Source organism: Choloepus didactylus, chromosome 15 (assembly GCF_015220235.1).
Source record: "Choloepus didactylus isolate mChoDid1 chromosome 15, mChoDid1.pri, whole genome shotgun sequence".
In the NCBI taxonomy this organism is placed as follows: Eukaryota; Metazoa; Chordata; class Mammalia; order Pilosa; family Megalonychidae; genus Choloepus; species Choloepus didactylus.
Window position 1 is genome coordinate 29,581,112 of NC_051321.1, and position 492,777 is coordinate 30,073,888.

General features: G+C 47.2%; 4 protein-coding genes and 1 pseudogene across 6 annotated transcripts; 2 read left to right on the forward strand and 3 right to left on the reverse strand.

Annotated features, from left to right (window-relative positions):
• Positions 1 to 121,866: 121,866 nt before the first annotated feature.
• Positions 121,867 to 368,842, forward strand: SH3PXD2A (SH3 and PX domains 2A). Its single transcript, XM_037804143.1, is given in 16 exon segments — positions 121,867 to 122,391; positions 179,467 to 179,547; positions 217,272 to 217,347; positions 255,201 to 255,277; positions 264,939 to 265,030; positions 289,618 to 289,646; positions 309,812 to 309,856; positions 316,395 to 316,526; positions 346,114 to 346,227; positions 350,405 to 350,488; positions 355,583 to 355,700; positions 359,250 to 359,587; positions 360,826 to 360,875; positions 363,438 to 363,557; positions 365,515 to 367,316; positions 367,318 to 368,842. Coding segments are annotated over 16 exon segments (3,399 nt in total). The 5' UTR covers positions 121,867 to 122,319; the 3' UTR covers positions 367,487 to 368,842.
• A 7,847-nt stretch (positions 368,843 to 376,689) lies between these two features.
• On the reverse strand, positions 376,690 to 476,744 carry NEURL1 (neuralized E3 ubiquitin protein ligase 1). Of its 3 annotated transcripts, none has more exons than XM_037804832.1 (6): positions 476,203 to 476,744; positions 395,319 to 395,560; positions 394,557 to 394,878; positions 382,325 to 383,014; positions 379,600 to 379,746; positions 376,690 to 379,074 (listed from the first exon to the last, which is right to left on the reverse strand). In XM_037804832.1, the coding sequence occupies exons 1-6, from the start codon at positions 476,285 to 476,287 to the stop codon at positions 378,833 to 378,835; spliced, it is 1,728 nt and encodes a 575-aa protein (XP_037660760.1). In that variant the 5' UTR covers positions 476,288 to 476,744; the 3' UTR covers positions 376,690 to 378,832. The 3 variants fall into 3 exon arrangements, with proteins under 3 accessions (XP_037660760.1, XP_037660762.1, XP_037660761.1); XM_037804834.1 differs by lacking the exon at positions 476,203 to 476,744 and adding an exon at positions 461,714 to 461,818; XM_037804833.1 differs by lacking the exon at positions 476,203 to 476,744 and adding an exon at positions 419,311 to 419,481.
• On the reverse strand, positions 381,344 to 381,443 carry LOC119511029 (annotated as a pseudogene).
• Positions 425,994 to 426,873, reverse strand: LOC119510499 (40S ribosomal protein S4, X isoform-like). Its single transcript, XM_037804835.1, has 2 exons — positions 426,322 to 426,873; positions 425,994 to 426,163 (listed from the first exon to the last, which is right to left on the reverse strand). Exons 1-2 carry the CDS (start codon positions 426,851 to 426,853, stop codon positions 426,105 to 426,107), a joined length of 591 nt encoding a protein of 196 aa, XP_037660763.1. The 5' UTR covers positions 426,854 to 426,873; the 3' UTR covers positions 425,994 to 426,104.
• Positions 476,407 to 477,087, forward strand: LOC119509859 (translation initiation factor IF-2-like). The gene is made up of 2 exons (XM_037803881.1): positions 476,407 to 476,942; positions 477,039 to 477,087. Exons 1-2 carry the CDS (start codon positions 476,407 to 476,409, stop codon positions 477,085 to 477,087), a joined length of 585 nt encoding a protein of 194 aa, XP_037659809.1.
• The last annotated feature ends 15,690 nt before the right edge of the window (positions 477,088 to 492,777 follow it).

The window sequence follows — 492,777 nt, forward strand, 5'->3', positions numbered from 1 at the left end:
AATTCCATGGTAACCACAAAGAAAATAGATGGAAAATACATCCAGAGAGAAATGAAAAGGCACTCAATATGGTACAACACAAAAAATCAAACAAATATGAAAGTAGGCATTAACAGAAGTGAAGGACAAAAAAGATATAAGACTTACAAAGGATAAATAGCAAAATGGCAGAAGAAAGTCCTATATTCCATTTAATCCATTAAATGTGAATGGATTAAATTCTCCAGTCAAAAGGCAGAGATTGGCAGATTGGATAAAATGCATGACCCAACTATATGTTGTCTGCAAGAGACTCACTTTAAAGCAAAAGATACAAGTACATTGAGGGTGAAAGGATGGGAAAAAATATACCTTGCAAGTAGTAACCAAAAAAGAACTGGAGTGGCTATTAATATTGGATAAAATAGGTTGTAAGTCAAAAATAGTTATGAGGGACAAAGATGGTTATTATATACTGATAAAGGGGACAATTCAATAGGAAGATGTAAAAATTATAAGTATATATGCACATAACAGCAGAGCCCTAAAATATATGAAACAAATACAGAAAGACTTGAAAGGAGAAATTAATGGATCTATATTAATAGTGGGAGACTTCAGTATACCACTCTCAATGATAGATAGAACATCTAGTAAGACGATCAATAAGGAAGTACAAGATTTGAATGATACTCTAAAACAACTAGAGCTAACAGACATGTATACAATACTTCACCCAAGAAAAACAGAATACACATTCTTCTCAAGTGCTCATGGATCATTCTCCAGGATAGACCATATGTTGGGTCACAAAACAAGTCTCAATAAATTAAAAAATACTGAAATCATACAATGTATATTCTTCAACCACAACAGATTGAAGCTAGAAATCAATAGCAGAGGGAGAAATGGAAAATTCATGAATATGTGGGAATTAAACAACATACTCTTAAACAACCAATAGGTTACAGAGGAAATCAGAGACAAAATTAGAAAATACCTTGAGGTGAATGAAAATGAAAATACAACACACCTAAACTTATGGGATGTAGTGAAGGCAGTGCAGAGGGAAATTTATGCTCTAAATGCTTACATTAAAAAAGAAGAAAGTCTTCAAATCGGAGACCTAACTTCAAAACTGGAAGAACTAGAAAAAGAAGGGCAAACATAATCCAAAGTGAACAGAAGTAAGGAAATATAATACAGATAAATGAAATAGAAACAAACAAACAAACAAAAAAAAATAGAATCCACAAAGTCAATTGTTGGTTCTTTGAAAAGATCACTAAATTGACAGAATTTAGCCAGACTGATACAGTAAAAAAGAGAGGAGATACAAACTACAAATCAGAAATGAAAAGATGAGTGTTACTACTGACCCTGCTGAAATAAAAAGGACTATAAGAGGATCAATAAATTAGATAACCTAGATGAAATGGACAAACTCTTAGAAACACACAAACTACCTACATTGACTCAAGAAGGAATAGAAGATCTCAACAAACCAATTACTAGTAAAGAGATTGAATCAGTAATAAAAAGTCTCCCAGCAAAGAAAAGCCCAGGACCAGATGGCTTCACAAGGGAATTATACCAAACATTCCAACAAAATTTAACTGTAATTCTGTGCACTCTTCCAAAAAATTGACAAGGAGAGAACACTCCCTAATTCATTCTATGAGGCCAACATCAGCTTCATACCAAAGCTGGATAAAGATACCACAAGAAAAAGAAAACTACAGGCCAATAACTCTTAGGAATATAGATTCAAAAATCCTCAACAAAATACTAGCAAACTGAATCCAACAGTATATTAAAAAAACTATATACCATGATCAAGTGGGATTTATCCCTGGTATGCAAGGTTGTTTCAACATAAGAAAAATATTAATATACCACATTAACAGAATGAAGGAGGAAAAAACACACAAACCACATGATCATCTCAATTGATGCAGGAAAGACATTTGAAAAAATCCAGCACACCTTCATGATAAAAACACTTAGAACACAAGGAAAAGAAGGAAACTTCCTCAACATGATAAAGAGCATATATAAAAAGCTCACAGATGACATCTTACTTAATAGTGAAAGACTAAAAGCTTTCCCTCTAAGAGGAAAAAGACAAGGTTGCCTGTTGTTACCACTCTTCAGCATTGTACTGGAAGTTCTTCCCAGAGCAATTTGGCAAGAAAAAGAAACGGCATCCAACTTGGAAAGAAGAAGTAAAACTTTCCCCAGTTTGTAGATAATATTATCCTATATACAGAAAATCCTGCAAAATCCACAACAAAGCTCCTAGTGCTAATAAATGAATTGAGCAGAGTGGCACCCCAAAATCAGTAGTCTTTCTATACACAAGCAATGAATAATTGAAAGAAGAAATCAAGAAAAGAATTCCATTCACAATAGCAACTAAAAGAATAGAATACCTAGGAATAAATCTAACCAAGTATTCAAACAACTTGTTAACAAAAAAACTACAAAACATTTCTAGAAGAAATCAAAGAAGATCTAAATAAATGGAAGGATGTTCCAGGTTCATGGATTGGAAGACTAAAGGTCACATAGCTAGTAACAGCTGACACTGAGATTCAAGTCAGGTCTGTCTGACTCCAGGATACAAATTTTGACCTCTAAGCTATACCGCTCCATAAGGTGCTAGTGATCAAAATCAAAATCAAAACCAAACCAATAACAAAACAAAACCTGTTTTTAAAGGGATGAAATACTTCACAATGAGACTAGTTAAACAAATGTGGCATATTAACATGGCAGCATGCTGTATTGCTATTTAAGATGCTGTTATGCAGATTCTATGAAGACGTGTATTTGAAATTATGCTTGGCATAAAAACACAAAATCATTTATATATACCAATTATGGAAAATATGAGTATTTTCAGAGGGGAGGCAGCAGACAATAAAGTATAATCCTGAAGCTTCTGGAGTCAGACTGGCTGGATTCAAACTCCAGCTTTGCCACTACTTAGCTGTTTTACCTTGGCCAAGTTGCTTGACCTCTCTGAGGCTTAGTTTCCTTATCTGTAAAATGGGGCACGTTCAATTCTAAATAATTTGTAGCACCCAAATTTCCAAATTGTATATTGGACACCAATTCCAAGTGAACTTATGATACAGAATTCAACTCGTGATTGAATACTCGTGTTTGTTAGAATGCACTGGTGATAGAGGGATAAGAAAGAAGACATTGGGAGTTGCATCAGAACTCAGCTGGTTTCAGTTGGAAGCCCTCATTCTATACTCCATTTATTTCATACTACTTTTGAATAATGTGCCTTTTATTCAGTAGAGGATTTCCAAAAGTTGAGTGGCTTTCCTGTAGTAGAGTGACTAATCAGAAGTAGAATAAGAAATGTATCATGTTGTTCTTACCCTGAAACTGCCTCGCAAATGTGGAGGGGTGATTGTCTTGTACATTTCTCTTTTTCCTTCTGGCCAATTGCAACAAGAGATCTGAGCTTAACCTCACAGTTTAAGAAGCTGCAAGAAACCACTGAGCAGAGAACAAAGATAGAAATTGGGGACATTATCCGAATCAGAGGCTATGTCCGCACATACAGAGAAGAGCTATAAATCTTTGCTACTGCTTATTGTACGCACAAGATATTTCTGCCAAATTGATGGTTATTCTGGGTGTATCCCATAAACCCTCATTTAGCTAAAAGTCAAACTTCCAAAAAGTTCAAATAAGATTTAACTCTATTCAATGGGGCAAATTATAATGTATAACATGCTTTCTTTTGAAAAGCAGTATTTCTTAATTTTATTTTGAAGAAAGGTAATTATAAACTGGGAAACCAAACAAATGATTTACTATATATAGTTGCTGAATTTTATTTTGGGCAATGTAGTAGAGTTTCTAATGTACTTTGAGGTTTCAAGTGTCGATCTATTCAGGCAGAGAGTTCATGTTCTTCAAAATGATGGAGGTTTCTTGAGTATCACTGAGCCTACTAACTTTGAAATGTAACAGCTAATCAGAAAAATTAGTCCTGCATCATCAAAAGGATGCCCTGTGCACTGTTCTGACTAATTTTCTTTTGGAAATCTCAAGGACAGTGCACCCGTTGTTCACCAGAGCAACAGATGAGTGGAGGCACTGATGCACTGTCCCTCGTCCCAAGCTACTCCCTGGCCGAGTTCTTGATGCTTAGGGAATTTCATTTCCGTCTTCCAGAGGATGATCTAATAATGATCCCTTGGCTCCCACATGGAAAGAGATCCACTGAGTGCCCCCTATACTGTTGCTCTAGCCCCGTTTTGGACATGGGAAAGATGTGCTTTCAGTGTAACTTCTGTGTCATTTCTTTTCCCGTGATTTGTTAGATAAAGTGGACAATCCAATGTGGAACATTCACATCACAAGGAGGCTTACGCTGCCCATTGTCTATAGGAAAGTTTATGACCAGCCTTTCCACAGCCCAGCTCCAAGGTACATTAGGCCTCATCACTGCTGACAATGTGACCACAAGAGTAAAGCCAAGAGATAGGAGCCCACATGCTGAGGTCTGCCTAGGTTCAAATCCTGAATTGTCTGTTTACTTACAGTGGGACTCTGGGCAATTTCTTTTTTTTTTTTTTTTTTTTTTTAATCATCATTTTATTGAGATATATTCACATACCACGCAGTCATACAAAACAAATTGTACTTTCGATTGTTTACAGTACCATTACATAGTTGTACATTCATCACCTAAATCAATCCCTGACACCTTCATTAGCACACACACAAAAATAACAAGAATAATAATTAGAGTGAAAAAGAGCAATTGAAGTAAAAAAGAACACTGGGTACCTTTGTCTGTTTGTTTGCTTCCCCTACTTTCTACACATCCATCCATAAACTAGACAAAGTGGAGTTTGGTCCTTATGGCATTCCCAATCCCACTGTCACCCCTCATAAGCTACATTTTTATACAACTGTCTTCGAGATTCATGGGTTCTGGGTTGTAGTTTAATAGTTTCAGGTATCCACCACCAGCTACCCCCAATTCTTTAGAACCTAAAAAAGGTTGTCTAAAGTGTGCGTAAGAGTGCCCACCAGAGTGATCTCTCGGCTCATTTTGGAATCTCTCTGCCACTGAAGCTTATTTCATTTCCTTTCACATCCCCCTTTTGGTCAAGAAGATGTTCTCCATCCCACGATGCCGGGTCTACATTCCTCCCCGGGAGTCATATTCCACGTTGCCAGGGAGATTCACTTCCCTGGGTGTCTGATCCCACGTAGGGGGGAGGGCAGTGATTTTCACCTTTCAAGTTGGCTTAGCCAGAGAGAGAGGGCCACATCTGAGCAACAAAGAGGCATTCAGGAGGAGACTCTTAGGCACAAATACAGGGAGGCCTAGCCTCTCCTTTGCAGCAACTGTCTTCCCAAGGGTAAAACTTATGGTAGAGGGCTCAACCCATCAAACCACCAGTCCCCTATGTCTGTGGTCATGTTAGCAGCCATGAAGGTGGGGTAGGCAAATACCCCTGCATTCTCCACAGGCTCCTCAAGGGGGCACTACATCTTTTTTTTTTTTTCCTTGTTTGTCTTTTTTCTTTTCTTTTTTTTTTTTTTAACTTTCCCTTCTTTTTTAAATCAACTGTATGAAAAAAAAAGTTAAAAAGAAAACAAACATACAATAAAAGAACATTTCAAAGAGACCATAACAAGGGAGTAAGAAAAAGACAACTAACCTAAGATAACTGCTTAACTTCCAACATGTTCCTACTTTACCCCAAGAAAGTTACCTAATATAGCAACATTTCAGTGAACTTGTTCCTACTACATCCATCAGAAATTAACAGACCATAGTCATTTCTGGGCATCCCCAGAACGTTAAATAGCTTATCTGTTCTTCTTGGATTATTGTTCCCCCTTCCTTAATTGCTCTCTACTGCTAGTTCCCCTACATTCTACATTATAAACCATTTGTTTTACATTTTTCAAAGTTCACATTAGTGGTAGCATATAATATTTCTCTTTTTGTGCCTGGCTTATTTCGCTCAGCATTATGTCTTCAAGGTTCATCCATGTTGTCATATGTTTCACCAGATCGTTCCTTCTTACTGCCGCGTAGTATTCCATCGTGTGTATATACCACATTTTATTTATCCACTCATCTGTTGAAGGACATTTGGGTTGTTTCCATCTCTTGGCAATTGTGAATAATGCTGCTATGAACATTGGCGTGCAGATATCTGTTCGTGTCACTGCTTTCCGATCTTCCGGGTATATACCGAGAAGTGCAATCGCTGGATCGAATGGTAGCTCTATATCTAGTTTTCTAAGGAACTGCCAGACTGACTTCCAGAGTGGCTGAACCATTATACAGTCCCACCAACAATGAATAAGAGTTCCAATTTCTCCACATCCCCTCCAGCATTTGTAGTTTCCTGTTTGTTTAATGGCAGCCATTCTAACCGGTGTTAGATGGTATCTCATTGTGGTCTTAATTTGCATCTCTCTAATAGCTAGTGAAGCTGAACATTTTTTCATGTGTTTCTTGGCCATTTGTATTTCCTCTTCAGAGAACTGTCTTTTCATATCTTTTGCCCATTTTATAATTGGGCTGTCTGTACTATTGTCATTGAGTTGTAGGATTTCTTTGTATATGCAAGATATCAGTCTTTTGTCAGATACATGGTTTCCAAAAATTTTTTCCCATTGAGTTGGCTGCCTCTTTACCTTTTTGAGAAATTCCTTTGAGGTGCAGAAACTTCTAAGCTTGAGGAGTTCCCATTTATCTATTTTCTCTTTTGTTGCTTGTGCTTTGGGTGTAAAGTCTAGGAAGTGGCCTCCTAATACAAGGTCTTGAAGATGTTTTCCTACATTATCTTCTAGGAGTTTTATGGTACTTTCTTTTATATTGAGATCTTTGGTCCATTTTGAGTTAATTTTTGTGTAGGGGGTGAGGTAGGGGTCCTCTTTCATTCTTTTGGATATGGATATCCAACTCTCCCAGCCCCATTTGTTGAAAAGACCATTATGGCTCAGTTCGGTGACTTTGGGGGCCTTATCAAAGATCAGTCGGCCATAGATCTGAGGGTCTATCTCTGAATTCTCAATTCGATTCCATTGATCTATATGTCTATCTTTGTGCCAGTACCATGCTGTTTTGGCAACTGTGGCTTTATAATAAGCTTCAAAGTCAGGGAGTGTAAGTCCTCCCACTTCGTTTTTCTTTTTTAGAGTGTCTTTAGCAATTCGAGGCATCTTCCCTTTCCAAATAAATTTGATAACTAGCTTTTCCAAGTCTGCAAAGTAGGTTGTTGGAATTTTGATTGGGATTGCATTGAATCTGTAGATGAGTTTGGGTAGAATTGACATCTTAATGACATTTAGCCTTCCTATCCATGAACATGGAATATTTTTCCATCTTTTAAGGTCCCCTTCTATTTCTTTTAGTAGAGTTATGTAGTTTTCTTTGTATAGGTCTTTTACATCTTTGGTTAAGTTTATTCCTAGGTACTTGATTTTTTTAGTTGCTATTAAAAATGGTATCTTTTTCTTGAGTGTCTCTTCAGTTTGTTCATTTCTAGCATATAGAAACATTACTGACTTATGTGCATTAATCTTGTATCCCGCTACTTTGCTAAATTTGTTTATTAGCTCTAGTAGGTGTATCGTCGATTTCTCAGGGTTTTCTAGATATAAGATCATATCATCTGCAAACAATGACAGTTTTACTTCTTCTTTTCCAATTTGGATGCCTTTTATTTCTTTGTCTTGCCGGATTGCCCTGGCTAGCACTTCCAGCACAATGTTGAATAACAGTGGTGACAGCGGGCATCTTGTCTTGTTCCTGATCTTAGAGGGAAGGCTTTCAGTCTCTCACCATTGAGTACTATGCTGGCTGTGGGTTTTTCATATATGCTCTTTATCATGTTGAGGAAGTTTCCTTCAATTCCTACCTTTTGAAGTGTTTTTATCAAAAAGGGATGTTGGATTTTGTCAAATGCTTTTTCAGCATCTATTGAGATGATCAATTGATTTTTCCCTTTCGAGTTTTTAATGTGTTGTAATACATTGATTGTTTTTCTTATGTTGAACCATCCTTGCATGCCTGGAATGAACCCCACTTGGTCATGGTGTATGATTTTTTTAATGTGTCTTTGGATTCGATTTGCAAGTATTTTGTTGAGGATTTTTGCATCTATATTCATTAGGGAGATTGGCCGGTAGTTTTCCTTTTTTGTAGCATCTTTGCCTGGTTTTGGTATTAGATTGATGTTAGCTTCATAAAATGAGTTAGGTAGTGTTCCATTTTTTTCAATGTTTTGAAAGAGTTTGAGTAAGATTGGTGTCAGTTCTTTCTGGAAAGTTTGGTAGAATTCCCCTGTGAAGCCATCTGGCCCTGGGCATTTATTTGTGGGAAGATTTTTGATGACTGATTGGATCTCTTTGCTTGTGATGGGTTGGTTGAGGTCTTCTATTTCTTCTCTGGTCAGGCTAGGTTGTTCATATGTTTCCAGGAAATTGTCCATTTCTTCTACATTATCCAGTTTGTTGCCATACAGTTGTTCATAATATCCTCTTATAATTTTTTTAATTTCTTCAGGATCTGCAGTTATGTTACCTTTTTCATTCATTATTTTGTTTATATGGGTCTTCTCTCTTTTTGATTTTGTCAGTCTAGCTAGGGGCTTGTCAATCTTGTTGATCTTCTCAAAGAACCAACTTTTGGTGATATTTATCCTTTCTATTGTTTTTTTGTTCTCTATGTCATTTATTTCTGCTTTAATCCTTGTTATTTCTTTTCTTGTACTTGGTTTAGGATTGGTTTGCTGTTCATTTTCTAGCTTCTTCAGTTGATCCATTAGTTCTTTGATTTTGGCTCTTTCTTCCTTTTTAATATATGCGTTTAGTGCTGTAAATTTCCCCCTTAGCACTGCTTTTGCTGCATCCCATAGGTTTTGGTATGTTGTGTTCTCATTTTCATTCGTCTCTATATATTTAGCAATTTCTCTTGCTATTTCTTCTTTAACCCACTGATTGTTTAGGAGTGTGTTGTTTAACCTCCAGGTATTTGTGAATTTTCTAAGTCTCTGATGGTTATTGACTTCTAATTGTATTCCATTGTGGTCAGAGAATGTGCTTTGAATAATTTCAATCTTTTTAAATTTATTGAGGCTTGTTTTATGTCCCAGCATATGATCTATTCTGGAGAAAGTTCCGTGAGCACTAGAAAAGTATGTGTATCCTGGTGATTTGGGATGTAATGTCCTGTAGATGTCTGTTAAATCTAATTCATTTATCATATTGTTTAGGTTTTCAATTTCCTTATTGGTCTTCTGTCTGGTTGATCTATCTATAGGACAGAGTGATGTGTTGAAGTCTCCCACAATTATTGTGGAAACATCAATTGCTTCCTTTAGTTTTGCCAATGTTTCTCTCATGTATTTTGTGGCACCTTGATTGGGTGCATAGACATTTACGATTGTTATTTCTTCTTGCTGAATTGCCCCTTTTATTAGTATGTAGTGGCCTTCTTTGTCTCTCAAAACATCCCTGCATTTGAAGTCTATTTTATCTGAGATTAATATTGCTACACCTGCTTTCTTTGGCTGTAGCTTGCATGAAATATTTTTTTCCATCCTTTCACTTTCAGTTTCTTTGTGTCCCTGTGTCTAAGATGAGTCTCTTGTATGCAACATATTGATGGTTCATTTTTTTTGATCCATTCTGCGAATCTATATCTTTTAATTGGGGAGTTTAATCCATTTACATTCAACGTTAAAACCGTGAAGGCATTTCTTGAATTGGCCATCTTATCCTTTGGATTATGTTTGCCATATTTTTCCCTCTCTCTATTAATATCCTTTATTGTACCCATACCGAATCTCTGTAGTACTGAACCTTTCTCCAGGTCTCTCTGTCCTGTCTTTGTTTCTCTGTCTGTAGGGCTCCCTTTAGTATCTCCAGTAGGGCAGGTCTCTTGTTAGCAAATTCTCTCAGCATTTCTTTGTCTGTGAAAAATTTAAGCTCTCCCTCAAATTTGAAGGAGAGCTTTGCTGGATAAAGTATTCTTGGCTGGAAATTCCTCTCACTCAGAATTTTAAATATATCGTGCCACTGCCTTCTCGCCTCCATGGTGGCTGCTGAGTAGTCACTACTTAGTCTTATGCTGTTTCCTTTGTATGTGGTGAATTGCTTTTCTCTTGCTGCTTTCAGAACTTGCTCCTTCTCTTCTATGTTTGACAGTGTGATCAGTATATGTCTCGGAGTGGGTTTTTTTGGATTTATTCTATTTAGAGTTCGCTGAGCATTTATGATTTGTGTATTTATGTTGTTTAGAAGATTTGGGAAGTTTTCCCCAACAATTTCTTTGAATACTCTTCCTAGACCTTTACCCTTTTCTTCCCCTTCTGGGACACCAATGAGTCTTATATTCGGACGTTTCATATTATCTATCATATCCCTGAGGTCCATTTCGAGTTTTTCAATTTTTTTCCCCATTCTTTCTTTTATGCTTTCATTTTCCATTCTGTCATCTTCCAGGTCACTGATTCGTTGTTCAACTTCCTCTAGTCTTGTACTATGAGTGTCCAGAATCTTTTTAATTTGGTCAACAGTTTCTTTAATTTCCATAAGATCATCCATTTTTTTATTTAGTCTTGCAATGTCTTCTTTATGCTCTTCTAGGGTCTTCTTGATTTCCTTCATATCCCGTACTAGGGTCTCATTGTTCATCTTTAGTTCTTTGAGTAGCTGCTCTAGGTGGTGTGTCTCTTCTGGTCTTTTGATTTGGGTTCTTGGGCTTGGGTTATCCATATCGTCTGGTTTTTTCATATGCTTTATAATTTTCTGTTGTTTTTGGCCTCGTGGCATTTGCTGAACTTGATAGGGTTCTTTTAGGGTTTGTAGACCAGTTGAAGTCCTTATCTCTAATTTATCAGATCTACAGCTTCGTGGAGTACACTTTCTCTAACTAACCAGCAGGTGGCGTCCACGAGCCACCTGTTCTCCACAAGCCAGATCTCCCCTGCTTAGCCTTTTTGGTGAGTGGGGGAGTGAGTCTTGTGGGGCCCAATTGGTGTACCAAGCTTGCGTGTGTATTTGGTGTTGCCTGCCCTGTATGTGGGGCGTGTTTCTGGGCAGTCGGGGAGGGGGGGTGGCCCTAACAATCAAATCTCCCTGATGATCCTAGAGTTTTAAAGCTGCTGCAATAGTCTAATCCTTCAGTTCAGTCCTGCCACAGTTTGTCTCTGCCACTGACCCACAAGTCTTTGGTATTGGCGTATGGCTCCTGAGACTTGCAAGTGGGCCCCTCTTCCAGGCTGTGCACCCCGGGTCCTCTGTTGAGGGATGACTGTGCTATGTCACAGGTGAGTGCCGTCCCCCTAGGGCAGTTCTGGGCTGCTGGGCTGTGTTGGGAGGCTCCCAGTCTGCTCAAATGATGGCTGAATGGGGCTCTGTTAATTCACACTGCTCCCCCTTCCCAGCTCTGGGACATTCAGCTGAGGTTGCAGGGAAGGCTAATGTCCACGCCCAGTTTTGTGGTGTTTGCCTGTTATTTGAAGCACTTCCGTCACACTGGGTTGTCTGGGGCAGCTCTGGGCTATGGGGCTGGCGATGGGCAGGAGTGTTTCCTGTCCACCAGGATGGTGGCTGTGAGCGGACACCCCCCTTTTCTTGGGAAGTTGTGTTGTTTAGTGAATTTTCTCAGCCACTGGAATATTGCCTTTTTTCTCAGAGCTCTCTTAGTTCTGCTCTTGACTTGACGTGCCCAAATTTCAATTCTTTGAAGGTTTCTGTATTGAGCTTCTTAGAGTAATTGTTTTAGAAAAAGCAAAAAGGATTTAAAAAAAAAACAAAAAAAACAACAACAACAACAAAAAAAAAAAACGGCCCTCCTCAGAGATCTAATGGGTTATTGAAATGCTAATAGACAAAGCAACCAGGGCCATTAAGGAAAGGTGTATAGGGCAGAGAGATCAGCTTTGCTTCGGGATTTGCATATGCGCCTCAAGGCCTGATCTCCGCCCTTCCCCTTTCTGTGTTCACCAGAACTCGAAAAATCCTCTGCTTTTATTTTGGAGTTTTTCGTGTTGTTTTTTTTTCTATGTCTGTCTCCTCTCTGCTGGGCTGGCTGCTCTCAGAGTCTCTGGTGTCTGGTCTCAGTCTATCTATGGTTGGAGTTTGAATCAGTAGAATGAGTTTCCGATAAGAGCAGCCACTGCAATTCTCCCTTCTCCTTCCCGGAGCTGACAGCCCCTCCTCCCCCGGGACTGAGCCTGGCAGGGAGGGGCGCGGGTCCCCTGGCCGCAAAAACTTACAGATTTCGCTGATCTCAGCAGTTCCACGTTTTCATGAGTGTTGTATGAAGTATGCCCAAAGACAGATTGCTCTGTGGTGTCCAGTCCACGCAGTTCCTGGCTTTTTACCTACTTTCCTGGAGGAGTAACTAAAACATACAGCTCACCAGTCTGCCATCTTGCCCCGCCCTCCTCTGGGCAAGTTCTTTTACCCTCTGTATGCCTCAATTTCTCAATAATTACTTTTTGAGCAAAGGAATGTTTTTTCAAAAATTCATATTTTCCCAGAAAGTATATAGTTAAAAGTAAGTTTCCTTCCCATCTTCCCATGCCCTTCCCACCACTACTAGTTTCTAGAAAATCCTTCTGTACATAGTCTATGCATATTTAAACTATATGTGGGTGTATCTATCCCCTTCTTTTTTATACAAATGATAGAATGCAAAACACAATGTGTAGCTTTTCATTGCAGTATGTCTTATGGATCCATTTACAGCAGCTCCTAGAGATTCGCTATTATATAACAATCTTTTGTTACATGTACATAATTTATTTAACCAATCTCTCCATTGCTTGACTGTTTACATGCTTTCCAGTCTTACACCATTACCAACAAGGCTGTTCTGAATACCCTCTTTAGGTAATGTAAGCTGCTTTTCATGATTCCAGTGCAACAGACAGAGAGTCACCATTTGGACCCCCCAGGCATGATCATTGTTTCTTAGTTTCCTTGGTGCACCTAATTATCTCCCCCTGGCAACAGGCTCATGTGCCCAGTGACCCCAGAATTCGTACACAGAGTTTAGGGATATCATTTCAGGAAAGACTCAGTGGAGAGAATCACAACTGCATGCTTTATTCTCTGACACGATAAGCTTCTGAACAGTTGCAGCTTTCCAGCTGTCCATTGACAGCAAGATTGACCAACTTCACATGTAATCATTTAGAGGTGGCTCAATGCCAAATTGGCCTCCTAGGACTTCTGATGACTCTATCAGTACATTTGGAAGGAAACTAAAGTTTAGTGAAGACCACATTCTTCATGTGAAGCCAGCTCTTCCGTGATGTCATTAATGAAGTCAAGAGACTTGACTTTTTGAGGACTAAAAGGCTCTTCTATTCAAAATGATTGGAGGGGAACTTTTGGCGTGTTATCTTTTTCAAATGCTTAGAGCAGAAACTTGTGTCTTCCCACTCCTGTATTTTTAAAACGAAATGAATTTGGTACTATATTAGTTTTGCCTTTGGAAACCATTTTTCAATTAATTATCAATTGTTCCCTCACATTGTTCTAGTTGGATAACTCAATGTCATTAAATTCTGTTTAATAGGATCCCTGGAAAATAAAGATGATCTACAATGAGGGTGAAACCCTAGCTCCTTTTTTTTTTCCTGTTGTCCTACAGATGAAAGCTTAACAAAAAATAATTGTGATAGTGTTACATAGTTTAAAGATAGGGGCAGAGCTGGTTTGACTGCCCCTCCCCCTTTTTTCTCCATAGCTGCCATTCATAGCCAATCCAGAAACTTGCTAAGCAGAATTTGTAAAACCATTGTATTTTTGATAGCTGGATGATTGCTGAGTGTGTCTGGGAGTGGAGACTATATGTATTTCAGAGATCCACCCAGTTCCTGACCTGAGACAAGGAGAGGCTCAAGAAGGCTCAGCATGTTCAACCCTTCACTGTTTTGCCTGTGAGCAAATTCGGTTTCCCGAATTGGATGAGTCTGCCATTGCTCTTTAGAAAAAAATCCCTTTTAGTCCAGGAAAAACTACTGGTTGATAGATGACTGGAAGCTTTATCCTTGAGACTAAAACCAGGTCAGGGAAATATGTCCCAAGGTCAGCTGAGGCAAATGATTTTGGAAAGGAACCTTCACAGTCCGTTTATATTTTCAGAGCCTTTTCTGTTGAGCACCCCCACCCCATCCCCAACCACCACCGCCCTTGTTCACAGCTCAAATAGCTTTTAATCTCCCAGGCCTAGCACTCTCTCTTTCTGCTACTTGATCTTATTGAAATCTGGGAGGAGGAACCAGGCTTTTTGTATGGTCTGGGGATAACCAGGAGTCATGCTTAATGACAGTAATACTCATGTAACAGTCACTACTAGTTAGTTTCCAATTGATTTCTAGCTTGGTGAGAGATGTAATAAACTCAACTCTTAGGATCCTTATGCTGAATTGTGCTAAGGCAAATCTCCTTAGAATTATGAAGATTAAGTAGTTGTTATAAAGCTTTGTGAAAGATACTCTTTTGGGTTGATTGTGCTTCCTTTAAATAAGAGCACTCCAACTTGAAAGGTGAAATCACTGCCCTCCCCTCTACGTGGGATCAGATACCCAGGGGAGTGAATCTCCCTGGCAATGTGGAATATGACTCCCGGGGAGGAATGTAGACCTGGCATCGTGGGACGGAGAACATCTTCTTGACCAAAAGGGGGAAATGAAAGGAAATGAAATAAGCTTCAGTGGCAGAGAGATTCCAAAAGGAGCCGAGAGGTAACTCTGGTGGGCACTCTTACGCACAATTTAGACAACCCTTTTTAGGTTCTAAAGAATTGGGGTAGCTGGTGGTGGATACCTGAAACTATCAAACTACAACCCAGAACACATGAATCTCGAAGACAATTGTATAAAAATGTAGCTTATGAGGGGTGACAATGGGATTGGGAAAGCCATAAGGACCACACTCCCCTTTGTCTAGTTTATGGATGGATGAGTAGAAAAATAGGGGAAGGAAACAAACAAACAAACAGACAAAGGTACCCAGTGTTCTTTTTTACTTCAATTGCTCTTTTTCACTTTAATTATTATTCTTGTTATTTTTGTGTGTGTGCTAATGAAAGTGTCAGGGATTGATTTAGGTGATGAATGTACAACTATGTAATGGTACTGTGAACAATCGAATGTACGATTTGTTTTGTATGACTGCGTGGTATGTGAATATATCTCAATAAAATGAAGATAAAAAAAATAGCCCTTAGCTTTCTGTAAAAAAGAGAAAATAAAGAAGAAAATAAAGCATTGTAGATTATAGAGGTCTCTTATTTTGTTAAAGAAAACATATCACTTCATTAAGAGACAATTTTGTTTGTAGAACTAACCCTATGCAGAAATTATTATATGACCAGTATAAAAATAATGTTAATAAAATAATAGAAAATGTTTTACAATAGTTTTATAATGCATTAATGTACCATCTGCTTATGCCTGTTTCTGATAGTAGCTTTAAATCATAGTCAAGAAATTAATGCTGACTCTTTGTTCTACGGAGGTGTTTCTGTGAAAAGCTAAACTAATATGGCCTAGATCATTTTCCAAGAAGTCCTATGACATAAGGTAGAGCTTAAAACAGTGTTTTTCAAACTGAAGGTAGCAACTTACTAGTCGGTAGTAGTATTAATTTAGTGAATCCCATAAAATAGAATTGAAAATATCATAGAATTTAGATTTTTGTTGTACACATACGTACACATAGTAAGTACATACGTGTATACTGAGTCATGAAGTAAAGATATGTGACTTGTACTCATAAAGGTTTGAATATCACACACACAAAAAAATAAATAAGAGCACTCAAGTATGAAATTAAAGGCAGCTTTGCCTTAAGCCCCCTGAATGAAAAGATGTGTGATTGAGGATTGCTAGGTGAGGTGTTTATACTAAACACACCAAAACACATGATGCTGTCTATGGGAATGATCAAATATTTCTTGGTTTTATTCTCCCTTTGGAGAACAGGTGCAGTCATAATCTGGAATGTTGGTCAACTATTGGGTCCTAATGCTCTAATGACCAGGTCCTGCAGCTTGTTCTGTTAAGGAAAAACTTAGACTCATAATTTAATTAAGAGCCCAGGAGAATGCATTTGTGAAACATCACTGAGATCGATTAGATTAACAAAATGCCTGTTTTGGAGGCCTCCTCTACAAAGAGAGTGTTTCTTTAGGGATGTAATTGTCAACATTTGAGACCATTTGTTGATGGGTGTGGTTCTTTCCTCTCCCTATCACTTTGAGAAAATGTCATGAGCACATCACAGCCACACTTTTTCAGCATCTGGGTGATTCCCCAGACAACCTTCTAACTCCCTTTCATTAGAGCTAGGACTTTGTCTTCAAACACTTTTTTTTTTTTTAATATTCATTTTATTGAGATATATTCACATACCACACAGTCATATAAAACATATCATACATTCGATTGTTCACAGTACTGTTACATAGTTGTACATTCATCACCAAAATCAATCCCCAACACCCTCATTACCACACGCACAAAAATAACCAGAATAATAATTAAAGTGAAAAAGTGTGCTTCAGGTTTTAAAGCAGGGAAGGATAGTGAGGCATTTGCCTTGGGCCCCAAATTTAAGGGGCACCAAAAAACTCAGGAAATAGTGTTTGAATGCAAGGTTTTAAAAAATCAAAAGTAATGCAAAAAGTCCATGGTGAACAAAATATCAAAATTTCAAATATAGATAACATTGGTAATGGTGCCATGCCAAGCCATTTAAGAGCATGATGCAAAGGTAGAATATCAACAATACTAATTTTTTTTTTTAGAGATAACAGTAAAAATAATGTTTATTGTTTATTTTCTGATTACAACACAAATATATGCTCCTTGAATAAAATTTGGAAAACATATAAAAGTTTCAATGAGAAAAAGTAAAAATTACATATAACCCAACTTTTTAAAGTAACCAAATTTCTTATTATATTTCACTGAGTTTTTTTTATCTTCATTTTATTGAGATATATTCACATACCACGCAGTCATACAAAACAAATTGTACTTTCGATTGTTTACAGTACCATTACATAGTTGTACATTCTTCACCTAAATCAATCCTTGACACCTTCATTAGCACACACACAAAAATAACAAGAATAATAATTAAAGTGAAAAAGAACAATTGAAGTAAACAAGAACACTGGGTACCTTTGTTTGTTTGTTTCCTTCCCCTATTTTTCTACTCATCCATCCATAAACTAGACAAAGGGGAGTGTGGTCCTTATGGCTTTCCCAATCCCATTGTCACCCCTCATAAGCTACATTTTTATACAACTGTCTTCGAGATTCATGGGTTCTGGGTTGTAGTTTGATAGTTTCAGGTATCCACCACCAGCTACCCCAATTCTTTGGAACCTAAAAAGAGTTGTCTAAAGTGTGCGTAAGAGTGCCCACCAGAGTGACCTCTCGGCTCCTTTTGGAATCTCTCTGCCACTGAAGCTTATTTCATTTCCTTTCACATCCCCCTTTTGGTCAAGAAGATGTTCTCCGTCCCACGATGCCAGGTCTACATTCCTCCCCGGGACTCATATTCCACGTGTCTTCAAACACTTTTGTGGAAGCTTTGCCTCATTTCTTTGGGGCTCTGTCCTGTTTGATATCTTGACAAATTTCTGTCACATTGAAAATGGATCTCCATCTTGAAGGCCCATTGTTTTGTCACCGTTTTCTTTTGTTTTTGGAAAGAACTGAAAATCCCCATGGGATGACAAGAAGGATACAACCTTTAATGAAGTATTAATTTCTATTTATTTTACAGATGTGCATTGGTCTCCCACTGTACGTCAGGGAGGAGTAACTGAGATGACATACAAAGTCCCTGGCTCAAGAAGCACACCATCTAGTTAACAATGAAGAATGTCCCTAATAACCTAGCTTCCTTCATATGTTCAGTCACAACTATCTTGGGTATAAGAAATAGGGTGACCAATACCCTCTCTAGGCATCCAGGCCCCAGGAAAGGGAAGAAATATTGAAAGTGAGGAGATGGAAAACTGATTACAGCAAAGCTTCCTTCTAGGTGGTGTTCTTACTTCATTCTTGGACCTCCTTTGACCTTCAGCCTCCTGCATCCACCTTTGACAGGTTCTCTTCATAGTTCTTTATCCCATCCTCCATTTAAAATAAGGAGACTTTTTAATTATCTATTACCTGCAGGAATCTCCAAATTATTTCAATATGTGTAAAAGTCTTTGAAGTCCTTAGTAAGGGATAGTATATAGCCACAGTTTTAATAAAGAGAGGAGCTAATATGTATAAATGTTTGCATTTTATATATTTTTAAGCAAATCAAAGATTGTCCAACAATGATAATGGCATTTTGGTTTTCAACTCATATTGCAGCATTAAACAAAAAAATCACAGCTAAGTTGTAGAACAATTGTCCAGCATGATTCTGCCAGAGCAAACTTCCCAGTCCTCATTAAATACCATTCTTGCCAGGCTGGTTCATACCTAGATCATTTTTACTCAACAGATAAAAGGCCTGTCAGGCAAATTCATAAAACGGCTGCCCTCAGATGCTACAAAAGTGGGACTGTTAGCCTTATTTCTTTTCTTCTAGTTTTTCATTTTCCTCTTCCTACAGGTGGATTTTAAGAATGATACCACTTCCAGATCAATTCATACTGTATTTAAGAATGCTATACAGTGCTGCTAGAAAAGGGACTTGTTTTCCAATAAAGGTGGTTTTGGTAAGTTATAGAAAAGAACTGTATGGGAGGGAAAGAAGATGGCAGCATAGAGAGGAGTGGAAGTTAGTTAGTCCCCCTGGAACAACTAATAAACAGCCAGGAACAACTAGAAAATAATCTGGAATAACTGCAGGGGAACAAACGTGACCATCCACTCCATCATACACCAACCTGAATTGGGAGGAATACCCGAGATTGCAGCATAAAATCTGTGAGTAAAAATGGTGGACCCGAGCTGAGAGCCCCCTCCCCCCACTGCCTGAACTGCAAAGCCTCGCGGTGTTGGAGAGCAGCACTTTCCCAAACTGCAAAGCCTCACTGTGCTAGACAGCAGCAGTCTCCAAGCAAGGGAATATAGCTCAGCTGAGCTCCAACTGGGGTTTTAATTGGCACACGCTCAATACAAGCTATGAATCCCCAACAAGCAGACAGAGGCTTTTGACAACTGACCTTGGAGGGCTAGAGGGCCTCTCTGGAAGGGTTGGGGAGCCCAGAGGACCGGGTGCTGTCTCTGGCCTATGGGTGAAACTGAGTGGGGCTGCAGACTGACCCTGAAGGGGGTCTTTGTGTCCCTTTTACAGCTCAGTGGAGAAAGCCTCAGCCATTTTCAATTCCCAGTGCTCTGACCCAGACAAGGGTGCAGATAGCAGAGTCAGAATATATACAGATGCTAATGACCTCTCCCCAGGGGGTATATCTTCCCTAAGAGGAAAGAGGCAGTGCCAAGCTCTACTACCTGCCTTCCATTCAGAACCAGACGCCAGAGCCACGGGCCACACCTCCTTACGCCATCTGGAGTTACAGGCTGACAGGCGCCACCTGCTGGGCAGAAAAGCACAGTGACTTGAGTCCTCACAGGGTGCATCAATCTTCTAAGACACCCTCAGGGAGACCTAAAACTATTGCCTCCTTCCAAGACCTGAGCCCATTCTGGTCTGGGAAATCCTGATTGGGGTAACCAAGGAGGCCAGATGCCTAGACAACAGAAAACTACAACCTACACTAGGAGGGGTGAAGTTATGGCCCTGTCAAAGGAACAAACTTACACTTCAGCTGAGTTACAGGAATTTTAAACCAGTGCTGGATCAATTCAGAAAGTTTAGGGAAGATATGGAAAAAGAGATGAAGCATATAATGAAAACACTGTGCACACATAAGGTAGAAATTGAAAGTTTGAAAAAACAACCAGCAGAATTTATGGAAATGAAAGGCACAACACACGAGATGAGGGACACAATGGAGTCATACAATAGCAGATCTCAAGATGCATAGGAAAACACTCAGGAACTGGAGAAGAAGATACCTGAAAGCCTACACACAGAAGAACAGATAGAGAAATAATGGAAAAATATGAGCAATGTCTCTGGGAACTTAAGGACAAAATGAAAAGCAGGAATGTATGTGTCATTGTTGTCCCCAAAGGAGAAGAGAAGGGAAAAGGGGCAGAAGCAATAATAGAGGAAATAATGAAAATTTCCCATCTCTTATGAAAGACATAAAATTACGGATCCAAGAAGTGCAGCATACCCCAAACAGAATAGATCCGAATAGGCCTATGCCAAGACACTTAATAATCAGATTATCAAACGTTAAAGGTAAAAAGAGAATCCTGAAAGCAGCAAGAGAAAAGTGACCCATCGTATGCAAAGGAAGCTTGATAAGACTGTGCAGATTTCTCAGTAGAAACTATGGAGGCAAGAAGGAAGCGGGGTGATATGTTTAAGATACTGAAAGATAAAAACCATGAACCAAGAATCCTATATCCAGCAAAACTGTCCTTCAAATATGAGGGAGAGCTTAAAATATTCTCTGACAAACAGACAATGATTGACCTTGTGAACAAGATACCTGCTTTACAGGAGATACTAACGGGAGCACTACAGACAGAAAGGAAAAGACAGGAGTAAGAGGTTTGCAACACAGTTTTGGGAGATAGTAGCACAGCAATGTAAGTACACTGAACAAAGATGTTCAGTGGTTGAAAGAGGAAGGTTAGGAGCATGTGGGACACCAGAAGGAAAGAGGAAAGATAAAGACTGGGACTGTATAACTCAGTGAAACCTAGGGTGCTCAACGATTGTGATAAAAGGTACAAATATGTTTTTACATGAGGTAGAACAAATGAATGTCAACATTGCAAGGTGTTAAAAATGGGATGGGATTGGGGGAAAATACAATCAATGCAAACTAGAGACTACAGCTAACAGAAATATTGTATTATGCTTCCTTCAACATAGGTGAAGACTTCTGGAAGATGGCAGCTAGGAGAGACAGGGCAAAAGAACACCTCTTTGAAAAATCCTAGATAAAAGCCAGAAAGTGACCCAGAACACCAGTTCCAGTGATGCACCAGCTGGACAAGGTCTGCTAAATCTACAGAGACCGTGCACTTGGTGAAACCGGAAGTCTACGTTCTGAAACGAGTGAGTAAACCTGCTGAATATCCAGCAGCCATGCTGTGGTGTGGGGAAACCATGGGTTGGCATTTGGAGTTGGACTTTTAAAAAACCCAAAAGCAGCTGCGGATACGGCAGTGAGAACCACATAGTGAAGTGCGGCAGCAACAGGCTGTGCCAACGCCTCAATATCAGGCATGGACGATAGCCTTTCATGCACCCGCTGCTAACCGTCTCAGAGCAAGGAAGGCAGAGGGGACCCAAAAGGGAAAAATAATCATGCCCCTTGCAGCCATCTTCCTAGCAGGCTGGGAACGCTCCTGTCCGGTGCTGGTGCCACAGCCCAGAGCCTCACCAGTGTGACAGGAAGTGTTTCCAGCAACACACACCTGCCACAATATCGGGTGTGGACAATAGCCTTTCACGCATCCACAGCTAATTGTCCCAGAGCTAGGAAGGCAGAGCTGTGCAAAAAGGGGGAAATTAACACACCCCGAACAGCCATCCTTACAGCAGGCTGGGAACACCCCTATACGGCCAGTGGCCCAGAACTTCCCTTGGGGGATGGTGCTCACCTGTGACATAGCACAGCCTTCCCTTAGCAGAGGCCCTAGGAAGGCATGGCTTGGAAGAGGGACCCACTCGGAAATCCAAGGGACCATACACCAATACCAGGGACTTGTGGGTCAGTGCCAGAGACAATCTGTGGCAAGACTGAACTGAAGGTTTAGACTCTTGCAACAGCCTTAAATCTCCAGGAGCACCTGGGAGGTTTGATTATTAAAGCCTCCCTCCCTCCCTATCTGCTCAGACACGCGCCCCACATTCAGGGCAGAGAGCACCAACCATGCACCCAAACTTGGTGCACCAATTGGAACCCCACAAGAATCAGACCACCACACACCACAAAGACAAAGTTGAGAGAACTGGCTTGAGGGCAATAGGTTGCTCATGAACACCACCTGCTGATTAGTTAGAGAAAGTGTACGCCTCTAGGCAGTAGATCTGACAAATTAGAGATTAGTCTTTGAATTAACCTACATATCTTAAAAGAACCCTATCAAGTTAAGCAAATGTCAAGAGGCCAAAAACAACAGAAAATTTTAAAGTATATGAAAAAAACAGACAATATGGATAACCCAAACCCAAACCCCCAAATCAAAAGATCAGAGGAGATGCAGTCCTTGGAGCAATTAATCAAAGAACTAAAGACAAACAATGAGAGCATGGCACAGGATATAAAGGACATGAAGAAGAGCATGGCACAGGATATAAAAGACATAAAGAAGACCCTAGAAGAGGATAAAGAAGAAATTGCAAGAGTAAATAAAAAAATAGATGATCTTATGGAAATAAACTGTTGACCAAATTAAAAAGATTCTGCATACTCAAAGTACAAGATTAGAGGAAGCTGAACAATGAATCAGTGACCTGGAGGAGGACAAAATGGAAAATAAAAGAACAAAAGAAAGAATAGGGAAAAAAATCAAAAAAATAAAAATGGATCTCAGGGATATGATAGATAAAATAAAACATCCAAATATAAGACTCATTGGTGTCCCAGAAGGGGAAGAGAAGGGTAAAGGTCTAGAGAGAGTATTCAAAGAAATTGTTGGGGAAAACTTCCCAAGCCTTCTACACAATATAAATACACAAAGCATAAATGCCAGCGAAATTCAAATAGAATAAATCCAAATAAACCCACTCCAAGGCATGTTCTGATCAGACTATCAAATACTGAAGAGAAGGGGCAAGTTCTGAAAGCAGCAAGAGAAAAGCAATTCACTGCATACAAAGGAAACAACGTAAGACTAAGTAGTGACTACTCAGAGGCCACCATGGAGGTGAGAAGGCGATGGCACAACATATTTAAAATTCTGAGAGAGAAAAATTATCAACCAAGAATTCTTTATCCAGCAAAGCTCTCCTTCAAATTTGAGGGAGAGCTTAAATTTTTCACAAACAAATGCTGAGAGATTTTGCTAACAAAAGACCTGCCCTACTTCAGATACTAAAGGGAGCCCTACCAACAGAGAAACAAAGAAAGAAGAGAGAGATATGGAGAAAGGTTCAGTAATATATTGTTGGATTCGATTTGCTAATATTTTGTTGAGAATTTTAGCATCTATATTCATAAGAGATATTTGTTTTTAGTTTTCCTTTCTTGTAATGTCTTTATCTCGTTTTATCATCAGGGTAATGCTGGGACTTGTGTAACTTCTCCCCTTCAGTCTCATCAAATATATAATTGGGTTTAAACAATAGGTGCTACCTCATTAGGTTATTATGCAGGTTAAACCACTAAATACATTTAAAGCACCTGCGACAGAGCCTAGTACATAATAAGTACTAAGTGTATATTTTTTAAAGTATTGCTTTCTTGGAAGTAAATTCTACATGATTACAATTCAGTATTCAATTACCATGTTGTTAGATTTCACTTGTTAAATGTTTGTTTATGACTTTTTCTTTGGTGTTTGTAAAGTGGTTCGCTTAACATCTTTTTTATATATCCTGTTCTTGTCCACCTTTGGTATCAGGGTTTGGCTAACTTCCAAAAGCGAGGTGAATAGCCATCTTTTTCTATGCTCAGGAAGTGTTTACACAGCATAGAAAATCATCTGGGCCTGGGACCTATTTTTGTATTAGTTATATATTGCTCTGTAACAAATTACCCCCAAAACTTGATGACTTAAAACAGCAAACATTTATTACCTCATAATTTCTGTAGGTCAAGAAACTAAGCATGGATCTCTCACAGGCTGCAATCAAGGTGTTGGCTGGGATTCCAGTCATCTTAGGGCTGTCTAGGGGGAGTATACATTTCCAACCTCACACACATGGCTGTTGGCAACATGCAGTTTCCTGTGGGTTGTCTGACTCAAGACCTCAGTGCTTCATGGGCTGCTAGCCAAAGGCCCCCTCAGTTCCTTGACACATGGAACTCTCCCCAGGGCAGCGCACAACGTGGCAACTGGCTCCACTAAGGGAGAGTTATGTAGCAAAACAGGAGTGACTGTTTTGTAACCTAACCTTGAAAGTAATATCCCATCACTTTTGCTGCAGTCTATTGGCTAGAAGAAGCGAGTTACTAGTCCAGCCACCCTCAAAGGGAGGAGATTGCACAAGGGTGTGAATACCAGTAGGTGATATTATGGGCCATTTTAGAGGCTGCCTGCAACAAATTTTAAAGGTAGATCTTTGACTAACCTTCCAGTTTCTTTTATGGCTATTGGTCCATACTAGTCCTATAACTTTTCTTACACAATTTTGGTAATTTATGATTGCATACCAAATAATTATGTTTCTGTTTTGAAATTTATTTGTTAAAAAATCTAATCTGGAGCTGAAGCTTATTCCTTTCATTATTTATGTCTCCCCTCTCTTTTTCTTTATCAGAAAGAACATTTGTCTAATTTGTTGGTCATTGCGAAAAAGCAGTTTTTTATGTATTGCTCAACTCTATTTTTTGTATTTTCTTTCATTGACTTCTGACTTTATTAATTACTTCTTTTACTTTTTTTGATAAAAAATAGTTTTTAATACAATTTTTAAGTTCTAAATAAAGTCTCTACTTAGGATAAATACACATACTTTTAGCTTTAAAAGTTCATTTTAAAAGGGACATTTCAGACCTCTTATTCTACGTGGTGGCTAATGGTCAGTTTAAGAACATTAAAAACATGCATTTATAAAAAGTTGAGGAAATTCATTGAAATGTTTCTTAAACATTATAAACAAATACCTACCATATAATGTGGGAGATGGTTTCATGATCCAGTTACAAATGCTTAAATTCTGTATTTTATAATTTTTTATCTTAAAAGTTATTATTACAAACTTTTTATTTTACATTGTGGTTTAAACTCCTATGTCATCTTCACTCATATTAAGCATAAGTATTTTTTTAAATATTCATTTTATTGAGATATATTCACATACCACGCAGTCATACAAAACAAATCGTACATTCGATTGTTCACAGTACCGTTACATAGTTGTGCATTCATCACCAAAATCAATCCCTGACACCTTCATTACCACACACACAAAAATAACAAGAATAATAATTAAGGTGAAAAAGAGCAATTAAAGTAAAAAAAGAACACTGGGTGCCTTTGTTTGTATGTTTGTTTGTTTGTTTCCTTCCCCCATTTTTGTCTTATCCATCCATATACTAGACAAAGGGGAGTGTGGTCCTTATGGCTTTCCCAATCCCATTGTCATGCCTCATAAGCTACATTTTTATACAATCGTCTTCAAGATTCATGGGTTCTGGGTTGTAGTTTGATAGTTTCAGGTAACCACCACCAGCTACCCCAATTCTTTAGAACCTAAAAAGGGTTGTCTAAATTGTGCATAAGAGTGCCCACCAGAGTGACCTCTTGGCTCCCTTTGGAATCTCTCTGCCACTGAAGCTTATTTCATTTCCTTTCATTTCCCCCTTTTGGTCAAGAAGATGTTCTCCATCCCACGATGCCGGGTCTCCATTCCTCCCAGGAGTCATATTCCATGTTGCCAGGGAGATTCACTCCCCTGGGTGTCTGATCCCACGTAGAGGGGAGGGCAGTGATTTCGCCTGCCAAGTCGGCTTAGCTAGAGAGAGAGGGTCACATCTGAGCAACAAAGAGGCATTCAGGAGGAGGCTCTCAGGCACAATTATAGGGAGGCCTATCGTCTCCTTTGCAGCAACAGTCTTCCCAAGGGCAAGTCCTGTGGTAGAGGGCTCAAACCATCAAACCAACAGTCCCCTATGTCTGTAAGCACATTAGCAACCATCGAGGTGGGGCAGGCCAATACCCCTGCATTCTCCACCAGCTCCTCAAGGGGGCTCTGCATATTTTTTCCTTGCTTTTTTTTTAATTAACTTTTTTTTTAATCAACTGTAAAAAAATTTGTTTAAATAAAAATTTTAAAAAAACATAGAACAAAAGAACATTTCAAACAGACCATAATAAGGGAGTAAGAAAAATACATCTAACCTAAGATAATTACTTTACTTCCAACATGTTCCTACTCTACCCCAAGAAAGTAACCTAATATAGCAACATTTCTGTGAACTTGTTCCTACTATACCCATCAGAAATTAACAGACCATAGTCATTACTGGGCATTCTCAGAACATTAAATTTACCCACGATAGCTTATCTGTTCTTACTGTGTTATCTTTCCCCCTTCCTTAATTCCTCTCTATTGCTAGTTCCCCTACATTCTACATTACAAACCTTTTGTTTTACATTTTTCAAAGTTCACATTAGTGGTAGCATATAATATTTCTCTTTTAGTGCCTGGCTTATTTCGCTCAGCATTGTGTCTTCAAGGTTCATCCATGTTGTCGTAGATTTCACATCATTCCTTCTTACTGCCACGTAGTATTCCATCGTGTGTATATACCACATTTTATTTATCCACTCATCTGTTGAAGGACATTTGGGTTATTTCCATCTCTTGGCAATTGTGAATAATGCTGCTGTGAACATTGGCATGCAGATATATGTTCATGTCACTGCTTTCGGATCTTCTGGGTATATACCGAGAAGTGCAATCGCTGGATCGAAGGGTAACAGCTCTAGTTTGCCAATGCTGCTCAATGCAAAACACCAGAAATGGAATGGCTTTTATAAAAGGGGATTTATTTGGTTATACAGTTACAGTCTTAAGGCCATAAAGCGTCCAAGGTAACACATCAGCAATCGGGTACCTTCACTGGAGGATGGCCAATGGTGTCCCGAAAACCTCTGTTAGCTGGGAAGGCATGTGGCTGGCATCTGCTCCGAAGTTCTGGTTTCAAAATGGCTTTCTCCCAGGACGTTCCTCTCTAGGCTGCCATTCCTCAAAAATGCCACTCTTAGTTGCACTTGGGCTACTTGTCCTCTCTTAGCTTCTCCGGAGCAAGAGTCTGCTTTCAATGGCCGTCTTCAAACCGTCTCTCATCTGGAGCTCCTGTGCTTTCTTCAAAGTGTCCCTTTTGGCTATAGCTCCTCTTCAAAAGGTCACTCAGCTGCACTGAGTTCCTTCTGTTTGTCAGCCCATTTATATGGCTCCAATGATCAAGGCCCACCCTGAATGGGTGGGGCCATGCCTCCATGGAAATATCTCATCCTACAGTTGGGTGGGGTGCATCGCCATGCAAATCTAATCAGCACCAAAACGTCTGCCCCACAAGACTGCATCAAAGAATATGACTTTTCCTGGGGGACATAATACATTTAAACTAAGGAACTGCCAGACTGACTTCCAGAGTGGCTGAACCATTATACAGTCCCACCAGTAATAAATAAGAGTTCCATTTCTCCACATCTCCTCCAGCATTTGTAGTTTCCTGTTTGTTTAATGGCAGCCATTTTAATTGGTGTGAGATGGTATCTCATTGTGGTCTTAATTTGCATCTCTCTAATAGCTAGTGAAGCTGAACAGTTTTTCATATGTTTCTTGGCCATTTGTTTTTCCTCTTCAGAGAACTGTCTTTTCATATCTTTTGCCCATTTTATCATTGGGCTGTCTGTACTATCGTCATTGAGTTGTAGGATTTCTTTATATATGCAAGATATAAGTCTTTTGTCAGATACATGGTTTCCAAAATTTTTTTCCCATTGAATTACCTTTTTGAGAAATTCCTTTGAGGTACAGAAACTTCTAAGCTTGAGGAGTTTCCATTTATCTATTTTTTCTTTTGTTGCTTGTGCTTTGGGTGTAAAGACTAGGAAGTGGCCACCTAATACAATGTCTTGAAGATGTTTCCCTACATTATCTTCTAGGAGTTTTATGGTACTTTCTTTTATATTGAGGTCTTTGATCCATTTTGAGTTAACTTTTTGTGTAGGGTGTGAGGTAGGGGTCTTCTTTCATTCTTTTGGATATGGATATCCAACTCTCCCAGCCTCGTTTGTTGAAAAGACTATTATGACTCAGTTCAGTGACTTTGGGGGCCTTATCAAAGATCAGTCGGCCATAGATCTGGAGGTCTATATATGAATTCTCAATTCGATTCCATTGATCAGTATGTCTATCTTTGTGCCAGTACCATGCTGTTTTGACAACTGTGGCTTTATAATAAGCTTCAAAGTCAGGGAGTGTAAGTCCTCCCACTTCATTTTTCTTTTTTAGAGTGTCTTTAGCAATTCGAGGCATATTCCCTTTCCAAATAAATTTGTTTACTAGCTTTTCCAAGTCTGCAAAGTAGGTTGTTGGAATTTTGATTGGGATTGCATTGAATCTGTAGATGAGTTTGGGTAGAATTGACATCTTAATGACATTTAGCCTTCCTATCCATGAACATGGAATATTTTTCCTTCTTTTAAGGTCCCCTTTTATTTCTTTTAGAAGAGTTATGTAGTTTTCTTTATATAGATCTTTTACATCTTTGGTTAAATTTATTCCTAGGTACTTGATTTTTTTAGTTGCTATGGAAAATGGTATCTTTTTCTTGAGTGTCTCTTCAGTTTGTTCATTTCTAGCATATAGAAACATTACTGACTTATGTGCATTAATCTTGTATCCCGCTACTTTGCTAAATTTGTTTATTAGCTCTGGTAGCTGTATTGTTGATTTCTCAGGGTTTTCCAGATATAAGATCATATCATCTGCAAACAATGACAGTTTCACTTCTTCCTTTCCAATTTGGATGACTTTTATTTCTTTGTCTTGCCAGATTGCTCTGGTTAGCACTTCCAGCACAGTGTTGAATAACAGTGGTGATAGCGGGCATCCTTGTCTTGTTCCTGGTCTTAGAGGGAAGGCTTTCAGTCTCTCACCATTGAGTACTATGCTGGCTGTGGGTTTTTCACATATGCTCTTTATCATATTGAGGAAGTTTCCTTCAATTCCTACCTTTTGAAGTGTTTTTATCAAAAAGGAATGTTGGATTTTGTCGAATGCTTTTTCAGCATCTATTGAGATGATCATTTGATTTTTCCCTTTTGATTTGTTACTGTGTTGTAATACATTGATTTTCTTAGGTTGAACTATCCTTGCATGCGTGGAATGAACCCCACTTGGTCATGGTGTATGATTTTTTTAATGTGTCTTTGGATTCGATTTTCAAGTGTTTTGTTGAGAATTTTTGCGTCTATATTCATTAGGGAGACTGGCCAGTAGTTTTCCTTTTTTGTAGCATCTTTGCCTGGTTTTGGTATTTGATTGATGTTAGCTTCATAAAATGAGTTAGGTAGTGTTCCATTTTCTTCGATGTTTTGAAAGAGTTTAAGTAAGATTGGTGTCAGTTCTTTTTGGAAAGTTTGGCAGAATTCCCCTGTGAAGCCATCTGGCCCTGGGCATTTATTTGTGGGAAGCTTTTTGATGACTGATTGGATCTCTTTGCTTGTGATTGGTTGGTTGAGGTCTTCTATTTCTTCTCTGGTCAGTCTAGGTTGTTCATATGTTTCCAGGAAATTGTCCATTTCCTCTACATTATCCAGTTTGCTGGCATACAGTTGTTCATAGTATCCTCTTATAATTTTTTTAATTTCTTCAGGATCCACAGTAATGTCACCTTTCTCATTCATTATTTTGTTTATATGGGTCTTCTCTCTTTTTGATTTTGTCAGTCTAGCTAGGGGCTTGTCAATCTTGTTGATCTTTTCAAAGAACCAACTTTTGGTGTTATTTATCCTCTCTATTGTTTTTTTGTTTGCTATGTCATTTATTTCTGCTTTAATCCTTGTTATTTCTTTCCTTCTACTTGGTTTAGGATTGGTTTGCTGTTCATTTTCTAGCTTCTGCAGTTGATCCATTAGTTCTTTGCTTTTGGCTCTTTCTTCCTTTTTAATATATGCATTTAGTGCTATAAATTTCCCCCTCAGTACCACTTTTGCTGCATCCCATAGGTTTTAGTATGTTGTGTTCTCATTTTCATTCGTCTCTCTATATTTGGCAATTTCTCTTGCTATTTCTTCTTTAACCCACTGATTGTTTAGGAGCGTGTTGTTTAACCTCCAGGTATTTGTAAATTTTCTAAGTCTCTGATGGTTATTGACTTCTAATTGTATTCCATTGTGGTCAGAGAATGTGCTTTGAATAATTTCAATTTTTTTTCAATTTATTGAGGCTTGTTTTATGTCCCAGCATCTATTCTGGAGAAAGTTCCGTGAGCTCTAGAGAAGAATGTGTATCCTCTTGATTTGGGATGTAATGTTCTATATATGTCTGTTAAATCCAATTCATTTATCAGATTGCTTAGGTTTTCAGTTTCCTTAATGGTCTTCTGTCTGGTTGATCTATCTATAGGAGAGAGTGATGTATTGAAGTCTCCCACAATTATTGTGGAAACATCAATTGCTTCCTTTAGTTTTGCCAGTGTTTGTCTCATGTATTTTGTGGCACCTTGATTGGGTGCATAAACATTTATGATTGTTATTTCTTCTTGTTGAATTTTCCCTTCTATTAGTATGTAATGGCCTTCTTTGTCTCTCATAACATCCCTGCATTTGAAGTCTATTTTATCTGAGATTAATATTGCTACACCTGCTTTCTTTTGGCTGTAGCTTGCATGATATATTTTTTTCCATCCTTCTACTTTAAATTTCTTTGTATCCCTGTGTCTAAGATGGGTCTCTTGTATGCAACATATTGATGGTTCACTTTTTTTATACATTCTGTGAATCTATATCTTTTAATTGGGGAGTTTAATCCATTTACATTCAATGTTATAACTGTGAAGGCATTTCTTGAATCAGCCATCTTATCTTTTGGTTTATGTTTGTCATATATATTTTTCCCCTCTCTCTTAATGTCCTTTAATGTACCCATACCGAATCTCTTTAGCACTGAACCTTTCTCCATGTCTCTCTCTCTTTTCTTTGTTTCTCTGTCTGTAGGGCTCCCTTTAGTATCTCCAGTAGGGCAGGTCTCTTCTTAGCATATTCTCTCAGCATTTGTTTGTCTGTGAAAAATTTAACCTCTCCCTCAAATTTGAAGGAGAGCTTTGCTGGATAAAGTATTCTTGGCTGGAAATTTTTCTCACTCAGAATTTTAAATATGTCATGCCACTGCCTTCTCACCTCCATGGTGGCTGCTGAGTAGTCACTACTTAGTCTTATGCTGTTTCCTTTGTGGTGAATTGCTTTCCTCTTGCTGCTCTCAGAACTTGCTCCTTCTCTTCTGTATTTGACAGTGTGATCAGAATATGTCTCAGAGTGGGTTTATTTGGATTTATTCTATTTGGATTTCCCTGGGCATTTATGATTTGTGTACTTACGGTGTTTAGAATATTTGGGAAGTTTTCCCCAACAATTTCTTTGAATACTCTTCCTAGACCTTTACCCTTCTCTTCCCCTTCTGGAACACCAATGAGCCTTACATTTGGATGTTTTATATTATCTATCATATCCCTGACGTCCATTTTTATTTTTTTTAATTTTTTCCCCATTCTTTCTTTTTTTCTTTCATTTACCGTTGTGTTGTCTTCCAGGTCACTGATTTGTTGTTCAGCTTCCTCTAGTCTTGTACTATGAGTATCCAGATTCTTTTTAATTTGGTCAATGGTTTCTTTAATTTCCATAAGATCATCTATTTTTTTATTTACTCTTGCAATTTCTTCTTTATGCTCTTCTAGGGTCTTCTTGATGTCCTTTATATCCTGTGTCATGCTCTTCTTCATGTCCTTTATATCCTGTGCCATGGTCTCTTTGTTCATCTTTAGTTCTTTGGTTAATTGCTCCAGGTACTGTGTCTCCTCTGATCTTCTGATTTGGGTGCTTGGGCTTGGGTTATCCCTATCGTCTGGTTTTTTCATATGCTCTAAAATTTTCTGTTGTTTTTGGCCTCTTGGCATTTGCTTAACTTGATAGGGTTCTTTTAGGATTTGTAGACCAATTGAAATCCTTATCTCTAATTTGTCAGATCTACAGCTTTGTGGAGTACACTTTCTCTAACTAACCAGCAGGTGGTGTCCACAAGCCACCTATTCCCCTGAAGCCAGTTCTCCCCCGCTTTGTCTTTTTGGTGAGTGGGGGAGTGAGTCTTGTGGGGTCCAATTGGTGTACCAAGCTTGCGTGTGTAGTTGGTGTTGCCTGCTCTGTATATGGGGTGTGCTTGTGGGCAGTCAGGGAGGCGGGGAGGTTCTAACAATCAAATTTCCCTGGTGTTCCTGGAGATTTAAAGCTGCTGCAATAGTATAATCCTTCAGTTCAGTCCTGCCATAGTTTGTCTCTGCCTCTGACCCACAAGTCCTTGGTATCAGCATATGGCCCCTGAGACTTGCGAGTGAGTCCTCTTCCAGGCCATGCACCCCCAGGTCCTCTGTTGAGGGATGACTGTGCTATGTTACAGGTGAGTGCCATCCCCCCAGGGCAGTTCTGGGCTTCAGGGCTGTGTAGGGAGGCTCCCAGTCTGCTGAAAGGATGGCTGAATTGGGCATGTTAATTCACACTGCTCCGCCTTCCCAACTCTGGGACAACCAGCTGAGGGTGCAGGGAAGACTAATGTCCACGTCCAATTTTTTGGTGTGTGCGTGTGTTATTGGAAGCACTTCTGTCACAGTGGGTTGTCTGGGGCAGCTCTGGGCTCTGGGGCTGGCGATGAACAGGAGTGTTCCCTGTCCACCAGGATGATGGCTGTGAGAGGACGCCCCCCTTTTCTTGGGAAGTTGTGGTGTTTATTGAATTTTGTCAGCCATTGAACTTACTGCCTTTTGTCTCAGAGCTCTCTTAGTTCTGCTCTTGTCTTGACCTGCCCAAATTGCAGGTCTTTGAGGCTTTCTGTATTGGGCTTCTTAGAGTAATTGTTTTAGAGAAAGAGAAAAAGATAACAAAAAAAAAAGACCCCCCTTGCAGATCTAATGGGTTATTGAAATGTTAAGAGACAAAGCAATTAGGGCCATTAATGAAAAGTCCAGGAGGCAGAGAAAACGGTTTTTCTTCTGGATTTGCATATAAGCCTGACTGTCTGAGCTCTGCCCTTCCCCTTTCTATGTTCACCAGAACTCCAATAAGCCTCCACTTTTTTGGCGGGGAGGGGTTTCTTGCTGTTTTTGCTATCCCTATCTGCTCTCCACCGGGCTGGCTGCTCCCAGATTCTCCGGTGTCTGGTCTCAGTCTATCTATGATTGGAGTTTGGATCAGTAGAATGAGTTTCCGATAAGGGCCACAACTGCAGTTCTCCCTCCTCATTCCCAGTGCTGACAGCCCCTCCTCCCACGGGACTGAGCCTGGCAGGAAGGGACACAGGTCCCCTGGACGGAAAAACTTACAGATTTTGCTGATCTCAGCAGTTCCACATGTTCATGAGTGTTATATGAAGTATGCCCAAAGTCAAATTGCTCTGTGGTGTCCGGTCCATGCAGTACCTGGCTTTCTACCTACTTCCCTTGAGGAGTAACTAAAACGTACACCTCACCACTACACCGTCTTGCCCCACCCCCTTTTACTTTTATTTGAGCTTGTTTTGTGTGCTTTCACCTAGATTCTTGAAAGCTTGGTTTCTTTGTTTTCAATTTTGATTTCTAATAAATGCATTTAAGGCCATGCATTTTCCTCTGAGTACTAGTTTGGCCACACCCCACTGGTTTTGATATGTAGAGCTCTTATTGCTTTTTGTTTTGCAATGGTTTGTAATTTCCATTTTAATTGATTTCTCCTTAACCAGATTAAAAGTGCAGTGCCCCACCTTCCTTATTTCCATGGGCATAGATTTTAAACCTTCCTTTTTTTATTATTATTATTAAACTGTGATTTTATTGCCCTGTGGTTAAGTGGTCCTAGATGATTTTTTCTTTTAATTTTTATTCAAATAACACATATATGGCCTACAATTCCCCCCTTTTACATATACAATTCAGTACTATTAATTACATTTGCAATTTTGTGTTACCATTACCACCACCTATTACCAAAATTTTACAATAGACTCAAAGAGAAACTTTGTACAATTTAAGCATTAACTCTCCATTCCCTACCTCCAACCTAACCCCTGGTAACCTGTATTCTAGATTCTGATTCTATGAGTTTGCTTATTCTAATTATTTCGTATCAGTGAGATCATAAAGTATTTGTACTTTTGTGACTGGCTTATTTCATGCAAACTGACATCTTCAAGGTTCATCCATGTTCTTGCATGCATCAGAAATTTATTCTTTTTTAATGCTGAGCAGTGTTCCATTATATGTATATGCCACATTTTGTATACCCATTCATCAGTTGATGGACACTTGGGTTGCTTCCATTTTTTGGCAATGTGAATGATGCCATTATGAACATCAGTGCACAAATATCTGTTCGAGTCCCTGCCAGGTGACATAGTAATTCTGTACCTAGCTTTCTGAGGAACTGTCAAACTGTCTTCCACAGCAGCTGCATCATTTTACGTTTCCACCAGCAATGACTGACCGTTCCTGTTTTTCCACATCTTCCCCAACACTTATAATTTTCTTGTTTTTAACTAGTAGTCATTCTCATTGATGTGAAATGGTGTCTCATTGTGGCTCTGATTTGCATGTCCCTAGTAGCTAATGATAATGAGCATCTTTTCATGTGGTTTTGGGCCATTTGTGTATCCCCTTTGGAGAAATGTCTATTCAAGTCTTTTGCTCATTTTTTAATTGAGTTGTTTATCTTTTTATTGTTGAGTTGTAGGATTTCTTTATATATGCTGGATATTAAACCTTTATTGGATATGTAGTTTCCAAATATTTTCTCCCATTGAGTAGGTTCTTTTTTCACTTTCATGATAAACCCTTTGATGCATAAAGTTTTTAATTTTGATGAGGTCCCATTTAACTATTTTTTTCTTTTGGTGCTTGTGGTTTAAGTGTAAAGTCTATGAAACCATTGTCTAAAACAAGATCCTAAAGACGTTTACCTGTATTTTTTTTCTGGAGTTTGATAGTCCTGGTTTTCATATTTAGGTCTTTGATCCATTTTGAGTTGGTTTTTGTGTATGGTATGAGAGAGGTGTCCTCACTCATTTTATTTTTTTTTTTTGGGGGGGGTATATGGCTATCCAGTTATCCTAGTGCCATGCATTGAAGAGATTATTCTTTCCCAATTGAGTGGACTTTGCAGTCTTGTCAAAAATAAATGGCCAAAAATAAAAAAGTAAATGAACAATGGAGGGAAGGAAGGGAATGGGATGTTTGGGATGTTCTTTTTTATTTTAATTTTAATTTTATTTTTTGGATAATGAAAATGTTCAGACTTTGTGGTGATAAATGCACAACTATATGACAATACTGTTAACTGATTGTACACTTTGAATGATTGTATGTTATGTGATTATATCTCAATAAAATTTCATTAAAAATATATATGTATATAACATAGGCAATATACCAAAGCTAAATGCATATGGAGTGAGGACATAGAGGAAGGGTATGGGACTGTTGGCGTTGGTGATGTTGTCTGACTCTTTATTCTACTTTAGTTTAATGCTGTCTTTCCTTTTGTTGCTTCCTAGCTGTCACATTTCTTTCTTCCCTCTCTTTCTTCTTTTATTTTTCTCCTGTCTCTCTACCTTCTTTGACTCTTCCTCCTTATTTGTGGAAGAAATGGAGTTATCTTTATACATATATAAATATGTGACTATACAGGGAACCATCAATTGTTTACTTAGGACGGAATGTATGGTGTGTGAACAAAATCATCTTTAAAAAATGGGTTGATGAAGAAACCTTGAGGGCACTACATTGAGTGAAATAACACAGACACGTAAGGACAAATATTGCAGGGTCTCACTGATATGAACTAATTATAATATGTAAACTCATAGACATGAAATGTAAGTTATCAGGATATAGAATGAGGCTAAAGAATGGGAAGCAGTTGCTTATTATGAGCAGAATGTTCAACTAGGATGAACATAAACATTTGGAAATGGACAGAGGTGATGGTAGCACATTGTTAGAATAACTAACAGTGCTGATTGGCATGTGAAGGTGGTGGAAAGGGGAAGCTCAGTCACATATGTCACCAGAAGGAAAGTTAGAGGTTAAAAGATGGGAATGTATAAAACAGTGAATCTTGTGGTGGACAATGTCCATGATTAACTGTACAAATATTAGAAATCCCTTTCATGAACTAGAACAAATGTATGACACTATAACTAGAAGTTAATAATAGAGGGGCAAATAGGGAAAAAATGTATACCTATTACAAACTATATACTACAGTTAGGAGTATTTTAACATTCTTTCATCAACGGTAATAAATGTGCTATACCAATACTATGAATCAATAATGGAGGGGGATGGTTAGGGGTATGGGAGGATTTGAGTTTCCTTTTTTTGTATGTCTTTATTTCTTTTCTGGAGTAATGAAAATGTTCTAAAAATTGAAAAGAATAAACTAACTGTGGTGATGGATGTACAGCTGTGTTGCTACCATGGGCAAATGATTGTACACTTTGAATCTTTGGATAATTGTATGGTATGTGAATAATCTCAATAAAAAATGGAAAAAAACTGCATGGTATTTTGTTTTCCTTCATATCTTCAATTAAAAATATATTTGTTATTTGGAAACATCTATTGTTTTTTAAAGGTCAATCATTAAAGGGGGCTGTAAATTAAGAATTGAAAATCACTTCTCTTTCCTCAAGGCACCACTTTTACAATGTATCCTAGGTATTTGTCTATACATTTACAAATGCACATTAATAAATATACAGTCCTTGAGCTTTTTTGTTTTTCAAACATATGAGTAGCTCTAAATCAAGATTTTTCTATCTCAACACTATTGGCATTTTGGGCCAGATGATTCTTTGTTTTGGGGTGTCCTGTGTATTGTAGGGTATTTAGCAGCATCCCTGAACTTCACCTACTAGATATTAATAGCAGTCCCCCAGTTATGACAACCTAAAATGTCTCCTATAGTGCCAAATGTCCCCTGGGAGAGTTTCCAAATATTTTCTCCTGGGAGAGTTGAGAGCCATTACTTTAATTAATGCTTGGCAACTTTTGTGGTACCAAAATAGCACACCATGGTCCTCTTTCCATGTTGTTATTTCTCAATCTACCTTATTTTTTTTTTACATCTGCATCGTATTCCATGTTATGAATACTTGCCATAATTTTTAGCCTTTCCTTTCTTGATGGGTGTTTTGATTATTTTCACCTTTTTGCTTTTGCAAATAATATTGCTATGGCTGTATTTGCACAACCAACTTTGTGATTTACATAAATATTTCTGTAAGATTAACTCTTAAAAGAGGCATTGCTGGATAAAAAGGTAAGTACATGTAAGGTTTTGGCCAACTCAGCCTGCTTGGCCTCCCAAAAGTCTGCACCAGGTAACACTCCCACCAGGAATATGAGTTCTTGTTTGTGTCATGCTTATAGTGTTAAAAGTTCACCTCTCAGTCATTCCTAGAACTTTGGGGGAGACAGGCTGAAACGGGCTTCCTCGGGGCCACTGATACTGAAAGCATAGATACTTCAGTTTTGTATGATTCTCCTGGAGGCAGATCAAAATTCTGAGGTGTCCCAAAGTCATTCCGTTTCCTGAGGGAAAACTTACCTTCATAGGATTTTTTTCCTGAAGTTGATTTGTTTTAGTGATTCCCTAGTTTAGGGAGTTAAAAGAAATTAGAATGTGTTTTAAATACTATTTGAACAACTTTTTTTCTATGTGAGTGAATAATTTTCTATTTGAATAACTTTTGAAAGGAGTTTCCAAATCTCTATAAGGAGTGAGTGCAGTTTTCCCCTTCTGGTATGGATGAGGCCTGTTGGGAGCTGGTTGTCTCCCATGAGGCTGAAGAAGCTCATGCCGTGCAGCTCACCGTGCGCGCCCTGTGGGGACATACCTTGGTACCGGCTCTGGGGGTTCCCTCCCTCTGGCTGGTAGAAAGCAGCCCTCAGGCAATAGTCCAGGCCGAGGTGTGGCAGGGCTAGGGCACTTCCTTCATGAATCATGAGTCTTATCAGACTTCTTTTTTTCTTTTTCTCTTTATTTTCCTTTTTTTGGTTGTCATTAATAGATTTACTATTGAACATGAAGAAGAAACCCATTTGGTTTTTTCTTCCTCTTACCTGAGTTGGTTGAGAAAAGAACTAGGTTATGTTTGCCTTTGAGAACAGAAAGTTTCAAGGATAGGCTGGATTTACTGTCTTGGTAACTTTTTTTTTTTCTTTTTAACAATTTTTTTCTCTTTCATTTTTCTTTGGAATTGGGAGTAAAAATAAACTGATGAAACACAAGATGTATATCAGAGCCCAGAGGAAGGAGTCCAGGGGCAGAGAGTGGAGATTTTGGTCACTTGTGACTCCCTCAAAAATGTAACAATAAGAAAAATTTGAACGAATAAGAAAATTTGAATATATAACATATGAATGTATTATGAATGTTTAATAGGAAAGTTGCTCTTAAAAGTATGGAATTCCAGTTTTTCTGACTCCCTAGGGAGTGTGCCTCTGAGCCAAGTACAGAGCAGAGAGCTGCTTAGGGACAGAACTGATTTGACAATCCACCAAGAATCAAAAACCAGGTTGTTGGTGTAGGAAGTGATTACTATCATGAAATCCTTAGAAATGATCCTAAAGCATGAGTCTAGATGACACAACTGCCGTTTTTCTTAAGAATATTCTTCTCTAAGCTGTTTTTCCTTTTTAGGTAACCAGAGAAGACAAAGAACTGCAGAGAAAGATCCACTGTCTCATTCCAGAAGATTGCCAGAAACAAATGGTAAGTGGGGATGACGTGTATGTGATGCCCTGGTCACTGGAAGGGGAACGTCTCCTCTCAATGGAGCACTGATGGAGACTCAGGAGACCTGGGCCTACCCCAATAGTAACTTAGATAGGTGATTGTCCTCTTGGAATTTCATTTTCCTCCGCTCTAAAATGAGTGTTGGGCTAGCACAGCTGTTCTGACCTTGGCTGCACGTAAGATTCAGCCTTGGAGATTTTAAAAACATCGAAGTTTCCAGCTCCTACCCCAGGGGATTCAGATTCAGCAGGGAGGTGGGGGTTGGACAGGTGAGCTCCCCAGGTGGTTCTGATATACTAGGCTAGGATTTTTGATGTGCTTCTGGTTCTCACAGGATCTCTGGTTTGTGTTGTTTCTTGTTCTACTCCTGTGCCTTGTCTTTGAGCCCAAAGCGACATTTCCCTCTCTTCTAACATCAGGGCCCTTCAGTGTTGGGAATAATGGTTCTAGATTTAGAATTTGTGAACAGTGTAATTCAGTCATCATGGAAACATGATTTGCAAAAGAAGTAGTTTGGAAAATATTTGGTTTTAGTGGAGTTAGTCAGCCCCTAGTGGTTAGAAACTCAAACTATAGATCCCTGACAAGGAACATCACCATTTTCACACTAGTTAGAAAGAGACTAAAGCATTAATCTTATCTTTAAATCCTTGTGTAAACCATTCAGTCCTAAAGGTGACTACTTTTTGTAAACAATACTAATAATGAATGTTGATGTATATTAACAAATGACACTAGATAATGGAAATGTTTATTGGAAAGGCTTATTAATGACCACAGGTTCAGGTCTCCTGATCCTGGTTTGTTTCTTTCCTGAGAAGTCTGCCTTCAGTCCTTTCAGCCCACACATCCCTTGGTCCTGGGCCTTCTCCTGGCTGAGTCAATAGGTGGTGCTGGGCCAGGTCCCCAGTCTTGCATTTTCCCTATTTAGCCTTTAAAAGCTGATGTGGTCACAGCGCAGGTTTTCTGGCTGTCCTTTGTCTCATTCAGAACAATAAGAACACGTTTCCTTTAGTTGGGGGAAAAGACCATCTACCACAATTTCAGAGCTTTTTAGAGCAGTGAAATGTGGGAATACCCAGCCAACAAGGGATGAGAGGTTGTTCCTGAGATAACCTTCCAGCTCTCATCCTAGTGCCTAGGCCCCCTGGCCAAATTCTCATTGTGATCTCCATTAGGAGCAGAATCTATTGAAATAAGCCCAAGAGCCTGTGAAGCAAATGGAAGGAATTCACACTTCATTTCTTAGGAGAACCAAGCAGCCTGGGTGACCTAGGAATCATAAAAGTGGCAGGTTTTATATTGACTTCTAACTCCCAGGCTGGCTCCTGCTTTGGTGAAGGTGTGTGTCAGGTGGAGAGGCTCTGCACTCTGCCTGGAATGTGAGCCTGCCTCTGAAAGCCATAAGCCTGGAGCTAGTGAACCTTCAGGAGCTGAATTCTGGAGTATGAGAAACTGAGGTTGCCTATTAAAATATTCCATAGTGGCAGGATGTGACCACTCGTTTTCATGGGAAATATCTATGGCATTTAAAAATGATTTTGAATATAATATATGCACATGGTAAAATTCAATCTATGCAAAAGTCCCTCCCAACCCTGGATCCCAGGCTCTGTGTTCCCCTCTCCAAAGGCAATAGTCTTTACTTTTTCTTTCATATACTTCCAGAGATATTGTATACACTTACAAGCATATTTATAGGCATTCTCCATTTTAAAAGCCACAACAAAAACTTACCATACAATTTGGAGTGTTCCACACTGTATTTTTTTATTCTAACACTGGCTTCTAGAGGTCACTCACAATGGTACTTATGAAAGTGTCCCAGTCTTTTAAATAGCTGCACAGTTTTCCACCAGAAGTGTAGATAGATTTATTTGACCATTTCCTACTGGGCCTTTAGTTTGTTTCTAATCTTTCATGAAACAACACAGCATTGTGTTTTCCTTGTTTGGATGATAGGTGGAATGAGTATCTAAGCAAAGGCTAAACCTGCAAAAATAATAGGACTGCAAACATCAGGCTTGTTTTGAGTCTAAAGGATTCATACCAAATTTGTCTGAAGACAGGCAGTGTGGCACAGTTCTGAAGAGCTGGACTGGGTTTGAATCCCAGCTCTACAGTGTTTAGTAGGATAAGCCTCCATTTCTTCATAAGTTAAATGGGGATAATAATAATACCTGCCTCATGGGTTGTTATGAATTGATTTTTATTAAATGCTTTTATAAGAGTACTTAGCACATAGTTAAGGCTCTAAAATGGTTGAATAAAAATAAAACTATTTCCTAATGACACAGGTGATAGCTGTTACCCTGCATGGAGACCCAGAGGCTTACTCTATTTGGTTTAATCTTGTTCTGAAAGGAAGAAAAGCAAGGCTGTTGGAATTTTTATTGGGGTGCATTGAATTTTAACAATATTAGATCTTCCAGTCCATGAGCATGCTTTTTTATTTCTTTTTTCCTATTTATTTGGCTCTTTAGTTTCTTCCAGCTATGTTTTGTAGTTTCCCATGTATGCCTCGTTGGTTAAACTTATTCTAGATATTTTATTATTTTGGTTGCTATTGTACATGGAATGGTTTTCTTGATTTCTTTTTAGGATTATTCATTGTGGTGTATAGAAAACAACTGATTTTTTTGTGTTGATCCCATACCCCAGTCACTTTGCTGAATTCACGCGTTAGGTCTAGTAGCTTTCTCATAGATTCTTTGGGATTGTCTATCTATGGGATCATGGCATCTGCAAATAGAGATAGGTTTACTTATTTCTTTTCAATTTGAATGCTTTTTGTTTCTTTTTCTTATCTAGTTGCTCTGACCAGAACTTCTTGTACAATGATGAATAGTAGCCGTAAAAGGCATTCTTGTCTTCTTTCTGATTTTAGGGGAAAGCTTTCAGAGTCTTTCACTGTTGTATATGATTTTAGCTGTAGGGTTTTTATATACACCTTTTATTGTTTTGAGGAAATTCCCTTGTAATCCTAGTTTTCTAAAGTTTTTTTTTTTTTTTTTTTTTCAAGAAAGGGTGCTGGATTTTGTCACTTTCCTTTTCTGCATCAAGATAGCATGGGTTTTGTTTTGTTTCATTTTTTGTTTCATTAATGTGGTTTATTAAACTGATGGATTTTCTTATGTTGAGCTACCCTTGCCTTCCTGGGATAAATTCCACTTGGTCATGAGATATAGTGCTTTTAATATACTGTTGGACTCAGTTTACTAGTACTTTGTTGAGGATTTTTGCATCTATAATCATAAGGAATATTGGTCCGTAATTTTCTTTTCTTGCCACATCTTTGTCTGGCTTTAGTATTAGGATGATGCTGGCCTCACGGAATGAGTTACAAAGTGTTCCCTCCTTTTCAATTTTTTGTTAGAGTTTCAGCAGGATTGGTGTTTATTTTTCTTCGGGTGTTTGGTAACATTCACCAATAAAGCTATCTGGTCTTGGACTTTTCTTTTTTGGAAAGATTTTAAGTACTGATTCAATCACTTTACTTGTTATTGATTTGTTGAATTCTTCTTCATTCATTTTAGGTAATATGTGTGTTTCTAGGAATTTGTCATTTCATCTAGGTTATCTAATTTGTTGGTGTACAGTTGTCCAGCGTATCCTTATACATTCCTTTTTATTTTTGTAAGATAAGATCAGTAGTAATGTCCCCCCTTTCATTTCTAATTTAGGGTATTTGTGTCCTCTCTCCTTTTTTCATTCTCAGTCTAGCTAAAGGTTTGTCAATTTTATTGATCTTTTCAAAGTACCAACTTTTGGTTTCATTGATTCTCCCACTTGTTTTTGTATTCTCTATTTCATTTATCTCTGATCTAATCTTTATTATTTCTTTCCTTCTAACTTCTAGTTTAATTTGCTCTTCTTTTTCTAGTTCCTCAAAATGTTAATTTAGGTTATTAATTTGAGATCTTTCTTATTTTTTAATGTAGGCATTTATAGCTAAAAATTTCCCTCCAAGCACTATCTTTGCTATATTCCTTAAATTTTGACATGTTGTGTTTTTGTTTTCATTTGTTTCTAAGAATTTTCTGATTTCCGCCTGTGAATTCTTCTTTGACCCATTTGTTGTTTAATAGTGTGTTGTTTAATTTCCACATATTTGTGAATTTTCCATTTCTCCCTCTCTTATTGATTTCTAACTTTATTCCATTGTGGCTGAGAATATAATTTGTATGATTTCAGTATCTTTAAATTTATTGAGACTTGTTTGTGACCAAACATATGGTTTATCCTAGAGAAAGATCCATGTGTACTTGAGAAAAATGTGTATTCTCTTGTTGTTTGGTGAAGGGCTTTATATATGTCTGTTAGCTCAGTTGGTTTATAGTATTGTTCAAGCCCTCTATTTCCTTATTGATTGTCTGTCTAGATATTCTAATCATTTTTGAAAGTGGTATGTTGAAGTCTTCTGCTATTAATGTAGAACCATCTATCTCTCCCTCCATATATGCCAATGATGGCTTCATATATTTTGGAGTGCCCTTGGTTGATGCATATTTGTGTATAACTATTTTATCTTCTTGATGAATTGACCCTTCATCTGTTGGGAAGTACACTCAATATATAGTGTACTTCTTTGTTCCTTATAATAGTTTTTGACTTAAAGTCTATTTTGTCTAAAATTAAAGTAGCTACACCAGCTCTCTTTTGGTTACCATTTGCATGGAATGTGTTTTCAATCTTTTTACCTTCAACCTATTTGCACCTGAATTTAAGATGACTCTCTTGCAAACTATATGCTTATAGTTGTGTGATGCTTTTTAATTCATTCTGCCAGTCTCTGGCTTTGACTGAGGAGCTTAATCTATTTATATATAAAGTAACTACTGATAATGCAGGACTTACTTCTACCATTTTGCTATTTACCCCTATATAGAGAACCTATTTGCCCCATTCAAGAGTCAGGACTTGAATTCAGGTTAATCGGACTCCAGAGTCAACTGTCCAACAACCACTCTCTATTTATCTCCTCCTTGATCAGCGCTACACACATAGTAGGTTCAATATATCATTACTGACTGAATGTTGGTAAATAGCCTGTAAATGTGGAGACCAGTGATGGTGGCAAGTTTTCTAACAGTAACCCAATCATGAAGAATAATGAGTAGCCACTAGAGGTCAGAATTTAGTAAGTCTTCGTTAGCTCAGGAATACTGTGTGGACCTTAGAGATGGAAGGGGCCTCAGAGGTTTTCCCTCCAACCCCATATGTGAGAAATCTGAGGCTTGGGGATACCATGATTTGCCCAAGGCCACAAAGGTGCACTGAATCACAAACTATGCTTTGTGCAACACCAGGATACCTCTTTGAGCACCTTCTTGGTGCCTAAAGCATTTTACCATTTGAAAACAACATTCAGTGGGCTATGTTAAGCCACTTTTGCATGCCAGGTACTGAGTATTCAATGATAAGAAGCCAAACCTGGCTCTTCCATAGAGCTTTAACCTATTAAAATTTGGGAGAGTTTAGTTTTAATGTTTAAGTTTGACTTTGACTTAAAGTGAGAAATACATTTCATTTTACATTATGATCCAGTAAATGATATAATTATAATAATGAGTAATATGCACATATGTAATTGAAATAAAAGTTTCACACAGTAATATTTATCCTAACTATAATTTAATACACTCTGTGGTGATCTAGTCTATTTAATCTGTTTGGTAAGGAATAAAAATGCTAATCACAACCCACTAAACTGATCCTCAGGACCCACTAACAGCCACAACCCTGAGCATGAATACCACTGCTCAAAGTCATTGATTTCAACTAGGAAAGCAGTTACTAACCCCAAACTTTATACACTGTATACCAAATGGTCATAATTTGGGGTAGAGTGTAAGAGGTTCTTAGAACACAACCGCTACAGGCAAGACTTCTTGGAAACCTATGCAGAGAGGAATGAAAACCAGCCAAAGGTAGGAATCCCTTCTTCATCATGGTGGTCCCATCAGATCAGCATCTATAGAAAAGAATATGGAGGCCCCTAGAAACCTGTTCTACTGTGACTCTGAAGAAGGCTCCCACCTGGGAAGTTAGGAGTTCAGTTCTGAATAAGTACACTTACACATGTAAGTGTAGTAGAGAAAAAGACTAACAAGGATTAAAAATCCACAGGGTAATGGATACAGTCATTGATTGGGACTCCTTGGAACTCCAAAGTCTGAGTCCCTGAGCAGAGGTCTATGTCACTGCAGTGAAATAGTGTGCCTGACAACAGGTGGTATTGTTTGGTTTTATTTTTGCCGATGATCTACAGTGGTGTGTCTCAAACTTAAAGTGCATGAGAATCATATGGGGATGTTGTTAAAATGTGGTTCTGATTCAGCAGGTGTGGAGAAGGCCTGCAATTTTGCATTTTAAAGAAGTTACCAGGTCTGCTGATGCTGCTGGTCCACACCATTAATAGTAAGAAGCTAGTGATAGGTCCATTTAGAGGGAGAGGACAGAGGCAACAGTCTGACAGGCATACCCAAGCTTAGCCAACTTCCCATTTTCTGCAGATGTGGAAAAGAGCTGCCACTTTCTGCAAATCTTGGCCTGTGGTTGTTTGAGCCTCTGGTCTGGTCTTAGTAAAGCTGTGCTGTGGCAGGTACTGGAGTCTTGGAGGACCAGAGTGACATTGTAAGCTCAATGGATCAGTGCTAGATGGCATTCTGAGAACAGGCATGCAGAGAGGATGGGGAGGAGCAGGGCTGAGTCAGCCCTAGCCCACAGGCGCTGTCTGGGAGAAAAAGATGGGGCATTTTCTCCAAGGCTCTGATTTTAAACATTGTTCAAGGACTTATATGTCTGGAGGCAATTCCCTAATAATAAACTATAAAATATGTTCATTTGGGATATGAAATTTGGTATAAATGCTGTAGGATGTCTTCTTCCTGTTGTATCCCTGGGATAAAATGGCTTTTATCTTAGCCACGATATACATGAAAATCCTTCCATTTGTCCTCCTGGCTGGACTGGACATCAGTCATATTGCAGAAGGGAGAGGAAATGTTGTTAGTGGTTTCATCAGAGTGTTTGGGGTTTGAGGCTCTATCCTGGTAAAGTGACAAGATATGGTAAATGCCCATGCACTGCAGAATCTGAGGAACATAAAGCCAGGCAACATAATTCCAAATCTTAAAACTGGAGACTATCAGACATATTCTTGTGGGCCTTTCGCTGGTTAAGAGCGTCATTCTCACGTGGGCTCAAGCACCAGTGGTGGGACCTGGCCCTGAGTGCTGGTTTTCATGATGTTTTTAGACCCCAACCAGACGTTGGAATAAATAGAAATCCAAGGCATAGCTGACTGTCATTTTCCTTAATTTCCTTCTGAATTTAAAGGTATCTCAGTGTTTTCCCCTGCATTTAAAGACATGCATGACTAAATATATTATCCCTTAATGCCCCTGAAGATCGTGGATGTATTAGACAATTGTCTGGCAGGCAGTACATACTGTTTTCAAGATTGCCCTTGAGTGCTCAGGATGTTGCTGAAACCATCCAGACAAAGACTTGGTATGTGCCCAGACAGGCAGTCATGCTTTTGCTTGGAACAATAAGGTAAAGGGAAAAAATCTGAGCTATGTACTAGGCTTGTTCTAACAGCAAAATGAGAAATCCAGCCAGAAGAAAAATGCACAGGAAGATTGGCATTAATTACAGTCATTTCAAAAAAGACACATTTGCCATTTTCTGCTGCCCTGTAGCCATGGGTGGCATTTGATCTTGATGTAATAAGCTCTAGCTCTGCTGGAGCTCCTGCTGGCCTGGGAAAGTTGCTCTGTTCCATGGGGAAATGGAATAGTTTTCATGCTCAGCAGATGGATGGAGCCTGAAATGTCAGGCTGAGAGCTAGTCCCAGCAGATTGCTTCCTACCATGACTTTCCTGACTTGACCCACACCTCTGCCTGATTTCTCACAGGCAATTATCCAGAAGGCTGCACTGTGTCTTTCTTGTCAGAAGGGTCTCTGTAGAATAAGTTCTAACTGGAAAGGCCTCCAGCAGTTCGTCCTTGGGAACAGTGGTTGTTCATACTGAATATGTCTCTGATGATTGGAGCTGCCCTAGGAAGGAGTTTAGAATCACAGAGTTAAAAGGGTGTACCCTCACACACATCAACCCTACTTCTAGGAATGAGCCCAAGTAGAGGATTGCACAAGTGTGATGAATGCCCAGGGTGCCCACTGCTATGTTATTTAAAATTCTGAAATTGGGGAAAACAAATGCTTACCTATAGAGAAAAAGTTAATGATGGTGCCTGTCTATAGTGAAATAATAGGCTGTTATTAAAAATGATGGAGCAAACATATTATAATCATGGACAACTATTCCCAATGTATGTAATGGGAAGAAAATTAGGTTATAGAACAGTTTAGTATAATGCCACTGATATAAAATTACCTGTCTATGTATATAACTACATATGGAGAGAATGTGTTTCTACATGTTCGTTTATATAAATTCAGCACATTTTCATATACAAACCATGGACCACTCCCACCTCCTTGAAATACTTTCTGCACTAGGCTCTCAGGACACCACACCCTCTGGCTGCTCCTTCTCAGTCTCGTTTGCTCAATCCTCTGTCTATGTGGGTGCTCAGGGCTCAGTCCTAGGACCCCTTTTCTATCTAGGTTGCTCCCCTGGAGATCACAACCAGTCTCATGGCTCCTACTGTCTATATGCTGACAAACCCCCCAGTTTGAACCTCTCCCCGAACTCCAGACCCTATACCCAGCTTCCCACTGACATTCCCACAGAGGTGTCTGGTAGACATCACAAACTTGCTATGCCCCAAACCAACTCCCAAAGGCCCCAACCCAAACTTGCTCCTCCTGGAGTTTTTCACATTTCAGGATCAGGCAGCTCTATTTTTCTTGTTGCTTCAGCCAAACACATGGACTTCTTTCTCTCACACCCATCTGATCTGTCAGCAAATCATCTTGGCTCTACCTTCAAAATATTTCTAGAGTCTAATCTCACTCATCCACTGCTACCACCCTGGACTATTGCAGTCACCTAACTTTTTCCTGCTTCCACCCTTGCCCCTCCTCAGTATGTTCTCACACAGCAGCCAGGGTGACCTTGTTAACACCCAAGTCAGATTTTGTCATCCTCTGCTCCCACTCTGCTTTGTCTTTCACCCTCACTCCAGGTAGGTGCCTGAGGCATCACAGCAGGTCAGCAAGACTCTCCTGCTCCTCTCCCCCTCTCCCACCCTGCTCAAGTGCAGGGGCTTTGCTCTTCCTCACAGCACCAGGCATGTTCTCGCCTCAGGGCCTTTGTACTTGCTGTTTCCTCTGCCTGGGATGTTCTCCCAGAAAACTATATGATCTTCTCCCTCCCCTCCAGGTTTTCGAGTCATCTCTGTGAGGCCTGCTCTGATCACTCTGTTTATTGCAGCCAACTCCTTCTCCCTCCTTTCCAGAATTCCTTAACTCCATGCCCTGCTTTATTTCTCTATAGGATTTGTCACCATCTAACACACTCCATATGTCTCTTTTTTGACTTGTTTATGGTCTCTCTACTTGGCAATAGAAAGAATGCTCCATGAGGGCAGTAGTTTTCCTCTGATTTGTTTCCTGCTGTGTCCCAGCATCTAGAATAACACCTGATACATCTTTCAACCAATACCATTTCAGTGTGTCTGCCTGGCTGCCTTCCAGGGCCAGGTTCTACCTCCCTTTCCTGGGGGCTTTCTCCAATGCTTTGGAAGGCTGTTCTGCCCACCTGTAAGCCTGTCAGGAGGTGCAGGGAATTAACACCCCCTGGTGTTATTGCCAAGGAGCACTATTTCAATAGATTTCATGGAGAGAAAATCAGGTTACAGTAGTTTATATAGTAAAACACCAAACAATGAGTAGTGGAAGCTGGGGTATAAATACTCTAGCTCTCCTATCCTTCAAATGAGATAACTCTGCAGATATGTGTGCCACACGGTTTCCTTACGTTTCTCTATGAGATTAACTTCCATCCATCCAAGGTAGCAGCTAACTTGATAATACACACTTAATCAGCTGTCTTACCCTCCCTGTCTCACTCCCCACTCCTCATTCCCATTTACTCCACCTCTGAAATAAACTGCTTACTTTCCAATCTCTGTCTCAGCATCTGCTTCTGTAGAAACCTAAATTGAAACCATGCCCACATATATACATACAATGGAATATTGAGTGGCCGCAAGAAGGAATGAAATTGTGATGCATGCAACTCGGTGAATGAAACTTGAGGACACTACATTGAGTAAGTAAGCCAGAAATGAAAGGACAAATATTGTAAGGTCTCACTAATATAAACTAACTATAATGAGCAAATGCTGAGAATTGAATTCAAGAGCATAGTTTATGAGGGGCTAGAATGTGGGCAGAGATTGGGCAATCGTTGATGAAGGATTACAGGATATGCTACAAGGCTTGTTGTAAAGGTTTGTAGATTGTAAGCTCTTACAGCAGTTACATCTACTCCTGAGTTTTAACTGCTATTTAAAAGGTGTTTATTTGGTACAAAATTTTTATTCTCTGTAGCACACTATCTAATTTAACCTGTATGATCAGTTGATTTAAACAACACAATTGCATGGAACCTGGAATAGGGAAGGAGATCTTGTTATTCTGTACAGGTTAATGTAATACCCCAATACATCCCAGAGCATTTTGGGCAGAGAATAAAAATGTATTTGCAAAGTCCCTTTGAGGGACTGGGGGAAAATGTGAAATATTAAACTTCCCCACCTGAGGAATTACTGATACTCTCACAAGCATTAGGGACTCCTAATTTAATAAGTCAAGCCCTCTATCTGGGGGATTGCCCTTATGAAACTTATTCCTGCAAAGGAGAAGCTGAGCCTACTTATAATTATGCCTAAGAGTCACCCCCAGAGAACCTCTTTTGTTGCTCAGATGTGAGGAGAACCTAAGATGGTGGCTAGGTGAGACAGGGCAAAAAAATACCTCCATGAAAAATACTAGATGAATGCCAGAAAGTGACCCAGGACATCAGTTTCAGCTATGCACCAGCCGGACAAGGTCTGCTAAATCCACAAGGACTGTGCATTTGGTGAAACCGAGAGTCTGCATTCTGAAACGAGTGAGTGAGCCAGCTGAAAGTCTCATGGCCGCGCTGCAGTGTGGGGAAACCGTGGATTGGTGTTTGGAGACGGACTAGTTCTTTAAAAAAAAACAACAAAAAAAACCGGGAGTGGCTGTGGTTACGACAGTGAGAACCACACAGTGAAGCACGGCAGGAGCAGGCTGGGCCAAGTCTTGGTGTCTGGCATGGAAGATAGCCCACTGCTGATTGACCCGGGGCCAGGGGGGCAGAGGGGAGCCAAAAGAGAAAGAAACCACACCCTCTTGCAGCCATCTCCCCAGCAGGCTGGAGATGCTCCTGCCAGGCTGGAGCTATAGCCCAGAGCCGGGCCAGGGGTCCCAGTGTGACAGGGAATGATTCCCGAAGCACCCCGTACACACCACAGTATTGGCCATGGACAGTGGACTTTAGTGCATCCACAGCTAATTGTCCCGGAGCTGGGAAGGCGGAGCTGTGTGAAAAGGGGGAAGTTAACATGCCCCATTCAACCATCTTTAAAGCAGGCTGGGAACATCCCTCCCCGGCCCAGCAACCCAGGGCTTCCATGGAGGCCGGCACACACTTGTGATGTGGCACAACCTTCCCTCAGCAGAGGTCCTGGGAGAGCACGGCTGAGAAGGGGGACCCGCTCAGAAATCCTAGGGACCCTATGCCAAAACCAAGGACTTGTGGGTCAGCAGCAGAGACAATCTGTGACAAGACTGAAATGAAACAGCCTTAAATATCCAGGAACACCTGGGAGGTTTGACTATTAAAGCTGCCCTGCCTCCCTAACCACCCAGACACACGCCCCACATTCAGGGCGGACAGCACCAACAACACATCCAAACTTAGTGCACCAATTGAATCCCACAAGAATCAGATCCCCACACACCACAAAGACAAAGTTGGGGAGAACTGACTTGAGGCGAATAGGTGACTTGCAGACACCATCTGCTGGTTAGTTAGAGAAAGTGTACGCCACCAAGTTGTAGATCTGACAAATTAGAGATTGGTATTCTTTATATCCTGAAAGAACCCTATAAGTAAAGCAAATACCAAGAGGCCAAAAACAACAGAAAATCTTAAAGCATATGATAAAACCAGACAATATGGAGAACCAAATGCAAACACCCCAATCAAAAGATCTGAAGAGACACAGTACTTAGAGCAATTAATCAAAGAACTACAGACAAACAACCAAAGCATGGCACAAGATATAAAGGACATGAAGAAGAGCATGGCACAGATGTGGCTTCTCTCTCCCAGCCAACTCTGCAAATAAAAACTCAACTACTCTCCCCACTATGTGGGACATGACTCCCTGGGGTGTAAGTCTCCCTGGCAACATGGGACATGACTCCCAGGGATGAGCCTGGCCCTGGCATTGTGGAATTGAGAATGCCTTCTTGACCAAAAGGGGAAAAGAAATGAAACAAAATTAAGTTTCAGTGGCTAAGAGATTTCAAATAGAAATTGTGAAGTCATTCTGGAGGTTATTCTGATGCATTATATAGATATTCCTTTTTAGTTTCTAGTGTATTAGAATAGTGTGCCAGTTTGAATGTATTGTGTCCCCCAAATGCCATTATCTTTGTGGTCTTGTGTGGGGCAGACGTTTTTGGTGCTGGTTGGATTTGCTTGGAATGTGCCCCACCCAGCTGTGGGAAATGATTCTGATGAGATGTTCTTATGGAGGCGTGGCCCCGCCCATTCAGGGTGGGCCCTTATCGGTGGAGCTATATAAATGAGCTGACTCGGGGGGAAGAGAGGGAGTGCAGCTGGGAGTGATGTTTTGAAGAGGAGCAAGCTTGCTAGAGAGGAACGTCCTGGGAGAAAGCCGTTTTGAGGCCGGAGCTTTGGAGCAGACGCCAGCTGCCTTCCTAGCTAGCAGAGGTTTTCCGGACGCCATTGGCCATCCTCCGGTGAAGGTACCCGATTGCTGAGGTGTTACCTTGGACGCTTTGTGGCCTTAAGACTGTAACTGTGTAGTGAAATAAACCCCCGTTTTATAAAAGCCTATCCATCTCTGGTGTTTTGCATTCCCCAGCATTAGCAAACTAGGGCAAATAGCTAAAAGGTAATACCTGAATCTGTTGAACTGTGATCCACTAGACTTGATTCTTGATGATGATTGTATAATTGTATAACTTTTATCATGGGACAGATGAGTAATAAAATAAAGACAAAAGGGGAGAGAACCTAAGACGGTGGCTAGGTGAGACAGGGCAAAAAAACACCTCCATGAAAAATACTAGATAAAAACCAGAAAGAGACCCAGAATACCACTTACAGCGATGCACCAGCCGGACAAGGTCTGCTAAATTCACAGGGGCCATGCACTTGGTGAAACCGGGAGTCTGCATTCTGAAATGAGTGAGTAAGCCAGCTGAAAGTCCCACGGCCGCACTGTGGTGTGGGGCCCAGGAGCGGCTGCAGATAGGGTAGTGAAAACCGCGCAGTGAAGCACGGCAGGAGTGGGCTGTAACCAACGCCTCGGTGTCTGGCGTGGAGGATAGCCCTCCCCACACCTGCTGCTGATTGTCCCGGGGCCAGAGGGACAGAGGGGAGAGCCAAAAGGAGAAAGAAACCGCACCCCTTGCAGCCGGCTTCCCGGCATGCTGGCGACACTCTTGCCCGGGGCCATACCCACAGCCCAGAGCCGTGCCAGGAAACCCAGTCTGACGGGGAGTGTATCCCACAGCACCCCGCACACGCCACAATATCGGCCGTGGACAGTGGCCTTGGGTGCAACCACAGCTAGTTGTCCCGCAGCTGGGAAGGCGGAGCTGTGCGAAAAGTGAGGAGGTTGAAATGCCCCATTCAGCCATTTTTGCATCAGGCTGGGAGCACCCCTGCACAGCCTGGCAGCCCGAGGCTTCCCTTGAGGGAAGGCATGCACTTGTGACGTAGCACAGCCTTCTGTCAGCAGAGGTCCTGGAAGATCATAGCTATCAAGCAAAGCAAATGCCAAGAGGCCAAAAACAACAGAAAATCTTAAAGCATTTGCTAAAACCAGACAATATGGAGAACCCAATCCCAAACACCCAAATCAAACGATCGGAGGAGACACAGTACTTGGCACAGTTAATCAAAGGACTACAGTCAAAGAATGAGAGCATGGCACAGGATATAAAGGACATGAAGAAGAACATGGCACAGGATATCAAGGACATGAAGAAGACCCTAGAAGAGCATAAAGAAGAAATTGCAAGAATAAATAAAAAAAAATAGAAGATCTTATGGAAATAAACTGTTGGCCAAAATAAAAAGACTCTGGATACTCATAATACAAGATTAGAGGAAGCTGAACAACAACTCAGCATCCTAGAAGACCACAGAACAGAAAATGAAAGAACAAAAGAAAGAATGGAGAAAAAAATAGAAAAAATCAAAATGGATATCAGGGATATGATAGATAAAATAAAACGTCCAAATTTAAGACTCATTGGTGTCCCAGAAGGGGAAGAGAAGGGTAAAGGTCTAGAAAGAGTATTCAAAGAAATTGTTGGGGAAATCTTCCCAAGCCTTCTACACAATATAAGTACACAAAACATAAATGCCCAGCGAACTCTAAATAGAATAAATCCAAATAAACCCACTCCATGACATATTCTGATCAGACTGTCAAATACGGAAGAGAAGGAGCAAATTCTAAAAGCAGCAAGAGAAAAGCAATTCACCACATACAAAGGAAACAACATAAGACTAAGTAGTGACTACTCGGCGGCCACCATGGAGGTGAGATGGCATGACATTTTTAAAATTCTGAGAGAGAAAAATTTCCAACCAAGAATACTTTATCCAGCAAAACTCTCCTTCAAAATTGAGGGAGAGCTTAAATTCTTCACAGACAAACAAATGCTGAGAGATTTTGCCAATAAAAGACCTGCCCTACTTCAGATACTAAAGGGAGCCCTACCGACAGAGAAACAAAGGAAGGCGAGAGAGATATAGAGAATTTTAACAGACATATATAGAACCTTACATTCCAAATCACCAGGACACACATTTTTCTCTAGTGATCAAGGATGTTTCTCCAAAACAGACCATATACTGGGACATAAAACAAGCCTCAATAAATTAAAAAAAAAATTTGAATATATTCAAAGCACATTCTCTTACCACAATGGAATACAAATAGAAGTCAATAATTTTTAATTTGTAACTCCACTATTTACTTCCTACAGGATATAAAATACATAAACTCTAATGACAAATCAGTGGTTTTGGACTCAATGTAAAATATGTAATATTTGACAAGAACTATATAAAGGCAGGGGAATGGAGGAGTATAGGAAAATAGTTTACGGGTCCTATTGAAGTTAAATTGGTACCAAAGAAAACCAAGATTGTTATGGATTTAAGAGGTTAAATTTAAGCCCCACAGTAAACACAAAGAAATTATCAGAGAATATGACCATAGAGATGAAAAGTAGAGTTTGGGTTATGAGAAGTGAGGGAAGGGGCAATGAGGAGTTAAGAAATGAGTGTAGGGTTGCTGTTTGAGGTGAAGGGAAATTTCTAGTAATGGATGGTGGGAAGGTGATAGCATTACAACATTCTAAATGTGATTAATCCCACTAATGGAATGCTAGGGAGGGAGTGGAATGGTAAGGTTTAGGCTGTATATATGTTTCCACAATTGGAAAAAAAAAAGTCTAAATAGATGACAATTGAATGCCAAGGATGATCCTGGATGGGATTGGAGGATGGAGGACAGAAGGTTCAAAGGGACACAGTTGAGACATAAGGAAAAGGAAATATAGAATGTAAGCTTTGTATCATTGTTGAATCTCTTGTATTTCTTAGCTGCGCTTAATGGGATTGCATAAAAGAATGTTCTTATTCATGGGAAGTGTATATGTGAATTATATTGTTTGTTCAAGGGTGTGTGCAGCTAGCTCTCATATGTTCAGAAGACAGAGCAATAGATGATGGGTGATAGACAGGGAGGGAGGGAGGAAGGGAGGGAGGGAGGGAAAGAAAGAAATGGCGGTATGACAGCATGTTAAAGTTGATGGATTGGGGTATCGGAGGAGGGGGGTCAGGGTATGCTGTGTATGGGGTTTGTATTGTTTTTGCAACTTTACCTGTAACTTTGAATTTATATCAAAATAAAATTAAAAAACAAACAAACAAACAAAAAACAAGGGTATTTAAGTTTCAAAGGGAGCTGATTCAACGAACATTATTAAACCAGTAAAAATTGAGGAGCTGGCCTGTGGGTGAAGCTCATAAAAATAAATAAATAAATAAAGACAAAAAATATATGTGACTAATGGGGGAGATGTAAGGGGTCTGGGATGTTTGGGGTGTTCTTTTATATTTTTATATTTTATTTTTTTCTTTATTTTGGAGTGGCGAAAATGTTCTAAAATTGTGGTGTTGAATGCACAACTATACGATGATACTCTTGGTCACTGATTATATACTTTGGATGTATTATATGGTATGTGAATATAACTCAATAAAATTTCATTTAAAAAAAGAGGGGGAAAAACTATATTGGGAGACCACAGGTATGGAATCAATAAAAAAAAAAAGGAAATAATTTTCCAAAAAAAAAAAATACATGCCCACAAATATATTTGGAAAATGCTACGTGAATAAATTATACTCCTCAAACATAGAGAGATTACTAGAAATAGTCACCAGAATGATAACACCTGTAACCTCAGAAAGATAAGACGTGAGGTACTTTTTAAACTATGCACCTGTATAGTCAGTTCTTATTGTTCATAGTCATTATGTTCCGTAAAGTCACCGTGAACACTGCATTACTGAGCACTGAACCACTACACTTGCAGGAAATAGAGGGTTAGGTTCCCACAAGCCCTTGGTCACATTTCTGTCAACCAAACAATACGTAAGCTTGTTTTATGTCTGTTTCTGTTTAGAGGTACCTTACTTAATATAAATGTTCATATATGAACATTGAACTCACAGCCAACATCAGTTTAACTCATTCCTGAACAAAGCTTATCTAACATACATATTTCCTTTGTAAAACACATCACAGCCTTCTTGGCCTTAGGAACACTCGATAGCAGTTCAGCACTCCTTGGGACCATTTTAAAGAATGAAGACACAAATAAAAGTATACAATTTAAAAATATATGGTCCTAAATGTACTGCTAAAAGGACCCTTATTTACAGTGCAAGAGCTGAAACAAGAAGGCAGTGCGTCACCTTGTCGGACCTCAGCTGGGAATAGGCATGTCAGGCATCTCAAATTTTTTGCCACTCTGCACATGTCTATGAATGACTGCAAAAGTACAGCAAGTATTGATTTTGATGTTTCAAATAAATTTTATCAAGTAGGTGAATTCACAGATACAGAATCCACAAATAATAAGGATTGACTGTACTTTGCTAATTAGCAAATATCAATTCTACAAAAGTGATAAAGCTGTTTGTAGTGGATTGAATGGTGGCCCCACCAAAACATACATTCACCTGAACCTTTTTGCTTATCTCAAGGTAAGATCATCCTAGATGAGGTGGGCCCTAAATCCAATGATCAGTATCCTCAGAAGGGAAGAGAAAGGGAGAAGACACAGAGAAGGCAATGTGAAGATGGAGGAACAGTTTGGAGCGATACCTCTACAAATCACAGAGAGCCAAGATTGCTGGCAGCCACCAGAAGCTAGGAGGGAGGCATGGGAACAGACTCTTCCTAAGAGCCTCCAGAAGGAACCAACCCTGCTGACATCTCGGTTTTAGGCTTTTGACCTGCAAAACTATCAGAGAATAAATTTCTGTTGTTTTATGTCACCCAGGTTGTGATAATTTGTTACAGCAGCCCTAGGAAACTAATACAGTTTCTCACTCCCCACTCCACGTTCACATAAACTTAGGAATGAGTGAACCAAGAATGAGATGAGTCTCTTTCATCAACAGGAGATTTAAGAAGACTTAGAAGATGACAGAAGCACTTGGAAAACTGCAGGGACTAACAATCAGGTCACTGCTCGTGTACTAATGACTGACCAAAGAGTTCCCCTGAAAAGTAGAAAAACTGAGCAAACATTCTTTAGCTCTCCCACTGTGTTTCAGGAGGTGTGAACACTGCAGATTGTTTATGTAGGCAAGAAGACAAATACTGCTACTATTTGGGCGTGGATTTGTTTAAAGATCCATGATTATGCCCATCTGGTAAGCAACTAGTGCATCTCATCCCGATAACACACTTCTAATCACCTCTCCCCTCTGATGGTTGTTCAAGACACTGGCTGAGAGAAAGCCACATGGAAAGAAGTCTGCCCAGTGATGGGGAACTCAAGTTTTGGTGCCCAGGATTGAAATGAAGCAAACTTGTGATTTTCCATTGGAGAAAACATCTACATGTTAGTGTGATTTCTTTTCTACAAATGTCACCTACAACAATGGCCCCATAGAAGCATCTGTTTGCTTCCTTGTAAATTTATCCAAAGCACGTGGGCAAATTCAGAAGACTATGATGAGGCCTGCTGGAGATGCCTGTAGCAAGCATTGGGGAAAAAATAGTTATCCTGAAGGAAAAATGGTGCCTAGAGACAAAGAAACTTGCAAAACAGTTTTTATTTGCATGACATTCTACTGGCGGAGGTTCTAAATGTGAGCCCACATTCCCACATAAGTGAGTTTTTATGTAATCCATAAGTTTTTTTTTTAAATACAGCCTATTTTTTGTTGAACTTTAAAAATATGTCTATTATCCGTTAATCACTGCTGTATTTATTATGGAAACCCAAACAGGTAAGTCACAGCATGGGTTCTGTGTCCACAAGAATTCTAAATGAAACCTCAAATTCTTAGGCTTAAGTAACTCCATTTATGTCAATTTACAATGATAGGTCTTTGTTTGGGAACATAAAGAGAGGCATTTTGAAGACCACATAACATCCCCAGTTTTTTTAGTCTCATTAATTCAGATTGATTTGGTGAGAAGTCTGTGTGAGTTAGTGAAAAATCTGAGTTTGAAATAGTACCTTTATTTTTTTTTACTTTCAGTTCTATCCTGTGATCCTTATTAAATCTGAATTACTGGGAGGGAACAGGTTTGCTTCTTTTGGTGACCCTTCTTTAATAACTAAGAATTATTTTAGTTGGTATTATGTATCATTTCTTTTGTGATCCATTTTGAGTTAATTTTTGTGAAAGGGGTTAGGCATAATGCATAATGTCATGTATCCACCATTTCAGTACTGTACAGAATAGTTTCACTGTCCTAAAAATGCCCTACCTTCCACCTATTCATACCTCCCTCCATCCCCTGAACCCATGGCAACCACTGATCTTTTTAATGTCTTTATAATTTTGCCTTTTCCAGAATGTCTCATAGTTGGAATCACACAGTATGTAGCCTTTTTAGACTGACTTCTTTCACTTAGCAACATGTATTTAAGTTTCCTCCATGTTTGTGGTTTGAACACTTAATAATATTCCATTGTATCATTGTGCGATAATTAATCCATTCACCTACTGAAGGGCGTCTTGATTGCTTCTAGTTTGGGGCAATTATGAATAAAGCTTCTGTAAACACTTGTGTATTGACTTTTGGGTGGACAGTTGTTTTCAACTCTTTGGGTAGGTACCTAGGAGTGTGATTATTGACTCATATAGTAAGCCTCTGTTTCTAAGGAACTACCAAACTGTCTTCCAAAGTGGCTGTACCATTTTGCATTCCCACTAGCAATGAATGAGAATTTCTATTCCTCTATAGCCTCACCAGCATTTGGTGCTATCAGTGTTTTTAGATTTTAGCCATTTTAATAGGTGTATGAGTTGCAAATTGACAGTTGATGTTGAGTATTTTTATGCTTATTTGTCATCTGTTTATCTTCTTTGGTGAAGTGTCTATCCAGCTCTTTTGCCCAATTTTAAATTTTTTGCTTATGTTGAGTCTTGAGAGTTCTTTATATGTTATGGTTACAAGTCCTTTGTCAGATATGTGTTCTGTAGCTATTTTCTCCAAGTATGTATATTTTCATTCTCTTAACAGTGTCTTTCACAGAACAGGAGTTTTTAATTTTAATAAAGACCAATTTATCAATTTTTTTTTCTTTCATTGATTATGCTTTTGGAGTTGTATTTAAGAAGTCATTGCCAAAACCCCCTTGAGGGACTGGGGAAAAAATGTAGAAATATTAAACTTCCCCACCTGAGGAATTACTGATTTTCTCACAAGCATTGGGAACTACCAATTTAGAAGCAAAGCCCTTGATCTTGGGGCTTGCCCTTATAAAACTTGTTACTACAAATGAGAGGCTAAGCCTACTTATAATTGTGCCTGACTCGTCCCCAGAGAACCTCTTTTGTTGCTCAGATGTGGCCTCTATCTCTAAGCCAACTCTGTAGGTAAACTCACTGCCATCCCCCCATGTGAGACATGACTCCCAGCAGTGTAAATATCCCTGGCAACATGGAAACATGATTCCTGGGGATGAGCCTGGTCCCAGCATCTTGGGATTGAGAAAGCCTTCTTGACCAAAAGGGGGAAGAGAATTGAAACAAAATAAAGTGCCCGTGACTGTGAGATTTCAGATGGAGTCAAGAGGTCATTCTGGAGGTTATTCTTATGTGTTATAGAGATATCCCTTTGTAGTTTTTAGTGTATTAGAATAGCTAGAAGGAAATACCTGAAACTGTTGAACTGCAACCCAGTAGCCTTGGTTCTTAAAAATGATTGTGTAACTATATAGGTTGCACAGTGTGACCATGTGGTTGTGAAAACTTTGTGGCTCATACTCCCTTTATCCAGTGGGCAGACAGATGAGTAGAAAAATGGAGACAAAAATTAAAGGAATAATAGGCAGAGATGGAGAGGATGAAATGTTTTGAGTGTTCTTTTTCACTTTAATTTTTATTCTTTTTTTTTTTTTGGAATAATGAAAATGTTCAAAAATTGATTGTGGTGATGAATGCACAACTATATGATGGTACTGTAAACAATTGATTGTACACTTCAGATGATTCTATAGTATATGAATATATCTCAATAAAATTGAATTTAAAAAAAAGAAGTCATTGACAAGTGCAAGATCACCTAAATTTTCTCCTATGCTGTTTTCTAGTGTTATAGTTTTGCATTTTACATTTAGGTTTATGGGCCATTTTGAGTTAATTTTTGTGAAAGAGGTTAGGCCTGTTCCTAGATTCATTTTTTTGCATGTGAATGTCCAGTTGTTCCAGAACAACTTGTTGAGAAAACTACCCTTTCTCCATTTATTTGCTTTTGCTGCTTTGTCAATGATCAGTTGTCTGTGTTTCTGTGGATCTATTTCTGGACTCTCTATTCTGTTCCATTGATCTTGATCACTGTATCTTTATACTAAGTCTTGAAGTCAGATAGTGTCAGTCCTCCAACTTTGTTCTTCCTCAATATTGTGTTAGTTATTCTGGGCCTTTTGTCTTTCCATATCAACTTTAGAATCAATTTGTTGATATTCACAAAATAACTTTCTGGGATTTTGATTGGGATTGCATTGAATCTACACATCAACTTGGCAATAACTGACATCTTAACAATATTGAGTTTTCCTATCCATGAACATTGAATATCTCTCCATTTATTTAGATCTTCTTTGACATCCTTCATCTGAGTTTTATACTTTACATCTTATATATCTTGTACTTATTTTGTTAGATTTAGTACTATTTCATTTTTTTGGTGTTAATGTAATTGGAGTTGTGTTTTTAATTATTAATTCCAATTGTTCATTGCAGGTATATAGGAAAACAATTGACTTTTGTATATTAACCTTGTATCCTGCAACCTTGTTATAATTGTTTACTAGTTCCAGGAGGTTTTTGTTGATTCTTTGGAATTTTCTACATAGATAATCTTATCATCTGCAAATAAAGATAGTTTTATTTCTTCCTTCCCAATCTGTATACTTTTAATTCCTTTTCTTGTCTTATTGTATTAGCTAGGATTTCCAGTATGGTAGTTGAATAGGGGACACTCTTGTATTGTACTTCATCATAGGGCAAAGCATCTAGTTTCTGACCATTAAGTATGATGTTGGCTATAGGTTTTTTGTATATGCTCTTTATCAGGTTGAAGAAGTTCATCTCTATTCCTATTTTGCTGTGAGTTTTTTTAATGATGAATGTCTGTTGGCTTTTGTCAGATGCTTTTTCTGTATCTATTGATATGATCATGTGACTTTTCTTCTTTAGCTCATTGATATGATGGATTACATTGTTTGCTTTTCAAATGTTGAACCAGACTTCCATACTTGGAATAAATCCCATTTGATCATGGTGTACAATTTTTTACACAGTTTTGGATTCAATTTGTTAATATTTTGTTAAGGATTTTTGCGTATATATTCATGACAGATATTGGTCTGTAATTTTCCTTTCTTGTAATGTCTTTGCTGGTTTTGGTATTACAGTAATGCTGGCCTCATAAAATGAGTTAGGAAGTGTTTTTTCTGCTCCTATTTCTGGAAGAGATTGTAGAGAGTTAGTATCATTTCTTCTTTAAATGTTTGGTAGAATTCACCAATAAAATTATCTAAGCCTGGTGCTTTCTGTTTTAGGTTATTAATTGTTAGTTTAATTTTTTTAAATAGATACAGACCTATCCAGATTATCAATTTATCCCTGTGTGAGTTTGGGTAGATTGTGTCTTTCAAAGAATTTGTCCATTTCATCTAAGTTGCCAAATTTGTGTGCATAGAGTTATTCACAATGTTCCTTTATTATCCTTTTAAAGTCAGTAGTGACGATCCTCTTTCATTTCTGATATTAGTAATTTGTGTCTTTTTTTTTTTTTTTTTTTTTTGCCCCCATTTTTCTACTGTGTCTTCTTTTTTAATGGTTCTCTTGGCTAGCACGACAAAACCAGCTTTGGGGTTTGTTAATTTTCTCTGTAGTTTTCCTGTTTTCATGATTTCTGCTCTAATTTTTATTATTTCTTTTCTTCTGCTTACTTTGGATTTAATTTGCTCTTCTTTTTTGAGTTCCCTGGGGTAGATATTTATATTGTAGATTTTAGGTGTTTCTTCTTTTCTAATATGTGCATCCAGTCTGTAAATTTCCCTCTAAGCACTCTTGCTGCATCCCTCATATTTTGATACATTGTATTTTTACTTTCATTGGGTTCAAAATATTTTTGAAATTTCTCTTGAGACTTCTTCTTTGACATACATGTTATTTTAAAGTGTGTTGTTTAATATGCAAATATTTTGGGATTTCCTAGCTTCTTTCTGTAATTGATTTATAGTTTGATTCTACTGTGGTCTGAGAGCATACTTTGTATGATTTCTGTCCTCTTCAATTTGTTGAGGTGTGTGTTATGACCCAGGATGTATTCTTTTTTTGTGAATGTTCCATGTGAGCTTGAGAATAATGTATATTCTTCTATTGTTAGATGAATCGTTCTATAAATATCGATTAGACCCAGTTAATTGATAGTACTGTTCAGTTCAAATAAATATTTATTGATCTTCTGCATGCTTGATCTGTCAGTTAACTCTAATAGTGTATTTGCCTATTTCTCCTTGCAGTTTTATCAGTTTTTGCCTCATGTATTTTTTTCTTTCAAATTCAATTTTATTAAGATATATTCACATACCATACAATCATCCAAATTGTACAATCAATTGTTCACAGTACTATCATATAGTTGTGCATTCATCACCTCAATCTATTTTTTGAACATTTTCCTTGTACCAGAAAAAGTGAAAATAAGAATTAAAAAAAAAATAAAGAAAAACACCCAAATCATCCCCCCCCCATTTTTCATTTAGTTTTTTGTCCCCATTTTTTTACTCATCTATCCATATATTGGATAAAGGGAGTGTGATCCGTAAGGCTTTCGTAATCACACTGTCACCTCTTGTAAGCTACATCGCTATACAATTGTCCTCAAGAGTCAAGGCTACTGGGTTGCAGTTTGATAGTTTCAGGTATTTACTTCTAGCTATTCCAATGCATTAAAACCTAAAAAGGGTTATCTGTATAGTGCATGAGAATGCACACCAGAGTAACCTCTCGACTCCATTTGGAATCTCTCAGCCAGTGAAACTTTATTTCATTCCATTTCGCATCCCCCTTTTGGTCAAGAAGATGTTCTCAATCTCATGATGTCAGGTCCAGATTCATCCCCAGGAGTCATATCCCATGTTGCCAAGGAGATTTACACCCCTGGGAGTCAGATCCCGTGTAGCGGGCAGGGCAGTGAATTCACCCACCAAGTTGGCTTAGCTAGAGAGAGAGGACCACATCTGAGCAACAAAGAGGTACTCAAGGGGAGACTCTGAGCCACAAGTATAAACAGGTTTATCCTCTCCTTTGCAGTAACTAGTTTCATAAGGGCAAGTCTCGTATAGAGGGCTCGGCACATCAAACCACCAGTCCTCAATGTTTGTGAGAACATCAGCAAGAATCCAGGTGAGGAAGCCCAACCCCTCTGCATTTTCCCCCAGCTCCTCAGGGGGGCCCTGCATATATGTTTTTATTCTCTGTCCAAAGTGCTTTGGGATGTGTCGCTATTTCACACTAACCTACGCAAACCTACCAGGTCTCACTTCCTATTAAAAGTTCCATGTAATTATGGTATTTCAACAAACTGTGTGAGTTAAGTTGTTTAGAAAATGTAGATCTTGCACAAACTAAAAATCTCTTCCCTTGGTCTCACATGGAATTTGAAGTTTTAAAACACAATCAGTACTGTCCTTTACCCTTTGGCCCGATTTGCCCTAGTCCTAACCACGTCTGCTTCATTCATATCTCTAGTTGAAGTCTGGATTCTTTTTCAGCTTTTTTCAGCCTCATGTATTTTTTTCTTTTAACTTCAATTTTATTGAGATATATTCACATACCATACAATCATCCAAAGTGTACAATCAGTTGTTCACAGTACCATCATATAGTTGTGCATTCATCACACATGTTTTGAACATTTTCCTTGTACCAGAAAAAGTGAAAATAAGAATAAAAAATAAAAGTAGAGAAGAACACCCAAATCACCTGAAAGTCAGAGTTCTAGCTCTGACTTTCAGATGTCACACAGATACCCAAAGTTCCAGGGATCAATCAGATTATACACAAAGGGATCAGCATCTCGGAATCTGGAGATATCCATTACAATTCAGGAATAGATGTGACTGCTGTAAGAGCTTACAATCTAGGGACCGTTATAATAAGCATTCCCCTGATAAGTTGTGCTCTAAGGTAGAATTCTGAGTTTATACATTGTAGTTAGTCCATATTGGTGAGGCATTATAGTATTTGCCTTTGTTTCTGGTGTAGTTCACTCAAAATGCTGTCTACGGGTTCCATTCACCTCTTTGGGTGTCTCACAGCTTCACTCCTAGCTAGCTCAATATTTCATTATATGCACACACAATAGTTCACCATTCTGTTCCTCAGTCAATGTACCCTTAGGCCACCTCCACCCATTACAAATCATGCATACTCTCTGCGTGAACACCAGTGTGCAAGTGTCCATTCATGTCCCTGCTCTCCAAGTAAATGCCCCCTAATGACATTGCAGGACCTTATTGCACCCACATACTTAGCTTCATGTGGAACCACCCCACTGTCCTCCAGAAAGGCTATGCCATTCTGCCTCCTAACCAACAGTAAGTATACATCCCTCTCCCCATGCTCCCTCCAGCACCTCCATCCCTGTTCATATTTTTCCATACAATTTTATAGAGTTATATTCACATACCATAAAATTATCCACAGTGTACAAGCAGCTGTCCATGGCATCATCATACAGCTGTGCATTGCCTCATGTATCTTTATGCTTTGTTGTTAGTTGCAGACACATTAAGGACTGGTATGTCTTCTTGGCAATTTATCCCTTTATCATTATGTAATGTCCCTCTTTATCCATGATAGTTTTCCTTGCTTGGAAATCTGCTTTGTCCTAAATTAATATAGTTCTCCAGGTTTCTTTTGATTAGTGTTAGTTTTGTGTCTCGTTCTCCATCCTTTTAATAATCTGTATCTGTATATGTATGTTTAAAGTGGGTTTTTAATAGACAACATATGCTGGGGTCTTTTTTTCTTTTTATCCGTCCTGATGATCTCTGTCTTCTAATTGATGTTTTTTGAATATTCACATTTAAAGTGATTATTAATGTAGTTGGATTAATAATATATACCATATTTGTAATTGTTTTCTGTTCAGTGCTGTTGTTCTTTGTTTTTCTCCCCCAACCCTACTCTTTTTCTGTCTTCTCTGTCAATAGACCATTTAATATGATTCCATTTTCTTTCCTCTTTTAGCATAACCTTGTATTCCTTTAAAAATTCTTTTAGCAGTTGCCCTAGAATTTTCAATATATATTGAGAGCTAATCTAAGTGCACCTTCAAATAACACTATACCGCATTGTGGGTAGCTCAGGTGTTGTATAATACAGTATTCCCAGTTCCTCCCTCCTGTCCCTTGTATCATTGCTGTCATTCACTTCACTTATCCCTAAGCTAGTGTTGCTATTATTATTTTGAACAAATTGTTATCTTTTAGGTCTGGAAATGTTGCTCTGTTCCTTTTTTAGAAAATACAACCTGTCACAGACGTCTTTCAGCCTCATTATTATTTTTTTAATTTAATGTAAAAAAAGTACAGAGAAGGAAAAAATTGTCTGTTACTTTTCAGGTAACCTGTTTGTATTTTTTTTAAAGATTATATGCATATTGTTAGAAAAATAGCCATCGTTAACAGTATTTTGTGTATCCTTCCAGAAAAAAAGACTATGTCAGCCTTTTATATGTACTCTGCTTTTTTATCTAATGCTATATCTTGCAGATTTTTTTTCCAGTAAAATCTACTGTATTCTTTTAAATGGCTACATAGTTCCATTATATGGCTGTCCCATAATTTATTTAACCAAACCCTTATTGAGAGACATTTAATTTGTTCCCAGTTTGTTGCTATTAAAACCAAACATCCTTGTACATTTTTCTTTTCTTGGCATACATTTGCCAGTATATGCATATGGTAAATTCCTAGCAAGAAACTTCTGGGAGAAAGGGTATGAGCATTTTAAAATTTGAACAGACATTGACAAATTACCCACTGAAAAGATGAATCCATTTTATATTCTTACCAATGATTTATGAGTCTACTCTTTGTATTATCAATATCTTTAATCAGTGTCAGTCTGATAGGTAAAAATGATCTCTGGTTTTTGTTTCAATTTATATTTCTTTAACTGTAAGTATGTGGTGAGCATTTTTTCATTATGGGAAACCTTTCGACATGCAAAAGTACTGTCTACACTGGACAGTAGCCATTGCTTCCTGCAGGGGCAGAGGACGGCCTGGCTCACATGTTCAAGGAGTAGTATCCAGCTATAGAACCAGCCCAAAGGTCAGCCACCAAGGCCCTAGTTAATACACAGGTGGAAAAAACATCTTGAATAACACGAAGCCCAGTGTCTCTACCTTGCTACTTAAAGTCCTTAGTCACATTCCTGACCAAATATTACATATAATAATACAGCAGATCAGTGACCATTTGAAAACCATTTGCCGTTTTACTCTCGTAGACAGGACACCATTCATCTCTGATTCAGTGATACTTCCCCAGTCAGATTAATGAGAAAACCTAAGGACGTTTTTAAGAAAGTGCTAATTAAGTGGAGAAGATAGTTTTAGTAATAGAAATGGTCTTTATGATACTTCTACTTAATCAAAATATCCTAATTATCATAATAAGCTGATGTTTTAACTCACCTTATTGATTGTTTGGTGCAGTTGATTGAAGCATTAAGCAACATTCCTTTTGATAATCTGGGCTACATATTGCTTTCACGGGGAGGATGGTTTTTATTTTTCATTCTGAAGACAATTAGTTAATGGAAGAGTTAAAGCAGGGATAAGGACAGAATATCTTCCCTTTTTTTTTTAGCTGTACTTTACAGCAAAGGTGGTGTTATATAAGCAGTGATAAGTGACACAAGTAATTTGTGACAAGTGGTTAAAGTACTGAAATTTGTGAATGATTAGTTTATTGTGATTTAAATTAGGTGGCAGGATAATATATTGAGCTGTAAGCTTGGTTTTGTTTTTCCTGTATTTTATTTCTTCCTCCCAAGCAAGAAACCAGCTTTGCCTCAAGGAGGTTTGGCTTAGGAGCTGAAAACAGAAGTTATTTGCTCAGACAACCTGGCTTATGTTTTCTGGAGGCCTGAAGTTTGGGGAGAAGTTGGAGATTAGTGGGCTAGAGCATTGCAGACCAGAATCTGCCCGTGCCAGTGCTCGGAAAACGGCAGCATGTCAGGACTTCTATGGAGCAGCTTTGTGGTATTCCTCAGAAGGTTAGTTCCCCAGCCTAGGAGTCTCAGTTCCAGCCAAGATTCCTGTACCCAAGCTTGGAACAGAAGCTGCTGAAAGCCTCCTGCTCTGAAGGGGCATGCAGGCTGGAGCCCAGGGGATATCAGCAGAGGCCTTGATCTTAGGAGAAGAGCCAGCCTGTCCCCAATTTCCAGACATTTTTGCAAACCTCCTGGATTTTCACACACACCCAAAGAAGAGAAACTGGCCCCACTACCTACTACCAATATTAATTTTCTGCCAGTCCAAAAGGATGATGGCTCCAAGCCTGAGTTAACTTGAAATAAAGAAAAAGATAAATATGACAAGTCTTGCCCACCTGAATTTTGGGAGTAAGATTCATACCATGCTACAGTTCTACAAGTAGAATAAATCTATGGTGAATATGTCACACTCTTTCTTACTTGCATTCCAGGATGATCTCTTTGGTAGGAAAGAAAGAGATGACATTACAGTATGGTTCCAGGGAAATTGTTTATGACCACGGGAGTGTACTGCATGAGAAAACCATCTGTTCTGTGTCCCTTTAGCAACAGAATTAAATATCACTGCTTCAGAGGATGGGGGGAGATATATATGACAACAGTTTATTACATTTCCTCAGTGAGGTCTACATTATTGTGAACTAGAAATATAACCCTCTCTTGCAACCATCATGCATAGTGACCAATAAGAGATGACCTGTGAACACAGGCTCTTTAGTAGTGGAGGAGTCAGGGGAGTGAGTAAATAGAATCGAACTTGGGAGAGATCTCGAAGCCACCAGAGCAATGAGTCTTATCTCAACATGAAGAAACTTGAAAAGGCCTTAGTCCTTCCAGCAGTCAGCCCAACCCAGCCCAACCCAGCCCAGTGCCTCAGGAAGGACAGCCAAGCCTTGCCTGTGCTTGTGCCTTTTCTGTTCCCAAACTGGCATGCCTTGCCCTGGTGGATGGCAAGAAATTCAAACTCTGCTTCTGGGAATGACAATTGGCTAGGGGATGCTGATGTCAGCAGTCTGTTTAAGTTAGGCCATCAGCACAATTAGATACCTGGTTAGGGTGAGCCAGAGAACTGGTAATGATCTGCTGTTTCTGTTCTTTGTTTGTTAGACCCAGGTAACCATGAAAAAACGAGAGGTGGGCAGGTTCTGAACCTGTAGACAGATAGTTCTGGGTGTGTTTCTCCAGGGCCCAAGATTAATTACCCCCCTCTCTGTACCCACATCACAGTTTCCCTGGCAGTCTGTGACAGGCCCAGTGTTAAGCACAGAGTACGTGCTTAATAAATGTTTAAATGAACAGGCAGTGTATATATTGAGTGTTAATTGTGTGCAAGGCATTGTGCCAGGTATGGAGGGGGCTGCCAAGACAAGGTACAACCCTTGTCTTCAGGGAACATTCATTACAGCGTGTCATAAAGCACATGCCTATGTGGTTTCTAACCCAGGGGTGCAAATATATTTTGTTTGACCCTCATGTTTTGGTAAAAAAACGTTTTTTTACCAACTTGTTAAAAACTTGGTTACCATCTGTGTGTGTGTGTGTGTCTGTCTGTCTGTCTGTCTGTCTGAAAAGCAGAGAAGACACTGGTAACAGCTGTGACCTCTGGACATAAGGAAAGGGACCAGGAGTGGGTGGAAGACTTCTTGCAGTGTTTTATAATTCTTTGAAATGTGTAATATGTAGTAACTTTAAAAATAAAAAGAAAAAAGAATGGGGAGAATTCACATAAAGATCTAGATTTCTGGTTTTTCTTGACAGTTCAGATGCTCTGGCAGTACTGGGAATATGTGCAATTGGCAGCAAGCATTGCTGATGCCTCTTGCAGGGGTCATGCCAGGGCTAAAGTATTAAACCCAGATGAGTTGGCCAGGTAAGGAGATGGCGGGTTGTGGAAAAGCACAATGTGTTTGGGGAACACAGTGGGATCAGTTTCATTGAAATGCAGGGTGCAAGTTGGCAAGAGGCTATGAGACTGCAGTGCTGAGTATGGGTGACCATTTCACAAAGAACTTGGTATGCCCTGAGGAAGAGCCTGCATTTTATTCTGTAAACAGGGGCTTGTGGGGAGGAGGGGGAGGACATTGAATGATTTTAAGCTGAGAGTTGACATCAGATTTACATTTTGAAAAGAATGTGTTGGCAGCAGAGTGGAGGAAGTATTGTAGGAGGGCAAGACCAGGGTAGGTAGTCCAGAAAGACGGTGTCTGTAGTAATTCAGGCAGGATGGTGAGGGTCTAAACTGGGACAATGGCAGGGAGACAAATGTTAGTGACATTAACAAAATAGAACCGAGAGGTGGGTAACCAATTTGGAATTGATGGAGAGTGGAAAAGGCCAGGGTAACTTCAGGGTTTCTGCAAGGCAGACTGCAGAAAATGCCACAGGAGTTTCAGACCAATAGAAGGAATAGGGACTCAGGAGTGCTGTGGAGGTTCTGAACTGATATGGCAGAAATGCTGAAAGAGTGCATTTCTCCTGAAATCCAAGAAAAGTCTCACATATGAAATTCACTCTTAGGGTCATTAGCTCCTCTCCCCCATTCCAGACACCAGTGGTGTCTCAGTGATTTACCAGAGAAAATGTGCTCTCTGGAGAACACAGCACAGGAGAGCTAGAATTTCAGACACAGAAACTTAATGCTCATGGCTTAAAATTAAGACAAAGAAGTTCCAACTGAAAAGTAGTTGAAATGATATTCCTATAGGGAATGGACTTTTTTGGATGTGTTTTCATCCTTTATAGCTTAATTAGTCATTGCTAAAGCCCTTTTTGGGTTCCAAGGCAGCCAGCAGGTTGTTGTACCTTGGAGGATTACCTTGAACAAGCCCCAAATAGCAACGCTGGTATGTCAACAAACCAGGCTGCCCTGGCAACACTACTGTCCAATGGGAGGGGCTGGTCCCTTTCCCCTCCTTTGGTTCTGAGATTTGAGGCAAGGAATAAATGAACCAGCCTGGAGCTCCTATGATCCTAAGATCCTGTGATTCCCCCTAGGATTTACTTGGTAGTTTGAGATAGACAGAAACAGGCAGCTCCTTGAAGACAGGAAACAATTGTTGACTGCCTGTGTGCCTGTAAAAGCAGCCATGACCATGTTGAATAACATTTGCTACTTGAACCAGAATTGACAGTCTTTTCCTGTTGAGGCTTGGTGGCCAGCTACCAATTTGATAATGCTGTGGCCTCAGACTTAATCCATGACCTAAGAAATATTTAAAAAACATCCAGCCCAGTGTTAATAACTTAATAACAATTAGCTAGCAATTATTGATCTGCTATGTACCAAACACTAAGCAAACTTAAATTTTCACATAAATCCACATAGGTTGGTAATATTGTCATTCCTGTTTTCATGACAGAGTCTGACTGGTATCCACAAAACAGATCATACCATTCACTTGATTATTAAAATCCTCCTCTGCTAAAGTCACCCTCTGGTGAACATTCACATGTGATATAAATATCTTCATGTTTTTTGCCTACTTAGAAAGGTCTATCTGCATACATCTCCCCCAGACCTCTTTGTCACCAATTTTCCAATCACATTCCTTCTGTGTCTCTGACCACCCAGCCAAACCATTGGTCACAGCTCATGAGTCAGTATACATATGCACCTCCAGCCATTTCTCCTTCCGAGCAAAATGAACAACCAGGTACACTGCTTGAAGGAAATCCACTGAGAGGATTTCCCTTCACCACTGTCCTCTGGGGACATCCAAGAAAGAGGCTGTAGTGCTGCAGCTGTCCATTTTTGGGTGGTACTTTTTATATATTGTGCAGAACCATCTGTAAACCAGGCCTAAGTTTTCTCTTCCTCAGTCAGCTGATCATAGGGAACTCCCTAGAGGCCATACTTACGGGCTGGTAAAGAGAATGTAATGTGGCTGGTGTGGGAGCCATTGGCATTTGGGGCACTTCCTCATGTAACTTATTTGTGCCTTCAGGGCCTGCTCAAACCTGATCTCCTATATATCACTTCCATTTGATGATGGAATGCTACTGCACACACCCAGCTTTATGGCTTGGTGAATCAGACAACACCCAGTTCATGATGGGCTTATGGTTACTTGGTGACCCATAGTTAAGTTTTTGGTCTCTACCAAGGCCCAGAAATAGCCAGAAGCTCTTTCTCAAAAGGCGAGTAGTTATCTGCAGGGGATGGGAGGACTTTGCTCCAAAATACTAAAGTTCTGTGCTGTGATTCTCCTATACAGTCCTGCCAAGGGCTCTAGACAGCATTTTTATTTGCCACTGATGCAGCACAATTGAATCTGTGGGATCATATGGCCCAAGTGGCAGAGCAGCTCGTACAGCAGCCTGGACCTGTTGCAGAGCCTCTTCTTGTTCTGGTCCCCATTCAAAAATAGCAGCTTTTCAGGTCCTTGGTAAATAGGCCAGAGTAGCACATCCAAATGAGGAATATGTTGTCTCCAAACCACAAAGAAGCCAATTAGGTGTTGTGTCTCTTTTTTGGTCATAGGAGGAACCAGATATAACAGCTTATCTTTCACCTTAGAAAGGATATCTCAACATGCCCCACACCACTGGACACCTAGAAATCTCACTCAAGTAGAAGGCCCCTGAATTTTTGCTGGATTTATCTCCCATCCTTTCACAGGCAAATGCCTTACCAATAAATCTAAAGTAGTTGCTACATCTTGTTCATTAGGCCCAGTCAGTGTATCATCAATATAACGGACCAGTGTGGTATCTTGTGAGAGGAAGAGGCAATAAAGTTCCTGTGCACTAGATTATGACATGGGGCTGGAGAATTGTTATACCTCTGATGTAGGACTGTGAAGGTGTATTTCTGGCCTTTCCAGGTGAAAACAAACTGTTTCTGGTAGTCTTTACTAACAGGTATCAAGATAAAAACATCTGCCAAATCAATAACTGCATACCAGGTACCATGGAATGTGTTGATTTGCTCAAGTGATGATACCATATCTAGAACAGCAGCTGCAATTGGGGTCACCACCTTGTTAAGTTTATGGTAATCCACCGTCATTCTCCAAGATCCATCTGCACAGGCCAGATAGGAGAATTGAATGGAGATGTGGTGGAAAGCACCACCCCTGCATCCTTCAAGTCCTTGATGGGGGCACTAATCTCTGCAATCCATCGAGGAATGCAGTATAGGCAGTTCTAGTGGCTTCCATGTGGTCTTTCCTACCATAATAGCCCTCACTCCATAAATCAGGGAACAAATGTTGGGATTCTGCCAGTTGTCGAGTATGTCTATTCTAATTATGCATTCTGGAACTAGGGAAATAACCACAGAATGGGTCTAGGGACCCACTGGACCCACTGTGAGACAGACCTGAGCTACAACTCTATTGATAACCTGCCCTCCATAAGCCCCTGTTTTGACTGGTGGACCACAGTGACGTTTTCAGTCTCCTGGAATACGTGTCAGCTCTGAGCCAGTGTCTGATCAATCCCCAAAATGTCTGATCATTTCCCTTTCCCCATTGCTCAGTCATTCTGGTAAAGGGCCTTAGGTCTATTTGGGGAAGGCTGGAAGCAAGATTAACAGTATAAATTTTTGGTAGTGTTTTAGTTTCCTCATTGTTAAAGCAAATACCATGCAATGTATTCACTAAAGCAATGGGAATTTAGTGGCTTATAGTTTTGAGGCTAGGAGAAGTCATATCAAGGCATCATCATTTCTTCCCATAGACTGGCATTCTGAGTTACTAGCTGCTGGTGATCCTTGGTCCTTGGCTTTTCTGTTATATAGCAATGCACATGGCGGCCTCTCCTGACCTCTCCCTTCTATTCTGGTTTCCGTTGACCTTCAGCTTCTTGCTTCCTATGGCTTTCTCTGTCTGAAATTCATTCTGCTTATAAAATATTCTGATAATAGGATTAAGACCCATCCTTATTGAGTTGGGCCATGCCTTAACTTAAGTAACCATATCAAAAGGTCCTGTTTACAATGGGTTCACACCTCCAGGAATGGATTAAGTTTAAGAACATGTTTTTCTGGGATACATAACTCCAAACTACCATAGGAAGTGTAGCAGGGTCCTTCCCCAGGGAGACCCAGCCTTCCCTTCATTCAAGAGGTCTGGATCTATAAACTTTCTCAAGTCTGGGAATTGATTGAGGGGCTGTGACTCTTTTTTGTGATTCAAGTTAGACTTTTGGTCACCTGACCTGGAACTCTTCTGCTTATACAGATCAAGTATGAATTTAGTAGACTGCTTATCTATTTTTCTTCTAGGTACCCCGTGATCTACTAGCCAATGCCACGGGTCAGACTACTATGATTACTGTGAGTCAGACTATTTTGATAACTGCCTTGACTCTGTTATCCATTATGGTAGCTATGCCTACCTTGTCTTTGGCAATTAAGTGCTACCACTTGGCTTCTGCCAACCAGGGATCTGATCATTCCCATTGTGTTTAAGAATCCAAGTTCAGTAGCAGCATTTCCCACAGTAATATCTGATGTACAGAGAAGAGCAATCACAGACCTCTTCAGGGATGATGGAACTGCTCTCACCAAGTTATTCCTCACAATCCTCGTGCAAGATGTGTCCTCTGGACATTCCTGAGGTTGGTGAGCAGTTCTTGCATGATAAATCCACTTTAACATTCCAGTCTACCTAAGCCTTTGGACCTCCTCATCTCCATTATACCAGGGCAGTTCTGGCATTTTGACTTAAAGTAATGTAGGCCACCTTTTGATACATGCTTCAGCCAACCACTCAAACAAACTTTTAGAGACCTTTTAACTACTTGAGCTACAGCACTGAATTCCAGAATCTCTGCTTAGTGGGCCATATGAATAAATGCAGCCTGATCCAATTTTATGTTTCTTCCACCATTATCCCACACCCTTAATATCCATTCTGACACATATTCTCTTGATTTCTGTTTATATAAATTGGAAAATCCTGCAGTTCCTTTGTAGGGGTAGTGTACCTCCTCATGGGTCACGCTTAGTACTTCACTTTTTGGGGCCTGTTGGGACTTCAGTCTAGTTATAGGTTTGGAAGAAATGGGGAGTGATGAGGGTGGGTAATGAGAGGAATTAGCAGTGTCTTGGAAGCCGTGTATCTTAGGGCATTCCATTGCAGTTTCATCTGGTGAAAGAGGATTAATCTTCAGACAGAAGTGTGAGGGCTGTTTCCTTAGGAGAGGCAGTTTCTGGTTTATCAGGCATAGCAAGGTTAATCTCTTCAGGTGGAGCTGGAGGTCAGTTGACTGGTTCCTCATGGCAGACTGGAGATTGGGTGGCTGATTCCTCAGGGCAGACCATTACAGGTTTCTCTGATGAAGAATATTCAGCATAATCTAGGTCTTCAATGTCAAAACAATCATTATTAGCCCATATGTCCCCATTTCAATTTTCAGAATCCCACTCTTTTCCAGTCAACACCATCACTGCTATTAAAGCAGACTCCCTGCAAGGTTGGAATTCAAGTTGGGTTTCAAATTCAGCCACTTGCACAATGAGACTCTGGGTCTGTTTTTCAGAAATCTCAAGTCAGTGGCTATATGAAGTGAGACTTTCTTTCAGGGCATACACAGACATTTCATGTCCTTCATGTGGCACTTAGGTTGAGAATTTGAAGCCTTGAGCTCATTCCTTTCTTTAAAAACTGTATCCACACATTCTTCTCTAGAGATCACGGAACTTTCTCCAGAATAGACCATAGGCTGGGACAGAATACAAGCCTCAATAAATTTTAAAAAAATTGAAATTATTCAAAGCACATTTTCTGACCACAATGGAATACAAATAGAAGTCAATAACCATCAGAGACTTAGAAAATTCACAAACACCTGGAGGTTAAAAATGAGGGGGAGAAGATGGCTGCTAGGTGAGATAGAGCAAAAAAACACCTCTGTGAAAAATACTAGATAAAAGCCAGAAAGTGACCCAGAACACCACTGCCAGCAATGCACCAGCCAGACAAGGTCTGCTAAATCCACAGGAAACGTGCGTTTGGTGAAACCAGGAGCCTGCATTCTGAAACGAGTGAGTGAGTCAGCTGAAAGTCCGGCGGCTGTGCTGCAGTGTGGGGAAATGGTGGGCTGGCATTTGGAGACGGACTAGTTCTTTAAAAAAAAAAGCCTGGGAGTGGCTGCAGATACGACGGAGAGAGCCACACAGTGAAGCACGGCAGGAGCAGGCTGAGCTAACACCTCAGTGTCTGGCGTGGTGGATACCCCTTCCCACACCCGCTGCTGATTGTCTCGAGACCAGAGGAGGAGAGGGAAGCCAAAAGGAGAAAAAAAACTGCATTCCTTGCAGCCATCTCCCCAGCAGGCAGGGGACGCTCCTGCCTGGGGCCAGACCCACAGCCCAGAGCCGCACCAAGAAACCCAATGTAACTGGGAATCTTTCCCGCAACACTACACACAAGCCACAATATCAGCCATGGACAGTGGCCTTTAATACACCCACGGCTGATTGTCCCGGAGCTGAGAGGGTGGAGCTGTGCGAAAAGGGGGAAGTTAACAAGTCCCATTCAACCATCTTTGAAGCAGGCTGGGAGCACCCCTGCACGGCCCAGTGACCCAGGGCTTCCCTGGCAGGATGGCGCGCACTAGTGATGTGGTGCAGCCCTCCCTCAGCAGAGGTCCTGGAAGAGCACAGCTGGGAAGGAGGAACTGCTCAGAAATCCCAGGGACCCTACACGAATACCAAGGACTTGTGGGTCAGTGGTAGAGACAATAGGTGGAAAGACTGAAATGAAGGCTTAGGCTCCTGCAACAGCCTTAAATCTCCAGGAACACCTGGGAGGTTTGATTATTAAAGCTGCCCTGCCTGCCTAACCACCCAGACACACGTCTCACATTCAGGGCAGACAGCACCGGCAACACACCCAAACTTGGTGCACTAATTGGACCCCACAAGAATCAGACCCACACACACCACAAAGACAAAAGTGGGGGAGAACTGACTTGAGGGGAATAGGTGACTCACGGACGCCATCTGCTGGTTAGTTAGAGAAAGTGTACGCCACCAAGCTGCAGTTCTGTCAAATTAGGGATCGAGTAAAGCAAATGCCAAGAGGCTAAAAACAACAGAAAATCTTAAAGCATATGATAAAACCAGATGATATGGAGAACCCAAACCAAAACACCCATATCAAAAGATCAGAAGACACACAGTACTTGGCACAATTAATCAAAGAATTACAGACAGGCAACAAGAGCATGGCTCAGGATGTAAAGGACATGAAGAAGAGCATGGGACAGGATATAAAAGACATAAAGAAGACCCTAGAAGAGCATAAAGAAGAAATTGCAAGAGTAAATAAAAAAATAGAAGATCTTGTGGAAATTAAAGAAACTGTAGGCCAAATTAAAAAGACTCTGGATACTCGTAATACAAGGTTAGAGGACACTGAACAACAACTCAGCCTCCTTGAGGACCACAGAACAGAAAATGAAAGAACAAAAGAAAGAATGGGGAAAAAAATCGAAATGGATCTCAGGGATACAATAGATAAAATAAAACATCCAAATTTAAGACTCATTGGTGTCCCAGAAGGGAAAGAGAAGGGTAAAGGTCTAGAAAGAGTAGTCAAAGAAATTGTTGGGGAAAACTTCCCAAACCTGCTACACAATATAAATACACAAAGCATAAATGCCCAGCGAACTCCAAATAGAATAAATCCAAATAAACCCACTCCAAGACATATGCTGATCAGACTGTCAAATACTGAAGAGAAGGAGCAAGTTCTGAAAGCAGCAAGAGAAAAGCAATTCACCACATACAAAGGAATCAACATAAGACTAAGTAGTGACTACTCGGCGGCCACCATGAAGGCGAGAAGGCAATAGCATGACATTTAAAATCTGAGAGAGAAAAATTTCCAACCAAGAATACTTTATCCAGCAAAACTCTCCTTCAAATTTGAGGGAGAGCTTAAATTTTTCACAGACAAACAAATGCTGAGAGATTTTGCTAATAAAAGACCTGCCCTACTTCAGATACTAAAGGGAGCCCTACCAACAGAGAAACAAAGAAAGGAGAGAGAGATATAGAAAATTTTAACAGGCATATATAGAATATTACATCCCAGGTCACCGGGACACACATTCTTCTCTTGTGATCACGGATCTTTCTCCAGAATGGACCGTATGCTGGGGCATAAAAACAAGCCTCAATAAATTTAAAAAAAAAAATGTATTTGTTCAAAGCACATTCTCTGACCGCAGTGGAATACAAATAGAAGTCAATAACCATCAGAGTCTTGGAGAATTCACAAACACCTGGAGGATAAAAATGATGGGGAGATAAAAACATTCCCGGATAATCAAAAACTGAGGGACTTCATCACCAGTAATCAGTCCTATAAGAAATCCTAAACAGAGTTGAGCAGGCTGAAAGGAAGGGACACTAAACAATTGACTGAAACCACATGAAGAAATCAAGATTTCCAGTAAAGATCACAGGATAAATAGAAATACCAATACTACTGTATTTTTGATTTGTAACTCCACTATTTACTTCCTACAGGGTCTAAAATACATAAAGTGTAATGATAAATCAGTGGTTTTGGACTCAATGTAAAATATGTAATTTTTGACAAGAACTATATAAAGGTGGGGGAATGGGGGAGTATAGGGACATAGTTTATGTGTCCTATTGAAGTTAAGTTGGTATCAAAGAAAACAAGATTGTTATAGACTTAAGATGTTAAATTTAAGTCCCATGGTGAACACAAAGAAAGTATCAGAGAATATGATCATAGAGATGAAAAATAGAATATGGGTTATGAGAAGTGGGGGAAGGGGCAATGGGGAGTTAATAAGAAATGAGTGTAGGGTTTCTGTTTGGGGTGAAGGTAAATTTCTAGTAATGGAAATTTCTATTTCTTCCAGGAGTGAGGATTAATCCCACTAAATGGAATGCTTGGGAGAGATTGGAATGGGAAGATTTATCCTGTAGATATGTTACCACAAATGAAAAATCAGATAGTCTAAATAGATAATGACAATTAAATGCCATAGATGATCCTGGACGAGATCTAAGAATAGAGGAGAAAAGGCTCAAAAGGACACAATTGGGATATAAGGGAAAAAATGAAATATAGAATGTAAGCTTTATATCAATGTTAAATTTCTTGAACTTCTTAACTACACTTAATGTGATTGCGTAAATGAATATTCTTGTTCATAGGAAATGTATATGTGAATTATATTATTCAAGGATGTGTTCAGCTTGCTCTCATATGTTTGGAAGACAGAGCAATAAATAGATGATGGATAACAGGGAGGAAGGGAGGGAAAGAAAGAAATGGTAAAGTGACAAAATACTAAAGTTGGTAGATTGGGGTATCGGTGGAGGGGGGTTGGGTATGCTGGAGTTCTGTGTATGGGATTTGTATTATTTTAGCAACTGTTCCTGTAAGTTTGAATTTATTTCAAAAAAAAAAAAAAGAACATTTTGAGTTCTATTCTTGTGTTAAAATTCTGACAAATATGGTTTTGAATAAAGTTTCTTTATATCCTGGAAAAAAAAAAAAACTGTATCCAGTGATTTAGGAACAACCAGCTAATATCATTATACTTTTTAACTCCACAGAAGTCTGTTAAGGTGTCAGATACACTTGCAGCAGAGCCTTGCCTCTTAAAAACATTTGAGTAACAGTATCAAACAGTGATATTTTGCATATCTCTGTTGCCAGTTCATGCTATGGACTATTAGTGCTATCTTGATCATTGGAAATGGAGTCATTAGTGCCTTTGAATCTAATCAGATTAGAGAAACAATTCTAAAAACCCCAGATTCCACTCATAATTCTCATCCTTAATATACTGTTTCTGAAAAACCACTCCCAGTACCAAATCTGTATTAGTCAGAATTCCCTGGGAAATACAACTGAGAGGTTATATAATATATATTATGTAAATATTACTAGATTTATTATAGGAATTGACTCACATAACTGTGAGGATAGACATGTCTAAGTTCTGTAGGGCAGGCCACAAATTGGGAACTCTGATGAATGTTTTCATTTTAGAGATGAAAATTCTTCCTTCTGATTGCTGAAATCATGAGTCCTTCCTTTAAGGCCTCAACTGATTGTATGAGACTTCTCTCATTGCTGAAGGCAATCTCCTTAGTTAATTGTAGATGTAATCAGCCATAGTACAATCAATTTATTCATTATTTAAATCCATGAAATATCCTCACAATAATAATTAGGCCAGTGCTTGCTTGACCAAACAACTGAACACCATAACCTAGCCAAGTTGACACATCTTAACCATCACATGTAGCATAATATACTATAACATGATATGTGTCATGTTATGTCATGTCATATGTCATATCTATATCGTATCATATCGTATCATATCATATCAATTTAATCCATTCTCCTGTTAATGAACATTTGGTTGTTTCCATGTTTTCACTATTACTAGATATACTGCAGTGAACATGCTAATCCACATCTCCTTGAGCACAAATTTGTGAGTTTCTCTAGGGGTAAATATCTAGAAGCGGAATTTCTGATTTACACTAGTTATTGCCAGTTGCCCTCTAAGGAGACTGCAGTATTTTATACTTCTACTAGCAGTTTACATCCTTGCAAATGCTTGTTATATTCATTTAATATTTTTGCCAATCTTGATGGTATGAAATGTTATCTCATAGTTTTAAACATGCATTTCCCTAATTACTTGTAAGATTGAGCTTTTTTTCATGTAGTTTCTGGTCATATGGGGCTTCTGTTCTGTATTTGGCTATTCATATCCTTTGCCCAAGTTTTATTGATTTGAAATAATTCATATGATACTTTATATAGTCTGGATTCTAAAAGTTCATCAATTATATAGATTAATAAACATCAGCTCAGAGTCTGTAGCTTGTCTTTTCACATATTTATGGTGTTTTTTACTATAATATTTTTTAAAAATTTAATATACTGGTTTGTTAATCTTTCCTTTATGCTTTGTGTCTTTTATGCTTGATTTTTAAAATCCTTTCCTACCCGGAAGTCATGAGGATATCCTGATGAAGATTTTTTCCTACTGTGTCTTTTACTAATTTTATGAGTTTAGCTTTTATGTTTAGTAATATTATCCCCTTCAAGTGATTTTATATATCTAATTTTAACTTAGTGCCACACTGTCTTAATTACTGCAGCTTTATAACAAGATTTGAAATCAGTACTGTAAATCCTTCAACTTTGTTCTTTTTTAGATTGTTTTGTGTGTTCTGGGTCATGTGTATCTGAGAATCAGCTTGTCAATTTCTGCGGAAAAAAATGCCTTTTGGAATTTTTATTGGGATTTCTTTAAATCTACAAATCAATTTGGAAAGAATTGATATTGGAATAATAGTAAACCTGCCAATCCATTAAAATGATATTTCTCTCCATTTATTTAGCTTTTTAATATTTCTTTCAACAATGTTTTCTAGTTTTCAAAGTATAGGTCTTATAAATAATTTCTTAAAAATTTCCGTCAATAATTCATGTTTTTATAATATTGGAAATAATTGTTTCAGTTTACTAAAGCAAACTGGAAGGAAGGTGAGACTTGCTTTAAAGTGGCAGAGAATTTGGCAAAATTGAATCCCGGTGTTGGATGGAAGGCAGAATTTGAAAATGATGAGCTGGGATACTTAACTGGAGAGATTTCCAAACTTGATGTGGAAAATGCAGCCTGGCTTATCCTTGAAGCTTATAGTAAAATGTAATAGGAAGGAGATAAGCTGAGAACTGAACTCTTGGGTATAAAGAAACCAGAAATTGATGGTCTGGAAAATTCTGGGCTTCCAGAAAGTAAGACCCCAGAGGATAGTGCCCCATGTGAGGATTTAACTAAACATGGAAACTGACAGCCATTTCAATACAAGCCAGGATTGGAAATGGAGCTATCCAGGAAAGATTTGTGGAAAGTCTATTGTCTGATGGCTTTGACCCCTGTATGCTGCATGCCAAGCCAACAATTTTCTTGTGAGATCTGTATAAACGGAACCACTGCCAGTCTGGACTAAAAGGGACAGAAAAGGGACAGATTGAAGGAAAAATTTCTTCAAAGGCAGAACCATGAAAGCTGAGGTCTGGAGTCAAGAAACGTTGGGCCAGGAGAGTGGACCCACCCATACATGTGGAGAGGGTGAGTTCAAAGAGGATGGAGCACATTCCCTGGGGGTTGGGAAGAGCCTGGCCACTACCCCGCTGTTCTGAAAGGGTTGAGCTTGTACCCTAGAGATGGCAGAGAGTCTGGGTGCCACCCAGATGTTTGAGAAAGGTAGAACTGAGAACAAGGTGGTCTCCCCAATACTTGGATATGTTGGAGCAATCACCACAGCATTTGGAGAGAGCAGGGCCACTGTGAAGGTCCTTGGAAAGGGTGGGATTCCTGCTCTCTCAAGCCTTGAGGATAAAATGTCATTCTATAAATGACTCTCAGACTTAAAAACCTAATGGAGTTTGCCCTGTGGATTTTAGGAACTGTTTGGGTCCCATGACCACTGTTTTCTTTTGAATTTCTCCCTGTGGCAATGGGAATGTTTATCCTATGACTGTCCCTCCTTTGTATACTGGAAACAGATAACTTTTCTAAGCTTCACAGTCCTATATTCGAAGGACAATTTTGCCTTAGGACAAAACCACACATATAACTGATTTTGATAAGACTTTGTACTTAATATTGTTACTGAAATGATTTAAAGTTTTGTGATACTGTGATGGAATGAATGTATTTTGCATAAAGAAAGAACATGTCTTTTTGGGGTCCAGAGGGTGGAATGTGCTGGTTTCAATCTATTATGTACCCTACCAAAGACATGTTCTTTTTTTTTTAATGAAAAAAATTTTTATTTGAGAAGTTGTGGGTTTACACAACAATCATGCATAAAATACAGAATTCCCATCCACCACCCCATCATCAACAATTGCATTGGTGTAGAAAATTTGTTACAATTGATGGTAACACTTTTTTTGTAATTCTACTATTTTTTAACAGTAGTTACATTTGTTACAATTGATGAAAGATTATAAAAGTAGTACTATAACTATTGTCCATAGTTTATATAGGGGTATTTTCCCCCATATTCCTGACCTATTATTATTATTATTATTTTCATGCATGTCTTTATTTTATTACTCATCTACCCATACACTGGATAAAGGGAATGTCAGTCACAAGGTTTTTACAATCACATGGTCACATGATAAAAGCAATCACAGATCAAATCAAAGATCAAGGCCACTGGATTACAGTTCAGCAACTTCAGATATTTCTTTCTGGCTATTCTAACGCACTAGAAATTAAAAAGAAATATCAATATAATGAGTTAGTAGTCATAATCATTTGTTAAATCCCAATTTCTCAGTTACATCTCTTCCCTCTCATTTGATGATTCTCTCAATCTTCAGGGGTATCTGGGCAATGCCCCTTTTTAACATCTTCATGCTGGAAAGGGCTGTCAACTTTATGGGGTAGAGGAATGGAACTGGTTTATGTTCTTGGAGAGATGGGTACCTCTGGGTTTCAGGGCTTATCTGGCATAGGAACAATCTGCAGGCCTTAAGTTTCTGAAAAAATAAACTTACTAAGTAAAACTTTTACAAAGTCTTAGATAGAGCCCAGCATACTCTTTATTTATCAAAAAAATTAAAAAAAACATTTCAAACAAAACAAAAGAAAGGAATAAGAAAAGCAAATAACCTAAAATAACTACATTGCTTCCAGCATTTTCCTACCATACCCTAAGAAAATTAACAAACCATAGTCATTCCTGAGCATTCCCATATCATTAAGATTACCTTCAATACCTTATCTGTTCTTATTAGATTATTGATCCCCTTCACTAGTTGCTGTCTATCTCTAGGTCCCCTACATTCTGCAATATAAGACACTTATTTTGCATTTTTCAGAGTTCACATTAGTGGTAACATACAATGTCTCTCTTTTTGTGTCTGGCTTATTTCACTCAGCATTGTGTCTTCAAGGTTCATCTATATAGTCATATATTTCACAACCTCATTCCTTCTTACTGCCGTGTAGTATTCCATCATGTGTATATACCACATTTTGTTTATCCACTCATCTGTTGAAGGACATTTGGATTGTTTCCATCTCTTGGCAATTGTGAATAATGCTGCTATAAACACTGGTGTGCAAATATCTGTTCATGTTACTGCTTTCAGATCTTCCGGTTATATACCAAGAAGTGAAATTGCTGGATCGTAGGATAACTCAATATCTAGGTTTCTAAGGAAGCACCGGACTGTTCTCCAGAGTGGCTGTACCATTATACAGTCCCACCAGTGATGAATAAGAGTTCCAATTTCTCCACATCCTCTCCAGCATGTGTAATTTCCTGTGTGTTTAATGGCAGCCATTCTTATTGCAGTAGGAGATGATATCTCTTGTGGTTTTAATTTGCATCTCCCTAATAACACATTTCTTCATGTGTTTTTTAGCCATTTGTATTTCCTCTTCAGAGAAATGTCTTCTCATATCTTTTGCCCATTTTATGATTGGATTGTTTGTACTATTGTCGTTGAGTTGTAGGATTTATTTATGTATTCAAGACATCAGTCTTTTGTCAGATACATGGTTTCCAAATATTTTTTCCCATTGAGTTGGCTACCTCTTTACCTTTTTGGCAAACTCCTTTGAGGTACAGAAGCTTTTAATTTTGAAGCATTTCCATTTATCTATTTTTTCTTTCATTGCTTGTGCTTTGGGTGTAAAGTCTAAGAAGCAACCTCCTAATACTAGGTCTTGAAGCTGTTTCCCTACATTATATTCTAGGAATTTTATGGTACTGTCTCATATATTGAGGTCTTTGATCCACTTTGAATTAGTTTTTGTGTAGGATGTGAGGTAGGGGTCCTCTCTCATTCTTTTGGATATGGTTATCCAGTTCTCCCAGCCCCATTTGTTGAAGACACTGTTCTGTTCCAGTTCATTGGGTTTGGGGCCCTTATCAAAGATGACTCAACCATAGATCTGTGGGTCTATTTCCAAATTCTCAATTCAATTCCATTGATCAATATTTCTATCTTTGTGCCAGTACCATACTGTTTTGACTACTGTAAAGCCATGTTCTTGTATTCCAATTTGTGGGTGCAGACTTATTGTGGGTGGGGCCTTTTGATTAGGTTGTTTCAATTGAGATGTGACCCACCTAATTCAAGGTGTGTCTTAATCCTTTACAGGGGTCCTTTTTGAGGATAAAAAAGAGAAACACCCAGAGAGCTTGAAGAAAAAGGCCCCAGAGGTGCTAAGAGAGGACCCACAGAAGCTCAGAGAGGAGGCCACTGGAACTAGAAGCTGAAAGTTACAATACCTGGTAGTGAAAGACCTGCTGATGCCAGCCATGTGCCTTGCTATCTGACAGAGGAACCCCAGATGCCAGCAGCCTTTCTTCAGAGAAGGTATCTTTCTCTTGATGCCTTAATTGGGACATTTTTCATGGCCTTAGTAAAATTGAGAGCTAATAAACTCCCTTTGTAAAAGCCAACCTGCATTTCTGGTATATTGCATTCTGGCAGCTTTAGTAAACAGGAACAACAACCGCCTGAAGAGATTAATCTTTCAGTGCCTTCTAAACCTGTAACCACCTCCTCTGAAGAAACAGCCCTCACTCCTCTATCTGCAGAGATTAATCCTGCTTCACCAGATGAAACTGCAATGGAATGCCCTGAGGTTGGCTTGAAAGACACTTCTAGTTCTTTTCATGACCCACCCCCACTACCTCTCTTTTCTTCCAGACCTCTAACTAGACTCCCAATGCAGCCCCTTGGGATCTGGGTATAGAGCCTTGCCATCCTCTGCAGATAACTACCCTGCTGATGAGAAACAGCTTTTGGACTGCTCCTGGGCCTTAGTAGAGACAGAATGCTTATCCATGGGTCACCAAGTTACCATGAAACCTGAGTTGCCTATCATGAGCTGGGTGTTGTCTGATCCGCCAAGCCATAAAGTTAGTCATGCCCAGCAGCACTGCATGATAAAATGGAAAGAGTTCTAGGTCAAGTGAACAAAAGTCTAACTTGAATTATAAAAACAGAGATCATGGCCCATTAATTAATTCCCAGACCTGAGACAGTTTGCAGACCCAGAGCCCCTTGAATAAGGGGAAGGCCAGGTCCACTTAGGGTAGAACCCTGTTACACTGCCAAAAATTTACTTTGTTAATCTTCCTCCTAGCCTTCCCCAAAGGGACCTACAGCGTTTTACCAGGGTAACTGTGCAATAGGGAAAAAGGAAATGATCAGAAATTTGGGGGATTATTAGACACTGGCTCAGAAGTGAAATTTATTCCAGGATACCCAAAATGTCACTCTGGTCCACCAGTCAGAGTAAGGGCTTAAGGAGGTCAGGTGATTGATGGAGTTTTAGCTCAGGTCAGTCTCACAGTGGGTCCATTGGGTCCCCAGACTCATTCTGTGATTATTTCCTCAGTTCCAGAATGCATAATTGGAATAGACATACTTGGAAACTGACAGAATTCCCACATTGTTCCCTGAATTGTGGAGTGAGGGCTATTATTGTAGGAAGGCCAACTGGAAGCCATTAGAACTGCCCCTACCTAACAAAATAGTAAATCAGAAACAATGCTGGATTCCTGGAGGAATTTCAGAGATTGGTACCACCATCAAGGACTTGAGGGATACAGGAGTGGTGATTCCCACCACATCCCCATTGAACTCTCCTATTTGTGCAGAAAACAGATGGGTCTTGGAGGATGACAATGGATTTTCGTAAACTTAACCAGGTGGTGACTCCAATTGCAGTTGCTGTTCCAGATGTGGTATCATTGCTTCAGCAAATCAACACATCCCATGGTACTGGATATGCAGCTATTGATCTGGCAAATGCTTTTTTCTCAATTGCTGTTAGTAGGACCACCAGAAACAGTTTGCTTTCATCTGGTAAGGCCAGCAGTATACCTTCACTGTCTTATCTTAGGAGTATATCAACTCTCCAGCCCTATGTCATAATCTTGTCAGCAGGGACCTTGATCACTTCTCCCTCCCACAAGACATCACACTGGTCCATTATATTGATGATATCATGTTGGTTGGACCTAGTGAGCAAGACAGAGCAACTACTCTAGACTTATTGGTAAGGTATTTGCAGGTAGGAAGATGGGAGATAAATCCAACAAAAATACAGGGTCCTTCCACCTCAGTGAAATTTCTGTGTGTCCAGTTGTATGGGGCATGTTAAGATATCCCTTCTAAGATGAAGGATAAGCTGTTGCATCTGGCCCCTCCTATGATCAATGTGCCAGTTTGAATGCATTGTGTCCTCCAAATGCCATTATCTTTGATGTAGTCTTGTGGGGCAGACGTTTTGGTGCTGATTAGATTTGCTTGGAATGTGCCCCACCCAGCTGTGGGTGATGACACTGATGAGATATTCCCATGGAGGCATGGCCCCACCCATTCAGGGTGGGCCTTGATCAGTGGAGCTATATAAATGAGCTGACAGACAGAGGGAACTCAATGCAGCTGTGAGTGATATTTTGAAGAGGTGCTACAGCCAAGAGGGACACTTTGAAGAAAGCACAGGAGCTACAGATGAGAGACAGTTTGAAGACGGCCGTTGAAAGCAGACTCTTGCTCTGGAGAAGCTGAGAGAGGACAAATATCCCAAGTACGACTAAGAGTGACATTTTTGAGGAACTGCAGCCTAGAGAGGAATGTTCTAGGAGAAAGCAATTTTGAAACCAGAACTTTGGAGCAGAAGCCAGCCACGTGCCTTCCCAGCTAACAGAGATTTTCCGGACATCATTGGCCATCCTCCAGTGAAGGTACCCAATTGCTGATGTGTTACCTTGGACACTTTATGGCCTTAAGACTGTAACTGTGTAACCAAATAAACCCCCTTTTATAAAGGCAAATCCTTCTCTGGTGTTTTGCATCCTGGCAGCATTAGCAAACTAGAACAACCAAAAAAAGAGACATAGTACCTCGTTGGCCTCTCTGGATTTTGGAGACAACATATTCCTCATTTGGGTATATTAATCCAGCCCATTTACTGAGTTACCAGAAAAGCTGCTAGTTTTGAGTGGGGACTGGACAACAGGAGGATTTGCAACAGGTCCAGGCTGCTGTACAAGCTGCTCTGCCACTTGGCCCATATGATCCAGCAGATTCAGTGGTGCTGGTAGTATCAGTGGCAAGTAGATCTCCTCTATAGGAGAATTTTTCTTAGGACAGACCATGCCTGTAACTGATTTTGATGAGACTCTGTACTTAATATTGTTACTAAAATGATTTAAGGCTTTTGTGATATTGTGATGGAATGAATGTATTTTGTATGTGGAAATAACATGGCTTTTTGGGATACAGAGAATGGAGTATGCTGGTTTGAAGCTGTTATGTACCCCAGAATAGGCCACGTTCTTTTAATCCATTCTCGTGGCTGTAGACCTATTGTAGGTGGGACCTATTAATAAGGTTGTTTAAATTGGAATGTGACCCACCGAATTCAAGGTGGGTCTTAATCCTTTACTGGAGTCCTTTATAAGAAGAAAAAGGATAGAAAATTCCAGAGAGCTCAGAAAGAGAAACACCCAGAGAGAGCTGAGAGAAAAACCCAGAGAAGAAAGCAAGGGTACACAGAAACTGAAAGATCCACTGAAGCCAGAAGCTAAAAGCATCAAAATCCAGAAGAGGACCAGCAGATGCTAGTCATGTGCCTTCCCCTGTGACGGGTGCCAGCAACCTGTTTTCAGTGAAGTTATCTTCCTCTTGATGCCTTAATTTGGATATTTTCATGGCCTTAGAACTGTAAATTTGTAAACTAATAAATCCCCATCGTAAAAACCAAGCCATTTCTGGTATATTGCATTCTGGCAGCTTTAGCAAACTGATACAGATTTAACATTACCCTTCTGAGGTTTCTAATGAATACCCTCAGTGTTCAATGAGTTGTCCACACTCTGGTTCACTGTAACTCAAATGTATCTCAGCAGTGTGTAACTCTGAGAATTTTCCAGCTGTAGCACCCTAGTAACTTCTTGGCGTAGTCTCTTTATTCTATGTAACAGACTCAAGGGGAAATGTGAATATTTCTGGGGCTCTTTTTCTGTATAGCTCCTGTTTTGTTTTGTTTGCTAAAGCTGACAAAATGCAATATACCAGAAATGGGTTGGCTTTTACAATGGGGATTTATTAGCTTACAAATTTACAATTCTAAGGCCTTGAAAATGGCCCAATTAGGCATCAACAGGACAATACCTTCTCTGAAGACTGGTTACCCTGAGCTTGGGCTCCTCTGTCACATAGCAAGGCACATGGTTATGTCTGCTGGTCCTTCTCTCCCAGGTTTTGCTGCTTCAGCTTCTGGCTTCTCTGTCTGTGGCTTTTTCTCTAAATTTCTCTGGGTGTTTCTCTGAATTTCATCTCTTCTTCTGTATGTGTTTTATCCTCTTATAAAGGACTCCAGCATGAGGATCAAGACCCACCTTGAATGAGATGGGTCACATCTCAGTTGAAATTACCTAATCAGAAGATCTCACCCATCATAGGTCTACACCCACAAGAATGGATTAAAAGAATATGACCTTTTCTGGAGTACATAACAGCTTCAAACTACTATAGTTCTCTTCTCTCTGCTACACTGTCATGAAAATTCAAGCTGCCTCAGTTTCTGCAAACTTTGTTCTTTGTCTCCTCAATCTACTGAGATCACTGCACTCTGCTTTCGTTTCCCCTTCCCATTCAACTGTCTTGAAAGTGCTCCCAGGTAGAAAGCCAGGGAAATCTTAGACTCACCTCATTTGTTTCCTTTCTCACTGGAGTCAGTCCTGTGCTGCCTTTTTTCCAATGTATGAAAGAGGTTGTTGCATATATTTTTCCAGTTGTCTTATTGTTTAGAATGGGAGGGTATGTCTGGTACCAGTTACTCTGACACAGCCTAAGGCTGAAGTCCTTCATGTGAATTTTTTGATAATTTCTCAGGTTTTCCATAAAATAACCCTGTTAGAACTATATTAAATTTAAAGAGTAATTGGGGCAAATTGGCACATTTCTAATATAGAATATTTCCATCAGTGATACATCATGCTATGTATTTTTTAATTTAGTTCTTCTTTTATGTCCTTCTGTGAAGTTGTTTATTTTGTGGGGTTTTTTTGTTTGTTTGTTTTTTGTTTTTTGTTTTTACTTTTTTATTACGGAAATTCTCAAACATATACAAAGGGAGAGAGAGAACAATGAACTCCTTGTACCCATCACTCAGCTTCAGCAACAAAATATATTTCTTTGTAAACATCTCTCTTCCTCCCCCATAATTCTTCAAACTTACCAACCTTCCTCTTCCTTTAACATGCTATACCCATTCCTTCCTTAGGACGTTGGCTGTGTGTGTGTGTGTGTGTGTGTGTGTGTGTGTGTGTGTGTGTGTGTCAAATAACATTTGCCATTTTAACCATACAACTCAGTGGCATTAATTATATTCATGATATTGAACAGCCATCACCACTATTTCCAAAATTTTTCACCACCCTAAACAGAAATTCTGTACCAGTTCAGCAAAAACTTCATTCTCTCCTCCCCTCAACCTCTTGTAACCTCTAATCTACTTTCACTGTCTATGAATTTGCATCATCTAGATACCTCATATAAGTGGAATCATACAACATTTGTTCTTTTGTGCCTGGTTTAGTTCACTTAACTTAATGCTTTCAAGGTTCATTCACGTTGCAGTATGTGCCAAAACATCATTCTTTTTGATGGCTTAGTCATATTCCATTGCATGAATATACCACATTTTGTTTATCCATTCATCTGTTGATAGACACTTGGGTTGTTTCCATCTTTTGCCTATTGTGAGTAATGCTGTTGTGATAATTGGTGTACAGGTATCTGTTTGAGTCCCTGCTTGCAATTCTTTGGGGGCATATATATAGGAATGGAATTGCTGGGTCATGTGGTAATTCAGTGTTTAACATATTTAGGAACCACCAAATTGTTTTCCAGAGCAGCTACACCATTTTACATTCTCACCTGCAATGTATGAGGGTTCCAATTTCTCCACATTCTCTCCAACACTTGTTTTTGTTTTTAAAATTATCGTTATTATTATTTATTTTTTATTTTTGTTACTATTCTAGTAGGTGTGCAGTGGTACCTCATTGTGGATTTGATTTGCATTTACCTATTGACTAATGAAGTTGAGTATCTTTTCATGTGCCCATTGGCCATTTGTGTATCTTCTTTGGAGAAATATCTGTTCAAGTCCTTTGCCCATTTTTTAACTGGATTCTTTGTATTCTTGTTGTTGAGTTGTAGGAGTTCCTTATATATTCTGGATATCACACCCTTAATAGATAAATGATTTGCAAATGCTTTCTCCCATATGTGGGCTTTTTGCTCTCTTCATTCTTCTATGAATATTTATAGTTTTACTCCTAATATTGTGGCTCATCATTTCTTGCATTTACTTTATTGCTTTTATAATAAGTAGATGTCATACATTAGAACATATGAAAGAAATTAACACTACCTTTTTCTGTTTCATTTAACGGATTCTCACATAAGAGTTAATTTTTCTTCAGTATTTTTAAGTGGAAAAATGATTTCTAAACCAATGCTTTAGACTTCGCTGTTCTACTTGTTGCTCTGCAGAACTTCCAGTCCTGTTTTATCACTTTGAGGACATATCTTGGACTATGTACTTCTCTAAAAGGCAACAATGATTCAGCACTGTGCTTTAAATATGCATTTCTCTGATGACTAATGATGAGTACTTTTCTTGTGTTTCCTGGGCATTCATATATCTTCTTTTATGAAGTTCCTCTTCAAGCCCATTTTTATTCTTCATCTTTTTTATTTTTAGTTGTGGAATTATGGGAGTTTTCTACCTATTTTGGATAGAAGTCTTTGGCCAGATATATTTTGTGAATATTTTCTTACAGCCTATAGCTTGTGTATTCATTTTCTTAAAGGTATCTTTTGACTAACAGAAGCCATTAATTGTGATGAAGTCTAATTTCTCCATTTCATATGTAATAGTTATTGCTTATCTTTGCTTATCCCTTATTCATAAAGATATTATCCTATGTTATATTTTTGAAGCTTTATGGTTAACTTTCTTTTTTTTTTTTTAATCTTCATTTTATTGAGATATATTCACATACCACGCAGTCATATAAAACAAATCGTACTTTCGATTGTTTACAGTACCATTACATAGTGGTACATTCATCACCCAAATCAATCCCTGACACCTTCATTAGCACACACACAAAAATAACAAGAATAATAATTAGAGTGAAAAAGAGCAATTGAAGTAAAAAAGAACACTGGGTACCTTTGTCTGTTTGTTTCCTTCCCCTATTCTTCTACTCATCCATCCATAAACTAGACAAAGTGGAGTGTGGTCCTTATGGCTTTCCCAATCCCATTGTCACCCCTCATAAGCTACATTTTTATACAACTGTCTTCGAGATTCATGGGTTCTGGGTTGTAGTTTGATAGTTTCAGGTATCCACCACCAGCTACCCCAATTCTTTAGAACCTAAAAAGGGTTGTCTAAAGTGTGCATAAGAGTGCCCACCAGAGTGACCTCTCGGCTCCTTTTGGATTCTCTCTGCCACTGAAGCTTATTTCATTTCCTTTCACATCCCCCTTTTGGTCAAGAAGATGTTCTCCGTCCCACGATGCCAGGTCTACATTCCTCCCCGGGAGTCATATTCCACGTTGCCAGGGAGATTTACTCCCCTGGGTGTCTGATCCCACGTAGTGGGGAGGGCAGTGATTTCACCTTTCAAGTTGGCTTAGCTAGAGAGACAGGGCCACATCTGAGCAACAAAGAGGCATTCGGGAGGAGGCTCTTAGGCACAACCATAGGGAGGCCTAGCCTCTCCTTTGCAGCAACCGTCTTCCCAAGGGTAAAACCTGTGGTAGAGGGCTCAACCCATCAAACCACCAGTCCCCTATGTCTGTGGTCATGTTAGCAACCATGGAGGTGGGGTAGGCGAATACCCCTGCATTCTCCACAGGCTCCTCAAGGGGGCACTACATCTTTTTTTTTTCCCCTTGTTTTTCTTTTTTTTTTTTTTTTTTTAACTTTCCCTTCTTTTTTAAATCAACTGTATGAAAAAAAGTTAAAAAGAAAACAAACATACAATAAAAGAACATTTCAAAGAGACCATAACAAGGGAGTAAGAAAAAGACAACTAACCTAAGATAACTGCTTAACTTCCTACATGTTCCTACTTTACCCCAAGAAAGTTACCTAATATAGCAACATTTCTGTGAACTTGCTCCTACTATATCCATCAGAAATTAACAGAGCATAGTCATTCCTGGGCATCCCCAGAACGTTAAATAGCTTATCTGTTCTTCTTGGATTATTGTTCCCCCTTCCTTAATTGCTCTCTATTGCTAGTTCCCTACATTCTACATTATAAGCCATTTGTTTTACATTTTTCAAAGTTCACATTAGTGGTAGCATATAATATTTCTCTTTTTGTGTCTGGCTTATTTCGCTCAGCATTATGTCTTCAAGGTTCATCCATGTTGTCATATGTTTCACGAGATCGTTCCTTCTTACTGCCGCGTAGTATTCCATCGTGTGTATATACCACATTTTATTTATCCACTCATCTGTTGAAGGACATTTGGGTTGTTTCCATCTCTTGGCAATTGTGAATAATGCTGCTATGAACATTGGCGTGCAGATATCTGTTCTTGTCACTGCTTTCCGATCTTCCGGGTATATACCGAGAAGTGCAATCGCTGGATCGAATGGTAACTCTATATCTAGTTTTCTAAGGAACTGCCAGACTGACTTCCAGAGTGGCTGAACCATTCATTATACAGTCCCACCAACAATGAATAAGAGTTCCAATTTTATGGTTAACTTTCATGTTTAGGTCTATGATCATTCTTGAATTAGTTTTTGCATGTTGCATGTGGTAGCAATCAAAGTTGATTTTTTCCCATGTGATATCCAGTTGTTTCTGTCCGGTTTCTCCACTGAATTTCTTTGGTGCCCTGTTTTAAAAAAATCAGTTAACCATGTAAGTGTAGGACTATTTCTGGACTTTTCATCTGTTCTTTCATCTGTCTTTCCTTGTGCCCATACCATAGTTTTTTATTATTATAGCTTTATGGTAACTCTAGTAGTCAGGTAGTTATAAATCCTCCAGCTTTGTTCTTCTTTTTCATAATTGTTTTGGCTATTCTAGATGCATTGCATTTCCATATACATTTGAGAATCAATTTGTTAATTTCTACAAAACAGCATTCTGGAATTTTGGTTGGGATTGCATTTAAATTGCAGATTACTTTAAAGAGAATGAACATTTTGACAATATTGAGCCTTCCTACCCATGAGCATGGTACATTTTTCCATTTATTTAGATCTTTAATTTTTCCAGCAGTGCCTTGTAGTTTTCAATATAGAGGTCTTTTACATTTTTACTATTCCCCCCTTAAGTCTTTTGTGTTTTCTGAAGTTATTGTGAATGGAATTTTGCCTCAATTTAAACTCCCAGTTGTTTGTTACTAGCATATAGGAATACAGTTGATTTTTTTTTCTTTTTTACTTTAATTGTTCTTTTTTTTTTAAATCTTCATTTTATTGAGATATATTCACATACCACGCAGTCATACAAAACAAATCGTACATTCGATTGTTCACAGTAATTGATTTTTAATATTGTCTTTGTAACTCAAGATCCTGTTAAATTCACTTATTAATTTTAGTTTGTGGGTTTTTTTGCGATGACAGTTCCTGGTTTTTCTATGTAAATAGTCATGCTGTAGGTGAAGAGAGTCAATTGCCTCTTCCTTCCAATATCTACTGCTTTATCTATTTGTTTGTGTGTGCGTGTATGTGTGTGTGTGTGTATGTATGCATGTATGTGTGTATGTGTTGCCTTACTGCACTGGCCAGGATCTCCAGTATAATGTTGAATAAAAATTGTAAGAGCAGACATCCTTGCCTTATTCCTAATCCTAGTGGGAAAGCATTTAGTCTGTCATCATTAAGTAAGATTTTTTTTGTAGATACCTTCTCTATAAGGGTTAAAAAACTCCCTTGATTCCTAGTTTGCTGAGAATTTTTTTCAAGAATGGATGTTGAATTTTGTCAAGTGCTTTTCTCAGCATCTATCATAATGATCAGATATATTTATCTCTTTAGTCTGTTAATACATTGCATTATATTGATTCTTTTAAATATATTATGATTACTAGTTTGTTTTCAAGTAGGATCAATGAATATGAATTCATTTTAAAGCTTTTTACTGTGGTAACATGCATACAACTAAAAATTTTCCATTTTAACCACTTTCAAGTGTACAATTCAGAGGTTTTAATTACATTCACAATGTTGCAATATTGTCACCCCCATCCATTACCAAAACTTTTTCGTCACCCCAAAGGGAAAATCTATACCCAATAAGCAATAACTCTCCCCCTTCCCACTCCTTGGCCCCTGATAAACTGAAATCTGCTTTTGTCACCATGAGTTTGCTTATTCTCACTATTTCATATAAATTAAACCATACAATATTTGTCCTTTTCTGTCTTAGTTCACTCAAAATGTCTTCAAGATTCATCCATGTTGCAGCATATATCAGAATTTCATTCCTTTGGATAGCTGAATAATATTCCATTGTAAGTATACATATATACATATATATATATATATATATATATATATATATATATATCACATTTTGTTTATCCATTCATTTGTTGATAGACACATAGGTTGTTTCCACTTTTTGGCTGTTGTGAATAATGCTGTTATAAACATAGGTGTTGAAGATTGAATCATGTTTTCTACAAAAGACATATTCAAGTCCTAACTCCCAGTTCTGTGTGTGTGAACCTATTTGTAAATAGGACCATTGTTAGTTAAGGTGTGGCCAAACCGAATCAGAGTGGGCCTCAATCCATATGACTGGAGTCCTCATAAACAAAGGAAGTTTAGATACAGTTAGTGAGTCAGTAGAAGTCAGAAGTCAGAAGAAACCAGAGGAACAGAAAAATGGAGAGAGAGATCACCATGTGACGGAGCATTGCCAGAACACTGCAGACTCCAGGAGAAAGCAGGCCCTGCCAATACCTAGATGTTAGACTTCTAGACTCCAAAACTGTCAGAATAAATTCCTGTTGTTTAAACCAACCAATTGTGTGGTATTTGTTTTAGCAGCCCTGGAAAACTAAGATGAGTGGTGTACAAATATCTGTTTGAGTCCCTGTTTTCAGTTCTTTGGGGTATATACCTAAAACTGATATTAATGGGTCATATGGTAATTCTGTATTCAACTTTCTGAGGAACCACAGTGGCTACACCATTTTACAATCTCACCAATAATATATAAAGGTTCCAGTTTCTCTGCATCCTTACCAATGCTTGTTATTGTTATTTTCTTTTTTTTTTTTTTTAGTGCAGTGTTGCCTCAATTATGGGTTTTTTTGTTTGTTCGTTTTTTTTGTTTTTTGGGGGGTTTTTTGGCTTTTATAAAGGTGGTTTATTTGGTTACAAAATTACAGTCTGAAGGCCATAAAGTGTCCAAGGTAAGGCATCAACAATCGGGTACCTTCACTGAAGGATGGTCATTGGTGACTGGAAAACCTCTGTTAGCTCAGAAAGCACATGGCTGGTGTCTGCTTGCTCCCAGGTGGTGTTTCAAAATGGTGTTCTCCAAAGTGTTGCTCTTGGGGTGTTTTGTCCTTGCTTAGCTGCAGCTGCTCTTCAAAATGTCACTCGCAGTTGCTCTGAGGTCCTTGTCTGTGAACTCCTTTATATGACTCCAGTGATCCAATTAACACCCACCCTAAATGGGTGGGGTAACACCTCCATGGAAATTATCCAATCAAACATATCACTTGCAGTTGATTGAGTCACATCTCCATGGAAACACTCAAAGAATTCCAATCTAATCCTCTATTATGTCTGCCCACACAAGATTGCATCAAAGAGCATGGAGTTTTGGGGGACATAATACATCCAAACTGGCACAATAGCTAAGGTTCCTTGAATCTGAATTACAGTCAGCTGAGTCTGCTTCAATCTCAGTAAACTTTTCCAAACAAAAGTAATATATTTCATCATTTAAAAAATTATACTTCTTCTTTGATCGGTAATACACTTGCATAGTACAAAATGCAAAAAGTGCTAGCAATTACACCATGAAAGAGTGAATCTTCTTGTCTCCCTTGTCCATCTACATCCCCCCCAGGAGGCAACTGCAGTGCCTGTTTTGTGGGTGTCCTTCAAGAGATATTTAGGTTTTTATAAGCAAATGCATGAGTTTGTATATATAAGATTTTTTTTACAGTTTTATTTATTTAAAATACATACCTTCCCTGCTTCTAAGAAGGATATGAAAAAACATATAGTAAAAAAAAAAAAAGGGCACACTATGTGGCTGGCAGTTTTAAAACACAAAGTCAACCATGAGGGTTTATTCAGTTCTGGCTGAGAATTCGTTTTAGCTCTTGAGTTTCTGGCAACTAAATCCAAGAAAGCAAGCACAATAGGCAAGTCGGTTGTTGTCATCTCTCTCTTTTTTTTTTTAATTAAATTCAGTTTTATTGAAATATATTCACATACCATACAATCATCCATGGTGTACAATCTACTGTTCACAGTACCATCATATAATCATGCATTCATCACACCAATCTATTTTTGAACATTTTCCTTACATCAGAGAGAATCAGAATAAGAATAAAAAATAAAAGTAAAGAACACCCAAATCATCCCCCCATCCCACCCTATTTTTCATTCAGTTTTTGCCCCCATTTTTCTACTCATCAGTCCATACACTAGATAAAGGGAGTGCCATCCACAAGGTTTTCACAATCACACTGTCACTCCGTGTAAGCTACATTCTTATACAATCGTCTTCAAGAGTCCAGACTACTGGGTTGGAGTTTGATAGTTTCAGGTATTTACTTCTAGCTATTCCAATACATTAAAAACTAAGAGGTGTTATCTATGTACTCAATTGTGGTTTTGATTTGCATTTTCTTGATAACTAATGATGCTGAGCACCTTTTCAAGTACTTATTGTGTATCATCTTTGGAGAAATATCTATTCAAGTCCTTTGCTCATTTTACAATTTGGTTGTTTGTCTAGTTGTTGAGTTTTAGGAGTTCTTTATAGATAACTGGATAGCCAACCCTTAATAGGTATATGATAAGTGAATACTTTCTCCCATTCTGTATATTGTCTTTTAACTTCCCTAATAATGTCCTTTAACATCCAAAAGTTTTTAATTTTTATTATGCTCATTTTATCTATTTTATCTCTTGTTGCTCATGCTTTTGTTATCATATCTAAGAAATCACTGCCAAATTCAAGGTCATGAGGGTTTTCTGCTATGTTTTCTTCTTAGAGTTTTATAGTTTTAGCTATTATGTTTAGGTTCTTGAAACATTTTGAGTTAATTTTTGTATATGATGTGAGGTGGGGTTAACATCATTTTTTTGCATGTGGGCGTCCAGTTTTCCCAGCACCATATGTTCAAGAGACCATTCTTTTCCCCATTTAATGTACTTAGCACTTTTGTCAAAATCAGCTAGCCATAGATATAAGGGTTCATATCCAGACTCTCAATTCTATTCCATAGGCCTGTATGTCTATCCTTATGCAATACCACACTATTTTGATTACTGTGGCTTTCTAGTCATTTTTGATACAGGGAAGTATGAGACTTCCAACACCTTTTTTTAAAAGACTGACTTGGCTCTTTGGGCCTCTTGTGGTTCTGTATGAATTTGAAGAACAGTTTTTCCATTTCTAAAAATAAAGGGCTGCTGAATTTTTTTATAGTATTGCATTGTAGATAGCTTTTAGTAGTATTGACTTCTCAATATTGTCTTCCTATCCATGAACACAGTGTGTCTTACCATTTATTTAGGTCTTCTTTAATCTCTTTTAGCAGTGTTTTGTAGTTTTTAGTGCACAGTCTTTCAACTTCTTTGTTAAATTTATTCCTAGATTCTTTATTCTTTTAGAAGCTATTATAAATGAAACTGTTTTCTTGATTTCCATTTTGGACTGTTTATTACTGATGTATACAAATGTGCCTGATTTTTGCATTTTAATCTTGTAGCCTGCTACTTTGCTGTATTCATTTATCCACTCTACTAGTTTTCTTGTGGATTTTTTAGGATTTTCTACATATAGGATCATGTTATCTGTGAATAGAGATAGTTTTACTTATTTTTTTCAGTTTGAATGCCTTTACTTACTTTTTCTTGCCTGTTTCTGTAGCCAGAACTTCCAGTTTGATGTTGAATAGCAGTGGTGAAAAAAGGAATCATTGTATTTTTCCTGACCTTAGGGGGGAAAAGCTTTCAGTCTTTCACCATTAAGTATGATGTCAGTGCTAGGATTTCATATATGCCTTTCATCCTGTTATGGAAATTCCCTTCTAATCCTAGTTTTCTGATTGTCTTTTTCATGAAGGGTTGTTGGATTTTGTCAGATATCTCTTCTGCCTCAATTGTGATGATTATGTGTTTTTTTTCCCTTCATGTTATTAATGCGGTGTATTTCATCGATTGATTTTCTTATATCGAACCACCCTTGCATTCCTTGGATAAATCGCATGTAGTCATGTTATATAATCCTTTTAATATGTTATTGGATTCAGTGTTCTGGGGTATTTTTGCATCTATATCCATAGGGAAATTGGCCTGTGGTTTTCTTTTCTTGTGATTATCTTGCTTTGGTATCAGAGTAATGCTAGCCTCATGGAATGAGTTAGAAAGATTTCCCTCCTCTTCAGCTTTTGTTGAATAAATTGAGAAGTATTGGTGTAGTAATTCTTCTTTGAATGTTTGATAAAATTCACCAGTGAAGCCATCAAGACTTTGACCTTTCTTTGTTGGGAGATTTTTTATTACTGATTCAGTCTTTTTTTTTTTTTTTTTAGTCAATTTGGGTAAATTGCATGTTTCTAGGAATTTTTCCACTTCATTTAGATTATACAATTTACTGGTGCCCAATTGTTCATAGTATTCTCTTATAATCCTTTTAATTTCTATAAGATCAGTCATAATGTCCCCACATTCATTTCTGATTTTACTTATTTACATCTTTTCTCTTTTTTCTTTGTCAGCCTAGCTAAAGATTTGTCAATTTTATTGATATTTTCAAAGTACCACTCAAATGAGTGACCCACGACTGTCAGCTGGTGACGGGCAGAGAAGCAAGAAGACAGTGTCCTCCTCTGTGGAAGGTTCAGGGGACGGACTGAGACACATGAGGAGGAAATAAAGTCGAATGGGGTCGGGGGTGGTGGTGCTGGTGGTGGTGATGTCCAGATTGTGTGAGAACCCGAGCACTTGCACAGGACTTCTCTATCTGAGAAGACAATAGAAAACCACTGTCAAGGCCCAGCAGGAGCCATGGGAAGTGATCTGGCAGTGAAGACCAGTGATCAGAAAAGGCCCAGAAACAGCACCGCCCCGCAGAGCAAGGCCCATTCTTGGCAGGGGGTTGCAACTAGATGTGGGATAGGCCCTCAGTACAGTGCTCCACTCTTCAAAGGAAGGGACGGGCTATGGGAATCTGGGAGGGCACTGGCCATCTCTAAGTCCTCTCTGAAAATGAATCAAGACAGCCTGTGGGTTCATGATAAAACCATTCATTGTGGCACTATTTTATCATTGAATCTCAAAGTGTTCTGGATGCACCAGTTAAGCTTGAGAAGCCCCTGGTGAGAGGGGCTGGTGGCTAGCTGTTGGAGAGAAAGAAGGGGAGAGGGGTTCGCCTGCCCTGGGTCCCCTTGTGTATGAAAGCCATCTGCTCACCTAAAGCCTGCATCAGTGTTTTCCCATTCACCCTCCTCCTTCTGGAACCCTAGCCACATTGAGCATGATACTAAGCCAAAGAAATCTGCAGGAGAAAGGGTTCAATATTCTCCACTGTCCTAGTAACACTGCATATGCGTTTTGGCCTTTTTCCTCCCTAAGAAACTCCAGACATCTGACATACCTTAAATTTAGGGCCTTTAAGAATAATATGAGTATTCTCCACTTCCCCCTTTGCTCCTGAATTACCTCAGTTGTAGGGAGTGACTGAATGTTTACAGCTATAAATTTCCTTCTAAGCACTGCCTTTGCTGCATCCCATAAATGTTAGTATGTTGTTTTTTTTTTTATTCATCTTTAAGAATTTCCTGATTTCCCTTATGATTTCTTCTTTGACCCATTGGTTATTTGATTGTATTGTTTATTTTCCACATGTTTGTAAATTTCCAGTTTTCCTTCTGTTATTAATTTCTTTTTTTTTTTTTTTGGTGAAAATAACATGTCAGGATTTTATTTCCTATGTAAGACATCCTAAACAAAATGTAGCAAATATTGAACAATCAGATCAGTTACAACTGGCTACTTCATGTGTTCAGAATCACGAATTTCAGACCTGGTTTACATATAATAATAGTAATAAAATGGGTCTTTTGTTTGAGACATTTTTATGTTACCTCATTAGGCAAAGCATGACAAAATACAACAGGATGGATAAAAATTATTTATGTTAGTGACTAATTGTTCTTTTCCCTATTTCTCTAAAGCTAGGCCATGTTTTGTGGAACACACATACATAACAAAAACACGTGGTTAAGGCAAGGAACTGCTGTATATTTTACTTCCTCTCTTAGGACGTCTATTTAAAGTTGTTTGATCTAGCATTTTCAGTCTTATTAGACCAGCCTTTTTTTACCTGACTATTCATTTTTCGAGGTAATGCTATATTCAGTGAACACACTTTAGGAATGCATATACTTAGCAAATGTCACTTCTCTGGTATTGCACATGATCTTCTCTCTCTGACTTGAGTTTCATCCATCTTCTTCAGTTTATATAAAACCTACCCTTCTCTCTGGGCTCAGTTCTGAAGTCTTACTAAATTTTGCTAGTCCGTAGTAGTTAATTTACCCCAAAATACCTAGCCTTTAATGTCAGCTGCTTCATTCTGTCCTCCCCATTCACCTTCCAGGTTGTTTTTTTGTTTGTTTGTTTGTTTGTTTTTATCTTCATTTTATTGAGATATACTCACATACCACGCAGTCATACAAAACAAATCGTACATTCGATTGTTCACAGTACCATTACATAGTTGTACATTCATCACCTAAATCAATCCCTGAAACCTTCATTAGCACACACACAAAAATAACAAGAATAATAATTAAAGTGAAAAAGAGCAATTGAAGTAAAAAACAACACTGGGTACCTTTGTCTGTTTGTTTGTTTCCTTCCCCTGTTTTTCTACTCATCCATCCATAAACTAGACAAAGTGGAGTGTGGTCCTTATGGCTTTCCCAATCCCATTGTCACCCCTCATAAGCTACATTTTATTTTATTTTATTTTATTTTTTTTAATCATCATTTTATTGAGATATAGTCACATACCACGCAGTCATACAAAACAAATTGTACTTTCGATTGTTTACAGTACCATTACATAGTTGTACATTCATCACCTAAATCAATCCCTGACACCTTCATTAGCACACACACAAAAATAACAAGAATAATAATTAGAGTGAAAAAGTTAAGCTACATTTTATACAATTGTCTTCGAGATTCATGGGTTCTGGGTTGTAGTTTGATAGTTTCAGGTATCCACCACCAGCTACCCCAATTCTTTAGAACCTAAAAAGGGTTGTCTAAATTGTGCGTAAGAGTGCCCACCAGAATGACCTCTTGGCTCCTTTAGGAATCTCTCTGCCACTGAAGCTTATTTCGTTTCCTTTCACATCCCGATTTTGGTCAAGAAGATGTTCTCCGTCCCACGATGCCAGGTCTACATTCCTCCCCGGGAGTCATATTTCACATTGCCAGGGAGATTCACTCCCCTGGGTGTCTGATCCGATGTAGTGGGGAGGGCAGTGATTTCACCTTTCAAGTTGGCTTTCCTAGAGAGAGAGGGCCACATCTGAGCAACAAAGAGGCATTCGGGAGGAGGCTCTTAGGCACAATTATAGGGAGGCCTAGCCTCTCCTTTGCAGCAACCGTCTTCCCAAGGGTAAAACCTATGGTAGAGGGCTCAACCCATCAAACCACCAGTCCCCTATGTCTGTGGTCATGTTAGCAACCATGGAGGTGGGGTAGGCCAATACCCCTGCATTCTCCACAGGCTCCTCAAGGGGGGCACTACATATTTTTTTTCCTTTTTTTTCTTTTTTAAATTAACTGTATGAAAAAAAAAATTAAAAATTAAAAAAAAAAAACATACAATAAAAGAACATTTCAAAGAGACCATAACAAGGGAGTAAGAAAAAGACAACTAACCTAAGATAACTGCTTAACTTCCAACATGTTCCTACTTTACCCCAAGAAAGTTACCTAATATAGCAACATTTCTGTGAACTTGCTCCTACTATATCCATCAGAAATTAACAGACCATAGTCATTCCTGGGCATCCCCAGAACGTTAAATAGCTTATCTGTTCTTCTTGGATTATTGTTCCCCCTTCCTTAATTGCTCTCTATTGCTAGTTCCCCTACATTCTACATTATAAACCATTTGTTTTACATTTTTCAAAGTTCACATTAGTGGTAGCATATAATATTTCTCTTTTTGTGCCTGGCTTATTTCGCTCAGCATTATGTCTTCAAGGTTCATCCATGTTGTCATATGTTTCACGAGATCGTTCCTTCTTACTGCCGTGTAGTATTCCATCGTGTGTATATACCACATTTTATTTATCCACTCATCTGTTGAAGGACATTTGGGTTGTTTCCATCTCTTGGCAATTGTGAATAATGCTGCTATGAACATTGGTGTGCAGATATCTGTTTGTGTCACTGCTTTCCGATCTTCCGGGTATATACCGAGAAGTGCAATCGCTGGATCGAATGGTAACTCTATATCTAGTTTTCTAAGGAACTGCCAGACTGACTTCCAGAGTGGCTGAACCATTATACAGTCCCACCAACAATGAATAAGAGTTCCAATTTCTCCACATCCCCTCCAGCATCTGTAGTTTCCTGTTTGTTTAATGGCAGCCACTCTAATCAGTGTTAGATGCTATCTCATTGGGGTCTTAATTTGCATCTCTCTAATAGCTAGTGAAGCTGAACACTTTTTCATGTGTTTCTTGGCCATTTGTATTTCCTCTTCAGAGAACTGTCTTTTCATATCTTTTGCCCATTTTACAATTGGGCTGTCTGTACTATTGTCATTGAGTTGTAGGATTTCTTTATATATGCAAGATATCAGTCTTTGGTCAGATACATGGTTTCCAAAAATTTTTTCCCATTGAGTTGGCTGCCTCTTTACCTTTTTGAGAAATTCCTTTGAGGTGCAGAAACTTTTAAGCTTGAGGAGTTCCCATTTATCTATTTTCTCTTTTGTTGCTTGTGCTTTGGGTGTAAAGTCTAGGAAGTGGCCGCCTAATACAAGGTCTTGAAGATGTTTTCCTACATTATTTTCTAGGAGTTTTATGGTACTTTCTTTTATATTGAGATCTTTGGTCCATTTTGAGTTAATTTTTGTGTAGGGGGTGAGGTAGGGGTCCTCTTTCATTCTTTTGGATATGGATATCCAACTCTCCCAGCCCCATTTGTTGAAAAGACCATTATGACTCAGTTCAGTGACTTTGGGGGCCTTATCAAAGATCAGTCGGCCATAGATCTGAGGGTCTATCTCTGAATTCTCAATTCGATTCCATTGATCTATATGTCTGTCTTTGTGCCAGTACCATGCTGTTTTGACAACTGTGGCTTTATAATAAGCTTCAAAGTCAGGGAGTGTAAGTCCTCCCACTTCGTTTTTCTTTTTTAGAGTGTCTTTAGCAATTCGAGGCACCTTCCCTTTCCAAATAAATTTGATAACGAGCTTTTCCAAGTCTGCAAAGTAGGTTGTTGAAATTTTGATTGGGATTGCATTGAATCTGTAGATGAGTTTGGGTAGAATTGACATCTTAATGACATTTAGTCTTCCTATCCATGAACATGGAATATTTTTCCATCTTTTAATGTCCCCTTCTATTTCTTTTAGTAGAGGTATGTAGTTTTCTTTGTATAGGTCTTTTACATCTTCGGTTAAGTTTATTCCTAGGTACTTGATTTTTTTAGTTGCTATTGAAAATGGTATCTTTTTCTTGAGTGTCTCTTCAGTTTGTTCATTTCTAGCATATAGAAACATTACTGACTTATGTGCATTAATCTTGTATCCCACTACTTTGCTAAATTTGTTTATTAGCTCTGGTAGCTGTATTGTTGATTTCTCAGGGTTTTCCAGATGTAAGATCATATCATCTTCAAACAATGACAGTTTTACTTCTTCTTTTCCAATTTGGATGCCTTTTATTTCTTTGTCTTGCCGGATTGCCCTGGCTAGCACTTCCAGCACAATGTTGAATAGCAATGGTGACAGCGGGCGTCCTTGTCTTGTTCCTGATCTTAGAGGGAAGGCTTTCATTCTCTCACCATTGAGTACTATGCTGGCTGTGGGTTTTTTATATATGCTCTTTATCACATTGAGGAAGTTTCCTTCAATTCCTACCTTTTGAAGTGTTTTTATCAAAAAGGGATGTTGGATTTTGTCAAATGCTTTTACAGCATCTATTGAGATGATCATTTGATTTTTCCCTTTTGAATTTTTAATGTGTTGTAATATATTGATTGATTTTGTTACGTTGAACCATCCTTGCATGCCTGGAATGAACCCCACTTGGTCATGGTGCATGATTTTTTTAATGTATCTTTGAATTCGATTTGCAAGTATTTTGTTGAGGATTTTTGCATCTATATTCATTAGGGAGATTGGCCGGTAGTTTTCCTTTTTTGTAGCATCTTTGCCTGGTTTTGGTATTAGATTGATGTTAGCGTCATAAAATGGGTTAGGTAGTGTTCCCTTTTCTTCAATGTTTTGAAAGAGTTTGAGTAAGATTGGTGTCAGTTCTTTCTGGAAAGTTTGGTAGAATTCCCCTGTGAAGCCATCTGGCCCTGGGCATTTATTTGTGGGAAGATTTTTGATGACTGATTGGATCTCTTTGCTTGTGATGCGTTGATTGAGGTCTTTTATTTCTTCTCTGGTCAGTCTAGGTTGTTCATATGTTTCCAGGAAATTGTCCATTTCCTCTACATTATCCAGTTTGATGCCATACAGTTGTTCATAGTATCCTCTTATAATTTTTTTAATTTCTTCAGGATTTGCAGTTATGTCACCTTTTTCATTCATTATTTTGTTTATATGGGTCTTCTCTCTTTTTGATTTTGTCAGTCTAGCTAGGGGCTTGTCAATCTTGTTGATCTTCTCAAAGAACCAACTTTTGGTGATATTTATCCTCTCTATTGTTTTTTTGTTCTCTATGTCATTTATTTCTGCTTTAATCCTTGTTATTTCTTTTCTTCTACTTGGTTTAGGATTGGTTTGCTGTTCATTTTCTAGCTTCTTCAGTTGATCCATTAGTTCTTTGATTTTGGCTCTTTCTTCCTTTTTAATATATGCGTTTAGTGCTATAAATTTCCCCCTCAGCACTGCTTTTGCTGCATCCCATAGGTTTTGGTATGTTGTGTTCTCATTTTCATTCGTCTCTATATATTTAGCAATTTCTCTTGCTATTTCTTCTTTAACCCACTGATTGTTTAGGAGTGTGTTGTTTAACCTCCAGGTATTTGTGAATTTTCTAAGTCTCTGATGGTTATTGACTTCTAATTGTATTCCATTGTGGTCAGAGAATGTGCTTTGAATAATTTCAATCTTTTTAAATTTATTGAGGCTTGTTTTATGTCCCAGCGTCTATTCTGGAGAAAATTCCGTGAGCACTAGAGAAGAATGTGTATCCTCTTGATTTGGGATGTAATGTTCTATATATGTCTGTTAAATCCAATTCATTTATCAAATTGCTTAGGTTTTCAGTTTCCTTAATGGTCTTCTGTCTGGTTGATCTATCTATAGGAGAGAGTGATGTGTTGAAGTCTCCCACAATTATTGTGGAAACATCAATTGCTTCCTTTAGTTTTGCCAGTGTTTGTCTCATGTATTTTGTGGCACCTTGATTGGGTGCATAGACATTTATGATTGTTATTTCTTCTTGTTGAATTGCCCCTTTTATTAGTATGTAGTGGCCTTCTTTGTCTCTCAAAACATCCCTGCATTTAAAGTCTGTTTTATCTGAGATTAATATTGCTACACCTGCTTTCTTTTGGCTGTAGCTTGCATGAAATATTTTTTTCCATCCTTTCACTTTCAGTTTCTTTGTGTCCCTGTGTCTAAAATGAGCCTCTTGTATGCAACATATTGATGGTTCATTTTTTTTTATCCATTCTGCGAATCTATATCTTTTAATTGGGGAGTTTAATCCATTTACATTCAACGTTATAACCATGAAGGCATTTCTTGAATCAGCCATCTTATCCTTTGGTTTATGTTTGTCATATATATTTTTCCCCTCTCTCTATTAATATACTTTATTGTACCCATACCGAATCTCTTTAGTACTGAACCTTTCTCCAAGTCTCTCTCTCCTTCCTTTGTTTTTCTGTCTGTAGGGCTCCCTTTAGTATCTCCAGTAGGGCAGGTCTCTTGTTAGCAAATTTTCTCAGCATTTGTTTGTCTGTGAAAAATTTAAGCTCTCCCTCAAATTTGAAGGAGAGCTTTGCTGGATAAAGTATTCTTGATTGGAAATTTTTCTCACTCAGAATTTTAAATATATCGTGCCACTGCCTTCTTGCCTCCATGGTGGCTGCTGAGTAGTCACTACTTTGTCTTTTGCTGTTTCCTTTGTATGTGGTGAATTGCTTTCCTCTTGCTGCTTTCAGAACTTGCTCCTTCTCTTTCGTGTTTGACAGTGTGATCAGAATATGTCGCAGAGTGGGTTTATTTGGATTTATTCTGTTTGGAGTTCGCTAAGCATTTATGATTTGTGTATTTATGTTGTTTAGAAGATTTGGGAAGTTTTCCCCAAAAATTTCTTTTAATACTCTTTCTAGACCTTTACCCTTTTCTTCCCCTTCTGGAACACCAATGAGTCTTATATTCAGACGTTTTATATTATCTGTCATATCCCTGAGGTCCGTTTCAATTTTTTCAATTTTTTTCCCCATTCTTTATTTTATGCTTTCATTTTCCATTCTGTCATCTTCCAGGTCACTGATTTGTTGTTCAACTTCCTCTAGTCTTGTACTATGAGTGTCCAGAATCTTTTTAATTTGGTCAACAGTTTCTTTAATTTCCATAAGATCATCTAGTGTTTTATTTGGTCTTGCAATGTCTTCTTTATGCTCTTCTAAGGTCTTCTTGATATCCTTTGTATCCCATACTATGGTCTCATTGTTCATCTTTAGTTCTTTGAGTAGCTGCTGTAGGTGCTGTGTCTCTTCTGATCTTTTGATTTGGGTGCTTGGGCTTCGGTTATCCATATCGTCTGGTTTTTTCATATGCTTTATAATTTTCTGTTGTTTTTGGCCTCTTGGCATTTGCTGAACTTGATAGGGTTCTTTTAGGATTTGTAGACCAATTGAAGTCCTTATCTCTAATTTATCAGATCTATAGCTTTGTGGAGTACACTTTAACTAACCAGCAGTTGGCGTCCATGAGCCACCTGTTCTCCACAGGCCAGTTCTCCCCTGCTTTGCCTTTGTGGTGAGTGGGGGAGTGAGTCTTGTGGGGTCCAATTGGTGTACCAAGCTTGCGTGTGTAGTTGGTGTTGCCCGCCCTGTATATGGGGCGTGTTTCTGGTCAGTCAGGGAGGGGGGTGGTTCTAACAATCAAATCTCCCTGGTGATCCTGGAGTTTTAAAGCTGCTGCAATAGTCTAATCCTTCAGTTCAGTCCTGCCACAGTTTGTCTCTGCCACTGACCCACAAGTCCTTGGTATTGGCGTATGGCTCCTGAGACTTGCAAGTGGGTTCCTCTTCCAGGCCGTGCACCCCCTGGTCCTCTGTTGAGGGATGACTGTGCTATGTCAGAGGTGAGTGCCGTCCCCCCAGGGCGGTTCTGGGCTGCTGGCTATGTAGGGAGGCTCCCAGTCTGCTGAAATGATGGCTGAGTGGGGCTTTGTTAATTCACACTGCTCCACCTACCCAACTCTGGGACAATCAGCTGAGGTTGCAGGGAAGGCTAATGTCCACGCCCAGTTTTGTGGTGTGTGCCTGTTATTTGAAGCACTTCCGTCACACTGGGTTGTCTGTGGCAGCTCTGGGCTATGGGGCTGGCGATGGGCAGGAGTGTTTCCTGTCCACCAGGACGATGGCTGTGAGCGGACACCCCCCTTTTCTTGGGAAGCTGTGGTGGTTAGTGAATTTTCTCAGCTACTGGATTATTGCCTTTTGTCTCAGAGCTCTCTTAGTTCTGCTCTTGTCTTGACCTGCCCAAATTGCAAGTCTTTGAAGCTTTCTGTATTGGGCTTCTTAGAGTAATTGTTTTAGAAAGGAAAAAAGGATCAAAAAAAAAAAAAAAAAAAGGGCCTTCCTCACAGATCTAATGAGTTATTGAAATGCTAAGAGACAAAGCAATTAGGGCCATTAAGGAAAGGTGCACAGTGCAGAGAGATCAGCTTTTCTTCGGGATTTGCATATGAGCCTCAGGGCCTGAGCTCTGCCCTTCCCCTTTCTATGTTCACCAGAACTCCAAAAATCCTCCGCTTTTATTTTGGAGTTTTTCCTGCTGTTTTTTTCTATGCCTGTCTCCTCTCTGCTGGGCTGGCTGCTCTCAGATTCTCTGGTGTCTGGTCTCAGTCTATCTATGGTTGGAGTTTGGATCAGTAGAATGAGTTTCCGATAAGGGCTGCCACTGCAGTTCTCCCTTCTCCTTCCCGGAGCTGACTGCCCCTCCTCCCACGTGACTGAGCCTGGCAGGGAGGGGTGCGGGTCCCCTGGCCACAAAAACTTACCGATTTCGCTGATCTCAGCAGTTCCACGTTTTCATGAGTGTTGTATGAAGTATGCCCAAAGTCAGATTGCTCTGTGGTGTCCAGTCCACGCAGTTCCTGGCTTTCTACCTACTTTCTGTTATTAATTTCTGTCTTCATTCCATAGTAGTCAGAGAAGGTGCTTTTTATGATTTCAATGCTTTAAAATTTGTTGAGGATACAACTCCCAGGGATGAATCTGGACCTGGCACTGTGGGATCAAGAACATCTTGACCAAAAGGGGGATGTGAAATGAAATGAAATAAAGTTTCACTGGCTGAGGGGTTTCAAAAGGAGTTGAGAGGTCACCCTGGTGGACATTCTTACACACTATATAGATAACCCTTTTTAGGTTTTAATGCAGTGGAATAGTTAGATGTAAATGCCTGAAACTATCAAACTCCAACTAGTAGCCTTGACTCAAAGATGACTCTATAACAGTGTAGCTTACATGGGGTGACAGTGTGATTGTGAAAACCTTGTGGATTGCACTCCTTTTATCCAGTATATGGATGGATGAGTAGAAGAATGGGGACAAAAACTAAAGGAAAAATAGGGTGGGATGAGGGGAATGATTTGGGAATTCTTTTTTACTTTTATTTTTTATTCTTATTCTTTCTGGTATAAGGAAAATGTTCAAAAATAGATTGGGGTGAAATGAATGCACAACTATATGAAGATACTGTGAACAGTTGATCGTACAGCATGGATGATTGTATGGTATGTGAATGTATCTCAAGAAAACTGAATTTTAAAAAAATTATTGAGACTCTTTTTGTGACCTAACATAATGTCTATTCTGGAGAATGATCCATGTGCACTTGAGAAGAATGTATATTCTGCTGTTGTTGGGTGAAGTGTTCCATATATGTCTGTTAGGTCTAGTTGGTTTATAGCGTTGTTCAAGTCCTCTGTTTCCTTATAGATCTTCTGTCTAGATACTCTATCCATTATTCATAATGTTGTATTGAATCTTCAACTGTTATTGTAGAACTGTCTATTTCTCCCTTCAATTCTGTTAATGTTTGCTTCGGGTATTTTGGGGCTCTGTTATTGGGTGTATATATGTTCATAATTGTTTTATCTTCTAGGTGGATTGACCTTTTTATTAATGTATCGTGTCCTTCTTTGTCTCTTGTAACAGTTTTGACTTAGGATCTATTTTTTCTGGTTGTAAGTATAGCCAGCCTGACTCTGTCACAATTTGCATGGAATACTTTTTCCGTCCTTTCACTTTCATCCTTTTTGTGTCTTTTTGACTCTAAAGTGAGTCTCTTGTAAATAATATATAGTTGGATCAGCCTTTTTTAATCCATTCTGCCAATCTCTGCCTTTTGCTTGGAGGGTTTAGCTCATTTGCATTCAAAGTAATTAATGATAAGGCAGGACTTCTGTCATTTTGCCTTTTTTTTTTCTTTTTTTCTTTTTTTGGACATTATATCTTTTTTTTGTCATCATTTCTTCCATTGCTGTCTTCTTATTTCTTTCTTTATTTAATTAGAGAAGTTGTGAGTTTACAAAACAGTCATGCATAAAATACAGGATTCCTGTATTACTATTAATGACAGCACTTTTTAAAATAATTGTACTATTGTTTAAACAGTAGTTACCTTTGTTAAAATTAATGAAAGATTATTAAAATAGTTCTGTCATCCATTAATTGTTAGGTGTATTTTTTCTCATTTACTATTCTGTTATTACCACTTTGTATTAGTATCATGCATTTGTTGTACTATTAACTATAGTCCATTGTCTACAATAGAGTTCACTGTGCTGTAAGGTCCTATGTTTTATCTTTAAATTTTTATTCTAGTAATATATACATCCTAAAGTTTCCTCCTAACCACATTCACCTATATAGTTCAATACTGTTGATTACACTCACAATAATGTGCTTCCATTACCACCATCCATTTCCAAACCTTTATCATCAACCTAAACAGAAATTCTGTACAAGTTAAGCATCACCTCCCCATTCTGTAAACCCAATCTATCTCCAGGTAACTTATATTCTAAATTCTAACTCTGTTAGTTTGCATATATAGTCATATATATACTCATTAGTTCATAACAGTGAGATCATACAATATTTGTCCTTTTGTGTCTGGCTTTTTTCACTCAACATAATGTCCTCAAGTTTCATCCATTTGTCAGACTTCATTCCTTCTTACAGCTGAATAATAGTCCATCATATGTATATGATTTTTGTTTATCCATTCCTCAGTTGATGGACACTTGGGTTGTTTCCATCTTTTAGCAATTGTGAATAAAGCCACTATGAACATTGGTGTGCAAACGTCTGTCAAGTCCCTGTTTTCAGTTCTGGGTATATACCTAGTAGCAGGATTGCTGGGTCATAACGCAATTCTATATGTAGCTTCCTGAGGAACCACCAAATTGTCTTCCACAGTGGCTGCACCATTTTACATTCCAACCAGCAATGACTGAGTATTCCTATTTCTCTACATCCTCCCCAGAATTAGTAGTTTTCTGTTTTTTAAATAGTGGCGCATCTAGTAGGTGTGGAATGATATCTCATTGTGGTTTTGATTTGCAATTCCCTAATATCTAGTAATGTTGAGCATCTTTTCATGTGCTTTTTAGCCATTTGTATCTCCTTGTTGGTAAAATCTCTAGTCAAATCTTTTCCCCATTTTTAAAATGGGTTGTCTTTTTGTTGTTGAGTTGTAGGATTACTTTATATATTCTGGATATTAAACCCTTACTGGATATGTGGTGTCCAAATATTTTCTCCCATTGAGTAGGTTGCTTTTTCACTTTCTTGACAAAGTCCTTTGAAGCACAAAAGTTTTAATTTTGAGGACATTGCTGTCTTCTTTTGTGCATAGTTGATCTTTTGTAATGAGAAAGTATGATACCCTTCTGATTTCCTTTTCTATATATTATGTATCAGATACTTTCTTTGTAGTTACCATTGGTTTTACATTTAACATCTGTTCCAGTTTGCTGGAGCTAAAACAGACATAAAGCACAAAGTGGACACATGATGCGTATATCATGTCTGTCATCAAATTTGGGAAGTTTTTGGCCATCATTTCTTCAAATAGTCTTTCTATTTCTCTTTCTCTTTTCTTTCTGGGACTCTGTAATAATTATGTTGGTATGGTTCTTGGTGTCCCCCTGGTACCTTAGACTCTGCTTACTTTTTTCATTGTTTTTTCTGTCCACTCCTGGGACCGAATAATTACAATTATTCTATCTTCAAGTTTGCTGATTTATTTTGCCTGTTCAAATCTGCTGTTAAGCCCTTGTTCTAGTTTGCTAATGCTGCCAGGTTGCAAAACACCAGAAATGGATCGGCTTTTATAAAGGGGATTTATTTGGTTACACAGTTACAGTCTTAAGGCCTTAAAGTGTCCAAGGTGACACATCAGCAATCAGGTAGCTTCACTGGAGGATGGCCAATGGTGTCTGGAAAACCTCTGTTAGCTGGGAAGGCATGTGGCTGGCGTCTGCTCTAAAGTTCTGGTTTCAAAATGGCTTTCTTCCAGGATGTTCCTCTCTAGGCTGCAGTTCCTCAAAAATGTCACTCTTAGTTGCACTTAGAGTATTTGTCCTCTCTCAGCTTCTCCGGAGCAAGGGTCTGCTTTCAACGGCTGTCTTCAAACTGCAGTTCCTCTCTCAGCTTCTGGACGTTCTTCAGAGTGTCCCTCTTGGCTATAGCAGGTTGCTCCTTCTGTCTGATCTTATATAGTGCTCCAGTAATTTAATTCAGACCCACCCTGAATGGGGCTGGCCAACACCTCCATGGAAATTATCCAGAGTCATCACCCACAGTTGGGTGGGGCATATCTCTATGGAAACACTCGAAGAATTACAATCTAATTAACTCTGATAGGTCTGCCCACACAAGATTACATCAAAGATAATGGCATTTGGGGGACATAATACATTCAAACTGGTACATTCCACCCCCTGGAGCCCAAAATGACATTATCTTTCCATATACAAAATACATTCATCCCACAATGATATCACAGAAGCTTAAATCATTTCAGTAACAATAGGTAAGTACAAGATCCCATCAAAATCGGTTACAAGCATGGTCTGTCCCAAAGCAAAATTCCCCTCAGGCTCTGTACCTGTGAAACTTAGAACAAGTTACCTGCTTCCTATATGCAAAGGAGGGACAGTCATAGGATAAACATTACCATTGCTATAAGGAGAAAGAGTAAAGAAAACAGGGTTCACAGGTCCAAAACAGTTCCTAAAACCTGCAGGACAAACTCCATTAGATTTTAAAGTCTAAGCGTCGTTAACAGAATGACATTGCATCCTTGGGGCTTGAGAGAGCGGGAGTCTAACCCTTCCTAAGGACCTTTGTGGCAGCCCTTTCATCTTCAAATGCTTAGGTGAGTGCTCCAACCAAGAGGGACACTTTGAAGAAAGCACAAGAGCTGCAGATGAGAGACAGTTTGAAAACGGCCATTGAAAGCAGACTCTTTCTCTGGAGGAGCTGAGAGAGGACAAATATCCCAAGTGCAACTAAGAGTGACATATTTGTGGAACTGCAGCCTAGAGAGAAACATCCTGGAAGAAAGCCATTTTGAAACCAGAACTCTGGAGCAGACGCCAGCCACGTGCCTTCCCAGCTAACAGAGGTTTTCTGGACACCATTGGCCATCCTCCAGTGAAGGTACTCAATTGCTGATGTGTCACCTTGGACACTTTATGGCCTTAAGACTGTAGCTGTGTAACCAAATAAACCCCCTTTTATAAAAGCCAATCCATCTCTGGTGTTTTGCATTCCGGCAGCATTAGCAAACTAGAACAGCCCTTCTCATGTATTTTTATTTCAGTTATTGTGCTTTAAATATCCAGAATTTCATTTGGTTCATTTTTAAAATTTCTAACGTTCCTTTGCACTCTTTTCCTGATTTCTTTTAGTTCTTTGTCCATATTTTCTTTTAACTCATTGACCTTATTTAGGAGAGTGTACTTACATCTTTGACTAGTTGTTCCAATATTTGGGCATCCTCAGGAGTAGTTTCTGTCATCTTATTTTATCCTTTTGAATGGACCATCTCTTCCTGTTTCTTTGTATGCCTTGAAGTCAGGACATTTGAATATTTTGATATGTTGACTCTGGAAATTAGATTCTCTTTCTTCTCCAGCATTTTAGTGTAGATGGTCTGTGTGTTAAGGCTCTCCTTCACAGCTTAGCCCAGTTTATACTGAACTTATAGATCAGCTCTTGGTGAGCAGTTTGAGTCTTCTAAGGTCTTTCTGAGCATGTGGTTTGCCCTTGGACACTTGCACTAGCTTTCAAGAATAACCTAGTATGCATGAATATTCCTGGGTGTTCTAGTTACCCTTCCAATAAGGTTCAAATGTAAGAGTTTGATTTCAGTTGAAAAGGCATAGGCAAGATTAATTGCCAGCAAGCCACCACCAGAATGCACCAGTCTTCAGAGAAAGTACGATCCCACTGATACCTTGATTTTGGACTTCTAGCTTCCAAAACTGAGATAATAAATCCTTGTGGTTTAAGTCCAATGGTCTGTGATATTTTGTTATAGTTGATATTCTTTTAGTTGCTATTGTAAATGGACCTGGCAAACTAAGACACCATTCTGTTTACTAATGGTCCCCTTTGCTCCACTCCTAAGCCATCACCCTAGTCTAAGTTGCCATCACCTCTTGTATTAAGGCAATACCACTGCAAACTTCTAACTGGTCCTTTTCATTTACTGATCCCCTCCACAGGGTAACCACAGTGATCCTTTCAAAATGCAAATATTTTATCACAATAAACCTTTTATTTTTAAGGAAGCAGGAGATGTGTACTGTAGAAGATTTCAAAATTCAAGCAAAATTTAAAGAAATTAATTTTTAAAAATTAGAACTTTACATTCCCACCCCCAGAGAAAACCACCACTAGTACTCTATTATATGCCCCCTTACATTTATAACACTTGTCATAATTATACTTTAACATTCATTTGTATAGCTTTTTAAACAATGTACATCTTTCCCATAGGCTTTAAAGTTCCCTAAGAACAAGGACATTGCCTGGTTTGTCCTGTCACTGAAACCCCAGTTCCTAGAAGAGTGAATAACACATGTTGATAACTTAACATATATTTATTGGGTGAATAAATAAATAAATAAAGTCTTTGAAAAGGTACACATTAATCTAGTAGCTGCATTTTGGGGTATGTGGTCACAGCATCCCCTTTTCTCTGAGAATTAATTCCCCAACTGAAAGGGTTGGTTCATGATAGCCAGGTTTGTGATACATGCCTCCACCCCATGATAATAGATTACATCAAAGAAGACGCATGACCCAAGCTGGGCCAATCAGATTCCTTTTCTGATTGAAACTGGATTCCAGAGGCAGTCAGCAAGTCTTAGTTTGTGTCTGGAATTCAGCAACTGTTAAACACTTGGGCAGTGGGGTGGGGATGGGGGTGCTCCTGCTATGTGTATGAAGAAGCAGAGTAAACCAGTCTCTAGTCAGAGAAGAATAAAACAGACATGAAGCACTAAGCAGTTATAAAAGATGGAGAAAACAATTTGTTCCGGTTTGCTAATGCTGCTGTTATGCAAAATACCAGAAATGGATTGGCTTTTATAAAGGGGGTTTATTTGGTCACACAGTTACAGTCTTAAGGCCATAAAGTGTCCAAGGTAAGGCATCAACAATCAGGTACCTTCACAGAAGGAAAGCCAGTGGCATCCAGAAAACCTCTTTTAGCTGGGAAGGCATGTGACTGGCTGGTTGTGTTCCAGCTCCACTTTTAGCTCCCGTGCATTCTTCAAAGCCTATCTCTTGGGGCATTTATCCTCTCTTAGCTTCTCTGGAGCAAAAGTCTGCTTTTAAAGGCCATCTTCAAAATGTGTCTCTCAGCTGCAGCTCCTCCTTAAAATGTCATTGTCAGTTGCTCTGAGCTCCTTCTGTCTGTGAACTCTTTATGTGGCTCCAGTAACTTAATTCAGACCCACCCTGAATGGGTGGGGTAATACCTCCATGGAAATTATCCAATCAAAGTCATCACCCACAGTTGGGTGGGTCATATCTCCATGGAAACATCCAATCAAAAGAATCCAACCCAATCAAAACTAATACATCAGCCCCCACAAGATTACATCAAAGATAATGGCATTTGGGAGGACACTAATACATCCAAACTGGCACACGATTTCTCATGTTCTCAAAGATTTGCTACTTCCTGCTTCTACTTCTGTAAGAAGCCCAAATGTCTGTGGATTCCATGTGACACCATTGTATGCTGGAAATAAAGCTGTTTCTCCTTTTTTGAAAGCTAGCTTGGCTCAATTTCTAGTACTTGTAAACCAAAGAGTCTGAACTAAGACATGCACGATTCATATATTAGTAGGTATAGTTAATCAAGATGATAATAGAAAACTACCTAAGGGCAATACCTCCTTGATTACAGCCCTAAACCCAGCCAGATTCACCTATGTGGAAAAAACCCATCCTGCTAAGGTTTACCTTGCCTGCTCCAGACTACTGGGTAAGAAATGAATCAATTATGGGGATATTTTCAGCTTTAGGCAAAGAGAGCAGGGCGTGAGTTGAAGCCAGACTCTTACCTTTGAGAATCTAGAATTTTTCACCTGAAATAGACATATGGATTCAAAGAGAACAAAAAAGAACAGTAATTTCTATGACGTTTCTGAATAGAGAACTGAAAAAATAAAGGATTCAAACCATGAACAAACCTATATTGTTGGTTATTTGTGGCTGCAGGCAATTTATAGACACCGCCTTTGAATTCCCCCAAAGGATTTTTTTTTTTTTAATTGCTGTTTTTTTTTTTTTTTTGTCACCCTGTAGCCAACTTGGCATTTATTTGCTTCTGGAAAATCCAGGGAATTTTGAAAAAGAAAATATGTGGTTAAAATAGAAATATACAGATTGATCTTTTATGCCAAGATAATGCTGGTAACCCCCTACCTTGCAGGAATACACTTCAGGGTACATTCAGTAGTTGAGAATGAAGGTATGAAATCATCCACACTCCATTTCTGGAAGGTCTTAAACATTTACTCAATGCATGAATTTTAGGAGCAGATATTTGGTTGGGTTTGGTGATACAGCCTGAAACTGTGGAATCTGCAAATCTAGGTGCATCCTTGGCCTCTTTGGCTGATATTCTGGGGGCATAGTCATTTGCTAACTCTGGAATTTCAAGTGATTCTTTCAAAATTCTGCTGCACGAGGACCTACAATAGAGACAAGACTAAGCTGGGAGGCCATGACTCTCAAGGACACCATGTTAAGAAGCATGGTGAGATTCTGTTGATGAACTTACTGTGTTGGAAGTCAGAGAGAGGCACCTTCTACCACCTGATGGTTTGGCAATAGGAAGGGTCTGTTATTATGGCTAGAATTAGTGGACATGGTTGCTGAGGAGACTGGGCAGTTCTGGGGGCCACATCCTGGTGCCATTCCTCAGTCAGAAAGAGAGGAGAAGCCTGGCTAGCAATTTACTTCCCTCTGGAGAGTACAGATAGTTTTCCTTGCTGATTCAGGAAAGATCATCCTCAAGATGCTCCCAAAGCATAAGTAGGGTTGACTTTGAAACAGAAAAAGGAAAGTGGGGGTGAGGGGTGGGGAGGCATGATTGCCGTACTGGTGATAGTCTGTAAAATGGCAGGTCATTCATGCCAGGCCCTCCTGCCAGAGGTCAGCCAGGGTCCAGGAGGGGTGCAAGCCTGGCCAGCTGCTGAGGTAAAGGTGCTAAAACCACTTTGGCCAGGAGGGGGCCTCAAATTTCACTCAGTTTGCTCTTCTCTGGGTAATTGTCTAGCTAGACTTCATTTTACATATTTACGCACCACCTGGAAGCATGGAAGAGACTAGATAGGTCATCAGTACTCAGAAATAGTAAGTGACTTCCAGGTAACAAGGATGGTTTGTGGTTGGGCCAGGACTAGAACCCAGCTTGGGTGAATCCTACTCTGGGACTCTGTTCTCCAACTCTTTTACTCTTTCTTCTTAGGCATCACTTAGCAGCAGCAGCATCTATACATATCTGCTGAGATCTCAGTAAATTGGACAGACAGCCATTTATTGAGTGGCTGGTGTGTATAGAACCCTGTGCTGAGTGGGGTGTATGTGGCAGGTAGCAGGTGGTAGGGTAGCAGCAGTGGTGAGTGGCAGAGGTGCTGGGTGGTGGGGGTGGGGAAGGAAAGGATAATGCCGAAGTGTAAGTTCATGGTCCACAAGATCCTTACTGGTTTAGAAATCACTGCCTAAGCATAGGAAAGTTAAATAACAATAAAAAATGTACATAATAGTTCAGTACAGTAGAGGCTGAACTGTCCTAGGCGAGTCTATGACTAGTAACCAAATGAACAATTATCAACTGCTATACATTTTCTAAGAAAGGGAAAAATAAACCATGCCTTTGTTTAGCACTTAACTGTTTTCAGTGCTTTCCTATATGCTGTCTTATTTGGAGTGGTCAAGAAGGCCCTACATAGGAAAGGAGGTGGGCCCTGACTATGGGGAACTGATAGGATTTGCATGTGTTTAGGAGGACTGTGGAGAAACACAGGGCCCCTGCCCTTGAGAAGGATCCAACCTTTTTGACTTGTCCAGGCAGCTTGTGAGGCTCACATGAATGGAGAATTGGAATCCCAAGACTCTAGGTTTCAGAGGGAAAGCCACTTTCTGGGTCTGCAGGGGTTTGTACATGCCATAAAAGCGTGCTCTTTAAATATGTCTTCTTGCCTGTGAGTCTGCACCTAAACGTGGAGGAGAAGGATGGCTGGTGTGGGACTGACTCATAATGTGGCTTTGGATAACTTGCTTGGTTTCTCTTGTCCTCAGTGTACTCCTCTGTAATATTAGAATAAACAGCCTCTCCCATCCCTTCTAGTTGGAAAATTCTGTGTTTCTAAACATCCTACAATGATGTTTTGAAAAATCAGATTTTCAGGTACGTGTTCTCTTTCCCTCTTTTTTTGCCTAAATTTTTGTCTGTACTGTTGTGATTGTATTTTGTCATTTGAACTCCTATATTTGCTTGTAAGCTAGAAAGGATATTGGAATCATCCCCATTTCATAGATAGAGGTGGTAAATAGGGGGTTGCCTAATCCTCTCCTGCACTAGCTTCCAAAGTTCTTGAGAGCAGATGTTTTCCACTCAGACCAACCAATATATATACCTGCTATGAGCAAGGTATAGCAGGGGTGTATTAATGAATGAGACGCAATCCCTGCCTTCAGCCAGTCTCAGTCATTGTGGGGGGTGCCAGGCACATGTGAGGCATATGTTTGTTAAACAGAAGGGAATTCCTAAGGCACTGTTGGGAAAGAAATGTGCATGAAGTTGAAATGTACCCAGGGAAAGGAGAGAACCATTTTATGCTTAAAGCCGCTTGGACATATGGCCCCAGCAGAGATGAAAAATTTTCTCCCACAAGTATAAACTCTTGTCCAACTAATACTCCAGAGACCTTGGTACCATGTAGTGCTTCCAGAACACTTTGAGATCTAATGATAAGGAGTGCCACAATGAATTGTTTTTATTGTGAACCTACAGGCTGTCTTGATTCATTTTCAGAGAGGACTTAGAGATGGCCAGTACCCTCCTAGATTCCCACAGCCCAGCCCTTCCTTTGAAGAGGGGAGCACTGTACTGAGGGCCTATCCCAAGTGTACCTGCCACCCCCTGCTGAGACTGGGCTTTGCTCAGGGGGGTGATGCTTTATCTGAGCCTCTTCTGATCACTCTTCTTCACTGCAAGATCACCTCCCATGGCTCCTGCTGGGCCGTGACAGTGGTGTTCTGTTGTCTTCTCAGATAGAGAAGTCCTGTGCAAGTGCTCAGGTTCCCACACAATCTGGACTTCACCACCACCAGCACCACCACCCCCAACCCCATTCGATTTTATTTCCTCCTCATGTGTCTTAGTCCATCCCCTGAACTTTCCACAGGTTGACACTGTCTTCTTGGTCCTCTGCCCGTCACCAGCAGGGTCAGGTCATGGGTCACTCATCTGACCTCTTACACCATTTTTCCTCCTCCCCCTGATTTTTCATTAATTCATTCATTTACTTAACAAATTCTTTTAGAGTGCCTGCTATGTATAATGTGCTGTGCTTGGTATATGAGGAATACAAAGAAGTATAAGATAACTTACAGGCCATCACTGCCCACTAGCTGCTTTCAGAGGAAATGATGTGCATTGTTGGGCAAGAGGAGGTCAGCAGAGGCAGAGTACGGCTAAGGTGTTCCTAACTCTGTCCATCCTCCAGGGCCCTGCAGAGGGACAGCTTCCTCTGGGAAGCTCTCCTTGATTACACCAGGCTTCCATTTTCTAGAGTTCTAATGCATACACATTTTATTAGATACAGTTTTAATGCTTCCCAACTGGCCTGTCTGCTTATTGAGGAAAGGGACAGCATCGGTCAATTAGTTACAGTTTTCTGTTCCACATATATATTAGTTGAATTCTCTCACTCTCTTTTCTGTCTCTTAGTGCATTATAAATGAGCACAGCAGAAGTGCTTAATTAATCATTAAAATTCTGGAATCAGAGAATTTTAGAGTAGGAAGGAATTAAAAATAAATTTATTTTAAATATCAAAATCCATACATGCTAATTATGAAATACAAAGAAATTTTTTTAAAAAGTATCCACAGGAGTAACTATTGCTAAGAGTTTGGAGTGCACCTAGGAAGGAATAACCTTAAAGTGGCTCTAATGCCTGTGGCACTAAGTTAAGTGATTTGCTCAAGGTCAAATATTTAGATAGTGGCATTGTTTGGTGCCCTAGAGTTCTTCTCCAAGAAGGTTAGAGGAATAGTGGGGTTCTCTGAACAAAGCAGATGTGTGAATAAAATCTTAGATTGGTAAATGGATTTTGACAGCACAGAGAAGAAAGTATTACTACAATAAGGCAGTAAAGTTGACCTCCATTTCAAATGTTTCATATTGGTCCACATTCAGAAAGCTTTATTAAGATTGTGAAATTATTGGAGTAGTTGTGAAAACACTATCCCTTTAAATATTTAAAAGTAGAATGGGGAAAAAATGTTGAAATAGATGTGGGGTGGGGGGACATAAACTGAATTAAATAGTATAACTGTGCTCTAAGTCCGGGAGTTTGGACGAGTGGCTTTGACAGTCTATTTTCCACACTAGAGGGAGGGGTGGTGAGAAAGCCCTGTCCTGGGGCTGGTGATGAGCTGGCCCCTAACCCTGTAGATTTTCCTACCACTGTATGCTCCCTTTCCTGTTCACCCTGGAGGGTCCCAGGGGGATCTCACGCTTGAGATGCTGGTGTTCTGCAGAGGCTTGTAACCTCACTGGTAAATGATGTCACAGACTAGTTTTACACAGGCCCTGATCGAGGGGTGACCCAAGCAGTGGATCGATCACATTTCCGGGGGGAGTTCACCCTTTGTGACCCGCTGGGGGTGGAGTGGGGGAATGGAGTGGGGGGTGAGGGGGGGGGGCAAGTGGTTTATCAAAAAGAGCCTCTGGCTTGAAGGATTTAATGCTGCTCCTTCCTCATTCCCTTCTCTTCCTTGGGGACCTGGGCAGTAATAGCAGGGTCATAAACCACTTCTCTTTAAAGTGGTTTGGGGGGGATGGGGATGGGGGAGGAGTAAAGGTGGGGACAAAAAGGCACGAATCCGCTTTCTGACTGAAAGGCTGGAGACGCCGGGAGCCAGGATGGGGGCGCGCTGGATTCACTACCCCACCCCTGCCCCCCACCCCCGAAGCCACCCTGAGATTTCTTGTGCCTGACGAACTAAACCAGTGCCTTCCCCGGCTCCAGGCCGCAGGCTTCGATCTCGGTCGGGGTGAGGGCGCTCCTGCTGCAGCCCCCTCCCGGTCTCCCCGAGGCCCCTCCCCCGGGCCTGGAGTCCCTCCCCGCCCGCGTTCTCTCAATCCCCTCCCTTCCCTTCCCGGCCTTGGCCCTGTCTCGGCCTCTGCGCCCGCAATCCCCGCCAGCGCCGAAACCCCCGGAGCTGGAGCTGGAGCGAAGGGGCGCCGCGGGTCCCTCCCCAGCGCGCTGACAGCGGCTCCCCAGCCTCGGGCCCTTCCCCTCGCCGGCGGGACACACCCCCGCCCCTCCTCTAGCTCCGCCAGTTCCCGCCGGACCCACGGGGCGGCGAAGAGAGCGGGCGGACGAGCCAGGGAGCCCGGAGAGCGAGCGGCAGCGGCGCGGGAGGGGCAGGGGCGCGCGGCAGGCCCCCGGGAGCCGCCCGGGGCTCACCGAGCCCGCGTGCCCTCCGGGACCGTCCGCCGCCCCGGGGCCCTACCTGTGGGCGCCAGGAGCCCGGGCAGCGGCGCACCGGGCCGGGGTCACGGGTGGCCCCGGGGACCCGGGAAGCGGGAGAAGGAGCCGGAGCCCGGCCGGGATGAGAAGGTGACACCGCCGGGGGGCGCCACTCGCTTAGTGGGGGAAGATGCTTGCCTACTGCGTGCAAGACGCCACCGTGGTGGACGTGGAGAAGCGGAGGAACCCCTCCAAGCACTATGTGAGTACTGCCCCCACCCCACCCCTTCTGCGGGTTGGCTGGGGATCCCCGGCAAGGGCCCCCCGGGTGGCCGTTCGCTCTTCCCCATTGCTGTGTGTTGAGTTAAGGCAGCTCGCGACTGTGGAGTTTCTTCGCAGGGCTGTGGTCTCCAGGGAAGCTCTTCTGTCTTTCCTCTACTCCCCCCTGCCCGTTTTCTTTTTTTGGCATTGGAATTGGCAAGTGGCTGCCCTTGTCTGTTACAGCGGTGAAGTCATCTGTCTGCCTGAGCTTTGATGGATGAAGCCCCCCCACCGGAGGGTGAGGGAGAGTATCCGCAAATCCCCTTGAGACCCTTCATTGGGAAAGAGCATCTTCCCCGCCTTGCCTGGGGCTCGGGGCGCTCGTGATCACAACGACCTGGAAGCTTTTAGAGGCCTGTCCCGGGGAAGCCTCCTTCTCTGCCTCCCAGGTTTGTTCTGGTCTCTGCCTTCCCAGGCCTGGGTCTGGGGCAGGAGGAAGCCGCCTCGCCCCCTGCCCCACCTCCACCCTTAGCACTGAGCTTTGATTTCCTTCTTCAAGTCATTGTGTCGGTCGGTGTGAGGAGAGTTGTGGCTTTTCCTTTTATCCTTCCTCTGGACGTGACCCTTAACCGGGTTCGTTTCCCCTTAAGTGATGCCCTATCCCCAGACACGAGAAGGCAAATGTTTGCTGTGGTCTCAGGAAGGTTCGGCTGCCCCTCCCCCTTCCTTCCTAAAAGTTAATGAGAAGGGGGCTAAAGTTAACTGCGCGGAGCTCCGGGGTCTGAGTGACACGTCCCCCTTTCATCTCAACTGGTCTCGCCTTCCCATCCTTCACACTTAGGAAGTAGCTACGGTGTCCTTGCCGCCTGGAGGACGCCTGTCTGAGCATCTTTGCTCCTCTACTTGGGATAGAAGAAACAGGGAGGCTGTCCCGTATCAGTCAAAACACAGAGGACGTTGGGACAGCAAGGCTACATCTTATTTGCAAATTAGGCATTTAAAGAATAATTTAGAGTGCTCAAAGCTTTAATTTTAACAGTTTAAACAGGCTGCACATTAATCTCTGAAGTGCCTTTCATTTTCTGGTTGGAAGAAAACGGGTTTGTGCTAATCCCAACCTCAGGCTACTCTTGATGCCTTTATCGTCAGTAGTCCTGAACTTTGCATTTGCGTTTTTTTGTGGTTGTTTGTTTTTACAGCTGAGCAAATGGGGCTGGGCTCAGGTAGAGGAGGAGGTGAACCTGGAGGCTGGTTCCTGACCAAGCTGAGAGGGAGGGGCCTGTGGTGTGTGTTCCCTGGCATCCTCAGAAAGTTCTTCTTTTCTGTTACCTGTTTCAGCAAGCATCTTTTGTTGCCATTTCAAGAAAGCTTCTTTTGGAGGGCTTGGGTAACTACGTGTGACCCTGCTCCCGGGAGAGATGTCCATTCCTGCATTCTGAATCTTATTATCCAGTCAACCTCCTACCCAGGAAGGTAAATTTTAGGGCTTCTCTGTTCTAGTCCTCAGGTAAGAGTGCACTGCTTTCAACAGATGGCACTCTCTGCTCTGAGACCCAAGCAGGTGCTTTTTCTGCTCTGGATTTTAGGTGAAGCACCAGATTTTAACTCTGACCAATGATGTTCAGGATAACAGATACAGGATGTACTGGCAACAAGCTAGGAGTGTTGGTAAAGAGACAAGGAATTCACCATAGGCAGTAATGATAGGGGGTTAAGAACTGGGGCTCTGAAGTTAGACGGTTAGATGAAGTTCAAAGCCTGGCTCTTGGGCAAGTAATTTAACCTCTTTGGGCCTCAGTTTGGGTTTTGGATTTTCAGATGGATAGATCTTAAAATCTTTGTGCCCCATATGCATGTGGGTACCTCATATGCATATAGGGTACCCACATGCATATGGATTTTAAAATCTCAAAGATTTTGGATTTTAAGATCGATAATAACATGTTCTATGTCCTGTCCAGTTCCCTTAAAATGATCATTTCCTCCTCTTTTACAGACAAAGTGCTTCCTGGGACATCTTTGCTTCCCATGTAAGAATTGATGACATTATGTTTGGGACAGGAAGTGATGTCACTGCACAGATGGGGCAATACAGAGCTCTAAATGAAGGTCTGGAAAACAAAGGAGAAAGTGTTATGAGTTGTGGAATCATGGAGTTGGCAGGGTCCTGAGGACTCAGCTGGCTCAGCCCCCTCACTTTACAGATGAGGAATCTGAGAACCAGACTGGGTAAAAGGACTTGCAACACACTGGTCCCAGTACCTGGGTCTAACTGGCCTTTTCCCCAGGGTTTCAGCTTTGTTAATCAAATGTAGACTAATAGTGGTTGGGGTTGACTGGGAAGACAAACGTCTGGCAGTGGCGAGGTTCCTCCATGTTTAGGGCATTAAGGCATACAAAGAGGGGGTGCCAAATAACAGTAGATGTCCAGTGGGGCCAGCGGGGGCAAGAGGAACATGTTTGGGGAGGCTGTGGCCTCCACGACTGAGAATCCTCTCTTGGCCCTTTCCCCCTGAACACCATACTCCCAGAAGGCCAAGTGATCTGGGTAAGGCACTCTGGTGTGTTTAGCTGGCAAGACATGCTGCCCTCAAGTCACCGATGTTCTGGAAGCTTGAGAAGTATTCCTCCTTCCTGCCTTTTCTCCACTGATGGCAAATTCTGAGTCTGTGGTTTGGTAAATTGCAGAGCAGAGAGGTTTTACAGGGTGTGCACATTAGCTGGAGCTAGCTGATGAGAGGCCTGGGACCCAAGCAGGAGGAGCTCTTCTGACTCCAGAACACTGGGAACACACTGCAAGTTTCTCTCAGAACATCAGGCAAAGGGCGGGCTTGGCCCCAGGATGCGAGGGAGCTGTCTAATCACCAAGGGTCTTGAGATTTGGATATGTTTCTAAAAAGACAGGCAATGGCTCCATCATTTGGATGGTGCTTTCCTCCCTTGGCTTCCTTCCTCCCTGCCAAGCCCCAGCCTGGGATGGAGGTAGGGGAACAACTATTGCTTAGGTCATGCTCCCTAGCACAGAGCTGGACTCTTCTTCAGGCTTTAATGAGCTGCCCCTGCGGAGATCTTAGTTGAACCAGCTTTGGCCTCAGACCACTTGTCTTTAAAATGGTCTTGATGGTGCTGGACACAAACAATGATGACTGCTTTTGAAAGTTTTCTGTTGAGAACACGGTTCAGATCTACTTAATTCTTTGTACTCACATATATAGGTGTATGTAATGTCATATGGTGGTGGACTGAAGAAGCTTGTTTATCTGAAACAAACAAGACATTAATTCTGTTTGCATTTGGGAAGGCATTGTTTCTTCACAGTAATTTCCTTTCCTGATTGTTTATTTCAGGCAAATATCAGTCATGAATGTTCTGATATTCCACAGGACCCTTTAGAAAGTACAGATAATAGCCAGTGTTAGCTGTTGCCATCCATGTGACAGGGGCGATTCTGAATGCTTAACATGCATTATTTCATGTAATTTGTACAGTCCTGTGGGGTAGTTTTGTGATTGCTTTTTACAGATGGGTTAACCAAGGCTTGGACAGGTTAAACAGCTGGCTCAAGGTTTCCCAGTTAGTACAAGCAGAGCTGGGGTTTGAACTCAGATCAGTTTCCATCCAAAGGAAAATATGGACCTAAGATGGAGTCCTTTTCCTCAAGAAGTCTGGTTGGGGAAGCAAGTCACGACTGTATGACAGCAATTCAGTGTCGTATTAGAGGACTACCTCCTTGTGTGGGACATTCACCAAGGGCCAGGAAGTGAGTTTGTAATGGACAGTGGAGGGACATCACTGTGGGCCAGGAGGAGATGAGCAAATTCAGATGATATCTGGTCCCCAGTGACACTTGAGGTGCCAGATTAAGGTTGACTACACAGTAAGAATACATTCTATATGGGCTTACATCATCACATCCTGGAAACTGGAGCCACTTTTTTAGGAATTGGCCCTAGACTCATTCACTTCTGTGTCTTCATTTTTTTCCTGTAAGTTCTGAGACTGCAGATCCAGCTCCACGGGAGTTAGGATGCCCAGCTGCAGTATGAAAAGGATCTTCTCCCAATTATGGAATGAGTAGAGTTGGGCAGATCAGGGTTTGAATCCTGCCTGTGGCACTTCCTGGCTATGCGACCTTGGGCCCAGCACCCTGGGCTTCCATTTTCTCCACTACAACCACTCAGGGCTTTTGGGAGTTTACCTGCGATAATTTGGGGAAAATGTCTACCCAGTACGTGGCGCCCGTCATGGGCACTCCACATATACTAGTTTCAGTCCTGTGTTCTTGATCGTCAAAACACTGAAGTACATTTAGAACTTTGTGGGTGAAGCTGAGAGAAAAGAAAAGACTGAGACAAAAAGGGAAGGCCCAGCTGTTCATAGTCTGATGGGAAATCGGGCCACATGCCCCATGGAAAACACCCAACATACAAGAGAAACAAATAAACAAGGAGCAGCTGTTCAGACCTGGAGAGGTTCCTAGTGCCGAACATTGGGCTCTAGTGATGGCTTCCTGGAAGAGGTAAGTTGTGAAGGAGAAAGGAAGGGTCATGGGTTGGGAGAGAGTGGAGAGGGTGCTCCAGGGAAGGTCATGATCCACTAGGATTCTAGTCCCAAGTTCAGGGCCATACACATAGCACTGAAGACTCCAGCTGCTTTCTCTGTCTCTGGCTCTGTCTCTGTTTCACACACACTCACACACTCACACATAAACTCACACACACAAGAGAACAGTTTCTTCTTCTCTGGGAGGGAAGTGATCTGGGGGTGATTCACAGGTCTGACAAGCTCCTTGCTCATGGAACAACCAACCACATCCTTCAAGGCTGACAGGACGGGGAGCTCACCATTTATCATGGCCTTGTTTAGAGCTGAGTGAGAGTGTTTTGGGGGCAAATCAGGGTTGGCATCACTGTTTATGGTGTCAGGCAGAGGGGAAGGGAAGGGAAAGGAAAAATAAACCTATTTGATGTCTTAGAAGACTGGTTGCAGCTCCAAAAATACAAGCACCAACTGCTGCGTTTTTCCAAAGAGATATTCTGGGGCCAGCATGAGTTAATGGACAGTGGAGGCTGTGAACTAGAGGGGTTTTGTTCAGACCTCTGACTTTGGGTTTGAACAGCAGTCCCTTGGAAATTTCCTTTTAACTTACTCAGGCTGAGTCACCAATTAGAATATTTTTTTGGCCAGAAAAAATGACAGGCAACTCTGTACTCTTGCCTCTTAATTAAACAAAATAAAACAAATAATAGAGTTACACAGTAGCCACACTTACTCTTCTTAAATTCTGAGAATCCAGGAAAGGGATAATGAATCAGGACAGGGATCCAGGGAAGGAAGGACAGGGTTGTGTAGGAAAATGAGGACATTCTGGCTTTGGAAATACATTCTGAATGAGGGCCAGTGGTGTTCTCTGCCCTGGCAATTGCCAAAAATATCGGAAGTGCCCAAGTAGTGTGACTAGCTTTTCAAGAGGTGGAGTCCCACGGCTGCATGTTACTTCCTGCCTGGGCCTGGTTTCTGCTGCTTGTGGTGGGGTTAGATACCAGGAAGGCAGGTGAATGGAGAGGTCAGGGGCCTGGATGTGAGGGCAGGAGAGTGGGATAGCCAGCTACAGGAAGGCCCCTGTCATGCCCCGGGGTAGCTTCAGGCTCAATGCTAGCCAGAGTTCAGCAAGGATGTCAAGATGCACAGTGAGGACAGAGGGAAAGAGCTAACATAAGTTCCAACTATGCACCAGGCAATATAGAAGGTAATATATAGTGGGGATTTTATTTCAGCTTTGTAACGACTACATGAGGTAGGTAGATGTTTGATTTTACAGATGTAGATACTGAGGCTCAGAGAGTTTACATGACTCTCAGAATAATTCAGTGATAGGGCTGAGATACTCAGCCTGGTCTCTGGCACCCAAACCTGTGAGCTTGTGGCTTTCTTTCCACGTTAGCACTGGGGAGGTGACAGAGGAGCATGAAAATAACCAATGAGTTGGACAGCATCTCCTGAGAGCATGAGAGGTGTGTCTGGTAAGGCTGTGCTGCGTGGGCCCTGGTATCCCAGGGCTGGAATCATAATTCCATTACTTATTAGCTGGAGGACCCATCACAAGTGCCTCAGTTTCCTCATCTGTAAAAAAAAAAATGTGGATAATAATAGGTCCTAGCTCATAAGGTTGGGGTGAAGATTAAATGAGTTAATAAGTGTAAAGAGCTTAGAACAGTAGCTGGCACATATTAAGCACAACCTATTTGCTATAATAATTATTAAGTCCTAAAGATGTTCAGAGACAAGAGAACCCTCCAAGAATTGGAGTAGTTAAGAAGACTGGCTGGAAAAGGTAGGCTTCATGATGGGCCTAAAAGTCGGAGGGGGAAGAGGGAGTACAAAGAGGAGAAGGGTATTCCAAGCAAGGGAAATGCAAAAGAGCTCATGGTGGAATGTGCAAGGAAAATCTGAGCAAAACCAAGGTAAAGGTCGGGGAGAAGGAAGAAGAGAAGGGTCGGGGTCAGTTTCTGAGAGGTTCAAATGCAGCTGAGGGAATTCAAAGTTTCCTGTGTAGACACCTGGAGCCTTCCTTTCATCCCAGCAGGAGAAGGGGCAAGGGGAGCTGATTGTCACCATAGGGCCCTTCTGGTGGGCCCCAGAACTGGCTGTTGGGTGGTTCTCAGAGCCATGGCTGGAACAGGGCTAGGGAAGGATCAGAACCCGTTTTCTAGTTAAAAAAAAAAAAAAACTATGATTTTTTTTTTTTTTTGTGAATGGGAAGAGCCAACTATTTCCCTGCTATTACCTGAGGGGAGGAAGTGACGTTAAGACAGCTGAGCTAGCAAAGGGGAAACAGCTGTGCTTTTGCCCCTCCACTCCACAGCTTTTTCTGGTCCTTTGCTGTCACTTCCCTTTGGCTGGTGAGGAAGCCACCCTCCCCAAGCCTAGGTGGAGGCAAGTGGGGGCAGGGGTGGGGTAGGAGGTGGGATCCCTTCCTCTTCTGTGTGTCAGCACAGCATAAATTATGCAGGTCCCCAGGGCCTTTGGGGCTCAGCCATCTAATCTGTCCCCAGGATCCCTGGAGTGTGAACTTCAGACCTGGAGGAAATTGGTCACTCTTATCAGATCTGACCTCCACTCCAGGAAGTAGGGGGTGAGGGGTGCTGCACAAGGCTGATAATGAACTTGCAGGGTGGACTAGGTGGATTGAGTGGGTGTGGACCATTTGCACTTCTGCCCATCACTGCATGGTCCCCGGTGGAGCCCTTGCTGTTCTTTTGCTAGAAATATTCTCACATGGTAATAGTCAAAGGAAACCTTGCTCTCTGGTTGCAGCTACCATGTATTGAATTCGTATTTTGTGCCTTTCACTTAGAATCTCTGCTTCACAGCCCTGCAGGTAAGAATTTTTTAAACCGCATTTTACGCATATAGGGACTGAGGTTCTGAAAGTTTGAGTCTCACTGTGAATAAATCGCAAACCCAGTTGTGTTTGACTCCCCCCTTCCCCAGCCTGTGCCAGGTTTTATACTGTCGCTGGGTCTTTCATGCTCAAACCCCCATCCAGGGCTGCGCCAGGAGTTTTGGGGGCTTCCGCCGGCCCAACATCTTGTCCTCCTGTCCAGTGGTGCTCTTTGTTGGGAAACCTGCCTTACTGCTTTTACCTGCCTAAGGGTTCTGAGCATAGAGGAATTGTCCCTGTCATTTTAAATGGCTGCTTGGAAACTCTTTTATGGTAGGCCCGATTCTGACCCTGCTTGATTCCATTTCCTGATGGCCCAGACCCAAAGGGCTATTTTAAGGGACTTGCTTGTGTGGGAGAATGTCTCCCTCTTAACAACAGAGGGAGAGGCCTGGCATGGTGCTGGCAGTAGGGCTTGCCAGTGAAACTCTTTCCTGAATGCTGCCTCCTGGGCTGGAATTTATTAATTGAGCCCCCAGCACAGTGCCTGGCACCCGGAAGGGACACAATCACTTGTCAAGGAGGGCGGTGTTTCCCAGAGGTGGCTGCCCAGGGATTTCTGCCGGTCTAAGCTCTAGTGGGCTGGCATCGTGATCCTTTTCTCACAGAGTTAAGGTTTGTAATAGAGCAATATCTGAACTTCGGTTTCAATCCAGGATTAATCATTTACTTTCATCACCACTCAGTGGCGACTTGAGAAAAGCAGCCAGGAACTGTGGATCTGGCAGCTCCCAGGCAGGGGGTGAAGGGGAGTTGAGTCAGAAGATGTATGAGTGGAAAGGCAGGAGGGACCTGAACTCACATTTGTTGAGCCCCTTCTAGGTGCAGGCCTTGGGCTAGGGATTTTTATCCATTGTCTCATTTATTGTCCACAACAAAACCTGAAAGGTAGGTATTATCATCATTCCTGCTTTACAAATGGGGACACTGAGGCTCAGAGAGGTGCAGCCTCTTGCCCACTATCACTACGCAGTAAATAGCAGAGCCGCGGTTCCACTGTGCGCCCTTGTGGATTGAGCTCCACTGTGGAGACTTGATGGATTACCTGGCCCAGGAATATTGGGGGTGGGGTGGGGGGATTTGGGAGCTTGTCACATGAGTCTCCAGAAAACACTTCAAGATTCTGGATTAAGTGCTGTGTCACCTGCTCACTCGGATCTTCTTTCTGAGCCCATTGATTCACACACAATGTAGTTGGAGCTGGTGATTGGGATAAGCTAAACCTCTCTACTGAGAATGATCTCATGGCAAGGTCTGGCCTCTATTTTGGGATTCAGATTTTTATTCTCCTTGAACTCCTGTCCAGGGTCATTTTTGAAGGCCTGACCCTTCAGAAGCTCTGGCTCCTGGGGGCTCCGTGCTGTCCTTGGGGATGGTGGGGAACATAGCACTGTGGGGGGAGTTTCAGTCCCTGGCACCTTCAGCCTACTGCTTTGCTGGGGGGAAATCCAGACTCTGGCAACTAGAGTGAGCTCCACTGGGGGACTCAGTTGCCAGCAGTTGGAAGTTGAGGGCAAGAGGATGGGGCAGCAACGGCTCTGAGGCTGGATTTGAATCGCAGCTCTGCCTGTCATAGCTTGTTTGACTTGGTCAAATTTCTTCCACTTCTATGGGTCTCAGTTTCCTAAAATGTAAAATGGGAATAGGATTACTACCTAGCCCAAGGGCTTGCTACTCTGTTTAGTGTTTGAAAGATATTTAATAATTGGCAGCCATTGTTATCATCATCATCATCATCATCATCATGATTATCCTTCAGGATTTTGTTCAGTTTCTACCACCTCCGGGAAGCTTCTGTGACGTCTCATCTTATAGTGATACTTCCTTTCTCTGAATTTTTATAATGTTTATTGTTTTTACCTTTCATTGAACATGTAGCAAGAATGGCCTTGGATTGTTCAAGTTTTTGGCAAGCCTGTGTCTTGTGGGCCTGATTGATGGAAAAGCCCCGTGGGGGACAGACCTTGATCTGATACTTATTCATGTTCATTCGTTCATTCATAAATCAATATTTGAAGGTACCAAGCACTGAGAACACAGTTGTGAATAAAATGGATAAAGATCCCTGCTCTTTTGGATCTTACACTCTGGTGAGGGAAGAGAAACAATAAACAAACAAAATAGGTACCTATATAGTATGTTGGATGGGGGATAAGTGCTGTGGAGAAAATGGCAGGGCACGGGAGACAGGGAGACAGGGAATGTTGGGGGCAGGGTTTGCAGGGTGGCCAGGGACAGCCCACTGTATAGGTGACTTTTGAGATGGACCTGAGGAGGTGAGAGAGTGAGGCCTGTGCATATTTGGGGGGGTTGGGAGTGGTTGTGGGAGAGGGAATAGCAAGTGTTTGAGCCCCAAAGTAGGAGCATGCCTAACCTTTTCAGGAAGAGTAAGGAGGTCAACGTGACCCGAGTGGAGTGAGTGAGGAGGAGAATAGCAGGCAATGAGGTCAAACAGGGAGAGTCAAAATTGAGCCTTGCTTTCCCCACCACCCCCAGCTCCCCAGCACAGAGCAGGGAGCTCTGCTCAGCAGTGAAGCCTCCTCATGATTTGCTGAAGAGTGAAAATGACCCAACTACTGCCAGAGAAGTTGCTTTGGGGTCTGTGTTTTGGGTTTGACCCTAAGCCCCTAAAGAGGGACCCTTTGGGGAAACGCAGTATCATGGACCCCAAAGGCAGTGCACATGTTAGAGAGTTTCACTAACATTAATTTTTTTTATTTTTTTATTGTTAGATTTTTTTATCACATTGGTTACTTATTCCTATTCATTACTACTAACTGCCATGCCAACTAGTCCTATTCTAACAATAGTTTTGTACCTACTGTGTGCAAGGCAGTTGCTAAAATCATTTTGTCCAGCAAGGAGCCTCCCTGTGCTGACAGAGGGTCCAGATTGCAGTAAGTCCTCAATCAGTTTGATAAATCCATGGACAAAGGTTTCATTCCCTTAAGGACCCTTCCTCCCACCCCACTCACCCTCCCCCCCTTTTTTTAAGTACTGCAGGTTCTAATTTTAAATGGTGGAAGTTGGTTGGTTGGAACTTTTGAAGCACATGTTCCTGTTGACAGAACATTGCTAATGGTGTTAAGATTCTCAGGCCAGTCCATCAAAACCTTCCTCATCCATGGGGCAGATGGAATGATAGCACCAAGAATCAGGTGTCTCTAGGTCACCTATATTATAGCTAAAGACACTTTTGTGGGCTAGCCTGAGAACCTAAACTCTATGCATAACATCCAGGGAAACTGTCTTCCAATGTTCATCGTGAGAAGGAGACTCCAACGCTAACTAATAATAATAATAGCAACTAAAACTTACATGGCACTAATTATGTGCCAGCCACTATTCTAAGCATTTTATTCATTTAATCCTTACAACTCTATGAGCAAAAGCACTATTGTGGTCCTTACTTACTGATGAGAAAACAGAGGCACAGAGAGGTTAATTTACCAAAGATTCCAAGCTAGAAAGCAGCAGAGCTGGGCTTCAGAGTCAGGTAGTGGGACTCCAAAGACCTGAGGGAAACCTCTTGCTCCCTGGCCTTCCAGAGAAGTCTGCCAGCCAGCCTTGCCACAGCACAGGTTGGCTACTCTAGACTCTACATGCAGGACACTCTGCATTAGGAGTGGAGTTAACAAGTATGGGAGTCAGGGGACAAAAGCCACGGGTGGCAAGCATGAGCAGCCCCTCTTTCTTCCCTGAGACAGGAAAAACCATTTGTTCCTGGAACCTGACACTGCAGGGGGTGGGTTTGCTGTGTGCTGTTGTCTTCCTGGACCATTTACAAGTCAGGCACATGGGGATGGAGTGGGGATGGGCACAGTGTTTGTTGGTGGAGACCAGATTAGGGCGTCTGGCAAGATGTTTTTATCATCTCAGCCATTCACCTCTCAGTGAAGCTCAACAGGTGGCCGGGGCTGTTGCTTTAGCTGGGAGGGGGTCAGCCTCCCCACCCTGCCCATTCAGTTTATTGTTGGAACAAGATGGGTTCTAACCAGCCCTTCCCTTCTTCCCTGGCCCCAAAATAAACAGCAGCTGTTGTTGGCTTTATCAGCTCTGCTGGCTGCCAGTCTGTCAACGGCCCCTGGCTCTTGCTTGGCCCTAGCCCTTTCGTGTTTGATGGCATGGGGCGTGGGGGCCCCTTTGACCTTGCCCTGTGAAGCTTGCTGACCAGCTGGTGTGCCCTAGCATGCCCTCTTCCCTGGTAACTCTGGCCTGTTGCTCATGGCCAGCACTGTTCCCTCCTGCCCTGAAGTGAAGCAGATCCCATGTGGTGGTCACAGACTCAGGCTCCAGAGTCCAACATCGTTTCGGCTCCTGGTTCTGACACTTAGCTTATGTGCCTTGGGCGGGTGGCTTAACTCTGAGCTTCAATTTCCTTCTGTAAAAGCAGCTGATGGTAACTACATCACAGAATGTAGTGAGGAGTGAAAAAAGTGATGTAGAGGCAGCTAAAATGAACTAGTTGAAGCTGCCTGATTTGAGTCCCAGCTTTGCCACTCAGGGGCCACTTGACCTTGGGAGACGTGCTTAAGCTCTCTGCCCCTTGGTTTTGTCACCCATAAAATGTGGCTAATAAAAGCATCTTCTGGGGTTTTTGTGAGGATTCAGTGGGTTACTATGTGTAAAGCACTCAGCACACTGCCAGGCATGGAGTAAGCACTCAACGAATGAAACGGTGTACTCCCTTGTTGGATAAGGCAGAACCAGCCTGATTTCGAACATCCCCCCGAAGAATTGTTTCTATATGTGTATCTGAGAGCTGACACAGTTACTGTTCTCCTAACCTGACTTTTGGATCATTGTTACCGAGCTAATTTGCTTGGCTTTGTTTCCAGCCTGTGATCAGAAGTTCCACTTAAGGGGATGGGGGCGGTGGAGGAACTGGTTATAAAACAGGGTGGGGGCATGAAAAAAAGGAGAGCTGGGATTTCTATCCGACTTGGCAGTGGTTCTGCTGATGTTATACAGGAAATGAAGTCTGTGTGTGCAGCTGAGGACCACCTTCACTGGGGGGCAGATCACCCCAGGTCGCCCGGTTATCTCTGCCGCTGGGCGAGCCTGGGATGTTCTTCCATATGATCACGGCCTCCCTGGGCGCTAGCAGCTGCAGGCCCCCTTTGCTTTGGCTTCTCCCTGGCTTCATACTCTGGGAAACTCTTGTTATCTTTGGCTTTTCCTTGCTTTTTCCCTCCCTTTTTGGAACAATTGTACTGGGAACCCTCGTTAGAGCATCGAAACTGGAAAGTCACCTTTCTCGAAAAGAAAAAAGGCATTTGGCCCTCATTGCATTGGCCCACAGTGCCAGCTGCCACCACAGGCACACCAGCCCCTTCCTGCCCCCTCCACCCCCCAGTAAAGGGACCCTTTCTCAGGATCAAGCATTTGCAGTATCCCCCCTGGAACCTTGTCCTTTAAGAGGGGTGGTTGCGTGTGTGGTGTTGTCTCCTCAGCCTCTGTCAGTTCTCTTCCAAGAAGAGAGGTGATGGTGGTGCCACTCCCAGCATTTGGTGATGCTGCCTTCTGGTAGATGAATTGAAGAGAATGAGCCTGCACTGGAGAGAGGATTGCAGCAAAGCAGTTTAGAGCAGGGGCTCTGGAACCAGACTGCCTAGTTCAGATTTCAGCTCTACCATTTATCGCTGTGTGGCCTTGGGCAAGTCACATAACCTTTCTGTGCCTCAGTGTCTTCTGAAATGGGGATGATAACAATCATGGGATTGTTGGGAGATTTAATGAGGTAGTGAATATAAAAGCATTTGTAACAGTGCCTGGTGCAGAGTTAGCACCATGTAAGTGTTACTGTTCTTATCTGAGCTGACACAGCAGGTGGAGTCTGCTTCCCATCTTTCCCAGAGCCTCTGGGGCCTGCAGTATATATATTTAGAACCGTTGATGGGGCCATGTGGTGTTTGTGACAGAGGCATCTAGCATGGGGCTTGTGGCATGTTCTAGCAGAAGGGGGAGTGTGAAGAGTCAGACCAGCAGGCCATCTGACTGCCCCATTTCTGACTGTCCTGACTCCCCCATTTCTTAACTGAGTGTGTTTGAGCAAGTTGCTTAACCCTGTCAGCTCCGTTTCCTCAACTAACCATGCCTGCGCCTTCCTTGCAGGGTTGCTATGAGATTGGAGATGGTATAAAGCACCCATTAGTTACTATCCTCCATGGTAGCCAGTTAAAAAGCCTCAAGGCTTGGCAAAGGGGATTGGGAGGGTGACCTGAAGCCTGACTTTTCTGGCAGGGAGCTTTGAATTAAACTTGTCCCCTCATTTCTTTTCTCCTGCAAAGCCTCTGGGTGTTTCTTCCAGCAGGCTGCAAGCACAGATGGTGACAGTGTCTTTTGTCGATGCAAAATCATACATGTATGATTTGTATACCATGTATTTTATTAGTTATTTAATAAGGGATAATGCCCATCTAGGAAATAAATAGTTTTTATTAAAAAAAAAAAATACCTCCCAGGCTCCTTTGAGGGACCCTGCCAGGAAGCACTGCAGGCATCCTGCCTGTCTCACAGACGAGGAGAGGCTCAGAGGGGACACAGGACTTCTGTCAGGGTGGTGGACACAGTTGATGCCCTGCCCCAGAGCCCCTCGGTTCACTTGAGTTTACCAGCAGCATGGTAGCCATTTCCAGCATGCTGAAAGCTCCTTACCTCAAGCCTTCCAGTGTCTGCTCCTCTACATGAGGGCTTTCTTCTGCCTCTCCACGGACACTTGCTCTGCCCAAGCAGGTGCACCTGGGAAACACCTCGGGTGGGGTGGGGTGAAGTTGTCAGCCCAGGGGCTGCCCTCTGGAATTGATGCCCAGTCACCTCCTCTCCAGTGGGAGGATTCTGAGGCGACTTCAACCCAGAACCTCAGAAGCTCCCCAGCAGGACTGAGCCCCAGCTGCCCACAGCAGGAATCTGCCTTCATCCTTTCCTTGTTTCACTTTTTCTACTTCCTCATTCAGGTTTCCTGTATCACATCCGTAATGAACAACCTCCACCCAATACCTTGTCTCAGGGTCTGGTATGGGAGGATCCCAAACTAAGATAGCAAACCTCTCTTGCTAGCAAGTAGTAGAGCTAGGACTAAAAACCTGTGCCTTGTCACTCCCAGTTCCCCAGGCCATGCTTTCTGGAGGTTTCTGGGGTTCTCATTATAGAGAAGTCTGAAAAAAGTCTTGTTTGATGCAGTGTCTCTTTGCTGATAAGAGGGCAATTTCCAGAATGAGTCAGAGTGTACGAGGCTAAAGAATACTTGATAAGTGTCTATCAACACATGAGTGGATAAACACAATGTGGTATATACATATGATGGAATATTATGCAGCAGTAAGAAGGAATGAGGTCCTGAAGCATGCAACATCATGGATGAATCTTGAGGACATAATGCTGAGTGAAATAAGCCAGACACAAAAAGATAGATATTATATAATTTCACTAATATGAACCACCTAGAAAATGTAAACTCAGAGTCTTAAAATGTAGAATATAGGGGAATTGGAGATAGGCAGAAGCTAGAGAAGGGGGAGCGGTTACCTAATATGTATAGATTTGTTAATGAGGTTGATCTTAAATGAATGGATAGAAGTGATGGTGGTTCGTTATTGGGATTATAAGTAATAGTGCCTATTGAAGGTGAATATGATTGAAAGGCATTGTCTAAAGTCATGTATCTCATCCATTAACACTACAAATATGAATAAGTTCTTGTATGAACTACTTCAAATGTATGACACTTGTACAAAGAGTTAATAATAGAGTGGTATATGGGAAAAATTACCTGTTGCATGCTATGGTCTATATTTAACAGTATTACCTTACCAAGTACACACCAGTACTAGGGGTACATAATTGGGGGGAATAAGGGATATGGAATGTTTGGGTTTTCTTTTTTGTGTGGCTGTGTCTATCTGTTTTTTTCTCTGTGGAGCAATAAAAACTGTCTAAAATTGAGAGTGATGGTCATTGTACAGCTAAGTGAGGATACTGTGAGACATTGATTTTATACTTTGGATAGAATATATGGTATGTGAATATATTGCAATAAAAACTGCAGATTCAAAAAAATAATAAATAGAAAAACAGAAAGATACAAGTGCTGGGGAAGATGTGGAGAGAGAATATACTTTTTCGATGTTGGTAGGGAAGTAGAATGGTGCAGCCCCTCCGGATGTTAACGGAATGGATCCGTAAGAGGCTAAATATAGGGTCACCATAGGATTAGGCAATCCTGTTACTAGGAATATATTCAGAAGAACTGAAAGCAGGGACACGAATAGATATTTGCACACTGATGTTTATGGTGGCATTATTCATAACAGCCAATGGATAGAGGTGGCCAAAGGGTCCATCAACTGAAGAGTGGAAGGGCAAGCTGTGATGTATACATATGATGGAATATTGTGCAACTACAGAAAGGAATGAAGTCAGAAGGCCTGCAACAAAGTGAATGAAACTTGAAGACATTATGTTGAGCAAAATAAGCCAAAAACAAAAGAACAAATATTGTATGGTCTCATTTAGAAAATGTTTGTAAGAAAATTAGGGCCTACGTTGTAAGCTCATAGAGCAGTCACATTTATTCCTGAGTTTTAAGTATTAGTTCTAAATTCTGAGGTGCTGTGCTCTTTGTGTATAACTTGGTAGTTCCCTGGATCTGTGGGTACCTGTGTGACACCTAAGACTCAGAGTTAGAGTTCGGCAGCCCTGAAAGTCAGCATTACCCCATATAGCAACTATTAAAGAAGAGGAAAAAGAGATCAGACTTCGGTTAGAGATATGAACAAAGCTGATTTAGTTGGGACTAAGGTAATTCAGAATACAAGCAAAGAATGATATTGTCTGTGTTTTGAAACTTCAATTTCTGGGTGAGACCAAAAGAAGAGATGTTTATTTTGTCCCAAATTTAAATTTTCTGTACTACACTATCTAACTTAACCTGTCTGGCCAGTTTAATTAAACAACCTAAGTACATGGAGCCTAGAATAGGGAATGAGATCTGGTGATTCTGTAATATCTTAATATAATACCCTGATACATTCCAGGGTATTTTGGGCAGATAATTAAAAAGTATTCATAAAGTCCCTTGAGGGCCTGGAGAAAAAATATGGAACTATTAAACTTCCCACCTGGGAAATTCCTGATATTCTCTCAAGCACTGGGGACTCCCAATTTAATAAGCCAAGTCCTCAATCTTGAGGCTGGCCCTTATGAAACTTATTTCTGTAATGGTGATAAGCATACTTTTAAGTAGGCCTGAGTCACCTCCAGAGAACCTCTTTTGTTGCTCAGATGTGGCCTCTCTCTCTCTTGAAGCTGCAATCTGCAAATAAACTCAATATCCTGCCCCTATGTGGGACATGACTTTCAGGGACGTAAGTATCCCTTGGCAATGTGGGACATGACTTCCAGGGATGAGCCTGGCCCTGGCATTGTGGGATTGAGAATGCCTTCTTGACCAAAAAGGGGAAAAGAAATGTAACAAAATAATGTTTCAGTGGCTAAGAGATTTCAAGTAGAGTTGAGAGATTGTTCTGGAGGTTATTCTCATGCAAGCTTCAGCCAGATATTGCCAATTGCCATGGTAGGCCAAGCCACAACCAACAGTATTCCTGAAAACCCTAAAGAAACCCAGGGCTCTACCTAAGACTCTATAAAAGTTTTATTTATTAAGTTTATTTTTCAGAAACTCAAAACCTCCAGATTGTTCCTATGCCAGATAATCCCTGAAATTTAGAGGTACCAGTCTCTCCTAGAACATCAACCAGTTGCATTCCCCTACCCTGTAATGCTGACATCCCTTTTCAACATGAAGAAGTTAGAATGGTCATTGCCCAAATATCCCTGAACATTGAGAGAATGATCAAATGAGAGAGAGGAGTTATAACAGAGAAGTTAGGATTCAACAAATGATTTTGACTACTGAACCATAATATATAGATATTTCTTTTTAGTTTCTAGTATATTTGAACAGCCAGAAGGAAATAACTGAAATTGTAGAACTGTAACCTATACTATACTTTGAAATTTGCATATAACTACTTGTTAAACTGTACTTGGAAATTTCTCACTTTTCTGTATATATGTTATATTTAACAATAAAATGTTTTTTGTTTTTTTTGTTTTTTTAAAGAATACTTGATAAATACAGCAGCTTCTAGCCTTAATCTCAGTCAATGCCAAAGTGAATGAGAGAAGGTGGGCCTTTGAAACAAGGGCCTATGACCTGATATAGACTTGCCCAGAAAAGAAATAAACAAACAAGGGACTTACAGATAAATAGAAATTTAATATCTCTACTCATTAGCAGTCAGCTGGGAAGACAGTATTAGTGTCTGAGGAAACAGAGGTTGGGGGCTGCTGGCCTCCATATCCACATGAACAAGACACTCTGCTTGCTTGTCATAAAATTCCTATCTGTAAAATCTGGCTACTTGGAAGGGAGATAGACATTATAACATTAATGCTTTTTGTAACAATATTTGAAGTTGTAGAGAGATTGGATGTCCTTATGGATGTCCTTATGGATCTTTAAGTAAATGAAGGGAGAAAAGATGGAGGGGGGTGTGTGAGTGTATGTTGTATGTGTTGTGTTTTGGAGTTTGGTATGGAATGTGTGTGTGTGTGTTTGATATGTTGTGTGTGTGTCGTATGTGTGTGTGTGTATAGCAAAAGCTGTTGGGTCATTGTCCATCAGACATATTCCTGGAGCTGCCTTTTATCCTTGTGACCTCCTTACAGTCAGGCTTGGGGGCCCAAGAATGTTTAAATTTTAGTATAAAAGGGTCTCATAAATACTCATACCTACTTACAATTACTACCTTTTATCCTGTGCCTCTAATGTACCTAACAGGTTTACATAGACATTGTTTTGTTCTCACTAAAGAAAGATTGTCTTACTCCCATTTTATAAGTAAGAAACTGGGAGTCAGAAAAGCTAAGTCATTCACTCAAGGTTACACAGCTAGGAAGCGGCAGAGCTGGGATTTGACCATCCTTCTAGCTGCCATCCTCTACTGCTTCCTTGACCTGTGTAGGGGGGCTAGCCTCAGCAAGGCTGTGCACATGCAGAAAGGGCCTCCCTCTCAATCCCACTCACCTGCTCTAGGAACATCTGGCTTCGAAAACAGGAAGCAGGAGGGTTGTGCTGCCAGGCTGCATGAACAGAATGGTGTAGTGTGTGTTAGGAGAAACTGATTCTCAGGAAAGGTTGTCATGACTCAGAGAAGGGTGAAGATGGAGAAAAGCCTGAAAATGCATGGGAAGAATTGGGGAGAGGCAAGGAAGAGGCTAGAGAAATCCTTGAGTTCACCCCCTGGGCCTCAAGGAGAAAGACGATACTATGAAATGTTAGCAGGGTGAGGAACCCAAGGCCTGATTTCAGCTCCCGAGAGCAATCATTAGTCTCCCTCAAGTTTGTTTATGTGGTCGGCTTTCTCCTCTGTGCCAATATTCTGAAGTGTGGGGATGCGACGCAGCAGACCTGTCAGTGTTATCTGTTAAGATATTTAACCTTCAGAAAGGGAACGGATGGAGAATCAGACCTTCTGAGTGGATTCCAGGAGAATCAGACCCTCCGAGTGGATTCCAGGAAGGAATAAGAGAATGGACATTTCGGCTGTGTGAGTTCTTGGCGGAGGGAGACAGTGAGGCCACTGGGATTGCCTGGCTGCTCCCGCCCTTGGGAGCTCACATCCGAGCACTGGGAAATCCCATGGAAGCTACAGCCCTAGATGTGCCTCTCCATGGGGCATTTGGGGTTTACTCATACAGCCCTGATACCCTTTGCTTCCCATAGCTGCTGGAAGAGGGCCTGTAGTACCCAGCCAGCCTCAGCGACTCCACACAACTTCCTGGGAGCAGGCAGTGCCTGACAGTGTTTCCCAGAACTTTAAAGGGCCCCCTCTGCCCCACCCTGTGCCCCCAACATCAGCCAAAGTAAACACTGGGAAGCAGGCAGCCTGAGCAGCAAAGATTTTCAAAAGTCGTCTTCTAACAAAAGTTCTGAGCCACGATACTAACACCGAGTACAAGGTTAACCCATGTGCGCTGGTTTGACTCGAGTAACTTGGATTAGGATGTGGTGCAATGCAGTGGGTCAGAGCACCAAGAGCTGTTGTGACTTTGGGCAAATTACTTAATCTCCTTGAGCCTTAGTTTTCTTACCTGTAAAATGGGGATAATAAAAATGGCACAAACTTGTAGAAGTGATGGCTGGTGTAGAAGCAATATTATAATAGGAACAGAGGAGGCTTGGCATCCTCACTGAGCTCACTGAGTGATGGCAGCAGATGGCCCACATCCATGCCCTCAGCCCTCTCCTTTTTTGAAACAGCTTTATTGAGATATAATTCACACACCGTACAATTCACTCATTTAAAGTATACAATCCCATGGTTCTTAATATACTGACAGAGCTGTGCAACCATCACCACAATCAATCTTAGAATATTTGTATCACCCCCAAAAGAAATGCCATACCATTTACCCATCACCCCCAAATCCCTCCACCACCCCCAACCCCCCACCCCTCACCCCAGTCCCTGGCAACCACTAATCTGTTTCTGTCTGTGCATCTGCCTGTTCTGGACACTTCATGTAGGTGGAATCATACACCATGTGGTCTTTGCTGTCTGGCTGCTTTCACTAACATGATGTTTTCAAGGTTCATCATTGTCAGCCCTTTTGGTGGCTTGTAGGGTGAGTTTGCTTTGTTCCTGTGGTGGCTGAGGAGCTCTGATCACAGACCCTCACCTTGGCTTTGCCCAGGCTGACCTATGGTCCTGGGTGCAGGTTCCACTGGAGCATCTCCTCTCCCTACCCTGTGTACCAGGTGCACTTTCTCCCCTTCCCCACGACCTTGAAGCTGGCTGAGGCAGAGTCCTTCAGGAAAACATTGAATTTGCCTGCAGTTTATTCCCATTACTTCCTCTGGCCTGGTCAGTAACTTGGGGGAAGGGTAAAAACTGTGGCAAAGCCTTTACTGATTTGTTCCCTGGGGATTCTCTTTCCGGAGGAGAATGGGGAAAGAGGCAAAAAAATTTTATTTGTTTTTAAGTGTTGACTAACTCCCCAAACCCCTTACCAAGTTCTGGTGAAAGTTCCTAGGTTCCTGAACAGGCTCTCTCCCTCGAGACACAGGGTCATGGGACTTCTCTCTCGGGGACAGCTGATAGGGAAGTCGCTAAGTGCTTTGGAGTTCTCTGCTTGTAGAGTCAGACTTCATTTCTTTTTCCTTTAGCTAGGGCCGTGCAGTGCAAAACTGGTGAATTTGTTAGGAGGCGTTTAGCTGCAAGTAACGGAATTCTAGCTGAAACAGTCTTAAACCGTATGGAAATTCATCAGCTCGTGTACAAGGCAGTTCAGAGGTAGAGTGGGTTCCAGGGACAGCTGATTCCATGGCTCAATGGTGCTGTCAACACCCGTGTCTTTCCATCTTTCTTCTCTGCTTCCCACAATGTTGGCATCATCTTCCATCTGAGAGCAAGATGACTGCAGCATTTCCAGGCATCACATCCAGGAATAACATCCAGAGAAAGTAGTGAAACTATTGTTTCTTGGAGATCTCTTTTGGGAACAAGGAAAACTCCCTTAGATACCTCTCCAGCAAACTTTCCTCATGTCTCACTGGGCACAGTGGGTCATATGCCTGTCCTGGAGTGGCAGTGGGGGGGGGGGGGATTACCCTTGGGTTGACGACTCCCACAGTGGACAAGGGAGGGTAGAGTCAGCTTCCTACCAGGCACCTGGCTTCTATGAGAAATGGACGCTGGGTAGACAACCATAGTGTGCATTACAGTTGACAGTACCCTCTTATTATCCAAACCTGCTTTTGGAACCTTCATTCACACTACAGTATAGGTTCAATAAGAGCCTTCCCAAAAAGACCATCCTTTTCATAGGAATTAAGTCCTAATAATGGGATTTCAAATATGTTATTCCATGTTTTGGGGATAGTAAGGAATTTTTATTTAAAAAATCTACCCCCATATCAATTAATATTTAGATTATTTGCAGTTTTTTTGCCATTGTAAACAATTCTGGCCTAAATATCCACATCTATCTTTGGGAACCTGGGCTACTATTTTTGAAGGATAAATTATTGAAGTGGCATTGATTGGTCAAAGGGTTTGGGGTTTTCACATTTAATCCATTCTTCTATACCATCTGTATCTGTAAGTCCAGATAACAATGAAAACGTGATGTCTGTGGAATCAATTCAGGGATACTACATTGTTTTCTTTCCATCTTTTGTCAGGCAGTAGGCTATAATATTTTGTCTAAAATATTTTGCCATAAAAGACTTTCTGGTCAATATTTGGTATATTTCTATACCATTGAGTGTCCTGATTAGCAGTTTTGTTCAAAATATTATGTCCTTGAAGATCCATTCGACCAAAATGTCAGCATAAGATGCTCCAGGGTGATGTCCCCCACCCCCCACAGAATCTTTATAAACAACTAGCAAAAGCTGGCAGAGTCATTTTCCTCAAAACTCTGAAAAACAGTTAAAGGTTTGCAGTAACTGGGAAAGTGCCAAATCAAGAAAATGCAGCTTTAAAAATTGTAGGAGAAATTTGTGGTGCCCTTGCTGGCCCTTTGCTGACCCCTCCACAGCATGATATGGAGCCAGCCTGTGCTCACACTGTGGGTCCCTGGCTCTGCTCTGGAGGGAGTACAGTAACCCCTACGCACATACTAGGGTTCCTGTATGTCAGTGCCAGTCTCTCTGGTGGCTGCATGAAGGACTGAACCAGGAAACTTGTCTTTGGCTCTCTGACCCAGAACTTGCCTTGCAGGCAGAGGCAGCTTGCAGATAGCCTAAGTAGTGTGAAAAACAGTTAAGTCCAAATGGCCTGGCTTTAAGTCTTACAATAGAGCACTTGGGAGGGAGAGAAAGTCTATTTCATAGGGAGTAGAGAGGGCATTTGAATTCCTGTAAACAGGGGAATTCTAAAGGCCATGAGCTAGCACAAGCCCAGGACAAGACATAGGCTCTGAAAGGAGAGGGAGGACCCTGTGCTTCACTTTCACTGCAGGCTGCTCTTCTTGATTAGAAAGCTAAACTAAAGGAGAGCACCAGCCAATGCAGGGTCATTTACAAGACTGTGAAAGGTATTTTTTGCTTTGCTTTACTTATTTGTGTTAGCTCCTGGCACTCAAGGAAATCTCTGTCATATCGCTAGCTGGATAAAAACTTAAAGAATAGGGAACTTAGGAACTAAATTCCAGAGTCAACATTTTAAAATATTAAAATATACAGTGTGCAAAAATTATAAAACAAAGGAAATGAAAATGATGGCCCATCCAAAGGAACTAGATAAATACCCAGAAACCATCAGTTAAGAAGAACAGACTTTGGATATACTGGACAAAGACTTTAAAAAAAAAAAGATCCCAAATATACTCAAGGAGATAAAAGAAAACATGGAGACAGAACTAAAGGATGTCAGGAAAACAATTAATGAACAATATAAGAATTTCAATAAAGACGAAGTTTTAAAAAATAACCAAACAGAAATGAAATACTGGAGTTATTTCACAATAACTGAAATGAAAAATTCTCTAGAAGGTTTCAGCAGCACATTGGAGCTGGCAGAAGAAAGAATCAGTGAACTTGAAGACAAGTTCAGCCTGAAATGATTCAGGCTGAAGAGCAGAAAGAAAAAAGAATGAAAAAAAGTGAACAGAGCCTAAAAGACCTGTGCGACTCCATCAGGCATACCAATGTATACATTATGGGAGTCCCAGAAGAAGAAAGAAAGGGGCAGAAGGAATATTCAAAGAAATAATGGCAGAAGACTTCCAAATTTAAGAGAAGACATGTATGTCTTTTAAGAAGCCAACAAACCCCAAATAGCATATACTTGAACAGAACCACACACTAACACATAGTAGTCAAACTGTCAAATGCCAAAGACAAGGAGAGATTTCTGAAAGCTGTAAGAGAAAAGCAATATGTACAAGGGAGTCCCAATAAGATTAAGTACTGATTTCTCATCAGAAACCATGGAGGCAAGAAGACAGTGGGACAAAATATTTAAAGTGCTGAAAGAAAGCAATTGCCAACCAATAATTTGATATCCAGTGAGATGTCTTTCAAATATGAGGAAGATATTGACATTCCCAGATAAATAAAAGCTGAGGGAGGTCATCACTACTAGCCCTGCCCTACAAGAGATGCTAAAGGGAATTCTTCAGACTGACAGGAAGGACACTAGACAGTGGATAGAAGTGGCATAAAGAAAATCCAGTAAAGGTAGCCATATGTGTAATTATAAATGCCAGTGCTACTGTGTTCTAATTTTTTGGTATGCAGCTCCCCTTTTTACTTCTTACATGTCTAAAATGAAAATGATTAAAAAGTTATGATAAATCTATTGGATGCAGTGAAGGCAGTGCTGAGAGGGAAATTTATAGCCCTAAACACTTACTGTAACAGAGAAGAAAGAACAAAAATCAAAGATCCAACTTCACACCTGGAAGAACTATAAAAGGAACATCAAACTAAACCTAAAGCAAGAAGAAGGAAAGAAATAACAAAGATTAGAGCAGAAATAAATTAAATGAAAAATATAAAAACAGTAGAGAGCGTTAACAAAAACAAAAGTTTGTTCTTTGAAAAGATCAGTAAAATTGACAAAGCCTTAGCTAGACTGACAAAGACAAAAGAGAGAAGATGCAAATAAATAAAATCAGAAATGAGAGTGGGGACATTACTACTGACACCACAGAAATAAAAAGGATCATAAGAGATTACTATGAATAACTGTTTGCCAACAAATTAGACAACCTGGATGAAATGGACAAATTGCTAGAAATACACAAACAACCTACACTGACTCTAGAAGAAATAGATGGTCTCAGTATACCAATTACAAGTAAAGAGGTTGAATCAAAACTGCAAATCAAAACTACAGTGAGATACCATTTCATCCCATTAGAATGGCTACTATTAAAATAAACAGAAATTTAAAAATGTTGGAGAGGATGCTGAGAAATGGGAATTGCTAGTGGGAAGGTAAAATGGTGCAGTTGCTGTGGGAGGCAGTTTGGCAGTATAGAATTACCAAATGACTCAGCGGGGACTTGGACAGATACTTGCCTACTGATGTTTGTAGCATCATTATTTACAATTGCTGAAAGATGGAAGCAACCTAAATGTCTATCAACTGATAAATGGATAAACAAAATGTGGTATATACATACAATGGAATAGTATTCAGCATTAAAAGGGAATAAAGTCCTGTGCCTTTCAATCTCCTCATCTGTAAACAAGATCATTATGGCCCACATCTCAAAGGGTTGTTGAGGGCATTTAATAAGGTAACATGAATGCAGTTTCTCTGTAAATTCTAAACTGCTAACCGTAATTAAGCTGCTATTGTTGTTGATGTTATAAAGAGTAAACACAATAATAAAGGGTTTTAAAGTTAAAAAAAAAAAAGGCAATAAAGTCCTGATACATGCGACAACATGAATGAACCTTGAAGACATCATGTAGAGTGAATTAAGGCAGACATAAAAAGACAAATATTGTTTGGTCTCACTGATTTGAAATAATTAGAATAAACAAATTCATGGAGTTAGAATCTAGAATACAGGTTAATGGGATGGGGTGGGGTTAGGGAATGGGAAGTTAAAGCTTGAAATGGTACAGGGTTCCTATTTGAAATGATGGAAATGTTTTAGTAGTGGATGGTGGTGATGGTAGCACAACATTGTGAACATAACTAACAGCATTGAAATATATGTCTGAATGTGATTAAAAGGGGGAAATGTTAGATTGTGTATATGGTAACAGAATAAAAATTTAAAAAAAGAATCTTGGGAACTACACTACACAAAGAGTGAAGCCTAAGTTAAACCATAGTTAAAAGTACAGTTATAAAATGTGTTATCATTAGTTTTAACAAGTGTCTCACACTAGTGCAAGGTGTTAATAATAGGGAGATATATGGGAATCCTGTATTTTTACATGATTTTTCTGTAAATATACAAGTTCTCCAATAAAGAAAAATAAAATAAAATTAAAAAAAGGGCAAAAATCTTGAATAGACATTTATCCAAAGAGGATAAACAAATAACCAATTAAGATATGAAAAGATGCTCAACATAACTGGCCATTATGGAAATGCAAATCAAAACCACACCCCTAAAATGGCTACTATGAACAAAATGAAAAATAACAAGAGTTGGAGAGGATGTGAAGAAATAGGAGCACTTGTTTCTTGTTGGTGGGAATGTAAAATGATGCGGCTACAGTGGAAGACAGTTTGGCAGTTCCTCAGACAGTTAAGTATAGAATTACCATATGTATACCCATTTCTAGGTATACAACAAAAGAATTGAAGGCAGAGATTTGAACAGATTATTGGCACACCGATGTTCATAGCAGCATTATCACAATTGCTGAAAGATGGAGGCAACCTAAATGTCCATTAACAGAAGAATGGATAAACAAAATGTGGTATATACATACAATGGAATATTATTCAGCCGTAAAAAGGAATGAAGTTACGATTCATGCGATATGGATGAATCTTGAAGACATCACGTTGAGTGAAATAAGCCAAACATAAAAGGACAAATATTCTATGATTCACTGAAATGAAATAATTAGAATATGCAAATTTATAGATTTAGAAACTAGAAAATAGGTTACCAGAGTCAGGATGTAGATAAGAAATGGGGAGTTAATGCTTAATTGGTTTAGAGTTCCTGTTTGGGCAATGTAAAAACTTTGGTAATGGATGGTGATGGTAGCACAACATTGTGAATGTAATTAACTGCACTGAATTGTGTATTTGAATATGGTTAAAAAGAAATTTTGGTTATGTATATGTTACTTGAATAAAATTTTTAAAAACCATGGGAGTGTACAACACAAACAGTGAACTCTATTGTAAACTATGGGCTATAAATAATAGTGTAATTATAACAATATCATTTTCTCAATTTAACAAAGGTACCACACTAATGCAAAGTGTTAATAATAGGGAAAACCTTGTGTGTGAGGTGGGAAGGTAATATGGGAACTCTTTATTTTCTGCAAACCTACAACTTCTCCAATAAAAATATATTTTTAAAAAATCATATTCTTGGAGATAGAGGTTTATCATCCTCAGTGATTCCCTGTTTGAAATCACAGGATGAAAAGTCTAGTAATACCAAGTGTTCATGAAAACATTAGGAAATTTGAAGACTCACATATTGCTGATGGAAGTTTACATTAGTTCAACCACTTTGAAAAATGATTTGACAATATCTAATGAATTTGAAAATGTACATATCCCGTGAGCTAATGGTTCCACTTCTAGGTATGTATCCTAAACACTAGAAAAAAACCTCCCAAATGCACATGAGAAGACATGACAAGGATTTCTATTGTTACATGTTTGTTAGAGCCAAGAATTGGTATGGCGGGAAGGATGGGATGGGTTATGCTACAGGAACAAACAACCACAGCGATTTATTTCTTGCACATATTCCAAATTCACTGCTTATTGTATGCATTTAGGGACTGAGACTGAGAAAGGCTCCAAGTGCTCCAGTGGTTCCTGGGACAGGGGAAGACAGTACAGCAGTGTCTGGCAGTGGAAATTAAATGCTTCTCTCCTTGGAAAATTTTTAGGCCATGAAAAGAAATGAAATACTGATACATGCTACAACATGGATGAACCTTGAAAACATTATGCTAAGTGAAGGAAGCCAGGCATGAAAGGTCACATATTGTATGATTTCATTTATAGAAAGTGTCCAGATTAGGCAAATCCATGGAGTGTGAAAGTAGATTAGTGGTTGCCAGAGGCTGGGGTGCAGAGAGAGTGGGGAGTGACTGCCAGTTATGGAGTTTCTTTTCGGGGAGATGTAAATGTTCTGGAATTAGATAGTGATGCTGATAGTACCATTCTCTGAATGTCCTAAAAACCACTGAACTGTACACTTTAAATAGGTGAATTTCATGGTATGTGAATTATATCTCAAAAAAAAACACCTCTGTCCATAAGTGACACATTTCACTGGCTAAAGAAGTCATCTAACCACACTCAACTTCAAATCATTGAAGAAGCACAATCCTACCAAGTGCCTGGGAAGGCAAACTGGAATATTCAGTGAACAGTCCTAATGGCTTCCACTTGGAATAATACAAATACCCATGAGATAGGGATAGATAAATAAAATATGATATATTCATATGATGGAATTCTGTACAAAGTGTATAAGATTTAAAAGTGTATACATGGAAAGATCCCCAAAACAGTTTTGAGTGGAAAAGCAAGTAGTAGAATATTATCTATGGTAGATAGCAGTTATATAAATTTAAAATTATTCACAATACATTGGTGTATTGTATATGGTTACATATTCTTGTAGCAAAAGTACAAAAAGGCAGACTGGAGGGAAGCACAGAAATCCATGGCACTGGCTGCTTCTGGGTGAGGAGAGAAAAATGGGACTTGGGTGCAGAACAAAGGGGGTTTGAATTTTACCCCTAATGTTCCAGTTTCTTTGACTTAAAAATCATCAAATTTTAACATTTGTTTATTTGGGGTGTAGGGTAGAAGGGTTTTGTTTTATATTTTATTATATTCTTCACTTATTCATTCTGCAAAAATTTGTTTAATGCCCTACCACATGCCAGACATTGTTCTAGGTTTGAGAACACATCTGTGTCCAAGGATGAAATGTAGGAAACACTAACATAAAATACGACATTTCAAATAAGATAATTACTAATACAATTCCAAAATCAAGAAATAAATTAATAAAAATTAAAATTATAGAAAAGAAAGCACAGAATCACGTGCCTTGGTTCAAATGAGATTCTCATTGAAACAGAAGTCTGCCCTAACTCAGAGTTTCAAAAGGCAGGAAAGGCAGGGGCATCTTAACGTAAGTTTGATATTCAAGCACAGAATTTGGTTGAGTCAGTCTTGAAATAGAAAAGTGAAAATTAGGTGCAGATTAGTCTGGAGTCCACCACTTTGAGTCAGCTTTACCCTTGGAGTGGAGTCTATATGATCAGTGCCTTGGGGGAGTTTATTAAGAAGAGTGTAGCATCAGCAGGGTTGTGGTTGATGCCTTTTGAATGGAACCTCACTGTCGCAGTAGATTGGAAAATCTGTTCCTCCCTTTCCACTCTTTGTCACCATTCTAGTTCAGGCCTTCAGTGCTGGGCCCCAGGAGCCTCCCAGCTGGTCTCTGGCCTCTGCTCCCAACACCTCGTTCCACCCCCAAGTCGCTCCGGCATACCCACGCCAGAGGGATCTTCTTGTGGTCCTGCTTTGACCACTTACTTGCTCACACTCCCTCATGGCTCCCTATTGCTTAGCAAGTTAAATGAGCTTCTCTTGGGGATTTAAGGCCTTCAGTTGGGTGGAGGACTGGACAGAGAGGGAATGACATCAAGACTCCATTCTTGCCCTTGTAAGACAGTATAAGGGAGAGACCTCCAGATGGGTAGTTTAGTAGGATGAAGTGAGTGCTCTATGGAGATACAAAAGCAGGTGGGGTGGAGGTTCCAGCAGGTCAGTGTTCACTTTAACAAGGGGGATAAAGTAACAGTCCCCTGAGGACCTGGGTGTGTGAGGTGTGAGTGAGTGTGCATGAGTGCATGTATGTCTGTTTTAATTAACTGCTTACAACGTGCCCAGCACTGTTGAGTGTGTTTTGGGTATTATCTCTTTTAATCCTGACAGTAACCCTGTGAAGTAGCCGTTAACACCATCCCCATCTTACCAAAGAGGAAAGAAAGTTAGCCAGGGTGGCACAGCCAGTGAGTGGTGGAGCCGAGAATCAGAGCCAGGTGTACAGGGCTCTGGAGCTTGTTCTCTTAGTCCTGAAGTGACTAAAGGAGAAAGGAGGGGGAGACCAGACCTCTCTGGGGAAGCAGCATTAAGAACAGACGATAGAAGATGGGGAGCAGAGAGGAGCTCAGGTAGCAGGAACTTGGGGTGGGTGGAGAGACTGGGGTAAGAGTAAAGCTGGAATGGGGCATGGGCTGGAATGTCACACTTAGGGGTTTACAGTGCTCTGTAGTCACATTAAGAGATTTGTGGTTGTAACGATGAACCAAGAGGCTGAAGTTAGCAGTAGAGGGATGCGATTCCACTGCAGCTACAAATTGAAATTTGGCTTCATTTTATTTTTCTGTTCTGGTTTTTTCTACTTGTCATTATTTCTCTTATCTCCTTTGATAACCTTGTCCCACTTCCTAAACATAGGTGTTTCCCCATCTTCTGCCAATATCCTGTCTTTGGGACTCTATTTTATTCTCTCTGTACTCATTTTCTCTGGACACTCTTTTCCACTTAATCTTGCAGGACTGTCTCCTATTCCCAGCCAGCTGGATACTCCCACTTGATGTCCTTCTTCCCAAGGCAGACTCTCCCTCCCCTGACTTCCCGGTTTTTAAATTAATGGCATCATCATTGTTTCAGTTCCCAGAGATGAAATCCTGGAGTGACTTTTGACTTCTCTCCCAGCATTCATTTGGACTTGTTGGGCCCATTCCAGCCCTGGAGGCTGATTCAGTATTTAGTACGTCTGGCTAGGGGGTGAAACCCAAAGTTCATGTGTTTTTTAAAGAATCTCCAGGAAAGTTTGATGTTGAGCCATGTGCTGGAACTCCTGCCTGGGCCCTGCTTTCTGCTCAGTCTCACAGATTCATTAGCCTCCATTTCCATCTTGCACCCCTCTCTCCATCACTCCACTTCTAGGCCACACAGCAGCCTCGAGGGGCTTCTGTATGTCACTGCAGTCAGCCTAGACCAAAGCAGTTACCTTTGTGGTCACCTGGCAGCTCTCCATTTCCACTTCCTGGATTGTGCCCTTTACCTGTTAAAATCCTTTAAGGCTCAGCTCATATGCATCTTCTAAAGGGGCTTACAGATTCACCCGAGGCAGATGGACTTCCTTCACATCTGTCTTGTAATAAGTATTAGTCTGCATATTTCTTTCTTCTGCAATATTAGTTGAACAATCATTGTGAGCACTGTACCAGGCACTTAGGATGAGGAGAGGACAGATGGCGTCCTGTCCTTGAGCTCTAGGCTTCTAGAAACTAATCAACTCTACGTCTTTGAGTGAAAAACTCAGTATTTGCTGATCCTGCCCTGTGTCAGCAGCCTCTCCCACTTCTCTGTGGGCCTTTTCCACCTCACATGCTGGTTTATCCTACCTCAGGTGTAGCAACTGGAATTAATCATACTTTTCAGTTCATTGCACGTTGTCACCATTGCAAAGCCCTCCTGTTTTTTATTTTTATTTTTCCCCTTCATTCCTAATGCTCACTTCCATCCCTTTCCCCCTTAGGCATCCATTGTAATCTGTTTAATAAAAACCCAAGTATACTCTGAAAATAGGTTGTACTGTTTGTGCGTATGTATGTGGGGGCGGGGTGGTGGGGTGTGTTGTAATCTGCATAATGGCCTTGTATTTTAGGTTTTGTTCGGTTAATTTTCCATTTTATTCAGTATTATGTTTTTAAGATCTGTTTACACTGTTGAATACATGTCTCCTTTACTGCCTCCAACTGCAGCATAGGATTCCATGCTGGCATCCACCACATTTTTTCTATTCACTTCCCTTCTTGGTGGGCGAGTTGCCTCCAACACTGTCCATGGCAAACATCTTCGTTCACTGCAGGCCTCACAAACCTCTGCAGAGATTTCACTGGGATGTATACCCAGGAGTGGGATTGTAGGGGCACCAGGGAAAGCCAGACTTTAGTTTAAGTAAACACTGCCATAATGCTTTTCAGAATGGCTATACCCCTTTATATGCCTACCAGCAGTGAACAAGTGTTCCCATCCCCCCAAATCCTCACCAACACTTGGTTTTATCCAGAAGAACAGGTCATTTTCCTGAGGACCAATCCTTATGGTGGGAGACATCATGAATTTTAATCTTTTCAGATCTTTCCTGCCTGGCTTGTCTCCCTTGCCTGTAATGAAAATTCTTTTTATAATTCCCTACCTGGTTCTCACTAATAGGACCAGAAACAGAAACCTAAAACCTTCCTCCATTATCTTAAGAATTCAGTCAGCTTTTCAAAACTAAACCTCCTTTGTTTTTTCAACTTAATCTGAAATAAGCCCTTCTTATCATATTCTCCTCCCTTTGCTCAGTCTCCCAGCCTCAGTGGCCATCCTTGTGTGTTGCCCCAGGAATGGCACCTGAAAGGTATTGGTTCACCTGAGTCTGCTCGTGATGGGGGTGGGGCTGCCGACCTCCCCTGGCCTTAGTCCAATCACAAGAAGCCAGGCTTGGGATTTAGTTCCGTTTAAGTTGTGGCCGTAGCCTTGCTTGCCAATGGAAAGAAGTTAAGTTTGTTTGCTAGGGGTAATGATAGGAAAAAGAATCCTACTTAATACCATCCAACTTTTAGCCTGAACTGTCCAATTGAAATTAATCACAACTGCCCTATGACATCTATATTGCTGGATTGGACTGTTGTTGAGGTCTTATCTTTTATGTTCTTACTTTTACCTTAACTTGTTCCAGAAAGGCTTAAACATGGTTTTCAGTTGTATGCTATATACATGTTACGTGTTTACCTGAGTTCTACAGTTGTGAGCTCTAGGAGGGCAGCATTAGGGTCTTTTGTACCCGCCTTCAGTGTTCTCCTCAGGGTCTGTGCCCCCACCCCCACCCCTGCCCCACTCCACAGAACTTTGCACTTAGCAGGTGCTCAGTAAATACCGCTGGATGGTTGACACAGGATTACATGTTAATCCATCATCTTCAAAGGCTAGAACCAGACCCATTTGAAAAAACAAACAACAACCTTCCTTTAAAGAGTAGCATTACCTTCTTACTGTCACAAATGTTCGTTTTAGTCTCATTTATTGCTTTTTTGGGGGAGAAAGGGGGTTCTTAGAGGAGTGACTTAGAGGAGAGCCTATTTAACTTAAAAGAGGTACAATAAATTACGCTCTTGAAGAGAAAATCAGATGCCTGTGTGTGTCCCAGAAGTGGGGTGGGAGCACAGCCTTTCACATGGCACCTCGGCCCACTTCCCCTACCTCCCTCCTCCCACCTCCGCTTGCAGGGCTTGTCTTCCTAGCTAGCAGTGTGTGGTATCCTACAGATCTCTGTTAAACAAACAGTCCCTTGAAAACACAAGATAAAAAAAAAAAGTGCTGTCTCTCTATTGTATCAGGAGAACTAAGACTTATGGAAAATGTCAAATATTTCCCCTGTGTTAAGAAAATAAGAACCCAGCAGCATGGAACTTCCCACTCAGAAGGCAAAAGATGTGGTGGAGACTTCAAAAGGGGAAAGAACTATCAAGACAGCATGAACTGCAACGGGTGACTGCTCCGTTAATAAAACAGAAAAAAAATATGTGTATTCCATATGCGGCATAGAAGTCGTGATACCGCTTTTCGCCTGGCAAATAAACCATGTAGGTTTCACTGCTCACCCAAGCATTCCGTTCAGCTGTGACTTGGCTGGGGGTGAGGTGGTGTGGGGCGGGGGGGGGGGGGAGAAGAAGTATAGAACAGAAATGTTCTTTGTTCTCCCAAGGCCTGAAAGGCAGATTCTCAGGAAGAGCCTCATCCCTGGCCTGAAATGGAGATGGACTCTTGGAGATGGGGCTGATGGTTCTAGCAGAGGCCCTGCCCATGGGGTCTGGGGAGCCTCTCAGCCAGGGAGGGGTCCCTGGACTCTGGAAGTGGAATATCTGAGTGATGAGACTTGCTCTGGCTCCTCCAGCCCATCTCCCATCATCAGGCTGAGCTTGTTAAGCTGGGGAAGGGTGTAACGCCAGGCGGCCTGACTTTTATTGGAAAGAGACCGAGAAGCCATCTTGCTTTTATTAAAGTTAGGCTGCGTTATCTCAGGGCCGCCCCCAGGGAGGGCGATGCTTCAAAGCTGACCAAGTTCTGGGCTGCTGGCCTGCCTGCTTTAATGAGCTGGGGGAAGCTCATTTGAGGAGTGGCAATAAAATCACTCACCGGACTTGCAAAGTGAGAATGTTGTTCTTAAACCTGAGAATGTTGTCCATGAATCACTGGGAAGAACTCCCAGGTGTGGAGAATGGACTCTTGTTCCTTGGGCTGGTTTGGGACCTGCATTCTTACTAGCTTTCTCTGCTTACCCCCAGCCTTCCCTTCCTCCCGGGTGTGGTTACCAAGGCATCAGCCCAGCTGGCCCCTGTCTTACGCAAAATGAAGAAACAGAGAACTGTAACGTCTTATTACAAAGGCTTCCCTTACTCACTCTCAAAAGATGTGCCAGGGCCCCTACACCTGTGCCAGGATGATAATCACGGTCTGCAGCATGTATTGAGCCATAACTCGGTGCCAGGGACCGTGCAAGAGCTCTTTACCTACAGACCTTCGCTTTAGCCGCACAATAGCCCTCTGCAGGGCAGGGCTGTTACTGCCCACTCCTGTTATCCCCATTTTACAGATGAGCAACAGAGGTTCCAGAAGGCATAAGAACATTTGCCCGTGGTCATATAGAAAGTAAGTGGAAGTGCTGGAATTCAAACCTAAAAAAAAGTCCCAGAACTCTAAGGCCTGGGCTTTTCAACACTGAGGACTATGCAATGATGACCAGGGCACAGCCTTGTCTTCAGTACTCTCATAGTCTGATTGTGGAGAAAACATCTTGGCACATGGAAAGATAACTCACCAGGAGGCCCAGCAGAATTGGGTACCCAAAACACCATGAAAGTTCTAGGGAGAGGCTGAGAGGGACTCACAGTGCTTCGAGCAAACTCTGTTACATGCCTTCTATCCATAAGCTCTTTGAACTCTTCAGGCAACCCTGTGAGGTTAATTTTACAACCTGGGGACCGAGGCTCAGAGAATTATGTACCTTGCTCAGTACAAAGTGGCAGAGTGAACTGAAACCCCCATGTCTTTCTGATGCCAAAAGCCCACTTTCTCTGCATGATACCATGATAGAGACTCCATCTACTGGAGTTGTCAGGGAGGAAAGACCTTGAAAGATGGGTAAAAGATAGGAAGGAATGAACATTCCAGGCTGGAAAAAGGGGAAGGGCTGGGGGACCTGGCGAACAGCAGGAATTCCACCAGTCCCTCCCACGAGTGAGGGAGTGGCTCTGTCTTCATAATAATCCCAAATGCATCGCCTTGGTGTCACAGCTAATGAGAAGCAGTGGCTGCCGATGGCCATGTTTCTTTGGCTCTGGGGAATGAGGTCCCTCTCCTGCCTTCCTCACCCAGTTCCCTTGTTAATTCATTAGATGTGGTCATTGGGTGGTGGACCTGCAGGATCACATACTCGCCATAGGACAAACTCTTTTGGAAGGAACTGGATTTATCCCTTGATTGCATCCATGCTCTCTGCTTTTCTCTATCTCCTGCTCAATCTGAAAAACACTTGCACTTGCTCAGCCACACTGACCTGGTAAAAGGCATGTCCATGCCATGCCATGATCTCATCTGATCTTTCAGATCAGTGCCTACTGTATGTCAGGCCCCATGTCAGGTGCAGCAGATTCCTAGGTGAGCAAAACCATATGCATTCCAGGAGGGCAGGGAGCATACAGATTGGCTGGGGCAACTGGCATTAACCAAAGAAAGAGCCACAGAACAGGATGTGTAGCGATTGACTAAAATCAGGAACTGACAGGAAAGGAACGGGGTGTCCTGAAGCACGAATGGGAGGCAGCTCTGCAAATTTGGAAGGAGGGGAAGGATGTTCCAGGCAGAGGGAGCAATATTTGGCAAAGGCCCAATGGCGGAGGGAGGAAAGTGTTTCAGGGTCTTCACTGCAACCCTGTGAAGTCAGTTTCCTACTACTGTTGTGATACCCATTTTACAAGTAGTTAGGGTAAGGCCCAGGTATGTCTTTTTCTCCTGAACTTAGGGCAGGGCCTGTTTTGTTGGTAGAGCTTGAACAAAATTGGGCCTGTGTTGCTACCAGGTTCTTTAGCCTGTGTGGGACACCAGAAGGAATTGTGTTCACACAGGAAAAAATCCTAGCATTTGGAACCGATTCTGCTAAGATCCTGGCCTCTGCTCTCTTTCCAAGGTCTGCCATGTTCCCCTGTAGGTCTGAAGCTGTCTGATCACAGGCAGGGGATGGGGAGCACACTGGGGGGCCTGGAATACTGTTTTGGGCTCAGTCCAGAGAAAGAACATAAGTGGATGGAGCCTTCTTTAAGGAAACCTGTGAGGCAGCATCACACAGTGGATGAGAGGAATTTTAGAGTCTGACAGACTTTACATCTGTGTGACCTTAGGCAAGTCATGTAACCTCTCTGAAACTGAAGAGACTGGCTGGGAGCCCAGCACGTGGTGAGCAAACGTGGACAGCTTTATTAGCTAGATTTTGTGAAACTGGGTGTGCAAACTAGGTAAACTTGTGATTTGTTTAACTTGCAAAAGGATTTCTCTCTTTACAAAAAAATTTGCTGAGATGCTTCTTTTATATTGGGAGTCCCTCCTATGGATTGCAAAACAAAATGATTTGTTGTACACACTGTGATTTACCCAGGAGCACCCCTATTCTCAGCTTCATATAGACTTAAGTGTGTTAGAATTGACCTAAAGTTGCCACTGAACCCTGTTCTCTGTCCCTGACCAAGAATGCTTGTCAATGACATGGATGGGGTTTTGATGTCATCCTGCTCATGTTTGTGGGTCACACAGGAAGGAACAGGAGTTTCAAACATACCAGCTCCCCAAAACATCTTGAAGACTGAAATTTCATAAGATCAAATGTAATGTTTTTGACCCAAGAAATCAGCAGCACAAGTGCAAGTAGCAGAAGGTTTGGTTTAAGGAAGCATGAGTGGAGATGTCAAGGTTTGTGTTGCCTGGAAGCTCAGCAGAAGCCACCAGTATGAGTGACTCCCAAAATCCTGGGAATGCATTCAAAGAAATTTAGGGTCTAGAAAGAGGGAGGTGGAAATCTTCCCAGTCTGCCCTCTCAATCAGTCTACACCTGGAAGGTTGTGCTCAGCTCTGGTGCACAGTTTATGAGAACAGGCTCAGAGGCCTGGATGGTGCCAAGGTACAAAACTGGTCATAGGGCACAACAAGAGGAAGTGGGGACATGAGTCTGGAAAAGAGGAGACACGGTGGAGAGGACCATGTGAAAGTCCTCCTTCAGAAGAGGAGTTTGATCAGTTCTGCCCCTGGGTCAGAACTGATGGGTTATGAGTGGAGTTAGCAGGAATAGATTCAGATCAATAGAAGGAAGAACTTTCTGATGGTCAGAGCTGCCTGGAGAGGGAATGAACTCCCTTAATAGTACTTCCTCATCATTGGACGTGTGCAAACACAGGGCAGGGATCACAATTTCAGCTGCCCTGCTGGTCCTGAAAGCCTGATTCCCTTTTTCTCCAATAGGCCAACACTGACCCGTTCCAGTTGCGGTTGAAACTCATGGGACTTGGCTCTTGCTCCCTGGGTTGCTCTGTTGAGATCACCACTCATGCCAGCCCAGGAGATAGTGTTAGGGCCTGGGCATGGGGACTGGATAGGTAGTTGTCCCTCTTACTAGCAGCCTGATCTCAGGTTTGCTGGATGTTTGCTTGAGACCTTGGCCTCCACTAGAACCTGAGCCCTTCTGGGCCGAAGGTCACAAATCATTGTGTGTGACCAAGCTGGACAATTGCCCTAGCCTCTGTGCTAGAAGCTGGCGCTCCAGGTGCCTGGAGCAGGGCCCGAGTTCTGGCTTGTTGCTGCACTCTTCTACAAGAAAAACCACAGGAAAGTCCAGAAAACAGAGAATGTTAGAAGCTGGGAGAGATACTAGCAGTCATTTCCCAATTCTCCCCTTTCCTTTTCTTCCCATTCTAAAAACAAGGAAACAGAGGCCCAAATGGGTGAAGTGAATTGGCCAAAGCCACTGTGGAGAACCAAACTCCATCCCTCCCTCTCTCCTCCTGGGGCCCACCAGACCCCGCCTCTTTCCTCTGGAGGTTTCAGCAGGAGGAGGAGGATGTCCAGGTCCTGGAGGGTACATGGGTGAGGAGGTACCCAGGAGAGTGCCAAACTGGCCACGTTCCACAGGACCTCAGGCTCTTAAAATAACCTGGCAAACCTATGAAGAGCTTCCTCCTAGGGGCTGAGAAGTAGCCACCAGCTGGCAGGGGATAGCACGAGGGAGCACTCCCGGGCAGGACTGAGATGTCTCTTTTCATCTCTGAAGGTGTGAGTGAGGCCTTGGTGAGTGACTGACTTGTGGGGCTTGGCTGTCCCAGCTGAGGCCTGCCCTCTGCCTGCTTCCCCTCGTTCTCTGAGCTCAGCCACCTCTGCAGGCTCTTCTGCCTCCACTCCCTAGGGCTCAGCAAGCTCCCTCAACTTTCATCAGTCAGTGAGTTGCTGTGTGAGACCATGGCATGAGGTGGGAAAGAACAGTTTGGAATCCAGGCTTTACTGCCTCTTGGCTGTGTGACCTTGGGTGAGTCATGTGTACCCACTTTACAGGATTCATGTGGGTTACATGAGCTTGTGTATGTACGGCTGCCTTCGGCAGAGAACCCAGCACATGGAACTCAAGGTGACTTCCTTCCCTTCCCCAGATGCCAGGAAAGCTGCAATGACTTGTCTGGCCAGGACAGTGCTCCCAGTCCTGTGAGGGAAGTGGTTAAAGCCAGACCTGATGGAGGCAGGGTTAAGGTTTATTCCCTGTCCTGACTCAGGAATGGAACCTTCTTAGACAAAGGCTGTGCTGGCTTAAAGAGTATTTATGTAAAAGGGCGAATTCTTCTGTACCTCACTCTTCTCACTACTCACTGGGTGTACCATCCTGTCAGCATACCCAGACTACCTCGCTTTTGTAATTGTTGCAAAGTATTTAATTCTGAGGATGTCCCAGAACAACTTGATGAATACTGCCCAAATCATCCTTGTACACATAGCTTTGACACACTTTTGTGAGTTTATCCTAAGGGTAAATTTCTAGCAGGGGAATTGGTGGGTCACAGAAGGTGCATTTCTCATTTTGATATAAGTTGCAAATGGCCATCCTAAAGGACTCCACCTTCCTCCCAGTGTATGAGATGTATCTATTTCCCCACAACTTCATCAGCACTGCGTATTACCAAACCCTGTTTTTGCCAGTCAGGTAGATGAGAACTAATACTAGTTCTGATTTGATTTTTATGATTATACATGAGATTGAGTATCTTTTCATGTAGGGATTGGCCAATTATATTTCTTTTTGTATAAATTGCCTATTTACATTCTCGACCCATTTTGAATTTTTCTGTTGGGTTGTTCAACTCATTCCTTTCGAGTTGAGGATTATTCCCGGGAAGAAGAGATGATCTCCAAAGATGCTTGGTGGTATTTAGATCAGTCTCCTTTTGGGGTTGTGAGTTGAACATGAGCTTCTCTGCCCCCGCTGGGAAGGAGTGGAGGCTGCCCTGGGGTTTTTCCCCATTGCTGAGCTGTGCATCAGGGCAGGGCTTTGTGATTGGGCTTAGTGTTCCAACCGATTACTTCTGGGATTTGGGGAGTGGGGGGCCATGGATGGATGCCAGGGAAGAGTTTGTGTGGTGTACAGCTGCGTGAGAGCTCCAGAATTTCTGTGGGTGGCTTGGGGGGCTGGGGCTATAACTGCATAGGAAGCACCCTGTTTTTTATTAGAAAGTACATTCCAAAGAACAAAAATAGCAAGTTTACTAAAGCTGCTTTTGTGCACAGTATGCACAGCCCTGGGAAAAGGTCAGTTGTCTATTATCTAAAAGAAATAAGCATGAAAAAAAAAAAATAAAAAGGATGAAATAAATAAAATAATAACAGACGTTCCATTTGTATTTGGAGCTGGCTGCTGGAGGGTGTGATGGTGGGGAAATAAACCTCCTTGGCAGTGCAGCTGGTGTGAGGATTCCCAGGGAATCCAAGAAATAAAAAGAGAATTAACTGCCATACATTGCAGGCCAGGCATGGTACTAAGCCCTCTGCATGCATCATCCTACGTAATCCTCACTCAAACCGTCCAAGGCCTGTACTCTTATTACTCTCATTTTACAAGCGAGGGAAACGGAGGTCAGTGAAATTAGATAATTTGCCCAAGATCTTACACCAAATAAGAGGTAAGTACCCAAGTCTGTTTGATGCCACAAACTGGACTCCTCTGTCTTTTCTTTCTCCGCAGCCCCCGCCCCCTCTGTTAAAGTTGGAGGAGGATTCCACGGAGAGGGTGGCAGTCGGGGTGGCCAAGCGCTCTGCAGAGCAGCTGGCATCGCAGAAGACCGCGCGGGGAGGGGCAGGCCCTTATTTGGGGCTTTGGTGCACGGCCTGGGAGGGCTGAAATCTACAACTCACGCCTTACCCTGCGCGGGCCTGGGTGTGAGGAGGGTGTGGGGAGGGCCCGGCTCCCTGGGGGTGGGCTCTGGCCGAGAGGAACAGGCTGAGGTCAGAGGGAGGGGCTGCCCTCCCCGAGGGAATGCCTGGATGACGTGCCTTCGGGGGAGTGCAGGGGAGGGGAGGGCGGCGTGTGTGTTTCTCGGCTCACCTCCGCGCGGCCGCCAGATGAGGAATCGGGACTTGGCCCGCGAAGCCCCCTGGCAGGCTGCCCTGGCCGCCGAGCGTGGCGCGGCTCCAGCCGGCTTAGCAGGTTTCGCCTCCCCTCCCCCTGCCCACCGGGGCCTGGGAGCAAATGACGTGCTGGAGTTGGCAAAGGCAGAGAGGAGGGTCTCCCCTGGTCACGCAGCAGGAAGGGCCGGGGAGAAGCGGGGTGGGGGCCCAGAAGACGCCCTTCTCTCACCCTCAATTGCTCTGTATTTTGAGGCAAGTTTGGGGGAGGGTGGAGAGGTTGGCAAGATTTGCTCTCTGATCCAGAGCCTGAGAACGAATTGAGCATAAAGCAAAGTCTGACTTCTAGCACTTCATCCCTCTCCTTTTTTGAAAGTTGATTACACTCTCTCTGCGTTGACTTCTTCAAGGTCTCCGTCATCCTTTGGTAAAGAAAGCGTCCTGTGCACTGCCAGAACGGTCCCCTCTCCCATCTGAAGATCTTTTCCAGTCGCTCCCTTGCGTCCGCCTGTGGTCCGTCCCGGGTCCCAGAAGCCTTGGGGTGGGATTTCTCAATCCCCAAATGTATCCTCTTGGACTCCCCTTCTCCCCGTCCTTCTTCAGTGAGCCCAGACATTCCACTACCCGCATTTTCTCATCACCAAGCCTGGCCGCCCCTGCATGCGTGCCCCACTCTCAGGGGGCCCTGGGCTCCTTCTGGCCTCCTTCACCCTCATCTCTTCCTCTTTCTATCCTTAGATCTTCCCCACACGTGTTCTTCCCTCCCTGTCCAGTCTGCAACCATCCAGGTTCCGAGAACTGCCAGGTTTCCCACTTGAGAGAGTTCAGCTTTGCCCCTCTGCTTCTTTACCCTCCTCTCCTAACGCCTCTTTTTGCCCATATCGTGCCTTCCCTCAAGCCTCACCTCCTGCTACTCATTACCTTGGGCTTCAGGCTCCAGCCATGCCCTGGCTGTTTCATGTCCTGCCCACCCACCACCCCTCACTCCCTCCCTACCCCTCAGCCGCTGTCTTTGCTGTTTCTTCTGCTTCGGACAATCCTCACTTCCTTGTCAACTTTCCATCCTCATCTTTCCCTCTTTATCTCATGTCTAGCATCACCTTCAGGAAACCTTCTAGGCTGGGTGCCTCTCCTACAGGTTCCCCGAGGGTCATGCACTGTTTTTAACCTGTCATCTGCAGCAAATTATCCATTAGTGCTGATCTTTCCCTCTGAGACCAGGGCTGCTTTTATTAGACTTGTGTTGCCAGTGTCTAACCCAGAGCCCAGCACATAATAGGCATTCCATACCCATTTACTGGCTTGAAGAGGATTTTATCAGACAAGTAATATACCATATGCCCCTATAGTTAGATATAGGGAAAACAAGGGAAGTTGGAAAAAAATATCTGCCCCAGTTGAAGATGGGGCTGTGAATGGGTCTGGAGAATAAACATGCATGAAATTGGCAACTGAATCTCCAGTGCTGAAGTGGGCATTTTGGCTACAGGTGCCCTGAAAGGTTGAGCAAAAGGAGAGAAGATGGGGCAGAGAGAGACCCTCTGAGGCCTGGGGCTGGGGTAAAAGGGGATAAGGTGGGATCAGAGGGAAGAAAGCTGGGCCAAACTCCAGGGTTAGGGCCGTGAACAGGAGAAACATGTTTCTAGAGAAGTTGAGTGGATTTCACCTGGTTCTGCAGTCACTCCCTTATGGGATCGTCTGCTCTCAGGGCAGGGTTAGTGGGTTTTAAGTGCGGTTTCTCTATCATGGAAGCCAAGCAGGAGCTGATGACATCCCCAGTTTTGCTGCTTGATTGGGAAATGTTTACTGCATGCCAGGGTTTGCTGGGCCAGCAAACTCTCCAGGCAAAGAGAGCAGGGTGTTTCAGGCATCATTCTTTCCAGTACTCAGTGGAAGAGTTTCTTCCTGCTGAACCTGGGAGACCACCTGCATTTTAAGCCAGACTTTCACCTTAATCAGCCCACTGCACCTACTGTGCGCCAGTGTTGATGATCTAAAATATGGGGATCCCAGAGGCCAGGATACGTTTCCTCCACGACTAATGGACATGACATGATCCCTACCCACGTAAGCACACTCTGTGTACCAGGTGAGGGGGCAGAGGGAGACCCAGAGCTGAGGTGATCCAGGGAGGCTTCCAAGAGGTTGTGGGTCTTGACTGGACCTTGAAGGAATTAGGCTGAGAGGATGGAGGGATGGAAGTTTTTGTGGCGAGAACCTCTTAACCAAGAGTGACATCTTTTCCCTTCTGGTTATTTTTGTTTTGTTTTGTTTTGTTATTTTTTTTGTTTTTTTTTAAATTCAGTTTTATTGAGATATATTCACATATCATACAATCATCCATGGTGTACAATCAGCTGTTCACAGCACCATCATATAGTTGCGCATTCATCACCCCAATCTGTTTTTGAACATTTTCCTTACACCAGAAAGAATCAGAGTAAGTATAAAAAATAAAAATAAAAAAGAACACCCAAATCATCCCCCCATCCCACCCTATTTTTCACTTAGTTTTTGTCCCCATTTTTCTACTCATCATCCATACACTGGATAAAGAGAGTGCGATCCACAAGGTTTTCACAATCACATTGTCACACCTTGTAATCTACATTGTTATACGATCGTCTTCAAGAGTCAAAGCTACTGGGTTGGAGTTTGATAGTTTCATGTATTTACTTCTAGGAATTCCAATACATTAAAACCTAAAAAGTGTTATCTATATAGTGTGTAAGAATGTCCACCAGAGTAACCTCTTGACTCCATTTGAAATCTCTCAGCCACTGAAGCTTTATTTCATTTCATTTTGCATCCCCCTTTTGGTCAAGAAGATGTTCTCAGTCCCACCATGCTGGGTCCAGGTTCATCCCCAGGAATCATATCCTGCATTGCCAGGGAGATTTACTCCCCTGGGAGTCAGGTCCCATGTAGGGTCCGGGAGGGCAGTGAGATCCCCTGCCAAGGTGGCTTAGTTAGCGAGAAAGGGCTACATCTGAGCAACAAAGAGACACTCAGGGGGAGACTCTTAGGCACAATTATGGGGAGGTTTAGCCTCTCTTTTGCAGTAACAAGCTTCATAGGGGCAAGCCCCAAGACAGATGGCTCAGCATGTCAAGCCGTCAGTCCCCAGTGTTTGTAAGAACATCAGCAATAATCCAGGTGAGGAAGTCCAGCACTTCCATATCCTCCCCCAGCTCCTCAAGGGGGCCCTGAATATATATTTTTATTCTCCACCCAAATTACTTTGGGATGTGTTGCTATTTCACTCTAGCTTATACAGACCTACCATATCTCACTTCCTATTCAAAGTTCCATGTAATTGTGGTGTTTGAGCAAACTGACTGTAGAAGTCATATTGTTTAGAAAATATAGATCCTACACCAAATAAACATTTCTTCCCTTGGTCTCACATAGAAGTTGAAGTTTTAACACACAGTCAGTTTCAACCTTTACCCTTTGGCCCAATTTGCCCTAGTCTTAACCAGATCTGCTTCATTCATATATTTAATGCATATATTTAATTGAAGTCTGGGCTCTTTTCAGCTTTTTTTTTTTTTTAACAGTTGCTGTATGCATTAATACTGACATTCATATCTGCTAAGCTCTACCTCTGAGTTTCAAGTGTCACACAGATACCCAGTCAGGTTATACACCAAGGGATCAACATCTCAGAATTTGGAGATAGCCATTACAATTCAGGAATAGATTTTACTGCTGTAAGAGCTTACAATGTAGGGGCCATTACAATAATCATTTCCCTGTTAGACTGGGCTCTAAGATTCAATTCTGAGTTTACACATTGTAATTAGTCCATATTGCTGAGGCATTATATTGTTTGCCTTTGTTTCTGTCATACTTCACTCAAAATGCTGTCTACAGGATCTATTCACCTCCTTGCGTGTCTCACAACTTCACTCCTTCTCATAGTTGCTCAATATTCCATTGCATGCATACACCGTAGTACACCATTCTGCTCCTCAGTCAGTGTACCCTTAGGCCACCTCCACCCACTGCAAATCATGAATACTGCCTCCATAAACACTGTTCTAGTTTGCTAATGTGCTGGAATGCAAAACACCAGAAATGGATTGGCTTTTATAAAGGGGGTTTATTTGGTTACACAGTTACAGTCTTAAGGCCATGAAGTGTCCAAGGTAACACATCAGCTATTGGGTACCTTCACTGGAGGATGGCCAATGCTGTCCAGAAAACCTCTGTTAGCTGGGAAGGCACGTGGGTGGCGTCTGCTACAAAGTTGTGGTTTTAAAATGGCTTTTTCCCAGGACATTCCTCTCTAGGCTGCAGTTCCTCAAAAATGTCACTCTTAGTTGCACTTGGGATATTTGTCCTCTCTCAGCTTCTCCAGAGCAAGAGTCTGCTTTCAATGGCTGTCTTCAAACTGTCTCTCATCTGCAGCTTCTGTACTTTCTCCGAAGTGTCCCTCTTGGCTGTAGCTCCTTTTCAAAACATCACTCACAGCTGCACTGAGTTCCCGCTGCCTGTCAGTTCATTTATATAGCTCCACTGATCAAGGCCCACCCTGAATGGGTGGGGCCACACCTCCATGGAAATATCTAATCAGAGTTATCACCTACAGTTGGGGTGGGGCACATTCCATGGAAACACTCAAAGAATTCCAGTGTAATCAGCACTAAAATGTCTGCCCCACAAGAGTGCATCAAAGATAATGGCGTTTGGGGCACAAACACCAATGTGCGAATGTCCATTCATGTCTCTGCTCTCAGATCTTCCCATAATGAAGTTGCAGGATCTTATGGCCCCCACATACTTAGCTTCTTGTGGAACCACCACAGTGACCCCCAGAAAGGCTATACCATTTTGCCTCCTCATCAATAGTAAATAGGTACATCCCTCTCTCCATGTTTTCTCCAGCACTTTTACCCCTATTTATATTTTTTCTTACAATAGAGATATAGTCACATAACATACAATTACCCACAGTGTACAATCAGTTGTTCACGGTATCATCATATAGTTGTACATTTATCACCATAGTTAGCACTTGAACATAGTGATTATGAGAAAAAAAATTTTTTGGTGAATAATGAAAAAGATAAGAAAAATAAAGTGTCATACAATACAATATATTAGTAAGGACAGAAAACAACACCACTACCAAGAATCCCAGTCCTTCCACTTATTTTTAATAACAGCTTTATTGAGATGTAATTCACATACCGTGTAATTCACCTATATAAAGTGTACAATTGAGTAGTTTTAAGAATATTCACAGAGTTGTATAATCATCACTATAATCAATTTTAGAACGTTTTTATCCCCACCCCCAGGCAACCACTAAGCTACTTTCCATCTCTATAGATTTGTCTATTCTGGACATTTCATAGAAATGGAATCATATAATATGTGGGATTTTGTGTCTGGCTTCTTGCACTTAGCATAATGTTTTCAAGCTTTTTCCTCGTTATAGCATGTATCAATACATCACTCCTTTTTTAAAGCTGAATAACATTCCATTGTATTGATGTACCATATTTATTTCTCCATTTATCAGTTGGTGAACATTTCTGTTGTTTTCACTTGGGGCCATTACAAATACAGCTGCTATGAACATTTGGTTATGTTTTCATTTCTCTTGGATAGATTCCTACAATGGAATTGCTGGGTTATATGACAGCCCTATGTTTGTTCTTTTGAGGAACTACCAGACTGTTTCCCAAAGCAGCTGTACTACTTTTACATTATCACCAAGAATGTATGAAGGTTCCAGTTTGTCTACAATATGTCCAACATTTTTTATTTTCTGTCTTTTTAATTTTAGTCATAATAGTGGGTGTGAAATGGTATTTCATGTGGTTTTGATTTGCATTTCCCTTATGGCTAATGATGCTGAGCATCTTTTCATATGTTTATTGGCTGTTTATAAATCTTCTTTGGAGAAATGTCTATTGAGATCCTTTGCCCAATTTGTAATTGAGCTATTTGGTCTTTTTATTATTGAGATATAGGAGATCTTTATATATTCTAGGTACAAGTCCCTTATCAGATATATGATTTATAAAATTGTCTCCCGTTCTGTTGGTCTTTTTACTTTGTTGTTGGTGTCCTTTAAAGCAAAAAAATTTTAAATTTTGATAAAGTCCAATTTATCTGTTTTTTCTTTGATTGCTGTGCTTTTGGTGTTGTATCTTAGAAACCATTACTTAACCCAAGGTCATGAAGATTTATGCATATTTTTCTTCTAAGATTTTTATAGTTTTCTTTCTTTCATTTAGGTCTTTGATCCATTTTGAGTTAATTTTTGTGTATGGTGTGAGGTAGGACCCCCTTCCAATTTGGGACTGAGTCAAACTTAGACCCCACCTGCTTCCCCACTTGGCAAGCAGTACTTTGTTCTCTGCATCTAGATCTTAGTTCAAACATCTCCACCTCAGAGAGGCCTGCCCTGATCAGTTATCCAGAGTAGACACCTTCCCTGCAGTCACTTTCCAGCAGAGCACTCCTTGTTGGACCATTAGAAATGAGCTTATGTGTTGTCTGATGCTCCCCATTGACATGTAAGCTCCAGTGAGCACACGTCCACTGCCAGTGTTCCCTGCCCTAGCACAGTGCCTGGCACTCAGCTGATGCTCTGGCTGTATTTGTTGAAAGCAGAAAACTTCTTTTTTCTTAAAGGAGCTGTATTCCCAGCAGATTTTGCTAAAGCTTTATCAGTATTTCCAGCTTCATAGAGTTGGAAATTGGAAAGCTGAGTGGGAAGGGATCCTCCAGTAACATCCCAAACAGGCAATCATTCAGCCCAGGCCCCAACGATCCAACTACCTCACAAAGCAGCCCCTTCCATCCTGGGCAACTCTTATGGTTGGAAAGTTCTTCCTCATGTTGAGCAAAGACCTGTTTCTCTATAACGTGCACTCATTATCCACTGCATTCCTATAGGTGTAACTGAATAGGAGTTGAACCCCCACACACTGATAGTCCTTTAAATATTTGGAACCAGCAGTTGTGTGTCTCTTAAATGCTTTCTGTGGGCCAAACACCTCAAATTCTTTCAGCTCTTTCTTCTGGAGCCGAGAAGGGCCCCACTCTGAGCCCCTAGTCACTGATATAGCCCTTTGGGGGTGGGGGTGGGCACAGGCTGCCAAAGAAAGCTAAGGCACAGCCACAGCTCAGAACTAATGACCCTCAGTCTCCTTGTTTGCTCTTCCCCATCTGGGCTGGTGAATTCCAAAATCCGAGGCAGAACTTTGAGGAAAGCACAAAGTATACACTAACTAACTAGACCCCTTAAAGGCAGAGCTGAGTCTTAATAGTACAAATGATGCTGTAATATTGCTTTCCATTTAAAGGATTTTTTTTGGCTAGTCCAGTAGCCTGTCTGGTGTTGGCCCAGTTTAATGGTTCTCAACCCTGAAACAACCAGTAGAATCACCTGGGGAACTCTTAAAACTACCAATACCCTCCCCACCTTCCAGAGATTCTAATTAAAATTGTGTGGGGTGGGGTTTTGGCAACAGTGCTTTTAAAGCACTCCAGGTCATTGTACTGCGCGGCCAAAGTTGCAGACCTCTACTTCAAGAGCTCAGCATTGAACCTGAGATTCCCTATAGCCCCATGAGAATGAGCAAATGCTCAGAATGTTCAGGAGAAAGCATTAGCCAAAGGGCAGGCTGAGAGCACACACTTGTTTTCTAGGATGGAAATCTAGTTTAAAATTATGAAAGCCATACATGCTTAAAGAAATGAAATAAACGGAAATGTATAAAGTAGAAAGCAAAACTATTCCCTGGTTTCTCCTCTTGATCCATCTTCCCCAGAATAACCTATTAACAGTTTGGTATGTTTTTCTGGACTGTTTATGTGCATGTACATGCAAACGTGCAATCCTTCCCTCCACGTGTTCCCACACACACCAAATAAAAGTAGTCACACTGTGCCTACTGTTCTGTAGTCTCTGTTACTGTGGAAATTTTCCCATAACAATAACCCCAAATCCACTCTATCTTTAAGAGATATAGTATCCCATTTTATGTGTGAATAATAATTTATTTGACCAGTTTTTTATCAATGGACATTCAGATATTCCTCATTTTTGTTCTTACAACAATGCTGCAGTGACTATATATATGCCTATCTATTTATCTGTATGCAAACCTGTATGACTAAATTCTTAGAGGTGAAATTTCTGAATTAAAGGGAATGCAAGTTCGGTGATAGAGAGTGCCAAAATGCTCTCCAAAAAGATTGTTCCGGTCTACCCCAAGCAACAAAATTCCTAAAGACAGCTATTTATTTGCCTTTTGTCAGTGGCTGAGCTCTGCTGAGCCCAGCAGAGAGGAAGGTGTGAGTGTGTCCGATGGTGGGAAGGAAATGGTAGACTCATTTCCCCTGCAGCCTGTGGTGGGAGGGAGGGAGCTGCTGGCCTCTGGCTCACCTTGTCCACTGTATTTCCCAGGAAGAGGAAACCAAGCTGCATGTGTTAACCTTTGCCTTGCTCTCCAGGGTGTGACGATGGAGTGGGGCCTGTTCACCGGATGTGTGTGTTGAGGTCAGCAGGCCTGGGTCAGTCATTGATTTGAGAGGGTACGGGGCAGGGATCTTCCTTTCTAATCCTTTCCTAGATCCACTGGGTTGTGTCCAGGTCCCTTGGAAACCCAGGAGTATAATTGTTTTGATGGTACAGGAGAGGACACGTTTGTTTAACATTTCCAGAACTTCTGTTCCTGAATGCCAATGTGCGTCTAGAGTTTTCCTCTGGTTTACACTATAGGGTGAACCTTCTTCCCCCACCCTGGGCACACTGCCACCCTCTCTGGGCTCTTGGGCCTTACTCAAGACATCTCTGCCCACTGCTGGGCCTCTCCGCTGGAGCACATACTGATTCAAGATGGTCAGACTCATTTGCTCTGATAAGCTGGCTTGGGGCCAGAGGGTAGTGCTGGGTAGAAGGGAGAAAGGTACAAAGGTTTAGCCACACACCCCACAGGTATTCCAGAGGGCACCCCGGCGGGGACCAAGCCCAGAACTCTGGCAACCCAAAGTGAGATGGTCCATGCTGAGAAACAGTTGGTGCCCCCAAAACCTTCTAGAGGAGGAGACTAAAATTCTTAGAGGGGAAAGACAGGAAAGGGAAAGCATATATAGAGCAGCCATGACGCCCCAGGCCCTATGGTTCAGATCTGGTGGTCTCATTTAATCTTCACAATGAGGCCAGTATTAGTACCCTCGCTTTATGGATGGGAGATGGAGGCTCAAGGAGCAGTAACTTGCCAGGTGGCTGAGCTGGCTGCTTCTAAGCCATGTGAAATAGTGCACTGCCAGTGGGGGGTAGACTCAGCATTTCACTGCTAGATCATCCACACAGGAAGCAACCAGTTGACAGAGCAGGGGGTTGAAACACAGGGACTGGGTCCTGTCCCAGGCCAAAGGGTGTAGTCATTAAAGGGGCAGGTGGTCATGCTGTGGAGTCCATGGCCCTGTTTGCCACCCCTAGGACCTTAGGCCCCACCTGGTCTCTTCATTTGTGAACTGGAGACTGTGACAATCCTTTTCTCATGGAATTATTCCAAAGATTAAATGAGATGGTCTAAATAAAGTGCTTAGCAATTCCTGGAACAGAGTAAGTGCTCAGTAAATGGGCATGGCTGTTATTGTTATTGATTTATGATGGATTAATGAAACCAGTGGTGTATATCAGGAGAAGATTTGAAAAGCAGACTCGTTAGGTGGTTTTGCTCCTGGTTGTCCTGACTGTGAGGACCGAGTTTTACAGCTGACTCTTTTTTGTTTTAACATCCATGTTGGTTTTGTGAATCCTGGGAGCTCCTGGTTTACACACTCATTTCCTTTTCAGGAAATATGAAAAAAAGAAAAGAAAAAAGCTTCCAACCCTGAGGGGCCTGCCACAGCACGTCCACCCTTTCAGTGGGACGCTCCTGGGGACGGTTATTGTTTTCCTGGCCCTGGGCAGCAGGGTTATTTTTTGCTCTCCTACTTTCCCAGGCCCAGCTTGTTGTTGGTAGTGGTCCCATCACCGCCGTGAGAGAGTGTGTGTGTGTTTGTCCATGTCCCACTTCCTTTCCCCTCCTACTCCTGTTCGTAGTGTCATGATCCGAGGCTCTCGCAGCAAATGGAAAGAAGTCAGTTCATCCCCTCCCTCTTGCGTGGTGCCTAAATAACCAATGTCCGCTGGGCCTGTGCTGCGTCTCCTGTGTGCATCATCACATTCTTAGGGGAAGTCCCCATTAAACCTAAGGAAACCGTGACTCAGGGAGGCTAAGGAACTTGTCCAATCTCACACAGCCAGGAAGTGTTAGAGCTGAAATTCAAACCCAAGTGTTTCCCAAGCCGTCTCCCTCTTCCATGCCAGCACTGCCTTTGGTCCCTCTGAGCCTCACTTTTTGGCACCCCATTACTCCATCTTGTACTGTTGCCTACTTGATTTGATAGTGTGAATCTTGCTGCCCCAGCCATGCTGTAATGGCCTTAAGGGCAGGGACTTGGCCTCATCCTTAGCTTGGCACAAAACCAGGCAACAGGTTAGCACGCCAATGGTATTTGCTGGTTGCTTGGCCCCTTTTTTACTTTGGGAACATTGAGCGAGTGCCTCTAAGGGTAAAGCATTGTGCTGGGCATTAGGATGCCATAGCTCCACCTTCAGGGAGCTTCCAATCTAAGAAAGAGACACAGATGATGCTGGTAGCCCAAGGATTTACTCACTTAATCCTCACAACAGCCCCAACAGTGAGGTAACCGCTGTTATCTCCACTTGCAGAGTAACAAATGGAGGCACCCGAGACATGGAGGCTCCCCCTAGACCTTCTTGCCTAACCATTGCCTCCCAAATTAAATAAATAAGGCCAGTGATTCGTGCACAGATGGGTGCTAAGAGTTATGGGTACTTGTAAACACATGAATTGTGTTTCATACAATATAGGACTCTGCTGTTTGTCCCCTCCTATGAGTCCCTTTAAAAAAAAACCTTTCTACCAAGAGAAGGGCCTGTTTGGCCCAGGTCTGCAGCAGCACCTTCTGTGTTTTGGGGGTGACTGGAGGATGTGTGGTTCTGAGAGGGGAAGGTTCTCCTATTGCACACCCTGCCCCTCACAGAGCCTGTCTCGGGTTTGCTTCCATTTGTGTTCACTGTGACTGCTCCTTAGACATTAGGTCCATTGGGAGCCTGGAGTGGGCATAGTCTGAAGACGAGGAAGGTTCTGCCACCTGGTCAAACTGTCAGTGTATGTGTTGGTGGAGGTTGCCCTCCAAGTCCAGGCTTCTAAGTGGGCGTTCCCCAAATCAGCAGTCACCTCCCTTTCCACCCCAAGAGTGAACACTCATCCCAGAAGAGGAGTTGGAATTTTAATAGGGCCATACCCTGAGGGTACTCAGCTTTTTCTGGCTGAGCTCAGAACCTCTAGCCAAGTGGCCACAGGCATTGAGCTTGATCTTGCTAACAAGCAGGGTTTGGGGTTGGCAAAGACCCCTGCATTGAGCCAAATGTATTCTGCCCCTTGGCCACTGAGAGTTTGCTTCCAGGGAGGGGGGAAGGCAGGAGCAGGGCATTCTCCAAGTGTTGTCATCGGCTTCCTCTTTGATGCTTCAAGCCCCATGGATTTTTGTTCATAAATCAGCCAGTCGCTATTTCAGTGTGCCTAGCAGGCTGGCAGGCCCATGAGCCTGAGGAGAAGGGGAAGACAGTTTCTGCTCATAGGGAGACCTGGCGAGGAGACTAGTCTATGTCAAATAGAGACGGACACAGCATGTGTTGAGGGATGGGTTAGGTAAATATAAGAAGTGGCTGTGGAAAACAGACTGTAAGCACCACCAGAGATGGGTGCAGATTTGTTTGCTAGGCTAATGGGTGCCCCGATCAAATGTTGGAATTCTGGGGGGCTTTCTGTCTGGATACAGCCAAGCATTGTTAAGAGGGGTATTTAACACCCAGGGTCTCCACTGCTTACTAGTGGGTTTCAGTGGGGCCACGGCAGGGAGGAGACAGGGCATTGGCTGAGCATTTTGTGAGCCATTGCACATAGAGCAGCAGCTCTGGGGTTCTCTGTCCTGCTGGGTGATCTGAATCTTGAGGGTCATCCTGGCCTAATTTGGGTCTTAGGTTTCCTTCTGACCCCCTTGATAGGACTTAGTACATGGGGGGCACTTTGAATAGAAGGTTCGAGCTGACTGGTACCTTATATGGGCATGATAAACTTCTCCAGTAGGAAACCAGAGCAGTGACTATATCCCAAAATGTAAACTCCCTTATATCATCTGTTGGATTGTGTCCCTTCTGACTTCCAAGTCCATTTTCTTTAGCAATCAGTCCCAAATGTTGGGCATCCCTCCATCTCTAGACTCCTTAAAATTTCAAGAAGTTGAAGAGCTGGGTCCCGAGGACATGCTGTGACTTCAAGGGTCCTGGAAAGCAGTGAAAGTCCAACCAGAGGAGCAAAGTGATGCGTCCTGCTCAGAACACTACTGGCCCACAGGTCACCTGTGTGTGCATTAGAATAAGGCACCTCTTTCTTTCAGTGGCTGCAGCCCCGAGCCAGGGTGTGTACTTTGAGGAGTGGAGCATAGGTTAGATTTCAGCCCCTACTTGACCAGGCAACCCTTGGGTGGTAAACACCTTCCCTAAATGTATGCAGTGTCCCTAGTCCCTGCCAGAGGATCCCGGCCCCATGGTGGTGCAAGCAGGTGAAGATTGGTATTGGGCTTCCACTTGGCCTGGGGCCAGAGGTGGCTGGCAGGGGTCCAGGGAAAATAAGGCCTTCCTCAGTAAACTGAGCCACAGTGCCAGGGAGATACACAATTCCTTCCATAACCCCTAACTGCTAGCCTCTAATTGCACTTTTCATCAGCAAAGAGTGCAAAAGGCACTTACTGGCACTTTCTAATTAAACTCAGGGCAGGTCGTGGGCCTTCTAGGAATGGCTGGGCCATAAACGTGCAGTAGCTAACTGGTCACAGTCCGGATCATGGCCATCCCTCCACAGGAACTGGGCAGGGCTTCATTCTTGGTGCCCCAGAGTCGAGTGGCGAGTCTGACTTGCATCAAGGCCATTTTCTTGTTGAAAGGAGCAAGGTTAACAGAGGACAGAATTACCCACTGGGGAAAACAAGTTTGGAAGCCTCAGATATCACTGAGCCTAATGAGCTGAGCAGACATAAGGCGGTCCAAGACGTTCCTTGAGTGGTGGGCTGGCTGGCCCGGGGTGTTACGCGGGGGGTTAGGGAGAATTTCACTGTTGTATCCATGAGATCCTCCTTTGTCCCGGGTGAGCATGGCAGGGGCCATGAGTTGACCCAGGGGTAGTGGATGAAGTTGCTGGTCCATAGTGAGGCTTCACAGATGCCTCCCATCTGCCTGAAATGGCCGGAGACAGGGAAAGAGAATCCATGGCTTCTAAAAATCCAAGAAGAAGGGAAACTCCACCCGGGAAACATAACCCAAAGCAGTGTTTGGAAGCAGGATGTTTAATTGCTAAACCTTTCTTGAGACCCAGCTGCGGGGTAATGTTATCGCCTGCTCCGGTGGCTAAAGGAGAGTTTATCTCGGCCTGAGGCCGCCTTTGTAAACAGAGCTGGCTTTCTCAGATGACCTCTGCCCTGTCCCTCTTCCCCTTCACTTGCTCTTTCTCTTTGGTTTATCTCCCGAGTTTCCAGCAGCAGGCAGGGCCAGTTCAGGGAGGCTTGAGAAACTCTGATGTCAGGGAGGAGCGTGGCTAGGCTGGAATTTTGTGTGTGTATCCCTCTTTCATCTAGAGCGATAATCTAGGATGCAAGAAAGCAGATGAACCTCCTGCTCAGCTGAGGGAAGGGGCCTGGAGATTGTCCTCATATCTCTGGGCTTATCTGCAAGGAGGTGTCTGATGACTTCAAGCTAGGAGTTAGGCTATTTGTCCAGGCTAGGAGGCCTTTGCTAAATCTCGGAGGTTTGGGAGAAACTGGGAATGGGGGTTCATTTCCCCACCCCACTCCTATTCTTGAGTCATCCTAATGTTCTCACAGGGCATTAGAAGAGGGTGGGGTGGGGTGGGGAGCATGGTGGTAGCAGGGGCAGTCCTTTGCTGAACAAAGGATTGGGAGATACGGCTGTGTCCTGGCTGTGCATAGCAGCCAAAATGTAACTGGTGGCTCTGGCTGACCAGGGTCACACGGATAACCCTGTCACCACTTCCCTCTGCATTCAAGGTGCTCCTCAGGAGTTAGGCCGCCATCTGGCTACTGCTCTGGAAAGGTGTGTCTTTGGTGTGGGTTCAGGTAAAGGGATAGACAGAAGAGGCCTCCCTGTGACTTTTCAAACGATTTTGAAGGGTAAAAGGGGAAAGGACCTTTCTAAGGAGGGCAGGCTCAGGCCATGTGCTGGCTGATGTTCTTGGCTGGGAATTGCAGCATGACTTCCCATCCCAGCTCGGCCATTAACAGGCTGAGCGTGCCTGCTGACGACAGCCACCGCGGTGAGGCCCAGCAGTCCTGAAGATGGTGCCCACCGGGTAGAGGAGGGGCCCGAGGACCTGAGAGCCTTGGCCGAGGTCCCACAGCGTATGAGGAAAGGCCTGGGAAGGTAACCCAGGTGTGGCTGAATCCTTCTCACCTGGCTCTACCCTTGTCTTGGCAAATCACCATTCCAGGCCCTGGGTTCCTCAGCTAAAAGAGAGTGGACTAGGTCCCCCCAGCTGTGAGGGGCTGTGATTCATTCTCCCTGGGAGGCAAAGGAGAGCCCTTAATTCCTAGAGAGGATGGAGGGTCGTGTTAAGCCTTGGTTAAGCCTTCCTCTAGGCTGCTGTCTAATGGCCTGGGGGCCCGCGGCAGGCTATCTCCCCCGAGGGCAAGGCCACGTGGGGCCTCCCCACCAAGCAGCAGCCGGGAGAGAGGTCAGGGGGGCTAGGGAGGCCGCACCTGGTGCGTCCCCAGCATGTGCTCCCCCGCCCTAGGGCTTGGCAGGAAGGGATGATGCAGGTGGGGAGGGGAAGATGTTGCAGGGTTTAAGAGTTAAGAAGCTGGGAGTCAGCAGCTGGGTAGGGTGGGTAATAACCCCCACAGAAATCCCAGATCACCCCTGCCACAGTCGGCGAGTTCATTGTGTTCGAGGGTTTCCTCTGCATTGGTCTGGTTTTGCAGCATTCCTAGCTGTTGACTTCTGTCTGGGCCCCCAAGTTCAGTCTCTTCTTAGTCTCAGATGCTCAGAGTTGCATTTACTCCCCCATCTTCTGCTAAGTAAGGGGTGTTCAGACTTCTCAGACAACTCAAATCTTTGTTCAGATCTGATGGAGTAGTTTTATTTAAATATCCACATTCCTAACTTGACATATAAGGAGGTAGTTGAGTGCAGTTAAGAGTACGGGCATTGGACTCAGCTAGACATGGGTTCAAGTCCTCTATTCCAAATTTTACTAGCTTTGTGACCTTGAGCAAGTTACTTAGCTTCTCTGAGCCTTGGCTACTCCTGTACAAAATAGTGATGAGGGCTGAGGATTAAACTAACTAATGTGTACAAATGCTTTATGCTATGTTGGCAAATAGTGACCATTAACTAAATTGTTTCTACATTTTATTACATGAGATACATGTTAATATAGGATATAAAAACAAGTATATCTGTCTACTTAATTATAATACTAGTCAGCAGTTCATTTGGGGCTTGCAAGAATGGGGATAACCTTTTACATTATGTTTTTCCTGATTATAAATGACTCATCTCTGGGTGGCAGGACTTGGTCCTTGGTTGCATTTCTGAACACAGAGTTAGACAAGGAGCTCTGAGACCTAGAGATAGGAGGGGAGAAGGGATTGGATTCCTTGTTTATTAACCGAGGAGTAAAACACAGACCCTCACCACCCTGCATGCAAAACCCTGTCCAGGTCTCTTGGCAAAGTCAGCCAGTCACACATCAAGGTGTCCGGAGGCTGTTCCTCTTTGAATGTTCCTTCCTTCTCACTGTGGCCCAGACCACTGGCTTCCCTGCCCATTTTGTTCTCACTGTGGATCCCCCTCCAGTCCACTGAATGAGAACTCCTGTGCAGGAACAGGAATCTGAATTTTTACAAAGCTCTCCGACGATTCTGGCATGGGCCACTGCTGTGGACCTACAGCACCCTCTCTTCCTGAGGGAGCAAGAGAGGCAGAGGCCTCACTGCCAGTTCTCTCCCTTCACCACATTCCTGGAGACATCACAACAGGTGCCAGAGCAGGGATTCACCACAGTTGCCCTGAAACTGGGTGAGGGGACCTGTGCCTCAGATTGAGACCTCTCCCGGGAGGGTGTGTCTTTGTCATGGGTTCAGGTAAAAGGGACAGAAAGAGTAAGCCAGATTGTATGGGTAGGGGGCTTTCTCCCCTTCTCCAGTGAGAGGCCCCACCCATCTCTGGGGCCAGGCCAGCCTTCCAGAGGAGCCTGAGGCAGAGGCCCTAGAGATCCTGAGCAAGCAGTGGGCCCTAAAACTGTGAGGGGTCCAAAGAGAAAAGTTTACAAATGGTCCCCGTGCCAGCATCTCCTCTGCCTATCCATCCCTTGAGTAGTAAAATGTCTTCTGAGTGCCTACCCCCATGCCAGGCACACCTCTGAAATCTTCATGGTCCCCTGGAGTGTTTTTCAGAATGAATCCTGAGGCTCAACTGCAGCAAAATAACTTGGGGTGGTTGTTTAAAATATAGATGCCTGAGACCCCCCCAACCCCAAGTCTACTTAAGCAGAATTTCCAAGAGTGGGGTCTGGCACCTGCATTTTTGGAAGGCCCCCAGTGGAATCTTATTCACTCTAAAGTTTGAGGACCACCGGACTAATGGAAATTAGCTTTCTTAAACAAATTTTAATGGCCCAATAAAGAATGTTCGTTGTATAAAATTCATATAAGCAAAAAGAAGGAAATTAAAACCGCTTATAAGCTGACCCTCCTAAGATAATCATCCTTAGGATATCTTTATTGATTTCCCCCCTGGATAAATATGTGTGTATGTGTACATATATATGCATACATGTATTTATATGTCTATTTACATATATTATGTTTATTTACATGTGTATGTATACTCCCCCACCCCCCACCATGATACCTGGACTGCCCTGTGGTCAGAGATGAAAAACAGAATGATCCTGGCCATGGAGCACCCACAGTCATATGAAATGAGGCCAGGCATAGCTTGATGCCCAGCTGTGGTCACCTGCTCACCTGCTCTTACCTTTCCCCACAGGTATACATCATCAATGTGACCTGGTCTGACTCCACCTCCCAGACCATCTACCGGAGGTACAGCAAGTTCTTTGACCTGCAGGTAAGTTGGTCTGAGCTCAGATGGTGCCCTGAGCCTCTGCTGGGCTGGCCTCTCTTGTCTCCTCACTAATCCCAAGAACACCCTGTCAGAGCTCTCAGGGTCAGAGGTGGATTGGAGCGGAGGGGCAGATGAGCGAAGCTTGACGATGGAGCTGGGCTTGTCTCAGTCGTGGATATTGCAGCAGACACTTGGAGCTTTGTTGGCTTCCTCAGATGATCTTAACAGTCATGCTTTGTCACCCCCCTTTGCCAAGGGGGTAGGAAACCCTGGTGGAGGCGGCGGGAGGATGGCCGCGGGTGCTGTGTGCATGAGCAGACATGTATCTATAAACATCCATTGCAGGCAAAGAAAAGCAAACACACAGAGGTAACTGAAACAGAAAATAAGCAATTTCTTGAACCACAGACACAAACTGGCCATGCCACTGTGTCTGTCTCACCAAATAAGGCTCTTGCCTCACTGTTTGTACATATGCATGATGTGTATATGTCTCATAGATGTGTTTACACAGGGGGATGGTAGTGTGGATCCTGCAGCCACCAATGCAGACACCTCCCTTGATGCCAACTGCTCTAGTTGGGCTTTCTTTGGTTGTGACAGCTTTCCTCTCAGACTGGCTCAGGCAAGAAAGGGGACTTGGTTGGAAAGATAGACCAGTGAAGCTTATGCAGTCAACCAAATGGTGAAAAGGGCAGTGAGGCAGTGGGCCTCAGGAACACCCCAAACCAGGGCTGCTCGCCCTCTGTGTTGTCTCTGCTTCCCTCTGGGCACTGTCTTCAGTTTCTATTATCTCATACCCTTTCCTGCGCACCTTGAGGAACTTGACTGTCAACAGTCCCCAAATTCTGCATTTGTGGCTCCCAACGCAGAGAGGCTAACTCTCTTCCGCTTCCAAATTGAAACATCCCAAGAAAGACTCTGACTGACCTGGCTTGGGTCAGGTGCCCTCTTTGGCCCAAGCAGTACGGCCACAGGTAGAGGGTCAGGTAGCACAGATGTGGCCATTAGGTAGTGCACCCCACATATCAGAGGCAGGTAGCAGAGGAAGAAGACTCATTGTGGGATGGACAGCAACCCTTCCTATAACAGGAAGGAAAAGCCAAGGTGTTCTAGGGTCTTCTTCAGGGCTGGGAGCCTTGCTTAGGCCAATAAAAATGCAAAGAAGAAATGACTATGGTCTGTTAATTTCTGATGGATATAGTAGGAGCAAGTTCACAGAAATGTTGCTATATTAGGTAACTTTCTTGGGGTAAAGTAGGAACATGTTGGAAGTTAAGCAGTTATCTTAGGTTAGTTGTCTTTTTCTTACTCCCTTGTTATGGTCTCTTTAAAATGTTCTTTTATTGTTTGTTTGTTTTCTTTTTAACTTTTTTTTCATACAGTTGATTTAAAAAAGAAGGGAAAGTTAAAAAAAAAAAAAAAAAACAAGGAAAAAAAAAAGATGCAGTGCCCCCTTGAGGGGCCTGTGGAGAATGCAGGGGTATTCGCCTACCCCACCTCCATGGTTGCTAACATGACCACAGACATAGGGGACTGGTGGTTTGATGGGTTGAGCCCTCTACCACAGGTTTTACCCTTGGGAAGACGGTTGCTGCAAAGGAGAGGCTAGGCCTCCCTATGGTTGTGCCTAAGAGCCTCCTCCCGAATGCCTCTTTGTTGCTCAGATGTGGCCCTCTCTCTCTGGCTAAGCCAACTTGAAAGGTGAAATCACTGCCCTCCCCACTACGTGGGATCAGACACCCAGGGGAGTGAATCTCCCTGGCAACGTGGAATATGACTCCCGGGGAGGAATGTAGACCTGGCATCGTGGGACGGAGAACATCTTCTTGACCAAAAGGGGGATGTGAAAGGAAATGAAATAAGCTTCAGTGGCAGAGAGAATCCAAAAGGAGCCGAGAGGTCACTCTGGTGGGCACTCTTATGCACACTTTAGACAACCCTTTTTAGGTTCTAAAGAATTGGGGTAGCTGGTGGTGGATAACTGAAACTATCAAACTACAACCCAGAACCCATGAATCTCGAAGACAGTTGTATAAAAATGTAGCTTATGAGGGGTGACAATGGGATTGGGAAAGCCATAAGGACCACACTCCACTTTGTCTAGTTTATGGATGGATGAGTAGAAAAATAGGGGAAGGAAACAAACAGACAAAGGTACCCAGTGTTCTTTTTTACTTCAATTGCTCTTTTTCACTCTAATTATTATTCTTGTTATTCTTGTGTGTGTGCTAATGAAGGTGTCAGGGATTGATTTGGGTGATGAATGTACAACTATGTAATGGTACTGTGAACAATCGAAAGTACGATTTGTTTTGTATGACTGCGTGGTATATGAATATATCTCAATAAAATGAAGATTAAAAAAAAAAAGACATAATGCTGAGCAAAATAAGCCAGGCACAAAAAGAGAGATATTGTATGTTACCACTAATGTGAATTCTGTGAAAAATGTACAATGTTTTATACTGTAGAATGTAGGGGACCTAGAGATACCAATTAGTGGAGGGGGAATGATAATCTAATAAGAACAGATAAACTATGGAGGGTAATCTCAATGTTATGGGAATGCTCAGGAATGATTATGGTTTGTAAACTTTCTCGGATATAGTAAGATCATGTTGGAAGCAATAGAGTTATTTTAGGTTTTTTTTTTCTCTTATTCCTTTGTTTTCTTAGGGGTTGTTAATTTTCTTGGGGTATGGTAGGAACATGTTGGAAGCAATGTAGTTATTTTAGATTATTTGTTTTTCTTACTCCTCTGTTTGGACATGGTTTATTAATTTTCTTGGGGTATGGTAGGAACATATTGGAAGCAAAGTAGTTATTTTAGGTTATTTGTTTTCCTTAATCCATTGCTTTGTTTGAAATGTTGTGGGGTTTTTTTGGTTGTTGTTTGCCTGTTTGTTTTTAATTTTTTGATAAACAAAGTTAAAAAATTGAAAAAAAATCAGTAGAAAAATGGGAGTAAAAACTAAATGACAAATAGGGTGGGATGGGGGGATGGTTTGGGTATTCTCTTTTCACTTTTATTTTTTATTCTTATTCTGATTCTTTCTGATGTAAGGAAAATGTTCAGAAATAGATTGTGGTGATGAACGCATAACTATATGATCATACTGTGAACAGTTGATTGTATACCATGGATGACTGTATGGTTTGTGAATATATTTCAATAAAACTGAATTAAAAAAAAAAAAAAAATGGAAAGAAGAGATACCCGTGCTTGGCGTCTCACAACCAGGTTCTACCACTTCCTGTGCCAGGCCTTTGGTGATGAGTCATCTCAGGGACGCCAGGCCTGTATGTTTGCCCCCAGTACTGATGTTATACCATTGTCTGTGGTCTTCCTATGGGAAGAGCCCAGGGTGAGCCAGCTTCCTGTACTAAAAATCCTTTCTTAATCCAACAAGATGGGTTGAAAGCCATTTCTTACTCTACTGCCGCCTTCTTTTCCCCTCAATTCCTGCCCCAGTCTCCTTGGGTCCTTCCGGCATAAACTGGTGGGATTTGCTGATACCCCATCAATGGGTGCAGTGTGCTGGACAGGAAATGGTAACTCAGCTGGGGAGAGGGAACCCTGAAAGGACCCATTGATGAGCCAAAGGGGGTCCAAAAGCCAGCGGAAACTCCCAAATCAGAACAAGTTTTCCCCCCTTTCCACTCTGGTCCCCCACCCCCTCCATAGTTACAGAATCTCACAAGACAGGAATGCAGTGCCTCCACCTCTCTCTTGCCTGGAGGGCTCACTTCCTGTGTGTCAAGAGGCAACACACCAGCATGGAGCAGCCCTCGCCTTGCAGTGGCTGTGCGCCTGACCCGGCTTGTCTGTGTGGGCCGTCACACGCTGTAGATGCAGTCTGGGAAGGGGTTGTGGTGGTTCTGTGAAGGTTAACCTTTGAGCCAAGCATGGCATCTTTGCAACTCCATTTTATAGAACTCATGCCTGGATGCCTTTTAGTGATGTTCGTTTTTTATTCTACTTATCAGGGTCGCTGGTTTTAATATGGTGGCTCCTTATAGAGGACATACAAACGGAGTTGCTAACTGCTAACTGTCTCGGTCTCTCATGGCCCTCAGAAGTCAGCTTTCTGAGAGGATGTGGAGAGTGGCCTGGAGCTTGGGTGCTCCTTGCCTGGGGCTGGTTCCCAGCTCTGATACCGTGTCACCTAACTTCTCTAGGCTCAGTTTTCTCACCTGTAGAGTGCAGATTCAAATAATACCCACCACATAGGGTTGTTGTAAGGATTAAAGGAGCGAATCCATGTTTTTCCTGACAGGTAATTGTATGTTGAGTTACCCTGGTATCACCAGGTGATTAGGACATTGGGCTGGACCGATGAAGGGGTCTGGGGGCTTAGTACCTGCGATCACTGTGATGCTTTTCTGTTTTCTCACTTTGCTTCACTCTGTGCTGATGAACTGGTCTGGGTCCGTCCTGGGCCAGAATACTCAGAGCTGTAGAAGCCACCGACGCTGCCTCGCTAGCGCTTGCCTTGGGGCCCAATGGGAGTCTGCTGGGAAACAGGAGTGTGGCGCAAGAGTGGTGCCCTCAGAACCGTTTTGCAGCTCCCGCTTTTGGCTGAGTCCCACCTTGAAACCCTGGAAGTGCTGGGCCCGCTAAGCGAGCCAGTGGAAGCTGCCTAACTGGCTTTACCAGCTCCTGGCTCTGGACCATCTGGCAAACACAGACCCCTTGTGAATGTGCTAGAAGCCTCTCCCCAGAAAAAGAGCATTTGAATTCAATTTTACTTACACACCCTATGATCCCATAGCAAAGAACTGCTGGGCTAAACTAATTTCTGTCATTAATCATATGTTCTCATCTTGTACTCCTCAGGCACTGGTTGAGGGTTTATGCGTGATATTCAGACAATAGCAGTGGGCCTGGACACCCCTTTGATAGATCCCTGGGTCCCTGCTTCCCCATCAGTTGGTTTCCTTTTCCCCAGCCTGGGTGTCTCCATACTTTCCCTCTCTTATTTCTCCCTCTTCAAACGGTGTCTTGTGCTCTTGGTGGAGGTCTGGTTGCCCCAAGAAGGCCTTGGATTCCTGCTATTAGAATATAACTGGTTAATCTTGTGCAAAGTGGTACTGCATGGTCCTTAACCCTCCTCTGGTGGGGGTGGAGGGCCCTGGAGTATGTGCAGATTCAGTTTCACTTGGAATAGCACATGTCCCTCCAGGGTCCATTTCTCCCTCTGTGGGACAAACAGGGAGATGGACAAGCCATTCCCTGCCCTCCACTCTCTTCAGCCACTGAGAACGGAGAGGCTTGGGCAGCTAGGGAGCATTTGAAGGTTGCTGTGTTATAGATCTGCATAGAACCCCAGACTCTTGGCTTTTCCATTTCTTTCCACTGGAGATTCTGCATCAATATAGCCTTCGCCCTCCCCTCAACCTGTGTGCAAACTGAGATTCCAAGCAGAACAACATTGTGGGTTACCATCTTCAAAGCTTCTGCCAGGACCTAACTACTCTGTAGGCGGAGCCCTCAAGAAATCCTTGAGAATGAACCATGTCAGGGCTTACCTGGGCAACTGACTTTGAGGAGGTGGCAGACAGGAGGGAGGCCAGAGCAGGAGGTTTGTGCTTGTGTCCTCCAAGAGCCAGTGTCCCTTTGAGGTGACCCATAGCATTAATGACTCCTCCGCAGGGTACTTAGAACTCTGGTGGGAGCTGTTCATATGGGGTGGGGGAAGTCGTGGAATTGGGGGAGAGAAACCACAGATAACCTGGTAGCTGCCCTCTTCATGCTTGTCTGAAGCTGTACAAATCGGCTTCATTTGTCTCTGTATTCCCTTTCCAACTCCCACCAACCACCTCCTCACTTACCGCTGCTTGCAAAGCCCTGGATTAGGTGGCCAGATAAGATGCAAGATGCCCAGTTAAATTTGAATTTCAGATAGACAATGAATAATATTTTTAGTTTAAGTATGTACCGAACATTTTGCACGGTATATATTTATACAAAATTATTTGTTGTTTGTCTGAAATTCAAATTTAACTGGGCACCCTGGATATTGGTTTGCTAAATCTGGCAACACTACCCTGGCTGTGAGTGTGTGAGTGGTAAGGATGGAAATATGAAAATGAAAAATCCAACCTGGCCCAGGGTAAGAGTGGATTGGTCTGTGCCTCTCACAACATGTGCATTTTTGCAGAGCAGAAGTGGCACGGGGTGAGGAGTACTAAATCGAGAAGGTCAAGCCCCTTCCTTCCAGGAATCTGTAACTCATGGGGAAACCAGATTTTTAGGCAATTAACTCCATTATAAATGAAATAAATACTAGATTGAGGTATAAGAAACATGCTATGGGATGAAGAGGGAGGAAAGAACATTTTTCTTGGGCAGGGGAACAAAGAAGATGCCCATATGGTGACAGCAGCCTAGAGTGCTGTATTACCGCCACCCTAATTGGAGGAATTTGGCTGGTTTCTGAGAGTAATGGTTGTTGGTAGGTGTGTTAGTTGTTCATTCATTTGTTTCTTGCTTGCCTTCTTTCTCTCCGTCCATCCATCAATCCATTATCAATCCATCCAATATTAAGTGCCTGCCTTCTGTGTCTCAGATAGTATGTCAACCTCTGGGGATGCACTGGGGGCAAAAAGCAGATCTGGTTCCTGCTCTTATGGAGCTTAGAGCTTAATGTGGGAAGATAGGTTTTAGTTTGTTAAACAAACAAACAAACAATATTTTATACTATTCTAAATGCTGCAAAGAAAGGCACCATAAGACATTATTGGGAAAACTTATTCTCTGAGATCAGGGCAGACTTCCCTGATGGAGTGAGTTTTATCTGACAGATCAATGAGTTATTTTATCTTACTTTACTTTTGAGATCAGAAATTCTTTTGTCATTCCAAAGAAAGCAAAAAACCTCTCCCAAGACAAAAGCATGAATGCACTTATACAATTCTAATAAGCTTTCATCAACCTCCTGATCACCAGGATTAGACCCTCTGCTCTGCCCCGGACCTTCTTCTCTCCCCAGACCTTCTGCCTGGAACCTTCGGACCTGGTAGTTCTTCCTGCCCTGTGCATAAGGGGCTGCATACTGAACCCAGCTTCTCTTCATGTCCAGTGGGAGATGCCGGGAGTAGAGGCTTTAGACCTGTGCTGTCTAATAGGTTAATCACTACCCGCATGTGTCTATTTAAATTTAAATTAATTTAAATGAAAAATTCAATTCCTCAGTTGTACTAGCCGCATTGTAAGTGCTCATAGCTACAGCGGCAAGTAGCTACATATTCGGCAGAACAGATATAAAACAGTGCCATCATCACAGAAAGGTCTATTGGGCAGCACTGCTTTAGACAGTCTGGGGCTGGGACACATAAAAAAAGGCTTGATCTGGCTCTGTGCCCACCCAAAATGCTCTGCCCCCTCCCGGTCCCTCTTGCCCCCTTCCCAGTTGCCTTCCACGGTCATCCAGGATGCTAGCAGGAAGAGGGAGACTATGTTCCAGCATGATTTGCCTCATCGCTAGAGTATTTCAAGTCAACAGTGATTCCAGACACCTCCTCTGGAAACCCTGTCAGTCTGCAGAGAGGGCCCCTAAGGGCATTTCAGATATCAAGTTGGGAACAGGGAAGAAGTGAGGCCCTTGATCTCCAAGTAGAAATTGTTTTTTTCCAAAAATAACCCACCACTCAGCCTTATCTTCCCTGGTCAGGACAAGGCCTGATGGTGAAGCCTGTTGACCTGTAAAGGGGTCGGGTTGCTTGGGGGTGCAATTAAAGGGGAAGAGGAAGAGGGTGAAGGGCTGCAGAGAACCTTCAGTTACCTTCTTATTGGAGGCTGGACCACATTTCCAGTCTCCGCACATTTCCTCACCTGGCTCCTTCACTCTTGAGTGTCTTGGTCACAGCCTGGCCCCTGCCGAGGGACGACTGGATGGCTCTCTGAAGCCCTGGCTGCATGGGGTTGTTTCACAACCTGACCTACGAGGCGCCTCACTACAGGAACTGCCCTGCAAACAGAGGCTCCAAGGGGCCGCTGGCCTTTCAGTCTGAACCACAGCCAGTCAGTGTGCAGAGCCAATATTTGACCAGAGCTAGGAGAGGCCCTTCTGCTTCTTCCGCACCACGTGGAAGATAGAGCCAAGAGGGGTGTTCAGGTTCACTCATTTGCTCCAAAGGACTTAACCTCTTTTGAAGAGTTTTTATGTCTCTTCCTTATTCATCTCTTCAGACTCCCCAACCACTTACCTCTACCCCAGGGTCACTTTCCAGCTCGCAAACAGCCAGGCTAATGATGGGTGAACAAAACTATAATACCTGAATCATTAATATCTGACTTTAGAACAGATGTCTAATGGGAGGAGGGGAGTGTTATGGTATAATTTAAGGGGATTTATAGGCTCATTGCATGTTTATAATAGAAGAGTTCTTATTCCAAGTCCTTCACCTTGCAGGTGAAGAACTGTTAATTTTCCTATTCATTAAATTTATATGAACTTTAGTTCAGTTTGATGTCCTGAGCAGGCATCAGCTGAGGTCAAGCTGGAGTGATTGTGATGTGTGCTAGGGTCAGTCTGACAGTAGAAGATGGAGGAAGTGTCTTTCCTGCAGGCACTCTGTTTAATCGGGGAGAGAAGCTCTGTATTGTTTGAGATTGTTGACACTCAGCTAAAGGCAAGGGGGCCAAAGCTTGGGGAATTAGCTTACTGAGGTCTGAGAATGATTTTGTACCTAGGATTCCAGAGTTTTGGTGCCCTCCGCCCGGCATGGCAGTTCCAGCTCCAGCAGCACAGTGAGCTGTGGGTCGTGGTGATTGCTCTCGCCCCTGGACATAGGAGAACACTGGTCTTGACTGAGGTCAGTCACCAGTCCCAGGAAGGCACAGAGAGCCCCAGATTGTTTGCCATGGTGAAATGAGAATGACCGAAATGATAATCCATGGAGGATTGCTAAGTAGACTGTGGTGTTCTCATGCCACTTAGTACAACAGTTAAAGCAAATGATTGAACTATATATAATTCCATGGATGGATCGCCAAGAAATGTTAATGAATGAACAGTGCAAGTTTCAAAACAATATTTACAGTCCGATGGCAATTATGCAACCAAGCAACTGTAAGATATATTTGTTGCAAGTACATATACAGCATTTGTATGTAAATATATTTTTTTAATCCAGAAGGATGTGGCCCAAATTGGTAATAGAGTCATCTCTGGAGCAGGATTAGAGACATCAGATGGGGGCAGGGTCTTGGTCAAAGGGGAACCGAAACCTTATCTGTAATGTTTTACTTTTTTAAAGAAGGAGAAAGTATTCATGTATTCTTTCCAAAATTAAGAAGTAGTAAAGACACACCTATAAGGGGAAGTGGAGAAGGCAGGAGATTTAGTATAAAATATGCCTCTCATGATCACTGCACTATAATGGAGCAGAAAACACAGAGGTTAAAAAAATAATCAAGAAGATCTAATGAGAGAAAGAAAGTGAGAATAATTATTAAAATCACATTATCTCCAATTTCCGGGATCATCATTCTAGGTCATTCCTGTGGAATGTGACTGGGTAGAATTCATTACAACACACCCCAGGGACCTGTCCAAATTATCTTGTCAAACTGGAATCTTGTATTCAAATATTACTTAGAACACATGCACCATGAATTGGGACAAGAAGCATTTGGGTGGTGGTTGTCCTGCCATCCCGAAACCATAATAAGAGCTGTGTGATTGCGGAGCGCCGTGGTTAGGGGCTTGTACTCCAGGGCCAGGATGGTGGGGTTCCAAGACCCCCAGCTCTGGCCCGTTCTAACTGTATAACCTTTAGTGATTTATGGAACCACTCCGTGCCTCAGTTTTCTCATCTGTATGATAAGGATGATAAAAACACCTGCCTCCTAGGGTAATTGTAAAAATGAAAGGAGGCAGCCCACATAAAGCCGTTAGGATGATGACTGACACAGAGATTACAGACAGGGGAGCTGAAACCTCAGCAGTCAGGCTCTAAGAATCCTAACTCCAAGAGAAAGCTGCTGGAGATGCCCACTCCACCTGGAGGCAGAGGTTTCTTTCTTCCTCTGCCCAGTTAATATGAACTGCCTTTTCACCAGATAGTGCCATCTGCCTCCGGGCAAGAGAGGCAGATAAATAGCAAAGCTTTCCACCTCGAAAGTTTGATTACTAACCCACCTTCCTCCCAGTAACACAGTAAGGAAAATACTGTTGTTGTTGTTTTTTTTAAAAAAAAAAGGAATTATGGTTCAACAGCTTTTCCTTGCTTGCTTCTGGAAAGAGATATCTATCAGATTCCTGACAGAACACAGAGAGATTCCAGGGGAGCCCTGTGGGGATTCCAGGGCTCCTGGGAATTCCATGACTGGCTCCCCCTCCCCCTCGGAGCTGGCTCTGGCTCCAGCGCTACCTTTCATCTTGCCCCCCTGGTCTGAGGGTGAACTCCAGCTTCCTCCGGGTGTCTCTCATTCTTCAGGGAGCACTGGGGAGGGGAAGGTCTGGGAGAAATGGTACCAGGAGGTAGGCTCAGGATGGGAACTCAGTGTCTGGTTGACGGGCACTGGGAAAAGTTGGGTTTAGTTTTTTCCCTCCAAGCAGATGGAGTTTGTAAACGTGCAGTGATCCCTTCTGGTACAGTTTCCCCAACCCCGTGGGTTTAGGAAGAAACATGTGTGCCTGGAGCCTTGCAGGTCTGGAGTGATTCAGGACCTGGCTCTGAACAGATGGCGGGAGGCGACAGGAGGAGGGGCGGCGGCCGCGGGGACATTATATCTGGGGGAGGGCCTCAAGGGAAACAAGACCCAGAGGAGTGAGCACTGGCCTGAGAACCACCCACATCGGAGCCTGCAGTGAGGAGGACTTGGCACCAAGCAGAGCTCTGGATGCAAAGGGAGGAGAGAGCTTGCCCGATGCTCCAAAGCAGCCACAGGGTTGAGGGATACACACCACCCTGTAGGTTTGCCAGTTGTATTAGTTAGGGTTCTCTAGGGAAACAGAATCAGCAAGAGATATCTATAAATGTAAGGTTTTATAAAAGTGTCTCACACAACTGTGGGAATGCATGAGTCCAAATTCCGTAGGGCAGGCAGCAAACTGGCAACTCCAATGAAGGTTTTCAATGAACTCCTGAGGCAGCAAACTGGCAATTTCAATGAAAGTGTTCGATGAACTCCTGGGGAAATGCTTCACTGCCTAGCTGAAGGAGTGAAGATCTTCTGTCTTTCTCACTCAGAAGTCTTCAACTGATTGGACAAATCCAAGTGATTGAATTCTCTCATTGTGGAAGACATGCCCTTCGTGCAGCCAATTGACTGATGATTTAATAAACCAGCCTTCTGGTTTATTAACCAGCCACAAATGTCCTTGCAGTAACAGTTAGGCCAGTGCTTGCTTGACCAGACACCTGGACACCATCATCTGGCCAAATTGACACATGAACCTAACCATCACAGTCCACCCCTTGTCAACTTGGCAGTTAAACACATCACCTTAAACCATATTTTATCTCTAAGTAGAGAACAATAACAGACATAATTTCACCTAACAATACTCAGCTGTCCTGCATACAAACAGAAGCTTACTAAATCTCTCCAGAATAGGGTTCAAGTCCTTGAGTGACATTATCTCTTAAACTTGACTTCCTTTAACTTAAATATTGCAAAGTGAACAATACAGCTTATGTCATATGATAAGGGGATAGGATAGAGAAGACAACAAAGATATTTGCTTTACAGACAAACACAAACATACTTATAAAACAAGGAGGAAATATTCATGCCATCGTAGTCCTCATTTCTGTAACTGGTCATGTGGTCATAGTTCATATTTATCACTACATTCTTCCACTACCCATTCCATGTTCCCTTTACCCTCAGCAAGCACTTCAGCTGGCCATGGTGTTTTGCCTAGTGGGGTGCCCCAAACCTTCATTCCTGAAGTTACCTGGCCATTGGTAGTCCTGCCTGGATTGGGTGTTACAGTTTTCCATTGACTTTAATCACACAGCATGATGGTATTAAGAGAGCCCTAGGGAATCCCCTGTGTTCCAGGAAAACTCTTCTTTACTTCCATTGTATAGTTGCAGTGCTATTTCCCCTTGATAGTTAGGATCAATCACCCCAGCCAGTAGAGTAATGCCCTCCCTTGCCTGTTGATTCAGAGGCATAAGAAGCCCAAAGTGGCCAGGTGGCAGTCTTAACTTCCAGTTCAATGGAATTATTGTGTTTCCTGGTAGAAGCACTCCTCCTTTTGGAACTAAGACTTGTAGACTAGCAGAGCTTAAGCTTGCAGGGACAGGAAGCAAAAATTTTCCTAGAGGATCACTAGGAGTGATAGTGGTGCCACTCCTGTTTCCACCCCTTAATTCCTGGACCCATGAATCCTGGCTATGGGAGAAACAGCACCATAGAGTGGATGCTGATTCAGAGCATACACAGCCTCCTGAAGATTACTGCCCCAGCCCTGCAAGATACTGCCACCAAGTTGGCACTGTAATTGAGTCTTCAACAGGCCATTCCACCGTTTTATTAACCCAGCTGCCTCTGGATGATGGGGAACATGGTAAGCCCAGAGAATTCCATGAGCATGTGCCCATTCCCTCAGTTCATTTGCTGTGAAGTGGTTCCTTGGTCAGAAGCAATGCTGTGTAGAATACCATGATGATGGATAAGGTATTCCATAAGTCCACGGATGGTAGTTTTGGTGGAAGCATTGCATGTAGGGAAGGCAAACCCATGTCTGGAGTATGTGTCTATTCCAGTGAGAACACATCGCTGCCCCTTCCATGATGGAAATGGTCCAGTGTAATCAACCTGCCATCAGGTAGCAGGCTGATCACCTCAGGGAATGGTGCCATATCAGAGACTGAGTATGGGTCTCTGCTGCTGGCAGATTGGGCACTCAGCAGTGTCTGTGGCCAGGTCAGCCTTGGTGAGTGGAAGTCCATGTTTCTGAGCCCATGTATAACCTCCATCCCTACCACCATGACCACTTTGTTCATGAGCCCATTGGGCAATGACAGGAGTGGCTGGGGAAAGAGGCTGATTGGTATCCACCAAACAGGTCATCTTATCCACTTGATTATTAAAATCTTCTACTAAATCACCCTCCGGTGAGCGTTCACTTGGGACACAAACATCTTCATGTTTTTTGCCCACTCAGAAAGGTCTATCCACATACCTCTCCACAGACTTCTTTGTCACCAATTTTCCAATCATATTCCTTCCAAGTCCCTTACCATCCACCAAACCATTAGCAACAGCCCAGGAATCAGTATACAAATGCACCACTGGCTAGTTCTCCTTCTAAGCAAAGTGAACAACTAGGTGCACTGCTCTAAGTTCTGCCCACTGGGAGGATTTCCCCTCACCACTGTCCTTCAGGGACATCCCAGAAAGGGGCTGCAGTGCTGCAGCTGTCCACTTTTGGGTGGTGCCTGCATATCGTGCAGAACCATCTGTAAACCAGGCCCGAGTCTTCTCTTCCTCAGTCAACTGACTGTAAGGAACTCCCCAAGATGCCATAGCTGTGGGCTGGGAAAGAGAAGGTAAGGTGGAAGGAGTGGGGGCCATGGGCATTTGGGCCACTTCCTCATGTAACTTACTTGTACCTTCAGGACCTGCTCGAGCTCTATCTCATATATACCATTTCCATTTTATGATGGAGTGCTGCTGTGCACACCCAACTTTATGGCTTGGCAGGTTGGACAACACCCAGCTCTTGATAGATAACTCAGGTCTCGTGGTAACTTGGTGGCCCATGGTTAAGCGTTCTGTCTCTACTAAGGCCCAATAGCAAGCCAAAAGCTGTTTCTCAAATGGAGAGTAGTTATCTGCAGAGGATGGTAAGGCTTTATTCCAAAATCCTAAGGGCCTCCATTGTGATACTCCTATAGGAGCCTGCCAGAGGCTCCGAACAGCATCTCTATTTGCCTCTGACACTTCCAGTACCATTGAATCAGCTGGATCATATGGTCCAAGTGCCAAAGCAGCTTGCACAGCAGCCTGGACCTGTTGCAGAGCCTCATCTTTCTTTGGTCCCCACTCAAAACCAGATGCTTTTCTGGTCACTCAGTAAATAAGCCAGAGTAGCATACCCAAATGAGGAATATATTGCTTCCAAAATCCAAAGAGGCCAACTAAGCATTGTGCTTCTTTTTTGGTCGTAGGAGGGGCCAGATGCAACAGCTTATCCTTCACCTTAGAAGGGATATCGCGACATGCCCCACACCACTGGACACTTAAAAATTTTACTGAGGTCGAAGGCCCCTGTATTTTTGTTGGATTTATCTCCCATCCTCTGCCATGCAAATACCTTACTAACAAATCTAGAGTAGTTGCTACAGCTTTCTCACTAGGTCTAATCAACATGATATAATCAATATAATGGACCAGTGTGATGTCTTGTGGGAGGGAGAAACAATCAGGATCCCTGTGGACAATATTATGACATAGGGCTGGAGAGCTGATATACCCCTGAGGTAGCACAGTGAATGTATACTACTGGCCTTGCCAGCTGAATGCAAACTGTTTTTGGTGGTCCTTACTAACAGCTATTGAGAAAAAAAGCATTTGCTAGATCAATAGCTGCATACCAGATGCCACAGGATATGTTGTTTTGCTCAAGCAAGGATACCACATCTGGAACAGCAGCTGCAGTTGGGGTCACCACCTGGTTAAGCTTACAATAATCCACTGTCGTCCTCCAAGAGCCATCTGTTTTCTGCACAGAGCAAATAGGAGAGTTGAATGGGGATGTGGTGAGAATGACCACCCCTGCATCCTTCAAGTCCTAAGAGTGGCATTAATCTCTGCAATCCCTCCAGGAATCAGGTATTGCTTCTGGTTTACTATTTCGCTAGGCAGGGGCAGTTCTATCAGCTTCCACTTGGCCTTTCCCACTATAATAGCCCTCACTCCACAAGTCAGGGAACCAATGTGAGGATTCTGCCAGTTGCTGCGTATGTCTATTCCAATTATGCATTTCAGAACTGGGGAAATAACCACAAATGGGTTCAGGGACCCACTGGACCCACTGTGAGACGGATCTGAGCTAAAACTCCATTAATCACCTGACCTCCATAAGCCCCAACACTGACTGGTAGACCAGAGTGATATTTTGGGTCTCCTGGAATTAATGTCACTTCTGAACCAGTGTCTAATAATCCACGAAATATCTGATCATTTCCTTTTCCCCAATGCACAGTTACCCTGGTAAAAGGTCCCCCTGAGGAAGGCTGGGAGGAAGATTAACAGTATAAATTTTTGGCAGTGTAACAGAGTGCTTCCCCAAAGATACCCAGCCTTCCCCTCATTCAAGGGGCTCTGTATCTGTAAACTGTCTCTAGTCTGGGAATTGATTAAGGGGCCATAACTCTCTCTTTTTGTAATTCAAGGTAGACTTTTGTTCACTTGACCTAGAAATCTTCTGCTTATACAGATCAAACAAGAATTTAGTAGATTGCCCATCTATTTTACTTCTAGGTACTCCATGATCTACTAGCCAACGCCATAAGTCTCTGCAAGTCAGATTATTTTGACTGCTGCTTTGAGCCTGTTTTCCAGTATGGTAGCCATACCCACCTTGTCTTTGGCAATTAATTGCTGCCGCATGGCTTCTGCCAACTCAGGATCCGATTATCCCTATTGTGTTTAAGGATTCCGGTTCAGTGACAGCAGTTCCCACAGTAATATCTGACCTACAGAGAAGGATGACTACAGAGCTCTTCAGGGATGACAGAGCTAGTCTCACAAATTTATTTCTCACAGTCCTGGTAAAAGGTGTGTCCTCTGGACATTCCAGGGGTTTGTGAGCAGGTCTTCCATGATAAATCCACTCTAACATTCCAATCTCTCTAAGCCTTTGAATCCCCTTCTCTACATTACACCAGGGCAGTTCAGGCATTTCCACCTCAGGTAATGTCGGCCACCTTTTGATTCACGTTTCAGCCTTCCATCCAAACAGTTAACGCCCTTTCTAACTCCTGGAGCTACAATGTTGAATGCAGAATCTCTGCTTAGTGGGTGCATATCAATAGATTCAGCCTAATCCAACTTTATATTCCTTCTGCCATTATCCCACAACCTTAATATCCATTCCCATACATATTCCCCTGATTTCTGTCGTATAAATTGGAAAACTCATATAGTTCTTTTGGAGTATAGCATACTTCCTCATGGGTCACACTTTGTACCTCACCCTTCAGGGCCTGTTGGGACTTTAGTCTAGTTATAGGTCTTGAAGCAAAGAGTGGTGTTGGGAGTGGGTCATAAAAAGAATTAGAAGTATCCCTTAAGCCATTTACCTCAGGACATTCTGTTGCAGTTTCATCTCGTGAAACAGGATTAATCTCTCCAGGCAGAAGATTGAGGCCTGCTTCCTCAGGGGAGGTGATTACAGGTTTAGCAGGCACTGAAGAGTTAATCTCTTTAGGTAGAGGTTGGATGGCAGGCTCCTCAGGGCAGACTGGAGGTGTGGGGGCTGTTTCCTCAGGACAGACCACTACAGGTATATCTAACAAAGACTCAGCAGAATCCAGGGTTCCAATGTCCTCATTGCCACTATTATCAATCCATATGTCCCCATCCCAAGTTTCAGGATCCCATTCTTTTCCAGTCAATGCCTTTACTTTAACAGCAGACACCCTGCGAGGTTGAGATTTTAGTTTATGTTGTAAATTGGCTACTTGCACAATGAGACTCTGGGTCTGGTTTTCAGAAATCTCAAGTCTGTAGCCACAGAAAATAAGATTTTCTTTCAGGGCACACATAGAAACCTTTACATCTGTCATATGGCGTTTAAGTTTCAAATTTAAAGACTTTAGCTTATCCCTTTCTCTTATAACTTGATCCAGCATATCAAAAGCAACCAGCCAACATCATTATACCTCTTAACTCTGCAAAACTCTGTTAAGATGTCAAAAACACTGTCACCCAGAGCCTTGCTTCATATAAGAGTATGATTAGGAGAATCAAATGGTGATATTTTGCGTGTCTCCATTGCCAGTTTATGCCATGGACTGTCAGTGACATCTTGATTTTTGGAAATGGAGTCATTAGTGCCTCTGAATCTAATTAGAGTAGAAAACCAATTGTAAAAGCCCACTTTAAGATTCTGTTTCTCAAGTACCAAGTTGTATTAGTTAGGGTTCTCTAGGGAAACAGAATGAACAAAAGATATATATAAATATAAGATTTTATAAAAGTCTCATGCAACTGTGGGGATACACAAGTCCAAATTCTGTAGAGCAGGCAGCAGACTGGTAACTCCAATAAAGGTGTTCAATGAATTAATTCCTCAGGCAGCGAACTGGCAACTCCAATGAAGGTGTTCAATGAACTCCTCAGGAAATGCTTCGCTGGCTAGCTGAAGAAGTGAAAATCCTTTATCTTTCTAGCTTAAAAGTCTTTGATTGGATTAAATCCAGCTGATTGAATTCTCTCATTGTGTAAGACATGCCCTTCATTGATGTAATCAGTCACAGCTGCAGTCAATTGACTGATGATTTAATAAACCAGCCTTCTGGTTTATTAACCAGCCACAAATGTCCTTGCAGTAATGATTAGGCCAGTGCTTGCTTGACCAGACACTTGAACACCATCACCTGGCCAAGTTGACACATGAACCAAACCATCACACCAGGCAAACTAGTCTTTTCCTAGACAGATGAAGGACTCGGTCTGTAGCACTTTTTTGGGTACCTGTGCATCAGACACGTGGCCTGTAGGTGATCCAGGCACCTGCCTCTCTCGGGCCTAGGGAGTTTAATGACATCCTGTCCCTAACAGACATAAGGCCCTGTCAGAACGTTTGAAGAGGCCATCTCTTTCTTCCCACTGCTTGTCCCTCAGCCTCTCTGAGAGCCAAGGTGGGATTTTCACACACTGGAGGAAGCTCTTTTGTAGACTTTGGGGAAAATGGCAAGAGAAGCTAGAAAGTCCTCTGAGTATTAGAGCTTGACACTGCCTGTTGGCTTCTGGCTGAAGTCTTGTAAGATGCTCTGTGGGGCTTGGGGGTTGCCTGCTCCCCCAGTGACTGTCCTGCAGGGCTGATGAGAATGTTTCTTTAAGAAAGAGAAATCAGCTGTGTTCAAATATCACAATGTGGGAGGTTAATGCTTGCTATCCGGCAATTAACTGTCCATTGCGGAATCGGGTGGAATTGTGAAATATAACAACCAGAGGCCCTTAGAGATCATTTCCCAAGAATATAAGTATCTGGCACTCATGTTTTCAGTTTCCAATCTCATGCCCGCAATAGACATCATTAATTGATCATGGCATTCTCTCCAGTCCCATGCCCATGACAAGACATTGTTAATCAATCTAAAACACACAAAAAAATATCTTCAGGCAGTTACTACCAAACAATTGGTGATGGACCTTTGAGGTGAAACTGATTGGCCATCCTCTGATCTAGTCCATTTCCTTTATTTGGCTGATGAGGAAATGATGCCCCAGGAAGGCAGTGACTTGTCCAAAATTAAACAGCCAATGAGTGACAGCAAGACTAAAACTCAGGTGCTCTAGCTTCTAGTTTATTCTTCTCTAAAATTCTAACCTCCCACCCAGAATAGTTGGTTCTATCTTTGTCAGAGGAGGGCAGGAAGCTCCTGTTGCATCAACAAGATGCAAGAGAGAGGTTGTCTGTGCAAAGAGCACAGGATTCCTCTCTAGCTCCCAGCAAAGTGTGAGGGCAGCTCCTCCACTGTATCAGGCTGCTTCTTGGAGCTCGGCCCACACCTCCTGCCCACCACCCTCCCTCCCTCCCTGCCTCATTGTTGAATAACAAGCCCCAGCTCTGCCAGGCGGTGTCTGAGTCAGGTCCCACCCACCTGCATGACTGCTCAGAGCTGTATACCTTGTTTTCCTGGTGGAGAGTGTCATATCAGGACTTGTTTGGGTGTCGTGTCAGGAAGGCCCTGGAGTCCAGTTGCTGCTTCTGTAACTTCCCTCCTACTCTGATCCCAGACCCAAAGTCCCCACCTAGAAAACTCAGCTCTGCACCCACCAGGCCCCCATCTGCTCTTTGGATAACCAACAGGAAAGTTGGCTGAAAAGGATATTGAGGGATAGTGTCCCCCTCCAACCTGGAGGATGACGGGAAGGAAACTCTCTGGTGGCAACCAGGTGAGTGGTGTGTGTGTGTGTGTGTGTGTGTGTGTGTGTGAAAGCTCTGGGAAGCCTTCAACCATGACCAAGTCTCACCCTGCCTGCAGGAGGGAATTTCAAGTCAATCCTAGCACCTCTTAAAGAGGGCCAGCTACATGCCTGGGGCTGGGCTTGGTACTGGGGACCTGGAGGGGGAAAAGTCAGAGTTGCCCTGGGTGGAGGAGCCAGGCTGACAGCCTTGGCCTGAGCCTGAGCCATCAGCTGGTAGGGAAACAGGGCAGGGCAGAATGCACAGAACAGGTGTTGCTCCTGCCTAGACCACCCATCGGGCCTCCGTGCCAGGGGCATCCCACCCATCTTCATGAGACACCTCCCTGATCTGGGACCTGGAAGCTCATCATCCTCGTTCTCCCACCCCCCACTGATGATGGCAATAGTTGGTTTTGCTTTTGACTCTTACGGCACTAGGCGTGTGAGACAGTCAGGGTGAGCTGTGGGAGCCTGAGTTGTGGGCTGACAGAGTTTGTGCGTTCCTCCTGGAGGGGATCTGCCACCAGGAGGGTGGCCAAGAGATGCTGGCTGCAGTGAGCTCCCACGTCAGCTGGACTGCAGCCCCCAGAGGCTGAGATCCCTGCATCAGGGATGCTTGTCCAGATCAGGCCATTGCAGGAATTGTCAGAGAATTGGAGCTGTTTCCTTTGTATCCTCAATTTGGCCAGAGCCAAGGAAAAGAGATTTTATATTCCCTGGAGACCTCCTCAGTAGGTGACTTCAGGCTCTCCAAAAGAGCCCCATGGTATTCCTAGTGCCAAATTCCCGACTTTACAAGTGGGGCAGTGTCTCGCAGTGGAGAAAAGCTCAGGCTTTGTCATCAAACAGACATCATTGGGTTTGTGCCGTGGCCTCACCTCTTGCCAGCTGTTGCCAGGGCAATTACCTACCCTTGAAAAGTCCTAGCCATCTTCTCCACCAAATGGTTCCAATGGCAGATCCTGCCCCAAAGAGTGATGGTGAGATTTCAAGGCAATAGGCACGTGGACCCTTGACCACCGAGCCTGGAGCAGCCAGGAAGCCTTATTATTGTGGCGGCTATTTGTGTTATCTCCTCTGGCCCCTCTGGAGGAGACCAGGGGCTCCAGGTTCCTGCCCGTGAACTCGATGTCTGCCCAGCCTGGAAGGAGTGAACTTCAGCCCAGCCACAAAAGGGTCACGGACACCTCCAAGCTGCAGTAAATTAATGCTCTGGGGCTGACCAGAGACAGGCCCTCAAACCTGCTAGGGTTTGGCTCCCTCTGCTAATTAGGGAGCGTTTATCTGGTGCCTGGCAGGACAAAGCGGCTGGTTGAGCCATGCTGGAGGTCGAGCTTAGTGCTGGTGGGGGGTGGAAGGATGCTGGGAATGGGGCCCTGGGGGTTGTCCCTGGGACTAAATGGACCATATTCCATACACCTTTAAACACACACACACACACACACACACACACACACACACACACACACAACCAAACAGGAAGCAGTCTGTGTACAGGCTGGAGTTGGGATGCCGGCAGAGAGGGTGGTTCTGCTGCCTGACAAGCCGGCCATTCTTCCCGGGAGACGGCCTGTGTCCCCTGAGGGCATCTCTGGTGAAGGCGGCCTGTCTCTCCCCGAGGGACGGGGTTGTTTTGTTTCCAGAGTTCCAGGGCTCCACTCTTTGTCTCCTGACCTTTGAAAGAGGAATCCCCGGTGGGAGGGTGAAGGGAAACCTCTCTATCTGAGCCGCTTGGGATGTGGGGTCTGCGCCTGCCCCTCCATCCAGCGGTGCGGTGGGGAGGGGACCTAGACATGGACGGGCAAGATGCACGGAACAGGCAGGAGGGACCGCAGCCAAGAAATGGGGGGAAGCCCAGACTTGAGAGAAAGGGGAGAAGGTGGGTGCAGGCAGTCCCAGGACCTATCTAGGACACTCCACCCAGAGCACTGTGAAATTCCAGTCACAGAAGTGCCATGTTCCTGGTGGGTAGGAGCAGGGGCTTTAGCCTCACGTTGATCTGGGTTCCATCTCCTGAATCTGACCATCCAGAGGAGTTTGAACAGACTTTCTAAGTAACCCCAATGCGGAGCTGGCCTTGAGAACTGGGAGTCTGGAGATGAGGGAAGGCCCCCTGGGGCCTGGTGGGCAGTTCAGAGCACCATTGGCTGGTGGCACCTGCAGGTGGGCGTCAGTCCTGCTCTGCTGGGTCCCAGCCCTTGGGCCAGTTCAGGCCCTGGAGGCCAAGGCCTCCCTCATATCCACACTTTCTCTTTAGCTCAGGAAGGGCAAGAAGGAAGGAAAGATCCCAGGGACAAACTTTGACCTGTTCCACTTGAAGCAGGGAAGGCTGATGGATGAGACATAGGGTGGGAGCAGTGGGGGCCCTACCAGGGCTTCAGGATGATGCCACACACCTATCGTGTGCCAGGCACCATCCCAGGTCCTCTCTGCAAACTGGGCCTGCACTGCTCTCAGCCCACTGTGATGGAGGTGCCATCACTTCCCTGTTTCTTTTAGAGATGAGAGAACTGAAGTCACGTAACGTGCCAAGGTCCCACGGCTAATAGGTGGAGGAGGCAGGATACAGACTGGGCTGCCTGGCTTTGGAATCCTCATGCTAAATTACACTGTAGAGCCAGCCTGGGAGACCCTGGCACCTCAGAAGGGAGTTGGGTGTTCTCTCTCTCTCCCACTTGATTCCTCTCTCTGTATCTTCCTGGGGGTCTCTGAGTCTATCTGAGCCTGACTCTGGGCATGGTTCCTTGTCCCAGTGGGCTCCTGGCGCTTCTCATGTCAGCCTTTCCGGAGGCTTTTTCCCTGTCTCCGGTCCTGTCTTTCCCAGTCTGTGGGTGTCTGGATGGCTCCCCCAGGATGCTGCTGCATCCCTAACAGGAGTCTGTGAGAAGGGCCTGACCCTGGCCTGCGTAGGGTCACTGATGGGAATAAGCCTGGAGCTTGGCCAGTCAGCACTCTTGAAAGCAAACGTCCCTTCAGAGGTGGGCATGGGCCTCTTCACCTTTTGCAACACAGAGCTGGGATCCCCAGAGTGGCTCACTACAGACATTGCTTTTAGAATCAGGTGATAGTCTTGACTCCCTGGTGGGGAGGCTCCCCTGCCTCTGAAGGGCACCCACAATGGCCAGTCATTGACATTTTCCCCTCCCAGAGGAGATGTAGCTGCTTTCTCCCTTCCCCCGGCCATGGCTGTGCCCAGGGACCCCCCTGATGGCAGGGGCTGGCAGTGCCTTCAGGGTGCAGCCCATCACCCAGGCTACCCCAGAGAGTAGGGCTCAGGGCCCTGTGGTAGACCTGGGGTGTGGAGGGCAGGAGCTCCAGGCTGTCTCCTCACCCCCCTCCCTCAGGTCTCCTCAGTCCTGTTCCTCCCATGCTAGCTCTTCCTCTGGGGCCATGCCTGCCTACCCTCCCCCCCCCCCCCAGCTGTCTCTGCTGGAAATAGCTGAGCAGTGGGCATTTGCCCAGGAAAAGGAGCAGCCCTTACAGGGCCAGGCTGGCCCCAAAATACCCCACTGGCTGTCGGCAGTCTGGGTGACATCAGGCTTCAGGAGCAGAACTGGGGCAGGACTTTGCTCTCCCTTGGGCCTCTTATCTTGGCAGGAGGCAAGCTTGACTGGCCCAAGCTTCTGCCATCAACTCCAGGCTGGGGGGTGAACACCTGACCATACTGGTTGAGTGAGTGACTATGGGCAAGTCACTGTGTTCAGGATGGCGCTGACAGGGTGGAGATGGATGGGACACCAGCTGCCCTGCAAGCCGACTCCCCAGCCAGGAGGAGACACTGAGGACACTGACCCGGCAAGGCGTCTCCACTTGGGAGCCACTCACGTGTCTCCACTTCAGCATGTCCCACACCTGGCTCCTTGTCCGGACCTCTCTCCTGCTCCTCCTCCTCCTTTCAACCCTCTCAGTTACTGCACCATCTCATCTCTCCTCATCACATCCGTCACATCGGTCCTCTTACCCTAGGCCAGGCTCTCCTAATTCTTCACTTGCACCAATGCTGCAGCATTCTTTCCAGACTCCCCAGTTAATTTTTCATCATGAAAAATTTCGACCATACAGAAAATAATATAACTGGCGTCAGTGGAGCCACCTCCCAGATTTATCAAATGTTTCCACTTTGCCACATTTGCTTCAGAATTTAAACGGTGCAGGAGCCTCAAGGTTCTCAGGGGACTTTTTACCGAGAAGGTAGCACTGGAGATGGGTCCAAGGGAATGGCTAGGATTTAGGTGGCTGAGAAGGCAAGAGTGAAGGTGTGGAGGCGGGACTGCAGTGGGCATGCACAGAGGTCAGTGCTTCCCAGCTTCTCCAGCCTACAGGTCTGGAGCCGGGCAGGATGGAGCCTGAAAAGGGAGGCAGGCTCGCAGACAGGTGCCTCAGCTCTGCTTAAGCAACCAGCACTTGCTCCTCCTTCTGTCTTCATCCCAGGTGGGCAACTGCCCATGTTGATATACAGAGAGGAACCGTCGCCTGGGTCACTGGCAGGGCTGCCACCTGGAGCAATGACCTGCAGCAGGGTGCTAGGGTGGGCTGGAAGTTACCAAGCTCTGCGAGGGGTGTGAGTTTTTCCTATTGTGTTTCCTGATGGGAGTCCAGCCTTCATCCCAGGAAAGCCTCATTAAACGGGGCTGGCAGCAGAGCCTGGGAAGCGGGAGGTTGGCCCTGGGTGACTTCCCTCCCTGTGTGGGCTGCTTTGCACGGCTTCCTCTGGCAGCTCTGCAGTTTTGCTTTTTGCTTTAAGGATTTTTCCTTTTCCTTCTGGGCTCCACCTTCAACTCCTCTCCCCCAAATGTAAAGAAACTCCAGGAAGTCCTTGGCTTAAGGAGCCTCTGGAAAGCAGATGTTACAGAAGAGCCCTGTGGGTTGAGTGACCTCAGTGAAAGGCCATCAGAACAGATGATGCCCAGTGTCATCCCATGATGCCATCAGACCAGCTGGGGTACATGGGCTTCTTGAGGTGCCAAGGGATTCAAACCCAATGGGGGCCACCCCAGACCAGTCAGTTCTGTCCCATATCCAACTCAACAGCAAGTCAGCACAGCCTGTCAGATCTCCCTTAAAACATAACCCCAATCTGCTCTCTTTTTCTCCTTCTGTTCTATCCCCACCCTGGACCAGCCCCCCATTAATTCTCATCTGGGGAATTCAGACAGACCCCTTAAGGGTCTCTCCACTCCTGCTCACCTTGTTGCCTCCCCTAAAATCCAGTCTTCCCACTGCAACCAGCGTGATGTTTTAAAACATACATCAGATCTCCACACCCTGCTGATAACCTTTCTGAAAGACTTCCTTTCTTTTTAGGATGAACTCCAACATCCTTGTCTTACCCCCAGGCCCGGTGTGATTGGGCTCCTGCCTGCCTCTCCAGACTCACCTCCTGCCACCCTCTCTCCTCGCAGCAGCTCACTGGCTTGTTCCTCAGACACCAGGCACAGTGCTGCCTCAGGGCCTTTGCCTCTGCTGTTCCCTCTGCCTGGAACTCACTTCCCTGAGATCTTCAAACAGCCCAAGATCTGGGCTCTTTGGCCTCAGTTCTCATAGCACCTTGACAGCTTCCTCAGAGACCCTCAAGCCTGTCACCAAATCATATTGTCATGTTTCATTGTCTTCAAAACATGAACCACAATACATCATGATCTTATGTACCTATTTGTTCACTTGTTTATTCTTCTCATCCTCCCATGAGAACGTGAGCTGTAGGGGAGCAGGGCCTTGCCTGTCTCATTCACTTCTCTTTTCTCAGTGTCCAGAATATAGCAGGTGCTCAGTAAACAAGTGTTGGATGAATAAATAAAGGAATGGCAAGCTTGCCCAGAGTCTAAGGAAATAGTGTGAGAGAGAGCTGCGGCCTTCCGTCTCCACTCACTTTCCACTGTTTAGCAGCTAAGATTCCTCCTGGGTGCCCATCCTTACTTATTGGCCAGACTTGCCCTTGGGACATCCTTGTTAAAGATTAGATGGAATCCTTATGGCAAAGAACAGTGAGGGCTTCTCAAACTTTAATGAACATAGAACTACTTTGGGGTCTTGTTAAAGTACAGATTCCAATTTAGGAGGTCTGAAGTGGGGCTTGAGATTTTGCAGTTCCACCAAGCTCCCAGGTGATGCCAATACTGCTAATCTGAGGCTTGCACTAGGGCATTAGAAAGGTAAATTTGAAGTCCCTGGATAATATTCTCCATTCCTTTCTCTTTCTTCCTCTGTCCAAATATGACCTTTCTCCCAGTTGGTCATGGCCTTTTGTGATCAGGTGGGTCCTGGGCAAAAAGGAATTTAGCCTGTTCCAGCGATTCCCAGAAGCTGCCCAGAACAGCCTGGGCTACCTCTGAGAGGTGGTGGGTTCCCCATTATCAGAGGTGTTCCCGCAAGCTTGAATGGTCAAGTGTCAGGGGTGTTGATGCCTGTGTGGGGAGGAGGAGAAGGCCCTTCCCTACAAATTAACTTTGTATCTCAGTGTGTGCTTTCTACAAACTTGTGGAACCAGGATCTCAAGTTGTGGCTCATTCACATATGGTGACTTTTAAAGGTCATCTGGCAAATCCTGAATCCCCACCCTTCTCAGTCCTTCCAAGGGAAAGCTTGGCATTCTATATACTGTAGATGTGATTTGGTAGATAGACCTGTTTGGGGCTGGGGTGGGGCTGTGGCTTGGGGAATAGTTCAGTCACATAGGGAATGTAACTCCTGCCTTAATTAGACCTAAGGATAGGACCCTTGGGAGGGGTCCGCACCCTCTATTAAGTCTTCCCTCTTTCAATTTGGCTTAATAGACATTGATTGAGCTTCTTTGTATTAGCCAGGACAGGCTAACTGCTATGTTACAAACTCTCAGTGGCTCAGCTTAATAAAGGTTTATTTCTTTCTCATGTCACAGTCCAAAACAGGTCACTGGAAGGCTCTGCCCCAGACAGAATTCAGTCACATGACAGTACCTTCCAGCAGGGGAGGCTGGGAAATGTAGTCTATTTGTGTCCAGCTATGTGTCAGACCTTGTGATAAACAGTGGGAATATTAGACCCAGACATTGTTTTCCAGAAGCTCACAGGCATTTGAAGGGAGATAGATATATAAACAAATAAATATAATACATTGTGGTAGGTACAGCTCTGGAAGTGTGACCAAACTGTGGAAGCAATAAAGAGGAGGGAGTAAATGAGGAATAAATCTATGGCAAAAGCCTCAAGGTGGTAACACTGGGGAGTCACCTGGGGAGGGACAGTCCAGGAAAGAGGAACAGAATGTGCAAAGGCACAGAGCTGTGGAACAGCAGGAGTGCATGGGGGTGGCAGGACATGTGACTGAACAGGTCAGTCAGGGAAGAGGTCATGGATAGGCTCATGTCCCATGGGAGGCAGAAAGCCAACAACAGATGTGAAGCCGGAGGTGAAAACATCAGATGGTTGGAAACAGCAGCAATGCTCAAGACTGGTGGTACTTAGCATTCCTCTTACCGTGACTCCAAACCAGGTTTCATGTGCATTTGGTCTATTATGCTGTGAGGTTCCTAGCAGGGGAGGGAAGTCGGGGAAGGTGACCTACCCAAAGTCACGTGGTGCAGGCAGTGCTCCTGGCTGAACTCAGTCGGCAGCCGGGCCTCGTTGGTGGGTTTCCAGCTTCTTTGAGGAAACTTTTAGTGCCCCTTTCCTGACTTCTAGAATGGCCCAGCCAGGCCACTTTTGTTTCCTAGGAGGGCAGAAGAGACGTGCTGATTAACAGCTTCAGGGTCACTTGCAAGCACAGAAGTGAACTCTCAGGGAGCAAGGGTTCTAAACAGACCAGGGCAGAGTTACAGAGGAAGACCTTGCCTCTGCCCAATCCACCCCAGCTTTCTCCTTAACCTGTTTTTTTGTTTTTCCTTTTTGCACAAGACTTTGGGAGGTGTGATTGGAGGGGGCCCAGAAGTACCTTGACCAATCTGGACTGGAGAAAAGAAAATGGCAGAAGGAGACCCTCAGAGAAGGGGAAATAGGAAGGCAGATGTCAGGTGGTCATTTAGAAGCATCCTGCTTGGCTTCTCTTCCCAGGAGGCCTGTCAGGGAAGCACATTGGAGACCAGCTCTGGAATCTCTTTGCCTTCAGCAGCAGCTTGGATCTGTCTTGGCCTCATCCCTGCCAAGAACATGCTGTCTTTCTGTTCTAAACTTTGGTCTGGATGTGATCCCATGGTAGCCAGGGCACTTTGGGGGCCACAAGTCTGTGCCATTTGAAGGGATAATCAAGATGGGAGGAAACAAAAAACATTGGGATTAGGGGTGTGGCTCAGCCAGAAAGAAGGCTGAAGTCTGTTCTTCTTTCCCTCTTCATCCCTTCTTCACAGCCTTGCTTTTTTGGATGGCCCTCAGAGGCCCGTGTGGGAGAGGAAAGTGTCAGGCAGGTTTGGGGGGCAGCTGGTGTAGAAATCTTGAACGGGGTCTTTGGTGAGGCTACGGGATAGCTAGAGACTCCCAGAAGTATCTTTTCCTTTCACTCATGCTTAAGCACCCCTCAAAGAAAACAGGGTGACCACAGCTGGGGCCTGCCAGGAAACGCCTTTATGTGGGCAGCCTTATCTTGGGCTGGCCTCATTCTCCATGGGAGTGTCACTACCAACACCCTAGGCTGGCACCAGGATTTTATGAGCACCATCCCACACACAGATGTCTCTTCCACCACTGCTCCATCCTATATACTGGACAGGTATATCTTTCTAGAATTCCACTTTTACTGCATTGCTCCTGCTCGGAATCCTCCCAGGGCTCCTCATTGTCCAGAGGAAGAAGTCTGAATTCTTCCCCTCAGATGATCTCTCCAGCCCTGCCCCTCATACTGCCCAGCTCTCACCTGCCCTACTCCCTGCATCCAGCACCTTCCTGGGGATGCAAGGAGGGTCAGCAAGCAGCCAGTGCTGACACACTGGGGTGTTGGGTAGCAGACTGGGTATAGCAGCAATCCAGGAGTAGGAGCCCATGTCTTAGGCTCTGAGAATCCAGAGGAGGCTCTACCTGATCAGCCCAGAGCCAGCTGAATCTGAATCTCTGGCCCAGCCCCCTTGGTCACCAGGCTCATGGGGTCATGGTGGCCCTGGCATCATGCCTTCCATTTTGGCCAAGAGGAGCTGAAGTCACATGGGTGCTCTGTGTTGGGACAAAGCTCAAGAGCCTTAGGAAGTGAAGGGCTGCAAAGCCGCAGGTGAAGGACCCCAAAAGCCTGTCAGCCGTTGACTGAGGTGAGGGCTGGATCAGCCTGGGTGACAGGGGAAGGACTGGAGGAGAGATTGGAGACTGGAAGAGATCACCTTGGAAATGGTGATCCATTCATGGGGCACTTTCAGTGAGCCAGTCTTGCCTTTATTATATCGTTTAATCTTCACACCATGATGAGGGGCTGTTTTCACTTGTCCCTATTTTGCAGATGAGAAAATTAGGGCATTGGGGTCACTTAACTAGGAAAGGATACAGCTGGAATTCTGACTTAAGAGCTCATGCATTCTGCCACTAAGTAGAATAAGAATAATGCTAAGAGCGTGACTGCTTCTGCTGGTGCCTTTGTGCCTGGCATGTGTTAAATAGCATTACATTTACATTTTCCCTTTTCCACCTCACTTCAGCTCCTAGACAATGGGGAAAAATGGGCTCTCCCCTTTGCCCCCAATTGTAGAGATAAGAGCCAGGCTCAGAGGTTAAGTAGGAATAATTGCATCTGGCATTTGACAGCACTTTCTTCTGTATCTTCTCCCTGGATCTTCGCAACACCTGCGGGAGGCAGGCAGGGCAATGTTTCACAGATGAGGCTGCTGTCACCCCAAGACGCCAAGCCACTTGCCCCAGCTACCCAGCAAGTCTTTGGTGGGCTGGAACTGGAGCTGTCCTCTCCTGACTTCCATCTGGTGCTCTTTCTCCTGCGCCAAGGCCGTGGGTCAGCGTGGTGGTACGTGTGGAATGAGCCCACTGGGGTAGGTTCTGGTTGGCAGGGGTGGCCAGCCTGCTTGGACACCTTCCAGATATCAGATGGAAGCTTTCCCAGATTAAGGAGGTTCCCCTGGGATAGCAGTGTAAATGTTCGTCACACCTTTGCTTTCTCTGCTATCAGCTCAGGCCCCACCATGTTTAATCCACATCCCAGCCAGCTCCCACGTGCCCCATGAGATGCTGGAAAAACAAGAGGCCTCTTCTCTGAGCCCGCCCCATGCACACCAGCTGGGCCCTTCCTTTGGGGCCTCTGGACAGTCACAGCCAGGCTGGACAGCCAAGGCACCTCCTGGACCCACCTGCCCCTCACGATCTCCCTGCTACCTCCCTGATCTTGAGGTGTAGTTTCCTCATCACTTTCCCTGGCATTGGGTACACAGCCTGGCATCCTAACAATGCTGATAGTAACAAGGATAATAGCTAATGAGTACAGGGCCCCTAGGCCATGCCAGGCTCTGTGCCAATCAAATTTTCTCCTCTCACCAGCCCTATCAGGCAGATTCTGTCACTCTCCCCATTTTGCAGAAAAATATTAGGTAAATCATAGTAGTGGCTTGTTCACATTATTTCCAATAAGAAATTTGGTTGTGGGGTTGGAGACCTGTGGGTGATCAGTTTTGGGAGCCCCTGTATGGTCTACCTGCCTCAAAAGGGGAAATGCCAAGCTTTGGGAGCCTGGTGACCTAAGCTTCACACCTGCCTCAGTTACTACCTTGCTGTGTGTTGTTGGGCTAGTTACCTAACTTCTCTGTGCTCCTATCTCGTCATCTCTTCAACATGGGACTAATCATACCTAACTTGTGGGTGGCTTTGAGGATTTATGATCATGTTTAATCTTAATTGCTCAATATTGCCCCATTACTGTTACCCTGTTGTTTCTATATGTTATTCTAGTCTATTCTAGCATAGCTATTGTTATTCTGATCCTATTGGATTCTCATAAAGCCCTCAGAGGCAGACCGGGGGAGGATCCATTCACTGTTTTTTTTTTTTTTTTTTGAGAGGGCAGTTCCTGCCAGCCACTTGCCCCTGCAGGGTTGGCTGTGATGGTTGCAGAGGCCACGCCTCTTATGGAAGTGCCCCCCACCCAACCCCTGGGTCTCCTTAGTCCTGAGATCTCAGCTCTGGGAGGCGGAATGCTCCTGGCCCTGGGTTTGGAGAATCAGACTCTGAGTCCAGGAATCCCTGTTTAAGAGTGTGTGCTCCCAACTGCATTTCTGCACATGGCTGCAGAGCCACCTCTTCCTGGAGAGGTGACCCTGGAATAGGTGAGGCCAGATTGAGGCACATGGGCTCCCTGGACAGACTGATGATTTAATGTTCCCTTCAAACTGGTGCTCTTTATACATGTGTTCAGAATGTCTTCAGCATCAGTGTTGCCCACTGTGGAAAGGTGGCAGGGGAAGGTAGAGCAGGAACCTGGTGGCACCTCTGCCTCCCCTGTTGTTCTGAGTGGTTTGTCTGAAAACTCTCAGCAAAGCAAATGAACGACCCATTTCCAGACCCAGCCACCATAGAAGACCGTTTCCTGAGTACCTGTCTACTTGAGTAGGTTCCTGGGGCATCTTACCTGCCAGACCCTACCCAGAGGCTCCAACCACATGCAGTACCATCTCCAAGATGAGTTCTGGAAATGACATTTTCTCCTTCTTGTCATATTTAGGATAACTTTAGGCTATGTTTTAGGTTAACTCCCCTTGTAGGGTGGCACATCAACCATTTGCCCTCATCCTGCTCTGGTGCCAATTGTGTGGTCATCCCTAAGTCACTGGTATAAATGATCAAGGCCTCCACCCTGGATCCTACCACTTTCTCTGGAAAATGGCAGCACTTCATGGAATTCAGGCCCAAATCAGTTCACTGCAATCTCACTGTTTTCATTGAACAGTCCTGCCGTTCCCACTGCCAAACCTTTGTACTTGCATTCCTCCCACTGGAGTGCTTGCCTCCCTTTTTTCCAGCTGTCCTTTAATTCAAGGCCTAGCTCTGGTGTCTCCTCCTCCAAGAAGCCTGCTTTGCTTGCCCCAGTCACACTGTTCTTGTTCTCTCCTGAACTCCTCTCAGCTGGTTGACACTTCTCTAACAATGCTGGGTAAATCATTTGTGTATGAGTGGGGTCTCCCAGCTTCAGTCAGGTCATGGACCATGACTCAAATTCCTGAATCCTGCTCATGGAGGGCCTGGAACATCATAGGTAAAGGCTTGATTGAGAAGGGGTTTGGAGTAGTGAAGGCTTGCATGCTTTCCAGAAAATGGTCAAGGAAGACTTCCTTGACTTGTTAAGGACTTTGGAACCTAGAGCAGTCTCTGTCCCAGAGTAGGGGTGTGTTCCAGCTCCCTGTGGCTTGATGTCGGCATGGCCCAGGGCTCGGGCCCCAGCACCTAAATGTCTCCCAGTGCAGGCAGCCCCGTGCCAGGGTGGACGGGTCTCCTCTGCCTCCGGACTCTCTCCCTGGCTGCTGCCTCAGGGATACTCGGGGTGTCACCAGTTCCCTGAAGTGCTGTAGTGATTTTCACAGGAGAGCAGATCTGAGGGGACCCTGTGTGCCTGCTGTCTGCAATTCCTCAACCTCACTTTGCCCTGGGAACTTTCTGAGTGACCGCAACTCTGCCTCATCCTGCGCTGCCCCTTTCTGTTTAGAGAACACATGCACCGCAGCACCTTCCCTGGGTCCTCATCGCTGCCCTGGGAGCTGCATCGCTTCCCCCATGGAAGAGACAAGGGACGGTCACTCAGTCAGGTGGTGCTGTAGGAGAGCTCAGGCTCCAGACCCCAGTGCTTCACGTGGGGCTCTTTGCTTTTGCCCCTGGAGAGACACGGAGCCGGAGAGAACTTTAGTGAATACTCCTCAAGGAGAGGCCAGTGCTGGCAAAATGTTTGATTTGCCCCAGATCCCTTCTGCCCCAAGCCCCACCCCTACCTGAACCTCGGTCCCTGACCAGGTCATTGCTCTGCTGGCTGTCCACACTATACAGCCTTGGGGTCTTATTTTTCTCTTTTAAGGCGTAATGTCTTATACCTTCTAGGGGCTATTTTCTTTTGAATAAGAGTGTGAGAACTCTTCAAGTCCAAAGGCGTGCATCTCTTAAAGATTCTCTTGGATTTTGTGTATAAGTTCATATTGATTGTGAATACTGAGAGTTTTGTTTCTTATTTCCCAAAGTTTATGCCTCTCATTCATTTTTCTTTGCATCAATACCTTGTCAAAAATCACTAGTACCATAATAGATAGACATGGTAATAGTGGCTAGTGTCCTCATTTTGTTCCAGTGTTTCACCACTGGGCATTGTTTTGGGTATATAAACATTTTTGGGTTAAGAAAGTTTATTCCTATTTCTTGTTTGCTAATTTTTAAAAATTCATAAATGGGTGTTGAATTTTATCAAATATTTTATCTATGTATATGGGAAAAATAATATAGTTTATAGCCTTTATATAATAATGTGATAAAATTATATTACATTAGTACAGCTTCTGATAAGTTGAGATGTTTACTGTAAACCCTACAGCAAACATTGAGAAATAACCTAAAAATATATAGTGAAAACATCATTAAAGGAATTAAAATATTACACTAGAAAATAAGAGAGCTGGAGTGGCTAGGCTGATATCAGACAAAATAGAAATTAAATTTTAAAAATGTTATAAATAAGTGGAAAGACATCCCATATGCATGGAGCAGATGACTTAATATTAAGATGTTAATGCTTCCCAAATTGATCTACTGATTCAGTGCACTCCTATCAAAATCCCAGCTGGCTTCTGTATAGAAATTGACAAGCTGATCCCAAACTTCATATGGAAATTCAAGGGACCCTGAATAGCCAAAACAATCTCAAAAATGAAGAACAAAGTTGGAGGACTCATACTTCCTATTTCAAAATGTAATACAAAGCTACAGTAATCAAGACAGGGAGTATAGACACTAGGACAGGCATATAGGTCAAAGATGTAGTGTTAAGAGTCCAGGAATAAACCCATACATTTATGGTCAAGTGATCTTCAAGAAGGGTGCCAAGACCATTCAGTGGGGAAGGGTGGTTTCTCCTGAACAATGAAATGAACTTGAAAAAAGTAAATCACAAAAGACTGTGTGATGAGCTGAAATAGGGAATTCAACAGGAGTGGTACTGAAATTTAAAGAAAGGAGGTTTGACCTTAGACTGGAACGGTCAAAGAGGACTTCCCAGAGTAGGTGATGCTTGATAAGGTCATCAAAGAGTGGAAGGGAAATGGAGGAAGTACATTTCAGGCCATTAGGGATAAGAACCTCAAGAAAAGCTATGCTTGTCATTTGTTGTCTCTCTCCCTACAGTGCTTACGGATGTGTCCCCAGCATAGCTAGCACAGTAAGATGTGTTAAGTAGGCCCTCAGGAAATTGCATGAGCAACTGGCCCTCAGAGAGGCTGGGTAGCCTTGCCTCTTTTTACCATGAAATGCTTGATTGGAGAACCCACTAGCCTCTTGTAGAAATGTTTCTTTTGTTCCTGAACTGGAATGAAAGACGCATTACTTCTCTGGTCACCAGGATTAAAGTTCGAGGATCGGGACCCTAAAGCTGAAGTTGCTGGCAGCTCCACCCTCAGAAGGACAAGGAGTCGGCCTTTTGGGTTCCAGCTGTGCCCCAGCTGGGCTCGGGGCCCACCCTCCCCTCTCCCCACTATTTATTGTGGCTGAGCCCTGCTAAGGAGAGGTGCCGAGTCAGCTTTCTCTGGCTGGGGCCTGCTCTTGGAGCCGAGCTGTCCTGTATCTCTCACACTATCCACCCCTTAGATAAACAGCCTGGCATCCCACACACACTGCGAAGTTCTGATGTGGTTGCAAAGGGCTCCATTAGCCAAATGCCTTTCACTCCACGAAGGACCCTGGCAATGGGCCCTGCTTTGCTTCCAGCCTGAGTCAGGCCCTTGCTGGAGTGATGGGAGAATCCACTTCCTGCCTGAAAATGTGGCCGTGGCAGAACTCTCTGCTAGGTGGAGCCTTCCCGCCTCACTGCCCATGCACCCCGCACCCCGGCTTCCTCCTCAGGGAAGGCCTGGTGGGGTGTGTTCATGAGGCACCCCTCCAACCTTTCAAACGACTGCTTTATCTTCCCCAGCCCTCCAAATTGAGCACCAGCCAGGTGACGGAACCCGCTTTGCAGCCTGTCTGGTCCCCTGGGTGGGGTGAAATTTGGATGGTATATCAAGCATGGCCTCCACCCAGCACTCTGCTGAATTGAGGGCCTCTGTGAGCTCAAGAGCCTGAGCTAGGGGGATTGGCTTTCTTTGAAAGATATGACCTGTGGGCAGAGAAAATGTCACCGGCAGCTGGTTAGCTGTGCTTCTTTTTGCCTTGGCTGTTGGAACAGGGGATGATGGGAAGGGCAGGCACCAGGGCTCTGCTGTCTTAGCTGGGGTGGCACGCTTAGGTGACAGGTTTGGCTGTGCTCAGCACCTGGGGGCTGGGCCTGGAAGGAAGCAAGTCAGCTGGGAGCTAACAACTCAGGAGAGAACCCATTGACCCAGCAATCTCTGCAGATGGGCTTGTCTTGGCCTTACAGGTCCCAGACTAAGCCAGAGATTGGGGAGAAGGTGGGGAGGTGGGTAGAAAATCTGCTATAGAAGAAGGAAGTGAGAGAAAGGCTGGTTGGAGAAAACCCCACATCTACCCCCTTATTTGTGGGGCTAGCAGATGATCTCTGCCTTCCAGAAGGTACATGAACCCATGGAGGGAATTCAAACTACCCTGTGGCATGGATGGCATGGGGAGTGTGGCCAAGACAGAGCTGGCTTCAGATCCTGTCCTTACATCCTCACAATTACCCTCATTTCAAAGCAACCCAACAGTAGGGGATGGGTAAACAAAACCATAGCTAGCTCATCCAGACATTGAAATTCTGTATCATTGTTAAGAATGTGGAAGTATTTATTGATATGGACAAATGCTCGTGGTATATTGTAGGAGAATTGATGAGCCCTGTATTCATTTCCTAGGGCTGCCATAACAAATTACCACAAACTAGGTGGCTTAAAATAACAGCAATGTATTCTTTCATGGTTCTGGAGGGCAGAGGTCCACAACGGAGGGCAAGGCTGCCCTGTGTGAAGGCTCTAGAGGAGGCGTCTCCCCGGCTGCCTCCAGCCCCTGGTGGCCCCAGGCGTTCCTTAGCTTGGGGCAGCACCTCTCCGATCTCTGCCTCTGTCTTCACGGGGCCATCTTCTCTCTGTGTCTGTCCCTGCGTCCAAATGTCCCTCTTCTTATAAGGACGCTAGTCATATTGGATTTAGGGCCCAGTTTAGCCCAGTATGACCTTATTTTAACTTATTACATCTGTAAAAAAATCCTGTATCCAAACAAAGTCATGTTCACAGGTACAAGGGGTTAAGACTTGACCATACCTTTTTGGGGGACACAATTCAATCCACAACTAGCCCACTTTATTTACATGTAGGGAAAAATGTCTGGGAAAGATATATGTCAAAATATTAATGTGGTTTTGTAGGAGGGAGGGGGATTACAAGTGATTTTTATTCTCTTTTCGACCAACTATTGCATCTGTAATTTCTAGATATTTTTTCCTGTATGAATCTGAATGACTTATGTATTGCAGAAATAAAATTTACAAAAATAGAATATGGGTGAGGAAAAGGGGAACAGGAGAAATAGGAGTTCTATTCTTCGATAATGTTAATTTAAAATTTTCTTTGTTAAAAAGTCCTAAGTACAGGTTGATGTTGTTAAGGCCCAGTGATCATATTTATACCTAGCTGGCAATCACTAAATGCTTGAGAGATGGAATTAGAACATTAAGGTTTTGAAAAATCATGAGCCAGCTTTTGTTAAATGTCAGTTTGTGTTCAAGGAAGTGAAAGTTAATAATGGTGCAGTCTGTGTCTTGTTTTGAGTGGAACTACCAATGACCCACCCTTCATATGTGGGCTCTAAATAGCTGTATGTATTGGGTAATGACTATGCAAGAGAAAATCCAAAGATCATGTATTAGAAGTGGATAGGTAGATGGATGGATGATGGATGGATGGCTGGGTGGATGAATGGAGATACACACATACAAACACATACATGTACACATATGTAAAATCCAGCATGGGACCACTTTTTGCCACCTCTAATGCTTACACCTTTGTCAAAGTCACCATCAATAGCCCCTAACTGGTCTCCCTGATTCTGCCCTGTGGCCCATTAACCACCCTGTAGGGCAAGCCGTCCTTTCAAAACATGAATCCAGTCATCTCTCCCCTCTTCCCTCTCAGTCAGGATAAACCCTGAGTCCTCACCTTAGCCTCCAAGGTCCCCCATGATCTAGTCCATCCTTGCCTTGTGGAGCTCGTCTCTCCCTCTGCAAATTGCACACTCCACTCCAGCCTCATCAGCCTTTTCAGACTCTGCACTTCCTTGTTCCCGTTGCCTGGAACATTCTGCCCTTCAGTATCTGCATGCCTTGCTTCCTGGCCTCCTGCAGGTTTCTACTGAGTTGCTATCCTATTATTAGTAAGGCCTTCCTCACCACCCTATACAAAATAACAACCCCTGTCCTGCTTCAACACCTTATCCTACTTCATTTTTCCTTCATAGCACCTATGAAGGTATGGTAAATAGTTATTTATTTACTGCCTATCATCCTCCGCTAGAAAGTAAACTCCATGAAGGCAGAGTCTTTGTCTCTTTTCTTTACTGTCTTATCCTTAGTGCCCTTTGCTCTAAGTAGGTGTTCAATAGATATTTGCATGAATGAATGAATGAATGAATGGCCTTCAGATATTGTGTAACTGATCCTCCACCTTTTTACTGATGAGGCACCTGAGGCCCACCTGAGAAGGGTGACAGACCTTGTTTGTGGTGACACAGCTAAGGCAGCAGGGCTAGAGCCTGGCTCTGTCCACTCGGGCGCCAGCCCGCCCCTGTGCCTTGGAAGGGCGATCAACCACACGCACAGGGGCCTGGCCTCGTTCATCTTGTCTCCTGTGTGTTTTTCCAGTTTATACAAAATTTCAGTCCAGAATAGCTGAAAAACAACAACAATAGCAACAACCAAAACAAAACAAAAAAACAGTTGTTTCTCCAGAACCCTGAAAAATCTTCCAGTGGGTTTGCCCCTAGAAAAAAAGAAGCAATTTCATGGTGGGAAGGTAGGAAACAGAAGAGGGGGTCTTCTAGCAGTGGGACCAATGAGATGGATTTGGTTTTGCAATTAAAATTAACGTCTGGGTCTCTTTCAGCCGTGTGGTTCTGGAAGGTGGGTGGTCTGTCTGAAGAATCAGGTGGGCCTTCCTCATCCTGTCCCGGAAGGGTTTGGGATGGCGGGTGGCTGAAGGGCTCTCACCACAGCAGATGAGGAATGAAAGAAATTGGGCCCAAAGCAGCCTTTGGAAACCCCATCTGCAGCCTGGCCTGAAAGATTGCTTGGCCTGACCCCAGCCTTGCTCGTTGACATCTCCAGAGACCTCCTCTTATGACCCCATCTCCTCCTTGAGATTGTACAGCCACCCCCTTTGATGCACAGAGAGCTTTGGCTTCCTCCCTCTCGTGCCCCATGTGGTTTGTTAATCGTGTGTGAAATGAGGGATTTGAGGCGTCACTCATCCGTGATGACAGTGGGGCCTAGAGCAGTGGAGTGTGGTGGGGATTCAGTCTTCTGAATCCTGTCTCTCTGTTTGGCTTCTCAGATGCAGCTTTTGGATAAATTTCCCATCGAAGGTGGCCAGAAAGACCCCAAGCAGAGGATCATCCCCTTCCTCCCAGGTAAGCTTTGGATGACCATGCTGGGGTGGGGGGAACCTGGGGAGGGGCATACTTTAGGCCAAAAAAAAGGCTGACTACTAAGCTAGAAATTCTGGATGGGGTGGGCCTAGGAATCTGCATTTAACAAGTTCCACAGAAGATATGGAAGCCTCCAATTTTGAAGCCACTGTCCTTAAGTGACTTTTCTCACCATTCCAAGCCCATTTCTGCTGGTCCTTGGCTATGTAAAACTTCTGGGGAGTTTCTCAGGCTCTAGGACTTTGGTTTCCCTTTTACAAAAAGCACAGAGACCAGTTTGTCCTACGAAAGGATGAAGAATTGCTAGGGAGTAAGGTTGAGCTATTTCCACTGGCTCCCATTCTAATCATAGAGAACTTTAATTGCACACACTTCCTATGTTTAATCTCCTCCAGTCCTTAGGTCACCACTATATAGATGAGACAGTGAGATTCAGAGAGCTTACATTATGCAGCAAGTGAATTGGCAGAGGCAGAATTTGAACCAAGGTCTGTCTGACCATAAAAACCAGGCCACTAACAATTGTACCATCTGGGGACATTTTTAAGGCCACTGATTATGTTGTGTAATTTAGAGGAAAATTTCTCACATCTGTCATAACGTGCTACAATGATGTCTTCAATTCATGTAGGATTTATAGCTTACAGTGTTTTTTTTTTTTAATTTATCTTTGCACTGAGGCATATAATATAATTTCTTCTTGATGGAGGAAGATGTCAGGGTTCAGAGAGGTTAAGTAACTTACCCAAAGTCATACAGTTTAAAAGTGGCAGAGCTAAGGCTTGAACCCAGATCTCCTGCTCCAAATCTGGGACTCTTTGCCCTGAGCCATGTGGCAAAGCTACCTCCTGGCTCTCCCCATCCTCTGCCTTTCCCCAGGCCAGTGGGTGAGACTGGTTCCCTGGAGAGCTCCCTTCCACCGTGGGCTCTGACTTTGAAACCTACTTCACCCTGGGTGACTGCTGACCGCTGGACCTCCGTTGGCTAGCTTCCAGGACAAGGGCAATCAGCAGGACCTTTGCAAAACTCAGGGTCTGAGTGTCACTAATCCCTGGCACACTGTCAGCCCATGGTCAGTACATGTTTGTTGACTTGGAAACAAACCTAGGAGCACTGTCCTCATGGTTCCTCTCTGAAAAGTAGTCCGCACACATATCCCATCCTCAGAAGTAACGGTGGCGTGTACTGCTGGCTGTCTTCAGTCTTATGCTAAAGTCGGAGAGAATTAATTTAGCTACAAGGAAGAACTTCCAGAGTCCACAGTGTGAACTAAACCGGAACTAGCCTGGCAGAGGATTGCCTCTGCCTTCATGGCCTACGAGTTGGTGACTTGCTCGGCCTTGCCCTGGGTCTTGAAGGAATTTGGATTGTCCAACATCCAGGTTTGTAATGACCTGAGGTGTTGCTCCAGTACAGTGTGGCTGCTCTGCCCACCACGGGCCTGGGAGCCCAGCTGGAATGCCATGGACATGAGTAACCCAGAGCCAACGGCAGGCCCGCGTGGTGCCCTGTTGCCAGCGGTGACCTGGCCTCTCGGCATCAAGGCTGCCTGTTTGCTCAAGAAGGGCAGGCTTCTTATCCCACTCTTGGCTAGTGCTCCAGGAAAAGAGCACCTCGTTATCAGTCAGTCGGTGGGTGTTTATGGGCCAGGCCCAGGAGTGGGGACTGGGGTGGCCTGGCGAGCCAGGGCAAGGGGAGCTGGGTTTGTTTCCCTCACCTAAGGAACTCGGGTTAGTGAGACAGATGAGGCGTACTCATTAATCCAAACGATTGAAGACATGACCCTCTGTACCTCTGTGCAGAGTGTGATGGGAGAAAGAGCTCAGAGAGCAGCAGCCTCCCTGTGAGCCGAGGAAGTCAGCAAAGCCTCTGCAAAGAGGGGCCTGGAGCTGATTCTCCGAGGATGGGCAGGGTGCGGATGGCGGGGTGTGAAGGGCAAACCTGTGTGCTGCTCCAACTGTAGTCCAACGTCTGCGGAATCAGACTGCCTGGATTCCAATGGTGTTAACATCTCTGTGCCTCAATGTCCTCATCTCAGAGAGAGTAATAGTATCTATTTCAGGGGGTTGTTGTAAGGATGAAATGAATTAATACATTTTAGGTGCTGTGGTGGCTTGGAGATATGTACCCAGAAAAATATGTTCTTAATCTTAATCCATTCCACTGGGTGTGAAACCATTGTAAATAGGACCTTTTGATGAAGTTATTTCAAATAAGGTGCGGCCCAACTGAATCAGGATGGCTCTTAATCCTGTTATTACCAGACCAAGGTGGTGGATTCTTTTGCCTGATGCACTCAAATGACCAATTCCTGAGACAGCGGTGTTTCAGAGAGAGAGAGTTTATTGCTAGGTGAGAAGCAGGAGAACAGATGGCCTATCAGTCCAAAATGTCTCCCCAAACTGCAGTAATTCTGATAGTTTTATAGCATCAAAAGATGGGCAGGTTTTAGGATAATGAGCACAATGGCCCCAGATTATGTAATTAGAAGTGATCTAATTATTGAGCATGCGCAGATTGATTACATGCTTAGTCACAGAACGTATGTAAGAAAATGGCGGCCTTAATATGATGATGGGCGTGATTTTTAGTATTATAATGAGATGTAGGTGACTTCATTATGTGAGAGTGAGGGAGACATACCTTTGCTTTTTTGCTGACCTTTGTGGTTCTTTCTTTGAGACAAAGTCCTTATCCACATTTCTCACATTTCTGTGGTGGGGCTGGACACATAGTAGGGGCTCTAAGATGTTTTACTGATCACAAATAGTACCTATTCTCCCTTATAAACAGTATCTTTTATTGAGCTCCTACTATGTGACAAACCTTGTCTTTGGCACTCTACATCTACATACCTTCCCTCCAATTCTCGCCACCACACTGCAGGGTAGGTGGCATTATCCCCAGCTTAAAGAGAAGTCAGAGCACTTTGAACTTAGCCATTCAGTGACGGAGCTGGGCTTTCCTCCTAGGCCCTGTGTCTTCCCCTAGGCAGGGAGGAATTGCTACAGCCAGCCTTAGTTGGATTCTGGCTTTGCCCCTCCTTGCTCACCTCCAGACCTCCCAGGTTAGGGTCTGCCTGAGGACTGAGCACCACAGAAGTCCCTCCAGCTGTCACTGCTGTCTCGTGCTTCAGGAGTGCACTGTTTGGGGGCAGGGAGGTGGACTGAACCACATGGGGACTTGAGTGACCTCTCAGGGCTCTCTTATTCCATTGAGTGGCTGAGGTCACAGGGGCTGAGTAATTGATTTTTTTTCTTTTTTGCAATAAACCATTTAGTTTGTTATCATTATACTATGTTTATAAATAGGATAGGCTATCCCAAGCCTTCCAGAGCACTGTCTTCATTTAATTGTGAATCTAACAAGATTGGTTCTCTGGTTTCCTAAACCACAACATATTTCTTTTTAAGCTTTTTAGTTTGAAATAATTATAGGCTCAAGAGATGTTGTAAAAATACTAGGCACTCTACAAACCTTCCCCTATTTCCACCGCTATACTGCAGGGTATGTGGCATTATCCGCAATTCAAGGAGAGGCAAAATCACTTTCCTCCGTCATCTATCCATTACCCAGACTCCCCTATGGTAACACTTTCTGTAACTATAGTACATTATCAAAACCGGGACGTGGATAGTACACAATTCAATTAACTAGACTACAGACCTGAGTAATTGATTTTTATTTTAAGGAGGTGGAGAGTGCTGTTAAACAAGCATGCCAGCTGCTCTTGAGGAAGGAAGCACTGGCTTGATAATAGTCCTGGAACTGATCTCTTTGCAGACCTACTTCCAACAAAAAGCACGAGTAAACCCTGTTTTCTATTAAAGACATTTTCCTGAAAACGTTGTGTAAAAATTCATCTTTAGTTGTCCTAAGTTGTTTTCTATTTCAAAGAGGCATGTGATAAATCTTTTTGCAAAGCAGAGAACACTTTTTTTTTTAAAAAAAGTAATTCCTCTTTCCCTGGTTTATACATACTTCAGTTCTGGGGCTTTATTCTCCTGAGTTTGCTGGAAACAGAGAGGAACTGGGGACTTGGGGATTTAGACAGTGGTGCTGACTCCAGTGGGATCGTTGTTGTCAAGAACTGTGAAGAGTCTGAGATTTTACCCTCCTTGAGAGTCAATTAATGTGACCTGCCACAGGTTCATGCATGCCTGTAGAACATATGAGACACCTGGGTCAGAGACTAAAGACTTTATTATGTCCCAGCAAGCAACCTGCTGCTCCGCATATTTGCATTAGTGCCCCCAAGTCAAGGGGGTGATGCATATAGGCCTGCACAAACAATGGGTGGTGCTACAGGAGAGGAACCCAGATCTAAAGAACCCAAATCCTTTACAGTAACCAAATCTGCTCCTTTGCTCTGGAGAGAGACATTATATCTTCCAAGGCTATAAGCAAACCTATTTATTCCAGAGGGGGACAGTCCTCAATCTGCTAAGACTGTGTGCTATAGAAATACTTTTGAAAAGATCACAACTAAGGGCAGTGTTCTAGTTTGCTAATGCTGCTGGAATGCAAAACACTAGAAACGGATTGGCTTTCATAAAAGGGGGTTTATTTGGTTACACAGTTACAGTCTTAAGGCCATAAAATGTCCATCAACAAAGGGTACCTCCACTGGAGAAAGGCCATTGGCATCCGGAAGCCCTCTGTTAGCTGGGAAGGCACGTGGCTGGCGTCTGCTCACTCCTAGGTTGCGTTTCAAAATGGCGTTCTCCAAAATGTCTGCATCAGCTTCCAACGGCCGTCTTCAAAATGTCTGTCTCAGCTCCAGCTCACTCTGAGCTCCTTCTGTCCTAGCTTATATATTGCTCCAGTAAACTAAACAAGGCCCACACTGAATGGGCGGGGCCACGACTCCATAGAAATTATCCACTCATAGTCATCACCTACAGTTGGATGGGTCACATCTCCATGGACACTGAACCAATAGGTTCCAACCAATCCACACTAATACGTCTGCCTCCACAAGAATGTGTTAAAGAATATGGCTTTTTCTGGGGAACATAAACATACAAACCTGCACAGGCAGTTAGTGCCTTGCTCACAAGTCATGCAGAAATGTAAGAGACCCATGGAGAATTATGTCCCAACAAATGTATCTTATGCATTCTGGGATTTACTTTTTGGAGGGTGGGCAGAAACTTTGTTCTTTAGAGTATTGGGCCAATCACGGTGGGGTCAGCAGCCGTTCAGGGCCACCTACTGTTGACATGGAACTTTCTGCCTTGTTTTAAAAACTATTGTGGAAAATCCATCTTCTGTTACCCATCCTGGGATTGGAGTAGATTTCCTGTGTACTCTGAGTTTGCCAGCCCGAGGAGGCTCCCTGAGAGGAAATGATCATTATGGAGTTAAGTAGAGTGTGTAGCTGCTGATGTAAAAAGCAAATAACTGTGACCAGGGACTTTGGAAGCCAGGCAGCAGAGCAGAAAGAGCTGAACTCGCGCTGCAAAGACTGTGCGCGGTCTCCTCCCACTCGCAAGACATCTGTGTCTCCGTGCTGGGCTGGCACTGGGCCTCTGGGCTTCCAGAAAGCCCCCTCACCCGAACAGCTGAGTCAGCCCCACCCATGTGGCCAGGTACAGAGCTATACGTATAACAGCACTGATGAGTCATGGAGAAGCTAGGTATCTTAGGGTGAAAAGTGAGCCTAGAACTATAATCAAGGTAATTGCTGTTAGCCTGCCAGCAGCCTCTTGATTGCACAAGCTTAGAGGGGGTGTATTTTGAGACAGCAGGCATACTTGGGTCTTTTGTATCAGTCTTGCCAATTCTCATATTGGTCCTTTAATAAAGAGGCTGTTTGGAGCCCTGGTGCAGGAGGGTGTGGGTGAAATACAAGCACATCCTCTGGGGCCTTCCTCTCCCTGCCCCCATACCCCTCCCTCTACAGCAGATCCGGTGTTTGTTCCAGTACCAAAGGAAGCAGGGGGAAGGGATGGCTTTAGCTAGGGCTGGTCCACTGTGTGGGGAAGAGCCGGCCCTCCGCCTGGGCTGGGGGCGTTGCTGCTTGTCTCGGGCCAGGCGCCAGTCTGGGAAAGCCCTTCCCGAAGGGCCTTGGAAGCTCTGAGGAGGCCCAGGCTCAGAAACACAGGCAGGGGCTACAGCCCCCAAGGAAGAGGGGCTGAGAGGTTTCCGGGCCCCGCTGGTGACTCAGGATGGCAGGAAAGGATATGTCTTCTATGCAGTAGAGAAGGAAGGATAGGGTCTGCTGGAAATGTTGGGGTTTTAAAAGGCTGACAAGATTATAGGCCTCAGAAGCACCATGTGCTATCTTAAAAGTGGCTTTCCTCCAACTCCTATGGTAGTGCTGGGTCTTCTCTTGCTATAATTACTCCCCCACTCCCCCCAAAATTATCCTCCCATTCTGTAATCTGGGGTGGATGGTTTTTGTGGCCTGCTGTCTGCACTGGCTCTGAAAACACCACAGAAGAGCTGCCCTCATTCCTACCACAAATCTAGGCCCTGGGGACACAGCGGGGATCAAGGTAGACCAGGTCACTGTTCTCAGGAAGTTCACTTTCCAGTGGGAAAGTCAGAAAGCAAACAAATAGAGTAGTTTCTGATAGTGATAAAGCTAGAGAGGAAAATAAGGTAACATGAAGGCATTGTGCCTTGGGGGTTCCTAGATTGGGGGGTGGAGACAGGCCTCTTTGGCACAGGTGGCATCTGAGCTGTGCCATAGGTGATGAGGAGGAGCCAGGCATGGCAAGATGAGGGCCAGGAGTGCCAGGTGGAGGGGACAGCAGGAACAGTGGCAGTGTGGCACTGAGTGTATGTGTTTGAAGAACAGCAAGAAGCATGTGAGCAAATCGAGAGGGCTGAGCTTCCACAGACAGCTGTGCAGGCAGAAGGAAGTGGAACCAAAAAACTCTAAAGCTTGTCTCCTGTTGGAAAGATTCCCATGAAGGAGAGACAGCCAGGAACTATGCATGGGTATAAGCTGTGCAGTCCTGGCCTGGTCACATGGCCTCCAGTGTGAGTTTCCTCATCTGTCAAAAGGGGATCATCACGGTTTGAGACAACGTTCCAAGCAGTTAACACACGAATGGGATCGTGTGAACTGCAAAGTGAGCAAGGCTCTGAGGCTGCTGACGGAGCAAACCTGCCTCTCCTTTATGGTGGCTTTGCTGCAGAATACAAACTTGGAGTTTTCTTAGCAACACTGCCCTCCACCACTTGCCCTCTTTCTCTGTGCTGATTCAGCTCCTCCCACCACACTCCCAGCTGCACGTCTTGCTGTTCCTTCCTTGCTTGTGTGCTTGCAGAGCAGCAAGGAGCTTGTTTCTGAAGAGTTGATAATCTGGATGGCTGATCTGGGCTGAAAGGTGGGGAGGGGGCTGAGCCACCCTAGAGCCAACATCATGATAATATATCAGAATCACTAATTTCGCAGGCTCTCAGCTCCAGAGATGCCAGGTCTCGCTGGAAATAATGAGGCTTTGCAGGAGGCAGCCACTCAGGCCCTCTTGGCTTTGGAAGAAAAATGAGGCTCAAGCCCCCAAGCCCTTCCCATGTCATCCCTGTGTTTCAAGACTGGGAAAAGAGCCAGGTCACTTCATTATGACTTGCCATGTGTCTTTCTTGCCAGAAGACATTTCTAGAAGGGAATCAATCTCCTAAATGCTCACCTCAAACCCTCTTCTCTGCATGGGATATATAGTGGGGTATCAGAGAAACCCTTACTCCAACCTGAAGTGAGTGTCCTTTTGTGTTCTCAATCAACCCATACAATTTAACATGCAGAGAAATGTGCCCTGGATAGATATATTGACCAAATGGATTAGAATTGAGAGTTCAGAAATAGACACTCACATCCATGGTCAACTGATTTTTGACAAGGTGGCTACACTCAACTGGGACAGAATAGTCTCTTCTCCAAATGGTACCAGGGAACTGGATATCCATATCCAAAAGAATGAAGGAGGACCCATATCTCACACCTTTTACAAAAATTAAACTCAAATGGATTCAAAGACCAAAACATTAGGGCTAGGACCATAAGCGTCCTAGACGAAAATTTAGGGAAGCATCTTCAAGATCTTGTGGTAGGAGGTGGTTTCTTAGGCCTACCCCCAAAGCACAAGCAATGAAAGAAGAATTAGATAAATGGGATCTCCTCAAATTGAAATACTGATGTGCTTCAAGGACTTTGTCAAGAAAGTGAAAAGCATCCTACTCAATGGGAGAAAATATTTGAAACCACATATCCAATAGGGTTTTAATATCCAGAATAAAAGGAAATCCTACAACTCAATAACAAAAAGGACAAACAACCCAATTTAAAAATAGGTAAACAATTAATAAAATGGGCAAAAGATATGAAAAAGATGTATTCTGAAGCAGAAATACAAATGGCTAAAAAAACCATGAAGAAATGTTCATATTCTCTAGCCATTAGAGAAATGCAAATCAAGACCACAATGAGATATCATCTCACACCAATAAGAATGGCTGCCTTTAAACAAACAGGAAACTATAAATTGCTAAAAGGAGGAAGTGGAGAAACTGGAACTCTTATTCACTGCTGTAGGAATGTATAATGGTACAGCCACTATGGAAGAGAGTTTGGTGGTTCCTCAGAAAACTAGATATCATGTTACCCTACGATCCGGCATTTCACTTCTCAGTGTATACCCAGAAGGATCTGAAAGCAGTGACACGAACAGACGTTTGCACACTGATGTTCATAGCAGCATTGTTCACAATTGCCAAGAGATGGAAACAATGCAAGTGTCCTTCAACAGACAAGTGGATAAACAAAAAGGGTTACATACCTATGATGGAATACTATGCAGCAGTAAGAGGAACAAGGTCCTGAAAACATATGACAACATGGATGAACCTTGAAGACATAATCCTGAGTGAAATAAGCCAGATACAAAAGGAGAGATATTTTACATACCACTAATGTAGGACTCCCTAAACAATGTTAAAATCAGTGTCTTATAATGTAGAATGTAGGGGCCCTAGAGATAGACAAAGCTAGTGAGGGGGAATGATAACCTAATATGTGCAGACATGATAATGAGGGTGAACTTAAAGGTATGGGAATGGACAGGAAGTGATATGATGGTCCAATTAATGGGATTATAAGTATCACAGTGTTGCGTTGAAGGCAAACATGATTGAAAGTGGTTGTTAAAAGGCATGTAACCTGCAGCGTAGCACTATGAATATAAATAAGTGTTTGCATGCTATACTTCTATGGTATGACACTGGTACAGAATCAGCAACAGAGTGGTATATGGAAAAACTACCCATTATATATTATAGCCTATGTTTAATAGGAATATCCTACCAGCACTACACTAATACTAGGGATGAATAATTAGCAGTTGATAAGAGCTCTGGGATGTTTTGTGTTATGGTAATTGTCTAAAACTGAGAGTGATGATGATTGTGTAACTAAGTGAAGATAATGTGAGAAACTGATTGTTTATCTTGAATGGAACATATGGTATGTGAAATTAGGAACCCCCTACTTGGTAAGTCAAGTCCTCAATCTTGAGACTTGCTCTTGTGAAACTTAGGGCTGTAAATGGGAGGCTAAGCCTTCCTATAATTATGCCTAAGAGGCACCTCTAGAGAACTGCTTTTGTTGTTCTGATGTGGCCTTTCTCTCTCTAAACCCAAAACAGCCAATAAATTCATTAACCTCACCCCTACGTGGGACATGACTCCTAGGGAAGTAAGTCTCCCTGGCAATGTGGGACACGACTCCCAGGAATGAGCCTGGCCCTCACATTGAGTGACTGAAAATGCCATCTTGACCTAAAGGGGGAAAATAAAGGTAAGAAAATAAGGTTGCAGTGGCTAATAGATTTCAAATAGAGTCGATAGGCTATCCTGAAGGTTGCTCTTATGCAAGCTCCAGCTAGATATCCCAAATGGCCACAGTATACCATGCCTTAATCAACAGTAGTCCCAAAATACCTAGTTCCCTATCTGAGATTCTATAAAGTTTCACTCACTAAGTTTATCCCCTTAGAACTTAAATCCACCAGAGTGTTACTATTCCAGGCAAGGCCTAAAACCCGGAGGTAATAGCCTCTTTAAGACAGCAGTCAGATGCAACTCCCTTCACCATAATGTCAACACCCCTTTTCAATATGAACAAGTTAGGGTGGTCTCTGCCTAGACCCCCTAAAGATCAAGAAAGTGATTAAACGAGAGGAAGGGGTAGCAACAGAAAAGATAGGATTTAACAAAGGTTTACGAATACTGAATCTTTATTATAAATATATATTTTAGATGCTAGAGTATTAGAATAGCTAGAAGGAAATAACTGAAAAGGTAGAACTATACCCATAACATTCTTCGAAATTTGCTCTATAGCTACTCATTAAACTGTACTTTGAGAGTTATCACCTTTCTGTATATGTATTTCACAGGAAAGAAAGAAATGAAACTCTGGAACTATAACTCATAACATTCTTTGAAATTTGCTCTCTAACTACTTGTTAATTGTACTTTGAAAGTTATCACCTTTCTGTGTGTATGTTAAATTTCACAATTTAAAAAAAATGGGCAAAAGACCTGAATAGACACTTTTCCAAAGAGGAAATACAAATGGCTAAAAAGCACATGAAAAGATGCTCAACATTGCTAGCTATTAGGGAAATGCAAATCAACACCACAATGAGATATTTCACAACTACTAGATTGGCCATTATAAAAAAAAAGAAGAAGAAGAAGTAGTAGAAAACTACAAGTGATGGAGAGGATGTGGAGAAATAGGAACACTTACTCACTACTGTTGGAAATGTAGAATGGTGCAGCCACTTTTGGAAGGCAGGCAGTTCCTCAGGAAGTTAAGTATAGAACTGCTGTATGATCTGGCAATCCCGTTACTTAGTGTGCCGATTTGGATATGTTATATACCCCCAAAAAAGCCATATTCTTTAATGCAAGCTTGTGGTGGCAGATTGATTAATCTTTTTTATTAGGGTATGACCTCTTGATTAAACGTTTCCTTAGAGATTTGGCCCTGCCTATTCAGGGTGGATCTTGATTAGTTTCCTGAGAGCTTTAAAAAGAGCAGCTGAGAGGGACATTTTGGAGAGAAGCTAAGAGCTGACACTGACACTGACACACTTGGAGATGCTTGGGGACATTTGGAGATGCTAGCCTAGAGTTTGCTCCGGAGGAGATAAGAGAGGACCCTGACACTTCGATGCACAGGAGCTGAAGAATCTAAGAGAGGCAAGCCCAGAAATGTTTTGGAGAAAGCCATCTTCAAGCACAACCTGGAAACAAAGGACCAGCAGACGCCAGCCTCGTGCCTTCCCAGCTGACAGAGGTGTTCCGGACACCATCGGCCACCCTTCAGTGAGGTATCCTCTTGTTGATGCCATAGTTTGGACACCTTCATGGCCTCAGGACTTTAAATGTATAACCTAATAAACCCCCTTTATATAAAGAACCCCCTCTATAAAAGCCAATGCATTTCTGGTATTTTGCGTAATGGAACACCTAGGTATATACTCAGAACAACCAAAAGCAGGCATGCGAACAGACATTTGCTCACTGATGTTCTTAGCAGCATTATTCACTATTGCCCAAAGAAGGAAACACCCAAATATTGTCCATCAACTGAGAGTGGATAAACAAACTGTGGTGTATACATATGATGGACTACTATGCAGCAATAAGAAGGAACGAGGTCCTGAAGCATATGACAACATGGATGAACCCTGAAGACCTTATGTTGAATGAAATAAGCCAGATACAGAAGGATAAATATTGTATGGTCTCACTAATATGAAGTAATTATAATGAGCAAATTTGGGAGTTAAAATCTAGAGTATAGGCTACCAGGAGATAGAAAGAGGGTAGAGAATGGGCAGATGTTGCTCAAGGTGTACAGAACTTTTTTTATTTTTAATGCAATTTTATTGAGATATATCCACATACCAGATAATCATCCAAAGTGTGCAATCAGTGGTTCACAGTATCATCACATAGTTGTACATTCTTCACCTCAATCAATTCCTGAACATTTTCATTACTCAAAAAAAAAAGAATAAAAACAAAAAAGGAACACCTAAAATACCCCATACCCCCTACCTAACCCCCCATTATTTATTTTTTGTCTTTGTTTTCAATCACTCGATAAAGGAAGTGTCAGTCACAAGGTTTTCATAATTACACAGTCACACCTTAACATCTATATAGTTCCACAATCATCTTCAAGAATTAAGGCTACTGGATTCTAGTTTCAGGTATTTCCTTCTAGTTTTTCCAATACACTAAAAACTATAAAGGGATATCTTTATAATGCTTAAGAATAACCTCCAGAGTGACCTCTTGACTCTATTTGAAATCTCTTAGGCAGTGAAACTCCATTTTGTTTCATTTCTCTTCCTTCTTTTGGTCCAAGAAGGCTCTCTTAATCCCAGGAAGCCAGGGCCAGGCTCATCCCCAGGAGTCATGTCCCTCATTGCCAGGGAGACTTACAGCCCTGGAGTCATGTCCCATGTATTGGGGAGGGCAGTGAGTTTACCTGCAGAGTTGACTTAGAGAGGCCACGTCTGAGTCTGGGGGTGCCTTTTAAGCATAATTATAAGTAGGCTTAGCTACTCCTTTACAAGAATATATTTCATAAGGGCAAGCCCCAAGACTGAGGGCTAGGCCTATTAAATTGGTAGTCCCCAATGCTTGCAAGAATATCAGAAATTCCCCAGGTGTGGTAGTTTAATATTTCCACATTTTCCCCTAGTCCCTCAAGGGGGCTTTGAAAATACTTTTCTCTGACCAAATTACTCTGGGATGTATTGGGGCATCTCACTAACCTGTACAAACCAACCAGATCTCACTCCCTATTCACAGTTCCATGTAATTATGGTGTTCAAGTAAATTAACCATACAAGTTAAATTAGATAGTGTGCTACAGAAAATATAAATTTTGCCACAAATAAATACCTCTTCCTCTGGTTTCACCCAGAAGTTGAAGTTTTAAAACACCATCAATATTGTCCTTTACCCTTATTCTGATTTGCCTTAGTCCTAACTAAATCAGTTTTATTTATATCTTGAATTGAAGTCTGATCTTTTTTCAGCTTTTAAACGTTGATCTATGGGGTAATACAGACTTTCAGAAGTCTAGTTCTGAGTCTCAAGTGTCACACAGATAACCGAAGTTCCTCCAAATGATCAGGTTATACACAGAGAGCTCAGCATCTCATAATTTAGAAATAACCATAACAACTCAGGAATAGATGTGGCTGCTGTAAGAGCTTACAATCTAGGAACCATTACAATTAGCCTTCCGCTGATAACCTGTGCTCTCCAATTCAAATCTGTGAGTTTGCACATTGTTGTTAGTCTGTATTAGTGAGCCGTTATAATATGAGTTCTTTCATTTCTGGCTTATCTTACTCAGCATACTGTCCTCAAGTCTTATTCATCTAGTTGCATGCCTCATGACTTCCTCTTGCAGCTGCTTAATATTCCATTGTATGCACACACCACAGGTCACCCTTCCATTCATCAGTCGATGTATCCTTAGGTCACCTCCATCCACTGCAAATGGTGAATACTGCTGCCATAAACACTAGTGTGCAAATGTCCATTCGTGTTCCTGTTTTCAGTTCTTCTAGTATATACCTAATAACGGGGTTGCAGGATCATATGGCTATGCTATGCTTGGCCTCCTGTGGCACCACCACGCTACCCGCCAGATGGGCTGCACCATTCTACTTCCCTACCAACAGTAAACAGGTACATCCCTCTCTTTACATTTCTCCAGCACTTGTATCTTTCTGTTTATTTTTTAAACAGTTTTCTTCATACACTGTACAATCCATCCTAAGTAAATATTCAGTGGTTCCTGGTATAATCACATAGTTGTACATTTACCACCACAGTCTATATGAGGACATTTCTATTTCTCAGGAGAGTAGTTTGTTCCATGGCAAAAACAGCTATTAGGAGAGAGGGAAGTTACCTCTCCGTATAGACTTTTTAATATGGTTAATTGTAGATGTTTGGAAATGGATCGAGGTGATGGTAGCACAATACTGTGAGTGTAATTACCAGTGCTGAGTTTGAGTGTGGTTGAAAGGGGAAGTCTAGAGTTATGTACGTCACTTGAAGGAAAGCTAGAGGATAAAACATGGGACTGTATAATATAGTGAAACCTATCATAGATGATGACTGGGGTCAATTGTACAAATATAAGAAAAGTTCTTATATGAACTAGAACAAAAGTACATCACTATTTCAAGGTGTGATTAATAGAGTGGTGTTTCAGTTTGCTAAAGCTGCCAAATGCAATATATCAGAAATGGACTGGCTTTTACAATGGGAATTTATTAGCTTACATATTTACAGTTTTAAGGCCATGAAAATGTCCCAATGAAGGCATCAACAGGACAATACCTTCTCTGAAGAAAGGCCGATGACATCTGGGGATCCTCTGTCACATGGAAAGGCAAATGGCCGGCGTCTGCTGATCCTTCTCTCCCAGGTTCTGACTCTTTCAGTTTCTGTGGGTCCTTTCTTGCTTCTCCAGGGTGTTTCCCTCCAAGCTCTCTGGATGTTTCTCTCTCTCACTCTCTGGCTTTTTTCTGTCCTTTATCCTCTCATAAAGGACTCTAACAAAGGATTAAGACCCACCTTGAATTGGGTGGGTCACATCTCAATTGAAACAACCTAATCAAAAGGTCTCACCCACAATAAATCTGCACCCACAAGAATGGATTAAAAGAACAAGACCATGGCTTTTTCTGGGGTATATAACAGCTTCAAACCAGCACAGGGGGGTAGGTATATGGGGAAAAATTACTGCTAACTAAGGACTGTGGTTAACAATAACTTTTTATATTTTGCAAACTAAGGACTGTGACTAACAGTAACATTGTATATAACAAAGGCACTATGCAAAAGCTGAGCATCAATAATGGGGTATAAGGAGTATGGGATTTTTTTTTTTTTTTTTTTTTTTTGAGCAATGAGAATGTTCTCAAATTAATTGTGGTGATGAAAGCACAACTCTATGATTATTCTGAGAGCCATTGTTTGTACACTTTGAATGGATTGTATGGTGTGTTAATAAAACCATTTTTAAAAAATGCGCCCTGGCCTAGGAATTTAGCATTCTGGCTTCTAGTCTAACTCTTGCTAACTCTTTCACTGTGACATGAAATTGAAGAAGTTAAACCAGAATAACCAGGGATTGCGTTGCATGTTGGCTAAATGACCAGAAAGCAATTGGGAGTGACTTGGGTGTGTCTCTGAGATGCTCCTGACCCTCCCCACCCCTCACTCCTGCTCATACATAGTTTCCTTACCTGATGCCCAAATGCCCTTTTAAAAGGGTCACATCCTTTCACTCCATGCTTAGAGGGGACAGTTACACTCTGCCCCCTGTGAGTGGTGTAGATGATGGGCAAGACAATTACCTGCACCCAGGTTTTAATAGATGTGAGAGAGCAAGAGAGCAGGAAGAAGGCCCTGGGCCTTGTGGCTTTCAGTCTGGCTGTCACACGGGGTACAAGGCAGGGAGTGGGGGAAAGAGCAGTTGGTTGGGGGGAGGCTAGAGAGTTCAGGGCCAAGGCCAGGCCATGCAGGTTCACCTGGGCCAAATTAAGGGGTGAAGGTTTTACCCTATGTGTAGTGAAAAGTCCCTGAAAGGTATTAGGCTAAGGGGCAGCATGATGAGATTTGTGTTTTGAAAGGATCACCCAGGCTAACATGTATCAGATGGGGGACTGGAAGGTGTGGGGGTGGGAGAGCAAGCCCACTGGGAAGACTGGGCAGGCATGGGGAGAGAAGAAGGTGGCTTGGCCCAGGCTGGAGCAAGGGGGATGGAGAGAAGTGGTTAGATCTGAGACATATTTTAGAGGAGCAGTCCAGAAGCCTTGCTGATGAATTGGAGATGGGGTGAGGGAGAGGTCAGGGATGACGATGCCCGTGATTCTGCTTGGGGCAACCCTAGCCAAGACAGCAGAACCAGCATTTCCCAGCCTCCCCTCCCAAATCTTACCATGTGGACTTCATGCCTGGGGGTGGAAGGCAATGACTTCCTCCCTCCTCCCTGAGACAGCTGATGCTGTTGGCCCATATGAAAGATGCTTTGTAGTGGGCAGTTGCCTCCACCAGCCTGTCTCCAAGAGCCTCTGGGCACTAGACACTGATTTCTGTGTCCAGGTTTCTGTGGAGGTTAGGAAAGGGCAGCATGGATGGTGGAGATGGAGGAAGAACACTGAGGTCCATTGAGAGGGAGCTCAGGGACCCCCCCCCACACACACATACACACACACACCTTAGGTGGTGAGGGCGGCATGTAGCAAACCCCCGCAGTGTCCTTGGCATGCTCCCCCACTGCCCTCCAAAGTCACCCCAAAGACTGGACCCAGGCCCAAGGACAACACTCCAAGCCAGAGCTCTTCCACGGCAGGGTCTGAGTTGACTCTCAGAGACGCGCCCTCCCCGTGTGAACTATGCACCATTCATCCAGGGCTGCCCAGCATTGAGCAATAACGGTCGTTCCGGGTCCCAAAAACACCTCCTCCCCCTTCACCTCCACAGTTCCAGGGACGATGTCCAGTGAAGAGGCCCCAAGAGGCCAGGCCTCCTGGCCTCCAGACCACAGTCAGCCTGAAGGGACTGGCAAGGCTTGAAGATGCAGTCTGTTCATCTGAACGTACCTTCAGAAGGCAAGGGAAGCAGTGAATGGAGTGGGTGGGGATTGGCCGGCAGAACTAGCCCATCTCTACCCTTCTGGCGCAGGTAGGCTGGGAGAGGTCCCTCCAGGCTTCCGCTGCTGAGGTGTGGCTTGTGTGAGGGGTAAAGGGCTAGAATTTGTTTCCCCAGGCCAGAACACAAGGAACCAGATTTCACCTCATAGTGAAAAAGAATGTGGGGAGATCTCAGGGAGAACTTACAGGGTCAAGGACTTCAGGGTCAACTTCGAAGGTTGCATCATCAAAGAAAGCTGAGTAACCTCTCAGCTTTGCAAGCCCCAGAGTGTCATCATTCTGAGTTGCTGGCTTTAGAGTCCAACAGATCTGGGTTCAAACCTGGACTTTCTACTTGGTACTAGTTGTCAGACTTGAAACTCTGCTTTGTGCATGGTGGAGGCAGGTAAACATTGTATTTAAGCACCGGAAGGCTTCGAGTCAGACAAACCTGGAGTTCAAATCCGGACTCAACCTTTTGATAGCTGTATGCCCTGGGCCACTTTTACTCAGCATCTCTGCCCCTCCATCCTAATCCTTATCTCTAAAATACCTCCAAGTTAAGAGAATCAAGTGAGCTGCCATCTGCAGAGCACACAGGAAGCACTCACTATGCAATGGTAATTTGGCGGTTATTGATGTCAGGTGCAACACAGAATGGCCAAACCGTCACTCTGGGATGGTTTGAACGTAGGTCTCTGAATCCTTTCCAGGAGTGAGGTCTCCTTGTGCACTTCAAGGTCTGCTGCTTAAAATGGGGTTCACACATCAGCAGCATGGCCTCTGGGAGCTTAGTGGAAAGGCAGTCTTGCCCCCTCCCTAGACCTACTAAATGAATCATAGTCTGCATTTTAACAAGATTCTCAGGTGATTTGCCTGGCAAAGTTTCAGAAGTGCTGGCTCTTTGTCTTTAGGACTTTCTTGATGTTTGGTGATGCTCTCTCTGTCCATTCACATATGTAAACCACTGACTTGTGTCGGTGAATCAGTTTCTGATCCAAAGTTGAGGTGCATGGGGGAGACAAGGTCGCACGTCTCCCCACGTTGAGGGCAGCTGTTCCTTGGCCTCGTGTCCCTACACATACCTGAGCTGCCGCCTCTTTCCAGTGGGATAGGGGCGCAGGGATCCCCTGTTGCTAGCTAGCAGGAGGATGCTCGGTCCCCAGTCACACTCCCTCATTGGGATGCAAGTCAGAATGTTCTCTCTCTCCTCCCTTCCAAGAGAGGCTGAAGTTTTGGACAAAGGAGATTGCTGTGGTTTTTACTTCAGAAGTCTCTGGTTGGAGATGGCTCATTGAACCCTCTCTGGTTTTAAAGAAAGCAGGTCAGGAATATGTCTAAAACCTATTGTGTTCAATTATGTTACGCTGCTAGGAAAAAGAAAAGTCTTGAGTTTATTTTAAGGAGTCTTCGGCAAAAAGTTTAGGACAAAAAAATAAATAAACTGAGATTTTCAAGGAGCATCTTTTGCCCTTGTATATGATATAATTATTACAGACCTGAGCTTTAAAATAAAGCTGCAAAGGGAGGGGAGCTGAGAGGGATGCGGGAGGGGAATGTGACGGCCGGGCCACTCATTTGTGATTAGCATGTTTTTCACTCCCAGTCTATTTATTCTGATCCTAAAGAAGAATTTACAAGGTTAATGGTAGTCGGCAAAGGTGGTTTAAGTAATGCCTGTGCAACTGGCAAGGCAGTTCTCTTTTGACAGAAAGACATACTCCTGAAAGAGAGAGAACACAACAGCTGTTCTCGGTGATAACTTGTGTTGAATTGGCTGTAGAAGAAAAGTTGCAAGCAGCTTTCTGAGGGACTGTGGATGAGGCCATGAATTTTTAAAAGATTAAACAATTGTAAATGAGAGAAAATTGCTGCCTCGGGACTATAACTTCTATTTATTAAACACATACTCTTGCCAGATATTGTGCAAAGGGCTGCATGTGTTTATATTCTTATTTAATTATAACCACCACAGTTTACAGATCAAAACTCACAGGCTGAAAGGGTGCATGATTTGCCCAAGGCCACTCTGCTAGTAAGAGGCAGCGCTGGCATGCAAACCAGGTCCCTCCACTTCTAAGCCCAAACTCCTGACCACTGTTCTCTATGTCCTGGAAGCACTTGCAGCGGAGTGGGATTGACCAAAACTGTACTGTCTGGAGATTATCAGTTGAGATTCAGTATGTGATGGCTCTGTCAACTGCACCAGGATTTTTACATTTTTAAAGAAATTTGCTTCATGATTTGAATCATATTTTCTTTAAAATACACATCAATTAAAGGTTCATTGATGCTGTTCTTTAAGTGTCACATTCCTGTGGTAAACTTACCTTACACTTAACCTAGCCAACGTTAAACTGCCACCTAGTGGCAGATGCTGGAATTGTAGGCGTAGTGTCTGAAAGGAACCGACTGATTTCTGGAAGGCTGGCTTTGGAAACCTAAACCTATAAAGTAACCATGTAGGTGACAAACATCATAGATACAATTTCCTAAACCAAGAACCAACAGGGAACTAAAAACAAGGAAGGAGGCAGTCTTACTTTACCTTTGCTTTTCTATGTGACATTAAAACCAAGAAGTTTTTATTTGGGGCACCAAATAGAATCTTAGGAAATATCACATGGTTTCATCTGTTCATTCCTAAAACTTGGTGAAGCAGGAATTCTGGGCCAGCTTTGCTGCCCCCCGGTTTCTTTTGCGGTTCCTGACAGCACCTCCTCTAACATGTGCGATCTAATAGATTTCTACCTGTTCATTCCAATTCCCCCATAAGGAGGACAGGTCACATGTCTCCAAGCCTGTGTTCCTCTGTGAAGTTCAAGGATTGGACTTGATACTGTCTCAGTTTTCTCCCAGTCCCAACATTTTGTGATCCAAAAGCTATTAAGATCCAAGGAATAAATGCCTGTGGTGGAATATCATTCAAAAGAGAAAACATTTTAGGGGAAGAGGGGTCTTCTAGGCCCTTCTCAGATCCCACCACACTGGTAAAATGTGGCTGCCTCTGTATAAGGCCAGCTTTGTGCCCTTCCCCACCCCTGTTCCCACCGCCCGTTTCCCTTGGAAGGTGTAGAAAGCCCCCTTGTCTTAAATGTTTCCCCTTAAAGGGCTCCTGCTGAAAGACTGCACACACAGCCAAGACTTTGACCTTCACCTTTGCCCCAACTAACTTGGTAAAAGAGTTCTTATCCTCCCTCTCTAGGTTTTGGGGGGATGTCAGCTAGGGTTAGCAGGAATTCAATGAAAATATAAATAGAAACGTGGTTTATAAATAACACTGCTCCAAAATATCTGGAGGCACAAATACCAGCAGGGCGGCAGACAGTCACAAATCACGAAGGCTGGACAGTGAGTGCACATTACACTCCACTGCCTTAGTGTCCCTCGGGATGCTTCAGCCTTGCCAGTGGGGCCTGAGAAACCCTGAGCACAGAAATGCCCTCCTTGTTTGCTGCTCTCACTCCCATCTCCTGCTAAACCTTCTCTGTGGACAGACGCATGTGGTAGAGCAGAGTAACACTGCCTGGAATCAGACCTGGCTTTTAGCCCCAGCTCTGGGGAAATTCAGAAAATATCTCTGAGTTGCAGTTTCTTCATCTGTGGTCGAGGGGCTTTAGAAAACTGGAGTTCTTGAAGAGCAGGAACCATGGCTCATTTTGTCTTATTTAAGAGAATGGAGTCCAGGGCCAGTTGCCTGGGTTCAAGTCCTAGTCCTGCCCCTTCCTAGCTGGTTGACCTTGGGAAAGTTACATAACCTTTCTATACTTCAATTTCCTTGTTAAAGAGGGGGAGGGTAACAGAATCTAATTTGTTGAGTTGCTGTGAGAATTGAGTTAATATCTTTAAAGTGCTTGAAACCATGCCTGGCACATGATAAATGTACATAAATGCCTATTAACTGAAAAAAACACATCTGCGTGTTCAGTTCAATAATACATAGAGTGAATGAATGAATGGATACCAGATCTGCCTGTCTGGCAGTCTGTAAAGGGAATTCAACAAGATTCTGTGTGAGTTCTTTCTATGCCACAAAATGCTGTACAAATGAAAGTGGGCTTATTATTCTTACTTACGGGGGTGACAGTTTGGCAGGGGCCAAGGTAGATTTCCTCATTATCCCCGTTCGTCATCTCTGCCTTGTACATACTGTGTTTCTTTGGCCTTGGAGAAATGCCTGGAGCTGAGGCATCTTGGCGGTTTGGGAAAAGTGCCTTTTCCGATGCAATGTTCTGCTGTGGTGCCAGCCTAACACCCCTCTCCCCTTCTTAGCATTAGGCCCAGTTTTGGGGTAGTACCGAAAAGACGAAGTTCTTCTCAGGCAAAGTAAATTCTTAAGCAGACACCAGTGCAACTTTAAATAAATTAAAGAAACAAAGAAAAGAAAACCCACGCCTCCCAAAAAAGGACCCTGGAATGGATAAAGGAGGAAATAAGTAGAAAACACTGAACTAGGTGTCGGGTGCCTGGATCCTAGGCCCAGGGTTGCCTCCATTTAGCTGTGTGGTGAGGGCCAGCTCCTCAGCTCTCCAAGCCTCTCCAGAACTGTAAGGTGAGTTAGATTATTAGATTAGCTCAGCACTTCTCAGCCTCAGAGGTATATGAGAATCACTTGGGGGGCTTATTAAAAATGCAGGACTCTCTACCTGCCTCTGCCCCTTCCATTCTAATGCAGGGTATCTGGGTAGATCCCAGGAATCTGCATTTGTAGTCAACATCCCAAGAACCTCTGATACAGATAACCCAGAGACTCTCCCTCTCATAAACAATGCTGGGCATTGTATTAGTTACATGATGCTGTGTAACAAATGACCCCCCCAAAAATTAGCAGCTTAAAACAGCAATAAACAGTTTCTATGGGCCAGGAATTTAGCAACAGCTTAACTGGGTGATTTTGAATCAAGATCTCTCATGAGGTTGTAGTCAAGATGTCAGCTGAAGGCTTGAGTACAAGATGTCTCGCTCATGGGCTGACAAGTGGTGCTGGCTGTCAATAGGAGGCCTCAGTTTCTTGCCACATAGACCTCTCCGTAGGGCTCCTTGAGTGTCCATACAACTTGGCAGTTGGCTTTCCTCATGTAAGTGATCCAAGAGAGAGAGCAAGAAGGAAGCTGCAAGGTCTTTTTATGACTAGCTTTGAAAGTCAAACACCAACATTTCCGCCATATGCTATTGGTTCCACAGGTCAGCCCTATTCATAAGGGAGGGGACTCTACAAAAGCGTGAAGACCATGAGGCAAGAATCACTGGGGTCCATCTTGGAGGCTGGTGTCCACAGGCCCTCCTGAGTCCTCAGTTCTATGAAATGGTTTCAGTGAGCTGCAGTTATTGTGTTAGGATTGGGGTAGAAATTAGTGAAGGTAGGACAGAGAGCTGAGTTGAGAACCTGAGGAATGTCATCTGTAAGTACAGAGGTGGTAACATCCACCCCAGAACCAGGCTCAGCTAGACCAAGTGCCTTTCTGTGTCTGGCTGCTAAGATGCTCTGTGAAGCTGGGCAAGGGATGGCCCTCTGGGAGCTCAGCTCTGACCTCAGAAAATGAGGGGGCTGGACATGGTACCCTCTGGGGTCTCCTGGTTTTCACCCTATGATTCAGTTGGGCTGTGATCAGTGTAGACACTGGTGAGAGCAAATGTTTGAGCTTGTGCTATGTGGCCCTGGGGTTAAGATCTGAGGAAGAAAGGCTTCAGGCTGGGTCTGAAGGTGTTTGTGTCCCCTCAGGTCAAAATTGTGTTCCTTGGCATCAAAGGCACAGGAACTCAGGTGTGTATTTCTGAAATAGCCTTTGGGTGGTTCTGCTTTGCTTTGTGTAGCCTGTGTGATCAATCCTCTCTTAGGTCTTCCTAGTAACCTCCAGCACACTTTCACACATACATACACACGCACCCCACTCTGCAGCAACACTGAACTCGCTGCAGCTTCTCAGATGTGCCATGGTCTTTCTTTCATCTCCAGACCTTTGCTCGGGCTCTTCCCTCTGCCAGGAACATTCTTCCCACCCCCCCTTGCCCAGCTCACTCCTACCCTTCCCCAGGCCTATCTCTCCTCCTGTGTGTGCTCCCACAGCTTCCCGTGTGGCCCCCGTCATAACTGATCACACGCCCAGCTCACTTCTACCCTTCCCCAGGCCTGTCTCTCCTCCTGTGTGCTCCCACAGCTTCCCGTGTGGCCCCCGCCATAACTGATCACACGCCCAGCTCACTCCTACCCTTCCCCAGGCCTGTCTCTCCTCCTGTGTGCTCCCACAGCTTCCCGTGTGGCCCCCGCCATAACTGATCACACGCCCAGCTCACTCCTACCCTTCCCCAGGCCTGTCTCTCCTCCTGTGTGCTCCCACAGCTTCCCGTGTGGCCCCCGCCATAACTGATCACACGCCCAGCTCACTCCTACCCTTCCCCAGGCCTGTCTCTCCTCCTGTGTGCTCCCACAGCTTCCCGTGTGGCCCCCGCCATAACTGATCACACGCCCAGCTCACTCCTACCCTTCCCCAGGCCTGTCTCTCCTCCTGTGTGCTCCCACAGCTTCCCGTGTGGCCCCCGCCATAACTGATCACACGCCCAGCTCACTCCTACCCTTCCCCAGGCCTATCTCTCCTCCTGTGTGCTCCCACAGCTTCCCGTGTGGCCCCCGTCATAACTGATCACACACCCAGCTCACTCCTACCCTTCCCCAGGCCTATCTCTCCTCCTGTGTGCTCCCACAGCTTCCCGTGTGGCCCCCGCCATAACTGATCACACGCCAGCACAGTGCCCGTCCAGCTGCCTCTTCTTCATTAGACTGTCCTCTGTGAGGACTGGTGTTCTGGTTTACTAGAGCTGCTTAAATGCAATATACTGGGAATGGATTGGCTTTTACAGTGGGGGTTTATCAGTTCACAAACTTACAGTTCTAAGGCCATGAAAATGTCCCATTTAAGGCATCAATAGGATGATACCATCTCTGAAGAAAGGCCGATGGCATCTGGGGTTCCTGTGTCACATGGGAAGGCACATGGCCCGAGTCTGCCGGGCCTCTCCTGGGGTTAGCTTCTGGTTTCCTTTGCTGTCTCCAAAATGTCTCTGGGCATCTGTCTTAGCTTCTCTCTCTCAGCTCTTAAGCATCCTATCTTGTTTCTCCCAGGGCGTTTCTCTCTAAGCGTCTCAGAGTCCCCTCTTAGCTTTTCTGGGGCAAACTCTGGATTTCATCTCTTAGCTTCTCTCCTGGTTCTGGTTTCAACAGCTGTTTCCAAAATGTCTCTGGGCATTTTCTCTCTAGTGTCTCGGCTTTGTCGGCTCTGAGCTCTGTCTCTCTCTCTGAGCTCTCTTAAGACTCCAGTAAACTAATTAAGACCCACCTTAAATGGACAGGGTCACACCTCCATGGAAATAATTTAATCAAAAGGTCCCACCCACAACTGGGTGGGTCACATCTCCATGGAAGCAACCTAATCAAATGATCCCACCCTCAATAAGTCTGCCCACACAAGAATGGATTAAAAGAGCATAATCTTTTATGGGGTTCATAACAAGATTCAAACCAGCATAACAGGGACCATGTCTGTATTCACATCCCAGCCACTTGGGAGGTGCTGAGTAGTTATGAGTGAATGAATGATGCATGCTGACTATGATCATGGAGTTGGGGTGGGGTTGGCCAAGGGATACATCTCCATGGGTACAGGGAAAGAAAGGAAGATAGCAACATACTAAGAGCCTAGGCACTTACAGATTGCCTAGAGAAAGAGACATGACACATCACATCCCAGCTCCACCACTTACTAGGCGTGTGACCTGAGGCAGGTCCCTAACTTTTTTCACCTTCAGTTTACCCAACCTGTAAAATGGAAATAACAACAGAATTTGAATCATAGGTTGCTGTGAAAATTAAATATAAAGTACATAGCACAGTGCTTAGCATGTACCAAGCAGATAATCAATGTTACGCAGTATTAGTAATATCACCATCCTGGTAGGAGGTGGAACCTCAAAAAGTGCTGCTGGGAGGTTGAGGAACAGGCTGGGCTCAGTTCTGCCAACAGAACCGAAGCTCAAGAAAAAGCAGACTGTGGGGGACAGTGTCCACCCCAGGAGAGCCAGGCAAACTTCCCTCTGGCTGGCACTGCTGGCCTGTAGTTATGGGGCCGTTTTCCAGTCACTGGCTCGGGTCTCTGCGTCCTGCGGTTTTTCCTCTGCTTCGGAGCATGGACGAGCGCCTTTCAGCATCACCCCTCTGAACGAGGGCTGCCCTGTGTCTGCCCCACAGCTTCTCCATCATGCTGGCCTTTCTTCTGAGCCCCAGAGGCCCTGTACCCCTGACTGGCACCCCGGACTGAGGGCAGTGCTACAGGCAGAGGCTTCCAGGAAGCTCTGCCCAGCGTCCCACTGTCCCCTTGCTGGAGGGCAGGCGGCCCTGAGAGGGAGGAGCTGAAGCTGCAGGGCCTGAATGGGGCCCTTATTCCTGTGCTCCCACAGGGAGGGTGCTGAGCCGCTGCTCACCACACCCGCCACACCCACACCCACACCCTCACCCACACGGAGCCGGCGCCAGGTGGCTTGGCCCTCATGCCAGGCTCTGAGTTAACCACACTCTCAGGCCCACTCTGTCTGGGCCCCCGAGGGCAGAAGGCAGCTATGGGGAGACCCCCACCCCCATTACCCGGCCCCAGCCCTGCTCTGGGCCAGCAGACATCAGAGAGTGAGAGCAGCTAGCTGCTTTGCTAGTGCCCTCGGGTGTGTGTGTGTGAGAGACGTCTAGAATGAGACTGTGTGAATACGCACACTCACACTCATATACTCACTCAGCAGATATCGGCTGGGTGCAGCTATGGGCCTGTCCTTGTGCTGGCGTGGAAGATTCAACAGTAAAGAAGAAAAACACTTCACTGGCTTCAAGGAGCTTCTTTTCTGTGCAGTTGATAATCATACAAAGAGGCAGATGAGTGACACCATTACCAAGTGCGGTGATTCTAGGAAGGAAACAGGGCCGGGAAAGGGGTCCGGAGAGGCCCCCCGACTCACAGTGTCATTGGCTCTGGCCGACATGGCTGAGCCTGTAGTTACAGGACCATTTTCCAGCCCTGTGAGGTGACCTTTATGCCGAGATTTAAAGGACAGAAGGCGTCAGCTGTGCCAAGGGTAGAGGGATCAGTGTCCTGGGAAAGGGGACAGCATGCACACAGGCCCTGAAGTGTTTGCGGCATGGCTGGCCCAGCAGGTGAGGGGGCAGAGTGATGGGAGCTGGTGAGAGAGGCAGGAGCGGGCCAGATCTCGCAGGGCCTCGCAGGCCACAGACAGGAGTTTAGGCCTTATTCTCAGTACAACTGGGAAGTCACCGAAAGGTTTAAGCAAGGGTTACAGTTTAAGAATATTATCATGGCTCCTGGGTAGAAAAATGGATCGGAAGTGGGGCTGGGGAAAGGATTGGGAATCAAGACAGACTAAAGGTGGCTGTACAGTTCCTACGGCCACGCCCTTCTCTATAACAATAGGCATCTTTTACTGAACCCCTCCTGGGCGCCTGACACTGTGCTATGCTCATCCCGTGAGCTGTTTCTAATCTGTATCCCAGTCCTATCATCCCATTTGACATGTACGAAGGCTGATGCTCAGGAAGATTAATGTATGCAGGACACAGTAGTTTTAACAGCCAGTGTCTATGGACTCTCCAGCCAACATGCTGATCCCACTGCCTCAAGCTAGGTGGACCAGATTTTTTAATTTTTTGGCCTTCCCACTGGTTCAAGAATAGAAAAACACTGCTGGCTGGTGAAATCAGACCCAGTGTGCTGACTCTGAAGGCCAGTGGTCCACGGGCCTTCAGTCTTTGCCACCCATCTACCATTGGTTCTCGTCTTCAGTGGTTTTGCCACATGCCTTCCGGGGTATGTGCAGTGCCATCCAAGCTAGGCTCTGGATGCGACCACAGCCTCTGCCCTCAGAGTGGAACCCAAGTGGCATTTGTCCTCAGCTTGGCCACTTTATTGCTATTTTTATCACAAATTCCTCTCCTTTCCTTGGGGATAAGGGCTGCCAGGGGAGGCTGGCCCAGCCCACGTCCCTGCCAATCCACAGTGCCATTTTGGCCAACGTCATCCTCTGATTTGGTGTCTATTGGGAATCCCTAGATGCTTACAAGCGAGACATTAAGACCTGAGTCTGTCTTACCAAAGTAAGATCTTTTCACGAATGAAATATCTACAGTCTGTGTCAGGACTAAAGATCAACCCTGGACATTCTCCCAAGCAAGGGAGGACAAAATGGCAAACCCAGGGATTTTGTTTCTGTTTACACTTTTCTTCCCAAAGCTAATCCTATAGATAAGCATTTAGTCCTTACCTACAACAAATAATAAATTAAAAGTTTGTTCATGTTTCAAGAAAAGGCATCTCATTCTAGGGATCCAGAATTACTACACATTGAAGTTTGCTGCAACTTGAATCTCAAGTCATAAAGCATGTGTTTTTTAAATAAACCCTGATAAAATAATAGTAAATATAGCTGTAATCAGTGCCTCTTCTCTGCTGTAGATATTACACAGTCATTCTAGAGTTGTAATATACGTATCATTACAGAAATACTAACAAACCCCATCTACTCTTCTAAAAACTGTTCTGGCATGGCAAAAGGCTTCTGGGGTATAGGTGATGTTCTGTTGCTTGATCTGCCTGCTGGGTTACATGGGTGTGTTTGGTTTGTGAAGATTCATTGAGTTGTAATGTGCATGTGCACTTTTCTCCATGTGTGTTATATTATACCTCAATGAAAAGTTTAAAAAAAGAAAGAAACACAATCAAACTGTTGTTCCGGTCCCACGACTTGGTAAGGCTGTTCAAAAAGTCTTCAATCCCGTTTGGTTCAGCAAAAATGTATTAGTACCTATCACATCTGAGGGACTAGGTGCTTTATCCTTAGCAGACACCCGTAAATCCCATGTGACCCCACTGGACACAGAGGGAAAGAAAGATTTTGTTCCCTCAAGCCTGGCTCTGTGCACTGGGCATGGGAACCCAGCCAGAATTTGAGAGAACATCATTTTTCCCTGCTATCCTTGCGGATTCTTAGTGTAAGCATGCTGCAGCTGCAAAAAAATTAAGGTTTTAATCTATGGCGAAACCCCAGTGGATTTTTGCAAGTTTCTCTGAGTGTGGGAGGGGATGGGGAGTGCCTGACTGAGAGCCTCCTAAGTGAGTCATCCTAGAATGCCCCAAGGGGGGTGGAGGCGGTAAATAATCTAAATAATCGGCCACCTCTTCAGTGTGGCACGTTCTGGCTCTTTGAATTAGCTGATGGAGGAGCAGCCCTCAGAGGAGAAGTGGGAGCTGTACGGGAGGCTGAATCAGGAAAGGTTACTGTAGGCAGTTGTGGGGGGGGGGGGTGTTAGTTTTTGACCTTAGTTGGGGAACCATGTAGATAGACTGGGTGCTGCACCTGGGAAACACAATGATGCTTGGATTCCTTGTGGCCAGCTTGGAGACACACAGGGCAGGTCAAACACCCCCCATCCCCACCTCCTTGACCCGGTGTTGTCAGTTAATGAGTGATTGCTTTTGTTCAACATTTGTTATAAGCTGGGAACTGTGGTAAATGCTTTTATACAGTGGCTCATTGTCTCTTCACAATAGTCCTTTGAGGTAGGCATTATTATTTTGTGGTTTGAGGAAATGGAGATTCAAACAGGTTGTGACTTCCCCCTATGTCATGCAACAGTAAATGGCAGAGCCATATGTACTAACCAGGACTCTCCTGGTTTCAAGAAATAGACCCATGCCCACCTGGCTTAAGGAAAAAAGGGAAATTTATGGGGTCACATAATGAAAGCTCCAGGGGTAATGGCTTCAGGCATGGCTGTCTCCAGGTGACTGTATTACTTTCCTAGGGTTGCCATAACACAGTAGCACAAACCTGGTGGCTCAAAACAATAGCTGTGGAGGCTCATAGTCTGAAATCAAGGTGCTAACAGGGCCATGCATGCTCCAAACACCTGAGGAGCAGAATCCTTCTTTGCCTCTTCCCAGTTTCTGATGGTGGCTGGCAATCCTTACATGTCAAGTCTTGTAGCTGCATAATTCCAGTCCCCGCCTCCAATTCACATGGCCTTTTCCACCGTGTCTGTGTCTCTTCTCTTCTGGTGAAGACAGTGGCCATATTAGATTATGGCCCACCTTAACTCACTATGACCTCAACTTAACTTGACATCTGCAAAGACCCTAGTTCCAAATAAGGTCACACTCACAGGTACTGAGGGTTAAGACTGCAGCATATTCTTTGGAGGAGATGCAATTGAACCCACCACAGGGACCAAATCTTGTGTCTCCCCAGCTCTCAGCTTTGCTTTCCTCTTTGTCTATGTCATTCTCAGGCAGGCTTCCCCCAAATGGTGGGGGAGATGCACAGAGATGCCCCCTAGCAGCTTGGGGCCCCCATAGAAAAGGAGCACCTCTCTTCCCAGTGGTTCCATCAAAAGTCCTAGGCTGATTCTCACTGGGCCATCTTGGGTAACATCCGGATTAGTTATTCCTGGTGTGGGGGTTGAGATCAGCCTCTCTGAAATCACACAGTCAGAGAGGGGTTGGTCCCCAAAAGAAAATTAGGGCACTGTAATAAAAATAAAGGCTCTCAGGCAAAATCCAAATGCCTGCTATGCTAGACTTCAAGCCAGAGGCAGGTTGTGGTGTAGATCTAAAAGAAAGATTCCTGGGAGCCAGAACTCAGGGCATGGACTCTGGCCCCCTGGGCTGCTGACCTCCCCCATCTGGGCATGTCCTTCCAGAACTTGCACATGGCCCCTGCTCCCAGCCTCAGCTTCTAGGCCACACCCCTCTCCCCTACCCAGATGGCCCCGAAATCTGTTGGCCCAAGTGAAGGGCCAGAAGGCCAGTCCTTACAGGTGAGAAGCAGGATTCAGTGTCAGGACTGTCATCTGAGCTAGGCACCAGGCTGCAGATGGCAAGCTGGGATGTCATCTCATTGCATTCGGGGAACAGGTGGCCTGCCGTCTCCAGGCTGCAGCAGGTCAAAGGTGGCACATTAGCTCCTGCAGGGTAGCACTAGAGAGGCAGGCAGGGGCCTGCCCACCAGCAGGTCAGAGTCGAACGTAGGCAGGGCTAACCCAGTGAAGGCTGGGAGGCCACGCAGACAGGAAGGGCAGCTGAACTCACTCGAGGGCTGGCCCAGCATGCAGGAAGACAGGGAAGGCAGCAAAGGCTGATTTGACCCATTTCTCCATTCTTCTCCCCTCTACCCATCTCTTCCCCTTCCGTCAAAGCCTCTGAGCTCTCCCCTGTAATCAGACCCTGTTCGTTCTCTGGTGTGAATGGTTAATGAAACTCATTGTGCTATTTTCCAGGGAGAAGTTTATATATCTTAACCAAAATCTTAAGTCAAAGAAATTAAATTCTGATCCTGTAGTCTTGGAAGGTTGTTTGTTTGTTTTTAGAGTGGGGTGTTCTTAGGACTCATCCTAGCAAACCCCATGGTATGCTGCCTTTAAACCATGGTTTATTTGTTTTCCATGGGGAAGGACAAGCCATTAGGGGACTCATGCATTAAGTTCTCTCTGCCCTCCGATGCCTAAGGCTCTTTATTTAAGTGTTTCTGTCCTCATCCGTCTCTCAGCAAATATGACAGTTCAAGGCACCTGATGAGGGCAGGTGGACACAGGACTCGTCTGCCAGCCTGGCTCACCTTCACGTATGGGGACCGTGTCCCGTCCTGAGACCTCAGAGAGCAGCTGTACGAGGAGAAGACTGAAGAGGCTAATTCTTTCTCTTCCCTCTCCACAGGCATCTCCCCTGTCCTATCACCATGAGCGTGGGGTGGGCGTGGGGAGTTCTGGTAACCCTCTCATCTTCCCTCTCCTTGGTCTGGGACATTTGTCTTTTCTCCTGGATGCCACATCAGCCAGCAGAGCCCGAGAGGACCCCTCTGCCTGGCCCCTGGCCCATTCACTGGGGCCCTCAGAAGCGCCCAGCTGGCCTCTCCCCTCTGGGTGCTCCAGAGACCCCTGACCCACTCCCCTGTCCCTCCTGAGGGCACCAGGCAGCACCCACATTCATTACTCCAGCATGTGCCAGGCTGTGCATGGACACAAGGAGTACAGAAAATCCCCTCTGCCCTCAGGGCAGTCGCAATCCAGTTGGGACACAAGACTCCATCTGAGTCCTACAGACTCTCCCCATAACTCCCTGCAGTGGGGTGAAGAGTGGCCCCCCAAAAGTTATGTCCAACCCTGCAGAATCCATAAACAGGACCTTGTTTGAACAAAAGGGTCTCTGCAGATGGAATAAGGTAAAGATTTCAAGAGGAGGTCATCCTGGGTTTAGGGTGGGCCCTCAGTCCAGTGGCAGGTGTCCTTATAAGGAGAAGCAGACACCCAGAGGGTACAGCCCATGAAGGCAGAGAAAGAAGGGGTGCTGCTGCAAGCCAGGGCAGGCCTGGGGCCACCAGCGCTGGAGGAGGCTAGGAAGGCTTCTCCCCGTAGCCTTCGGAGACAGCGTGGCCTTGGTTTCAGACCTCTGGCCTCCAGAACTCTGAGAGAATATGTTCCTGTTGTTTTTAGCCACCTGTTTTGTGGTAACTTGTTACGGCAGCCCCCTCTCCTTTCGGTCTTCAGACCCAATTGGAAGGGCAGGGGTGTTCCTCTTGGAGAATAAGGCCTCTGTGGTATGTGGGCCTCAGGTCCCTTCATGGTCTCCCCTGTAGTCTCTTGACCCTGAGGGCAGGCCCTCTGGCATCCAGGCTCTCGGGGCTGCACTGAGGAGAGAGGGCCGGGAGCACTCCCAAGCCCAGGGGCCACTCCCAGGCCCAGGGCTGCCCTGAATGATTGAGGACTAGGCCAGTGACCCTGTGGCTGGTGGCCCTGAAGAGGGCTGCTCCCTACAACTCCCTGGGACAGCAGGGGAGAGAGGCGAGAATGGGGTGACTGCAGAGGGCTCCAGGAGGTTGGTGAACGAGAGAGAGGCAGATATTCAAGAAAGGCTTCGTGGAGGAGGCAGCATGGAAGCCGAGCCTGAAAGATGGGGAGGGGTTTGAACAGGGAGATGGGAGGACACTTAGAAGAGAAACAGACTCCCTTCTGTGACCTTCAAGGTTCCTACACAGTCCCTTTTCTGTCTTCCACCATCTCTGGGTCTCTCTTTCTTCAAGGCCTTGTCTTACCCGAGAGCTTTTCAGGGCTGGCTCCTTCTCCTCCTCAAAGGCTCCACCAAACTTTAGAGAGACTTCCCTGACCATGCTCTTGAGTTCTCCTACCCTCCAGTTGGCTCCTTCACATTACCCTGTTTTATTCTCTTAGTAGAGGGGGGACCAAACTGCTCACGAGGTATGAAAATTGTATACTGTCTCCCTCCCATGCACACCCTCCTCCCTGGTTAGAATGTAAACTTGAGAGCAGGGTCCCATCTGTGTTATTCACTGCTGGGTCCCCAGTCCCTGGAGCAGAGCACATAGCAGGCCCTCCATCAAGACTGTGGATGGATGGATGGATGGATGGATGGATGGAAGGATGGATGGATGGATGGATGGTTGGATGGAGGGATGGATGGATGGATGGATGGAGGGATGGATGGATGGTTGGATGGATGGATGGAGGGATGCATGGGTGGAGGTATGCATGGATGGAAGGATGGATGGATGGAGGGAGGGAGGGAGGGATGGTTGGATGGATGGATGGATGGGTGGATGGCATTTGAAGTGGCAGAAAAGTCAGAGAGGAGGGAGTTATAGAAGGAGTTACAAGCTTCCTCTCAACTTCTCTGGGGCTTTTTCTGTGAGCTCCTCTTAATTTCATGTCTTTTATCTTCTTATAAAGGACTCTAGTAAGAGGATGAAGATGTGAGGTGGGTCACATGTTAGTTGAAATAGCATAATCAAAAGGTCCCACCCACAGTAGGTCTAAACCTACAGGAATGGATTAAAGAACATGATCCTTTCGGGGGTACATACAACCTCCAAACTACCACAGCGTGTACAGCTGCTTGCACCTTGAAGAAAAGAGGCTGCTAACAACATGCCAGCCTGGGCGGATGGAAAGAGGTCCTGAGCCCAGCCTTCCCTTACTATGCTGTAGGTGATGCTCACCCATTTGTAAGGACAACTACCTAATTCACGGAGATGGCTGAAGAACTCTTGGTGGCTGGGCTGGGGGTCCCTGACCAGCGCTGCTGTTCCTGGTGTCCCTGCCCTTCCTGGCCCCGGTCCCTGGACTCCTGCTCAAGGAATCCCCTGTGGATGCCACTTTCCAGAAGGAGGCCTTGGAGGCTGTGGCCGGCCTGGGGGGTTAACCATCTTTTCTTTATTCCACTTCTATCAATGAGAATTAGCCCTTTCCTCATCTCTCACCTTTTTGAAATAATTCCTTCTCTGGAAGCAAAGGCTGACCATCAGGACCCAGCAAGTGCCATTGCGGTCAGGATGGTAGGTGGGAAGGAGGAGATTGGGGGGCTGGGGGCCGAGACCGACCTCCCCCAGGTGATGCCCACCCACTTCTGAGGGTGAACGCCCCCCTGCTGCTCCTGCCAGGGTGGTCTCCTGCTCAGCTAGGGGAGGTGGGCTAGAAGGGCCCTTTAAAGGAGTTCTTCCTCTAGGCCTGGGTCACCTTCCCTCCCCTCCTCAGCTGGCTCAGTTACCCTTTCCCTTGCATCCACCCACTCCCTTGTATCTGACAGGCACCTGCCCCCAGGGCCGCCTGCACACCCTGCCTCGTGGCCTTCCCCACCCTCCACCCTCCGTGGTCCGTGTTTTCTCGTCAGTCAGCCCCCGAGGCTGCTGTTCCCCAGACCTCAGCCCAGCTCCTGGCATGGAGTAGAAGTTAATAGTGCACCCATCACACACAGAATAAAATCCCAGGTCCTCACTATGGCCCTTGAGACCTTACATGATCCGAGCCCATCTGGCTCCATCACCTACACTCCCCCACCTCACTCTCCGAGCTCCAAAACCCCAGGTTGAAATCCTCACTCAGCTACTTCCTAGCTGTGTGACTTTAGACAGTTCTCCAACCTCTCTGAGCCTCCATCTCCTGGGCAAAATGGGGATAATAAAGGTAGCTGCTTTCAAGTTGTCATGAGGATTGAGTGAGAGAATCCTGTGAAAAGCTCTGAGTGCAGGCACTTCCCTTAGTCATCTCCCCCCAGTCCCACACTCCCCCTGTAAAGGAACCTTAGGGCCTCTGGAGGGAGCAGCCCTGTAATCCCAGAGGAGAATGGAGGCCAGGTGGAGGGGCCGCTTCAAGGTCAGGCAGTGACCCTGTGGCCCCGGCAGTGCTCAGCCCAGGGCTCCTGTGCCCAAGACTTGTGCTCTTCTGCTCACCCCACTTCCTCAGCCCGGCGCAGGGGGGAAGGAAGCGAGTTCTCCATTTCCCTGCCTTCACCCTGCTGGGCTTGCTAGTTTTCTTCTCCCCTTTCAGGAATGAGTTAAGTCTTGAGGTCTGTTTCATGCCCCGTGTATAATCCTCCTTATTATGCTTATCATATTTCTAGGGCAGCATCTGAGTGGCTTTGAAGACTCTGGCAGGAGCTGAGCCTCGCTGTAAAAGGGCTGAATTACATTTACAAGAGGCCTTTAATGCCCTGTGGTCTCGGCTTCCTTAATGGGGATTTTCCTTCTTTTTTTTTTCTCTCTCCCTTTTAATACAGTCACTGGTTTGGCTTTCAGAGTGTGGTTTGGATTCCTAACAGAGAAGTCAAGACCATAGAATCCCTTCCAGACCTTTCCTCTCCGCCCCCCAACCCCCAACCCCCCACCCTGGCGACTGCGCCAAAATCCCAAGGAAAGAAAGCTTTGCTCCTTGTCAGGATTCAGCGGGAAGAGGAAAGCCTTGCTGGGACTCCAAAAAATCAACTTATAAATTCTCTTCTGACTGCATCTGAGCAAGCCTTCTGGAAGAGCTGTGAAGCATCAGGCCAGTGACATGGTGGCCTCAATTGCCGAGGGTGGGCTCAAGGAGCAAGGTGTGGGTCTTGAGCTCAGGGACCAACATGGTTGAGGGGTCAGGAAAATCCCTGCCCCCCATCCCCCATCTCATACACCCCCATCCCTCCTTTCTCTGAACCCTCAGTACCTTATGGAGACCTTAACTGTTCCTTAGCTATTGTTTTCTGCTAGTTCTTTCTTTACAACTGGATCAGGAACTAGATACATCATGTTAGAGGATAGATAAGCAGATAGACAGGTGGATAGCTCAGGTATACAAGACTTGATCAGGGGTTTGGCCATCCTTGAGATGGGGGCTTGAGGGGGACCCAATTGCTCTCCCCATTTCCTTTCTTTCCTTTTTGTCCTCCAACAGGATGAGAAAGAGCAGGAATGCTATTTTTGGAAAATGAGGCCCCTGCTCATGCAGATTTTTGGGACCCAGTCCCTTCTGAGGACTCCCCTTTGGCTTCTTCTGTTTCTTAGATAGGTCCTTCAGGATCCTGCTAATACTGCTTGACCACTGGGATCCCTGAGTCTGGGTATCCTCCAGCTCCTGACAGATACCTGGCTCAGGTAGAAGGCTCTGAATTCCAGCCTCAGGGCCATCTGTCATTTTGTCAGTCCTGAGAGTAGGTCTCCTCATGCTGCATGTTTATTTTTACACATCTCCATGACTGCACACATATGCTCCTGCAGTGTGCAAGCAATAAAGCGACAGGCAACCAAAAAAGGGTAGGAGGCAAAGAGGCAAGAAATACCAAGTCTGTGACATCTGCACCCAGGGAAAAGCAGCTGTCTCCAATGTCTTGATAAATCATGTTTTATCTCCTTTCAAAAAGCACACATGGCAGAACCTATTTATCTTGATGACATTGTTCAGTCTGCAAAGTGTTGTCTCTCTGACATAGATCTGGCTTCAAGGAGAAAGGGAGGGAAGGGTGGCTCAAGGAAGGAAAATTCCGGGACAGGAAAGTGAACGAGCCAGCAAGTACTGATTTGATGTTTGTTGTATGCAAAGCCTTCTACTAAGTGGAACACGTGGGGCAGCGAGAAGGAAAGAGCTACAGACCGCAGTGTCAAGTTCACAATGTATTTGGAGAGATGAGAGATATAAATAAGAAACAGATCACACATGACGTGATGCAGTTAGATGTTCCACCGTCTGATTTACGCAGGGCTGGTGACCATTACTTGTGGTGCTGCTGGAGTAGAGAATGGTTGTTGTGGCTGCTTTCAGAGCCCCCCATATCTCCTTGCCATTCTTCTCTACCTGCTAAGGACAACTTACCCAAACAACTGGGACTCTCTACCTGAGGGTTTTGTTCTGGCCATTGGACAGAGTGCCAGAGAATTAATGCCTTCGAAGCAGCCCTCAATGACAAGCAGGGAGTTGGTGGATAGCTACCCCAGCCCCTTATCTTCAGTTGGGATACCTCTGAGGTATAGTCTATATTGTCTCCCGGAGTTCCCCAACACGATTGAGCTCCAGTTGCTCAAGGCGATTAACTGGCTTGATAATATGTCTCTCCTTTCCCTGCCTTACTTTCCCCTCCTCTAACAGTATTTCCTGGGATCATCTCTGAAATAAACAACTTGCACTCAAATCCTTGTCTTTGGGTCTGCTTCTGGGAGAGCAACCTAAACCAAGGCTTTTTTAGTACTTCACTTGGACCTTGACAGAAAAAGCTTGAGTGGATTAACATGCAGTCTACATATTTGTTCACATGCAATGGAAATTATATTAATTAGACTCTCTTTAAGGCAAGTGATGAAAATCCATCTCTGAGTTTAAATAAAGAATTTTATTGTTTTATGCAAATAAAAAGTTCCTGCCAGGAACAGCTGTATCCAGCAGCTCAAATGATGTCAAAGGAATCTAATTCTTGCCATCTTTTGGCTCTGCTTTTCAATCATTCAAGAAGTATTTATTAAGTACATTAATAAATGTGCCAAGCACAGTTCTTTTCTCTCAGTTGGTTTCTTTCTCAGGCAGTAGTAAAGATGGCCACTAGCAGCTCCAGGCTTTCATCCTACCAGCTTAGCAGCCGCAGAAGAAAGAAGGGCCAGCAGAAGTCTCGGGGCTGACCCTCATTGGCCCCTGTTGGCTCCCCTGCCAATCCCTGAGCCAGTCACAGTGACTCTGGTTGGCCAGACTGGGTCCCATGCCTGTCCTCGTTGCTAGGGAATGTGGTTAGCCCCACACAGACCACAAGGACTGAGAATAGAGAGGGGACGTTCTCCAGGGGGAAATCAGATGGGCTTGGACAATAGATGCCTGTCATAGCTGTGCAGTGAGCATTTAACCACACACCAGACTCCACGGGCCCCTGGTGGAAGTGGCCTCACAAACAGCTATAACACACACAGCATGCGGCGAGTGCCTTAGGAATGGACAAAGTGTCGTGGATGTTCTGGAAAGAGAGAGGTGACTCCCAGCTCAGCCATTCAAAGAAGGCCTTATACAAAGGGGGCATCAGCTTTAGACATTGATGGCTGCTGGGTGCAGAAATGTTGGCCTTGAACATCAGTCCTGGGAGTTCAGATTCTAAATTCAACAGACTATAAAAAGACTATGCATTGATCTGTTTGTGATTGAATTTGGCCAGCCTGGAAGAGCCTGCTAGGAAGTTTTGAGGGACTGGCATTTCCTGTGAGCCTTGCTCATACCTATAGAGACGTGTACCAGCCCAGCTGGGCAGCAGCGTGTGTGGCTGGAGGCTGTGTGAACAGAGAGCCTGGGGAACAGTCAGGCTGCGGCAGCCATGCTTCCCTTTGTGTTGGCTTGTGCCCGCCCTGGAAATAGCCACCCTCCTAAACTAAGAATAGGAATTCCTGCCCGACTGGCTGATTTCTTAAGAAGGGATGGGCCTGAAAACAAAACCGGGTATGTGGGTTGGACTGTACTTTGTGTTTACTTGCGAGGTCACTTGAGAGCCGCGCCCACGCTGGGGCATTGATCCTGCCATTAGATCCAGACAAGGTGACTTGGCCAAGTTGTTCATAGAAGCCCAAGATGGCCTCTGGGGCTCCTCGTCTGTCTGAGAGGCCCCGGGCCCTTAGCCTTGGGTGCCTCTTGCCCCCCAGGAGAGGTGACTGCTCCTCTCTAATCTCCTTGACAGTAGGCAGAGGAGGTGGCCCACTAAGGAGCTGGGAAGCCGAGGAAGAAGGGAATGAGAGGGCAGGGTCCCTGCTCCCTGTGGCAGCTTTGCCCGGTATCACCCGGCTCACAAGCAGTTATCTCTCTTCCAGGAAAGATCCTCTTCCGGAGAAGCCACATCCGGGATGTAGCTGTGAAGAGGCTGAAGCCCATCGATGAGTACTGCCGGGTAAGGATGCACTGGGGAGGGGAGGAAGGGGGGGGGTCTGGTCCGTCTGCCTGTCTACGAGTCTGTCCATCTGTGCAGCAAGGCTGTCTGTACAGAGCCGTCAGCGGTCATTTAACAGACACATCCTGTGGTCTGGTGTTTCCCTACCAGAGGGTGGGTGAGGGTGTCCCTCAGGGTGGGAGGGTCACCCTGTGAAGGGGCCACCCTCGGGGGCACGAGGGCCTCAGGCTCACAGCTTAGCGAAGGCTCCTTTCAGGCCAGGTCCGAATTTACAAAGCACTATTTTAAACCACTTCTTCTGGCTCGGGAGCTGAGGGGCCCCTGCTGAAGGGATTCTGTATGTGGCATTTCACTTAGGAAATCTGTTTCCTTAGATTCTCTTTGGGACATTTTTGGAATCTGTTTTGAGTTCAGTAGCATCCAGAATGCACATTTTTTATTCCCATAAATCTTTGTTGATGCACATCTTCCTCTGTATGTCTTTATAGGTGCAAATGCTCACACACACAGGCACACACATACACACACCTACAGTAAAACAGCGAGTGCCAAAGAGCAGGCGGGAGAGCTACAGGAAGGTCATGACCCAGGGCCCATTTGTTTTTCTACTTTGGTTAGAGCCTGGGACCCCTGCAGTGAGAATGAAAAGTGACCGCATTCAGTGTCCTTGGCACATGGCCTCTGACGGCCAGACTGCCTGAGCTCAAACCCCTGACTGTGTGAACATGGGCCTGTCGCTTCACTCCTCCAAGCCTCAGTTTCCATATCTGTACAATAGGAAGAAGAATAGTACCTTCATGGAGGATGGTTGGGAGGATGGAACAGGTCTGAAAAGATGAGCTTTTTGTTGTTACTATTATAAATTATTTTTATTATGAACATTTCAATGTTACTACTGAACACTGCTGGCTTTAATGGAGATGGAATTTCTTAATTCAGGGAAATCTACTATGGCATCTGAATCAAGAATCTTGAGGGAAGGCAAGTGTGGTATGTTTCATCGTGAGTGCTGGTATTGGAGTGAGAAGAGCTGGGGTCAAATCCCAGTGCCCCACTTACTATCTGTGTGACCTTAGGGAGTTGCTTTACCTCTCTGAGCCCCAGTCATGTGTGACATGGAATGAGAACAGCTATCTCACAGGGTTTTTGAAAGCAGGTGAGTGGGAAAATCTATATTTCAGTGTTTTGTAACTTCTGTAATTACATGGAGTTGTTATCCTTAAGGTTTCTTTCTGCTCTAACATTTTATAATTCTGAATCATTATGCTTGGCAATAAAAATGTTTAAGTAAGAACCAAGTTGCTAAATTTATTAACTGTGGTTCTCAACCATATGAGAAGACAAATGCTCCCATATCTCTCCACTGGACTAAAGGTTGATTTTAGTCCTTGTGTGTATTACAATTAAATCACATTTTCTGCCTTATCCTAAAAGGATCCCCCATCAATGATTCCCCTTAAGCTAGAAGGTCCTTCTTCTTCAGATCAATATTCATTTTTCTCTTTAAAGGGCATTTGCCATTTCCAGCTAAACTGATGGCTGCCTCCAGAGCTTTTATTTCTCTTTATTCCCTTCCTAAGAAGTTAGATAAATTGGCAAAGCTAATGGAGGAGGCGGGCACAGGGTGGGAGGAGGCCTTTTCCAGCTGGGATTTATGGCTGAAACCAGTCTGTGCCTTCCTGCCTGTGCTGGTGGGGCCTGAGGCCTCTCTTTTGTATCCTCCGGGGAAGGAAACCGATAGCATCTTCCTGGGATCAGGCTTTGAACAAGACTCCTGAATAAGGATCAGATTCAGGGGGAATCTAGGGCCCAAGTGGTACTGCTGGTGGCTGGGGGAGCCATTCAAGTGGAGTCTGCAAGAGGAAGGGCCCCTAACCTGATTAGCACAGACAGGAACTGCTCAGAGCCAGGCATCAGGGAGCAGTGTCACGAGTTCCCCAGACAGCCATCTCATAGGCAGCAGTTTGCTCTAAGAATGGCGGGGGAGACTGGGGGGCAGGCAGTGTAAAAGTGACCTTTAATTCTGCTGATCTGTGGTCTGATTGTCTGAGAAACCACCTGACCTTGGATGGTCATTAGGCTTGAGCCGGCACAGGTCCGTGGACACTGCCACCCAGCCTTGCGCTTCACAGCTCTGCCGCCACACATTTTACTCAGTGTTACCACTACCCGTAGCCAACTTCACAGCCAGTGCCACCCAGCAGTCCACCTCAGCATGCCCAGGGCCAGCCCTTTCCTCGTCTACACCTGTCCTTGAACACACCCTGCTCAGAGCCTCTTGAGTCTTTAATCATAGCACCCTGCGTATCCAACGTCTTCTTCCTTGGACCTGACAGCGTGGGCCCAGAGTCTGGGATTTGGTGGAGATTGAACACATCCGGAATTGTGAAACTGGCTTTGCGCTCAGAGTAGCCAGTCCTCTTAAAGGAGACAGGGGTGGAAAGTCTGACCGTGTGTGCGGGTGACATCCCCAGACTTCGGCTCCTTGCCCTCCCTGGCCAGCCAGTCCCTCCACCTGATGACTTCACAACCCAAATCTCAGTGTTTGTTTTAAACACAGATGGAGCATATTGGATAAGCCTCGTGAAAATTTACCAAGCATCAGCCTGGGTGATTGCTTATGTGGCACTTGAGGGCTGGGTATCTATCAAGAAGGGTCCCAAAGGCATATCTTTAACTCCATAAATTGATTTAATGGGCAACATGGTTATGTGGTTAATCTTTAAAGGTTCTGTAGCCTTGACAAGTTGAAGACTTTCATCTCACTAACGACCGTGAGCTGTTCTGTAAGGGCTCAGATAAACAATTTTACAAGTGGCTCCATTGACCCCGTTCCTATGTGTGAAGTACAGTTTGAGTGTTTGTCCAGGTGACACCATAAACATACTGGGGATGAGAGAGGGTCTGAGAGTAGTCCACTCTCCATTGGCCATGTTAGTGACGTTTATACAAGTCTCCATTTCCTGGCGGGTGTGACTAGACATTTTTTTGCTGCCCAAATAGCTGCCCTCACTTCTATTACTCCGCTGTCCGTGGCTAGACTTGCTTTCAGGGATCGCTGACTTTCTTGGTGGTGGCGATGCAGAATTAGTGCAGTCAGGCCTGGAGAAGATGGTTCGAGCCCAGCAAGGGAAACAGCACTGAAGGGCAAGGCTCTCCTAACCCTGGCCCTGCCACGTGTCCCAGCCTCACTCGTTAGCCCCACTTCCCAGATTAGAAAACTGAGGCAACAGCATGGCAGTGGTTCTTGGTCCTGGGTACTCTGCCTCCCATTGTGGATTTTTCCACCACACCTCATCACTCACTCTCACCTTAGTAAAGAGAAAAAGGTTCACGTTACAAGGGAAACAGACTCTTCAAGGAGCACCAAGGCTTCCTGGGTGCTGGGTTATGATGTGGGGAAGCTGAGCTTGTCTTTGTGGGTCCTGTCCTGAGGGTGGGCCTGGGCCATCAGTGTTTCCAATGGCAGAGACGGAGGCAGAGAGCCAAGGCTCATTATTCAAGTCCCAGCGGTCCAGTACTCTGGGGATAGTTGGTGGAATTTCTTGAGTCTCCTGACAGACTCAAGAGAAGGAGTTTCCAACCCAGGACAAAGCTGACCATGTCCCTTTTCCACTTAAAGGCCCTCAGATTAGCGCCATTGCCCATGAGGACATCTGAGCATCCCAGTGGGACCTCTGAGGCCCCCTGCGGATGGTGCCCAGCGCTCCTCAGGCCTCAGCTCCCGCCGCTCTCCCCTGTGGCCCTGCAGTCCGGTCCGCTGGGCTTCTGGGCTTGCAGCCATTCCCAAGTAGTCAGGCCCTCCTGGGCCTCCACCTCCTGGCCTGAGCTAGTCCCCCTCCTGGGGACTCAGTCAGCCCCTGGTCTTCCTTCTGAGAAGCCTCCAGACCCCCCCAGGAAAGCTGAGCACCCCTGTTCTGCTCCCCCGAGACCTTTGCACATCCTCCACTCTGGGCATTGCCCTCTGCAGGAAAGTAATTACCCACGTGTCCACCCTCCCTCACTGCCCAGGGAGCCCCTGCAGGGCCGCGTCTAATTGTGACATCGCTGACAAGCAGGAAGCCTCGCCCCAAGTGCATGTTCAGCCTGTTTCTGATGACAAGAAGGAAAGATCACAAGCAGATGAAGCTTCCTCCTCCAAGAGGGACCCATCCCCCAGGCCCCCACGGGCTAAGATCCTGCTGAAATGGCTCAAACTGCAACAGCGAATTAGATAGAGACTATTTACATTTCAGAAAGATCCACTGCTCAGATCCTTTTAAAAGAGAACCAAGTGTTTGAAATAACTCAGATTTACAGAAGTTCAGTGAGACCCCAGCTTTCTAGATGGAGACCTGGGCAGGGCAGAGGCAGCCCCCAGGGGTGGGAAGGGGGACATGGGTGGGAGGCCGAACGGGCAGGGCTCCAGCCCCCCTTGCACCCCACCTCACCCCACTCAGAGCAGCTGGGCTTTCACCTGTAAGATTTCCATTGATCAGAAACTAGAATGGTGCTGCTAAAAGGGGATGGGAAGTTGCCCACCATTTAAAGAGTGGGATGCCTGTGGTTGTTTAGCCAAATGCAGAACTTTGCTTTTTGTCCAGAGTCAGACATTGCCCAGAGTGGTGGGTTTCATGGAGGGTGATTGCTTTCAAAGTAGAGGGTCCAAGCATGGTCTGCCTCCCAGGCTGCTTGTATTTGCAAAGACCATGCTTGTGCTAACCGTGTCTGGATGGAGGTCTCAGAGACAGTGCAGCCACCCCCTCCCTTGTCCAAGTCTGTGCCATCTAGCATGACACTAGGTGCTAAGTGATGGCCCATGTAACGGGCACCCAAAAATGGACGTGTGGGGCAGGAGCTAGAGCCTGCAGGGCAGTTTAGGACAGTGGGTGTGGGGGGAGGGCACTGGCAACACCTGGATGGCGCCTCAATGCCTCTTTACCAGCCCCACCCCTCCCACCTCACCCCCATGCCCACCCTGACACCCCATGCCCCTGGCCCCTTCCCTTATCCCACCTCACCACATCTGCTCCCGCTTGGCTCACTGACCCCAGTCACAGAAAGGCTGGATTGGAAGGGGGCTGAGGTCAGCTCAGCCAACCTCCTGTGGGGACACGGGCCCCTCCTTGGATGCCAAAGACCATGAGGTCATGCCCACCCAGCCCACCTCCAGCACTGGGGCCTTCGGAAACCCAGAAGCTGGGCCCCACCTGAGTCGGAGCCCTATTAGAAAGGTTCAACCAGATTGACAGATCAGACAAATGAATTCACAGATGATGGTGGTGTTTACAGCCCTAGAGCCATAGACTGTTAGAGCTGGAAGAAAACCTCAGAATATCTCTAGCCTGGATTTGCCCAAAGTATATTCCAAGGGGTGTAATTAGAAGTTGTTTGGAAAGCCAGGTCCGTGGTCAAATGCCTGTGGTAATGCCGGAGGCAGGAGAGAGTGGTGGATAGACAGAGCAAAGACTGCACTCAGATGGCCTGGTTCAAATCTTTTCTACATAATAGCTGTGTGACATTGGGGGATTAATTAACCTCTCTGTGCTTTACATTCTTTTGTAAAATTGAAATCATAGCTGTACTTATCTTGTAGAGTCAATATGATTGAGTTAATCCATTTAAATGAGTTCACCCATCTAAAGCATTTATCCCAGGGCCCAGCATGCCATTATTATTAATATATGCTGGGCTAAACAAAGCTCTACAGGCTTCTTTCCTGCAGGACTTCTCAGAGCCTTTGCTGTGCTAATAAGTATGGTCATCTCCAAGGCCAGAATGGGGGGAATCTACGAGGCACCATTCCAAATGTGCCCACGGAACCTGTTTTATGTAAAGGGACAGATACTCTATGAGATATACTCTGGGATTCCAGAGCTGGCCTATTTTATCCTGGAAGAAACAGCAACCAGAGAGGTACAATGAGCAGCCCAAGATCACACAGCAAGTGCCTAACAGCAAGGTTGGAACTAGAATAGAGGTGTCCTGGCTCCTTCTAGTATGCATCACTGCTTTCACTTAAAGAATAATGACAATGACAACGACAATAAAATAACTGACATTTACTGCGTGTTTACTTAGTGCCAGGCTCCTTATGTTCATGATCTCATCTGTCCTGCTAACAATTAGGTCAGTGCCGTATCAAACCCTGTACCCACTGCATTGAGCTCAGAGAGGGCAGGTTACGCATCCAGCATCACACAGCCAGTGAATGGCAGAAGTAGGACTCAAACCTGTGTCTGCCTGGCCACAAGGCCCTGGCTTCACCACCACATGGCATGCGTCATGAATGGATGTCAAAGGGCAGGGTTGTAGACCTGAGCCAGGGGGTGGTGCCCCCAAAAAGATCCATGTATCTGGCCTCCCACCCTACTCTTCTCAGAGCCGCTGGATTTGGGGGTTCTCCGGCTCCAGCCTTCATTGCTGGCCTGGGCCCTGGGGACTGACTGCTCAGCACCAGGCTCTCCTGCCAGAGGGTTTTGGCCCAAACTGGGCTTTGGCGGCAGCTCTGATGGAAGCTGCTCTGTGCTGAGAGCCTCTTGTCAGCCCGAGATCAGGACGAGCCCTGGACGCAGCTCCCCCTCAGGGCTCCCTGTTAAACAAAGATGTCACGGTTGTTCCACCAAAAGGCCCCCTTGTCTGAGGCCCTCACAGCCCACGCGTCCTCTGCCCCTGGAATGCCCATCTCTGTCAGCATGAAGAGCCCCTCTGTTCACTGCTGGCTGCTGGGTGAGCGCTGTCTGGCCCAGGGTCTGTGCCTGGGGTGGGCAGCAGGGCACTAGCTCCCCAGGCCTGGCAGGAAACCTGCCCTCTGGCCCTCCTCCCTCCCTCTCCCTTTCAGGGAGGTTGCCCTGGCAGAGGCTCTCTCCCACAGCCCAGATCCCTGGGGACGGTTTCTTTCCTGCCTCCCTTTGCTCCTCCCCATCATTACCCCCTCCTAAAACCCTCCCACCTCCCACCCTCCCACCAGGAGTCCTTGCTCTGCACACGCCTGACCTTCTCTTCTTTCTCCCTCTCTGTCTGTCTGCCTCTCTTCTTCCTCAGTTTTTCTTTTCCTTTCCTCCTACCCTTCCTAGAGAGAAAACAGCATGTATCATGTGTGTGAAAACTTAAACACTGTGGGTGCAAGTTCCACCCAGTCCTACACTCTGGGCATGGGTTGGATTCTGCCACCCACCTTAGCTGTGGCTTCACCTCCAACAGCCTCCGTGTGCCCATCGGAGATGGAGGCAACAATATTCACCTCCAGGGTGAAGCGAGGTGACATTCCCTAGCACGTGCTCCGTGTGTCTTGCTCATCCCTGTGACAATAGGGCCCAGCCCCGAGTCGGGCACACACTGAAAGGCCTCACTGTTGGATGAATGGATGAGTGAAAGGGCCTAGGACAGTGCCTGATGTGGTAGTTGCTCATTAGTGATAATTTCCCTTCTTTTCTATTTCTTGGCTGTTCATGAGGGTGTGATAAGTTAGAGACTCCTGAAAAGCCACGGGCTCTAGAATGAAAGGCCAGGCGTTGTATAGTGTTGTCTTACCTGGTGTTTTGTGGTCTTGTCTTGTCTTGCCTGGTGTGGGTTTGGCATCATGAACGGCCTCCATGGTAGGATGCCTTGAGTTGTCTGATGAGCTCAGAGAAGGATTAAGCTACCACTTCCCTCTTTCTCAACACTAATTCTATTGATGGAACCTTAGACGATATTTGTATTTTTTTTTTTTTGCCCCTTTATCATGTCCCACTGCTATTGGATATTGGGCTTTCTGTACACCAAAACCCTTTTCCTCTCTCCCTCCCTCCCTTCCATCTAACAAATACTTACTGAGTGTCTGCTGTGTGCCAGCCTTGTTCTAGGAGCCGGGGATACAGCAGTCAACAAAACAGAATGAAGGCCCTAGACTTCCATAGACATAGAACTTTTGTTCTAGTGAGGTTTGCCCACCCTTGATGGATACCTGTGGGCAGGCCACATATCCTTGCTGAGGCTCCACTTCCTCATCTGTAACATGAGGATGAGAATCTTGCTCTCAAGAGGCCCATCATGAAGATTCCCAGGGACCACACACGTGGACAACCCACCATACTTGGCACATGGGAGCTGCTGGATCAGGGCCGCTGCATCTGAGGTCGGTCCCAGCGTCTGGGATTGGGGAGCACAGGCGTGTGACAGCCTCCTGTCTGACTGACTGGGAGGCTCCTTACCAGACTTCTACTTCCTGCATTTGCTGACTACTCCAGTTCCAGGTTTTCTTCTTTCTTCTCCTGGCTCCAGTCCTGGGTTCCTTTGGCCCTGTCCATCAGCCCTACTTTGGCAGTGACTTCTCCCATGTGTTTTGATTGAGAGATCATTCCTGGTCCCAGTGCTTTCTCACTGTATTGAATCAAGGGTCTCAGGAAGTGGGAACTGGCCTCACTATATCTCGGACCCCTTGGTGTTGGATTGGTCCATGTCAAGGGTTCCTTGTGCCCCTGGCTGCCAGGTGTGGAGGACGTGCTGGTGTGCAGCATGCACTCTGCCCAGGTCTCAAGGCTCTCCATCATCTGACCCTAACCCTTACTTGCTAGCAACAGACTCTTGGCCAGTCCTGAATGACAAGCTCACAGCTGGCCTTGACTCTTGCTTGACTGTTATCCCTTACAGGATGCCCATTCCTCTCCTCACTGCCTGTCCAAATCCTACAAACTCCTCTAGCCCAGCTTATGCTCACTTTTCTAAGAAGCCTTTCCATACCCTTCAGCCCATACTGTTCCTCCGGGCATCCTCAGCTTGGCCTAAATCTGGCCCCTGCCTACCTCCTATGCCCCCTCTCCCTTGCTCTGTGCACTTGGGCCTCTCTGACCTCATCAGATCCTGGATCCACCATGCTTGATCTCCCCTCCTGCTCCCCAACCAGTTAACTCCTACCCACCCTTCAGAACTCTAGCTTCAAAGAATCCTTGCTGAATCCTGCCCCCAATCTTCCTGTGTCCTATTAAATAAACTCTGTCATAGCACCCGATTCTTCTTGGTGGTAGTTATCAACTTGTCATTAAATAATTGCACAGCCAGTGTTTAGGGAATGTGAATATCTGGTGCAGCTAGAATGTAAATGGTGGGAGATGAAACTGGTAGGATAAAACCTCAGTTTATTGGGCTAAGGATCTTGGACTTATTCTGTGGGTAGGAAAGAACTGTGTCAGGGTTCATGCAGAATGACTAGTTTCTGATGGTCCTGAGGCCTAGGGCTCAAGGGTCATTGTATTTCGTTTGGTTGGCCAGTTGTCTAGTTGGCACACTGGCTGATTGGATTGTTAGCTGGTTGAATAGTTGGGCTGGCTAGTTGAATGGTAGGTTGATTAGTTGACCAGTTGATTAGTTATTTTTATTAGTTGCTTGATTGGTTTGTTGATAAATTGGCTAGTTACTTGGTTGGTTAGTTGCTCGGATGGATGGATGGATGGATGGATGGTTGGATGGATGGATGGGTGGATGGATGGATGGATGAATAAATGGATGGATAGTTATTTCGTTAACTTAGCTGATTAATTAATTCACTGAGTACTTGGCTGGTTGGTTGAGTAGTTGTTTGACTATGTCCTCCATGGTACAGTCCTTGAGCCTCTCCCATCCTTGTTGGCCTAAGTTGACCCTACTTTTGGTTTTCCTATTCCCAACCTCATCCAGTCTAATACCTTTCTTTATTCCACAGGCACTCGTCCGACTGCCTCCTCACATTTCACAGTGTGATGAAGTCTTTCAGTTCTTTGAGGCCAGACCAGAGGATGTCAACCCCCCAAAAGAGTAAGTTGTAGCTCGGGGCTCTGCTGTGGGTTTGGGAGATATGGAAAAACACTGAGGCCAGCCCAGAGAGGCTGAGGATGTGGGGACAGAGGTAGAGGGAGAGCTAACATGGGCAACCAGGCTAAGGAAAGGTATGCAAAGGAAGGCTGCTACAACAGAGTCTATAATCATTATCATCAGAAATAATAATGATTGTGTATGGACTGTTTGCAAATGGCTTTTACCCCTGGCAATTTGTGATAGACATTGGTTGAGACCCAGTGAGTTTAGGTGATTCTCCAAAAGTCAGCCAGCTGGTTGAATAAGTGATAGCTGCAGGATTTGAACCCAAGTTCAAATCCTGCAGCTCCTCGTGGCCCGCTGCCAGCTGATGTGTCCCTGTCTGATCACATGATCTAACTTTGGAGAGAACTGGGGAACCAAATGGGTCTTTTTTCTCTCTGGGATCAGGGGACTCTGAGCTCATGAATCTAGATTCCCCACCCAGCCATGCAGATTTGTCACACACATGACCAAACTCCATCCCCATAGCCACTGTGTCTTGCTCAGAGCGTTCCCCTCACCTACGTGCCACTGCGTATTTTCTCAATTCTCAGTGGAGAGAAATCTCTAGTGTCCACCCAGGAGCTGATGGGTGGAAGAAGGCAGCCAGGAGGGTGTTGGAGGGCTGGGGAGGACTCAAGGGGGTGCTAACTGATCACCTCCCTCTGTATCTCTGTTCCCCTGAAGTCTTTAAGTACCAGGGTGGGCAAGAGAGAGGAAATGGTGTGGATACCACAGAAGGAAGGTAAAGAATGAGACAGAGGGTTTGCCTGGGCACAGGTGGGGAGATACAGGAGAAAGCTCAAGACAAGGCCGTTGCACTGCCCGGCTCCTGAGGGCCACTCACAAGGTGGTCTCTGTGTATGGTGCCCATGAAGGTTACGGAGTGTGCAGCCTGCACACCGATATGTGGCAGCCCTGCCTAACAGAGCCCTCTCTTTTCACCCATGCTGTAAGACCATCGAGCCTGAAATGCCCTAGGCTCTTTGGGGAGGAAAAGGCATTATCTGGCTTAGAGACTCACCTGGCCTGGTGAAAGCCATCTCCATTGCTGGCTGCCATGGGCTTAAGAAACAAGCAAACACCATGAACCATCAGTGACTCATCAGTGACTTGGCTCACAATAAGAGCTGTCAAAAGCCACAGGGTATAGGATACAGAGTCTTGAGTTCCTGTCACGACTCTGCTTCTTACTAGCTGTGTAATTTCAAGGCAGGTCACTTACATAGTTTGCCCAGCCCTCCATTTTCTCATCTGTAAAGAGGAAATAGTGATTCATCTGCTCTTGCTACCTCCATGGTAATGTGTGAAACTCCAATGAAATGAGGTCCGGGAAACAGCTTTGTAAATGACAAAATGAGATGCAATTGCTTGTTCACATCAGAGGGAGAGGCATTTTTCTCACTGTACCTCCTTTGTGTCAGGCTTGTGAGAGAGGTTTGCACCAGGAGTTGTATATTCTTATCCTCGCATTACAGTAATGGAGACTCACAGCTGGAGCCTGGGATTTGAACCCAGAACTTTCTGGTCCCAAACAGAAGGCCCATACTCCTTCCACTGCTTCCACTTGCCTCCCTGGTATTTAGGAGAAATTGGGGGCAGGGATGTGGGTCATGATGCCTTTCAGTGCCCCTTTCTGTCCTCCTTTCTCTGTGCCCCTGCCCCTTCCCTCTCCATGCTCCCCGGGCAGCCAGCACCCCTGGGTCCACAACTGGCCCTGCCCTTGCCCAGCCCTGGTGACCTCTCTGAGCCACTTGTTCTCCTTCCTTTCAAGGGAGAGAGGAGGTGCTCCTCCGTGGGTGGGTTGTCGCAGGGATCAGATGTGGTCATGTGCCCCAGGTGGGAGAAAGGGGTCCTTGCTGGCCAAGCAGATGAATAAATTAGTCCTTGTTCATGTGTCAGCCCAGAAGACCCTGGAGGAACAGTGGTGTGTGGACTCAGCAAGGCAGCGTTCAGAGTTTGCAGGGCCGGGCTTTGGGATCAGGCCCTGCCACAGAAGGCTCTGTGACCTTTGACAATTTGCTCAACCTCTCTGCGTTTCTGTATTCCCATCCCTAAAATGAGATTCTGTTGAACTCATGGGCTGATTATGAGATTTACTGAGATAACATGTAGCACCTTGCCCGGCAAGATGCACGTAGTAAGTGTCCAAACCTTTGTGGAAGGCTGTGGAACGGAACAGAATGTGGCTCAGTGCATGTTCTACCCCAGCAGAACACAGCCTGGCTGCTACAGGGAGGGATTAGAAAGCATTTGGCCTGTAAGTCACCATGGCAGTAGGGGGTAGCTGCCTTTTTCAAGGTGATACCAGCCACCTGGACCAGTTCACAACTGATTTGGCAAAAGATGGGCCTGGAAACAGGACCCCTCTAGCCCCAAGACAGACCCAAGGCTCTGGAAATGGGGTCAGCAGTGGTCAGCAGTTCTGAAAGGCTTCTCCTCCCCGGCCCAGCCCATCTCCACTCCACCCCAGGACCTGCCAAGACAGACCTATGCCCCACTGCAGAATGCACTCCCCAGAAAAGAGCCCTCCCCCGGTGTGGCCACGGCTGACAGGCTCACCCTGCATATCAGCCGGGCACCAGCATCTCCCTCCCTCTCTGGGCTGCCTGCACCTTCCCAGGCCACCTCCATCCTGAAACAGAAACAGGGGATCAAGTAACAGCATATTTTGACTCTGGGGCGACTGTGGAGTGGCTTATCAAATTATCAAAGCCTGCGGATTTAATTGGAATCTTACAGATAACCCCTGGGCTCTTTCAAGTGTGCTGTGCAGGGGCCCTCGAGAATTCACAGGGCTGGGGCGGGGGGAATGTGTTCCTTTTGAGTCCTGCAGTGGGAAGACAAGATCTGAGACAGCCCAGCCCTGAGGGGGCAGGTGAGCCGCAGGCCAAGCCCCCGTGGAGAGCTGGCCCAGGTCTTGACTCTAGAGGCTGCTGGGAAAGGATGCTCTTTAGGACGCTTTTGAGGAGCTGGGCACAGAGCAGCCACAGTGGTGTCTCCTTCTCATGTGGCTGCTTACGGGCTCCGTCCTCACCTCCTCTAACTCCTAACTCTGGCCACTGTGAATTGCCGCTAACCGGGTGCAGGAGCAGTGCTGAGCGATTCTTGGGCACCTCACTCAGGCCCCAAATCCTGGTACCTGTTCTAGGTCCATCTTCTTGCTTCCATCCAGACTCTGACCAGGTCTCACCCGGGCTCCGCTGCTCCTGCCCCGGGCCAAGCCCCCATCTTCTCTCTCCTGCTTTGCTGCCAGGCCTTCCCAGCTGCTGGGCTCACCCTGCCTCCGTTCTGGCCCCCTGTGGAGTGTTGTCAACACAGCAATAGGAATGATTATTAACAATGTATGTCAGATCGTGTCTCCCCTCTGCTCAGAATCCTCCAGAGGCTGCCACGTCCACCCCACTCCTGACTGATCCCAGCCCACGCGGGCCTGCTTGCAGATTATCCACCCCACCAGCCGAGTTCCCACCATGGGGCCTTTGCACGGGCTGTTCCCTCTGCCTGGAACACTCGCCCCCTCCCCAGGAGGGCCTCTTTGCCTGTCCCCACACCTCCATCAAGTCTTCTCAGTGAAGCAGTCCCCGACCCTGCTGTTTATAATCATTGCACCCCCTTGCCCCAGCACTTGCTCTCCCCCTTCCCAGCTTCATTTTTCTTCCTAGACCTCGCATGTGGCCTGTTCATTCACTTTGTCTATCGTGGGTCCTCCCGCCAGGCTGTCAGCTCCAGGAGAGCAGGAACTTGCTTCCGTTCTGTTCACTGCTCCCTTCCCAGTGCCCAGAACAATGCCTGGCCCAGAGCTCAAGAAATAACAGCCGAGTCTCACTCGGTCGTTGTTATAGTCTTCCGTGGTGGGTATGACAGTGATGTGATTTTACAGGGGGTTAGGGCTCAGGGAGATGCAGCAGCTTGGCTGGGCCAAGGTCAAACCCGGCAGGCTGGCTCCAGACTTAAGCTTTCACCACTGCGCCATCCCATCCTCAGCCTGGGGCTCCTGAGGTTTTGCCACCTCCTCAGCAGCTGCCCCACCCCACCTGGGGCAGGTGGAGACAAGCCTCGGCCCCTTTGACATTTGTTTTCCTTTTGAGGATGGTGTGTCCTTGGAAAGCCAGCAGTTGACTTGGTGTGTGTGTGTGTGTGTGTGTGTGCGCGCGCGCGCATGTGAGCATTTTGATAGGAAGGGAGGGGAGCAGGAAGGAAAAGGAGCCTATGGGTCACCTTTGAACTCTACATGCTGTTATCTCATGTAAATCTCAGGATACCCCATGAAATTGGTTTTATCCCATTTAACAGATGGGGTAATGCAGGCCCCAGCAGTCATGTGGCTTACCTCAGGCCACACAGCCAAGAAGCAGGGTGGCAGGACTTGAACCTGGGTCTTTGTGCCTCGGAACCCTGGGTGCTGTCTCATCAGGCCCCTCCTCTCCACCCTTAGTGTGAGCTGAGCCGGAATCGCCCCCAGCCCCTGGCCCATTGCCCCAGGGTAATGAGGGCAGAAAAAGCTGACAGTGACACTTCTTAGCCTTTCCTGCATGGGTTCTGTGTGGATTCAGCCATCCATGTGGCTCGGGTTGGGCTCCCCCATGATGCGGAGGGGAAACTGAGGCCAGGGGAAACTGATGCTTCCCCCTTGTCACATGCTTATCATCCCACTGGCCAGGCCTGCTGTTAGCCACTGGCCTGGGTGCCTGCAGCCGGCAGGGACCCCTCTCAGGTGACTCAGTGTCAAATGGCACCAGTGGCACATAGTAGGCCACTGTTTTGGACAAGCAGAGTCTGGGCTCCTCCTGCTCCTTGCTGCCCCCTCTCTGCCCCAGGCCTAGTTGGTTTCCTCAGCTCATTTTGTCCAGAGGAAGCCAGCCAGGATCCCGGGGAAATTCCTGAGGTAGCATGAGAGGAGTGGAGCCCTGCTGAACAGGTTTTTGTTCTTCAGCCCTGGGGCCCACAGAGCCACCCTCTGTTGTGGCCTAGAACAATGCCCCAATGTTCTGGGGGAGTCGGGGTGAGAGGGGATAGGCCCCCGGCCAGATCAGGACCATCCCTGCCCCAGCCTGCCCACAGGGCCCCCTTCCATCCGGGCCTGAGGGCTGAGTGGGGAGTGCGGTGGGAAAGCCCCTGCCCCCTCCCCAGCACTGCTAGTGAGGCAGATCCACCCCCACGTCCCTGCCCTCCGCGGTGTCCATGCCCCCTGCGGGACTCTGGGGCAGGCCAAGAAGAAAGTGAGGCCGAACTACATGCTGTCCGGGGCAGAGCACTGGGTCTGGGGACTGGGGTGGGGGGTGGTTAAGGTGACTGAGGGCTGACCCTGGGGATGCTGAGAGAAGCTTCCAGGAAAGAGGCCAGGGAAGGGGATGAAGTGAGATCCAAAAAAACTCACTCTTCTGCAAGGTGTCTCTACCCTCTCCTCCCATTTATATTTTGGAAGTGGTTGTCTCCTCCAGGAATGGGTGGTAAACTGGCGGGATCCCAAGGTGGGCGCCTCGAGGCTGTTGCTGCCCTTCCCCCGGGGAAGGAGGACCAGGAGGACAGAAAGGACTTTGCCAGCCCTGCCTCGGGGACCCAGCAGGAAGACAGAGGCTGTGTCCTCGGGGTTAAGACGGTGTGTGGCAGTGCCACCCACAGCAGCACTGGGGAATTGGGGAGCCTCCTCCAGGAGCCCTGACATTCTCAATCCCAGTTGAATTCCAGGTCTGGCCTGCTCCAGAAGGCAGGTGGGCCGCTCTGCTTGCATCTGGCTGCCAACGTCCTGGGTTAGAATCCAGGCTCCTCTGCCCCAGCCTGCTCCAGCTGCACGTCCCAGTGCTGCCGAGGTAACCTTCCCTTCACGCCCACCTCCTAGGGCCCTGGCAAGAGTTAAATGATGTGTGTGGAGGACATAAAGGCGCTGAAGAGGAGGTGACCTCCTCTTCCCTTCCCTTCCCTTCTCTGGGAGGCAAGTTGAAGGTCATGCAGGGATTGGACAGACCAGTGAACTCCAGTCTATCACTAGGTTGCAATTTTGAACTGAATTAAACTAACTCCAGAAGCAGTGATCAGAGCACCCAGCTCTGCTTGTGAGCTTGAACGGATCACTTCTTCAAATCTTGCGCCCCCATCTGCACAAGGGCTACAGAGCCCACTCGGCAGGATAGCTGTGAGGGCCGAGGGAGCACATGCCTGTAAAATGCCTCCTGGAGTGCCTGGCCCATCACAGATGCCCCGGAAATGGGAACTTTCTGTTCTCCTTTTCTTCTGACGGATGCATGGACACCGCTCAGAAAAGATGGGGTGAATGGCGTCAGGTAGAGCTGAAGGTGGGGGCTGGGCTAAGGGTCTCTCTGAGTCCTGCCAAGCTGAGGCTTGGCACTGACTGTGGGGCAAGGGGCCCCTCCTGGGCCACAGGAACCTGGTTGCCTTCTCTGCTCCCACACCTCCAGGCACCCTGCTGGCTACTGGGGACACCAAGGCATCCCCGTCCCTGTCCCTCCCTCAGGGACTGGTGGTTTGTGAATTGGGGTGGAGAACCCCCGCCCCATGCTTGGCTGAGTCCTGGTCAGTGGGACAGCTCTCTACACCCCGACAGGCCCTACCACCACCATCAGGTCAGCAACACGAGCCACACTGTCCCTCCAGTCCCCTCTGCCACCGGTTGCAAATAGCCTCTGCACGCTGATGGGCAAGGGAGCCAGCTGGACCTAGAGGCCGGGGGGCCATGGGACTGGGTGAAGAACAGCACAGAATTTGATGTAAGTAAACTCTGCCCACCCCTGGCACAGGCCTCTTCAGCCTGGGTGGGCAGGTGGCAGGGAGCTGCCCGCAGGAAGCTGTGTCCAGCCCACTTGAAAGGGCTGTCTGCTCTGAGGACAGGACTTCTGAGGCCCCGCTGCCATGCTGGGTGGGCAGCTGGAGGGAAGCAGGCGGAAACCACTCGGCCCATCTGGCTTGTACAGCAGAGGGCAGTGAGGGCCACATCTAGGGAGAGAGGAGTCCTCTGCCCTCAGGGGCTGGCACAGGATTCTCGGCTCTCCCAAGAGGGTGTGCAGGATAGGCTGGGTCCCTGTCGTTTTCTCAGGCCTGTGCCATCTGTTTTTCCTGGAAACCTCAGCTCTGGGAGGATAGTCCTGGCCTGTAGGTGCCCAAGGGGCCCACTCCCTGGCTCCCAGTCCATGTGGTGCTTTTGGAGGCTCCACCTGGAGGGCTGAGCTCCCCACAGAGTCCTCTGAGGCCTGCATTGCTGTTAGGCCATGTTTGAGCTCAGTCTTGGTTTCCCCTTAGCTCTCATTGTAACCAGTCCCCTGGTTAGCTATGCCCTCCATGGGGAGCCCGGCAGAGCTGAACTTCAAACTTAGGTCTTCCAGCTCCCAGACCAGGGCTTTCTCCATGTGCATCCTGGCTGGAGGCCCTTAGTGGTGATCTTGGTGCCAGGCTCAGGGGTGTGGACACAGACGTGGCTCAGCCCCTGCCCATGGGGAGCCTGTGAGCGAAGGGGGTGAGGCAGAGAGGGGCTGGCTTCTTCCTGGGGGGGGGGGGGGCAGCAGAGCATGATGGGAGAGAGCCAGGCTCTGGCTGGAACCTGGCTCCTCACCCCCCAGCCTGCCCCACACCTACCATGGGGCCTGGGGATTATTTAAACTCCTAAAGCCTCAGTTCCCTCACCTGGACCTGTAAAATGGTGTTTATAACAGCTGCCGACTCAGTGCGGAATGCAGAAGTGGAACAAGCCATTGTACAGGTGCTGGCCGACCAGGCAACAGGAGCCCATTCAGGTGGTCCCTGGAGGTCCCAGAGGCAGCAGCAGCCAAGCTGAGACAGAGGCAGGAGCCAGCTACTTAGGGGGAGGGGGCAGAATGACGATCAGGGGTCCCTGAGACTGCGCAGTTTCAAGGACTTGGAAGACAGTCGGTCCCTCAAGAATGAGGGGGGTGTGCCTAGGGCTGAACCGAGAGGAGAGGGGCCTGGAGCTACCACTGTCCAGCCAGGTGACAGTCATTAACCTTTTATGCTTCAGCATCAGATGAAGGGGCAGAATTTGGGGGTCTCTGGGGTCCCTCCTGGCTTTGACATTCTGTGGTCCTATCAGGATCAGTAGGCTGCAGTAATAGTCCAAGCATGTGATAGAAATAGTCAGATGTGGAAGGGACAAGCATTCTGGAGATCACGTGGACCCTTCCCCTTCCCAGGCACTGTAAGGTGGTCTCGGGGGTGACTGGAGTTTAGGCACCGCCTATACCTGGGTCACTTGGAGGGCTGTAGCTCATGAGATCTGTGTGAATTTGTCTCCACCTTGTGGCCACCACAGGATATTACCGCTGTTAGCATCTTGGCAGGAGCTGGCAGATTCCGCTAATTGTGCCGAACGTTGTGCGGGACCCTTGAGCATAGTTGATCTTGTTGAACGATTAGTACAGCTCTGTGAGGTTAAGGTCTCCGTTTTAGGAAATGAGGACCCTTCGGCTCAGAGAGGTTGAGTGTCCAGTATGTGTCAAGAAGCTGGATTCCACCCTTCCAAGTCTAATACTCCGTCTCCTGCACCCCAGCTGGCCCTACAGGCTTATGGTGGAGAGGTGTATAGGCCATGGCCAGGGGATCTGTAGCTTGCAGATCACAAGATTGCCCCCCTCTTCTGACAAAAGGGCGGAACAATTGCATAAGGACTGCACGGTTGCTGTGATCACTACTTGAGGGGGGGGAGGTGTGGATGAAAGTACAGGTGAAGGCACTTGGCACCTTGGGGGCCACTTAAGGGGAATCCAGGCTGGGCCCCACCTCTGAGAAGGTACAAGGCTCAGAGAGGCTGCCTGCTCTGGGGTCAGACGCTGAGCAGGGGGAGGGGTGTAGCCTGCTGCTGCAGGTTCTGCTGACCTGACCCAGTGAGACTGGTTCTGGAAGTGTCCCACCGACTGCAGACTGGCCCTGACTGCCGCTGGAATCTGAGATCTGACTTTGGCCATGGACCCAGCCCTGACGCCAGCCCCAGACCAAGCCCTTAACCCCCCCACCGACTCTTAGATGGGACCCATTGTCACAGGAGGAATCTTGAATCCAGAGGGCATGTGGATGGCCACCTGCGGACACCCCCACACCCCCCACCCCTCAAACACACAAAGAACCCTAAACTCCCACCACCAGAGGCTGTCTTGGCTGAAGCCTAGCCCAGTGGTTAGGGCCAGAGGGCGACTAAAAAAAAAAAAGTCTTGAAGTATAATGTATATACTACAAAATTCACTCATTTCAAGAATTTAATTCAGTATAATTATTGGTACATTTACAGAGTTATACAACCATCACTTCAATCCAACTTTAGAACGTTTCCATCACTCCAAAAAGATCTCAGAGAGAGGTTCTTAATTCTTTCCAAACTCCCAGGTTTAGGAGCCTGGTTATCACTGCTTCCCTCTGCACCTCTACAAGAAGAAATGTGTGTTCCCCGGAACCGACTGATCTGTTTTTAGACCTTTCAGTGGTTCCAGCTGCTGCCTGGCCTTGCACAAATTGCTCAATAACCCAGGAGTGAGGCCTGCTTGGCCTCTCAGTGTAGCTCTGAGGTGGACCGACTGACAGAGGGGCCCAGGCAGAGGGTGAAAGTGCCAATTCCAGTGGACCCCTGCCCTGCCTATTGATTCCAACAAGCCAGCGGGGTGCCCACCTTGGACCCCAGCCCCAGCCCGTCTGGCCGGTGGGAAGGGTGCTGCTGCTGCAGGCTTACTTTCCCCCAAGCCTCCCAGAAGGTCAGTGGGCACAGGCAACAGCCCAAGAGGCTGAGCCACCAAGACGCCTGACTTCCTAGCCAGGGAAGTTCCAGGCATCCCGGCAGGCCGGCTGTTTAGCAGAAAGTGCCTGAGGAGCTGATTGGCAGCTCGCCTTTTCACAATTCCCACCCCCCTCAGGATGCTTTCGGGAAGGAAGTTGGCAGTGAGGTTAAGAGGGGTGGCCTTGGAGCCCCAGATCCACACTCAGCTCCTGGCTCTGCCCCTCGCCAGCTGTGTGTCAGGTGGGGGACCCTTTAACCCTCGCCTCAGCTTCCCATTCACCCCACCTGAGCCTGCCGCCCCTCCCACCTGCACGGGGCTTCTCTCTGCAGCCCTGACCACAGGGGTAATTAAACAGTTTGACCTCTGCCCTGGGCGTCGCTGTATCCTGGTGTTCACCTGACGGCTGGAACACAGTGGGTGGGTTGGGTGACTCTGAGCCTTACGATTCCCCACGAGGAAAACAGGGACAATAACAGCAACTTGTAGGGTCATTGTGAGTTCTGGAGAGAAAAATCGCTCATACTTACTGCGTCTCACCATGTGCCAAGGCATTCTTATATGCAATTTACACGTTTAATATTTAAAGTTACATCCATCCTGTGAAGTGGGTACAGTTATGTTCCTGGATTTATGGATAAAGCACGGAGGGCCCGCGTGGCTCATACGCGGCGAAGGTGGGGTAGGGCCCGGGCATCCCAGCGGGAGCCGCCGCCTGCCCCTCCACGAAGCTCCCAGCAGGCACCGCAGCACGCGGACATAACCAGCGTGACCCACTGCGACTACGGCTATTGCTGAAGGGCCGGGCCAGGGAGATGCCGGAGGCCGGACTCACCCACTCTCCCAGACGCTCACCCCTCAGCCTGCAGCTGCACAGGGTGGATTTTCTGGAGCTGTCAGGCAGCATCTCCTGGCAGGAGGAGAAGTTTGGCCAAGTCACAGCCATCAGAGTCCAACGGACCCCAGACCCCTCATCGTACTGACGGGGACTGCAGCCAGTGAGGGGAAGTGTATTTCCTGAGGTCACTCAGTGAACTGGGACTGGAACCAGGTTTTTTGGACTCAAAGTCCGGCACTCTTTCTGGCTCTCAGAAGTGTTCATAGCAGATTTCCTCCTGCGTAGGAGGCCTCTGGAGGACCGAGCTGGATGCTAGAGTGGGACAGGAAGGAGGGCTGGTGCTCTGGAGGGCCCAGAAAGGAGCTCAGCCATGGCCAGGTCTGACAGTTTGGCAGAGGCAGGCTCCTATTCGAGAAGGCAGTGCCTCCCAAGGTTAGTATCGGAGAGCGCCCAGCCCCTACCCCGAGCCCGCTGCCAGAGGCCTCCACATCCGAGAGGACACCTGTGAGCCTCACCTAGTCAGAGAGACCCGGGGAGAGCTGCGGTGCCATGGACAGCCGCCTTGGGGCCCGAGGACCCACGTTGGCCCACACCTGCAAGCCTAGATAGAGCCCCCACTGCGTGACACACACTGGGATTGTAACAGGCCAGAGGGAAACACTTCATGCCAGGAGCAGGGAAACAATTCAGGACAGGGAGGTATCACTGTTTAGAATCCTCCAGAACTCCAGAAGAAGATCTGGGAACACAAGGGTTCCAGCCCAAGCAGTTCGTTTGGAAGGCCATACCGGAAGGCACCATGAGGGAGTGAAGGCGGGGAGGGCAGCCACAGCTGTGGTGGCCAGCTAGCCCTCGGGGCAACTGGAGCACAATCCCACAGGGAACTCTGGGAGCCAAAAGAACTGGGCCGCAGAGCTGTGCCATCCAAGGGCAGGGCATGGGGTCTCTAATGGCCACACTCCTGCTCCCCCTTCACCTCCCTCCAGGCCATCTCCAACTAGCAGCCAGAGAGAGCTTTCCAAAAAAACTTGCCACTGTGCTTAGGATGCCCTCCAAAGGCCAGCTGCCCCCCAGCTTCCAGGTCCCCCCACTCCCTTCCCCTGCCCTGCAGGCTCTTCTTTAACCCTTACCTCCTCATGGCAACCTCCTCTTGCCTCTCCACCTCACAGCTCTTATCCCCACTTACTGATGTGCTTATTTACCTATTCCCCACCCTTCCCCCACAATGTAATATAACAGGTGCTCAGCAAATAATTGACGAAAAGAGTACCTTAATTTGTAGAACAGCTGGTTGGTGCTACAGGGAATCCAAGATGAGAGAGTTGGCAGCTGCAGGGCTGGTGGGAAATCCCACCCCCCCACCTCCTCTCACCCTCCGCCACCCCACCCCACCCTCAGCTCAGAGGGCTCTGGGGCTGAGTTTCTGTAACTAGAGTGGATACCACCCATCGCGGGTCAACCAGTGTGCGCCTAGAGTCCCCAGGTCAGCACTGACTGAAGCCACCAGGAGATGGCGTGTCGGCAGCCCAGCCCAGTCAGTCCCTTTGGTTCCTCTTCCTGGGAGGGAAGACTGAGCAGTGCACCAGAGACACTTGTTAAGTGTCACGAGTAGTGTGGAGACAGGGGGCCCAGTGGAGATACTCAGACTGGATGTGCAGGCAGCTTTGGAGAGGGAGGAATCTGTGGGGTGGGTGTGCTGGGCAGGCTGGACTTGGATGCCAAGGGAGGATTTAGGGACCAAGGGGGAGGCAGTGAGCCAGGCAGGAGGGTGGGCAACATGGAGGCCGGGTGGGGGGCGGGAGCAAAAGGAAAGGAGGAAAGGTGCCACTCACAGGTGTGGCAATTGTGAGCCCAAGCTGGTGACTTAACCTCTCAGCACCCCAGTTTCTGTGTCTGAAAAAAGGGGGTAACAATAGTACCTTCCCCTAGAGTGTCCTAGAGAATAACTGTGGTAATGTACATGAAGCAGGCAGTGCATGCCCAGCATGTAGCACTCAGGGGACACCCGTTGGGTGACAGGGTGGAGGATGCATCATTTCCTGGGCACACCTGCCTCTGTTCTGGGACTTCACCCTACCAGGGGAGGTGGCAAAAGAGGTGATACACCATTGGGGACCATCAGTGGGGGAGGAAAGGGGTGCACCTGATGCGGGAGGTCAGCAATAGCTGAGTGATGGCGTACAGGCTCCCCTGTGACGCTCAGTGGTTTCCATGGCAACTCTGGGTGACGTCACAGAGGAGGGAGCCCAGGAGGCTGAGACCTGGGCAGCTGCTGAGCACACCCTCCTAACTGCCAGGAAGCACACCAGTCGTCAGGATAGACTCTGCTTCAAGAATGCTCGAGCCCTTTCACACTTTACACAAACCACTTACACTTGCTGACCTGTGTGGAGTTATCAGGGAAGACTTCCTGGAAGAAGAGGTGCTTCCACTGGGCTTTGCTGGTAGGAGAGGAAGGCAAGACAGAGACCGAGGGTCTGCCTGTGGCCGCCCTGCCAGGCAGCAATCGAGGGCAGGTGGAGGACGGTTCCGGATCACGCCACAGCATCTGGCCGGCCCCTCGGAAGCATTCAGCAGACAGTGTAGTGTGCCGGACCCCGTGCTGGGCCTGGGGAGCACGGTTCCTGCCCTCGCGGAGCCTGCAGTCAAGTGGAAGAAACAGACAACAAACAAGGGAATAGCAGCAAAGACATAATGGCAATGGCAGGCGCTACAAAGGAAAAGATCAAGAACAGGTGCCGCGCTAGAACACGTTTTGGGTGGTGTCAGGAAGTGGTCTTAGGCCAGGAGCTGAAGGAGGGGTGGGAAGTCAGAGGGAGACGGGCTGCAGGACAGCGTGCCCCAGCGTCACTACACCCACAACCTACAAAAGCGTCGCTCCGAGAAATGGCCTTGCTGGTGGAGGCCTCTGAGGCTCTGGAGACTAAACCTGCTCCACGGTGGCCAAGCCATCAATGAGATGCAGACCCAGCTGCCAGCATCCTGAATGGTCACTTCATGGGAGAACCTCCCAGCAGTAGCCCAGAAAACTTAGCCACAGCCACACTGTAAGGGGGGCTCAGAATCAGAACCCACTGGGCATTGCATGAGCATCTGGTCACGGACGATGCATCTGTGTCACCAGCCAGGCTTCCTCTGCCTGTTGGCCGTCCTCACAGCTGAGTCAAAGTTGCGACAGCCCTAAGAAAGTGTCTGGAACTCGGTGTCGTGTTGGAGTTCTGGCCCTGAGCCTTTGCCTTCCTTTTACTTTTCTCCCCCAACCTCCCCCTAATGATTTCGCTGATGGTCCTGGATTTTGTGTGTGTCCTTCTTGGCCACAGGTGGCAACTGAGTAGTATCGTGGTAAGGACTGGAGCCCTAGACAGACAGCTTGGGCTCAGATCCTCTCTCTATCACCCACAAGCTGTGCTACTGTAGGCAAGTTACATGCTCTCTCTGAATCTTCCATTTCTCCTCTGTAAAATGGGGATAAGAGGATCTACCATGTAGGGGTGCTGTGAGGATAAAAGGCTCAGTCTGGTACTTGGCATAATTTAAACATTTGATAAATGTAGCAATGATAATAATAATAATGGCGATGACGTTGATAACAGCTGTCCTTGCCTTCCCCTGAGTGGGAAGGGCTGCAGTAGTGACTCCCACAGACCCGGCCCACTCCTGCCCTCCCCATTTCCCACCATGCTCTGAGGCCAAGGGCGCCAGGCCCACGCCCTCAGGGAGCATCCCTCCCAGTCAGCAGAAGCTCGGAAGCCATGGCACTGCACTCGCATCTGGAGTGGTGAGCAGCGACTTCACTGTCATTGGAGCCAGGCTGACAAGAGAGAGCTGGTTCCGTGTTGACGGGAACTCTGGAGGCAGGACAGTGTCACCCAGGACTAGGGGCCCGATGCTGGAGGCCTCTTTGCAGAAGTTCAGGGGGGGCCAGTCCAATGCCTTGCTTCTCCCAGTTGAGAAAACTGAAGTGCAGAGAGGGCTGCTGACACCCAGGTCACACTGCCAGTTGGGACAGAACACAGCCCGAAACCCAAGGCCGTGGGCCCAGGCTGACTGACCCCAATTTGGTATCTTTTGGACCCCTCGTTAGACCCCCTCCTCCACCTGGATGCTCTGGGAAGGCAGCTGCCCCACCCTTGGGAATGCCTCAGCCCATCCCCAGCCCGCCTGGGCCCAGGCTGACCTAGGGGCCATGCCAAGTTTCCTGGGCACACAGACACTTGGCTGAGGGGCCCCTTTGTCCCAGATTTCAAGTGCTCACTGTGTGGAGCGTGGCGGCCGCCAGCCCCTTTGTGAAGCAGACTCGTTAAGTCAGCTGCTTGGGCCAGCAGTGAGGGGGATCGTGGCTTGGCTGTCACTCCCGTTGCCTGGGATCAGTGAGGAACCCTGGGAGACCCATCCATCTGGTAGAGGCTGGAATTCCTGGGGAATGTGAAAGTGGTAAGAACTGAATCATTCCCAGGGGGTTCGAATCCAGCTCTGCCACCTATCAGCTGTGTGGTCTTAGGCAAGTGGCTTTACCTCTCTGAGCCTGGGTTTCTCCATCTGTAGAACAGACATCCCAAGCCTTGGCCCAGCCTATTGGTGCTGGCCAGGCCAGTCTCATCACCTCCTTCCCAGCCTCTCCTCTCCCTGGTCAGTGCCTTCGTTTGGCTGTGCTTGGCTGGAGCTTGAGTAAACCAAGTCCCACAGTGTTCTCTCAGTGTTTCACCTAAGAGCCTTGGTTCTGCCACAAAGAATCCAACATTTTCTAATCACCTACTACGTACCAGCCAGTGAGCTAGATGCTGGGGAGCCCGAACTGATCGACACCCAGTGTTGTATGGCCAAAAACTCAGATGTTTTGAGGGCCCCAGGTTACCATAAGTGACGGAGCTGGCAGAGGGAGTGCTGGACAGACTGACCCACTTCCTTGAGGGGACAGCCCTGTCTTGGTCCCAGCAGTTATTCTGAAGATTTTTTTTATTATGAGAAACCAGAAATCTAGATCTTCATGTGAAATTTCCCAAATTCTAAAATTTGACAACTGATTCAAACGAAAGCACACACACATACAAACGTGTACATGCTTACACATTTTGTTAGTCAAACAAAACCTGACGGCACCTAATTCCAACCTTTGAACTAGGTTGCACTATCCAAGTACAGAAGCCACTAGTGACTGTGGCTAGTTAAGTTAAAATTAAATTAATTCACATTAAATAAAATTGGAAATTCAGTTCTTGAGTCACACTAGCCACATTTCAAATGCTCAACAGCCTCAGTGGCTAGCAGCTACTATATTGAATGGCACAAATATAGAACATTGCCATCATCACAGAGAATTTCACTGGACAGCTCACATTAGGGCATCATAAGGTGGGTGTTGGAGGTAGAATTGGGGCTGTCAGTGCCATAGGGGTCTAAATTCAGAGCAGGCTTTCTGGAGGAGGTGCCCCCTTCCCAAGGCTGAAGGTTGTGAAAAGCTAGAGAGGAGGCAGGAGGGTGTGTTTGAAGCCTGCCTCCCCACTTCTAGCAAGTTAGGCAACCTGCCTAAGCCTCCTCTGTAAAATGGGGCTAAGGCACCTGCCTCCGGGGCACATAAAGCAGGCATCACGGGGTTCTCTCCCGGTAAGTGGCGACTGCTTGAGCTCCAGGAGCCCAGGCCCTCCCAGGACACTGGGGTGGACCAGGTGCCCAGGAGAAGCTTGTTGGCCACATGCCCTCCTCCGAGCACCCTTTCCCACAGAGGCCAAGACAGGAACACGCACAGATGGGCCTTGGACGGGCTCCTGAGTCTCCATGGGAAGAAGGAGCCCTTGGCCCAAGCTCCCAGCTTCCCAGCCTCAACCTGAAAATAGGCCAGGGCTGGAGAGACAGGGGCCTAAAGCCGAGGTCTGTCCAGCAGTGGGCCCCTGGTGTCTCTGTCTCTCTCTGTCTCTCCCTTTCTCTCTCTCTCAATCTCTCGCTCTCTTGCTCTCTCTCTCTGCACACACACACACACACACACACACACAGACCAGACACAGACACAGACCCTTTACAGGTAGGGCCGGCATAGCGTGGTGAGCAAAGCAGTCCTCACTCTGCAGAAACAAGTCCCTATCTCACAGCTCAAACAGGGAAAACCAGAACCAGATGGTACCTCCACTTTCCAGGGGAAACAATCTTTTGTTACAAACATCACCACTGGGTTTCTCCCACCCACAAGTTCCTTCTCAACTCTGAGCCGGGTTCCTTTGCTTGCGCTACACCCCAGCTGCATGTCCTGCTCCACGCCACCCTCAAGCATTCAGCCTTCCAGATGTCCCCACCCTCCGCTCCCAACACACACACAATCCCACATCCATTCCAGCCTCTGCACCTCTGCTCACCATTCCTTGCACCCTGAATCCCCTTCCTGCCTCTGCTCTAACTTTCCAAATATTCCTCATCTTTCAAGGGCTAGCTCTAGTGCCCCCTCTTCTAGGCAGCCTTCCTCTTCCACCCCAGACCACTCAGACCTCCCCTTCCTGGGACTTTCCATAGGATGTATCCTTTGACCAGAGCACGTAATCACAGAGTGACTTGTATGTTTTCTCTTCCTGTGTGTGTGTCTTGTCTCTCCAACTGTTGTGCTCTTTGACGGCAGGGACACTGTGTCTTCTGCACTCTCCTGCTTCATTCACAGGCGGGCTCTATAGCCACTCTCAGTTATGGCATGGATGGATGGATGGATGGAAGGAGGGATGGATGCAGGGATGGACAAGTGGACTTGGAGAGATACAAGGAAGGCCTCCAAACTGGAAGACTTTCCTTGCCCTTTTCTTGAGGAACTTCACAGTTGAACCCCATCACCACATTTTGTCATGGACCTGCCATGGCTCTCCATGTCTCTGGCATGCAGTCCCCGGAAGTCCAGGGAACCTCCCCTGGCCCAGAGTAGGAGCTTGGGTACCTGGGCTGATCCCTGCCTGGGGGGAACTCATAGCAGTTCATGACCAATTGGGCTGGGTTGACAGTCTTGTGCCTCAGCACTGAGTTTCTTTCGCCACCCACCCCTCTGCTCCCCAGTGGAGCACTGCTTGTCAGAGTCACTGTCTGGGTGGGAACCCTTGGCTCCTTGGAATGCACATCATGGCCGACTGGCTCTGAGTTGGTGCCCTGGGCAGTGGGGCCAGGGTCTTATGCCATCCATACTCCTAAGGGTGAGCCAGTAAGCACTTCCCATATCTTGGCTGCCGTCCACCCTCCAAATCTAGTCCCACTTGTGAACCCAAGCTTTGGGCCGGGGTCCTTTCCATGTGTCAGATGCTATCCTAAGAGCTTTGCACATGATCTCACATAATCCTCATAACCATAGGATGATACCTGTTTTTATCCCCCTTGTACAACTGAAGGTGCAAAGAAGTTAATTCGCTTGCCTACATTACACACTGGTGACTGGCTGAACCAGCTTCAACCCACCCACACTCTTAACCCCTGCTCTGAGGCCTGCACATGGTGGAGCCCATCCCCAGGCTGCAGAGTCACTCAGGGTCTTTGCCCAGAATGCTGGGTCAAGTCAGAGGAGCAGACAGACAGACAGACAGACAGTGCTTTGTCATTTTGCTGTGGATGCAGCTGTGGCAGAGCCCCTCTGGGGTGTTTGAGGTTCTGGGGTCTGTGATGGCCATAGCATCTGGCCTCTCTGGGTCACCAGCCTGGGTGGGGGCAGGGGGGCCAAGACCCCTTCTATCCTCAGGAATTCAGTTTTCTTGCCCAGGGCAGGAATTCCGGCCTCATTGCTCACAATGAGGCCCATTCTCAGAACCCTGGAAAACACACACGGCCCCCTCGGAGAAAGCTCAGATTCTTGTTGGACACAAGAACCCTCAGTGCAACCAGTTCTGATCAGGGCTCGAAGGGGGCAAAGAACATCATTCATGCCCCTCGCCCGTCACGTCTGGAGGTCGCTGTCATTCCGTGCAAAGGCCCTCAAAAGCTAGAACAAAAGCTTGGCTGGGAGTTAAGTGGAAAAATCCTCCAGCGTTCTCCAGACCTCAGCTGACCGAGGCCCCTTCCCTCAGACCCTCCTCCTTTGGCTTCTGGACCACCGGGGCCTTCACACGCTCGGCCTCCCTGTCTTGGCTCCTTAGGGAATGAAAATTCCCACGGCAGCCCTGTGAGGGCACTCGGAGTAGCTTCGTGTTAGGGATGAGGAACCGAGGCCCAGGGAATCAGTCTGTGTTTTAAAAACTTTCCTGCCTGCCACCCACAGTAAGAAATAAATTTCACATCATGATCCAATAAAGACAGACAGACAGACGAAACAATCCTTTACCTCACAATGGGTGACTCACTGATCATTTCTAGTCTATTCTATCTTTAAATGTTTATTGAGACACATATTGGTTTCAGATCTGATGAACAGGGCATGATCTGTCATTTGAAAAGCACTAGTTTTAAGTGGCTTGTTCCATCCACCAGCTGCTGAGTCTGTTGACACTCAGCCCTGGCCTTGTCGCAGCCTCTCCCCTGCCCCCTCTCCCCTAGCTGCCCATCTCCACTTGAACAAAAATCTTCCTGCAGCCCAGATCTGACCACATCATTCCCTGATTCTGAAACCTTCCGGATTTCACAGCCAGACATCAAAGCCTTCCCTGGCTTGGCTCTTCCCTGCCTGTCCATCCGCTCCCCCACCTTCCTCAGTTCACACCTCCTTGTTCAGAGCTGCTTTTCATAACAGCTTGTTCCTGCTTCTGTTTTTGAGATTTCCTCCTCTCTACTTTCTCCATGGGTCCAAACCCCCCTCATCCTCAAGGTTCAGCTCAAGGCTCCCTCCTCCAGGAAGCTGCCTGGGGTGCCCTGCAGCCCCCAGGATCTCATCCCCCAGCAGGAGCTGGGAAAGTGCTTACTGGTTGCTGTCAATGGTCAAAATCATCCTCCCACACCTCAAAGCTCCACGTCCCCTGCCCTGGCCTGGGTGCAACCAGTGTTGCCCCCCTTGTACGCTAGATACCACCCAGGCAACCAGCCAGCCTCTTGAGCAGTTTCCAGCTGCTGCAGGCCTGGCAGACGGCATCCCGGGCCGAACAGTCAATGTCAGCCAGCAGACAGGAGGGTGAGAACATCGAGCCTGTGTCCTCCTCTGCCAGGGCACTCACTGATGGGAATAAGAATAGAACAGAGCAGGTGGTGGGCAGCGGAGGGACCAGCTCTTCCAGCCCCCACCAGAATTCCACCTGGCGGGGACTCAGTGTCCTTCCACAGAAGCAGACCAGGCCACACTGGGCTTCATTTCCCATTCTCCTGAGCAACTCTGCCTGGCTTCACTCTGGCTCCAGGAACCCCATCAGGCAGGATGGCCACCTCGTTCCCCAGGGAGAGCCTAGTGCCTGCTGCTTGTGTGTCTCCTGCCTCTGTTCCATCTCTGGGGGGCCTCCACATGGCCCTTGGGCAGCACTCGGAGTCAGGACTGTCAGCTTAGCTTCAAGGGTCTGGGCAAGCCATGTAACCCCCTGGGACCTCAGTCTCCTCATCTATACAATGGATCAACACTTGCTCTGCCTGTTTCAGAGCACTGAAGGTCAAATACCAGGAATTTCCAAGGGAGGGCAGTTATGTGCAAAAACAGATGGCGAACACAAGTTAATTGTGAAATGCCTTTCCACCCCTCCCTCTAGCCTCTCCCTCTTTGCTTCTTCAACACCAGACCTTCATTAGAAAGCCCAGCAAAGGAGCTCAGCATCTATCACCAACAGAAATGAAAGAAAAGAAAAGCTGATCCTTGTGGGTTCTCATTAGCATGAAAAAGCAAAGCCCTTTACATCTGGAGGGCTCAGAGTTGGCCACTTCTTGGCAGGTTAAACACTTCCCATAAATGCCTCTGGAGGAGCATACCAATTCCCATGGGTCAGTGTCACCTTGAAGATAGGATTGCCAGTGGTGTTCAAATGTTCAGTGTGCAGGAGCAGACTTTCCTGGGTGCTAGTGCTAAACAGAGACCAGTCAGTGTTACGGAGCCTGGGAAAGCCCAAAACTCTGAAAATGGGGCTGGAATCACTCCTGCTCCATTGAGGTGAGGTTTTAAAAAGTTGCTTCCTTTTGTTTTAAGGTATTCTGCAGGTTCCAAGTTTAAACTGGTCTTTGCCATCTGGTTAGCAGCTGAGGCAGGGTCAGACAGGTTCAGGTACATTTTCTATATGCCAGGCACTATGCAAAATCCTTTATGTAAGAAAAATTAGGGCTCAGGAGGTGAAGGAATTAGCTCAAGATTGCCAGCCAGCCAGCCAGTAGCAGAAATTTGAACTGAAATTCTGTTTCCAGAATCTGCCCTCACCCGGAGGCAGACTGCATCATCCTGTGAGGAAAAGCCAAAAGATGAACTATCTGTGTCATGCAGCTGGGGGTGGGGACCAGGCAGAGAGGTCTGCAGGGGTCCCTGTTTAGATGGGGTGAGTGTGGGGGGTGCAGCCTGGGTGTCAGGGGAGTGAACTGGAGCATCTCCCCAGCCAGTCCAGACCCGTGGACCACTGGGGTGACCCACTGTGGCGATCATACAAAGTCCCATGTCCCAGAACTCCCTCATCCCCGGGCAAACCAGGACTGTTGGCCACCCTGTTTGTAGCCCTCGTCAGCCCTGGACCAGCTGCAGGGAAGGCTGGGTGGCCTGGTGGAGCCTTTGCAATTACATTAGCTTCTGGCGGCACTAGAGGGAGACACAGCCCTGGCCTCCCTCCTCTTCTTCCGGTGGCTCCCGGGAGAGAGTGATTCAGCAGCAAGTCGGAAGCAGGCTAGACTATGACCTTCCAGCACTGGAGTCACCAGCAGGGTGGGGGCTGTCAGCCCTGGCAAGGGCAAGAATCAGAGCAAGAAGGGGTGGGCAGGAAAGGGGACTGAACAGGGCTGGGGAAGGGGTCTTAAGTTGTTAGGGAACTAGACCTAAAAAGGGCTCTGCTGTCCTGCCAGGCCGGGACTGGTTGTCACTGGGGGGAGGGCATGCCTCTGCCCCCATGCCCTGGTATGTGAGGGATGGGGGAGTCCCAGGCACGGGTTACATAAGCTGCTTCTCAGCATATTCGGTGGCTAAATATAACAGATGCCTTTGCTAAGAGATGCCCAATGGGAAACCTCCAAGAGGTTTCCTATTAGGGCAGCGCCTGCTTGGGCTGGAGGCCAGACACTGTGTGAAGGATTCCTATGCTGGTCATTCCCACCACTGAGTCACAGCCTGGCCACCCCCACTGCCAGGGCCTCTGCCTCCACTCCAAAACCCCATGTGCTTGTCAGACCCCAAGGGCCCCACATTCCCCTCCGTCCCCTGCACCTACTGCTCTAGGGGGTGACTGTGTTTGCAGATTTGTCTTGAGCCCCTAGAGCAAGACCTGGGTTCTCAGCCTCACTCAATGTGTGACCTTGAATAAGTAGCCTGCTTTTCTAAGTTTCACTCTCCTCACTGGCAAAACCACCTGCCAGAGAGCACAGCCACTGCAGGGAGCCCAGAAGTCCTCAAGGGGAAGGACTCACGGTCTGGTTGAAGGATAGGCTGGGAAATTTATCTCTATGCTTGCTTGGCACAGCAAGGTGTTACTTAGCATAAATGTCTGTTGGGGTGCTGGGGGCCTGATGGAGCTTATGATGGAGGGCCTGGAGTCCTTCTTGGCAGTACCCCTGCACACCTGTCAGGGTTGCAGTGACAGAAGCAGAGGCTGAGCCTGGGCCCACCATTCTCAGCCAACTCTGGCCCAGCCTCAGAAACCTTAGGGGAGCTTGTTGGAGATGCAGACAGTGCAGGAGGTTGGGGTGGGGTGCTGTGTCTAAATTTTAGCCAGCTCTTCCAATGATTCCCATGAGTGGCCAGACTGAGAATCACTGACAGGGGGCCCAGCACAAAGGAGCACTTGACACATGTGAATTATGTCCTTTTCTGCTCCTGAGCCTCCATGTGCTCCCCTGTAACATGGGAATAATAACCTGCCTGCCTCCCTGCTGGGCTGTTTGCTCTGAAAGAGTCCCACCGCAGCCCAAAGCTGCATAAACACAGGGGGAGAGGTGGCACCCCTGCACCACTCCAGCGGCAAAACGTTGGGGCTGGGGAAGGCAGCTCCTCATGGCCATCATTCCCTGCCCTTCCCCAGGAGCCCAGCCCCAATCTGCAGAAAAGTCTGAGAAACTAATTCCCTCCCTGGGAGTGAAAAGTCTTCTGGGAAGGGCACCACCTCTCCATAATACTCTCCTCCCCACTGGGATTTCTCCCCAAATTGAGCTTCAAGAGGGGCACAGCCAGGCTCCTTGCTGCCCCCAGGAAGACATGCTTTCCCTAGACTGCCAGGTTGGAGGGTGGGGGTGGCAAATGGGGATAAGAAAGAAACAAACACGAGTTCTGGACTCTCCCCTCTGGAGTTTGACAACCCTTTCTCCTTGCACAGTGGCTGAACCTCTGTTTCCTCTACTGTAAAATCGGGATAATAGGACCTTCCTCTTAGTGTGGGATTGAGGAGTGAAGGAAACACAGGTACCAGGGGGATTCGCAAGCAGAATGAGGGGTGCGTATGTGTGTCAGATAGGCAGGTTCCTGGACCTCGCCTCCAGCATTCTGATTCAGTGGGTTCTGAGCCCAAACTTTGGGAAGTGGGAGAGCTTAGGAGAGGGTGAGCTCTCTCCTCTGGCTGTGCAAACAAATTACCTTAACAAATACCCCCCAAAGCCCAGGCCATCCCCTAGACCCCCAGAATCAGAATATCGTGGAGTCTCCGTGAGGTTTACCCCTGTGTCCCTGCCATCCCTCCCCCCATAAGACCCCCTCATTCCAGCAGGCAACCAAAGATGGACACTTGGCATTTTGTTCCACCCTGGGGGTAAGCGTTTTCTTGCCATCTCCAGGTTGATACTCATCCAGCGCTTCTGCTGTTCCCTGAGCACTTTTGGGATTTTAGGGGCACATGTGGTTCAGGTTAAAGGAGTCTGCTGAGCACTGGTGAATGCAGCAGTGAGGAGAGTTGAAGGCGGGAGCAAGGTCGGCAGGTGAGGGCGGGATATGAGAAGTTAAGTCTGCTCCTGGGTGGGGTCTTTACTGGCTGGAGGGCAAGACAGACTTTGGTGGTTCAAGGAAAGTAAATGGAGGCTGGGAGGGGTTAAGTGCCTAAGGTCATTTATTGAGAAGCTCTCCCTCCACCCCTTCCCACTCCCTGCGGTAGGGCAGGCTCTGGCACCCTTTCTGCCTGGCACTGAATTCCCAGATTCCCCAGCCTACAACCAGTATTTACCCACCACCCTGCTCTGGGGACCAGGGGATGTAGTGGGATGCACCAAGCTACAGTGTGCCTTCAGGGAGCCTTCAGTCTCGGAGTGGGGGAGGGAAGGGGGGTCAGACTACACAAATCTACAGTTACCAGGAGGACGAAACTGAGAGGTCTCTTTATATGAGAGAAGAGGATGTGGAGGAAGGCTTATTGAGGAGGTGCCATTCCGTTCGTGACTTAAAAGCGGAGTGGGCACAGACCATGAAAAGAATTGGGAGGGCAAGCGCTCCAGGGGGGTGGGGAGCGAACTCCCAGCGCCAGCCAGGGCCTGGCGCCCACCTGGGTTCTGGTGATCCCCACCCCCACCCCCGCTCCCGGAGCCTCAGTTCCTTTATTTACAAAGTGCGCGAGGACCTGCTTCGCCCTCCCCCTTCCACTAAGAATTGGAGAAGGTGCCTGGCATAGGGCTGGAGAGGGCAGCGGAGCCCCTCATCTGCAGGCGGAGCTGGAGCGGGGCGGGGCGGGGCCGGAGGGTGCAGGCGGCGGGGCGGGGCGGGGCGGGCGATCGCGCCGGGGAGGCAGGCCCGGGGACCCCGCGGCAGGCGCGCGGTGCGCAGTGCGTGCGGCTGCGGAGCGCGCGGCTCTGCCGGCGGTGCGGATCACATGAGCGGCGGCGCGGAGGACGCACCGCAGCCTGCCCGTGGGCGCCCCGGCAGCAGCCCCGCAGCAGCCCCGCAGCCCTGCAGCCCAGCGCTTCTGCCCGGCGCTAACCATGTCTATCTGTTGTTGCTTCTTTTTCAGGGACTATGGCAGTTCCAAGAGGAAATCAGGTAAGGGAGCCTCCGGGCGTTTTTCCCTCTAACCTCCCTCTCAGCCTCGTTCTTGCGCCCGCACCCCCACCCCCTTCCCACCGCGGTCTGCTCCGACCCTGCAGAGGACTTTTTGGATGCCCCCTTCAGTTGCCTCCCCTCCCCTCCCCATGCTCCTGAGTTCTCTGATACTCGCACCTGCTTTCTCCTTCCCTCACAGAGTCCCTCAGGCCCCGGCCCTCCCCGATGGGAGTGCAGGTGGGTATGCATGGGGGCGTGAGGGTGTCTCTCCAACGGCCTAAGACCGCGCATCGTTGGCAGCCGGATCCTTCATCCCCGGGCTGCGGTGGGCTCTGCCAAGCACTGCTGTGACTTCTCCTTGAGTCCTCCCCGCGGCGCGGCTGTCATGAAGGGGTTAAACGAGACGCAGGGTTTTCTCTGTGGGGAGGTGAAGTGCCAGTCCGAAAGGGGGGTGGGGGGGTGCTTGAATTACGGCGAGTTTGTGGCTCCTAGCACCGCAGACCCGTCCCTCCCCACCCACCTGCCCCCAACTCTGAGCGCGTCCTGCCTGCTGTGGGGTGAGGGGGTTCTGCGTGTTGGCCGGCTGAGGCGCCGGGGGCGGGGGAACGGCCCGCCCTGGCATTTGCCTGACAGGTGCTGGGACCCACCCTGAGTTTTTGGAGGGGGTGGAGACAGGGAGAAAGGGCGGGGCAAATCCTGAGACGCCGGGTGCTGGGCGCTGTCCGCTAGAGTCGGAGGATGCTCTCTGGGTGGGGGAGGCTGCGCTCAGCAAACGCCTGGGTGTGGGTGCTGCTTGCTAATTGGGAGAGGGGCGCTCCCTGGGAGTTAGGGATGTGTGCCCTTCTGGGAGGGGAGGGAGGCTGGAGCGCTCTGTTGGCAGGTTTTGCCTGTGATAATGGGGGTGGAGAGTGTATGGACAGCCTTCTGTGAGGTGGGATTCTTGGGGGGAAGGGAGTGTGCATAAACATGGCTCCTGTTACTGGCTCACGTGTGGGCAGATCTGTGTCCATGTGCCTTGGCCTGTGGCTCAGGCAAGGTGTGTGTGCCTGCAGCAGTGGACGGAATGTGAATTGAAGTCGTGTGATGGTGTGATGTGTGTGCTCCTGTGTATGGATTTGTATTGTTGTGTGTACAGGTTTTGTATGCTTATTAGGAGGAGAGTTGTGTCCTGGTTTGGGTATTTGTGGTATGTGGGGTTGTGTATGTACATGTGCCGTGTGTGTACATGTGGGAGTCGTGAGAGCTGTGGGCTGAGGGTACGCTTACCTGTTTAGGCGCATAGGTGTCGGGTGTATGCTGGTGTGTTGGGATGTGTCTGGTTGTGGGTTGGAGTCAGTGTTTATGTGTGTTTGTGTAGCTGTTTGAGGGTGTGTCCAGCTGTGTGCACACTCAGCTGTCAGCTGGGCGTGGGTGTCTCGGGTGTGCCCGCCCACTGGTGCAGAAGGGCACTTCCTCCTGTGAACAGGAGGCCCGGCCGCCCTTTGAACCTGAGGAGTTGAAGCATCAGTTCAGCTGTCACTTGCCCCCAGAGCCCCCAGGTGGGAGGATTTCTGCCCCCTGGACTTTTCTAGACCTCCTTCTACCACCGCCACCCATCCCAGCCCCTTCCCATTGATTCTCAACAAGCGCCAGAAATGCTTAGGAGTCCTGCCATCCTTTGGTCCAGACCTGAGAAGGAGGGGCAAACCTGGGGTTGCCTGCTGTCACGACCCCCTCGCCCCTGAGAAACAGCCTGGGCCCCAGAGGGCTAGTGTCCTGGTTGAGTCTGGACTCAATCCTGGCTCTGTGTGACCTTGGGCGAGTTACATAACTTCTCTGTGCCTATAGAAAAGTAATTTTGAAAAAGGAAAGAAAAATAATTAAGTTACTGTGGAACAGTCCCTAATGATTGCATAATTACTATAGAAATATCAGCTCATCATCATCATCATTTTCTAAAGCCCTAGGACCTAGTCCTGGCTCAGCTGCTGACTTGCTCCCTGTGTGGCCTGGGGGGATGAATCCCTTATCTCTGGGCCTCAGTTTCCCCTTGTAAAGCCAAGGGTTGGGCCAATTAGCCTTTCAGGTCCCTCGGCCCCACCCTATCTCTGCCGCTCAGGTTCTTTCTTATTTCCTAAGCAATGCAGGGTCCCGCCCAGGCTGCCTCACTTAGAGGAAAGCCTCTCATTACTCTGCCCTCCTCTCACAGCCCAGGAGAAGGATGGATGGAGAAATCTGATTTACATTGGCATGCTTGTGCTAATGGTCACTTAGTGTCGTGGTTAAATGAACCAGCGCTGCAATCAGACAGCCAGTTTGGAGCCTGGCTTCTCTCCTCTGTAACTTTGGGTAGGTTTCTTACCCACTCAGTGTCTGTTCTCTCGTCTGTAAATTGGGGATGATATTCATACCTATCATCTAGGGTTGTAATGAAGATGAGATGAATTAATATACATAAGAGTGATCAGAATACTGCCTACTAGAAAGCTCTCCGTAAGTGCTCACTTTTGTTGTTATTTACTGAGCATCTACTGTGTGCTCAAAGCAACAGGGAGTATCATGTTGACGCTTTCTATTCCACTGCACCTGGTGGATACTGAGGTTCTCACTTGACATACAAATGGGAAACTAGGCTCTGAGAGGGTAACTGCCCTCAGTCTGTGGCCAAGTGCAAATCTGAGTCCTTACCAAGGGTGCCACTCAGTCTTTCTAATAAGGGGAGTCAGAAAGCTTCCCAGGGTCACCCCAACCATCTGCACAGAGAAAACACGCTGTTCCCAGGCCATCAGTGGTCACTTTTTAGTCCTTAAAGCCCCAGCTCATCCTTGAAGGATTTCTTGTTGAGCGCAGAGCCACGACTTGAAGCCAGCAGAGTAGAAAGCCCACGCACATGCTTAGGCAGCTTACAGCCTAATGGAGAAGTCAGGAACCAGTGGCCTTGAAAACTGGGTGACAACATAGCCTCAAATTCCTCCCTCCTGCCCTCCACCAAACCTGCCCCTTCCCAGCACCTTTCCCATGTCGGCAGTTGACACCATCCGCCAACATGTAGAAATCGTCCTTGATTCTCCCCTTTCACTCATCTGCCAGCTTGACCTCTGGATCTGTTACTTCTCCGCATCTCCACCGTCCCACCCTGTTAAAAGCCCCCTTCATCCCCAGAAAGACCCCAGCTTCCTACATGGTCTCTCTCCTCCCCCCGCCCCGCCCCTCCACATGTCATTCTCCACCCCACAGTTGGAGTGATATCCCCAATATGGACATCAAATAATTTACTTTTCTGCTTAAATTCCCCCAGAGGCTTCCCATCCCAATTCGAATGAACATCTTATCCCACTTCCCAGAGCCCTGTGTGATTTGGCCTCTGCCTGCCTTCCCGACCTCAGCTCCTGCCCCTCTCGTGCCCCTACCCCTATTCCCACCCCGACACTCTGCTCAGCCACACCTGTCAGCTTCTGTTCCTTAACATGTCAAGCATGTTCCCTCTGCCTGGAATGTTCTTCCTGCTCTCTCACAAGGCTGACTCCTTAAGATTTCTGCTTAATCATCACCTTCGCAGAGAAGTCACCCAGATCCTCCAGTGTCTGCCAGCCCTTCAGATCACCCTGCGTCTTCCCTCCACATCCCTTCTCACACTCTTAGGTATCTTGCATATTTTCTTGTTGATCGTCAGTTGCTCACAGCTGGACTATCAGCTCCTTGAGAGTAAAGACCATGGCTGCAGGGCCAGCACCAGTATCACTGCCCACTCCGTGGATGGATGGATGGATGGATGGATGGATGGAAGGAAGAATGCATGTGTGCATGAGTGAATGAAAACTTCCTATAACTGCTCTGTGGGTCAGAAAGACAAGTCACCAGACTCAAATCAGAAGACAGTATCTGGAAAGAGGAGGAATTTTCCTGGCCCTGGGGAAGAGAGCAGGAGGCTTTGGGGACTCAGGTTCAGCTCCTTGGAGAAGGAGTCCGCAGAGCGGGACGGTTAAGCATTCAGCTGCTGGCTATGGTGGAAAGGAGGAGGGTTTGCTCAAGCGGAGGGTGCGGCCCTGGCAAAGGTATTGATTCAGAAATGTGCCAGGCATGCTGGGAAAGGAATATTTACTCCAGTTTGGCTACAGAACAGGGACGGGGACACATGGAGAGCAGCTTGAAAAGATCACTGGTGCCAGATTGTAGAGGGAGGTGGGGTGGATCCCTTGTTCAGACAGCCTGACCTGGGCCCACTGGGCCCTGTGCCTTTCATGGGGACCCCACGCTGCCCCAGGGCGTGGCGCTCCCTCTCTCTCGACTACAAGCCTTAGGTCCACCCCAGGGGAGCCCTGGCTGTTGGCTGAATCTCAGCTCTGGCCTGGGTGACCTGGGGCCTGAGTTCAGCTATGGGGCAATGACCAGGGCTCGTGAGGACCAGGAGCCTTGCTGAGAGATTGCCCATTGCATGGTAACCATTTCTCGGTGCTGCATGCACCCTGGCAGGTCTGCTACCCTCCTCTGAGAGGGTAAGGGTAGTAAGGGTGACAAGGGGAAAGCTGGGAGTGGAGGGGACTCTTGGCTTTCCATTACCGACTCTAATCTAGGGTGGGTCCCTTGGCCATTCTCCATTGCTTCCTCATCTGTCATATGGGATGTGTGGGGATCAAATGGGGTAACTTATATAAAATCTCTTCTGGAAAGTGTAAAGCAGCACCCAGTAGAAGGCATTCAACAAAACATACTGCACACCTACTATGTTCCAGGCACTGTTCTGTACGTAAGAGACATGGTCTCTGCCCTCCTAGAGCTTGCATTCTATCAGGAGAGCCACACCAAACAAGTAAATGAATGAATCTAGTGTAATTCCAGCTAAAGAGAAAGACTGCAAATAAAAATACTGCAGGGCAGGGGTGAGAGGAGGATAGGGGAATAAGGAGGAGCTGTCCAGATAGGGGGTGGTCAGGGAAAGAGGGCATCATAAAGGCCCAAGGACAGTGAGGGAGCAACATGGTTACCTGCTGAAAGTAGTCCAGACCAAGGGCCCAGCAAGTGCATAGACTCTGGAGGGGTGGGTGGGTGGGGGTAGGACGGGACATGCTGGCCTGGTCACAGCACAGCAGGGAGGCTCGTGGTTCCAGTAGAGAAAAGGAGGGGGCAAGGTGGTAACTGGGAGTGGAGGGGCAGCACGAACCACATAGGACTTTGACTTTGATTCTGAGTGAGATGAGGATCCACTGAAGACTTCTAAGTAGAGGAGGGACACAACCTGACTTCTATCTAAAAGATTTTTCTGGCTGGTGAATGGAGATGGATGACGGGGCTCGGCAGCAGTGGAGAGTGAGATGCCATTGTGCTTGGTGGATTTGGTGATTGAATGTGGCTGTGAGGGTAAGTTTGTGCAGGAACCAGAATGCCTCAGAGTCAGGCTGCCTGGGTTCCCATTCTCAATTCCACCGCTTGTCAGTCCATTGGCCTTGGGCAAAATCCCTTCCCCTCTGAGCTCAATTACCTCACCTGTTTGCATCAGTCAGGGTTCAACCAGAGAAACAAAACCAGTAGGAAGTATATATTAAGACATGTATTGCAAGGAATCATGTGATTGTGGGGGCTGTTTAGGCAAGTCCAAAATCTGTAGGGTGGGCAGTGAGCGCCTGAGCTGAAGCTGAAGTCTCCAGGCAGAATTTCTGCTTCAGGGAAACCTAAGTTCTGCTCTTAAGACCTTTCAAGGGATTTCATCAGGCCCACCCAGATTATCTAGGATAATCTCCCTTTCTTAAAGTCCATAGGTTAGGGACTTGAATCACATCTACAAACTATCTTCACAGCAACACCTAGAGTAGCATTTGATTGAATAACTGGGGACTATATAGCCTAGCCAAGTTGACACCTCAAATTGACCATCACACTTGTAAACTGGGGTGGACGTAGTTCTCCTCAGAGACCTGGCAGGACGGTTCAATGAGGCGACGCAGCTAGAGGACTTTGTGTGATAGGAATGGCCTGTTGTTGTGATCTGTGGCTTATACCCCAGGTGAGCACTGCTCCAGGTGCCCTGAGCAGGGAGATCTCATCAGACCTGCAAGGATCTCGTGGTGGCCTTGCCATTCTCTGGGAAGCTGCATCTCCCCGGGGCCCTGGGCTGGGGAGTTCTGAGCAGCGCCACCAGGGGGCGCAGGCGGCCGCGGATGCTGCAGGACGAGGAGGGCCCTGGGATTAGGGCCAGCCGGGCGCCTGGCGCTCCCTCCCCACCACGGAGTCCTGCAAGGCGCTCCAGCTTGTCTAAATGCAAATGACGTTGCTGAAGAATGTTGCAAGTTTGTCCTTTTAGGCAAGTGTTGATGTTTCTCACAAAATCCTGTTTACTTTATATTTTCTCTTGGAAAAGTGATGAGCTCAGTCCCGCTTCCATCTTAGAGATCATAAAATCTGCATTATCAGACTGAGTCAATGAGAGCGGCATTGCTGTGGTTTCACAGTGGAGAAGCACTGTTGCTTGGGGTTGAGAGTTAGGTTTTGGAGTCAGGCAAATGGGGATTGAATCTCGGCTCTGCCATAGCTGCATTATGGGCAGGTTACTTAACATCTGATCTTCGCATCCCCATGTGGAAAATGAAGGTGAGACTAGTGCCTGCCTCCATGAAATGTAGGATTGAATTAGCAGAGTGCCTGGTGCCTAGCAAGCTGCCAATAATAGTAGCTGACGTTGTTGTTTTGGTTATTGATAGATTGTGAGAGGAGGAGAGAAGTTGACCCCATCTTAGACTTGAGCATGAAAAGACGCAACTGTGGCATATTTCCATCCTGTGGCCTGTTGGCCTGGCCCCTGTGTTCAGCCACTGCTGAGCATTCCATAGCAGCTAGAATGCCGGCTCTGGGGCGGGAATACCAAGTTTCATGTTCTATCACTGCCAGCCGTGTGCTCTTGGCAAGTCTTTAGTTTCTCTGTGCCTCAGTTTCCTCATCTGTAAAGTGGGGATAATGGTCCCACCTCATCAGATTGTTTGAGAACTGCATGAGGATGAACACATGAGGAGTGCTTGGCTCCCATGAGGATTAAGCTTTTTTATTAATAATATGAGGCAGCAGGAAGGTGTTCCTGGCTCTCAAACAGTGAGTGCCACCTTTGCCTTTTGCCCTCCTTCGGAAGCATGTCTGCTCCCTTGGTGAGGGGAAGGCAGAGCTTGCACCATTTCATGGTCGCCATTAAGCTTTCACAGCAACCCAGGAGGGTGGTCTTCTTCCCATTTTATAGACCAGGAAAGTGGTGAAGTAATTGCTCCAGGTCACCCAGCCAGGCAGACACAGGGTTCAAATCAGGTCCTTCTGACTCAGACCCCTTTCCACTAAAGTCTCCCTCCTGAGCCAAGGCCGCAGGGGACCACAGTGACCAGGACTTGGGCTCTAGAGACTTCTAGAGGTTCTATAGAGTGGGTTGGAGCCTGCCCCAAGAGAGCCCCTTTGGAGTTTCCAGGTGAAGGGCTCCTTGGTCACAAAGGGATTCTCAGTTGGGCAAAGGATCCTTTTGTAAAATGTCATAATAACTCCTTAATTTCCCTTCTGATGAGTTGGATTGTAATAAAGCAGGCTTGCTTAAAGCAAGACCCACCTGTAAGTCCTAGCTACTAGAAAAAGTCCACTTACTCCTTATATCGATGAAGTGACTTAGGGGCTGCTGCCTGCCCAAGATGAGTGTGGGCAGAACGTAGTCTCGGCTCTTCACACTTCCACCAAGCCCTGGAGTGGGTGAGTGGTGAGGAGGGCCATTGTGAAGCAGAGAAAGCCATGCCTTTAATGCCCCTGGTGCCTTGTTTTCCCCCAAGATGATGCCCAGCGGGGCACAGAGCGGAGCCGGCACTCTGCCTCAGCCCAGACCTGGCCTTTCCACCAGCTGCAGAGGGAGATGGACAGAGACAAAGCAGACGGCAGCAGCCTTAGCTGCACTCCAGAGCGAAGGGTTCTGTGAGCTTTCGTTTCTCTTAGGCAATTGCTGGCTCCTGGCTCCCTGGAGCTTACAGCTCAATTGAGCAAGCAGGAAAGACTCAGAGATTCATTAACTAATCCCAGGCAGGTCAGGCTGTGATCCAGGAGCTGTGGGAGTCAAGGGGGTGAGGGGGCAAGAAGGGAGAGGCTGGCGATGCATCCTGGAGGGTAAAGGAGAGTGAGGCAAGCTGAGGGGTGTGGGGAAGGTGTCCTAAGGGACCACAGCAGCAAAGACACAGAGGCTGGCGTGAGTTTGCTAAGTTTGAGAGAAGGAGAGGTGTCCAGCCTGGCAGGGACCAAGAGAGGGCTAGGGAAGGGGAGGGCAGGAGATAAGTCTGGAAAGGAAGACTTGGAGAGTGTATCAACAAGATTTGTCAAAGCAACATTCAAAGCTCCCTTGTCTGCCGAAGCCACCCATCCTCAGCAAGAAAGGCCCAGGCTGCTTAGCAAACACGGCCAAGATATTCCTGGCATCCTCCAACGGCCCATTCCAAAAGTGAACAAATGTGTCTCGTGAAGGCATTGGTTTCTGGCACGTGTTACCAGGCCTGGTGTTTTTAAACAATTTTTATTTTCATGGCTTTGGGTCTTCAGCCTGATGTCACCCCTGGAGTTCAAAGCCATCTAATTGGAAAGAAAAGGAGGCTGGTTGATTTGGCAACTCTACCTATGGCCCATGTGTCAGTGATGCGATGGAGAAAGTGAATGTGCTGCTCACGTGTGTTTCTGTGCCACGACTCACCTGGCCAGAGGCAGCGCAGCCCTATTGCCCTGGACACGGAGCATGGAGAGGGGTGGTCCCCAAATCCTGGAATCCATCACACTTCCAGGGAGGAGGCAGCTGGCTGGTCGCCTTGATTCCCTGAGCCCACTAGGAAGTTGGCCTGGAGGGGCACCAGCATGTGCAGAGGCCTGGAGGTTAGCTTCAGAATCCTGCTCCTTGTGTTGCAGATTCTGAGGCTCTTCCCAACCTACTGAATCAGCATCTCTTGGGGTGGAGCCCCTGGAATTTGCGTTTTGACAAGTTCCCCAGGGATGCTCATAACCCAACATTGGTTGAATTTTTGGTGGCTCATCCATGTGAGCTGATGCCATGGAGGTGGCAGAAAGAGCCAGTGGCTCCCGGGAGAAGAGCCTGGATGTCCTGGTGGACCACATGGCCTGATGGGGCTGTTCCTTGAAGACACATTCAGTTTGTCTCCTGAGTTGGGGGCTGGGCCACGGGGATGGGAAGGGGAGCCTGTCAGAGGCCAGGACTCGAAGCATCTTATCCCTGAAACACTGACCCAGCATAGGTGCCTTCGGGAATGGCTGTCTAAAGGGCCTGCCCAGCTGCTGACCTCCCTTCTGGCCGCATCAGGAGGCAGTGTTGAGTCTCCTTCCACTTTTTATTTCCACAGAGTTGCGTTCTGGGGGAGAAAACACCACATTGTGGTCCAGCAAAGCAATGCTTCCCACCGTGGCCCTCAGTAACTTGTTCCTCGCTTCAGCTTTTTGGTTTTTAGACATGTGACAAACAAGGCAACATTTCCAGTAATCATGAAGCCAATGGAAAAACAGAGATTTGGGGAGAATGTGCATTACTTATTGTTTTAGCACCTTTTTCTGATCTAGAAGTTTTTGTTTAGAAATAGAAATGTGGCGTGTGTAACTTGGTTGGCTCATGACATTTTTATAATTGGTCAGTTTTGAAATGTGAAGGCAAAAAAATTTTTCCAAAGTTTCAGTAAAATTACAAGTTTGCAGGAAAAGAGTTTTTTTTCCCTGACTGTTTTGCCCCGTGGATCTTGTCATTGCCACGTGGAACCCAGGCAGCTGGTACGAAGATGTATTTTGTTAATGTTAGAACTGGAGTCTTGTACCAAGAAAACTGGGCCATGGCAGAAAGTTCCTTCACTCCCCTGTGCTCAGAAGGAAGAGCTAGCCACCTCTCCATCACCCTGGTGCTGCTGTCTGGCTAATGGGTGCAGTGGCTGTGGAGAAGGCCCCCTGCAGTCTCTGGGGACTGCCTTTTCCCATTACCCAGGGTCTCCCCAGCTCAGCCCTGGACCACCTTACACGCCCTGAGTGTTGGATCAGGGTCAGGGTTGGGTGCATAACTCTTCCTGGCAGGAGGGTGAGGTCTTCGTAAAGCAGTGATGACAGGCTAGTGACGAGGCCACACCAAGACTCCCTTTGTTCATTGGCAGGGACCCCCCAGAGAAACCCTGCATGCACACAGCCATTACCCTCCTTCGTTCCAGATCTGTCCTGGTGGGATAAGTTTGTCGGCTCTGTCGGCTCCCTGCCATACACCCCTCTGTCCCTTCCTCCAGCCTAGTGGCTCCAGGATCCCTCCATTAATTCCTCATTTGCATTTGATCACAGGATTCTGATTGAGAGTCCTTTCCTTCTTCCTTACTGGCCTGGGTCTCTCTCCCTGATGTAAGCCCACAGCTCTCTGCCCAGAGCAGGGAGGGTATCCTTGAAGGTGGTATGGATGGGAGGCAGGTTTCCGAATGCCTCCTGGTGATACTGGTTCCTGTACTAGACTTGCCTTCAAGCATTAAATGGTTCTTACCTGACCTATTGCTGACCGTGCAGGCTCTGATCGGCTGTGGCTGGCTTCTAGATTTATCCAGTAAACATCTGAGTCCCTACTGTGTGCTGGGCCCTGTGGTAGAATCCTGGGGACACCAAGATGACTTCAGTGAAGTCCTTGTCCTCAAAGGACTCACAGTTGAGTGGGAGAGATGGGAGAGTAAACAGGCAGTTATAATAAGCATCAGAAGTGCTACAGTGGAGCTGGGGCAGGGAGATGGGAGCCTCCACTCAAGGCACACAGCCCTGCCTGGGGATGCTGAGCAAGGCTGTCCACCTCTAGAGCTCTGGTGACAAGGGAGAGGAACCATATAGAGGACACGTGGGCAGGCCCAGGATTTGCTGCCCCAGTGCACCACGTCTTATAAAGTGGGCTTGGGCATCCCATCCACCTCTGTAGAGTACCTGCCATGCGGTGCTGTTTCAGAGATGCTATTGACAATTGCATCTAGCTCATTAGAAATGGCTGACATTCAAAAGTTTTAATTATAAAATAAATACAGGGGACTAGATTGGAGGAAACTTGCCCCAGCAGCCACTTGCAACCCTTTCCTATGGTTGGGAGGACTCTGGCCTCGAGCAGTTGGTCTCCTGCCCCCTTGGGGCCACATCTCTACCTAGATCTCTACTCCAGTCGGTTCCAGGGCCACAGCGCCCTTAGCCAAAAGCGCAGCACTAGGGATGTTCATTAAACGTTTGACTAAGAGACTGTGGCCTCTGCCAGCTGAGGAATCTCCATCCGGCAGGAACTCCCCATGGTTGATGATGGTATTGACAGGACAGAGAAGGAGCAGAGGAGGGACTCGGAAACCTGTCTGTCCAGCCCTTTCATATCACGGATGTAGACCAGCAGGGCCCAGGGGGGTGATCTGACCTGCCCACTCCTGCACGGGAGCTAGGGGCAGGAGCCTCTGAGCACTCTTTTTCCTATAGGGTGGAGACAGCATTAGCCAGAGACTCTCAACTGTGTTGCCAAAGGGTTAATCTCATCCTCCCCAGAGAACTCATACAAGCTCCTGACCCTCCCCTGTCCTCCAGGCCTTCTCAGCTGAGGCCTTCTGGGCATAGCACAGTCACATGAGAACCAGATGTGGGGATTTCCCAAGCACTGATATATATGTGTGTGTGTGTGTGTGTGTGTGTGCGTGCGCGCATGTGTGCACACGGCTCTGTTTACGTGGCATCTGGCAGCTCCTGGGATTGGTCCATACCCACGCGCAGCAGGGGAGGACTTGGGGGAGAAGAGAGGCTGAGGGGCTCCGGCAAACACCATGGGGGGCTGAGTTGAGCCCTGCTGAGCCCTGCTTCCACCAGACATTATAGATAAGCAAGTTGTTCCAGCTCAGACTCCCATTTCCTGTAACATCCATCTTGCCATAAGACCATATTGGTTATGGACAATTTTTTATTTTTTATTTTTTATTTTTAGATCTCTTTGAAACGCTTTGCAGCAGATGCTAGAAGCCAGCAGTCTTTCAGGGGTGTTCTGCCAGGCTTTGTGGTCTGCCTGTGAGCCTCCCTGCCCAGCACCAGCTAGATTCACAGTCTTTTTCTGCCTGAGAAGGCCTGCCTGTCCCTCAGGCGTAGACTAGAGAGGGCAGGGCCCTGAGTGCCAAGCAGACTCCAGGCAGGTGGGTGAGTCAGGGCTTGGTTTCCCCATGAAATTCTTGGAACTGAGAGCAATGAGTGTCCATCCTTCCATCAGCCACTGAGGATTGATTGGGTACCTACTGTGCTTGGGGTGCTGTGAGGGGCTGACAGGATTAAGAAACTTCAGGTTTAATGGGAGAGAGTCATAACAGTCCATATTAATCACCTACTGTGTACCAGACACTTACTGGGGCTACAGTGCTAAGCAGACACTCTGGAGTTGAAATACTCAACAACACAAACATCCTTCCCAGTGCAAGATGATGGAGGCAGGCAGTCCATCTCTTGATATATGTACACATAGATGTGTCCTTTTGGTTCTGTTTCTCTGGTGAACTCTGTCTAGTACCCACCCCCATCTCCACCCCTTTCCTGTCCAGTCCCTGGCAGTGTCCAGCCAGATGTCAGCTGAAGCTTTCTGAGCTGTGCCCCAACAGTGGGTTGCAAATACCCACCAAAGACAGATGCGAGGCCTTCAGGACACAGCTCTGCCATATCCCCCACCTCGGATCCCAAGCCTGTCTCTCAGGGAGTGAGGATGCCCTTGAATGGCGACCTGGCTGATGCCAGGCACGAGATTTGTGGGCCACCCTGACCTGACCCCCAGCCCTCCAACCTACATGACTTTGAAGCAGATGGGAACATTTGGAAAGGTGTCTGGTTGTAGATATGTGTGTCCCATCTCTGTTACTTTGAGACAGACAGTTATAGCGTCAGCCAGCTCTGCACGTGGTAGATACTCATTAAATAGCTGGTGGTTGATTCATTGATAATCTGATAGCAAGAGTCCAGTCTGGAGAAAACGAGACATTCCACTTCTTGTTGTCCTGGGATGGGAATGTCTGCCCTGAGCCCATTATTGTTGACTCCATCACTCACAGCTCTCATGGAGACTGCGCCACAGAGGCAGGGGAGTCGCAGGGGTGGGCGGGTGGGGGGCTGGAGACCCAGCGGCTGCTGACTTCATCCTGCTTCCCTGGCAGCCTGCTGCTGCCTCTTCTTCCGTGTGAACACAGATCCCGGTGTTGGCTGGGGCTTCTGGGGGAGCTGGTGGGTGGGGGAACTGGAGGGGGGCTATCATAGTTAGTGGGGGAGGACCACCAAGGCAGATCACCCCAGGGAGAGAGGGAGCTGAGAAGTTGGAACTCTGAACAGTGTTGAGTTTGTCTCTTCTCTTGCACACAAATGCCTGGAGTGGGGAGAGGTGAGAACCTGAGAACTGAGGGGGAAGCTGCAACCCAAGGGCTGCTGTGGGGTTGGGCAGCAGCTGCTGGGAGTGGAGGCTCAGAAGCCCCCTGGCCTCCCCGCCCAGCACCCCTCTATCCACCTACGGTGCCAGATGACCGCAGCACCTGTTTTCTGCCGGGATGCAGGGTGCCTTCTCAGCAGGGTGGAGGGCAGGTGGCAGTTCTGCCCTCCACCCCTGCCAAGGAAGCCCCCTCTGGGCAGCTGCATCATCCCTGGGGCATCCTTGGCCTCTCTACCCACACCCACTTGGGCTGGGCTGTTCTGCCCCAGCCCTGCCCTAAGAAGGGCACCCTTGAACTCAATCCCTAAGGGCCTATGGAGTGGCTCCAGCCCCAGCCCCCACCTCACCCCATTCCCCACCTGAGCAGGAAACTGACTGTTCCCTGACCTCAGAGCTCAGCAGCCCAGAGGGTCAGCACTGCATTCCTACCCCAGGCTTGGCTGCCCCCACATGTGCTCTGGATTCTGGGAAAGGCAATTCCTAGGGAAGGAGGCAGGCCCCTTCTTGCTGAGAGCCAAAGGAATAGGAATATGGCCACATTTGCAGAGAGAATCTCAACAGAGATAAACGAGGCCTTGGCCAATGGCCGGAGAGGATCCAGAGAAGAAAGTCCCCCATTAGGGTCCCTCTGTTCCCAATTCCTGGCCCCGTTCTGGGGTACATGCCTGGGAAACAGGGCCTGAGAGTCAGGCTGCCTGGGCTCACTTCCTTGTTGTGGGGCGTCTGGCAAGAACCTTAACTTCCCGGAGCCTCTCTTTCCTCATAGGTAAAATGCAGATTGTTGTAAGATTGAGATAATGCTCCTAAAATGCCTAGCACAGTGCCTGGCATGAGTGCAAAGTTAACGGGAACTGGCATAATTATTCTCACCCCAACTCTGCCACTCACTGGCTGTGTGATCTTAGGCACGTTTCTTCCCTCTCTGGTCCTGAGTCCCCTCGTGCTCCTTTTAGCCTGTGGGGGTTCTGCCAAGAAGCCAGAGAAGGGAGTGGGCAGTGACCTGTCTGGAGACAATGGCCTGATTTCCCATCTAGAATTTGCTTTCTGTCTTTGAGAATTAGATACCATTCCGCCCTACTAAATTTCTTCTTCAGTACTTTTATTTATTTAACTCGGAAGTCTGCAGAAGGCAGTCTGTTTCTCTGGAAAGATTCATTTCAGCTGTGGTGCACTTGTGTTATGGAGACTTACCAGGCCTTAGGCAGGACCAGCTACTTAATTTGCAGGGCCCAGTGCAAAACTGAAAATGCAGCTACTCTTGTTTATAAATTATTAAGGATTTCAGATCGGTGGCAGGAGAGCCGTAAACCAAATGCAGGGCTCTCCTAAGCATGGGGCTCTGTGCTGCTGCACAGGTCACCCCTCCACGAAGCCAGCCCGGCCATGGAGGCTGTGAGTGCAGGAGGCAGGGCCTGGGGTCGGAGCTCCCGCTGGAGCAGCATGCATCCCTCACCCTTTATTTTTTCCTGCCGTAAATATTTGTGACAAGCTGGCTGCTGCTGATCACCCTGGAGCAAACGGCTTAGAGTTGCCCAAGTGAGAAATGGTTCACAACCAAGCAATGGTACCCTTGCAAACTTCCACTTGCAAGACCTCTGATTTGAAAGTCATGTTTCTATTCGTTTGTTTTCTGTCTTGGCATCTTAACCAGTGCCAGGCCTTCCCAGATGGCAGTCACTCTAGATGCACTCTCCTTTGGTGAAAACCCTTCTGGCAGGTTTCACCCGGTGTGATAACAGAAGCTTTATTTATGTTAGCTTCATAGGTGACTCTCCCCAAAAGGGTTCTGCAGTGGCTGATGTGATATGGTTCAGTTGGACAGCAGCATCTCAAGAGTCCGGAGTTGTGGTCAGAGTCACTAGAGATCCAGCCCCAGTTCCAGGAGTTATGAACTGTGTAACCTTGGACAAGTCACTTAATGAGTCACAGTTTCTTTGTAAAGGACAATTAACCCTTTAGGGCTTCTGTGAAAATTGGAGCAACTGCCTACATGCATGTCCATGGAATGTGCTCTACTCATGGATGACAGAACAGCCACTACTACTATTGAATAATAGGGCTAGTTGGCTGCCAGGCCCCAATTACTGCAATTGGGCACTAAAAGAGATGGCTGAGTTTCCTCAGGGTGGCCTCGTCAAAAAGGAAATGAAATGCTTGGAGTTTGTAGGAAACCTGAGAAATCCAGCCTTGTGCAAAATTTGGTTGTATGAATGGAGAGAAAGAACTGGAATAGAGCAGATAATTAGAAGCCAGTCCAGGGCTGCAGTGGGGGCACGCCCCTTAACAAACATTTGAATTCCCAAAGAGGGAGAGGTCTTGATCTCTCACAGTAAGCTGAGATATTGAAGGATGGGAAGACTCGGAGAAGACAAGGGAGGTACTCATTCCATCTGGGGCCTCTGGCAGGGTCCCTGCTTCTCCTCCCCTCCCAAGAGCCCAGGCTGGGGGCTGTGCAAGCCGATAAGGCGGGTGACCCTGCCCTGGTCCCCCAGAGCTTTGGGTTCATTTTCACTCTCTGCGGAGTTCGTGCTGTTGGCTGTTCTCATTCCTCTCTCTCCCACCTGGGCTCGTAGCCCACTCTGGATTTATTAGTTTTGATGGGTGGAACTTGCTTTCCACCAGGGAGGGATTCCTGGAAACATAGTTTGAGACTGGATTTGGGTAAATTGAACCCAATTTTCACTGCTCTGGAGTTAAAAGAAACCTTAGCACAAACCTATGAGGAAAGGCTCCCCTTTCTTAATTTACATTGATCCAGGTTTGGGTTTGTTTTGGTTTTGCATGTAGCATTGGAGTGTATCGGCATTTTGAGAGAGTTTCTTAAAGTCGAGGGGCACCTGCAGTTGTTCTTTGATTTCTCTTAATCACCTGGATCTGATGGAATCAGGCTCAGCATCTAAGTGTCCATGAGTCACTGACTTTGCCATGATTTTCGCTGAGCCTGGGTTCTTGCTGTTATGGTAAGCAAGGAAGAATGACTGAGGCGGGGGGTGACTGCTGTGGTGTGGCCTAGGGAGGTCCCCTGCTTTCACCACCAGCTTTGTGCTACCCCTTCTGTGTCCCCAAGGCGTAATTCCTACCCCTCCAAAACCTTCCACAGGCATGAGGCCATTTTATTCTTAAGACAACCTTGCTAAGGAAGCAGGATAGCTTTTTTTTTTTTAATTTTTAATAGACTATTTTTTTAGAGTAGTAATAGGTTTACAGAGAAATTGTGCAGGAAATACAGAGATCCCCTATGCCCTCTTTCCCCACTCTCCACCCCCATATTTTCCCTTCTAAACCTCTTGCATTAGAGGGGTACATTTCTTACAATTGACGAGCCAGTATTAACACATTAATAACTAAAGTCCATAGTTTACATTAGGGTAGCTATTTTTACTCCCATCTTAAAGAAGAAGAAAAGGAGGCTCAGAGATTTGCTAAATTGTCCAAAGTCAGTGTGAGCTGAGTGACAGAGTAGGCAGAAGAACCGAAAGTCTTTTTCATTCTTGGTGCAGTTCCCTAACCTCCATGCCTCCTGAATTATGTTTTTTTTGACTTGGGTGTCCATGGACTGAGCATGAGTTGAAGTGGTTTTCCCTGGAAAGCCAGTCTGTTCCTCTGGAAAGATTCATTTCAGCTGTGGTGCACTTGTGTTGTAGCGACTGAACCAGGTTTCTGCCTGGGAATTCTAGAACATCACACAAGTACCTTGGCAATCAGTAGACCCAAATGCGTAAGTTTACCAACCTGAGTATTGAGGCTGAGAGAAGTTAAGCTCCTCACCCAAGGTCACACAGCTAGTTGTCAGCAAAACCAGTTGTGTGGCTTCCCAGTCCAGTGGCCCTCACTTTCCATCAGGCCATGACCCTGCGCTGTAGGGCCCTGGGTTCTGTGCTGTTGCCAGAGGAGAGGGAGCAGAAAGGGTGGGAAACATTTGGTTTGTGTCTGTCACAGCTGCTCATTTGGCCGTGCCTGCCCCTAGCTCCTTCACCCCCACCTCTCTGCCCCTGTGCTTTCCCAGCCCTCAGCCAGCAGCCTTGTCTGCCTCCTGGCCAGAGGGCCAAGGTTTGTGAGCCAGGGGCTCTCCCCTGTTCATTGTAATGAGGCATAAGGGGATCCTTCCCACCCTGGGAGAGAGCTTGCTAAGTGAGCTGGAAAGGGGGGACTCTGAAGGGAGGTTAAGATGGAGTGGGAGCGGCGGAACTGGATTAATTCTACAGATCTAGGGGACTGGGAAATAAATCATGTTTTAAAAAGGTTGTTCTTTTAAAGAGACAGGCTCATTTCCGATCTGCTTCTCATTTTCCTTTGGAGAGAGAGGAGGAGGGCCTGCTCATGGTGGGTAAAGGGAATGGGCGTGAGCTCTGATTGCTGATGGTTGACACTTAGCAGAGCAGTGGGGACTCAATTTCCAGAAGCTGAGAGATATTTTCCCGCCCAATCCCCCTTGCCTGTACAAATGCCCAAACTCCAAGGGCCTAGAAGGAAATCAGCCCTTGAAAAAATCATTCAAGCAGTTGAGACCTCTTGAGCATTTTAGTCTAGATGAGCTAAGGGTCCCACTTCTCTTAGAATTTTGGAGTATCTCCCCCTTGTTGAAGCCAGCTCACGCTGTCTGATAGTCCTCGTCTCTTAGCAAACAGATTGGCAGACTACAATCCCTAGGCCAAGTCCAGCCCACCTTATGGTTTTGTAAATAAAGTTTTATTGGAACACAGCCATGCTCATTTGTTAACATATTGTCTGTGGCTACTTTTGCACTACAATGGCTGAGCTGAGTAGTTGTCGCAGGCAGTATGGTCCAAAAGACTAAAAGATTTAGTCTCTGGCTCCTTGCATAAAAGGTTTGCCAAAGTCTCCCTGGGTTCTCCAGGCCCAGGCAAAATACCTTCCCTTAGCCCCCTGAAAGAGGTTGGCAATTCCCAAAAGTTTTCATTATGAAAAAAGGAAGGTATACGAGTTTAATGAAGCAGGTGAAGATGGAGATATGAATGACAGCTCAGCTGGGTCAGCACAGGGCTGTGTAGGGCCACATGGGGCTGGGATGGACCTGGCACTTGGCCTGCCCAGGGGCATGGGAGAGCCTTGCTTGGGGGAGCCCACCTGGCCACATCTCTGCGGTACAGCAGTAGGAAGCACTTCAGCTGACAGCATTTCAGCCCAGTTTTTACAAGTAAGGAGACAGGCTCAGAGAGGTTAAGTAACTTCCTCAAAGAAGCAGAGCCTCGATTTGAACCCAGACAGACTCCAGAGGCCTTGCTAAACCTCTTCACTGGAGCCCCAGTCTGTTGGTTTACAGTGAGAACTGAAAGGGCCAGGCTTCCTAGTTCCACTTGGGCAGCCAGCCTGCAATTGGAAGGTGGCTTGCAGAGTAACGGAGGGATTTGGTGCTTTAAATCACTAGGGCATCAAGCTCTGATCACCTGAGGTCTGTGTCCGCTCAAGAGATGGGCACTGTAATAGCTGTGAGACCTTGAGCAAGTTGCTTAACCTCTCTGCTTCAGTTTCTTCATCCACAAAAATGGAGAGAATACTATGCCTATTGCTGTAGCTTGGTTGTGAGAAATAAATGAGTTAACATGCGTGAAGTTCTCAGGGCAATATCCAGCACACAGATGGTGCTATATAAATGTGCTCTGTGGTTGGGGTTATCCTTGCTGTCTGTCACACAAGTCCCCTGGGCAGTGCTGTGCTGGCAGTGCAAGGGTTTGCTTTTTGGGTTTGCATCTCTGCATTTCCTCCTGATTATCACCACTGCAGCCAGTACTCTGTGGAGAAAGCACTACCCCTGGGGACCCCCAGAGCTGGTTCCATTTCTGACTCTGCTACTCTGAGATCATGGGAACTTGGGCCAGTTCTCCTCTAAGCTCAGAATTCTTCTCTGTAAAGTAGGGCTAAAATGCATACCCTTCTCATGGGATTGTTGTGGGAGCAAATGAGCCACCCATCAAGGCTTGTTACCTGGTGACCCTCGAATATTCTAGAAGTGTTCATTCTGTACCATAGTGGATTAAGCTAAGAGCTTTCTGCCACATGATAACATTACTAATATCAAATCTCAAAATTGTATGCTTTATGGCACTTTGATTTTGCTCCTCTCTCCTGGAAAGAGGACAACGTTTGACCATTTCACAGGTGAGAAAACAGGCCCAGATTGAGCCTGGAATAAAGCCCTCCTCCGGTCACTGAAGTTCCCTGACCAGAGGGGAAGGGGAGGGGAAAGGTGGGGTTGCTTCTTTCATTCTGCCTGGGCTGAGCTGACCCCCTCCGGGGTGGGGCCTTGGTAAGGGCTGGGCGGGAGACGAGAGCCCAGTGGATGTGGTGCCCAGGCCCTGCAGAGTGGCTTTGGACACGCCAATCCTGCTGGTTCCCGGTCCAGGCCTCTAAGCCTGCTGGCCCATGAGGGTCTTTGGAGCCTCCAGGGCTGTGGGACCAGCCACCCACATGGTCGGAGAGGCAGGGCCAGGCTGCCTTCTCCAGGGCGGCCCTAACCCGTGGGCCCCATTCCAGAGGGAGATTGTGTAGGATTCCTGCAATTCGGCAGACACCTCATCATCCCCGCTCCAGCCGACCGGGTCCCCGCGCCTCTGTAATGGGCCGGCCCACGCCCAGCGGCCGCCGGGGCCAGGAAATCGCTCCCTCCCCTCCCCCGCCTTCCGCCGCCCGCCGGCCAAATGCGGCCACTCACCGGGCGGACCTCCTGCCTGCCTAACGGTTCTTTCTCCTCTGGTTCTCCTCTCCTGCTGCTGCTTTCTCTCGGGGGACTTGGAAGTGTGGCTCTCCAGCTGGGCTGAGTCTCCTAAGAAGGACGTGACAGGTACTGGCCCCAGTGCATGTGAGCGCATGCGTGTGAGCACGTGTGCCCCGGGCCTGCGGGAGGGGGGAGCCGCTGTCCGCAGGCCACTGAGGCTTCTCCATGATGTGTGTCTGTCCTCTCCTGCCCTCCCGCTCCCTGTGCCCTCTGCCTTCCTGGCCGACCCTTCGTGGGGGTGGCGACCCTGGAGCCCAGTGCAGGCCCAGAGCATGTGGGTTTGAATCCCAGCTCTGCCATGTCTTGGCCTCCCTGAGCCCTCAGCTTCCCCATCTGTGGAGTGGGGATGTCATCCTCCCTCACAGGGAGGTTGTGAAGGAGCCTGGCACGCAAAAAGTGCTCGAATGCTGGTGAAGCCACCCTCATCTTCAGCATTATCACCCCTTCTCCCTTTCCCTGGCCAGTGTAGCTGGCCAGGCAAAGTACATTATCTCAATTGGCCATTCCCGTGAGATGGGCCAGCCAAAGAATGTTAATCTTGTTTTCAGACGGTGAAACTGAGGCAGAGAGATTAAGTCCCTGGGGCCTGAGCCAGTGCTCATTCAGGTTCCAGTGATCCTCGCCGGGGAGCTGGAGGTTTGGGGCAGGGGGTGGGGAGCCCCATGACTGGAGCTGCCTCCTGCCTCAGGGGGTTGCGGGGCTTTGGCCCAGCCTGCTGGCTGAGGATGGTCCTCAGGGGCTTGGGCCAGAGGTTATAGGCCTTTGGTCTTACTGAACAATGGCCAGAAATCCCAGACAGCCAGGCTCCAGAGTTGCTGGAGGGAGATGGTGACAGGAAAGGGGTATGGGAATTGTGGTGGGTTTCTAGAAGGGTCTTCCATGACACCCCTCCATTTCTGACTGTTACCTCCCCCTGCCCACCCCAGCCCCAGAGAAATCTGAGAACAGAGGTTCAGGCTGCAGAAGTGGGGGGAAAGGGTCAGGGGGTCAGAAAGGGGTTGGCCAGCCCACAGTGGTCAGAGCCTAAGGCCCAGCCCCTCCCCACCACAGCTGTGGGCAGGGAATGGGAGGTGGACATCCAGGGGCAGGGAGCCTGAGAAGGCAGCCAGGGTGGGCGGGCCTGTCCCTTCCTGTGCCTGGCCCTGAGCTCCGTGCAGTCGTCCCCCTGTGACGAGGGCCTGGGCCTGAGCTAATCACTGGGCTCCTGTCCCTTTTTCCCCTCTCCGCTTGCCAGTAAGCCCACTTGGCTCACAACAATACATTTTATTCACCAAACGTATAGCTGGGCTGCCTGTGGGCCTGTGGAGAGGCCAGCAGACCCAGCCCAGCCTGGGAGGAACCAATTATTTGGGGACCTTGGTGGGAAGCCCAGGGTTTGGGGTGGTGGGGTGGGGCATGGAGCACACAGGGCACGTAGGGCAGAGACCACCACAGGGCTTGGCTTCTCAGGTTGAGCCCCATTTGTGGCAGGAGGCTCAAGGGAGGCAGTGTGAACCGGACATCTGGGGCCGGTGTGTCAGGCTAGTTGCCAGGTCTATCTGAGCCTTGGTTTCCCCATCTGGAATGCTGGATAATTCTGTAGGACAGGAAACTCAGAGGTGAGGGGCTGATGCCAGAGACCCTGGCAGATAAGGGTCCTTGGGCTATTCAACTTGACCTCAACCCCGGGATAGGGCCAAGGAGACTCTGATCTGGCTCCCTCCAGCTGACCAGGGCTTGCTGCCTGCTTGGAGGCAAAGTCTAAAAGAGGCTTGTTGCAGGAACACAGCTGCAGGCCTCCCTTCCCCAACGTTGCCCTGAGCTGCCTGCTGGTTCTGAGGCTGTGGAGGAACACACAGCCCTCCAAGTCCATCTAGAATCCATTTCTCTGGTTGCTTTATGAACTACTATCTACAATTAACATAGGGCATCAGTCCCCAGCACCTCATTCCATGCTTGTAGGAATATTATTCCACGACGTCGGAACTGTTACCGTTCCTGTTTACAGATGGGGAAGCCAAAGCTCAGAGAGGTTGCTTCCTCCCTGGGGTAGCACAGCTGGCCAGGAGCAAAGCAGGACTGGATCTCAGACCCCTAGACTCTAAATCCTGTGCCTTCTTCTTCTCTGCCTTCTGTGTACTTGCATCATGAATCTCAGACTGTCGCGTCCAGTGGCACGTCCTGCGGCAACAGCCCTGGTACGTCCTCTCTCATCAGGGGGATTCTTTTCTGGAGCACATGGTCTGGTTGGGGAGCAGCACCCAACAAAAAGTCCAAGAGAGGCCAGTGACTGGTGTCGTCAGGGAGATGAGCTAGCCAGGTGGAATGGGATTGGTAGAGAGAAGGGAGGGCATTCCAGGCCTGGGGTACAGCCAAAGCAAAGCCTCAGAAGTGAGAATGTGCATAGAACAGTGTGGCTGGCACAAGGTAGGTGCCCAGGAAATATGTGTTGCCTGCTGCAGGGATTGGTGTGTCAGGGAACCGACTTGAATTTGGCCTTTATTCTGTAGGCAACAGGGAGCCATTGAGGATGTTGGAGCAGCAGAATGACTTTAGCATAAAGCTAAATCTGGACTTTTCAGTTGGCAGCCAGGATCAGGCAAGTCAGGAGGCCTCCAGATGGGAGTTGAAGGAATGCAGGTGTGAGGTGAGGGTGGGGCAGGGACACCGAGGGCCCCAGCAGGTCCAGCCAGGGGCTCCTTAATAAGGCAAAAGGAGCCAACCCTGGGTGGTACTCAAACTCTTGGGATGTCCCCTTCCCAACCTGAGAGGGGCTCTCCTCTCTGAAAGAGGAGTACCCCTTCTCCATACTTCTGCCAAACCCTTCTCATCTGGAGACGGGAGGCTCCCTCTGCTGCCCCCCATCCCCAACCCTGGGCCAACTCCTCCAGCCCCCAATTTTCTGGGCCTTGGCTGGGAGGGGATCCAGAGTGGCCTCTGTGGGATGACATCACCGCCACTGCCTGCCTGCCGAGTGGTTTCTCATCTGGATACCTGCTCCCCACTCAGCACACCTGGGCAGGTAACACCCTAGGAGGCAGGTGCTGGAGAAGGCCATTGGGGAGCCTGTGTGTGCAGGGGGAAGGGAGTGCAGCCAGGAGGACACAGTGTGTCCATCTACCCATCCCACAGCCTTTGGAGCAGTCTCTCTGTGCTCTGTAACCCCTGAGAATGTTTCTTAACTTCTCTACTTGTGTCCTGGAGTGTTGGCCTTCAGAAAACCCAGGCCAGGATTCCGAGAAGCCTGGGCTGTATGTGTTGTGTGTGGATTTTCCCCCTCTTTGAAATCTTGCCTCAGATTTTCTTGGCTTGGATTAAAATGAGCTGACGTCCCTCCACTTCCCACCACCTCCTGCTTGTCCTCACTAGCACCTTCTGGCCACAAACCCATAGCTCCTTGTTCCTGGCCTTTGTTTCCCCATCTCCCCCTTTATCTCCAAATGCATCGTCTTCGCTTTCTCCCTCCCAGGGTTCAGAGTCTAGTGTGCCCATATTCCAGAAAGGAGGCCTTGCCTGGTCTATCCATGTCAGCCAAAAACAAACTGTTCAGTCACTGTTCATCTGTCTGCTTGTTCATTTGTTTCATTCATTTATTCCACAGACACTAATTGATTGCAGTCTTACGGGCACTGTACAACAGCCAACAGGGGACCCACAGTCCAGTCTGGGGATACTCCTGTAGGCCGTGTGCAGTGCCAAGGTTGAGAACACAGCCATGGTGCGACGTGGGCTTGGGATTAAATTCAGTCCTGCCTCTCAGCTGTATGACTTGAGGAAAATTGTTTAACCTCATAAAGCCTCAGTTTTCCCAGAGGTAAAATGGCTATGTAACAGGGCCAACAGCATATGGTTGTTGTGAGAATTAAATGAGACAATGAGATGGTGCAGCCTGTCACTTGGGGTCACCACTGACATGGAGTAAGCTCTGATAAAGGCTGGCTGTTCTTAGTGGGATAATCTGGGCTATCTCAGGATTCAGAATTGCTCCAAGCTGCTGGGAAGTTCCTCTCTTCCATGTGCATTTTGAGTTTTCCTTTCCCACTTCCCTCGTCTATTGCCCCCAAACTGGAAAGGAAATCCTCGTCCTCCACAGGGTGGGGGCTGGCCCTGGGTGCACTTTAGAGGTGGTCTTGGCCGCGGATGCCCCAAGCCTTGTGCCGCCTGGCCCAGGCCCCGGGGGCCCAGTGGGAGGTAGTGACTGTCATTGCCGTGTCCAGCGCTGCCTCTGTCTGGCTGCCAGGGGGTGGGTGCAGAACCTGGCAGCATCTGAATGCAGCGCGACTGGCCCTGCTGCCCAGCTGTGGGTTGCGTTTCTGCCTGAGATACAATCCTGGCTTTGGAGGGGCTGCCTGGGGCAGGGCATGTGCAGACCCATGTGGCAGGCCTCACCTGCAGCAGGCTCCCTTCTGGGTCTCCAGCAGGGCTGAGCTGGGGGCTGGCAAGGCTCATGTTTCATGGGAGAACACTGCCAGGGCAGTGGACTTCTTCCCCGTCCAAGGAGGGTGTCCCCTCAGAGTTTTCCAGAGTTCTGTTTCCACCACGTCCTGCCCCAAGTTGGAAGGAGCCTCCTTCCCCTCTGAAGGATCCAAAGATCTAAGCTCTGCTTCTCACCCCTGGCTGCACATGAGAACCATGGGGGGTGGAGGTGGGGGGCACAGGGACGGTCTAAAACATATCCATGCCTGGGCCCCACTCCAGACCCATTAAATCCGGATCTCTACTCCCAGAGATCCAGTATTTTTTAAAAGCTGCCCAGGTGATTCTGTGCTACCAAGTTAAGGATCATTGTGCTAGAAGAATGAGATGTATGGAAACAGAAATAAGAAGCAGATGTTCTGTATTGGAAAAGGGAGATAGGCTGGAGCATAAAACACCGAGTGAATTTGCTTCTCTCTATACCAGCTGTGTGAGCTGGGGCGAGTCTTTTGCCCTTCTCTGGGCCTCTGGTTTGTCCTTTGTGAAATGGGGGCTAAGAAGGGTGTAGTGGGGATGAAACGGGACAGTATGTGCCTGGCACATAACATCTGCCAAATTAAATTCAAGCAATTTGAGTCTCCTCAAGCGTGTGAGGAGTATGACTGCAGGTGGAAGCCCCGCAGGTCCGTGTTGAGCTGGAGACCCTCTCAGCTGTTTACAGGTTGGGTAATGTGAAGCCCCCAGCCTTCCAGGAGGTTGGCAGATGCATAGTTTTAAAAGGGCACTGGGAATTCCCTTTGAGCTGGAGGAAGTCTGGGAAGGCTTCCTGTTGGAGGTGACTGGCCTCTGCTTTGTGTCTTCTTTTAGCTCCTAGCAGTAGTTTTATTTTCTTGTGTTTCATCCCTACCCCACCCCCACCCTAAAGATGGAGATGGCAATAGTAGGAGCACACAGAGGTTTAGGCAGTGTGTCCGGTGCCACACAGTCAGTAAGCTGAGACTGGCACCAGATCTGTCCACCTTCCAGCCAGTGCTTTCTCAGGGAATGTTGCACTGGTCCACTGGTTGAGGACAGAGAAGGAAGGAGCTTGCTTCTGCAAGGCTCGGACCCACCTGCCTTCTGCCTGCTGTGCCCCAGCTTTTGACCTCTCAAGCTCGCCAGAGAGTGGCTGCAGGCCATGGGGAGCTGATGACAAGTCCCAACATGGAAGGCGAGGGAGACAGAGTCTCGAATGTGTGACCAAAGGGCAGCTGCCAGGCCAACCAACACCCCCCTGGCAACAGGACTAGTCCAACGGTCCTGGGGCTGGTCCCTGTCTGCGTCAGGCCCTTGGGCTCAGCAGCTGTGCCGTGGTGAGCCTGAGGGACAGGAATGGAGCCGAACTTGAGGAAAAGTTGGCGGGGGGCGGGCTAGGCCCGCCAGCCGCTGGCGCTGGGACTTTCTTCTTGAGTTTCAAGTAAACAGTCTCAGCCCTCCTCCCACTCCCCTGCCTCCACCCCCGGCTCCTCATTCGACGGGTCTCATGTGTTTCTATTTAAGGTCTGCAAGTAAACCCCAGTGATTGGTGGCCTCAAACCCTCTTGACTTCTCGCCTGGGCCTGGGCTGCGGAGATATTCTCTCCCTCTCTCTCCCTCCTGAGGGGAGGGCTGCTGATTTTTTTTCCTCTGGGTTTACAGGAGTTGGGGGTAGAGGCAGGAGCCCTCTTCCTTGCCTTTCCTTTTTCTCTCCTCCGCTCCAGCCTCAGCCCTCATGGGCCGCCCCCCCGCTCCCGGCCCTCCCCTCGCGCCCCGGCCAGCCGGCCGTGGAGTCTGGCGAGACCACGTCCACCCCAGGCCTCTCCGCAGCCTCCCTCATGCCGGGCTGTGACTAACTCGGTGCAGCAGAGGGCTTTCTCCTCCCGGCTCCCTGGGCCTCGCCTCCCCATCTGCCGCCCTCTCTGTCTTTCTCCTCCCCTCCTCCTCCCTTGTCCCCCTCCCAGCCCCCTCGCTCCCCATGTCCCCCGGTCCCCGCGGCGCAGCGGGCCGGTGTGGGGCCTTGCTATATGGCCTGTCCTTGGGGCCCGGTGAGCTGCGAGCCCTGGCTGTGGGCTGCCCCCCGGAGCAGCACTGGCCACGGAGCAGCCTCCCCCAAGGCCGATGGACAGGGGACGCCCCGGCCGCGGGGCCATGGCCGGCCGCTGGCTCACCGCATGCTTTCTGCCCTCGCCAGGTGCCGACACCAACACCGAGCCCATGATCCTGGAACAGTACGTGGTGGTGTCCAACTATAAGAAGCAGGAGAACTCGGAGCTGAGCCTCCAGGCCGGGGAGGTGGTGGATGTCATCGAGAAGAACGAGAGCGGTGAGTGCCCAGCCGGCCAGCTGGTCCCTCCGGGTTCCGGCCTGGCTCCTCGGACGGGCCGGGTTTTGTTCCCTTCCTCCTCCCCCCACTTCTGCAGCTATACGTTATTTCCATCTGGCAGGGCGAGGGCTGTGGAGGCTGAAGTTTCCCCCTGTTGGTTTGGGCTGCAGGCCAGCACTTTGCCTGGTGGTGGAAGAATGTCTCCCCAGAGCAGGGGCGATTAACTGGCTTGTGTTAATGCAAGACCAGGGTGGCAGCTGCGGACACAACCACCCAGGCCCTCCTCAGGGCCCGCGTGCCCTCCAAGGCCCATTGGGAAGGGCGCCCAACAGCAGCTTCCCTGCCGGGACCATGTTCTAGGCAGGAGAACTTGACCAGCTGCAGGGGAAGGCAGGCAGGCCATGTCCTCACTGCTGGGGTCCAGGGTCCTTGGCTCCTGCTGGGTTGTCTGGAGGAAGGGCCAAGCTGGTGGGAGTTGCCCAGTGTCTGGGTGGTCAGCTGACTGCCCCCTGCTGAGCTGGAAGCCACAAGGACCTGGGGAAAGGACCCCAGCAGCCACCCTGTCATCAGGAGCTGAGGCCCTGTCTTGTCTGGGTTGCAGGGTCCTCACAGACTGGGCCAGCAGGCCTCAGTGCCCATGGTAGCAGGAGTCACAGCAGGTGGAGAGAGGAGGGCTGGGGTCCATCGGTCCAGAAGTGCAGGCTGCGTGGCTCCCTGCAGGGGCCAGGACAGCAACAATTGCCCACAGCCTGCTAGGGCTTGAATCGGTTCCTGGGATTTCAGTTTGTTGCAGGGGGAAGGCCCCTGTGCTCAGGACCCTCTCTGGGCTGTGTTTGGAGCATACACCCAGAGAAGGGCTCATTCTCTCCCTGTCCCTCTCTATTCCCTTCCAATATTTTATCTAGCTCTGAAAGGGTGGGAGACCAAAGGATGCTGTGTCCATTTTATGGATCAAGTAACGGAGGCATAGAGACATTCAGGGAAACAAACTCAGCCTGAAGTCAAAAGCAGCATTGGGACATTCCTGGGCACCCCTAATTCCTAGGTCTGTGGATAGCAAGTAGCTGTAGAGGTGTTGAGGAAATCCCCACAGACCTCCTGCGGAAGGTGAGTTCAGGCTCCTGCCACAGGAGGCTCAGGAAGTGTGATGCAAGCAGAGGCCTGACTTTTGGCCCCCTGGGCCTGGGGTTTTCACAGCCTTGTTCCCCTCTCGGAGAGACCAGGCTCTGCCTTGTGCCTAGAGTCACCGCGAAGGGTTGGCAGCGGCAACCTCCACTTGGCAGAGAGCCATGTGCCTGGCAAGAGGCCTCGGCCTTTCCTCCCAGGTGCCCTTCCTCCCAGGTGCCCTTCCTCCCAGGTGCCCACCCTGTCTCCTTCCTGCACAGCTTTGCTCTCAGCCTTTGTCACAGTACCAGCCCCTCCCCCAGGAAGCTGACATTATCATGGGGGTCTGGCTCTGGAACCCTAAACAGCTTGGAGACCCAAAGGAGGGACTCTGTAATGGAGGCATTTGAGACACTAAGCAAGGGTGATTTTTTGTTTGTTTTGGAGCTTGTACCAGGGAAAGACAGTGGCTCACTTCTCCATATAAGGTCAGGGCTGCTCAGAAGTCGGGTTCTGACTTTGAGACCCTCCTGCCACCTCACCTTCCCTAGCTCACCACCACAGTGAGCTCCTGGGACTTTGGGTGTGAGCCACTGAAGAAGAGACACCTTGTGAGAGGAAGTGGGTCCTGCCGTACGACTCCGTGATTCCCAGGGACATGTGTGTCCTGAGCCCGGCCATCCCTTATCTAGGGCCCTGGGAACGAACACTTGGAATCCTCCCTAGAAGTGGGGGAGCCTTGAAAAAGTGGGAGTCTGAGTTAGGCTTGGAAAAGGTGTGGAGACACCTGACTCTCCATTGCCACCTGTGGCCAGAGCCCCTAAGAGGGGGCTGCTGTCCCTGGAAGCAGGATTCTGCCCACATCAACTGGCTGGGGGCCCTACGACCCTTCACCTGTCTGGGCTTCGGTTAGCCCCTCTCTGAAATGGTGCTTGGAAACGGGCTGGAGCAGATGGCCTCCCTGAGCCCTCTGCCAGGGCTGACCTCCGTGGCTGGGGGACTTGATAGGGACCTGAATGCAGCTTTTCCTTGTTGGGAGTTTTGTGTCTTTACCCTCGGTGGGGACAGCTGCCCAGCAGCAGGTGTTTGCACAGGGACCCTAGAGTGCTGGACCCGTCCAGGCAAGCCCACCCTGTCTGTTGCCATATGAAGCCAGGAGGCCTGGGGTATGACCAGCTGAACCAGAGAAATGAAGGGGGCCAAATGGCTGATTCCTGAGAAGCTAGTTACCCAATTCAGGGAAACCGGAGGTCTCATGGTTGGGGAGGGGCTGTGTGTTGTGCATCCTGCAAAGCTTGCTTTGGAAGGAGTGGTGAGTGATGGTTTTGAACTCTGCAACAAAGACCCCGTTGTGATGTCTTTGACCTTGGGACATGGTGGGTGTGTTGAGGCATTTCCACTCTGCTGCTGGAGCAGCAGCAGCTCCCGTCAGCACTGTCCCCGCTGCTCAGAGGCCTCGCCTTGCCTACTGCATGCCAGGACTTTGCCTGTGCCCCTCGCTCGGCTAGGAACCCCTCTAGTGTCTGTAGAGGGATCCAGCCACACGTGGCTCCCCCTGCTCCTCAGAGCCCTCTGGCTGGGGCCACATCCACTGAGGGATGTGGATGTGTGGGCACCAGCAGCCTCTGCGCCCATTGGTCTAAAGAGAGATTGTGTCTGGAAGGTGATTCAGGGTCAGTAAACAGTAACCCAGGACCACTGCACAGCAGGTGCTGGGTCCACACTTCACAGGCATGATTTTGCTGAAATCATGGAACCAACCCCCTGCGGTGGGAGGCACTTTGACCATCTTGTGGCTGGAGTAGCGGCTAAGAGGTTAAGTAATTTCCTTAGAGTGAAACAACTGAGATACTTCCCTCTGTCGAGGAGTGGGGAAGGGTGAGAATGTGCCGACCCTGGATGGGAAGTGGGCGGAGGCCCAAGCTGGTGACGCTGCAGGTTGGGGAGAGGCCCAGGCTGGCTGAGATGACCACAAAGGTCTTTGGAGAGCTTGTTGCAGGAGGTTGTCTCTGCATCCCTCCTTCCAGCATGATGCTCATAGATAGTGGGAATTCTTGCTGTTCATTGATCCTTTGAACTTGGGAAGAAGCAACCTCTGAGAGGATCTGAGCAGGGTGATGTGTACCCAGCACTATTCCAGGGAATGTAGGTGAAAGAAGTCAAAGCCACACAAAGTGGGGCCTGAGGTTTCAGGAGAAGCATTTCTGATCAAGCAGAGGTCTGGGACACAGCCAGAAAAGGACTTTTTTTTTTTCTTCTCTGATCAACAAGGATGGCTATAGCAGAAAAATGCAACAGCTTTGATAGCTTTGGCAACCAGAAGCCATGCATGTCGCGGCTACTGCCTTGTCCTCTGAAACCTCCACAACCTTAACTTGAGTAAGCAGCAGCTTCTGAGATGCCTCCTCCATGGGATGTGCTCATGCCTCAAAGACCACGTTGTCTTCAGCCTCCAGCAGGCGTAGTGTGGTCAGACTTCCGGCAAAGTGGGGATGCCAAGGACCCAGCTGCTCTGATCCTGCATTGAGCAAAGCTGCCTCCAACTTTCCAGTCTTGTTTCTTTCTTCTGGGGACTAGAGGCCAGGAGAGGAAGTGGGGAGATCAGTCAACAGATGCTTGTTCTTTTCCTGCCTCAGCTTTCCTTCTCTGGGTCTCTGCTTCCTTCCTGGCACCGGAGTGATGCATTGGGAGTTATTAAATGTCCTTGAGGCACATAGCTATAGGATCTAAGATTAAAGAATTGTGTGGCAAGGAATTTGGAGTTCCTTTTGTCCAACCACTCACTCTACAGGTGACAAAACTGAGCCTTGGGGAGTTTGAGAACTTTCACCACCCTCCAAAGCCAGTGCTTTAGTAACGTTTGAGTTGTGAGCAGGGAACAGAAATCCACTTAGACTAGCTCAAGAGAGATCACTGAAAGGATGCAGGAAAACCTCACCAAATCCAAGGTAGAAAGTACATCCGAGCATCATGGAGCTAGGACTGGGCACCAGAGAGGTAGCACAAGCCATGGCAGCTACTCTTGTCTCTGTCTCTCTTGGGGACCACATGGATTTAAAGCAAAGTCATGCTCTTCTCCTAACTGCAGACCAGCCTTCCTTCTCCAGGTTTCTCCATTCACAACAGCTTGTTCATGTGATGTTGGATTGTGAAGACCAGATGCTGCCTGACTTTTCAGTTGAGATAGCCATCCCTCATTAACCATAGTAGAACTCAGATGCTCAGAGTTCAAAATTTGAAGTTTGACGCTGATTGACTTCTGGCCAGCTAATGGATTGGCAGACATTAGATCAGGTGTCCAGCCCTGGTCCAGTCAGCTGTGGCCAGGGGAGGGTCACAGGGCATAAATGTGGACCTAGCCCTCACCTTCAGCAGTGGCTTTTGGAGGGAAAATTTCAAAGAAAGAGAGTTTGAAGAGGAAAGTACCCCAAACATGTTGGCTATAACCATTTTACTTGTTTAGCAGCTGTACGTATAGTAGCGCAAAGAATATGGAATCCGAATAGTAGATGATATAAGTAAGAATCATTTAATTTCTGTTCTCTTATGGGTAAAACATACACGTTGGCTTTTTATAAGAAAGAAAAGTCCTATACAAGTTATTCATTCATTTATTGGGCAATTCTTGAATGCTTCCTTTGTCCCAGGCCCTGTGCTGACTAGGGGTACACCCATAAGGGTCCTGCCTTTATGGGGCTGAGAATCTAGTTGATGTGAGTGTTCTGGGCAGTTAAGGGGAGAATTGTATCGTGAGACTGGGACAGCAGTCTTAAGTGGATTTGTCTTAAGTGTACCCTTCCTGTATACCTTCTATGTCTCTTGCCCAGATTCTGTGCTTACTAAGGCACCACCTGATCACTTATTTAGTTTCCCAAGCAACCCTTCTCTTGGAAAAGAGGTGTCCCACTAAAGATAGGAGTAGGCGGCTTCTGGAAAAACAGATTTATTGCAGTCTGTAAGTGCATAACTCTCATATTTCTGCAACAGCCTTTTCAGTATCTTGTTCCAAAGAGCCGGTCCCCATGCAAATATGGCAACTCACTGGAGGTAGTAACTGGCCCATGAGGTCCTGCCTCAGCCATCAGAATGCCTTGGTCTCTGGCAGCTCTCCTCTTCCTAAGTGCAGCATGTGTGTTCCTGCTATCTCAGGCTAACCAGCAATTCCAAAGTCCATTCTGGTCCAAGACCATCCCTGCTGTGCAGCTGTTATCCCCTTTACAAGGCTGACTGCAGAGGAAGGGGCCAAAGAACATCAATCCAGGAAGCAGAGGGTCCAAGCCCAGGTGGACATCCAAGTCCAGCTTTGGGCCCCTCAGCCCAGCTTTAGTCACAGAGATTGTTTTGAGAATGAGATTGCAGAGTAGCCTAAAAAGCAAGAATGTGGGCTGTGAGTTAGAGAAGCCTGGTTTTAACTTGATTTGATCTCTTACTATTGGTGACCTTGGGTATGTTACTTGGGTCCCCTCAGCATCAGTTTCCTTGCCTGGAAGTTAGAATAACGGTACCTACAACTGTAGATTTGATCTTTGGTGATACAGAAGGAATTCAGTGCTTTCCACAGGGTGTGGCACACAGCGAGTGCTCACTGGTGATAGCCACTAGTAAGACCACTAGCCTGGGGTAGCTCTGCCGCACATCAGCCTTGAGGCCTGTGACAGACCAGTTTCCCTTTTGTGGCCTCAGTTTCCCCACCTGGCCAAAGAATGGATTGTACTCGGTGGTGTCTGAGGGCTGTCAGCCCTGAGGGTCTGTGAGGTGGGTACAACAGCAGGAAGTTTACTGCAGGGCAGCGAGGCTGGAACAACCCATACCAGGGGCCAGAGATGCCCACCGGAACCCTTGTTTGAGCACTGTCCTTGTCCCAGCCTGTGATTGGAAGAAGGGATGGAGATAGATCTGGGTCCCATTGGTGACCCACAAGCAGTAGCCTCATGGTATCAGGGGCTTCAGCCAAGGCTGTGGAGAGAAGAGGCACCCCAAGACCCCCCCTCCCCCCCAATACTGCTGTCATTCAGTGTCTGTGTTGCGTGGCCTGGAGCTGGAGTGCTGGGGACGGCTGCCTGGAGGAGGGGAAGGCATGGAGCTGGGCCTTGGAGAATGGGAGGCCTAAACAGGCAGAAAGGGAGAGAATTCCATTTCCATGTGAGCAGAGTCCCTGGGGGTAGTGCTGGACCTGTTGGGGCTGAGCCAGTGAGGCAGGTGTGTGGCTACCTGGGGCAGAAGGTGCGTGCTGACAGAGGAAAGTGGGAGGCAGGTGGTAGTAGGGCCTCAGAGAGGTGGGTGAGCAGGAGCGTGACCTGGGGACAGCAGTACTTAAAGCAGGTACCTGGCAGTGGGGAAGAAGGCTCCAAGGGAAAGTGTGTCCAGGGCCAGCAAGGCTGTGGAAATAGCTCTTTCCTCGAGCTAGATCTGCAAGGGCTGTTTGTCAGGGTGGTGTCCAAGGACTTGTCAACACTGAGTGCTGCCAGCCACCTCCCTGGAGCCTTCTGCCAGGAGCTGAGTGGGGCAGTGGGCACTGGTCCACTCCTACCTCACTTCCAACCTGCTCAGGTTGGATGGGTGGGGTGGCCAGTAACTCTGGCCTGACTTGGGGTCTGCGGACCTGTCGTGTAACAGACTCCTGAGGCCAGTTTCCTTGACTAGTCATTTCTGAGAAGACAAGATTCTGCGGTGGCCTTGGGTGTGGCATGTGTGGCCTTGTAAACCCGGTGGAAGTACTGGAGTGGGGCTGGCCGCTCAGCCCAGCCTCAGCCCCTCGGCAGTGCCTGGCTGCCTTCCCCTTGGGGGAGACTGTTCATGAGTATCTCAAAAGCTGCTGTTCCAGCTTTAAACACCAAGGACCTGTTAAACCCCACTCTGCCCAGACCCCCCCATCAAAGCCCCCCTTCAGATGTCAGTCCTTCATCACAAAGTCCATATCGTTGGCTACAGAGATGACTGGCGCAGGCAAAGCTCTGTCTTCATAGGGCTTACATTAATGGGTAGACCTGTTCTAAATGAGCTAACCAAGAAAATAATTAAGATTTGGGTATGTGCAGTGCAGGAAATAAACAGGTCGCTGTGCTCGAGGGTGGGCAGGGTGAAGAGCATAATAGAGCATAATCGGGGAAGGCCTCCCTCAGGATGGGCCAGGAAACACAGAGACCTTGGGGAGCCGAGGAGGAACCCGAGGGCCAGGTGGGTTTTGGAAGAGTGGTGCGCAAGGGCAGAGAAGTAGGCAGGACCACAGGGATGTCATTTTAGGTATAAGTTTTACCATACACCAATTGTAGCCCTGCGATGGAGCCAGCAGATGGACCCACCCCAGACATGCCTTGCGCAGGTGCCCAGCGAGCAGGCAGCACTGGAGAGCCCTCCCCACCCACCCACACACAGACACTGCCTTTGTCCTCGGTTGGAGTGAGGTCTCACCCCTTCCTGCTGCTGAACTGCAGACGAAAGCCTCAAGCCCCACGCCCCACACCTCCCCTCCCCTCTGCCTCGCATTGCTTCCTCCACTCTTACATAACAGATTTCCACCGGGGGACCGTCTGCAAAGAGTGAAACAGATTCTTTTTGGGAGTATAATTTGTCAGGACCTGAGGGAATTTGGGTTGAGAAATTACCCCTTCCCTGTTCTTTCCCCCAGATTATCCTGTGGCCATGTGATATCACACACTTCAGCAGCTGGGTTTTCAGTAATCATGCTGGTGAGGGGGGGGTCACCCGGGGTAACCACCCTCGTCTCCATCAGCATCTTTTCCGATTCCATCACCTCATCCTCTGGGTTCCTAGTGCTGACCTAGAATCCTTGGCCTCGTGGCCGGGGATGGCCGGGGTGACCCAATTAACCCAGATGCCCTGAGAAGTCTGGCAGGAGCCACGGTTCAGTGGGGCTCCCCATCCTGGAGCGAAACTTCTGGCTCAGGTATCCCCCAAAAGAATCTCTGTCTTCCTGTGAGATTGCTACATGAAGTTATTGTTTCTGTTCCGTTTGTCTCAACCCCCGTTCTCCACTCCTCTTCTTTCATTGGGCTTCTTCTGGGCACATGCTGGGTGCATTTGCCTCCCCTAAACTTCTAGAACTGGATGGTGGGCAAGTGCCCAGGAGCATCATGAGGTGAGAGAAAGCCTAGCTCAGGTTAAGAGTCTGCTGAGGACTGGCCATAAAGTGGGTGAACTGCAAGTGGGTTTTTGAGTTTTTGAGACTGGTGGGCGATAGCACAGCCACAGGCAGCCCCTGGATCGCTGTGTCCTGAACCTCGTGTTTCAAAGAAAGTTCTAAGCACATTGGCCAGAAGCCTCCATGTCTGTTCTCGTGGAGTCCTGCTAGGTCAGTCATCAGAGAGGTCAAGGCCACCTGGGAAAAAGTCTGCTCATGCCAGCTAGAATGGGATTTTGAACTTTTTTCAAGATGAGCTCTTCCTGAATCAATATTTTATGCTTTACAAGCTATAAAGCCATGCAGTCGGTAAAACATCCCAGTAAGAGAAGCAGGGCAGATGTTGGCATTCTGTTTTTGCAAGGAGGCGGTTGAAGCCCAGAGAGATTAAGTGACTTGCCCCAAGCTTGCACAGCTGGGAGGTGGGGTGTGGGCTTCAAACACATGCAACCTATCTAGCGCCTCTAGTTAGAAAGCAGGAAGTTTGCATTTCTCTTCCTTGGGGATTGTTCTTCTTTGGAAGGCCAGGCCCCAAGGTGCTCTGTGGCCTGAGTTCCCTAGGCCACAGAGTGAGAACTGGAAGGTCAAGCCCTCCTGCTAAAGCCTGGGCTGGGGTAGGAGAGAGGCCACAGAGAGGGAGTATGGAAGGGAAGGGAAGTGTGGTCACTTCATTTCTGGCAAAAAAAAGTTGCAAGTGTTCCCCCTGTGGCTCAGGGCTGGACTGGGCTGGTGGGTCAGGAGCATCTGGGTCCTCCCCAGAGGTCTGTTCACTAGGACCCTGGCAGGCTGTGCCTGGGTGGTGTGATGGCAGCTTCAGCCCACTCTGCCTTTACCTTTGTCCAAATAAAATTGACCTGTCCTGGCCCCCCTCCTCCCAACCCCATACCACCCAAGAACTGCCATCCTTCCTCTTTCCTGACTCCTATCCAGAATTCAGCCGTCTCAGCCTGTGTGAGTGAAATCCTACACGCAGGTACTGCTTCCACAGCAGGCAGTTTGGTCAGTCATTCAACAAACGCTGTAGCTTTTCATGAATACTCTAGAACTGATGCCACCAGTGTACAGAGATGGGGGCATGCCTGGGTCAGGTAGTCAGGGAAGGCTTCTGGAGAAGCTGGGCCTTGAACAAGGGCAGGCCCCAGGTAACTTGCCAGGTGAAAGGAGGAAGGTGTTCCCCGCAAAATGGACCGGGATGGCACATGCTGAGGTGTGGAGGCGGCACAGAAAGGTCTGGTCTGGCCGTGGAGCTTGGGCCTGCCTGAGAGAGGAAGGCTCACACAGCCGTAAACGAGGCTGGAGAGCTGTGCCCAGGGCAGATTTTAGAGGGCCTTGAAAGGCCTCAAGTAGTCAGGCAGAGGAGTGTTGTCCCCCTTCATCCCTACCAAGCTGAGAGGGTCATTTCTGACCATCTGCCCTTGCTCCTCTTTTGACAGGGGTGGAGGGGACAGAGGCCTGGAAAAGGGAAGCCCCCTGACCAGTGTCACCCAGCACGTCTGGCAGGGCTGTGATGCAGACGTGGCTGTCTCTGAGGCAGGATGGCATCTCCTGGCACCAGTGAGACCTCGCTGCCAGCTCAGAGCCCGCCATTCCCCATCATACCCCCTGACTGACTGGGGCCCCAGGGAGTGCTGTGGCCGGTGCCAGGTCGGGGAGGAGGGTGGGCAGCTTTTCAGCTCCTTCCCTGCTGAGCTGTTGCTCCCTCCCCTGGGCCCTTCAGCCGCTTCCTAAAGCGAGAGCCTGGGGACAGGCAAAGAAGAGGCTGTTGAGCCGTGGAGACTCTTGCTGCGTGTCCTCCGGCACCTCCCCATGGCCCCATGTGTTCCTAGAGACTCATTTTCAAATGTGGTAACTTCCCCCACTGCAAGATCAGCTTCACATGCCCCAACCTGAGAATGCAGACTCCTCTGATTAGTGGTGCCCCTTCTAGGGGCAGGGGTCCACTGGGCGGGAGGCAATGGCTCATTGCAAGGGAGGCTGTGAGTCTGCTTCCTTGGCCCCTGTTGTCCCTCCCTTCCCCCAGGGAGGTGGGGAGGTTGCTGTTGAGGTTGGGCAGGCATTTGGTCCTTGTGTTTCTGGATACTCTTCTCATTTGTTTCTCCCCAGTGCTGTCACAAGGCCCCAGCCCTCTCTCCACTCAGCGTGCTCTCCATCTTTTGATTGCAGCAGTATTTGGAGCTGCTGGGGTCCATCAGCTGCATGAAGGGGTGGTGAGGACACAGGGCTGGGGCTTGCAGCAAGGCTGGGGCGCAGGTCCAGCACCAGCACCCGCAGCCTTGGCTGAGGCTTCTCCCATGCTGGCCCAGCCAGGTGACCTCCCTGTGCCCTGGCATGACATTCTGCCTCTTCCAGGCCCCCCCCCTCCCCCACTTCTTGCTGAAGGCACTGGATTAGTGGTTGCCATTTGGTGTGGTTGCTCAAGGTGTCGTGTGAATGGGCAGAGCGGTGGTGTGCCTTCGTGGAAGGAACACTTGGCTTTGCATAAGACAGACTTTGCATCTGTCTGTCTAGCTCTGAGCTCAGCTACTACCTGGGTGACCTCAGGCAAGTGGTGTTACATCTCTGGGTGTCAGCTTTCCTCACCTGCAGAAGGGAGGCTTGATTAGGAGTGTGAAATGGTGGCCAGAGCTGCTTTCAGGATACCAAGCTCCCCCACCCTGCAGCCGTACTAAGCTGGGCTGGAAGCAGACCCTTCATCTCTGGCGCTCTTGAGTGCCTGAGATCCCCTGGGACCCTTGGGGCTCCAAGAACAAGCCAGTGTCAGCTCAGGGGGAGCAGGCAGGGGAATCTGACCATGTGGGCAAGCCTTCAGCCAGCACTCCCTGAGCAGCCAAATGGGTCACTGGCTGCAAACATCTCTGGATTTCTAATGATGATCACAGAGATCGTGGGCTCCTGGACACCTTCGGAATGGGCTTTGTGAGGCCAAATGCTTCACAGACTACATTTCTGGAGAAATAACAGCTGAGAAATAGTCTTATGCTTCCCTGAGCCACTTCTGTGCTCTGTGGCAAAAGGGTGTGTGTGTGTGTGTGTGTGTGTGCGTGTGTGCGTGTGTGCGCGCGCGTGCGTGCGTGTGCATGTGTATGCATGTTCCCGTGCCTGTGCTTCTCCCCTGATAAAAAGGAGGGTCAGCAAAGGAAGAAGGCAGTCCAACCCCATGCCTCCCTCTCTCCTTTGCTTTGCGTTGGCCACTGGGATGCTGGTGCCACTCCTGTTTTCCAGGATGGTGGAGAACAGAGAAATATGATTAGTGTCTTGGAATTTCATGGCCAGGGTTCAGGGTGGCTTTTTTCCCCTTTTCTAAAATAAAGTAATGTTTTGAAGAGTTACCCTGGAGAACTGCTGAAAGCAGAGCGGCTGATGGACGATTTTGGTCATGTCAGACGAGGACAAGATTGTCCAAGTGAGTGAGGGTGTCGCTCCCAGGCAGCCGTGCCGTGGGGTTCCAGGGCGGCCCTGCCAGAAAGCGAGTGAGGGGCCTAATCACAACCAGACCCAGCTCAGTTACAACCAGAAGTATTACTTTAGGCTCTTGGCTTTGATGGGGAGGAATGCAGTTTTCCTGGGCCCTCCTCCCCCATCCTTCTCAAGTTAAACAAGATCTGTGAAACCAATAGCTCTAGGGCTGAAAGAGAATTGAGGCCAAAGGGGTCTCAAAGGCTCAGCTTCAGAAGGCCCCATTGACCCCCAGTGGTATTGGGATGAGGGTTTATTTGTCCCACTTGCTGCCCCCATTCCTCCTTGCGGTGAATTGGAGAATCCCGTTTTCTAAGAATCTTTTTTGTCACCCAGGGCCTCCTCACCTCTGTCGTGCCCACTAGCCCACAGCCTCATATTTTAAGCTGGCATTTTCCGTGTTTGGTGCACATGTCTGGGGTGGAGTGGAGGTCAGGTTAGGATGTAAAGGAAGATGGCTCAGTACCTCTTAACCATCATGTAAAGGAAACAGACCCTCAGGCTCTCAACCCTCCTGGCCCCAGACCAGCCCTGGAGGGGTCTGCTTCTCATCCCACCCCCTGCCTGAACCAGCACTTCTGGAAAGCCTCAGATCCACTCCTTCACCTTGGGCGTAAACAGTACTGCTCCCCTGAGAACTGACATTACGAGGGATCGTGCTTTACCCTGGCAGAACCGGGGTTGGTAACGTAGAGGCCTCATTTCCAACAGGGCGGAATTTTAACCGACTGTTCCATGGAGAAGAGAAAGGAAGTTTACCTCACCACTGGGGTTTTGCACGGGGAGAATAAGCCATCCAGAGGTCCTGCCTCAGTGCCTCCCATAGGAGTATTTAGCCCCAATTCTCCTGCTCCCAAACCCTAGCCCTGAAATGGTCTCATGTCGTCACCTTACTCTGGACCCAGGATTCACACTAGCCAGTGCTGAGCCAGGCTGAGGACTCTGCCCCGGAGACATCAGTCTCTCAATTAGGCAGACCAGCCAGTGTCCAGACTGACGAGATCCTACACTCCTTGGTCTCTTCCAGGAGACACTGGGGAGGCCCCTGAAGCTGAATAGCAGATGCTAGGCCGGGAAGCAGGGACCAAGGGGTTCTCACTTCTTGGCAGATTCACAGGGTGGCTGCCAGGATCACCTCTGAGAAGTGAATAATTCCCAGTGACGTTTTTATTTTTCCCTTGGGCAGTAAGATGCAATCTGGCTAGATGGAATCTATGGTGAAGAGCATTCCCAGCCCCTCAGGAAGTGGCCCAAAGTGGGTCCTAGCACATGATAGTGATGGGCACAGTTAAAATTGGGAGGCGTGGGGGAGGCAGGTCCCTCCTAAAGACACCCCCAAAGGTGCTGCCTCTGTTCCAGAGTTTAAAAAAGCATCAGGCCTCACTGCATAGTGGGCACAAACTCGCCTTCTGAGCTTTAACAAGCCCATATTTTCAGGAGAGCCAGAGCATTTTCTCGGGGCGGATGTGGCAGCTGGAGGAGGATTCTGAATCCCAGGGGCCCTGACCACTCCCCACTGCCATGCTCTTCCTCCTGGGTTGGAAAAGAGCTCTGATCCAGAGACCGGGATTGGGGTGGGGGTGGGAGGGTGGAGACAGCCAGAGTCCAGTTGCAGGGACTGGCTGGAGCTGGGGAGCTGGAGCCGATGACACAGTATTGCTCACTTCCTGGGGAGTGAGGTTACAGCCTGCCATGGGGGCTGGGGGTGTCTTGGGCCTGTCACTTCCAAGGTATAAAGGGGGGCAGTCCTCATGGCCTACCCCCAATTTCTGTTATCTGATTCCATTCAGGCCCCCTCCCACCCTGACACCACTTCCAAGGGCCTTAAGGTGGTGGGATGACCCCAGGGAGGCCGAGAGTTGGCATATGTAGGGCAGGCTAGGTCAGTGACCTCCCCCAGCTTCTTGCTCCATCTCTCTGCCATTAGGTCCCAGGACCTTCCTGCTGAACCATGGTGGGGGTGGTGATCAAAGGCTGGGCTTTATTCAGAGTGGAGAAAACCAAAATCAAGCAAACAAGTGAGCAAGTGAGCAGTCAAGAGCTGGAGATCAGGCTTTCATTCATTCATTCTGAAACCTTCATTTATCTCTTCTTGTGTGCCAGGTACTTAGATATAGAGCTGAACAAGAAAGACTTGATCCCCATCTTCATGGAGCTGATGTTCTAATGGCGAAACAGACAATCTCTACTTCTGGCCAGGCTGGGAGGACTGTGGTCCCTGAGGGCTTATGGGTGTCGGGGTGGTGAGGGAGGCATCAGAGATTGAAAGAGTACAGACGGGAAGAGCTGGGTCATTTGTGGATGCTCATGGGTGTCAGTCACCACTGCCTTCCCAATCACTGTGACTGGTAAGTCACTGGAATGAGAAACCTGGGTGGTCTCTAGGGCATCTGAACCAGGGAAGAATCTGCTTTGAGTGTGGTCTGTTCTTCTTGGCTTGGGCTAAGATCTGCACTCATGCAGTTCTTGGGAACCAGGAAGACAAGATGGTACCCAGAGGCAGGAGAGATAGGAAGAGAAATGGAGCAGGAAGAAAAAGCTCAATGAGAGAATCTATTTCTAAATCACCACAAATCTACCTGGGGTCCCAGGAGAGACAAGGGCATTTGGGGTTAAATTAAACCCATTTGGTGCTTTCTAGAGGCTATTAATATCAGAAACCTATGGGAAAGGCAAGAAAGGGATTACTGATTCACATACCATATGTGAGGCAGTGAGCTAAATGGTGTTTTTTTCTTGTAATCGTCACAGCCTCCCTATAAAGTACCAGTCTCATGACTTCCATTACGAATAAGAGAGCTAAGGGCCAGAGAGGTTAGGTAATTTGCCAGGTTCTTCCCCATACCCTCTGCTGCCTGTTGATTGATCCTCTGTGGGTGTCTGTTGGGTCTCTGTTGATCCTGAGTAGGGCACCATAGTGGCAGGGAGCTATTTTTGGTGTTTTGGCTCTGCCATCCCCTCCCCCCAGGCAGGAGTGGGGAGCAGGTCTCTGGTGCTGCCCATTCCAGAGCTCCAAGTTGTACTTACCAAGGAGGGCTTTGTTCATGTTCCCTGTATGAGAATCTGTGGCACCAAGATTCCCAATGGAGGCCCATGGCAGCCTGTGGGGCCGCTTCTAACGGGCCTGGGGAGTGGCTGCTGGTGGCATCCCTCTACATTCCTCCAGGAGCCTCACCCAGGGCGTGGGCTTGTTCCCAGTGACTGGCCTGTGGTGCTTCCCTTTGCTTTCCATTCCAGTAAGGGGAGAGGTCCAAAATGAAAGCTCTCCCATCAGGTGTATGAACAGACTGTGTGAGCTTGGGAGTGGGTGTTAGCTTACTGGATGATCTTGAGCAAGTCATACAAGCAACAAAAATCTCTGTACCTCCATCCCGATGGACAAACCCCCCTAGGTGAGCTGGGGTTGCTGCTCCCTGCTTGGGAATGCTGCCCCACGGGCTGAATAGCTGCACTGGATTCTGTGGGGCAAACAGCCCAGGGGCCAAAGGGATGGTTGCTGAAGAACTGAACCCTAAGAGCTGGGCTGGAGAGAGGCTGAGGACAAAGAAGGCAGAAGGAAGTGTGCAATGACTGTAGTAGCCAGGGAAGGAGGAGGAGAGCTTGTGCCTGTCTGTCATTGCATTTCATTTTCAATAACTACTTACTGAGCCCCTCGTTTTGTGCAAAGCACTGAAACCAGGCAGGGTCTTGAAAGGATGCCAGGATGAGCAAGACTTGGCCTTTGTCCCCAGAGAGCCCTTGGTCTAACTGTGGGAGACAGCCAACCTAACACTAAGGTCAGAGTGCTGTGGGGATAGGAGAGCAGGAGGGCAGGAGAGCAGAGTCCTTACTGGTGGGGAGTCGTGGGAACTTTACAAAGATGGTGGTTTTGAAGGATGAGGCCTGGGCACAGTGATGGATCAGAGGGGCCAACACATTTGGGGGCTTCTGAGTCTTGCTAGGTGAGCATGAAGAAAGCAGGGCAATAGAAAGGTTTGTGTCCAAATCCCATTCTGCCACAGAGTAACCACCCTGAGGCCAGCATGTAGCCACTCTGTTCCTCAGTTTCTTGTCTATAAAATGGGGATAATATTTGAGAACCCATGTGACTGTTGGGAGGGTTAACCATGAAATAAAATTGCCTATTTGTGTATTGATTTTCATTTTCTTTTCTCTACTAGCCACAGATAAGCCACAATCCAGTCTGGGCAGTAAGTTGTATCTGGGGCAAAGTTAGGAGTCCATCAGGTTCCTGAAAGTGCTTGAAAAAATACCCCTACCACCCCCATCTACCTATACCTAGGGACTTTTCAAAGCATTTTCCCCCCCTCTTTTAATCTCATAGCTACTTTATAGGAGTAGGTGGCTTGGTTTCCATTTTTCAGATGAAGAAACTGAGTTTCAGAAGGGTAAGTGGTTTGCACAAGACCTCAAAGCTTGCTGGTGGCCAAGCTCAGATTTGAACCAGGGGCTGCAGATTCTTGACCCAAAGCTCCCTCCTCAAGATCAGTGTTTCCCAGAGTGTGGAACACACAAGTATGTGTGCTAGTGGACGCAGCAGTAAATGACACTGACTCCCACCCTGAGAAGTCAATTCCCTTTGTTCTCTTTCGCTCCATGTTAGGTCTAGAGGAAAGTCTCCATCTGGGGCTCCTGTGCAGGTAACACCTCTCTAACACTTGCTGACATCACTTGTGGGTCAGTCTGACCAGGAAAAAGCTTGTTCCCGTTTAGTATCTTGGTAGAATTTGCTTTAATATCTTGCTAGCAGGTCATAGTGTTGCTTTGTTTTCATTGTACACATTTTTCTAGTTATCTTCTCTTTATACCAAGGGATATTTGTTTTCCATTTACTGTAGCATAGGAAAATGTCCATTTTTTTCCCTTTTTTTGTTTCTTTTTTTAATTTCCAAGATTTACAAACACTATATATGACAATGCCCCCTTTTCCCCCTTCTCACCATCCACTGGTAACCTCTGATCTACTTTCTGTACGTATGAGTTTGCTATTTCTAGATAGTTTGTATAAGTGAAATCATCCAGTATATGTCCTTATGTGTCTTATTTAACTCGGCATAATGCTTTCAAGGTCCATCCATGTTGCAGCAAAACTCAGAACTTCATTCTTTCTTACAGCCAAATTAATAATATTCCATTGTGTGTATACATAAAACATTGTTTATCCATTCATCCGTTGATGGACACTTGGGTTGTTTTCACCTTTTGGATATTGTGAATAATGCTGTGAACACTGGTGTACAAATATCTGAGTCCCTGTTTTCAGGGGACTTTGTGTATAGTCCCTTTTTCTTTGTGTATTGACTTAGTTAGTGGAATTGCTTGGTCATATGGTAGTTCTATGTATTAACTTTTTGAGATACCGCCATACTGCTTTCCACAATGGCTGCACCATTTTACATTCCCGTGGAAAAGGTCTTTTTAAAATACATTTATTTAAGTTTTTTAAAGCAAAGTCGGTTTAAATAAGAAACATTAATCAGGTGCTACTCAGGTTAATTATTTGCATGCCCGGTGCTCCATAATGCCTGAGGTTTAAGGAATGCCAAGTTATAGGACCTCAAATGGGACGCTCCCTCCTGGGTACTCTCCATGTCCCACAGCCTCCTAGAGTGACACTAGTGGCTCCCAAATTCCAATTGGGAAAGGAGCTTGGGAAAGGAGCTTGGAAAAGCATCAACGTTCGTCATGGCTGCTCCCCACACCGCGGAGAAGAATCCGCATTGTCAGAGGGCTGTTCACATCAGGCGGTACAAAATTTTGCAAGCCCTCTATTTAAAATTCCCCAGAAATTAAATAAGAAGAGTTTAGAGGGAGGAATGCCCTAGACAAATTGTGGAGTGGTTTTGTTTTGTTTATAGAGATGGTCTCTAAAGTTGAAATTGCCCCCGTTTTATTTTTGCCCCAATTGAAGAGGGGCTGAACTCAGCTGGAAGGGTGGGGTGGTTGTCATCCTAAGGCTTTTGGTTGAAACCAACTTGGTTCTGGGGCCCAGAAGCCTCCATTTTTAGCAAAAAGAGAAAAGGAGAAAAAATGCACATGCTCATACACATATACTTCTTAGGCATTAGAATAAGCTCATTAAAAGAATAAGGGTAACCCCTTGTATTTCAAATGGCCAGTAACAGCTACTGAAGTCCCCTGAGCTTTCTCTTCTCCAGAATGGAAAATGTGTATGTAAAGTACCAGGCCCCTTGCTGGGTGCCGTCCATTCTTTTTCTCTCTTCTCACCCTGGAGTACGTGCTAGTTAATATTCCCATTTCACCAGTGAGGGCATTGAGGCACTCTTTCTTCAGCCATTTTAAATGACCAGGCATCGTTCTAATACACTATCTCCTAATAGGTAGGCCATTCCACAGCTTGATAAGACGAGGTGGTTTTAGATGGTACAGAAAGGCAACATTAGATATTTCTCCATCACCCAGCAAGAAAAGTTAGTCCCATTTCAGTTCTCTTCCAAGCCTTCTGATTTGTCTCGGTTTGACATTGAACATCATTAACCCCTCTTTAATCTCCCTTTTAAGAAAGAGGGAGCAGGGTACAGGCTCAGCCTTTTGGTAGCAGCACAGCACAAAGTTACTACATTGCTTTGTTCTCACTGTGTGTGCTTTCATGGCTGGGGGCCTGGGGGCTGTCGTCCTGGTTGTTTCCTTTCTTCCTGGTGGTGATCTGAAGTTGCCTTAATAAGTTACTTTCTTTAAGTAAAGAAAAAAAGAAAAGAAAATCGCTTTACATATATATTTTTTGTGAACCACAGTACATGTACTTCAAGGATATGGCAAAAGTTGTGCATGGTGTGGAAACAGCTGAGATTTGAGAACTGCTGATCCCAAATCACTCTCTTTTAGCCAAACCTTTGGGTAAGAACTTGTCCCAGAAAACTTTCAGCCCTGGGGCCCTGAAAACCACCTGCCAGCTCACTTTTCTGGAAAAATAAGGGGGTGGTAGAAGCCAAACCCATGACTCCTAAGAATTGCATCTGCTCTGCAGTCACCGGTGGAACGGAGGAGAAGCAGTCAGAGAGGACCAGTTTTCCTGGCTCAACTGTCAGATGGAAATGTGGGCAACTAATAGAAAGAGCAAGAAGTGCTGGTCTCCTTCTGCAGAGGAATGAATGGCTGGCATTGTTTTTAAGGGTAGTGAGGGGTCAGACCTGGCTGCTTGTCACTTCCTCACCGTGCTCTTCCTCACCATGCACCTTGGGTCAGTCACTCCTTCTGGGTGTTTCCTAACACAGTCTAAGATGGAACAGATTTATCCCAGCAGTCTTCCTGAACATACAGTCACCAAACTCCTGGGCCTTCCTCATCCTCACTACCCAGGAGAGTGACCACACAGTCCGGATCTCCCAGGACAGTCCCAATGCGCACTGGGTACTCGGGCACTGTTATCAGTAGTGTTCTCTTCACTCCCAAAAGTGGGGACTCTGACTCCCTGCCCAAGCCATGGCCTTTTGTCTCTCTATTAAATACTTTCCATCTTGTCACGCTTGACCCATCATTACCGTCTGTTCAGATCCCTTTTTGTTGGCTCGTGATCCTGGCACAGCTTTTGCTAAATGAGATGGTGTCACCAGCCCAGCCTCTCTGTCCTCATCCTCGAATGATTAAAACATCCAGCAAAGCAACAGGACAGGCTCCCTGTGGAAACCCCGCTCTAGGCTGTACCCAGGGCGTCATCACACGATCTTTGTATGTGGTCAGCCATCACTCTAAATCTGCAGGTGCAGCCTGCAGCCCCTAGGTTCTGGGGAATCACAAGAGACCCTGGGGCCTGGACGTCTCAACTGACACATCCTCAATCCTCCAGGTCAGCGGTTTCCTCATTATCCGAGTCCAGGGTAGCCGGCTCGTTCCTTCCTGCAGGATCCCCCTGGTCAGCACCGCCTGGTGAGGGCTCGTAACCCCTTTCCAGGCTCTCCAGCCAGCCAGCCAGGGATCCAGGTCTTTTCTTGATCAGAACCAAGATTTTTTTATTGAGATTGCTGATCTCTACTCTAGAATTCACCTTCTTTGAAAGTTGGGACCTGTGTCTATTTTATGTCCTCCATGACTGCTGGCTGTGTCCCTGCAGGCTCTGAGGGAGAACCTCAGCCCTGGAGGGGAATCTGGCAGACCCCTCCCTCTCTTAGTCTGTTCATTTCTGTGTCCTCCCCCCAAGACTTCCTTCTTTCTTACTCTTTCTTTTTCTGAAACATAAGGGAAAACTTTTTCATTATCTTTAGCATTTTTTTCCAGGCTCTGCCTCTGAGAATTTGACCTTCCCAACAAGATTCTTAGAGGGTCACATCTCACTTGTCTTTCATGATCACCATTCCTCCCTCCATCTGCAAATGTCTCGCCAGAGCGGTCCCTTTCTATCCACATCTGTCCTTGCCATTCACATCATTTATAATCATGATTTTAGAATTAAACTTCTCTTGCATCTTCTCTCCTTCTGTTCAGGGATCTCTGGCCAGGAGCTCACGCCTCCATCCTCTGGTTTATGCTAGGGTAGCTGGAGGCACTGACTTTGAAGGGGAGTGCCCCTCTCATGTTCATCTGGAAAAGCCCCCACCCTGAAGCACCATGCACAGGATTAGACTGAGCCACACACACCCCCACCCTCTGTCTCTGCTGGTGCTGTTCCTCCAGCTGAATCACCTTTGTCCCTCCACTCCAGTTTTATCCAAGGTTCAGTTCGAGTATCTTGTCTAAGAATTCCCTGACTACTCAGCTGCATCTCTGGATGATTGCAGTTCCTGCAGCCACATCACATCAGCAACTGTGGCGTTCGCAGGTCACCCTGCAGCACTCACCCCCAAGCAGCCCCATGCCATGACCCAGTTGGTGCACGGCTGCATTTCCACTGCTCTGCAAGTTCCCAGGGAGCCTCACACCATCTTGTATTCTCCACTTCAACCTCCCCCACCCCACCTGAGGCAGGCACACAACCACACCTACATGTTTACAGTTGAGACCTTCCAAGGTCAAGGCCAAATGTCCGTGACACCAAGAAGAGAGTCTCTCTCTACTTGGGACTCCAGACACCTTGGACCCACCTGCATCCCTGCCCATCCCTGGCACCAGTCATGGAAGGGCATTGAGGTCTTGGCTCCATCTTTTAAGTTCCCTGTGGTTTGCTCTTAAACTTCAATAGTAGCTCTTATTGTGGCTTGCTAGGAACCAGGCACTATTCTAAGTACTTTTCTTAGATTGATTCATAACAACACTGAGAAATGTAGGTACCACTACCGGTCCATGTTATAGATGAGGAACTTGAGGCCATTGCACAAATTCATGCAGCTAGTCAGCACCAGCCCTGGGATTTAAACCCAGGCAGCTTGGCTCTAGAGCCTTTGCTTAAAGCCATTATTGTCCTCTACCTATCATTTTATCTAGTGCCTTTCTCTATCTGCAAATGAGCCAGGCCATCTCCTGGGTGCCTCACCTGTGGCCAAGTCCACAATCACCACACCTTCCACCTGCCCAGACCCACTAGAGCCCTGCAGGCTTGTCTGGGATTCCACCCGGCACTGGGCTTCTGGACCTGTCCAGTGGTGTAGGCAGGCTGGGGCCAACTTGGGGGAAACATAGCAGCAGCAGCTCAGTTTTTGCTGTCTTCTCACTACGACTCCACAGAGCCCTCCAAACAATGACACAGCAGCCTGTGCTGATGGTCTTGGAATCCAGGCCCCTGGTGCCCAGGGAAGGTTCTGGGGCCCTGGCAGTTGGGCCCTGGTGGCCTCATAGCCCCATCTGGGCAAAGAGGAGGCCCTGGGCAACAGAGTAGGGCAGATGCAGAAGGTTAGGACCAGGCAAACAGATCAGGCAGGGAGACAGGGGCTGTGTGGGTGTCTACAGGAGAGCCTAGAGGAACCTCTCACCCACTCCTGTTTGCTTTGGACCATGGAGACTGCGTGCCGAGAGCTGGAGTGTGTCTTGGCAGAGGCTGCAGTGACAGAGCCTTCTGACCAAGGGAGGCCTGGCCCAGGATAGGCAGCCTTTTGCTGTTCTTAAAGGCACAGCTCGCCAGGGGCAGCCTGCATTTCTAGCTTCTCTGGGTCCCTCCCAGGGAGAAGCCTCAGATCTGCCCCAAGGTCATAGGGAGAGGGTCAAGCTGAGTCCAGGGCAGAAGCAAGCCTGGTGACATTGGCCTGAACAGGCCCCCTTCAGTCCCTTTCCTCCTCCCAGCATCTCCCCATCCTCTGCCATTTGGGGCTCACGTATTCTACCCCCATACCCTTCTCCAAGTCTGCTCCAGGGAAAGAACACAGTAAAGCCTAAACATCACCTTTTCAAAGAGGACAAAGCCTCAAGCCAAGGTGTCAACCATGAATGGAGGCATTTCAGGCAGTAGTGATGGCTGAGAGTCAGAGGGGACTTCCCCCATTCCCCCACCCACCCCCACCCCAAATCCATACCAGGACCACAAGGTGTTTGAGGCCTGGGTCTGTCTTCTTACTTGTCCTAGCTCCATTGCCCACCCTTCCCCACCTGGACGCCAAAACCCTCAGCCTAGGCCTGGGTGTACAATTAGCCCTCCACAGACACTTACCTCTGAGTTAATTAGTGTTTGTCCATAAGTGAAAGGCTTGGAGAAACTCAGAGGGCAAGAAAGGTGAGGCCTGGAAATCACTCCATCTCCAAACTCTGGGTCTCATCCTGCCTAGAGCTCCTCTGGGTTTGTGCCCAGGAGCCTGAAGCCCAGGCCTTGCTGGTCCCAGGCGGCCAGGACACGGGCTGTGGTTGCACCTGCCGAGTGCCATGCAGGCCTGCCAGGGAGTCAGGAAAGGAGAGCTGAGTCCCGAACCTGTGATGTTGGCAGCAGTGGCCCCAGGCCTGGGACAGGGCCTGGCATGTAGTGGGTGCTCAGTAAATACTTGCTGTGGAAACCTCTTGGTTATTTCTCCATGTCACTGGGCAACCCTGTGGACAGGAAATGTCCTCCCCATATGCTGATAAGGCTTAGAGAGGGGCAGCAACCTACCCCAGGTCAGCTAGCTAGTAAGTGGGGAGGCCAGGATCCAAACTGAAGTCTATGTAGAGGGAGGGGGCCAAGAACACCTGGGGGCCGAATTCAGAGGTGAGCAGGGCAGGCTGGGAGTGGGGGGAGAGTCGGGGAAGGATGGCCCCTGGAAGAACAGGGAGGATTTGCAGAGAGGAAGGAGCAGGGGTCTCCCCTCCCCCGCCAGCTGTGTTGTCCGAGCTGTGTTGTCTCAGAGGGCTTTATTAACCTCCTAATTGTGTGCAGCTGGCCTCCACTCTGGCCCTAATGAGCTCATTATCTCCCCTCGTTAAGGAGGCCATTGTGGCCTGGTCACCCTGGGGACTGCAGTGGCGTCACTTCCTGCCACCCTCAGCTCAGGCCCCCTGCTAGAGAGGCTAAGGCTCCCAGTCTCTCTCCCAGGCCCTCCCAACCCTTCCCGCTGTCTTCTCCATCTCTGATTCTCTCTCTCTCAGTCTCTGTGCATCTCAACCTGTTCCTCTCCCTGCATCTCCACCCTCTCCCCCTCCGCCATGCCAGCATGGGGAGGTTCCAATCAGAGGCCCTTTGAGAAGGCTTTGAAACCAGCCAGACTGGGTTTGGGGTCTCCTTGCCTTGTCTTTAGCTTGAGGTGCTGGCTTGGCCACCAGTATCGCCTTGTCCTCCCTCAGCCCGTGGGCCACCGTGAAGTGGGTTATTCCAGAGGCCCACTGGCAGGGCCGAGTGTGGACAACAGGTGAGGTTGCTATTCATTGTGGGCCTTTGCATCTGGAAAGGGGAGGGAAGGAGAGGCCCAGAGGGGGTAGCTTTCAGGACGTCAGCCAGTTTAGGACATCATCCCCAATCTGGAGCTTTCCCCCCAAAGACTAGGCTTAGAGACCCCAGAATGAAGGCTTTTCTTGCATATCAAGCATACAGGGGGTTCTCTTTCAGGGTCCCTATACAACAGTCCACGGTTTCCCATTCAAGGGAATAGATTCGGTCACCCCTCTCCTGCCAACCCCCACCCCTAACCGCCCCCAGCCCCCTTCTGGGAAGCATCTCCGCCTAAGGGCACTCCAGGTGGGAGGACCTGCCTGAGCAATCACCTGGCTGCCAGGCTGGGGGAGGGCCGCCCCATCTGGGCATCAGTGTGACCACTTGAGCAGCCCAAGGCTAAAAAGTCCTTTAGTAAAACCTCAACCACTTTCCCAAGGAAAGAGGCCAGGAGGATGGAAGAGGAAGGCTAGGAGGCCAGCTTGGACCTTGGTGACGTCCCCAGGCATCCATGAATGCTGGGCGCCTAAATGCCCTTATCTGGGGTAGCTTGGGCCTTCACTCAGTAAAGCTCATAGCTTCCATTTAGTGAGCACCTGCTGTTTACCATCCCCAAGTGTTGGTCTTTGTCTCACCTAATCCTCACACCAGCCTGCAAGGGAGCTGGTATTCTTATTTTACAGACAAGGAAACTGGGGCTCAAAAAAGTTAAGTCACTTTCCTGGGGCCACAGAGCACATCAGTAGTAGAGATGGGATTCAGACTCAGGTGTTTGACTCCATCCCCTATGCGCTGGGCCTTGGTTTCCTCATCTGCCAGGCTGCCAGACAGAGTAGACAAGGTGCTTATAGTTGCAACCAGACCAATTTATTTGGAGACCAGGTGGGGACAAGTGTGGGCAGGAGGGGGGAGGCTATAGGACCTCTGGCCTGGGCAACTGTGTGTGCCGAAGGATGGATGCTAGGTTGAGGGTGGCCCTGAGACATTTTGGGCAAGCAGGAAGTCCCCAGGGACCTTTCCCCTCCAGCCCCTTTTCCCACTATGCTTGTCAATCACAAATTGTATCAGGAAGGAGTGAGCCATGTTGCAAGATACCATTCTTCTGAAGGTAACCCTGAAACTCCACAGATGAGAATAAACACATGGGCACATGCCACACATATCCAGTTCAGTTCACCATGGTGTAGAAAGTGCCTCCTAAATATACAAATGAGGCTGTCCTGCTGCTGTGGGGAGCACAGACACTGCCTACCTATCCCTGGGGCACTGACTGTTAGTGATTAACAAAACCACCAGGCTGATTATAGCTCAAGTTTTTTGAGCCCCTGCACTGTGCTGGGCACCAAGTAAAGCAACTGACATCCATTAACTCATTGATTCCCCTCAACAGCCTCAGGAGGTAGATCCCTTAATTACCCCCAGATCATAGGTGAAGACCGAGGCTCAGAAAGGTTTAGTGAGTTGTCCAAGGTCACACAGCTAGGACGTAGCAAGCCAGGACCAGAAATTGAGACCTCCTGACTCAAGACCTCTAATTCTTACACACACATACACTGCAGAGGACACTCCAAGATACAGAGCCTGACACCTTCTCTCACAGTGTATGAGATGCTTAGTGATATGGATGAATCCACTCATAGACAGGTACACACACAAAGTACCAACATTCAGGGATGTCCGTTCTCAAGGATTCACCGTTATCCTCATGCCCACAGCAGACACATACCATACCCACTTTATATGGTGGTTAAGAATATGGGTCCTGGAGCAGGACTGTCTGGATTTGAAACCCAGCTTTGCCTCTTCCTAACTGTCCTTGAGCAGGTTATATGGTCTGTCTGTACCTCAACTTCCTCATCTGTAAAGTGGGGATGATAGTAGCACTTATTTCACAGGATTCTTGAGATTAAGAAAACAAATATAAGTAAAGCTTAGTGCCCAACACAGAGTGCCCTTTTCGATGATTGGCTGTAAGAGTTATTATGTATAACCCATACGTGCACAAACACATTTTGTCCCATGCGCATATGCACCCACCCCTACAAAGATGTGAACATGTACATAACTCAACTCCCATGTTCTTGTCCACACTTATGCCTGACACACACCCACAGACTCTGTAGGAAAGAAGACAACACCCCTTAGTGCATTAGAGGTGAGCCAGGGAGCCCCACGGGCTCTGTGGCTGGTGCCTGAGCCCTCGTGGCCAGCTGGGCCACACCCACGCCTTGAGCTCAGGTCTGCTTGCTCCTCAGTGGAGCAGCCATGACATTGGTCAGGAGCCTCACTTGCAGCAATTGACGTCTGAGCTGCTGACATCTGGGAGAGGCCTGTCAGCAGCCGTGGGTGGGAGCAAGCCCAGGGAGCCTGCCCCAAAGACTGACAGAGAGGCGTGCCAGGGCTCCGGGAGGTCTGCATGGTGCCAAAGCAGGCAGGCTGTCCCCACCTCTACCCCATTCACCCATGCCCACCAGGGCAGTGTTTGAGTCTGTCCTTCTTTGCTCAGTGGAGGTGAGCCAGTGGCAAACTTCTCTGCAGCTGCCGTCTCTGGCACAACAGGGCTTGACGCAGGGGCCTAAGATTTGAAGCTACACAGCCCCAACTCTGCATGTGTCTAGGGCCAGTGTTCTAGGATCACCCAGTCATGAGGATCACAAAAGGCGGTCTCAGCCCCATGTCCTGGGCATTGTTCCAGGAAAATAGGGGTAAGGAGATGCTCACGGTCAGCCAGTATGGGGTCTCGGTTTCCCAGAAGCTCCTGGTGCCCTGGGGATTTTGAGGTGAGAAGGACTCAGAGACCATTCTGGCACATCCATGGAGCTCCCAGGTGGTGTGAGGTGCAGTGCATCGTGCTGCCCTGCCCAGATGGGCACCTCTGCCGTTCCATCAGCCCATTGCAAGTCTCTGCCCAGCCCCCTCCCTGTGTGCCAAGGCCTTTGTGGCAGAGCTAGGGAGAGAGGCCAAGCCTGCCCTATCTCAGGAGCTACCTCGCTGCCAACAAGTCCAGATACACCCCTCCACCCCAGATCTCTTGCTCCTGGGGAAAGGGAGGGAACAGCATGTCCAAGGAAAGTTCCTGAACTCCCAGTGGATGAAATAAGGGGAAGGGGAGATGATGCCTCCAGCAAGAAGGACCAGAATCCTGGGATTATAAGGCTCTTGGAGCCTAGGAGAAAAGTACATGCAAGGGGCTGGCCCCCTAGATGGCTGGGGGAAAGGGGGCGTGGGCAAGAGCAAGAGGTCAGCAGGCTCAGAGAGTAGGTTCACAGCAAACCTGGGAGGAGACAGACGGACATGGGTGCAGCTGGTGGAGAAGACCTCGTCGCTGTCACCCACAGCTGGGACATCCTCTCTGGCATTCCTCTCCCAGCCCTCCTGGTGCACATGAAGTGGGCTTAGCTTCTTCACCTCTGCTGAGGATGACTTTGGAGTCCAAATTCTCTGCCAGAGGTAGAGAGAAGGCTTAAGAGACAGGAATTCCCATCCTCCAGGAGACCACCAAGTTGCTTGCTTTCCTGGGAAGCTATGGGCTCACACAAGGAGAGGGAGGGAATATTCTCCCAGCGGAGACAAATGAGAAAATCAGTTGTTTCAGACGAGCTGACAGAGGCACGCCTGGGTGGAGGAAAAGAGGCCGAGGAGACTGGGCGTGAGGGGATCTTGGCAAATCCTCAACAAGACACATGTTTCCAAGCTGGGCTGTTCCTCGAGGCATGTCCCCATTTTGTCCAATGACAATATAATCTCTGGCCCCTGCCCAGGCCCTTCCTGGGGAAACCCCCTCTCCTGGGAGGAAGGACTCCTGCCTGAGGCCAGGCCTTCTGGGCATCTCTTGGCCCACTCAGGCTTGGCTGGGGTTTGGGGGATGAACTTGGGGTGGTCCGTGTGGGGAGGTTCTGGAAGAAATGTGGGAACCAAAACTGCTCTTGGCATCGGAACCTGGATCTGGGAAGTCATGTGCAGGCCTCAGCTTCTAGAGTCTCCACGGTGACTCCTGGGCGGCCTCATGGGAAATGTGGCAGCTGCTCTTTGGGTTCTTGGAGACTGCCCTGGAGCGGGAACTTGGGGAGTGACCACTTGCCCGGAGCGGCTCAGAGGGGCTGGTCCTCACGCACTGAGGTTTGGGAGGAGTTGCCCAGCTGACTTGAGTTTGGATCTCCAGACCTGGATCAGGATGGGGGGCCTTCGATGATGATCTTTAATGACTGCTGGTTAGGGATGGCATTAGTGAGGATTATCTATCTCCGTTCAAGTGAATGAAACCCAACTCCAGCAGAATTAAACAGCACAGGAAGTTGGTTGGCTCATCATAACTAGGAAGTCCAAAGGGTTGGTCTAGCTTCATTTGGCTCAGATGATGTTAATTGAGGGGCTCCCACCCTCCCCATCTCTTGACTTTGCTGCTGCTTTATCAACTTCATTCTCAGGCCCTCTCTTCCCGCACACCCTCTACACGTTCTGGTCTATGTATAGTATGACTTAGGCTTCAGACACCCAAGCATCCATGGCAGTTTCTGAAAAAGCCCTCTGGGTGGTCTTGCTTGGGTCACAGACCTGCCCTTGAGCCATCTGGGCAGCATCTGGGAGGTGGCGGAGCCATCAGGTGACTGTCCAGATGGGCCTCTTCTGTGGCCGGGAGGCAGGCCACATGGCAGATAGCCTAGGGGATGGGGCAGCCCTGTTCCGTGACCTCCTGCCAGGAGCTGTGAAAGAACGGATGGGACTGGGGCTTCCTGGACAAGACTGTTGGGGTTTGTGAGTGTTCCCCCAGAGGCCAAGAGAATACAGCCCCTCGATGCTGTAGGCACTTACCGGACCTCAAGTGCTGCCCAGGGAAAATCCCCCGAGGCTCTCAATAGGCAACCTCCAGACTTGGCAATGGAGAGCTCTGTTAGGAGCAGAAATGAGAACCTGGGCCAAATTACTTTGGGAAGCAAAGAAGTATCAGAATGAGATGGGTGAGAAGGAATCCATGAAGAGTTTTTTCTGGGAAGGGACTGACGCAGTTAGCAGCGTCCTAAGACCTGGTGCTAAGTCGTCACCTGGGCGCTCCTGTGCCCCTCAGGCTCCAGGAGGACCCACCCTTCTCCCTTGCGCCAGTCCAGAGCCATCTTCAAAAGGCTAACCTCTGCCCTGAAGCCCTCCCAGAGTGACCGGGCCATCCTGACCTCCCTGGGATCCCCGGAGCACCCAGAGGAGGAGCGAGGGGCAGACACTGCCTGGTGGCATCACGGTGTGGACAAGGCTGGTTTCCAGCACCCCATCCTTCCGTTCTCCACAAACACAGGGTTTTGTGCATAGAGGGATCTGGGCCTCTTGTCTGCCCATGCTTGGCCCCCCTCCCCACCCTTCCAACCCCAGGCCGCCTCTTGGTTTTCTTATCCATGAACCAAGGGTGACAATGACTCCATGTACTTATCTCACAGGGTGGTGGTGGTGGTTTGAGAAATCGGGTTTTTACTCTGAAGGACCAGCCCTGGAGCCCAGGTGCGTGTAGTCCCTAGCTTTGTATTTCACCGAGTACTTTGCTTGGCAAATGCTTGTTTGAATAAATCAAGCATTGAGAAAATTGAGAAAATGAAGCGAATGAGCCTTTATCAGTTGGGCTGTGGTTGTCAAGAGCCCCTCAAGATGCAGTGCCCACTAACTGGTGGAAATGTCAGCACACACCCTTGAAGGGCAGCTGTGAGCAGCACTGCTCTGACAGTGCCGCTGACCTGTGGTGGCAAAGGGGAGCAGCTGACCCGTCAGAAAGCCTCCGTGAGGCATTTATGCCTAGGTACCTTGGAGAGCAGAGAAAGCAGCGGAACTCCAGGCCCAACCGAAGGTCCCGATGGGTTTGAAAGACCCTACATGGTCTCTGTGTTTGGGGAGAGCACTCTTGGCCTCTCCCGCAAGGTAGATTTCCACATGCTAGACGTGTCACAGTTTCGATTTCCTTTTTAATTTTGTCTACTAAGTGCAGATTGCGGTCTGTGAGCCCCCTCCCAGGGAGCGTGCTGGTCTCTGCCCTGAGATGCAGGCTCCGCAAGGCGAGCACTGGCAGCACCCCAGCGTGCCAGCCCTAGGCCCTGCCCTCCGTGCGGCTCCTTCTGTCCTGCGCCCCCACCCCACCACCGCCACCCTGGTGGGGCCCTCACAGCCATGCTCTCCTGTGTCCTCTGCAGGCTGGTGGTTCGTGAGCACCTCTGAGGAGCAGGGCTGGGTCCCTGCCACCTACCTGGAGGCCCAGAATGGTACCCGGGATGACTCAGACATCAACACCTCCAAGACTGGGGAAGGTAAGGGCCTGCAGGCTCCAGGGAGAGGGAAGTCCCAAGGCGGGCTGGGGGCTGGCTGCCTCCAGGGTCCCCAGGGATTGGTGCCAACCCCATTCCTAGGCCCAGGAGTGACTCCCACCCGCCCAGAGGCAGCTTGTGCCCCGTTCTCCCTAAAACCGTCTGCCGGTCAGAATCCCTAAGGAGAGTTGGTCCCAGCCCCTTCCCTGAGGACCTCATTTCACTGAGGCCTCCCCACACGTTCCCCTCCCAGACCTGTCCCTATGGGCCCCACCCGGGGCAAAAAATAGAGGGTTCATTTCTTGGGGGCGTGGATCTCAGAGTTTAGCAACTTTGGGACAAAGACTTTGGAGAACAGTCCTAGGGCTAGGTGGCCCAAAGCTCCCTCCCCCCCACCAGAAATCCTGGGGCTGCCTTTGCCTTCCCTGTCCCACGAGTTCCCTGTGCTCACAACTGCTGCCGTGCGCGTGTGTCACGTGCTCAGAGGCCTCTGGGCTGCGCATCTGTTAGCCTGGCCTGGGGTCCAGGTGTGGGGCTGCCTCCATTGGTCCATTCTCAGTGTCTAGGAACTGGGGGGTGGGGGGTGACTCGGGTGCTTGCAGAGCAGCCTCTGATTAGCTCTAGCTCAGTGAGGTTTCTCTGGCTCTTTCCCACTGCTTTTTAAAGGCCTGTGCCCCCATCCCCCAGGCCTGCACTGCCCTTGGCAGCCCATCTGTGGACTCGGATATTCCCGGCTGCCTGGTCCTGATGGCTTCCAAGCTTTCCATGTGCTGGCAGCAGGAACGCTTTCCCTGACGGTTGGTGGGGACAATCCAGATGGGCACAACTGAGAGCCAGAGGCGTGCAGGCCTGCCACCCGGGACTCAGGCCACTGCCAGGCCTGCCTTTCCTCCCCAGCCCCTCCCCACTGCCCAGGCCACAAAAAGCAGCTCGCAAAGCGCCAGCTCTTTATTCATCCTGCCCCTAAATGTCAGTTATTGGGCGGGTGGTTGGACCCCAGACTCCCTCCCATGTAAATGCTTTATTTCAGCCCCTTGTCCAGAGCTCTGGCCCCCCCAGGAGCTCCCACCTAGGGACAGGTTTCCAGGGACTAGACCTGTTTGGGAAGGGCTTAAAGGGCTGAGCCTGCACCCCACCTCATCTCTGGTTCCTGGGTGCTGCGGCAAGGGAGGGTCTTAGCCCCTGAGCTGGGTCTGCTCTGGCTGTCGCCAGTGCCCGGGCTACGTCTCCTATATGTGAGAAAGAACCAGCGCTACAGTGTGCCGATGTCTCACAAAGCACCAGGTGCCCAGCTTAGTGCTTTAAGTGCCCTCGCCACTTCCCTGGGAGGACACGTCACTGTCCCCGTTTGTCCCGATGCATGAACTGAGGTGCAAAGACGTTCGGTTATGTGCTTGCTCCTATAAGGCTAGAACCTAGGCTGCCTCCTTTGGTCTTTGCCACTGGGCCACTTGCCCTCTCCAGGAAGCACTTGGCCTGTAAGCAATGCCGGCAGCTCAAGGCTCAGCCATGGGAGGGTTTGGATGTGGAAAGGCTACACTGGGGAGGTCAGAGCAGAAATTGGGCAGATAGTGGGGGACCAGGACACTGAGAAGGCAGAAGTCCGGGGCAGGAAAGAGCCTGAGGGGGCGTGGGCAAATGCCAGCCTGGTTGGGACAGAGACAAGGTGCCATATACTGAGTGAGCAATGGCCAGAACTTGGCGGAGTTCAGAACCAGGCAGCCAGAGAAGGCTCTGCATTCAGAGGGGATGAGGGGTATGGATCTACCTCTATATCTGCACCCAGGGTGACCTTCCTTGAAATAGGTCCTTCTGCCTAATTTCAGTAGGACCTGTGCAGAGGGACTGGCAGACCCATCAAAGCTCCTGGCAGTAGCTGGCAGCCGTGGGTTCCACCGTCATCTCAGGCATCTCTGCCCAGCGCTGCAGGAGCTTTTGTGTGTCTGCCAGTCCCTCTGCACCTGCAGCCATGTGCCCAAGAGCTGAGCCCATCTTGGTGTCCTCTCCAATCTCTTCCCTGGCTCTGGGGCCTTCCCAACCTCAGTCCTCCGTGCCTGTAGACAGAAATTGGAAGCCTCTGTCCTGTCAAGGCTTCCCAACAGCTCATGCTTCGTTACGTAGAAAAGAAGAGACGATTGGCCCTTTTGGTTTATTTCTATTATCAGACACTCTGGAGTATCCCCATGTTTCTCCTGAAGCTGTGTGTACTGTGTAGAATTCAGAAGTGTGAGCTGTGAAGGGTGGATGGATTGTGAGACCCTCTCGCCCAACATTCACAAAGGGCTTTAGTGAACTGTCAGCCCCATCACCCCATGCAGGCGACGAAATGGAGGCCCAGAGAGGTCATGTGACCTCCGCAGAGCCCCCAGGCCCGTTGGTGGCAGAGCCAAGTCTGGAACCTGGGTCTTTGCCCCGGGCTCCTGGGCCCCACAGCCCCCAGTGCTGGCTGACCTTCCTGCTGGTGGGCTCCTGTAGGGACCACAAGCCAGGTCACAGCCACCGTCTTCCACTTCCTGGGGCAGATGCATCCCCACACACACCCAGACCCTCTCGCCTCTGGCCAGGCCTTCCCTCCCCAGCAGAGGTGAGAGGGAAGAGTGACCAAGTGGGGCGTAGGGTCCCTGGGTAAAGTCTGGGCAGTGGACCCAGGCCGCCTGGGTTCCCAGACCGCCCTGACGCCTGTATCTGTGGCCTCAAAAGTTGCTAATGCCCCTTGGCCTATTTTCCCATTTGTAAAAAAGGGGTAGCACCAACCATGGGAGGCACGTGGTAAGAGCTCAGTAAACATCAGTTATCGTTAAGGCAGCCCCTGGTTTGTGTATCGACTGATGGTCCTGTCTCCACAGAGCCAGCAGACAGACCTGATTTATGTCCCTCAGAGCCATTCAGCCCCCGACTGTTCTTAGACCTCAGGCCAGGGCCAGAGGTGTCACTCCATATGACAGATGAGGAAACAGTGGCTCAGGGCCCACCCAGGATGCCCAGTGAGCTGGCAGTGGGGCCTGGGCTAGAATCCACCTGTCCTAACCATTTGTCCAGGCCTCCTTCTCACAAGAAGCAGGTCAGAGGGACCATGCTCCTTCTTCTAGAAAAGCATATACTTCTGGAAGGCCTCAGGGGTGTGTACCTGGACAGTTTCACTTTTGCTCCGACTGCCAGCCTCCTTCCCACAGCCCCAGGCCACCTTGCACCCTCCTGCTGCAGGCTGGGAGGTGGGGCCCCTTGGCAACCTGCAGCCCTGGCCTGGTGCCTGTTGCACGTGGGAGTCCTGTAGGAAGACGGGGTGCCAGGAACTAGGGTCTGAGTAGAGGCCACCCCAGAGAGAGAGCGATCTGAGTGGAAGAGGTCTCGGGCATGGAGAAGCCAAGGAGGCAGGTTGTTGTCAGAAATCCAAATGGATGACTTGCAGAGAAGGATTAGTCCCGGGGCCCGTGGCATCCATCTGTGGTGCATTTCATTCAGCAAACCTTTCTCAGGGCCCAGCCATGTGCCAGGCCCTGGGGATGCAGAGATGAGAGACAAGGTTCCTGCCCAGGGGGCAGTGACTGAGAAAGCACGGACATAAACAGAACCCAGCATGGTAAGAGCCATAAGGACCACAGTGTGGGGGACCCCAAGTCTCTCTTGGAATTGTTTACTCTTCCACACGTGGTGCCCAGCACGTGGTGGCGAGTTCTCAGTCATTATTTGGTGAGTGAGTGAGTGGATGTCAGATGCTGTCTGATAGCCCAAGTGCTGGTGGACCCCAGCCCTTCTGGGAATGAATCAGCACTGTCCCGCAATAGGGGAGCGAGGTCTCCATCTCTGGGGGTGGCAGCTGAGGGGCTTCTTCGGCACTGGACTGGAGCTAGAGTACCTTTTGCTCTTTAAGGTGCTGGAGTCTGAAATAATTAGTCCCCTCCTAGGCTCGGGACATAACTCCCGAGCTTTATTTCCCTTTGGTTGAGTTTCTCCACACATGCCCCCCAACCATGCCTCCTGTTGAACCCTCCCATCCAGCAGCATGTAGCCCTCAAGCACGGGGCGGGCAGTGGTGACCTGGGAGAGTGGGCCTTCCCTGCCTCCCTCCCACCCATGCCACCCCACCCCACCCCGTCCTGTCCCACACCATCTCATCCTCATCTCCGTTCTCTCATCGGTTCCTGTCGGCTGCGTGTTCCATCACCATCTCCCACACCAGTGTCCAAGAGACGCAAGGCCCACCTGCGGCGCCTGGATCGCCGGTGGACCCTGGGCGGGATGGTCAACAGGCAGCACAGCCGAGGTGACCACGGGGGCAGCTTCTCCTAACCCCACAGCTCTCACTCGCTAACCCCTTGCTCTCCTCCTTTCCAGGCCCTGCTCCTCGGCCTGGGGCCTCCTGGGGGGCCAGGCGTCTCTCTCACCTTCTGCAGCTGGGAGGGGCAGGGGGCTGCTGGGGAATCAGGGTGACACCTTGGGTGGCTCTGGCTTCTGCCAGCTTCCTGGGCAGGGGTCATGAGACTGAGGAAACAGTTATGGGTTCCCTGAAGCAGAAGGAAGGGAACAAGAGGGGGCCGTTGGGCTTCTAAGAAAAGGCCACATTTGCCCTGAAGACTGCAGATTAAGGGAACTGAGCTCGTTGAAATCTGAGTGGGCCCTTCCGCTCACCCGCACCCTTCATTGCCTCCCTCCTCTGAGTCAGGGCTCCTTGGCCAAGCTGTTCTCGAAGTTCCCTGGGAACAGAGTGGGAAGGACCAGCCCATAGCCCTCCTCCTTCAGCCAGCTCCAGAGAAACCAGAAAGGGAGCAAAAGCCAGAGCAGCCTGGCACCAGAGCGAGCTCCAACAAGCTCTGAGCGAGGTGTCGCGTCCAGCCAGGGGCCTCTGGCATCTCCCAGCACTGGATGTTGGGACGTCACTGGGGCAGGGCAAGAGGACTCCAGGAGGCCTGTGGCCTGGCACACAGCCGCTCCAGGGAGCCGAGATATTTGTTGTTTAGAGCTTTTTGGTCCAGGGCCTTTCCAACATCCAGGAACCTGGGAGGTAAGGGAGAATAGGGGTGGACCGCTGAACAAAGCCCTAAACATCTCCAGACCCTCTGGGCCAGTGGGTGGCCAGTTTCTCCTGCCTTGCAGAAAGCACACTGAGTGTGCTGGGCCGTGATGACGCAACTGAGGAGCTGCCCATGGTCTCTGAGAGGATGCGTAAAAGCATTGGCCTCTGGCAGGCCGGAAATGCCCATGGCTTGCACCCTCAACTGAATGGCACTCCTGGACTCCCTCCCGGAAAGCACATTCCTGAATGCTGGGCCACTGAGAGAGAACACTTTGGTGTCTGCCCCCAGCCCAGGGCAGCAGGAGGCCTGGGGGCTGGCCCAGGGCAGGGGGGCAAACATGGAAACAGCAAGAACAGGCCAAATGTAAAGCCAAGGCCACCCAAAATGTCGATGGTCAGCACAGCATAGGGGGTGGGCTGGGGTGCAGCTCTAAGCCTTGGCAGTAGGAGCAGAGCAGGATGCAGGCAAACAAAACCACAGCATGGACGCAGGTTTGGCCTCCCCCCACCCCCTTTTAGCATCTGCTCCAAGCACCATCACACACTGAGTCCCCAAACACAACTCCGTGTCCACCACACCACGGTGCACAGGCACAGCCTCAGATCCTCACATGGGCATCCTACCAAGTACCAGCACCCGTGTGCAGCCTGAGGGCCACAGGTGTCAGCCAGTACAACGTGGCCTCCAGCTCATGCACAGCTACACAACCACACACGTATAACTCCACTGGTGCCACCGCATAAGACTGTTCCATGCACATGTCGTTTACGCAGTCACAAACACACCATACACACAACTAACTGCTCATGGTCGTGTCTCATATACACCTCTACACCAACACCCACTAGTCTCCTGGCAACCACACATACCCAGGAACTGCAGCCACAGTCACAAACATACAGTGATAGAGGTAGACACAGGTACTCGCTCAATGCCTAAGTCTGCAGTCACACAGTACAAAACCACAACTACACCTTCCCTGTCCCTCAATCTCAGTCTCTGTCTGTCTTTTTCAAATAAGAGACTAAAACCTAATTTTCCAGCCTTACCCCTATGGGTTAAGTTCAATCAGGCAGCCAAAAAGAACGTGAAGTGAGTTGGCTGGGAGAAGCTTCGCTGCACACAGTGGTGTGGTGGGGGGCAGGGGGCAGCAGGCAGTGGGTCATCGAAGAGCTGGGCAAGAGAAAAGCAGTGCTCCCCAGGGCCTCTGCTCCCTATGCAGCCAACCAGGACTTTGGAATCAAAAGGCCTCTTGCAGTGGGGTCGGGAGAGCTGTGGGGGCCAGGAAGGGAGGGAGGAGATTGCTGACAGAGGGGAAAGTGTTTGGAAAGAGGAGGCTCTGTGGTTTGGAAACTGCAGGGCTCTCCAGCCCCTGCCTCCAAAACCAGAACAGGCCTGTCCACCTCCCCGAGCCACCCACCCAGCCAGCCAGCGGCCTGGCAGGCCCTCCCAGGGCGGAGTTGCCACCCTCCTGACAGCACTTCGGAGAGACCATGCCCCATTGCTTTCTGGAAGCCTTGAGGAACCCCAAAAGCCCCCTGGTTCAGTTGGCCCCTTTTTCCTTCAACTCTGTTTCTAAGGGGCATCTCTTTCAGAGACCCCAACTAAAACTGAGTGGCTCAGTCCCATTGAGAGCACATCCACCCACCTGGACATCCTCCTATGTGGCTTCTCCAGAAGAGGTTTGTGGCATGGGGCCTCTCCCTTGGGGAAACTTGGGAGACCCACGCGGTCCCTGTGCATCTGGAGGTAATCTGCACCTCTGCCAGCTGAGCCAAACCTGGCAGAAAATCAAGGCCCCAAATATAAATGGGAAGAGTTGGTCTGACCACCTCACCCCATCTGGGACCAGGAGCTCAGAATTCTCATCATGTGGAACCTACACAGTGACTGGGGCAGGACAAGCCCCCAAGCCAGCCCAGGGCTCTTACTAGGAGCACACCGACTTCCAGGCATCTGTGTTCACGGTGGCCTCAGGGGCTTCTGGGAAAACAGGGCCTTTTGCAGGAGGTAGCTCAACTCACTGGCCAAAACTGCTACCCTTGGTTCTGTTCTGCCGACCCAGCGACGGTCAGGGAAAGGAGGGCACGGTCATGGCCCCTGGGACCCCATCCTGAGACACACACCGGCGGCTGCAGGGGGCTGCTGCTCAGGCCTGGCAGCTCGAGGCCCACATGAGATGGCTGTGGGCCCCAGCCTTGGCCATGAGGCAGGGCAGGCTCCTCTGATCTTCTAAAGAGGAGGACTGTAATTTTTCTTTGCAAACGCAACCTTGCCCAGGAAAACTTTAATGATGGCTTCCTGCTCGAACCACAGGCTTTTAAAAATAGCCCAGCTGAACAAAAGCAAAATGTGGAGCCCAGGCCTCGCCTCACCCTAACCTCAGAACTCTGGATCCCCAGAGACTGGAGCTACCCATCTGCCCATGGCCTGGGCCAGGATTTACCGTGCTCTACTGGAAAATGGAGCAGGACTAGGATCCAAACGGGAGAGTGGAGGACTGCCCAGTAGAACACCAAGCTTCTCAAAGGCCCAAGACAGAATCTGACTGGGGGTGGTTCCCAGGTGTCCTTGGCTGCTATCCCCAGCGTGGCTGGATTGGAATCTGAAAGCTTCCAGGAGCTGGGCCCTCCCAAGTGGATGCTGAGAAAGGCCATAAGTCGCCAAGGGCATACTGAAGGGTTTTGTAGGCTCCAGTGGCCATCACCCCCCTTTTGCTTTGTGGCAGCCTTTCACGTCCAACCAGCGGCCCCCTAACTCTGTTCTCACAGCCTGGCAGCACTGCCTCCACCCCAGAGGGCATGCTGTCTGGGCCAGCACAGGGCCACAGGCAGGATCCTGGCAATCCAGGGGAGAAGGAACAGCGGACCCTCCCGTCACTGTCAGAGGCTCAGACCAGCTGTCCACTGGGACCCAGCCAAGTCCAGAGAGTGACTGTCCCAGCCAGGAGCCCAGAGGGGTAGGCGTCACGGAGACGCGGGTTCTGCATCAGCAGCCTGCTACTTTGAGCCCACAGAAAGCCTCCCACTCACTGTCCCTGCTCAGCCCTGCCTTCTTCTTCCCTGGTGCCATCAACAGGCCCTTTGAACACCCACTGTGTGCCAGGCACCTGCTGGCCACTGTCTCAGCCTCAGTGGAGCATCCAGGCCAGAGGGGGCAGCAGGGGTTCAGGGTGACCGTCCCAAAGGGCGTGGCCAGATCTTCAGTCCTTCTCCTCTCTCTGCGCTTTGTTCTCCCAGAGGGTGAGGGTGGGAAGTGGGCCCCTTCCTGAGCCTGGCCTAGGGAGGGCCTCCACTCAGGAGGCAGGATGTCTGCAGCTGGCCAGACGTGGGCAGAACCAGGCAGAGCCGGGGGTGCCCAGCCCTGGGTCTGCCTGCCACGGCCTTCCTGGGGACAGACATAGCTGCCCCCAGCAGATGTGGAAGAGACACCTCCCTGGCAGTCTGAGCAAGGACCCCTGGGGGAGGCACCAGGGCCTCCTGCCGGGAGGGAGGTTGAAGGGAACCAGGGAAGGTGCTGTGTTGCCTCAGCCTCCCCACGACTGTCCCCCCCAAGCTTCTGAGATTCCACAGGTGCCTCTTTAATGCCTTAGGAAGACACCAAACAGGACTCACCCTCCCATGTGAGAACAGAGAAGGCAGCTTCCCGGAGGGCCTCTGCAGAGGCTGTGGGGTGGAAGCAGACCCTTTTCTTAAAACACGCATGTAGCCTTTCCCATAGAGCTTGTGTTCCAGGGAATCCTCTTGGGGAAATTTCCAGGTCAGGAGTGGGCTGGGTTGGTCAGGGAAGGCTTGGCTGAGGGGATGCCTGGGAGCCACCTGAAGGTCAGAGGGAGGAAGATTCTAAGGGTGGGTAGAGGGGCAGGCGTGGAAGCATGACACATTCGGGAAGGGGGGACTGTGCCACCGGTCCCCATGGCACTTGGGACACCAAGGTCTGGACTCAAGACGTCACAAGTCGGGCCCCAAGAAGGACATGTTCCTCCTAGGACCTGCCCTCAGCCAGCAAGCTTCTGAGCCCCTGTGAACTCCAGCCTCCAGTGGCCTGGCTGCCATTTGCAGGCTGGGAGTCTGGGAGAGCCAAGGCCCGGCTGCCCAGGGCCCTGCTGGGCAACCTGGGGTTCCCAGCTTCCTTGCTACACACTGGGAGTAGCAGTGACACCTGCTTCCCTTACCCCCCCACCCCCACCCCTTCCATTCCCTGGGTGCACCCGAGGCTGACCTAGTGCACCTTGGCAAGCAGCTAAGCCAGGCCAGGCCAGGCCAGAGGAGGCAGGGCACAGGAAGATGGACCGGTTCCCCAACCTGAAATAATCAGCCTTTCTTGCTTCCCACCACTCACAGAGGAGAAGTACGTCACTGTGCAGCCTTATACCAGCCAAAGCAAGGACGAGATTGACTTTGAGAAGGGTGTCACTGTGGAGGTGATCCGGAAGAATTTGGAGGGCTGGTGGTACATCAGGTAGGAGCCCAGCAGCGCAGAGCCAAGTGCCTCTCTCCCATCCCAGCCTTCTTAGGCCCCAGGTGCTGAGCAGCAGAGCAGGGCACTGAGTCACCATGGCCGCCAGATGGGTTAGTTACTAATAGCAGCACTGCGCCCACGGTGCAGGGCTTGGCTGCTCCAGCTCCAACAGCTTGACCAGAGAGTGCACATCTTGCGGGGTCTCTGCCGGAACACGAGAGGTAGAGCCTGAGCCACAGCCAGCAGGGCACGGGAGCCCCGGCTCAGCTTGCAGGCTGTGGTGCAATCCCTTCCCACGCATCTGCCAAAAGGATTCAGCCTATCTGGATTTGGTTTTCTGTGTCCAGCCTGGGCTGCCTGGCATGCTGTGTAGAAGGGCTGCCTGGAGCTCTGGCATCCGTCGTCCTTACTGAGGTCCCAGCAGGCGGCCTCTGCTGCCCACGGCTCAGCACCCAGGGCCCCAGATGTGGGCTTCTGGCATCAGAGTCCCTGGCAGATGCAGGCTGGTTCTGGGCGCCGCTGGCTGACCCACCTGCTCTGAGAGCTGGGGCAGAAGCGAAGCCTGAGCTCAGGGCTCATTCGGGTCCTCTGAGGCCTCTTCTTTCCCCGCCCCCACCCCCCACCCCCACCCCTGACCTGTTCACACTGCCCGGCTGAGAAGTTCATGCAGGCGTGCGGGCAGGAAAGTGGGGGGCTTCCCTGAATCTCCTGGAAGCAAACTAAACCCTGTGACCTTTGCTCACTCTTGCCCTACCAGGTCCTGTCCCTCTTGTCCCCTCTGCTCTGGGGCTCCAAGGTCAGCCAGCTGCCCTCTGGGGGGACTTGTTTTCAGAAGTGTTGCTGGTTCCATTGGAACCAGCTCAGCCATGATGACTCTGCCCAGTTCTCGCTTCTCTGGCTGGAACCCAGCTGACAAGAGACCGTCCCGTATCTGTAGGCTCTGAGGACCACCACCTCAGCCCCCCACACCTGGGAACCCCAAGCCCCTGTAGACAGGCTGCATGTTCCGAGGGGTCTCCCACGGAAGAGCCAGGATTGTGGGGAGGTACCCTCATGACCCAGGTGATGCAGGCATTCGTGAGACAGCGGCTCAGAGCACAGCAGGCCATGATGGTGTGACAAATCGGTCTGTGCCAAGGGGCAGGAAGAAGGTGAGGGGCTCAGCTGGTCCCCCCAGCACCTACCAGTCGGGAGGGCTGCGTTGCAGGCTGCCTCTGACTCTGCCCTGCTGGGAATTGGGTGGGAGGGGGCTGTGTACCTGGACATGTGTTGCCTAAAGCCATTGCCCTTAGAGCCTCATGTTCTCTGAGCAATGGGAGCTGCAGCCAACCCCAAAATCCAACAGCCACGGACTCAAAATAGAAAGACCAGCAAACATTCTGGCTGGCTGGTAGCCTGGTTCACTTGCCTGGAAGTTATTGACAGGACTGCTCTATTTTTTTTATTTTTTTTTAATTTATTTTTTTAGTTTTCTAAAATGACCAACAAAGTCACCCTAAGCTGTTATTCTAGTCCTCTTGATCCCAAGGCCTAGCCCTTTAGCCAGCAGGAGCTTAAACTGGGAAAACTCTGCTGAAAAGTTTCCACCTTAAGAAGAATGCACGTCACCCCCTTAAATATGCCATTTCCCAACATTCCAGCCTCTGTGTTGATCCTCATTTCCTGTCTTTCTTCTCCCTCCTCTTCCCTCCCCATCCCTCCTTTTCTAGTTTGCTTCCCTCTGGAGTCATTCCATGTTCCAGAGCTGGAAAGCAGATGTGAGCAGAGTTGGACCCAGACACACACAGCCACTTCTGATTCTCTTGCGTTTCTCAGCCTGGAATCTAATTTTATCCATGTAACACCGAAGCAACACGAAGGGGTTTGAAATGGGAATGCTCAAGGCCGTGATCAGCCCTGACCATCACCCCTACAAAAGCCCTCTCCCCATATCTCTACCATGTTCACATAGAAAAACATCTGCAAAGGCCAGATGGTTTGTCTTCATCTTTTTTCCAAGCAGCAAGAGCACTGGGCTTTGGGCCAGGCTAGCTGTGTGATCCTCTGCTGCTTGCTTTGCTTTTCTGAGCCTTGCCCAGCTCATATGTAAGATTAAGCCTTTTTACCAGTTACTTCCATCCATCCCTGAAATTGTGTGCTTCTCTCCGCACCCATTACATTGGGAAGCCCAGCCAGCTCTCTGACTTCCATTTGTTTGTTTACTGATGTCTGCCTTTCAGACCCCAAAGGGGATAGACAGGTGGGCTTGGGACAGCCTGTCTGCACATTCCTGTGTTGTGAACATAAGAAGCCACCTCCTGCCTGAGCTCTCCAGCAAAGCTCAGACATGTCAATGGGAACTTAAGTTAGTCTCCTACCTAATGAGCACCCAAGAAAAAAGTCAGGGGTAGGGGGTGGACAGACATCTGGCATAGAGGAGCTGTTCCAAAGAGCCAGATGTGTCCCAGGGAGCAAACAGGGACAGTGCAGCCCAGACGTGGGGGCATTGGCCAGCAACTGCTGGACCAGGAAGTGAGTTCCCAGTGGGTTTCGGGTGGAAACTCAACACCATGGGGAAAATTGGGAAAAGCTTGTTTTAAGAAGTCATCAAATTGCCTAAAATTAAGCCAGCCCTGTCATTTGCCTTTTACTTTTGTTTATGGGCTTTGGGTTTTGTTTTGTTTTGTTTTACCATACCAAAGGTTCTAATTTTATCCATTCATATGCATTAGCCTTTTCATTTATGGTTTCTCTGTTGGAGCCCCAGTTGGAAAGACTTTCTCTACCCCCAAGATTACATAAATATTCAAGAATTTGACTTTTTTTGTTTTGTTATATGGTGTGAGGCTAGGATCTCAGTTATTTTTTTTCTGATTGAATAATCAGTAGTTCCCAAATCACTTATTGAATAATCCATCCTTGGCCCAATAAACTGAAATGTTACCTTCAGTGTTCTCCTTTGGGTCTGTGAGTGGGCTTCCCTGTAGTAGTACTAATATCCTCCCCACTCAGTCACTCTTCTTTATAGACGCCTTCTTAGTTGGTCTCAATGTGTTTATCCTTCTTAATAGCAGTTTTAGCTCTACTCTCTCCCTGCATTTTTCAGAGGAGAAAAAAGTGGAGTTCCAAGATACTGATTTGTCCAAGACACCATGAACGAGAGCTCAGGTTTTCTGACTCATCTGCGGCACCTCTTTGCCTTTCTAATAATGCTTTCTTTTCCCGTAAGGAATAATTATCCACCACATCACACCTTCTTGTGTCTTATCTCTAGAATGACCCTTAGCTGATTGTAAGGTAGTCAGGCCACTGTGAAGTCTACTGTTTGGGCAACCCCACATTTGAGAAATCTTCTAATTGCAAGAGCCCACATTTGCAGAGAATGAAAGCCCACGTCAAGGGTGATCTGGCAAAGGAAAAGGCCCTCAGAGTAATGGGATTGCCAGTTCTCTTGCCGAACATGGTAGAGAAGTCTCAGCTGGGCAAAGCCAAATAGACTAGGGCCTGAGCGTGGGGCTTGTGGTCAGTCATCGGCGCTCAAATGGCGGCATGCACCTCTCCTCCCCACAGATACCTGGGCAAAGAGGGCTGGGCGCCGGCATCCTACCTGAAGAAGGCCAAGGATGACCTGCCAGCACGGAAGAAGAATCTGGCCGGCCCAGTGGAGATCATTGGGAACATCATGGAAATCAGCAACCTGCTGAACAAGAAGGCATCCGGGGACAAGGAGACTCCACCGGCCGAAAGCGAGGGCCCCGAGGCCCCAGTCACCAAGAAAGAGATCAGCCTCCCCATCCTCTGCAATGCCTCCAACGGCAGTGCCCTGGGGGTGCCCGAGCGGACTGTCTCCAAGCTGGCCCCGGGCTCTCCAGCCGTGGCCAGGATTGCCCCGCAGAGGGCCCAGATCAGTAAGAGCCTCGCTGACCCCTGGGTCCTCTCCACAGAGCTCTATTAGAGAGTGGGCCCAGGGTGCAAGGAAAGCCAGAGCAGTGTGCAGGAACCCCTCAGATAGAGACTGGCACCTGACTCCAGCCTTACTCTATCTGCTTGTATGACCCTAGTCACAAGAAGGGGACAAGGCAAGGGCCTACAGATGACTTGATGCCTCCCACCTCATCCCTGGAGGTGATTTACATGAGTGTGTAGGCAGGTGGCACTGTCCCCTCTAGTGGAGAGCCAGGAATGGCCACTTTGCAGATGCATGTATTCGATGAGCAAGAAACATTGCTATCATTCTCCTTCCTCTATAGTTAGGCTTTATAGATCAAGATTGATGATGTGTTGATTTAAAAAAACAATGTTGATTGTTGATTTAAAGAAATTTCCCTGGGCTGTTAAGTGTAGACCCTATAAGTAAGGCTGCTTTATGGAGTGGCAGCCTGTAGAACAGCTTTCTGGGCTTTACCCAGTTCCCTTTCATCTTCTGCCAGTTATTGGGAACCTAGAAGAGTTGGGAGCAGAGGCTTCTCCCACTCTCCACAAGCAAATTTTCAGCTTCTCTTTGTACAGAGAAGTCCAGCTACCTGGCGCCCTTCAATTTTATCCATCTCTCTATGGCCCAACAATGCCTATCATTGAGAGTTAAACTGTTCTTAAGGAAACCAGCTTCTCTTTGTGCCTTCCAGAAAAAGAAAAAAAGTCATTCTTAAAATCTAGAGGAAAGCTGTTTTTTAGTTTAGCTCTGATCTTGGTTAAGTTAGCTCTCATGCCTGAAGCCTTTGGGATAATCGCTAGGCAGATCTTTATCAGGCACCTGTGCTTGCCTGGCACTGGGCTAGCTTCTTAGGATTTAGTAGCAGGCAAAAAATAGGTGTGGTCCCTGCTCCTAACTTTGAAAAGCTGATAAAGCTATATATCCTTTCCTTGAAAAATGCTTCTATGGACATACATTTTTTAATTTAATTATTTAAAATTATTTAGAGGGTTACTGGATCCTCTACTGAAGCACAGCCAAAGAACCCTAAAGGTCCATGGTTTCCAGATGAAGCCACCCAACTCTCATGTCAATAGTGACTTCAAGCTTCGGGGTCCTTCATAAATGGGGAAGGAAAGTATGAGCTTCCAAGGATCCGGAGCTGGTGGCAACTAGGGCAGCAGGTATAGGCTCTGTTGCCCAGGAATTCAGAAGCCATGTTTCTTCTTCCAGGCTCCCCAAATCTAAGGACAAGGCCCCCACCGCGCAGAGAATCCAGCCTGGTATGTATGCTGAATTTCTTTTCCCATTTTTGTTACTTTTCTGGGGATGCCCTGTAGAAGTCTCATTTAATTGGAATTGGCTCTTTCACTGCTGGACCTTTTGATGCAGAGGTTTCCAAGGACATTGCTGGGGCTCCAGCTCTTTGGGGCTGAGGGCAGGGAGGGAAGCCTGATTTATAATTTGGAAACCCACTGCACTCCAATGTTAAATAAATCCATCCCAGCCACTGCACTGGCAGACATAAACATTTAGACTGGCCGACAAGAGTGTCCGGCCAGGGTATTGCTAGGGGCTGAAAATGAGCTGCTGTCCATGCTAGCCTGGAGACCCTTAGCTTGGCTGTGCCCAGAAATGCCTGTTGGACATGGCTGGATGCTAGAGCCTGGGAGGGCAGAGGGCAGACCAGTGAGTGTCCTCCAAGGGGGGCGGATGGCAAAGACTGGCTCATTGTAGAGTCTAATGCCCCTAGGATCCCTGGCTCCTGTGTGTGGAGGGGGGTAGGGTTCCTGGTATCCAGACCCTCAGGCAAATGTCCACCCAAGGGCTAGGGCTTGGGGCAGCAGCGATGCAATTGGCAGGACAAGAGGCCTGCAACATGGAACTGTTATCAGGGGTGGTGGAGGGCAGTGGAAAGAATGGGATGTCAAGCCTGCCAGGCCTAGATTCCCATTTGGCTTCTGACACTTAGGAACAGTGAGACCCTGAGCAAGTCACTTATCCTCTACAGGTCTCAATTTTCTTCTTGCTAGCGGGGACAGTCCCAATCATCTCACAGGGCTGGATGAAGTGAGATGAGTTATATAGAGGGCTGGCATACAAATTTCTGTTTCCTGTGTGGCTCTGTTTGGTAGCACTACCTGGTGCACTGTGTTGAGAAAGATTCTGAAGTCAAATCTGGGGCTTAGCAGCAAGCCTGCTGTGTTGGATAATATCTGCTCTGGGTGTAGGAGAGGAGGATAGCAGCAGCTCCTGGAAGATGCTGGGATCTGGCCCCTGGAGATGAGATTCCTGGCCCTGAGTCCCAGGGGAGTTTCCATCTCTTTTTTCCCCCTTGGGTTTTACACAACTGGACCATGAGTTCTCCTGTCTTCCCATCTCTTTTAGCCCCAGCTAATTATTTTCAGGCAGACTTGATTTTGGCAAGAATGGGATAATTCCTTCCATGCTCACCAAGTGCAGGGACTGCTAAGGCAGAGCTGCTGTTTCCAGTTAGGCCCAGCTGAATCCCGCCTGGCCAGGGGTACAGGCTTAGCTGGGGCCTGGGCCACGTCTGCTCACATGCACGGCTGCAGGGCCAGGCTCTGGGGCATGGAAAGTTGGCTGATTCACACCTGGTCTCTCAAAATGAGCTTCCTCCCACCACTCCTTCACTCTGATCGAAGGCAGCTCGGTTTCAACTGGCAGGATTAGGGCATGTTGAACCTTGAAGGATGAGGAAAGTTTGGAAGAGTAAAAGAGTGTTTCAGGGAAAGTGTTCAGCTTCAGCTTACATTTATTGAGCTCTCCCTATGGCCTGGAGTCACATATGTTATCTCAGTGAATTTTCTTAGTTCCATTTTACAGTTGAAGAAACTGAGGCCGGGGGCCCACACAGCAGAGCTGTGAATTGCTGAGCTGGAGTTAAAGCCTGTATCTGCCCAGCTCCAAGGCAGAGGCCTTTTGAGGTCTTCCTGCTACACCACAACTGCTTTCTGCACCAATGCATGTGCCCCCCACTACCGCCACCACTACTTCTGTTTTGCTTTGTTTTGTTTGAACCCTTTTTTATGAGGAAGGATGCCCAGGGAGTAATAAGGGGTGGCACGAAGCCCATTTTGGCTAGAGGAGAAACTGTAGGTGAAGCTAGAACGTCGGCTTCACAGGGTGCATTGTCCATTTGGTTCACTGCCTTAGAACAGTGCCTGGCACTCAGTAGGCAAGCAGTAAATGTTTGTAAAAAAAGTCATGTGTTGGGGCCAAATTATAGATGTCCATGCTAAGAAACTGATTGCCAACATCTAAATAACATTCAGGCATTGTAGTGGGTTCTGCCATTCCCTGCCCATAGAGATAGAAGATACTGGGTTGTAGTCAGTGCTTGCCTCTTGGTGATGACTGACCAAGGGTTTTTCCCATCCAGCACCACAGCCCCCTCACACTCCCACCTGACTCGTAGAGCTGGTTTAGTCCCTTGCCCTGCCTCTGCTGTCATGTCACACTGTAGCCTCATACCCCTGGCATGAAGGGTGGTGGCTCTCCCAATGGGGCCGTGTGCATGGGCTTTGTTACAGCTTTTTCATTTTTGTTTGGGACCCAGGTGTTGAAGCATCTGGAAACTGGACTACCAGAGATGTAAGGGTTGAACTTACTGTGTTATCAGTGATCGTTTTGATAGCTCAGACGAGTCCCAAGTGAATCCTAAGTGTTAATTAGGAGGCCTTGTCAGGCGAACATTCTCTTGGGGATATGCCCTGCAACTCGGGTGATAGGTACAATCTGAGCCCGCTGCTGGCCAGCAGCTGTAAGTGGTGGTGGTAACTGTCTTAGGGGGTGGTTTTTGCTCACTGAGTCCTCTGCAACAGGGGTTCCAGCTGCCGAAGCCACCAGAGCCCCCTTCCGTTGAAGTGGAGTACTACACCATTGCCGAATTCCAGTCATGCATTTCCGACGGGATCAGCTTTCGAGGTGGACAGAAGGCAGAGGTAAGCCCTGCCCATGATGCCAAGGGTTTCCACTCAGACTGGTCAAAGATCTACCAAATTTCTCATCTGACAGCATTCCTGAGGGAAAGACCACAAAGAGAAAGAAACCCACAGGGATGAGAATTTGCCTAAGGCTCATAATGGCCACAGCCAGAACTAGAACCCAGGACTCATCTGGGGGCTTGCTGAGCTGCCTCCCAGTGCCTCCCTCACCGCAGAGTTCCCCAGAGTACATTGCTGGGGCTTGTAACGGGGGCACCCTGAAACACGGGTTCTGTGGTCAAATGAGTTTGTAGGGCAGGAGGTTAAGCCAAATCCCCCCAGTTTTTGTATTGTAATTGCCAGATTTCTCAGAGCCTGCGAGCTGGGGGTGTGCACTGTGAGCCTCTAAGAGAGGCTGGATGGGCTGCACCCCAACCCACTTGGCCCCAGCCTGCTCCCTGTCCCAGGAGTATCCCATGGGACCAGGAGTCCGCAGAATCCACATTAGGAAGTGCTGCTCTTGGGAGAACGTGGTCCCAGTGGGTGGAGCAAGGGTGTGGGCACTAGATTTGAATACTTGGTCACAGCCACAGCACAGGCACCTCTGGCCTTCAAGGCAGTCATGACTCCCCCTGGGCTTTAGCTCTCCCTCTGCTAAGTGGGGTGACAGACCCTGCGATGTCCCCCGCCCAGCCCGTCTCTCAGCATTTCTGAAACTCTGTGGCTGGCACTAGATGGGACGTTCTGGAGGACAGAGAAGATTTGTGACTCATTCATTTCCCTTGAGCGGCTTTGTGTAGAAATGCAGTTAAATCTCAATACACGTGAAACTGTCAGCAGATTAATTGGGCAGGTTCTGCCTCGTGAAGAGATGATGTCCCAGTGTGCATGCTTGAAATCACATGACTAAACTTGGGACTAAATTTCCAAGAGAACACCTGCTCTCAGTGGTGTTTAGGTTTCCGGAAGACCCTACCAAAGGCTCATAATGTAGAGAACTGTCCTTCTTAGGATCCAGCTGAGCTTGAATTTTAGGTACTGGAGGGGGGCTGGGGTGAAGGATAGGCTGTAGGAGCAAAGGAAGGAGGAGAGGGCTAGTCTCAGGCAAAGCTTGCCTCTGGCATTCTTTGGCCTCCCTTCCTTCCTTGCCCCTCTTTCCATGGTGTGGTGCCAGTTTTCATGCTGTCCCTCCCCCTCCCCCAGACTTCCTCCTCCAGGAGTGTCCCACAAATCCAAAATTGTTTCCCCTTTATGTTTCCCAATCCAAATGAACCCCAGCCCAACCGACAGCCATACTTCTCAGCATCTCGAACTAGTTTATACTAGCATGGAAATGACTGGTAACTCCCTCACTCTTTGCTTAGAAAACCATTCAACCCAAAGAAATCTCTTCTGCTGATGGGAGCTCAGTGTGATTCCACGTGCAGGGAAATGACCAGAGGCAGTGGGGGCACTGGGGACGTGCTCGGCACGGAGGCTGTGACCTCAGGCCCAGGCTTTCCAGTTCAGTTCACCTACATCTTTTCATTCTTCTCTAACCTGAGAGGCCCTTTCAAAGTTCTGAGCCTTTCTCCCAGGGAGGACCTAGCAATATTGGAGGTAGGAGAAGGACAGGAGCAGTGGGATAGCAGGTCTTGTAGAGACTGGGAACAGTGCAGCTTCTAAGTACCATACCTGAGGGGGAGGTGAGGAGCAGGGGTCCACAGAGGAGGCCAGCTCGATGAGGGTCTTGCCAGAGACTTGGAGGAGCAGCAGAAAGGGACTTGGGGAGTAGAGGCCCCCCAACCATGAGATGATAGAGACCTGGGTTTGAATTCTGGCCCTATCACTTACCATGTTGTGTCCTGGGTCACTTACTGAGTGGCTTGGTTTTTTCATCTGCAAAATAGAACATCTCCTAGAGCCAGAGTCTGAAACTCAGCATAGGGTCCCAGTGATCCACCCAGCTCACTGGCCTGTCCACCCCCTTCCCCAGGTCATCGACAAGAACTCAGGGGGCTGGTGGTACGTGCAGATCGGTGAGAAGGAGGGATGGGCCCCCGCGTCCTACATCGACAAGCGCAAGAAGCCCAACCTGAGCCGCCGCACAAGCACCCTGACCCGACCCAAGGTACCCCCACCAGCACCACCCAGCAAGTCCAAGGAGGCTGAGGAGGGTCCAGCAGGCGCTAACGAGAGCCAGGATTCCCCGCTGAAGCTCAAGTACGAGGAGCCTGAGTATGACATCCCGGCCTTTGGCTTCGACTCCGAGCCCGAGCTGAGCGAGGAGCCCGTGGAGGACAGTGGCTCGGGGGACAGGCGGCCCACCCAGCCCCACAGGCCCTCGCCCGCCTCGTCGCTGCAGCGGGCCCGCTTCAAGGTGGGCGAGTCTTCGGAGGACGTGGCCCTGGAGGAAGAGACCATCTACGAGAATGAGGGCTTCCGGCCATATGCAGATGACACCCTGTCAGCCAGAGGCTCCTCGGGGGACAGTGACTCCCCCAGGGGTTCCTCACTGTCCCTTGCCAGGAAAAACTCCCCCAAATCGGGCTCTCCCAAATCATCGTCACTCCTAAAGCTCAAGGCAGAGAAGAATGCCCAGGCAGAGCTGGGCAAGAACCATTCCTCGGCCTCCTTCTCCTCGTCCATCACCATCAACACCACTTGCTCCTCCTCCTCCTCCTCCTCCTCATCCTCCTTGACCAAAAACAGCAGCGACCTGAAGCCCCGATCTGCCTCGGACGCAGGCATCCGGGGCACTCCCAAGGTTGGGGCAAAGAAGGACTCTGACCTAAAGTCTGGGCTGACCGCCTGTGCCCGGGCCAAGCCATTGGTCCGGCCCAAGCCCCTTCTGAACCGAGCAGAGTCCCAGAGTCAAGAGAAGATGGACATCAGCACTTTACGGCGCCAACTGAGACCCACGGGCCAGCTCCGCAGTGGTCTCAAGGGTTCCAAGAGCGAAGATTCAGAGCTTCCCCCCACCGTGGCCTTTGAGGGTCCCCACAAGGGGTCCAGGAGGGGCTCAGCCGACCTCATCACCCTCCCAGCCACTGCTCCCCCTTGTCTCACCAGGAAGGATCAGGGAGGGCAGGCCACCTCCTATCTGACGCGGAGTGCCTACCAGAAGGTCCAGGACTCGGAGATCAGCTTCCCCGCAGGCGTGGAGGTGCAAGTGCTGGAGAAGCTGGAGAGCGGATGGTGGTACGTGAGGTTTGGGGAGCTGGAGGGCTGGGCCCCTTCCCATTATTTGGTGCTTGGCGAGAATGAGCAACCCGACCCCTCCGGCAAAGAACCGGATGTGGTAACCACCAAGAGCAAGCAGAACGAGGGGAAGTCAGACAGCCTGGAAAAGATTGAGAAGCGGGTCCAAGCGCTGAACACCGTCAACCAGAGCAAGAGGGCCACACCGCCCATTCCCTCCAAGCCACCCGGGGGCTTCGGCAAGACCTCGGGTACCGGGGCGGTGAAGATGAGGAACGGCGTGCGGCAGGTGGCAGTGAGGCCCCAGTCAGTTTTTGTGTCCCCGCCACCCAAGGACAACAATCTGTCGTGTGCCCTGCGGAGGAACGAGTCCCTCACAGCCACCGACGGCCTCCGAGGCGTCCGCCGGAACTCCTCCTTCAGCACCGCCCGCTCAGCGGCCACAGAGGCCAAAGGCTGCCTGGCCGAGAGGGCTGCCAGCCAGGGCTCAGACGCACCCCTGCTGCCCACCCAGCGCAACGGCATCCCCGTGTCCCCCGTGCGCCCCAAGCCCATCGAGAAGTCCCAGTTCATCCACAACAACCTCAAAGATGTATATCTCTATCGCGGACTACGAGGGAGATGAGGAGACGGCAGGCTTCCAGGAGGGGGTGTCCATGGAGGTTCTGGAGAGGAACCCCAATGGCTGGTGGTACTGCCAGATCCTGGATGGGGCAAAGCCCTTCAAAGGCTGGGTGCCCTCCAACTACCTGGAGAAAAAGAACTAAGTGAGGGCATGGGGCTCCTCTAGCCACGGTGTGCCACTGTCACTGCCCCTGTGCATGAGCAGGGAGATGAAGACCATAGAAAGGGAAAACGGGTGGGGGGGAGGCAACACAAAACCCTGCAGGATGTGCAGCTCAAAGACGCCCCTCAAGGCTGTGTCCCCCAGCTGGAAGGGCGGGCATGGTGGGGAAGTGGCAGGGGAGCCTCAGGCCTGAACCCCAGAGGAGAGAAAGCTGAGCCCCATGTCTGCCCCTTGGTGACTTCGCCGATGGACTAGACGCCAGGTGGGAAACCCCACTGTGCCTTGGCTGCAAATCTAGAAAAGAGGTAGGCGTCAGAGGCCTTCGTGCTCTGTCCCCTGCTCACTGAAACTGCTTAGCCCGGTTTCAGTGGCTGGCATTTTGCCACCAGAGGTAGCCCTCATATGGCCCCAATTTGTATCTTGTGCGTGGTGCCGGGTTTCCTGGGATTGCTGCCTTCCACCACAGGTGGGTGTTAGGAGACACTGCTGGCTCTGGAGCCTGGAAGAGTCCCACACGCACTCACCCTGTCCCTGGGCCTGGCTAGTGCCCGTGTCTGTTGGTTGAAGAAACAGCAGTTTCCTGGGTGCTGCTGAGGATCACCATTCTTAGCAGTTACCACCCCAGCCTTGAGAAGAGAACCCACCTTCCCGGGGCACCGTGGAGGACACGTTCAGCCCCAGAGCCTGCAGAGTGAGCGAAGCCATCGGGCCCTTCTCAATCTGCACAGACTTTATTTTGGATATTTCTGGTTGAGCGGTTCCTCCACCTGTTTTAGGAGAAGTTTCTTGATTTGCATATTTTGGGCCTTTGGCTTTAGTCTTATTTTTGCGGTCGTTTGATTAGTCTGTGGGAAAAGCCTGGGTAGTGGATGGGCTTTTCTTTTGTGCTCTTGCTGGCGGTGGGGGTGTTTTGTTTTTGTTTAACATCCCCCCGCCACCACCATCAAGCCAAAATAGTTCCACTGTGTGGGAGGAGGGAGCAAAGCGCTTGCCAGAGGGATTTGGGGCCAGGCAAGCCCCAGGTCCCAGACATGGCGAAGCAGGGAGATTGCTCTTCTGGTTCTTGCCCAACCTCTGGGGCAAGAACCCTTCCCAGGAGCGAGGAGGGTGTTGTTCAGGAGCCAGCTGTCTGGGGCAGGCACCTCCCGGCTGCAGGGCCACCGCCATCCTGAGTGTGTGCCGCCACCCTGGGCCGAGGGGAACCCGGCTGGGATACCACAGGTACCCAAAAAGATGGAGGATCCGCGTGCCAGGAGCCAACCTGGTCTTCCCAAGGGGCAGTGCCCCAGTGAAGAGAGAAACAAAAGAATAAAGTTGCCTGCAGGTCCCGTGTCAACTTTGGGTTGTGTTTTTCAATTGTTGACATTTTGGAGGTGGACACTCCGGAAGCTGAAGCGGCTTCCCCAAGGACTCCCCCTTTGCTGGGAGTGGATTTCCACACGTGCCTTGACTTCAGACAGATCAGGCTTCACAGCCACAGACTCAGCTGCCAGGACTCCTGGACTGAGGGTTAGTGTGTTCTACAGAGGAGGAAAGGCCCTCTCTCCATCCCACTCCCCACCCAGGCGCTGGGCCAGGGCCTCTGTCCTTCTGGACCCCACCGCCTCCCAGATCCCAGAGGCCTTGCCTTGTGGGCTCCCACAAGCCCCCTCCCTCAGCACACACCCATGCCTGGCAGCTAGCGCAACCTGCTCGCGTTCTTGGTCAAAGGGCTATGGGGAGATTGTTTTGTTTTGTCTGTGTTTGTTTAAAATTGAAATTAGTTATTTTCTTCTGCTGGACAGTGTTAAATAGAGCAGGATATCAAGTTAATCTGCTAGATTGCAGTACTAATGGTAGTGGTTTAGTGTCTTTATTAATATTATGTTGACTTTTTTGAACAATAATGATAAAGAAGTGGTTCATTATTTTTTGATTAATGCACTTTAATAAGGTGGAATGGAAAGAAACCCAGAAAGCAAAGTGCATTACTTAAAGATGCAGTATATACTTTTCTCATTTTTAAACAGCACATATTTATTAAAGGAAAAAAAAGTAATTTATGATTATTTAAAATAAAATTTACAAGTAGAGTGGCTGTTGGGTCAAAGGACCTTCCATGTAGCTGTCTTCCAGGGGGAGGGCCCCGGCGGCCTCACTCCTCAAATGTCTGCACTGAGCCAGTTCGATCGTGGGTGCACCAGCCAGGTCAGGAGGGGGTAGGACACGTCTGCCCGGCACAGAGCATCTCAGTCAGATGGACCACGGTGCCCCCCGGGGCCTCTGTTCCTAGTTTCTCCCCGTCTGCACTGCCCATCGGACTCTCCACCACCCATGAGGCCCACATGCTCCCAGCCCCTCGAGGACCTTCTCTCCTTGATCCCAGTGATCCAAGTAATGGCCATTAGGCAGGGGTATAAGGGACCTTGAAGGTCACTCCATCCCACCCGCTCCTGTAAACTGACGAGAGAAGTGCGGCACAGAGACAGGAGATGACTTGCCTGAAGCCGCACAGCTAGCTAATGGCAGCCCTCCCCCACTGCATTAGCCCTCGTGCTCCTTCCATGTGATAATTCGTGTGGTCATCGTGTTTACATTGTAACATCCAGCCCTGAGAATGCTGGCAGTTGCTCAGGCATCTGGGAAAAGTGGGGACGGCTGCCACCTGCTGGCAGCATGCAGATGCGGGTCGTGACCAGAGATTGCCAGGCCCCCAGTCTCGGCGCCTCGCCCCCTCAACCATCACCCCTAACTCACAGCACAGCACAAACCCTGCAAACCCAAAGAGACTTAATACTTGAAACAAGAAAGGCAGATGCCAGGCCCTGTGCCCCTGGACTCCTAGCCCTTCCCAGGGCTAAGGGGCCTTTCCCTAGAGCTGTTGAGCTGCTTTGTGAGGTCAGTGCTGCTGGCAGCAGGTGGAGGAGGGAGGGGGCCTGTGGCCCTGACCCATCTGGAAGAAAACCAGATTGGACTAAAGAAGGAAAAGAAAAATGAAATCTCAGTGGCATCCAAACCTAGTTTCCCATTAGTTGCAATTGAAAATGTGAAATGGCGTTGTATTGCTGTATACTGCAACTTTAATCATAATGAGCCCTTCCGAGGTCATTATTGAGGTTTATATAATGCCCGAAGATGCATCATTTGGTGCTTTGTTTTTCTTTCAGTTTAAAGACCTTTTTCTTTTTATTATGAGGGGAGAATGTCATCTGTCCCGTCTGATCCCTCTGTGTAACCGTGGGCCTGGCTGGGCTGCTGGCCCCTCCTCACCATCCCCCCTAGGCTGTGGGACCCTGGGGACAGTGAGAGGGAACCCCCCACCCCCACCCCCGGGGAGCAGGTGTGCATCTGCTTGGCAGGCTGGGGCCGCCCTCTGCCCTGCAGGCTTCAGCCCTGCCCAGACCCAGCCTGGCCAAAGGCTTCCTCCTTGATTCTCCATCTTGACGAAGGCATTATATAGAATCATTTAAATTTCTTTCAGATGTTAGAGCAGCATATTTTACTGGCATTTTATCCATTGCTTCCCTCAGCAAGGCATGTTACTACTTTTATCATCTAAGGAAAGAGACTAGGGAATTTCGGTCAAACATTATTTTCATATTACTAGTATTTGAAGAGTAGGCATAGAACTATTTCAGTTTAGACCTTGGTTTGGTAGTTTGTTTTGTTTTTAAGAAAAAATAGATCAAGTAACCCCTACTTTACCTGTTTTTGTATTTAATATATTATTTCCTTAAGGTTACTCACTTTCCCTTCTCCCCTCCAAATACTTTGCATTCTCAATTGAAAATGAAAACAAGCTGAGAGACAGGAAAAGTGCAATATTACCCAGAGGGAGGCGGGGCTCGCTGGGCACGCTGGAGGGAGACCCGGGCCCATCTGCCAGCGGAGGGAGGGAGGGGGGAGAGGCTGCTGGGAGGAATCGTAACTGGGGAGCAGATGGGGGGACTGGTGGGTTTTTATATCCTCCCAACCCCCGTCGTCTCTCCTCTTTCCCTAATAAGAACATAGGGGTTTCCACCAGAAGGTGACACTTCTTTTCTATTGGGTGTCGTCCACCCAGAAGAAAAGGATTCAGGGAAGTGGCGTGCAGCCTCTTGACCTCCTGCATCCCCAGCCCCGGAGCAGAGCGAGGACATCTAGAAAACATTTCTTGTTTTCATTTTAGTTGTTTTGCAGCCAGCTGCTCAGAAAGACCTAAAAATGACTCCCAGCAGCCCTCTCTCACCCCACTCTCCTGATGTTTGGGAGATGATCCTTCTGATGTATGTTTGTATCCTTCTAAAACTAAGTAACCTCAGTTCATTTGTGGGCAGGAACCCTAGACGTAACCAAATTCTTTTTTTGGGGGGTGTGGGGGGTGCCTTGAGCCCTCCATACCCAGCAAGTCACAGATTCCACAAGCCTGCAGCAGGGCCCGGTGCTGAGCTTGGGCCAATCATCTCAGTGTCTTCAGCCTGAGGAGTGAGCCCTGCTGCCTCCACCGACATCCCAGATAGTCCCTGGAGGGCCTTGGAGAAGAGTCTGAGGTGGCTGCTCAGATCTCTCGGTGCAGGTGGCATTTCCTACAACAGGTACCAGACCGAGGCCTCTCTCCTTGCCTTCCTAGAGAAAGCGGCAGGATGAGAAATCTCTGGGTCCAGGCCCTTGGAGCTTTGTCCCTTAGGGCTATGGGGACATCCTTGCTGGCTTGTCCCCTCCACCTCCAGTACTGTACACTTGCTGCTCCAGCCCTTCTATTTGGTGGATTTCTGTACAGATACGGATCTGTATCCCAAGAGTGGGACTGTGCCCGTGGGGGGTGGTCTCTCTCCTTGGAGTGTACACATCTATATATCCAGTCTTTGAGAATCTCGATGCAAAGCTCTCTGGAAAGAGAACCATCCACAGTGCTAAAGAATTAAGATTCCCTCACTTTTTTGAGGGCCGTGTTTTAGGAGTGTGTGTGCGTGTGAGTGTTGGTAATTTCCCACTTGAACTAAATAATACGGGGTTAGAGGGAAAAAATACCAGGCAAGCTGTCTCCATTGAACAAGTCCTTGGCATTGGGCAGGTCCCACGGGGCTTGCAGCTTCTGGCAGCAAGTGTGTGTGTGATTCACACACAATTCTGGCTGGAGAGTGCAATGTGTCTTTTGTTTTTTTGTTTTATGGGGGTTTTTTTTTGTAATTATTTTATTAAGAATTTAGTTGGAAACTTCACACTGGCATTAACAGATCTAGCAGAAGCAGCCTAAACCACCGTCCCTGGCTCCAAAATGAGTGCATGGAAAAAAGATGCCGTTGGGTGTGGCAGCGCTGTGGTCACACTGGGTGGCCCACCTGCAGCTGTGTTCTCCAGCAGGCTGCCTCCCACCAGTGCTGTGCGCCATTGGTGGGAGAAACCCCATATAATACAAGAGCTGCTGGCCCCTTGGTTCTGGTTTCCAAGGCTGGGTCAGGCTGGCCACGGCAAGAACTTGCTCCTGGTGAGCCCAGCAAGACGTGCCCCTGTAGATTCATGCACACCTTTATTCTGTAGCTGGCAGAGCCCAACCGTATACTTAGTAGGAATCCTACTGAACTTTTTGGCTAAATCATCTTCCCTATTTGGGGCAGTTTCATACCTCTGTGGTTGCCAAGTTCAATGATCAGAGCCAGTGAGAGGACAGGGCCAGGGTCTTAGAACTTCATTTCAAGAAAAACAACCTGGGTGCCCAGGCCAGAAGTTGGGCACATTGGCACTTAAAGACCCTGGGCTGGGTGGAGGGCTCTACCTTCCAAGACCCTTGGTCCCAACCTGCCTATAATCTCCACCCTCCCTCCCCCACCCCACACAATCCTGTCTTTTTAATCTTCAGTTTGCACTTACCTTGACAATCAGCCCTTCCCCCATCCCATTTAGTGGCCTTAGAAAATGGGGTCCCCTGCACTGAAAGTCCCTGCCTGGGTCCCACTTCCATCCTGGCTAATGGGCTGGATCTCACGAGGTGTGTGTGAGGAAGGAAGAGCTGTTTCAGAGCAAAAGGACTGACTGAGCACGTTGGAAGTGAGTGAGAGGCAAGTCCATGAGATGAATGTGTGCGTGTTTGGGTGGCTGGAGCTTACCGTCCCTTCACTGGGAAGGAGGCTTCTAGAAGAGGATGTCTTCTAGGCAGAACCGAGAAGGTATGAGAAGGCTTAAGAGAGGGTTTCAAGTTTTGAGTTTTGTCTTTATTAGGAAGAGGGAAGAAGTTGATTCTGAGTGTTGCAGGAAGGAAAAGAGAGCAGGTGGGGAGGGAATTTAGAGATCCAACACCCAGGGGTCCAGCCAGAGCAGGTTAGAAAAGCCCCTAAATTTGGCCATGTGAGAAGCTGGCCAGAGACTACTGCTCCTCATTGGGTAGCGGACCCACAAGCTGGACCCGGCAGGTTCTCACTGGCTGGTCACTAGTATACTTCGTGGGGAGCGCAGTCAGCAGCGACAGACCAGTCTTTCTCTGAGTTCAGAAGCCCTGGCTCCAGAACATAGACCCATCTCCCACATTCCCAGCTGCTTTTCCCCACCTCCCTTTGTCCAGTCCAGAGCCAGACACTCAAATTGAGTCAGAGACCCAGTGACCATGATGGGTCATGCAGCTGGGCCCCACCATCCTCAAACTGGAACCTCGGGGTCCAGACTCCAGCAGGCGGATCTGGGAGTGAGGCAACCTCATTTACTCTGCTGATACCAGTTATTCCCAAGGTTCATGATGCTTGTGGTTAATCAGTTTGCTGAGCCTGCCTCCCTGGGCTGGACTAGAAGACCAGGAGAAATGCCAGCTCATCCATGGGTATCCCCTTTCATTCTGTAGTGCCCTGTATGCACACACTGCTCTTAAGAGTTTCAGACAAAGAAGGGTAAACAGAGTCACCATTCCTGAATTTACAATTTGTCCTCTACAACAGGTTTTTGTAAAATCCCAGACACCGGATGGGAAATGGGTTTCACTGCCAGTTCCCAAAAGGTCTGCAGGAAGATGAGCTCCGGAGCGAGGCAGGTGTGAATGGCAGGTCCCTGACGCATGGGAAGGTGCTGCATGGTGGGATGTGAACTAGTGACTGTCACAGGCCCCAGGACTTTGGGGAATCCATGGTGTCCACTCAACCCCTCGCATCGCCTAGTGGGCTCCATGGGGTCAAAATGGACCCAGGAGGTCAGGAGGAGCCCTTCCGCAGGGTTGGTCCCTCTCCCTGCTCAGCAGGGAAACTGGAGACAAGGACATCAGATTCAGTGGGGATCGCTTGAGTGCTAAAAAATATTGCAGGATCAATGGTGGTGCTAAACTATCTCCATATTTCTAATATTTTTAATAGTGGAGTTTTTAAAATTGTTTTCCTCACCAAAATGCAGCATTCTTGGGAAAGGGACACAGGGCAGAAAATGCTCTGTCTTGGCATGCTTCTAGACTGTAAAATTTGAGTTGTTTTGTTTTGTATTTTGTTTATGTTTACATGCATCTTATATTTTCCTGAAAATGAAATAAAGTTTTTGGTCTTTTTAATTGAACAGAATCACTTCTTAATTCTTCCTGCTACCAGAAAATCTATCCAGCAGAACAGCAAATGCCCCATCATTCCAATGCAGTGCACTCGACCCTGGGGGTTCTCTGAGAGGACAGGGCTTTTGCTGGGGGTGGGAGGGAGGAAGGTGAGTTCCCCGCTGTTGATAGTGATCAAGCTCTTGCAAGCCCTTCCCCACCCTCAGGAGGAAGCCCTCTGGACAGTGGCCAAGGATTTGAGAGCTGCAGCCCTTGGGGCTGAGGGCCCATATCCAGCGGTCCTAACGGCCTCTCGCCTTGGACCCCTTGACCCTCACCTACTTTTGATGGATTCTAGCAAGCAGGGCTGTTCCGGTTTAGGCAGAGGATCCTTCTTGGAGAAAGGGTAGGCAGGCAACACCCCATGTGCCTATGAGGTCTGGCCCCATCAATGAGCAATTCCAACCCTGTGCCCAGACCTGAGGGCCGGGGGCTTGCGTTCTCCAGGCTCGGCTGCCTGCTGCTTCACCAGCCCAGCTTCTTGAGCCACCCAGAGCAGGTAACACGTCTAGAAATTTTCTCTAAAGGTCTCTGTCCAGGGCCCACTCTTCTTCCCAGCTGTGCCACCCGTTTAGTATAAGCAGGCACCCACCAGTGGGAATGCAGCTGAGCTCCCAGTCACAGAGAGGGTCTGAGCCTAAGGAGAGTGATGGGGAGGCCCTGATCCTGGGGAGCTGGGTATAGCTCCTGGTCACCTGGGTGGAGGACCTGCCATCCCCTCCTTGGCCACTAGGTGGCAGTGCCCGCCCCATAAAGGCTGCTGGCCAGGTTAGGGCATGGCTCAGCCTTCAGGTGAGCATCCTCAAGGACTTGGCTGCTCCTCCTCCCCAAACACCCACAGCCAGCGCCCCACAAATGTGGAGACCAGAAGCTACCTGAGGGGCAGTGGCATCTCCCTTTCAACTTGCAACAAGGCTCACCTGGCATTCGGGCCCCTCCTGTACCTGTCCAAGCCCCAGGTCCTGCTCCAGCCCATGCACCCCGGCAAGTCTTTCCTGACTGCTCAGCCCACTCAGAGGCCCCAGAGGCCCGCAGTGACCCACAGCCTCTGGTACCCAGGACCCCCAACCCTCCACCCCCACCCCCAGGTTCCCCCAAGGGCACAAACACTGGCCCTCCCTCCCCGCCTGTGCCGGTTTGAATGTATTGTGTCCCCCAAATCTTTGTAGTTTTGTGGGGCAGAAGTTTTGGTGCTGGTTGGATTTGCTTGGAATGTGCCCCACCCAGCTGTGGGTAATGATTCTGATGAGCTGTTCCCGTGGAGGCGTGGCCCCGCCTATTCAGGGTGGGCCTTGATCAGTGGAGCTATATAAATGAGCTGACTCGGGGGGAGGGAACTGAGTGCAGCTGGGAATGATGTTTTGAAGAGAAGCAAGCTTGCTAGAGAGGAACGTCCTGGGAGAAAGCCGTTTTGAGGCCGGAGCTTTGGAGCAGACGCCAGCTGCCTTCCCAGCTAACAGAGGTTTTCCGGACGCCATTGGCCATCCTCCGGTGAGGGTACCCGATTGCTGAGGTGTTACCTTGGACACTTTGTAGCCTTAAGACTGTAACTGTGTAGTGAAATAAACCCCCGTTTTATAAAAGCCTATCCATCTCTGGTGTTTTGCATTCTGCAGCATTAGCAAACTAGAACACCGCCCCTCCACAGCACAGCACAGCCCTCAGGCTGGTATGAAATCACCTTTATTCACAATCACAGCCACCCAAGTTCACAAAGCAGACAGTGGCCCCCACACCAATGGATAGTGGGACAGATGGCTAGTTCTCCCCAACTTTGAGGCCACACAGCCCCCTCACAATGCCCTTGAGACCTTTCTTTGCCTCTAGGAGGGGCCCCTGGCTGGATGGGGCCACTGCCCAGCCCCCACCTTCACCCTACTCCCAAAGAAAGGGCCTCCCAAGGTCAGTGGGGAATACACAGACCCACAGAACCATGATGTCCCCAAAGCCCACTGCAAGGCAGGCGCAGACGGAGGCCAGTCCAGTGTCCTGACCCCTACTGCTTTACCAAACACACCACGCCACGGCAGCCCTCCAAAGAACTCCCAAGAGGCACACAGAAAGTTTCCCATCCCCCCACAACCATTTTACAGAGGTGGAAGCTGAGACTGGGGGGCTGAGATCTGGCCAGGGCCACCCAACTACCCAGTGGGCAGGACTGGAATGCTGGTTCCTGGCCACCAGCCCCATGCACCCCAGCACAAGGAAAAGCAATCTCTCATGGGCATAAAAAAAGACATCCGAGGGGGCAAAGGGCCGGGGGCTTGGGGAGAAGACCAGGCTGGGGCTCTGAGAGCTGCCCCCACCCCTGCCAATCAGGACCAGGAGGGTGGGGCTGAGATGACTGTAACCTAGGAGAAGGGGGATGGGGGCACACCCTTACCCCAGGGTCGGAGGGTCCTTTCCTAAGCACAACCTGCCCCTACTGTGACAAGGCTCCCCCAGCCCTGTTCCCAGGCCCCAAGCAGGACTCCCCTCCCTCAGTCTTGCTGGAACTTCTCAAACCCTTACAGAGGGGGATCCCCCGGGCCCCCTGATCTATTTGAGCCAACCATGGTGACCCTGCTCCAGCCCAGGGAGGAAGGGAACTTTGTGAGTCTGGGTGATCCGCCAACCCCAGGGTACTAAGGGGCTCAGTCTGCCTCTCTGTAAAATGGACCCAATTCACCTGGCGGCCTCCCAATTTGGCCCCTTTTCCTGGAGTTTCAATTCATGGTTAGCAGGGCTGGCTGTGAGCTTCAGGGATAAAATCTAGGGGTGATTTTGAGTCATGATTTTCTCTGCTGCCCCGTTACCAGGCACCCCACATAACCGGGCAGCATTTCTAGGTGCCAGCAGGATGGGAACTCACTACCCCCACCCAAAAAAAAAAAAAAAAAAAAAAAAACTAATAAATAAATAAATTAAAATAAGAGGAAAAGCTTTTATACCAGGGAGGTGTCCCCCTCAACCCAGGCCCCTGCCCTCTCCCGGGGGTGCTACCGCCTTTCTGAGCATCAGCGCAGGCCCAGGACAACACTGAGATGTGGGAGGACAGGTCAGAGAGGGTCCTATTCTTAAGACACATGGACAGAAGACAGACCCTGCACCCCAGCCCACACCAAAGGGCTTCGCTGGGCAGCGGCTTCCAGAGAGATGACTGGGGCAGAAAGCCCATGGCCAGCAAAGGGCCCTCCCCATCTCAGCCAGGCCAGGGGCCTCCCGCAGGCCCATGCACCCACCCATCCCAGGAGGGTGGGGGAGATACGTGGCGTGGAGGCAGCCAGCGGCCTTCTTACCCTGCCCCACCACTCCCAGCTGCCAGGCCCAGGAGGCAGAGCAGGGAGGAAGGAGGCAGACATAGGTGAGAAAGCAGAAGAGACGCTCAGGAGCTGCCTGCCCAGGGCTTAGTCGAGCAGGCTGTGCAGTGCTTGAGGGCACTTGGCCAAAGGAGCAAAAGGAGCTGAAATTCAGTCCATACTCCACTGGCCAAGCCACACTCCACATTTTCTAAGTCTCAGAAAGGTGCTAATGGGCTACAGGGGTCTCCTAGGAATGTGCCCCAGGTGGGGAAGGACTAGGACAGGCTGAGACCCCCAGTTAGCCCCTCAGCATGTGGGGTAGAGCTGAGAGCCGAGCAATGTGCTTCTGTCCCCCACCTCCCTACCTGATACCTGCTGTCTCCCCAAACTGTCAGGGGCCTCTGTTTCCCATGTTTAATGGAGAAGGGAGAAAAGTTTCCAAAACGAAGAAGAGATGGGGCCCTGCTGGCCTGCCCATCGGCTGGAGCTGGCAGAGGTCTGAGGAGTGGGCTGGGGGGCGCTGCAGTGGCTAGGAACTGCGGTAGGTCTTGATGATGTCCTTGATGGGGCGGCGGCAGATGGGGCAGCAGGCGTGCAGAGCCTTCTTGAGGCGCAGGCCGCAGGCGTAGCAGAGGCACATGTGGCCACACGTGTAGATGACCGTGTCCACCGCGTGCTCGTAGCAAATGGTGCACTCATCACTCCACTGGCCCGGGGGGCCCGGGGCCAGGGGCGACTCGGGCAGGCTCACTGGTGAGTTGGGGGCCGTGCCTGGGGGAGACAAGGCACCAATCAGGGCACGGCCTGGCCCAAGGTTCCCAGGACGAGCCTCCTGTTCTCCCAGAACATCTATGTTTATCAGAGTTTCCCTATTTACCCCGACCACCCAACCTCCTGGGCAAGCGAGGGAAGAGGAGGCACTCAGTACTCTGGACAGCCCCCTTCTGGCCCACTCGTGCCCAGCCCAGGGGCGAGGGTGGTCTGAGGCAGTGGGAGGAAAAAAGTAGAAGGAAGGATGGAAGAAGAAAGGGAGCCCAAAATACTCTAAGGCAAGCCCCTCCTGAGCTACCCTTGGGCACTCCCTGTGTGCCAAGAAAGCCCCTTGGAGAAAGCTGCCCTGCTGGGGTGACAGGATGGGTTCACCCAGAAACCACCACCCAAGTGCTCACTGAGCCCAGCTCTGGCTGCTCGGCAGTCCCGGCCCAGACACAGGCTGCAGCCCTGCCTCAGCCATGGGGTCTTGGGATGGAAGGTCTGACACTATCACCTGGAACTGGGCAAGGCCAGCATACTCACCACCAGCAGAGCTACCCAGAGGTCCAGAGCTGCACGTGCTGAGCAGGGGGTCGGACAGGTGGCTGCCCAGGGTGCTGGGCGAGGTTGGCGTCGAGGCAGGGGAGCAGGGCAGTGACGGGATGCCCCGCTCCGCCAGGATGGTGGAGCCTGTGAAAGGACAAAGAGGGAGGGACACACTAGGCACTTGGAGACCTACTCCCCTCACAGCGGGTTACCGGGACAGAAAAGGGTGGCACAGCCCAGCCAGGCTCAGGGCAGGATTTCACAGGCTGGCTCCAAGCCCTGCCCACCCCCACTTTCTGTTCCCACCTACAAATTGAAGGGCCACATCCTGCTCTGGTCTAACTATATCAGCAGTCACCAAACTAGCCCCTGGCCTAGAATCCACCTCCGCTCCTCCCTGTGCCAGAGCAGAAGCCATGTCCCCCAGCCTAGCACAGCCCACCATGCCTTAGCCGCCTCCTTCAGTTCGGAGCCCACCGTCGCCATGTATCACCCACCTTCTCTGCATTGGCACCTTTGAAATGGACTTCACCATCTCCCACACTTGTTCTGGTCCTACATTCTTTCCCTCCTTCCTTCTCTCACTTCTTCTACCTTTCTCTTTCCTTCCTTCAACAAATCCTTACTGAGGGTCTACAGGTCCCCAGCCCTGCGTCCCTAAAGCTGAGAATGAGACTGACGGAGCCCTTGCCCTCAAAGAGCCAACTGCCCAGGAGGTTCCTGGGGCTGACCCCAAAGCCCATCCTCCAGGCAGCCCCAACTTCCCCCAAACCAAATTACTCTTTCTAGCATTGACCAGCCACCCCATATACCCAGGAGTCCAGGTTTCTCCAGTTAAACCCCAAGCTTCCTCAGAGCAGGAACTCTTATTCACTATGACTCTCCCACATGACCTAACATAACGCCCTGCACATGAGATTTTTTATTAGTTATTAATAAATTTTATTAGTTATTAATAAAATTAGTTTAGATTTTTTATTAGTTATTAATTCTAATTCATTTAATAGTCTCGTTAGTCTTAAGAGTTTTCAAATAGATTGTCATCGAGTTTCTCTTATTAGAGTTGATATCCTTCAAGTTGATTATCAACCGCTCTTTTCAGAAATCCCTGCCTCCCATCTACTTTTCTTGCCTTGTTGCACTGGCAAAGGAATCCCTATGACATTTCTGTCTTGAACAAGAATGTTTCTAGTGCTTCACCATTAAGAACTGGCTGTTCACCCCAACTGGCTGCTTTGGTGATTGATGTAAAGTAAGGCAACGGCCTTCATTCTTAGTTCACTCAGGCCTTCTGCAAAGCAAAGCGCTCCCCTATTAGGTGACTAATACCCCTCAGACATTGCCACTGCTTTGTTTTCCATTGGAGTTGGTCAGGAGCCCCTAATACCATTTACTGGTTGAGATGCCAATTCTCCAAACAGCTCAGGAGCACTCTGCTTTACACATATTTGAATGCTGGGTGGTCATTATTCTTTAACACCTACCTTGGCCATTTACTTCTTGGGATAGTTAAGTCCTCGTTTTTGTTTGTTTCTTAAGCCTCCCCTTTGCTCCAGTCTGGTTAAGCCTTTTTGGGCTGCAAAGGTTTCCTGGAATGGCAACAGATCCCCACTGGAAAGCCACTTAGCTATTATTAGATGGTGCTGAGGCAAGCAACTACCTGGCCCTTACGCGATCCCTTCCTCTGAGAAGAATCTCCCGGTGGCTGCAGCCAGATAGCTTTTTTTTAAGACCAAAAGGTAAAAACATGGAACGCTTCCCGAATTTGTGTGTCATCCTTGCACAGGGGCGTTGCTAATCTTCTCTGTATCATTCCAATTTTAGTATACGTGCTGCCGGACAGTTTTTTTTTTTGTACCCCGGCCCAATTTCTTCTTATTCCATCCTGAATTTTCACCCCAATCCAAGTCATCTTCTGTCCTTCCTGACTTCTTTTCACCCAGCCTTTTTTTCATTCCTTCCTGATTTATTTCCCCTTAATCATAACTTCTTGGCATCCCTGCCTCATTTTTTTTCATTCCTTTATTTTCACTCCATCTTCATTTGTTCTCCTCTTTCCAAAATAAGATGTCATTGGTTTCTCACCCACTTTCATACTCACCAACATTTTCATAGACACAAATACACATGCATTGTTACTCTCGTGGCTACAAACAGAATGCCAATCTCAAAGTAACTCATTCATTCCCTCTCTCTCTCTCTCTCTCTCTCTCACACACACACACACACACACACACACACACACACACGCATACTATCTCCTCTATTAAGCCTCCCGGGGCTGAGATCCAGGGGTCTCCAAACCAGGCTAAGTAAACCAGTTAAAAAAAAAAAAAAAAAAATGTATGTGCCCAGGACCCTGCCCTCATCTACAGAATGGGAATCTCTGGAAGTGGGATCCAGGAATTTGCATTTTAATAGGTTCTCCAGGGGAATCTAAAGCAGAGAGCCCAGCGTGGGTGAGCAGGCCAGCACGTGGAAAGCACGAATACCTGCTCACTGCGGGGAAACAGAGGTCCATGGTAAAGAAACCCCGCCCTGTTTTCAATCAGTGTTTCCCAAAATTCTGTTAACATCCCGCCCTCTTTTTCCGCCCTCTTTTTCCCTTCTCGGGACAGACCCGCTAGGAAAAGAATGATGTTGGGCCCCGAGGAGAGCAGGGGAGGCGCGAACCTCGCGCTGTGGGGCCCCCGGCCTCGGCCCCGGCCCGCAGGCCACTCACCGAGGATGCGGATCTGCGTGACGGCCCCGTGCAGGCTGAAGAGCATCCAGAGCGGCTGCGAGACGTCCACGCACAGCTGCATGCCCGCGGCGGAGCCGTTGTGGCTGAGGTGCAGCTCGCCGTCGGCGGTGACCACCAGGCCCAGGATGTCGCCGCTGTGCAGGGGCCCCGGCACGCGGCACACGGCCCAGAACTCCTTGCGGTCCACCAGGGCCTCGGGGCTGAAGGGCAGGTCGGCGGGCCGCAGCGTGCCGGGGTCGCACGTGGTGACGCCGAAGGAGAGCGCGCCGGGCCGCGCGCCGCCCGAGCGGGTGACCTTAACGAAGATGGTCTCGCCCACGCGCACGGGGCGGCTGGTGAAGACGAGCGCGCGCTCGTCGCGCCCGTGCTCCAGGCGCGCCACCGTCTGCTCGTCCAGGATGCGGACGTGCGCCCCGGCGCGCAGCGCGTGGAAGCGCAGGTCGCCGTCGAGCTGCGGGGGCAGTGCACGGCTGTGCTGCGAGTTGAGCGAGTTCTGCGGAATGGGGCAGCCGGCGGCCGGCGCGCCCTCGTCGCCGTCGGCCCCCGGCACGTTGAGGTCGCACAGGCTCACTGAGAGGCGCGCCTCGTCCGCCTCGCGCCGCAGCGACGGCCGCCGCAGCGCGGTGAAGGAGCGCGGCCGCAGGCAGTCCGGGAGCACCAGCTCGCTGTCTGCGGGCCGGGCGCAGCGGGGCGCCGGCGAGGGGAGGGGAGAGACAGAGCGACAGTCAGGCTGGAGGACCCTAGCGGGCTGCTGGCGGGGAGGGGCGTGGGGGCACTGGTTTGGGGATATCCCGGGACCCTGCGTTCTTCCTCTTACTATTTTTAAAAGTAAGCATCAAGATGCCGAATTTTTAATGGTATAGAAAATGCTTATAACATTAACGGGAAAAGGCAGGATACAAAGGTGTGCAGGACATTTAACTACTTAAGCAAAGAAAAGACACTAAAATTTAAAACATAATTGCTTCTAAATGGTAAGCTTATGAGCGCTTTCTTTGTACTACTTTTTATAGTTTTTGTTTTTTTTTTAACCACTGGGGTCCTCCTCCTTTATTCCCAGCATCTAGAACAGTGTCAAGCTCTTAGCAGACACTCAGGAAATACTGAATGAATGGATTGATGACATCCAAACACTCTGGGAGGCCAGAGAGAAACACCCCCTCCAACCCTTCTTTGCATAAATTCTCTCATCTAATCCTAAGAATTACCTTTGGAGATTATTGTCACATGAGGAGGTTGAGGCTGAGAGAGGTTAAGTAAATTTATCCAAGACTTTCAGAAGTGACTTAGCTTTTTAATCATACAAATAATATAGACTGGTAGAAAATACATCTCAGCAAAAAGAAAAAAAAAATCCCCTTTCAGCCTAACACCCAGAAAAAAATCACTTACTATTTGCATATATGATTACCCAGATTTTTTTAAAAAATAAAAATGTACTTTAAGTACATTTTTATACAAAATCATAGTTTTTTACTTTTTATGGCTAATGAATGTCTTTTAAAATGTGAAGATAACTTTGACCTTTCTCACCAGAGAAATGCAGATTTTCTCCAAATTCTGTGGATAGTTTCAGGGCATTCCTGAACCACATGAAGCCCCCGTGCCTGGGCTAAGAATCCTGCCGTACAGCTTTTCTTTTTCATAACTAGCTTTTCCCACTTACTACCTCCTGACCACCTTTCCCCACCAATAACCCTGTTTCCAACACTATATATTTTAATGGCTGTGTTATGTCCTGCCATAATTTATAATGAGCAATCACCGTGTGCCATGTATTAGCCCTGCGTTTCAGCCTTAAAGCAGTCCGTGAAAGTGTTCCCATTTTACAGATAAAGCTCAGAGAAAGTATGTGAGAGCCACCAAGTGGCAGATCCAGAATTGAAGCAAGGTCCATCCAACTCCCAATGCCACATTCTTAACTTCCGGGTACTCCTTGTTTATTGAACTCTTCTGCAGGAGTCAAAGTCTCCACATTTCACTGGTGCCACCTTAAGCCGCGCACTTGACCAATCGCTCCAAGGGAGAAGCTGTGTCGTCATCCGCCCTCCCCCCACCCCCACCAGCGCCAAACTACCCCTTGCTTTCTCTCCAGGAACTTGGTAAAGGGGGTGGTGGGCTTGAGTATGACAGAGAACTTGGGAGGCTGGGCTGGTAGGGACAGCAGAGCCCAGACTTCAGCTTCAGCCGAATTTAGAGACCGTCTCTAAAGCCTCCCTGGTTTTGTGCCTCACCCCTTCTCCACTCCTTCCAGAAACTGTGCGGTAAGGGCTGAGCCCTCCCACCAAGCAGCCAGTAACTCAAAGCCTCTGGGGACATGGTTGGTTGGGGTTTCCCAGCATCAAGCTTGGCGGGGAAGAGGGAGCCGACTGGAAAATGCGATTATTCCAGGGAATTGACTCGATGACAGCAATGGTACAGAGAGGCTGGGGGGCTGTGGAGAAGCGAGGAGGGCCTGTGTGGGAGGGGCGGGCGTGAGGGACAACAGTGGGGAGCTGAAAGGACCTGTGGGCTGACCTGGAACCAGGCAACAGCTCTTGCTCCCCTCCTTGGATAATCCAGAGGGACGGGACCCTGCGATTGCGGGCCCGGGGGTGGGGGGAGGGGGCGGGGGAACAGCAGGAGCAGGACACCGAGGGAAAACGAGCTCAGAGACGCCTGGCCAAACATGCCCGGGGCCTGAAGGAACAAGGCTGTCTCGGGGTGACTCACACAGACAAGCGCCCCCACACTCCCCTCACCACCCCCCTCAGACTTGGGCAGACCCTCAGAACAGTGCTCTGTGGGGCTGGGTGTGAGCTATCCTGATCTCTGCCCCTTCTGGAGTCTTCTGTTTGAAGACCACCACTGGCAGGTGCCAACTACCTCAGAGGCAGCTGTTCCACTGTGGGCTAATCGGTCTTTAGGCAACTGTTTCCTTCTAGCAAACTGAAATCAACCTCCCTGTATTTACACCTTCTACTTCTGAGGCTGCCTCTGCCACATACTGGAGATGACTTTCCTCATGGAATCCTCAGACCCCCCTGTGCACCTTCTACCTCCTAGACAATGAACAGAACCAGACTCAGGACTGCGGGTGGGCCCTGGCCAGCCCCAGGGGACAGTACAGCCATCGACTCCCCTGATATGGACACGATGCTTCTAATAATGCGACCTAAGGGGATTTGGGCTTGTTTTAGTTACCAAAGCCCATATACTGGCAGGCAGGATAAGAGCACAGTTAGGTGCAAGGACTTTGAAGTCGTCAGCCTGGGTCCAATTCCTGCTTCGGCCATTTCCTGTCTGTATGACATTGGACAACTAGCTAACCTCTCTGGGCCTCTCTTCTTCAGCAGTGAAATCAGCATTTATTGATTTATACAACATCTGTATTCTAATCCTCCCCTCAGAAGGGATGCTGTGAAGAGTACATGGAATAAAGTACATGGCACCTAGCCGAGTTCCTGGCACAGCATAATCACCAGAATTAACACAAGCACCATCATCGTCATTTAGAAGCTTCATAGTTCAGAAGACAGTGCAGGGCTGTGGGGTGATACAGACCTGGGCTTAAATCTCCTGTCCAGCACTTGGCTGGGTGGCCTCTGGGCAAGCAAACATCCCTGTCAGTCTCAGAGCCCTCCCCGGAGGGCAGGGGTGATCCCACCCGCCTTGCACCATTACTATAGGCCTCCGAGATAAGAGTGGGGAGCACCTGGCGCCTAGAAGCTCCTTGATAAATTCACGTATTGGTATTTGCTTGGGTTGAGCTTGTCAACCAAAGTTGGGTCCGCCTGTACTCAGGCAATTTGACTTTTTGAACCTTAAGGTACAACCTTTTTACATCGGTCATGATGGGCACCCCAGAAATATTCATTGACTCAAATCACAATTAAAGACCAAGTCAGAAAAGCTAGAAAGTGGAAATCAGAGCAGAAAGAAGAGAAGGAAGGAGAAATGATGGGGAGAAGGGAGGAAGGAGGCGGGGGAAGAAAAGCGACCCTGTTGGCCTTGAAGTAATGCTGGAGTTGGGAGGGACAGGCAATGCCTGGACACAGCTAAAATTGGAATCCCTGGGGCCAGTGCCTGGCCTAAGTATGTCTTCTCTCCTATCCACTCCTCAGGGTCAGGAGCAGCTGCAGATGGTCAGCAAGCTCCAAAATAACCATCCCATTAGTGGGCCCAGCTTCACCGGGACCTTGAAATAGATGAAATTTGAGATGGACGAGCTGGTAGGAGCACCCTCCACAGAAGGGGCAGCCGGGGTTGCGGCTAACTGAGCCGTTCCCAAGTCATTGGTCAGGGAAGGGTCTGGGCCCTCACAGCCCTGAGAGAACAACCTGGAACCAACCCCAGGCCAGGACTGAGCCCTGGGTACAGCTTGAAAAACTGAGATGAGCAACCTGTAACCCCAAGCAGTGGGGTGGCCCCACATTTGGAAGCAACAAGTCATATAACCTGTGCCCAGAACACGTGACTGCCCACTTGGAGGTGTTGATGATGGGGGGACGGCAGCACAAGTCAGCAGGAGAAGCTGCTAAGCTGGCTCCCCTAGTAGGGACCCTGTTTCAGGAAGGAATATGTCAGCCTTCAGCTCCTGCTTCTTCTGGTGCCTGGCAGTGGCTCTGCAAATACCTTGGGCCAGGGCGGAAACAGCCAGGCCCTGCAAGGACAAGGAGCCCCAGGCTAGGTTTTCCTCCTGTCATGGTGGCACTCAGGGCAGTAAGCAGCTCCCCAGAGGGTCACCCACTTGTTGGCCTACTGTGTGTCCAGCCCTGGGAGTCAGTAGCTAGTGGAAGGGTTGAGGCTTAGCTTAAAAGCATGAAACTATTTGAATACGATTTAGTTACAAGATCCTTGGCATTGCAGGGTAGACAGGAACTTAGAGATGAACTAGGAAACCCACTTCTCCCTGCCAGATTCTTATTCAGCCTCAGCTAGAATGCCCCCGGTGACAGGAAGCTCACCACCTCCTAAGGCTACTCATCACCTATCTTTGAACAACTGTGACTGTCAGAAAAATTTTCCTTGTATTGATCCATAATGTGTTCTAGATCTATTCCTTTGGGGTCTTCTTCTCTTTAGGACAATATCCCCCAGATCTCCAGCAGAGGCTGAGGTCGCCTTCCTGATTCAGAGTGGGTCAGGGAAGACACCTTAGAAGGAAGAGTATTTGACCTGGGCCCTGAAGGACAAGACAGTTTGGATTACAGACAGAAGCAAGATGGCACTTGGAGTGGGGAGAAGGTGTTAGCAAATGCCTGGAGACCAAAGGAAAGGTGTTAGCAAATGCCTGTGAGCAAGGCCAGAGAGGAGAGAGGAAGGGAGAGGAGGACAGAGGCCAGTGAGGGCCTGGGGGCTGGCTCTCACCCAGAGAGCCACCCGGGCCTGCCACCAAAGCAGCCAGTCCAGGATGACCAAGGCAGGGCCTGGGCACTGGCAGAAGGGCGCCTTGGAGGCAGGCAAGGGACTTCTTTGAAGCAGAGCCTGACATCAGCCGGAGAGTCTTGTTTGTTTGGATTCTCACATCCGGAGCCCTGGCTAATCTTTAGCCACGGGTCAGCCCGCAGCTGCTGGGCCTGCTGGCAGTATCTGCCGGCTGCTGTTTAGAAGGCACTGCCAGCCTATTTACTGTCTCATAACATCCTCCTGTCGGTCTGCATCTGGCACGGAGCAGGGGAAGGAGCAGGGCGGGCAGGATGCATGGCCAGGGTGGGCGAGGAGTTTCTCCACACCTCAGGACAGAGCCCTAAAACCCACTTCCACCTCTACCCTCTCCCTATAAACCAACCACAGGAAAGCTAGGGGAACAAACCCATTCTCTGAGGCTCAAAAAGGGCAGAATGTCCTGCAATCACTCAGAGTCACAGATGCTTACATTTATAGAAATCTTCAAGCCATGGGATCTCAGGCTTATGGAGTCTCAGAATCATCTGGCCTAGTGGTTCTCAACCTTTTCCTTTTTGTATCCAGTGGAATCTGAAGCTCTGTTGATGTCTCAGAGGTGGACACAGGGCCCTGTTTACTTACTCCCTCTGCACTTCTCAGCTGCCTCAAAGATGCCTCTGCAGAACCCCAGTGTTCCATGGAACCCAGCTGGAGAACCACAAATCTAGTTCCAAGAAGTAATTTAGATTGCATGGTTCTACTTTCATCCTGATACAGGGACTTTGTTTTAAGGCTCTGTCTTTCTGGTGGGAGGGCTGGCTTGGGGCTTTTTCTCTTTCTGGTGGTATTTTAACATTAGACCTTCCTTTTAACCTGAGACAATAGCCTTTTCCATAGGATAAACACACATTTTTGTGAGCCCCAGAAACTATCTGTAAGAAAACAGGGCAGGTATAGTTATGCCCAAAGAGCAGATGAGGAGGTTGGAGCACAGAGGAGCTGAGACTCTTCCCCAGTGCTAGTGAGCAGCCGAGTCGGGCCTTGATTTAGGCAGGTCTCCCGCTTCTGAGTGAGGGCTTTGCCAGTGCTGCAAGGCCACAGCTCCCCTACACACACCCACACACACTCTACCTTGTACCCCAGTCTTTCAAAAGTCCACAGAACTGTATCTTAGGCCAAAGAGATACTAGATGGAACCATGCAAAGTTGCCATTTTTGTAAATTAAAAACAGTCTAATCTTGGCAATTTCATGTGGTTCAATTTTATATATTCTTTCTGGTAGAAAATTAGAGTGCACCATGAACAAGAGAACCAGACAAAGCCCGCAGGAGCCTTCAGGGACCTACGGGACAGGCAGACCCACCCTCATCGGTGAATCAGGGACCCTGGGTGCCCCATGGCCCTCTTCCCCATACAATACTGCTGGCCCCAGTGGTCTCTCTGTGCTTCATCCATTGCCAACACGTATGGGCTGAGCCCTGCCTGATGCCCTGAGCTCAGGTTAACTCTGCACTGGGAGATGTAGGGGAAACACGGGCCCCACCCTTGGGGTTTATCCAACCTCAACAGGGAGACAAGATGAACTCATATCCAGAGAAGCTGGGAGGCAATATAACCCAGGCTCCTGGGTTCAAATCCCAGCTCCACCAGCTACCAGCTGTGTGACCTTGGACAAGTTGTTGAACCTCTCTGAGCCTCTGTTTCCTTGTACCTTATAAAATGGGTATAATAATAACCTTCTTTAGGGTTGAGGTGAAGATAAAATGAAACAAAGTAAATGAAAGCCCTGGCACATAAGCTGACAGATTTTAAGTGACCATAAATTATAGAGATAAATACATAAGAGATAAATATTTGATATAGACATAACTATAATATATACAGAGGATTTAGGCTGTCTTCCTAAAAGAGCAGAACAGTACATGATGCAGAACTGCTTATACCACTTAGACCTCCATGTGCCTCAGGAGTTCAGGAGGAAGAAAGGTCATCGAGGACAGTGGAGGTCAGGGAAGGCTTCCTGGTGGAGGGGGCAGTTTGGTGTTGGGCCCTGATATCACTGGCAGAATTCAGAGTGAGCAAGAAGGAACTGCCTGGAAGAGCCTCTGAATCAGAAGGAACAGCAAGATTTTTTTTAATGAAGAAGTAGTCACGGTCAGCATTCGCAACTCTTTTACCCCATCCTAAGAGCTTGGCTCAGGCTCCTTAAACTAATAGTTGCCTCTCAGCCCCTGGCAGCCGCAGCTGCGGGTGAATATTCGTTTGACCTGGGAAGTGGAAGCCCCAGATGGCCACGTGTTCCTCAGCCAGGGATGGCTGGCAGGCCCCATGACGCTAAGCTGGGCACGTCCTGGACAGGGGACCTGACACAGAGGCCTTATCCCTGGAGGGCCCGGGGCCACTCACTGCAGGGCAGCTGGACCCACCCACCCTTTCTCACCAACTCACATCCCAGAGAACTGGCTCAGCAGCAGCCCAGCCCTGAGAAAGCTGCCCCGAGAATCTCTGTCCGTCTCTCTCCCCAGTAGGCCAGGGAGGGTCTCTTACCAAGACCTGGGAACCCATGATAGGCAGGGGCTAGCCCTCAGAGCCTCTGCCTGCCCTCCTAACTATCTGCGGACTCAGCCACCACCATTTTGATGAGCCAGCAGGCCTCCTCACACTCGCCTTATGCCCAGATCCACCCAGCAGATCTGAATTCCAGGCCTGGCCTGCCTTCCAACCAGCTCGGAGAATTTGGCAGCCCCTCCCCATATCTGGGCCTCCTACTTCTCCACTGCCAGCCACGATCCCTCTTATTGAAGAACCTGACAGCTCAGAAGCATCCGGAAGCCTTCTGCTTTCATGGCTCTCTTCCCTTTGGTTCCTTACTTGAAACTCAGCTCCCACAGGAAGTCCTCCTGGATTTGCCCTCCAGCTGTACCCTCGGTTTTGCTCTTCAGCCCATACTTAATTGCAGAATTAGACTTAGGCCACCTCACAGTGGCATATGGTTTGGTCCTCCACTGTAAACACTCCTGAAGGAGAGGGGCTGGCTTCTCAATCCTTTGGTCTCCCCCAATCTGTGCATAGTGCCTAGCCACGGTGGGCACAGAATATTGCTCAGGAGCGCCCTGTAAGTGGAGTCTTGGCTCACTAGCCTTCCACCAGGACCCACGGCTGCTCTTCCTGAGCCAACCTTCTGAGAGGAGAGCAGGGAGACCTTGAAAAACTTGGATGGGAGCTTATCTCTTCAAGTCCTAATCACCCCATAAAACTTGTGTTTATTTAGTTGCTGTTGGGTCCTTCTTCCTGAAGGTAGGAAGCTGTTATTCTTGGAGATCCTAGCCGGGCTTAGGCCAGCGTGTCTGAGGGAAGGGGGTGATCCACCCAACTCCAGCCAGGGGCACGGGGAGCCTGGAGGCCTAAGGCAGGCCTGCTGGGGCCTGACCTGGCCGTGGGTGTGGAAGGGGAGGTGGGATTGGGGTGCACGTCCTAGCCATCACCAGCCCCTGCCTCCACCCTGTCTGGGAAATGCCAGATCATTCCATGAACTCACTTATGTACCTACTATGTGCCAGTTTTCCCAGGATGCCTCTGATCTGAGGGGCAGATCCGAGCCAGGAGGAGTTTGCAGGGCTTTGGCCACAGATTCCGGACACACACACACAGGAGGGGCTGGGGAGCAGGCCCAGGAGGAAATCCCTAAAGATCAGACACGGGGGGACACTCACCCCAGGAAAGACTGGCCCATCCTCAGAGCCACCAAGACAGAGAGCCACTTCCTTTAGAAGAGAGAGAAATGCGGAGACGGCAGCTGGGGAGGGAGACCAAGGCGAGGGAGAGGAGCCAGGGGAGCCTCAGCCGACAAGCAGGCCACAGGCAGCAAAGGGAAGAGGAGAGATGGGAAGTGGGGAAGAAAAGAAGAGGAAGGGAGACTGATCCTGAGAGCTTATAGGGCAGCAGACGGATCCCAGAGGGCAGGGGCATGGGGGGGGGGTGGGCAGGGGGAGAGCAGCAAGCCTACCTCAGAGGACAGCTTGGATGGATTTCCTTTTTTAAAACTAAAAACAATTTTCTTTTTTCTCATTTAGGAAGAACAAAATGAAGAGGTATTTTAATCTGCTAGTTGAATATAGGGGCCATCATCAGTGTTTGAAAATGCCAAAGGATTATGGTGATTTATGTGGGATGGGAAATTCGAATGCAACTAAAAATACTGTGTGGGAAAAAAAAAAAAAAGCCATTTATAGTCAAATGGGGAACAGGGCCAGGCCAGATCAGGCCACCTGGGCTCTGACCTCAGAGTGGGGGCCTCTAAATAACTCTCCAGGCCCCTCGCTCAGCCCCTGAGAGTTGAAGCCCCATCTCACCCGGGGCTGCTCCCCTTCATTCCACCCTCCCAGGCCCTCCTGGACTTGGAAGCCCAGGCCCCCTCTTCCAAGAAGCCCTTCCAGACTCCATCCTCCCTCACTGACCTCAGCGGCCCCTGACCTCCTGCCTCACTCTACACCTAAACCCGCTGGCAGGTCACGGGGAAGGCACCGCTCTGGGTGTCAGAAAACTCAGTTCAAGCCAGTTCTGCCACAAACCCGCAGGGGCAAGCCAGGCCTTGCAGGGGCCTCAGTTTTTTCCCTGCCAAATGGGGATGAAAAACATCCCCTCCAGGGACAGCTGCTGAGAGTGATAAGTGAGATAACTGGATGGAAACCGTTTCAGCAGGTGGTAGGATCCCATTTGGGTTCTGCCCTGCGTGTCCTTCAGTTTGTGCTTCCCGGAGAGCCTGGGGCAAAGCTGGATCTGCCCTTTATGCTCTGGCTTGGAGGGTATCAGCCATATAGAGGGAGCAGGGCTGGGCCACAACCTCAGCACTGAGGAAAGAGCGGGCACTCGGCATGGGACACGGGAAGGAGCAGGCTCCTGCATTAGGTTTTGAAGCTGAGTGGGATTTGAATCCTTAGGGACTGGGGGAAGGCCATTCCTGGCTTAGGGGAAAGCCAGAATGTTACCCCTCACATCCTACACCCCATCCTCACTTCAAGACTGAGACTTTCTCAAGAGCAGAGACGTTCTTCCATCTCCCACCATATGGCTGAGCCCTGGGCAAAGCATCCGTGTTCATACCCACTTTCCAGATGAAAAGACTGAGGCGGGGGGGCGGGCAATGGCCAGGCCGGAGCACAAACTCGTGCCTTGAAGTGTCGGGCCCTGAGGATACCGCAGCAGGGAAGGTGTTCCCTGGAACCTCAGGGTAGGCGTTGCCCTCTCTGGGTGGGGGGGGATGACTGATGGTCAGCTTCAAACGAAGCCCAAGAACAGTTATTATTACCCCCATTTTACAGATGAGGAAACTGGAGTCCCGCACTAGTAGGGTCCATCTGCCTCTAGAGCCAGGCTCTTAGCTCTGCCCTCTCTGCTCTGGGAGGCAGAGGCCCTGCGGGAGCACCCTTCACTGGAATGGAAAGCAGACCCTCCTCAGTGGGCCTGAGTTCCCTTCCTGGGGGAATGAGACCCGGAACAGCCTGGGTTCGGGCTCCCAACACATCGATGTGAAGGTAGAAACACTTTCACTGAGTTCAACAACCGGAAGTTCCCAAACTATTGGTTAATTAACTCATCCTCCTGATGTCTGGGACTCAACAAACAGAAAGCTTCTGACGAGTCCTCAATTCATTGTTTTCACTTTCACTCTTTATACTCAAAATAAGGGTGCTTTGAAAAGAAGAGCATCACTGTTTCTAGACTCCAAAGTCAGAAAGAAGAAAGTTTTGTGACTACCTCCTTTTTTTCTCTGCAGGTAGAAAGGGGGCAGGGATGGGAGGGGGAGGAACGCACGCAGGCTGAGCACCCCCGTACCCCAGGGCTGTGCTGGGTCCGCCGCTCACGGCCTCGTGAATTGCAGGTGCTCCTCCCACCCACCCATTCTACAGGTGAAGAAGCTGAGGCGACGCAGGCCCCGCCTGGGGACAGAACTAGTTGGCCAGCAGGCTGATTTGTACCCAGGGTCTAGCAGTGCACGAGCCCACACTCGCTCACACTTGCACAAGTAGGAAGGATCCAGGACTGGGAATCAGGGGACCCGGGTTCTGGTCCCAGCCCAGCCACCAGCTCACCGTGCGACCCTGGGTAGTCCGAGCCTCTCTGAGGCCCCTTCTGGCACCATGGGCTGGAAGCAGCTTGACGAGTCCTAGCCCCCTAGTGCCTTCTCCTCTCCCCTTCCCATGCCCTTCACCCTCACCCTCTGCCCCTGCCCCTGGACAAAGCACTAGGGCAGGGGTTGGAACAGCCTCCCAGGAGGCTACAGGGCCCAAGGGCTCTAAGGGTTGGCTTTGGAGTTGGGCAGGCTCGGGTTGGGTGCTGGCTCTGCCGCTCACCTGCTGTGTCACCTGGGAAGAGGGGCTCAACCTCCCAGGGCCTGAGTCTCCATCTCTATGGGCCCCATAAGGGGATCTGCCTCCTGGGGCTGCTATGGGAACGAGCAATAAGGCCCGTCTGACCCGTGGTGAGTGCCCTGCGAGTTATGGTCATGATTACGTTTACTTCCTGGGGAAGTGGGGTGGGAGGGAGTCCTCATGGCTGCCATGCATTGACGTGAAGGCTGTACACCACTCGAAGGCACAACGGACGGGGGCAAGGGGGACAGAAATCTCACCTGGACTCCACTTGCCAGAGCTCCAGGCAGGAGGTAGGATGCTCTCTGCGATCCCCACAAAGGCTCCCGGAGCCCACTTGACCCTGGGGCTGCTGCCAGTGGGAGAGGGGCGCCCACCCCCACGCAATGGGATCGAGTAGAGCTGGACCACAGTGCGTGGAGGCTGTGGGGTGTGCCCCAAACCTAAGGGGCCTGGGGGAGCAGGCACTCACCGAGCAGCTGGACGCCCCGTGTGAGGCCGTAGACGTCCACCAGCGCCCAGAGCGGGTCAGCCGTGCGGACCCCATTGAAGAAGAGCATGGCAGCGGAGTCGTTGATGCGGTAGAAGACGCGGCCCTTCTTGTCCACCCAGAAGGCGATGATGTTGCCCTCGTTGGCAAACTCCTCGGGCAGTGCCTTGGCCCAGAAGCCACTCTGGGACACCAGGTCGGGGCAGGCGTACTTGGGCAGAGAGTCGGGGTGAATGCGGGATGGGTCCTTGCTCGTGAAGCCCAGCCGCAGGGCCCCGCTCCAGCAGCACTGCTTCTTGGTGATCTGGGTGATAGAGGGGTGGCCTCAGACAGCCCCAGCCCAGCCAGACCTCTCCCCCACCCACCCCCGGCTCCCTAACTTGGTCAGTCAGACCAGGGGGCAGGCAGAGGGCCCTTCTCTGCAAATCACCCTCAGGCAAATCCCCGTGAGGTGTCACCCTGCCCAGCTCCACCAGCATTCAAGCCCATCTCTCTCCTCCAAGGGGCTGCCCCCCAGTCTGCTAAGAGCTACTCATTCCCATAGCAACACCCCAGTTCCTTCTCTGTCACCCAAGGAAGGTTGACAAAGGAGAAGAGTAAGGAAGGATGAGGGAAGCAAAGAAAAGGAAGTAAAGAGGGGAGAGAAGGGGCAGGGTGTAGTTTTGGGGGCAACAGAGGCAGTGACTGGGGAAGGAAGTTCAGAGGCCCGGGGGAGGCCAGTGATGGAGGGCAGGGAGGCCCCACCTTCAGCCTGACTTGCTCATAGACGAGGACCGGGCGGTTGCTGAAGGTGATGGCATTGCAGAAGCTGGCCTGCCTCTTGACGGCCTTGTGGCTGAGGTCCATGAGGATCTGGGAGCCCTTGGTGTGGGGGTGGAAGAGCAGCGGTGTGGCCAGGAGTCCCCCGCTGGGCAGCACCGGCGGGCAGTGCTTCTGCTTGTGATGGCATCGGTGAGAGGTGATGGGGAAGGGGCCCCCGATGGAGTCTGCAAAGGAACAGACCTTGGTGTCAGAGAACCTGATGGGTCCAAGAGCAGGACCAGGGTGCCCCAGGGAGGTGCAGAGTGCTGGGACATAAGTTGAAGTCTCCCCACTGCCCACTAGTTCCACTCTCATCGCCACCCACACGACTGTCACCCTTTACCACCATTCTTCCCCTGCTACCATCTGTTGCTATTTCCCTGTCCACCATGTGACACCATTTATTATCCACCATCATATACCACCACCCTTTACCATCACCTCCCATCACCATCCACCACCGCCCTTCACCCATCACTCCCACCACCACCATCTACCATCACCCTTCACCCATCAACTCCTACTATCCCCATCTATCATCACCCTTCACTCATCACCTTCCAGCACCACCATCTACCATCACCCTTCACTCATCACCTTCCAACACCACCATCTACCATTGTCTTTACCCATCACCTCCCACCACCTCCATCTACCATTACCCTTCACCCGTCACCTCCCTCCACTATTTAGTCACATCCTTCACCCATCACGTCCCACCACCATTTAGCATCATCCTTCACCCATCACCTCCCACCACCACCATCTGCCTTCTACTGCTCCTCACTAGTGTTCAACACTATCCGCCTTCCACCATCTGCCATCACAATAAATTACCATTTACTACCACCATCCACCACCATTCACTGTCACTCACTGCCACTATCATTTATTCATCCATGCACTTCATTCAGCAAATGTTCATTAAGTATTTATGAATACCAGGCATGAAACATACATGGATCCTGTTCTCAAGAAGTCAACAGTCGAGGAAAGAGACAAGGCATAGACAGAAGTCACCTCACAAAAAGGTGGGCAGTGACAAGCACCAAAGGGACACCGAGGCAGGCCACCTCCCAGGAGGGCTTCCTGGGGGAGGAGGCAGGGTTGGCACTGGGCTGACAAGGCTCCCTGCGGCCCTCAGGGCCCTTCTCTCCCCCACCCCCTGCATGACCGTGCGCTGCCTGGACCATCTTGGGCACAGGTGGGCTCCCCTTCACCCAGGCTTCCTACCCGGACACTCAGACCCGCCTCAAGCACCCCCGGCCAGGGAGCTGTGGCACTTTCTTGTACAGATAGCTCTACCGCCTCAGGGTGAGATGGACACGGAGGGGGCTAGGTTCAGGAGAAGTTGCTTTACAATCGCCTGAGGGCCCATCCAGGAGATGGTGCAGGGAAAAGAAGGAGCACCAGACTGGGTGTCGGTGGACTGGGCCGTGGGGCCTTGGGGAAGTCACTTTCCTCTCTGGCACAACGGGAGGCCTCTCCCCCGTGGCTCTAGGGCTCAGCAGCACTGGCAGAATCAACACACAGCCCCGGGGGCTGGGGCCGGGGTGCGGAGGCAGTCACTCCTTCCCTGGGACCTGGCTCCTTGGCCCACCCTGTCATCTTGAGGGAAGAGGGACACCGAGGGCAGGGAAGAGGGGACTGCTGAGCAGAAAGCCACGAAATGTGACAGAGGCCTTCGGGGACATTTCAATTGTTGGTTCCTCTGAGGCAGAAATTTAATAATGCAGAGAGCTGGGCCAGTGCCGGGCCTGCCCAGAGGCTTTCGGCTTCCTAAACGGGGAGGAGGGCCTTCCCGGAAGGGGGCCAGAAGAGAGGGAGGGAGGAGAGAGGATAGGAGGGAGGAGTCTGGCATCCAGGAAGGCCCAGGCCTCTGTCCAGGCTGGGTTTGCATCACTTTGGATCACTTTGCATCCTGGCTTCCTCCTTCCCTGGAGGGCCCCGGACACCAGTCGCCACAGCCCAGGGCCAGCTGACCATGTCCATCAGCCTCCAGGCCGCTCAGGGCAGGCCCACTAGGTGGGGGCAGCATGGGGAGGAGCTAGTCTTGCTCTCACCAAGGAGACAACACTGGAACATGGGACCATGCTCCAGGGCACTGGAGAGCCGTCAGGCTGTGAGGGCTGGAACTGCTCGGCACAGACCCTGACAGTCTGGGAAGGCTGCCTGGAAGAAGCTGAGTGGCCTCTGAACAGTGCAGAGGAGAGAGTGTCATTCCATGAAAGGGGACGGCTGGGGCAAAGGGCAGAGGGTGGCACTGGGTACAGGTGCCCCGTCTGGGGTCAGGCCAGCCTCAGACACAGCTTGACTCTGTGAAAGTAACATTACACATTGTTTAGGAACACAAACATAGGAGAAATTAGAAGCATAAAGGGGGAAATAATACCTCCTGAGTAAATGGATAGCAAATCATGACACATCCATACAATGGAATACTGCTCAGCAATAAAAAGGAATAAAATATTGAGACATGCAACAATGTGGAAGAATTTCAAAATAATTATGCTGAGTGAAAAAAGCCAGGAAAAGAGAGAAAGAGAATATATAATCCGCGGACCAACTGCAAGGCCTCAGTTCTTTTCAAACTCATCCTCATTTTCCCCACCGTTTCCCATTTTTATAAAATTCTAGAAAATGCAGACTAAGCTCCAGTGATAAAAAGCAGACAGGTGGTTGCCTGGGGATGGTGGGGGGAGAGAGGGAGGGATGACAAAGAGGCATGGGGAATGTTTGGGGTTGGTGGATGAGTTTATCGTCTTGATCGTGGTGATGGTTTCATGGATATAAACATGTGAAAACATCAAACTGTATACTTTAAATATGTACAGTGTAGCACATGTCAATTATACCTCAATAAAGCAGTTTTTTAAAAATCTGCCACCCCAGCAGCTGATTAGAGACTCTCCTGGGGGTCCCCCCAAAGTGGCTTCCACCCAGAATCCATGGACCAATGGCTGCCTTTAAAAGTCCTTCCTCGAGGCTAAGCCTACTTATAATTGTGCCTAAGAGTCTCCCCCAGAGAACCTCTTTTGTTGCTCAGATGTGGCCTCTTTCTCTCTAAGCCAACTCTGCAGGTAAACTCACCGCCCTCCCCACTATGTGGGACATGACTCCCAGGGGTACAAATCTCCCAGCAATGTGGGACATGACTCCGGGGATGAGCCTGGACCCAGCATCGCAGGATTGAGAACATCTTCTTGACCAAAAGGGGGAAGTGAAATGAAACAAAATAAAGTTTCAGTGGCTGAGAAATTTCAAAGGGAGTGGAGAGGTCACTCTGGAGGGCATTCTTACATTCTACATAGATAACCCTTTTTAGTTTTTCGTGTATAGGAATAGATAGAAGGAAAAACCTGAAACTGTTGAACTGCAACCCAGTACCCTCAATTCTTGAAGGTGATTGCATAACTATGTATCTTACATGGTATGACTGTGTGATTGTGAAAACCTCATGGCTCACACTCCCCTTATCCAGTGTATAGACAGACGAGTAGAAAAATGGGGACAAAAACTAAATGAAAAATAGGGTGGGATGGGAAAGATGGAATGTTTTAGGTGTCTTTTTTACTTTTATTTTTTATTTATTCAATTATTTTTTTTTTTTTGGAGTAAGGAAAATGTTCAAAAATTGATTCCGGTGATGAATGCACAACTACATGAAGGTACTGTGAATAACTATACACTGTGGATGATTGTAGGGTATGTGAATGTATCTCACTAAAACTGTATTTCAGAAAAGAAAAAAAAAAGTCCTTCCTCCACTTCCACCCCATCCCAATTGGGACCCTGCGGCCCAGGGTAAAGTCCAGGAAGCACTGGCTCTGGGCAAATATAGTGGCGGAGACACTTGGGGGCCAGAGACCCAGGTCCTAGAAGGGCCGTTCCCCAGGGCAGAGCCCTCTGCCGGACCTTTGGCAGGGCAGGCCCAGGAGTGCAGGCTCTGCCAGTCCAGAGGCAGGGGCAGCCCAGGCCCAGGTGACAGCAGAGCAGGCAGGGAAGGGGGAGAGGGGCACCTGGTTCCTGGGGGGACACGTGGCCTCACAGACACCTCAGGGGCACACACCTACACCTGTGGGCACGAGGAGGGAATCAGGCTCGAGGAGACACAGAAGGGAGAGGGATCCTCCTGCCCTAGACCAGGCCCATGCAAACGCACGTACACGTGGATGTACACAACACATGCAGAACACAAGCCCTCCGAACACACACGTCTCATAACAAGGGCAGCCATGTACCAAACTCTTGTGCGTTCCAGGCCCTGAACTGGGAGTTTTACATACACTGCCCCATTTTATCCTCACAGCAAACTCCTGAGACAGGGAGGCACGAATCAGCCCACTTTTCCCACGACGAATCTGGGCTTCTGAGAGACTGAGAGATTTGCCCAAGGTCACAGCCAGCAGGAGGGGATCTTCAAGCCAAACCGAGGCAGTCCAACTCCTGCGTCATTCACCATTAAGCATTAATATCCAAGAAATCGTGGCTTTGGTGTACTGGGTACATTTTTTAAATTCACATTAAAATACAGCCATGACTTGTAAAACGTAAACAAAAATGTCGATCCATCTGCCACCTAGAATCACCTAGCGTGGCACGCTGTGGGGATGCGGTGTCCATGCGCTGCCCCCATACACATCCGAGTGCCATCAAAACAGAGACCCAAACATTGCCGGTGGGATGCCAAGTGGTCTGGGAGCTTCTTAAAAAGGTAAACACCTACCCCATGGCCCAGCACTCTTGGGTATTTACCCAAGAGAAATGAAAACAGAGATCCACACAATGACCTGTAGGCAAATGCACAGAGGCTCTATTGATAATAGACCCAAACTGCAAACAACTCAAAGGCCTTCAACTGGCACCTGTGATACATCCAAGCAGTGCAAAATTACTCACAATAAAAACCAACAAACTACAGATACACACAACGTGGGTGAACCCCAAAAGCATTATGCTAAAGCCAAAGAAGCCAGATTCAAGAGACTACAGACTGTGTGATTCAGTATGTCTGATGTTCTGGAAAAGGCAAAACTACAGGGACAGACAGATCAGAGGTTGCGAGAGATTTGGGGAAGGAAAGAACTTTTTATGGTGATGGAAAGGTTGTATATTTTGACTGAGGTCGTGGTTACATGAGTTATACACTTGTCAAAAATCACCAAATTATACACTTTAGAAACAATGAATTTTATTGTATGTAAAGTATACCTCAATTTGAAAAAAAACAAACAAACAAAACTAACAAGCCAGGTCCTTGTTAAGATAGAGGAAAGGAAGGATGGAATTTCTGACCACCACTACAGCTCCCTATCACCCCCAGTCAGTGCTTACGGTTAGGGTGGACTATCTAACAAGAGACCCTAAAGCTCAGTGCCAGGACCCCAAAGCCCACAGCAGGGCCACAGGGCCAGGGGTGGCCCCTCTCTGAGCTGGGCAAATCCTTGGCCTCCACCTCAACCATGGAATCCCAGCAAAAAGGCAGCATCCCAAACCAGACTCGGACACTTACCCAACCCCAGAGGTCCAGTGACTGTCAGCCCTGCTCCAGCAGAGAAGGAATCGCTGGGACAAATGAAAGCTCTCCCCGCCTGCACCCCCATGGGCCCTTTCTGACAGGGCAGTGAATAGGGGCTGGAGTTGGAGGCCAGTTCCCCTGGTGGGGTGGGAGGAGAGAGAGGAGCCCCCGAGGCCACCCAGGCACTGGACCCTGCAGTTCTGCTCCCCACCTTTGTTGCCCAATCACCCCCTCCCCACTACTCCCAGAGGGAAGGAGGCCCTGAGAACCTCATCCTTAAAGGGCTACGGCCACTCCATCAGCTCCACTGACCACCCCACCCACCAGGCTCTCCCCCTTTGCGGAGCTCCTACGCACTGGCCATTTGACTCTGTCCAGATCCTGCTGCCTGCTTTCTCACCCACTAGTGTTTCCTCCCTGGTGTCCCCAGTGGAGGGTCCGTGGTCGGCCCAGGTGCCAGCACACAGGATGCTGGGAGAGCTCTGGAAAGGCAGTGCCAGCACACTGCGGGGGGCAGGGCCCAGCCCCAGCTCCACCGTTCCCACCACCACCACCAGCGGCCCTGGGCAGTGCCTAGGGCTGGGACCGTCCAGCAGGAGGTCCCCAGAGTCCCCTCGAGCACCTCACTCTAAGCCTTCCACATCTGTGAAATGGGGGTGCTGCTGCCACCCCCTCATGGGAATTAGGGAGAGCACTTTGGCGGCTATGAAGAGCCATCACTGGTTGCTGGTGCCTGCCTGCTCCTGCCCACAGCATGGTCTCCGAGACCGTCGGGACAGCTGTGGGTGCCAGGGCTGCCCCGAGGAGCTGTCCTCAGCCTCCTCCTTGCACTGGCGCTCGCTGCATGACCAAGGCCTGCTGAGCTGCCTCTCGGAATCAACTCCAAACCCTCTCTCGCCTGCTGGCTGTCTCCCCAGCTAAACTACTGGCTCTAACCCCCCGGCCCCACCCTGCTCCCAGCCCCCAGTGGAGTCCCTGAGGCCCCACACCCAATTTGCCCATCTCACCTCAGAAATAAGTGGCCCTGGGCTCTGTCCCCACCCGTCCTCCCTGATGCTGTGGGCCTAACACAGATTTGGTTGCTTCTCTTTTTTTTTTTTTTTTTTTTTTTTTTTTTTTTTTTTTTTTTTAATCATCATTTTATTGAGATATATTCACATACCACGCAGTCATACAAAACAAATTGTACTTTCGATTGTTTACAGTACCATTACATAGTTGTACATTCATCACCTAAATCAATCCCTGACACCTTCATTAGCACACACACAAAAATAACAAGAATAATAATTAGAGTGAAAAAGAGCAATTGAAGTAAAAAAGAACACTAGGTAGCTTTGTCTGTTTGTTTGCTTCCCCTACTTTTCTACACATCGATCCATAAACTAGACAAAGTGGAGTTTGGTCCTTATGGCATTCCCAATCCCACTGTCACCCCTCATAAGCTACATTTTTATACAACTGTCTTCGAGATTCATGGGTTCTGGGTTGTAGTTTAATAGTTTCAGGTATCCACCACCAGCTACCCCAATTCTTTAGAACCTAAAAAAGGTTGTCTAAAGTGTGCGTAAGAGTGCCCACTAGAGTGATCTCTCGGCTCGTTTTGGAATCTCTCTGCCACTGAAGCTTATTTCATTTCCTTTCACATCCCCCTTTTGGTCAAGAAGATGTTCTCCATCCCACGATGCCGGGTCTACATTCCTCCCCGGGAGTCATATTCCACGTTGCCAGGGAGATTCACTTCCCTGGGTGTCTGATCCCACGTAGGGGGGAGGGCAGTGATTTCACCTTTCAAGTTGGCTTAGCCAGAGAGAGAGGGCCACATCTGAGCAACAAAGAGGCATTCAGGAGGAGACTCTTAGGCACAAATACAGGGAGGCCTAGCCTCTCCTTTGCAGCATCCGTCTTCCCAAGGGTAAAACTTATGGTAGAGGGCTCAACCCATCAAACCACCAGTCCCCTATGTCTGTGGTCATGTTAGCAACCATGGAGGTGGGGTAGGCGAATACCCCTGCATTCTCCACAGGCTCCTCAAGGGGGCACTACATCGTTTTTTTTTGTTTTTTTTTTTTTTTTTCCTTGTTTGTCTTTTTTCTTTTTTTTTTTTTTTTTTAACTTTCCCTTCTTTTTTCAAATCAACTGTATGAAAAAAAAAAGTTAAAAAGAAAACAAACATACAATAAAAGAACATTTCAAAGAGACCATAGCAAGGGAGTAAGAAAAAGACAACTAACCTAAGATAACTGCTTAACTTCCAACATGTTCCTACTTTACCCCAAGAAAGTTACATACTATAGCAACATTTCAGTGAACTTGTTCCTACTACATCCATCAGAAATTAACAGACCATAGTCATTTCTGGGCATCCCCAGAACGTTAAATAGCTTATCTGTTCTTCTTGGATTATTGTTCCCCCTTCCTTAATTGCTCTCTACTGCTAGTTCCCCTCCATTCTACATTATAAACCATTTGTTTTACATTTTTCAAAGTTCACATTAGTGGTAGCATATAATATTTCTCTTTTTGTGCCTGGCTTATTTCGCTCAGCATTATGTCTTCAAGGTTCATCCATGTTGTCATATGTTTCACCAGATCATTCCTTCTTACTGCCGCGTAGTATTCCATCGTGTGTATATACCACATTTTATTTATCCACTCATCTGTTGATGGACATTTGGGTTGTTTCCATCTCTTGGCAATTGTGAATAATGCTGCTATGAACATTGGCGTGCAGATATCTGTTCGTGTCACTGCTTTCCGATCTTCCGGGTATATCCCGAGAAGTGCAATCGCTGGATCGAATGGTAGCTCTATCTCTAGTTTTCTAAGGAACTGCCAGACTGACTTCCAGAGTGGCTGAACCATTATACAGTCCCACCAACAATGAATAAGAGTTCCAATTTCTCCACATCCCCTCCAGCATTTGTAGTTTCCTGTTTGTTAATGGCAGCCATTCTAACCGGTGTTAGATGGTATCTCATTGTGGTCTTAATTTGCATCTCTCTAATAGCTAGTGAAGCTGAACATTTTTTCATGTGTTTCTTGGCCATTTGTATTTCCTCTTCAGAGAACTGTCTTTTCATATCTTTTGCCCATTTTATAATTGGGCTGTCTGTACTATTGTCATTGAGTTGTAGGATTTCTTTGTATATGCAAGATATCAGTCTTTTGTCAGATACATGGTTTCCAAAAATTTTTTCCCATTGAGTTGGCTGCCTCTTTACCTTTTTGAGAAATTCCTTTGAGGTGCAGAAACTTCTAAGCTTGAGGAGTTCCCATTTATCTATTTTCTCTTTTGTTGCTTGTGCTTTGGGTGTAAAGTCTAGGAAGTGGCCTCCTAATACAAGGTCTTGAAGATGTTTTCCTACATTATCTTCTAGGAGTTTAATGGTACTTTCTTTTATATTGAGATCTTTGGTCCATTTTGAGTTAATTTTTGTGTAGGGGGTGAGGTAGGGGTCCTCTTTCATTCTTTTGGATATGGATATCCAACTCTCCCAGCCCCATTTGTTGAAAAGACCATTATGGCTCAGTTCGGTGACTTTGGGGGCCTTATCAAAGATCAGTCGGCCATAGATCTGAGGGTCTATCTCTGAATTCTCAATTCGATTCCATTGATCTATATGTCTATCTTTGTGCCAGTACCATGCTGTTTTGGCAACTGTGGCTTTATAATAAGCTTCAAAGTCAGGGAGTGTAAGTCCTCCCACTTCGTTTTTCTTTTTTAAAGTGTCTTTAGCAATTCGAGGCATCTTCCCTTTCCAAATAAATTTGATAACTAGCTTTTCCAAGTCTGCAAAGTAGGTTGTTGGAATTTTGATTGGGATTGCATTGAATCTGTAGATGAGTTTGGGTAGAATTGACATCTTAATGACATTTAGCCTTCCTATCCATGAACATGGAATATTTTTCCATCTTTTAAGGTCCCCTTCTATTTCTTTTAGTAGAGTTATGTAGTTTTCTTTGTATAGGTCTTTTACATCTTTGGTTAAGTTTATTCCTAGGTACTTGATTTTTTTAGTTGCTATTGAAAATGGTATCTTTTTCTTGAGTGTCTCTTCAGTTTGTTCATTTCTAGCATATAGAAACATTACTGACTTATGTGCATTAATCTTGTATCCCGCTACTTTGCTAAATTTGTTTATTAGCTCTAGTAGGTGTATCGTTGATTTCTCAGGGTTTTCTAGATATAAGATCATATCATCTGCAAACAATGACAGTTTTACTTCTTCTTTTCCAATTTGGATGCCTTTTATTTCTTTGTCTTGCCGGATTGCCCTGGCTAGCACTTCCAGCACAATGTTGAATAACAGTGGTGACAGCGGGCATCCTTGTCTTGTTCCTGATCTTAGAGGGAAGGCTTTCAGTCTCTCACCATTGAGTACTATGCTGGCTGTGGGTTTTTCATATATGCTCTTTATCATGTTGAGGAAGTTTCCTTCAATTCCTACCTTTTGAAGTGTTTTTATCAAAAACGGATGTTGGATTTTGTCAAATGCTTTTTCAGCATCTATTGAGATGATCAATTGATTTTTCCCTTTCGAGTTTTTAATGTGTTGTAATACATTGATTGTTTTTCTTATGTTGAACCATCCTTGCATGCCTGGAATGAACCCCACTTGGTCATGGTGTATGATTTTTTTAATGTGTCTTTGGATTCGATTTGCAAGTATTTTGTTGAGGATTTTTGCATCTATATTCATTAGGGAGATTGGCCGGTAGTTTTCCTTTTTTGTAGCATCTTTGCCTGGTTTTGGTATTAGATTGATGTTAGCTTCATAAAATGAATTAGGTAGTGTTCCATTTTTTTCAATGTTTTGAAAGAGTTTGAGTAAGATTGGTGTCAGTTCTTTCTGGAAAGTTTGGTAGAATTCCCCTGTGAAGCCATCTGGCCCTGGGCATTTATTTGTGGGAAGATTTTTGATGACTGATTGGATCTCTTTGCTTGTGATGGGTTGGTTGAGGTCTTCTATTTCTTCTCTGGTCAGTCTAGGTTGTTCATATGTTTCCAGGAAATTGTCCATTTCTTCTACATTATCCAGTTTGTTGCCATACAGTTGTTCATAATATCCTCTTATAATTTTTTTAATTTCTTCAGGATCTGCAGTTATGTCACCTTTTTCATTCATTATTTTGTTTATATGGGTCTTCTCTCTTTTTGATTTTGTCAGTCTAGCTAGGGGCTTGTCAATCTTGTTGATCTTCTCAAAGAACCAACTTTTGGTGATATTTATCCTTTCTATTGTTTTTTTGTTCTCTATGTCATTTATTTCTGCTTTAATCCTTGTTATTTCTTTTCTTGTACTTGGTTTAGGATTGGTTTGCTGTTCATTTTCTAGCTTCTTCAGTTGATCCATTAGTTCTTTGATTTTGGCTCTTTCTTCCTTTTTAATATATGCGTTTAGTGCTATAAATTTCCCCCTTAGCACTGCTTTTGCTGCATCCCATAGGTTTTGGTATGTTGTGTTCTCATTTTCATTCGTCTCTATATATTTAGCAATTTCTCTTGCTATTTCTTCTTTAACCCACTGATTGTTTAGGAGTGTGTTGTTTAACCTCCAGGTATTTGTGAATTTTCTAAGTCTCTGATGGTTATTGACTTCTAATTGTATTCCATTGTGGTCAGAGAATGTGCTTTGAATAATTTCAATCTTTTTAAATTTATTGAGGCTTGTTTTATGTCCCAGCATATGATCTATTCTGGAGAAAGTTCCGTGAGCACTAGAAAAGTATGTGTATCCTGTTGATTTGGGATGTAATGTCCTGTAGATGTCTGTTAAATCTAATTCATTTATCAGATTGTTTAGGTTTTCAATTTCCTTATTGGTCTTCTGTCTGGTTGATCTATCTATAGGAGAGAGTGATGTGTTGAAGTCTCCCACAATTATTGTGGAAACATCAATTGCTTCCTTTAGTTTTGCCAATGTTTCTCTCATGTATTTTGTGGCACCTTGATTGGGTGCATAGACATTTACGATTGTTATTTCTTCTTGCTGAATTGCCCCTTTTATTAGTATGTAGTGGCCTTCTTTGTCTCTCAAAACATCCCTGCTTTTGAAGTCTATTTTATCTGAGATTAATATTGCTACACCTGCTTTCTTTTGGCTGTAGCTTGCATGAAATATTTTTTTCCATCCTTTCACTTTCAGTTTCTTTGTGTCCCTGTGTCTAAGATGAGTCTCTTGTATGCAACATATTGATGGTTCATTTTTTTTGATCCATTCTGCGAATCTATATCTTTTAATTGGGGAGTTTAATCCATTTACATTCAACGTTAAAACCGTGAAGGCATTTCTTGAATCGGCCATCTTATCCTTTGGATTATGTTTGCCATATTTTTCCCTCTCTCTATTAATATCCTTTATTGTACCCATACCGAATCTCTTTAGTACTGAACCTTTCTCCAAGTCTCTCTGTCCTGTCTTTGTTTCTCTGTCTGTAGGGCTCCCTTTAGTATCTCCAGTAGGGCAGGTCTCTTGTTAGCAAATTCTCTCAGCATTTGTTTGTCTGTGAAAAATTTAAGCTCTCCCTCAAATTTGAAGGAGAGCTTTGCTGGATAAAGTATTCTTGGCTGGAAATTCCTCTCACTCAGAATTTTAAATATATTGTGCCACTGCCTTCTCGCCTCCATGGTGGCTGCTGAGTAGTCACTACTTAGTCTTATGCTGTTTCCTTTGTATGTGGTGAATTGCTTTTCTCTTGCTGCTTTCAGAACTTGCTCCTTCTCTTCTATGTTTGACAGTGTGATCAGTATATGTCTCGGAGTGGGTTTTTTTTGGATTTATTCTATTTGGAGTTCGCTGAGCATTTATGATTTGTGTATTTATGTTGTTTAGAAGATTTGGGAAGTTTTCCCCAACAATTTCTTTGAATACTCTTCCTAGACCTTTACCCTTTTCTTCCCCTTCTGGGACACCAATGAGTCTTATATTCGGACGTTTCATATTATCTATCATATCCCTGAGGTCCATTTCGAGTTTTTCAATTTTTTTCCCCATTCTTTCTTTTATGTTTTCATTTTCCATTCTGTCATCTTCCAGGTCACTGATTCGTTGTTCAACTTCCTCTAGTCTTGTACTATGAGTGTCCAGAATCTTTTTAATTTGGTCAACAGTTTCTTTAATTTCCATAAGATCATCCATTTTTTTATTTAGTCTTGCAATGTCTTCTTTATGCTCTTCTAGGGTCTTCTTGATTTCCTTCATATCCCGTACTAGGGTCTCATTGTTCATCTTTAGTTCTTTGAGTAGCTGCTCTAGGTGTGTCTCTTCTGGTCTTTTGATTTGGGTGCTTGGGCTTGGGTTATCCATATCGTCTGGTTTTTTTCATATGCTTTATAATTTTCTGTTGTTTTTGGCCTCGTGGCATTTGCTGACCTTGATAGGGTTCTTTTAGGGTTTGTAGACCAGTTGAAGTCCTTATCTCTAATTTATCAGATCTACAGCTTCGTGGAGTACACTTTCTCTAACTAACCAGCAGGTGGCGTCCACGAGCCACCTGTTCTCCACAAGCCAGATCTCCCCTGCTTAGCCTTTTTGGTGAGTGGGGGAGTGAGTCTTGTGGGGCCCAATTGGTGTCCCAAGCTTGCGTGTGTAGTTGGTGTTGCCTGCCCTGTATGTGGGGCGTGTTTCTGGGCAGTCGGGGAGGGGGGGTGGCCCTAACAATCAAATCTCCCTGATGATCCTAGAGTTTTAAAGCTACTGCAATAGTCTAATCCTTCAGTTCAGTCCTGCCACAGTTTGTCTCTGCCACTGACCCACAAGTCTTTGGTATTGGCGTATGGCTCCTGAGACTTGCAAGTGGGCCCCTCTTCCAGGCTGTGCACCCCGAGTCCTCTGTTGAGGGATGACTGTGCTATGTCGCAGGTGAGTGCCGTCCCCCCAGGGCAGTTCTGGGCTGCTGGGCTGTGTTGGGAGGCTCCCAGTCTGCTCAAATGATGGCTGAATGGGGCTCTGTTAATTCACACTGCTCCCCCTTCCCAGCTCTGGGACATTCAGCTGAGGTTGCAGGGAAGGCTAATGTCCACGCCCAGTTTTGTGGTGTGTGCCTGTTATTTGAAGCACTTCCGTCACACTGGGTTGTCTGGGGCAGCTCTGGGCTATGGGGCTGGCGATGGGCAGGAGTGTTTCCTGTCCACCAGGATGGTGGCTGTGAGCGGACACCCCCCTTTTCTTGGGAAGTTGTGTTGTTTAGTGAATTTTCTCAGCCACTGGATTATTGCCTTTTGTCTCAGAGCTCTCTTAGTTCTGCTCTTGACTTGACGTGCCCAAATTTCAATTCTTTGAAGCTTTCTGTATTGAGCTTCTTAGAGTAATTGTTTTAGAAAAAGCAAAAAGGATTTAAAAAAAAAAAAAAAAAAAAAAAAAAAAACGGCCCTCCTCAGAGATCTAATGGGTTATTGAAATGCTAATAGACAAAGCAACCAGGGCCATTAAGGAAAAGTGCCCAGGGCAGAGAGATCAGCCTTGCTTCGGGATTTGCATATGCGCCTCAAGGCCTGATCTCCGCCCTTCCCCTTTCTGTGTTCACCAGAACTCCAAAAATCCTCTGCTTTTATTTTGGAGTTTTTCGTGTTGCTTTTTTTCTATGCCTGTCTCCTCTCTGCTGGGCTGGCTGCTCTCAGAGTCTCTGGTGTCTGGCCTCAGTCTATCTATGGTTGGAGTTTGAATCAGTAGAATGAGTTTCCGGTAAGAGCAGCCACTGCAATTCTCCCTTCTCCTTCCTGGAGCTGACAGCCCCTCCTCCCCCGGGACTGAGCCTGGCAGGGAGGGGCGCGGGTCCCCTGGCCGCAAAAACTTACAGATTTCGCTGATCTCAGCAGTTCCACGTTTTCATGAGTGTTGTATGAAGTATGCCCAAAGACAGATTGCTCTGTGGTGTCCAGTCCACGCAGTTCCTGGCTTTTTACCTACTTTCCTGGAGGAGTAACTAAAACATACAGCTCACCAGTCTGCCATCTTGCCCCGCCTCCTGGTTGCTTCTCTTGAGGACAGGACCTGGCCGGCCCCACACAGCACGCAGGCTGGGCCCCGCACACCTGCAGGGGGTGCTGTTCTCATGGCTACAACAAGCCCATCGTGGTGGCCCTGACTAGGGCAATCACCCCTTTCCCACCCCTGGGGGCCCTGCCTCTGCTGTCTCTCTCCACCTCCGCCACATTAAAATTAGCGGGGAGGAAGGAGAGGGTGGAAAACGGGCATCCTGAGCACAGCTCTGATGCCAAGGACATGGAGGGGCAGGTGGGGCTGGGCTTCCTTCCCTACAGCAAGCAAAGGGCTCCCTCCCGGCACCTGACGTACACTACCACTCCTTAAAGTCCTGAGGTGGTTTAGAGCTGGATGTCCCCCAGAAAAACATGCTCTTAAATTTAACCCATTCCTGTGGGTGTAAACCCACTGTAAGTAGGACCTTTCATTGAGGCTACTTCAGTTAAAGTGTGGCCCACTTCAATCAGGATGGGTCTTAATCCTATTACTAGAGGATTATTCTCTGTATAAGAGAATAAAATTCAGACACACAGAGAAAAAGCCATGGGAACAAGAAGCTGAAATCAATGAAAATGGAAGAGAAGGGAGAGACCAGCAGATGCCGCCATGTGCCTTGCCATGTGACAGAGGAGCCAAGGATCTCTGGCAGCCAGCCTCAGAATGCTGGTCTTCCAGAAGAAAGTGTTGCCTTAATGATGCCTTGATTTGGACATTTTCCCGGCCTCAAAACTGTGAGCAAATAAAATTCCCATTGTTTAAGCTGAACAATTTCATGTTATTTTCCTAAGCAGCCTAGGAAGCTAAAACAGGTCCTCATTCTATGTTCATTCTATGCTCTATCCTCATTCTATGGATGAGTTAGTTGCAACTCAGACAGGTTTAGCAACTTGCTTGAGGTCACACAGCAATTAACTGGCAGAGCTGGGATTTGAACCCTGGTCTTTGACTTTCAGGATCTTTATCCTACACAGCATCTAAAACCTAGAGCTCATTTTCCCCACAAGTTCAATATGGCAGGTGTACTGGGGAAAGGATGTCTGGAGGAGGTGCTGGACATTGCACACTCAGAGCAGCCGGGGCCATGGGCCTCAGATGCTGGGCCTGCAGGGTGCACAGCTGCTTCATCAGTGGTAAAAGGTCCTGGGTAAAGCCCTGACCTCACCTACCTGACTCCCTGCAGAGGTCCCACGGACAGCCCCGCTTCATGACAGGTTTACATGCTTCTGGGGAGCCATAGTGGGGCACTCCCCTCAAGAAATCCCCCCTCCATGTCTCCTAAATGTCTGGGCATTTGGGACCTGCCAGACACAAACCTGGCCAGCCCTCGGGGTGACTCTCAGCCAGCTCCAGTCACATTCCTGCCTCTCGGTGAGGTCCCAGGGGAGATGCCTGGCCATCCAGAGGCCTCCAAAGTGACCTCCCCATTGCCCCCACCAAGATCTTCCATAGAACCATCCTGGTGGTGCCCCCATGCCCGAGCTGGGCTCAGCTAGGCTGCCAAAGAAGACAGGAGGGAGCTCACGGCCTGGGATGGGAACAGTGGCACGGATAGAAATTACAACGACCAGCCCAGGCCCTCAACCCCACAGAGGCAGAACCTCAGAAGCTAAGTTGCAGGCCAAGGTCACCCAGTCAGAGGGAAGAGCCCAGGTGTGAAGCCAGGCCTGCAGCCTCCAAGCCCAGCACCTGCTCACCACACCCAGGGGCTCGAATCCTGGCTCCATCACCATTAGACCCCTGGGAGCCTCATTTTCCTCATCTGTAAAAGGGGGTCACCCCATACCTTATTCATGGGATTCCTGTGGGGACTGAATGAGCTACTGGAGGTCAAGCGCATTAAGTGGTTGCTTTTATTCTTATTACTACTACTATTGCTGTCACTCTGTGCGTCCCACCTCCACACCTGTGCTCAAGCCACGCCTCCTGCCTGATGTAGCTTCTCTCCCTGCCCCAGCTGCACCTCTCAAATCCCACCCATCGTTCAAGGCCCAGCTGAATCCTGCCGCATTTCTGGAGCCTTCCTGGGGCTGCTCAGCCCTCTGGCTCACCTTGTTCTAAGCCCCTGGCCCTGAACACGGGCGCTGACAGCTCCGTGTGCATCTCCAGAGAGGGAGGTTTATCTCGCTTGCTGGGCAGGAGGGCAGGGCAAAGAGCATGTGCACCGGAGGCAGGAGGCCCGGGGTTCAAACAACCCTGGCCGTGCTGGACTTGCTTTGCTTGTCCCTCTGGACCTTGGTTTTCTTCTCTGTTAAAGGGGGTCATCATAGCTGCCCCACCCACTCCACGGGCTGCCATGAGGACCCAGTGAGTTCATAGATGCCTATGAATTTTGCACCTGAAATTTTAATACCTGATCCCAACATGAGGTCTTATTTTTTCTTATTATTAATAAAAGCAACCACCAACACCATAGGAGATTCAGCCTATTCAAGTCAGCCCCTTGGGAGACTGGACACCTCAAGGGCCTTAATCCAAGATTTCCAGGGTGACCCTGATTCGGACTCATTTATATGGATTAACTGAGCAGGGCCACCTCTGGGGGAAAGAATTTGGGAAGCAGTTAGAGGGATGGCGGACTCCTGGCTCCCAGTGGGCAGGGAGGTGGAGAGGGCCTGAGGAGCAGAGTTGACTGTAAACCTGGGCAGAAATGAGCTTCTCTGGGTTCCTGGAAGGGGCCCACCTCTCTCCTTCCCTTTTTCCTCCAGGCCTTGGCCCAAGCATTTTCTCTGCTGGGAACCTGTTCTTCCTCTACCCATCTATGTGCCTGGCTTTCTCTCACTCACCGTCAGATCATGACTTTTAAAACCCATTTTCCCAGAAGCCTCTCTGAGGACCAGACCAGGTTGGGGCCCTGCTATGGACATTCAGGCAACCTGTACACCCCCCAACGGAGCAGCCTTTCTCAAACCTGGCTCCCCACCCCCAAAAAAAGGCCGAAGGCCCTGAGGCATCCATTGTATGCAGCGCACCATGTCTCCTCTGATTCCAGAATCTTACAGGTTATGTGAAAGGCATCGGGCAGCGCCTGGCACACAAGAAAGTCAGTCCTCAAGGTCAGAACTGAGCAACTGGAGTTACTCAGATCATGTGTTCGGCTTTCAGGGTGGGAAATTTGCGGGGTTATTTGGATCTGTCTGTCTCCCTAATGACCATGAACCTCCTGAGGGCGGAGATCGCATCTGTCCTTTTGCCTGCTGTTTCCCTAGTACATAGCTCAGAGCAAAAAAATAGCAGGTATGCAATAAAACTTGTTGAATTAATTGCCAGAGTTCAATCCTTCAATCTCCTGATCAACTGGCAACTGTCCAGGGAGTATCCTGTGTCCTGCCCTGTCGTGTGTCCTGTGGAGAAATTAGAGAAAAGGGGGACTAAAGGGAGCAGTTTCCTTCACTGTGCAGCACCAAAGTCCTCACTATAAGCCTGACCTGCTCAAGAACTTTCAATAGCTCCCCAGTGGCCTGCAGGAGAAAAGAAGAGGAGAAGGAAGACCATGAGAACTGGTTCTTTCTTGTATGCCAGGCGCTGCCCCAGATGCCTTTCATATACCACTGGTCTCACCCTCCCAACTGCCCGCAAGGTAGATGTCTGCGGGAGGTGGCCTCTAATACAGGCCCCAGTGCCCCAGCAGTGCCCACCTCCTGGCATTCATGCCCTGGTGCAATCCCCTCCCCTTGAGTGTGGGCTGGACCTAGCCATGGGCTTCTAATGCATTGAATTACAGCTGAAGTAATGGGTTGCTATTTCCAAGACTGGATTATAAAAAGAAGGTGGCTTCCATCTTGTTGACTCTCGCTCTCCCTCTTGGGTCACTCTCTGGGGGAAGTCAGCAGCTATGCCTGTGAGGCAGCCCCTTGTAGCAGCCCATGTGGCAAGTCCCAAGGCCTGCCAACAACCACTCAAGCGAGCTTGGATGTGGTTTCCCCTTAGGTGACCCCTCAGAATACACCGCAGCCCCATCTGACAACCTGACTGCAACCTGATGGCAAACAGTGAGCCAGAGGCACCAAGCTAAGCTGTGTCCAGATTCCTGACCCACAGGACCTTGAGGTAACACGTTTGTTGTTTTAAGCTGCTGAATTTGAGTGTAATTTTGTTATGCAGCAACAGATAACTAAGGCAGTATCAATAACCCCAGTTTATAGATAAGGAAACAGGCTTTGAGAGGCAAATGATTTGCCCAAGGTCACACAGCTGGTCAGCAGCAGAGCTGGGCTCTAAACTCAGATCTGCTCCCTGCCCAGCCCCCTCAGTGAGCCCCAGCCAGCTGGCAGCAGGCTCAGCCCCCTCTCCTCTACATGGACCCTCCATGCCACCCAAGGCAGTTTCTCCAGGGCCTCTGCAGCCCCATGAACACACCTTTGTTATTTCTGACTCAGGCCTAGGGGCCATGTTAGCACCCCATCTCTGCCCCCAGAGCACCCGGCTATGCATAAGCAGTTCTCACTGCTCCCTGGATGAGTGAATGAATTCATGACGTGGTAGGTGAGGGGGGAAGGCAGGCGGGGAGCAGGATGGGCCCTGTCAGAGCCAAGTTAATCTCCAAACAGCTCCTGCTCTCTCGCGTTCTGCAATCTCCCAATCTCTGACATTTGCAGCAGCCAGATGTGCACACAGCTGTGCCTCCCAACATCCTCTCTGCTGGAAGAGGGACGAGCTCCTCCTCCTCCCTTTCCCCTGCCCACCAAAGCCCCTCAGGCAGGCCTGAGAGAATGAGGAGGGCCTGGGCCCGGGCCAGCCCATAAATCCACACCTCCCTTGGCCCATCACCCTAATGCCCCTGATACAAGTCCACACTCAACTCGTGTGTACACATGTGCACATGCCCAGATGGGGTGTGCTAGTTCGGGACATAAGCATCCAGGAACATGCTATCCTGGGGACCTGGCCAGGGCTGGGGGGTGCAGAGGTTGCAGTCTTGGTCCTTGGAGGCAGCCAGGCACACACGCGTGCACAGACACCACCAGGCCTGGAGGAGCCTCCAGGGAAACTGCCGTAAAAGCACGTCCCATTACAGAGCTACTGTCGTCAGATGCACTGCCCTTCATGCCCATTAGCTCAGTTGTCTTTTCTACAGAGCTCACCATCCCTAATTTATGGAATCAGACACTGAGGCTCAGAGAGATGAAGGGACTGACCCAAAGTCACACAGCCAGAGAGCATGGAGCAGGGATTCAAACTCACTAACAACACCTGCCTCATTTTCCCTTTCCTCTCCAAAGCTGGCCGGGCTCATGGCCCAGCTCAGGTCCCTCCTCTTCTGAAGCCATCGCTGGTGGCTCCATCCCACCTCCCGCTCAGTCCGCTCCAACTGCCCTCTGGTCTAGCAGATCCAGGGGCTGCACCCCAAACTCCTCCCTTGTGCTCACTCACCAAGCATCTACTGTGTGCCCACTGTGGGCCAGGCACCAGGCTGAGTTAAGGGGATATGGCAATAAACGGACCTGGTCCCCATCTCCCAGAGCCCACAGGTGCAAATGGGGAGTGGGTGCACCTGTGCTCACAGTCGCACTCCGGCCTGAGCCTCGGAGCTGCTACCAAGACCGGCGTCTGGGCTATCCAGGGGCCTGGCCTTTGGATGCCTCCCTCCCTGCCCCCACCTTGCTGCCTGTATGAGAACTGAGAAACCCCAGGAGAAGTGGGGAGTCTGCAGAAGGGACAGTGCCTGGCTTCCCTCAGTGCCACCCACCAGCTCCGTGACCTCAGTAGACAGTGTCCCTTCTGGGCCACAGCATCCCCCTCTTCGAAAGGACAGAGTGAACCAATCTCTCAGGTCCCTGTCCCTCCTTGTCCTCCGATTCTAGGTTCTTTGAAGCCCAGGGACCAACCTGGGGTGACATGAGTCTACTCGTATGTCTGGGTGCATGTGTGTGTGTCATTCAAGCATCAACCCCTCAGCAGAGAGGCTACAGGGGGGGCAGGGGAGGGGAGCGGAGGGCAGAGAAGGGGAGGGCAGGGGAGGAGAGGACAGACAGGGGAGAGGAGGGGAGGGGAGGGCAGGACAGAGGAGGGCAGAAGAGGGGAGGGGGGAGGGGAGGGGAGAGGAGGGGAGGGAAGAGGAGGGGAGGGGAGGGGAAGGTAGAGGAGGGGAGGGGAGGGCAGGGGAGGGCAGAGAGGCTGGAAGGAAGGGAGGAGAGGTGAAGGTAGAGGAGGGGAGGGCAGAGAGGCTGGAGGGAGGGGAGGGGAGGGGGGGCAGGGGAGGGCAGAGATGGGGAGAGGAGGGGAGGGCAGGGGAGGGCAGAGGAGGGGAGGGGAGGGCAGAGGAGGGGAGGGCAGGGGAGGGGAGAGGAAGGTAGAGGAGAGGAGGGGAGGGCAGAGGAGGGGAGGGGAGGGCAGGGGACAGCAGAGAGGCTGGAGGGAGGGGAGGGGAGAGGAGAGGAGGGGAGGGAAGGGCAAGGGAGGGGAAGGGAAGGTAGAGGAGGGGAGGGGAGGGCAGGGGAGGGCAGGGGAGGGCAGAGAGGCTGGAAGGAGGGGAGAGGAGGGGAGGGGAGGGCAGGGGAGGGGAGAGGAAGGTAGAGAGGGCAGGGCAGGGGAGGGGAGGGGAGGGGAGGCTGCCCGGTGTCACCACTCCAACTCTCTCTGTGTGCAGCCCACCCCTGCCCCATCATCCTGACTGCAAGACCAACAGCTCTGGAAATCTGCCAGATGAAAGAGATCAAGCATGTAACTGCTGAAACCATTTTCCAAATGGGAATTACTTTCTCCCATCAGTCCCCTGCCCGACTGGTCCCAAGAGGGGCCTGATGCCTCACCAACAGCCAACCCCCACCACACACACACACACACACACACACACTCGGGCAGAAACGCAGGCGTCTGTAGAATCACAAGGACAGTTCACAAGCACAGAGCACCACCAATGTGGGGCTCACACACAGGAACACAGGCAGACATGCATCGCACAGATACACCAGCAGGGACACCCTGACACAGTGACAGTCATTAGACACGAGAAACAGAGATAGCCAGACACACACACACACAAACCCCGCCAGATAAACCCCAGAGAGCCCCGGCCTCTCATCAGCCACCTCTCCTCACCTCCCACATTTGCCCAGCACTCCAAAATTTTCAGCTTGAAGCAAACCAAAACCCCAAGGCCCACAGTGAAAATGCAACCGAGAGCTATGTAGGTTTGTTTTCAGGGGTCAGGCTGAGAGCCCCCCGAGGAAGGAGCAAAACCCCTGCGGCCCCCACTCCCTGAGCTCTCCGCCGGGTGGCATTCGGGCAGCCGGGGTGTGGGCGTTACAGCCGGGGCCCGAGTGGGTGTGGTGTGGGTGTGTTCATCTGATGATGTGCGTGCAGGGGTTCTGGCCAAGTGGGGGCAGCAGGGAGACACCCCCTCTCCAGCCCCCCACTGATGGCAGGGCCAGCTTGGCAGAGGAGGGTGGTCCTAGAGAGGGGTTGGGGCCAAGGCGGACGGCATTTGATTAGCGCTCGCCAGTGGCCGCCACTGGAAGCCCAGCTCCTAGAGGTCTCCTGTCCCCAGGGGGAGAGGAAGGGAAGTGGCCCTGACCTTGGAATGCCTTTCCAGGCTCTCTCGATTTTCCCTGTGTTAACTCCTCTTCTCACTTGTCTCTTTCAAACCTCACAACCCTCCCGCCTAGGAGAGGGATACTATTATTAGCCCCATTGACAGATGAGAAAACCGAGGCTTGGGAAGACATCTGCCCTTGTGACATGGCAAGGCAAGTGACAGAGCCTGAACACGGGTCCGTCTACTGCAGGGCATGAGCTCTGGACGGCCATATGCCGGTGGTCTAGGGGTCCTCACTCCCCTCTGAAGCCTGTGCTCCAAGGCAGCTGGTGGGCCCTGTGCTGAGTCCTAATCTGGCTCTGAGGGCCTCTCTGCCCTTCACAGGCCATGGACTTGCCCAAGTCTGACTCCAGCGGAAAATGCCAGTCTGCTCCAGACCCTCTGCCAACAGGCTCCACTGAGGCCAACAAGCTCTGAAAGAGCCCCCGCTCCACAGACGGGCAGGGCCAACCCTAGGTCAGCTCAGCCCAAGTCTCAGGCCAAGGCCCAGGCCGCTGGCACTGCCCCTGCCTGGCTCCAGAATATGTGTCTTCTAGGGCCTTCCATCTGCCCCTGAGCCCTCCACGACCAGGACGAAATTCATTTCCTTTTAAGAGAGCCTGTGGTTTGCTTTTCCCACGTCCCCTTCCCTGCCTTTTTCTATTTTAATTGCAAATTACTCTCCCAAATCCTGGGAGGGAGAAGCTACCTGCCCAGCAGTCCCAGCCACTGCTTCCCCATCGCTCCTGCCACCTCCCTCCTTTCTTCCTGGGCCTCTCCCAGGTGCCTCCAGGCCCTTGGACTCAGCAGATGGAGGCCACCCAAGCTCCTGAACCCAGCCCGAGGAGGAGGCAGGCGTGGGGGATTGGGGCAGGGTCTCCCCAAGGTCAGCGCCCCCCCACCCCGTCCCAGCGCCAGCCACTGTGTAAAGGAACCCCACTCTCAGGGCCCAGCAATCCCTGGGAAGGCTTCCCCCTTCTGGCTCTGATGCCACAACATCAGCTACATGCTCCCAAAACACATGACACCAGTGTGGGTCGGGGGTCCGGCTATGGCCGGGCAGGGCCAGGAACCCCAGGGCCTCCGCGGGCGCCACTGACACACCCTCCCCGGCGGCTGCTCTCCGAGCCCAGGGCCTCCCTCCCGGCCTCCAGGATAATGAGCCCCACCCCACCCCCAGGGCAGAAAGCAAACGAGACCACCACGGCACCAGAGCCAGGGGCCACGGGGACAGGGGCAGGGTGGGCATGGGAAGCCAACCAGGGGCCCTCCCCTCCACCCCACGCCTGCTGGCCCCTTGTCTGTCTGACCATGGACATGAACCCTAGCAGTGAGAAGTTGGGCAGCCTCTCCAGCAGAGCACACGCTTTGAGCACTGAGGTCAGGCAATGGCTGGGGCTGTCACTTGCACACTGGGTGCTTACGCACAAGCCAGCATGGTATACACCCACGGACACCTCTGGTGCACAATCACAAGCACAGACACACAAGGATACTCGTGCCCACGCCGCTCCATGGCTCCATAAAGGAGCACAGCGCTGACCTCCACAGCCCACGCCAAGCGCCACAAACAGGGCCCCCCTCCAGCTGCCTAACAGTAGCTGGCTTCAGCTCCTGGGAGAGAGGGGTGCAGACACCCAGGACCCACACCCCACTGGGGGCTGTCCAGCACCCTGGGGAGGTAACAGGACAGGAGCCTTCTTGGGAAGACAGCTGCCTGACCTGCTGCCAGCTGTCAGGAAAAGCACCCCCCTTCCTGCTCTCCCCAGCCCCCCTTGTTTTCCCCTGCCACCCAAAGGCATCCCCTCACACCGCTCCGAGCCCAATGAGCAGGGAAGAGTGCCCTGTCACCCCAGCCTCCCTGGTGGTCCCCAGGCTGGGGGTGGGCAGACCCCCAGGCACTGCCTGGGGCCTTACCTTGGAGGGTGCTACGGGTGATCTGTCCCCCCATCGCGGGCAGCGGGTAGCACGGGCCACCCCCGTTTGGCCGGACGGCCTCGTCACCAAGCAGCCCTGACCGCCAGCTCCCCTCCTCCTCCCCCTCGGCCGGCAGCCGGCAGCAGCAGCAGCGGCATGGCAGGGCGGAGGGCTGGCTCCTCCCGCACACGGCCCGCCCGCAAGGCCGGCGGCCACACACGCACGCACGCCCCTCTGGCCCTCCTCACCACCGCCTCCCCGCTCCCACCCACTCCCGGAGCCTCCCCACCTCCCCGTGCTGGTACAGGCAAGGGGATCTGTCATGTTTATTTACATAAGGAGGAGGAGACTGGAGGCTTCCTGAAATAGCCGAGCTCCAGAAAGCACTAGAGATGCCCCAGCCCAAGCAGTCACACACAGGCATGCATGCATGCACACACACACATGTGCACACACATGCATGCTTGCATACACACACAAACACGTGCACACACATGCACACATGCACACATATACATCCATTCCCCCATCACGCAATTCCATGGATGTGGTTTCATGCACTTACCTCACCAATCACCCAGGCCTACAGCATTCATTCTTCACCTGCTGCTATGTCCCCACTACATGCAGACACTGGGCTAGGTGATGAGAGTGCAACAGTGAGCAAGATAGACCCTGGCCCTGCTCTCAAGGGGTTTACAGTTTAAGGAGTGGACCTCAGTAAGAAAGAGGTGACCCGGCTTCTGCCTTTGGCCAGGCGCTGTTCAAGTGCTTCACAGGTTTAACCCCTGCCATCCTCACAGGCTGACTGATGGGGTCATTCCCCTCTTGTTGATGGAGTCCTTTATTATTTTTACATTACAAATGAGAAAAACAGACAAAGAGAGGTTATCTGCCTGGACAGCGGCACGCTTAGATTCAAACCCAGGCAGTCTGGCACCAGAGTCCCTGCTTTTACCCCACATCAAACTGCCCCTTCACCCACAGACTCACACCAATGTGTCCAGACTCACACGATCCGTCTACACATGTCACTGTGTGCACACAAACACAGGCTGATCAGCACACACAGGCATCCACCCTCAGGCACACTCAACCACCAGCCATTCCCTAGACACACACTCACACCTTGCAGTGTACACACTCAACACATGCACTGCCACAGATTCACACAGTTTCTGGGGAAATCTTTTATTCTTAACACCGTTTTATTGAGATATATTCACATATCCTGCAATCATTCACAGTGTACAATCAACTATTCACAGTACCATCATATAGTTGTGCATTCATCACCAGAATCAATTTTTGAAAATTTTTCTTACTCCAAAAAAAAAATAAAACTTAAAAAACTAAAATAAAAGTGAAAAAGAACACCCAAAACATTCCATCCCCTCCATCCCACCTTACTTTTCATTTAGTTTTTGTCCCCATTTTTCTACTCATCTGTCCATACACTGGGAAAAGGGAGTATGAGCCACGGGGTTTTCATAATCACACAGTCACACCGTGTAAGCTACATAGTGATGCAATCGCCTTCGAGAGTCAAGGCTACTGGGTTGCAGTTCGACAGTTTCAGGTATTTCCTTCTAGCTATTCCAATACACTAAAAACTAAAGAGGGATATCTATATAGCACATAAGAATGCCCTCCAGAGTGACCTCTCGACTCCATTTGAAATCTCTCAGCCACTGAAACTTTGTTTTGTTTCATTTCACTTTCTCCTTTTGGTCAAGAAGATGTTCTCAATCCCACAATGCCGGTCCAGGCTCATCTCTGGGGAAATTTTGAGGGGCAGAGCTCGACAGTCTGCACCCGGAGGAAAGGAAAGGTGCAGTCAGAGAGGGAAGGGGGAGACTGGAAGGCAGTCCCTCTAGCCCTAGGCAAGCACACTGAGCATGCATTGAGCACCTGCTGTGTACTGACTTATATGCCTGTTCTCCCTGACTTATATTCTGTGTGGTAGGGGCTAGACAACCACTCCACAGCAAAGTAAGTGGAGGCTCTGAGAGGCTAAGGAGCTTGCCCAAGGTTACCCAGCAGATCAGTGGCAGAGCAGGGACTCAAGCCCAGGTCTGGGGACAAGGTCCCTCCTTAGGACGAGGACCTCTCTAGAAGGACAGGACAGCTACCCTCCTCCCAGACCCGGGCTCCAAGCTCCCATCCTCAGGCCTGGGGATCTGGGTTCTCAGGGGAAGGTCCAGGTGGGGAGGGTAGGCCAGCGGGTGGATGGGAGAGCAGAGTCATCATGGCTGGGGAAGGAGCTGTGGGAAAGGTGGGAGCTGCCCCATATCGGACGGAACTCAGGGGTTCTGAGGCACTGTGAGGGGCTGGGCTGGGCCTGCTGCTGCCAACCCCGCGTGGGTATGGAAAAGGCCGGGGAAAAGGGGAAGGGCTGGCCTGGCCTGGCCTAGGGTTATCAGCCCAAGGGCTGGGCAGGGTTGGGTGGGACTGCCCACAAAACGTGCCTGCACACACATTCCCTGGCACACGGAGGTTCCTACAGGGAAGGTCACGTCAGTCTGACCAAAAGGAAATAACCTGAGCTCCTTTGGTAGGATAAAAACATAACACTAGCAAACACTGACTGCATGCCAGGCACTGATCTAGGCACATGTAATCCTCACAGAAACCCTAGGAGACAGGTTGTATTATTATGCCCATTTTACAGAGACAGCATGGCCTAGCTGTGGCCTTGTCTGCTCATCCTGGCTTTTCCTGGGTGCATCTCAACACTTCTACTCAACCAGCATTTATGGAGCACCTACTATGTGCCAGACACTAAGCTATGCCCTGGGGATGCAGTGGTGATCAGCAATAGACAGGCTCTAATGGGCTTACAGTCTAGAGAGAAACGGGCATTTTTTCAAGTAGTCTCACCAAGGAACGTGTAATTACAATCACAGAAAAGTGTCCTGAAAAGAAGGAGCAAGGTTCTGGGGGCACAGGACAGACTTTCTTGAAAGCAGTGAAGGCAAGAGCTAAAGAGTGAGGGGGCATGTTCTGGTGTCGTGGCAGTCAGTTAGGGGAGAGAGTGCCCCAGACAGTGGGCACAGCACGTGCAAAGGCCCTGTGGCTGGAGGGAGTCCAGCACACTCAGGAAGCAAGGCTGGCATGGCTGAGCAGGGCCAACTGTGGCTGGTGAGCCAAGGTGGGCTGGGAACACAGTGGGAAGGCCTCAAAGAACAGGCTGAAGAATCTGGTCTTTTTCTGAGAGCAAAATGCAGAAATCCTGACAGGTTTCAGCACTAGGCAACAAGACCAGACCTGCATTTCAGAAAGGTCACTCTGCCTTCTGGTGTGGAGAATGCACTGCAGGAAGCAAGAGGCTCTGACAGAGAAAGCAGCGACACCCAGCAGGGTGGGGCCTGTACCTGGCTTGCTCTCCTTCCCCTCGGGCCTAGCGTCATGTCTCCGCAGAGCAGGCACTCAGGAAATATCTGAACTCACGTCATTTTCCAGATGCAAGACTGTGAGAATGTCACTAAGCAGGGATGGGGGCAGGGCAGGGGCTCCATAACCCGGGAGATCCTTGGGTGGGTGGGTGGGCCTGTGAGGACAGAGCAGAGAACTGGAAGGTGGCCTGGGGCCCGCACAGCACTGCTGTCTGATGGGGTTTTCTGGAAGACTCCTGTCTGGGTCTGTTCTTCTTACATCCCCTTCCCCAATTTAAATAGGAAGTGGCAGTGTCCTATGTCTGAGGGTTCCCTCCCCCCACCCCACCACCACTTCCCCAGAGAAGCGTCTGGGGCTCTATAGGAGGAAGCAGCCCCTTGGCATGGCAGCCAGAGCTGCAGCCCTTCTCTGTTTTATTCATTGAGGCATCACAGAAAATTTCACTTTGGAAAAGGATTCTGTTATGAAAGGGGGTTAGAAAACCGGTGACCTACATCATTCTTTCATTTATCAAGCATTCACTGAGTGTCACCTATGGACCAGGCACAAGAGCCACGACTGGGGAACAAGACCCAACACTGCCCTTCAGAAGCCGGCGGTGTCACAGGGAAGCTGGATAAGGACATACAGGAGCTGTGTTAGGATGCAGGAAGATTCTTTTGACTCTGGCTAAATTATCTCAGTGCCCTGTTCTGTAGCCACACTTTGGAAGGGATGTGAAAGGGAAATGGAAAGTCTATAAGAAAATCTATAGAAGAGACTATAAATGCTACCATTTATTGAACACTTTCTATGTGCCAGGCACTATGCTAAGTGTTTCACATACATAACCTTAGCCAATCCCCACAGCATCCCTTCAGAAGTTATAATCGTCCCCATCTTGCAGGCAATAAAACTGAGGCACAGAGAGGTTATACTGAACATAAGAGCCAAGCCAGGGTTCAAACCCAGAACTGCCTGACATCAAAACCTATGCTATATCCAAGAAAGGTCAATGGGCAGGGGCTCCTCTTGCTTGGGGAAGAGAAGACAAGGGGACATTGCAGGAAACAGTCCAGCACTAAATATTTATCTTAAGCCAAGGAGAAGAGACGGTCTAATAGATAATAACCATCTTCATCATCCCAACTGCTCCATGTATGCAACACTTGCACACACAATATGGCATACAGATCAGGGCATCTTATTCTTAAGGAAACAAAACGGTTTTATGTGGAGGCAGAGCCTATTTATTTTCCAGTGGACAGAGGGTGACATCCCAAGGATGGAGCTTAAATGAAGACGGGAGACTGGGGGCAGGCCTATGGCTGCAGACAGTTGGCCAAGACAGGCACTGGAGATCCCCTCCTAGAAACCCTGGAGAAAGCAGATCCATCATGACCTGCTTGCAGGCTGTAACTCCTCAACACCCACAGGAAAAAGCAGGGCTAGATGTGCCTTGGGGAGCTACCTGGTCTGACAGAAATCCTTTCTGAGCTTCAGAAAGAAACCCTCCCTTCCAGGATAACTCCTGTCTGCATCTGCTCTCTGGCTTCATCTCAGAACCTACCTCCATAGCTCTCTGAACACCATCAGATCCCATGATGCTCCCCCCCACCAGAATCCTCCCTCTTCTCTCTGCCATCTCCCTGTCCCCTGACTCCTTTCTGCAGGCTCATCTTCTCTCTTGGGTGCCATCTTGGTTTCCATGTTGGGCTACCCAGTGGAACACTACCCTCACCAAGTCCTTTCTCATCCATGTCCCCCAGGGACCAGCCCCAGGGAGCCCTCATCCCAAGGCTGAACTCTGCCCTCTCAGAACTTACAGTCTAAGGCAGACCCAGCGACTGAAGACATGGAACATGGAACTAATTCACTGGACCATGGAAACCAACAGAATCACAGACTCTAAGACCTCTGAGGCGAAGGAGTCCAAGAGACTATTGGGCCCAGCTCCTGTCTTCAGGCAGGCAAAGAAGTATCATGCCCGTTTTAGAGATGTAGCAAACAAGGCCTAGTAAGTTATAGAGACTTCCCTAAGTCACACCATGGGTCTAGGATAAGGAGGAATTGAACCCAGGTGCTTCTAATGCTCAATATGGCATGCAGATCAGGCCATCAGGAGGCACAGAAGGTAAAAACTGGACAAGGGAGAGGGGGTGGTGTCTGGAGAGGCCTATAAAGAGAAGTCAGGGTGAGGAAGCGGCTCTGATGGGAAGTCACTGGTTGCTGTAGTGTTTTTTAAATCAAGAACAAGGGATAATTTGATTGAGCTGATGAGTCACCTGGCATTTGGGTCTTAAGGCCAGGGCCTTCCTCCCTGGCTGGGCTTTTAACCCTGCAGCTGGAGAATGGGAAACAGGGAACTGCACCCCAAAGCTTCCTCCCAAGCCCAGAACCCAGACAAGAATGGAGGTCACTGCCTAGATTCTGAAAGAGAGATGGAGATGAGGACACAGACACACCAAGAGACAGGAACAGAGAGGGCGAGCTGTGTGCTGCAGAGAAACCGGAGCCAGGGAGCCACAGGGCGTCCTCCAGGGAGGGGACAGGTGCCTCAGCAGTGACAGCTGCCAGCCACAGGATGATGGGAACACAACAGGTGCAGAGGCAGGGGTGGAGACTAAAAGGGAATCTGAGAAAACAGCCTAGCTGGGACCCTTCCCAAGCCCCAGGCCCATTGCCAAGAAGCCCTTTCTGGGACCATCCCACAATACACCTACTCGTGCTCCCCAGGTAAGGGTCTAAAGGCTGGCCTGGCCAGCCTGCACTGGTCAGAGGGGTCACTGTCCATGCCGAGCAGAAAGAAAAGAACCAGGAAGAAGCCAGGTTTCTATTCCCAAGACAGAGTGTGCCAGATGGAGCCCACACCTACAGAGCCTCTAGCTGGAAGCAAACATTTGCCTCTGATAAGATCTTTGTCACTGGGCAGGAAGGGTGGAAGGATGTGCCCACCCCACCCACATGGAGGATGGGAGCTCTGGTCTGGAGGTCAGGCTCTATTCTCAAGCACCAGGCTAGCTTCTGGGATTCTCTGAGCCTCTGTGTCTTCTTCTCTAACATGGAAATAACGCGTCACAGGGCGCTTGTGAGGAATGAACAACACAACGTCTGTAAGGCACAGTGCCTCAGTTCCTAATAGCAGCTGTTTCTATTGATGTGTCTGCTCAGAGCCCGGAGAGCTCCGGAGGCAGGTGGAATGGAGAGGGGTTAAAGTCCCTGCCCAGACTTTGAGAGGAATGACTTCGGATGCAGGAAATAGTCTAGCACTAAATATATATCTTTTTTTTTTTTTTAATAATCACCCAGAAGGCAATTAATCATGCTTTATTATTAACCACAAAGAGTTCTCCATCCATTTCACCTAAAGATCATTTCACCCACTGCTCTGTTTGGCAGCCAGTCTCTTGTCTCTCTCTTCAGCAATTGTGAGGCGGATACCTTTTCCTCGGGGAAGAGAAATCCATGGCTTGTTGCCTTTGCCAATAACAAAAATGTTGGAAAGCCGTGTGGCAAAGCTGTTGCCATTGGCATCTTTCACATGAACCACATCAAAAGAGCCAGGATGCCTCTCTCTGTTGGTGATCACACCAATTCTTCCCAGATTAGCACCTCCAGTCACCATACACAGATTACCAGTATCGAACTTTATGAAATCGGTAATCTTGCCCGTCTCCAAATCAATTTGAATGGTGTCATTCACCTTGATGAGGGGATCAGGGTAGCGGATGGTACGGGCATCATGGGTCACCAGATGAGGGATTCCTTTTGTGCCTACAAAGATCTTCCTCACTTTGCACAACTTGTACTTGGCCTCCTCAGGTGTAATACGATGAACAGCAAAGCGACCCTTGGTATCATAAACCAGACGGAAATTCTCTCCAGTCTTGTCAATGCTGATGACATCCATAAAACCAGCAGGATAAGTTATATCAGTTCGGACCTTGCCATCAATCTTTATGAACCGCTGCATACAGATTTTCTTTACTTCATCTCCTGTCAGGGCATACTTAAGTCTGTTCCTTAAGAAGATGATGAGAGGGAGACATTCTCTCAGCTTATGGGGACCAGTGGATGGACGAGGAGCAAACACACCAGTCAGTTTGTCCAGCATCCAATGCTTTGGAGCTGCTACATGCTTCAAATGCTTCTTTGGACCACGAGCCATGGTTGCGCTAGGCACGGAAAGAGCACTAAATATATATCTTAAGCCAAGGAGAAGAGGTGGTCTAATAGATAATAACCATCTTCATCATCCCAACAACACCATGTATTCAGCACTTGCCTGCCTTACCAGTCACTGTCCTAAGCCTCATGTGCAAATACCACCTGAGAGTGCTGGAGAACAGGAGGTTCTTCTAAGTAATAGATTAAACATCATCCCTTGTCACCTTGCTGGCACTCTGTTTTTGTTTTGGCAGTCTGAATTTTACACTCGAAGCCAGTCGTTGTCCCAACAATCACAGGTCATAAATGACCAGGGTCAAAATCATAAGAATTTCCCCCTAAATTATAGCCTTGCTGGGGAAGGTGAAAAAGAGCAGACAACAAGATATTTATGGGGGAAGAGAGAGAGATGAGGAGACCCAGGCTGATGCGGCTGGAACAGTCATGGCCTTGTCCATCAGATGTGTAAACACACTCGACTGGCCCCAGCTGGACCTGCCCGGATTATGAGAAAAGCTGGCAGCTGATGGCAGAAGGTTAAATCCCTCTGCTGCTGGCAGAAACCAAACCCCCTTCTTCCCATTTCACTCTCCCTCCCTGCCTCCCGCCCCCCCACACACACACCTTCAGGCCCCACAGCTCCACCAAGGGCCCCAGAGCCCACCCCTTCCCGTGCCCAGCCCCCAGCCAGCTGGAGCCACCCCTAGTCTGGGGGGCCCCCAGGCCTCCTTTGCCTGCCCCCTCCTGCTTTTGAGGAGTCCTGCGTCCCCCAGCTCTCTCCTGCTTCCTGCCCCTCCCAGGCCTGGCTCACAGAGGAATGGCACAGCCCACAACCAGCTAACTTGGCCCCCCACTTCTACTCCTGTGCCCTGACCCTGCCTCCTGCCCACTGCTGGGGCCTCACACTCCACTTGGGCTCAGACTTCAGGCATCACAGGCAGAACAGAGTAACGGTGCCGAACCCCACAAGCGCCCAGGCCCTCGGGCTGGGGCACTCCCAGGAGGCCCAGAGGCAGCCAGACCCCAATGACCTGATGACACCAAGTGCTCACAGCCACCACTCAGGTTCACTGGACAGAAGGCAGTTACAGCAGACGCGCGTCAGGTGGCCTGGGTTCAAATCCTGGTTCTAACATCTACTTGGTGTCCATTTCCCCAGCTGAAAAATGGGGCGGATAATAATAGTGCCCACCTCCTTAGGGATGTAGGGGAGATTAAATGAGTTGATCCACAGAGTGTGCCCAGAACAGGGGGGACATGTTGGAGGGGTTTGCAAGCAGTGGTGCTACTGGTGAGATCATTACGGTACTGAGCTCTACACAATACAACAGAACTTCCTCATTATCAGAGAAGAGGAAACTGAGGCATGCAGCTGGGAAATGGTAGCATTGGGATTTGACCTCGGTTACGAGGGCCTGCACTCATAACCACTGCATAGTGTAGACAACCGAAAAAGTAGGGGTGAGGCCACAGGTTGTCCTGCTGGCCGGGAGAAGGGTCGTGGGTCTGGCCTCAGTGAGGACCAGGCTGGGACTGCACAACCCCAGGCCAGATCGGGCTCCAGGTCTGGGGCTGGTCCCCAGGAAGCCAGTCAACAGGATGGAGAAGGTGAGCCATGAGCTCCAGGGGCTGTCTGAGGGCAGACGGGGGCCTGATCCCAGAAGCCCCAGTTCAAGGGAGAGGCCCCTGCTCAGAGCAGCTCCACCAGCTGCCAGAGGGTTCTGCCCCCCCTCAGAGCCCTTCAGCCCCACTGGGCCTAGCCACCCCCTACTCCACACGCACAGAGCAGTCTCTGACCTGGCTCCCCCAAAGGGCCTCTACCCCATCTGTGGGGGTCCCAACACTTCCTCTTGCAGAGTTAACACAGTGACTAAGAGAAATAAGCACCCTAATCAATTAAGAAAATTCCAGCTGCTGCCAACACCTTGAAACACCTGCTCTGGGCCCCCAGAAGGTGAGAGCAGCTCTGGGAACTCAGCATCCTAGATGGGGAAACTGAGGCTCGGGGAACTTGAATGCAGATCACACAGCTCAAAAGAAGCCAAGCTGGAATTTGGACACATTAATGTGGCACCAAAGCCTGAGCCTCACCTCCCTGCCACGTGCTCTCACAGAACAGCCCAGATCTTAAAAGCTACAAAACGACTTCCCCAAAATCTCACTGGATTTGCAAAAGCACCCTATCAGGTATGGCAGGGAAAATACTAAGCTCCCCTGCCCCCTGCCCCCTGCTTTTATTCTTTTAATGGATGAGGCAAACAGAGATGCAAGGAGATGAAAATGAAAAAGAATTACCAAAGCTTTATTAAGTGCCAGGGCTGGGACCAGAACACTGATCTCAAACTCCTGGTCCAGAGCTGCGTCTGTCCTAAGAACAGCAGCCTTTAATTAAACAGACACAGCATCAGTCCGAGGAGACCAGGGTCGCTGCAGGCATGAATGTAAAACCTGCTGACCCCAACGTCAGCCAGCTCTAGACTCAAACTGTGGTGCAAGCAGTCATTTGCCTGCCTGCTTAGGTCCCCACCGTGCATTGCAGCACCCACCCCAGGCCTTGCCCAGAAGACTCCAGGCTCACTCCCAAACTGGGAGTACGCGGGCAAGGGAGACACAAACATGAAAATGCTCTGAAAAGAGAAAGGGGATGGCAGGACCTTTCCAAGAGTGGAGGGCTCAGTTTTGCTCTGAAACAGGAGCTTCTGTTGGTGCAGAGCAAAGGTGACTGACCCAAGGTCCAACCACTGAACTATGCCACCTCTATGCTCCCCACCTGGGGATCATGACCTGGAGCACAGAGGACATTGGCCACACTGGGATCCATTCAGGCCTCTCAGAAGCCATTGGCTTCCTTCGCCACCAAGTCCGTAAAAGAACTCTGTTCCTGCCACTGCAGTCTAGCCCTAGCCCCAGACTGAGTCCCTGACCCCAGCCCCAGATGATCTCACAGCCCATTGCTCAGCAGCTCCGAAGCAGTTCTTAGTCCCCGAAGACCTGGGGACAATGGACATGTGGCTAGCTCTGTTCAGGAACCAGAGCTCAGGTGTGGCCCAGCTGAAGGCGGCTGCCAGGATGTGGTCCTCCTGCCCAAAGGACAGTCTGAGAATGGCGGCCTGAGAAGGGCAGACACCCACAGCATGAATGCAGTGACAGAAAACCCATTTTCCTCCCTGAAGCTGTTTCCTGCAGCCTCCCCATCTGTGATGGTTAGGTTCATGTGTCAACTTGGCCAGGTGACGGTGTCCAGGTGTCTGGTCAAGCAAGCACTGGCACTGGCCTAACCATTACTGCAAGGACACAGTCAATTGACTGCACCTGTGACTGATCACATCAATGAAGGGTGTGTCTTCCACAATGAGAGACTTCAATTAGCTGGATTTAATCCAATCAGTTGAAGAATTTTAAGGGAGATAGAGAGAGGACCTTCACTTCTTCTTTAGCTAGCCAGGTCTCCTGAGGAGTTCACTGAACACCTTCATCATAGTTGCCAGTTCATTGCCTGCTCTACAGAATTTGGATTCATGCATCCCCACAGCTGCATGAGACACTTTAATAAAATCTTATATTTATAGATACCTCTTGTTGGTTCTGTTTCCCTAGAGAACCCTAATAGAGCTTGCCACCGGGAGTGGTTCTTGAGAAGCAGTATTTTAAAAGGGGCTTTTACAATGGGTTTTCTACTCTGAATTGATGCAAAGGCACTAAAGACTCCATTTCCAATAATCAAGATGGCACTGACAGTCCATGGTGTAAACTGGCAATGGAGATACGCAAAATATCTCCATTTGACTCTCCTAATCATACTCTTGCATGAAGTAAGGCTCTGGGTGAAAGTGTTTTTGACACCTTAACAGAGTTTTGCAGAATTAAGAGGTATAATGATGTTGGCTGGTTGCTCTTAGATACACTGGATAAAGTTTTAAGAGAAAGGGACAAGCTGAAGGCTTCAAATTTGAAACTTAAATGCCATATGACAGATGTAAAGGTATCTATGTGTGCCTTGAAAGAAAATCTTATTTCCTGTGGCCACAGACTTGAGATTTCAGAAAACCAGACCCAGAGTCTCATTGTGCGAGTAGCAGATTTACAACATAAACTAAAATCTCAACCTCGCAGGGTGTCTGCTGTTAAAGGCATTGATTGGAAAAGAATGGGATCCTGAAACCTGGGATGGAGACATATGGATTGATAATAATGGCAGTGAGGACACTGGAACCCTGGATTCTGCTGAGTCTTTGCTAGATACACCTGTAGTGGTCTGTACAGAGGAAACAGTGTCCCCACCTCCAGTCTGCCCTGAGGAGACAGCTACCCAACCTCCAGCCTGTTTTGAGGAAACAGCTTCCCGACCTCCAGTCTGCCCTGAGGAGCCTGCCATCCAACCTCCACCTAAAGAGATTAACCCTTCAGTGCCTACTAAACCTGTAATCACCACCCCTGAGGAAGCAGCCCTCACTCCTCTTCCTGGAGATACTAATCCTGTTTCACAACATGAAACTGCAACGGAATGTCTGGAGGTAACTGGCTTGAGGGATACTTCCAATTCTTTTTATGACCCACCCCCACCACCACTCTTTGCTTCAAGACCTATAACTAGACTGAAATTCCAACAGGCCCCGAAGGGTGAGGTACAAAGTGTGACCCATGAGGAAGTAAGCTATACTCCAAAAGAATTGCATGAATTTTTGAATTTATATAGACAGAAATCAGGGGAATATGTAAATATATATGGATATTCAGGGTGTGGGACAATGATGGAAGGAATATAAAGTTCGATCTGGCTGAATTTATGGATATGAGCCCACTAAGCAGAGATTCTGCATTCAGTATTGTGGCTCAAGGGGTTAGAAAGGGCATTAACAGTTTGTTTGGGTGGTTGACTGAAACATGGATCAAAAGGTGGCGACATTACCTGAGGTTGAAATGCCAGAGCTTCCCTGGTATAATGTAGAGGACGGGATTCAAAGGCTTAGAAAAACTGGAATGTTAGAGTGGATTTATCATGGAAGACCTGCTCACACATCCCTGGAATGTCCAGAGGACACACCTTTTCCCATGACTGTGAGGAATAAATTTGTGAGACTAGCTCCATCATCCCTGAAGAGCTCTGTAGGCGCCCTTCTCTGTAGGTCAGGTATTACTGTGGGAACTGCTGTCACTGAGCTGGAATCCTTAAACACAGTGCGGATAATTGGGTCCCAAGTTGGCAGAAGCCACCTGGCAGCCGTTAATTGCCAAAGATAAAGTGGGCATGGCTACCATAATGGAAAACAGGCTCAAAGCAACAGTGAAAATAATCTGACTTGCAGAGACTTATGGAGTTGGCTAGTAGATCATGGAGTACCTAGAAATAAAATAGATAGATGGCCAGTCTACTAAATTCTTGTTTGATCTGTATAAGCAGAAGAATTCTAGGTCAAGTGAACAAAAGTCTAACTTGAATTACAAAAACAGAGAGTCATGGCCCCCCTAATGAATTCCCAGACTTGAGACAGTTGACAGACCCAGAGCCCCTTGAATGAGGGGAAGGCGGGGTACCCCTGGGGAAGGACCCTGTTACACTGCCCAAAATTTATACTGCTAATCTTCCTCCCAGCCCTCCCTGAGGGGACCTATGGCCTTTTACCAGGGTAACTATGCATTGGGGAAAAGGAAATGATCAGATATTTGGGGGATTATTAGACACTGGCTCAGAAGTGACATTTATTTCAGGAGATCCAAAACGTCATTCTGGTCCACCAGAGTAAGGGCTTATGGAGGTCAAGTGATTGGTGGAGTTTCAGCTCAGGTCCGTCTCACAGTGGGTCCAATTGGTCCGCGGAACCACTCTGTGGTTATTTCTACAATTACCCAGAATGCATAATTGGAATAGACATACACAGTAACTGGCAGAATCCTCACATCGGTTCCCTGACTCGTGGAGAGAGGGCTATTACGGTGGGAAAGACCAAGTGGAAGCCACTAGACCTGCCCCTGCCTAGCAAAATAGTAAACCAGAAGCAATACTGGATTCCTGGAGGGATTTCAGAGGTTAATGCCACTCTTAAGGACTTGAAGGATGCAGGAGTGGTGGATTCCCACTACATCCCCATTCAACTCTTCTATTTAGCGTGTACAGAAAACAGATGGGTCTTAGAGGATGACAGTGGATTATCGTAAGCTTAACCAGATAGTGACTCCAATTTGCAGCTGCTGTTCCAGATATGGTATCATTGCTTGAGCAAATCAACACATCCCCTGGTACCTGGTATGCAGCCATTGATTTGCCAAATGCTTTTTTCTCAATAGCTATTAGTAAGGACCCCCAGAAACAGTTTGCATTCAGCCGACAAGGCCAGCAGTATCCTTTCACCGTTGTACCTCAGGGGTATATCAACTCTCTAGCCCTATGTCATAATATTGTCCGCAGGGATCTTGATCATTTCTCTCTCCCACAAGATATCATGTTGATTGGACCTAGTGAGCAAGAAGTAGCAATTACTCTAGATTTGTTGGTAAGGTATTTGCCTGTCAGAGGATGGGAGATAAATCCATCAAAAATACAGTGGCCTTCCACCTCCGCATGTTGAGATATCCCTTCTAAGGTGAAGGATAAGCTGCTGCATCTGCCCCCAGCCCCCCACAACCAAAAAAGAGGCACTATGCCTAGTTGGCCTCTTTGGATTTTGGAGACAACACAGTCCTCATTTGGGTGTGCTACTGGGGCCCATTTACCGAGTGACCAGAAAAGCTTCTAGTTTTGAGTGGGGACCAGAACAAGATGAAGCTCTACAACAGGTACAGGCTGCTGTGCAAGCTGCTCTGGCACTTGGACCATATGATCCAGCGATCCAATGGTGCTGGAAGTGTCAGTGGCAAACAGAGATGCTGTTTGGAGCCTTTGGCAGGCTCCTATAAGAGAATCACAATGCAAGCCCTTAGGATTTTGGAGTAAAGCCTTGCCATCCTCTGCAGATAACTACTCTCCTTTTGAGAAACAGCTTTTAGCCTGCTTTTGGGCCTTAATAGAGATAGAACGCTTAACCATGGGCCACCAGTTACCATGAGACCTGAGTTACCTATCATGAGCTGGGTGTTGTCTGACCTGCCAAGCCATAAAGTTGGGCGTGCACAGCAGCACTCAATCATAAAATGGAAATGGTATATATGAGATAGGGCTCGAGCAGGTCCAGAAGGCACAAATAAGTTACATGAGGAAGTGGCCCAAATGCCCATGGTCCCCACTCCTGCCACATTACCTTCTCTTTCCCAGCCGACAGCTTTGGCCTCTTGGGGAGTTCCTTACAATCAGTCGACTGAGGATGAGAAAACTCGGGCCTGGTTTACAAATGGTTCTGCACGATATGCAGGTAACACCCGAAAGTGGACAGCTGCAGCACTGCAGCCCCTCTCTGGGATGTCCCCGAAGGACAGTAATGAGTGGAAATCCTTCTAGTAGGCGGAACTTTGAGTAGTGCACCTTGTTGTTCATTTTGCTTGGAAGGAGAACTGGCCAGAGGTGTGTTTGTATACTGATTCATGGGATATTGTTAATGATTTGGCTGAATGGTCAGGGACTTGGAAGGAATATGATTGGAAAAATTGGTGACAAAGAATTCTTGGGAAGAGGTATGTGGATAGACCTTTCTGAGTGGGCAAAAAACATGAAGATATTTGTGTCCCATGTGAATGCTCACCAGAGGGTGACTTCAGCAGAGAAAAATTGTAATAATCAAGTGGATAAGAAGACCCATTTGGTGGATACCAATCAGCCTCTTTCCCCAGCAACTCCTGTCATTGCCCAATGGGCTCATGAACAAAGTGGTCATGGTGGTAGGGATGGAGGTTATGCATGGGCTCAGCAGCATGGACTTCCACTCACCAAGGCTGACCTGGCCACAGCCACTGCTGAGTGCCCAATCTGCCAGCAGCAGGGACCCACACTCAATCCCCAATATGGCACCATTCCCTGAGGTGATCAGTCTGCTACCTGGTGGTAGGTTGATTACATTGGACCACTTCCATCATGGAAGGGGCAGCGATTTGTTCTCACTGGAATAGACACATACTCCAGATATGGGTTTGTCTTCCCTGCACACAATGCTTCTGCCAAAACTACCATCCGTGTGCTTACAGAATGCCTTATCCACCATCATGGCATTCCAACAGCATTGCTTCTGACCAAGGAACCACTTCACAGAAAATGAACTGAGGGAATGGGCACATGCTCATGGAATTCTCTGGTCTTACCATGTTCCCCATCATCCACAGCCAGGATTCATGGGTTCAGGAATCAAGGGGTGGAAATGGGAGTGGCACCACTCACTATCATTCCTAGTGATCCATTAGGAAAATTTTTGCTTCCTGTCCCTGCAACCTTAAGCTCTGCTGGTCTACAAGTCTTAGTTTCAAAAGGAGGAGTGCTTCTACCAGGAGACATAACAATAATTCCACTGAACTGGAAGTTAAGACTGCCACCTAGCCACTTTGGGCTTCTCATGCCTCTGAATCAACAGGCAAGGAAGGGGGTTACTGTACTGGCTGGGGTGATTGATCCTGACTATCAAGGGGAAATAGCACTGCATCTACACAATGGAGGTAAAGAAGAATTTCCTGGAATACAGGAGATCCCCTAGGGCATCTCTTAGTACTACCATGCCCTGTGATTAAAGTCAACAGAAAACTGCAACACCCAATCCAGGCAGGACTCCCAATGGCCCAGAAACTTCAGGAATGAAGGTTTGGGTCACCCCACCAGGCAAAGAACCACGGCCAGCTGAAGTGCTTGCTGAGGGTAAAGGAAACATGGAAAGGGTAGTGGAAGAAGGTAGTGATAAACATGAATTACGACCATGTGACCAGTTACAGAAACAAGGACTATGATGACAGGAATATTTCTTCCATGTTTTGTTATGTGTATGTTTGTATATGTCTATAAGGCAAATATCTTTGTTTTCTTCTCTATCTTATCCCCTTATCATATGACATAAGCTATATTGTTCATTTTACAGTATTTGTGTTACAGGGAATCAGGTTTAAGAGACAATGTTACTCAAGGACTTGCACCCTATTCTGGAGAGATTTAGTGCATTTCCGGTTGTATGAATGACAGCTGAGTATTGTAAGGTGAAATATATGTCTGTTATTGTGCTCTATTTAGAGATTAAGTATGGTTTAAGGTGATGTATATAAATGCCAAATTGACAAGGGGTGGACTGTGAAGGTTAGGTTCATGTGTCAATTTGACCAGATGATGGTGTCCAGGTGTCTGGTCAAGCAAGCACTGGCCTAACCATTACTGCAAGGACATTTGTGGCTGGTTAACAAACCAGAAGGCTGGTTTATTAAATCATCAGTCAATTGACTGCACCCGTGACTGATTACATCAACGAAGGGCGTCTCTTCTGCAATGATGAGCATTCAATCTGCTGGATTTAATTCAATCAGTTGAAGACTTTTAAAGGAGATAGAGAGAGGACCTTCACTTCTTCTTTGGCTAGCCAGTGTCTCCTGAGGAGTTCAAAGAACACCTTCATCGGAGTTGTCAGTTCACTGCCTGCGCTATGGAATTTGGACTCATGCATCCTGCCCTACGGAACTTGGACTCGTGCATCCCCACAGTTGCGTGAGACACTTTCATAAAATCTTACATTTACAGATATCTCTTGTTGGTTCTGTATCCTTAGAGAACCCTAATCAATACACCGTCTCTCAGTTTGCACATCCATCCACTGCTCCTGCCTTCCTTTCCTCTCTCTTCAGTAACATATCTCAGGCTCCTCACCCAAGATACCACTTCCTTAGAGATTCATTTCTGGCTGCCTCCCTCCAGCTGTTGGATCCTGGGGTCAGGTGAACCTCCAGAGACCCCAAAACTGGACAGGGACTCTCTAGGCATCACAGTTTAGGGTACAAAGTCTTCCCTGGGAGTCAGTGGCAAAACCCAATGAAGGCTTGGGAAGGTCTGCAGGAACATGGCACAAGTGCTTTGGTTTGGGGAGACTCAGGGAGGCAGCCCTTTTTAATGTCAGTATCAGTTCCTCCCTCCCCGTGAGACTCAAGATTTGTGGAAGTGGGCTAACGCAGCTCCTGAATTGCATCCACCCTCAAAAAAATGGCAAATAAGGATTGAAAGTCTCTTCCCAAGGAGCTCCCTCCCCTCTATAAAACTAATGACCCAATCCTGGCATCCTCAACCCTACTTAGACAAACCCACTTTCCCTGCCCAGAGGAAAACAGAGGAGAACTCTTTGTTTAAGAGAGCTTTAAGAGAGATGAGCTATTAATGTCTTTGAGGGTCCAGTTTTATTAGCTATGCCATTGCCTGCCATAATTTGCTGAGTGACTTTGGGTAAATTAATTGCCTTTCTAGGCCACAATTTCCACAACTGCAAAATGGGTGCACTGGACTCATTCATCTTTAGTTCTTAATCAGGGATAGGGAAGAGGAATCTCTCGGGGAGACAATCAGAAATTCCTGCACTGTCTGAAGCAGCAGCCCCTCCAACCTCCCCTCCACCCTTCCACCAAGATCTAGTGGAAAGGCAAGGACTGGCCAGCATGTTCTTGGCTGGGCATCACTGTCTCTCAGTCCCCTTCCTGACCCCACCCAACATGGACCCATCCCCAGGGCTCCAAGCCCAGGGTTGCCACTTGAGCTCCACCAGCCAGGTTGGAAGTCTGGATTCCCCACTCTGAACCGTCACTGTGTCCTTCTCCAATCCATCCCCACCTTCAACCCCTTGGCTGCTCCCACAGTTCAGGCCACCAGCATTACCCCAAACCAGACAATTATTCTGACAGCCTCTGGCCTCCAACCCCTCCCCGGGGCTGCCAGGGTGACCTTTCTACCTGACTAATCCAGCTGGGTCACTGCCCAGCTCAGAGTCCACAGTGGCTCCCGAACACCTGCGGGATAAACTTGACCTTCCTTTGTGGCGCAGGCAAGGCCCTCCGTGAGTCGGCCCCAACCTGGGGGCCTGGCCTTACCTCCTATGAGCCCTCCCACCCTGTCCCCCTGTACTCCAGACACACCAGCCACACATGTCCTAGAACATGGGTGCATCTCTCATGGCCTTGGCTCTCTGAACACTCTTCCTTCACCCAGGTGCCCTTTTCCTACACTGGCCACTCCAATGGCAAACTCCACCCCTACTTTCATCCCTTAGCTCAGGGGGATCTTCCCTCAGAGAGCATCCCAGGCCCCAGCAGGACTGGCCCTGCCTCCTCCAAGACGTGAGCAGCCCTCTTTGCAGCCCCCAACTCTGCAGTGATCTTGCTGGATGGCAAGGCCCCCTCTTCATACTTGGAGCAACCTCAGAGCAGACAGGTGACTTTTATCTCTGCCTCCCCAGCACCGGCCATGGTGGGCGCTCGGTAGTTCTCAAAATATATTTTATGAAGGAAGGAGGAAAGGAAGGAAGCAACAGCAGCACAGGGAGGGAGAAAGAGAGGGAGAGGCCGATGGTTCATGGTTTCTACTCATCCCCATCTGCCCCTTCTCCAGGCTCCAGACTCAGCCCTGAGCTCACTGTCCCAGCTGCAATGCCCCAGGTCCCTAGATGACAGCCTACCTGGCCCAGGACCGCAGAGCCCCAGGGGCAGCCCTTCCCTGTTCCCTGAAGCCAACTGCAGGACCACAAGGAGGAGATGCTAAAAAAGGATGCACCTGGCTCCCTCCCAGCCTCTCCCGGATGAAAGCAGCAGGAGGATGAGCCCCTGTGACTCATTTGCATAAACCATTTATAGCAGTACATTCAAACCCACGTCTTCCAAGAAGAAAAGGGCCACTGCAATTGCCTGTGGCTTCCCAGTCTGTCGCTTTCCCTCTCTTTCATTTTTTATTTTAATGACAGAAAGCTGTGCTCAGGAGAAATCTCTACCCTGGCTGCTTCTGGCAGTGGAAGAGCTACATTTTCCCTCCCAACTGAAAGATGAGGAGGGGAAGTAACCCAGGTTCAGGGGTCAGTGACAGTTTGCAATGCTTCCAAGCATCCATGAGCTCATTTCATCTTCCTGGTAACCCCATGAGGTACCTACTATCTGCCCCCATTTTACAGATGAGGAAGCTAAGGCTCAAAGAAGTTAAGCAACTTACCCCATCCACACAAAACTAGCAAGTGATTCTAGTAGACATTGTGGCTGACGCCCCAACACCGGTTCTACCCCAGTTGATGGCAGTTCTCAACTCGGGCTGCACATCAGAATTACCTAACAAGGTTATAAAGCTACTGATGTCCCGCGCCCACTCCAAACCAATTAATTGAGAAGGTGTGTGGCTGGCGCCCAGGCATGGTGTTTTTTAAAAGCTCCTTGGGTGGTTCTAATGTGCAGCCAGGGCTGGGATCCACTGGTATAAGCCAATTGCAATGGTTCCATTCCCCTGGCCAGAATAGCCATGCCAACTGATTTTTGACAAGCAGGCAAAGACCACTCAATTGGGAAAGAATAGTCTCTTCAACAAAAGACGCTGGGAAAACTGGATGTCCATTGGCTAAAGAATGAAGATGGACCCCTACCTCACACCACATACAAAAATCAACTCAAAATGGGACTCGGGCAAGATGGCATAAAGAGGAGTGGAAGCTAAGTAGTCCCCCTGGAACAACTACAAAAAACCAGAAACAACTAGTAAATAATCCAGAATAACTGCAGGGGAACAAAAGAGACCATCCATTCATCATACACCAACCTGAATTGGGAGGAATGCCCGAGAACACAGCATAAAATCTGTAAGTAAAACCTGCGGAACCAGGTTAGGAGACCCCCTCCCCCATAGCCCAAGCTGCGGAGCCGCATGGTGCCACAGAGAAGCTCTCTCCCAGCAAGCAAATATAGCTCAGCTGAGCTCCAACTGGGGTTTTAAGTAGCGAGTGTGAACTGCTCACTACAGGTACGCAGCCCCAAAAAACAGACAGAGGCTTTGGGTGACGACTGACCTGGGAGAGCCGGAGGGTCGCCTTGGACTGGGTCTGAAGGGGACTATCTGTTTCTTTTTTGGCTCAGTGGAGAAAGCCCCAGTCATTTTCAGTTTCCAGGGCTGTGACTCTGGGAAGGGTGGAGACACCACAAGCAGAGAGCGAGACCATTGAAATGCTAATGACCTCCACCTGGGGGGTCTGTCTTCTCTAGGAGGAAAGGGGTGGGGCCCTTTCCATTCAGAACCAGACCCCAGAGCCTGGGGGAACACGGCCATACCTCCTCACACCAGTCAAGAATTATAGGCTAACAGGCGTCACCTGCTGGGCAGAAAAGCACAGTGACCTGAGGCATCAAAGGATGGAGCAATTTTCTAAGACACACCCGCAGGGAAACCAGATACTGAATATTTCTTCCCTCTGGGACCTGAGCCTGTTCTGGTCTGGGAAAACCTGATTTGGATAACCAAGGAAACCATGCCTAGACAACAGAAAATTACAACCTACACTAAGAAAAACAAAGTTATGGCCCAGTCAAAGGAACAAACGTACACTTCAACTGAGATACAGGAATTTAAACAACTAATGCTAAATCAACTCAAAAAGTTTAGAGAAGATATTGCAAAAGAGATAGAGGCTGTAAAGGAAGCACTGGGCATGTATACGGCAGAAATCAAAAGTTCAAAAAACAACTAGTAGAATCTATGGAAATGAAAGGCACAACACAAGAGATGAAAGACACAATGGAAACATACAACAGCAGATCTCAAGAGGCAGAAGAAAACACTCAGGAACTGGAGAACAAAACACCTGAAAGCCTACACGCAAAGGAGCAGATGGAGAAAAGAATGAAAAAATATGAGCAACGTCTCCGGGAACTCAAGGATGAAACAAAGTACAATAATGTACGTATCATTGGTGTCCCAGAAGGAGAAGAGAAGGGAAAGGGGGCAGAAGCAATAATAGAGGAAATAATTAATGAAAATTTCCCATCTCTTATGAAAGACATAAAAGTACAGATACAAGAAGCGCAGCGTACTCCAAACAGAAGAGATATGAAGAGGCCTACGCCAAGACACTTAATAATCAGATTATCAAATGTCAAAGACAAAGAGAGATTCCTGAAAGCAGCAAGAGAAAAGCAATCCATTACATACAAAGGAAGCTTAATAAGACTATGTGCGGATCTCTCAGCAGAAACCATGGAGGCAAGAAGGAAGTGGTGTGATATATTTAAGATACTGAAAGAGAAAAACCACCAACCAAGAATCCTGTATCCAGCAAAGCTGTCCTTCAAATATGAGGGAGAGCTCAAAATATTTTCTGACAAACAGACAATGAGAGACTTTGTGAACAAGACACCTGCCCTACAGGAAATACTAAAGGGAGCACTACAGGGTGATAGAAGACAGGAGTGTGTGGTTTGGAACACAATTTTGGGAGATGGTAGCACAACAATGTAAGTACACTGAACAAAGGTAACTATGAATACGGTTGAGAGAGAGATGGGGAGCATGTGAGACACCACAAGAAAGGAGGAAAGATAACGACTGGGACTGTGTAACTTGGTGAAATCTAGAGTATTCAACAATTGTGATAAAAGGTACAAATATGTTCTTTTACGAGGGAGAACAAGCAAAAGACAACCTTGCAAGGTGTTAAAAATGGGGAGGCATTGGGGGAGGGATGCAATCAGCATAAACTAGAGACTGTAACTAATAGAATCATTGTATTATGCTTCCTTTAATGTAACAAAGGTGATATACCAAGGTGAATGCAGATAAGAGGGGGGGATAGGGGAGGCATGTTAGACACTTGACATTGGTGGTATTGTCTGATTCTTTATTCTACTTTGATTTAAGGTTATTTTTCCTTTTGCTGCTTCCTAGCTGTCATTTTTTTTGTTTCCTCTTTCTTTTGCCTCTCTACCTTCTTTGACTCTCCCTCCTGCCTTGTGGAAGAAATGTAGATGCTCTTGCTTAGTATGAGCAGAATGTTCAATTAGGATGAACTTAAATGTTTGGAAATGAACAGGGGTGTTGGTAGCAAGATGTGAGAATAACTAACAGCGCCGAATGGTGTGTGAATGAGGTGGAAAGGGGAAGCTCAGAGTCATATATGTCACCAGAAGGAAAGCTGGAGGTCAAAAGATGGAAATGTATAAAACTGAATCCTATGGTGGGCAATGTCCATGATCAACTGTACAAATACTAGAAATCACTTCATGAACCAGAACAAAGGTATGACAATACAATTAGAAGTTAATAATAGAGGGGCATATAGGGAAGAACTATATACCTATTACAAACTATATACTACAGTTAGTAGTATTGCAACATTTTTTCATAAACAGTAACAAACGTACTATATCAATACTAGGAGTCAACAATTGAGGGGGGTTGGTTAGGGATAGGGGAGGTTTAGAGTTTCCTTTTCTTTTTTTCTTTTTGCATCTTTCACTTTATTTCTTGTCTGGAGTAATGAAAAGTTTCTAAAAATTGAACAAAAATTAAGTGTGATGGATGCACAGCTGTATGAGGGTACCCAGGGGCAAGTGATTGTACACTTTGGATCTTTGGATAATTGTATGGTATCTGAACAATCTCAATAAAAATGAAAAAAAAAAAATCAACTCAAAATGGATCAAAGACCTAAATAGAAGAGCCAGAACCATAAAACTCCTAGAGGAAAATGTAGGGAAGCATCTTCAGGACCTGAATTTGGGCAATGGATTCTTAGACTTTATACTCAAAGCACAAGCAACAAAATAAAAAATAAATAAATGAGACAATAAAAATTAAAACTTTTGTGGCTCAAAGGACTTTATTATGAAAGTATAACAACAAAAAACACAATGGAAGAAAATATTTGGAAACCACATATCCAATAAATGTTTAATATCCAGAATATATTAAAAATTCTTCAACTCAACAACAAAAAGACAATCAAGCTAATTTAAAAATAGTCAAAAGGCTTAAATAGACATTTCTCCAAAGATAAATGTAGCAGCCCCTGGCCTGAGCAAAGCAGGCCTGCAGACCTTGGCAGTTAATGTTTAACCTGTCATCTTTGTAAACCAGTAGAGAGAAATGGTAAATTAACCTTAAAATGTAACTTTAAAATGGGAATTAGGCAGGAGGTGGGCACTCCTGGTTTCACAAAGGAGCAGGATGTGACTGTAAAGTCTTGCACTCAGATCTGAATAAGCATTCATCTATGGTCCCTAGACCTCCCACCATCAAGTGTTAATAGTTTACTTCCTGACACGCTTATGGTTATCTATCGATCACCACCACAACCACTCCCATGTCACAAGACCCTGTTCCCATGCTTATACCCTTAGAAATGTCTTTGTCTCAAACCCCTATAACTGGCTCAGCTGGCTTCTTTAATTGTGCAGTTTGCCTGCCTGCTGAATGCTGCACCCACCCAGTGAGAGAAAGCTAAGATAATCTCTACAGTGACTTCCCACCTGCAGGTAAGCCCTGAATAAAAGCTCATGTCTCAGAACATGTCTGGTACTTTCTTTAGTCCTTTGGTTGCAAGACTGGCAAAGCCCTCATGGGCCGTGACAATTGGCAAGCCAGCCAGGAGAATTAAATAGCCGCCAGCCCGGAGATGAAATCCCAGGCACTGACGACGTAAACTTGGAGAAGGGAAAGGGGAAGTCCCCAGGAGGGATACTGGGGTGGCCTGCAACATCTATGTGGGGAGGGGTGACTACCCTCCTAGATGAATGGAATCTGCCGAGGGAGTATGGAAATGTTTATAACTCTCTAGCTGGACTAATAGCCATCCTGCAGCAGGCCACAGGAGCAATGGCCCCAGGAGGGATACTGAGGTGGCCTGGAACTTCAATGTGGGGAGGAGTGGCTACCCTCCTAGATGGATAGGGACTGCCAAGGGGGTACAACAGTGCATGCAACTCTCCAGCAGGATTAGTAGCCATCCTGCAGCAGGCCGCAGGAGCACTGGAGATTCAGAAGAGAAAAGGGGCTGCCAAATCGCCACCACAATAGGCTGACCATTGTTAGAAGCTGTACGTGTTGCTACTGAGGAAGCTTTAATAGCTAAGGCAGCCGTGGACCACCTGGAGGATGAATTAAAGCTAGAAAGAGATATAAGGCTAGCATAAGCAGAACTGAAAGATGCTCTGGATAAAATTTAGAAATACTGGGGCGCCAGCCTTCCGCGTGTTTGGCTGGACGCCCCATCTTGCAAGATCGTAAATAAATTCTTTTCTCCTCCAGAACCGAGAGAGCGTTTATTCCCTTACAGGTACCACTTTATTTCCAACAACTTGGGGGCTCGTCCGGGATCCAAAGCTTCGGAAGGGGACCCCCGAGGTGGACAAAGGGAAGGCGCGCCCCGCTGATTGAGCGGTCCCGGACTCCGCCATTGGGGGCCCATCTCCGGCAGCTAAAGGGCCCGAGACCAAATGCTTGGATCTGCCGGTTGTGAATGAGAAAAGGGGGAAAAGAAAAGGCCTGCCTCTGGTTAACCAGGCAACTCCGTGCACGGACCAAGGCACCGTGGACTGCTGGCTCAGACCCCGCCTCTTGAATTTGCTGCCCATCGACATCAGCCTGGCAGCTGGGTTCTGATCCAGTCGTGGAAAGAATCCAGACTTCAACCGATCTGGGAAGAACCCTATCAAGTCTTGCTGACAACTGAGACGGCAGTCCGAATGGCAAAAAGAGGCTGGACTCATTACACACAAGTGAAGGGACCGGTGCCTGAACCAGACGATAAGTATCCAGCAACTCAACCTGAATCCTGGAAAGTGACTCCTACCTCAGATCCCCTAAGGATCACTTTAAATAGGCAACAGTTAAAGGAACATATTAGAAGGGAGAAAGGGCTGGATTAAACCCTATGTTTGCATTGTGCTCTGTGTATAGCTTAATGATGAAATTGCTTATGCTAATCATAATGTTCTATATTCAAGGAGTAACAGGTTCTGCTAAGCTGGTTATAAGTGTAGTCAAAGGCTTATAGTCTCAAACTGTACAATTTGATGTTTGTCAAGTAATGAGCTGTAAAAATCTAAAACATCAGCAACAACTAAGGGAGGAATATAAGCATTTATGTAAGCAGACTGTTCAAATAGAAAGCAAGATTGTTGGGGGGCGAACATTTGAGAGTATAACTTATGAGACACCTAACCCTTGTTATTCTTCGAACACTGCTTGGTGAACCACACAGTATGAGGGATGGGTCTTACCCAGGTTGGAGGAAAAACCATTAAGGGAAACTTGGCTGGAATTTAACTCTCCAGTACAAATTGACCCCAAGGTCATTAGAATACTTAAGACCAAAGACTTAAAGCAAACCACAGAAATAGAGACAGGTTATGGAAATACAAATGCCTGGGTAGAATGGGGCAAACATACCATCCAGAGTCTAAACAGAAGTGACTGTTATGCTTGTACAACCAAACAACCCACTGTTCAGATTATGCCCTTCCCCTTGGGGATGAAAAAGCATGAAAGGGAGTTTAAATGTATAACACTCCTCTTTCAAAATGCTACTCCTGGTGAAAGTTGTAGTACGTTGTCCTCCCTTTTCCCTCCAGTCCAGGAGGGAAGTGTCAAAGCCATACCAGCGTCTCACCTTGGTCCTGGAAACCACTCTGCCTGTCTCTCCAGATGGGAAGAAGGGCTCCAGGATCTTGGTACCATGGCTTTGTGTACACAGGTGTGGAATGTGAGCAAAAATAGTACTAGCAACTTCTCCAGCCTAACTATACCCCGAGCAGACCTCTGGTGGTACTGTGGGAAGGGCATCCTCTGGCCAACACTACCTGAAAGGTGGGGAGGAACCTGTGCTCTGGTTCAATTGGCTATCTCATTTACCCTGGCATTTGAAAGTAATAAAGTACCAACCCAAGGCAAAGGAGAAAAGAAAAATGTACAAAGTGTACCTAGTTCCTTCAATAAAAAATGTTTGTAGATAGTATAGGGGTTCCCCAAAAAGTTCCTAATGAGTTTAAAGCTAAAAATCAATTAGCTGCAAAATTTAAATCGTCCTTATTCTGGTGGGTCACCATCAATAAAAATGTCAATCATCAGCTAAAATTTATCAACTATACCAGGAATGTCATTAAAGAAATAGCAGAACAGTTAGATGCCACTAGCCGAATGGCATGGGAAAACAGAATGGCCCTAGACATGATACTAGCTGAAAAAGGAGGCGTCTGTGCTACAGTTGGGGGAAATTGTCGCACATTCATCCCCAATAATACCGCACCTAATGAAACTATCATCAAAGCCCTACAAGGCTTAACAGCCTTATTTCAGAAACTAGAAAAGAATTCTAGCATTAACAACCCAGTCATAGAATGGTTGGAAAATTGGTTCGAGAAATGGAAAGGAATTGCAACATCTATTTTAATTTTCCTTATCATTCCAGCCAAAATGTTTATAACAGCTGGGTGCTACATAATCCCGTGTGCTCAAAGGCTAGTTCAAAAAGCCATCAAAACCACTAGAATCAAAAATAAGAAAGATCCCTATGATGAGAAATGTAAAAAAGCCCTTAGCAAATTTGAGAATCTAAAATGTGAAAACTAAAAGTGTTTAAAAAAAAAGAGGAGGGAATCTGTAAGAAAGGAATAAGTTTCGTTTTCACATAGAGACAGCATGGAATAAGGGAAATGGAGGCAAAACCAGTTTAAACAAGCCCCAGACAAAGAGAAGAGAGAATCTGCCTGATGTAAAGAGACATGAGGTAGTATCAGAGGCGGGAACTCACAGCAAAAAAATAAAAATTTGGGGGGGCATTGGCTAATCAGTTCAAAATCTCAATAATGAGCTAGTTGGCTCTCTGGGATTGGCTGTACAAATTAAAATCTCAAAAGATGAATTAGTTAGTGTTCTCGGATAGGCTGTAACCTCTGTAGTACCCAGTCAATGGGGAAACAGGGGAGGAACTTGCGAATTAGGAGTAGGAGATTTAAACATCGCCATTCTCTTCCTCTGGGGTGCCAGCCTTCCGCGTGTTTGGCTGGACGCCCCATCTTGCAAGATCGTAAATAAATTCTTTTCTCCTCCAGAAAAAAAAAAAAAAAAAAAAAAAAAAGAAATACTGGCATGTCAGTACACTAGAGTAAAAGGGCATAAGCTGCCCAAAGGGCAAGTTAGATATATCCTAGCTTCCCCCAACTGGAACCCTGTTTATTCCTCATCAAAAGATGATAAGCCCCAGTCTGACTGGGAAATTAAAACTGAGAAAAGCATGCTTGGGGACAGAGAAACTAAGATGGCGGCTAGGTGAGACAGGACAAAAAAAAACTTCCATGAAAAACACTAGATAAAAACCAGAAAGTGACCCAGAATACCAGTTACAACGATGTGCCAGCTGGACGAGGTCTGCTAGCATCACAGGGGCCATATACTTGCTGAAACCGGGAGTCTGCATTCTGAAACGAAACCCTATCAAGCAAAACAAATGCCAAGAGGCCAAAAACAACAGAAAATCTTAATGCATATAAAACTAGACGATATGGAGAATCCAAACACACAAATCAAGATATCAGAAGAGACTCAGTACTTGGCACAATTAATCAAAGAACTACAATAGAGGAATGAAAACATAGCAAAGGATTTAAAGGACATCAAGAAGACCATGGCCCAGGATATAAGCGACATATAGAAGAACCTAGAAGAACATAAAGAAGACATAGCAAGAGTAAATAAAAAATAGAAGCTCTTATGGAAATAAAAGAAACTGTTGGCCAAATTAAAAAGACTCTGGATATTCACAATACAAGATTAGAGGTAGTTGAACAACATCTCAGTGTCTTAGAAGTCCACAGAACAGAAAATGAAAGAACAAAAGAAAGAATGGAGTAAAAAATCGAAAAAATCGAAATGGATCTCAGGGATATGATAGATAAAATAAAACGTCCAAACTGAAGACTCATTGGTGTCCCAGAAGGGGAAGAGAAGGATAAAGGTCTAGAAAGAGTATTCAAAGAAATTGCTGGGGAAAACTTCCCCAACCTTCTACACAATATAAATACACAAAGCATAAATGCCCAGCGAACTCCAAATAGAATAAATCCAAACAAACCCTCTCCAAGACATATTCTGATCAGACTGTCAAATACTGAAGAGAAGAGGCAAGTTCTGAAAGCAGCAAGAGAAAAGCAATTCACCACATACAAAGGAAACAACATAACACTAAGTTGTGACTACTCAACGGCCACCATGGAGGTGAGAAGGCAGTGGCATGACATATTTAAAATTCTGAGAGAGAAAAATTTCCAACCAAGAATACTTTATCCAGCAAAACTCTCCTTCAAATTTGAGGGAGAGCTTAAATTTTTCACAGACAAACAAATGCTGAGAGACTTTGCCAATAGAAGACCTGCTCTACTTCAGATTCTCAAGGGAGCCCTACCAACAGAGAAACAAAGAAAGGAGAAACAGATATAGAGAATTTTAACAGACATATATAGTACCTTACATCCCAAATCACCAGGACACTCATTTTTCTCTAGTGATCACGGATCTTTCTCCAGAAGGGACCATAAGCTGGGACATAAAACAAGCCTCAAGAAATTAAAAAAAAAAAATTGAATATGCTCAAAGCACATTCTCCAACCACAATGGAATACAAATAGAAGTCAATAATTTTTGAACTGTAACTCCACTATTTACTTCCTACATGACATAAAACACACAAACTCTAATGACAAATCAGTGGTTTTGAACTCAATTTAAAATATGTAATTTTAGACAACTATATAAAGGTGGGGGAATGGAGGAGTATAGGAACATAGTTTATGTGTCCTGTTGAAATGAAGGTGGTATCAAAGAAAAACAAGATTGTTATGGATTTAAGAGGTTAATTTTAAGCCCCACAGTAAACACAAAGAAATTATCAGAGAATATAACCATAGAAATGAAAAGTAGAATATGGGTTAAAAGAAATTGGGGAAGGGGCAATGGGGAGTTAAGAAATGAGTGTAGGGTTGCTGTTTGAGGTGAAGGGAAATTTCTAGTAATGGATTGTGGGAAAGAGCATTACAACATTCTAAATGTGATTAATCCTACTAATGGAAGGCTAGGGAGGGGGTGGAATGGGAAGATTTAGGCTGTATGTTTCCACAATTGAAAAAAAAAAAAAAGACAGTCTAAATAGATGACAATTGAATGCCAAGGATGAACCTGGATGGGATTGGAGGATGGAGGACAGGAGGCTCAAAGGGTCACAGTTGAGACATAAGGAAAAGGAAATACAGAATGTAAGCTTTGTATCATTGTTGACTCTCTTGTACTTCTTAGCTGCGCTTAATGGGATTGCATAAAAGAATGTTCTTATTCATGGGAAGTATATATGTGAATTATAGTGTTTGTTCAAGGGTTTGTGCAGCTAGCTCTCATGTTCAGAAGACAGAGCAATAGATGATGGATGATAGATAGGGAGGGAAAGAAATAGCGATGTGACAGCACGTTAAAGTTGGTGGATTGAGCTATCGGTGGAGGGGGTCAGGGTATGATGGAATTTGTTTATGGGGTTAGTATTGTTTTTGCAACTGTTCCTATAACTTTGAATTTATTTCAAAATAAAAAAAAAGTATAGGTCGCTCTAAAAAAAGAAAAGAAAAGAAAAGAAAAGCATGCTCGGCCTCTGGTCCAAAAAAAGGTTAAAACAGAGCAAATTCAACTCCCTGATCCCCCAAGGAGAGAAGACGGTGCAGCAGTTGCCGCCACCCTAGCAGCAACTCCTGATCAAAAAGTGCCTTCCCCCAGATGTATTGTGGAAATTTATCAGTATAAACTACCAGGGCCATTTAATAGCCCTGTCTGGCCAATGATAAAACCTAATGGTACCTGGCAAATGACTATTAATTATAGCAAACTTAATATAGTAACTTCTCCTTTGTTTGCAGCTGTGCCAAACAGCTTGTTGCAGGATATGAGTGCTCAAGCCAATTTTACCTTGTGTTAAACTTTGCTAATATTTTATTTAGTATATCTTTAGATCTCTCCAGCCAACCTGTGGCCACCTTCACATGGGACAGACAACAATGGACATTTGCTGTGCTTCCACAAGAATACCGTCATAGACCCACTATTTGCCATGGTTTAGTAGCTCAAGATTTAAAAATGTGGAAACCTCCAGCAGGGCCTGACTACTCTATCAAGTTCTTGGATATTGTCTGGTTGGGTGAAACTAAAGCTATTCATTCAGCTGTTGTTAAAGTACAAAGTTATCTCACACTGTTTACTCCTAAACAATTAATAGTTTTTCTTGGTATATTAGGTTATTGGAAACTGTTTATACTCTAATACAAATTTTAAAAAAACTTTCTACACCCTAATTAGAGAAGGAAAAGCACGGGAATGGGATTTTCCACAGCAGGCTGTGTTTAAAAAGGCTAAGTGAACTATTACGCAAACACAGGCTTTAAGGTGGGTGGACCCCAATATACCCTGTGAATTGGATGTGGCCAGTGCCAATATTGGCTTTGGGTGGGGTTTGTGGCAAATGCAACAGGCTAAAAATGTACCTATTAGATTCTGGTCCCGACTACAGAAGGGCACAGAACTCAGATATAGCCCTTCGGAAAAGCAATTGTGCACAGCTTATAATGCTCTGTTACAAGTCGAAGGTCTAACTCAAAGGTGTCCAATGACCTTATGGACAGCCATACCCATACAAGAGTAGATATGGGATGCTATAAATAAGCCCCATTTGGGGAATACTCAGGTGAGCATGGTGACAAAATAGAAAGCCTAGCTCATACAATGAAGCATTTTTGACAACAGCTCTTTGAGTGCAGAGATGCATGAAATTTTAGGACCGGTCTCCTATGTAGAAATGCAGCATGCCCCACTTCCGGTCGATCTTCCTGAGGTGCCTCCTCCCATGCCCACTGTTGACGGACAAGGAAGTACAGCTGACTCTACATGATATATTGACAGATCGGCACACAGGCAACCTGCTACCTGTACTGATACCATCTGGTGGGAAGACATCTGGACTGCCTGCCACAAATGCAAGGTAACCGTTTTTCATGTCTCTGCCCACAACACCAATTCATTACCAGGTAACATAGAAATGAGTGCCCTAGCAAAGTTCCGCAGCCTAACACCAACAATGCATGAAGTGGCTGAATGGCTGCACCAAAAAACTGGGCACCAAGAACACCAGACCCTATGGAAACTGGTGCAGCAGTTTCAATTGCCCATCAGTCGACAAGAACTAAAGGAGGTAGTAGTGCCTGTCCTTCCTGTTTGCTGCGAAAGCCCAGAATGCTTCCTCACCAACTTGGGCACATCAGCCAGAACCAAATTCCTGTTACCTGGTGGCAAGTAGACTACATCAGGCTGCTTAGTCTATCTGAAGGTGCAAGGTAAGCTTTTACAGCCATAGACACAGCTACAGGACTTTTATTAGCTTTCCCAGTAGGAAAAGACAACCAACGAGCTACCATACATAGTTTAGAAAAATTAAGTGCCTTTTTCAGGATCCCCACATATGTGGACAGTGATAGCGGACCCCCTTTACCGGGCAATTAACCCAGGCCTGGACTAAAGAACATGATGTCCTTTGGACATTTCACTTAACCCGATAATCCCACAGTGGCTGGGTTAATTGAAAGAATGAATGGCCTTTTAAAGGAACACTTAAAGGACGATAGAAACTCCTTACAACAATGGACTCAACGACTATCCAGCTCTGAACAGCATTAACTACAGACCAGAGAGGTGGCTCCCGCTCCGATGGAAATGGTAACTGCAGGGCCCATGCAGGCCTTGTGAATTCAAATAAAGGGGGCCAGCTGCTCTCAAGCTGCAGCAGCAAGGCAGCGACAACAATTGACTCTTGCCTGTGCCACAAACACTAAATAAAGTCAGTTGGCTCTGGTTCTGACCCATGCAGCCATGCTGGTTGAGAATCCTAAGCCCATGGGGTATTAGAATTACATAGAATGTCAAAAGTTGTTTGTATTACCCCTCTGGGACCCCCATCCCCAAAGGAACTGTACGCATAATTTTGCAGACACTCATTATGCCCCAAACTGACTGTAGATCTGACCCCAAAGGGCTCCCTGAAGGGGGAAAAATACAGTATTTAAAAACCCCTCACCTGGAACTCTTCTATCTACTAATAAAAACTCAGCTTATATATTGTTAAACCACTCAGCCATCCAGCTTAAGGCCTACATGTGCCGTTAATTCTTGCTAAAAAATTGTGCATTACTGTTTCAATAACGCATTAACTAAAGAGTTTTAAGCATTTAGCATTATTCTAACAAGTTTAATTTTAATGGCAATAGTATGTTGTAGAATGTTTGCTTAAAAATAGTTTCCAAAATTATTTTGGTAACTTAGGTATGAAAGGTATAGGTTTTTTATTAAGAGGAAAAAAAAAGTAGTTTTGCAAAACAGAATGGCATTAGATATTCTAACCACCATCCAAGGCGATACTTGCGGCCTAATTAATATTCAGTGTTGTGGGTATGTGCCTGATAATTCACAAAATGTAACCCACGCTCTTCATCGTATGCAAAATCACATACAAAAGATTAATCATTTACCTGATGATACTCTAAATAAATGGTGGAACTCATTGACCTGGCCATGGTGCCACTTGCTAATAGGTTTAGTATCTCTCTGTATCAGTATATTAATACTATGTTGTTTATTATATTGCTGTTGTAGATTATGGATGCAATGCTTGTCCTATGGTCAATGCAGATTGCTGCACGGCGGTGGACTGTAGCAGCCCCTGACCTGAGCAAAGCAGGCCTGCAGACCTTGGCGCACAGCAGTCTGCATGACCTGGGCAGTTAATGTTTAACCTGGTTTCATCTTTGTAAACCAGTAGAGGGAAAATGGTGCATTAACCTTAAAATGTAACTTTAAAATGGGAAACAGGCAGGAGGTGAGAATTCTTGGTTTCACAAAGGAGCAACATGTAAATGTGAAGTCTTGCACCCAGAGTTGAATAAGCATTATTCTATGGTCCCCAGACCTCCCAGCATCAAATGTCAATACTTTACTTCCTGACACTCTTGTGGTTATCTATGGATCACCACACTACCATCCCCATTTCATAAGACCCTGTTCCTGTGCTTATACCTTTAGGAATGTCCTTGTCTCAAACCCTTATAACTGGCTTGGCTGACTTCTTTAATTGTGCAGTTTGCCTGCCTGCTGAATGCTGCACCCACCCGGCAAGAGAGAACCATGATGATCTCTACACCAACTTCCTACCCTGTAGGTAAGCCCTGAATAAAAGCTCATGTCTCAGAACATTTCCAGTACTTTCTTTAGTCCTTCAGTTGCAAGACTGGCAAAGCCCTCACGGGCCACGACAATATACAAAAGGCCAAAAAGCACATGAAAAAATGCTCAACATTATTAGCCATTAAAGAAATGCAAGTCAAAACCACAGTGAGATATTATTTCACACCCACTAGGATGGCTACTATTTTAAAAAAAAGGAAAATACCAATTGTTTAGAGGATATGGAGAAACAGGAACAGCTCATTCATTGGCAGAAGTGTTAAATGATGCAGCTACTGTGGAAGGCATTTTGGCAGTTCCTCAGAAAGTTAAGTATAGAATTACCATATGACCCAGCAATCCCACTTCTAGGTATATACCCAAAAGAACTGAAAGCAGGGACTCAAACATATTTGCACACCAATGTTCATAGTAGCATTATTCCCAATTGCCAAAAGATGGAAACAACCCAAGTGCCCATCTACTGAAGAACGTATAAACAAAGTGTGGTATATATATACAATGGGATATTATTCAGCTATGAAAAGGAATGACATTCTAATGTATGCAACAATATACATGAACCTTGAAGACATGTTGAGTGAAATAAGCCAGATACAAAAGGACAAATACTGGGTGTTCTCACTGATATGAAATAATTAGAATAAGCAAACTCACAGAGCCAGAATCTAGAATACAGTTTACCGGGGGATGGGGTGGAGATAGGGAATAGGGAGCTAAGCCTTAAAATGTAGAGTTTCATTTGAGATGATGGAAAAGTTTTGGTAATGGATGGGGGTGATGGTAGCACAACATCATGAATGGAATTAACAGCACTGAATAACATATTTGAATGTGGTTCAAAGGGGAAATTTTAGGTTGTAGATATGGTTCACCAGGCAGTCTGTCCAGTCCATCTGACAGCAAACTTCTCATTGGGAAATAGTACATTGACTTCCGATTTGATCCACAAGTCTTTGGGACTTGATTAGAGGGCACCAGGGACCCTTAGTCCTTATCACTCAGAGGTGACACAGAGAAGGTGGAGATTTTGAACCAGCTCAGCCAAGAGCCAGATAACCATCTTTCCCAGCACTCCTCCTCTTCCGCTGGCATCTGGATAGAATCACACCCTCGCAGTCGATCGGAAACCCGGGCACCGTCTTGGGTTCTTTCCTCTCCCTCACTGCCCACAACCTTTCATTTACCAGGGCTGCCAAGTTTACCTCTTAAATATGTCTCAAACGGGCCCGTCCTCTCTTTCATAATGACCGTAGTTGAGGCACTGGCATCCTTCTAGACAGCTACACTCCCGTCATAACTGGTCTCCTGAATCCCTTCTTGTCCCTCTTAAATCCACCCTCCCCCAGGGCAGCTAGAGCGATCTCTCCAAAATATAAAGCTAAAACCTTCAGTGGCTCCCACTTTGCAGAGATGCCCAGGGCCAGTGTGGATGTCGTTTATCGATCAACTCCCTCCACTTTTAAAGCTGAGTTAAATGCTTCACTAGATGGCGGTTTACTCTTGGCAAGCAGATGATCTTTTATAAATTAGTGTCTCACTATCCATGCAGAAGCAAAAGTTTAATGTACCTTTATAAACAGCCTTGGATAACAGTCCTAGTGTTCCTGCTAAAAGAGCCAGCATGGAATCCTCATAGTAAACAGTGCAATGCCTCCTGCCCTGATTTCCCCAGTAACGGGGCCTTCCAGTTGGGATTTCTCAGGCCCACACTTTCTAACATCTCTTCTTTCCTTTTCCAGTCTCAGTAATTCCTACGTCCCAGCTGTGTGCACTCTGTTAAAAGTATAAGTGAATAAACAAGAAGCTCTTTTTAAAGGATGCTAAGCGGGAACTTCCTCCAGAAAGAATATCTACACAACGCCTTTACTATTTCTCTAGCAAGGGAGTGGTATAGAGCTAAGGAAGCGGCCCAGAGAGAGCCCTTCTGGGTAGCCAAGAGCTCACTGAGCTCCACCCATGCAGGAATCAGGAAGTGAGAGAAGTCCCGGACAGATGGCCCAGGCTGGGGCAGGAGGGGCCAGCCCAGGGTCAGGGACATCAGAGGACAGAGAACTCAGGGAGAGCCCATATCTCTCACTTCAAGGCAAGGAAAACCTGGGCACAGAGGCGGATAGTAACCTGCCCAGTGAACTGCTCAGTTCATCAGAGGCAAATCCTTGAGATGTACGGCTCAACAGGGATTGAGCCTCCTGGGCAGGTGGAGAAAACCAAGGCCTGAGAAGGGATTTGAGGGCCCAAGATCACGCTGACAGCAGCAGAGCTGGCCAAGGACCCAGCTCTCGGACCCCCTCAGCCACCTCTCCCTTCCTCTTCCCACCCCCCTCCTTTCGTCTCCTCCTCTTCTCCCCCTTGGTTCACTGCCCCAGGCCTCCAGCTTAGCAACTTCCCCAGAAGTCTTGGAGCCTGCAGGCCATTGCCAGCCAGACTCTGAGCCCCCACCCTCCCCACCCACACCAGCTCCTAGGCCAGAGGCGCCCTGACCCACAGAGAATTCTGACAACCAGGAAACTAGGAGCAGGGGTTCTAGACCTCCATCTGCTTCAACTGCCCGGTGCTCTTTGCACCTCAGTCTACCCCTCGGTGAAAGGGCAAGGTTGGACTCCATGACCCCAGACATTTTCCATCCCTTGGGGCACTGGGTATGGCATGAGGCCGGTCCCTAGTCTGCTGACCTGGCTGAGGCAGAGGTGTCCTTGGCTGTCTCTGTTTCTTAGACACCTTGGGGACCCCTAGAGGGGCCAGTCAGGCCACACCCTGGGGAGGGGCCCATCCAGGCCTCCCCAAAGCCCCCATGGCCTCCCAGTGAGAAACAATGAATTTCATTCCAAATAAGGGAACTTACAGCAAAGTTCCCTGCCACAGCCCGGTTCCGGCTGGTTTATGTTAGCTGGACAAGACTAAACAGACCTTCACATTCCCGGTATTAAGCACTAAAAATGAAAAAAAGCCTGTCTCTGGAGCACTGGGGCAAGGGGGAGGTCGCTGCTCCCAAGGCCCCTCAGGGAGGCTCTGTGGTCCCGGTGCAGGGTGGCTGGGGTAGGCGGTGTTAGAGAAGGGCCACAGGGGAAGGACGGGGATTTCGACAGGTAGCAAGGAGGGGGCACAAAGTAGGAAACTGTGGCCTGGGGGTGGCGGGACCTGTGTGGAGAGGGACAGGTGGTCTTTGTGTCTGCAGAGGTGGGAATGTGAAGGGAAACAAAAATGAGGAACCAGGCCGGAGTGAGGGGAGAAAGGGAGAGAGAAGGAGACAGAGGAGGGAGGAGGAGAAAGACGGGAGAGAGGAAAAGAGAGAGAGAAACAGGGAGATAGAAGGAGAGAAAGAATCAAAGAAACCTTGACAAAGGAAGACAAATGAAGAGAGCTCTCCAGAGAGTGGAGGGAGAAAAGCAGGGAAAGCGTGACCCAGCCAGCAACAAGAAGACCCCAGAAGGCCCCTTCTGTCCACACACCCCTGCCCTGGCCCCAAGACCAGGAGGTCAGGAAGAAGGGTAAAGGGGAGGGAAGGGGACCCGGTGATTTCCTGAACAATATAGCACCTTGTTCCCAGCTGCCCCACCTGCCTCACGCACCAAGCCTGAGATAAGAATTTAATTATTTGCAAAACAGAGAAACCTGAAGCAGGACTGAGTTCCTGCTTTCCCAGGCAGGCCCCCCACCCCACCCACTCAGCCCACACGCATGCTGCCGGGCAGCCCCTCCAAGCCTCCAGTACATGGGGCACCACCTTTTACAAAGTGCTTTGCCACTGTGCTCTCCCAACCCTGGTCGCAGGCATCACAGTTCCCATCTTAGAGGCAGATAAGCTCACCCTCGTCAGTGGACGGCAGAGCTGGGAGCAGTGGTGTCCAGGTGACCTGCCCACCGCTGCTGAGCCCACCTTCAGCCTGGCCTTATCCCCACAAACAGGCAGCTCTGCCTCCTTCTGCTCCTTGCCCAGCTCCAAAAAGAAAGCTCCATCTCTGAGTATCCAAGCATTTCTACCATTCTTCAAAACAAACCGCCCACCCAAAGTCCTCCCTGGCTCCACTCAGCCTGACTGACCACCCTCCTCTGACCCCCCTCAGCCCAGTGCTCAGCCCCACAACTCTAAGAGGACAGGGGCCATGTCTGTCCCCAGAGGCTAGCTCAGGGCCTGGCACCGGGAAGGCACCCGAAGAAAATCCGTGCCATCAGTGAATGAATGAATGAACTGATGGTTCCATGTTGCTCTCACCTTCTCCTGTCTTGGCCCCAGAGCCTGGCATTCAGGAAATGGCATTTCAACAAAGAAAAGAAATTGGGCCATGGCAACAGCTGTGAAAGGTCCACGGAAAAAAAGTCTGACATCCCCACAATCAGGCCATCCTTGCCTTCATTTCAAAATATTTGTCAAGTGCGACTGCTTGTGCCAGAAACTGGTGTTAGTGATACAGTGGTGAGCAAGACAGATATGCTTCCTGCTCCGTGGGCTCATGATAAAAGATACAGACACACATACACAAAAAGATACAGACAAACAGCCTCTGACAACTAGTATGATCAGTGCTATGATGGCGGAAGCATGGGGCAGCAACAGGAGAGTATAGTGCAGGGCATCTAACCTAGCCTGGCATGAGGGGCAGTCAGGGAAGGCTTCCAGGAGGAAGTGGTGTCTAAGCTGACACCGGAAGGTTGAGCCTAACAATGAAAACAATAGCTAATATTTATTATGCACTCATTACTAGTCAAGTTTTGTCTCAAATAAGTAATTAGGGCATGGAGAAGTTAAGCCTCTTGCTCAAGGTGGCACAGGCAGCCAAAAAGAGCCTTGCCTTAATCACAGCACATTCTGCCCTGACTGCCTTTCCTCTTCCCAACCTACACTCCAGGCACGACTGATTGCTGGCCCACGTCCCCCAGATGACCTGGGAGAACTCCAGAGGCCTGCTGGGCCACATCAGAACTCAATGTCTGGGTTGGGTTTCCATAGCCCAGTGGGACCCCCAGAGTCCCAGCTCCTCCACATTTCCCTATGTCCTGGGACAGTCCTACTGGTGGAGAAACCTTCTCCCCACCCTCACCCTCAGGGGCCTGAGTTTCCTGGGCCACAGGAAAGGAGCTCCACCCCAAAGGAGAAGTTGTGGAACATTACAGAAATTGCCCCAGACATGGATCCCACTTCCCCATGTGGCCTTGCCCTGACAACTCTGCTCCATTCACTGCCATCCCCACATTTGTATTGAAAAGAGGAAGACCTCTGAGACAGGGGAGTCCACCTGCAGCAAGTGAGGAGGGGCGCTCAGACGCCCCATGGCAGGAGCACTGGCCCGTGAGTCAGGAGTCCACCACCCAAGGCCCGCTGGCCAGCTCTGAGACCCTGGGCAAGTGGGCACAGAGAACTTTGAAGGAGCCCTGAAAATGTCCACCCAGGTGGACCTTAGTCTGTTCCTCCAAGAAACAGGGCCAAGACCACCTGACTCACCAACCTCTCAGGGTTCTTGAGTGAGACACAGAGGCACAAGGGCTTCACAAAGCTGAAAGCCCTGGATGAATGTAACAGAAGTTTCCTTTCCCTGCAGCAACTTTGCTCTCTTAGAAAGGGATCCACGTTGGGTTGGAGGGAATGGGAGAGCGAAATGGAGAGGAGAGTGGGCTGGTAGCCCTGTTTAAATGTAGACATTTCTCAGCCTGGTTCCGGCCCAGTCCAGGGTGAGAGGATGCCACAACCCCTCTGTACCCTGGACACTGCAGAGCACAAGGGAGATGGCCCAGCCCTTTCAGAGCACAGTTGACAGCAAGTTCTCACCCACCGTGGGAGGCTGTCAGCCTAGCCTGGCCCACCCCACCCTGCCCCCACCGGGCCACAGCCACACGCCAAGCCCCAGGGACCCAGATTTAACATCTCTTGCTCAACATGCACTCCCTCTCTCCAGGGGCCACTCAGCACAAGTTAAGATCCGATTTGCACTAATTGGACCAAGCTGGCAGTGCCCGGGGCAGCTTGAGTGCTGTCACCATGGATTTGATCACAGAGCAATGGCCATCGATGCCTACAGAGTCCACCATTAAGGCCATCTGGAGAGGAACAAGTGAGTGTGGACGGTGCTCTGCGAGCCAACACCACTGTCTGGGCACAGCTTGCGGCAGGAGACCTAGGGTCTGTGAGTGACTTATCCATGGTCTTAACCCAGGCGAGGGCTGGAAGACGGGTCTCCCTGATGTCAGCTCATGAGTCTCTCTATTGGCTTATTCCTCTGCAGATGGCCCCAGAAAGTCTCCTGTGGAAGAGAAAGGGGGTGCTAGCCCGTCCCTTGTTCCCAGGGCGTAAGACCTCCACCCTGAGAATCAAAGCCCAAGAAGGGAACCTCGATCCCAATCCTAGAATACTGAGCCCCCAAATGGCCTCTGGTCCAAAGACTCAAAGCTCAAAAGCAGTCTTGAGTCCTGGCCCCTGAAATGGAATGGAATCCTTACCTCAGCAGGGGACTCAGACCCCCAAAATGGGAACCTCAACTCCAAGCCTGAATCTTGCCTGCAGAAATGGCACCTTTTCTCCAAAAGAGAATCTCCAGCCTCCAAAACTAAACCTTAGCACCAGAGAGTAAATCTCCACTTTCAGAACAAACCCTAAGCCTCAGGGAACTGTCTTCTCTGTAGCCCATACGGCCTCTTCTTGCATTTTGTTTCTTTAACACAATAGCTACCTCCACTAGGGTACCAGACAAGGAAACTGAAGCTCACATTTTACAGTGAGGGAAATGGGCCTCTCACACAACCAGAGCCCCAATTTCTAGGTGGGGCTCCTTTGATGCAGAAACTTCCAGGCCAGTGGCATCCTGGTCACATGCAGCCCCTTCTAACCACTTCCCCCATCCCCTTGACTCCACACCAGGGTCGGGGTGTCTGGCTGGTCCCCTCAACCACAGAGCATCTGCCAGCCAGGCCCTGCACCTCTTTCACACCAGCCAAGCTCTCTCCTCCCTAAGTGTGACTTGAGAAAGGCAGGGACGGGTACCCCATTGGTGCCAGCCTCCTCCCCTGGAAGCTGGAGGAAAGGCCAAGGGTGCTCAGAGGCTGGAAGAGGCCCTGGCTGCTGTGCTCCTCCTGGGGTCAGGACGGGGATCCTCACCCACCCCAGGCTGTGTCCTGAATGGGGGTCGCCCAATGCTGGCACATGGAGGCCCCCTGAAGAGGTCCTGAAAGAGACTGGAGCAGACGGGGATGAGCGGAGCTTTAGTAATCCAGTGACAGTCTGGGCCTCAGTTTCCCACCTGTAAAGATGGGGCTATGAACCTTGGCATGAGAGTCACATGAGATCCTAGAGGAGCAAGGAGGAAGGGAATGGTTAAATGCCATGCAAATGCGAGGGAAAGTGCCCAAGGCCATGAGCAGAGACAAACAGCTTTTTCTCTCTCCTCACTTCCCTTTTCCCACCCTGCTTCTTCAGCCCTTTTTCACATTCTGTTTTATGATGTGGCCATCCATCTGGTCTCTCTGCTTTTCCCTCCTTTGACAGTTTAATTATTTAATAAGAACTGGGCCCCAGGGTTGGGGGTGGAGGGCTGTGATTTCAACTCTGGGAAAGCCAGAGCAGCCCTGGCCTGTCCTTGATGATTTATGGTCACCTCTCATGGTTTGTGTGCACATGCCAGGGGCTGCAGGGGTGGGGAGTGGGGGTGCACCCCAGGGGACCGGGAGAGCTGCCTGAGAAACCTGGCCAGGTGGGGACTGAAGGGCCCTCGCTCCAGGCCAGCCAGGAGCCAGGTGCATACACACACTACAGGTGCTAAGGCCTTGCTTCTCCCCTCCCAGGAGCCACCGCGGCAGGCAGAGAGGACATTAGCTACTGATGACTCGTAGGGAGGGAGCCAATGGCTCAGTGCCAGCCCCACCCCACTCTCCTGTCTCCTCCTGGCTCCAAGACCTCACCTCCTCAGCGGTTCACAGCTCCCCAAGGGAACCCCCCACATCAACACGCACACCCCTAACCTCCCACCAGGACCACCCTCCAAGCTGACCACTGGCCCCAGAGCCAGAACACATCGGTGCCTGCACTTCTTTGACATCTGCCTCTCTTACCTCCACACTTCCAGCATCACCAAGTGCATCAAGTCTTCTTTCAAAGGATCTCCTGAGCCAATTTCTTTCCTCACTGCTCACTGCCAACCCCACACCTCTCTCAGCTGCCTACCCTAACCCTGCCCTGCCCTTACGTCCATTCTCCACACACTAGCCCAAGAGCTTTCTGAGCCAGCTCAGTCTCTGTTCAAAGCCTGACGATGGCTCTCCTTAGGACGCCACATGCCAAGCAGGCCAGCCTCTGATCCCTGCTGGGACTAGCATTCACCCCCCTCCAGTGTCCCTGGGAGACTGCCAGAAAGTGCCAGCCTGCACAACCAGAGCCTTGAGACCTTGCCACCACCTGGTCCAGACAAGCTGTATGACCTTGAGCAAGTCATTTCCCCCCTCTGGAGCTCAGGAATTGAGAAAGGAAGTAGGACATTCAAAGTCAGGGGCCACTCACCACTCCTTCCACCAGGCTGCCACACACACATCTGACCACCAGCCAGTCCTTCCCTTCTCAGGAACAATGTGTTCAAAGATCAGGGAAAGAAAAGGAAAAGAAAGCAGACACAGAGGAGGAGAAGGGCTCCAGAACCTTCTGCCAATACAGACTGATGTCTGGATTGGACGAGTCTTGTCCATGAGTACCTCAAGGGCACAGACCCTGCCTGGACTCACCTCTCAGTCTCTGTACCAATCCCATGCCTGGCTCAGAGTAGGCACCATCACATGAAATGAATCAGCCTGAACATCTTTGCAGCTCAGCCTCCATTCTGATCAGGGGAAGTGGCCCTCCCTTCCCTCTCAGGAGCACTCAGACACCCCGACTTGGACATGCACACTGTAGACTGGTCCATCCCCCTGGAGAACATCAGCCTCCAAAGGCTGGGGCAAGCCAAGGGGGAAAGACGGAAGCGAGAGCCAAGAGCCTGGAGACCAGCCACCACCCGAAACATAAGTCAGCACCCTGCCCTGGCAATGTTCCCCTTTTTTGTCCCCTCCCCAACCTCTGGAGCAGCCAAGACGGCATTTGAGGCCCACAGAAGGCGATCAGGTAAGCCAGCAGGCTATATTTCCCTCCCAAGAAGGGTCCTCTCTCCCCATGCTTGGACCCCACAAACACAGCCTTTGTGACTAGCAGTCCACTTCCATGGACACAGTGGGAGGATGCCGGGCTCCTCTAAGCAGTAAGGGAGTGGCTGCTTAATGATTTTCCGCTGAAAGTTCCTTGGCCGGGGGACTGGGATGACACTGGCCTGGACTCAGACCCTCCATACTTGGCAGCAGCAGCCTTTGCTTGTGCTGGTTTCTCCACCAGGCACATCCTCCACGGCCCTCCATACCCAGCTCATCCTTCTCAACTGGGGGTAGTACTGCCCCCTCTAGGTTGCTTTTAAAAATACGGGAAAGCTGAAAACCTTAAAGAAAACCCAGATCCCTATCAGGGACTCTATAAAGGTTTCTAAGTTGATTCCTCAGAGACTTAAACCTTTTAGAGTTCTCCTACGCCAGCTAAGTCTCAAAATTAGAGGCAATAGCATCTTCAAGAACATTGTGTCCCCTTTGCTCACAAAGCTGACAACCCTTTTCACCATGAACAGGTTAGGGTGGTCAGCACCTAGACATCCCTGAAGATCAGAAATATGATTAAACTAGAGGAAGGGGTAGCAACAGACTAGACAGAATTTAACAAAGGATTATGAGTACTGAATCTTTATATAATTTTCTCTTTCTTAGTTACTAGGGTACTAGAATAGCTAGTATTCCTTATTTCACAATAAGGAAATAACTGAAACTGTGGAACTATAACCTATAATAGTTTTTGAAAATTTCTCTCTCATTACTTGTTAAATTACATTTGCAAAGTTAAAAAAAAAATACGGTAGAGCTTTTTATTTTAATGTCCCAATGACTATTTGGGTGGCCAGCGGCACTTAATAGGCAGGGGCCAAGGGTGCTGAGTGACAATTCCACACCCAACATGCCGGTGGCGCCCCCTGTAGGGACATGAAGACAACTCCTGCTCATGTCCAGGTCACTTCCCCCAGAGAAACCCATCCCCCCTTATCGCTCCCTATTAATCTTCTCTTTCACAGCCCTTGCCTAAGCCTCACTGCTTGGGTAAGTGATGACAGAAATAGTTGAGCAGAGTAGTTAAAAGTAGTGAGCCCCCAGCCCTCAAGGAGGTGGCGTATAACTCTCCACCCCTCCAGTGTGGGCTGTCCAAGGTGACTTCCTTTTAAGGAGTACAATATGCAAAGGGGGCGGGGAGTGTAACTTTGCAACGGAGAAACCTGACAACATCACCTTGGCCAGATGATGAAGGACAACATCAACGGTGATAAGTCATGTTGACAGCAGGTACCACTGACACGACATGATGAAAATGGCACTTTTCCTCTGAGGTCTTTCCCTCTGAAACCCATAGCCCCAATCTAATCATGAGGAAAACATCAGACAAATCCCAGTTGAGGGATATTTTACAAAATACCTGACAAGTGCCTTAAAATTGTCATGGTCATTAAAATCAAGGAAAGTCTAAAAAACCATCACAGCCAAGAGGAGCCTCAGGAGGGATAACGACTGTCATGTGGTTTAACAGAGTCCTGCGGTATCCTGGGTGGGATCTCATACAGAAAAAGGACACTAGGGGAAACTGAGGAAATCTGAACAAAGTATGGATGATATTACTCCTTAACAATGTATCAATATTGGTTAATTGTCATAAATGTTCTAGACTAATGTAAGATGTTAACAATAGCAGAAACTGGATGTGGGGCATACGGGAAATCTCTATACTATTTTTGCGCTAATTCTGTAAATCTAAAACTTTCCTGAAACATAAAGTTTACTAAAAGACAGCAACAATAACACAACAACAATGGATAGCTCCAAAGTCAGAGAGCTTGGCTAGAACCTCAGTTCCACCTCATACCGGCCATGCGACCTTGGGGCAAGTTACTTAACCTCTCTAAGCCTCAGTTTATTCATCTTGAATAGAGTTAGTGATGGTACCTACTTTACATGGTTGTTATGAGATTAAATGAGATGACACGTGTGAAGAGTTTAGCACGGACCTGGCACAAAGCAGGTTAGCGGTTATTATCATATTCCAACTCTGCTCCCTTGCTGCAGGACAAGCTCCCTGGAGGCCAGGCCTTGTCTGTTTTGTGTCCCATTGTGCCTTCATGCCTAGGACAGTGTCTGGCCCATCCCTGATGCTAAACAACAGAATGGGCTCTCGCAGCCACCTCTTACCCTCCCCCAACCTTCACCCTTGGAGAACTTCATCTCCCGGAGCTCTGCACTGAGCCCTCACCTCCCCCTGCACTGTAGCAGGAGCAGAGAGAAAGCCAAGGTCTCCCACCTGTCTCCCAGTGACTCACGTCTATTCTCCTCCGTTTCTCTTAGCCCTTCTTTTCTCTGCTCTACCCGGGGGGGCCCCCTCCTCCAGGCCTCAGCACCTGCTCATTTCCCATGGCAGCAGGATCTGTGTAATGACCCCTGATAAGCATCTTTTAATAAAGCCTGGAGCTGGATCTGTCAACCAGAAGCCATGATGCAGCTCCCCACCCCCACCCCCGAATCTCCTCCCACTTCCCCGGGCTGGCCCATTAGCGCCTCTGATCTGGAAAATGCCTCTGGCCAGGCAGGCTCCACAGGCCCTTCCTCAGGGACTCTGGAACCCCGCTTGCCGGAGAATGGCCATCAGGCAGCCCAGGCTATTCTGTCGGCCTGAACCCCCCCACAGGCTCGCTCAGCATCTCAGCAGCCTGGCCCGGCTCTGCCTGTGCCACCCAGCCAGGTCACTTCCCTCCATCCCTGCGGGCAGGTTTCCCAGGCGTTACCAAGGAGACCACTTGCATCCTGCCCAGGGTTGCCAAAGCAACCGGCTCAGGGAGAGGCAGCCCCTCTGCTTCTAGACTGGGTGCACCGGTCCAGGAATGAGATCGTCACAGACCAGCATGACACAGGCCCAGGCAGCTGGCGCCCCAGGGCAGAGGCGACCCTGGCATCCCCGGGCAGTACTCCCAGGAGGAGGATCCCATCCTTCCTCCTCCCCGCTCCTTTCCTCCTTCTGCTACCTCCTTCACCCAGCCTACCTCCATCTTGGTCCCTGTGATTTAGAGCCAAATGCCTGGACCTCAATGTGTACATCTTGGAAATGGGCACATACTATCCCAGAGGATAAAGAAAAGAGAACCCCAAAGTACAGAAAATCGCCCCCCTCCCCAGGTTTCCTCCCTCGGGGCTCTGATGCCCTGGGTAGAAATTCCTAGTTCAGGGTTTTTTTTTATGAGTAAGGTTGTAGGTTTACAGAAAAATCATGCAGAAAACACAGAGTTCCCATATACCCACCCATGATTAACACCTTGCATCAGTGTGGTAGCTTTGTTACAATTAATGAAAGAATATTATTAAAATTGTCCTATTAACTACAGTCCATAGTTTACATTAGACAGCATTAGTCTCAGTTTTCTCACCTATAAAAAGAGAATAATAAGACCTCCCTCATAGGATTATCAGGAGATTAAATGAATTAATGTACACAAAAGCACTTAGCACAGGCACCAGCATCAGGACTTGGCCTTCTTAAAAATCCTGTTTTTTTTTTTTTTTTTTTTCTGATGAGCACTGGCCAATGAACCTGGCTTACCACAGCCATGCAACAGAAATGCTTCCAGATTCACCACAGGAGCCCTGGCTGAGGAGGTCAGCTTGACGTTCCCACCTAGCCCGTTCAACTTGGCCTAAGACAAGCCCTGCAACCTCTGTTAACCTCCAAACAGCTCAAAATGCTTCACTGCCTCCTCTTCCCAGCCTATGTTCTGCTGCTACTGCTGTTTCAATAAAATCACTACACTCCCCTGCTCAAAAGCTTCCATCGCTCCCACCTACCTACAGGATAAATCTAAACTCCTCAATCCTGATATTCGAGGCCCTCCAAGATCTGACCCCAGCCAACCTGCAAAGATTGTCCTGTTAATGTCCCTATTGGTGGACCCATATTCCAGGTATGAGGGGCTGCTCACTGTCCCTGAACGCACCCTGAATTTTCCTGTCTCCACACCTTTGCTCTCATGCCCCTTATCGAGATGCCCTTCTGGCTCCATCCAACCACATGGTCCCCTTCTCCAAGAAGCCCTGCCTGATCCCACCCACTCCAAGTGTGCCAGGTGGACTGTTTTGAGGCCCCACAGCCACAACAGTTCTCAGACATTAGGGTACCTCAGAATGACCAGGGATCGTATTAAATATACAGATTTGAAGGCTCCAGCCCCAAGAAATTCTGAATCAGCAGGTCTGGACTGTGGTCTGGGAATCTGCATTTTACACTTCCAGCTAAGGCAGAGGCTGATGCAGGTGGTAGAAAAACCTCACTTTGAGAAACACTGGTCCAAAGGAACAGCAAGTTCCCTTGAAAGTATCTGATGACTGGCTGATGAGCCTACATAGCTAAACCCTGAAGAAGGGGGTGCAAGGGGCAGGGCCTGGGAATTCCAGACTCGAACCCACCATACGTCTAATTGACCAAGGAGGGAATATAAAGAGCCTCAAGTTACTCCCTTTCCCTCCTCCAGGGCTCTGCTCAGAGATAAGGAGAGAGCCCCCTGACTCTTTCCCACAAGAGAAAACAGAACCCACCCGAGGCTGAATTCTATGGGGGCAGGATCATACAGCGGTCACAAAGGTGAACGTGGGTTTGAATCCCAGCTTCACTATTCACTAACTGTGTGGTCTGGGACAAGTTACTTAACCTCTCTGAACCTCTCTTTCCCAATTGAGAAAATTGTGGCAATGATCATTCTCTTGGTAGATTGTCAGGTGGATTTCAATGGAAATAATATCACATGGTACTTTGCACACAGTAAACACCAACACACAGTAGCTTTTGTAAGTATTATCATCACCATTAACAAAACAGGTTCAAAGGTACAACTGAACTAAAAGCCACCAGGGTATGCAGGATGGGTGCTCGGGATTCAGACCAGCTTTTCTGAAGGTTGAGGTGGCTGAGAGGGCTACCAGGCACCCTGAGGACCATCCGCTTTGTCACTGGGAGGAGAGTTGGATGAGTTTGCCTAATCCACAAGTGTGACAATCAAAGGAGGAGCCCAGACTAGAGCTGAGGGGATCTCTGAGGGCAGGCCAATGGAACTGAGGCCTTGAATATCCAATTATGGCAGGAGGGCCACTAGGAGCCATCGAAGGCTGTTGATGAGGAGAGGGGCATGATGAAAGTAGTACTTTAGGATAACTCTGGCAGCATCCGGCAGAGGGGCCAGCTACGAAGGCAGTTGTTCAAGTCTCTGGGATGGGGAGCTATGGACCCAGATTAGGGAAGCAGCAGCAAGAATGTGAAGGTGGGAAAATGGTTAAGAGCTTATCCTAGGAGGACTCACCCCTTCCAGAGGGCAGTAAGGAGGTTCAAGCTCTGCAGACAAGTTCCTGTGGCTCATTCTGGGCCACCTCAAAGAATCAAGGCCTCTTCGCCAACCTTAGCAGCCCCTCCCTCAGCCTGGCCTGGGCCTTAGCCATCATGGAAAAGAGACTGAAAACAACAGGTGTCTGGCTGGCGTCACATTGGAAAGAGGCAGTCTCCCTGCATCACAACCAGCAACCTTTTGACAGTGCCCAATTCAAGTAATCCCTAACTTTAAAAAGATGGGCGGTCCACTCTTAGGTATATACCCAAAATAACTGGAAGCAGGTGTTCAAACAAAAACTTATACACAAATGTTCACAATAGCCAAAAGGTGGAAACAACCCACATGCCATCAACTGAAGAATGGATAAACAAAATGTGGTCTATTCATACAATGGAATATTATTCAGCCATATAATGGAAAGTACTGATACAATCTACAACATGGATGAACCTTAAAAGCATTATGCTAAGTGAAAGAAGCCAGGCACAAAAGGACATGTGTTATTTGGTTTCATTTATATGAAATATCCAGAATAAGGAGATCCATAGAGACAGAAAACAGATTAGTGGTTGCCAGGGACTCAGGGGAAGGGGAGTGGGGAGTGGCTGCTTAATGGTTAGGGGTTTTCTTTTGGGATGATGAAAATGTTCTGGAACTAGAAAATGGTACTGTTTGCATAAAATTGGGAATGTACTAAACGCCACTGAATTGCACAGTTTAAAATGGTTAAATGGTTATGTGAAATGGTTAAATGTCATGTGAATTTTATCACATTAAAACATAAAAGATGGGAGGTGGCTCATCCAATTCCCCATCTATGGGTGACCACTGGGACTGAATATCTCTCCCCAAAGGCTTTCCCACTTGCCTGTCCCTCAGCACTTAGAGCAGACAAGCATTCAGCAGAGAGCTAGGGAAGGGGGAGGATCTTCATTCTTTGTATTTTCCTCCATGAAGCATGAACCCCCCTGCTCCAGTCACCCTGTACCCCTCACCATGAATCTACAAACACACTCATTCCTACCTGCAAGCCTTCGCTGTCTGTCCCTTCCCCTATCCTCCTCCCCATACCCTTGGACTCTTGCTACACTCCTTGCCCTCTATCCAATTCCTACAGCTCCCTCCATATCAGGCTCAAATCCTTCCCTGACCCCCTAACTCTGACCTCTGCCCACAAATCTGGGGTTTCAGCAGCCCAACTAAGCACTTGACAACACTTGCTTCCTCTGGGACATATGGCTGTTTCAGCCTTGCCTTTTCAAGCAGAGCTTCAGCCTGTGAAAGTCCAGGGATGCTAGCAGTCTTCAACCCCGAGCCAGGAACATAACAGCCTCTCAGTCACCACCTGTTGGGCCGAAGTGCAGAGCTATACCACGGCCCTCTCCTCTGGACACTCCTTGGCCAGTGCTACTCAGACCCTGGTGGGAATCACCAGCAGGACAGCGGTTAGTGTGTCTCTAGGAAGAAGACCAAAGTCTACCACCCGACAGGTGATGGACGAGCTCCCTTTGATGGGAGCCTGACAGCCAGAGCAAGATCTTAGGTCTCCTTATCAGTCCCAGGGTCTCTATTATGCTAAGTTCTTTCCAGTTGTTTTAATTAAAATGGTGATGAATCAACAGAGATTCCAATTATAGAGGGAGAGAAAAACTGAGTCAATCATCCCTTTCTGGATGGATTGATAAGAATCAGAGCTGAATTCTGGGTAAGTGCAGTAGAAATCCCAGCAGAACTTCGAGTGGACAGTCTTAGAATCACAGCCAGTATCAAGTTCAACATCAAAGCAATTAGAATGGAATTCTAGATGACCACTGATATATCAGAGTAGACTCCTAGGCCAATGCTCAAACAGTTAAAAGGGAATTTGGGGTGAACACTAAACAATTATAGAATAAAAGTGATGGCCATGTTAGGGTGGGAAAAATGCGAGCTGCTTCCTACAAGTCAGGCTGGAAAAGGTACCCACAGGAGCCTTCATGGTCACGCTCTATCTTTCACCTTAGGCTTGGAAGGAGCAGAATCAAAATTCCCGTGGCCATCTCCAAGAGGTGTGTAAGTGGGGGCACCGGAGAGTAGATCTTGGTAAATCAAGCCTAAAGGAAAATGGCAGGGAAACAGGGACTGCTGTAGGGAGAATTTCTCCGATAGAAGGAGAATTGATCCCTGCAAACCTGGGAGGTAGCCTACGCAGTCTTTCTGAGGCCAGATAGAGGGAAGACAGGCAGTGAAGGTGGCTGGGGTGGGGAAAAAGAAGTAGGAGGGCCTCAGACCCTCTCCTGCCCCCTCCTGCCCCTTGCCAAAGATCCCAGCTATAGAGACCTCCCAAGACGACAATCCCAATCTTTAGATAAAAGGAGGCACAATCACTGAGGCCTCCTCTGGGTTCCCTTGGGTCAAGGATAGACCAGGGCCTTCTCAGGGGGTGGTCTGTGAGCATTAGAGGACCAAGTCAACTCCTGCCCCTGAAGGACAGAGCACAGCTTTGCCACTTGACTAACCCACTGAGTAATTTGAGCAAATCACTATCCCACTCCTTCATTCTTCTCACTTGTAAGGGAGGAGACTGAACTGGATGATAACTATGGGTTCCTCCATCATTGGGAATCTGTTTCCAACTCTAGGAAACAGCCAATGGCTTTTAGACTATTAATGCTTATAGCTTATTTCTGACGATAAAAATAAAACTTGCTGTGATGGGTACATTCATTTGTCAACTTGGCTAGGTTATGGTGTACAGTTGTTTGGTCAAGCAAGTACTGACCTGATTGTTACTGTGAAGATATTTCATGGATTTAAATCATGGGTGAGTTGATTGCATCTATAGCCAATTATATCTATAATCAACTGAGGAGATTACTTCCAACAATGAGAGAAGCCTCATCCAATCAGTTGAAGGCCTTAAAGGGAAAACTGATGATTTCAGCAGTCAGAAAGAAGAATTTCTCTCTCTACTTCAGCCAGCCAGCTTCTCCCAGTGAATTCATCAAAACCTTAATCGGAGTTCCCAACTTGCAACCTGCCCCGCGGAATTCGGACTTGCTCATCCCCACAGTCACGTGAGCCAATTCCTATAATCCAACTCATAATATTTACATTATATATATATAATATATATATATATATATTCTCCTGTAGGTTCTGTTTCCCTGGAGAACCCTGACTAATACACTTGCTTCTTGTAGAAATTTTAGAAAAGAGCAAACAAAATATTAAAAAGAAAGGAGAAAATCTCATGTGAACCTGTTACCCAGAAAAAAACGATTATAAACTTTTGGAAAGTTTCCTTTCAGGTGTTTGGTTTTGTTCTTTCTTTTTTTCTTTCCTTTTTCTTTTACATTCATATCTTTTTTTCTTTCTTTCTTTCTTTCTTTTTTTTGAGGTGTCACACAGATACCCAAAGTTCCAGAAATCGATCAGGTTATACACAAAGGGAGCAGCACCTCAGAATTTGGAAATAGCCGTTACAATTCAGGAATAGTTGTGGCTGCTAAGAGCTTACAGTCTAGGGACCATTACAACAAGCCTTTCCCTGATAAGCTGTGCTGTAAGATTCAATTCTGAGTTTACACATTGTAGTTAGTCCATATTGGTGAAGCATTATAGTGTTTGCCTTTGTTTCTGGCGTACGTCACTCAAAATGTTGTCTACAGGATCCATTTACCTCATGGAGTGTCTCAAAACTTCACTCCTTCTCTAGTTGCTCAATATTCCATTGTATGCACACACCACAGTTCACCATTCTGTACCTCAGATGATGTAAACTTAGGCCACCTCTACCCATTACAAATCATGAATACTGCCTCCATGAACACCAGTGCGCAAGTGTCCATTCATGTCCCTGCTCTCAGATCTTCCAGATCATATCTTTTTTTTTTTTTGAAATAAATTCAAAGTTATAGGAACAGTTGCAAAAACAATACTAACCCCATACACAGAATTCCATCATACCCTGACCCCCTCCCCCAACAGCCCAATCCACCAACTTTAACATGCTGTCACATCGCTATTTCTTTCCCTCCCTCCCTCCCTATCATCCATCATCTATTGCTCTGTCTCCTGAACATATGAGAGCTAGCTGCACACACCCTTGAACAAACACTATAATTCACATATACACTTCCCATGAATAAGAACATTCTTTTATGCAATCCCATTAAGCGCAGCTAAGAAGTACAAGAGATTCAACAATGATACAAAGCTTACATTCTATATTTCCTTTTCCTTACGTCTCAACTGTGTCCCTTTGAGCCTCCTGTCCTCCATCCTCCAATCCCATCCAGGTTCATCCTTGGCATTCAATTGTCATCTATTTAGACTGTCTTTTTTTTTTTCAATTGTGGTAACATATATACAGCCTAAATCTTCCCATTCCACTCCCTCCCTGGCCTTGCATTAGTGGGATTAATCACATTTAGAATGTTGTAATGCTCTTTCCCACCATCCATTACTAGAAATTTCCCTTCACCTCAAACAGCAACCTTACACTCATTTCTTAACTCCCCATTGCCCCTTCCCCCATTTCTCTTAACCCATATTCTACTTTTCTTCTCTATGGTTATATTCTCTGATAATTTCTTTGTGTTTACTGTGGGGCTTAAAATTAACCTCTTAAATCCATAACAATCTTGTTTTTCTTTGATACCACCTTCATTTCAACAGGACACATAAACTATGTTCCTATACTCCTCCATTCCCCCACCTTTATATAGTTGTCTAAAATTACATATTTTACGTTGAGTTCAAAACCACTGATTTGTCATTAGAGTTTGTGTATTTTATATCATGTAGGAAGTAAATAGTGGAGTTACATTTCAAAAATTATTAACTTCTATTTGTATTCCATTGTGCTTGGAGAATGTGCTTTGAGTATATTCAATTTTTTTTTTAATTTATTGAGGCTTGTTTTATGTCCCAGCTTATGGTCCCTTCTGGAGAAAGATCCGTGATCACTAGAGAAAAATGAGTGTCCTGGTGATTTGAGATGTAAGGTACTATATATGTCTGTTAAAATTCTCTATATCTCTTTCTCCTTTCTTTGTTTCTCTGTTGGTAGGGCTCCCTTTAGAATCTGAAGTAGGGTAGGTCTTTTATTGGCAAAGTCTCTCAGCATTTGTTTGTCTGTGAAAAACTTAAGCTCTCCCTCAAATTTGAAGGAGAGTTTTGCTGGATAAAGTATTCTTGGTTGGAAATTTTTCTCTCTCAGAATTTTAAATATGTCGTGCCACTGCCTTCTCGCCTCCATGGTGGCCGCTGAGTAGTCACAACTTAGTCTTATGTTGTTTCCTTTGTACGTGGTGAATTGTTTTTCTCTTGCTGCTTTCAGAACTTGCTCCTTCTCTTCAGTATTTGAGAGTCTGATCAGAATACGTCTCAGAGTGGGTTTATTTGGATTTATTCTATTTGGAGTTTGCTGGGCATTTATGCTTTGTGCATTTATGTTGTGTAGATGGTTGGGGAAGTTTTCCCCAACAATTTCTTTGAATACTCTTTCTAGACCTTTACCCTTCTCTTCCCCTTCTGGGACACCAATGAGTCTTAAGTTTGGACATTTTATTTTATCTATTGTATCCCTGAGATCCATTTCAATTTTTTCGATTTTTTTCTCCATTCTTTCTTTTGTTCTTTCATTTTCTGTTCTGTGTACTTCTAGGACGCTGAGACATCATTTAACTTCCTCTAATCTTGTATTGTGAATATCTGGAGTCTTTTTAATTTGGCCAACAGTTTCTTTTAAGAGCTTCTATTTTTTTATTTACTCTTGCTATGTCTTCTTTATGCTCTTCTAGGGTCTTCTTTATGTTGCTTATATCCTGGGCCATGGTCTTCTTGATGTCCTTTAAATCCTTTGCCATGTTTTCATTCCTCGATTGTAGTTCTTTGATTAATTGTGCCAAGTACTGAATCTCTTCTGATATCTTGATTTGTGTGTTTGGAGTTGGATTCTCCATATTGTCTAGTTTTATCATACGCATTAAGATTTTCTGTTGTTTTTGGCCTCTTGGCATTTGCTTTGCTTGATAGGGTTCTTTCAAGTTGTAAAACAAAGGATACCAATCTAATTTTTCAGAAACACAGTTTGGTGACGTACACTTTCTCTAACTAACCAGCAGATGACATCTGTGAGTCACCTATACCCCTCAAGTCAGTTCTCAACCTTGTTCCCATGGTGTGTGGGAAAATGATTCTTGTGGGGTTCAGTTGGAGAACTCAGTTTGGGTGTGTTGCTGGAGCCATCTGCCCTGAATGTGGGGCATGTGTACGGGTGGCCAGGGAGGAAGGACAGCTTTAATATTCAAATCCCCCAGGTTCCCGGAGATTCAAGGCCGCCACAAGAGTCTAAGCCTTCATTTCATTTCAGCCCCAGACCCTCTCTCTCACTGTCCCACAAACCACTGGATTTGGTGTAGTGTCCCTGGGTTCTCCGAGCAGGTCTCCCCTCCCAGCCACGATCCTCCAGGAGCTCTGCCGAGGGAATGCCGTGCTACATCACAAGTGCGCACCGTCCTTCAAGGGAAGCCCCGGGCTGCCAGGCCGTGCGGGGGCGCTCTCAGCCTGATGCAAAGATGGCCAAACGGGGCGTCTCAATCCCCCCCTCCTCTCACAGTTCCTCCTTCCCAGCTCCGGGACAACTGGCGGGGCTCTGGGCTATGGGCACAGCCCCGGGCAGGAGTTTATTCAGCCCTCTGGGGAGCCAGCTGCAAGCCGTGGGGTTTCCTTCAGCTTTTGGCTCTCCCCTCCGTTCCCCCGGCTCCGAGGGTATCTGCAGCGGACTATCCTCCAGGCCAGACAACAAGAGGCCGGCCCAGCCCCCTCTTGCTGTGTTTTACTGCGTGGTTCCCACTCCCGCAACTGCAGCCGCTCCTGGGTTTTTCCTTTTTTTTTTTTGTTTAAAAGAGTCAGTCGGTCTCCAAACACCAAGCCCTGCCTTTCCCACCACGCCGCATGGCTGCGGGTCTTCCAGATAGCTTACTCACTCGTTTCAGAGTGCAGACTCCCGGTTTCACCAAGTATATGGCCTTTGTGGAACTAGCAGACCTCGTCCAGCTTGTGCATTGCTGTAACCAGTATTCTGGGTCACTTTCTGGTTTTTATCTAGCGTTTTTCACGGAGGTGTTTTTTTGCCCTGTCTCACCTAGCTGCCATCTTAATTTCTCTCCGTATCTTTTCTTTTTAACAAAATGGGGATCATATAGTCTATATGATTTTTGTAACCTGCTTTTTTCACTGTCATTATGTTGTGAGCATTTTCCTAAGTCATCAAATATTCTACAAAAATATAATCTTAATGACTGCATAATACTCCATCAGAAAGGATGTCCCATATCTGGGCTTTCAGGTTGTTTTCCTAGAGTAATTAACACCACCATGAATAGCCGAGCCTAGGGCATCAGCATTTGCCTGCATTTCCATTTCCTCAGGATCAATTCCTCTAAGTGGAATTACAAGGTCAATGAATATAATATTTTTAAAGGGTCTTGACATGCACTGCAATCTTAATTTCCAGATAAAAACAACAAACCCACTGATTTCCCTGAAATGAACAAGAGCTAAAATTCTGAAAAAGTTGGAGTTAGAATGCAAGTCCCATTTTCCCGCCTTTCCCCCAGGTCTCAAATGGTAACTGACCAGTGAAAGGGTAGACAGAATTCCAAGTCAGAAAATAAGGGTCAATCTACAGCCTAGCTCTGCCTCTCGCTGGCTTTGGAAACCTGAAACAAGCCTTGGTTCTCCTCAACTGTAAAATGGGTATGGTAAGCTCCACTCCGCTGACTGCCCAGAACAGACTGGCGGTCATGTCAAAAGATTCTTTGTAAACTTCATGCTTTGTACCAGAGGGCACTGCCACTATCTTCATAACCTGAGGGGCAGAGGGAGGGGCCACTCCTTGCTAAAGCCCATAGGCTTCCCCTCCTGGCTCTGAGATGATCTGTGTGATCCTCTTATCTGTCAGAATGCCAAGGACAAGTGCCCTTGGTTCCGAAGGTGACAGGAAATCAGCTTCCTGAAGGGATGTGGTGGGGTCTGAGGGCCTGGGAGGACCCACAATGTCTTCCAATGATCAGAGACATGTTGGAAGATGCAAGGCTGTGGGGCTGGGCCTAGTGTCCCCCCCTCCAAGGGTGCTGGGTGGGTGGGTGGGGCTTAGAGGATGAAGACCTCTCTGGGAAATGTCCCTGTTTCAAGACTCCCAGCCTCTTCTTTCTACGGTTTTGACAGGCCTTTAGAGGAACCAGAAACCAAGCAGATTCAGTTGATGCAAAAAGTCAACAGCTTCAAGAACCCCAGGGGCCATCAGCTCTGGCCCCTTCCTCCAGACTGCTGTAAATCAGTCCTGTATTTTTAAGCCCTTCCAATCAGAAAAGCAACTAGTGTTCTCAGCCTGGTCATGTGAAATGGACACCGTGGTGGCTCCCCATGAGCAGCACAGCTGGCCGGCCGCAGCGTCTCGCCACACTCCCCTCTCCACCCAGCAAGTGCCCTTCCCCAGCCCTGCACACTCGCCTCACATCACGGCTGGTGGGGAGAACTGTGCAGACACCACCCTCCCCAGTGCTCACCACCATCATCCCGTCTCCCACCCTCTTCTCTCCTACATGGCCAGACGTGCGTCTCCTGCCTCCAAATACGCACAACAGGTGGCACCCGCCCGTGCTCTCCTCCTACACCTCCCCCGCCTCCACCTGCGTGCGCCCCAGTCCTCAAGCTGCGCCCGACCCTTGGCGGAGACTTCCTTACCTTTGAGGTTCTGGGGGTGGCCTCGCGGCACCCGGCTCGGGTTTCCTCGGGGCAGAGAGGGGATACTGGAGAAGTTGTTACCCATGGCATCTGGCTCCAGGACGGGTTCGGCGCTCGCAGGGGGCAGGCGAGGCTGAGCAGGAGAGGAGGTAACGTGTGCAAGTGTGTGCGCGCGCGGGGACGCGCCGCCGGGGGAGGGCCCCGATGGGGCTGGGGCTGGGGCCCGGTTCGGGCTGGCAGGCCGCTCCTCTCCTGGCTCTCTCAGAGCTTCTCGGTGCTGTGTTACCTGCCTCCCATTCCCCGCGGCGGGAGCCGCCGGCGGACCCGTGGGCCGGCGCCAGCGGCGTCCCTGGCTCCCCTCTTCCTCCCGCCGACGCTCGGGTTCCGTCTGGTGGTGGGCAGCGCGGTGGCTCCGGCGCGCTCCCCCCGGGCCATAGAGTCAGGGCCCCCGGCGCGGGAGCTCAGCCGCTCGGCCTGCCCAGAGGCTCGGCGGCTCGGCGGCAGGCTCGTTCCCCGCCCGCGGGGACGGCCGCTGCGGCGAAGTATGTGGCCCCCTGCCGCCGGCGGGTCTGCATGGAGCGCGGCTCCGTGGCGCGCGGGGAGTGCGGGGCGCTCCGGCGGTGGTGGGCCTCCCCCGGCCCCCGGCCCTGGCCTCGCCGGCTTCCTCCCGCGGCCGCCGCCCCCGCCCCGGCCCTCCCCTCCAGCAGCGTCACCGGGGTTCCCTCGCTCCGGTTGTTATGGTGACAGCTGCGCCCGTGAATGAGCGTCTTAGTGACACGCGCGCTTCCGCCCGGCCAGATGTGGCCCCGGGCGCCCCGCGTTCCCGGCTGCCACAGGTTCTCCGCGGCGCGGGGCGAGCGGGGTCGGATATTCGGCGGGGGGTGAGGGGGGTGGTCCACAGAATAGTGGAACTTGTTTTTGAAACAAAAGGAACAGTACAGTGAGAAGGTCGAGCTCCCAGGGGCGGGGACGGGCCGACTGGGTCTAATTTACAGCTATTTCCCTAGCACCAGGTGCAGGGCCTGGCACATGGTAAAGGCTCAAGAAATGTTTTTAAATGAGTGAATGGAGGACCAAATAAATGAAATGAGATTAGGAGACCCAGCACTTGACCTTTAGCTCTCAGTCAGATCTGAAGGGACCTTGGGGCAGGGGGCTCAGAAAACGAAACCCGGGCTGTCCAATTACTGGACAAATAGCAATGGGACCTTTGGATGCTGACAGACCTAGAAGCCTGGGTCGTTCAGAAGCTGAGGGAACAGATCTCAGGTACAAAACCATCACAGAACTATCAACTCTGTACTGAGTGGTTCTGACAGCTGTAAGGCAGGAAGGCCTGTAGCAATCAAAGAAGGCTTCCTGGAGGAAGGGGCTTCAGTAAGTTCAAATGACTCTTCCATCAGCATAACCAGCTCAGGATCAGCACAGCTACTAGGAAACCTGCAGGAAGGGAAAAGAAAGTCATTTTCCTCCTACCTGGACCTGGGGCATCACCTTCTCCCAGTCTATCAGGGGTAGAAGCTGTGTCAAGTTCCCCCCAGACAGTCAGCCTTCCTGCTACTCTAGCTTGCCTTTAGCTCCCTGATCTTGCTTCAGCTGTTCTGACCCAGGGTCAGCTAGGGCATGGGCTGGAAAAGGTCAACTCATCCCTTCTCTCACGGAAAGTTCTTCCCCAAGACTCCATATGCTGCTTCCTCATTATTCAAGCACAGTTCACACGTCACTTCCTGACATTCCCTGACCACTCCAACTAAAGAACCCCCCCTACACACACACATGCAGTCACTTCCATAACAATATTGTTTTATTTCCTCCACAGCTTTTATATGGAATTAGTTTGAAGGTAGCTTTCCCCCCTCATTAATATTCTGCCTCCTCCCCTAGAAAGGGCATCTCCAGCCCCTAGAAAAGTGCCCAGTACGTAACAGCCTCTTAATAAACACTGTGGAATGGATGGATCCCCTGCCACCAGCAGAAAGAGTCCACTGAGATTCCTGGGAGTAGAGCCTTCTGAGCTGCTCTTTATTTCCCTTCTCATTCCAGGTATTAAATGCCTGGGACTCCAGGCAAGCTGGAAATATCTGTGACAGCCACTCTCTAGGGTCTGAAGGGAAAGGCAGCCCCACCCTGGCCCCCAGCCTCTTAGATGCCCAGAGTTATGTGCCCTGCCAGCTGCAGAATGGATGGGGCAGGTCAGGGAATGCTCTCTTATTGTGGGACAGTATCCTCCCAACGCTCCCTCCCAAATGATGACTCCTGTGTGAGAAATCCGTGTTCTCAATGGCAGCACACTCCCACTTTTTCACATACACCTCTACCCTATCTCACACACTCAAGCACACACGTTTACACACACATACATGCATTTATACAGCCCCGAAATCTGTCTGAGTAAGGTCACAGTGAGCTGCCACTGGGATCGGGCCTTTTACGAGTCAGAATAACTCTGAGGGCCGGGTATAAATGAGGCTAATTCCCCCACCTGAGTGTGTGTGAAGTACAATGTCCTTGGTTAGGATTTGCAGACAGTGGCTGGGAGGGGCTGGAAGCCCTTCCTGGAGTAGTCCCACCCCTCCCTGTACCCAGGGAGGAGGAGCTGGGGCACAGACAGGGGGGTGAACAGAGTACAGCAGGGATGTCACAGGTCCCACATGGTCCCAACCTGAGGCTGTGGGCAAAGCAGGGGAGAGATGGAGAAGTTTGCAGGGAAGGAGGGAAGGAAGGGCCGGAGGAGGCCAGAGGCAGCCAACAGGGCTCTGCAGAGGAAACAGGGCAGCCTGAGCCCAGGAAGCATCACAGGAAGGTGACAGTGTCAGGAATAAAGGCAGGGAACCAGCACACGGGAGGAAGGACCAGGCAGGGCCCCGGGCTCCTTCAACAGAGGCTCTGACACTACCCTCCCCTTCTCTCTCCCTCTCTTCATCTCTTGTGTCTGTTTCTCTCCCCTCTGGCTCACCCCCTCTCTCCCTCTCCCCCTCCTTCCTACCCTCCTTCCCTCCCTCCTTTTCCTCCTCCTTTCTCCAGCCTCTTCCCTCCCTGCTCCTCCCACCTTGTCTCTTTCTCTCCTCACTGGCTCTGCTCTTTTTCTTCCTTGCCCTGTCTCTGGTTTGGCTCACCTGTGTCTTCCCCTCAGCTTGCTCACTCTCCACAGCTCCCAGAGCAGTTCAAAACTTGAAGAGTCTCCGTGTTCATAAAATAATAAAATATTTGACTAAGCATCTCCTTTCTTTCTTCCCTGAGCCCAGAACCAGTCACAGAGGAAGTCCCTCACCAGGCAGGCAAGAGTGGGGTTCATTTAGGCCAAGCCGGGCTCCCCAGAATTGAGAACACCTCATTAGCAGCATAATGTCTCCCTCCCTGTCAAGAAACCTTGAAATAAGAAACAGCCACCACCATCCCCAGCCAGCATGCAGGACACCCTCCCATCCCCCAAGGCCCACAGGAAAACCTGTGCAGGAGGTGGTTGGACACGTGGGCAGGGGAGATGACCCCTGAGTGCCTGGTACTAGTAGATGCTCAATAAATATTTATTAAGTGAATTGATGAATAAAGAAATGGACAAATTAATCCATCAACATGCAGACCAGCCTACATTATCAGTTCCCCTCTTTGAACCTCAGCAGTTTTTCCAGAAGTCAAGCCTTCCCTCTGCACTATAGGACAAGAGTCTATGCCACCCGCTCTAGCATGGATGGCCACTACACTGCCTTGTGTCCAGTTGCTTTATTATTCAGCTTCATGTATTGTCCCAGTGGCAATTTATTAAGCACCAGCTGTATGCCAGACACTGAGTGAGGGGCAGTTTCATTGCCAGCACCATGGGGAGTGGGGGGGTGGGGTCTGTCCCCTGCTTTTTTGTTCTACAGTTCCGGCTTCCCACCTAAGTTTAGGGCTGAACACACAACAAATGTCAACAAGTGTCGACTGTGTAGCTGTTCCATTGTCTCTGGGTTCCAAACTTTTTTGGTCATGTACCACTAGAAGTAATAAATTTTTAAGCATGCCCCCCAATACATATATATTTATTTATAATCTCTATGTTATGTATATTATGAAACATACACTAAATAGACAAATGAGGTTAAAAAGTGGATCATTCTGTCCTCCGCCTGTGATGCACACAATGATTCTCAAATGTACATCAGAATCATATGGGGAGGGCTAAATGCAGAGGCCCAGGCCCTGCCTGAGAGATTCTGGTTCAGTAGAATCTGATACACACTTTGGATCATGGATCACACCTTGAGAAACTGCTGCATATGGACCTGTGTTCTAGTGGAGAGGATAATGTTTAAAGAATACCTGCAGACTTTCCGGGGAAAACTGGATACCACACTAGGACCAGGCCAGTGCAGGCTGCCACCCAAGCAGGGCTAGGCACACTGGAAGGTAGGGCAGGAGGTAGCTGTACAGAGAAGAGGGACCCCAACCCTTCCTCTGCTACACAGACAGCCTTGCCCTCTGGGAGGCAGCCCCTGGTCCAGGACTAATTATAAGACTTTATATCACCACATGCTAATCTTTGGAGCCCTACCCCACATCAGCTTTAATGTACTAAAATATACCACATTCTCCATTAAACATAATTCTTTTGCCTTTAACATTTTGAAAGGAGTTTTATAAGTTTGGGTTTCAGAACCATTTAACTACAAGAAACTCCTTGTAGTCTACATAATAGTCCATTCGTTTTATTTCTAAGCAGTCATGCATGGACTGGACTTCTTGCCAATTGAGAAAAATCTTTGATTGTCTTCTAACATAATGATTTCTTTGTAAGTACTGCATTCAACAATTAATGGAGTTGACAGCACATTAGGTTGTATAGGTGTTTAAACATGTATTACTTTTGATTTCAAAGTTTTTCTTTCATAATTTGGAGCCAGTAATGTTTTTCCAGTGTCAAGTAGGCCCTTGAGAAGTTCATTGACCTTAAGTAATGGGCCTGGAGTGCCCATGGGTGAAATCCAGACTGAGGCCCAGCATCCCATGGTTGCATCTGAAAAGACAGGAGGAGGCCCTGCAAGGAGCAGAAAGAAAAATGCACAGGACCACATGCCCCCATCTGGGACTTTGCAGAGACTCTGAAGGGACCCAGCCTCACTTGACTCATCCCAAGGCTTCTTGCTCAGATTATAGTGACAGGTAATGTTTACAGAGCACTTTGTCATATGTGCCAGGCCTCGAGCTGAGCACTGCCTGCGTATTAGTTCATTTAAACCCAGCAACAGTGCTGTGAGGAAGAAATGATTACTATCACCATTTTACAAATGAGAAACCCGAGGCTTAGGGAAGCTAAGTCACTTGCCTTGGAGCTCATGGCTGAAGCACTGTGGTTCAGGCCTCCAATGGTGAGTCCAAGTCCCCGGGATGTCGTGCTCCTCTCCAGGAAGGGGTTCCTTCAGTTCCCAGAATGGGGAAGACCCCCGTGGCAGAGGAGGTCTCCTCACCAGTTCCTGGTCCGGACCCTCATAGGGGCTTTGGCTCAGCTCCCCAGAGGCCAGGGAGCACACAACCACCAACGAGCACCACAGAGATTCAAAGTAACAGCCCGAATCCAAGGAAAACGCTCGAAATGGTTGTTAAGACCTGCCACCCTTTTCCTTTCATGAGACATTTTAAGTGACCTTTCCTTGGCAGGAAATCCCTTCTAAGAATGTTATCAAGACCAGAGAATCACAGAGGAAAAGTATGATCAATATGCCTACATAAAAATTTAAAACTCCTTCTGGCAAAACGTTGAAAGAGAAGTAGGAGGTGGCGGCTCTCCAACAAGCCAACAGCCTTAAATCACTTGGACCCAGTTCAGGGAACAGCCATGTCTCCCGTTACTGCTGGCAGTGCCAGGCTCGCTCCTACCCACCTGCCTCTCGAGGGGTCTCAGAGGCGCGCTCCTTGTTCCCACCTGCACCTAAAGGCGCCTCGGAGGGCCCCTCCTCGTGAGGGGGCTCGTGGGACGTTTTCTGTAGGCAGAGAGGGAAGCCCTGTGTCCCCTCCCTCCCGTCCCCTGCGCTCCCTGCTCCTCCCTGGACCCCTCTCCGCACCCTCCACTAGGGGGCCCTAGAACGCCATTAGACTCCCCTCGTTCTCCGGCCCCTCCCTGCAGCTCCCGTCCGCTGCTTCACTGTGGAGAAAACGCGTCACGGAGGAAACCGCTCTTCAGCCACTGAGCTGACCCCTCCGGGCAGCTTGGCTCCACTGGGCTGCTTTCTCATCTTTCATCCTGAGACTGATCTCAGGCGGAGGAACCGTTTCCTTCTTTCCCATCACGGTAGCTGGACCAAAGAAGGCCAAGCCCGCGCCCGAGACTCCGCCAGCACTGAGGGGGCTCACCCGTCCTGAGCCACGGCTCGGAGCTCCTGGGAGTGCTCCTGGGAGTGCTCCTGCCGCCTGGACGCCCCTGGCTGGGCCTGGCTACCCGCTCCCGTGTCTGTGCGCGTCCAGCACCTGGAGGCTGTGCTGTCAGTAACGGGGCGCCTCCTAGCGCGGTCCTCGGAGCCCCGGATCAGCCTCAGAGCTGGGGCTTCCCACCCCTGGACCAGCCCTCGCGCGCGAACACCCATCCACACAGTGGGAGTCCCAGAAGTCGCTTTCATTCGCGAGTTTGTGCCACAGACACAGGGGAAAGGGGGCCCTGAAGTCCCTCTGACCCAGGTGCGCTTACAGAGTAGAAGTCGGAAAATCCAGTTGGGTGCATCTCTCCCACCAGGAGCACGCCTACCTGTTTTTGCCCGCAGGTCTCCACATTTAGCCCAAAATGCAGCACTCGATGCAGGCCAGAAAAGTCTGAAAACAACTTCATTTCAGCTTCATCAGAAAATTCGCTTTTGTACCTCGTTAGTCATTTTTTTTTTTCCAAGAGGAAAATCATATTATAAAATCTAGGCTTACATGTTTCTTCTTCTGAGAAAGGATTTAGAAATATGTTATGAGCCTTGGTAATTGTTCCACATTCTGTACCCTGTGGGGCAAAGAGCAAAAATTTAAGAGGGGGAAGAATGCTAGGGGTTGAACTTTATTATTTTTTTTATCAGTCACAATATTTCAAGCCTATCTTTAAAAAATAGCATCTCTTTATTTACGTATGGAAGCATTTTTTTAAAATCCATAAAACCAGATAATTTCTGCTGATCTATTAAAATAAAAGTCATGTACATATTTCTCAAAAACAAAAAACATACAGAAAGGTATAAAATGAAAAGTAAAAGTCTCCCAATGACAAGAACTGTCCAAATTTTCTTCTGTATCCTTTCATCAAAAATTGTATGCATTTACCAATATTTTCACGTGTGTCTTCTTACTTAGAGAAAAGAGATTATACAATGCACAGTATACTAAACTGTGCTTTTTAAGCTAATCAATCTATTAGAGGCCTTTTCATATTAATGCACTTAGATTTGCTTCATTCTTTTAATTGCTATATTGGTCCTATATTACAGCTGTGCCATAATTTATTTAAACAGTCCCCTATTGTTGAAATTAATTTTTTTTCCAGTTTTATTGCCATAGCAAACACAGCTATAATGAACATCCTTGCTCATTTAGCTTGGCTACGTCTACAAGCCTATCAAAGACAAATTCAGAATTACATAACTACTAGGTCAAAGGGTATGTGTATTTACATTTTTGGTTGATAATTTGCCAAATTATTCTTAAAAAAAAACAAACTACAGATTTGTACTCCAGAATTGGGTATTCTCAAGCTTTTAATTTCTAACAACCTACTAGGTTTTAAAAGGTGCCTGGTTGTTTAGATTCATATTTAGTTATGAATGGGGAGTAGTATCTTTGCATGATTTTGGCTTTCTTTTTCTGTGAAAAGTCTGTTTGCATCCTTTGCCTGTTTTTCTATAGGATTGTTCATCTTTTTTATTAATTATGAGTCCTCGGCAAATTAAGGAAAATAGGTCTTTGTGTAACATATATGTCGTGACTACTTTTTTCCAGTTTATTTTTATTTTGCTTGTTGGTATTTTCCCACAGAAGTTTCTAATTTTTATGAGGCCTACTTTATCCATCTTCTTCTTCACAGCTACTGAATTCTGTGCTCTGCTCATGAAAGCCTTCCCTAGACTCCGATTATAAATAAATTCACCTGTATTTTCTTGTAGAACTTTTATGATTTTAATTTTTAGGTGTAAATCTTTGAGCCATCTGGAATTTATCTTGGTGTAAAGAATGAGGTAGGGCTTCCGTTTAAAATTTTTCCACATGGTTAACCAGTTGTCCAGTTCCATTAATTAAATAGGCTCCCTTTTATTTTCACCCTCCTTCCAGTCCTTTAGGGACCACGTGGGTCTGTAAAAGCAGCAGAGTGGAGCCCAATAAGTGCCACTTTGCTTTCCCATAGGTCTGCCAGAGAAAGGCCAGAAATCAGAGTAGCAGAGAATCAGGTCACTTGGAGACGGAGAGGGCACCCCTGCTCTGCTGGACACAAAGCAACACTCATCTCCCCAGTCCTGAGAGAGAAGTAGGACACACATTCCATGTCTTCCCTTTGAAAGAAAAGAAGAAAAAGAGGGAGCATGTACCCATTATGCACAAAGTAGAAACAGAGCCACGACCATACTTGTGAAAACAGACACACACCTCACACATACCAAAGATATATATATACACATACATACTACATACACATGTGCACACAATTACACACACACATACCCCATATCATGTGTGTGTACTCGCACGCACACACACACACACACACACGATTCCCATATCAGGCACAAGTTTCTCCAGTCTGGGGCACCCAGTCCTAAGGATCACTCTCAGTAACCAGAACCCAAGAGTGGTAAAGTCAGTGTTTCCCAGTGTCTGGACTCTTTTTTTTTTTTTTTTTTCTCCTTCATTTTTTAGTTGTGAAATACAACATATATACAGGAAAATGATAACTTTCAAAGCATGATTTAACAAGTAGTTATAGAGCAATTTTCGAAGAATATTATGGGTTACAGTTCCACAATTTCAGTTATTTTCTTCTAGCTGTTCTAATATGCTAGAGACTAAAAAACATATTTATATAATGATTCAGTAGTCATAATCCTTTGTTAAATCCTATCTTGCCTGTTGCTACTTCTCCCTCTAGTTTGATCACTGTCTCCATCTTCAGGGATATCTGGGTAGTAACCACCCTAACTTGTTTACACTGAAAAGGGGTGTCAACGTTATGGGGAAGGGGGATGCATATGGTTGACGTTCTTGAAGAGGCTGTTGCTTCTGGGTTTGGGGATGTCAGACTCCTTTTAAAGGAAACAAAATTGTGGAAGATCCCCAAGAATAGATCTGCAAGACCCCAATTTCAGAAAACAGCAACAAAGAAACCAAAGTCTTATTTTATGAACATCTTCGAAATGAAAGTTAACACAAGTCTAAAATTGATAAAAAGATTTTTGCTGTCATCATTGAAATTAAAATGTGAATTTTAAAAATTCTCCCAAAGTTAATATGGAAACTCTGGACTTCTGCATAATTTTCCTGTAAACCTACAACTACTCTGAAAAATGAAGTATCAAACAAATTATCCCAGAATTAAAAGATCTTAAGAACATGCCTGCGCACCATCAGGGTGGAATGGGGATTGAAAAAGTCTGGTTTAAGCCATTTTCATGCAGCAGATCTGCTATTAAATATCTTTACACACACATGAGCCAAATGTGTCTTTTTACTTCTATTTTTTCCTTTATTTCTCCCTCTCCTAGTTCAGGTGGCCCTGTCTCTAGGCAACAAAATGGGATCCCCTCTTTTACTTTGTCCCTTTTTCCTTTTGAGCTTCTCCAACAAATATGTTTTATGATTTTTACTGAAAAACAATTATTATAAAATGATATAACTTAGAAAACACAGGAAAGAAATTCAATTTAAAGCCACCCTCAGTCTGAGAGGCAATATTCCTTTGAGCTGTGCTTTTTTTTTTTTCTTTTGCCTAAGTGTTTCCCAGTAAAAACTAGGAAGGACCAGAAATCCATGGCCAGTAAAAGGCTGACCCAGGGGCTCTGCCCCGCTCTGGGAGGTTGGAGCTGTGAAAATGTTGGCCTGGGAGAGACCTCGACCCAGTTCATTTCCAAGTGTCCTCCCAAAGTAGTGTTTGTTCTTTTCCCCAGACTCCCACGTTAGAGGCGGCGGGGGTCTCCCAGGCTGCCTAGCTCTCCCTGAGGGGAGAATGCAAGCGTTGGGTGCTCTCGGCACCCCCAGCCCAGCTCTGCCCTCTGGCTCCAGGCCCAGCCCTGCTGTGTCAGGGTTAGGATGCAGGGCCTGGGCAGAGCCAGTTCCCCTTTCCGCTCAGAAGCCAGTGGGTGACTAAGGCTGGCAGGCACGGAAAGAGGATCCCAGCTGCTTTCCTGGCCCTGTCCCCTCGAAGCTGTGCGCCTCAGACTCCACAGCCTCTCTGGGACCCGTGCCCAGCTCCTCTGGTCTTTGTCATCTGCCACGTTACAGAGATCAGGGGAATGAAAGGGGCTTGAAGCGTTTCTCACTCATGCCCCACCTCTCCCAAGACCCCAGACAGATCTTCCTGACGTGTACGCCCCCCGCCCCCACTCCATTTGTTCATTTATTCAACACACATTTGCTGATGGCCTGCTGTGTTTCGTGACAGAGTGGTGAACAAGACATGGTTTCTGCCCTTATCAAGGAACAGAGGAGAAAACAAGAAACAGAGGGTCAAGTAAACATGTCACCAAGGCTAAAGAAAGAGCAGGATGAAGAAAGCATGACCAGGGCAGGGGGCTCTATTTGGGACGCTAGGCAAGTCCTCTTTGAGGAGGCCAGTGATCAGACCCCAAAGGACACAGGGAACAAGCCTTAGCAAGTCCAGGGGGAGGAACATTCCAAGGATGAACAGAAGCCTGAAACAGGAATGTGTGCAGCGTGTTTGGGAACTCCAAGGGGCCCAGCAACTTTTTTTTCCCAAGATAAGGGGGGTCAGCTGTGGCTTGACAGCACGAGAGGTAAAATGCCCATTTTCAAAGGTCCCAGAGCACCTGGTCACACTAGGATGTTGTCCTTCTTTGTCTATGGCATCTGCCCTCCTCCGGACACTGCGAGTTCCTTGAAGACAGGGTTCAGGTCTTTTTACGCAGGCACATAGGTGCACAACAAGTATTTGTTGCCAGAATAAATGAGTGGATTGCCTCACCCTGGCACAATTACTTTGTTCCATTTTTCTGGGTTTCCTACTGGTCTCTGCCCATGTGAAAATAATAAAGCCTTATTTCTTGAGGACCAGGCACTGTGCTGAGCATCTGATTGCATCATCTCATGTAGTTCTCACCGTAACCCAGTGAAGTCAGTATAATTATTAGCCCCATTTTTTAGTTAAGATTTATTCACATACCATACAATCATCCAAAGTATATAATCCATTGATCACATTACCATCATATAGTTGTTCATTCATCACCCCGATCTATTTTTTTTAACATTTTCCTTGTACCAGAAAAAGTGAAAGGAAGAATAAAAAGTTAGGAGTAAAAGCAGAACACCCAAATCCCCCCCCCACCCTATTTTTCCTTTAGTTCAGTTTTTTTTTTTTTTTTTTGCTCCCGTTTTTCTACCCATCTATCAATATACTGGATAAAGGGGAGTGTGATCCACATGGCTTTCACAATCACATTGTCACCCCTTGTAAGCTCCATTGTTACACAATCATCTTCAAGATTCAAGGCTACTGTAGCCTCATTTTATATTGAGAGACCTAAGACACGAGAGGTTAGGGGCTTGCAGAGCCCAGGCTAGAATCCAGCCTGACACCAAAGCCAGGCTCCTAAGCTCCCAAGGACACCAAAGAGGTTTAATGGGGTCTGAGTTCTGGACTCTTTGGCGTTGCTCACTGCTGTTGCTTGCTGTGTAACCTTGCAAGAGTCACTGAATCCCCTTGAACACACACTGGCGAGGTAGCCCAGCTTGGTGTTTTCCCAGTGAGGCTTGACTTGAGGTGGTGCACACGGAGCCACAGAGAGCCCCTTCTCTCTCAGTTCTCCCTCCAGCCTTCTGGTCGCCTCCGGAAGGGGGTGTAGTCTATCACTGGCACCTTTTCCCCAACATTGCTAATCTCACTTTTTAAAAAAAGGAGAGCAAGCCTTCACCAAGCAAGAGTATCCAGCAAGAATTTAGTTACCTTGCTGTTTTCTTTTTATTTATTGTTACTTTTATTTATGGTAGGTGTTTCTGGTTTTCTATACAGTGATACATTTTTTATTTAAAATGAAATGATCGATCCACAACATAACATGGTTTGGATTCTTCAAAAATGTCAGTGTCCTGAAAAACAAAAAAGGCTGGGGAACTGTTATAGATTAAAGGATCCCAAAGAGATAAAACAGTTAAATACAATGCATGAGGCTTAATAGGATTCTGATTTGGAAACAAACAAAAAAGAGCTATAAAGAATATTAATGGAGCAATCAGGAAAATTTGAATATGGATTGTATATTAGTTAACGATGTTGTATCGATGTTAAATTTCCTGAGTGTGTTAATTGTACTATGGTTATGTAAGGGTGTCCTTCTTCTTAGGAGAATAAAGGATTGTATTGGTTATCTAGTGCTGTGTAACAAATTATCCCCAAAATTAGTGGCTGTAAACAACAATAAACATTTTTTCTCTGAAACACTTTTTAGGGGTGAGGAATCTGGGAGTGCCTTGGCTGTGTGGTTCTGGCTCAGGGTCTCTCATGGGGTTGCTGGCAAATGCCAACCAGGCTGTGTCATCTGGAGCTGGAGACTGGGCTGGAGGAGCCACACCCACACTGGCTCACTCAGGGTTGTCAAGAGGCCTCAGCTCCTCACCACTGGGACCTCTCCATAAGACTGTCTGGAGGTCCTCAGGGCCCCCAGAGTGAGCAATCCGAGGAAGAAGGAGCAGGGAAGAGACCACAATGCCTCTTATGACCTAGTCTGGGAAATGACACTCTGTCACTTGCATCACATTCTATGCATCAGAAGGGAATCTCTCAATCTGATCCATACTCAAGGGGAGGGGAATTAGCCTCCACCGTTTGAAAAGAGGATTGCCAAAGAGTTTGTGGTCACATCTTCAAACCACCACAGGGGTATCTGCAATTTACAAATGGTTCATCAAAAGCATATATAAAGAGATAAAGCAAATGTGGCCAAATATTAATCAGCAGATCTAGGTGAAAGGTATATAATAGTCTTTGTACCATCGTTACAACTTTTCTATAGGTTTGAAATTTTTGAAATAAAACAACATGATCTAATCAAAAAAGTGAATCAGTTTAAAGGGAAATATAAAGCCTATTGCATGTGGCCAAGCATCAGAGGTGTGGGACAGGCGTGACTGGGTCGATGATCCCCAAGTCTGTCCCTGCTCAGAAGCCCTTTCCCCTGGACCACAGACTTTCTGGGGACTCTGGACCTAGAAGTTCCAGACAGAGCCCCTCCCCGCCTGCCCACTCTACCTTGGCTGAAACAGGCAGCCTAGTCTCTGCATCTTCCACCAGAATCCTGCACAAACACACCCCTACCCAGACCTCCCCGCATGGAGAGAAAAGTGGCCCTGGCATCCATCAGCATTCAGAATCAGCCTCAGTTTTTTCCTTTCAGCACCTTACTGAGCACCTGCTTCATGTACAGAGGGCCCCGGGCTGAGTGCTCAGGTTTGAAGCAGTCTTGAAGAATTGGCCTCTGACCCTGGCTTTTCTCCCTTGGCCAAGTGAATGCACTGCATTTCCCTTGGAGAATCGGTCCTTACTCCTCTGGATGGAGAGCCAGCTTCCACAGGCTTGGCTGTGGGAGATACAGGAGGTGGGGGCACACTTACCACCCTCAGGGGATTGCCGCCCACCAGGAGACTCTGCCACCCCCAGGAAGGAACTGTTACAGGACCACCACTCAGGAGACCAGGACTGAGTTAAATGGTCCGCCAAACCAGGCAAACGGGAATGTTAAATGGTGCAGCCGCTGGGGAAAGCTGTATGGCATTTCTTCAAAAAGTTAAATATAGAATTACAACACAACCCAGAAATCCCACTCCTAGGCAAATATCCAAAGAAATTGAAAACAGTGACTCAAACAAATCCTTGTACACCAACGTTCATAACAGCATTATTCACTATAGCCAGAAGGTGGAAACAACCCAAGCGTCCATCAACAGATGAGTGGATAAACACAATGTGGCATATCCATACAATGGCATATTGTTCAGCCACAAGAAGGAATGAAGTTCTGAGACTTGCTGCAACATGGATGGACCTTGAGAACATTATGCTGAGTGAAGTAAGCAAGGCATATAAGGACAAATACTGTATGATTTCACGTATGTGAAATATCTAGAAATAGTGAATTTGTAGAGACAGAAAATAGATTAGAGTTCACCAGGGAATGGGAGAGAGGGAAGGGGGATTTGACGTTTGGTGGTGTGGGAGCCCCGGGTCCAGAGCCTTCCCCAAGTGCCTTAACAAGTGCACATAGCAGCCTGCTTGACCTAAGACAGTTAAGGTTTGACCCACTCTCCTTGTAGAATCAGGCCTCCCGGCGATAGCTTGCCTCTCTCCTGAAACTACCTCCTCCCTGAAACTCCATGAGGCTACAAGATAATCTATAATCCTCCCGTCTTCCCTGATGACCATCAATCCCTCCCTACATCACAAGACCCCCGCTCCTCTATGTCTCTGTCCTAACCCTTATAAACCACTCCCTGGCACCCCCTGCTTTTGTGGAGAATCTTCTCCTTGAGCTCTGAACCCACCGCTCTTCAGAGCAGCTCCTGAATTCAGGGCAACGTGACCGACTTGCCACCCTGTAGGTAAGTCCCAAAATAAAAGCTCATGTCTCAGAACGTGTCCAGTGCTTTCTTAAAACCCTCTTGGGCCATGACAGTGGGTATAGAGTGTAAATTTTGGAAATGTTTGGGTAAAATCAGTAATAAAATAAAAAGCAGGCGAAGAGGAATGTAAAAAGATGTTTGCAAGTTGCAATGGAGTTCACAGTAGCAAGAAATTGGAAACAACATAAATAGATAAATTTTGATACTACGTACATTCAAATTTACAATGCAACTTGCAAATAGAATGATGTAGCGCTTTAGGAGGTGACAGGAAAATTGCCCATATATATAATCAAGTGGAAAAAAGCAGCCTTCGGAACTATCTGATCCTAATCGCGGTGGCCACAAGAATACAAGTCCCAGATCTCTAACTGCAGGCAGCCTCACTGCCCAGGGCCCCAGGGCTCTAAAATTTACCTCTGTGTCTGCACCAAGGCCCTGCTTCCCATGGTGGCTCCCGTGGCTGATGGTGGCAGGAAAGCTAAGGCAGGCCTGTTACTGGCAGACGTGGGACTCCTCCATGGCTGACTTTGGTTCAAGGCCCCCCAGTGGCCTTGCTGAGCCTTCCTTAGACTGCCTGGCAATCCAGGCAATCCAGAAGTTTCCACCCAACCTTCCCTCCCTTTCTCCTTGACTCTAGTCAGGCTTGCATCGCTGTAGTCTGGTGATTCTCCTGGCCTTTTCCAACTCCCTCCCCATCCTCCCCCACACAGGCATTTCCTCAAAACCCTTGCATGTTTAATCCCACTTCAGAGGACCTTGACTACAACACTAATTATGTAAAAGTAAAAAAAAAAAAATTAAAAAATTGTTAAAATAAAAAAAAATAAAACCCCCAATTCTATCTATTGTTACCTCATGAGAGGTACAGACCAAACAGATAACTATTAAATTTTGGGGACATATTTTAGATCTTAAGTGAGCTACACAAAATTATGACGTGGGTCCCAGGGTCTCTCAAGCTGCTGGCCTGCCATCATTCAGAGAAGCTGAAACTGTGACACAGTAAAAGAGAGACCTGTGTGGCCAGCCCACAGCAGAGGCCCATCACCAGTGTTAAGGGAATGGACAGTGGTTGCAGAGACTTGCTCCAAGTCGGAAGGCAGGGGGGCAGCTGCTGCTCTCAAGGGCAGCCCTGGTGCTCCTGGGTGAGTGGCAGCACCCAGTGGTTAGTTAGCAGTGGTTAGCAATTCTCCCTAGGACTACCAGGCAGGCCAGCCAGCATGGGCTCTGTGGGCCCTGGGACAAGTCTGGAAGGACACCCACCAAGGCAGTGACAGGGGTTGGGGTGACGGGGAGACTTTCCTGTTCTTATTTTTTAATTTTTCATAATGATATGTCTGATCAGGAAAAAGCAGAGATGTTTTCATTTCCTGAAAGTTGTTTAAGAGTAGGGAAGAAAGGAGGTCAGTGCAGCTGCAGTAGCGAGGGAGAGCTCCCTGACAATGGGAGGGTTGGAGCTGGGCCTTTCAGAATGGGGGGATTCAGGACACTAACCCTGTGACCTCCAGAGGGTTGGCAGGAAGTTGCTCTCATGATCTGATGACCCAGAGCTAATGCATAAGTTTAATTAAGGACATTACCTGGGGCTCGAGTCCAGGATGGCGGGGCTCAGTGCGTCAGGACCATCCTGGACCCTGAGATTTCCCTGAACTCGGGGGTGCCCCTGGGCTGGGGGAAGGAAGCCGGAGAGGCCAGGATGGAGGAGAGCCTGGGTACCTCAGGCCCTCCCAGCCCATCCTCCAGGCCTGAGGCCAACTGACCCATGACCCCAGGAGCCGATCTCTCCCC

Bases quoted from the DNA above. Each gene is read 5' to 3' on its own strand.
- LOC119510499 (XM_037804835.1), bottom strand. From the start codon at position 426,853: ATGGCTCGTGGTCCAAAGAAGCATTTGAAGCATGTAGCAGCTCCAAAG. The intron at 426,164-426,321 runs GTAATCTGTGTA...GTTATTGGCAAA, and splicing joins TTTCATAAAGTTCGATACTG to GGCAACAAGCCATGGATTTC.
- NEURL1 (XM_037804832.1), bottom strand. From the start codon at position 476,287: ATGGGTAACAACTTCTCCAGTATCCCCTCTCTGCCCCGAGGAAACCCG. The intron at 395,561-476,202 runs GTAAGGAAGTCT...GTTCCTTTGCAG, and splicing joins CCACCCCCAGAACCTCAAAG to ACTCCATCGGGGGCCCCTTC. The intron at 394,879-395,318 runs GTGGGGCCTCCC...TCTATCACCCAG, and splicing joins ATGAGCAAGTCAGGCTGAAG to ATCACCAAGAAGCAGTGCTG.
- LOC119509859 (XM_037803881.1), top strand. From the start codon at position 476,407: ATGGGGCTGGGGCTGGGGCCCGGTTCGGGCTGGCAGGCCGCTCCTCTC. The intron at 476,943-477,038 runs GTGACAGCTGCG...CGGCTGCCACAG, and splicing joins CCCTCGCTCCGGTTGTTATG to GTTCTCCGCGGCGCGGGGCG.